The sequence below is a fragment of the Lagenorhynchus albirostris genome, chromosome 8 (assembly GCF_949774975.1).
Source record: "Lagenorhynchus albirostris chromosome 8, mLagAlb1.1, whole genome shotgun sequence".
Lineage (NCBI taxonomy): Eukaryota > Metazoa > Chordata > Mammalia > Artiodactyla > Delphinidae > Lagenorhynchus > Lagenorhynchus albirostris.
In genome coordinates, this window is record NC_083102.1 from 73,386,545 (window position 1) to 73,963,260 (window position 576,716).

At 39.6% G+C, this 576,716-nt stretch overlaps 3 protein-coding genes across 10 annotated transcripts; 2 read left to right on the plus strand and 1 right to left on the minus strand.

Moving 5' to 3' along the window:
* Positions 1-22,882: 22,882 nt before the first annotated feature.
* SP4 (Sp4 transcription factor) lies at positions 22,883-94,725 on the plus strand. Its single transcript, XM_060157127.1, has 6 exons — positions 22,883-22,989; positions 23,399-23,526; positions 24,040-25,591; positions 61,676-61,904; positions 70,401-70,600; positions 91,303-94,725. The coding sequence occupies exons 1-6, from the start codon at positions 22,983-22,985 to the stop codon at positions 91,548-91,550; spliced, it is 2,364 nt and encodes a 787-aa protein (XP_060013110.1). The 5' UTR covers positions 22,883-22,982; the 3' UTR covers positions 91,551-94,725.
* A 12,879-nt stretch (positions 94,726-107,604) lies between these two features.
* On the plus strand, positions 107,605-423,711 carry DNAH11 (dynein axonemal heavy chain 11). The gene is given in 83 exon segments (XM_060157128.1): positions 107,605-107,955; positions 109,303-109,446; positions 124,285-124,481; positions 124,966-125,155; positions 125,907-126,006; positions 128,577-128,788; positions 133,963-134,196; positions 135,418-135,585; positions 151,152-151,268; positions 158,058-158,195; positions 158,513-158,637; positions 159,196-159,391; positions 161,727-161,831; positions 161,982-162,374; positions 168,570-168,902; positions 169,744-169,998; positions 170,084-170,253; positions 170,474-170,696; positions 175,032-175,148; positions 175,270-175,356; positions 180,937-181,095; positions 182,224-182,322; positions 183,864-184,022; positions 187,231-187,353; positions 195,083-195,205; positions 197,347-197,571; positions 198,648-198,739; positions 200,306-200,432; positions 216,802-216,951; positions 219,976-220,209; positions 233,665-233,796; positions 235,614-235,774; positions 239,112-239,268; positions 239,386-239,531; positions 242,412-242,528; positions 247,810-247,948; positions 252,696-252,788; positions 254,011-254,205; positions 255,033-255,110; positions 257,611-257,743; positions 259,729-259,856; positions 261,175-261,323; positions 269,817-269,967; positions 273,582-273,713; positions 278,612-278,785; positions 282,346-282,550; positions 285,275-285,440; positions 286,236-286,338; positions 288,004-288,243; positions 289,762-289,923; positions 290,194-290,387; positions 294,210-294,372; positions 295,298-295,421; positions 295,841-295,983; positions 307,176-307,337; positions 313,713-313,781; positions 316,104-316,337; positions 319,452-319,598; positions 324,652-324,765; positions 326,841-326,984; positions 327,860-328,042; positions 329,711-329,812; positions 335,656-335,790; positions 342,429-342,599; positions 355,295-355,530; positions 356,737-356,859; positions 376,016-376,220; positions 377,142-377,306; positions 379,213-379,353; positions 384,313-384,483; positions 387,512-387,634; positions 391,165-391,358; positions 392,530-392,678; positions 393,526-393,653; positions 396,748-396,975; positions 401,836-402,027; positions 405,179-405,298; positions 411,371-411,613; positions 414,281-414,463; positions 414,543-414,658; positions 420,889-421,001; positions 421,416-421,556; positions 422,557-423,711. Coding segments are annotated over 83 exon segments (13,611 nt in total). The 3' UTR covers positions 422,805-423,711.
* Positions 422,463-471,992, minus strand: CDCA7L (cell division cycle associated 7 like). Of its 8 annotated transcripts, XM_060157132.1 has the most exons (11): positions 471,869-471,992; positions 437,527-437,667; positions 432,940-433,077; positions 429,720-429,842; positions 429,468-429,629; positions 427,796-427,867; positions 427,512-427,682; positions 426,633-426,758; positions 425,525-425,893; positions 424,369-424,505; positions 422,463-423,852 (listed from the first exon to the last, which is right to left on the minus strand). In XM_060157132.1, the coding sequence occupies exons 1-11, from the start codon at positions 471,890-471,892 to the stop codon at positions 423,822-423,824; spliced, it is 1,494 nt and encodes a 497-aa protein (XP_060013115.1). In that variant the 5' UTR covers positions 471,893-471,992; the 3' UTR covers positions 422,463-423,821. The 8 variants fall into 8 exon arrangements, with proteins under 8 accessions (XP_060013115.1, XP_060013118.1, XP_060013113.1 ...); XM_060157135.1 differs by having other exon boundaries at positions 425,525-425,674; positions 429,468-429,842; positions 432,940-433,074; XM_060157130.1 differs by having other exon boundaries at positions 429,468-429,842; positions 432,940-433,074.
* Positions 471,993-576,716: the final 104,724 nt, after the last annotated feature.

The following is a 576,716-nucleotide window of genomic DNA, read 5'->3' on the forward strand; positions in this document are numbered from 1 at the left end:
ATTGATTTGTTGTGGGGATTAATTGAATTATACCATATGACATTCTTTGGGTGCATGATAAAGCCCTCAGTGCTTGCTAGCTGCTATTTCTGGGTGACTAGAAATTTCCAGATCTAAAGTATGAGGTTCTCACAACTCTTTTCACTCTGATCACTGAAGAACAGAGAGCAGGCAGAGAGGCTATGGTGGTCTGCTGTCTACATCAGGAGAGCAGGCTGCAGGCTAAACTCTACCACTTAGTTTATGTGCTATTTTAGGCAAGACACTCAACTCTTTGGGGTGCTGTAAAGATCAGAGGGTAAACATCTGTGAAAGTACTTTGTAAACAGCATTCTTGCTTTACCCAAAGCAAGGAACTGTGGTTGAGAACAGAAAACAAATTTCATTGGTTTTGAAAATCTTACCCGTAGAAAATTCGCTTCAGGAAAAGAGTAACTCTTTGTCTCACTTTGATTGGATTATCTGATCATCTTATGTGGCTTTTTTTTAACTTCTAGTGCTGTGGGAAGTCTTCCTGAGCCCAGGATATGCTTCCTTTTCTCATTTGTAAATCTGGTTGGTCTACTAAACAAACAACCGCAGTCAGACACATTTTGTGGTTTAAAATCTGTTGCTGGGCTTTGACAAAGGAGCTCTGTAGGGACTGGTAATGCGATTAGGATAGTAACTGGCTGGGGGAGTGGGAACAACCAAACCAGACACACACCCCTCCCTACAGGGTTCCTGAAGAAATGTGTCAGGGGCAGGTTAAGAGCAAGGTCTCTGGCGGGAGTGGCCTGGGTTCGAACCCCAGCTTTACCACTTATCTTCTGGGCAGCCTTGCAAATTACTTCACCTCTGAGTGCCACTGATTCCACATGTATAAAATGAGAATAGCTATAGTACGTACTTTATAGGGTTACCAGGGGATTAAATGAGTTGATACACATAAAGGGCTTATATGCAGCATAGAGAGTGCTAAATAAGTATTTACTATTAATATATGCATAGAGTCAACGCTAGCAAAGCCATGTCCTTAGGTACTAGATAAGTCTTCCCAAATGCCAGTGCACCCCTGGGAAGCTGTGCTGGGATGGATGGAGGACTCATTTTGTCTAGGCTAGAGGTTTAGAAGTAATATAGGCCTAATAGGTTTCTCCTCCTGTTTCCCCTTTTCTATAAGGCTACAGCCAAAGCTAGGAAAGGTGGATTCAGAACACACCAATCAGATAGAAAAAAATACAAAGCGTGAGTCCCAGTGCTGGTTGGGCCTGGGTCTTCCTAGTGTGAGAGGAGTTGTTCCCATAAAATTTGCCCCCTGGTGTATTTTGCCCAGGAAATACAGGAGAGGGATGGGGAGACAGGGGCAGACAGGAGGAGAAGGGAAGGGGGAGGGAGAGGGGAAGGAAAAGGAAAAGGGGAACGAGAGAAGTGGTTTAGAGAGACTAGGCCTCTCTCTGGAGTGGGAGACAAACCCTGGTCCCATCGTTCTCTTCCACCTCTTAGAAAGAAATGTGGTAGCCGGAGAAAGATGGCTGGACCTTCTGATTAAGCTTAACTTGCCATCTCAAATTTGAAGTGTCCTCACGAGTTACGTGAAAGGAAAAGAATCCAAAGAATGAAAGGTCAATGAGAGTCAGATGGACTGGGCCCTCTCTCAAGGAATAGCAGGCAGATCTCTCACTCTCACCTTTCTCATAAAAGAAAGTGTGTTCCAAGAGCCGGAAGGAGGGGACTTCAACTGCATGGTACCAGGTGGGAAAGTCAATTACATTGTAATCCGATCAGCATTTCTCAAGCTTTGCTGTGCATCAGATGACCTGGTGATCTTGTTAAAATACAAGGGTAGGCCTGCGATTCTGCATTTCTAACAAGCTTCCAGGCGATGCCATTGCTGCTGGCTAAGGACTTCACTTAGAGCAGCAAGAGTCTTCTAGATGAATGGTGACCAAGAGTTGTGTGATGCCCAGGAACTCCTGCTACGTAACTACCCTCTAGATAATGTGGTCCATCTGAGTACACTTGGGCTAGGCCAACCTGCTTCTTGGAAGTGGGGTGACAAGAAATGTCCTAGTCCTTGCTTCTTACCCCAAACTTTGTGTGAGTGAAGTGGGGGCAAGGAGGACAAAGGTGTTTATCTTGGTCAGTTCTGTAAGGGAGTTTTCTAATCCGTTCACAGCAAGAATTGTTTGAAATAAACCTAATGTGAATATTAGAAACATTTCATGAACTGTTGGCTTATGCCTTAAATTGGGGGATGGGGAACAATGTCATTCATTGTCTTCAGATAATGACAGATGATAACTCCAAATGGCATTTTTAAAACGTCTTCCTTATGACTACTCAAATCTTATTAGTCCTTCAATTTAGCTGTCATTAATTACACAATGTCTATATACCAGCACTTTATATACATTTTCATTTAGATTTTCCCAAACAGTATAGAGATCATCACCTCCATTTTACAGATGAAGGAATTAAGGCTCAGAGAGGTTAAGTCATTTGTCCAAGGTTACCCAGCTATGAAAACACAGAGGCCAGCTAGGAACCCAGGTGAATCTAATTTCACTTCTTCTCTCTTTCTACTCCCTCCATGCTGTCGCATACTTAGCAAAATGATTATTTTAAAACTTAGAAAAATTCTTTATTATTTAAAAACAAATTCAAATCTCACATTTATTTGATATCAACTGACTCCCTTGCCATGGATTTATGACAAAGCTAATGAAACTTAAGTTTCAAAGATTCCTCATTTATAAAAATGCCTTCCTTAGAGATATGGGAACATATGTATATGTATAACTGATTCAATTTGTTATAAAGCAGAGACTAACACACCATTGTAAAGCAATTATACCCCAATAAAGATGTTTTAAAAAATGCCTTCCAAAGGCTCTCTGATTTTTATTCATAATTTTGTATTCTTTGTTCTTAAAAAGAGCTCCCCAAATCTGAAAACTGTGGGCTTCGCAAAATCTGGATCTGCTTCTGTTGCCGTCAGATACGTAAATCCTCTTTTCCAACATTCCCAGTAAGGAGTAGTTTAGCCTGTGCTTGAAAATCTCCAATTAAGAGGAGCTCACCACCCCACAGGGAGTTTGTTTCATTACAGATAGCTCTAATTCTTCAGAAGTTCTTTTTATACTGTGCCAAAATCTACCTCCTGACAGCATGCACTTATTGATTATAGTTCAGCCCTCTGAAACCACATAAAGTAAACCTAATCCCTCTCCATCTAATGTGTCTGAAAGTATCTGAAGGCTGTTACAGGACCTTTTCCCAAATCATCCTCAGTGCTTACAACTGTTCCTCAGTTCTTCCATCCTGGCCCACCTTCTCCTCCAGTTGTTGATGTCCTTTCTTAAAGAGCATTCCACGTTTGGCATGACTGACAGAGAGCAAAGCAACCCGCTTGCTCTCTTTCTTTGTTGAGGACGTTGCATTGATCTCTGTGGGAAATGATCGTTGCTATTATATTTGGCTCACGGTTGCAGCTTTTGCCCAATTGTGTTGTGCTCATATTTTGCTTCCTGCCCCAGATGTCAGCGTCTGGAGAGATGCTTCCTATTCTTCATGTGGTGATGTCATTCACATCACACGATCTGTCAGGGGGTGGGTTTGGCAGGAGTTAGCAAGAAGGCTTCCTGGCACATTGCAGACAAGTGTTACAGAAAGATAGCACACCTACAGCTGTCCTTGCATATAATACCGCCATGTCTGTACCCCTTGGCAGGTGTTACCTGCTCCATGATCACACGCTTAATCTAAGTTTTCTCAAGCCACTAATCATGCTTGGGGAGAAATCTTTATAGGAAGAGCTCACTGAACAGCATAATTATGATGTTTTTCTTTTTCGTCACATTTGCTATTTATATTCTTTTCTACATGAATTCCTCTCAACCCTTTTGCTTTGTTCTTCTTTTTTCTTTTCCCCCTAGTATTCCCTTTGTCCTGTCTAGAAGCTCATCATCTTCTCTGATGATGTAGGGATAGAGAAGCACCCCAAGCCTATGCATCTTCCATGCTGAGGGAGCACATCCCCTTTGGAGGGAAGCCAGACAGTGTGTTCCCTGCAGGTTTCAGCTTTGCTCCTCTCTTTGCCCCACCTCTCCCCAGACTCATCTTCCACATCATCTTATGTCTACCAAAGAGTCCCTCACGTCTCCCTTATGCCCTTTCCTTTTGTTGGGCAAACTCCTCATTCAATCTTTTAGGTAGAGAAGTTAGTAAACTTTGAGTTCAGATTCTTTTGGAGATAAATTGGGGGCTTTCTTCTCCATTAAATTTTAATTAAATTGCTTTCTGTAAGTTTCATAGCAAATTGCTGTAAGAAATTAAATACAGATTCTGAGACCCAAAAGGGCCACTGATGACCCCAGAAGCTATTATTTGCTCATGAAAAGCACCTTTCACTCCTTAGGTTGTTCACTACATGTTAGAACTAGAAGCCTAGTAAAATGAAGGCTTAATTTTCATGAAAGATAATAAAAACACTGTGAACCAAAGAGGAAATAAATCCAAATTAATTATTAAATACCTACCATGTAGATTACCTCATGTAACCTTCCTAAAATCCTATATGGTAGGAATTATTATGAAGATTTTACATAAAGATGAGGAAACTCAGAGAGGTGAAGTAACTTGCCTGGGAGCTAAGATGGGAATGCTTGTTTGCCAGGTTCCAAAGCACACAGTACTCATCCTACTTGACCTCACTCACTCTAGAATGGCTATCAGCCAAGCTGCATGAACTCCGTTATTGATCATCTTCATCAATTTGCATTTTTATAGCTCCACAAGAATCTGGGTAAGCAGGAAGAGTGGTGGCTTGACCAACAAGAAAGCAACCCTGAACAATTTAAAACATGTGCTGGGTTCCACATCCCTCCCCTCTTCTTTATACCATATCTTTATTTTTTTATTGAAGTATAGTTGATGTATAATATTATATAACTTACAGCTGTACAACATAGAGATTCACAATTTTAAAGTTCATACACCATTTATAGTTATTATAAAATATTTGCTATATTCCCCTTGTACAATATATACTTTTTTTAACATCTTTATTGGAGTATAATTGCTTTACAATGGTGTGTTAGTTTCTGTTTTATAACAAAGTGAATCAGTTATACATATACATATGTCCCCATATCTCTTCCCTCTTGCATCTCCCTCCCTCCCACTCTCCCTATTCCATCCCTCTAGGTGGTCACAGAGCACCAAGCTGATCTCCCTGTGCTATGCAGCTGCTTCCCACTAGCTATTGATTTTACATTTGGTAGTGTATATGGGTCCATGCCACTCTCTCACTTTGTCCTAGCTTACCCTTCCCCCTCCCCATATCGTCAAGTCCATTCTCTGGTAGGTCTGCATCTTTATTCCCATCTTGCCCCTAGGTTCTTCATGACTTTTTTTTTGTTTTTATTTTTTTAAATTCCATATGTATGTGTTAGCATATGGTGTTTGTTTCTCTCTCTTTTTTTTTTCACATCTTTGTTGGAGTATAATTGCTTTACAATGGTGTGTTAGTTTCTGCTTTATAATAAAGTGAATCATTTATACATATACATATGTTCCCATATCTCTTCCCTCTTGCGTCTCCCTCCCTCCCACCCTCCCTATCCCACCCCTCTAGGTGGTCACAAAGCACCGAGCTGATCTCCCTGTGCTATGAGGCTGCTTCCCACTAGCTATCTATTTTATGTATGGTAGTGTATGTATGTCCATTCCACTCTCTCGCTTTGTCACAGCTTACCCTGCCCCCTCCCCATATCCTCAAGTCCATTCTCTAGTAGGTTCTTCATGACCATTTTTTTTTTCCCTTAGATTCCATATATATGTGTTAGTATGCGGTATTTGTTTTTCTCTTTCTGACTTACTTCACTCTGTATGACAGACTCTAGGTCCATCCACCTCACTACAAATAACTCAATTTCGACTTGCTCCACTCTGTATGACAGTCTCTAGGTCCATCCACATCACTACAAATAACTCAGTTTCGTTCCTTTTTATGGCTGAATAATATTCCATTGTATATATGTGACAATGTAATCTTATAGCTCGTTTTATGCCTAATAGTTTGTACCTTTTAGTCCCCTACCCCTATCTTGCCCCTATCCCTTCCCTCTCCCCACTGGTATAGTTTATTTTGTATATCTGTGAGCCTGTTTCTTTTTGTTCCTTTCACTAGTTTGTTTTATCTTTTAGATTCAGCATATAAGTGATATCATACAGTATTTGTCTTTCTCTGTCTGACTTATTTCAGTTACCATAATGCCTTCCAAGTCCATCCATATTGCTGCAGGATGGCAAAATTTCACTATGTTTTATGGTGGAGCAGTATTCCACTTCTTCTTTATCCATACATCTGTTGATGGACACTTAGATTGCTTTTATATCTTGGCAATTGTAAATAATGCTTTTGTGAACATCTTTTTGAATTAATGTTTTTGGTTTTGGTTTTTTTTTTTGGATATATACCCAGGAGTAGAATTGCTGGGTTATATGGTAGCTCTATTTTTAGTTTTTTTGAGAAACCTCCATACTGTTTTCCACAATGACTGCACCAATTTACATTCACAACAACAGTGTACGAAGGTTTCCTTTTCTCCACATCCTTGCCAACAGTTGTTATTTGTGTTCTTTTTGATGACAGCCATTCTAACAGATGTGAGGTGATATCTCATTGTGGTTTTAATATGCATTTCCCTGATGATTAACCATGTTGAGCATTTTTTCATGTACCTGTTGGCCATCTACATTTCCTCTTTGGAAAAATGTCTATTCAGGTCTTCTGCCCATTTTTTAATCAGTTTGTTTTTTTGATGTTGAATTGTGTGTGCTGTTTATATATGTTGGATATTAAACCTTTATCAGTCATATAATTAGCAAATATTTTCTCCCATTCAGTAGGTTGTTTTTTCATGTTGTCGATGGTTTCCTTTGCTGTGCAAAAGCTTTTAAGTTTACTTAGGTCCTATTTGTTTATTTTTGCTTTTATTTCCTTTACTTTAGGAGATGGATTAAAAAAATAGTGCTGCAATTTATGTCAAAGAGTGTTCTGCCTTTGTTTTCCTCTAGGAGTTTTATAGTGTCTGGTCTTACATTTATGTCTTTAATCCATTTTGAGTTTATATTCGTACATGGTGTTAGAGAATGTTCTACTTTCATTCTTTTACATTAGCTGTCCTGTTTTCCCAGCATCACTTATTGAAGAGACTGTCTTTTCTCCATTGTATATTCTTGCCTCCTTTGTCATAGATTAATTGACCATATGTGCATAGGCTTATTTCTGGGCTCTCTATCCTGTTCTATTGATCTATGTGTCTGTTTTTGTGCCAGTACCATGCTGTTTTGATGACTGTAGTTTTGTAGTATAGTCTGAAGTCAGGGAGTGTGATTCCTCCAGCTCTGTTCTTCCTTCTCAAGATTATTTTGGCTATTGATGTCTTTTGTGTTTCCATACAAATTTTAAAATTATTTGTTCTAGTTCTGTGAAAAATGCCCTTGGTATTTTGATAGGGATTGCACTGAATCTATAGATTGCCTTGGGTAGTATGGCTGTTTTAACAATATTAAGTCTTCCAATCCAAGAACCTGGTTTATACCATATCTTTAAACTTTGAATTCACTCTTAGATAAAATGGCCATTTGTTCTCCTGAGCCCTGTTTGGCTAAAATACTTAGATTCAGGATTTGGTGTTATCACAAAACAGAGTAGCCTCAGTAGATAATTGCTCTGATATTAGAAAGAAGGACTGAAACTAAAATCTGAAAACTAAAATCTTCGGCATTGAGAGAAATTCTTAGATATCTAGTTTTGAGTTGATTCATTTAGTTATCTTAAGAGTGTTAGTATGAGTGTTTTAAATGTCCAAGGGAGCCTTTTGGACAGTTTGGAACAATAAATTTATAGATTTTTGGAATTTTAATTAACATTGAATTAATTAAACTCACAATTTTTTTTTCTCATGGCTTCATATCCAGTTTTCAAATCTTCTTGGTCAGTTTTTCACTCTAGAAGTATTTGAATAAAATAAGAAAATTACTTTTACCTGATCTTTGATTCATGCTCTATTAATCTCAAAATAAACATATGAAAATTTTCTAAAAATCTCATATAGGAAATTAATTTAAATTCATTAAATATTTCAAACCATATTCTTAACTTTAATATAATTAAATTTTCCAAACATTTAAAATGCCTGAAATGGCAAATTACAGACCTAATATGCAAGTGACATTTACAAAATAGCTATTAGTTTTTGGAGTTAGGAAGAGCTTTGCTCTCTCTGAGAAATTAGCATTTTTCAACTTTCTAATAATGAGAAGTATAGAGCCAATCGTGTTTCTTTATTTGCTCTTGGGCTAGAAAGCTTGGAGTCAGAATTAAAACTCAGATGAAACATAATCTGTTGACACTGTTGGTGGTCATATTTGTTTTCCCCTTTTCATTTTTAAATTTAAATTTCACTATTTTATTACATATGATTCAGGTCCTTGTGAAAATTGTTATCAATTAAATAAGGAAATAGATCTGAATAATATTATTACTACCTGCCCTCAGTATATTTGAGAGCATCTACAACCATCATTAAAAATCAATGCCTGCAGCTGCTAGGGAGAATAACTCTTTATAATATGTGGAGTGCTCCCTCAGGTATACATGCCTCTACTCTCACTACTGGTGAATTTGATAGTCTATGTTTTATTTCAGACCATTCCAAATATCTTCCAAATTTGATAAGAAAAAAATTATTCCAGCAATTGTGGTGTGACAGGGTTATTTTATTTGTATAGATCATGTACTGTAACTCTAAAATTCATTGACTCAATAAATATGTATTGAATGCTTATCATGGTCCAAGCACTCTTCCAGGCATTTAGGATTATGGGTGTAAAGGGACAGGGGAGGGCTGGGGTGTGGAGGAGTAGGGTGTGGAGTAGGGGAGACAATAATCTGGTCCTATTCTAGTGGAGAAAACAGTTCTACCTCTACAGTACAAAAGGTACCTTATTCCTGTATATAACGATATTTTAATGAACTATGAAAAGCATTCATTTAGGTTGATATTATCCTTTATGGAATAGGGCTCAGGGTATATTATACAGAATACATGGAAAAATACCAAAGAGAATAGGTTGGAAAAAATATTTTAGCCATACAAATGATAAACAAAGGCTTAATATTATCATATATACTGAGCTCCTTGATTGATAAGAGAAAGGCAAACAATACTATAGGAAATTAGAGGCAAGGGTAGGAGTGAGCAATTTGCTGCAGTAAAAATCACATGCCACTAAGCAAATGCAAAGAGGCTCAAGCTAGCAGTCAGATAAATACACTCTTCACCCATCAGATGTGCAATAATTTACAAGGTCAGGAAAAATCAGTGCTGGTGAAATTATAGGGAAATGAGCTCTCATACGTACCAGGGAAATATGTGAAATAAAATTACTTTTTTGTACAGTAATCTTACTGTATGTATTAAAATTTTAAATATGCATGCACTTAGTGTCAGTAATCCCACTGTTTGAAATCTTTCCACTAAAATAAAAATGCTGACATAAAAGAATATATTTGCAGGTAGCAGTACAAGTAAGTTTATTGCAAATTATTTATGGTAGGTTGAAAACAGTACAAACTTGAGTGACTACTAATAGGGATAATTTTATGAATAAAATATATCCATACCATGGAGTAGTAAATTCTACAAAAATAGTGATTTTAATTTATATTTTTTGACCTGGAGATATGGCCATTATATGTTACGGTTAAAAAAAGCAACTTTGCATAAATACATCTGTATGTTCAAGTATGTGTGCATGTGTGTACCAAATTTTACATTAACAAATTAGAAAACACATTATAAATATGTGTAAGCCAGACAAAAGTGAGAAAGTACTTGCCAATCAGTTATTAGTAGTAAATTTAATGTTTGGAATAGAGGTAGGTTAAAAGATAATTTTCAGTTATTTATATACCTCTGGTTTGGCTTGTTGCAACTAATGTATGTTAGCAATAATATTACTAATAAAAATCATAGGTAGCATTTGATGAGAGTTTACCACATGCCAGAGACTACCCTAAGAACTTTTATTTTTTCTTTTTTTTAAAAATTCTTATTGCACTATAATTGCTTTACAGTGGTGTGTTAGTTCCTGCTGTATAACAAAGTGAATCAGCTATACATATACATATATCCCAATATCTCCTTCCTCTTGTGTCTCCCTCCCAACCTCCCTATCCCACCACTCTAGCTGATCACAAAGCACTGAGCTGATCTCCCTGTTCTATGTGGCTGCTTCCCACTAGCTATCTATTTTACATGTGGTAGTATATATAAGTCCATGCCACTCTCTCACTTTGTCCCAGCTTACCCTTCCCCTCCCTGTATCCTCAAGTCCATTCTCTACATCTGCATCTTTATTCCTATCCTCACCCTACGTTCTTCAGAACGATTTTTTTTTTTTAGATTCCATATATATGTGTTACCATACGGTATTTGTTTTTCTCTTTCTGACTTACTTCACTCTGTATGACAGACTCTAGGTCCATCCACCACACTACAAATAACTCAATTTCATTTCTTTTTATGGCTGAGTAATATTCCATTGTATCTATGTGCCACATCTTCTTTATCCATTCATCTGTCAATGGACACTTAGGTTGGTTCCATGTCCTGGCTACTGTAAATAGAGCTGCAGTGAACATTGTGGTCCATGACACTTTTTGAATTATGGTTTTCTCAGGGTATATGCCCAGTAGTGGGATTGCTGGGTCCTATGGTACTTCTATTTTTAGTTTTTTAAGGAACCTCCATACCACTCTCCATAGTGGCTGTATGAATTTACATTCCCACCAACAGTGCAAGAGGGTTCCCTTTTCTCCACACCCTCTCCAGCATTTATTTCTAGATTTTTTGATATGGCCATTCTAAACAGTGTGAGGTGATACCTCATTGTAGTTTTGATTTGCATTCCTCTAATGATTAGTGATGTTAAACATCCTTTCATGTGTTTGTTAGCAATCTGTGTATCTTCTTTGAAGAAATGTCTATTTAGGTCTTCTGCCCGTTTTTGGATTGGGTTGTTTGTTTTTTGTTATTGAGCTGCATGAGCTGCTTGTAAACTTTAGAGATTAATCCTTAGTCAGTTGCTTCATTTGTAAGTATCTTCTCCCATTCTGAGGGTTGTGTTTTCATCTTGCTTATGGTTTCCTTAGCTATGCAAAAGCTTTTAAGTTTCAGTAGGTCCCATGTGCTTATTTTTGTTTTTATTTTCATTTCTCTAGGTGGTGGGTCAAAAAGGATCTTGCTGTGATTTATGTCATAGTGTGTTCTGCCTATGTTTTCCTCTAAGAGATTGATAGTGTCTGGCCTTACATTTAGGTCTTTAATCCATTTTGAGTTTATTTTTGTGTATGGTATTAGGGAGTGTTCTAATTTCATTCTTTTACATGTAGCTGTCCAGTTGTCCCAGCATCACTTATTGAAGTGGCTGTCTTTCTCCATTGTATAATCTTGCCTCCTTTATCAAAATAAGGTGATCATATGTGCATGGGTTTATCTCTGGGCTTTCTATCCTGTTACATTGATCTGTATTTCTGTTTTTGTGCCAGTACCATACAGTCTTGATTACTGAAGCTTTGTAGTATAGTCTGAAGTCAGGGAGAGTGTTTCCTCCAACTCCATTTTTCTTTCTAAAGACTGCTTTGGCTATTTGGGGTCTTTTGTGTTTCGATACAAATTGTGAAATCTTTTGTTCTAGTTCTGTGAAAAATGCCAGTGGTAGATTGCTAGGGATTGCATTGAATGTGTAGATTGCTTTGGGTAGTAGAGTCATTTTCACAATGTTGATTCTTCCAATCCAAGAACATGGTATATCTCTCCATTTTTATGTATCATCTTTAATTTCTTTCATCAGTGTCTTATAGTTTTCTGCATACAGATCTTTTGTCTCCTTATGTAGGTTAATTCCTAGGTATATTATTCTTTTTGTTGCAGTGGTAAATGGGAGTGTTTCCTTAATTTCTCTTTCACAGTTTTTATTATTAGTGTATAGGAATACCAGAGACTTCTGTGCATTAATTTTGTATCCTGCTACATTACCAAATTCATTGATTAGCTCTAGTAGTTTTCAGATAACATCTTTAGGATTCTCTGTTTATAGTATCATGTCATCTGCAAACAGTGACAGCTTTACTTCTTTTCCGATTTAGATTCATTTTATTTCTTTTTTGTCTCTGATTGCTGTGGATAAAACTTCCAAAACTATGTTGAATAATAGTGTTGAGAGTGGAAAACTTTGTCTTGTTCCTGATCTTAGAGGAAATGGTTTCAGTGTTTCACCATTGAAAATGATGTTGGCTGTGGGTTTGTCATATATGGCCTTTATTATATTGAGGAAAGTTCCCTCTATGCCTACTTTCTGGAGGGCTTTTATCATAAATGGGTGTTAAATTTTGTTGAAAGCTTTTTCTGCATCTATTGAGATGATCATATGGTTTTTCTCCTTCAATTTGTTAATATGGTTTATCACATTGATTGATTTGCATGTATTGAAGAATTCTTGCATTTCTGGGATAAACCCCACTTGATCATGGTGTATGATCCTTTTAACGTGCTGTTCGATTCTGTTTGCTAGTATTTTGTTGAGGATTTTTGCATTTATGTTCATCAGGGATATTGGCCTGTAGTTTTCTTTCTTTGTGATATCTTTGTCTGGTTTTTGTATCAGGGTGATGGTGGCCTCGCAGAATGAGTTTGGGAGTGTTCCTCCCTCTGCTATATTTTGGAAGGGTTTGAGAAGGATAGCTCTTCTCAAAATGTTTGATAGAATTCGCCTGTGAAGCCATCTGGTCCTGGGCTTCTGTTTGTTGGAAGATTTTTAATCACGGTCTCAATTTCAGTGCTTGTGATTGGTCTGTTTATATTTTCTATTTATTCCTGGTTCAGTCTCAGAAGGTTGTGCTCTTCTAAGAATTTGTCCATTTCTTCCAGGTTGTCCATTTTATTGGCATAAAGTTGCTTGTAGTAATCTTTCATGATCCGTTGTATTTCTGCAGTGTCAGTTGTTACTTCTCCTTTTTCATTTCTAATTCTATTGATTTGAGTCTTCTCCCTCTTTTTCTTGATGAGTCTGGCTAATGGTTTATCAATTTTGTTTATCTTCTCAAAGAACCAGCTTTTAGTGTTATTGATCTTTGCTATCGTTTCCATCATTTCTTTTTCATTTATTTCTGATCTGATCTTTATGGTTTCTTTCCTTCTGCTAACTTTGGGTTTTTTTTTTTGTTTTACTTTATCTAATTGCTTTAGGTATAAAGTTAGGTTGTTTATTTGAGATGTTTCTTGTTTCTTGAGGTAGGATTGTATTGCTATAAACTTCCTTCTTAGAGCTGCTTTTGCTGCATCCCATAGGTTTTGGGTCATCGTGTTTTCATTGTCATTTGTTTCTAGGTAGTTTTCGATTTCCTCTTTGATTTCTCAGGCAATCTCTTTCTTATTTAGTAGTGTATTGTTTAGCCTCCATGTGTTTGTATTTTTTACAGATTTTTTTCCTGTAATTGATGTCTAGTCTCAAAACGTTGTGGTCGGAAAAGATACTTGATACGATTTCAATTTTCTTAAATTTACCAAGGCTTGATTTGTGACCCTAGATATGACCTCTCCTGGAGAATGTTCCATGAGCACTTGAGAAGAAAGTGTATTCTGTTGTTTTTGAATGGAATGTCCTATAAATATCAATTAAGTCCATCTTGTTTAATGGACCATTTAAAGCTTGTGTTTCCTTGTTTATTTTCATTTCGGATTATCTATCTATTGGTGAAAGTGGAGTGTTAAAGTCCCCTACTATGATTGTGTTACTGTCGATTTCCCCTTTTTTTTTTTTTTTTTTGTGGTACGTGGGCCTCTCACTGTTGTGGCCTCTCCTGTTGCAGAGCACAGTCTCTGGACGTGCAGGCTCAGCGGCCATGGCTCACGGGCCCAGCTGCTCTGTGGCATGTGGGATCTTCCCGGACTGGGGCATGAACCCGTGTCCCCTGCATCGCCAGGCGGACTCTCAACCACTGCGCCACCAGGGAAGCCCCGATTTCCCGTTTTATGGCTCTTACATTTGCCTTATGTATTGAGGTTCTCCTATGTTGGGTGCATATATATTTAAAATTGTTATGTCTTCTTCTTGCGTTGATCCCTTTATCATTATGTAGTGTCCTTCTTTGTCCCTTGTAATATTCTTTATTTTAAAGTCTATTTTGTCTGATATGAGAATTGCTACTCCAGCTTTGTCTTGATTTCCATTTGCATGCAATATCTTTTTCCATCCCCTTACTTTCAGTCTGTATGTGTCCCTAGGTCTGAAATGGGTCTCTTGTAGACAGCATATATACAGGTCTTGCTTTTGTACCCTTTCAGCCAGTCTGTGTCTTTTTGTGGGAGCATTTAATCCATTTACATTTAAGATAATTATCGATATGTATGTTCCTATTACCATTTTCTTAATTGTTTTGGCTTTGTTATTGTAGGTGTTTTCCTTCTCTTGTGTTTCCTGCCTAGAGAAGTACCTTTAGCATTTGTTGTAAAACTGCTTTGGTGGTGCTGAATTCTCTTAGCTTTTGCTTGTCTGTAAAGTTTTTAATTTCTCCACTAAATCTGAATGAGATCCTTGCTGGGTAGAGTAGTCTTGTTTGTGGGTTTTCCCTTTCATCACTTTAAATATGTCTTGCCACTCCCTTCTGGCTTGCAGAGTTTCTGCTGAAAGATCAGCTGTTAACGTTATGGGGATTCCCTTGTATGTTATTTGTTGTTTTTCCCTTGTTGCTTTTAATAGTTTTTGTTTGTATTTAATTTTTGATAGTTTGATTAATATGTGTCTTGATGTGTTTCTCCTTGGATTTATCCGGTATGGGACTCTCTGCACTTCCTGGACTTAATTGACTATTTCCTTTTCCTATTAGGGAAGTTTTCAACTATAATCTCTTCAAATATTTTCTCAGTTCTTCTTTTTCTCTTCTTCTTCTGGAACCCCTATAATTTGAATGTTGGTGCATTTAATGTTGTCCCAGAGGTCTCTAAGACTGTCCTCAATTCTTTTCATTCTTTTTTCTGCTCTGCAGTAGTTATTTCCACTATTTTATCTTCCAGGTCACTTATCCGTTCTTCTGCCTCAGTTATTCTGCTACTGATTCCTTCTAGAGAATTTTTAATTTCATTTATTGTGTTGTTCATCACTGTTTGTTTGCTCTTTAGTTCTTCTACGTCCTTGTTAAATGTTTCTTGTATTTTCTCCATTCTATTTCCAAGATTTTGGGTCATCTTTACCTTCATTACTCTGAATTCTTTTTCAGGTAGACTGCCTATTTCCTCTTCAGTTGTTTGGTCTGGTGGGGTTTTCCCTTGCTCCTTCATCTGCTGTGTGCTTCTCTGTCATCTCATTTTGCTTAACTTACTGTGTTTGGGGTCTCCTTTTCACAGGCTGCATGTTCGTAGTTCCCATTGTTTTTGGTGCCTACCCCTAGTGGTTAAGGTTGATTCAGTGGGTTGTGTAGGCTTCCTGGTGGAGGGGACTAGTGCCTGTGTTCTGGTGGATGAGGCTGGGTCTTGTCTTTCTGGTGGGCAGGACCACTTCCGGTGTTGTGTTTTGGTGTGTCTACGATCTTATTATGATTTAACGCAGCCTCTCTTCTAATCGGTGGGGTTGTGTTCCTGACTTGCTCTTTGGTTGTCATAGGGTGTCCAGCAGTGTAGCTTGCTGGTTGTTGAGTGGAGCTGGGTCTTAGCGTTAAGATGGAGATATCTGAGAGAGTTTTCTCTGTTTAATATTACATGGAGCTGGGAGATCTCTGGTGGACCAGTGTCCTGAACTTGGCTCTCCCACCTCAGAGGCACAGGTCTGACATCCGGCCAGAGCACCAAAACCCTGTTAGCCATACGACTCAGAAGAAAAGGGAGGGAAAAAAAAGAAAAAGAAAGAAAGGAAGGAAGGAAGGAAGGAAGGAAGGAAGGAAATAAAAATATTAAATAAAAATTTATTAAAAATTTTAAAACTAAAAAAGTAATAAAAAAAAAAGGAAAAAGAAAGAAAGAGGAGAGCAACCAGAGCAAAAAACAAATCCACCAATGATAACAAGCACTAAAAACTATGCTAAAAAACCAGGGCTTCCCTCGTGGCGCAGTGGTTGAGAGTCCGCCTGCCGATGCAGGGGACACGGGTTCGTACCCCGGTCCGGGAAGATCCCATGTGCCGCGGAGCGGCTGGGCCCGTGAGCCATGGCCGCTGAGCCTGCGCATCTGGAGCCTGTGCTCCGCAACGGGAGAGGCCACAATGGTGAGAGGCCCACGTACCGCAAAAACAAAACAAAACAAAACAAAAAAAACACCAAAAAAACCCACAGACAGGACCCTAGGACAAATGGTAAAAGCAAAGCTATACAGACAAAATCACACAAAGAAGCATACACATACGCACTCACAAAAAGAGAAAAAGGAAAAATATATATATCTATATATAAAAAAAAAGAGAGCGCAACCAAATCAATAAATCTACCAATGATAATAAACTCTAATTGCCAAACTAAGATAAACATAAAACCAGAAACCAGGCAGTCGCATACAGCAAACCCCAAGTCTACAGTTGCTTCCCAAGTCCACCGCCTCAATTTTGGGATGATTTTTCATTGTCTATTCAGGTATTCCATAGATTCAGGCTACATCAAGTTGATGGTGGAGATTTAATCCGCTGCTCCTGAGGCTGCTGGGATAGATTTCCCTTTCTCTTCTTTGTTCGCACAGCTCCTGGGGTTCAGCTTTGGATTTGGCCCCGCCTCCGCATGTAGGTCACCTGAGGGCGTCTGTTCCCGCCCAGGCAGGATGGGGTTAAAGGAGCAGCTGATTAGGGGGCTCTGGCTCACTCAGGCCGGGGGGATGGGGGGGGTACAGAATGTGGGGCGATCCTGCGGTGGCAGAGGCTGGCGTGACATTACACCAGTGTGAGGTGTGCCATGTGTTCTCCCGGGGAAGTTGTCCCTGGATCACGGGACGCTGGCAGTGATGGGCTGCACAGGCTCCCAGGAGGGGAGGTGTGGAGAGTGACCTGTGCTTGCCCACAGGCTTCTTGGTGGCTGTAGCAGCATCCTTAGCATTTCATGCCCGTCTCTGGTGTCCGCACTGATGGCTGTAGCTCGCGCCCATCTCTGGAGCTCGTTTAGGCGATGCTGTGAATCCCCTCTCCTCATGCACCCCAAAACAATGGTCTCTTGCCTCTTACGCAGGTCCAGACTTTTCCCAGACTCCCTCCCGGTAACTGTGGCACACTAGCCCCCTTCAGGCTGTGTTCACGGAGCCAACCCCAGTCCTCTCCCTGGGATCTGACCTTCGAAGCCCGAGCCTCAGCTCCCAGCCCTCACCTGCCCCGGCAGGTGAGCAGACAAGTCTCTCAGGCTGGTGAGTGCTGGTCGGCAGTGATCCTCTGTGCGGGCATTTCTCTGCTTTGCTCTCTGCACCCCTGTTGCTGTGCTCTCCTCCATGGCTCCGAAGCTTCCTCCCCCCCTTCCCCCGTCTCCACCAGTGAAGGGGCTTCCTAGTGTGTGGAAATCTTTCCTCCTTCACAGCTCCCTCCCACTGGTGCAGGTCCCGTCCTTATCCTTTTGTCTCTATTTATTCTTTTTTCTTTTGCCCTACCCATGTACATGGGAAGTTTCTTGCCTTTTGGGAAGTCTGAGGTCTTCTGCCAGTGTTCAGTAGGTATTCTGTAGGAGTTGTTCCACATGTAGATGTATTTCTGATGTATTTGTGGGGAGGAAGGTGATCTCCACGTCTTACCCCTCTGCCATCTTGAAGGTCTCCCCGCTATCCTAAGAACTTTTAATCTCATTTGATTCTTTTTTTTTTTTTTCATTTGATTCTTGACAAAGAATGAGATGGTAATATTATCATCTTTGCCAATTTATAGATGAAGGAATGAGGTTCACAGGGGATAAAGTCACTTTTACAGGGCTGCACTTTTAGTAGCAGACCAAAATTTAAATCCAAGTGTTGGATTCCAGTTCTTATGCTCTTTAAACAAAAATCCAGTGTGAGATTTCTTTACTAATAAAAAACATAATAAATTGAGCATATGGAATCGGCATGCTTTGGAAAGTTACAGCTGCAAACACACCAGGCATTTGTGCTCTATATTTAAAGATGTTTAATCACTAATTTACCTATAGTCTTAAGAAAATTAATTTATGTCTCAACTTCTACACTGATCAAATATCTTTTGTTCTGTGGCCACAATGAGCCTCATAATATTCCTTTACTTACAGAAAATGATTTAAATTTTGAATAGGTGTTTATACTATGTCCCATTAACTGCCAATCGCTATTAATTATTTTCTATGAATTAACAATAAATGTTACTAGGTTAAAATCATAAACTTTAGCCATTTATAAATTGTGAATTATCAATAAATCTTCTGAAGTACATAAACAATCCATGAAAGACCTAAGTGCATATGAGGAACAGCAATGCTATCAACTCTTGCTGGAGAAATATAAGCAATCTGACAGTCTATCTTTACTACTTGACAGTGTCGGTTACAAACATTATTTGTAACTCTTAAAAGGCCTACACATGTACAGTCACCTCTTTTACCTATTTCAATATAAAATGCCTTATATCTGGGTCCCAATTACAATTAAATTTATAAAACTTTCTCTGCTTTTTGAAAACAATTATTGTTGGTATTTAAGGAATTTATTTTTTTTAGTATAATTTAGTAAACTACCAGGGTCTTACTATGATAGGAATTATGCATGATCTCCTAGATATACAAATGAAGCTACTGTCCTAAATGAAATATGTTTACTGAGCTTGTATCTAATTCCTGGTTGGCTATACTCTCAGTTAATACACTTTGGAGCAGAGGTGGATGTTAAACTTTGATCTTTCTCTGTTTTGTGGCTTCTCCAGAACTTCTGTTTTCTGCTTCCTAAAGCCAAAATGAAGCCGTTTCACAATTATTTCAACAAGTAGCTTGCTGATGGAGACACTCAAAATTGGTCCCTTTTTCCATTCAAGTCACCTGTTATGTCTGGGCCTAGTTTCTTCTGTACTATTAAGTATTCTCTGGAACTGCTTCTATTACATTCATTCATAAACATATTTAGTAAAGTCTTACTAAGTGTATCCTTATCATTGTGGGGGATTAAAAGCCCTGGCCTTTTGCCCTCAAAGGGCTAAGGGCTTGCACTGGTGCAGGGAAGCGGGGGGTAGTGGGGGGCATTTTGGTTTCAGTATGATTACCTGAGCTTTCAAGACTTGTTGACTGAATGAATGAATGGTCAATTGAAAAATGCCAGGTCCTAGAAAGTGGGGACCAGGAGATAGCTTATATCTGGAAGAAACCTGTGAAAAATTCCAGCAGCATTCTTCCAAATGTAGACTGGGAGTTAATTTAGGTATGCAGAGCAATGCACAGGAAATCTACCTAGATTCTAGACTTGTTCTACAGTGTAATTAGAAATAAGAACTTTCTGCTCCACAAAGGTGGGAGGGAGAAAAAAAAAATCCCAAACTTTGGGCTGCTCCTACCTTTTTTTTTTTTTAAGGGCGGAGAGAGGGAAGAGTAGGAAGACGAGTTTTTTTTGAAGCTTTGTTTCAGTTAACATAATTCGTTGATATTCAACTAATACATATTGATATGTCTCTAAAAGCTGTTACCGCTGAACAAATAACTAGTGTCCAAGTCCCCTCCCTATACCCAACATTGTTTCCTCACCCTCTGGAGCTCTCCTCAGCATCTACCAGGGCAATGCTGGGGGCCTCTAGGATACTGTTAAAGCATCGAGGCAGAGTTTGATCTGTCAGTGCTCAATGTTGTTGTTAAATTGTTTGAATAAAAATGCTCATTTCCTCTGTGTGTGTGTGTGTGTGTGTGTGTGTGTGTGTGTATGTGTGTGTGTGTGTATACGTATCAGGTAATGATATTAACTATATTTATTCCTGTGGGTTATGATTAAAAAAGTTTGAAAGCCACTGTTCTGTGGCCAATATGTGTGTAGGAAGGAATCCTCTGGGAAGAAACCACCCTTGAAGACTTGAGGCTGAGAATTTTATTGTATATTTACACTACCCCTACGGCAAATACTGGCTTTCTACTTCCATGGTAATATCAACTTCTTAAATTAATTATGTTAGAAATAAGGTAAATTGGTTTAAAGAAAAACATTAAGTAAATCATAGTATAGATGGTATATAACTTAACTTAGGAAGGTAGGGTAAGAATGACTAATTTTGGAACTATCTTATCTAGCTAAACCTTCTATTAAATAGATAAAATGATGGTGCCTGAGAAGTGATTAATTTAGGTCACCTGCCCCAGGTTTCATCAACCAGGATAGACTGACTCTTACCACTGGGACTTGAAGTCTATACCACACCCAGACAACTTTGTCACAAACTATTTCACTATGGGCGCACTCATCCTTCCTAAAAATTATTTATTCTCCCCTAAGAGGGCTACATTACCTCTCCCTTTTCCCTACTAAGATGATATTTAAGTCCGAATTCTAAGACACCTTAAGGAGTTATTCATTTTACTGTGGGTATCTCACATGTATACTTGAGGCATACATGTTAATAACATGGTTTTTTTCTCTTGTTAATATTTGATTTACTGGGGGGAGGGGCATCTCAGCTAAAAACTCAAAAGGGTAGAGGAAAAATGATTTTTCCTCCCTTACACTATGTTTCACGAATTACCAGTATTACCACTTATCTATAGGGTGCAGAATATTTAGGACACTTTTTAGATCCACACTGAATGGATACACATTCTTTTTTTAACCCGTGTTCAGAGCTAGTGACATTGCCCCTCTGAGGCAGGTTTTGTAAGATAAGAAAAACTACAAGGAATGCCCCAATTCATAAGACTGCAAAATGTCTTCCTTCATTCATCATAGTGAACTAGGGAAAAGAAAAAAAAAAGGACTGGAGGATAGACAGTATATCTGTAAATGCAAGAAGCTCTTTTGAGCTTTCTATATTGTATATGATGGTGAAAAAGCAGGTTATTACGGATCTTAGGCTCATTTTTTAAGGGGTAGACAATACTATTTAATTCTTTATTCGAATTGCTTTGTCTTGCTGCACTGCTGGCTTTGTCATCAGCCAACGTTGCAATTACTTTAACAAGCAAAGGAAATGCCAGTCAAGTGCAGCACCTGGGACCTCCTCACCCTTGCAACATATAAGGCCTCTGGCATGAGAGAAAAACGCTCAAGGTTGTGTGTGGAGCCCATGTAAAAAGGGAGCGGATGGCCGTGAGCCTCGGTGTGTAAGGGCGCCTAGTCCCCAAGGCCAGTGTTTACATTAGCAGTTCACTTCCACCTTTGGTACGTTTAATCAGGCGATTATTATATTGTATGGCATCATCCTGACTTCAGGACTTGGGAGGAAAGCTGGGTCAGGAGATTGTTAAAGTGCTTTGTGCAGCCAGATGTGAATTCCACCTGCCCAGAAGCTTATGCTGAACTGTGATCAGGGCTGGCCCAAATGGAGATGCGCTTTTCTTCCACTCGAGAATCTTATGAGACCCATACAGTGAGAAGTCCGACAAGCACGCGGGCTATTCGGCAAAACCCAAAGCAACCTTAGAGGGCGGGTCATTGCTCTGCTCCGGCAGCCAGCCAGAGACAAAAAATAAAATGGAAGATCTTTCTCTGAGGGAAAGCAGGCCTCGGATCTGAAACACGGGGCCTGAGGGAGGGAGGTGAGCAAAGAAAGGAAAGGGGAAGGCGCCGCTCCAAGAAGCCGGGTTCATTCAAACCCGGAGGACAGCAAACCCCGCCTCCCCACGCCGCCACCCGCTCAATCGCCGAGCGCTCCGGGTGTGAGCTCGCCCTGCGGGGAGCGGCTTGGAGCAGAGGAGGCGGTGGTAGAGGTGGTTTGGGCAGCTCTGCGCGGCGGATAGGCCCAGGCAAACAACACCCATTCCCCCTCCCCCTCGCTCAGTTCAACTCCCACTCGGCCCGGGCCACGCCCTGCCGCCACCGCCCCCTCGGGCAGCTTTCCGTTCGGCAGCCAGGCCTCGGTCGGGGGCGGGAGGGAAGGCGGTGCCTTGGAGGGGCCGCTGCGGCCATAGAAAACTACAAGGGCCGACAGCCTTTGCGACAGCGCCCCGCCCTCTTTCTCCCACCACTCAGCGCGCGTCACCTAGGCGCTCAACCAATGGGGACCGAACCAGGGAAAAAGAGCGCCCGGGTCCGGATGCGCCTCAGGAAAGCCATGCTCCCGGCGCAGGGGCAGCGGGCAGTTCACCGGGTTCGCCGAGTTGTCGGTGGCTCGCGCGCTGCCTTGTCCGCTCCTCTCGCTTCCCTTGAACGAGAGCCCTGCTTTTTTTTTTCGTGGCAATTCCAAGGGATGCTGGAGCCGGCTTTTGAGGGGAGGGCGCTGGGAAATGAGTAGGGGGCGGGATATCCTGAGACAACAAGTTTGGCTGTATGGAGGGCCTACCGGCAGCGCGCCTGAGCTAGAACACCGAGAGAGCGAGCGCCGGACTAGCCACGGGAGGAAAAGAAAAGCTGCTGAAAGAATAACCCCGAGAAAGGGGGTGGAGAGGAGGCGGCCCCAGCGCCCCGGCCCCCGGCAGGTCGGCGGCCAATCCGCTGGGGGAAGGGGTGGAGAGTCGGCGGCTCCGGCAGAGAGAGGCCGAGGGGGGTGGGGAGTCGGCCGGGCTCGCGCCGCCCTGGCCCCGCCCCCGGCCCGCGCCGCCGCCCGCGCGGCGCGCCGCCGCTGTCAATCAAGGGCGAGTCAGCAGGGCTCGGGCGGAGAGAGGAGCTGCTACGCCACAGCCCAGCGGCGGCCATTCGCGGAAAAAGAGGCAGAGCCTGTGCCAGCTACAGCCTCCTCCGAGCCACCGCGGGCGGGCGGGACCGGCCTCTCCTCCCGCCTCGCCCCCACCCCCACCCACCTCTATCCCTGTGTCTCCGTCTGAGGGTTTGTCCTGTTAATGCGGGATGAGCGGTACGTATTCTCCACCCCCCTCGGTCTCCTTCACCGCCTCCCTCCCTCCCTCCCTCCCCAGACCCTGCTCGGTTCTCCCCCCTCCCCCGGGGCCGCTGAGATGCTTTAAGGGGAGGAGGAGAGGGAGGGAGGGAATCAGGGGGAGGGAAGGAGGGTTGTGTTTTGTCTTAATGTCTGAGACAGAACAACCTTCTGGGTGTTGCTCTGGAGCCGATGGGTCGGGTTTCAAACCACGTTTTGTGATATCCCCCTCCTTCCTTCCCTCCTTCTCCCCCACCCCTTGCCGGTGTGCGTGGATCGCGGGTTTATGGAGATTAATGTTCGGGGGGAGGGGGAGGAGAGGAGAGGGGGAAGGCGAATAATAATAATCCTAATAACCTGTTGTCGTGTATGGGGGTGTTTGTTGCAGATCAGAAGAAGGAGGAGGAGGAGGAGGCGGCGGCGGCGGCGGCAGCGGCAGCGGCGATGGCTACAGAAGGAGGGAAAACCTCTGAGCCAGAGAATAACAATAAAAAACCCAAAACCTCAGGCTCCCAGGTAAAAGCAAACATATAAAAAAAAAAATCATCACGAAACATAAGGGGAAAGGGGAGTTATGCCCTTTAAATGTCCAGAAGTGAAGAACAGAATAAAAATGTTTTATCCACTCAAAGCATCTGAGAGTGAGGAAGTTAAATTGTAAATTCATAAAGATTTCACATGTTTGGGATATCGCTGTTTAAAATTCCACCAGGAACGAACTCAGACTATAAGAAAAAGGTGTGTATTCTCCCAAGGGCATTTTGAGTTTAGGAAAATAACACTTCAAGAAAGTTTGTTAGAAATGTCCTTTTATTTAAACTTCATAGTGCGGGATCTGCTTCCTTATTCCTATATCTTACTGCTTTTGTTAATATTTATTTTGATTTTTGCCACTTCCTGAGTGAGTTCTGAAATGTAGAGCTGTCAAAATAAATAAATAAATAAATAAACCCCTCCCAGCTACTTGGCCTTCACTAAATCCGCCCACTTTTTTTTTCCCCCTCTCCTTTACCATCCCATTTTGGGTAGGACTCTCAGCCCTCTCCTCTGGCTTTACTGGCAGCTACTTGCAGCAAAATAGGGACTCCTGGTGAAAATCAAGCAACTGGACAACAACAAATCATTATAGACCCAAGCCAAGGATTGGTGCAACTTCAAAATCAACCACAACAGCTAGAACTGGTAACAACACAACTTGCTGGAAACGCTTGGCAACTTGTTGCCTCCACTCCTCCCACTTCAAAAGAAAATAACGTTTCTCAACCAGCTTCTAGTTCATCTAGTTCTTCCAGCAGTAATAACGGGAGTGCATCTCCCACAAAAACTAAATCAGGTAATTCTTCCTCCCCTGGTCAGTTTCAAGTCATACAAGTACAAAATCCAAGTGGTAGTGTACAGTACCAAGTGATTCCACAACTTCAAACAGTGGAAGGCCAGCAAATTCAAATCAATCCAACTAGTAGTTCATCTCTACAGGATTTGCAGGGTCAAATTCAGCTCATTTCTGCAGGTAATAATCAAGCTATACTCACAGCTGCTAACAGGACAGCTTCTGGGAATATTCTTGCTCAAAACCTGGCAAATCAGACAGTTCCAGTCCAAATTAGACCTGGTGTCTCAATACCACTGCAATTACAGACCCTTCCTGGTACTCAGGCTCAAGTTGTAACAACTCTACCAATTAACATTGGAGGAGTGACTTTAGCTTTGCCAGTGATAAACAGTGTGGCTGCTGGAGGAGGGACTGGACAGGTCGGCCAGTCTGCTCCTACTACTGATGGCGGGACGTCCAATGGGAGTCAGTTAGTTCCCACACCCACCACTACTGCTTCTGCCAGTACTATGCCAGAATCGCCCTCCTCCTCCACTGCCTGCACCACCACTGCATCAGCATCTCTGAGCAGCAGTGACACGTTAGTGAGCTCAGCAGATACGGGCCAGTATGCAAGCACATCAGCCAGTAGTTCTGAACGCACCATCGAAGATTCTCAAACACCTGCTGCTACTGAGTCTGAAGCCCAGAGCTCCAGTCAGCTTCAGTCTAATGGAATACAGAATACGCAGGATCAATCAAATTCCCTTCAGCAGGTGCAAATTGTAGGCCAGCCTATCTTGCAACAGATCCAGATCCAACAGCCTCAGCAACAGATAATTCAGGCTATTCCACCACAGTCATTTCAACTCCAGTCCGGGCAGACGATTCAGACCATCCAGCAGCAGCCTTTGCAGAATGTTCAACTTCAAGCAGTAAATCCGACTCAGGTGCTTATCAGGGCTCCAACTTTAACACCTTCAGGGCAAATCAGCTGGCAAACTGTACAGGTTCAGAATATTCAGAGTCTTTCAAATTTGCAAGTTCAGAATGCTGGGTTATCCCAACAATTAACCATCACCCCAGTGTCTTCAAGCGGTGGCACAACTCTTGCTCAGATTGCTCCCGTGGCTGTTGCTGGCGCCCCAATAACTTTGAATACTGCCCAGCTTGCATCAGTGCCTAATCTTCAGACAGTGAGTGTTGCCAACCTGGGTGCTGCGGGCGTTCAAGTGCAAGGAGTTCCAGTTACAATCACCAGTGTTGCAGGTAAGTCAACTGCAATCTTTTCTCTCTGGTTGTTAATAACGGTTATTGTTTTTCTTTGCTAACTCAGATTTGATGTAAACCTCTGAGGTAAACAGATAATCATAAGGAAACTAAAATACCCGGGAGTATTACACTCAGTACCGTGACTCTGTAATCATCAGTGTGACCCATTCACATTCATACTATTCAGCATTAGGTTTTATGTGTTAAATTCGTTGGAGAATTTTATAAAATTATTTTTCTGCGGAGCTAAACGTCCTGATTAGAATCATAATTTTTTGTAATTCAGAGACCAAATTTGTGTACACTTGAACTTTTCTGAAAGAACCCTAGTCAAAATGATGTTTATATCTTCTTTAAGGGAAAGTAGGTTTAAACCTGAAATAATACAGTTATGAGTCTGTTACAGTTTTAATGCTACTGTATGTTACTCCTCATGCTTCCGCATCTTGTTGCCCGTGCTTTTGCGTTTTATTACACGGTGTTGTTTTAAACTAGATATTGATACAGTTGAGAGAGATAATTTTGAGTTGCAAATTGTTTCATTAACTTTTCTGTCTACTTTTCTGCTAAAACCAGGATTTGAGTGAATAGTCCTTCACATAAAATTATATTTAAGTAAAATCTGTGATGGTTATGTTATTTATAGGTGTTTTTAGTATGAAGTTGGTGGAAGGCAATTAAAAATATAGACAGTAAACTGTCAATAGTTTGAATTTGTTGTAGTAAGGTTGTTTTAAAATCAGTTATAAAGCAGTTATTTGTTAATGCATGTAAATAGATACTTCTGAAGCATTTGGAAAACCAGTCTTATTAAGTATTTTAATCATTTTGGACCAGTCTTTTTTCATCTAACACCTTTTGTTTTCTAGTAATTAAATACTTTTCATTTGATTATGAAAACCTAGTTGTGGTTTTGGTGTCTTTGATACTTTAAGACCTCTTTAGTTAAATTATTTCTGTTTTGATAATCTGAAATGAATAAGCATATCACTTTTGAATGACCTTTCTTGAAACAAGTTTCAGATAAATTATGCTAGGGTTCTTGTTTTACAGTTAGTACCTAAAGTAGATGTATATATTTAAGATTTGGAAGTTGTCAGAGCTCTCTGATTAAGAAGAACAGAGGTAACATGTTTTGTTTAGATACCCGTTGATTTTAAACCAGAGGTATCCAACAGAATTTTCTGTGATGATGGAAATGATCTATATTTGTTCTATCCCGTATGTTAGCCACTAGCCACGTGTGGTTATTGAGCACTTAAATTGTGACTAATGCAACAGAGGAATTGAATTTTTAATTTTACTTGATTTTCTTTAATATTAATTTAAATAACCATACGTGGCTAGTGGCTCCTGTATTGACAGACACAGTAACGTAGTTAAAGAGCGTTTTGAGCGTGGTACATTTTCCCCTAAGACTATTACAGCACAATTATATGTGTGTTTCTGTGGATTATAGTCCTTACCTTGCTTTGTTTCTACTCTTTTTCTAAACATTGATAATAAGTTAAGTATTTCAGAAAAATGTCTGTTTGGGGTGGGTTGAATGACAATTTGTATTGTCAAAGCAAAATTTATTTCATTTATATTTTATCTTGCCTTTTAAGCATTAGTTAGTGAATTATGATGAAGAGAATTGAATAATTTATAATTTAGGTTAGAAATAGTCAGTTTTTCTATTCTTTAATTGACATCAATTATGACCCAGAGTTTTTCCTTTGCCTGTCGTGAGGGTAAGCCGGTGTAACTGAGAGTATGATCTTCTGACCGCCTCAGATTCACTTGAATGATACATTATGGTAAATGCAGGATCCATTTTCTGGAACTGTAGTTTTTGGGGGGTGTGGTCAAGGAATCTTTCAAACAAACTGTCCAGGTGATTGTAAATCTCATTTAAGTTTGAGAACCAAGGATCAAGTCGTCCGCAATGAACTATAAGGCAAAATTCGGAAGTGATGGATTTCGAGCCTAGTTCGTAAGTGCCTCAGAGGGTGGATTTCTCTGACAAGTACCATTTATAGTTTTTATTCCACAAATATATATTGACTAGCTATGTGTTGAGCACTCCCAATAGGTGTGTTTAGTCCTGCATTTTCAGGGATAATTTTTTTATTTAAAGAGTTTATATGGTTTGGGGGGCACATGTGTATAAGGAAATTTGAACTTTATGTAGTTGGTTTTTTCCTGAAACCAAAGATTTTAAATTTTGTTGATGTTCTAATACATACGCTCTATCGTTTAAGAAGATAGCCATGTTACAAAGACCAGAAATGTACCCCGATTTCAGCAACTCTGTGTAGTTAATTTGGGTATGGTTGTTTGCAGATTTTACTTTACTTCCTGGCATAATAGGTGTTTGACAATGTTTGCTGGATTAAGGTATAAATGGTGATGGAGAAGATAGCAATTTGGAATTGGGAGCAGCACCCTGGAGTGGTTTTAATGAAGCTAAGGAATTAACTCTGTTTTCATTAATTTCTTTTGGTTTTGAGCTTTTAAGACACTGAGAGTGGTACACCAGGTACTTTACCATCTCTGAAAGGGAGAGAGTGAGCAACAAGTGCCTATATCCCTTTTATAAATGAGCCCTGGAAGTTGAGATTTTTTACTTTTTGTCCCCATTCACTTTTTAGTACTTTTTGATTATTTCCTGGTTCACCCCCAGGAGAATGGTATTGTTTGAGTTATGGGAAAATTTTTGCTCTGAATATTCATAACAACTATTACCAGGGCTTGAAAAAATTATCAGCTTTGACAAAATGTAATGGCTAGCTCAAGGACAAGGGGCTAAGAGTTCTCCACCATCCATCCTCATATTACTTCAGGAAGTATAGGAAAGGTTCTGGATAATATGGACAGAAAAAGAAAAAAAAATCATACAAGGTAAATCAAATGAAACCAGTTTTTGAAGCTGGGACACTTCATACTTGATTTTATGAAATAAGAATGTTAATGACATCCTACGGGGAACCTCTTTCCTTGAAAACGTATTCAGCATAATGTGTTTCTGTGGTTTGGTCTCAGCTCGAAATCCTGTGTTCCAGGCTGAGCATCTAGCATTTAGTTAGTTAGAATTGTAGTAGGAACTGAATACATGTACTCCTGCTACATATTGTTTGTTTCCTTTTTGGGATTCAGAGTTTGAAATCCTATTTTAAGTTAAGAGCGAAGGTAATAACTAATCATGCTGCTGGCTTAAGAACATCCTTTGTTTTAACTAAGTGAGGAGAGGGGATGATGTTTTCCTCAAAAAGAACTACCTGTTTTCACGAAGTATTCTGGTAGCCAAAGTGCCGTAGTTAAAATGAACTTTAGGAGTTATTTCTCTTTAGTTAAAGGATTTCGAATATGTAGGGACCATTGGTTTCTAAATTTTAACTTGCATTGGCCAGCAGTTTGATTTATTTTTGGCCCTAATCACATATGGTAATAGATCATGTTTTTGCTTGGTGGATGGATATTTCTTTGTCAGTTTTAATGGAAATTAACATTCCTGTGCAAATTCTTACATAAAGGTAGTTCAGACTTGAGGAGATGTTGCTGGTTTTTCAAGAACTTTCTCTCTTACCTTCCTTTACTTCTTTGGGGATTAACAGAACCAGGAATGGGAGAGCCAGTTCTTCATTATTGGTGAAAATGGAGACCAAAGGAAATAGTTGACATTTTTATTTAATTTAAAAACCTAACTTAATCCGGTAGAATCAACCTCTTGCACCAAACTTTTTTCTAGAGCTACTAAAAGTAGAAAATTGACTAGAAGTTTAATACAGATATGGTTTTCCTTTGCCATATGTTGTATTAATTTGGATTTCTCTAGTAGGCATCTTAAAATAACATACATATATGTTATACACATATATACACATATGTATATGTACATGTATAAACATACACATCTATTTTTGTGTATACATATGTCTCCTGTGTTTGGTTATTTCTTTTTTCAGAGAAGTCACATTTACTCCTGTAATTTTCTTCCAGTAAAATCTTCTACTAATCTTTGTTACAGATTGGAATTCATCATAAGGAACTTACATCTTGTGCCCTGTACAAGATTTGGGTTCTGAACTACCAAGTTGGTTTTACCCATTAGAAAATGTACAGCATGACCTTTAAGATTTGTTGATGATGACATAACAATATCATTGTGTAGTTTTAAGTTTTTCTTGGAAGGTAAGGTACTCATTGTAGAGCCACATTAATTTTTTAAAAGGGCATCTTTGCGAGGGATTTCAGGATAAGAGAGTGAAGGAAAACAGTGTTAATCACCTGCTTTTCAAATCTAAATCAAGGAATATATAACAAGTAATACATAAGAAATATTGGAGCAGGCATAAAAGCAAGTTGAAGAGGAAGAAAGGAAGCTTGATTAAGAAGGAAGATAGGGAAAATTTGCTCTACATAGATCTTGCACAAATAACACAGATTTACAAAATGAGAGAATTTTAGTTTAAAAGGATCTTTGAGATTATTGCTCACCACTTGTAGCCTTTTGTTATTGCTGCTAAAGTCTGTAAAGGAATTTTGTGTTTTTCTGTTATAAGTGAAAGGAGAAATATGGGTCAGAGTTTCTGCAGTGCTACATTAGGTACTTGGGGATGACATAGTACGCATTGACAGTAAAAGAGGGAACCTGGCCTGATACCGGACCATATGCCTATGTATATGTGGGCTGTCCTGTACCCTTCTGATGTAGGTATGAGATAAGATTGTATGTTCCTAATGCTTGTCATTTTATTACCTAGTGAATGAGCAAACTGTGGCAGAGGAAACCTATTACTTATATGAGTGTGTGTGGTGAGATAAAGACTTACTGAAATTGTAGTTAACTAAGGTAACTTAAAGATAATTGAGCATCCTTCCCCCTCCCTCATCCCTTAGTGGTAGTTCAGAACTAAAGAAACTGAAGCCAGGAAGGTTGAACGACGTGTACTTTGTGGCAAAGTGAGGACTAGAATCCTGGCTTCTGCTCCAGTTGTCTTTCTCATATTTCTGCCTTTGTTATCCAGATCTTTTGCTAGTTATGAGTAAATGTAGCTGAGGTTTAGGGATCAGAGAGGGGAGAGTATCCAGCTTGAGTTGTCTTCTCCCAGGTAGACTGTGTCTGTTATTCCTGGATATTCAGCATTAATATATTGAATATAATATTGGTGGAAAACACAATTCTATCTGCCTCCTTGTTATTGAATTTAATGGTGAAATCTCAGTGGTATAATTTTGTCCTTTTTGAAAGAGAAAATTCAGAACTTGAAGAGATTAGTAAATTCTGTATGTAGGTAAGCAAGTTCTAGGGCTGTTGAGATACTGCATTTTTTCCCAAACAGTAGTTAGAAATGGATTTTTTAAAATGAGATTCGAGGAAGAAAACAAACATTTATTGTTTTCCTAGAGTGTGTTATGTGCTGGGCCAGGTATTCATGCTATCTCAGTATATCCTACAGTATCCTTGGGATTACTGTACCTGTTTTACAGATAGCCTCACTGAGCTTTGCTTATATGTGGAATCTAAAAAAGGGTACAAACGAACTTACCTACAAAATAGAAATAGAGTTGCAGATGTAGAAAACAAACTTATGATTACCAGGGGGTAAAGGGAAGTGGGGCAGAATAAATTGGGAGATTAGGATTGACATATACACACTACTATGTATAAAATAGATAACTAATAAGGACCTACTCTATAGCACAGGGAAGTCTACTCAGTATTCTGTAATGGCCTATATGGGAAAAGAATCTAAAAATGAGTGGATATATGTATAACTGATTCACCTTGTTGTACACCTGAAACTAATACAACATTGTAAATCAACTATATTCTAATAAATTTTTTTTTAAAAAAAGAAAAGAAAATTTGCCCTCCAGTAAGTGGTAGAGCCATGGTTTAAAGTCATCTCTGATTCCAAGGTGTTCACAAGACATACAGTAAAAGGATAAGTCTACAGATACAGGCTATTTTTCACCTTTTTGTATCTGATGTATACTTGAATCCCTTAAAGGGTAAGCAGTTTTGAAAATTGAAATGCTGACTATGCAGTTAAGGTTTCTACTAGCCCTGACAATGTGGCATTGACAGACAATTATGATAGAAAGTAGTGAAAGAAACTAGTGTGGCTGCATGGAGACTTCCATGTTACACTCAGATTTCAAAATAGTGTATGTGGAAGATAGGAGTAGGGGCATAGGATAAAAACAAAAAGAAGCATGACATTTAATAATAGTCAGTTAAACAGAAGCTCATAATAAAGTCAGGCTTTTAAAATTCTTTCAAACAACTTATAAGGTTTTCAGTCAGAGAAAGAGATGCTCATTGTTTGAGCAAAATGGTGTAATATCAAGAAAAGGCAGAACTCCTCCACTCTGCTGCTGTTAACCAGCGAGGAAAATGCAGTTCCGGCTGAAATGACTAGAGCTGTAACTCACTCCGAGATATTTATTCAAGGTAAGTGAGGAGGTAGGGGACGTTTAGTTGCTCTTCGGAAGTCAGGATGATCTAGACGAATGCTATCCTAAAGTTAGAGGAACTTTCCGGTTTCATTTCAGGCCATATCAGTAACTTAAAAATTACGCGGCATGGAAGAATTGAGTATGAATAAGCACCTCCCTTTTTGAAAACATCCCACACTACAGACAAATGAGCTTGATAACCGTCCTAGCAAAGTCCTTGAATGAATTATGGAGTAGTTGGCCTCTGAGCATTTAAAAGAATTCAGGGATCATTGGGAACCAGTATGGGTTCACTAAGGAACAAGGTTCATAAATTCTTTCTTTAGAGTTTCCAGATGAGTATACAAAATAACGTCAGTACAGTGTATCTTGATTTCAGCCTTGATAGTCATGATTTCTTTAAAGGCTCGTACCTGGTTGCTCTATTATATGAAAAATGTTGATTGTCTACCTCAGTAGAGGTAGAGGTCTCTGGTATTATGGCATAGGGTTCTATCCTTGATACAGTCCTGTTGAACATTTTTTTCAAATTTTATACTGAAGGGTGACCTATTTACTGAATTCAAAGATGAGACAAAGCCAGGAGATGTTGCTAACAATTATGATAGAGCATAGAATTGAGATGCCCAGTGATCTTAATAGACCAGAATGCTGGGCCAGAATTAGCAACATAAATATAACAGGTAAGATCCTCTATTTAAAGTTGAGGGGTGGGGGGCAGGATTGTTCACCTACAAGATGGAAAACATGGTTTGGCAGCAGGACATGTGAAGATGATTTGGGATTTATTGGCTTAATATGAACTAAGAGTAGAGTAAAGCTCCTGTATTTTATGCTTGTCAGACCATTTCTGCAATACTGCGTACAATACTGGGTGTGGCACATTTTAAATGGGACAGTGACAAACTGGCGAGCATATCGAGAAGGCTTCCCAGGATGAAACGTGTGGAAAACATTTCACACTAGCAATAATCAGAGAGGGGGGTTGTTATTAAAAGAAAATAAGAGAAAGTGTGACAGCTTCTTTGGGTATGTGAAGAGCTATTTTTTGTTGTTTTTGTTTTTTAATAAAGTTCTGTTATGTTTTGGCCCTGGGAAACCAATACAATAAGTATATGTACACACACATGAGCTAATGCTGTGCGGTAATGGAATGGTTTGTTTCATGAAGTAGTGATCTTCCTGTTGTTAGATGCTGGGTGTCCATCTATCAGAGACACCAAAATATAGAATTTCCTGTGTTGTATAGAAGGTTTGATTAGATAATCTGTGAGTCTTCTAATTCTAAAATTTAGGATTCTATGAATATTTGAGTACGTAGTTCTATTCTGGGTACTTCCATCCAGCATATGGTGAGAGTTCCTTGTAAGTCGTGTTAAACTTAAATGATTGACTAAGTAGGGATTTGGTGAGGGTGGAGGGGAGGTTTGAGGGTCACATTTACCATTTTTCTTATTACAAAGGCGGTATTATTGAGATAAATTCTATTAAGAAATAAATGCAATACTTTAATTCATAAATTAATAGATTTCTGTTCTTCGTTATTTGTTAGACTTACTGATTGTGCTCTTAGATGCTATTTTTCTATGTCATTTGCACTTCTGTTAGGTGACTACCAAAGCATTAGTATTTTAAAAACACACTAAAGTGCCCAACATTGAATTTGTAGTTAGGATATTTTATCTCAGTAGCTCTTTAGCCATAGTCATATTTCTGATAATGACACTTTAGTATGAACAATGTGATTACTTTTTCTTCAGTAGACTTAGAGAGCAGTTGGAAAATCCAGTATACTGATGGAGTTCAAACTGTGGGAAGCGCTCAGAGCTTCAAATTTGTTAATTTATCCTGTGGAGTAAACAAATGAAGTAGGTCTTTCTTTTTGACTCAGAATATCTAGCACATAGGCGCTTTTAAAAAAATATTTGAGGCCCGAGACCCTTTTGAATAGAAAAAGTAATAATTCCCATATATGAAGTTCTTTTTGCCTTAGGTATGGTAATAAAGTTAGGAGTAGGGACTATCTGGGCTTGATCAGCCGTGTAGTTCAAGTAGTATATTTATTATTACTGCAGATGTATGTACTCTGAGAGGCTTCCTAGATCACAGGTATTTTGTGTTCTTTTAGGTGATCATCAGTCAGGTGCAACCAGAAGAGGAGACACAGGAGAGGCCCAGGAAAAAAAGTTTATTATACACACAGGTCCTAGAGAGGCAGTCAGTGTGCACTGAGAGGGGAGGTGCACACATGGGAGGTGATGCCAAGGGATCTGGCTCAACCTAGCAGGTGGGGAGCAGAGAGAGCAAGAATCCATGGGCAGGTGCCTTTATTGAACGATCAGTGTGTGAGGGGATTTCATTGGTTTGTTTAAATGCTGCTTGGTCACAGTCAGGGGAAGGTGGGAAGGGAACCTTGTGGCAGGAGCAAACCTTATCACACTGGTGCACCTGGTTGCCTGGGCCGGGTGCTTACAGCCTGCTTGTGGGGATGTTGAGGCAGCAGGGGAAAATAACGTTTTAAAATATATAATACAACAGGATTAGGAATTAGAACTCTTATATTTTTGTTAGGGTACTGCTCTCCATTAGCTATTCCATCCTGGGCAAACATATTATAATTGGAGCTTCAATCCTTTTTTCATTTTTAAAATAGTGCTATTAATTCCTTCCCTTTTTGCCTCATAGAGCTGCAAAGATCAGATGAGATGATATGTATAAAAAGGCTTTGGATATTGTAAAGAAAACTATATTTGGAAGTTGGTAACCTGGTAAAAATCTCTACATGGCGACTCTGGCCCACTAGAAGAATGTGAAGTAGTAAAGCGGGAGAATGAGTAGTTTTCGATATGGGTATTAGCTTGAGTTAAAGATCAGAAGTAAAAGAGAGATCTGTATAAAAGGAGTATCAGAAAGCTTTGGTGAAGTGCAGCTAAGGATATGGGGAGGGGTGTATCTACAGGTGGAAATGAAGCAGTGTGTTTCAGTATAGTAAGACCTAAATGTCTGCTGCGTACTGTCTATGTAAGCTCTGAAAGTACTCGCCTGTCTAAAAAGGTTACTTATGTTGGGGAGATAAGACTTACATACATGAATCAATTATATGGCTTGCTGCAATTGCATATGAGAGTTTATACTTAAGTGCTGGGTTTTGAGCTATGGAAAATGACTAGGAGAGCTCAAAGACAAGTGAGATCAGTGGTTTGCAGTAAACAGGGAGGGCTTTCTGAGGTGAAGATTGGTTTGGGAAGTGGATATTTGAAACTTTGAGGGTAGAGAGGTGAAGAGAGGATGTCTTGAGCCAAGCAGTTGAACTTGGAATGAAAAGGGTAGAGCCCTTGCATGGAAGCTTAGAGTTAACACAGGAAGCTGTGTTCTCTCATCTGTGTGCTCGATAGAGGCATAGTGGTCTCACAGAGTAGCTCAGGGCATGCCCAGTGGACAGCCTGCCACCCCTGCTTTAGCCAGAGAAGTTGTGTGTTTATTGCACTGTGTGCTTACATTTTGTTTGAAGAAGAGATTCTGCCAAAATAATAATAAGTTTGAAAAACATGAATAATAAGTTTGCAAATGATATTGTTAGAGCGTTTCTCTATAGATAAAAGTGTGGAGAAGTAAGAAATCAGGAGCCCAGTGGAAAGGATGTTGTTGGAATAATTTAGCCACGAATTCACAGTGGTCTTGAGAAAGGCTATGGCAGTGAAGTTGCTTAATACAAAAGACAGGTTGTTGAACCTCTCTTTAGTATACAGAATGGTGACATGAAATAAGTATTAAGGAATTAGGTAAAAACATCAGGCTTGCTGGTTCCTTTCCTCTGTATCAAGTATGGTAATAGGCATTGAGAAACTGAAAATGAAGTGAGACAAATTTGCCTCTCTCACAGAATATATTACCTGTTGGGGAGACATAACCATATCTCTTTGCTTCTAAAACATACTTTTTTTTTTTTTTTAACATCTTGGAAATTGAAATCCACCTTATAAGCAAAGGCATGTCATAGTTTAATTAGCAGAATATTTTTTCTTTCTTATGATCACTTGCATCTTAGACTTAATGGAATACGATGACTATATAATCGATTAAAGTACAACATGGCATTTGGTTTATAAAGGCTGTGAATGAGGTGTTATAGAAGCCCAAAGGAAGGAAAAACTTGTTCTGCTTGTAGAATTCTGGGGATATTTTCATGGAGAGGGTGATAACTGAGCTGGGCCTTAAAAGGATGACTAAAAAGTTTGCAAGGTTGGGATGAGGAGGGCTATTTCAGGTTATGTTGGATTTTACATGTCAGAAATTCAGTTAAGGAGTCTTCTATAAACAATGCAAAATTCAGGCTTAGATCAAGGAATATTAGTATACATTAAAGTTGAATTGTAAACCTCCTGTAGGCAGGAGCTGTGTCTTACGTGTATGTTTTTTTCTATTTCACACATTGATGAACATTGCTCAATATAAATAATCCTGATGCTGAGCTAGGGGAAGGCCCACAGGTGGAGAATGTTGATTGCATAGGAGAATGGGATGGGTAGATCCTTGGGATGGATTCAAGACAAATACTTGAAAAGGAATGAGAGTTTATGATTATAAAAGGAAAAATGAGTAGTAAACATTAAATAACAGAGGAACTTACACATATGTTCATATGTTTTGAGAGACAGTTGCTGTGAGAATCTTAGCAGTGGGGGAAGTTTTGAGGAGAAATCAAAGGTGTTTAAAGTCTCCAGGTTGTTTCTGCCCCTCAGAAGTTCTCATGTAGGTGCCTCATAATGTGGCCAGTCATAGAGGGTTTAGTACAGTTCTGTAATAATGAGTCAAGTCACCACAGCTTTTTGTTCACAGAAGCGGAGCTGCTTTTGCACAGAAGTATAGGAACCAGATAGTGATCTGTGCTGTGGTAAGTGGGTACCTGTGCCTGGTGTGGGGTTGGGGGAGAGGGTGGAAAGTCCTTGTTGTAGTTGAGGGTGTCTAAACCAGGGACTTGAGGGAGAAGAGGGAAGAGGAAGACACTAGATGCATATGATGACGAGTACTAACTGGATTTATGTAAGGTAAATACACTTAAAGTGGTTTGTAAATCCTACGCATTTTCCCATATATTTAAATCTACGTACGAACCAATTTGAGACACTGACATTTGACAGATATTTGTCATAAATAGGACAGACTATGATAATATGCTTGTTGAAGGAGTAATTTGATTGTTTCATAAATAATCAAATTGATTATTTGTTTTTTAGTTTTATAAAGTTAAAGCACATTGTATTTTTATTTCTAGAATTTGTCTCACCTTTTGTCCTCATTGGTAGGATGTCAGTACTTAAATTGATTTTAATGATAGGGCGGGTAATAGTTTTTAGTAACCTCTTGATAGACTTTCATCCATTTCATGGACTCCCTGCTAGCCGACTGCATCCATAAATTCAGTCAGCAAATAGGTACCCAGCATCTGTATTGTGAGGCTTGATATGTTCCTTATGAGGTTGAATAACATGGGGCTGAACTCCCACTTCCATAATGTTCTAATAGGGAAAGAAGTCGTTCTGTTTTCTTTCATGAATGAAACAAGAAACAAGTGTGCTTTAACCCTTAATGTTTGTTTTATATTTAAGCTCACATTTACTGCATGTTTATAGTATGCCAGATACTGTATGCAGCACTTGGTATATTAACTCATTTACTCTTTAGAGCACCCTATAAAGTTGAGTACTGTCAGGTGCAAAAATGAGGCCTAGAGTGGTAAATAATTTGCTCAAGGCCACCTAATCCAAACACATTCTGTTTCTAGAACCCTGGCACCATTACCACTTACAGTCTCTCACCGTATACTCCCTATGTACTGCAGTGTGTTTCCTGTGACCAGTTGTGGAAACAATTCATTGTCTCTTATGTGTCAGACTTTGTGCTTAAGCATTATATATATATTAACTCAGTTAATTTTGGCAGTCCTATGAAGAAGGTAGTGATGGTGACCTTAGTTTTTCGAACAGGAAACCAAGGCTGTCAGAGGTTAGTATCTTGACCAAGGGCATATAGCCATATGTTAGGCAGCTAGTAAGTGAAAATATTTTATAAGTCTGGTCTAGGTGAACAGGACTATCTTTACAGCTAAGCAATATGATTTTAAGTTACCTTACTGTAATTGTGGTAGTATGTTCAATAAGTTCTTTAGGTGAGCACTCTGACTCTTTATCGCCCTTTGGGACACAGGGCATATGTACCACAGAGAGAATTAGAATAAAAAAAGGTTTTATTACTTTGTGGTATCCTGTGTTGATAGGGAATTTGAGGCTAATAAGAATATTTCCTTTACTAAATATATGTGTACCATAAACCAGTTTTGAATGAATTTTGAAAACCAGATTCTAAGAATGTAAGGCACAGAGGAGTCTTATATTTTATTTTCATTAATATTTGTAAACTGTTAATATTAGAATTTAATGTTAATTTGTATTAAGCAATATTATTAAATCAGCATATATTGATAATGTCTGTGCTATATTAATTTATACACACTGTTATTTAATTGTATTAATATAAAATGAATAAAATTATCAAGTATACCAAAAAATATATACTTCCTGAGGCCTGTATTTTCATCACTTGCTTCTTGATCAGGATGTGACATGTCAGTATAGATATAAACTTTCTACTATCTGAAGGAAATATCGCCACGAAATGACTTAAAGAAAATCCAAAGATCATAAAAATTATATGTATAGAATTTGTGTTCTTCAGATAATCCTGCGTGTCATTTTTATGTAGCATTAACTCATTTGACAGGGATGGTGCTATAACTTTATTCATTTGACAGGGATGGTGCTATAACTTTATTATTGTTGTTTACTGGATAAATAAGAAACAAGATACATCAATATTTGAGTATCTGCCACTATATACCATACAATGTATACCATACATTGTAGATATTTCTTCTCTACTCATGGGGCCTATACTTTGTTCTACGTGAGTTTTGTTTTATATCACTGTTAGGTTATTGCTATTTTTAGTAGATGAGAAAAATCAAGGCCCAGAAAAGTTAAATAATTTGCCCAGTGTTACAGAATTAACACATGGGAATGTTGGGGAAGGAACCCAGATTCCACCTAGACTCAAAATTATTTTTGCTGTTTTATCATAAGTCCTTGGGGCCAAGGAAGTTGCTTCCATGAAAAGTTTTTAAAGGTTTTTCTTTTTTTCCCCCCTCAATTTTAAAGTAACAAAATACCAAAGAGAGTTAAAGACCAATTTACATTTTCTAAGAGATTGATACACCAGAGTAAATTTATAGTATATGAGGACGGAGTAAATTTAGTCTGTATTTTCAAAAGATGTGATTGAGTTCATTTTGTCTATCTGTAAGTTTGTGTGTGTGTACACATTTACATATATACATTTACTCATTATAAACATATTGAGTAAAAAGTTAAGGGGATTATATTCTACATCTGTGGACCTATTCATCACCATCCTTGTTCTCTTAACCCTACCCTATAATTAAGGATACCAACCCATTTTGGGGTAATCCTAAAAAATTAGCACACCTCCTCACGCTATACCCACACCCCAAATCACAGAGAAAACTGGATTGTTGAAATCAAAGTATTCAGACAGCTCTCCGTGCTTTTTAAAGGATCCTTTGGCAGCTGTCTGAGCTGGCAGTGTTAACTATGTATAATTTGCAAACTGGAAGACAAACATGTTTCATTCTATGAGCAGTTTGTGTTGAGCAGAGGTAACTGACATATTTAAGAAAAGAGCTCTGTGCTGGTAACATGTCTCTTTCATTAAATAGTTGTGTTACCTTTGGGAATGGAGGTCTTGGTTTTTTTCCTTTTGTTACAATGAACTATTTGTATTTGTGTGTATTTTGTAAAATGAAATATTTGAGGTAATTTTGTTTAGTGTTAAAAATTCTATAATTTTAAGCACAAATGTGTAGAAACCAAATTGCGCTTATATTTTATTTCAAGCCCATTTGAGCCAAGAGGAAAACTCAGGAAAAATATCATTTAACAATATTTCTAGTGTTTAAATCGAATCGGTTACTTTTTGGAGTAAAACTGTGAAAGAGATATGTATTTCAAAAATGTCGGGTTTTGTTTTTGTTTTGGCAAACCTTTGAAGCCAAATTTGGTATTGAATCTAATGCTGTTGCCTTTTAAAGAAGGTCATTCATCTAGGTTTGAGTCATTACTAAGGATTTGCAGAATTTTTTTAGAAAATGATTTGCCACCATCCTTTTAAACTAGACGTATGCCCAGCCATCAGCAACAGCGAAGATGAGGACCAGGGCCCTAAACACTTGGCCATTCAGATCGCCATCTGGGACCTCAGCTGACTACTCAGAATGCCCTTGCTGGTAGATATAGGCGTTGAAGCTCCCTGGTCAGAGACCAGCTGCCCTTTAAGCCAGGGAGTATGCTTGCCTAGGCCTGAGCTTCTCTAGCCAAGAAGAAGCATCGATAGCCCTGTGAGAACAAACACTGCCGCAGTAGCCAGAGAACTCTCTTATGCAGTATTACCTTCTAACCTTTCCAAAAGCTAGTTCCTGATCTTCAGACCAGAGATTTTACTGTTGTCTTTGCTGCCTTCCTGTTTTCCAACTTTACAGTAACCATCTCAATCCACCTAACTATTTTATTACCTTAGCACCTCATGACTTAGATTTCTAGTCAGCCTGCCCCATGGATGATAGTGTAAAATCTACAAATTTAGAAGTAGAAGAGTTAGGTGGATCTCTGTATCTCAGTTTCAAAGGAGAAACTGTCTTACTTCTTATTCTAGAAGGTGAAGAATATGACAGCTGATTTGTAGTCCAAAGAGGTCTCATAAGAGCAGTTGTATTTTCATCTGTTTAAACTTTAGAATTTTCTGCTTGGGGTATTAAAGCAGGGAGAACTCCATTTTCAGCTTCACAACTACTGGCAAAGGGGAGTTTAATATAGATTCCAGCTGCTACCTCGGGAAGAAAGTACTTCTTTAAATGCTGGATTGTGCTGATGTCAAGATGATTCGTAGAGGGACTTCTATGAGGAATTTTTTAAAAATTAAATAATGATAAAACAGGATTTTTTTAAACAAATGAGTTTCAAAAGCAATTTTTAATATAATACTTGCTTGGATTTCATTTGGTAAAGTTAATTTTAATTTATAGAAACACTTTTAAAAGTATATATTTAATTCCCTATGATTACTGAGAAACGAGTTGTTTTGGGAATCATGTCTTAAAAAGGTTATGTGAGGTCTAGCACTCAACTGTTATACAGAAGTTTAAAAAAAACATAAAATTGTGCCTTCAAATATCCCTTAAAAGCACCCCTAGTAAAGGATTTACTTATTTATTTATTTATTTATGTTATTAAGAATCCTACATGCTTTTCAATATGTTAGCCCAGTTGTTATAGTAAAGGCAATCGAACACTCAGTTCTCATTGGTTAGGAATAGCTATTTGTTTTTGCATAATAATACTGTAGGCTTAACTTAAAACGAAGGAGACATTGTGGTGCTGGTGAAATAGAGATGGACAGGAATCAAGACCTGCCCTCAGCCCCCTGGTCTGCCAGGTACTGTCTGTGATGTGGGGATGGCCTTTAGTGTTCTTGAGCCTTAGTCGTAATCACCTGTAAAATGAAGATAACAAAATGCCTACTAAACTGGGTTTTTCTGAGGATTAAATGGAGTAGCATGTGGAAATGTTTTGTAAATAGCAAAGCACTGAATGGATGTAAACTATTATTATTATAAATTTACCCTTACTCTTTTTTTCTAAATTAATATGTGTATGTGTTTAATATTTTGCAGTCTCATTTTCTATCACATGTTCATTTTGTTGCAACATACAGTGCCATTCTGGTAATGTATTAAACATTCAATAAATATCCAGTAGAAAGAAGTGAGACTTCTCTGTTACTTAGCTTAATTGGGTGTGTTAACTATGGGTTTTATTTTCTGTTTTCTGATGCTTTGACGTCTGGGGCCTCACTGACCCTGGAGGGACTGCCCTTTCCAGGGTTAACAAGTTCCTAGAGATAGTAAACAACTCCACCTTGAGTGTACTTTTCAAATACAAACCACTCCAGAGCCCACCCCACAACCACATCCTTTATGGCCGTCATACTTCAGGCCACTATCTACCTGCTCTAATCACAGGACCAGGTACCAGACAACAAAGGACAGACCTCATGCTCCAGAGCCCTTTGAAATTATTCACACTGGCCAGTCCTAAGCCTGTTTCCCCTGCCTCTGTTCCTCCTGCCTCGTGCCTTTTCCTTTTTGTGGAAACCACAATAAAGGATCCTGTCCACAATTCCTCTCTGGCCCTCTGCCTCCTGATCCACCCTGGTGACCCCAGTGTGGCCCGCTGGGGCATGGTAACTCTTACCCTCCTCTGGGTAACTGAATAACAAGCTGTCTTTTCATTGGCAATCTTCTCAGCTTACTATACCTCAGATTTTCTGTTAATACATTATATTTTAAAACAGTGGACTGCTGATTTATTTTCTAATTTTTATGTCAAAGAGTCTTATTACAAAGAAATAGTACTTAATATTGCTAAGTTTAAAGTTTTCTTCAGAACTAACGAAAATAGAGATTCAGAATGGTATTGAGATATGTATGTTTGTGTGCAGGTGAATATATACATATGTTCATGTATATAAAAAAATTTTTTTTAACCATATTGGAAGATGACAGAAATTCTCATCTGTAAGCTACCTTTACACACCATCTTTGGTTCAGCTCTTTTTGTTTATAGGTGAAAAAACTAAAGTTTGTTTATAAGTGAAAAACCCCAAAGTGGATATGTAGTTTACCCAAATCACATCTTTAGTTATTGGCAAAGTCAGGATAACCCAGGTCCAACTCCCTGAGGCTTAAATAGACATGCAAGTGTCATAAGCATCTTTATTAGGAAGAAAATTGTAGATAAGTTTTTCTTGCTTCTTCTCTTTCTCAAAGGAATAAGATCTTAAAGTTAATTTTGTTTTCTCCTGTCCCAAGTGTCAGTATTTTGGTTGCTAAATAATTGTTCCAATTGTTATAATTTTTTCATTTAGCAAAACTAAAATTTGATATAGTTATTAAATTTTATTTCATAAACTATTTTTAATTCTAGAATCCAAATATTTTATGTGCACAGTTCACCCATTTTGTATCTCAGCTCTTCATTTTTTTAATTTTTGTTTTTGATGTTAGATTTTCAAACTTAGAAACTTGTAGCAGCCTTTATGCTAGACACTTTGTTGTAAACATTTTTCCGTGTTTGTACTTTTATGGTAAATTTGACTGGGCCAAATAATCATTTTGTGAACTGAGATAATATGGGGAGAAGTTGTTGAGAGATCAGTGAATTATAGTGGACAAAAAAATGAGTTAGGAGTTTTCGTGGGTTTTCTCAGTGAGTTGTTTTTAATTTTTTTGGTAGACATAATCTTAAGAGGTACATAATACAAGATGTGGGGTGAAATAGCTTTCTGCTGTGTTCTGTATTGCTGGGTCTTTATATAAATATTGGATCAAGTTTGACTTTTCCACATTTGAAGAAATAGAAAGGGGAGGTGGCTTTTCTTAAATTTAATTTTTATTTTATATTATAGTTGATATACAGTGTTGTGTTAGTTTAAGGTGTACAGCAAAGTGATTAGGATACATATATCCATTCTTTTTCAGATTTTTTTCCCATAAAAGTTATTACAGAATATTGAATAGAGTTCCCAGTACTACACAGTAGGTTCTTGTTGATTATCTATTTTATATATAGTGGTGCATATATGTTAATCCCATACTCCTAATTTATCCCTCCCCCAGCCTTTCCCCTTTGGTAATCATAAGTTTGTTTTTGAAGTCTGTGAGTCTCATTCTGTTTTGTAAATAAGTTCATTTGTATCACTGTTTTAGATTCCACATGTAAGTTATATCTTACGATATTTGTCTTTCTTTGTCTGACTTCACTTAGGATGATAATCTCTAGGTCCATCCATGTTGCTGCAAATGGCAAAATTTCATTCTTTTTTATGGCTGAGTAATATTCCATTGTATATATGTACCACATCTTCTTTATCCATTCCTCTGTTGATGGACATTTTGGTTGCTTCCATGTTTTGGCTATTGTAAATAGTGCTGCAGTGAACATTGGGGTGCATGTATTTTTTCAAATTGTGGTTTTCTCCAGGTATGTGCCCAGGAGTGGGATTGCTGGATCATACTGTAATTCTCTGTATTCTCCTTTTACCTTTTCAAGGAACCTCCATACTGTTCTCCATAATGGTTGTACCAATTTACATGCCCACCAACAGTGTAGGAAGGTTCCCTTTTCTCCGCAACCTCTCCAGCATTTATTGTTTGTAGACCTTTTGATGATGGGCATTCTGGCTGATGTGAGGTGATACCTCATTGTAGTCTTAATTTGCATTTCCCTAGTAATTAGCATGTTGAGCATCTTTTCATGTGCTTTTTGGCCATCTGTCTGTCTTCTTTGGAAAAATGTCTATTTATATCTTCTGCCCATTTTTAGATTGTTTTGTTTTTGCTTGTTTTTGGTATTGAGTGGCATGAGCTATTTGTTTATTTTGGAGATTAATCGCCTGTTGTTCGCTTCTTTGCAAATATTTTCTCCCATTCTGTGAGTTGTCTTTTCATTTTGTTTATGGTTTCCTTTGCTGTGTAAAAGCTTTTAAGTTTAATTAGGTTCCATTTGTTTATTTTTGTTTTTATTTTCATTAGGAGGTGGATCCCAAAAGATAGTGCTGCAGTTTATGTCAGAGAGTGTTCTGCCTTTGTTTTCCATGTAGCTGTCCAGTTTTCCCAGCACCGCTTACTGAAGAGACCGTCTTTTCTCCGTTGTATATTCTTGCCTCCTTTGTCGTAGATTAATTGACCATAGGTGCATGGGTTTATTTCTGGGCTTTCTATCCTGTGCCATTGATCTATATTTCTGTTTTTGTGCCAATACCATACCGCCTTGATTACTGTAGCTTTGTAGTATAGTCTGAAGTCAGGAAGTGCGATTCCTTCAGCTCTGTTTTTCTTTCTCAGGATTGCTTTTGCTATTTGGGGTCTTCTTTGTTTCCATACAAATTCTGAATTTTTTGGTTCTAGTTCTGTGAAAAATGCCACTGGTAATTTGTTAAGGATTGCATTGAATCTGTAGATTGCCTGTGGTAGTGTAGTCACTTTGACAATATTGATTCTTCCAATCCAAGAACATGGTATATCTTTATCTGTTTGTGTCATCATTGATTTCTTTCATCAGTGTCTTATATTTTTCAGAGTACAGGTCTTTTGCCTCTTTAGGTAGGTTTACTCCTAGGATTTTATTCTTTTTGATGCAGTGGTAGATGGGATTGTTTCCTTAATTTCTCTTTCTGATCTTTCATTGTTATTGTAAAGAAATGCAAGAGATTTCTGTGTATTAATTTTGTATCCTGCAACCTTACCAGATTCATCGATGAGCTCTAGTAGTTTTCTGGTAGCATCTTAAGGATTAGAAAGAACAGTTGGCTTTAAATTGGTCCTCCACACAGATACTAGTGATAGTTCTCCATTTCCTCAGAAAACTGAATAAAATGTGATATAATTACATTGGAAGGAGAAATTTAGGTTAAACTAAAGAAATACATTCTTAATAATGTAAGTAATTAAATACGGCATAATTTATTGAGGGAGGATTTAAATCTCTACCCTTGAAAATCTTTTATATATTAACTACCTTTCGGATTGTTCTAGAATTGCATGTCAGTTGCTCACCAGGGATCCTCTAATTTTCTAAATAAGAGAAATTAAGTTTTTTGATCATAAATAAATAAGAGAAACTAAGTTTTTTGATCATAGAATAAATCTGGCTACTTCCTGCCAGATTTCCCATCTGCCAGCTCTTATACCTGGTCTGCTAGAGGCCCAGAGACACTCTTATTACAAAAGCAATCAGCTTTTGTAGTTGAAAATGAACAGCTATAAATGGGAGGTGGGTAATGGTCTGCTCTGCTTTTTCTAATAGTAGCCTGATTATCTTGGCTTCCTCCAGTCTGCAGAGACAGTGCCTTGCATATAGTTGGCGCTTAATAAATATATGACTCAGGAGATGCAGCTCTATTGAAAAAAAATTTGTATTTAAAATACTTGATTCCATTTTCCATAGTATGTGGTCATTTTTCAAAAATTGTCAGTTATTTTAAGGACTGATATTCATTTTAACTGTACTAATAATAAGCATACAGAAACTTTGGATTTCACCTTTCAGAATGCTTTGCCTTTTTTGTTAATTGAATAAGATATAATCATCTTATTAATCCCATGGTAGCTTGGAAATGTCTATTTTTTTTCTTTTTTTTGCGGTACGCAGGCCTCTCACTGTTGTGGCCTCTTCCATTGCGGAGCAGAGGCTCCGGACGCGCAGGCTCAGTGGCCATGGCTCACGGGCCCAGCTGCTCCGCGGCATGTGGGATCTTCCCGGACCGGGCACGAACCCATGTCCCCTGCATCGGCAGGTGGACTCTCAACCACTGCGCCACCAGGGAAACCCAAAATCTCTATATTTTATATTACTATAAAATCTTCTGATTTTATTTAGTGACATATTAGTTCTATATTGAGTTTGTGTATTATAACTGCTAATAAAAGTTACATTAAACAATTTTTTCTTGTGTTTTTTTTTTTAATTTTTATTTATTTAATTTATTTTTGGCTGCATTGGGTCTTCATTGCTGCACGCAGGATTTTCTCTGGTTGCGGAGAGCAGGGGCTACTCTTCGTTGTGGTGCATAGGCTTATTGCGGTGGCTTCTCTTGTTGCAGAGCGTGGGCTCTAGTCACATGGGCTTCAGTTTAGTTTCTCTGTGGCATGTGGAATCTTCCCGGACCAGGGCTCGAACCTGTGTCCCCTGCATTGGCAGGCGGATTCTTAACCACTGCACCACCAGGGAAGCCCTTTTCTTGTGTTTTAGCATTGTAGTTCCTTTTTGTACTGAAATGTTAGATACTCATTGGACAGCCATAGTTTAGATACTGTAAATCTGGCCAAATTTTACACCTTGTTGTTTTAGGATTTTAAAATCATTTGTGGGCTTCCCTGGTGGCGCAGTGGTTGAGAGTCCGCCTGCCGATGCAGGGGACACGGGTTCATGCCCCGGTCTGGGAAGATCCCACGTGCCGCGGAGCGGCTGGGCCCGTGAGCCATGGCCGCTGAGCCTGCGCGTCCGGAGCCTGTGCTCCACAACGGGAGAGTCCACAACAGTGAGAGGCCCGCGTACCGCAAAAACAAAAACAAAAACTAAAATAAAATCATTCGTAATTCTTTGTTTACTAATTAAAACTAAAATTTTTATGTGACACAGGTCTACTGGTGGCCTTTGAACTTAAGTTAGTAAGTTGTTAGGGTTTGTAAGAAATATAACTAAATGTAGTTTTATTTTATTTTCAGGCTATTCTCTAAGTTTATACAGGATTTAGTAGGTTGAGAAATAACACTTGCATGTTCCTTTCCTTTTCAAAATCATCAAGGGTAAGCAGGCAAGAGTCTTCCTTGATAATGAATAGATCATCATCTGCCCAAGCTGATAAAGCACATTGAATTTTTCCGAGGGACAGCAAAATAGAAATAGAAAATAATTAAACTCCCTAATGTGACAAAGGGGATAGGGATATGAATGTGATCCACTGTATTTTTTTAAATTAGTTCTTTTACTTTATATGATTCATTTCCCAGCTATTGCTATATATCATGGTTAAATGTATGTATGTAGAAATAATCTTGAGATACCTTAGCTGTGAGTAATTAATGAAATAAAATATTAATACAGGTGTATTGTAATTCATTCATGGTCTTTTGGTGCTTTATTGTGATGAAGAAATTAAAAGGACAAAATAGTTAAACTTAGGAGTTCTTAGAACTATTTAAGAGGAAATGTAGAGATCATTTGTTAAGAATGAGGCTTTGATTATAATTTTACAGTGGAGTTCATTCATTTCCTTGTCTGCACACATCTTTAAATTATTTAAGTTAGTCTCTTCCATCAAATGCACAAACAGTTCTGTCTTCTAAGGTTTATTTCTGAAAATGAGATTTTAAATTAATCTGTGAATTTATGTAAGTGAATAGAACCTTTTCTTTGTCTATGTTCTAACCCCCCCCCCAAAATATGCCAAATGTTATTTCTGTTCAAGAAAGTCAATATAATTCTAAAAATTCTCCCCCCCACCCCCAAAGATGTGCTCATACTCATCTTAATTGGAACTGAAAAGAGGTGACTAGAACTGAATTCCCCACAACTGAAGATGGGTCTGGATTGCATGGTAGGGGATGTAGGATGGTTCTTACATGGTTAGAATGATTCCCTCTATGGTTTTAGAGAAAATCTGTGCCTGGTTCATGTACACTTGGAAGTAGAAAGCTAGTCTTTCCTGGTTGCTCAGTTTGCTGTTTAGAGATGAATCTTAAAATAGCCATCTATGGGGTTAGACTGATCTGTGACAACCTAACAGTGTTGGCTCAGCCTCCCTTGGCCCTGAACTGCACAACTATTTTAAGCTGTGAGCCTAAGAACTGACAGGGCATACTGTACCCTGGTAGCAGTGAGGGCCACTTCTGTGTTTCCAGGGCTGGACAGATCAGCTGTAAACTTCTATGCAATTAAGACTATCATTCTGATGTTTTAGGAATCCTCATACCAAACTACACAAGCTAGCTTGCCTTGATGTATCAGATTTCATTAAAATAAATACCATTGTGGGGGGAAAGAAAGATAATTAAAACAGAAACCTTATATTTTACCTGTTTATTTTGAGCACTGCTTGTTTGGGTGAACTGCCTATAAAAGAGAAAAATCCGTCATTTGATGATCATTGTTAAAAGATTTTGCTGTTTTCATATACCAGTACACTATTTCCTGATTCCATGATTGCCTTTGCCAATTCTCTGCTGTCATGTCAGACTGCTTTTACCCCTATTATTTCCTGTCATTGAGTTGTTAGTGTCCCTGGTTGCTGATATGCTCTTTTTCTTATTACTTGTAACCTCTCAACTACGTATCTTTTTTGTGATTAGTCCTTAAGTTCCTACTAAGTGTAGGCACAGAGCTAAATTCCTAGGACATAAAGATGGTATAAGACATAGTCCCGGCCTTCAAAAAGGTTCTGTTCTATGAGGAGACAGAATATCATTAAAATTAAAGACAGTACATAGAAATAATATAGTAAAAGCAAGCTGAATGATAAAAGGTAGTTATATTGAAATTAAAAGCAGGAAGATGCCACTGAGAGCCAGGATAGAAATGAAAGGCTTTATGATGCCTAGGAGGCTTGAACTGATTCTTGAAGGAAGGGGAAGCCCCCCCAAAAAGCATGAAGTAAGAAGGAACGCATTATTGGCCAAAGAAACAACAGGTACAAAAGAGAGGAAGCTGTAATGTGCTTTACATATTTAAGAAAGAATTGGTAGATCCTTTTAGTTAGAACCAGTCCCCTGTGGATACAGTACTGTGTAATCAAAGTGGAGACTTTGAGGGAAATGGTAGAAGATGCAGTTGGCAAGATTGGTAGAAGTTTGGTTATAGACTGAGAGTGTCAGACCAAAGACAGGGCACACGTCACTGAAGGAGTGTGTGAATGTGTTAATTTTTGGAGGGATAGAGGAAGGGAAGTTTCATTTATGAAGTGGTATTTTAGTTTTATTGTCTAGCAGACATAGGAGAAACAGGAAAGCCAGTTTTGGGACCGTAGAGTTAGCTCAGATATCAGTGATGGGAAATCAGAACTTGGGTGTAAAGTGTGACTCAAGAGACTTTAAGAAAACAATGGACAGGATTTGATGCATGACTATAGAGAGGAAAGAATAAGGTAAAGGTAATCCTTAAGAGTTTGAGCCCAGGTGGCCATGAGAATGATTGCACTGTTAAAAGAAACGACATTGAGAAAAGTAAAGTGATGAACCTGAATTTTGATATTTTTAAAGTTTGAGTTAATAGTAAAACATTTCTTTGGAGATGTCCAGTTTGTATTTGGAGATTGTATCTGAGAAGAGGGATCAGAGTTGACGTTCCAGATTTGGAAGTCTTCAAATAGAGCTGGTAGTTGAAATTATGGCAGTATGTGAAATTGATGAGGGAGACAGTTTTGAGTTTGAAGTGCAGTAGAGTGACAACTAGCCTTAGGGTTACACTCAGTCTTCTGGGGACAAAGGAAGGGTTGAGTCTAGAGAAGTGAGAGCAGTCAGGGAGATAGGAGGAGGACAGGGTTGTATGTCGACAACTAAGAGGAATCTCAGAGTGTTAAACATTGAAAAGATGACTTGGAGAGTGAGTGTTGAGAAAAGTTCGTTGAATTTTGTGTTTGAAACTTGATGAGATCCGAGAACTGTGCTGTTCAATATGAAAGCCACAAGCCACATGTGACTATTTAAGGTAAAACTAACTAAAATTAAAAACTTATTTTCTCAGTTGGACTGCATTTTGATAGCTAATAGCCACATGTGGCTAGAGGCTGCCATATTGGAGAGCCCTGATACAGAATTTCTTCATTATTGCAGAAAGTTCTATAGGATAGTATTATGTTGTGCAGCTTAGGGAATGTTGCAGCAAAACTGTGAAAGCATTTAAATGGATGAATGAGTGGTGAAAATATGACCTAGCAAGTGTAGGATACACTTTGGATAAGTTTGATTAAAACAGGAAGAGGACACTATATTGGGGGCTAGTAGAGAAAGGCTTCTTAGGATTGATTATGTTCATTCATTTGGTAAAAATTTATTGCAGTCCTATTAGTTGCTAAGTACTATGCTAGGTATGGAGACCACAATGCTAAAGAAGGCATTAAAGAGTACGTAAATATGTAAGTGGAGCAGGGATGTGGGCGGTTGGTTAGAAATCAGATTAGCTATGATGTAGTGTGATAATGCTTTAAATAGAAGTAACTGGCTTCTGTGGGGACATAAAAGTGCATAGTTGGCCCCGCCCTCCATATTTGCATGTTCCACATCTGTGGATTCAACCAACTGCAGAACATAGACAAAGGACAGGTAAACACTTCAGTGGTTGGTTGAATCCATGGATGCGGAACCTGTGGATATGGAGGGCTGACTATGGAACTTGAGCAGGTTTTGGTTAAACACAGAGCGTCCTGGAACCAGTCCCCTGAGGATACAATACTGTGTAATCAAATGAGGGAATTTGTGAGGAAGGATTCTTAAGGAGGTGATACAGGATAGCTCAGATAGGATGGCAAGAAATTAGCCAGGTTGGCAGAGAAAGGATATTCCAGGCAAAAGGTCAGAGTCATGTCATGATGTGATCAGGGAACCACAGATAGTTTCATGTGTTCAGACCAAGAGTTTATATGCTCTAGTTGTGGTGGCAAGGGCCAGGTCATGGAGATTCTTCCCTTGTCATGATAAGAATTGAAAAGGTATCCTGAAAGCTATGAGGAGCCCTTGGGGAACCTTAAGAAGTGGAATATCATGGTCAAATTTTCATTTTAGGTTGCATAATATGGACTTGGATGGGAGGGGGCTAATCTGATTTCAAGGAGATTGGTTCAATAGGAATATAGAACTAGTGGAGAGGGAAGGACTGGAGAGAGAGAAGAAATATGTTTTCTGAGGCAGTATTAGAAGACGAAATCAATTTGTTTTCTGAGGGGAATTACCACTGGATATGGCAGAAGTTCAAAGAGGCAAGGGACTATTAGCAAAAGACTCCAGATGAAGCCAGAAGAGGTTGCTGAATTGAGAGTGTGTTTGCAGTCAGATAACTAGAGAGCAAGGTGAGGATGAGGATGAAGTTCAGAAGTTTTGGGATTAGCAGTGATTTTAGCCAGAGTCTGTGGTTCTGTGCCTGAACCTTGGAATTAGACAGACCTTGATTCAAGTCTTGGTTTTACCACTTAAATCTCAGTTAAGTGTTTTTCTAGATATTAGTGTCCTCATCTGTAAAATGGCAATAATAGTGTTACTTTAGTGGAATAATATATGTAAAGTCTTTTGCACAGTGCTTAGAGCACAGAAAAGTTTTCACTAGGGCTAGCAACCATTTTTTGTTATTATAATTATTTTTCTTTTATTGAGTTCTTCCTTTCTATTGTCAGTGTTCTTTTTCAGGGACTCATCATCTGGAAGGTAAAATAGCTGCTTCTTAACTGGCTTCTCTGTCTCTAGCTTTGCTGTCACATACTTGACATTCCAGAGTTTTCCTAAAACCCAGATTTGATTATGTACTCCTTTTCTCTTTGTCAGAGCCTTCATAGGTTTCCAGTTGCAGACTTTTCAAGTTATTAATGCTTTTTTTTTAATTAAAAAAATTTTTTTTGGCTGTGTTGAGTCTTTGTTGCTGTGCATGGGCTTTCTCTAGTTGTGGTGAGCGGGGACCACTCTTCGCTGTGGTGCGCGGGCTTCTCACTGCAGTGGCCTCCCCTGTTGAAAAGCACGGGCTCTAGGCTCCCAGACTTCAGCAGTTGTGGCTCGCGGGCTCTGGAGCGCAAGCTCAGCAGTGTGGCGCATGGCCTTCGTTGCTCCACGCCATGTGGGATCTTCCCGCACCAGGGCTCGAACCCGTGTCCACTGCATTGGCAGGAGGATTCTTAACCACTGTGCCACCAGGGAAGCCCTAAAGAAATATTTTGGGTTACGAAGTTAAGATATTTTTACTGGTAGGGTTATATAGTAAAGAAACTTTGGAGATTACTAGTGTTTGTTTTCTTACAATCAGCATTCTCACTGCTTGCTTCTTAATTCTGTTTAGATGTCCCTTCTAAGTGTATTCATTCTGTAAAAAAAGGTAGTTCTTCCTTTCACTTTCTTGAATTCAGGTATCAGATTAGTGAAGTTTAGGGTTCATTTTTAAAACGTTGCCCAAATCTGCTCTTCATGGTCGACATCTGCTCTTCATGAATAATGGCAACCACTTTAGGACTTAAAATGAGAGTGAAAAAGCTTAATTATCACCTGCCATGCCTCATCAATAGCAGATCCTAAGTGATTGGAGTTGCCTTTCCTTCCTAGTTCAAGGAGGTTCAAAAGAGCAACACCTTCAAGCATGAAAATTGGTTGGCAGGTTTTACTTAGGTATACCTCTGAGATACCTGCTCTTGAAATACAGCCTAGTGTCTTATTAGGTGTTGTTGAATTTCTGACCCATGTTAAGAGATGCATAGCTTGTAAACCAAGCTTGACCTGGTTGTGTGTGGAGTTTTGTTTTTTTCAATAGATGGTAATGAAAAGCAAAATCTTAAATTGATGCATAGGGCTGGTTTAGGCAGCTTTCCTATCTAATCTGTGTAAAGGTCATGTTAGAACACTGATAAAGTCATGTCCATAATGTAGTATGGAGGATATAATGATGGGTCTTCTACAGGTCTTATTTGAAAATTATGAATAGAACTTCCACACTCCATTCACTTGATTGTTTGGCAATGTTGTATCTAAAATGTGACCTTGAATCCATTAATTTTCTGTTTAAGACATTGATAACTCTCTATTGCCTCCAAAGCCCAAATTATATCCCTGGTTCCCAAGGAGATACCATAGCCACCTGGAAAAGAGTGCAGGGCTCTGGATTCAGGCTGAACAAGGTTCACACCCTGGCTTTGTAACTTGATAGCAGCTGTACTTGATAGCAGCTGTATAACCTTGGGAAATTTACATAACCTCTCAGAGCCTTCAGAGAGGGCATTAGGTGATAAAGGATAAAGTAGTTGATTATGTATTCTGGCCATTTAATAAATTCAGTAAATGTAGGTGACTATTATATGGCAGCTATTCTCTGGTTGGGGAAGGGAGGGGTGGCCATGATATTTTAACAAGGATCCACCCCTCACACCCCCACCCCAGAAAGTCACTTGTTTAAGAAATTGAATAAGGACCTTCCTGATCTAGCCCTCCAGCACTACCTTTAAGCCCCTCGTTTCCTGGAACTGTAATCTCCAGCAATATGCTGTCTCAGAGTTATGCCTGTAAATATACCCATTCCCATTGCCTTCCTGTTTACCTTTATTCTTTCTACCTGGCAGTGGTTTTATCTCCTCCAGGAAACCTTCATTGTTTCTCCTTTCCAGTAAATCATCTTCCTCTGTACTAGTTAGGCATCTTATGTATGTTTTTGTTGTAGCACATATTATAATTATTTGTTTAAACTTGTCTTCCCCACACGTTCGAATTTCAAGTCAGACTCTATTTATCTTTATTTCTCCAGCAGTGTTAAGCATGTAGCAGGTACTCAGGAAATGTTTGTCGAATGAATAAATCTCACTTGTACACTAAGTTCTTATGCAAAGATCTAAGACTTATAGAAATCTGAACGGCTGTTATTAAGTATTTGTACTTAACCAGTTATGCGATTTCAGATGTATTGGAGTTAACATTGAGTGTTTATTGTACTCCAGACATTGTGCTAAGTGTATTACATGCGTTATCTCAGTTAATTCCTGCCACTCAAAGGAAGAAACTACAGAGATTTAGAACTCAAAGACAGATCTGCCTGACTTCAAAGCTCTGTTTAATCTATAGGTATTGCTAAACTGTCTGTTGTACCTACTCAGGGACTCAGTATAGGTTTACAACTGGTACATGACCCATGATAGGTCATGGAAATCATTTGCTAATATATAGTTCACCTTCACTTAAGAAGTGCAGAGAAGACTCAGTTATTTCTTAATGTTCTCAGGTTATAGTTCATCTGTAGAAAAACACAGAGTTGACAGCTCTTCAATAGGTAAAGAAGTATTTTGGAATAAGCATAATTTCAAACTCAAGGTATTATTCTTTTTACTACCACTGTACTGTGGAATCTATCCAAGTCATATATCTGTCAAAGTCTGTTCCCAAATGTATATTACTCTCTTTGTAAGGGCTTTAATTCAGAGTCATGTAGTTGCTTTTTTTTTTTTTAATGGAGCTGCATATAGTTTATCGTTTTTCTAGGCATATAAATGTACCATGTTTTAATTTTTCATACATTTTATTTTGGTTCTGGTTGTTTATAATGAATAAATGAGGGCCATGAACATTAGTTGAGTTATGGAAGCTCAGTTTAAGTAGGGCTTCTTAACCTCAGCACTACTGACATTTTAGACCAAATAATTCTTTGTTTTGAGGGCCTGTCCTGTACACTGTAAGATGTTTAAGAGCATCCCTGGCCTCTGTCCACTAAATACCAGTAATACCTTCCAAGTTGTGAAAACCAAAAACGTCTCTAGATATTGCCAAATATCCCCTGGAAGACAAAAATACCTCCAGGTGAGAATCACTAGTTTAAAGAGACTTACAGCCAACAAGAGTAGAATTTTTAGTTAACTTTTTTTTTTTGAACAGCTTTATTGAGGTGTGATTCATATACCATATGATACAACCATCTAAAGTTTACATTCAGTGGCTTTTAGTGTATTCACAGAATTGTGTATTCATCACCATGATATAATTTTAGGACATTTTCATAACCTCATAAAGAAACCCCAGGGACATTAGCAGTCACTTCCCATTTCTTCTTCCTACTCCCCCTGCCCCCCAACCCTAGACATACCTGGTTATCTTATTATGTTTAGGAATACACAGCCTTCTTGTCTGTTTTAAGTTAGATTATAAGGCAACCAAATCCTATTTCAGAGTATAGTTATTGAAAATTCTTTGCATCAAAGTAAGGAGGCATATATTCTTTCCTTCAGAGGCCTTTGTATAGACAGACTCCCAGTTAAATCTGTAGAGGAAATAAATAAACCAAAATAGGCTGATTTAAGAATCATTTTAATGTTTTCACAAGAGTAAGAAGTCCCTCTAGCCCTCCACAGCAAGTTTTATATTATGGAAGTCAACAGTTTTTGTTTTTCCTGTTCAAATCTAGTAGATAACCTTATATCCTAGACTATGTGTAAAAAACACAATTATGAAACATGTACTTAAAATAGTATTTTGAACCTGTGCGTCACTATTATTAAATAGATCATTTTCAGTGAATTGGTAGTTGGGTTAATTTTTTTACTGATAGATAGTTGGGGTTTCTTTTATTTTTCAAATGTATAGGCCTGTTTTACGTACACAGTAATGTTACCTGTCGTTCAAATCTTGTAAGTCACGTTTTTTTCCATAAGAATAAATAAGGACCAGTTGGATTATATTCTCTTATTTATAAAACAAAAATATTAACTGTCCTACTTCCCTCAAAGGGTTGGTGTGAAATGCTAAGAGGATCAAATCAGTCAAAGGAAATGGACAATAAGGTTGTATCTTCATCTTTTATTATTTCTACTTCTCCCCTTGTGTTCCCATTGTATTTAAATGTTGTGAAGGCATCAGAGTTTTTAAAATGTCATTTATAGCTGACTTTGCAGGGCTTGACCAAGCCATATTTCCTTTGGTTTTAATATATGTGGGTAAAGCTTATACATCATAGAAAATATTTTAAACAAGACAAAGTGTCCTTAATAAATAGAGCTACACAAAAGAAATGATCTAAGCCATAGTAGATAAATGGCAAAGGATTTGAACACACAATTCAGAAAAGGTATTCAGATGGCCAACACATATTTGAAGAACATGTTCAGTTCTATTAGGAATCAGATAAATGCAGATAAAAGCAATAATAAAGTTCCATATTGGGTCTGTTAGTTACCAGCAGGTTTTTTCCTTTTAAAATTAATCTTTAATATGCTAGTAATACATGGAAACATTTTCCTTGTTTTAAAAAAAGTGCAGCTAACACTCCTGCTGACTACACTTCAATCTCAGTCCCCCTTTTAGAAGTAAGCACTGTTAATCAGTTTGTTACATATCCTTTCAGACTTTTTTCAATTTATGTGTTAGTGTGAAAATCATTGTAGGAAATATATAGTGTCTGTAGTATGTATCATAACGTAAACATCAGTAACTTTGTTTCATTCAGCCATATATTTTAGAGGTTTATTTAGGTTAGTGCATAAAGATTTCTTTCATTCTTTTTATCTATTACAGAATATTCTTTTTTTTTTCCAATATACACTTTAAATTTATTTATTTATTTATTTTTGTCTGCGTTGGGTCTTCGTTGCTGCACGCGGTCTTTCTCTAGTTGCAGTGAGCGGGGTCTACTCTTTGTTATGGTGCATGGGCTTCTCATTGTGGTGGCTTCTCTTGTTGTGGAGCACAGGCTCTAGGCCCTTGGGCTTCAGTAGTTGCAGCATGTGGGCTCTAGAGCGCAGGCTCAGTAGTGGTGGCACACGGGCTTAGTTGCTCCACAGCGTGTGGGATCTTCCTGGGCCAGGGCTCGAACCAGTGTCCCCTGCACTGGCAGGTGGATTCTTAACCACTGAGTCACCAGGGAAGCCCCAGGATATTCTTATTGTATAATAGTTCTGCAAATATGATTCTTCTGGAAACAATGTTAAGAATGAACTTATAGAGGACAGTGGTAGCGGGGAGACCAGTTAGGAGGCTATTGTAGTAATCAAGCAAGAGAAAATGGTAGCTCAGTAGGAGTACCGTTTTTGTGGGATAACCTGTCTGATTCCTAGACAGATTCCCTGTGAAAAATCTGTGTGGAAATGTTCCCTGGCAGATGACAAGAAGAGTCTGACACTCATGAGAGGTGTTTGAGCATAAGGTACAGATTTGGGAGATACAGCTTACACATAGTAGTAAAAGTTATGAAAGTGTGTGAATAAACCAAGGAGCAAGTTAGAATGAGAAGTTGGAACTATGTGGGGGTGGCTAGAGAAGTGGGAGGAACAGCAGTGGTGAGTAGTGAGAAGCCCAAGAAGGAGAGCATTTCAAGAAGAGGGTGGGATTAGCAACTCCAGGTGCTCCAGAGGTGAAATAAGATCAAAGGGAAGAGTATGTTTGGGTTTACCATCAGAGAAATCATTCGTTCTGTCATCATTTTAGCAGAATGATGAGTTGGACACCTAATTTCAGTAGTTTAAAGAGAGAATGGGAAGGACTTCCCTGGTGGCGCAGTGGTTAAGAATCCACTTGCCAATGCAGGGGACACGGGTTTGATCCCTGATATGGGAAAGATCCCACATGCTGCGGAGCAGCTAAGCCCGTGCGCCACAACTACTGAGCCTGTGCTCTGAGAAGGCTGAGCACCGCAACGAAGAGTAGCCCCTGCTCTCCACAACTAGAGAAAGCCCATGCGCAGCACGAAGACCCAACGCAGCCGATAGATAGATAGATAGATAGATAGAAAGAAAGAAAGAAAGAAAGAAAGAAAGAAAGAATGGGAAATGAGGAGTAAAGGCAACCAGTGTAGGTAAATCTTTTAAGAACGTGACGTCAGTTTAGGTTTAAATGCTGATAGGGAAAGCTAACAGAGAGGAAGAGTTTCTGAGATTGTAGGGAGTTAGCTCCAACAGTCACGTTTTAAGGACAGAGTAGTCAATGGTGCCACATGCAACAGTGCAGTCTTATTTGTGTGCATTGAGAAAATGCACATTGGATTTGGCCTTTAGGAGGAAATCTGTGAGCCAGGAGCTGAGTCCCTGTGGTGGAAGTCCTTTGAATGCCAGACTTTGGTCAATGGGGAATGAATGAAAGTTATTGAGCACAGAAGTGATATGATCAAAACAGCATTAAAATGTGTTTTTCTTTTAAATTTTCCTTTATTAAGCTTATGTTATTGAGTGGCTCTGTTGTTTGGGCTCTGTTCCACATCTGGAGATACATCAGTGAACATAACAGGCAGGATCTCTGTTACCATGGCACTGAACATTCAGAAGTGAGGCGAAGACAGAAAAAAATAAAAGGACAAGATAATTTAAGGCAAGTAAGACAAAACTTGGTGATCATACAGAAATGGACTAAGGGGAACTATGATGATGTGGTCAGGAATGGCATTTCTAAAGAGGAGGATTTGAACTGAGATCAGACTGTTACTAACGAGTCAGCTGTGCAGAGATCTGGGTGCAAAGGCATCCTCGCCCAGACTAGAGAGTGTGTGCAAAGGCCCTAAGCAGGGAATGAGCCTGATTTGTTTGAGGACCAGAGGAAAAGGCAAGTGTGTTAGGAGTAGAGCGAGCAAGGGAGAGACTAATAAAAGATGAGGTCTGAGAGGTGGGTGGAGTTAAACTTGAGCAGGGCCTTAGAGGCCTTAGTAAGGAGTTTGGTGGCTTGTTCTTGATCGGTCACAGAAATGAAAGAAAAGTAGTATTGAGCTGTTGTTGAACTGTCTGGGACATCTAGGTTAAGAAGTCAAGAGAGTTGTCAGGCTTAAATATTTAAATTCAAATATGGTTTGCTTAGTATTATTCCTTGAAATAACTCCTCAAGTTGTTTAGGCATTCAACAAATAAACGTTCGTAGGGAGGCTTGAGAGTCTGTTGAAATGGTATGATCAGCCAGTGATCATGGATCTCTAGCAGTTCTTTGACATAATGAAGGGCATCTTAAATAAATATCATTGCAACCTGAAAGGAATGACCAACTGTTGTATAAACAGTAGCTGGAAAAATTACGGCCAGAAATGTCTCATGACTTCAGGGGACATAAAGAATACTTGCCAACCTGAAATACCTGCATCTCCATAGGGACCAATCTATAAAGACTTTGTATAGTGTTTAGTGCTGGTTTGGATAGAACTCCCATTTCCAAAAATGCTTTTTTCCCCCCAGTAAATAGGGAGTATGTGTATCACTGTGCTTCTAGATGCATAAGTAGTTTGCATAGTTTGCTTAGCCAAGGTCATCCTTAAGGAATCTGGTTTTACTGAGTATGTAGAACTTATGTGTGCCCGAAAGCTGCATTGAGGCATAATAATTATACTTTACATATTGCTTTACAGTTTACAAAGCCTTTACCCATTAGAAAATCAATTTGATCTTCATAAACAACTCTTCAAAGTAGGTGAGGGACAGGAATTTTAGGGAGGTCAGTATTATTAGAGGTGAGGAAAGTGAGGCTCTCCAAGTGTACAGTCACTGAATGGGACGTGAACTCACAACTTCTCACTTTACTTTTCATTTCTTTACCTATCACACCTTGTTAATGCAAAGGTGAATGAAAATTTAAACTTTACTAGAAGAACTAAAATATGTGTCTCTACTAAAGCAGTGACAGAACACATATTTTTTTTATTATTAATTTTTGGCTGTGTTGGGTCTTCGTTGCTGCGCGCAGGCTCTTCTCTAGTTGCGGCGAGCGTGGGCCACTCTACCTTGCTGTGTGCGGGCTTCTCGTTGTGGTGGCTTCTCTTGTGGAACACAGGCTCCAGGCACACAGGCTCAGTCTTTGTGGTTCATGGGCTCTAGAGCGCAGACTCAGTAGTTGTGGCGCACGGGCTTAGTTGCTCTGAGGCATGTGGTATCTTCCCGGACCAGGGCTCGAACCCATGTCCCCTGCATTGGCAGATGGATCCTTAACCACTGCGCCACCAGGGAAGCTCCACATATATTTTATTTGTGTTAAAGTTATTGGTACTACCAAAGGTTTCAGATTGCTGTGACTACACAGAGGAGGGTGAGATTGACTTTGGCTGGCAGAGTCAAAGGTTTAATTTTGTTTTGAAAATGTGTGCTATTTTCTCACTTGCTAATTTTTATTGTCTTTTCTTGGTTGCTTCGCATGTTTAAAGTACTACATATGCAGCTTTAAAATAAACCCTTTTATTTTATATGCAGTACTCACATGTTTGTTTCTGCAACCATATTTTATTCTTGTATTGCCACTCAACTCAGTGGAGACTAGTAATAATGATAGCTAACATGTAATGAACAATTCTTTGCTAGGCGCTGGTGGTGGTAAGGGGTTTGTAAAAATTAACGTATTTAATTCTTACATCAACTCTGAGGTGGGAGCATTCCTTCATAAATGGGTGTTTTCTGCCCCTTCACATACTTGCTATTCCCACACCTGAGAAAGTAGAACTATGTTGAGAGAAAGTATAATTATAAGGCATACTCATATACACTCAGGATCAACTTAAGCCATGTAAATTTTGTCATATTATATATTGCTTATCATATTTTTCCCTAAGCCAACATAGCCAAGTTGGTATGTGTACTGACCTGAGAGGTGAAAACTACGCTATATAACATGAGTGAATGAAGTAATAATATCCTAAATGTCTGTTCTGTGATTTTAGTGACAGTATGTAATAATCATGCATGGTTTTGCATTTTTAAAAAAACTGCTTAACTCAATGTGTAAAATAAAAAAAAAAGACTCATCAGTAAAGAGATGTTTGCTTAATTTAAAGTGTTTAGGAATGAGAAATGTCCATTATACTTAATCCTTTGTTTAGTTACTTTTTATTCCTGTATTTTTATGGAGTGAATGAGATGTTGCTTACTGTGGAAATGGTCATAATAATGCTTTTTATTTATATAACATCTTTCATCTGAGGATCTCAAAGAATGTCTCATGAATCGTCACAGCACTTCAGTGAGGTAGTAAGGTAGCAAGGATTATTAATCTTCATTTTACAGATGGAGAAATTAAGCCACAAGGGGGTTAAAATTTATGTATAGTCCCACCAACCAGATATAGAGGAAGCCTGAGCTGCTAAGGTTAAAATATTATATTTTAGGAGGATTGGCATAGTATAAAACTTAAATTAACCCCTTTGCTTTTGTACTTTACACAGATAATCTGTTAGAACAAATATGGTAGCTTTAAAGTGTCCATATGGAAATTTTCTAAATCCTTTTTTTAGGAATAGAAAACATTGTAATACTCTTTTCCCCTCTCATTTTTAGGTCAGCAGCAAGGACAAGATGGAGTGAAAGTCCAACAAGCTACAATAGCTCCTGTAACCGTAGCAGTTGGAGGAATTGCTAATGCAACTATAGGTGCTGTTAGTCCTGACCAACTCACACAAGTGCATTTGCAGCAAGGCCAGCAGGCTTCTGATCAAGAGGTGCAGCCTGGCAAGAGGCTTCGAAGAGTTGCCTGTTCCTGTCCTAATTGTAGGGAAGGAGAAGGAAGGTAAATGCTCTATTGCCACCCAACTCAGTGGAGACTAGTATAATAGCTAACATGTAATGAACAATTACATGTAATCAAGGCACGTAGGGTATTAGTTAAAATCAAGCCATTGGCTGAGTACTTCGATCATTAGAACATCACTAGCTTTATAGCCCAAGAGTTGAGATACAATATTGTTATGAAGGGGATTAGATTGAGCTATTCTGGGAATGGGATTTCAGTGGTCCTCTACCATGTACCTTATACTTTCTTTTATGGTTTTCTTTCTTCATTTATTTATGTAAAATTTTAAAACAACTTTATCGATGTAAAACTTACATACCATGTAATTCACTCATTTAAACTGTACATTTCAGTGGTTTTTAATATATTCACAGAGTTGTACATCCATCACCACAGTCAATTTTAGAACTTTTTTGTTCCCCTGAAAACAAATCCTGTATTATTTAGTTATCACTCCCTCTTCCCTCCCAGCTCTAGGCAACCACTAAACTAATTTCTGTGTATAGATTTGCCTGTTCTAGACATTCATATAAATTGAATCACAAAATATGTGGGTTTTGTGACTGGTTTCATTCACTTAGCATGTTTTCAAAGTTGATCCATATTATAGCATGTGTCAGTTCTTCATTCTTTTTAATGAACAAAATAATATTCCATTGTATGGATATACAATATTTTACTTATCCATTCATCAGTTGTTGGACATTTGGAACTTTTTCCACCTGTTGGCTATTACGCTGCTACAAATATTCTTATACAAGTTTTTGGTTTTGATTTGCATTTCCCTGATAACTAATGATATAAAGTATGTTTTCGTGTGCTTACTGTTGGCCATTTGTGTATCTCTTTTTTTTTAAATTAATTTACTTATTTTTGGCTGCGTTGAGTCTTTGTTGCTGTGCATGGGCTTTCTCTAGTTGTGACAAGTGGGGGCTACTCTTTGTTGTGGTGCACGGGCTTCTCATTGCGGTGGCTTCTCTTGTTGTGGAGCACAGGGTCTAGGCACGTGGGCTTCAGTAGTTGTGGCATGCGGGCTCAGTAGTTGTAGCTCACGGGCTTAGTTGCTCTGCAGCATGTGGATCTTCCCAGACCAGCGATCGAATCCATGTCCCCTGCATTGGCAGGTGGATTCTTAACCACTGTGCCACCAGGGAAGTCCCTGTGTGTCTTCTTTAGACAATTGTCTGTTAAGATCTTATGCCTATTTTAATTAGATTATTGGTCTTTTTATTATTGAATTATAATAGTTCTTCATATATTCTAGATACAGGTCCCTTATCAGATTTATGATTTGAAATATTTCTTCCCGGTCTCTGAGTTGTCTTTTCACTTTCTTGATAGTGTCCTTTGGAGCACAAACGTTTTTAATTGTGAAGTCCAGTCTTTTCTTTGGGTGCTTCTGCTTTTGGTGTCATACCTAAGAATCCATTGCCCAATCTGAGGTCACAAAGATTCCCACTTTTCTTATAAGAGGTTTATAGTTTTTGTTCTTACATTTAGGTCTTTGATCAATTTGGGGGTTAATTTTTGTGAGGTGAGGATTCATCCAATACCATTTGTTGAAAGACTGTCCCTTCCCCATTCTTTGGATGGTTTTGGCACCCTTGTCAAAAATCAGTTGATCATAGACAGATAGGTTTATTTCTAGACTCTTCAATTCTGTTTCATTGATCTGTATGTCTGTTTCTATGCCAATACCACACTGTCCTGATGACTTTGGCTTTGTGGTAACTTCTGACATTGGGGAGTATGAGTCTTCCAACTCACCCAACATGAAAGGGTTTTTGATTGTGTCAGATGCTTTTCTTCATCTGTTGAGATGGTCATGTAGTTTTGTTTTTTATTCTGTCAATATGGTATATTATATTAATTGATTGTTAAATGTTAAAGTACTTTTGCATTCATGGGATAAATACAACTTGGTCATGCTATGTAATTTTTTTTATATGTTGATGGATTTGGATTTTTACTATTGTGTTGAGAATTTTTGCATCCATGTTCATGAGAGATATTGGTCTCTTGTTCTCTTATAATGCCTTTGGTTTGGGCAAAGTTATTACTGGCCTTGTAGAATGAGTTGGGAAGTCTTCTCTCCAGTTTCATTTTTTGAACGTTTGTGAAGAACTGGTATTAATTTTTAAAATGTTTTGTGAACCTGTGAAGCTCACTGGGCTTTTCCTTTGTGTATTTTTTTGACTACTAATTCAACCCTGTTACTTGTTCTGAGTTCTGTCTTGTTCTTGAGTCAGCTTTGGTACTTTGTATCTTTCTAAGAATTTGTTCATCTTATAGTTTTTTAAGTAATTGGTATACAATTGTTCTTGGTATTCCTTTATAATCCTTTTTATTTCTGTAAGGTTGGTAGTGATATCCCCTTTTTCATTTCTGATTCTAGTAATTTGAGTGTTCTTTTTTTTTTGTTAGTCTCCCTAATGGCTTGTTGGTTTTGTTGACCTTTAATCAGCCTTTGGTTCCATTGATTTTTCTCTATTGTTTTTGTATTCTCTAATTCATTAGTTTCTGCTCTATTCTTTATTATTGTCTTTCTTCTGCTTGCTTTATTTTGGATTTAATTTGCTCTGTTTTACTGTCTTAAGATGGAAGTTTACATTATTTAAGATCTTTATTTCCTTCCAGTTATATTGAGATATAATTGACATACAGCACTGTATAAGTTTAAAGTGTACAGCATAATAATATGACTTAATACATCATGAAATGATTATCATAATAAGTTTAGTGAACATCTATCATCTTGTGTAGCTACAAAATTCGAGAAATAGAAAAAATATTTTTCCTTGTGATGAGGACTCTTAGGATTTAGCTCTCAACAATTTTCATATATAACATACAGCAGTGTTACTTATATTTATCATGTTGTAGATTACATTCCTAGTATTTATTTACCTTAGAACTGGAAGTTTGTATCTTCTGACTGCCTTCATCCATTTCCCCTCCTCTGGTAACCACAAATCTGATTTCTTTTTCTGTGAGTTGTTTGTTTGTTTTTGAGGTGTAACTGACCTATAACTCTGTTAGTTCCTGTTACACAACATAGTGAATCACTATTTCTATACATTTCACAATGATCACAGTAAGTCTAGTTATGATATTACCACTGTACAAAATTATTACATAGTTATTGACCCTATTCCCCACGCTGTACATTTCATCTCCTTGACTCATTTATTTTTTAACTGACAGTTTGTACCTCTCAATCTCCCTCACCTATTTTTTTTCCTCCGTCCACACCCCTCTTCTCTGACAACCACCTGTTTGTTCTCTGTATCTATAACTCTATTTCTGTTTTGTTATGTTTGTTCATTTATTTTGTTGTTTAGATTCCACATATAAGTAAAATCATTCAGTATTTGTCTTTCTCTGTCTGACTTGTTTCACTTAGCATAATATTCTCTAGGTCCATCTGCGTTGTCAAAAATGGCAAGATTTCATTCTTTTTTTGTGGCTGAGTAATTTTCTATTATGTGTGTGTGTGTGTGTATACACACACACACACACACACACACACACACACACACACACACACACACACACACACACACACACACACACACACACACACACACACACACACCCCACATCTTTATCCATTCATGTATTGATGGGCATTTAGGTGGCTTCCATATCTTGACTATTGAGAATAATGATGAAGTGAACATAAGGGTGCATGTATCTTTTCTAATTAGTGTTTTCACTTTCTTTGGATAAATACCCAGGAGTGGAATTCCTGGGTCTTATATTAGTTCTATTTTTAATTTTTTGAGGAGTATCCATACTGTTTGGTGTAGTGGTTGTACCAATTTACATTCCCAGCAACAGTGCATGAGGGCTTCCTTTTCTCCATATCCTTGCCAACGTTTGTTACTTGTTCTCTTTTGGATACTAGCCATTCTGACAGGTTTGAGGTAGGATATTTTTAAATATAGATATTTACAGCTGTAAGTTTCCCTCTAAGCGTTACTTTATATGTATCCCCTAAGTTTTGGTATGTTGTATTTTCGTTTTCCTTCATCTCAAAGTCTTTTACAATTTCCCTTTTGATTTCTTCTTTGACCCATTGGTTATTTAGGAGTATATTGTTTAATTGCTAGGTATTTGTGAATTTCCCAGTTTCCTCCTATAAATGATTTCTAGTTTTCTTCCACTGTGGTCAGAAAACTTTGTTATTTCTGTCCTTTTAAATTTACTGAGATTTGTTTCACAGCCTAGTATATGATCTGTCTTGGAGAACATTCCATGCGCTCTTGAGAAGAATGCTGTTGTTGCTGGAGTGTTCTGTGTATGTCTGTTAGGTCTTGTTTATTTACAGTGTTATTCAAGTCTTCTGATTCCTTGTTGATCTTCTACTTAGTTGTTTTGTGGAAAATCACTGAAGATAGTGTATTGAAATCTCCAACTATTATCATTGAATTGTCTATTTCCCCCTTCATTTCTGTCAGTTTTTACTTCTGTTTTGGCACTCTCTTTTTACTCTTGTTTAAATGCATGTATGTTTCCTGATGGATTGACCCGTTTATCCTTATCAAATTTCTCTCTTTATTTCTAATAACATCTTTTGTTTTAATGTTTATTTTGCCTGGTATTAGTATAGCCACTCCAGCTTTCTTGTGGTTGTTTGCATGATACCATTTTCCATCTTTTTACTTTCCAGTATCTTTGTATTTTTGTGTCTTTAAATGTAAAGTGTGTCAGCTATAGATGGTACATAGTTGGGTCTTGTTTTGAATCTAATCTGACAAAACCTACCTTTTTATTAGTTTATATAATCCATTTACATTTGATGTTATTATCAGTATAATGAATTTATGTCTGCCATTTTTACCTTTTGTTTTCTATGTCTCATGTCTTTTTTTGCTCCCTTATCCCTCCCTTACTGCTTTCTTTTGAATTAAATTAATATTTTAATTTGTAATATAGCATTATAATTTCATTAATGATGTTTTCACTGTGCTTATTTCTCTAGTGCTTGCTCTAGGCCTTACAATATATTAATTTATCATAATCAGTTTAAGATTTATGGTAACTTAATTCCAGTGAGTTATAGAAATGTTACTCCTATATAGGTCTGTTCCCTTGTGCTTCTTTTTATGGTATTACTGTTAAATACATAAGGGTTACAAACCCCACAATACGTTGTTATAATTATTATTTTTATAAATTTATGTCTTTTAAATTTGCTCTGTTAACTTTATCATTTCTGGTTCTCTTTATTTATTCCCATGAATTTGAGTTCCTATTTGGGGTCATTTCCTTATGGCTTTGCTCCCAGCCACCTCCTTTGTGCTGTTATTGGCAGATATGTTACATATGTTGCATTTCTCTAATGTTACAGTCTTGACAATACATTTTATACATATTGTTTTATAAAATTGCTTTTTATTTTTTTATTAAACCACATTTTTGGCTGCTTTGGGTCTTTGTTGCTGCATATGGGCTTTTCCTGGTTGCGGCAGGCGGGGGCTACTCTTTGTGGTGGTGCACGGGCTTCTCATTGCAGTGGCTTCTCTTGTTGCAGAGCACGGGCTCTAGGCGTGTGGGCTTCAGTAGTTGTGGCACGCAGACTCAGTAGTTGTGGCTCGTGGGCCCTAGAGCGCAAACTCAGTAGTTGTGGCACATGGGCTTAGTTGCTCTGTGGCATGTGGGGTCTTCCCAGACCAGGGATCGAACCCATGTCCCCTGCATTGGCAGGTGGATCCTTAACCACTGTGCCACCAGGGAAGCCCAAAATTGCTTTTTAAATCAGGTGAGAAGCAATATGCACTTACACTGTCCTTTATAATTACGTAATTGCCTTTGCTAGTGCGCTTTTGTTTCTTTATATATATTTGAATTACTTGCTGGTTTCACTTGCTTTCAGCTTAAAGAACTTCCTTTAGTATTTCTTGCAAAGCAAGTCTACTAGCAACACATTCTCTTAGTTTTTGTTTATCTGGGAATATCTTTATTTCACCTTCATTTTTGAAAGATAGCTCTGCTGGATATAGGATTCTTGTTTGAGGTTTTTTTGTGAGCGTTTTTTTGGGTTTTTTTGTTGGTTTTTGTTTTGTTTTTGAGTACTTGAATATGTTTCTACTGAGAAGTCAGCCTTTAATCCTACTGGGCTTTCCCTGCAAGTGATGAGTCATGTTTCTTGCTGTTTTCAAGATTTTGTCCTTGTCTTTGGGTTTCAGGATTTTTAGTGTAAAGTGTCTATTTGTAGCTCTCTACATTTATCGTATTTGGAGTTTGTTGAGCTTCCTGAAAGTGTAGGTTAATGTTTTTCATAAGTTTTCAGCTGTTGTTTCTTTGAATATTTTTTCTGCTTCATCCCCCACTCCCCTTTTCCCTCTTGTCTCCTCTCCTCCTGGTATTCTCATTCATATGTTGGTGTTCCACATTTCTCTGACATTCTGTTTATTCTTCTTCTGTTTCTTGTTTGCTTTTTGGGTTGCATAATCTCTATTGAACTGTCTTCAGTTTCACTATTTCTTCCTTCTCTTGAGTCCCTCTTGTGAATTTTTCATTTCAGTTGTACCTTTTATCTCAAGAGTTTCCAATTGGTTCTTTAAAAAATCATTTCTAGCTCTTTATTGATATTCTCTGTTTGATGTGATGTCATTATACCTTGCTTTACTTCTTTAATCATGATGTCCTTTAGTTCTTTGAACGTATTCATAATGGCTGCTTTGAAGTCTTGTTAAATTTGTTTGCTCTCACAGGCAGTTTCTCTTGCCTGCTTTTTCTCTAGTGTATAGGTCGTTTTTTCCTTCTTTGTTTCTGGTTTTTGCATGTCTCATAATTTTTTGTTGGAAACTAGAGAAATAGTATATTGTAGCAACTCCTAGTACTGCCTTCTGTCCTTCTCCCACCTCTGGCTTGTTACTGTTTTGCTTGTTTGTTTAGTGAGGAGCTGGATTATTTTAATGAAAATCCCTGCCCCCACTCCCCTGCCCCTCTCCAGTATGAAGCGTGTTGCTCCTTAGTGACCCTGGGATGACAGTGGTTTTGGTAGGGATATTTTTGGTTCTTTCTCTGACCACACCCAGCTGTTAAGCTCCACTAATTGCCAGCTGATTGCTCTGTTGTTTTCAGTAATACCCTGAAGCATATATTGCTCCACAGCTTGATCCAATCAGAGTTTTAAAAGGCAGAACTTAGGTCTGTGCTTGAGATTTATTCTGATCCTGTAGGACTCCTACCGGCTACCTCTTTCCTCAGTTCTTTCTGGCAACCTGTCAGTCTATAGTTTAGCTTATGTCTCCAGTGAATCTATTAGTCTCCTCCCAGTTGCCTTTTGCAACAATCTCCACTGTCTTTAAGATCATCCTTAGGCTCAAACCTCTCCACACTTTGTTGCAAATGAAGTCAATTTCTTGGGAAGAGATTTGGAGCCTTCTGTTTTATGGTATACTCTCCCTCTGGCCAAAATCTCTGTGTCATGGCTCTTGAACTGGGGGTTGGGACAGTGACACATTTCTCCCTATGCATTCTGTGCTCTAGGAGCTGAGTACGTGGGGGCAGGAGGTCAGCAGTAGCCTCAAGTTTTATTGGCTGGTCACTCCAGGCTTGGAACCTCTGATTTTTGAACTACAAATGAGCTGGGTCAAGGGTCATCTGGACCCCAGTGTTTTCATCATGCCTTATCCAAGGTTGAGCCTGTGTCTCAGGGGTTGGGATTGGGTGGAAGAAGGTTGTTCCCCATCTGTCAGCCACACTCACCTGAAACTTAGCCTCAGTAACAGGTAGCTGCGGGTAGATTGAGAAATGCTGATGTCCTGCCTTTCTTGGGGAGATAACCCAGCAACTAGAAGGGTGGGAGAAGAGGGAACCCTGTTGTTGATTGCACAAGTCTGTAGTGTTTCTGTGTCAGGGGAGGTGGAAGGAGGAGGGAGACACAGTGAGTATTGGTTCAAATACAGCAGACTCTCATTCTTCTTACCAAGTTCTATTTGATTTTCATGAATAAATGTTTCTTTATTTGCTGTATACTCATAAGGCCATTTCCTCTCATATGAGTATGAGAGATTGTAAATGTTATTTGCTTTTTTTGTTATCATTTGCACTGGTTTCACTGGGGAGTAGGTCCAGGGAGCTCTTCGTGCTGCTTTTGCTGGAAGTGAAACTCCGAACGTTACACTTTTAAATGAGGATTGCCATTCTTTGGTATTTTAGAGGAGAGTTTTCAAGTGTCTTGAAAAGTTTAAAGAGATTTTTTTCCCAGGGGAGGAACGTACTAGGAAATGAACATGTGAATTCCATGGCAGAACATACATTCTCTAAAATTAATGTGTTTTCATACCACTTTCGAGTTTTACTACACAGTGCTGTTTTTTTCTGATTTTTAACTACAGTTGTGGCATCATGATTTTAAAAACTCATTTAGAAAAGCATCATTTAATTACCTTGATTCCCTTTTACTTTTCCTGAATTATAAGCTTGGTGTTTGGGAGTGTAATTAATGTTTGGTTTTTGTTTTTGTTTTTGTTTTTGTAGAGGCAGTAATGAACCAGGAAAAAAGAAACAACATATCTGTCATATTGAAGGATGTGGAAAAGTTTATGGCAAAACATCTCACCTACGAGCACATCTTCGCTGGCATACTGGAGAAAGACCTTTTATATGCAACTGGATGTTTTGTGGCAAAAGATTTACAAGGAGTGATGAGCTTCAGAGACATAGAAGAACCCATACAGGTTAGTTGATTTATTTTAGGACTTGTACTTATTATTTCTTTTCTCAGTGCTTAGATGAAAATTATAGTGATAGTTAGCTATCAAATTGGGAAATATGGAAATTAAAGAGAGAAAATTCATTTTAGTGCTTATATGAAAGATGTTTAAGATCAAAATTCTTTACCTCATTTCTGAGATATATTTTATTCTACTTTTCGTAAGCTTTATCAGCATAATTACATGACTTGGAATTTATTCCATTTGCTTATCTTGCATTCTTAGCATGTTGAACTCACATATTACTTTTTGTCAGTATTTAAGTTGATGAGAAGAGAGTTGAATTATCATCTTGTTGGTGACCTTGATTAGTTTTTGTTCAATCCAGAAAATTGAAGTATCAAGAAAAGTATAACAAACACCAGCCTTAACTCTCACTCAGAATTGATAGCTGTTAACATGCTGTATTATCTGTTATTTTTTAACAAAACAAATCATTATAAAGTTAACATCATCTTTGTCCTCCTACCTCTCAAAGACAACAGCTACCATGAATTTCAAGTGTAAATTTTTAGTGTAGTTTTAATACTCTTACATATTTTCTTCATGGATATATGTGAATATTGTTTTGTGTTTTCTATGAAATTTTATGTAACTGATATATTACAGTATAATTTTACTTACTATGTTTTGACATCTATCCAAGTTCATATATATGTGTACATATGTGTATGAATACATGTCTATTTCTCTTAACTGCTATGTAGTGTTCTATCACATGACTCTACTACACTGTATTGATCCATTTCCCACACTATTTAGATGAGTTCAAGATTTTTGCTGTCACAAACTTTACTACTTTGAACATACAGTGAACATGTACAAGAAGTAGAATTATTGGATCTTAGAGAATGTGTATGTTTGATTTTGCTAGATAACCACTAGAGTCTCTAAAGTGGCTGTTACCATCTCTACTTCACTAGTGTTGATTGAGAGTTTCCACTTGGCTGTATGTTCACTCAGTAGCATCAGGCTTTGAAAGTTCTTGTCAGTCTAAAATGGTTTCTATTTAATTTTTTAAATTAGCATTTTTCCTGATTATAGTGAGATAAGCATCTTTTTTCCTGTGTTTATTGGTCATTTATATTTTGTTTTCTGTTGATTCTTTTGATCTTTTTTGTTGTTGTTGTTTTCCTTTTTCTTACTGATTATATATTGCAATTTTCCCCAGTATTGCTATCTTTTTATCTTAGTGCTATCTTTTGTCATATGGAAGTTTTATATTTTTATTTAGTAAAATATAAGGATATGTAAATATATTCCTTTGTATTTTGCTTTTTTTTAAAATGAAAATTTCTCCTATCTCAAGGTCATAACATTTTTAAAAACATTTTCTTCTAATTGGCTTTAAGGTTTTCTTTGTGTAAGTTTATTAGTCTAAAAAAAATTTTTTTTTTGATGATGGACTAAAAAGAGGATAAAATTTTGTTTTTTTTTCATGTGGAAAGCCATTTCTTGAATAGTCCAGTTCTTTCTTCATTGATATGTAATGGAACTTCTCTCATATGTTGATGTCCTCTTTAAGAATGGCTCAATTTCTGAGTCCTTTGTTTTGTCTGTTTGTCACTTCCTACAGTAATACTATACTGTTTTAATTACCAGAAGCTTATATTAAGTCTTGATATCTGGTAGGGCAGTTTTCCTTGTTTTGGTATATAACACTGACCTTCTCTATTTAGAACATGTCTGGTATATATATTTGGGACTCAATGTTTAATTATTGAATAAAGTAATAATTTGGGTAGAGTTTTTTGAATTAGACATTAAACTTTAACTTGTATCAAGGTACATGTAGGACAAAAGGGGAACTAGAGCTGACTTTTATTGATCAACTACTGAATATCAGATGTTTCAAATATATCAGCTCATTTAATTCTAACAGAAGCACTGTAAGCTAGAAATTGGCTCCATTTTACAGATTAGAAAATAGTCTCAGAGAAGAAATAATGGTTGCTAAATCTATTTAAAGTGATAAATAAAAATTACTTAGTTTGATATGCACACAACTTAGTAACACAGAAGAGTCTTAGTGTAATGGCTCAGTCACTGAGTTAACATTATATTAAAAATAAGAATTTTAATTAAAAAAAGTTTTAAAAACTCTGTATGGTATTACATTTGGGTTTCTAATGCCACCTCACCTTTCATATTGGCAAATATGTTGTGATTAAAAATTAAGCCCACCGTGAGCCATGGCTGCTGAGCCTGCGCGTCTGGAGCCTGTGCTTCGCAACGGGAGGGGCCACAACAGTGAGAGGCCCGTGTACCGCAAAAAAAAAAAAAAAGCTGCAGCCTCTCTATCACTGGGGCTGCCACCCTGTGGCCATCTCAGTGCCTCAGTCCTCCCTCCTGTGCCCCATCGTCCAAGGCCATCCTTCTTCAGACAACTTTCCTGCCCACACGCTCTGCCCAGGACCTTTCCTGGGGACAACTTACCGGGATGGGACAGGAAGACAGTATAGTAAACTGTCCAGAGGTAAGCCCTAGAGTAACCACTAAGAAAATAGAAAAAAAAAAAATACAGTTAAAAAAAAAAATTAAGCCCATAACAATATTGATGTCTGTTTTAGAAGAATACTGTGCTGTTTATGTCAGTATGAGTGGATGCAGTATTTCTGCCCTGGTTTAACAGTGGGGCAGATTAGGGAAGCCAAGAAAATTTGGAACCTCTCACATTGTGATTTCATCATTTTGTTTGAGAAGCGATGAGTTTCTAAAGTTCCTTTCTGTTGCACATTCATACTCATACAGATAACACAAGGCAGATTTACTGAAGGATTTATATAAACTACTTCAAAAGATTAATGAGTTGGAAGCATAATTTCTTTCTTCTTTTTTTTTTTTTTTGCGGTATGTGGGCCTCTCACTGCTGTGGCCTCTCCCATTGCGGAGCACAGGCTCCGGACGTGCAGGCTCAGTGGCCATGGCTCACGGGCCCAGCCGCTCCGTGGCATGTGGGATCCTCCCGGACCTGGGCACGAACCCACGTCCCCTGCACCGGCAGGCAGAATCTCAACCACTGCGCCACCAGGGAAGCCCTCTTCTTTTTAAATGGTCCACACCATTATTGTCTTCTAATAACCTGAATAATTCAGAATTTAATATACTTACAGCTTACTTTCAGTGTTTCAGACATCTTGAATACATCATACACAAAATTGTTTATTTAAACATGTTATTTTGAAGTGTTTGGCTTAACATCAGATTCCTTTTACTTTTAAAGAAGTAGTACAAGTAACTTTCATTCTAAGTGTTTATTAAAGTTGTTGAAAAGAAAATGAAACAAGTCTTTTGAAATAAATAAGTATTGATTAAGCATTTTATATGTTAAGTTGAAAGCCTTGGTCATTCATGGCAGTAACTGTTTTCTCTAATGCCCAACCACTGCACTAAGTAGAAATTCAGTTATCATCTTACTATGAGTGGACAAGTGAGTTATTTTTATTCACTGTTGAAAATAGTGCAGATTTTTTTTTTTTTTGCTTTCTGTAAAATAAAAATTTTTTTTCAAAAGATACATGGATATGGTATTTAAAAATCAAATCATGTAGAAGAGCTTGGATTGTTAAGCAGACTCTTTGGCCCACCCCATCTGCTCCCTGGAGAAAATCATGTTTAATCCTTTAACTATTTTTACTTTTTTATTCATCCTGTGATGGCTGTGCATACCTGTATAATATGCTTACACTGTTATTTATTGATACAGCAATATTAGACACTGACTATTCTTGCATTAAGAGTTAAGAATTTACCTCACAGATGGCCAGTAGGCACATGAAAAGCTGCTCAGTGTTGCTAATCATCAGGGAAATGCAAATCAAACCCACCTGTGAGAATGGCGATCATCAAAAAGAATACAAATAAAAAATGTTGGTGAGGATGCGGAGAAAAGGGAACCCTTGTACACTCTTGGTGGAACTGTAAATTGGTGCATCTGCTCTGGAAGACAACATGGAGGTTTCTCAAAAAACTAGAAATAGAACTACCATATGACCAACTAATTCCACTCCTGGATATGTGTTCAAAAAAAACCCCAAAACACTAATTTGAAAAGATACACACAGCCTAATGTTCATAGCAGCATGATTTACAGTTGCCTAGATATGGAAGCAGCCTAAGTGTCAATCAATACATGAAGTGAAATAAGTCAGATAGAGAAAGACAAATGCTGTATGATATCACTTATATGTGGAATCTAAAATATGCAACAAACTAGTGACTATAATTTTTTAAAAGCAGACTCACAGATAATAGAGAACGAACTAGTGGTTACCAGTAAGGAAAGGGAAGGGGGTAGGTACAATTTAGGGGTAGGGGATTAAGAGGTACAAACTATTAGGTATAAAATAAGCTACAGGGATATATTGTACAACATGAGGAATATAGCCAATATTTTATAACTATAAATGACGTATAACCTTTAAAATTGTGAATCAGTATATTGTACACCTGTAACTTATTCAGTATTATACATCAACATACTTCAAATTAAAAAAATGAACACTCAGTTGTAAACTGACAGAAATCAGTACTCCCCCCAAAATAATTTATCTGACTTTACACCATCAATGACATTGCATTTTTTCTTTAACTGTGTGCAGGCCAAATGTTGTCTCATGACTCACCACTCTGTGATACCGTATTACCATGTCTGTCCTTCAGTTTCCATCCCTTTCACCTTTTAACTTCTCTCACCTAAACTTTTACTATCGCTTCTCTTTCTCTTGATGTTAAAATGCTTACATTTTCTTTAATAACCACTGCCTTCGTTTTTTTATAGCTTAGTTTTTAAAGTTGAAAATTAGTAAATAAATAATAATTACATTATGTAATGGACTGTGATTACCTGTCCTTTCCTGTGTATTTTTTGGTTTTTTTTCCCTGAAGTTTCAAATTGCCTTCTTCCCCTTCGCATTGGTTAACTTTATTACCTCCTTTTGTTATTTTAACTTTTCAAGAAAAGTATCAACTCCATCAGGTTTCTCCTTATTCCTGGAGGACTCCAGCTTTCCTTTCAAACACTGATTCCTGTCTAGGGCTGCTGCACAACTGTAATCCTGAGACTTTTCTTCCCTGCTCTAATGGTTTGGATCCAGTGTTCTCCAGATCTCACATCTTCAGCTTTCTTAGTTTATTCCCTTGGTTTCTGGAAAACGTTATGAAATGCTTCCTACAAAAAGGCATACAGAAGTAAATTTGTTTGAAAATGCCTTTATTTTACTTTTCCATTTCATTGATAATTTGGCTAATACAGAATTCTAGGTTGAAAATTATATTCACTTAAAACATTAATGGCACTGCTCTGTTGTCTTCTTGCATCTGTTTTACTAATAAGAAGTTCATTGTTCTCTTCTCATATTTTTTTGTAGGTGACCTAATTTTACCCCTTCAGCTTTAAGGAACTTATTTATTTTATTTATTTATAACTTTTTTATTTTGAAGTAACTTTATACTTACAGAGGAGTTGCAAAGATAATATAGCGAGTTCTCAAATACCCTTCACCCAGCTTCCTCTATAACTGATGTCTTCCATAGCACAATGTTAAGAAATTAACATTGGTACAATACTATCAGTTAAGGCTTCCCTACAAATATACTTTTTCTATTCCAAGATTCAGTCCAGAGTACCACATTGCATTTATTTGTCATGACTCTTTAGTCTCCTGCAGTCTATGAAATTTCCTCATTTTTTTTTCCTGGTCTTTTCATACCTTGACACTTAAAGGTTAAGTATCTTGTAGAATATTCCTCAATTTGGGTTTGTCTGATATTTTCTCATGATTACATTGAGGTTATGAATTGTTGCTGGGAAGAATATCACAGACATTATTGTCCTTCTAATCGCATCATATCAGGGAGTACATGATGTCAATATGTCTTATTATTGGTGATGTTAACCTTGATGAATTAGTTAAGATAATGTTTGCCAGGTATCTCCACTGTGAAGTTTTTCTTTTTTCCTTTCCATATTTTGTTTATTAGAAGCAAGTGACTAAGTCCATTCAATATTCAAGAGGAAGTGAATTAAGCTCCACCTCCTAGAGGGAGGAGTATCAAAGAATCTGTGGACTTAAATGAACACAACCACAGTAATTAGTAAATATTTTAGAGGAGATTTTTTGAGTCTGCACAAATGTCCTCTTTCTCTTTAAAGAAAATACTATTTTCACTTTTAGCATTCCTCATTGTATCTTTTCTTTTTTCCTGAATATCCATAATTATAATGGGTATTTTAATATATTTTCTGAGGAAATAAAAACCACAATATTTGTTAGCATACGAAAGCTGAGGAAAGAGTTGATAAAATCTCTCTCTGAAACAACTACAGAATCATTTCTTTCACCAAAACATGAACAGACTTTTAATCATGTACAATCAAACATAACTGAAAACAAAGAGGGATTATATTCAGCTACAAGTAACAGAAAGCACCCATACTTTTCCTGATATGAGGAAGGGGCTTATTCTCACATTGAAGGAGTGGGTCAAGGCAGCCACTGCACAGTGCAGCAAACTCCCATGTCCTTGTTTATCGCTTCACCATTGTGAATGTATGGTGAATCAGGAAAACATACTCACTAACAATGTTAACAGCATAAGGTGTTTCCTACACAACATGTAGGAAACACATCATGTGTTTCCTACACATGATGAAGCTGTAAATCTACAGAAGGGTAATCTGACAATATTCCCAACCATGAAATTCTGAATTATTTTCCAACTGGACAGAGGATGCCTCACAGAAAAATTCAAACTCTGACAGATTTTTGTGTAGAATTGTGAAGACATCAGAGGAAAACTACACTTCTGATAATAGGAATCAAACAGTTGTTGGTGGTTTTGAGGATATTCTTGAATACAAAGACCCAGAATCTGGAAAATAGGATGAAAGGTGGTGTCCTCAAACCTCCTATGTATCTGTCTCTCTCCCAGCGTGGTGGCTCCAAAATCTGAAGTATGCCTTCTCATCTGCCTTTAAATTGCACACAGATGACGCTATTGGTGAATTCTAACATGGAACCACAAAGGGGATAGATTCTGGAAAATCTAGGTCCTAATATTACTCACAGGCAGGATATCTCCAACGCTAGATTTTTTGTCCTATCACAGGTCTCTCTTCTTCAAAGTCTATTCACCAAATACCAGTCAGAAGGAATGAAGAAGCAAATGGAAAAACATAATTTACGTGAATGTACACCCTTTGACAACCTGGCCATACAGAAAAAATTATTCCAAGTATTTAATAGTAGAGAAAATGGAAAAAGGCTCCTATACTCACCACCCCCCAAAAAAGATCTTTCTGTAATAAAGGTATGGTATATATAATAGATTAAGGATATTCGAGAACTGCCACCCAAGGCCAGTAGGAAAATCCCAACAAATACCAAGCCTAATTGCATATTAGACCTACACTTTATGTGGATATACGTATATGTACAGCAGATTCACTTTGTCACGAAGCAGAAACCAACACACCACTGCAAAGCAACCGCACTCCAACAAAGATGTCAAAAAAAAACAAATACACTTCAATCACCCATAGGTCCAACAGACTTAAAAATGGAAAGAGAAAATATCATTATCTGATTAAAGGAAAAATTGCTACCTTTTAACCTTATGAACTATTATTAAAAGATGACTTACAGAATTACCTCACCTAAATACTCATTTTTGAAGGTAACTAGTACAAATCCAATGTCAAGAAAGACACTTTCATAAAGATCCTTAGTAAACACACATATTTATAAATTTTTATAACAAGTCTTTTATATTGAAGATTTTCTAAAACATTATTCCTGGATTACTTTCCAACAAGTTACCTCACGTTACTGACATTTATATTTGTTTCTCATGAGAGTTTTCACATATAAGTATGTGGGCCCACTGAAGTCTTTCCTAGGCTCTATAAAAACTAGATTTATTATCTAGTGAACCCTTTCATGCTTTTGCAAAGTAGAGAGATCAGAGAAGGTTTTCCCACATTCTTCATACTTACATGGTTTCTGTGTAGTATGCATGTATCTCTGAATGCCTAAGACAAATGTAGGCTTTCCCACATTCCTACATTCATAAGGCTGCTCTGCAGCTTGAATTCCTTCATGCACTTGAACATAAGTGGAAGCAAAAGTTTTCCCACATATTGTACAGTCATAGGTTTTTTCTAGTATGAGTTCTTTCATGTTTTTGAAGAGAACTGGAAAAACGAAATGCTTTAGAACATATTTTACACACACACAGTTTCTTGCCAGTGTGAGTCCTTTCACGTGTTTGAAGAAAACTGGGAAAATAAATGCTTTCCCACATTCTACACATTTATATGGTTTCTCTCCAGTGTGCAGGCTCGTGTGTCTTTGAATGCCTGAGAGAGAAAAATGTAGACTTTCCCACATTCCTTACATTTATAGGGTCTCTCTCCAGTGTGAATTATTTTCATGCACTTGAACATAAGTGGAACTGAAGGTTTTCCCACATATTTTACATTCATAGGGTTTTTCTCCAGTATGTTTTTTTTCATGTTTTCGAAGCTATCTGGGAATACTAAATGCTTTATAACATGTTTTACACACATACAGTTTCTCTCTAGTGTGAGTCCTTTCATGTATGTGAAGAGAACTGGGATATTGAATGCTTTCCCACATTCTTCACATTTATATGGTTTCTCTCTAGTGTGCAGTCTCTTGTGCCTTCAAATGCCTGAGGGACAAACGAAGGCTTTCCCACATTCCTGACATTGATAGGGTTTCTGTCCAGTGTGAGCTCTTTCATGCACTTGAACGTAAGTGGAAGCGAAGGATTTCCCACATACTTTACATTCATAGGGTTTTTCTCCAGTATGGGTTCTTTGATGTTCTTGAAGCTATCTGAGAATACTAAATGCTTTACAATATGTTTTATACACATATGGTTTCTCTCCACTGTGACTCCTTTCATGTATTTGAAGAGAACTGGGGTTAATGAATGCTTCCTCACATTCCTTACATTCATAGGGTTTTTCTCCGGTGTGATCTCTTTCGTGTTTTTGGAAAGCTTTTGAGAACGTAAACCTTTATGCCATTGCTTATATTCATAGGGCTACTCTCCAGAGTGAACTCTTTCATGTGTTTGGAAACCTTGATGAATGATTACTGAAACTTTTTCCACATTGCTGGAATTCATACAGTTTCTCTCCTGTGTAAGTTCTTGTGTGAGTGCCTCTGTAAGGAACTGTAATATTTGTAAACTTTCCCACTTTCCTTACATTTATATGTATTATACAGCCCTGATCATATTTTTTAAAAATCTTGAGGTTTGTGTTCAGTGTGACATTTCATGAGTCTATTAAGAGATGAATGATGCATGAAGACTTTTCCACATACACTGCATTCACATGGTTTTAATCCAGGAGTTTTCTTGTTCTGATCAAGAGGTGGAGTAAGGTTGAAGTTTCTTCCACGTGGACTACTGTCTTTACTCTCAGAGAATCTCACTGTCATATGATTTCTTGGTTTTCCCCCCTGGTTTTTGTACTGCTCTTCAATGTCATCACCATCCCATTTTGTTCCTGCTGAGGCCAGCTTCCTGAAGGTTTCCTGCATCACATCTCTGTAGAGTTTCTTCTGTGTAGGATTCAGTAGAGCCCACTCCTCCAGGATGAAGTTCACAGCCACATCCTTAAAGGTCACTGAGTCCATATCCAGCTTTTTGGGGTCTCCCCGAGTCCCTCCTACACGTCCCACGACCAGTGCAGAAAAGACTGGGACAGTTAAGGGCGGGGGACGCCTGATATCGTCTGTGGGATGTCAGAGTCCGTGGGGTGTCAGAGTCCGTGGGATGTCGGAGTCCGTGGCGACTTTCTTGCTGGTGTGGTGCATCACCCCGCCCACCTGTATCTTGCCTGCAGATACAATGTGATGTTCTGTGTGATGTTACTGTGATGTACTAAAGGTCATTTTCTATTTCTCTCACGTTTGTACAATTTTTAATTGTGACTCTTATATAAGGAAGATCTATCTATACTTTCTTCCCCAATTATTTGTTTATTCAGACATTTATTTTTACCACTATGGTATGCATTCATGAGCATTTATTTATAGAGTTATGATCCAATCCCATCGTTACATGCAAATCTCAGATATGCCAGGTTCGGTTCCAGACCATCTTGAGGAAGTGTGAATATCTCAGTAAAGCCAGTCACATGAATTTTTTGGTTTCCCAGTGCATGTAAAAGTTAGGTTTACACTATACTGTAGTCTGTTAAGTGTGCAGTAGCATTACATCTAAAAAAATAATACATATACCTTAATTAAAAAATACTTTATTGAGCTTCCCTGGTGGCGCAGTGGTTGAGAGTCTGCCTGCCGATGCAGGGGACACGGGTTCCAGCCCTAGTCCGGGAAGATCCCGCCTGCCGCGGAGCAAGTAAGCCCGTGCACCACAGCTACTGAGCCTGTGCTCTAGAGCCCACGAACCACAACTGCTGAGCCTGTGCTCTAGAGCCCGTGAGCCACAACTACTGAGCCTGTGCTCTAGAGCCTGTGAGCCACAACTACTGAGCCCACGTGCCACAACCACTGAAGCCTACGCACCTAGAGCCTGTGCTCCGCAACAAGAGAAGCCACTGCAATGAGAAGCCCGCGCACCCAACGAAGAGTAGCCCCTGCTCAACGCAACTAAAGAAAGCCCGCGTGCAGCAACTAAGACCCAATGTGACCAAAATAAATAAATAAATTTATTTTTTAAAATGTCCAGGATACAATCCAAAATTACTCAACATACTCTGTATCTGACCATGATACAAGATAATCCACAAGTTAGAATTATTAGACAAAGACTTTAAAGCAGATATTATAACCATCATCCGTGGAGTAAAGGTAAGCATGCTTACAATAAAAGGAAAGACAGAAGTTCTCAGCAACAAAATGTGGCAGAGTTGGACAGCCACATGCAAAAAAGAAACTTTGACCTGCATACCTCATATGTTTTATAAAAACTAACTCAGAATCACTCAAACCTAAATCTAAACCTAAAACTGTAAAACCTTTTAAATATGGGATAAAATCTTTGTGGCCTGAGGTTAGACCAAAGTTTTTAATACAACATCAGAAGTTACAATCCATAAAAGAAAAATTGATAAACTGGATTTCATAAAAACTAAAAACTTTTGCTCTGTGAAAAATTCTGAAAACACCAGACACAGACTGGAAGAAAATATTTGAAAATCATATATCTGACAATGTACTTTTATCTAGAATATATAAAGAAGTCTCAAACCTCAACAGTATGTGAACAACAGTACACTTTTTAAAAATTGGCAAAGGATCTGGACACTTCACTAAACATTATACATGTGGCAAATAAGCACACGAAAAGATGTTCAACATCGTCTTTTATTTGGGGGAATGCAAATTAGTACCACAACAAGATACCTGTATACACCTATTAGAATGGCTAAAATAAAAAACAAGGACACCAAAACCCTGACAATTATAAGTACCGGGGAGATTGCAGAACTGGAACTTCCTTGCTGGTGGGAATGCAAAATAACACAGCACCTTTGGAAAACATTTTGGAATTTTCTTATAAAAGTTAAAACATACACTTAACCATATGACCTTGCATCCACTCCCAAGTATTCACCCCACCTTTGAATATATATGGAAGATTTATTTATAATCACCCAAACTGGAAACACCCCAAGTGTCCTTCAGCTGGTGAATGGATGAAATATTGTGGTATATCCATACATTGGAGTACTCTTCCCCAACGTAGAGGAATGAATTATTAATACACACAACCACATGGATGAAATTCAGATGCATTATGCTAAGTGAAAGCATCCAGCATCAAAAGGCTACTTGTTGAATGATTCCATTTGTATGATGTAATAGAAAAATCAAAACTATACAAAAGGTGAACAGATCAGTGTTTTCTAGTGTGTGATGGAGGAGGGAGTTTGACTGAAGAGACATCATGAAGGAGTTTTTGGAAGTGACAGCAGTTCTTCTACATTTGAATTTTGGAGATAGCTACATGACTTAATGCATTTATCAAAACTCATAGAACTATGTAGCAGAAAGAATGAATTTTACTGTATGTAAATTAATACATTTTCAGAAGTGTGAGACAACTCTTATCTTTGCGAAATTGCAGTCTAAAAAGGGAGAGAGATTTTCTAGTTTATTTTTATTTTAACAATCCAAAGAATTTCCTGCTCAGCCTCATGCATATGCCTCAATGTCATGAAACATGTCTCTTTATCAAGAATGATAGGAGTTGGGCTTCCCTGGTGGCACAGTGGTTGAGAGTCCGCCTGCCGATGCAGGGGACACGGGTTCGTGCCCCGGTCTGGGAAGATCCCACATGCTGCGGAGCGGCTGGGCCTGTGAGCCATGGCCGCTGAGCCTGTGCGTCCGGAGCCTGTGCTCCACAACGGGAGAGGCCACAACAGTGAGAGGCCCGCGTTAGGCAAAAAAAAAAAAAAAAAAGATAAGAGTTAGAGCCAGAGGGACTCCTGAAAATGATTTTGTGCAATTCCATCATTTTATAAATAAGGACTAATGAGAAGCTTAGTTCCTTGAGCCAAGTTGAGTTATTTAGTAATGGGGAAGAATGAGCCATGGAAGCAGTAAACAAATACAGACAGGCAGTAACAGTAGTAGTTAACGTATCTGATCCCCTTCAGTGTGCTGGGTTTCTAAATGCTTTTTTAAAATCCATTTTCTCATTTTATCCTTTGAGCAATAATATGAGGTAGGTATTTCTGTTACTCCCAGCTAAAAATGAAGAAACTGAGAATTGGAGAGAGAAGTTGCCTAAAATTATATGACTGGGAGGTGGAGTAGAGTCACCTGGACTAGAATCTAACTCATACAAGAAAGAAAGTATGATATGTCAGAACCTACAAGCAGTTCAGTGTTTGGGAACCATGATATTTGTGGCAATAGATAAAACAGAAAAGGTAGGCAGAGGTCAGTAGGATGTTATGTACTATTTGATTTTGTTCTTTTCTGCAGCCATAGGAAATGAGGAACCATTGAAAGTTTTCAGCAGATAATTAGATGGTCACCTTTTCATTTTAGACCATTTAGTATTTGTATGGAGGATAAATTTATAGGGAATAATTTTGAGACCAATCAGCAAAGACAGTAAGGACTTTTGGTAAGATACCAACTAAAACAAGTTGTAAGGTATATTTGGGACCAGTTTAAGAGATGTTTGTGTAATAAAATTGACAGGACTTGGTGATTAATTAGATGTGAGAAAAGAGATGAAAGGTACCAATGATGACTACTACCAGTTGAAATGGAGAATACAGGAAAGCGATAGGTATAATGTAGAATTGTCTATCTCCCTTCAATTCTGTTGATTTTGCTTCTTATGGTTTGGGTCTCTGTTGTTAGGTACATACATGTTTCTAATTGTTATATCTTCTTGGTGGAGTGACACTTTTATTATTATAAAGTATCCTTACTTGTCTCTAGTAGTAATTTTTATCTTATTGTTCTAATATTAATATAGCCATTCCGACTCTATTTGCACAGTGTATCAGTTTTCTGTCCTTTTACTTTTAGCCTATTCATGTCTTTGAATTTAAAGTGAGCCTCTGGTAGAAAGCATATAGTTGTATCATGTTTTTTCTTAATCCGGTCTGTCAATTTCTGCCTTTTGATTGGAGTGTTTAATACATTCATATTTAATGCAATTACTGCTAAGGACTTCTGCCATTTTGGTATTTGTTTTCTATTTGTCTTCATGTCTTTTATCTTTTTTGTTCCTGTGTTTCTCCATTATTGACATTTTGTGTTAAACAAATATTGCTCATGTGTTATTTTAATTACCTTGTAATTTCTTTTAATATATGTATGTATGTGTATGTATATATGTATGCATATATATATATACACACATACATATATATATATATATGTATGTATGTATGTTTTCTTAAGTTATTTTCTTAGTGGTTGCCTGCTTTGGGGATTGCAGTTCACATCTTAAAACAGTCTAGTCTGGATTAATACCAACTTTATTTCAATAGCACGCAAAAGCTTTTCTCCTACATAGCTCTGCCTCCACTTCTGCTGTTTTTTTCACTAATTACATCTTTGTATATTGTACCCATCAACACAGATTTGTAATTACTGTTTTATTCAGTTGTGTTTTGAACTAGATGCAGGAAAAATGAGTAAAAAATGCATTTACACTGTCTTTTATATTTATCTATGTAGTTACTTTACCTGGTGTTCTTTATTTCTTCATGTGTATTCCAGTTATCATTTAGTGTCTTTTCATTTCAGCCTGAAGGACTCCCTTTAGTATTTCTTATAGGTGCAGATGTGCTAGTGATAGATTCCTTCAGTTTTTATTAATCTGGGAACATCTTAATTTATCCTTATTTTTGAAAGATAATTTTTCTGTATATAGAATTCTTGATTGACAGGTTTTTTCCTTTTATCTCTTTGAATATATCATCCCATTGCTTTCACACCTCCGTGATCTCTGATGAAAAAAATCAGCTTTTTTCTTAGTGATGATCCCTTGTAGATGATGAGTCACTTCTATTTTGCTGCTTTCTAGATTCTGTCTTTGTTTTTCACTTTAAACAGTTTGATTATTGTGTCTCAGTGTGAATTTCTTTTCACTTAACCTACTTGAAGTTAACTGAGCCTCTTCAATGTGTATATTAATGTTTTTCATCAAATTTGGGGAGTTTTCAGCCATCATTTCTTCAAATATTCTTTTTTTTTTTTTTTTTGCGGTATGCGGGCTTCTCTCTGTTGTGGCCTCTCCCGTCCTGGAGCACAGGCTCCAGACGCGCAGGCTCAGCGGCCATGGCTCATGGGCCCAGCCGCTCCGCGGCATGTGGGATCCTCCCGGACCGGGGCACGAACCCGTGTCCCCTGCATCGGCAGGCGGACTCTCAACCACTGCGCCACCAGGGAAGCCCCAAATATTCTTTCTTTTAAAAACCTAGGACCAATAAGTCTCTCCCTCTTTGCTGAGAGGCTTTGTGTGCATGTTGGAGCCCCCATCAACACTCAGCCAGACAGTTGACAATGCTACCATAGCCTTCACTTTCTGCTTTTGCAGAACCTCAAAGGATAGGCATAAGTGAGAGTTTGGTTCTTCTCAGCCCTTTCCTGAGTAGACTCACAGCCCTAAGCATGTATGTGGCCTTCTAGATTCCAAGGAGTATGTCAGCTTTTTCTTTTAAGCTTTTTGTTTAGTCTGTTTATTGTTTGGCCCAAGTATTATTCATTGTTTTGGACATCCATGAAGTTAAAACACTTTCCTATAATTGTTTTAGACAAACACATGCCGTTCTTTACCCCGGAAGAAGACTTTTTGCATTGGATATTTCCAAGGAAGGTTAAATAGAAAAGTATTTTAAGTGGGGTCCTCCAAAGAAACAATGATGATTCTTTGGGAAAGAAGTTTTGAAAGGGCTCCAGCTCTGTTCTGTTCCCTCTGGTGACTACCAGGCTGCTGGGGAGTAGAAAATGGAACTAGGCAAGTTAAAACACCACAAAACTTGCTCTTCTTACCAAGATTCAGACATTTTCTTTATTAAACACTCCCTGAGTTACTGGAACGCTTGATTAATTTCCAGAGTCTGAAAGGGTTGATTTGATTGTTTTTTCCCAGTTTCTGATTCCTTTCACAGAGGAGTGGATTTTTGGAGAGCACCATGTTTACTGACATTACCTCTTTCATAGTTTGGGGGACTTTTACCCTTTATTTCTGAGAATTATAAGGATTGGAAAGTTAATGAGTTCTGTTTGCGACATGTTGAATGATGCTTTCTATGGCACATCTTGGAGATGTTAAATTCATAGTTTAGGAATCTGGATCTTGATGTACCTATCCATTTATAGATGATAGTTAAAACCATTAGAGTAGATAAGATTGCCTTTTAAAAAAATGTTTAGGGCTTCCCTGGTGGCGCAGTGGTTGAGAGTCTGCCTGCCGATGCAGGGGACACTGGTTCGTGCCCTGGTCCGGGAAGATCCCACATGCCGTGGAGCGGCTGGGCCCGTGAGCCATGGCCACTGAGCCTGCGCGTCTGGAGCCTGTGCTCCGCAACGGGAGAGGCCATAACAGTGAGAGGCCCGCGTACCGCAAAAAAACCCCCAAAAAACAAACAAACAAAAAAAAGTGTTTATAATGAAATGACCAAAGGGCTTCTATATCTGAGTAGATAATTGCTGAAGGAAGAAATGGAAAATTACTCGTGATGCACATTTGATATCTACAAATTTATGGTCTCAAATCTCATCCAGTCTCTCAGACAGCCTATCAATCTTATTCTTTTTTTCAGCTTCCTCATTACCTTAGCAATTACCTAAACCTCCTTAAGTCTTCTGAATTCCCTTGTCACTCCCAGTTAACTTTCCCTTACTCTGTCTTCTACTTCAAGAAAATTTGAGCCATATAAATTCTCTCAAATTATCATTCCTCCCCCTTTTAATTTGTTTTTATCCACAGGTAATGATAGAGGAGAATTGAGTGCACTTATGAAAAGATTCATTTAGATATTCTAGGCTGAGTAGGTAAGGGAGAGTGTCCAGGAGGGACTGATAGGTCCCTCCTGATAGACATTGGAGGGATCTAGGGACTACAGGTTTCTCAGTTTGAATAATGAGGTTTTTTAGAACAAATCAAAATATGATTTCTGTAGAGTGAGTTATATATAAAAGTCTGATAAGAAATTGTATATATGCTACAAATGGACGTTTAGTTGAAAGTTATTCATTGAGCAAAGGGTGTGTTTTTTACTTAGCTGTAATAAATGCCAGACATTTAAAAATGTCCCTGTAGTGGGTTGAATTGTGCCTCCCAGAAAGATATGTTTTAAGTCCTAATCCCCAGTATCTGTGAATGTGACCTTCTTGGGAAATAGTTATTTGCAGATGAGATGAATTAAGATGAAGTCATACTATGCTTAGTGTCTAGGATTTAGGACCTAGTGCACCCTAAATCCAATGACTGGCATCCATGTAAGGAAGGGAGAAGACACAGAGACACAGGGGAAAAGGCCATGTGAAGACAGGCAAAGATTGGAGAGCTGCACCTACAAGCCGATGAATGCCAAGGATTGCCAGAAGTCACCAGCAGCTAGGATGAGGCAAGGGAGTATTCTTCTCTAGAGCCTTTGATGGGCGCATTGCGCTACTGACACCTTGATTTGGGGCATCTAGCTCCATAACTGTGAGAGAGAGAATATCTGTTGTTTTTAAGCCACCCCGTTTGTGATTTTTTGTTTTTGCTTTTTTATATTAGCCCTTGGAAACTAATATAGGCCCTCAGTTCACTCCTGAAATTATTTTAATTGATAAATATGCAGGTATGTTATCAAATGACAAACGTAGAAATAACATCAGTAATCCATAAAGTATGTTTTATATATTACATTAGCTTAAGTTTGAGGGTAACACTTTGAAAATGAGATTGTAGGCAGAACTATGGCAGCTAGATAATTGGCTCTTGATGGGTACCTCAAATACATAAAGCTTAAAAGATCTGATTTAGTTCCGTTTATCCTTTCAAGTCTATGATTCCATTTGAAAATCTCAGCAAATTTTTTTTCTGAGAGAAATTACTGTTAACATCATGTTAGCAAATAATCTACATAATTTCTAAATATGAATCTTCTACTTAAATCCTTTTAAAATACTACCATATTTTAATAGTTGTGTAATACAGCTTGGCATTTTATTAATAATATAGGTGAAATAAGCAATTTTTTCCCTATATTCAGTGTATTAAACCAAAATCATTTTGCTTACATCCTTGAGATTTTCTTAGAGAAATAAAATTTGGAATTTCTTCTTGATATGCTTTTGATACTTGTGATGTAGATATTTCACAGATCTTGATCCATGTAACAGATCAGCTGTAATTTTTTTTTAATTAGGCTTTACCTTTTTCAAGACTGTGTCTTATATAACTATCAGTTCTCTATTGCTCCTACAGCAAACTACCACAAATTTAACAGCTTAAAATAACACACATTTTTATATCACTGTTTGTTTAAATCTGAAGTCCTAGTAGGCTCAGCCGGGGTCCTCTGCTTAGCCTCTCACAAAGGTGAGATCAGGGTGTTGGCTGGGCTGTGTTCCCGCCCCGAAGGCTCTGGGAGAGCATCTGCTTCCAGACTTACGCTATCAGCCAGATTCAGCGTTTGCTGTTGTAGGGCGTAGGTCCCTGTGTTCTTGCTGCCTGTCAGCAGGTGGGCAGTGGGGCTGGCATTTGCTCCTGGAGGTGACCCACGTTCCTTCTCACACTTTCCACGTGGCACCCCTCCAGCAACAGCGGGTCAAGTTCCTCTCACACTTCTGATTTCTCTGATTTCTCTTGCTGCGTCTCTCTGATTCCAGCTGAAGAAAGCAGTCTCCTTTTAAGAACTTATGTGATTAGATTGGGCCCACGCAGGTAATTCAGAACACTCTCCCTTTGTTAACCTTTATAAACTTAGTTACATCCCTTTTGCCATGTAATAAAATGTATTCACAAGTTCCAGGGATTAGGGCACAGACATCTTTGTGGGGGATTGGGGCATTTTGCCCACCATAACTAACTAATATCAACAGTTTTGATAATTAGTTGCATTAATTATAAAAAGTATTAACCCTACTAAAAATAATTATAAAAATAATTAAAATAATTATAAATACAAAAAAGATATTATAGTGTATTTAGTTAGTACAAGAACCCTGTACCTCCCTGTATCCATATATTATAAAGTATAATGATAATGTTTGCTAAGAGGTAAGAAATTCAGAAATTGTCTTACACCATAGAAAACACACTTCTTTGTGGAAAAGGTTAATAAACTGAAATGTCATTCCCCTAATGATAGTTGAATTGTACAACATAATTTACTTATTTTGAGATTTTATCCAACTTTCATTGCTTGAAATTAATTGGATACCCACACCTCTTAGGAGTAGACTAGAAAGTCCACACACAAACCATGTCCCCATCATTTCTCATTTATCTTACAGTTTCCTGCTGAGTAGGTGGGGACTTGAATTTCTTTCTCATTTGGTACCAGTAGCTCCATGTGGTTACAAATGACTCTCTCAAGATAACGGAAGCTTCTTAAAATCAGAGACTCTGACTTGTTCAGATTTGTATCACCAGTGCCTGGCACATTACAGATGTTCCACAAATATTTGTTGAAAAATGACGGAGCTCATGAATATCACAGCTAACAAATGTTTATTAAACAGCCAGTGTGTACAAGTTGATCACCCATTGATTCAGTGTTTACTGAATGATCTCGTGCCTTCAAGCCATCACTTACCTGATTTCTTTCTGATTATTCTTGGCCACTGTTGCTGTAAAAGAACAGAGGTCTCTGCTACAGGTGATTCAGTACAAAAAGCCTGAACTAGAAACCAGGTGCCTTGAATTCTGCTCTGATATTAATAAATTGTATGTTTCCCAAGCAAATTAATTAATTTCTGAGCCCCAACTTACTATCTATAAAATGAAAATGTAAAATAAGATCCTTAAAATTTCTTCCAGCTTTTTAATTTTTACACTTAGAATTTTTCTTTTGAAGTAAAATGGGAAACTTGAAAGATAAAAGAGTTCAAGATTGATCCTAAACATAAACCCTCATTTAATTGTTTTTAGCCCTTGTCTGGCTGTTAGCATTCATAAGATGCAAGTCGTTTTACCTTAAACCTTAACTGCCTTTATTTTTAATGTCTTTAAGAATTTTGTCTCAACTATTTATTTATCCTTTCATTTAATTTTTCAAGACTGAAAGAGGAAGAAAATTTCAATGAGATACCTCAAATGCAATTTTTTAAAATAAAACAAAGAATAGGGGATAATATCTGACATGGACACTATAGATTTTCTATTAGTAAGTCAAAAGCAGGGCCAGGTAAAAGAAGCCAGCTGAATTGAATATTCTTATTATCCAAGTTCTACTATCAGACTGGGAAAAAATATTGCTTCTTTCCCTTAAGTAACAATTTTAAGGGAAGGACTAAAGCTAATAGTTTATCCATTATGAACGTGACAATATACCAATTAACCAAATTTTTATGTGCTGCACCCATTATACACAAAATGAAAGGACTTTTTTCTGAAATACAGAAGTAGTTAGTTCCAGTAGAACTATCTTATAACTTAGAGAGAGAATATATAAGGATCACTCCGTGTACCAGAATCTAATAGTCTTAATTCTGTGAGACCTAAAAATTCTGTTAAATTTGAAATGTAGTGTTTGCCCCACTCTTATTTTTGCCTTGTGAAGAAACTCAGTACACTGCAAAATTATTAACTGATTTTATTTGAAGTAGTTCTAAGATATTTCCTGCCTCTAGGCATTATATTCAAAACCTAGACAATAGTTTTTAAGGAAGGGCGGATATGAGCCTTGAACATTATGTATTGTTATACCTGGAAGAGATTTTTGAGATCATCTGTTAGAAAACCCTCTTATTTTGTAGATAAGGAAACTGAGGAAACAGCTTTTATTTTCAGTTCTTAGCAGAATCATGACTTTAAAGTCATGTACTGCACTGTGTGTTGGATGGCATTTTAAAATAAAAACATGAAGTATTTTGCAACTACTCAAAAGTATAGTATGACCAGAAGAGAAATTATTTTAAATTATAATTTAATTTAGATAAAGTGAATTACTATTCATTTATTATTTTTCTGTTTAGGTGAAAAGAGATTTGAATGTCCGGAATGTTCTAAAAGATTTATGCGGAGTGATCATCTCTCCAAACATGTCAAAACGCACCAGAATAAGAAAGGTGGTGGGACAGCTCTTGCCATTGTTACCTCCGGAGAACTGGACTCATCTGTAACAGAGGTGCTTGGCTCCCCAAGAATTGTCACAGTTGCAGCCATTTCTCAAGATTCAAACCCAGCAACTCCCAATGTTTCAACCAACATGGAAGAATTCTGAAAAGTTATTTATAACAGAGACCTCTAGTGCTGCACTTAAGTTTACACACATTTGAAAATCTGGAAATGGGCTGGTCAGGTGAATTACAAAGTAGGAAATCATGTTTTCATTCTTGGCTTCTTTAAGTATTCCAAGATTTTGGGTCAGCACATGAAGTGTTGAATTTTTAAAAATATAAAAAGCAAACAGATGTACTGGAAACAGGTAGAAAAGTATTTCCTCCATATTATACGTTGTAGTTATTTGGAGATCTATCACATTATCTTTAAACTGAATCTTCCCCTCTCTTAACATCATGTGTTAACATGTTTAAAAAGACAGACCTCAGTAGTTTGTAGGCTGGACCTTAATTGGACTTGTTTTCTTTGAAAGTACTTTGTTATAAATTCAGTCAGTAATAATTTATGTGGATTTATTTTTTTTTTTGCAGTAGCACAGAAAACAAATAGTTAACTGATGATAGAGATAATACTTTATTTCCTTAGCTTGATTTTTGGAAAATCAACTGAAAATAGTTTTGGCCGTCTTTTCTAAATATTAGAAGTTCTTCAACAGTTGAATTAGGTAAGTTCCAAAAAAGTAATCTGAGAGGCATCTCAGATCTTTATTACCACTACATTGTAGTAGTGCGTATGCAGACAATCAGTGAAGTCCAAGTACTTTCTCCATTTGGAGACACAAGAGGAACTTAGAGCTAAACCTTAGGTTAAATTTTAGATTGAAACCTTAGGAAAATACTGGGGGGAAAACAAAACTCATAATAGCTTCAGAAAAATAAAATGAGGCAATTTAACAGGTAAGGTTTTGAAGTTAGGATTGATTATATTCCTAACCCTAGGTTGAACCACAAAGTTCATTTTAAATGTTTATATTGGAAATATTTGCATAGAGTTTAAATCGTTCTGTAGTTTCATATTCTGTAAATATGAATTATGTTGACAATGTGCAAAATTCTTTATGCTTTGACTTGGTAGCCAAAGAAAGAATTATCACACTTTTTTTAAGGCCAGCAGAAAAATATCTTTTAACTACATTACAATTTCTGTTTTCCTCTTTACTAAAAATTAGCGATCCCATTTTATTTCTAGCACTGTGTTAGAGGCTGATTAAGAATTTATAACACAGTAATGTCTTTATGTTATGCCAATAACTGAATTTTCCCTAAGAAGACAGCCTAACAAATATATAACAGATGTGATACTATGAAACAAAAATTATTTTTTAAAAATCAGAATAATTTCAATTAAGTGACTAAAGAAAAAATGTATTTCATTGTTTATACAAGGGTCTTAATAGGAAAGATGGCCAAAAGTTTCATATAAAAAAAATTGGGAGTATACCAGTAGCTTAAATATTAGTAAGATATTTAATAGTTTAAAAATATATTTACAAAGAATTATAATGGAATTGGAATTGACCATTTGAAAACTAAAGTTTTTAACTGCTCGGTTTATTAACACCATTAGTTTGGGGACTGTTTGAATATAGGTGTATGTTTTCTTGTGCATTCCCTATTATTTCAGGAAAAGTACTACTCATGCGAAATCTCTTCCGAAATTGTGATGTTTCTTGTATTTTTGATGAAGGAGAAATACTGTAATGATCACTGTTTACACTATGTACACTTTAGGCCAGCCCTTTGTAGCGTTATATAAAACTGAAGGTCTTTTGTGCTTTCAGTTTGTATAAAAAAGCTTTGAGATTAAAGGAAAAAAAAATTTTTACACTGTGGTTATAAATTTCAAGTTTCTTAAAGCTTTTGTAGACTTGTAACAAAGTCTTTAAATTTTAGTTGGATTTTGTAAATTGTTTTGTATATTTTATTTAACGTACTCTTAACAACTGATGTATCTGGCTTTAAAACATCAGAATCAGTTTGTTGCTTTGTTTGGTACAGAGGAGCATTTGGTAGTATTAATTTTAATTTTATTATATAGGAGCTGAAACATCAAATATATATTTTATCTATCATTATGCTACACAATCAGTGCTATAAATTTTTTTATGCAAAGAAACTTTCGTAATGTTTGAATCATGTTTCCTCAGAGTGACACTTTTTGTTGTTGTTAATACCGAGTATGAGCTCTCTGCACCATTATTCCATGAACCAATTTTAATGCATACCTATGTATGCTCCTCAGAAACCGAAGTTATTTTTTAATCAACAATGAGGCCTATTATAAATTTAACAAAATGAATTTGGATAGCTTTATAGCATATAAAATATATTAATTTGTGTTAGCAGGTGCACATTTCACCACTGAAATTAGAAATCTTTTGACAGTCTGTTCTGCATACCATTCTGAATCCACTCTTCTGTCTTATAAGAATCGTAAATTTCAGTGTCCTTTATTTGACTCAGTGGGATATAGCTGTTATAAGTAATAGGGCACAGATGTGCAGTAGAGTCTTGTTTAATGACATTTCACTGTTCATTCCCTTTGCCACTGTTATAAAACTTTTCTTTATTGTAATTATCAGTGCAAAGCTATGTATTTATCATGGTAGAACTCCAGTGTTAGAATAGTTTTTTCTTACAGTATACTTTCTTTGGTTAGGTTTGTGTATGTGTTGCTGATTACATTAGAACTTGATGTTAAGTCATTATTTATCACACTCTCATGAGAGCAGTAATAAAAGTGTGTAATCTAGGAGAAAAAGTTAATTTGTCAAACTTAGATAAGCATGATGTTTAGGTCCTATTTTTCAATTTTATAACTGTTTTATTGCAACAATATTTGTATTTAAGTCTTCATTTTAAGGCCTTGTGGTGTTTTTTTATGCATGTCACTAAGTTGTCATCCCACATAAATTGATGTGCAGCATAGGGTATTAAATCTACATAATGATTTTAAAACAGAAATAGTTGATGGTAAAATGTAAATGTTTTGCAAAAATTCCTTATAAAAAGTTTTGTAGTAACATTTCACTTGTAAATTTTTTTTTGTAAAAAAAAAGAAAAAAAAAAAGATGAGTCCAGAAAAAAACCTGTTTCCCATATCCTAGAATTTAGACAATTATTCTGCCAGCAAAGCCTCTGGGGCTGTAATTGACATTTTTACAGTGCTGATTTGTATAAAATTTGTTTTTTGTGGATTTGGAAATAAAATCATGTACAAGTTGTTGCCTGCAATAACAATTGCAAGTAACCTATTAAAAATTCCCTTGAGTTTAACATGTTTCTTCATTTAATTATGTATGCTATAAAACAGCAATAAATTGTTTGAACTATCAACCTTTTTATAATGATGAACACTGGAAAGTAAATGCTTCTCACTAGAAAACATATTGGCAACTCTTCATAATTCCTGGTATTAAGATCTGGTCACCATTTCTCTGAACGTACCACCAAAGAACACCAATTCAAATTTCATGTTAATTTGTAGCCATTGCTCTAGACATGTATGGAAATTAATATTTGATTTAGGGACATTTTTTACTTAAATATTTTTAAACAGTAAATGTTAGGAAATTGTAGGAAGACCTAAAAACGAAAACATAATTAAGATGTTTCTTAAGCTTACAGAAACACTAAGAAGCAATGTATGCCATATATATAGATGCCGCAGTCTATAAGCAGAAGCTATTGTCTTTTCCTCTTGGGAGAGCCCTGCAAATCTCATGCAGAACCTTAATGGACATAATGAATACATTACTATAACAACTTCAGTTAACAGATTTCCAAACCCAGGACAGATTAGATATGGCCAAGTGAGGGGCAGGGGATGTTAGGCAGCAGGGAAGTACGTTGATCTACTAACAGAAGACGCCAAAAATTCTTTTTAAATCTGTAGCGACCAAGGCTTACATAGTGTTTGGGTAGATCGCGTTGTATAGTAAAACCCTAAGGTAAAGACATGGCTAGTGTAATAATATGTGTTCATTAACAATTCCTGAATCAAGAAACAGTTAAATTTATTCTACTCTGCCAAACAAGACTAGTAAGGAATAAATTTTTCAAAAGATTTGCATCAAACTAAAAATGTAAACTTCAGTTATCTGAAAAATTCACATTTGGAAGCATCAGAATGATATTGTATAAAAGGGATAATGCAAGTAGTAAACTTTTTCTATATTTTTTTATTTTTTATGTGGTAGTACCAGTTTGATTCTTGGACTTCTAGGAACTTCATACTCGGAACCAGGAACCAGGTGCCAACAGTGAGTCAAAGAAAATACCAAAAAAGTAATGCTTTTTACTTTATCATAGATTTTTTTTTTTAACTGGATTATATTTGCTTTACACTGCTGTGTCAGTTTTTGCTGTACAGCAAAGTGAATCAGCTGTACATATATGTATATCCCCTCTTTTTTGGATTTCCTTCCCATTTAGGTCACCACAGAGCACCAAGTAGAGTTCCCTGTGCTATACAGTAGGTTTTCATTAATTATCTGTTTTATACGTAATAGTGTATATATGTCAGTCCCAATCTCCCAATTCATCCCACCTCCTGCCCTTTGCCCTTGGTATCCATATGTTTGTTCTCTACATCTGTGTCTCTGTTAATGCTTTGCAAATAAGATGATCTTTACCGTTTTTCCAGAGTCCACATATATGTGTTAATATATGAGATTTGTTTTTCTCTTTCTGACTTCACTCTGTATGAGAGTCTAGGTCCATCAACATCTCTGCAAATGACACAATTTCGTTCCTTTTATGGCTGAGTAATATTCCATTGTATATATGTACCACATCTTCTTTATCCATTCCTCTGTTGATGGACATTTAGGTTGCTTCCATGTCCTGGTTATTGTAAATAGTGCTGCAGTGAACATTGCGGGTGCATGTATCTTTTTGAATTATGGTTTTCTCTGGGTATATGACAAGTAATGTGATTGCTGGGTCATATGGTAGTACTATTTTTAGTTTTTTAATGAACCTCTATACTGTTCTGCATAGTGGCTGTATGAATTTCCATTCCCACAAACAGTGTAAGAGGGTTCCCTTTTCTCCACACCCTCTCCAGCATTTATTGTTTGTAGATTTTTTGAAGATTACCATTCTGACTAGTGTGAGGTGATACCTCATTATAGTTTTGATTTGCATTATTAGAAATAGTGATGGTGAGCATCTTTTCACTTGTTTGTTGGCCAACTGTATGTCTTCTTTGGAGAAATGTCTATTTAGGTCTTCTGCCCATTTTTTGATTCGGTTGTTTGTTTTTTTGATACTGAGCTACATGAGCTGTTTGTATATTTTGGAGATTAATCCTTTGTCAGTTGCTTCATTTGCAAATATTTTCTCCCATTCTGAGGGTTGTCTTTTCATCTTGTTTACGGTTTCCTTTGCTATGCAAAAGCTTTTAAGTTTCATTAAGTTCCACTGGTTTATTTTTGTTTTTATTTTCATTACTCTAGGAGGTGGGTCAAAAAAGATCTTGCTGCAGTTTATGTCAGAATATCATAGATTGTTGACATAAAACCACTGGTGTAATAAGTTAGGAAAGTTGAAGCAGTGCTCAGCACAACACTAAATATAATAAGGTATAGTTCACGATGCTGTTCATGGTAAAGTCAAGATATCAAGAAAAAAAGATGGCATAGCTTGTTTATTTTTATTTAAAATTTCAGATGCTTAAAGAGTGCAGACTTCAGGTATGTACAAGAAATAAATACTTTATTCTTCAATACATCTGAATTACATATTATTGTATTTACTGCCCAAGCAATAATGTTTGATTCACACACAACCAACTTGTAATTGTGTAGCAGGATTTTTAAGGCATGTATTCTGTTCTTCTAAGGCTTGCTGATTAGTGTACGTCTTAGGCTGTGTTCTTCTCTGAAGCAGGTGGCAATGAAATAATTTATTTTTGGGTACCTGAGAGTGATTTCAAGTGCAAATAGTAAGAGAGAAACACAGAGCAAGGGAGGAAGGAAGATGGTACAAACCTTCGTTTTTGTCTAAGGTAATAGTTTGGCAACTGCTAGGACAATTTCTCCTGGAGGAAAATGTTCCAATTAATAAGGTTTCTAGATTACAGAATTTTAATAATCAAGTTTTCATGTATAAAAAGAAAGAAATCAGTATGCTGTTTATAGTACTTTAGCCCAGAAAAGCAAGTTATGTATGCATATACATATATATAACAGCTTTTTTACAATAAGGATTTGATTTAGCAAATGAGTTAGCAAATTACATATTTTGTATTAGACTGTACTGACATAAAATCTATTCTCTTTAAATAGAAAAGGTATTTTCCTGATAAATCATGCATCACTATGCTGCCCACAGTTAAGTACAGATACTCAAGCCTTAAGTACATTGTACATTCTCTTACGAAGTCAACCAGGAAAATTGGGTGATAGTCAAGCGGAATTTTCACATGCGCTTATGATATTTGAAATGTTCCATAAAAACAATATTTTTACCACAGTAAAACTTTTTTCAAGGAAACAGTAGCTGTGTTTCCAGTTAACAGTATAATTGTGGCACTGTTTAAAATTTTTGTTCAGTGGAAACATAATCCACAGGGTTTTGTGTTTCCTATATGTATTTTAATAAAATTAAGTACATGTATATAGATAAAATATATGCTATGTGTAACATTTTAGCTATATATCACTATAACATTAGGATTGGATTAGGAAGTTCAAACTTCAGCATAAAACTATTTTGTTTTTAAAGCTGCTGAAAGAAAGACTGCAAGAAATACAGATAGGCCTAAAAATACACACATACCCTAAAATTCTGTATAAAAGATTTGTACCAATAGTTTCCATAAAACTACATTTTTATCTAGCCCTTCTACTTCTGGAAATTAATTTGCTTCAGGACTTAATGATAGCAATGACTAATAGGCTTGTATTTTGAGTCTCCACTCATTGGACAAATACTGAGGGTCTATTTGGTACCAGGCACTAATCCATGTGTCTATTTGGTACCAGGCACTAATCCATGTGTCAGACCAAGAAGAAGACAAAAAACCCTATCCTCTGCCCTCACAGAGTTCACACATAGATTTGAAAGTGGTAAGGGCAACGGGGACAAGTAGGCTAAATGTGAAGAGTGCTGGGGCTGCGATTGTAATTAGGGGGGTCAGGAAGCCTCCCTGAACTGATGTCTGAGTAAAACTGGAAGTGAGGAAGCAAACCTTGCCGATCAGTATCTGAGAGGAAGCTGGGGGAAGAGGAATCAGCAAAAAGGATGAGCCCTACGCCTGACTGGACCACAGCTAACGCGCAATAGTCTAGAGGGGCCAAAAACGAGGAGAGCAGGAGAGAGGTAAGAGGTGGCGATGCATCCTTGCCATGGAGATAAAGGCCTGCTCATAACGCAGAGTGTTGAGCAGCCTGGTAAAAGCAAAGCCGTGTGACACAGAGATCACCAACTGGGAGGCTGAGGAGTGTGGGCTTGATTCCTGGTTCTGCCACTTGCTACACAACCTTGGGCAAATTATCTAACTACCACTTCTGCATCCTCTTTTTTTCATTTCCAAAATGGGAATAATACCTCGTAGGTGTCTTAAGAGGATCAAATAAGGTAACTCTCAAGCCTCTGACACAATAGTATTTAATAGATAGAAGTTATTGTTATCATAACTCAACCCAAAAGGGGGCAGGGAGGATGGAATAGTTCCCAGTTGGACCAATCTTGAAATGCTTTGGGTACCAATATGTTGAAAAGTTAATGCTCAATATCCCATTTTAAAAAAGAGAAATTTCAGTGAGAATTTCTTGATTCAACTGTACATTTTTTCTCACACTGCCTATGAGCTAGTTTCTATCTCAGATTTATATGATGGTCATCTTTTCCCAATGCTAAGCAAAATTAAAGTTTCAAATCTTAGTTACTTTCTAATTTTTTAAAATTAATTTTATTTATTTATTTTTGGCTGTGTTGGGTCTTCGTTGCTGTGTGTGGGCTTTCTCTGGTTGTGGCGAGCAGGGGTTACTCTTCGTTGTGGTGTGCAGGCTTCTCATTGCGGTGGCTTCTCCTGTTGCAGAGCACAGGCTCTAGGCACGCAGGCTTCAGTAGTTGTGGCACGCGGGCTTTAGTAGTTGTGGCTCGTGGGCTCTAGAGCGCAGGCTCAGTAGTTGTGGCACACAGGCTTAAGTTGCTCTGCGGCATGTGGGATCTTCCCGGACCAGGGCTCGAACCTGTGTGCCCTGCGTTGGTAGGCAGATTCTTAACCACTGCGCCACCAGAGAAGCCCAGTTATTTTCTAATTTTAAAATGTTAATTTCAACTACTTGCCTACCTAAGTGATGGCAGACAACCAAATGAGTGAACTAAGAAGCAAACCAAACGGTGAAAAACAGAAACATCGCCCATCTGCTGTTCAAAAACTTTTATTTTGTTGTTAACGTGTGGAAAACTTTCTATATCTAAAATCATCCCCTGTGTTTAGAGATACACTTAAATAAACAAAATGAACCTGAGCTTACAGGGCAAAAGTACTCCTATGTTTTCAGTTCCCTGTTAAATTGCAACCATGAAAAAAAAACAATGTGCATTTTGGTGTCCAAACCTTTTCTTATCCTAGACAACTTTCTCTCAGACTTGGTTCAGAAAAGAATAGGATGCTCTGCATTTATGAGCTCTAAGCTATCTTCACTTAGCTTTTCAGATTCTTTGTGGAATAAGATAAGATATAAACAAATAAATTGTTCAGACTGGCTTCGTGCCCTGCCAGGCTCAGAGGCACCTCCAGCAGCAGCTGGCTGCTGCCCTCCACTTCCAGCACCTCTTCCATGTCACTATCTTAACTGGGCTTCAGATCCTGTTCTTAACTCTGACTTGCCTCTTTCATTCCCAAGCTAACCTGTAGAGATGCTTTTTCCAATCAGCCAGTCCATTTAGCACATATTGTGTGCCACCAGGTTCAGGCGTAAGGGATGCTCTTCCTCTTTTCTGTATTAATCCTGCCTCCTTCCATCTCTCCCTTGGCTAGATTTCTAGAGCACCTCGAAATCCCCTTCCCCGACTCCTAGGATGGGCTGGCCAGCACTTGCAGAGATGGGAGTGCAGTAAGCCCTCATCCGCAGGGAGCAGCCAAGGCTCAGATCATGTTGGGCCACAGGTTAAGATGAACAAGTCTCGAGTCAGAATCAGAGAGCCAAGAAGTCAGACCCTGGGAGCTAAGATCAGACAAAAGCAAATTACAGGGAAGAGGAGGAAATTAAACTTGAGCAGTTGTCTCCCACACTCATTCTTCTTTGAAGCATACCTTTCTAGACGGTTGGCTTGACTCAAATTGTGTTATTTATTATCTTGCTATGAAATGTGGTTTAATAAATATTTTACTGATAGCAGTATTATTTTTGAGATGTGGAAGCCATAATAAGGTTATATTTTCTGCTGGTAAAATTGTTCCTAGCTTGTATAATTTTATGTTGGAATTAAATACATCAGTAATTCATGGTTCTAAAGGGCATCATGGTTTTGAAATGTTTGGTCACCCTAACATGTTTGGAAAACCACTGTTGAGGAAAATAGTATAAAGGCAAAGGGCAAGCTAACTGAAAAAAGATTCCAACTCAATTCAGCAATGTTGTAAATGGTTACGACTTTAACTGTCTTATGTCTTTGAAGCTTTTATGTTAGCTTATTCTTTGTCAAATATATATATGTATGTGAAATATGTGTGTGTGTGTGCATGTTTGGTGAAGCATCATATACATTTCTAATTGCTGTTTGTAAGTCAGAATTAAATTATAAGTTACTATGGTTTTGTATTATAGTCGCTTCCTCTCATTTTCTATAATTATATGGACAGAAAGGTAATATTGTTAGAAAATTATACCCTATTCTAATGATGATATATAACCTTTAATTCTCATTTTTATGGAATAAATCATGACTAGAACAGGGTTATGGGTCCTATGAAAAGAACCTCAGTTCTTCATTTATTTTCTTGTTTTGTTTTTCAAAATCCAGGGGATGTCAATTTGTATTAAAAGTCAGTGTAAGCAGTGATCTTTTTTTTTTTTCTTTTTTTGCGGTACGCGGGCCTCTCACCGCCGCGGCCTCTCCCGTTGCGGAGCACAGGCTCCGGACGCGCAGGCTCAGGGGCCATGGCTCACGCCCCCAGCCACTCCGTGGCATGTGGGATCTTCCCGGACCGGGGCACGAACCCGCGTCCCCTGCATCGGCAGGCGGACTGTCAACCACTGCGCCACCAGGGAAGCCCGCAGTGATCACTTTTTAACATATAGAAATATTGAATCAGTATCTTGGGCACACAGAACTAACATAGTGTTGTAGGTCAATTATGCGTCAAAAAAATACATCAAACAAACTAATAAAAGAAGGAAAAAAAGAACAGTCTAGTAAGTATGTCCACCCATTCCATAAGTAACTAGGAGTACTTTTATTCTTATGTCCAATTGTAAATCCAGACTTTGACATAAAATAGGAAAAGATAAAAGGGTGAACCTTCCTAAAGAATTTTACTGATCATTTTGTAGATCTAAGATTTATTGTTCTGTATTTTTAGGAAAAGTGTTACCTTGTTTACAAAATGTTTTTAAAATATTAATTTTCTTTTAAATAGTATCCTTATTCAAATCCATGATCTTAACAAATTCTTTAAAGAATGAATGCGATGAGAAAAGAGGTAATAATCACCAGAGAATATATTCAAATAAAATATTTGTCTTCAGTTTATACATTTTGTTCTAATAGAAATATTGATCAGATTTATGATTTAAGTATTTATGCCTCTTACTAAATATGTCTTTTAACTCTGGCATTGTTCAGAATACTCTCAAAGTAATTATCTCTAAAAAAAATAACTCTGTTTTATTTTATTTTTTGTAGGTGAGCTATAACTTGGCCTAAAATACATCAAGCTTGTGAATCCAGAGGACATTGCTTTGTTCTCAAGAATCTACAGCACCCAATCAAAATTTAGACATATTTAGCTATCAGACTAAGAGTTGCCCTGTTCCAAGTTCAGTTCATTCCCTGTAAACAAAAGAATATAACAATAATTATTGTTCCTGATTATTATAGATAGAGATAACAGTCAAAAATTTTAATAACAGGGCTTCCCTCGTGGCGCAGTGGTTGAGAGTCCGCCTGCCGATGCAGGGCACACGGGTTCGTGCCCCGGTCCGGGAAGATCCCACATGCCGCGGAGCGGCTGGGCCCGTGAGCCATGGCCGCTGAGCCTGCGCGTCCAGAGCCTGTGCTCCGCAACGGGAGAGGGCACAACGGTGAGAGGCCCGTGTACCGCAAAAAAAAAAAAAAAAAAAAAAATTTTAATAACAGACACAGCACAGCAGCCATCAATCAGAAGGGATTGATTGGAGGGAGGTCCCAGAGCCCCTCCCTGTTTCTGCATCCTATACTCCACACCCCCATCCATCCCTCCAACCCCACCCCCCTGGCATTACTCTTTCAGTTGCTAGATCTTGGGGAGGTCATGGGGTGGTAGTAGGGGGATTGGGAACCAGAGTGGCTATTTAGTTTCCAGTATGGCATTATCTCAGTATTTTAATAACCGGTGTGGCTATACTGGCATCCTAGCTGAATGTGAACAGTGGACAGGTAGGTTTATACTCCAAAGTGTGCCATGAAGAGTATTAATGATGTAGCATTTCTTAAAAGAATGCTCCACTGTTACCTCCAGGAATTTCTTCTGTGCTGATAATGTTCCATTTTGCAAGTCTTGTTGCAGATGTATGGGCAGTAATAACGACCACAGACATGCCTCTTGGCAGACCACAAAAGTAAGACAGACCCCAATTGCAGAGATGTTAAAATGTGAAAAAAGGTGCATCACAGAATCAATGAACTACACTTCAAGATGTGTTTATTTCCTTTCTGCTTCCATCAATTCCCTCTCTTCCCCAACACCCTGAGCTTGCCAACTGTAGTTTTGTTGACCATTTCAGGATCAAACTACTGAGATTCACAGGAGATTACTTTATTTGCATTGTCTGTTTACATGGGGAGTTACGGGTTTGGATGGCCACAGGAAAAGAACTGTTAGTGCGCACTGAAAGGATGTTTTATTAATTCTAACCTTTCCCAGCCCAAGTAACCTTGTTGTGTGTCACAGAGAATGCCCTCTCTGTAAGGAGCTGGAATTGCTGGGAAAGCTTTGGGGACTTCTTGGTGCTGGTAGAATTTGGGCATTCTAGGGTATTCTAATCCTTGGAGATTTGGGGATATTACAAATTATATGTGATATTCTATATCCTGGAACAATTCATATTAGGAATATAAATATATATTTATATTAGGAATTCATATTAAGAACATATATATTTAGGGAGAAAAGCAAGAATGCAAACAATGCTTACTGGTTTAGGAAGAAAGCTTAGCAGCTTTACAATGGGTACATCAGCAATGTAAATAGAAAAGAGAAAGGCAGATTTACCTGATATAAACACACTGCTCTCCTCCTCAAATCTCCCTCCACTAACTAAGTAGCACCTATGAAAGGGCTTTGTAAACTGTTGAGCAGTAGACAAATGTGTGCGCTGCCTCCACGGGGGGGAGGGATCACGAATCCTCATTTAATTTCTACCTGTGCCCAACTCTGAGCACTTTCTCTAAGCTTTCTCCTCATTTCTGATTTCAAAGAAAGGTTTAACAAGCAGGAATAGAAATAATAATGTGTTTGATACGATGTAGGAGATATTCAGAAATAATTGTGTTTATACTCCCTACAACTTAACTCATATTCTTTTGTAGAATTTATTTAATCTCTAAATCCTCTTCCTTCTCTGGAACTAGTGCTCCAGAAATAAAACTTCTTTTCTGTTCTCTTAATTAATTAAATTAATTCATCTCTTTTTACACATTTATTTTTCTCTTCTCCCTTCAGAGGCTCTAACCCTTTCCTTGACTAAAATTTTTTGGGTTACAGAAGTCCTTCCCTTGTTGGCATTTTATTTTGAAGTGCTTATTTCAATTCAACAAATATTCGAACGGTAGTATTGCTGGAGGGTCTGTGTTAGATGCTGCAGGGGGTAAAATAAATAAATGGCACAGTCCCTGACAGCACCTGCCTTCAAAGGGCTTTGTTGCTAATAAGGAAAAATAAGAAAGCTGCACAAATAACTATAATGCAAGGTAGAGTACATCATACAGGTACAGGAAGAGATTACACTGTAGACTGGTGAGGATTTCCTCTCCAGAGTCCTGTGATCCTTGTTGCTTGCTTGCTTCTGTCAGTCATTACAAGTACACCTCAGAATTGTCTCTCTAAATGTTACAAAATTATTCTTTCCTGCAAATCTGTTGGTTTTCTATTACATTTCCCCCTCTATCTCCTAAATTCATGCTTAGACTCTGCAAAGATGCTTTAGGTTGTTTTTTTGTTGTTGTTATTTATTATTATTATTTTTTTAATCAAAACCAGCAGTGGTAAGAAACTGTAGCTTAACTATTGTTGTGTATCTGCTTTGAATGGCCTTGACCTTATGAGTTGACATTCCTGCCTTTGATTTCCATGTCCCTTCACTTGGTATACAACCCTTCTCTGCCCCCACTCTTGACCATGGCACATACCTGATGGCCTCAACAGTGGCACCCCATTATATTTGTCCTTTACCCACTTGTTTCTGTCTTGATATCTCTGGAAATCCAGACAGTAAAATTCCTCAAATCACATAGTTTTCTCAGTTTTACCCTGTTTTTCTTTTTCTCCTTCCAAAATCTCAAGTTGACCTTAATCCAGGCTTCTCCAAGAATAAAGTTCTTTTAATGTTTAGCCACACTTAGGGGGAAAAAAAGTAATAAAGTCTTCATAATTCTTGGGAAATTGTATTAGTGTGAAGAGATACTTCCCATGATGTTATACGTTTATGGGGAATCTGAGAAAAAAACACATCCATACCTTTCTTGGTTGACTACCAAATGGACAGTTTTTACCCTTTTTCTTCACTAGCAGAACCCACATTTTGCTCAGGCTCCTCCTACTGGGCATATCCTTAAAAGGAAGCTGGAGTTGGATCTTGATCCCATTTCCCTTGACAAACCCAAGTTTAGATATGGACATGAGATGGAATACTGGCCAATCAGATGAAAAGGAACATCTTCTGGAGGGCTTCAGAAAGTTTTCTTTACACAAAAATGAAGATGCTGTTTTCTTGCTTCTGGACTTTGTCACCTGCAAGGAGTGCTAGAAAACATGATTGCCACTTAGCATCCATAATAGGAGAATAATTGACCGGTTGGAGACCACAGAAAAGGGAGATGAACAACAGTCTCATTCCAGAGTCCTTGTGTTAACCAACCCATGGCTCTTCTACAACCAGACTTCTTGGGTGAGATTATAAATGTTCTTATTGTAGGCCACTATTACTTGGGTTTTCTGTTAATTGCAGTTAACTGCAGATTTTTGTTCATTACAGATATGAATTACTTCTGAAATACACAATTTTTTTAAAAAGCCCAAAACGGAAGTCAAGATTATATTGTCCTATAGGACATTAAGGAGTATTGTATCTAACCTAGCGACCTTATTTCAATAGTCTTTCTCCACTGCCTGTGAATCTCTTTCTCTGATTCTCCTGGAACCAACTTCACCATTTTGTTGATATCCTCATTAATGAGTTGAAGACATCTTTGACATGTCTTCATTCTATATTTTGAGTTACTATGTGACTTCTTGAAAATTGTACTTAAATAGTAACACTATGATTTAAAGTTTTCTGAATTTTAAAGTGGTTTTTCACTTCAATTTAGTTCAACTCTTATTTACAGAATTCCTGTGTCTCTGGGGTAGGAGATGCAAAGGTAGAATGTAGGCGTGAGAGGAGAGACTAAGAAGCATTGTAAGGTGTTTACAGTGATTTCCAGGCTTGCTTAGTAACCACTGGGTGCCCCAAGGATTGCTTTGGACCATACAAAACAGCCTTCCAGGAGCCTGTGTTCATTCAAGCGTCTGATGATATAACTAGAAAATCTTATAGGTGGTTATCAGACACAATTGACATCCTAAAAAGAAAAACTGTTAAGGCACCAAATCTTGCTGGATACAACCTATTTATCAATAATCAGTTATGATAATGGATTATTGAGGGCAGCACTCCTTCATAGTTCCTATGGGAAACAAGGGGTTTGAAGTTTTTACTTTGAAATGAACAAATGGAAAGGACTAAAAAAACTTTAGTTTGAGGACTGCCCCTCAAAATTCTGGCTACTTCAGTCTCAACAAATGTCATTAATAGGCCATACTGAAATCCATTTCAACATCACGGAGACTGTTACTAATCTGGAACTTTTCCCCCTTGAGCTTTTACTCTTGGATTGAATAATAATTCTATATATTTTCAGAGCACTTCGCTATTTACAAAGACGTCATGCATTCTTTCATTAGGTGTATTAACATCCCAGTAAGTGGCAGGTGAGGTTCAGAATCAGGATTTTGAATACCTAGATCTTGGATTGCCACAACTAGGAAAGCTGAATTGTAGTGTTGGGCTCTTTTCTGGAAACATTCTAACAGCTATGGGCAAGGTAAATTAAAAGCCCTCGACGCGAGTCCTGAATCCCGGTTCCACCATCTCCTTGTTGCTTAGTCACTTTGTGACTTAGTTTCTTTGCTCATTAAATAAGCTGACCAGTCGAAGCCCTGCCTTTCTAGGTATTAAATAAAATAATCAAGGGGATGGACTTAGCACGGAGCTCAGCACAACCCAGCACTGCTCAAAACACAGAAGTTAATCAATACTGGGTTGCCATTCTCCCTTCCCGGGAGCCCCAAGATGTCCAGTGTGCCAGGGCGTCAGAGGGCAGCGGAGGAGGCCATCGAGTGGCTCATGCCGGTCGAGGGCACGCTCCTCCCCTCCAGAAAGCTGCTCCACTCGGCTCTCACTCCGCCCACAGAGGGCCGGGGCGGGGACGCCGTTCCCCTGGAAACGGGACGCGGCGGCTCAAGACTCGCCAGAGCCCTGGCGCGTTGCGCTCGCATTGCGCGCAGACGCCGGCTGCCAAGTGGGAGCAGGTGTGGGACTAGCGGCCGCGCTCCCGGTGATCGCTGGAGGAGGTGGGCGCCTCTCGGAGCGCGAGTGTGGAGGTGGCCTCGCCTACCCGGAGCTGGGCAGGGGCGCGCGCGTGGAGCCGGCCAGCCCCGCGTCCCCTCAGACGTGCTGGATGGCAGCCCAGGTGGCAGCCCGGGAGGCGGGAGGCTTCCGGGAAGTCCCGACCCTTCGCCTAACCCCGGGCGCCGGCCCGGAGGCGGCGGGCCTAGTGGAGTATGAAGAGGAGGACGAAGACGAGGAGGTGGCGGCGGCCAGGAGAGCGCGGAGTTTCGCCCAGGACGCGCGGGTGCGCTTCGTCGGCGGTCGTCTGGAGCAGATGCTGGGGCTCCCGGAGGAGAAATGGAGCCAGCATTTGGAGAGCGAGGACAAGCGGCAGGTCCTGGGGGAGTTTCTGGAGAGCCCCAGCCCCGCCTGCCTTGTGTTCAGCGTCGACTCCTTGGAGCGGCTCGCGGCGTCCCAACAGGTAAGGGGCGACGGGCGAGGGAACCAGGTCACGCCTCCCGCCCAGCCTGACGGACACTTGAGCGGGACAGGCCAGTTGTGCTTCCTTGGGTTCTCTCGGGGCACACATGAGGGCGCTTTAAAAAACTTCAATCAAGTGCCTGCCGAGAGTCCGCAGGGTCCCCCACGTGTGCCCACTCTGCTGTTAAGTGGTTGTTGGTTAGTTTTCTAGAAGGTCAGCCTTTGGGCCTGCTTCACCCGGATAAAGCAGGAAAAGCAGCGCGTCCTTCAGCTGCCTGGGCGTGAGGCGCGAGGTGAGTTCTCTTTGCCAGATAACTTTCCTTTAAATCGCTCTTGTGTCACTCCGGAGCCAAATGTGGTGTTTGGCGGAGCCCAAATAACTTGTCATGGCTCAGTCTGCCTGTCTAGCACACTTCATCCCAACGAATAATACTTAGGACTCCTTTTAAAAAAGAATTGCCCGGAAATCTGCGCTCAGGACAGTTCTCTCTCCCTCTCCCTCCCCACTCCCTTTTCTCTTCCTTTTTTTTTTTTTTGTTTTTTTCCTTTTACCTTTTTAAATCTAGACTTCTTGTACACTTGAGGGTTAACGTATCACCTACGATCACGGCATTTATACTTAAAGAGTTTGCGAAGACTTTGGAGCAAGATTTACAATTTTGAGATGCCTCACTGTCAGTGTTGTAAAGTGATGCCATCATCACTAGATGTGGTCGTAATAATGGCGGGGGAAATAGGGACCCAAAGAAAGAGAGTAACTGGAGTTAGCCTTAGGGTTTTGTGAGTTCTGAATTGTTTTTGTTTTGCTACTGTCCTAATTTTAAAAGTTTGTCAGTGGAGTGGACAAGAACAGTTTAGTATCACTTAAACAGTCATGATATCTGAAGAAATGACTTGATAGTTATGGAAATGTTAGAATATCTGATTAAACACTGCTTTGAGTATAGAAATACAATTTAACCTCTTGGTCTTTATCTCGGTTTGGCCTACTTCTGAACAAGAAAATGTTACACAAAAGAATAACCTTTGCTAAGATGGAAACATTCTAATTTCTTCCTGTATTTGTTTAATTATGAGACTTTATGGTATATGATGATCCTAATTGACATGCTTTTGAAAGGACATTCCACACCAATAATACTGTGAAATTAACATTATAAAAGAACAAAGAAAATTGTATAAACTTTGCAGAAGAGCAGTGGAGCAATCTTATTTATAAAGGTAGGTAAGATGCCAGGTTTTGTTTCGTATGCTAGCAATCTACTTACAAGTTAGATACAGCAAATCCTGCTTGTTAACATGGAAGCTACATTGTGGACTTAAAATAATTATGTTACTCTTGTTTCAGATTCCAAGAGATGCAAAACATAAACTTGTTTATATTGCCAAGAAGAGTACTGAAAACATTGGAGTAAATGATTTCTCTCAAACAGTTTTATTTGGAGAGTTACCTGCCTCATCCCTTGGACATGTAACTGCTTTCCTAGACGAGGTACTGGTCTATCCTTAATATTTTAATCTTTCATTTATCTTTATGACACTTGGAATTATTCAGGACAACTGTGGCTATTAAAAAGAGAATTTTTAGAAGCCAGTCATCTCATTAGCCAGGTGGACGGAAAATGATAGTATTTAGACTGTTCCTGAAATGAGCTGTTATTGATGCTAATGTTCAACAGGTGGTTAATTTGCAGGATCCTCCTTTTCCTCTCTTTCTAAATAATGGAAGGAAATTAAAAAGCAGCTTGAATTGAATAGGCTCCTGTACTTAGCTATAGGTATTAAACTTCATGTTCAGAGTAGACACAAATTTACCCTTTGGAAAGGGGTATTATCAGTTTTTCAGATTCCTGTTAGTTTCTAAGTGCACTCATGTTAGATAATGGGAAAGGGTAATGGAAATAATGTATTAGGAATGACTGCCTTAAAATTCCTCTTTCTCTCCCCTTAAGTCAGAGAAATGCTCTCTAAAACTGTGTTACTGGCACTCTAATGTGCATTAGAACCACCTAGGGATTTTGTTAAAGACAAACTGATAAATTAGGTTTGGAGTAGGGCTGAAATTCTAGATTTCTAACCTGGTGCTGATGCTGTTTGTTCATGAACCAGCTTTGAGGAGCAACGTGCCAAATAACTAGGTTTGAAAGAACCAGAGCAGTGGTTCTCAAACTTTGCTGAACATTTGGACCACCTGGGGAACTAACATGCCTCGGCCCAGGTCACACCTCTTACCAATTAAATTAGAATGTCTGGGGGCGGGTGGGAGCCAGGCTGCAGTAGTTGTTAAAGATCTCCAGGTGACTCTAATGCACCCCAAACTCTGGGAAACACTGGGTTAGTATCGCTAAACCAGATTTCAGTAGCCAAAGCAGTCTTGCCAACGCCAATATTTAACATAGGAATAATTGCCAACATACTTTTTACTAATGATTTGTCAGTCTCCATCTTTCACACCTCTTCTCCTTCCTGAGTCTCTTCTGCTGTCTTCTTGAAAGGAGGTGTTTTCTTGCGATCTCTGGGCTAACTAAAGCTTCTGTCCCCCAACTTCAGTTCTACCTTGGTTTCACTCCTCTTCTGTTGAATTTACATGGTTTTAGTTGATTTCATGGAGTTAACTAGGAAGAGAGTTTTCTATCTTCAGCACTTGAGACAGTTTTCGGTATGTAGCAGGTGTTCAAGAGATTTTTATTGAACTGAATCTGATGACAGGATTTCACATGGTATGTGAATGACCTTTGGTCCTGTGAATCCAGGCTGCCATCAGCTGGCCTTGGAAGGGCAAGGCAGCACTCTTCATTGGAATTCTTACTCTGTCTGTGTACGGTGACAGAAGATACAAAACCTTTCCCAGTTCATCGGAATTTACCTCAATACCAGGGTCTGCACAGCCCTCTGAAAAGTTTAAGTGAAAGAGAGTAAGCTGTCCCTGAGCACATCTATAGAAGGCACAGAACATTCAGAACCTCACGGGTTTAACAGGTTTGGAAGATTCTCATTTATTTAATTATGCTTGAGGATATGAGCATTGGGAGGAAAAAAGTGAGGACATCACGCTCAAGATGTCACTTGGGTTTCTTTATGGACAAGGCTTAAATTCAGAATGAAGGGGCCCTAAGGCAAGACTATAGATTTTTAGATAAAAAAAATGTTCAAGGCTTGTCTTTGCTTAGTATCCACAGTGGCTCACATAATTGGCTAATTAACTGTGGCTTACGATGTTTGAAGGACTCCCAAACTTTTCTCTCCAGGCAAGATCTCTCTTCCAAATTCCAAAAAGCTCCATATGCCTTCCTGACATTCCACTTGGTGTGCAATAGACATTTCATACTTAACATTCCAAGTTGAGCTGATGTTCCCCACCCTGTGCTGTTTGGAATTATTCCCAGAATAATGGATGTGAACTCCATCCTTCCAGATGCCCAAACCAGAAAAACCTCCTAGTCAGCCCTGACTCTTGGCTTTGTCTCACACTTTATATCCATTTTGTCAGGAAATCTTGCAAGTTCTGCCTTCAAACATACCCAGAATCAGTTCCCCTCTCCCCTCCATTGCTACCACCCTGGTCCAGCTCACCATTATCTCTCACCTTTGTTAATACATCAGCCTCTTAATTGGTTTTTCTGCTCCTATATGACTCCCATCTAGAACCTATTCCCAACACAGCAGCTAGAGTGATCCTTGTTGAAACACGAGAAAACATGTCACTTTCTGCTCAGACCCTGCACTGGTTCTCCTTTTACTCAGAGTAAGGGCCCAAGAGCTTATAGCAGTCTAGACTTTGCATTGTTTCTCGCTGTGGATCAACAGTATCAGCATTAGCTGGAAGCTTGTTAAAACTGTAGAATCTCAGGCCCCGCCCCAGAGCCGCTAAATCAGGACCAAGAAGCACAGGTGATTCTTAGGATTGTTAAAGGATGAAAGCATGGGTTCGAATTCTCTGTGACCTCCCCATGACCTCTCAACTCATCTCAGTTGCTAACTCATGGCTTCCTTGCATTTCCTTAATTGTCTCAGGTACACAGGTGCCCCAGGGCCTTTGCTCTTGCCATTTCTTCATCTTCCCCAGAATCCACTCAGCCAACCCCTTCATGTCTTGCAAGTCTTTTTTGCTCAAATATCTATTTTCCGTGAAGCCACCCTCCAGGTAAGCAGGGATCTTTGAAGGTCAGGGACTTAGGGTCAGGCAAGTGAGATACCCACTTCAAGAACAAAACTTCCAGAGAGGTGGAGAGAAACAAAAACAACCCAGTAATCAAGAGGAGTAATAATTTAAGGCAGTATTATTATTACTATTTTGGCTGTGCCACGTAGCTTACAGAATCTTAGTTCCCCAATCAGGTATTAAATCTGGGCCCTCTGCAGTGAAAACACAGAGTCCTAGCTACTGGACCCACCGGGGAATTCCCAAACGCAGTATTTTAAAAAAAAAACTAATGCAGAAAAAAATCAGCACTTGAAGTAAAAGTAGGATCACTAATAGTGCCATGCCAAGTCATGTTAGAGGCTGAGGCAAAAGGTCAGTAATACTCATCCTGTCTTTACTCAAAAATGTTGATACTTTATTCATCATTTTTGGATTAGCTTTTACTTTAAAAATATTATTCATCTCAATTATTGAGGTTTGTTGGGTTTTATTTTGATGCCCTCTTATGCTCCAAAGTGAGTGCCTTACTTGCCTTCCAGTAGTCCCAGCTCTTAATCTTCGTTGCTCACTGATGAGTCCCAAACACGCAAGACTCTGCCTGACACATAGTACGATCTAAGTAAGTACTTGTTAAACGAATGAAGGTTAAATAAGGGCTAAGGATAGCCTGTTCTTATAAGAGACAAAACACTGAAGCTGCAAGATATTTCGTTAGAGAAAAAGCATTTGGTGTACGATCTCTGCTATCTCCATTTGAATTTTTTGGACCTTTATATGAAAAGGACACTTTGTGGGAAATTGTATGCTAACTAAGCCCATAGTTGTCGTTTGTTCATTTAATCAGAACTTAATGAATATCTGCTTGGTGCCAGTGACTGAACACACCTGGCAATTAGTTAGGACGATCCTGCCATCGGAAAGCATGCCGTGTGAGCCAACGGTGATATGATGTGGTGGACGTAGTGGTTTTAGCAGGATGCTGTGGCACCTGCAGGGTTGGCAGGGGAGGTGGGGAGTCTCAGATAGGATGATTGTAGGTCTTGGTTTGCTTGGGGGCGGTTCCACTTTCCTCCTGTTACAGATCAGTTAACATCTGCTCATTTTTATTGCTTGTTTTTATTCTCTAAAGCATCCTCAGTTGTATGGTAAGTTACTTGGTCCCCATAGTGTCGAAGGACAGGAGCAATAGCTAGATGTAGGTGAGGGAAGAAGGGAGAAGCAGTGCAAAGGCACAGAGGTGAGGAAATCCAGATTGCATTTTTATTTCTTTATTTTTTATTTATTTATTTATTATTATTTTTTTTTGCGGTACGCGGGCCTCTCACTGTTGTGGCCTCTCCCGTTGCGGAGCACAGGCTCCGGACGCGCAGGCTCAGCGGCCATGGCTCACGGGCCTAGCAGCTCCGCGGCATGTGGGATCTTCCTGGACCGGGGCACGAACCCGTGTCCCCTGCATCGGCAGGTGGACTCTCAACCACTGCGCCACCAGGGAAGCCCTATTTTTTATTTATTTATTTTTTTGCCGTACGCGGGCCTCTCGCTGTTGTGGCCTCTCGTTGCGGAGCACAGGCTCTGGACGCGCAGGCTCAGCGGCCATGGCTCACGGGCCCAGCCGCTCCGCGGCATGTGGGATCTTTCCGGACCGGAGCACGAACCTGTGTCCCCTGCGTCGGCAGGCAGACTCTCAACCACTGCGCCACCAGGGAAGCCCCAGATTGCATTTTTAAAAATGGACTGCATTAATACGTTTAGATTGGGGAAGAAGAGCTGGAGGGTGGTGAGAAACAAAGCTGGAGAGGCTGATTAGAAAATTAACATCTATGTAACTTTTTCATCCAATGGTTGCCACCAAAGCCGGTTGTCAAACTCATATCCGTGTGTTTACTGGAAGATGGTAGCAGTAAGGCATGTTCTGTGAAGGTTTTTATCAGGACAGGCTTCAGTGGAAAGTTTTGAAATCAAATGGTCATTTATGACTTGCATTCCAAGCTAAACACTTCTGTCTTTCTGGGTACTTTGTATATGAAGAAGAAAAACATTTAATGCAAGGATTGGTGAATTGGTGACTCAATCAAGGAGCGAGGAGGGACTGTGTTATTGAGGTAGTGATTGGAATGAAAAGGATTGAGGTAGTTTTCCAGTGCTATGGTTCTTAACTGGGGTAGAATAAAGAAGGGATGGACCAAGTGTTTGAAAGGAATATGGGGAAGGTCATTTGACTATTTTTTCTCGTTTAATGACCTAATATGCTCTCACTTGTATTCAGTGTTGTATAGTCTTTGAAGTTTGACTCAGATATACAGTGATTAACAGTAATTTATGCTGAGAAGCTGGGACCTCCCAAACTTCTCTCTCCAGCCTTGATCTCTCTCCTGAACTCCAAGCTTAGACTTCCACTGCCCTTATGGACATGGCACTTGCTGTGTAATAGACATCTCAAATCCAGCTTCTCCGAAATTTTACTCCCGATCTGCTGCTCAACATTATTATGTGTCCCTATACATTATTATTTCTAACTCTATTATATAATTAGCAAAAGTATTAAAAATGTCATGTAGTTATTTCCTTAAGTATTATGTTGACCCAAATCTTGAAAGAAACAATAATTGTAAATGCTTATCAAGCCAGAATGAAAGTTATGATTTGGTTTTTGTAGTTAGTGTCTGGGGCCCATTCCTAGACATTTCCGTTTAAGAAGTCTGGCAGAGGACCAGGCTCCTGTACTTTGAAAGTGTTTGTCTCGTAGTAGTCTCTACTGATTTAAGAAGCACTGTAAAAAGAAACACTTTTTAAAGAGTGTTTTAAAAAGAGATAAAAGAAAGGTGAGTAAAGAGATTTAAAAAGAGATAAAAGAAAGGTGAGTAAAGAGAACTCTAGCAAAGGCACCATGGCTCTTTTATCTGTACTTGTATATCCCCTAGTAAACATGTCCAAATTATTTTGGTTTAGAGAAAGTTCACGGATTTTTCTTATAAGTCATAAAACCTAGACCAAAAAATTTACAGCTGAAGACAAAACCCCAGGTTAATTGAATTACTTTGTAATACAGCTTGTTGATAACAAGATTTATTGTCATTAAAGAGCACATCCCAGGTCAATTTGTTCTAAATGATGTTCATGGAGTTACTCTTGTTGCTCGCCTAATTGCTCCACAAAGCATGGGGCTCAGAATTTCCTAACAATTTTATCTACAGCTTGTGACACAAATATTTAATTTTAAAAGAAGTTGGCCTCGTCACAGAACAGCAAATAGAGTGAAGGTTTGAAACAGTATCCAGTAAATTAGAAATGTTGAAGAACCAGAATTATCCTCAACCCTGACTTTTAGAAAAAGCTGTTGCTATTGGGAATTTAATCTAGAAAGCAGTTTTTCAGTGGATCAGTGCATGTTCAGCCCAGTAAGACTAAACTGTTCAGTCTGGTTTCCAAAGCTCTTTATGAACCTTCCCAGCATTTCTCACAGCCCCGCCTCTTAGGGGTGCTGGCTCTAGTTTCCGGCAGACCAGACTGGAACTTTCTCAGAACCCTACGCCTGCAGCCCCCAGTGATTTTGCATCAGTGTTCAGTTTTCAGCCTGCCCTGCGTTGTTCATCTTAAAGATTTAAACCAAGTAGCAAGTTTCCTGGCAAGTCTTCCCTAATAACCCTCCTGGCCAGAGATGGGTGTTTTTCCTGTGTTTCCACATGACACAAAAACGTGCCTTTCATGGCAGTTCTGATATCGAGGTACCTAACCCACAGAGCTCATAGAAGACACGCTAGTTCTTTTCTTTTTTAAAATTTATTTTTATTCAAGTATAGTTGATTTACAATGTTGTGTTAATTTCTACTGTACAGCAAAGTGATTCAGTTATATATATATATATATTTTTCATATTCGTTTCCATTATGGTTTATCACAGAATGTTGAATATAGTTCCCTGTGCTATACAGTAGGACCTTGTTGTTTATCCATCCAATATATAATAGTTTGCATCTGCTCACCCCAAACTCCCAGTCCATTCCTCCCCTACACTCCTCCCCTTTGGCAACCACAAGTCTGTTCTCAATGTCTGTGAGTCTGTTTCTGTTTCATAGATAAGTTCATTTGTGTTACATTTTGGATTCCACATATAAGTGATACCATATAGTATGTCTTTCTGATTTACTTCTCTTAGTATGATAATCTCTACGTCCATCCATGTTGCTGCAAATGGCATCATTTCATTCTTTTTTTATAGCTGAGTAGTATTCCATGATATATATATACCACATCTTTTCTTTTTTTTAACATCTTTATTGGAGTATAATTGCTTTACAATGGTATGTTAGTTTCTGCTTTATAACAAAGTGAATCCGTTGTACATATACATATGTCCCCATATCTCTTCCCTCTTGTGTCTCCCTCCCTCCCACCCTCCCTATCCCACCCCTCTAGGTGGTCACAAAGCACCTAGCTGATCTCACTGTGCTATGAGGCTGCTTCCCACTAGCTATCTATTTTATGTTTGGTAGTATATATATGTCCATGCCACTCTCTCACTTTGTCCCAGCTTACCCTTCCCCCTCCCCGTATCCTCAAGTCCATTCTCTAGTAGGTCTGTGTCTTTATTCCCATCTTGCCCCTAGGTTCTTCATGACCATTTAGTTTTTTAGATTCCATATATATGTGTTAGCATACAGTATTTTTTTTTTCTCTCTCTGACTTACTTCACTCTGTATGACAGACTCTAGGTCCATCCACCTCATTACAAATAACTCAATTTCATTTCTTTTTATGGCTGAGTAATATTCCATTATATATATGTGCCACATCTTCTTTATCCATTCATCTGTCAGTGGACACTTAGGTTGCTTCCATGTCCTGGCTGTTGTAAATAGAGCTGCAATGAACATTTTGGTACATGAGTCTTTTTGAATTATGGTATTCTCAGGGTATATGCCCAGTAGTGGGATTACTGGGTCATATGGTAGTTCTATTTTTAGTTTTTTAAGGAACCTCCATACAGTCCTCCATAGTGGCTGTATCAATTTACATTCCCACCAACAGTGCAAGAGGGTTCCCTTCTCTCCACACCCTCTCCAGCATTTAATGTTTGTAGATTTTTTGATGACGGGTTCTGAATGGTGTGAGATGATATCTCATTGGAGTTTTGATTTGCATTTCTCCAATGATTAATGATGTTGAGCATTCTTTCATGTGTTTGTTGGCAATCTGTATATCTTCTTTGGAGAAATGTCTATTTAGGTCTTCTGCCTGTTTTTGGATTGGGTTGTTTGTTTTTTTGATATTGAGCTGCATGAGCTGTTTGTAAATTTTGGAGATTAATCTTTTGTCAGTTGCTTCATTTGCAAATATTTTCTCCCATTCTCAGAGTTGTCTTTTTGTCTTGTTTATGGTTTCCTTTGCCGTGCAAAAGCTTTGAAGTTTCATTAGGTCCCATTTGTTTATTTTTATTTCCATTTCTCTAGGAGGTGGGTCAAAAAGGATCTTGTGGTGATTTATGTCATAGTGTTCTGCCTATGTTTTCCTCTAAGAGTTTGATAGTTTCTGGCCTTACATTTAGGTCTTTAATCCATTTTGAGTTTATTTTTGTATATGGTGTTAGGGAGTGTTCTAATCTCATACTTTTACATGTACCTGTCCAGTTTTCCCAGCACCACTTATTGAAGAGGCTGTCTTTTCTCCACTGTATATTCTTGCCTCCTTTACCGAAGATAAGGTGACCATATGTGTGTGGGTTTATCTCTGGGCTTTCTATCCTGTTCCATTGATCTGTGTTTCTGTTTTTTGTGCCAGTACCATACTGTCTTGATTACTGTAGCTTTGTAGTATAGTCTGAAGTCAGGAAGCCTGATTCCTCCAGCTCCATTTTTCGTTCTCAAGATTGCTTTGGCTATTCGTGGTCTTGTGTTTCCAAACAAATTGTGAATTTTTTTGTTCTACTTCTGTGAAAAATGCCAGTGGTAGTTTGACAGGGATTGCATTGAATCTGTAGATTGCTTTGGGTAGTAGAGTCATTTTCACAATGTTGATTCTTCCAATCCAAGAACATGGTATATCTCTCCATCTATTTGTATCATCTTTAATTTCTTTCATCAGTGTCTTATAATTTTCTGCATACAGGCCTTTTGTCTCTTTAGGTGGGTTTATTCCTAGTTATTGTATTACTTTTGTTGCAGTGGTAAATGGGAGTGTTTTCTTAATTTCACTTTCAGATTTTTCATCATTAGTGTATAGGAATGCAAGAGATTTCTGTGCGTTAAATTTGTATATTGCTACTGTACCAAATTCACTGATTAGCTCTAGTAGTTTTCTGGTAGCATCTTTAGGATTCTCTGTGTATAGTATCATGTCATCTGCAAACAGTGACAGCTTTACTTTTTCTTTTCTGATTTGGATTCCTTTTATATCTTTTTCTTCTCTGATTGCTGTGGCTTAAAACTTCCAAAACTATGTTGAATAAGAGTGGTGAGAGTGGGCAACCTTGTCTTGTTCCTGATCTGAGTGGAAATGGTTTCACTTTTTCACCATTGAGGACGATGTTGGCTGTGGGTTTTTCATATATGGCCTTTATTATATTGAGGAAAGTTCCCTCTATGCCTACTTTCTGGAGGGTTTTTATCCTAAATGGGTGTGGAATTTTGTCGAAAGCTTTCTCTGCATCTATTGAGATGATCATATGGTTTTTCTCCTTCAATTTGTTGATATGGTTTATCACATTGATTGATTTGCATATATTGAAGAATCCTTGCATTCCTGGGATAAACCCCACTTGATCATGGTGTATGATCCTTATAATGTGCTGTTGGATTCTGTTTACTCGTATTTTGTTGAGGATTTTTGCATCTATGTTCATCAATGTTATTGGCCTGTGGTTTTCTTTTTTTGTGACATCTTTGTCTGGTCTTTGTATCAGGGTGATGTTGGCCTCGCAGAATGAGTTTGGGAGTGTTCCTCCCTCTGCTATATTTTGGAAGAGTTTGCGAAAGATAGTTGTTAGCTCTACTCTAAATGTTTGATAGAATTCGCCTGTGAAGCCATCTGGTCCTTGGCTTTTGTTTGTTGGAAGATTTTCAATCGCAGTTTCAATTTCAGTGCTTGTGATTGGTCTGTTCATATTTTCTATTTCTTCCTGGTTCAGTCTCAGAAGGTTGTGCATTTCTAAGAATTTGTCCATTTCTTTCAGGTTGTCCATTTTATTGGCATAGAGTTGCTTGTAGTAACCTCTCGTGATCTGTTGTATTTCTGCAGTGTCAGTTGTTACTTCTCCTTTTTCATTTCTAATTCTATTGATTTGAGTCTTCTCCCTTTTTTTCTTGATGAGTCTGGCTAATGGTTTATCAATTTTGTTTATATCCTCAAAGAACCAGCTTTTAGTTTTATTGATCTTTGCTATCGTTTCCTTCATTTCTTTTTCATTTATTTCTGACCTGATCTTTATGATTTCTTTCCTTCTGCTAACTTTGAGGGTTTTTTGTTCTTCTTTCTCTAATTGCTTTAGGTGTAAGGTTAGGTTGTTTATTTGAGATGCTTCTTGTTTCTTAAGGTAGGATTGTATTCCTATAAGCTTCCCTCTTAGAACTGCTTTTGCTGCATCACATAGGTTTTGGGTCGCCGTGTTTTCATTGTCATTTGTTTCTAAGTATTTTTTGTTTTCCTCTTTGATTTCTTCAGTGATCTCTTGGTTATTAAGTAGTGTGTTGTTTAGCCTCCACGTGTCTGTATTTTTTTCAGATTTTTTCCTGTAACTGATATCTATTCTCATAGCGTTGTGGTCCAAAAAGATACTTGATATGATTTCGATTTTAAACTTTAAAGTCCCCTACTATGATTGTGTACATGTCGATTTCCCCTTTTATAGCTGTTAGTATTTGCCTTATGTATTGAGGTGCTCCTATGTTGGGTGCATAAATATTTAGAGTTGTTATATCTTCTTCTTGGATTGATCCCTTGATCATTATGTAGTCTCCTTCTTTGTCTCTTGTAATAGTCTTTGTTTTAAGTCTATTTTGTTATAAAGCAGAAACTAACACATCATTGTAAAGCAATTATACTCTACATGATGTTAAAAAAATTAAAATTAAAAAAAATTAAAAAATAAAGTCTATTTTGTCTGATATGAGAATTGCCACTCCAGCTTTCTTTTGATTTCCATCTGCATGGACTATTTTTTCCATCCCCTCACTTTCAGTCTGTATGTGTCCCAAGGTCTGAAGTGGGTCTCTTGTAGACAGCATATATACAGGTCTTGTTTTTGTATCCATTCAGCCAATCTATGTCTTTTGATGGGAGCATTTAAGCCATTTACATTTAAGGTAATTTTCGATATGTATGTTCCTATTCCCATTTTCTTAATTCTTTTGGGTTTGTTATTGTTGGTCTTTTCCTTCTCTTGTGTTTCCTGCCTAGAGAAGTTCCTTTAGCAACTGTTGTAGAGCTGGTTTGCTGGTGCTGAATTCTCTTAGCTTTTACTTGTCTGTAAAGGTTTTAATTTCTCCATCAAATCTGAATGAGATCCTTGCTGGATAGAGTAATCCTGGATGTAGGTTTTTCCCTTTCCTCACTTTAAATATGTCCTGCCACTCCCTTCTGGCTTGCAGAGCTTCTGCTGAAAGATGAGCTGTTAACGTTATGGGGATTCCCTTGTATGTTATTTCTTGTGTTTCCCTTGCTGCTTTTAGTATTTTTTCAGTGTATTTAATTTTTGATAGTTTGATTAATATGTGTCTTGGCGTGTTTCTCCTTGGATTTATCCTGTATCAGACTCTCTGCACTTCCTGGACTTGATTGACTATTTCCTTTCCCATATTAGGGAAGTTTTCAACTATATTCTCTTCAAATATTTTCTCAGTCCCTTTCTTTTTCTCTTCTTCTTCTGGAACCTCTATAATTCGAATGTTGGTGCATTTAATGTTGTCCTAGAGGTCTCTGAGACTGTCCTCAGTTCTTTTCATTCTTTTTTCTTTATTCTGCTTTGCAGTAGTTATTTCCACTATTTTATCTTCCAGGTCACTTATCCGTTCTTCTGCCTCAGTTATTCTGCTATTGATCACTTCTAGAGATTTTTAAATTTCATTTATTGTGTTGTTCATCATTGTTTGTTTGCTCTTTAGTTCTTCTAGGTCCTTGTTAAATGTTTCTTGTATTTTCTCCATTCTATTTCCAAGATTTTGGATCATCTTTACTATCATTACTCTGAATTCTTTTTCAGGTAGACTGCCTATTTCCTCTTCATTTGTTTTGTCTGGTGGGTTTTTGCCTTGCTCCTTCATCTGTGTGTTTCTCTGTCTTCTCATTTCACTTAACTTACTGTGTTTGGGGTCTCCTTTTGCAGACTGCAGTTTCGTAATTCCCGTTGTTTTTGGTGTCTGTCCCCAGTGGCTAAATTTGGTTCAATGGGTTGTGTAGGGTTCCTGGTGGAGGGGACTAGTGCCTGTGTTCTGGTGGATGAGGCTGGATCTTTTCTTTCTGGTGGGCAGGTCCACGACTGATGGTGTGTTTTGGGGTGTCTGTGGACTTATGATTTTAGGCAGCCTCTCTGCTAATGGGTGGGGTTGTGTTCCTGTCTTGCTAGTTGTTTGGCATAGGATGTCCAGCACTGTAGCTTGCTGGTCGTTGAGTGGAGCTGGGTCTTGGCCTCTAGATGGAGATCTCTGGGAGATTTTCACCATTTGATATTACATGGGGCTGGAAGGTCTCTTGTGGACCAGTGTCCTGAAGTTGGCTCTCCCACCTCAGAGGCACAGCCCTGGTACCTGGCTGGAGCCCCAACAGCCTGTCATCCACACGGCTCAGAATAAAAGCGAGAAAAAAAAGAAAGAAGATAAAATAAAGTTAGTAAAATAAAAAATAATTATTAAGAAAAATAATTTTTTAAGTAATAAGAAAAGGACAGAGAGAACCCTAGGAGAAATGGTAAAAGCAAAGCTATACAGACAAAATGACACACGGAAGCATACGCATACACACTCAGAAAAAGAGAAAAAGGGAATAAAATATGTATATCATTGCTCCCAAAGTCCACCTCCTCAATTTGGGACGATTCGTTGTCTACTCAGGTATTCCACAGATGCAGGGTACATCACGTTGATTGTGGAAATTTAATCCGCTGCTCCTGAGGCTGCTGGGAGAGATTTCCCTTTCTTTGCTTTGTTCGCACAGCTCCCGGGGTTCAGCTTTGGATTTGGACCCGCCTCTGCGTGTAGGTCGCCAGAGGGCATCTGTTCTTCGCTCAGACAGGACGGGGTTAAAGGATCAGCTGATTCGGGGGCTCTGGCTCACTCAGGCCGGGGGGAGGGAGGGGCACGGAGTGTGGGGTGAGCCTGTGGCAGCAGAGGCTGGCATTACGTTGCACCAGCCTGAGGCGCGCCGTGCGTTCTCCCGGGGAAGTTGTCCCTGGATCCCGGGACCCTGGCAGTGGCGGGCTACACAGGCTCCCGGGAGGGGAGGTGTGGATAGTGACCTGTGCTCGCACACTGGCTTCTTGGTGGCGGCAGCAGCAGCCTTAGCGTCTCATGCCCGTCTCTGGGGTCCACACATATAGCCGTGGCTCACGCCCGTCTCTGGAGCTCCTTTAAGCGGCGCTCTGAATCTGCTCCCCTCGCACACCAGGAAACAAAGAGGCAAGAACAAGTCTCCTGCCTCTTCGGCAGCTCCACACATTTTCCCGGACTCCCTCCCGGCTAGCTGTGGCGCACTAACCCCCTACAGGCTGTGTTCACGCCCCCAACCCCAGTCCTCTCTCTGGGATCCGACCAAAGCCCGAGCCTCAGCTCCCAGCCCCTGGCCGCCCCGGCGGGTGAGCAGACAAGCCTCTCAGGCTGGTGAGTGCTGGTCGGCACCGATCCTCTGTGCGGGAATCTCTCCGCTTTGCCCTCCGCACCCCTATTGCTGTGCTCTCCTCTGTGGCCCTGAAGCTTCCCCCCTCCGCCACCTGCAGTCTCCGCCCGCGAATGGGCTTCCTAGTGTGTGGAAACCATTCCTCCTTCACAGCTCCCTCCCACTGGTTCAGGTCCCGTCCCTATTTTTTGTCTCTGTTTTTTCTTTTCTCTTTTGCCCTACCCAGTTACGTGGGAAGTTTCTTGCCTTTTGGGAGGTCTGAGGTCTTCTGCCAGCGTTCAGTAGGTGTTCTGTAGGACTTTTTCCACGTGTTGATGTATTTCTGATGTATTTGTGGGGAGGAAGGTGATTTCCGTGTCTTACTCTTCGACCATCTTGAAGCTCCTCCCCTACCACATCTTCTTTATCCATTCATCTGTTGATGGACATTTAGGCTGTTTCCATGGAAGACACACTGTTCCTTACTAATCTCCTAGCTCAACAAGTAGTGGGTACAAAGCAGGAAATTGTAATAATAATACAATTTGGAAAGATTTGTTTTATCCCCATTGGAAAATAAAATAAAATTTCAGTTTGTTTTTAGTTAACTAGAAGGTTGTGTTCTCAAAATCAGCTTTAAAAAGGTGGAATACCTATTTTCTAAGCATTTTAGCTAATGGAAATTTTATAGGTAATGCTGATGGTCTGGACAGATTGTGTCAGAAAAATGTTTAATTAGTACATATTGAAAATGAGTGAGGAAGCAAGAAGAGACCAACTTCGTTAACTCAACAAACTCTTACTAATTACGTAAGATATGCTGGGCTTTGGGAACACAAAACAATTTTGGAGTGTTTTCACACATATAATTTCATTGGTATTTCCAACTTAATGGTGGAAGGAGTTCAAAAAAGGTTCATATGATTGAATGAACATCTTTCTATCAAAATTTAATCCACTGGGATGTCACCCAGGGCTGGAGAAGATTAATTTACTCTTGCCTCCATGTGATTCAAGAAGATTTTTTACATTACTATACCTGCCAGTGTGTGCAGTTTGCATTAAGAAAGCAGTTTACTTACTTGACATGATTTTGCTTATTTCATGCAGAGTTTAAGTTATTGGGAGCCTCCATAAATGTTTGATAAATGGGTAAATGAATGAACAAGTAGTATAGTATTTCCACTTCGAAAGAATTTATCTAATTAAATCTAAATGGGTCACTGACTTTGTCATCTCTTTGTAGATTAGATATCACAGGAGGATATTTATGAAATTGAAATTGGGTGGTTTTGTTGCTGATCTTGTGTGACAAGAAAATCTTTGAAGGAGCACCTTGTGTATAAATTAATTTCACTGCTTTTTAAAATGTTTCTCTTTCTCTAGATTTTAGTGCCAATTATTTCTAATAAGAACAACCATAAATCCTGGTCCTGTTTTATTTCACAAGACATGGAACGTCACATAGAAGTCATGAAAAATAAAATGCATATTTTTAGGGGCAAAATGTTGAGAAGAACTCTTCTACCAATTCCCACTATTGCAGGAAATGTTGACCTGGATGAGAAATATTCAGAGACCAAGTACGTAATGATATGGTTTACACAGGATATCAACATGGAGAGCCAACACACCCATTTAATATCATACCCCCAGCAAACTGTTAGCAAAATATCAGAATTATTATAACTACAGCATACTTTAAAAAATAATGTACAGAAACACCATATATATTATTTCCTTTCAAAGTATTCTTTCTAAAAGCAGACTGTACAAAAAGCAAGCAGTACCAATTGCCATAATGTCAACAGTACTCTTCTAGTAAAACGTTTTTGAGGGCATTATGATTCTTTAACAATTTTTTAAATGTTAGAGACATGCCCATGACAGAATAACAATGTCACAACTCAAATTGAGGCTATAAAAATAATAGATCTGATTTTGAAGTATTTATATTTAGAAAACTAGCTTTTATGGATTCATAAAATACCTATTAAAATTCAAGTCCTATCCTTATTTGGATGAAATGATTCATTTTTGTATTTTTAATCATTTCAATGTTTGTAGACTAGAGCCAAATGAAAGGACAGTACTCCATGCAATTGAATCAGTAGTTATTAAATGGTCGCATCAAATCCAAGAAATTGTAGAGAAAGATTTAGTGCGGCCTTTGCTGAATGGTCTTCACTCAAATCCTCAAACTGAACTGGATTTCTGGATGATGAGGAGAGAGAACCTAGCATGCATTTATGATCAAGTAAGTTGAGAGCCCTAGAAATTGCTTGCCAGTTGAATTAGCAAAGTCAGTTGTAGAGTTTGGTCTCCAAAGCCATGATTTCCAGTAATGTTAAAGGTTTAATACACTGTCTTTGAACAACTTACTTGTCTGTTTTCTTATTCCAAAGTTCTGTATGGTATGCATTCTTAAAATTAATGGGGATTAAAAGTAATTTTGCCTTTTTGAGACTATTTTGACAGTAATTGGAAACACTTTGTGGCAAAGAAAGAGTAGTTCCCAAGGGAAATGTTGAAGATTGTAAGATTTAATTAATCTGGTTGATGTAATTAATTTGGGAAAGGAGTAGATTTTGCTTAGTGGAGAGATGCAACTTTGGAAGAACTAACTGGTTCCTCTGCTGGTGTTTGCCATTAGAAGTTATTCAGTTTAATGTTCTAAAAACTAAGACATTCATTCACATGTTCACCTATCTGTTAGAGATTTTCTGAAACAGATTTTATATGGAAAAGTTAATATTTTACATGTATAATAAAATGTATATTAACAGGCTTTTTGAAAATACAAATTAAGAGCTATACATGTAAAATAACATACAGTCTTAAGGAAAAAAATTATTTTTAACTTGAAACCAGGTATGTCTTTGAGTATTAAGTACTGTGTGTACTGTGCATGAATGGAATACAATTTAAATATTTTATTGCAGAATGCATTTATTTAGTCATTAATCTAGCTTATATATATATATATATTTTTTTTTTTTTCTATTTAGCTTCAGGCTCCCATTGTCCTCAAGATGGTTAAGGTCCTGAAAAATAAGCAAAGCAGCTATTTTCCAACTTTGAAGGGTATCCTCATGGCTGTGGAAAATGGTAAGACTCATGTTCCTCGGCCTGGCATCAGTGGTCCCTCCTGATCTGACTCCTGCCTGTCTGCTCAGCCTCCTCTACCCTTCTACCCTTAGCGTGCTCATGAAATGACTGCACTTGACTCTTCTAATGATAAGTCCATCTTAATTATCTGCAGTTTATTCTCCGGCTATATTAAACCATTTTTCAGGTATATAGTAAGTACCTACCAAAGAGGCTCTAGATTGAACTTTCAGTGAGAGTGTATGTGTGTGGAGGGGAAAGGCCTTTGGTGTTTAGCAGCGGGTCATTGAATGCCCAGCATGGAGGTTTTCTAATCAACAGTTGGGCTGCAGTTAGTCCAGTGACTCCCCAGTAGAATCTCTGAATTTGCTTAACATCCATCATTTATTTAACTCATAAGAATGCAAAGTCATCATTGAAGTTTTGGTGAAGATTAAACACAGAGAGGAGGGTTTGTTTGCTGAATTTTGAACAGGTAATACATGTACATTGTTAAAACCCAGAAATTATAAACAGGTATTTTTAATTTAAAAAGGAAATTGTGTAAGTGAAAAGTCTCCTTATCTTCTCAGTACCCAGTTTCAACCTCACCCAGGCGTAACACCCCTCCGTAATTTTTTTATTTCTGTTTCTGTTCCTTTAGACATGTGTAAGCAAATACAGATATGATCCGTGATACTGAAGTTTTAAACAATAAAATTGTAAGATAACATGGCCCAATAGCTTGTTTTTGTTTCTAACATGAGAAAATTATTTTTAAATTTTTTCCTATGTAACATGTGGAAGGTTAGGAAATACTTAAAATCTACTTTGAAAATGTTTTGCTATCTCTTTAGGCTTTTCTCCATGAACTCTGTTTGAAAAGAGGCCTTAAGACAAGAGGGCATTAGATCTGTATTTCTATCCCAGATCCATTCAGTACATCTTAAATTTGCTGCGTCCCTGGTTTCTGTTGGCCAACTTGGCATACTAACACCTTCCTTGTATAATTGTTGCAAAAATTAGAGCACTGTTTCTCAACCTTGTCACCACTGACGTTTTGGGCAGGATAATTCTTTGTTGTGGGGAACCACCCTGTTCATTGTGGGGTATTTAGCAGCATCCTTGGCCTCTATCCACTCCCCCCATGCCTGTTGTAAGGACAAAAAGTGTCTCGAGACATTGCCAAATGACCCTTGGGGGAAATCCTCCCCTGGCTGAGGACCAATGAATTGAAGACCTAATATACAATGCCCAGAGTACTAGGCACATAGTAAGTGTACCCTCAATAAACAGAAGCTGCTTGCATTTTTTTCTGCTAGTAAGATTCACATTTTCTGTGAATAAAACTTCTCCAGGAATGAATCCCAGGCGTCCTCAAAGCCTTTTGAGCATATGGACTGGAGATTGAGGAGAAAACACTTTCAGTAGAACAAGTGGCCCAAAGCCATTCTCAGTTAGAGGTAGAAGGCTCTCCCAAAGACCTGCTCAAGGCTTTGTAAAATCACTAGAAGTGCTTATCACATTTTAAGGGCACTTTACCTTTACATGCAATTATTGGATTTTGAAATTAACACTGATGAAAACACACTAATTTCAAAACATGAGTGCATCTGAGGAAAAAATAGTTCCTGGACCCTCTCTTTCTTCCCAGGTCTTTATTGTTAGGTGGAGAGATTAATTGGTTACATGTCAAGAAGAGCAACATGGGTGGGTGCATACCTGACTCTGACAGCCAAAAAAAAAAAAAAAAAAGAGTCTGGCAGTTTGCTTTGTTTTTTTGATTTCTGACAGGAGTCTTTTGGGATAACACCAGAAATTAAGGAATTTACTTTCCTTCATTCCCTACCTTCATAAATAAAGACCATTTTCAGTTAATCAAAGGTATTTGTAGCCTCAGGAGTACAATGAAGTCTGATGGAGATCCATTTAGGGTACATTAAAAGGACCAGTTTTAATCAAGAGAAAATTTGGATTAGATTAACCAGTAATTAATCATAACTATTTCAATGTTGTCTTCATATATACCTTTTTAAAAAAGTATTCCTTATTCCTACCATGCATAACAATTTTTTAAATTGAGGTAAAATTCACCTAACATTAAAAAAAAGTTTTTAAAGTGTACAGATTGGTGGCATTTAGTGTATTCACAATATCCTGTAACTATTGCTTTTATCTAGTTCAAAATATTTTCATCACCCATGCTTGACAATTTCAATAGTTACACTGTGGATAATAATATAATGGAAAATTTTTCGTGGTATGAGTTACTCTTATAGGACATTAGAATGAGATAATAAATGATTCAGTTGTGCTGGTACCAAGTGCGTGGGAGGAGTTAACTTTCTGGTGAGTCTTCAGTCGCGATTTACTTGTGAGTAAGTACGCCTGGGCTCTCTTTGAAGGGTTGTTACAGCTGGACAGTGTCAAAAGCCTTCCTAACCTGTCCTGTGTCAATGGTAGGGTAAGTGATATAAAAAGAAAGAGGCAGCATTTAAGTACAGCCATGTTGTTTTGCATTGTTCTCTTGACCTTGTGAAGTGACTTCAGATAAAAGAGGCTGCCTCACATTAACGGTGGTTTCCTTTCAGCTCTTCTCGAAGCCCAAGACGTGGAACTTTACCTGAGACCCCTGAGGAGACACCTTCAATGTGTTCAGGAGACGGAATTCCCACAGACCGGTGTATTAATTGCCCCGTTATTTCATACCATCTGTCTGATCTGGAGTCATTCCACGTTTTATAATACCCCTGTTCGGATTATAGTTCTATTGCAAGAGTTTTGTAATCTCTTCATTGACCAGGTATGTAGCATGAAAAACATAGGAACAATGAGAATTATTGCCGTTTGGTAGGTTTTATGAGATCAAGGAGGAATGAATAAATCCAGTCTACAGAACACCTTTTTCCCTTTTCTTTTTTCATAAGACTTTTATGGTAACAAAGGCCAGATGACTTTGTATCCTAAAAGGCAAAGGAGCTCTGGAAATAAGTCAGATACAGTCAAGGGACAGGTTGTTACTGGATTCTGTTTGTTTAACATCCTACCTTTCTTCAAAAGAGATTTAAGGCAGCTTCTAATAAAAGGCACACACACGTAGTACTTTCTTTGTAGCTTTCCCTTTGGTTTCCACAGGAACACTGGCTGGGGGAAGACTTTTGGAAAGGGAAGTAAGTTAAGAGAATCTGGCAGAAAAAAAATGATCCTCCAAAAATAGTAGTAGAATTATATTAAAAGAATTCTGATTCATGGTTGATCTTTAAAAATCTTGTTTATAATTGTTTCTCTACTCTTCACTTAACTTGCAAAATGTTTAAAAAAAATTGGACTGCTTCCTCATCCTGTGGGAACTTTAATTACTCTTGTGTCCATAATATCAGAGAATATTTCATAATTTGAGAGCTAAAAGATACTTGCAGGGCATATCATCAGTGATTCTTTGTTGAGGGTGTGTGTGTCTTAGTCTGCTTGAGTTGCCATAACAAAATACCACAGGCTGTGTGGCTTTATTTTCAGGAATTGCTTTCTCACATTTTTGGAGCCTGGGAGACCAGATCCAGGTGCCAGCATGGTCGTGTTCTGACTAGAGAATTCTTTCTGGCTTGCAGATAGCTGCCTTTTCTCTGTGCCCTCACACTGAGAGAAAGATCTCCCTCTTCCTCTTTTTAAAAAACCACAGTCCTGTCACATCAGGGTCCCGCCCTCATGACCTCATTAACCTTAATTACCTCCTAAAGATTCTATCTCCAGGTAGTCACATTGGTGGTTAGGGCTTCAACACAGGCACTTTTTTGGAGCGGGTGTCACACTTTAGTCCATAGCAGGGTCTATATCAGGGTGTGTGTCTGAACACCTAAGGAGTTTTTGTAAAACAGATGCCAGAGAATCAGAATCTGTGCATATGGCTTAGCCTTTGAGTTGCTAAGTAAGAGCGCTTCCTATGAGAATTGGATCGTTTCCAGCTGTAACTGGCAAACAAGCAGAAAAAGAGAAGTGTCTAAGTTCATGTGAAGTGGAAAGTCTAACAGTGCAAAGACTTGAAGATTAGCTTGCTCCAGGGGACACAGATGATAATTTCAAAGCTCTGTTTTGCTCGTTCGTGTTTGACTTGATTCTCAGGCTCTCATCACGTGTTAACCAAGGTGGCTTTTGGTAGCACCAGATGGATATCCTTCTAGTAGAGGAACTTCCCTGGAAAGAGGCTGACTGTTTTTTTTTCTGGACCAGTGGGTTTTATTTTCACTCCTGGAACAATCATGTGGCCAGGGAGATAGGATATCTTGGACAGGCCTGGATCACTAGCTCAGAGAAGGGTGGACAACTGTGATTGACCTAAATCCCTGATCTAGTCTAATGCTTCTCAGTGGTTTTCACCTCATGACTCACATAGAAATTTAAAATTTTTCATTGCATAGTGGGGTAAAATTGGAGGGGACTGGGAGCCCTGACAATCTGTTCATAGACAGGGCAACCTGTTTGGAGCTTCTGCTGCCCCAGGCCAGAACCTTGCTTTTCTAAACGTTAAAGAGAGCAGTGTTGTAGCAGAAACTGGTTGGGGAACTGTGTGCCATTCTAATCCTGATACTTTTTCAGGTGAGTTAATGGAAACTTGAAAGATATCATTTGCTCACTTTGCTTGAGCATTTAGGGGGAAATCCAAATTAAAGAACAGGTTTCCTGGCTTGTAGTTTACCGTTTCTGGAATACATATGAGATTGAGGTGGGCTTGTGTGTCTTCCTCTCTGCTTCCAAAGAAGTGGAATGGTGTATGGAAAGGACTTTGGGCTCAGACCAACCAGGATTCAAATCTAATTGAACCAGGGGACTTCCCTGGTGGTCCAGTGGTTAAGACTCCACACTTTCACTGCTGAGGGCTTGGGTTCAATTCTTAGTCAGGGAACTAAGATTCCACAAGCCGTGTGGCACAGCTGAGAATAAAAAAGATCAAGTTGAACCATTTTAGAGTAGTTAAATCACTTTTCCGAGCCTCACTTTCCACGCTTGTAAGTGCCCTGTTTATGGGCTTTTGTAAAGATCAAAAGAGAGAACCTCAATGAAATGCTATGTGTGACATTTAACAGAGACTCAGTAAAAGTTAGTTCCAAACTCTTGCCTTACAAAATAGTTGCAGCTGTTGATAGGAGATAACAGGTCTGTTCCTTGCTATATTTGAGCATCTCTTCTGGCTTCATTCTATTTGTTTCTCTGTTGTGCAGACTCAGTTTTGCTGTTTTGTTAAGTGAGTGCACTGCGTCCTAATGGCTTGGATCCCTACTGCAGGATTAACCACTGTGACCACCGCTTCTCCCAAACCTCTTTTGAGGGATCCTCATCTCATTTTGAGAATGATCCAAACTTTTACTGCAAAGCTGTGTTAGTGTAGAAACCTCAAATGTTGTCATTCACTATTGTAGTTGGCTTGCAAGGAGCCCTGGTTACCTGTAAGACTATAAACCTATTATCCCCGGCTCCTAGGCTGTGTCAATGGCCAGAGTTTGCCAAGCTCCCAAGGAAATAATGTCGTTTCTCTTGTTCCTTAGTTACTATTCTTGGCTTATGTCCAAAGGTTCCGTCGACCTGATTTCCTAGATTCTCCAAGTGGACTTTGTAGTAAATCTGCCCCAACATGTTAGGAATCAAAAATGGGCAATGAGTCAACTTTCATACCCGGGTTCTCTGAAGAGCTAAACTCCGCACCACCTGCCACCACCCCCAGTTGTTTGCTGTCTAACTTATTTTTAATACTTATTTAACAAGCACTGTATAGTGCCTCTTATTTGCCAGAATTCTTCTAAGCCCTTTACAAGAATCTACGAGTTTAATTCTCTAGCAACACTATGATATAGGTGCTATTAGTAGATACTTCATGTATTTTTTTAAAAAAAAAAACCCTTTTTTAAAAAAAAAAGTTCAGAGAAGATAAATAGCTTTCTCAAGGTCACCCAGCTGACAGAGTTCTTACTCATTTTGCTCCATATTTTAATGTAAGTTTTTATTTCTAATTACTATTAATATGTGGTATATGAATAATTGTAAAATACTCTTATTGCATAAAATTTATAACAATGGAAATAGTCCTGCAGTTCTATCACCCTAAAATTCAGCATTTAAAAATTTTCCTTCTTCCAAAATTTACACGTATTTATGCATTTTATAATTCTTTTTTTTTTTTACTAGCTTCTTGAAAAATGATTGCTATTGTTGGATATTTACGTTGCTTCCAGCCTCCTGTATTATAAACAACATGCAGAAAACAACTTTATACAGAAATCCTTTTCCTTAACTTGGATAATTGGCTTAATATAAATTCCTGATGTTGATCAAGGGGTACAATCTTTTCATGACTATTGAACGCTATTTGATATTTACAAATTCTTTTTCAAAAGATTATGTTAATTGCATTGCTATTATCAATGTGTAAAAAGTTTTAGTATAATTCAGCTTTGAGCATTACCAGCTTTAAAAAATTTGCAGTGATTCATTGAGTATACACTTGTACCATGTTGTTTCTTAATTTTGTACATTGCATGATTTGTGTGATCACACATTTTATGTGCCTTTTATAATTTTCTTATATAGTTTTCATGTACTTTGTTTTTGTGACTGTGTAGACTTCAACGTGTTTATGAAACATTTGAACCCTTGCTGTGGTGTACGTCAGAAGTCATAAGCTGGCATTCTGTCAACTGTCTTTGGCCAATGGATCAATCCACTGCTTTTATTTTGCATAGTATTTTGAAATTTTAAAAAAAATTGTTTCTGATGCTTAAATTGAGTAGGTCTCATTGAATTTCCAACATTCCAGCCTCTACTGAAAAGTCAGATCTCACTGCATTGGCTCTTGCATCCCCATTGACACAGTCAGCTGCTAGAGCTTCACGTACCCCTTTAGATGGGTCATGTGCTGTCCAGGTGACCATGGTCTCCACTGTTCACTGTTCCTGATCTGCTAGAATTGAAGGAACTAGTTAGTAGGCTTTTTAGACACCAAATGAATGATATTCTTACTACTTCACACATTTATGGCACAGAGTCTATATTGCATGTAAAACCATATCCATTATTGGGAGATGGAAGACAATATGTCTACATTTAGAAAAACATTTCTTCTATCTGCTATGCTGAACCCAATGGCTTTCAATACTTTCTCCATTGAGATCTGTGACAACTTTCTAAGCAACTGCAGAATTAAAGGTGTGCAGTTTAAACGTATAATTTATATGAGGTGAAGATGCATCAGGATTAGATTTTATAGGTTCCTGAGGCTCCTAAACAGGGAAATTGTGAAAGTTCATAACAAATATGCAAAGGGAAGAACTGAATGATGGTCCTACGAGAGTTGCTACATGAATCTGCTGGTTTTTCTATAATCCTTCTCGCCTTTGCATTTCCACTATTGAAAACTAGTTCATATGGCATATCTCGGCTAGATTTTACGTCCTATAATGAGTTTAAGCCCCCAGAAGAGAAGTCTGCTAACCTAAAAGAATTGCCAATGGTATAATCACCTATGTTAGCTCTTTCTCACCTTTTCAAGTGACCTTGTGCTGCCAGGTAACGTGACCGTATTTTTAAAATACATGGTCTTATAGATGTCCCTTCCTGGCTTATACATTTCTTTATATGAAAAAACAGTTGTGCAGAATATTTGCTGCTAGGAATAGCCATGCAAATTCTGGTTACACTGTTGTTGTATCTTTGAAGCTTAGCAAAAGTGTAGTCATTGGCAGAATGTTTAATTCCAGAAATTGCAGCATCTCCTGTAGAAGTCTCTAATGTATGCAAGTATGTCATTGAAACCTAAGTGCCTGAATTTCTAGAATTTGTATTTCCTGTTTTACAGCATTGCTGGCCCAATTCTAGACATTGTAATTTAAAAATCATGCACTGAAAAAATAAAACAGTTCATTGAAACAGTCATTTTCAGTAAAACTATTAAACATTTTCTTATTATTGTTTCCTTTCATTGAATCCTAGGCACTAGCTTACCTTTTGCCTGAAGACCTTTTGAGGGGAGAAATTGAAGACTCTCTGGAAAAGGTGCAGGTGGCCGTTAACATCTTAAAGACTTTCAAAAATTGTTTTTTTAACTATAGAGAAGGATTGGCAAGCTATTTTATGGGAAATAAGGAGCTGAAACCATGGGATTTCCAGTCTCATCTGGTGTTTCTTAGATTTGACAAATTTCTCGACCGCTTCATAAAAATAGAGGTATTCATTTATTGACTTGTAATTTATTCATATTGTAAGTTGTTTCAGAAAATCCTATAGCTTTTTATATGATTTAGGGAATAGTTTGTTCTACTTGGGTGGGAGGTGGGAAGTCTGCTTTCTTGGTGATCCTCATGAGGAGTTTACGAGGCCCGTGCTATCAAGATACAGTAAAAGCTTTAGTTTGTTTAGTTTCAAAGCTTTGTTTAGTTTTAAAGCTTTGGCTTCTTTTTCTAAAAAATTCATTTTTGATTATTTTATTATACTGAGTGTAAGTGAATCTCTATGTACCAGTGACCCTTGTCCTACAGCTTACTACATTCCTAGAAAATGGTTGTAAATCAGGAAGCTATAAAATAACCCCTTTTTTCCTTTACATGTTTGATGGTTTTATTGGGATTCCATAGCTGAAAACCCATTTGATAATCTAAAATATCATGGTAACTTTTAGTATATAAATATATATGTTATACTATTCAAATATTATAACTATTCAGAAAAATAGATGAAAAGAACATGAAAACATGTGCTTTTTATAAATGTTTTAAATGCCAAAAAACCAAACATGAATTACATACATGTAAACACACACAACAACTTGTATGGAGCCAACTGGCTAAGGTTTCTGTTTTTGTTTTTGTTTTTGTTTTCATTTTGAACTTCCTTGTTTTCTTTGTAAAACTCTTTCTAGAATGTTCGGGCTTTTTTGTTGATAGATTTGTTGAATTTCATTCAAAATTAGAGCTTTATGTTTTGAAAATTCTCATCATTTAAGCAGCCTGAATGCCTCTTAAAGTTTGAGTGCCAAATGCCTGACTCTGGGTAACTTGCATCACCCTTTCATAACAGTCTCTTAAGCTCCTTTTCCATAAGAGAGCCCATCACTGCAGTGTTGGTGGCTGAAAATGAGTTTTGGATCTCACCCGGACGTCTGACTTATGATTAGAAGGATATGAAATTAGAGAATCAAATGTTTAACTATGGTAAGCTAGGTGTTGCCTGTACTGCTTGATAATTTTCAGTCCATGTGAAAATGGGAGTATGATTTTAAAAGTAGGCAGTTACTTAGTTCAGTTACATCATTAATATTCACTTTATGTCATGTAAGTGTCCATTGACTCACTGATTTTGAATGTTGGAAAATGTTCTTTCTTTGAAACTTTAAAATGTTCTTTTCCTACTCAAGAGGGTGGAAAAATCTTTACGATGTTTTTTTCAAAGGATATATTTGTCACCATACTGGAATTTGAAAAGCTGGAAAGACTTGAATTTGGCGGTACCAAGGGAGCAATTTTAAATGGACAAATCCACGAGATGAGTGAAGAATTTATGGAACTCTGTAAGATTTTTAAACAGAGCACATATGACCCATCTGATTACAATAACATGGTAATACTGTATCTTTTTGTTTTCAATTTCATAGAATCGTATTTTAAAGCTGGGAAGGACAGTAGGTCACAGTGATAATAGGTCCCATTCAGTCCAACCTCTCCCGGGTGAAAGAGGGGAAATGACTTGTCTGAGGTCTCTCATTTACTTAGTGGTGGATCAGGGACCAGAAGTTAGGTCCCTAACTTTTGCATTTTCAGTTTAGAATATTTTAAACTGTTTCTAATATAACAGTGGACCTCAGTCTGGATTTGTCTCTTGTTGATGTATAGTGGAAAGGAACTTTCCATATTAACTCATTTAGATCTGATTATCTGGTGTCCATGTAACTTGTGTGTTTTATTTTAGCCTTTTCTTGAATCATTAGGTAAATTTTTCATCTACTTGAATATTTACTTTCACCTCATTCATTACATATATTATTAACATGTATGTTTTCTGAAAAAGAGGGAAGCTTTCAGGTTTAAGCTGCTTCTGTTTTCTGTCACTGCCAGCAGGTTAGGAGCCAAGGAGTTCCTGTGGGCATCCCTGCAGCTCTAGGATAAAAATAGCTTCATTTTAGTGGTTTGCTATGACAGTGAATCCCAGGTACTAAAAAAAAAAAAAACTAGATTACCTCTCGTCATCATTGTTTTTTGTGGAATGTGAATTTATTCACTATAATGTGTATATTTGGCCAAATAATTGACTCTCTGAAGTGTACAAATACAGTATGTTAGCTTTGTAAGGACATGGTTAGCAAAGTTAATCCCTCTGAACCGCTGACAGTTTTTGGGAAGTAGAGTTAATGGTAAGGAAGATATGGTCATTGTGTGTCCTGCTCATTTGTGGGGAAGTAAGAGAAATCTAGATCTGTGGTGATGATCTAGGGGAATGCATGAGCTCATCCCCAGAGCCTGGTAAGATGTCTGGCACCCAGCAGGAATTCGGTGAATATGGACAGGATGGGACTCTTGCGGGGGGGGAGGGCTTGATTTAGCTCTTATGAGCAACTAAGCAGAGGAGCGTGAAACCCAGCGTGCACAGGACCGTCGGGTGCATTCGAGTTACAGGAGAGCCTTGATTTGCTCATGATTACAAATCCTGGCAGGTTTTCAGTGTGCCAGGGTTGGAGGACATGGCTAGGTTTAGCTGATATCGCTTCCCTGGTAGTGCTAAAGGTCCTGAATTTATCCCTGTGTCTGCCCAAACCCTGCACAGTCACAAACATAGAATAGAAAATTCACTTGCTCTTGACACACACACACGCACGCACACACACGCACACACACACACACATATATCTGCTTGCTATTTGTATTTAGTATAAAATGGGCAAGGCTTACCTGTGATCTCCAGATCTGGGTTAGAGACATTGATAACCTGCCCTCGAAGTTCCCCTTCATCCTTTTATCTGATTACTGTATCCTGCTTTAGAATATAATTTAAAAGCTCCTTGACTTTGGTTATTCCTCGAAATCGAAATTTGAATTAACTAAAAGTTCACTTAGTTGGTGTGCTTATGTCAAAGATGACCTTTGCTTTTTTTGAATGTGTCTTGGTTATCAGTATTGCCTCAGAATATTGCAATGATTATATATTTTTTCTTAATAAACTGTTCATTTGGGGGCTTTTTAGCTGAGTTTCATTGTGTTCTGGTTTTTATGATATCAGCTGGTAATTTTTAGGAGGTATTATGTTAGCGAACTACCTGCAAACTCATATATTCATACAGGTGTTTCCCCATGACACATGCCCACCCCTATGCCCTTCCTCTCCCACTGCACACACCCCTCTGCATTCCCCAATCCCCATTGAATAGTGCTAATGTAACTGTCCAGTGTATCATAGTCAGACTTCCTGCCCTCTGGTGTAGAAATGGTTTATATATGTTCTGGTAAATTAGAGAAACAGTGACTGGCAATTTGCTTTTGGAAATGCTGTTTATGTCTCTCTCTTCATTAATCTTAAGCCTATCAATCAGGCTTTGAGCCTTTATTGGTGTGACAGAAGTTCTGCCAGTATAATCTATTTACAGAAGATGGGGATTTCTCCGGTGTGTCCATAAAAATGTTCTTGGGTTTCTGAATTATTAATACTGAATATAAAGTTCACTTTAGGTATTTGCTTTGACTTCTTCCTATGGGACTCTTTGAGATCCAGACCATTAGGGGGAGAGACTTGCTTTCTAATTTATTTAATTGAAACATGTAACATTGTGCATATTTAAGGTGTACAGCATGTTAATTTGATACATTTATATATTTTAATAGCCAGTGTAGTGATTATTAGCACCTCTATCGTGTTGCATAGTTATCCTTTCTTTTTTAGTGGTGGAAATCATTGAGTTGTAGTCTCTTAGCAAGTTTGATGTTAGTGAATATAGACAACAATTTGTATCATTTTGAACTTGATAAGAGACTTGCTTTCTTAATTGTATTTAACTGATGGGCAGGTGACTTGAGGCTCAGCAGCTTGGTTTTTACCGACATTCTGAGGTGTAGCTTGAGTAAATAAAATTCCCTAGATAACTAAGCAAGGATGGTGGATATTCTTGAGAGTAACCTCTTGGCTCCACTAGTGTCTGTTAATGAGTCCATTAATAATTACTGAACAAGTGTTGGGTGCCAGGCATCACGCCAAACCTTTACACACACTCCTGCTTAATTCTAGCTGTAACCCTGAGAGTGACCACCCAGGCAGATGAGGATATGTAAATTACCCGAGATTACACAGTTCCAGGGAGTGGAACAGAGATTCCAACCCAGAACTCTCAACCTATCGGGTTTTTTTTGTTGTGCCATGTCAGTTCTTTAGTGTTTGTCACCCTCATTGCGTCTTCCTAGAAATGAAGGGAATAAATTCATCTGGGGCAACTGGAGGAACTCACCTGAGGACCTGTGCCCTGAGGTGGTGTGATCCAAGATGCTGTGGCTAGTTTCCTTTTGCCTGCTAGTTTTTAGTAGGAAGATTGATCCAGGTACCTAGCCCGCCATTACTCCAGGATCTAAAATTCACTTTAAAAGTAGCTATTAATCTGTACTAGCTTGTGTTCTAGTTCCTACAATTAGTTTTCTGTTCTGTTCTAGTCTCCTGAACTATTTATTAATTCTTTTGCTGTTACAGTGTGTAGCATTTAAAAATTTTAACTACATAAATTTCTTATTAGTCATCTGTAGGATTTTCAGGTCTTGCTTGCTTACTTTTCAAGGAAAAATTGATTATTTAAAAACATTACTTACTTGTTCTTTTGGAAAGGTAACATGCAAAAATGCAAAAATTTAGTCCCATTCTTCTCATTCCCTGCTTTTCCCCCTAGTCTTTCATTTTCCTTCCCCAAGGACATTTACCATTATGAGTTTCTTATATAATGTTCCAGTGATACATGGTGCATGTACTAGTGTATACATGGGTGTATGTATTTTGAATTCTGTTTTTGCACTCATAGCATCCTCTACAGATCATGTATACCTTTTGTCACTTAATATATTTTAGCAGTCATTCTGTATCACTGCAATAGCATTACCTATTTTTAAAAAAACAATTGTATATTATTCTGTGAATTTATGTATTATTTATTTTTTAAAGTTATTTAAAGTAGTAGATATCACTGTTTAAAAATTTACTTAGGAGCTTCTTCTAGGAAGATGGAGTAGATGTACTTTTCCGTTTTCCTCTAAGTACAACTGCAGTACCGGTCACTGTGTAAAAGACACATAAGAAGACTCTGAAAGGTGAAAAGAATAAGACAGATGGACCCAAAAGACAACATAGTGATGAGTTACCTGAATTTCCTTCTTGCCTGAAATAATGCAGACCTAGAGGTGAAGACACTGGCAACCTGGAAACACCAGTGGTCACAGACATTAAAAACCTCAATTAAAGCCTGATCCCTCTCAAGAAAGGGACAGCCTGGCAAGACAGAAAACTCGTAGACTGCAGTCTCTCTAGTCCAGAAAAATATCACAGAAGAAACTGTTCCCTACCCCCATCCATGCCAGCAAAGACTGTATGGGGAGACTAGACTTACAGCCAATGTGTAAAATGCTACCCCACCCAGTCCACACCTCCACTGGGGTGGTATCAGTGATGGCCAAGTAGGGAGTCATGATTTTCATCCTAGCTAGCCAGTTATGAGCTCACTCTCTGTGATGTCAGTGGAGAACACATGAGAATCCTGAATTTCTTTCCTCACCCAGAAGTGTCCTTTACCCCACTAGGGTAGTGTCACAGGAAGCCTCTAGAAAGTCAGTGCTTTCACCATGACCAAATAGTAACCAGGTCACCAGTACTGTGACATCTGTTGAGACCACATGGGAAACTGGAACACCCAGCCATAACAGGAGCTCCCCACCCTTAGGTATTAATGGTTGCTGAGTGGAGAAACTGGACTTCTGTCTCTACTTGACAGTAAAGGGGCCAGAGCAGTATTGTAGAATGCTAGCAAAAACTGAAGGTTTAAATAAAATCCAGTCTCATAATATGAAACATAGTATGAAAACATCCAGGTTCAATAAAAATGTACTCATTATACCAAGAACCAGGAAGATCTCAACTGAACAAAAAGAGACAACTAATAGATGTCACCATTGAGATAAGACATGTTAGAATTATCTGACAGGCTTTATAGAGCCATGCCAAAAATGCTTCAACAAGCAATTATCAACATAATGAAACAAATAAAAAATAACCTCAGTAAAGAAATAGAAATTCTCAGCAAAGAAATAGAAGATATAAAAAACAAATTGGAATTTTAGAGCTGAAAAAAATAAAAATACACTGCATAGTGATTGAGTTCAGTGTCAGGATGGAGTGACAGAGGAAAGAATCAGTGAACTGGAAGATGAAACAATAGAAAGCACTCAGTCTGAACAACAGAGAAGGTAGACTGAAAGTAAATGAGCAGAGCCTTAGGGACTTACAAGACTGTAACAGATCTAGCACTAGTGTCCTCAAAGTTCCAGAAAGAGAGGAGAAAGACCATGAAGCTGAAAGTCTCAGAGAAGTAGCTGGAAACCACCTAAATTTGGCAAGAGACATAAACCTACAGATTCAAGAGGATATCAATAGCAGAAAGGTAAACCCAGGGATAAACCCAGGGAAATCCATGCCAAGACACATCATAATTAAACTTCTGAAAACTGAAGATAAAAAAATCTCAGAAGTAGTGAGAGAGAAAGCACAACTTACCCAAGCGGAAAAAATGGTTTGAATGACAGTGGTTTTCTTATCAGAAATCACAAGGGCCAGAAGGAAATGGCAAAATATTTTTAAGTGCTGAAAGACAAGAATTGTTAACTCAGAATTCTGTACCCAGTTAAAAATACCCTTCAAGAATTAAGGGGGGGAAATCAAGAAATTCTTAGACCAAAAAAAAAAACCCTAATAATTTGTCACTAGTAGACTGATCCTTAAAGAATGGCTAAAGGAAGTTCTTAATACAGAAAGGAGGTGATAAAGAAGGGAACCTTGGAACAGCAGGAAGAATGTGGTATGTAGAAATAAGTGTAAATACAATAGAATTTCCTTCTCCTCTTGAGTTTTCTAAATAATGTTTCATGGTGGAAGCAAAAATTATAACATTCTCTGTGGTTCTAAATGTATGTACAGAAAGTATTTAAGACCATTATAAATGGAAGAGAGTAAAGGAATCAAAATAGAAGGAAGGTTTTTTTTTCTGTATATAAAACTGTGGTAAAATGTATTTTACATTAAATTTAGCATTTAAACCATTTGTGAGTACGATTCAGTGGCATTAAGTATATTCACAATGTTGTGCAACCATCACTGCTATCCACTTCCAGAACATTTCATCATCCCAAACAAAAACTTTGCACCCATTAAATGATAACTCTTCATTGCCCCCTCCCCTTGGTACCTGGTAATATCTGTTCTACTTTCTCTCTCTATGAATTTATTTATTTTAGATACCTCATATGAGTGGACTCAAAATAATTCTTTTGTGTTTGGCTTATTTCACTTAGCATAAGCCTTTAAGTTTCATCCATATTGTAGCATGTGTCACAATTTCCTTTAATCCCTTTTTAAGGCTAAATTATCCTTTTTAATTTAATTCCTTTTTAAGGCTAAATCTATTTTTTTTATATATATATATAATGTATTTTGTTTATTCATTTATTGATTGATGCTTGCTTGTGTCCACCTCTTTGGCTCTTGTGAATAATGGTGCTATGAACATTGTTGAGCGAGTATCTGTGTCGTCCCTGCTTTCAATTCTTATGGATACGTACCTAAGATTAAAATTGCTGGATCATATGGTAATTCTATGTTGAACTGTTTGAGGAATTTCCAAACTGTTTTCCATAGTGGTTGAACTATTTTGTCTTCCCACCAGTAATGCAGGATTCCAATGTTAGCACATCCGCATCAACACTTATTATTTTTTATTATTTTGGATAATAGCCATATTAGTGACCATGAAGTAATACTTCATTGTGGTTTGATTTGCATTCCATAATGATTAGTGATGTTGGTCATCTTTTCATGTATTTATTAGGCATCTTTATGCCTTTGGAGAAATGTCTATTCAAGTCTTTTGCTCATTTTTGAATTGGATTCCTTTGTTGTTGGGTTGTAGGAGTTCTTATATTCTGGACATTAACCCCTGATCAGATGTATGACTTGAAAATACTTTCTTCTATTCCATGGGTTGTTTTTCAGACCCATGGTAGTGTCCTTTGATGCACAAAAGTTTTTAATTTTGATGAAGTCAAATTTATCTTTTGTTGCCTATGCTTTCAGTGTCATATCCAAGAAATGATTGCTAAATCCAATGTCATGAAGATTTTCTCCAGTATTTTCTCCTAAGAGTTTTATACTTTTAGCTCTTACATTTAGGTCTTTGATAAATATTGAGTTAATTTTTGTATATCTTGTAAGGATCCAACTTTGTTGCTCATAACTAACATATAGAAGTGCAACTGATTTTTGCATCCTGCAACTTTGCTGAATTACCTCTGATAGTGGTTTTGTTTTGGTTTTGGTTTTGCTTTTGGTGCAGAATCTTTAGAGTTTTCTAAGTATAAAATCATGTCATGTATTAACAGAGATAATTTTACTTATTCCTTTTCAGTTTGGATGCCTTTTATTTCTTTTTCTCACCTAATTGCTCTAACTAGTGTTTCCCCAGCTAGTATTGAATAGAAGTGGTGGAAGTGGAACATCCTTGCCTTGTTCCTGATCATAGGGGGGAAATCTTTTAGTCTTTCATCACGGAGTATGCTGTTACCTGTGGGTTCTTCATAGATGGCCTTTATCATGTTAAGGAAGTTTCCTTCCATTTCTAGTTTATTGAGTGTTTTCATCATTTAAGGGTGTTGAATTTTTTTTTTTTTTTACATCAGTTGAGATGATCATGTGGTCTTTTCCGTCATTCTATTAATGTGGTCTACTGACATTGATTTTTGTTTGCCATCCTTGCATTCTGGGAATAAACCCACTTGGTCATGGTGTGTGATCCTTTTAGTATGCTGCTGGATTCTGTTTGCGACTTTTTGTTGAGAGTGTTGGTATCGCTATTTATAAGGAATACCAGTCTGTAGTTTTCTTGTAATGTCTTTATTTGGCTTTGGTGTCAGGGCAATATTTACCTGACAGGATGAGTTAGGAAGTGTTATATCTTCAATTTTTTTTGCAAGGGTTTGAGAAGGATTGGTATTAATTCTTCTTTAAATGTTTGGTGGTATTCATCAGTAAGCTGTCTGGTCCTAGGCTTTTTTGTTATTGTTGAAGTGTTTTTGATTACTGATTAAATTTCCTTACTAGTTATAGGCTTATTCAGTTTTTCCTTCACGATTCAGTCTTGGTAGGTTGTGTGTTTCTGTTTGTTCATTTCATTTGTGTTATAGAGTTTGGTGTACACTTGTTCATAGCGTATTTTTATAATCTTTTTTATTTCTGAATTACCCAGCATTCATTTTAGTAATTTGAGTTTCTTTTTTCATTAGTCAATCTAGCTAAATGTCAATTTCATTTTCTTTTTCAAAGAGCAAACTTTTGGTTTTGTTGATTTTCTCTATTTTTCTGTTGTTTACTTCCTTTATCTCTATTCCAATCTTGATTTTTTTTCTTCCTTCTGCTAGCTTTGGGATTAGTTTGCTGTTTTTCAACTCCTATAAGGTGTAAAATTAGGTTATTCATTTGAGATCCTTTTTTAATGTATGTCTTTACAGTGATAAACTTTCAATCTTAACACTGCTTCTGATGCATTCCCTAAGTTTGAGTATGTTGGATTTTTTCCCCATTTGTCTCAATGTATTCTTAATTTCCTAGATGATTTCTTCCTTGACTCATTGGTTGTGGGAGGTAAGATTTTATACTTTACTTGAACTGATGATAGATGGCAACATTAGACACTGATGTATATATAATGTAATAAAGTAATATCTAGAGCAATATAAAGAGACAGACTTAAAACACTATAGGTATATCAAATATAATGCTAAAAAATTTCAAATAGAGTTGCAGAAAAACAAGAAAAAACAGAACAAATGGACAGCAAATAAAATGGCAGACTTAAACCCTAACATGGTAATAATTACATTAAATGTAAATGGTATAAGTACACCAATACAAAGACAGAGATTAGCAGAGTGGATTAAAAAAGTGACCAAATTATATGTTTTCTTTCAGAAACTCACTTCAAATATAGTCATATATGCAGATTAAAAGTAAACAGAAAAAGACATATCATGCAAACATTAATCAAAGGATAGCAGTAAAGAAAGCAGTAATAGCTATATAAATATCAGGTAAAGTATACTTCATAGCAGGAAAAAAAAAAAAAGAATACCAGGAAGGGACATTATGTAATGATAAAATAAAAGGGTAAATCTACCAAGAAGATATAGCAATCCTAGATGTGTATGCATCAAACAACAGAGCAGCAAAATATGTGATTCAAAAACTGGTAGAACTGAGAAAGAAAATAGACAAATCCACAATTCTAGTTGGAGACTTCAATGCTTCCTTCTCAGTGATTGAAAGAACAACCAGATGAAATATCAGCAAGGATCTAAAAGAACTCAATACCATCAGCCAAGAGGATCTAATTGACATTTATAAAACACTCCATGCCACAACAGCAGAATTCACATATTTTCAAGTGCTTGTGAAACATGTACCATGATATGCCATATCCTGGACCATAAGACAAACCTCAACAAATTTAAAAGATATGACATCCTACATAGTACGTTCGTTGATGACAGTGGAATCAAACTAGAAATCAATAACGGAAACCTAACAGGAAAATCTCTAAACACTTAAAGATCACATTTCTAAATATTCCATGAATCAAAGAAGTAGTCTCAAGAGAAATAAAGTGTAGAGAACTGAATGAAAAGGAAATACAGTATATCAAAATTTGTGGCAACAGCTAAAGCAGTTCTGAGGGATATTTATAGCACTAAATGCATACATTAAAAAAGAAGAAAATCTCAAATCAATAATCTGTTTCCACCCTAAGAACCTAGAAAAAATAGGAGAGCAAATAGATACAAATCAATCAGAAAGAAGGAAATAATCAGAAGAAAGAAAGAGCAGAAATCAATGAAATTGAAAAGAAAGAATAGAGAAAAGTCAGTGAAAGTAAGAGTTCTTTGAAAAGACAAAGCTCTAGCAAGACTACAAAGAAACAAAGACAAATTACCAATATCAGGAGTAAAAAATAGCTACAATTACATCATCAACAGATATCAAAAAAATGGGGAATACCAAAAAACAAAAGAATAACATCTACACACATAAGTTTGATAACTTAGATGAAATGAACCAATTCCTAAAAAAATTAGAGCTACCACAACTCACTCAATATGAAATAAATATTTTAAATTGACATATAATTGACATGTAACATTGTATTAGTTTTAGTGTGCAACAGGTCCCCGGTCCACGGCTTCTTAGGAGACGAGGCGCACAGCAGGAGGTGAGTGTCAGACGAGCGAGCAGTGCTTCGTCTGCCACTCCCCATGTCTCACATTAACACCTGAAACATCCCCCACCCCGGCCGGTCTGTGGAAAGATGGTCTTCCACGAAACTGGTCCCTAGTGCCAAAAAGGTTGGGGGCCACTGGTGTACAACATAATAATATGATACATGTATATGTTGTGAAATGATTGTCACAGTAAGTTTACTTAACATCTGTTGTCACACATAAATTTTTTCTTGTGAGGGTGAGATAATTTGAATAACACTATAACTATTAAAGAAATTGGATTTGTGATTAAAGACTCCCCTGAAGAAAATGTTCATGCTGAGGTTGTTCCTAGGAGAATTTTACCAAATATTTAAGAATTACAGGCGCACCTCAATTTTTTTTTTTTTTAAATCAAAGGTCCATGGCAACCCTGTGTTGAGCATCATTTTTCCAATAGCATTTGCTCACTTCGTGTCTCTCACATTTTGGTAGTTCTCACAATATTTCAAACTTTGTTATTACTGTATTTATTATGGTCATCTGTGATAGATCTGTGATCTTTGGTGTTATTACTGTGACTCAGTGAAGGCTCAGAAGATTGTTAATATTTTTTAGTAATAATTTAGTAATTTTTCAATTAAGGTATATACATTTTTTAGACATAATGCTATTGCACACTTAGTGTAATAGCACTATTACACTTAGTGTAATTACACTATAGTGTAAACATAACTCTTATACACACTGGGAAACAAAAATAATTCATGTGACTTGCTTTATTGTGGTAACCACTTCATTTCAGTGGTCTGGAACTAAACTTCAATGTCACCAAGTTATACCTGTGACACCAGTTCTACACAGTGTCTTCCAGAAATACAAGTGAAGGTAACACTTTCCCATTTGTTTTACAAAGCTAGTAGGTTTTACTCTGCTGCCAAAACCAGCTAAGACAGTGCAAAGAAGTGAAAAGTGCAAGCTCTTATCCCTCATAAACATAGGTACAAAATCCTTAAATTATTAGCAAATAGAATTCCACAGTATACAAAAAGAATTCTACACCATGTCCCTAGGGGGTTTGTTCTAGGGATGCAAGGCTGGTTCAATATTTGAAAATCAGTGTAATCCCAATATTAACAGGTGAAAGAAGAGAAATATCATAATTGTGTTAATCGATGCATTAAAATTTTTTTACTGGAGTATAGTTGATTTACAATGTGTTTCAGGTGTACAGCAAAATGAATCAGTTATACATATTTATATCCATTCTTTTTCAGATTCTTTTCCCATATAGGTTATTACGGAATATTGAGTAGAGTCCCCTGTGCTATACAGTGGGTTCCTATTAGTTATCTGTTTTACACAGAGTAGCATGTATATGTCAATCCTAATCTCCTAATTTATCACTTCCCTCCACGTTTCACCTTTGGTAACCACAAGTTTGATTTCAAAATCTGTGAGTCTGTTTCTGATCTGTAAATAAGTTCATTTGTATCTTTTTTTTTTTTTTTTTGGGCCACACTGCATAGTATGCAAGATCTTTGTTCCCTGACCAGGGATCAAACCTGTGCCCCCTGCAGTGGAAGCACAGAGTCCTAACCACTGGACTGCCAGGGAATTCCCCATCTGTATCATTTTTTTAAAATTAAATTTCATATATAAATGATACCATATGATATTTGTCTTTCCTCTGTCTGACTTAGTGTGATGGTATCCACATCCATCCGTGTTGCTGCAAATGGCGTTATTTCATTCTTTTTTTATGGCTGAGTAATATTCCATTGTATATATGTACCACATCTTTATCCATTCCTCTGTCAGTGGACGTTTAGGTTGCTTCCATGTCTTGGCCATTGTAAATAGTGCTGCAGTGAACATTGGGGTGCATGTGTCTTTTTGAATTGTGGTTTTCTCTGGATATATTCCCCGGAGTTGGGATTGCTGGATCATATGGTAGTTCAATTTTTAGTTTTGTAAGGAACCTCCCTACTGTTCTCCATAATGGTTGTACCAATTTACATTCCCACCAATAGTGTAGGAGTGTTTTCCCTTTTCTCCACACCCTTTCCAGCATTTATTGTTTGTAGATTTTTTGATGATGGCCATTCTGACCTGTGTGAGGTGATACATCATTGCAGTTTTGATTTGCATTTCTCTAATAATTAGTGACATTGAACATCTTTTCATGTGCTTTTTTGGCCATCTGCGTGTTTTCTTTGGAGAAATGCCTGTTTAGATCTTCTGCCCATTTTTTAATTGGGTGGTTTGGGGTTTTTGGGTACTGAGGTGTATGAGCTGTTTGTATATTTTGGAGATTAATCCCTTGTCGGTAGCTTGCAAATGTTTCCTCCTGTTCTGTGGGTTGTCTTTTTGTTTTGTTTATGGTTTCGTTTGCTGTGCAAAAGCTTTTAAGTTTAGTTAGGTCCCATTGGTTTATTTTTGTTTTTATTTTCATTACTCTAGGAGGTAGATCCAGAAAGATACTGCTGTGATTTATGTCACAGAGTGTTCTGCCTGTGTTTTACTCTAAGAGTTTTACGTTTCCAGCCTTACATTTAGGTCTTTAATCCATTTTGAGTTTAGTTTTGTATATGGTGTTAGGGAGTGTTCTAATTTCATTCTTTTACATGTAGCTGTCCAGTTTTTCTAGCACCACTTATTGAAGAGACTGTCTTTTCTCCATTGTATATTCTTGCCTCCTTTGTGATAGTTTAGTAGTTTAAAAACTTCGATGCATTAAATTTTTGGCTAAATTCAACATCCATTCATGATAAAAACTCTTAGAAATAGGAATAGAGGGGGCCTTCCTCAAATTGATAAAGAGTATCTACCAAAAGCCTAAAGGATATTTTACATAATGGAAAGGACCTGCCTAAGTCCCAAACACATAGCATATTATTCGGCTGCCTACTCAGCATCTCCACTTAGATACTTAATAGATGTCACCAACATGCAAAACTGAACCCCTGGTTTACCTCTCCCCATACCTATTCTTCCTTGTCTTCTCCAACTCATTAAATAGTCCATATAATGTACTACTTATTACAAAACCTTGGAGTCATCCATGATCTTGCTCTTTTCTTATGATAAACATCAGATAAACCCTGAAAATATACCCGGATCTCATCTTTGACCCGGGTTATTGCATTTGCTCCTAAACCTCTTGTTCAGCCCCTGTCTTGGCTCCATCAGGGTCTGTTCTTCACACAGCTGCTTGATTGCCTTTTAGGAGCTAAATCAGACCATGGCATTTCTCTAGCTAAAACTTCAAAATTTCCCACGTCACTAATAAGGGCAATTTTGGAGTTTTTACAATATAGAAAAAATGGTTTTCAGTAATACCAGCATATTGTTTATTCTTCAGTAAGTATTGAGAAACAGCTCTGTGCTGGGAACCTCATTAAATATTGGCACTGTCACTGTGAAAAGAGACATGGCTACTATACTCATAGTTTAAAATCCACGGGGAGAATCCAGGTTGGCACTTACACAGTGTGCTTAGTGCTAGGGTATGAAATGTACAGACTACTATGGGATCATTTGTGAAGGGCCCCTTTCGAGAGGAGGTGAAAGGGAAACTGAGACAATACTTGAAAGATAAATGGAACTGAAAAAAAAATAGAAATGAAACAGGTGATGAGTAGGTGAAAAGAAAGTGATGAGCAGAAAATTGTATTACACACAGAGAATGAGTATGATAAGGCAGGTGTGGCTAGATCCTGGTGTATGAAAGGGGGAGAGGTACTGGAATAGTTGGGAGCAGTAAGTAGGGCCCAGATCACAGAGGGCTTGTAGGTGAGGTTAAGACTTTTAGACTTTACCCTAAGAAATTAGGATTCTGAATTGAGATAATGGTGAACTTTGAGTACGAGAGTGACATAAGATTTCTATTTTAGAAAGCTTATTTAGATTGCAGTTAGAATGATGGGAGAGATGAGATTAAAGGCAAAGAGAGTTGTTAGAAAATGGTTAACAGAAATCCAGCTAAATGGTAATGGTGATCTGGAGGGTGATGCCTGGACTAATGAAGAATAGGTAGTTAGGAGAAAAGATTGACAGCAGTTGACCGAGAGAGGAAGAAGTGAAAGAGATTGCCAAAGTTTCTGTTAGGGTTTACAGAATGAGGAGTGGCTTTATAGAGAGGATGATGAGTTCTGATGTGTATAAAACAAATTTCAATTATCTGTGGGACTTCCTAGGGGAGAAGTTCTATCAGCAGTTCTGAATTCAGGTTGAGTGACAAAGAAGAGTTTAGGAGAGATATCAATTATGGAAATGAACGTTTGTTTCCTCCCTGAGATCTTATTTGCTGATTTCCTCCCTGAGATCTTATTTGCTGATTTGTTTCCTCCCTGATCTTATTTGCTGATAACCTTTGAGGATCTTAAGTGGTATGTTCTTTGTTGCCATACTGAGAAGAAGAGTAAGTTAGGCTTGTTTACAACTTGTTGGGCATTTGTGTTTACTTTTAAAAGTCAGCGAGCCTTGAATGAAGAGACTGTTTGGCCCTACTTCATAAGTGGAGACTTCCTCTTGATGCTAAATATGACATGGTTGTATATGACACATAGTGCTCTAGAACTTTGCCATTACACTGTTATAGTGTGTGTTCAATTCAGCATAAGGTGTATTCCTTCATACAAACATCCAGAATCATGCTTGGAGTGTGGACTTTGGAGCCAGGTCACCTGGCTTTAAGTTCTGGCCCTGCCATTAAGTAGGGGTAAGATTGTGGGCATTAAACTTCTTTGAGTTTACTTTGTTGCCTACAAAATGTAAGAATATTACCTACATCATGTGGTTAGAATTGAGTTAATAATGTAAAGCATTTAGAATAGAATTGAATAAATGTTAGCTGTCATTATTATTATTAATAAGAGGAGGCTCAGTTTATGGTGGTAACAAAGGACTTCTTTATGTTAAGTGTGTGGTGTGCACTCCTGGGGCGGTTTGACTGGGAAGCCCAAAGTGTTTCTGAATTTCTGAGACTTCACTGAAGACTGAATTGTAATGCTGTGCAGATGATGGTTATTCTTTCACTGTTTCATTCTTTGTAATTATGGGAGTGGGTGTTTATGTATTAGGAGAAAACTGGAGGTTGTTAACTGCATATTAATAAGAAACTGGGAAAGCAGGAAGAGTATTATGTTTTGTCTGTATCACTAATGATGCTTTCTTACAGACAGACCTGTGGATTTTAGTTCTCACTTGAAGAAATAGTGTTTCCTGGCAGGGTTTCTGCTCCATGAAAAACAAAATAAAAAACTTCCTGTTTAAACTTATAGGTGGACTAAAGTTATAATAAGATGGGTTATTTTTTTTTTCCTTTTTCTTTTCTGAAAACCTTTGCTTTTTCATTTATAATCAAAATAGTATGGAGAAGGATAGAGTGATAGGCCAAAGTACTAATGTTGGGGTCTGAGCCAGTGAAAAGGATTGTGGAAATGTGAGCTGGAAGTGCTAAATGTTCAGTGCGCCTATAAGGCTGCCACTTGAATAATAAGTCAGATACAGCTCTTTCTTTGTCTCTCCTGGAATCCTGCTGTGAAAAATAAATTCATTCACAGAGAGAGAGGTGTCACACTTTTGTGGTTGATATTTTCACTGTTGGATTCTTTCCTGTAAACTAATATTTTATTTTGAATTTTATAGGAATTTGAAAGTGATTATGTTGTGTTTAAGTCCAAAACTTTGGATTTTGACAGAAGGCTCGGGACAATTCTTTGTGAAGCTTTCTTTAACTGCAATGGTCTGGAAGCTGCATTTAAGGTTAGTTCTGAAGAAGTTATCAGGAAAAAATGTTTTACTAGTGAATAAGACTATTGGATGAAAAGAGGGAATACATTCCTTTCTCATCCAGGTAAACTCTTAACTAGTTACATTCTCTTCATATGAAGCTCACTGAATTATAAGCTTTGAATAATGTACTAATGAATGATGAAGTTTACTTTGGACAGAGTCAGTTTTAGGATACTTGACTATTGATCTTTGCTTGAATTCATTGTTTCAGCTTTCATTACCTTTAGAGCAAGTTTGGTATGGCCTGTGAACTATCAATTCAAAATTAAGCTACAGTGAAAAGTGAAAACTCTCTGTTAACTCAAGAATTTCTTTTCTTTGCCATTGTTTACATAGGTTGGGTTCATCTGCCCACTTTATTAATCTGACTGAAATAAATAGCAATTTATACACTGTTTTTCAGCAGGCATAAGACACCGTTGATTATCAGACACACCAGTGTTTATCAACAAAAGAATATGCTGCCAAAAAATTATGATGCTGTTGATTATATAACATAGTCTAGTTTCAGAGGTGTTAAAACATGAAAGAGTGTTTGTCGTAGAATTGATGAAATACAGTATAGACGTATGAATAGTTGCAGAAAAGAAAAGCATCCTGAGAGTCCTCCCAAGTAGAAAGCTTGTAACGGGTAATCGGGGCACCTTGTGAAACTTGCTTGTCAAAGAAGAGAATTGCAAGTCAAGCATAAACTTAGATGACATCCCCAAAGAGGAATGAGGCTTCAGTGTCAGCAGAAACACAGCTAGAGAATCACCGACACAATTCATTGAAGATGGCAGTGCAAAACAGTATAACAGGCACAGGCTTTGTCGGAGATACTTGTTTGATTTTGATCTTAAAATTCAAATAAATGGGTCAGATGGCGGTTAAGTGGCTAGTGTCTTCTATCCCCATCAAGCATTTTAACAGAGAAGTCACGAGACTCAAATAGTTCTCTCTTAAGAGCCCTTGGATGAAACTGAGATGCTGCCAGCTGAAATATATAGCCTGTTGTTATAAAATAACACCACCTGTCATCCCATCTCTCAGAAATTACTATTGTATTTATTACTGCCCTTCCTTTTCTTTGACTAGATATGCATACATATTTCTCTTTGCAAAAAATGACATATTCTGATCCTTGTAATCTCTTTGTAACCCTTTCAGGAAGCAGTGAATCATAAAAATTTTTCTTTTGTAACAATTCAACAGTATTATTTTTAGTGGCTATGTAGTAGTCTATCGTATTCTCTGTAACTGGACCTCTTTTCATGCTTTTAGAAATAACTTCAAGAAAGAATGTAGAATGAAATTTCAGTTACAGAGGTTACAGAGGCTCCTACCGTTTCTAATTCAAACCTCTCTCCTTGCCCTTTTCACAACCATTCATATGGATTCTATTTTAGTACATGGCCAGTTATTTTTTCTAAAGAATTTTATCTCTTTTTTGTCATGTATTTTGTTTCTTTAACTTTCCACATATTTGTACCTTGTCTGCTGCAAAATATAATGTGAGATGGTGCCCTTATAAGCTCTCCAGGGGTGGGACATCATCTTAGAGTTTTTGTTATATCTAGATCACCTTCTGCCACACCTTGTATAAAGCAGGCACTTAATAACTGTGACATTAGGAGGGCTGACTGGTTGTCAGAGTCCTGAAATGACACAAGGATGAAGGTAACTGCAGCAAGAGTCGTGGCAGAAGAAAAAAATTACAGGGTTGTGTATTTAGGGGAGAAAATGATTTCTACCATAGGTACAGGATGATGGAACTCCAACCAGTTACTGTTGTGTCCCAGGGAATAAATACTTGCAGACTGTTCTCTGAAGACCACGATTCAGTACCTGCTCTTGGCAAAGACATGAGCAGGAAGGGCCCTGGAACCAAACAGTATAAAGCTGTGGCTCAGACCCTACAGGGTTGGCACTCAATAAAAATTAAAACAAAATGCTGGGGCTTCCCTGGTGGTGCAGTGGTTGAGAATCCACCTGCCAATGCAGGGGACACGGGTTTGTGCCCTGGTCCAGGAGGATCCCACATGCTGCGGAGCAGCTGGGCCCGTGAGCCATGGCCGCTGAGCCTGCGCTCTGCAACGGGAGAGGCCACAACAGTGAGAGTCCCGCGTACCACAAAAAAACAAACAAACAAACAAAACACCGAAATGCTGATGGATGGCTTTCTAAAATTTACAGTTTCTTTACATGCAGGGAGACTGAAGTAAGACAAGTGTCTAGAAAAGTCTTTAGATGAAATAATAGAAAACTAGAAAATTGTGAAGTGTATATGGTTCAAGTGGCAGCAAATTAAAAAAATCTTTGAAAAAGACAAACCTAGGAAAAATATAAATATTACATAATGAAACTGAGAAGTAGAAGAAAATCAAGGTAAACCTTACAGATCTCCAGTGGGATATTTAGGAAGGAAGCATATATTGGGAATCAATCTTGAATCTTTTGAGGTTGATATGAAGGACAATGTCTGTACTCTCCATAAAAGAACTCTTAGTTCCAATGTGACAAGGAAACCGGAAGTTCAAATGACATTTATTCTCATCCTGGAGGGTAACTTTTATGTATCTGTGATGTTGAAAAATTAAGATAATGTATACTGCATAAAAGGTTAAGACTCTGTTTACTACTACTTCCTGGCTTTACAATCTCCCCAAAGAATATTTTCTCTCTGTCTTTCCTATTTTACACTTGGACTTAAGTCCCACTAAGCGTATCAGGTGGTCAAAATGAGATGTGGCTGGGAAGCTTCTGGTATTGTTCCAGTTGCGGTTGATATGATAAGGGCTTGAAAGAGAATGTTGTGAAATAAATATGTTTCCCTACTATAGTTGGAGTACACTTCTTTGTGAAATCTATGAGGCAATGTTTACTTCAGAATGTTAACATCAAGTCCAAAGTTAACAAAACAGTTGTTGTAAGAAGAAAGTTAATACTTTGCATTTTGCTAGGTAGCAGCTAACTAAGTAGATTTTAAATATTTAGTAGTTTCTACAGTAATTTTTTTTGGAGTATAGTTGATTTGTTTCAGGTGGTCAGCAAAGTGATTCAGTTATATATATGTGTGTGTGTGTGTGTATATATATATATATATATATATACACACACACACACATATATACCTATTCTTTTTCAGAGTCTTTTCCCTTATAGATTATTACAAGATACGGAGTATAGTTCCCTGTGCTATACAGTAGGTCTTTGTTATCTATTTTATATATACTAATGTGTATATGTTAATCCCAAACTCCTAATTTATCCCTCCCCAATCCCTCGACCCTTTGGTAACCATAAGTTTGTTTTCTATGTCTGTGAGTCTCTTTTTGTTTTGCAAATAAGTTCACTGGTATCATTTTTTAGATTCCACATGTAAGTGATATCATATGATTCTTGTCTTTGTCTGGCTTACTTAGTATGATGATCACTAGGTCCATCCATGTTGCTGCAAATGGCGTTATTTCATTTTTCTATGGCTGAGTAATATTTCATCGTATATATATACCATATCTTCTTTATCCATTCATCTGTCAATGGACATTTGGGTTGCTTCCATGTCTTGGCTATTGTAAATAGTGCTACTATGAACATTGGGGTGCATGTGTCTTTTTGAGTTAAAGTTTTCTGTGGATATATATGCCAGGAATGGGATTGTTGGATCACATGGTAACTATTTGTAGTTTTTTAAGGAACCTCCATACTGCTCTCCATAGTGGCTGCACCAATTTACATTCCCACCAACAGTTCTACAGTAGGTATAATTGATATTACCAGAAGAAAAGCCAGTGTGTGTTTGTCTAAACTGGCCTCTTAAGATATGGTTAGATTTACATTTCAGTTGGTATAATTTTTTCCTTGTGTTGATTTTTTTTAGTAAGTACAGTTTTTGGAAATGTTTACAAATTGTTTACAATGATGCTGTTTTTTAATAAAAACATATTTGGAGGAACACCCATTAGTTTTCTAAGAGGAAGAACAAAGCTCTTTCTTTTGCCATGTCACATCACTAGCAAGGCACAAACCTTAGTGTATGGTTTTCTGTCACCTTGATGATATTTAGTTATTTTGAGAAGCTATCTCCTTTTATTTCAGAGAAAGTATCTATATAACAGACCAAATAGCTCACATTTTCTGAAGCCCACATAGAGTAAGTAAATAACAAAATAGCAATTTTAAATGGCACCTTGGCTGATGAGTTCCTACACAAGGCAGCAGAGGCTCTGATGCCAGACTGCCCAGTGTTCATGTCAAATGCCAACTCTGCACTAGCTGTGAAAATTTGGGCAAGTTATCCCCTTCCCATAACTCACTTTCCCTATCTGGAGCATGTGGTAACAATAGCATTTTTAACACCCTTACAATATAGTGCCTGGCACCTAGCAGCATTCTATAAACATTGCTTGTACAAAAATATGTATGTCTATTACATTATTTTGTTTGCAAAGAAAGCTGTCTCACACTGATGCACAGAAGAAACCCCGTGGGGCAGAAGACAAGACAGGAGGCAAATAGAAATCCAAGGTTAGGCTCACCAGACAGCTCAGCTTTGTGGAAACAGGGGGTCAAGGTTACTTTGAGATGACTGAGCGGAGGGAGTTCTGGAACTACATACTTCTCCTTACTGGTCATGTGATTCTGTTTTAGTTCACGTGTCTGCTTTTTCTGTCCCCTTACTCACTGGCTTCCTCTGCTCGCTAGTCCAGTTGACCCTTGAACAATGCAGGGGTTAGGGGCATTGACCTCCTATGTAGTTGAAAATCACTGTTTAACTTTTGGCTCCCCCAGAACTTAACTAACAGTAGCCTACTGTTGACCGGAAGCCTTACCAATAATGAGCGTTCGATTAATACATATTTTGTATATGTATTATATAATGTATTCTTATGATAAAGTCAGCTAGAGAAAAGAAAATGTTATTAAGAAAATCATAAGGAAGAGAAAACATCTTTACAAGACTGTATCGATACCATGAGTTTGTCATCTGTTTACAAGATGAATCATCAGTACCTACATCAATATTGCCTTGCACAATACAAAACGCTGTAGATCTTATATGTATTACTAACACTAGACATAAAGAAATGAAAAGATAATTTCATTTCATTTCATTTTTCATTCATGAAAAATTCATATTTATTTACAGCTATAATGATTCATTGATAAAAAGAAGCAGCAATATGATTGCTTTATGGTAGCCTTGTGTAATCAATAGGATTGTTTCACGGGAGCCTACCCTATACACTAATGAATGAATCATTATAAAACTTTTATGGCATAGAGTGTTATAGTCATACTCCACTATAATATTGGAAACATTATTTTTAAAAAAACACCTGTGATGATAGGCTGATATTCAGTTTCTCCAATTATGAGAGAAAGGCATACTGTATGGTAGTGTAATTTTTTAAAAGCAAAGTTATAAAACAGTAAGAAAACTAACACATTATTAATTTGATTTTAAATAACACCTTATATCTATGTAGGGATAGACTAGTATCTACATATATTTCATGCACTCATGACATACCTTTTCTTAAATTTTTTGATATTTCTTGGCAGTGTGGTTTGTCTTGTCTGAGAACAATTTTCAAATTGTCGCAATTCTCCAAAAAATTTACCAGTGTATTTATTGAGAAAGTTTTGTGTAAAAGTGGACCCACGCATTTCAAGCTCGTTTTGTCAAGGTTCAACTGTAGGTTCTTTTCACTCATAAATTTTACTGGCATAGGTTCAGCCTGCCATGCCCTCATTCTTTTTCTGAGAAAGACTCCAATTATCTCAAGGCGTTGGTTTCAACCAGTACTTTGACACTGAAGGAACTGTCAGCCCGTGGAGTGCTTGTCCTTGGAACAGGTCGCCACTGCTGCCCCAGCTGCTGTGTTGAGGGTAGCTGGGTCCTGTGGTACAAAACATGGGCGGCCATGGGCAGGACGGTCACTGTGACTGATGCTTCCGGTGTAACTATTTTTTTAAAATTTATTTTATAAAATAAAAGTATAGTTGAAGTATAGTTGATTTATTGGGTTGGCCAAAAAGTTCGTTTGGATTTTTCCATAAGATGTTACTTGGCAAACAGAAATTCTAAGTCTAGAGGACATACAGCAGATTACACTTAGCAAATATGAAGATGATTTCTTTTTTTTTTTTTTTAACAGTTGGGAATTTTATAGCTTTCCTCTTTCTCCTCAAATTGTATGTTTTTTAAAAAAATTTATTGAAGTGCAATTGATTTACAGTGTTGTGTTAATTTCTGCTGTACAGCAAAGTGATTCAGTTATACATTCTTTTTCATATTCTTTTCCATTATGGTTTATCACAGGATAACAGTATAATTATTAACGTGTAACCTAGAGGTCCTTGATATGGCTTTCCTTATTCTAAAGAGTATATGTGTAGGAGGGAAGAGCAAATAAGAAGTACGCAATCTTGCTTCTGTTCTTAAATCTGCAAAGCATCTTCTACAACGTTTCCTGGTGTCCAACAGGAAGTAGGGGTGTCGGCTGTGATCAGGGATTTCTAACAGACAGTGGTTTGCTTCTGACTCCTCATTTTCTGCTGAGGAAGGGAAACTGCTTTACATTTAGAATTTGCTTTATTGGATGCATAGAAATTTTAGTGAGATGCTAAAGTGTTTTCAGTCTGAAGACATTGCAGGATACTTGCAGGGATCTAGATTTTTGCTTTGTATCTAGTCACGTAGGAAGTTTAATGGAGGAAATATTGAATCGAGTATTTGTATTAAAAACCTTTCTTTCACTTTGATTTTTATAGCTTTTGACTGTATTTGGGAATTTCCTTGAGAAACCAGTTGTCATGGAAATTTTCAGCCCACTTTACAGCACACTTGTGCACATGTTCAGTGCAGAGTTGGATATGTGTAAGCAATTGTATAATGAACACGTGCAACAGGTGAGTGGGAGGGGATAAAGTCTGACAGACCCACAGTATCATATTGTGGGTCAGGGTGTCAAGTAGAGCTCCACTGAATGATAACTGAAGAGTAGATACAGACCCTAAAATTGTTATGCTTTTATGTAATTGATTTCCTTATGGATATGAAGAACCTGCTTTAGGACAGTAACTCTTCTACTAATCAGGTTACTTTGCATGTATGTTCTTTATATTTGTACTGTAAATGTTCCAAAATTAACAATTGCCTACAAGGTTGGAGTGTGCCCTGATTAAATGTTCCCTTTCATCCTCTTCATCACAATATCAATTTGCAGATTGAACAAGGAAATGTAGTCCTTAACAAGAATATGCCATTTACCTCAGGAAATATCAAATGGGCTAAAGAGGTCATGGACCGACTTCAAATGTTTTGGTCAAACTTTGCATCTCTCCGTGATCTGTGAGTAGTTAGGCTTCTTTCGTGGTAACATTATCCCTTCGACACAGGCAATTTTTATATAGGGTAGTGAGCTGTTCATTTTAGCACTTAAAGAGTCACTGCCTTACTTAACTCTTGTCATTGCTTGGGCTCATTGAGAGGGATTTATCCCCATGGTTTGGGAGTATGTTTAGGACTTAGAACTTCATATATTTCCATGTTTTTAGGTCTTTTTTCACTTCTCCATTTCACCCACAATATGTTGATAGCTTTTTGTTACTGTTTTTCCTTTCTCCAATAGCTAGCACTCCTGTTATTTTGCAGACTTCTGTATCTTTTTCTTTTCTTTGTAGGAATTGATAACTTGTTGCTGTTTGCATTTAGTAAAATGTTTGGAGTTCCATTTATTTCATATCTTTTAAGGCACAGACTATGCAGAAGCATTATTTGACCTTTATTGATTTTCTTCCTGATTTTTATAGTGTACTTTCTTATTTCTATCATATATTACTATAAAGTAGCTAAGCTGAGATCTATCTAATGTATAGAAAAGTAAAAATAAAAAACATATTCCTACAGATTCTTGGAAAGTCCTGATCATGCCTGGATTTATCAGAAGTATACTGAAATGACAGCTTTGCTAGACCAGTTTGAAAATCGTATCTATAATGAATGGAAAAGTAATGTGGATGAAATCTGTGAATTCAATTTGAATCAACCCTTGGTTAAATTCAGTGCCGTAAGTGGTCTTCTCAATGTCAACTTTGACCCAAAGGTAAGGGTTTGGGTCAACTTTGACCCAAAGGTATTTTTAAAATGTTTCATAGATGCCCTTTTTATTATAAGAATATTCCTCATACCTCCATTCATTTGTATTTTATTTTGGGAAAATGTCAGTGCTACGAGGATTATAACTAAAAACAACTTCTAATAGGTCTTTGTTTTAGGGATTTGCTTATCAAATTCTATATTAATTATTCTTTCTTGTTTTGTCTTGTAATTATTTATTTGCCACTCCCACTTTACTGGATAATGAGTTACTTGAGAGTAGGGTCCATTGGATTTCATCTTTGTGTTTTGTGTGTCTAACATAGTGTCTGGCACTTGGTAACATTTAATAAATATTAACTCAATTGAACAGAATCGTTAGTCTTTGATCAGATGTTTTCTGGCTTAGGTTTTCTTGCCCTGTCTCATGGCAGTCCAACTGTATGCCTAGGAGGTGAAAGTTAGCCTCACTGAGTTTAATAGTCACAGTCTGTACTCAGATTCTGTTCTCTTTCCCCGAAATATTTCAAAGAATTGCATCACTTATTTTTTCTTATTAACCTCAGCTCAGGTATATAAATATGTGACCTGGAGGACTGAGGGTTTGCTTTACCTTCTGATTTCATAAAACCAATTTATAGAAACTGAATTCCTGAGATATTTTAGGGATAATCCCTACAATTTTACCTGAAGGGATTATAAACATACCAAATATATTGTACTAGTGAACCTATGGAGTGACAGCCTAAGGAAGTCAACTGGTTTACCTTCTAAAGCATGTGGTCTTTTCCACAGAAACTGTGATTTAGGGCTACAGTCAGTTTTGCTACAACACGACATATGCATTCCTAAAATTCACTGCACTATGAAAGACTGCACAATAAAAAGTACATTGCTGATGGGGAAAATGAGGGTTAGGGTACAGTACTCAAAAACTTTGTCAGTGATAACGTTTAAAAAAATAAATAACTCAGACAGAAAGACAAATATTGTATGATATCACTTATATGTGGAATCTAAACAATACAACAAACTAGTGAATATAACAGAAGAAGCAGACTCACAGATATAGAAAACAGACTAGTGGTTACTCCTGGGGGGAGGGAAGGGGTGGGGCAACATAGGGGTAGGTGATTAAGAGGAACAAACTATTAGGTATAAAATAAGCTACAAGGATATATTATTGTACATCACGGGGAATATAGTAAATGTTTTATAATAACTATAAATGGAGTATAACCTTTAAAAATTGTGAATCACTATATTGTACACATATAACTTACATAATATACAGCAACTATACTCCAATTAAAAAATAACAATAAAAACAGAAAAACAAAAAAAGGAACTTAGGAAGAACAGTAGCATAGTTTTATACATTTTAAATGGTCAAGTAATACATAAATGCTCCAATGAATATAGTACTTTCCCTTGACAAAGACCTGAAGTTTGCTCATGGAAGTGCGTTATGACTTGTGCATTACTGTGAGGTGGTGGAAGGAAGGTCATTTGAAACCAGACAGAAAGTTGGGCCACCAGAAGTTGGATGGGCTGGCTCATCACACACCTATGAGTGGAGGTACCTGGTGGATGTTTGTGGTGTGTGCATGTGAGCATTTTGCATATTCCTAAGCCTTTTTGTTCAGCTGGTTGCAGTTTTTAGCATTTACCTAGCTGTTTATTGCTGATGAAACTACAGTTAAGCAAAGACAAAACTTGTGGCATGTTCACAATCCTCCCTCATGTATAATCATGTTGTGTTTTCAAAACAAGCATTATTATAGAGCTAGCGGTGTTTGGAAAAGACCGAGGTCGGCTTATGGCCACGCATTTCAGATCTTGGCGTGTATATGTTGCTCTTTTTTTGCTTGAATTCTTTCTCTGACAGTGGGCCATAGCCAATGATTTCTACCTTTATTATTTATACTTCTGTATCATATGGAATGTATGATTGTTGCTTTTAAAAAACATAAGAAACAAAAACTCCTTTGCCTTGACAGTTTGAAAATATTGTAATCGTTGGATGAAATTTTAAGCGTTTGATTTTAAAAATAGAATGATATTCTTGGGCATCCCTGGTGGCGCAGTGGTTGAGAGTCCGCCTGCCGATGCAGGGGACGTGGGTTTGTGCCCCCCTTCTGCGAAGATCCCACATGCCGTGGAGCAGCTGGGCCCGTGAGCCATGGCCGCTGAGCCTGTGCGTCCAGAGCCTGTGTTCTGCAACGGGAGAGGCCACAACAGTGAGAGGCCCGCGTACTGCAAAAAAAAAAAAAAAAAAAAAAAAAAAAAAAAGAATGATATTCTTAAATCATGCTAAATAATCCTTGCTTTTCTTTTAATAGCTAGTGGCTGTATTAAGAGAAGTTAAATACCTTTTGATGTTGAAGAAATCAGACATACCGGATTCAGCCTTAGCCATCTTCAAAAAAAGAAACACTCTTTTAAAGGTCTGTGTTTTCAGATATTAGGGCGGATTTTGAATAGAAAGTTTGAATTTTAATTATTAACATGTAGACCTAAGATACTTCCATGCCTCCAAGAGAAAGTAGCTTTAACACATGTGGCCCTTTTTGTCTTGGGGTTTTCTTTTGAATCAGTCCATTGGAAATCTTGAACTTCTTGTGCAAGGATATAATAAGCTGAAACAGACTCTTCTGGAAGTTGAATACCCCCTGGTTGAGGAAGAGCTGAGGTCTGTGGATGAGGAACTGCAGGCAGCCGCCACATCACTGACATGGCAGGATGACTGCTGGGGGGACATCGAGAGGATGAAGACGGCCACCTCAGAGTTGGAGCGCAGAGTGGAGCATGTGCAGAACAACGTCAAAGTGATTCAGCAGACGATACAGGCTTGGGTGGAGTGCACGCTCCTTCCCCGGAGAGAACACAGGCGGGAGACCGCCTTGACTTGGGAGGACAAGGGTGATTTGTTTACGAAAAAATACATGCTAATCCAGGAAGATGGCTGCAAGATACACAACTTGGTTGAGGTACTTGCTTTAAAGTCTTCGAAATGTATAGCAGATCCTTTCACTTAGTTTAGAAAAGAGTAAAAATAGGTAACCTAATAATGGAGGGCCCTTTTTCTGGGCCCAAAAGAACTTTAGGTATGGTTTTGTTAAGCATTGCAAATGGAGGAATTTGTGTTACTTGTGTGTAATTTCTGTGGCCCTCGCTGTGCTCATTTCTAAGGGAAGAGATAGGAATGTGAGATCTTTTGATGAAACAGAAAGGCTAGAGATGGTGTCCTTACCTTGGTCATAGTTATCTCCTGTTTTGCTGAATGCCTCTGTGTGTCGTCCGTCTTGTTTACCTCATCTCCTGTAACCCTTTCAGGCATCTCCTGAGGGTGGCAACAGTAGTTACTCTCCTTAAAACAAGTACTTGAGTTTTTACAACAGTGATAGGCACTATTCCAGGGTTATCAGTGTAAGAGAAGACAAATAAAACAACAAGAACAAAGAACAGAAGGCAGAGAAACAAAAGCATAAAACAAAAAAGTCTCTTGCCTCTTGGATCTTACATCCTAGTTAGGGAAGATAGAAAGAGAAAATAACAAATATATAGTAGTCTCTTCAATCGGTCACATGAGCAATGGTGAAAAATAAAGCAGAGATGGTGGGATAGAGAAACAGTAGCAGGTGGGGTGGACACTGTGTATAAGGTAGTTAGAAAGGCCTCTTTACTAAGGTAGCATTTCTGCAGAGAACTGAAAGGGAATGCGCTAGGTGGGAAATGGAAGAAGGATGTTCTAGGTATCAAAGTACACAAGCTTTACGGTAGGAGTATGGGTCGCTTGTCTAAGGGTCAGTTAGAGAGCCAACATGCCTGAAGCAGAATTTCCAGGGGGAATAATAGTAGGCGATGAAGTTTGAAAGGGCTTAAGGGTACATCCCGCTGGATCAATGGGCCTTTTGAGAACTTTGGGTTTTACTCTGAGGGAAAATAGCAGCTGGAGACTCTCTGCTCAGAAGCTTTCCCTGTTGAGTGTAAACTGCAGGGGGGTCAGGAGATGGTAGACAAGGAGACCGTTAGGAGATGAGTCTGTAATCCAAGTGAAGATGGCTTGGGTCCAGACGGTAGTGATAAAAAACAGTCGTATGCTGGATGTATTCTGAAGGCAGAGCCAAGAGGATTTGCTGTGATCAGTCAGAGGAGAGAGAAGTTAAGATGACATTGACGTTTTTGGTCTGGGCTGCTGGAAGAATAGTTTTCCTTAACTGATATGGGGAGGGCTGTGGCAGAGCAGATTTTGCAGGGAAAAGACAGGGTTTGTTTTTGGGCACATTAGTTAGACATGCCTGCCCAAGGGCAGATTTTTGCATAGGCTGGCATTGCAATTGTGTGAAGAAAGGGTTTGAAGAGTAACAAACTTGCTCACCGAAAAGTAAGATATGGTACATTTGATATGCTGTATTGAGTATGTGTCACAAGAAGAAAAGAAAGAAAAGAATTCATATGGATTTCAAAGTTTCTGTTGACTTCCAAGTTTGTCTGAAACATGTAAGAAAGTTTTAATTTTCCCTACAATTTGCTAGGACAAAGACTTTGCCTTCTTAGATGACTGCCTGTGTTAGCATCCTTGGGCTGCTGTAACAAAGTACCACAAATGGATGTCTTAAAGCAATGAAATGTATTCTCTCTCAGTCTGGAGGCTAGAAGTCTGAAATCAAGGTGGGGGCAGGGCCATGCTCCCTCTGAAGGCTCCCCCTAAGGCCTGGGTAGCCTTGAGGGAATCTCGGGGATGTTCTGATATGTAAAGAAGGTATATATCTGGAAAGTTGTTTTTTCAGCAATGTCTTAACTTAGTCATGACCTCGACTGTTCCTAGTTTGCCGAGATGGCTGTGAATTATTCTGTGACTTTCAGGACATCCTTACAAGTGTGTATGCATTGGAATCTGCCTCGTGGAGGACAGATGATGGATTACAATTAGTTTCTTCTGATACATTTTCTTGATAATAGGAAAGTGGGCTCCCTAAACAGTAACTTGGGGGTTTTAGACAAGTAAGATATATGAATGTTGATTATAATGCATTGAAAATATTGCCAGTACATGAGTAGAAATAGTTACAAACAAGGTTTTGCAGTGGTATTCTCGGAGAATAAAGTTGGAATTTTTCTACTAGTAAATGGACTCTTTTCCCCTTAAATCAAAAACTAAGAAGCTTGGAAGTCACTTAGACCTGTGGAGTGCTTCCAACTTGAGGGAACTCAATTTCAAAATAGAGATGAAATGATTGTTTGTTTCTGTAAGTTATCTTTTAAGTGACTTTTCCCCCTCTTATCAGCACATGAAATTGAGCTTGGTTCTCAGATTTCCAGCAAGGAATGTGGTTTCGGGGAAAGACATAGAAACACAGCAGAAGGTGTGTGAGTTCTGCCCTTTCATGCTGCATCCTTTGTGGCTGTAGGATCTCTGTGGATGGTCTGCAGTCAGTGTCTCAGATGAAGAGAGAAGGGCAGAACCGTGGAAGATTGGGTCTGGAAGGGACTCGAGCGATCGTGTAGTGACCCAAAGCCCTCCTTTCTTTTCCTTTTCCTCCCTTTACCCTAGATTGTTGAACATACAACAATTTCTTAAAAGTGGCACTGTAGTGATATAAGCTGGATCTCTTGGTATGAGAAAGTATGAACAGTGAGGCAATCGCAGTTATATTACTGTGATATGTTGGAAAGAGCCCTACTCTGGGGAGTCAAGAGGACTGGCTTCTAGTTCTCGCTCAGCTGCTTACTTCCTATGAATGTGACGCTGGATGTGTTTTACGTCTTTGTTTTATACCTTAAAGATGAAGAGGCTGAACAAGATAGTCTTTGAAGATTTTTTTTCACCCTTTCAACCCCTAAACTAGCTCCTACAACGGAGCCAGGACTGCTGTGTACAGCTGCCTGGGATGTGTACTGCCCAGCTCCAGGGGTGTGGGTCACATACACTACACAGGTGTGAATGCTTCCACGTGGCTGGCAGGCAAGACAGCATCCCTGAAAAGAGCAGTTCTTAGATGTGTTTGAGGACAAAAAACCCTCAAAGAACTTGTTCATCTCTGCCCTGCTTTATCAGGATCCAGACTCACCTCTGTTCTGATTCTTGCCTGTAGCACACACCTTTGAATCCGGGATCATATATCCACAGTAGTGGATAATCACAGAAAGCAGAGAGCATAATCTACCTTATAATCAGCTCCCATTTTAGTGTCGTCTTTTCTGTGTGCTATAGTAGTTTCTGCCTTGGGCATCTGCCCTCTGGCCTGTATAGACTGTGTAACCTTTGCCACTCAGAAGGTACTTCTGGAATCAACCTTGCTGCTTACCTGACCTTTTCAAATCGCTGTCCCTAGGTCTGCCACACTGTGCCCAACCTCTAGCAGTCCTTAACCATGTCCGTGTCTGGCCCTGTCATGCCCACTGGCCCATCCATTACTTTACCTACATGCTAGGGAGATGCTGAGGTCAAAGACTTTCATATTGTTGAAGCACAGAGGGAGCCTGGACTTCACCAGGCCAGTGTTTCCCAAGCCAAGTTACTGTTTTTCCACAAGCTGCTCATAGGTGGTTGGCACAAAATATCTTTGTGTTTGGAGACAATTGGTTAAACCAGGTTAAATGGACTTTAACATAATAGGTACACTGTGAGTCTCCAAGAATGGCCTAAAACACATAGCTCTTTGCTGACTTGGTGATCTTTAGATACCCCAGAACAGCGTTCTCGGGAGGACCACTTTGGGAAACCTCATTTACAGGTGAGGCCAGGGCAGGCAAGGTCCAAGGCCACAGAGAGTCAGGGACAGGGCCAGAACCAGAGCCCAGGCCCCATACATCTAGGATGCATTGGGAACTAGTGTATTTCGTGTGTGCATAATATTTGAAGATAGCAATCTTCTTAATGATTTCACCTTTAAAGAATGACTTTTTTTTTACGTCTTTATTGGAGTATAATTGCTTTACAATGATGTGTTAGTTTCTGCTTTATAACAAAGTGAATCAGTTATACATATACATATGTTCCCATATCTCTTCCCTCTTGCATCTCCCTCCCTCCCACCCTCCCTATCCCACCCCTCCAGGTGGTCACAAAGCACCAAGCTGATCTCCCTGTGCTATGCGGCTGCTTCCCACTAGCTATCTACCTTATGTTAGGTAGTGTATATATGTCCATGCCACTCTCTCGCTTTGTCACAGCTTACCCTTCCCGCTCCCCATAGCCTCAAGTCCATTCTCTAGTAGGTCTGTGTCTTTACTCCCGTCTTACCCCTAGGTTCTTCATGACCTTTTTATTTTTCTTAGATTCCATATATATGTGTTAGCATACGGTATTTGTCTTTCTCTTTCTGACTTACTTCACTCTGTATGACAGACTCTAGGTCTATCCACCTCATTACAAATAACTCAATTTCGTTTCTTTTTATGGCTGAGTAATATTCCATTGTATATATGTGCCACATCTTCTTTATCCATTCATCCGATGATGGGCACTTAGGTTGTTTCCACCCCCTGGCTATTGTAAATAGAGCTGCAGTGAACATTTTGGTACATGACTTTTTGAATTATGGTTTTCTCAGGGTATATGCCCAGTAGTGGGATTGCTGGGTCATATGGTAGTTCTATTTGTAGTTTTTTAAGGAACCTCCATACTGTTCTCCATAGTGGCTGTACCAATTCACATTCCCACCAGCAGTGCAGGAGTGTTCCCTTTTCTCCACACCCTCTCCAGCATTTATTGTTTGTAGATTTTTTGATGATGGCCATTCTGACTGGTGTGAGATGATATCTCATTGTAGTTTTGATTTGCATTTCTCTAATGATTAATGATGCTGAGCATTCTTTCATGTGTGTGTTGGCAATCTGTATATCTTCTTTGGAGAAATGTCTATTTAGGTCTTCTGCCCATTTTTGGATTGGGTTGTTTGTCTTTTTGTTATTGAGCTGCATGAGCTGCTTATAAATTTTGGAGATTAATCCTTTTTCAGTTGCTTCATTTGCAAATATTTTCTCCCATTCTGAGGGTTGTCTTTTGGTTTTGTTTATGGTTTCCTTTGCTGTGCAAAAGCTTTTAAGTTTCATTAGGTCCCATTTGTTTATTTTTGTTTTTATTTCCATTTCTCTAGAAGGTGGGTCCAAAAGGCTCTTGCTGTGATGTATGTCATAGAGTGTTCTGCCTATGTTTTCCTCTAAGAGTTTGATAGTTTCTGGCCTTACGTTTAGGTCTTTAATCCATTTTGAGCTTATTTTTGTGTATGGTGTTAGGGAGTGTTCTAATCTCATACCTTTACATGTACCTGTCCAGTTTTCCCAGCACCACTTATTGAAGAGGCTGTCCTTTCTCCACTGTACATTCCTGCCTCCTTTATCAAAGATAAGGTGACCATATGTGCCTGGGTTTATCTCTGGGCTTTCTATCCTGTTCCATTGATCTATATCTCTGTTTTTGTGCCAGTACCATACTGTCTTGATTACTGTAGCTTTGTAGTATAGTCTGAAGTCAGGAAGCCTGATTTCTCCAGCTCCATTTTTCGTTCTCAAGATTGCTTTGGCTATTTGGGGTCTTTTGTGTTTCCATACAAATTGTGAAATTTTTTGTTCTAGTTCTGTGAAAAATGCCAGTGGTAGTTTGATAGGGATTGCATTGAATCTGTAGTTTGCTTTGGGTGGTAGAATCATTTTCACAATGTTGATTCTTCCAATCCAAGAACATGGTATCTCTCTCCATCTATTTGTATCATCTTTAATTTCTTTCATCAGTGTCTTATAATTTTCTGCATATAGGTCTTTTGTCTCCTTAGGTAGGTTTATTCCTAGATATTTTATTCTTTTTGTTGCAATGGTAAATGGGAGTGTTTTCTTGATTTCACTTTCAGCTTTTTCATCATTAGTGTATAGGAATAGAAGAGATTTCTGTGCATTAATTTTGTATCCTGCTACTTTACCAAATTCATTGATTAGCTCTAGTAGTTTTCTGGTAGCATCGTTAAAGAATGACTTTTGAATGTATCTTATAAGTGAACTAAATGTTACAAAATCCTGCTTAGATCATTGCCGTCTAGGCTAAGATTCTGCAACTAAGCATTTGAATGTTTCTATGCTGTGCCCCCATATGCAGCCCCTTTAACAAGCCATTTAAATGGACAGCTTTTGTTTTTATACTCACTGTTGTCTATACTGGTCTAGTAATACTTGTCTGTTTGTAGGAAAATAGGATGCTGTTTAGAGCCACTCCTTCTCTGGATGCTTGGAAGATTTATGTAGAATTCATTGATGACATCGTGGTGGAAGGCTTTTTTCAAGCAATAATGCATGACTTAGACTTCTTCCTGATGAACACAGAGAAACAACTGAAATCTGCACCGTTTTTTCAAGCACAGATGATCTTAATGCCCCCGGAGATTCTGTTTAAACCTTCTTTAGAAAGAGAGGCTGGGGATGGCTTCTATGATCTGGTGGAAGAAATGCTGTGCAGTAGTTTCCGAATGTCTGCCCAGATGAAGCGAGTAGCAGCACATCTGGAAATAGCAAATTACCAGGTATGTTCTTTGTAAATGGGTATTACATTTATTGTGAAGTATATACATATTAATAGATTAAGAGATTATAAATACATTTATTGGTAATATTACTGAATACTGAATTCAGAGAACAGAATCCAAAGAAATCAGCACTGAACAGGAAATATTACTCTAAAAAAATTCAATATATTTACATATATGTTAACCAATTTCGCACATCTCTTTAGAGTTACAAATAAATGCCAAGCTAATTCCAAAGCTTTTAATCTGAATATACTTCGATTTTGAGTTCTAGTGTTCTCCATTCTAATGTCCACTGTTTTTTGCTGTATTTACACCAAGTATGATTAATTTTGTTTGTATTTAACGTAAAAGCAAGATGCTGTGAGCGGATCCTGAGGCAGCCAGGAAAATCAGGAATTTTAGAACAGCTCTTTAAAATAGGATAAAGCCACATGAAAGAAAATGCCTCATTCCTAGATATATAAATGCAAAAGAGAAAATATTAAGAAGCAATATTTCCGATGAAAAGACAGAGAAGGATATAGAGGGTTGCAACTTCCCAGGATTCAAACAAAATGTGCTTACTCAACTACCCAGTCATTTGAATGCTGAATGCCCATACATATACATATATATTAATTACAATTATGATTAATTATAAAATTAGCTTTTATATTAATGATTCAAAATACATTGGGGTAATGGGGAGCACAAGGAAAGGAGAAGTGGGAAAAGCAACACGGTTTTTGATTTTACCAACTATTCTTTTGAAGAATGGCCTTGGATAATGTTAGGTTGCACATAATTGATAGAGCAGGGTTGGCTTTCATAAGTGCTTGGTTCTCCCCTCATTTAGAATGATATGGACAACATGCTGGGCCTGGTGGAGGTCAGGCAGGAGATCATGAAGAGAGTGGCAGACGTCATAAACAAAGTCTTGGACTTCAGAAACACCCTGGACACATACGCTTACCTCTGGGTGGATGACCGGACCGAGTTTATGAAGCGCTTCCTCCTGTATGGCCATACTGTGTCATCTGAGGAGACAGGGCCTCACGCAGATGAAGACTTTCCCAGACAACCACCAACACTCGAGCAGTTCAAAGAACAGGCAAGGCAAACCCTCTGCATTTATGTAGTTACTAGCTTTTTGATTGAGTTGTTATACAGTGACTATTTTTTTTTTCTAATTGTAGATTAATATTTATGAGGCTTTGTATGTTCAGATGAGCAAGTTTGATGACTTCAGAGTGTTTGATGGTTGGTTCAAGGTGGACGTGAAGCCTTTCAAAGTGAGCTTGCTAAACATTATCAGGAAATGGAGCTGGATGTTTCAGGAGCATCTTTTGAGATTTGTCATTGACAGGTAGTCTTTGGTATTTGGAATGATAACTTTTAACACCTGACTCCTTCTTAAAATTGAGATATTAATTTTAAGAGCATTAAAACTGCCAGTTCTGTAAGAGAGATAACAAGTAATGTTTAATTAGGTAAATAGTGAAAATTAGATTCAGTCAGAAGTCATACTTCTGAATGTTTTAATGAGCTTCATTTGTGTTTGTGTGTGTGTATACATGTTTTTATAGTCTGAATGAGCTACAAGAGTTTATAAAGGAGACAGATGCTGGACTTCAGAGAGAATTAAGTGAAGGTGATCACGATGGTTTAGTTGACATTATGGGGCATCTTCTGGCTGTAAGAAGCCGCCAGAGAGCTACTGATGAACTCTTTGAACCACTAAAAGAAACCATCACACTCTTGGAAACGTATGGCCAGAAGATGCCTGAGCAGGTCTGTGCTCAGCTAGAGGTCAGTGAGGTGCTAAAATAACCATGATTACCATAAACTGAGCATCTCCTGTTCTTCTCATGCACTCTCTTATGACACCCTCATAACACCCTATACTGTAGATATTAATGTTTTCGTTTTACAGCTTAGGAATCTGAAGCTTAAAGGGACTTAGTAATCTTCTCAAGGTCACACAAGTAGTAAAGCCAGCCCACATGAATCTAGGGGTGTTTCATGCCCACATCCTCGCTCTGCCTGGCTGTACTCCACTGCCTTCGTGTTAGAAGGTATTCAGGTCATAGAGAGCCTCTAAGTTACTTTTTTGGGTTCCACTTATATCATCGCTTTCACATGTGAAACAAATTCCAGCTCTCTTTCATTTAAATTGCCTGTCAGTTGAGAAGTGACCTAGTCTTTGGAAACATATCATGGACATGTTAAGAAAGAATAAGTAAAGCCCAGTTTGGCTGGAGAAATCACTTTCCTAAACAGGATTTCTGTGTCATCCTCCTCTTTCCGTGTTCTGGAATGACTTGGGGCTGCTGTGTGCCAAACAGTGTACAAAGTCTTTGTAGTTATAACTGAAATCACGAATAAAAATCTCACAATTGAGGCTCTATTCCCATGCCCATATTGAGGTTCTGTAGGTAGTTTATATGTTTATGTCATCCACCAACTTCCAGGGTGAGCTTAGGTTTAACCGTGCAATGGGATCAGTGGACACATTAACTAAAGAGCTTTTATTGAATTCTATCTAGTTCAGTGATTAGAGCATGGAACTCAAACTTAGATTTGTTTTCTGCTAGTCCGTCTCATCTGCTTGCCTCAGAGCATGCTTCCTCTTCGGTAAAATATCCCTCAAGATCCCTCACTTTTTAAATTTGTCTATACTGCCTCCAGTTCCCCATTTTTAAAAAAATTGAGGTGAAATTCACAGTTCACATAACGTAAAAGTAACCATTTCAAAGTGTGTGGCATTTAGTACGTTCAGGAGGTTGTGTAATCACCGCCTGTCTCTAGTTTCAGAACATTTTCCTCACCCCCAAAGAGACTCCATACCCATTAGTTGTCATTCCCCACTCCTCCCCTACTACCTGCCACCAGTCTGGGGTTACTGCTGATCCTTTCCTGTCTTTACGGGTTTACTTACTGTAGATACTTCATATAAGTGGAATTATACAATATGTGACCTTTTGTATCTGGCTTCTCTCACCTGGCATGACGATTTTGAGGTTCATGAACGTTGTAGCATATATCGCTACTTCATTCCTTTTTATGGCTGAATAATGTTCCATTGTGTGTGTGTGTGTTTGTGTGTGTGTATGTATGTATATGTGTATATACACACATATACAGTTTGTTTAGCCTTTCACCCATTGAGGAATATTGGGGCTCTTTTCATCTTCTGGCTATTGTGAATAATGCTGCTGTGGACATCGGTGCACACGTATTTGTTTGAGTACCTGTTTTCAGATCTTTTTGGAAAACACCTAGGAGTGGAATTGCCGGGTCATATGGGAATTCCAAGTTTAACTTTTTGAGGAACCACCAAAATGTTTTTCACAGCAGCTGCTCCATTTTATATTCCTCATTTTTTTTTTGAGGATGAAGTGCAACAATGTGTTTATAGATGCTCCCTTGACTACAAAGAATTACTATATATATGAATTATTAGATTCTGTTTAAGTGTAAAACTGTCTTTAGAACTGAAAATCCAGTTAGACATGGAGTGAGAGATGATGTGGATAGATAGATACATAACAAGAGTGAGACGTGAAATAGTCAACAGTAGAACATACTATAAATGTCTGTTTTTAGGAAGATTGGGATATTCTTTGAGTCAGACCTTGAACCTTAAAATTTTATGTCATATAGAGAAACCAGTCATAACACAAATAATTGATGGGAGATTATGGCCATGGCCTCCAGAATTTGTATTATAGAAGTTTGGCTCCCACTTCACTAAAGCTAGATTCCAGTCATTTCTGTTGTCTGTTTTTAGGTCTTTAACAAATTTTCCTGATACATATGACACCTTATATACATTGTTCAACAGTAAGCTAATTAGGAGAGTGTAACGATGCAGACATGTTTGATCAGGTCACTTAGCTCTGACTGTCGTCTTAGTTGTTTATGAAAATGGAGGTGTATGTATTCAGTTTCAGTGCTGTGGTCAGGTGGAAGATTTAAAAAATCTTTTATGTGTTTCTTAGTTTATATGCTTTCTAATGGACTCTTTATGTTTCCAAGATGAATAAAAGCAAATGTGCTCTTCTGCCTTTTTTCTATAAAAATAAAAGTTTGGCTCACTAAGGTTTTTGCAGTATTGAAAATATTAGGCTTTTCAGTATTTCAGAAGTGAGCCACACTCTTAGCTCTGTGTGTGTCTCGATGTCGGTAATTCAGGCTGGTCAGCAGGAAAAATAAGATATACAGGCAGTTCAGGTTGCTCGTGGAGGATAACAACGTCCCAATTTTGTTTTAATTTAAGCAATTTGTCAGAGTTGCTGTTTCTCCTTCATAATCATTAGCAGTCATAACATTTCCCAAAACTTGCCTGTGCTTGGTTTGATGCTAAAAAAGCCCCTAGGCATGGCTGTGTCCTCACACCCTATCTATAGTGTGCTCTGAAGCTAGATTACACTTCTGATCTATAGATTTTATCAAGTCCCTTCCCTGTTAAGAAACCTTCATTGACCACCTCTAGCCTCAGAATCCTGTCCAGTTTCTGTAGAGCCCACACTCTCACCCCATCCTGCATTGGAAATCTTACCTCACAGGATGTTGAGGGGTCTCACCCTCATCTCTGCCTGCGGAAATCCAGTCATTGTTTTGCGCCTCTGATGCAGTGTTCGTTCATTGAGTGGATCAGTATCAGTTCAACTTTGGAGGTCATCTGATCTTTTGGTTTTCAATGAAAGTTTATTTTTATCCAGTGGAAGCTTCTTTGGAATCCCCAAATATAAAGCAGGTAACGGCAGGTCTAGTGTCATTGAAGAAGGTTAAGGTTAAGGAGCCTGAACCCACTGATGTGACCTCTTCATGTCTTCTCTCCCATGGCCCCGAAGGGACTCCCTGTGACATTTAGGTTCCATGGGGTCAATTGGAAATGCAAAGTGACACTCTGGACAGATGAGGATGCAGAGTTTTGATGAGAAGAAGGATGGAAGAGCAAGATGAAAAACAAGGAGCTTTAGAGCTCAAGTCTTTTAGTTCCTGGCCTGGTCGTGTATCGCCGTCGTGATACCACATTGCCTCCCAAGCATTTTAATTCCATAACATATAGACCTCCTGACCGAAGTTAATACATTCTGTCATGTAGAATAGTTATTTTGTGTACCTCTCATTCACTCCGACAGATGATACAACAGTTTAAATCTCAAGAATGTGTTTTATCTTTGTAGCCCTCCTCCACCACTCAGATACGATTTATACTTAGCACAGCGCACTCTTCATAATTGGCAGTTACGAACTCATTCATCAGATATTTATCAGGGTTACAAAATAGTCTTTAGAACTGATTTTTGTGCTTCAGCGACACAAGTAGAGTCCTATCACCATGGGTGGTTTTGTGTGACAAAACAATTTCAGTGTCCTGAGAGATGACACAGAGAAACAATGCTTTCATAGTCTGGACACAAGGAATGCTTTTCAACAGCAGTTAAGCACAAGGACTCTTCAAAGAAAGTAAGTTGCTCTTGTCCTAGTTGCATTGTAGTCAGGGACAGCAGAGTTGAGTTGCTACCTGAACAATTCATGGCTGCTTTTGTCCTCCATCAAGTAGGAATTAACCTTCCCTTTCCTCATCTTACTTCAAAAATCCTAGTCATTTAAAATTAACCCAAATGTTCAAACTCTCCATCCAGACCAAGTAAAAACACAGCTTTGGGAGCCAGGGGAAAACGAAAGATAAGATTGAGTCACATTTTCATCTCTGCCCACCAGGTTCAGAGCGTCCTTTTTTCGCTTGCTAAATTGCTAAACATGGCTCCACGTCTAGTTGTTAGATCAGCAAAGTCATTTTCAGAGCACTTTAATGTTATTCCCTCAATAGTAAAACAATTTGGAAATTTCTGTTTATTTTGAAAAGGTTTTCATTTATGCTGAGGTAGATCTTATACCAGAGGACAACTTTGGTTTACGCTTGGAAGATGTGACTCCAAAGGTGCCAGTGGGATTCAGCCTGGCTCTAGGCCTTTTAGTCCCTTTAATCTTTTTGGGAATAAACTCTTTCTCTTAGACAAGAATGAAAGGATGTCATGAGTTAGTGGAAAGAGATTAGAAAAATTTAATCCTGTGGAGTACATTTGTTTTAGGTATTGAAGTAACTTCCTATTTGCACCTTTGTGTTTGTAGGAATTACCTGAAAGATGGAAAACTACCAAAAAGATTGCAGCAACTGTCAGACATGAAATCTCACCTCTCCAAAATGCAGAAGTCACTCTTATAAGGAAAAAATGTATTTTGTTTGATGTAAGCTAGCTAACAAGCTTTGTGGTTTTCTGTTTTTTTGGTTTTTTTTTAAAGAAGGGTTTTATAAGGCTAATTGAAGCTATTTGAGATTCACTTTCAGTTTTTTTTCTTCCTTGATCAGGAGAAGCAGGCAGAGTTCAGAGAGCGATTCAGACTCTATGCTCCTCTTCGTTTTAATGCAGAAAATCCATATGGAGTACTTGATAAGGTAATTCTGACAATTATCTTGTGTGTTATAATAGCTATTTCAAAAAATAAATTTGGACACTGAGATACTGCTATATTTTGCCTTAGTTTTGCAATTAGTTATGGGTTGAGAATGAACTATTTAAAACCCAGTTACAAACAATTTTCCCCAAGTAAAATATATTGTGATTTAAATGTCTCTCCAGAAATTATATTGTGATTTAAATCATGTCATCATCAAAGTACACATACTAGTGAAACTAACAAATACTATTATTCTTTATTTTACTTTTTTTTTTAATTGGAGTAAAATTGGTTTACAGTGTTGTGTTAGTTTCTGCTGTTAGTTTTTTATCTAAGTAACAATGAAGTGAATCAGCTATGTATAACATATATCCCCTCCCTCTTGGACCTCCCTCCCACCCTCCCCCCGTCCCACCGATCTAGGTCATCACAGAGCACTGAGCTGAGCTCCCTGTGCTGTACAGCAGGTTCCCACTAGCTATCTATTTTACACATGGTAGTGTATTTATGTCAAACCTAATCTCCCAGTTCATCTCACCCTCCCCTTCCCTGCCGTGTCCACATGTCCCTTCTCTACATCTATGTCTCTATTCCTACCCTACAAATAGGTTCATCTGTACCATTTTTCTAGATTCCACATATATGCATTGATATACGATATTTGTTTTTCTCTTGACATATAAACACTTTATACGTCAAGAACTTTATTAAACATATTATTTACATTATTTCTTTCAGTTCTTGCAATATCTCTCTGATACAGCTTCTATTCGCCTTTTTTTAGATAAACAATCATGTATAATTGAGTAACTTGTTGGAGATAACAGTTAGTGACAGAATCAGTATTAAAAGTCTAGCTGTTTACTTTCTTTTTTAGTGAGGAATACTAACCATTATACTATTTCCCATGTGATACTTTGTTAGTAACTCTTACTCATAGTAAGGAAAGCCCGTAACTTTTTCGTTTTTTTTCTCTGATTTATGTTTACTGCCTCATCCTATACTTTCTCCTTAGGCCTGATTCAGTGTCCTCTCCCTGACCCCCGACTACACATTGTATCTGCCCCCACGCCCACTCCCCAAGTATGTGTTATGTGGTTTTCTGGAGGTGGCTAGTGTTTCAGGGAGTTTCAAATGAATGCCCATAACTTATTCTTAATTCTGGATACAAATATTATTGAGTCATTTAATCCTAGATTATAATGAACTACTTTATTATAATTGACTATAAGAATGACCGTAATAGGCAAATAATCCGAAAATGGTGAATAATTCATGAGGATTGAAAAAATGCTTTAAACTTTTATTAGAAGAATAATATCTTTGTTTCTCTAAGAATTCTTAACCTAGCAGCCAAAATGAGAAAGTGACTTTGAAGTTTGCATTGGGGGCTGGGAATTTTTCTGAGTTCATATAGGCTGCCATCCTGATTTGACTTCACGCTGGAGATAGCCTTTCCTCCTTAGACTGCTGTAAAACTTGGAACTGACAGTTTTTACTTCTCTTTCCAAATTTTGGATTGAATTTAGTTTTAACTGCTTTCAGCCATTCAATAGCATGAGGTCTTCTCTTTCACTTGGCTAAAGAAAAGTGGTTAATATATTCACTGAAAAGGGAGTTGGTTAGAGTATGCGAATAGAGTTGGTTTTTTTAAAAAGATTATATCTAAACTGCAGGTGGTCTGAACAGATTGTGGATATGGAGACATTTTTACTTGACTAGCCAATGTGCTGTGTGTAAACATTTACTGCAGTTATCGTTTATTGACTCCTACCATTTGCATGCTATACTACAACACCATATAGTTACATATTTAAAAGGCAGATATTTATCATACCTACAAAATGTGTTGAGGATGTTTTGAATATAGTAGGACCCGGTTACCTTTATCTTGAAGCCATTCTCTTGTGTGTTTGTTCAGCAAGCATATCTAGTGTTTATCTAACTAGATTCAACCAAAGTCATGTATATGTTTGTTCTGGGCTGGTATGGTAGGTCCTAGCACTCAAGGCACCTCACTCCAAAAGATGGAAACCATTGACCCTCCAGGAACAGGGGAGTGGTGTAAATCTCTCCTTTTATAATTGATATCTTGGTAAATTTATATTATGTGCTATTGTTTCTTCATAGCCAAAGATACAGTGAACAGTTGAATTAAAATAACTGGATCTATATTTCTAGGAATAATTGAATTAGTATAACTAATAGGAAAAATAATTTAAAATAAATAAAAGGGCTGTTGGCTCTGGGGAGCATGGTTGACTAGACATTTTGAAAATCCATCTTGTAAAACAGATGCTGAAACATGTTCACAAATATGTAACTTTAAATCTATTGCTGATCTCCCAAGAAAGCAAGAGGCAGGGAAATAGAGTAGCTGAAACCAGGATGGAAAGCAGCGGGAAACATAAAAGCCTGTGCTGCTGTAGGGGCAAATCAAAGTACCAGAACTCTAGAACTTTGTGATTAACCCTTTCAGGGCAAACTAGGAGATGCTTTTAAGAGGTTACACCCTTAGTGAATGGGTGGGCTGGGAAAAATCTGCAGCCTGCACAGGGAGCCTATGAGATGACCCATCAGACCTTGCTCTGAATAGGGCGAAAAAAATAGAAAAGGATCCTCTGGGAATTGGTAAACATAGGTCTGTTCTCCCAAGGGTTATGGTGTAATTTTATACTACCCCTATGGTTAAGGAATTTCCAGGCCAGGAAACTGATATGGTTACAAGCAGCTCTTCTTAGCACCTAGTAGAAGCAAATCCAGATCTTCTCTGGGTAGAAGAGAATAAGGTGCTCTTATTCTAATCTCCTCAGGGGTCCAACAGATTAAATTCAGTTAAATTTGAGTTTACAATAAAACAAACACACCATCATGCATAAGGGCCAACAGAAAGAGCAAACCACAGATACAGACTCATATGAAATGTCAGATATTAGAAGACATTTATTGGGACTTCCCTGGTGGTCCAGTGGTTAGGACGCCGTGCTTCCACTGCACAGGGCATGGGTTTGATCCCTGGTCAGGGAACTAAGATCCTTCATGTGGCACAGCCAAAAAAAAAAAAAAAAAAAAAGAAGAAGAAGAAGACATGTATTCAGGAAATAAAAGTTAACATTGAAAAAAATGAGCAAGTTCTCAGTTTTGAGACTATCAAAAATGATCAACTGAGTTTGAAAAAGGGTCAGAAACTTATGGAAATGAAAAATAAAAGATACAACTCAGCAGGGGTTAAAGAACTAATTGAAAAAAGGATTAGTGAAATGCAAATGACATTGGAAGAACTCACTTAGAAGGCAGCACATAGGTGAAAGGAGATGCAAAATACAAAAGAGATTAAGAGACACAGAGTAAGAAGTTAGAATGATGTCTAACTGTTTTACTCAGACTTCCTGGAAGAGAGAATACACAGAATATTAGACAAGCAATAGAGGTGTAGTAGCTGAGATTTTCCTAGAACTGGTCAAAGCATGAATCAATAGATTGAGGAAATTCACTGACCGCCAACCAGGATAAATATAAAGTCAACATCTAGACACATCACAATGAACTACAGAATACCAAAGGCAAAGAGAAGACCTTTAAAGCAACCAGATAGAAAAGAAAGATTACCTGTTAGAAATGATGACTGGGCTAAGAGCGTATTTGTCATCAGCAACAATGGAAGCCAAAAGGTAGTGGATGATTTTTTCCCAATTCTCCTGTGTAAAATTATATTTCATTAACAAGAGTATATTTTCAGATAAACAAAAATAGTGCATTAACCACCAATAAATCATCACTGAAATAAGTTCCAGTGTGTATATTATAAGAAAAGAGAGGACAAACAAAGCCAAATTTGATTCTCAATATAATTAGAAAAGGCTAGTTATACTGACAAATCTCTGTTGGAAAATCAACGATCTTAGGAATAAATAGGGAATGATAGTACAGAAAGAGCAGAAATTCAAAAGATCATAGAATACAATCAATAAGAAATTTAAAATTTAAGCAAAATGGATATATTTCTGGAAAAATATAATTCACTAAAACTATCTCAAGAAGTAACACAGGGACTTCCCTGGTGGCTCAGTGGTTAAGAATCTGCCTGCCAATGAAGGGGACACGGGTTCGAGCCCTGGTCCGGGAAGATCTCACATGCCACACAGTGACTAACCCCATGCGCCACAAGTACGGAGCCTGCACTCTAGAGCCCGCAAGCCACAGCTACTGAGCCTGCACGCCTAGAGCTGGTGCTCCACAACAAGAGAAGCCACCACAATGAGAAGCCCGCGCACCTCGATGAAAAGTAGCCCCTGCTCGCCTCAACTAGAGAAAGCCTGCGCACAGCAACGAAGACCCAATGCAGCCAAAAATAAACTAATTAATTAAAAAAAAAAGACCACAGCTGAATAGTCCTATAACTATGAAAAATTAACCAGTAGGAAAATGAAAAGATAAACCATTAATTTAAAACAGAAAGAACAGCAGGCCATGATAGCATTACAGGTTAATTCCAAGAAGCTTTCAAGAAACAGATATCATTCATATGATTCCAGAGACCGGAAGAAGAATGAACACTCAAAAATTACTCTATGAAGCATGTCTTATTTTTGTGAAAGGACAGTATGAGAAAGGAAAAATGATAAGCCATTCTTTTTTTCTTTTTATAAATTTATTTATTTATTTTTGGTTGCACTGGGTCTTCATTGCTGCACGCAGGCTTTGTCTCTAGTTGCTGCGAGCGGGGGCTGCTCTTTTTTGCTGTGCACTGGCTTCTCATTTCAGTGGCTTCTCTTGTTGCGGAGCACGGGCTCCAGGCACGTGGGCTCAGTAGTTGTGGCTCGCGGGCTCTAGAGAGCAGGCTCAGTAGTTGTGGCGCATGGGCTTAGTCGCTCCGCGGCATGTGGGATCTTCCCACACCAGCGATCGAACCCATGTTCCCTGCATTGGCAGGTGGATTCTCAACCACTGCACCACCAGGGAAGTCCTGATAAGCCACTCTTTTTGGTACACATAGATGCAAACTAACTAAGCAAAAAGTAATCAAATAATCCAATTTATAAATAGTTTGGGTTCATTCCAGGGAAATGTTTTAACATTAGGAAATGAATATAATTTGTCATATTAACAGATTAAGAGAAAAGTCTGTGTATTGATAATCTCTAGGGTATGTTTTAAATCTGAAAGTTCTTTTTTTTAAAGAAGTGATTTATTCTTAGTGGAAGTTTCTAGAACCTTGTCTTTTGCTCCCCAGCAAAGTCGTCCCCAGCTGTATGATGAAAATCAAGAGGAAAATTTGTATTCATAGCAATTTGATACCAGAGCAGATTTTGCTGAAATAATGTATAGGGAGGATATTGATAACATTACTGTGTTTCCTGATAGTCTACTCTAAGTTTTTTGAGTAGTTGTGAGTTTGCTCCTCTAAAGCCCCCATTTTACCAATAATTACACTTCAGATTTCTTTCTATTTTCTTTTAAAAATCGAAGTTGTACAAGTTGACATAACCAGAGCTACACAACGCTGTGGCTCTTCTTCTCTGGCAGTTCATTGGATATTAAGTGTGTTTGTGTGCGTGTGTATGTGTTTTCTCCTTAGGCAAATCAAGAGCTTGAGGCGTTAGAAGAAGAACTGTTGCAGATGCAAGAATCTACTCATCTTTTTGAAGTGACTCTTCCAGAGTACAAACAAATGAAGCAGTGTCGCAGAGAGATAACATTGCTCAAGGGGCTCTGGGATGTCATTATTTATGTTAAGGTAAGACACTGCTTTTTGAAACCATGCTTTTTTTCTTTTAGTATTTCTTTTGTATAAGTATGCGATTTTTAGCGTCTCTGTCATTCTATTTGTGTTTTATAATGTCTTAAAATACGTGGGTATTAGACTTTTTCCCCAGAATTAGAGTTCAGATATCTCTGAATTATCAGTGCTTTTTGTTTGCCATTCTGAATGAAACTTGGTATTATGAGTTGACTGCTTCAAATCCTTCTTGAGAGTTATGTAGGATATAAACAAAAATTAATATGTACCACACACATATGGTCACTTGTGCATACAAACCGATGTGTACACCCATGGTTACACTTCCGTACGTGTGCATATATAAACAGACCTAACTAAAAATAAAGTTACTTTGTCTGTGTTAATTAAGTTGCAAACTTAAGTGCAAAAATAAGTTCTAGAGGCTTCCCTGGTGGTGCAGTGGTTGAGAGTCCACCTGTTGATGCAGGGGACAGGGGTTCGTGGCCCGGTCCGGGAAGATCCCACATGCCGCGGAGTGGCTGGGCCTGTGAGCCATGGCCGCTGGGCCTGCGCATCCAGAGCCTGTGCTCCACAACGGGATCAACAGTGAGAGGCCCGCGTACCGCAAAAAAAAATAATAATAAGTTCTAGGAACTAGGCGTATTGCAATATGTGTTATATATTATTTTCTTTGAAGTTAGTTGAAAGCCAGTAAAGAAATATATTAACAAGGCATAGAATATGGTCAAGAAACTCATGAGAGTTTTGTCTATAGTGGATGAAGATTTTCTTATGAAAGCTTATCTTATATGTAGAATTATAAAAATATGGTATTTAATGGTAACATTATTTATCAATTCATTCAGAGTATTCAGGATTAAATGATAATGATGGTATGTGTATGGAATTTGTCATTGCTTCTAGAAATTATCATATCACAATGTTTTAGCCTTAGGTTTGACGTGTTCTGACAACTTTTTTGTTTTTGTGGTGGGGAAGTTTTGACAGGTGCAGTTAATGCTTAAATAATTGACTTTCCCCTGGATGATGGAGTCGCTGTGTATCATCAGTTTAGATATTTTGCTGCAGAGACTTGCTTTCACCAAATGTTGTTGACACTTTTATCTGCTTGTGCGTTTTCAGAGAAGCATTGATAATTGGACTAAAACCCAGTGGAGACAGATTAATGTGGAACAGATGGATGTGGAACTCAGAAGGTTTGCCAAGGCAAGTTCCATAACTGTCTGTGATGACGATTTATCTTCCTCAGCACCACCTTCTTCCATCTTCCCTAACCTAGCGTCTGCTGTGCTGGACCGCATGTCCTTATTTACTTCAAACAGGATGATTTGAAACAGGATTTTGTTTTTCAGTCTCAGCCAGTTGCCCTTGTAATCAAGCCTACCTTTCTGTGAATGAGTGGATAAGAGCAAATTAGGGCTAATGAATTGATGAGCAGTGGCTATCATCATGCGCTCCCTATGGCTGTCTAGAACGGAGGCTGGGAGGTGAAGCGCAGGGCTGAGGGAGGGGTTAGGCTTACGAAAGCTGTCGAATTCTTTCTCTAGCAGCTGTAAGCATGCTGTATCTTCAAAGGTACCTTTCGGTTGTGGCCTTTGGGGCAACTAGTTGGGGTAACTTGTGGATGTGTATGGAATACTGTGACCTTTGTTCTTATTACTGCCCACTCCAACATCGCAAGGGGGCTCAATGTAACAGAACTGAGCTTTTTTGAATTTCGTGCTTTGATAGCTAGTCCCCACGGCCCTGTGCCCTCTGAAGAGAGTAAAGCCTCTTTGGATAAAGCCAAATGCATGTTTGGATAAAGCCAAATGTGTAGCCACGAAAGCCAAATGCCAAATGCGTAGCCAAATGCGTAGTTCAGAAGTAGCGAGGCCTTTTGCTTTCTTCTTGCCCCAGAACATCCTCACTCCGACTCAGTCCTGTGCTCCGCTCCAGCCAACTCTTCCCATTTTTTTCTTCCCTTTTTATCCTGGTCCCAAGAACCCGAACTAGAACAGCCCATCATTCTTTTGCATGCCCTGGGGTCACTGTGCCTCTTTTCTGTACTCACTCCCTGTCCATCTCCTTGCCCAGTGGACTGTCTCACTTCAGGGTGACAGTTTGACCCCCACTCTCAGCTGAAGATATTTTGCCTTTTTCTTTCTTTCTTTTTTTTTTTTTTAAAGAAGTAGCGCTGTCCTTTTGTGCTGTGCTGGGATTGTTGTTTTATTAGGGGTTTTCTCATTCACAATTGTTAATGTTGTTCCGTGAGCCAAGAAGACAGCCAAGTCAAAGGCCCTATTTGACACGTCTTAAAATCATGACTATTTAGTTCCAAGGAACAAACACTCAAAGGTAACCAGCATTTCAGGGCTACCATTTAAACAAGCCAGGTCTTCCGAGGAAGGTGTTAGTAATCCAGGTAACAATCTCAGTTTCCTGCTTATTTATGTTTCTAGAGGAAGCACTCTTCATTGCACATGTCCCGTAAACTCTATTAATTCTCTACATTTAATGACCCTTGGGTTTCCTCATGGGACATCAAGTTAGAGCCTGTGAATAAGAAACCAATGTATCCAAGTGGCTTGTACACAGTGGACTCGTAATACATGAGTGAGTGGATCCTTTTCTGTTTCTCTAGTTTTAGTCTTTAACCTGGGGACTTAAATGTTTTTACTTTCTTCCTATCCAGGGAAATGTAAATTTATTCTTTCAAAGGAGGAAAATGATAAAACATATTATTATTTTGGGGGACCTAGTTTTTTGTCACTTTTCTCTAGGAAATTTGGTCTCTCGATAAGGAAGTCCACGTATGGGACGCTTACTCAGGCCTGGAAGGCACAGTGAAGGACACGATGACCTCCCTGAGGGCCATTGCGGAGTTACAGAGCCCTGCCCTCAGAGACAGGCATTGGCACCAGCTGATGAAGGCCACTGGGGTCAGTTTCCTGAGTCTCACTAATTGAATATTTTTGTGACTGAAGTGTGATTCCTCGGTTTACATCATTCAACTGGGATGAAGTGGGATTTGGGAAAAGGTTTCTGGTCAGATGCAAGAGGTCCAGCTCTTTCAGATGTGACCAAGGGATAGACCTGCAGATATTCTAGTTTTAGCCCCTCCTATGGACTAAATGTGTTTCCCCCTCCAACGCCCCCAATTCATATGTTGAAGGCTGAGTTCCTAATGTGGTGGTGTTTGGAGATGGGACCTTTGGGAGATAGTTTGGTCATGAGGGTAGAATTCTCATGTATGGGGTCAGTGCCCTTGTAAGGGGATGAAGACCCCAGAGCTTTCTACTGTCTACCATATGAAAATAAAACAGGAAGACAGACATCTGTTAACCAAGAACAGAGCCTTCACCGACAACCCAACCAGGCTGGCACCCTGATCTTGGACTTCCAGCCTCTAGAACTGTGAGAAATAAATGTTTGTTGTTTAAGCCTCCCAGTCTATGGTGTTCTGTTAGAGCAGACAGAAGTGACTAAGACACCCCCTGCCCCCGCCAACCTTTTATCTCTTACTGGCCTATATGACCTGAAATAAGACACTTAACTATTCTGTTTTGAGTTTTTTATTTATAAAGTGAGAGTGATGCTATCTACTCTCATAATCAGAGGGATCTTGTAAGGATCAAGTAAGATAATGTGAAGGCATTTTATAGAGCATGGCATGGCTGCAAAGAATCTTATATTTTGTGGAGAGGATCAGAGAGTATTAGAAGTGAATTTAGGGGGAGAGAGAATTCAGAAATAGTGATTTTTTCTCCCCACAATTCATTTAATAATGACATCCCTCTTTGATGGTATTTTGATGTTTTTTTTCTAATTTTTTTTAGAGATGCATTTTTTTTTTCTGATGTAGACCATTTTTAAAGTCTTTATTGAATTTGTTAAAGTATTGCTTCTGTTTTATGTTTTGATTTTTTGGCTGCAAGGCATGTGGGATCTTAGCTCCCCGACCAGGCATCGAACCTGCACCCCTGCATTGGAAGGTGAAGTCTTAACCACTGGACCACCAGAGAAATCCCAAATGGTTTTTTATTTTATTGCAAAATATAGAATTATTCCTCATGTGTCTGTACCATTTGAGGTTATATTTTCTTGCCTCTCTACATCTATTTAGGAGCAAATATACCAAACTTACACTTTATTTTTCAGGGAAGATGACCTTCATGAGTTTAAAATGCATAAAATGCAGCCTGATGTGCGTGTTTTCTGCTAGGCACACATCATGAAGAAGGGCTCTCATGATTTGAAGACAAAGTTTGCAGAGTGGGGAAACTGAGGAAAGGGGCAGCCTGGTGAAGTGGGGGTGGCCTAAGCTTTATTGGTCCAACTCTAACACCTAGTATCTCTTAGATCTTGGGCCAGTTACTTGCTCTCTGTACCTCAGTTGCCCCTTCTATGAAATACAAGTAATGCTATAATGCTGCCATGCAGACTTGGTGAGATGAGATTATATATAGACCCTAGCACATAGCAAATCCTCAATAAATGGTCCCTGAAGTTTTTATTATAATACTTTCCATAGAGTCTTATCGGCATTGCATATTTAGGCTTTATAGTTGATTAATTTATTCTTTCAGAAAATCTTTATTGAGTCTCCCAACATGGAAGGTATACTGTGTGTCCCACTTCCCGCCCCCTTCTCATATTAGCCCCAGTGAGCTTTCTTCTCACCACAGTGTCTTGCCTGTGTCCTGCCCTTCTGCAAGCTAGGAAAAGGTAGTTCTCTGGCAATTTAGAAAAAGGCATCTTCCTCCAGGTTTATCTGGGGCATCAGAGCAGTGACTAGATCCAACCTCCAGTTGTCACCTGGGCAGGGGGTCCATATTCACTGCACAAACTATGCAGCTAATCAGGCGGGCCTTGTTATGCATCCCTGCTCATTCCTTCTCTAAGACAGACCTGACTCCCATCAGCTCTGGAGTGAGGTCAAAAGTGATGCAGAGATAGTGTGACCAACTCATGTGGTTTGCTCAGGACTTCCCAGGTTTTAGCCCAGGAAACCCCCCAGTCCTGGGCAAACAGGGAGGTTTAGTCATCCTGTGCAGAGCCGTGCATGGTGACGAGCAACATGACTGATTGAGGAGAGCCAGAGAGGACTGCACCTTCCGAGAAGCAGGGACTGGATATTCTTAGCAGGGGCAGGAAAGGAAATGGCTTCCTTGCAACTGTGTGGTGGGATCAGCTGTTCATTTGTGAGGGACATGGGTGAGTCTGGGCACTTAGGAAGAGCTGAGAGCTTCTTAACAAATATGGAGGTGGGGAAGGTGGGGAGTCAATAAGATGATGAGGAAATGTGAGTGACTTTTTCACATGGTAAATATCAATAATGACAGTATAAGAATAATTATTTTTTGACAAGGAACTAAGATTAAGTCAATGATGAAACTAGGTTAAAGCACGGAAGCAACTGGGAATTATGTTCAGTGAATAGAGTACCTAAGGAAGAGAAGACAAATGAGCTATTACCTGATTCCTGGGATTTCAACCAAATTATAATAAATGAACAATGTGATTCTCTTTAAAAATGGGTTTTGCGGTGACAAAGCGATAAAGAGGCATGGACATATATACACTACCAAACGTAAGGTAAATAGCTAGTGGGAAGCAGCCGCATAGCACAGGGAGATCAGCTCGGTGCTTTGTGACCGCCTGGAGGGGTGGGATAGGGAGGGTGGGAGGGAGGGAGACGCAAGCGGGAAGAGATATGGGAATATATGTATGTATATAACTGATTCATTTTGTTGTGAAGCTGAAGCTAACATACCATTGTAAAGCATTTATACTCCAATAAAGATGTTAAAAAAATAAAATAAAAAAAAATTAAAAAAATTAAAAAAAAAAAGGGTTTTGTGGGCAAAGGAGGTAAGAAATGAGCTGACAAGGGAGGGTTATGAAACTAAAGAAAGTACTGTAGTATGAACGTGGCCTAAACCTCAGCCCTCGCTTCGATGGGTGATGCCTTAGTAACTGTGAGTAAAAAAACAACGTCTTTGGTTGTCTGCACATTTCAGAACTCGAAATGTACTCAGCAGCTGACTTGAGTATATTTAGCTGTGTTTCATTCCTCTGGCCATTAGGTAGAAGGAACCATTAATATATGTGGAATATAAATTCTGCCTTTTTTTTGTTCCTAATCAGGTCAAGTTTTCTATAAACGAAGCCACAACTTTGGCAGATTTGTTAGCCTTGCGGTTACACCAAATGGAAGAGGATGTCCGAAGCATCGTGGACAAAGCAGTGAAAGAGCTGGGGACTGAGAAGGTGTTGTCCTTGGGCTGTTTCTTTTTACCCTGAGCTAATTCTGTGCACTGGCACGTAAGCAGACTCAGGGAGAAGTCCTCCTGCCATAGTTGTGTGGAGACATGTTTCCCTGGGCAGGAAACAGCTTCCTTCTAGGCCACAGTAAATTTGTAAAACGAGAGAGTTGACCCAGTTGATGATGACGATTATAGCAGAAAACATTTATATATCGTTTACTTGGTAGCAAACACTGCTCTCAGTGCTTTATATTCATTTAATCCTCTGAGGATTATCTCTATTGTACAGATGAGGAAACTGAGGTATAGAGAAGTAATTAACTTACCCAGGTTCAACAAGGGACCTGGGATTCACATTCTGGCACTCAGAGCACTATCCAAAAAGTAAATAATATCTATCAGACCTTTTTTTTTTTTTTTTTTACATCTTTATTGGAGTATAATTGCTTTACAGTGGTGTGTTACTTTCTGCTTTAAAACAAAGTGAATCAGTTATACATATACATATGTTCCCATATCTCTTCCCTCTTGCATCTCCCTCCCTCTCACCCTCCCTATCCCACCCATCTAGGTGGTCACAAAGCACCCAGCTGATCTCCCTGTGCTATGCGGCTGCTTCCCACTAGCTAGCTGTTTTACGTTTGGTAGTATATATGTGTCCATGACACTCTCTCACCTTGTCACAGCTTACCCTTCCCCCTCCCCATATCCTCAAGTCCATTCTCTAGTAGGTCTCTGTCTTTTTTCCTGTCTTACCCCTAGGTTCTTCATGACATTTTTTTTCCCCTTACATTCCATATATATGTGTTAGCATACAGTATTTGTCTTTCTCCTTCTGACTTACTTCACTCTGTATGACAGACTCTAGGTCCATCCACCTCACTACAAATAACTCAATTTCGTTTCTTTTTATGGCTGAGTAGTATGCCATTGTATATATGTGCTACATCTTCTTTATCCATCCATCTGTTGATGGACACTTAGGTTGTTTCCATCTCCTGGCTATTGTAAATAGTGCTGCAATGAACATTGTGGTACATGTCTCTTTCTGAATTATGATTTTCTCAGGGTTTATGTACAGCAGTAGGATTGCTGGGTCGTATGGTAGTTCTATTTTTAGTTTTTTAAGGAACCTCCATACTGTTCTCCATAGGGGCTGTATAAGTTTACATTCCCACCAACGGTGCAGGAGGGTTCCCTTTTCTCCACACCCTCTCCAGCATTTATTGTTTGTAGATTTTTGATGATGGCCATTCTGACTGGTGTGAGGTTATACCTCATTGTGGTTTTGAGTTGCACTTCTCTAATGATTAATGATGTTGAGCATCCTTTCATGTGTTTGTTGGCAGTCTGTATATCTTCTTCGGAGAAATGCCTGTTTAGGTCTTCCACCCATTTTTGGATTAGGTTGTTTGCTTTTTTGATATTGAGCTAGATGAGCTGCTTGTATATTTAGAGGATTAATCCTCTGTCAGTTGCTTCATTTGTAAATATTTTCTTCCATTCTGAGGGTTGTCTTTTCATCTTGTTTATAGTTTCCTTTGCTATGCAAAAGCTTTTAGTTTCATTAGGTCCCATTGGTTTATTTTTATTTCCATTTCTCTAGGAGGTGGGTCCAAAAGGATCTTGCTGTGATTTATGTCATAGAGTGTTCTGCCTATGTTTTCCTCTAAGAGTTTGATAGTGTCTAGCCTTACATTTAGGTCTTTAATCCATTTTGAGCTTATTTTTGTATATGGTGTTAGGGAGTGTTCTAATCTCATACCTTTACATGTAGCTGTCCAGTTTGCCCAGCACCACTTATTGAAGAGGCTGTCCTTTCTCCACTGTACATTCCTGCCTCCTTTATCAAAGATAAGGTGACCATATGTGCCTGGGTTTATCTCTGGGCTTTCTATCCTGTTCCATTGATCTATATCTCTGTTTTTGTTCCAGTACCATACTGTCTTGATTACTGTAGCTTTATAGTATAGTCTGAAGTCAGCGAGCCTGATTTCTCCAGCTCCATTTTTCGTTCTCAAGATTGCTTTGGCTATTCGGGGTCCTTAGTGTTTCCATACGAATTGTGAAATTTTTTGTTCTAGTTCTGTGAAAAATGCCAGTGGTAGTTTGATAGGGATTGCATTGAATCTGTAGATTGCTTTGGGTAGTAGAGTCATTTTCACAACGTTGATTCTTCCAATCCAAGAACATGGTATCTCTCTCCATCTATTTGTATCATCTTTAATTTCTTTCATCAGTGTCTTATAATTTTCTGCATACAGGTCTTTTGTCTCCTTAGGTAGGTTTATACCTAGATATTTTATTCTTTTTGTTGCAGTGGTAAATGGGAGTGTTTTCTTGATTTCACTTTCAGCTTTTTCATTATTAGTGTATAGGAATGCCAGAGATTTCTGTGCATTAATTTTGTATCCTGCTACTTTACCAAATTCATTGATTAGCTCTAGTAGTTTTCTGGTAGCACCTTTAGGATTCTCTAGAGTATCATGTCATCTGCAAACAGTGACAGCTTTACTTCTTCTTTTCCGATTTGGATTCCCTTTATTTCCTTTTCTTCTCTGATTGCTCTGGCTAAAACTTCCAAAACTATGTTGAATAAGAGTGGTGAGAGTGGGCAACCTTGTCTTGTTCCTGCTCTTAGTGGAAATGGTTTCACTTTTTCACCATTGAGGACGATGTTGGCTGTGGGTTTGTCATATATGGCCTTTATTATGTTGAGGAACGTCCCCTCTGTGCCTACTTTCTGCAGGGTTTTTTATCATAAATGGGTGTTGAATTTTGTCAAAAGCTTTCTCTGCATCTATTGAGATGACCATATGGTTTTTCTCCTTCAATTTGTTAATATGGTGTATCATGTTGATTGATTTGCATATATTGAAGAATCCTTGCTTTCCTGGAATAAACCCCACTTGATCATGGTGTATGATCCTTTTAATGTGCTGTTGGATTCTGTTTGCTAGTATTTTGTTGATGATTTTTGCATCTGTGTTCATCAGTGATATTGGCCTGTAGTTTTCTTTCTTTGGGACATCCTTGTCTGGTTTTGGTATCAGAGTGTGGTGGCCTCATAGAATGAGTTTGGGAGTGTTCCTCCCTCTGCTATATTTTGGAAGAGTTTGAGAAGGATAGGTGTTAGCTCTTCTCTAAATGTTTGATAGAATTTGCCTGTGAAGCCATCTGGTCCTTGGCTTTTGTTTGTTGGAAGATTTTTAATCACAGTTTCAATTTCAGTGCTTGTGATTGGTCTGTTCATATTTTCTATTTCTTCCTGATTCAGTCTTGGCAGGTTGTGCATTTCTAAGAATTTGTCCATTTCTTCCAGGTTGTCCATTTTATTAGCATAGGGTTGCTTGTAGTAATCTCTCATGATCCTTTGTATTTCTGCAGTGTCAGTTGTTACTTCTCCTTTTTCATTTCTAATTCTATTGATTTGAGTCTTCTCCCTTTTTTTCTTGATGAGTCTGGCTAAAGGTTTATCTATTTTGTTTATCTTCTCAAAGAACCAGGTTTTAGTTTTATTGATTTTTGCTATCGTTTCCTTCATTTCTTTTTCATTTATTTCTGATCTGATCTTTATGATTTCTTTCCTTCTGCTAACTTTGGGGTTTTCTGTTCTTTTTTCTCTAATTGCTTTAAGTGCAAGGTTACGTTGTTTATTCGAGTTGTTTCCTGTTTCTTAAGGTAGGATTGTATTGCTATAAACTTCCCTCTTAGAACTGCTTTTGCTGCATCCCATAGGTTTTGGGTTGTCGTGTCTCCATTGTCATTTGTTTCTAGGTATTTTTTGATTTCCTCTTTGATTTCTTCAGTGATCACTTTGTTATTATGTAGTGTATTGTTTAGCCTCTGTGTGTTTATATTTTTTACAAATCTTTTCCTGTAATTGATATTTAGTCTCATAGCGTTGTGGTCAGAAAAGATACTTGATATGATTTCAGTTTTCTTAAATTTACCAAGACTTGATTTGTGACCCAAGATATGATCTGTCCTGGAGAATGTTCCATGAGCACTTGAGAAAAATATGTATTCTTTTGTTTTTGGATGGAATGTCCTATAAATATCAATTAAGTCCATCTTGTTTAATGTATCATTTAAAGCTTGTGTTTCCTTATTTATTTTCATTTTGGATGATCTGTCCATTGGTGAAAGTGCGGTGTTAAAGTCCCCACTATGAATGTGTTACTGTCGATTTCCCCTTTTATGGCTGTTAGTATTGCCTTATGTATTGAGGTGCTCCTATGTTGGGTGCATAAATATTTACCATTCTTATCTCTTCATCTTGGATCGATCCCTTGATCATTATGTAGTGTCCTTCTTTGTCTCTTCTGATAGTCTTTATTTTAAAGTCTATTTTGTTCGATATGAGAAATGCTACTCCAGCTTTCTTTTGGTTTCCATTTGCATGGAGTATCATTTTCTATCCCCTTACTTTCAGTCTGTATGTGTCTCTAGGTCTGAAGTGGGTCTCTTGTAGACAGCATAAATATGGGTCTTGTTTTTGTATCAGTTCAGCCAGTCTGTGTCTTTTGGTGGGAGCATTTAGTCCATTTACATTTAAGGTAATTATCGATATGTATGTTCCTATTCCCATTTTCTTAATTGTTTGGCGTTTGTTATTGTAGGTCTTTTCCTTCTATTGTGTTTCTTGCCTAGAGAAGTTCCTTTAGCATTTGTTGTAAAGCTGGTTTGGTGGTGCTGAACTCTCTCAGCTTTTGCTTGTCTGTAAAGGTTTTAATTTCTCCATCAAATCTGAATGAGATCCTTGTTGGGTAGAGTAATCTTGGTTCTAGGTTTTTCTCCTTCATCACTTTAAATATGTCCTGCCAGTCCGTTCTGGCTTGCAGAGTTTCTGCTGAAAGATCAGCTGTTAACGTTATGGGGATTTCCTTGTGTGTTATTTTTCCCTTGCTGCTTTTAATATGCTTTCTTTATATTTAATTTTTGATCATTTGATTAATATGTGTCTTGGCATGTTTCTCCTTGGATTTATCCTGTATGGGACTCTCTGTGCTTCCTGGATTTGATTAACTATTTCCTTTTCCATATTAGGGAAGTTTTCAACTATAATCTCTTCAAATGTTTTCTCAGTCCCTTTCTTTTTCTCTTCTTCTTCTGGAACCCCTATAATTTGAATGTTGGTGCGTTTAATGTTGTCCCAGAGGTCTCTGAGACTGTCCTCAGTTCTTTTCATTCTTTTTCCTTTATTCTGCTCTGCAGTAGTTATTTCCACTATTTTATCTTCCAGGTCACTTATCCATTCTTCTGCCTCAGTTATTCTATTGATCCCATCTAGAGTATTTTTAATTTCATTTATTGTGTTGTTCATCATTGCTTGTTTCATCTTTAGTTCTTCTAGGTCCTTTTAAAATGTTTCTTGCATTTTGTCTATTCTATTTCCAAGATTTTATATCATCTTTACTATCACTATTCTGAATTCTTTTTCAGGTAGACTGCCTATTTCCTCTTCATTTGTTAGGTCTGGTGGGTTTTTATCTTGCTCCTTCATCTGCTGTGTGTTTTTCTGTCTTCTCATTTTGCTTATCTTACTGTGTTTGGGGTCTCCTTTTTGCAGGCTGTAGGTTTGTAGTTCCCGTTGTTTTTGGTGTCTGTCCCCAGTGGCTGAAGTTGGTTCAGTGGGTTGTGTAGACTTCCTGGTGGAGGGGACTAGTGCCTGTGTTGTGGTGGATGAGGCTGGATCTTGTCTTTCTGGTGGGCAGGTCCACGTCTGGTGGTGTGTTTTGGGGTGTCTGTGGACTTATTATGATTTTAGGCAGCCTCTCTGCTAATGGGTGGGGTTGTGTTCCTGTCTTGCTAGTTGTTTGGCATAGGGTATCCAGCACTGTAGCTTGCTGGTCATTGAGTGAAGCTGGGTGTTGGTGTTGAGATGGAGATCTCTGGGAGATTTTCGCCATTTGATATTATGTGGAGCTGGGAGGTCTCTTGTGGACCAGTGTCCTGAACTTGGCTCTCCCACCTCAGAGGCACAGCAGTGACTTCTGGCTGGAGCACCAAGAGCCTGTCATCCCCACGGATCAGAATAAAAGGGAGAAAAAGCAGAAAGAAGGAGGATAAAATAAAGTAAGATAAAATAAAATAAAGTTATTAAAATAAAAAATTATTATTAAGAAAAAAAATTTTTTAAGTAAAAAAAAAAAAAAACGGACAGATAGAACCCTAGGACAAATGGTGATAGCAAAGCTATACAGACAAGATCTGACACAGAAGCATACACATACACACTCACAAAAAGAGGAAAAGGGGAAAAAATAATAAATCTTGCTCTCAAAGTCCACCTCCTCAATTTGGGATGATTCGTTGTCTATTCTGGTATTCCACAGATGCAGGTACATCAAGTTGATTGTGGAGATTTAATCCTCTGCTTCTGAGGCTGCTGGGAGAGCTTTCCCTTTCTCTTCTTTGTTCTCACAGCTCCTGGGGTTCAGCTTTGGATTTGGCCCCGCCTCTGCGTGTAGGTCGCCGGAGGGTGTCTGTTCTTCGCTCAGACAGGACGGGGTTAAAGGAGCAGCTGACTCGGTGCTCTGGCTCACTCAGGCCGCGGGGGAGGGAGGGGCACGGAGTGCGGGGCGAGGCTGGGGCGGCAGAGGCCGGCAGGATGTTGCACGAGCTTGAGGCGCGCTATGCGTTGTCCCGGGGGAGTTATCCCTGGATCTCGGGACCCTGGCAGGGGCGGGCTGCACAGACTCCCCGGAAGGGAGGTGTGGATAGTGACCTGTGCTCGCACACAGGCTTTTTGGTGGCGGCAGTAGCAGCCTTAGCGTCTCCTGCCCGTCTGTGGGGTCCGCGCTGTTAGCCGCGGCTCACGCCCGTCTCTGGAGCTCCTTTAAGCAGAGCTCTTAATCCCCTCTCCTAGCGCACCAGGAAACAAAAGAGGGAAGAAAAAGCCTCTTGCCTCTGACTGAAGCCGGAGCCTCAGCTCCCAGCCCCGCCCACCCTGGCGGGTGAGCAGACAAGCCTCTTGGGCTGGTGAGTGCCGGTAGGCACCAATCCTCTGTGCGGGAATCTCTCCGCTTTGCCCTCCGCACCCCTGTTGCTGCGCTCTCCTCCGCGGCTCTGAAGCTTTCCCCCCTCCGCCACCCGCAGTCTCCGCCCGCGAAGGGGCTTCCTAGTGTGTGGACACCTTTCGTCCTTCACAGCTCCCTCCCACTGGTGCAGGTCCCGTCCCTATTCTTTTGTCTTTGTTTATTCTTTTTTCTTTTGCCCTACCCAGGTACGTGGGGGAGTTTCTTGCCTTTTGGGAGGTCTGAGGTCTTCTGCCAGCGTTCAGTAGGTGTTCTGTAGGAGTTGTTCCACGTGTAGATGTATTTCTGGTGTATCTGTGGAGAGGAAGGTGATCTCTGCGTCTTACTCTTCTGCCATCTTCCCCCTCTGTCGGATTCTGAGTCTTGAGTGTCTATCAGACTTTTAAGATAACCTTTTAAATCCCCTCCTGCTCTGGCATTGTGTTTCAGTGAAGGATATAAAGCTCAGATCCAGTAAAAAAAAATTTGATATTGGTGTGACGCTTGTTCCTTTTGTGTGGTGGAATTCATTCTCTAAACCTCATCACCGTGAATTATTTGGAGGAAAAAAATTGAGGCCAGTGATATTTGATGTCCCTCTGTTTTTTTGTTTTTTTAAATTGTAAAAACAGTTTTTAAAATTCCAGATGATAGCCTAAGTATCGGTCCTAAATTAAACTTTTGTGCACATAACTAAATACTGTTTACATCTAGGTTATTACTGAAATCAGCCAGACCTGGGCAACCATGGAGTTCTCTTACGAAGTTCACTCTCGGACAGGCATTCTATTACTGAAGTTTGATGAACAATTGTTTGAAACTCTAGAGCACAACCAAGTAAGATGGATATTTTTATTACAGATTTTTTCATTTTAAATTACGATTTTAGATTTTTCCCAAGTTCCAATACTCAATATTTCTTTCTTCATTCATTGGGCATCTGCTTGTACCAGGCTCCAGGCATAGTACCATTTGGGCTCAAAAAGTATGAACACTTGTTCTCAAGGAACTTGCGCTTGAGTAGGGAGACAGAGACAGGGTTCCAAAGGGTCTTGTAAGGTGGTGGTACTTGTGCTGAACCTTGAAGGATGGGCTGGTATTCAACAAAAAATGGTGATCAGAAAGGGGTGTTATAGCAAAGGGGAGAATGTTAGTGGCATCTTGGAATGCCAGAAAGTACCTGCCATTCAGAGGTAATTTAAAGAGTTTGGTTTCCTTAGAATATAGATTTTCTTGATAGGAGTAATAAAAAATAAGGCTGGAGGGACAGTCCAGAGCGCAGCCTATGTGGTCTTGAATTCTAAGGTTATGAGTTAGCATCTCTTTGGACATGAGACATAAGAAAGATGAAAGAGACAAACTATTCAGAGGAAATAATAACAGTAGTGTTATTATTATTAGACATGGGGCACTTAGGAATAACCTGCTCTGAAGAGATGATGTTCTATTATTTTTGGTGTATTTAAAGTGAGGGACATTGATGTAAAGGTGGAAAGTCTGACCCAGAGCTCAGTGCAGAGGTTCAGTCTAGAACTGTAGTTTGGGAGGTCATTTTTGGTGTCTTGAGAATTGATGAGCTAGATAATGAGACGTAAAGAAGATAATCCAGCTGAGAATAGAGCTTTGGGAAAGGCTGCGTGTAGTGAACAAGAGCAGGAGACATAAAGGAGGTAGAGAGAGAGAGAGTGGGCAGAGAAATCGTAGAAAAAGAAGACTGTATAGTATCATCAGCAATCACAGGATAAGTTTCTCCTACAAAGGAGAGTCGACTGTCATGGAAACAACCTAAGCATCCATGACATATGAATGGATAAAGAAAATGTGGTGTATATACAGTGGAATATCATCATTCTGCCATAAAAAGAAGGAAATCCTGCCGTTTGTGATGATGTGGGTGGATTTTGAGAGTATTATGCCAAGTGAGGTAGTTCACTCAGAGGAAGCAAGTACTGAATATTCTTGCTTATATGGGGAATCTAAAAAAGCTGACCTTATACAGAGTAAAATGGCGGTTACCAGTTTCTGGGGCTTTGGGGAGGTGTGGAGGTATTGGTCAAATGGTCCGGACCTCTGGGTATAAGATGAATAAGTTCTGGGCATCTAATGTACAGCATGGTGACTGCAGTTAACAATAGTATATTATATGCTTGAAAGTTGTTAAGAGAGTAGATCTTAAATGTTATCAGCACGCGTGCACACACACACACGGCAGTTACATGGGTTGTGGAGGTGTAAATTTACTGTGGTAACCATTTCACAGTATATACATGTATCAGATCATCACATTGTACATTTTACACTTACACAATGCTGTATGTCAATAATATTTCAATAAAGCTGGGAGGGGAAGAATAGTCAAATGTATTAAACACTTAGAGATGGAGGAGGATGAAAAGGAGCTGTTCTCAGTGACTTCCTGGAATTTCAGTGTCAGAGAATGATGGGAAGTGCTCACTGAACTGCACGACCTTAAAGCAAGGCTTGGTGTTAGGAAGGCTGCCAAGTTTGGTAGTAAACTCAAAGAGGAGGAAAACAGGAGCTTAAGGTCTTAGCAAACTGGAAGGAAGTTTGTTTCGTATTTTCAATATTGAAAAAGAAGACCCATAAACTTAGGATGATTCATAGGCAGAGACCCCAAGAAGAGTGAGAGAGGATGAAAGAATAAAGTTTAATTCCTAAAGCTGCACCCTGGTGCACAATATTTTTTCCTGCCTTCCAAGAGACACGTGGCCTTCTTCTAGAAGACGCATTACATGTAGTTGCTTATATTTGTCTTTTTCCTTTTGGAAAAAACATGTTATTATGTAATATTTAATGCCATTAATTCACTCACTTAGCAAATACTTACTGAATGCCTGTTGCATGTATCGTGTGCTAGGTCCTAGGAATCCAGCAATAAACAGAAGAAGTGTGCTCCCTCTTGATGCTTACAGACTACCAATTTAGATGGTATTTGAAATTCTTTGCCTTTCTTTTAGGTTCAGTTACAGACTCTGCTTCAAAGCAAGTATGTGGAATATTTCATTGAGCAAGTCATAAGCTGGCAAAACAAATTAAACACAGCAGATTCGGTCATCTTTACTTGGATGGAAGTACAGCGCACTTGGTCTCACCTAGAAAGCATCTTTGTTTATTCAGAAGATATTCGAATTCAGCTTGTGAAAGATGCTCAGAGATTCGGCAGAGTAGATGCTGAATTTAAGGTTCGTGGAAGAAAGGCTGTTTTCTATCCTAACAGCTTTGTCCAAACAATATAAAAATCTTGTAAAGAAACATGATTTGGGGTACTGTATTTATGAAAAATATATGTGTGTATTTGAATTTCAGGAGACAAGGTCAGGAAACTTGTCTGTGAAGGGTCAGATAGTCCATAGTTTAGGCTTTGTGGTTGTATGTGGTCTCTGTCACAACTCAGCAGGGCTGCCATTGTCCTGTGAAAGAAAACATAGACACTACATAGACAGATGGGTGTGGCTGTGTACCAGTAAAACGTTATAGACACCAGAAATTGAATTCCGTATTATTTTCATGTGTCACGAAGTATTATGCTTCTTTAGATTTTTTTCAACTAGTTAAAAACGTAAAGAGCATTCTTAGCTTCAGGCCGTACAAAACCAGGCAGCAGGCCACATGTTTCCCAGAGGCCTACACCAACAGTAAGGCCTGGGAGCCAGATTCATGTTCATGAAGTAAGAGACTGAGGAGGGGAAACCAGTAACAAAGTTATACTATCAGTTACTGGTTCGTTTCATAAGAGCCACAGAGAACACATGGAGATGTACATATAATAAATGATTTGAGAGACTTTAAGCAGAGAATAATGGCTTTACTTTTTATCTAGAAATGGGGATGAATTATTGTCGTCTTACTAGCTAAAGCAGAACACCAGAGGAATTCTATTTTATTTAACTTTTAAGGAGGAAAGAGTGGGTAGATTGTTTCATATTCATCTCATTTTCCAGTGTGAGTGTATTCTTTAAGATTCTGGTTCTCTGTCTCTCTATTTTTTTGTGTGTTTGGTTTAGAAGAGAGAAATTCTGCCTGGACCCAGAGTGGTGGTAATGCCTATCGAATTTATATTGATAAAAACTGTGTGATTACACTTTGTTTTTGATGTTCATCTAAAAGTTTAAAAGCAGAACAGACATGGTGTTAGAAATCTCATTTATCTTGCTTTCCCGTAGTTTGATTGTTCTTCACTCTTTAATTCCCTAAATGGATGAAAAATTTAGAAAAGTAATTTCTAATATCAATGGCTCCATGTTTTACTTTCACTCAGGAGTTAATGTTCAGGACAGCTAAAATAAAAAATGTTTTAGAAGCAACATGCAGACCTAACCTCTTTGAAGAACTTAAAGATTTACAGTACAGGTAAGAATAAAACTACAAAGTGATCAATTTGTTATACTTCTGAGATTTCTTTTGAATATCTAATAGTATTTAACACCAAGTTATTGTACGAACAAGTTCTACTAAATTATTTTATAATTTTGCTTATAGTTATCTAGTTGCCTTATACATATTAGGTGGTACATACATTTTGTGAGTTAATGTAAACAGATCCAAATATATTTCTGTTTTCCAAAAAGGAATATCATTATAGTAAAATTAGAATATCCTATTATCAAGAGAATCAGCATGGTTGTTTAATCAATTCTTTTATCAAAGTATCCTGCAAATATTTATTAAGCAGCTACTGTATGCTAGGAACTGGGATTGCACTCATTTTAAGTCCTTTATTTTGTATACTAGAAATTATCCTTAGACAGCATGTTAGTATTTTTGAAATCCTTGTCCTAAAGGGCATTTGTAGTTTTTATACAAAATTATACAACAGCTAGTGGTCATAAGAATTTTCTGGCTTTTGATTAAAAATGGGCAGATCAGCCACTAAAAGAAGAGCTTTGTGTGGAATTGTGATCACTTTTCATTGCAAGGCAGAGGAGCCCTCTAGATAAAAATATATATACATACAATTATTTCATAATCTGGAAGTTTTTTAGAGAGAAAATTGGCCATAATTTTAAAAGTGTGGATTTCTGCAGAACTTAATTATTTCTTAGTCAGTAATCTTTGAGGGTTTTGGGGGCTCTGCCCCTGGGTCACCTCTGCTCTAATAAGAAAATAATGTGGAAATGATTCTGGATCTTATGACTCTTCTGAAAACCAGAGAGAGTTGAAGGTGCTTGTGTTTTGTAGACATTCAGTGGGAAAAGGAAGATCTTAAACCAATTACATGTTAAGTAAAGCATTTTGTGCTCGGGGCGAGTGATGCCAAATCTGGTCTTCTCTCCTGCTGATGAGAAGTGTCATTAAAAGAAGGGTAAAAATGAACTTACCTACAAAGCAGAAACAGAAGTAGTTACAGATGTAGAAAACAAACTTATGGTTACCAGCGGGTAAGGGGGAGTGGGACAAATTGGGAGATTGGGACTGACATATACATACTACTATATATATAATAGATAACTAATAAGGATATACTGTATAGCTCAGGGAGCTCTACTCAATACTGTGTAATGGCCTATATGGGAAAAGAATCTAAAAAAGAGTGGATATATGTATAACTGATTCCGTTTTCACTGTACACCTGAAACTAACAACTTTGTAAATCAACTATACTCCAATAAAAAAATTTTTTTAAATGTCCACACTTCCCTCCAAAAAGCAGACAAGTGATAAGTAACATCAACTTAAGTCTGATCTATATTTAGTCTCAACTAACGATGGATGTGTGTGTGTTTCCCCTCCCACTTGGCATGACTTGTACACGAGTCATGAACAAGACGATGATGTCCAAGAGAGGGAGGTAGGCTCCGTGTTAAATGGTGAGCTTCTTGTGGTGAATGGACAGATGAGAGGCTCTGGGTTTTCGTGACGTTTTAATAAATGAATGGGCAAGATATGCTTACAATGATTTTTCATTCCTTCCTGCAGGCTTTCTCTTTGTGAAAAAGCTCTTGCTGAGTACCTGGAAACCAAGCGTGTGGCTTTTCCGCGCTTCTATTTCATCTCTTCCGCAGACTTACTTGACATTCTCTCAAAGGGAGCTCAACCTATGGAGGTAAATATTTGTTTTTGAGAGTCTCATATTATCCTGTGTTAGCTAAGGAATGTCACAGTTTCTTTATCATTGTCAAATGCCACCTACCATGTCACATGTACCAGGAGCCGGAAAATATGCAGTAAGAATTCTTAATGCAGCAACAGAGGGATGTTAGAAGCAGTGCTCAAGGAACTAGGAAAGGTAACTGCCTGGTTCTCAACACAAGGAAGGGACAGCAAATGTACAAGGCTTAGGGCCCGGTAAGAAGTTAATGGAAGAAACACTGGCTCCAAACCCCCAGAATTCTGGGACAAGGACTGGAGCTCCATTGCCTGGTTTGCAGCTTTCCTGGGGGAGACTGAGTCACTGGGAACGAGATAATGGCTGGTACCTTCTTACAACAACCTTGACTCCAGAGTAACCTTCATAGTTGAAGCTGGACTAGGCTTCAGTGCTGTCAGAGGTGTATTGGTATATTTTCATCCTCTACCTAACACTCTAATTTTCTCCTATCCATTCAAAAATAATGTAGCACCCATGACAATATGTAAAGCAAATAAAAGCAGCTCTTATCTTTTGTAATCTGAGAGCACAGATCAGAGACCAAGCTTCGTGCAAATCCCAAAGCTCTCCTTCCTCTAAACATTTAGTGGATGTTGCCTTTCATTATATCTGTTCAGTTGTTCACATCCATTTAGATCTTAGAATTGTTACAACTGACATAGGCAGTTACTCCTAGACTTGACCATATATCACAGATTATTTTGACGCCAAAGGTTGTGCTTTATCGTTGTGGATTTGTCTCCATGTTCCTGCTCTAGGTATTTTTCTGCCATTTTCTTTGGAATATGTGTCACCTAACACTACGGTTTCCTGAATTCTACTGTTCTCTGGACCCAGTATTTATCTTTTTTTTTTTTCTTGGTACGCGGGCCTCTCACTGTTGTGGCCTCTCCCGTTGCGGAGCACAGGCTCTGGACGCGCAGGCTCAGCGGCCATGGCTCATGGGCCCAGCCGCTCTGCGGCATGTGGGATCTTCCCAGACCGGGACACAGACCCGTGTCCCCTACATTGGCAGGCGGACTCTCAACCACTGCGCCACCAGGGAAGCCCCCATAGTATTTATCTTGATTATTTCTCTCTCATTCATCATTTCTCTTTGGAGCTAAACTCAGATGGATGGCTGTTCTTGCTGTCGGCAATACAAGTACAATCTTGCTATGAAGAGCAAAGTTGTTAGTCAGCTTCGGCAACATTTTCAGGATTACCACTCAGGTATCATTCTGTATATTTATGCTAACTCCCAGATGGCTTTGTAGATAAAATCCATCTAATTAGATTGACTTGGAATCCAGTGTCTCCATCTCTCATTTATGTCAATGACATGTAAATTGGATGTTTTGGGTTTTTTTTTTTTTTTAAGTAGTTTAAACATGGCAGTTACTACCACGTTTAAGCTTCAGTAATCTCCTGAGAACCTCCTCGTGACCGGCAACTGGACCCTCTGCCCGGGGTGATCATATGAGATAGAGGGTGTCATGTTCTATTCCAGGTACATGTTCCTAAACACTTGCAAATCTGAAATACTTAGAATCGTGAATTTTCACTATGTAAATTAGATGCATAAATCTGTAAGTGGGAACATGGCTTTTCTTTTATATTCTTTAAACATAATAAACACATATGTGACTGTTATATTGAACAGTATTAATTATCCAGAATATAGACATGAAACAGTTTTATCTTTCTACAATTATTAAGCTCAAATGTGCCCTGCTGAATGTCTTTACAGTGAGTAACAGGTCCCTTTATAACATCTTGGATAGGTACTGTGATGCTCTGGTCCCTTTTTATTATTAAAAATTAAAGAAACCCAAAGCAACTCAACAAGATCTAGTTTAAAATTCCAACCTCACCTCTGTGTCAAGACCAGACTTTTACATAATGAACTTGGAGTTGGGATCTTTTATTTCTCCTCCCTGTCAGTTTACCTTGGGGAGGAAGGAAGGGTGTCATCTGTCAGTCATTGCCCCTTCTTAATGCATATTCCTGCTTCTCTGTTTGGCAGTGGCTGTCGACCTTGACCCTTGACAGCCAGTACCCACATGCTGGGTCTCTTGTGGAACAGAAGCAAGTCCTCAGGGGGCAGGGGGAAACCCCCAGGGGGTATATATTGCAGAGACAAGTCCATCTCAGCACTTCCAGTTCTTGCCCTTGGCAGTGTAATCCATCATTTGTTATATCTTCTTCCTCCTTTTCCACCTAGACAGATGTCTGAAGCAGGGACACATCGCAGATTCACTTGCTGCGGGCATCCGTAGTTTCTGTTAGTGATTCTCCAACCCCTCTCACTGGACAACTTAAAGTGCAGAGGTGGGGGAAACAGCCCTTCACCTTGAAGCCCCAGGAGGAGTGAGGCAAAGCCAGAGCATCCTCCTCTGGGCTGCTAAATCACAGGTGTGAGGATGTCCACCTGTCCCCCCCTCCTCCCTGCTGTACTTTCCCAGAAGGGGTGTATGGAGGCAGATGATGGTAAGGCATCGAGATGTGTCTTGTCAAGCCCTGGAGGGACCAACCTGTCCTCACTCCTGTCTGCTGTCTTCAGCGCATGCACTTGCCTGATGCCTCTTTGTCCTTAATTGAAGTCCTAGGCTGGTGCTCGAGGAGCAGATGACTCAATGTACACTTGTCACCCATTCTCTTTATGTCCTTTCAAATCATCAAAAAGTGCTTCAGGCCTTAGACAACCTGTTGGCATCAGGGATATGCATCCCTGATGCCAACATTTTTTTTTCATTATCCTTCCTAAATTACAGGATGAGGTTTTGCTTTTACATATATATATATATATTTTATATATATATATATAATATGTATATATATATATAATATATATATAATATATATATATAAAATATATATATATGTATAAACTTAAAAGGTGTACCTTTAAAATCATTCTTTTTATTTTCACAGCATCACTTCAGTATTTCAGAGTGTTATTGTTAATACCAGTGCGACTTATCGTGGAAGTCTTCCTGTCTATCTAATTCATAGTGTTGTAATCATAAGTTCTAAATGCCTGAATCTCAGGTACATTTCTCAGTAGTAGTACTAGTAACACTCTAATGAATGACTAGGTAATGTAAGACATTAAAAAGATGTTAAATTTTAATGTAGCTGAATATTGAAGTCACCGCATAGAGAATCTCCAAAATGGTTCACAGCCATGCTGATGAATACTAACAACAGTGCTGTCTGTGTCATATCAACAAAAGGAGGTGGGGTATTTCTGCTTAGGAGCTGAAGGGGTCTGGCTTTGCGGCTCCAGAGTAAATGCGGTACACAGTTCTCCTGACCTGCCAGCTTTGAAATGATTCGATTTTTGAAACATTTGACATTTGAGATACATTATTTTGAATTTTGCTCCAAATGTGATTTCACTGAGATCCTTTTGTTACACGAATTAAACGTTGAACAATTCGATTTCACCTCAAATGCTATCACCCTTTTAGGAAAGGTTTGTCATTAGCGAAAGTGTTTAGCTGCCTCTGAAGTGCAGATACCACCTGGGAGCAACTTGTTGGGGTGAAGGATTGAAAAGGAGCTAAGGATGAGTTGAGTCATCTAGAGCCGCAGTCAGCTTCTTTTCCTGCAGTGGTTCTGCAAAGTCAAGGTGTGATCTCAGCCCTTGGTCACTTGCTGTGGAATAGTTAATGCTTTTAGCAGTTATGCCAAAGGGCCTAGCCTTGCTACATTCTTTCTTTCATCATCAGAATCAGTTTCAGGCCACCAGACACAGCTTTTCCGTCTCTGCCTTTTGTGCTAACATCCTGAATATGTGCCCTGTACTGTGACGGAGATAACATGGCAACTGCAGCTTGTGGGATAACAATGCAATTGCCCCAGAAAAGATGACCCTTTGTGGGCAGAGGAGTCATGCTGACATCTTGTGAATGACTTGAATTCCTCAGGCCCCCCTCCTCCACCCGCCACACTCAATTTAACAGTGTTGGTCCAAGTGAGGGTTTCTGCAGTTGATTGTGGAATTTGATCAGCCTGAGTACATCAACCAGGAAAGTCTGATATTATTACATCCTGTGTTCTATAAGCAGAAATGCCCAATTTAAGATACTTGAGTTGGAATGTCAGAGTGATGAAATCAGTGTGTCTAGAATGCCTTCAGTGGGTTTCAGCTGTTGGTAAGTTTGGTTAAGGTCAAGTTTTAAAGACTTTTCTCCTCCTAGAGTTCACCCTGACCTCCCAGTGGCATAGATTATCTAAAGGACTGAGGGTGTGGCTTTGCTGTGTAACTTCCATGGTCAAAATCTCTGGTGGTTACTTATGGAAATACAAACTTAGAGGTATATTTGCAGGATTAATGGTCATGGCGCAGTAGTTATTAAGTTGCACATGATTCAATATTAAAATTCTGTGCTTTCTCCCCCACCTTAGAAAAACATCCTTTTGTGTTTTTCAATGAAACGAATGTAGTGGTTAAAGTCAGCCTGAGTAACATCAGTTGGCCCCATTGTGCCCTTCCAGGTTGTGATACTGTGCCTTGCAATAGCTGATAACTTGGTGTTTTTAGCCACTGGTTCCTTATGACTTGAAAGATCTTTTTGTCCTAGAAGCGTTGGTGCATTTTGTCTTCCTTCATCTCCTATGTGATGATGAGTGAAAGCTTCCCCATGATAGAGGTATACTAAAGAATGACACACTTTCCATGTGATCAGCTGCGTTTGTGTTGTGTGACGGGGGGTAACCATGGGCCACATGTGTGGCTATTGGGCACCAGAAATGTGTCAACTGAGGGGCTGAATTTTTAACTACAATATGTTAGAAAAACTGATCTTTGATTCAGTTATTGGAAAACAAGTTTGAAACAACTAGAACGTGACTCTACTTTCGCAACTGTGTATTGTGTGAAACATAAAGACAGATGAAGTATTTCTGATGAAAAATCCAAATTGAGATAAGCTGTGAATGTAAAATATGCAGCTGGTTTCAAAGACTTAAAGATAAGAAGGTAAAATATCTCATTAGTGATTTTTCTATTAATTACATATTGAAGTGACAATACTTTGGATACATTAGGTCAAATAAAAATACATCAGAATTAATTTCACCTGTTTCTTTTTATTTGTTTTAATGTGGCTACTAGAAAGCCACTACTGTGGCAGTTGAGGCCACAATGCATTTTCGAAAATGACAAGATCAGGAATATATATGCTCAGAAATGTTTAATGTTTGCCTCAAAAATATCCTTCAGTGGCATTGGACCGAATCTACATAAGAAGAAATCTGCCAGCTTGTCTTTTGAGAAATCCCCCAAATTGCAGTATGAGACAGATGGCACTCCACTCCATCCTTAATAGAATGTCAATATTGGCACTTGGACAGGTGCTTGTGAGAAATGGGCTTAATATTAGGTAATAAAAAGAACTTCTGGTCTTCAAGGGGGCAAATATCTAAGATCCCGCATCCCCACAAGCTCAGTATGTTGCTGGATAGTGCTTCCATTTGGTTGTCTCCATGGTAGAGTGAAGGTGCCTCACCACCTGAATCTCAGGAATCAGGGTGATGCAGCTCAGCACTCACTCATAGTGTGTCACAGCCTTCTTGACATGGGTTAGTCCTCCTTAGACAACCAAGAGGGGGAATTCCCTGGCAGTCCAGTGGTTAGGACTCCATGCTTCCACGGCAGCGGGCACAGGTTCGAGGGGGAATCCTGCAAGCTGCACAGTGCAACCCAAAATAAATAAATAAACCAGTAGCTCTTAGACAATCAAGAGGAAAAAGGCTCAAGATGCAAGTGGTTAGTTGGCTGCATGCAAGAGTGAATGACTTTTAGTTGAAATAAAATCAGTCAAAAATCCCTACTTTTTTATAGTGAGTAGAAGGTTGGAGGGCTTGCAGGTACCTACAGTGGAGGGAGGGGGTTGCCCTTGAGTTTAGGTTGCCACTGAGGATGAAATAGGGAAGAGGCAGGAAAAGGAAACTTTTCTGGAGCTAGACATAATAGGCACGTTAGCCATCCATCAGAAGGTAGAATAGTAGGAAAGAACAGAAACCTTGAAATCATGTAGACATGAGTTTAAATCCCGGCTCTGTTGATTTTTTTTTTTCTTCCTTGTATAGATATTGGAAAGACACAAAAATATTTGGTTCCTTTTTACTTATTATCGTAACACTTATTTTGTCATTTTGGGGGTCAAAATGAACACAGCATTAGTATTTTTAGGATCATTAAAGTAACGTATAATTCTTTTTTTTTTACATCTTTATTGGAGTATAATTGCTTTACAATGGTGTGTTAGTTTCTGCTTTATAACAAATTGAATCATTTATACATATACATATGTTCCCATATCTCTTCCCTCTTGCGTATCCCACCCTCCCTATCCCACCCCTCCAGGCGGTCACAGAGCACCGAGCTGATCTCCCTGTGCTATGTGGCTGCTTCCCACTAGCTATCTACCTTATCTGTTGATTATTAACTATGTTACTGCTTTACCTTTCTGAACCTCAGTTTCCTTATATACCAAATGGGGAAAGCAGTAGGTACTATATCTTTGATTTTTGAGCAAGCAGTAAAGCAAACATGTAAAGAACTAAGAAAAATGCTAGCATAGAACATAAAAATGGCCACAAATTCTTCCTCTCCCTTCATCCATGCCATTTCAATGTGAAGCTGCAATTTGCATCAAGGGGTAGAGCTTATTTCTCCATTTGGCTTCCTGTGTGACTTGTTTTGGCCAGTGTATCTTTAGCAAGAGGCTTGAAAAGCATTTGTACACTGCGGCTTGCCCTCTTGCTGCTCTTTGGAAACCTATGGCCACCTCCTCATGAATAAGCCAGGGCTAGCCTGCTGGATGAGGAGAAGCACATGCCCATACCCAAGCCACCAGCTGGACAACCGTCACACACATGGGAGAAGCCACCGATCACCAGCGGACTGCAGAGGTGTGAGGGTGCCCAGCTGGGACCAACTGAAAGAACCCAAAAGCCCCGACACAGAATTGTAAACTCTGAAATTGTTGCTTTTTTAAGCCACTAAATTTTGAGGTGGTTTGTTACACTGCAAAAACTAATTGATGCACATTATATATTCACATAGACATGTCTAAGTACAGAATGTACAATCATTAATACCAAGGACTTTATGTGTTACTGATGTAATATAAAAGATTTTACCTGAAATTCAAAAAAACCCCCAAAATGATAAATATCAAGTACCAATCCATGGAGCTAGTTTTTTTTATTTTCTTTCTTTTTATTTTTGTTTTGTTTTTCTTCTTCCTGAAGATACCTTCCTATTAGCTATGCATTGTTTTGACATTCGTGAGTGTGAGAGAACTGGTGAAAATATCATGAGTTGGTGTGTTTCTGAATCTTCGCTAGACTGAAATACTCTGCCTAGTAATGTGTTCATTTCCCCCTCTTTTTTCAATTTATACAGGTATTTTGTCAAACTCTGACATGATTTTTCATTAGAAAAACGCATACATTCACATGATGAGCTATCAAGATCAAACCTACCAAAAGCCTAAGATTAAAAAGACTCACAGTACTGGGCTTCCCTGGTGGCGCAGTGGTTGAGAGTCTGCCTTCCGATGCAGGGGACACGAGTTCGTGCCCCCGTCCGGGAAGATCCCACATGCCGCGGAGAGGCTGGGCCTGTGAGCCATGGCCACTGAGCCTGTGCGTCCGGAGCCTGTGCTCCGCAACAGGAGAGGCCACAACAGTGAGAGGCCTGCGTACCGCAAAAAAAAAAAAAAAAAAAAAAGACAGTACTAAATAATGGTAAGGATGTGGAGCAATGAGAATGTTCCTATCTAGCCAGTGTGATTGTAGATTGGTACAACCACTCAGGAAACCTGTTTGACAATATCTTCTAAATTTGAATATAATAATACATTATTATCCAGCAGTTTCTCTTCTTAGTGTATACTCAGCAGAAATGTATACATAGGTGAACCAAAATACGTGACAAGAATTTTCATAGCTACATTATCCATGACACCCCCAAACTCGAAATAATCCAAATGTCCCTGAACAGTTGAATGCGTAAATACATCGTGTAATATTCATATAACAGAGTACCACATAGCAATGAAGAAGAAAACTGGTGCTATACGTAATAACATGAACAAACCTCACTAACATGATGTTGAATGATAGAAGGCAGACGCAAGAATACATATTGTATGACTCCCCTTATGTAAAGGTAATATCCATTTTTTAAAAAAAATTTATTAGAGTATAGTTGATTTATAATGTGTTAGTTTCAGCTGTACAGCAAAGTGATTCAGTTATACATATATTCATTCTTTTTCAGGTTTTTTCCCATATAGATTATTACAGAATATTGAGTAGACTTCTCTGTGCTATACAGTGGGTCCTTGTTGGTTACCTGTTTTATACATAGTAGTGTCTGTATGTTACTCCCAAGTTCCTGATTTATTCCTCCTCCACAATGTTTCCTCTTTGGTAACCACAGGTATGATTTCAATACCTGTTCGTCTGTTTCTGTTTTGTAAATAAGTTCGTTTTTATCATTTTTTTAAAATTAGATTGCACTTATAGATGTAGAAGACAATTTTATGGTTACCAGGGAGGAAAGGGGAGGAGGGATAAATTGTGAGATTGGGATTGACATATACATACTACTATATATAAAATAGATAACTAATAAGGACCTACTGTATAGTACAGGGAACTCTACTGAATACTCTGTAATGACCTACATGGAAAAGGTGTCTAAAAAAGAGTGGACATATGTATTTGTATAACTGATTCACAGTGCTGTACAGCAGAAAGTAACACAACATTGTAAACCAACTATACTTCAATAAAACTTTTTTAAAAAGAAAAACTTTAGATTCCACATATGAGTGATATCATATGATATTTGTCTTTCTCTGTCTGATTTACTTCAGTGAGTATGATAATCTCTAAGTCCATCTGTGTTGCTGCAAATGACATTATTTTGGTTCTTTTTATATGGCTGAGTACTATTCCATTGTACATCTGTACCACATATTCTTTATTCATTCCTCTGTCGATGGACATTTAGGTTGCTTCCATGTCTTGGCTGTTGTAAATAGAGCTTCAATAAACAATGGGGTGCATGTATTTTTTGAATTATGGTTTTCTCCAGGTATATGCCCAGGAGTGGGATTGCTGGATCATATGGTAGTTCTATTTTTAGTTTTTTAAGGTACTGCCATACTGTTCTCTATAGTGGTTGTACCAATTTACATTCCCACCAACAGTGTAGGAGGGTTCCCTTTTCTCCACACCCTCTCCAGCATTTCTTGTTTGTAGACTTTTTGATGATGCCCATTCTAACCAGTGTGAGGTGATACCTCATTGTAGTTTTGATTTGCATTTCTCTAATAATTAGTGACGTTGAGCAGTTTTTCATGTGCCTCTTGGCCAGCTGTATGTCTTTGGAGAAATGTCTATTTAGGTCATACGCCCATTTTTTGATTGGGTTGTTTGGGTTTTTTTGACATAGAGCTGCATGAGCTGTTTATATATTTTGGAGATTAACCCCTTGTCAGTCACTTCGTTTGCAAATATTTTCTCCCATTCTGTGGGTTGTCCTTTTGTTTATGGTTTCCTTTGCTGTGCACAAGTCTTTAAGTTTAATTAGATCCTATTCGTTTATTTTTGTTTTTATTTTCATTACTCTAGGAGGTGGATCCAAAAAGATATTGCGATTTATGTCAGAGAGTGTTCTGCCTACGTTTTCTTTTCAGAGTTTTATAGTGCCCAGCCTTACATTTAGGTATTTGATCCATTTTGAGTTTATTTTTGTGTGTGGTGTTAGAGAATGTTCTAATTTCATTCTTTTACAGGTAGCTGTCCAGTTTTCCCAACACCGTTTATTGAAGAGACTGTCTTTTCTCCATTGTATATTACTGCCTCCTTTGTCATAGATCAATTGACCATAGGTGCGTGGGTTTATTTCTGGGCTTTCTATCCTGTTCCATTGATCTCTATTTCTGTTTTTGTGCCAATACCATACTGTTTTGATTACTGTAGCTTTGTAGTATAGTCTGAAGTCAGGGAGCCTGCTTTGGCTATTCGGGGTCTTTTGTGTTTCCATACACATTGTGAAATTTTTTGTTCTAGTTCTGTGAAAAATGCCATTGGTAATTTTTTTTATTAATTAACTAATTTATGGCTGTGTTGGGTCTTTGTTTCTGTGCAAGGGCTTTCTCTAGTTGTGGCAAGCGGGGGCCACTCTTCATCGTGGTGCACGGGCCTCAGTGTCGTGGCCTCTCTTGTTGTGGAGCACAGGCTCCAGATGCACAGGCTCAGTAATTGTGGCTTATGGGCCCAATTGCTCCGCGGCATGTGGGATCTTCCCAGACCAGAGTTCGAACCCGTGTCCCCTGCATTGGCAGGCAGATTCTCAACCACTGTGCCACCAGGGAAGCCCGCCATTGGTAATTTGATGGGGATTGCACTGAATCTGTTGAATGCCTTGGGTAGTATAGTCATTTTCACAATGTTGATTCTTCCAGTCCAAGAGCATGGTATATCTTTCCATTTGTTGTGTCATCTTTGGTTTCTTTCATTAGTGTCTTATAGGTTTTGTAGTACAAGTGTTTTGCCTCCTTAGGTAGGTTTATTCATAGATATTTTATTCTTTTTGATGTGACGGTAAATGGGATTGTTTCCTTAATTTATGTTTCTGATCTTTCATTGTTAGTGTATAAGAATGCAAGAGATTGCTGTGTATCAATTTTGTTGTTGTTGGGGTTTTTTTGGCCGTGCCACACAGCTTGCAAGATCTCAGTTCCCCAACCAGGTATTGAACCTGCATCCTTGGCAGTGAAAGCACAGAGTCCTAACCACTGGACCGCCAGGAAATTCCATTGATTTTGTATCCTGCGACTTGTTGAATTCATTGATGAGCTCTAGTAGTTTTCTGGTAGCATCTTTAGGATTTTCTGTGTATAGTATCATGTCATCTTACAGTTTTACTTCTTTTCCAATTTGGATTCCTTTTATTTCTTTTTTTTCTCTGATTTCCCTGGCTAAGACTTTCAAAACTGTGTTGAATGAAAGTGGCAACAGTGGACATCCTTGCCTTGTTCCTGATCTTAGAGGGAATGCTTTCACCGTTTCACCATTGAGAGTGATGTTAGCTGTGGGTTTGTGATATGGGCTTTATTAGGTAATGTCCATTTTTGAGAGGAGGGACTAGTGACTGACATGGGCCATGAGGATTTTTTGGGGGGTTCAGGTGTATTCAGTTTCTTAATTGTCTCAGTGGTTACAAGAGTTTTGTTCACTTTGCTAAAATTTATTACACGTGATTTTTTTTAACTTTTCTATTTAAATTTTCAAAAGGTTATTTAAAAACTCAAGAGTTTGTATTGTCAGCATATCTATATATATTTACATACACATGCTAAAAATGTTAAGGAAGAAATACAGAATCAGCACTGATAATATAGGTATGTCCAAGTTATATTAATTAGTGAAAAATCAAATTGCAAAATATTATGTATACTATGATTTTATTTTTGGTAAAAGCAAACCAAGCAATACCCAATACCTAGGATTGGCTATAATGGTTTACAAAATTTATAACAAATTTAGTCTTTCTGAATTATATAATTGCATGTTCACTGTTGAAAATTTGAAAAATATAAAAATACTAAAGATCAGAATAACATACTACTAGATGCTAGTTTTGAGTGGTTATAGTTTTTCTTTATATGTCTGTATTTGCGTAGGTAAGAACATATATACTTAATCAAAATTGAAATGTTCTTCTATAATATGTTTAATGTTGATAAAAGTTTTTCATTATATGAAAGTGCTATAACTGATTTAACCAACTTCTAGAAAGTTTTTGCATATTTAGACTTTCAACAGTGTTGCATGTCCATTTCCCTATACTGTCACCTATACTGAGTATTATTAAAAACATAAAACACAACAATAAACTATTCAACATTGTGACAGACTTAAATTTTTGTACATGTAGAAATAAAGGACTCATTCTTCTCTTGTTCTAGAGGATAATATTCACAATAGACAGGACTGCCTACATTTTGGACATTACTTATCTTCTCACAAATACTATCATGAGTATTACCATCATTATGTATAAATGAGTTAATGACTACGTATGAATGAATCCTGAGGTGTTCATCATGCCAGGAGTGATATTAGGACTTTGTGTCTATTTTATCTCAGTTAATCAGCAGCAGCATCTTTCATAGATGTGGCAAATATGAAATGAGATATAGGCAAAAAGCAAGGGGTAAGCTTTGTGAATGTATAGTAGCCATACAGGGAAACTGGGACATAGCAATATATCGAAGATATACATAGAAGCATATGTAGAAACTATATGATTTCGTTTTTCTTCCCTTTCTTTTCTAGGTGAACATAGGGTAGACTGCTGATCTGATTGCTGTATTAGTTTGCATTTTAAATTATAAAATTACCTAGATGAGTAAATATTTTTTACTTTATTTACAGGTAGATAAATGTCAGCTCTTGAAAAGGCAGCTCTCCCTGTGCACAGACCTGAAAAATACGAATTTCAGTTACCAAGGATCAGTTTAACTCTGTTCCCCCAATAACATGGTTCAAATTTCACATACTACGGTGTGTTAACTGTGAGTGGTCTCGAGAGGCACCAACTTCATTGCTGCCTCCTCAGTCCACAAAAATCACCATGTCAGTAACAGATGTACATCTTGACTCGTGACCAGTTACGTCACACCTTTCAAAGTCTGTCTGTGGTCGGCTGTCACACATTTGTTGTTTGATTCTGACGTAATCAGCAAAGAACCTAGTGTGTTACCGCCTTGTCCCCAGTGAAGAACCCACATGACGGTTTACAAAAATAAACCTTCAAAAGAGGGAATTAGTAATGAAGTTGATAGTATAGCAAAGTAGTGAAAATTGATAATGCTAGACATGAAATTTGAATCATAGATGTAGCTATGGAAGAGAAAGGTGACTGTGGAAGTAACACTACAACATTTGAGAGGTTCTAGATATGCAGCCAGAGGATTATAGTGAAAATGAACTCATTGATATAAATGTAAACCCTGGTTGTGCCAGAAAGGATGAAGATGTCCTAGAGGAAGTGATACCAGGAAAAAAAAACTTGACATTAAAGAAACTCTCAGAAATATCAGGACACGGAGACCTCAAAGGATGAAAGGTTGGCAGCCAATCCAAACTTCCAAAGGAATATGGCGACTACACAAAGCATAGGGAAGGTGCTCACTCAGTATTTTAAGTTACAAGATGAGAAGAAGGAGGCAAGCACTGTTCGAACTACTCTTGATAATTTTCCTATAAGGAGTAAAACACTTAATTTTTAATTTTCTTTTAGTATTTTAAGTTAGTGTACTAAGTATTAGTTTACACTTTTTATTTCTCTGTACTTTTATAACCAAGAGTGAGAGGGATTTTAATGTTTTAACAAAAATTTTTAGCGGCCAAAGCACAGTCGTAAGTTTGCCCATTGATCGTGGAGGTTGCATGGTGGTTTTTACAATCGTGCACTACTGTACAAAGCAGGGGCTGCCTATCTGTCTACGCACCTGTGGGCAGATGCACCTGATTTACTGTAAACCAGTGGAACAGCATTTCAATTTTTTTGCTAACCTTTTAGAAACCTACTCAAGATACAACAAAATTATTGAATTTCATGATTTGAAGTGTTCAAATCCATTCTGTTTCTTTAGTGTGGTACCAAGAGGGGGCCTCTGAGGCATTCGTTTTTTAAACTGTAACATAAGTCTTTCCAAAGACCAAACTAGGAAAAAGGAATTTTAATTTTGAGTTAGCAGGTACAAAGGGATATCATTAGAAATGGAACAAATCTGAGGTCAACAGTATCCTTGTTAGTTTAAAAAAATGGTCCTGTTCTCTCAGAAGCTCTAAATGGAAGGCAGACTAGGAAAATATCCAACTTCAACATGCCAGGCATAAGTCATGGGAGAACCTCAGGCCGTGGGGTTTGCGTTTCCTGGTCACCCACTGAGTGACTAGAGGACTGGAGTTCTTTTGAAATGCTTTCCTCACCAAAGCAATGATGTTTGAGGATGTCTGACGGTCGAGGTCTCATTTATCCCGCAGCTTTGTACCTGACTATTATTTGTACCTGACTAGGCCCATTACACAGTAGAAGCCATTAAACGTCTGTGCACTTCCTGGCCACTTCAGCTGTGACAGCGATTTGTTAGAGGATTGGAGATACTTTCTGTGTATAATGTCCTGTGGGTTATGTACAGGGATGTGGGAGACTGTGGTAACCCAAGCAGTGATCATCAGCTACCCCTCTGTCTACACTGAAAGTGAGAGACTCAAAAACTCATCTATTTTAAACTCGGAAGATTCCTTGCTGTGCTTTTCTTCAGTACTAAAACTGTGAATTCAGCAAAAATGTTAAGGCTAAAAGCTTCAAAGATTAAATCACCCTTAAGGAGTTCCTTACCAATATTGGTACTGGTCTTTTCACATGGGAAATTTAGGCAGGTTGCTGTTGTTTGTAGAAGCTGCTATTGGTATAGTTATCAAGTCCAGTTAAACTGCGTTTCAAGAAAAACTCATTGCAGAGATGGCTTTAATGCTATGTGCTGGGAAATGTCAGCACCTTTTATTATTATTTTTTTTTTTACTGAGGTGAAATTCAGGTAACATAAAATTAGCCATTTTAAAGTGTATGATTCATTGACATTTTGTCTGTTCACAGTGTTGTGCATCCATCACTTCTGTCTAGTTCCTAAATATTTTCATCACCCCACAGTAAAACCTCGTGCCCATTAAGAAGTCATCGTGCATTCCCCCGTCCCCCTGTCTCCTAGTAGCCATCAGTCTGCTTTCTGTTTCTGTGGATTTACCTATTCTGGCCATTTCACATACATGGAATCATACACTATATGATCTTTTGTGACTGACTTCTTTCACGTAGCATGATGTTTTCAGGGTTCATCCATGTTGTGGAGTGTACCAGTACTTACTTCCTTTTGATGGTTGAACAATATTCCATTGTATGGATATGCCACAGTGCACAATGTGTCCATTCATCCATCAGTGGACATTTGGGTTGGTTCCACCTTTTGGCTGCTGTGAATAATACTGCTCTGAACTTTTGTGCAAGTATTTGAGTACATGTTTTCAGTAATTTGGGGTATATATCTAGGAGTGGAATTACTGGGTCTTATGACAAGTTTATAGTTAACTTTTTGAGGAATCACCAAACTGTTTCCCACTTCTCAGGTTTTACAGTAATTTTGCCAAGTGTAAGGAGGATGCACTTGTTCCCTTTCCTGATACCTCCTGTGGTTCACTCTGCCCTTTATTCAGTCCACCCCAGGGGCAGGTAGAGCGGCTTCCCTTACTGATAGCCTGCAGAACACGCGTCTTCCTCTCCTTTCCTCCTTGCCAGTCCTGCTGGTTGGAGAGGCCGATCCCGGTCTGTGTTGATATGCCCAGATGGATAAGTCTTACTGATTCTTGTGTTCTGTTTGGAGGCCAGTTGGGCTTTCATCTCTGAACTGGCCTCTAGCAGAACAAGTGCTGCTCTTTGTCTTTTTAACTTGGTTTTATTTTTCAAGGAGTCCAGAACCTGCACAGGGTTCAGTATGCTATTTACTGGGGGTTCTTTTGGAGATCCCACAACTTAGGATGTAAAAGGTTATGATGCTCGAAGAGTTTGAACTTTGTAGATGTGGCTTGGACGTGGAGGTTTAAGATCTAACTGCCACTTATTCTTAGCAGTGTCAACTTGATGAAGTCACCTAATACTTTACCTTCAATTTCTTTATCAGTGAAAATGGGGGAATCCCATTCACCTTTCTGATGTAACAGATATGCTCTGGGTCTCATGTAGATAGCAAAGCAAGTGCACAATAACATAGGACCTGACCCAAGAATAAGACTGTATCTAATTTACATTTTTGTTTCACATATTTTAACACAGCTGTTTTTTTTAAAACAATATAAGGTCTTTTATGGTGTAAGTAAAATACCATGTCTGAATTTTAATAACCTGACCACAAAATTCCCAGCAGCATGATTGCTACAGGAATATGGTACAGATAGAGAAGTTGGTAAGTCTCCAGCCTTTAAGGAGAAAATAGATAACCTAGCAGGGTAAGTATTCGCCTCCCAACACCTGTTGATGTGATCAGAGTGCCTGGCCACTTCTCCATCTGGGTCATTTCAAACTCTGGAATTGAAGAAGTGATTTTTATTTGGAAGAAAAACATTTTGAGGCATCTCTGTAACGATATAAAGACAGTTTTGTGAATTCATTTAGCCACATCTGCAGATTACCAGAATATATATGCAGTAAGAAATGCTCTTATCTCTTCTTATTATCTTGTCTTAGGTTACACACCACCTTTCCAAACTCTTTGACAGCATTGTAGATCTGCAGTTTGAAGGCGATCAGGATGTTTCCGCGCACAGGGCCGTTGGAATGTACAGCAAAGAAAAGGAATACGTCCCATTCCCAGCTGAGTGTGAATGCATAGGCCACGTAAGATTTGCTTATGAGGTTCTCTATGCCAGAGAAGTACTGGGGGGATAATTTTTAAAAGTTGACCAAGAAAAAATCAACTCATGTCAAATGAGGCTCTGGTTAGTTTTGTGCTCAGAGATTCCCGTTTACCTGTGTCCGGTGTGACAGAGGGCTCCTCTGCCATGCTTCCCACTCTGATCATCAGGCTTCAGCACCCTGCAGGAGCTCACACTTGCTCACAGTTGAGCCAGATGGGAGGGACTGTCACAGACTGAACGAGTAAACCCCAGAATTAGTAGCAAATGCCACCCAGTGACTGAGTCTCCTACAGAGCATATTGTTTTCACCCCTGCTCAGAGTACAGGGAAGGGTTAGGGTGAAGCAGCACCTTGCAATGAAGCATGTTTTAAAGAGGCTGTGGTTCAGGATTCTGACATGGGTGTTGTAAATGGCTGCTCGTAAATAAAGTTGACTGAGTCCGCTAAGCTAATGTCATGTACACTAATTACCGTGTGCACAGACAGTTAACATCCTCTCTTCTCTCACAGCCAGACACCTCAAACACATTCTTAACAGTTACCTATAAAAATGGCTCTTAACGATTTACGAAGCAGCTCTTGGTGTTTTCAGATGATTTAGAGGAGTTGCATCTTTTTACGACGATGCTTATATAGGTTGAGTTAATCCACAGGGTAACTGAGACAGTAGCCTCTATTGCAGAACAGTTTAGGTTGAGGCAGGGGGTTCCTTAAACGGTCCCTTGCAGAAATGTGATGGCAACCTTTTTTTTTTTTTTTTACAAGGGTTTCCTTTATTCCTCTCTGTTGCTTTTTAATATTGTACCAGAAAAATCCTGCCAAATGCAGGGGAAGCAGATGGTGGAATACTTTGATTAAAGTATATTTGTGATCTCTGGGGCTCTTTAGGATATTATTACAATGATTAGAAAAAATCACCATAAACTATCTTGACAAAAGTGTGTTGCTGTCTGCCTCCCCCCGGCAGACTGCTAGCTGACTGGCATAGTGCCCAGAAGGACAGTCCAACCATAGATGTGGGTGTCACTAGCAGGAACCCGTGGTACTAAAAGTTTTCACAGTGCTCTAACTTATTTTATATAAGCAACTTATGCTAGAGACTTCTGGGCATGTAGCACATTTACCCTCTAATTGCCTGTTTTATAAAAAGATGCTTTTACTTTAGGTCTTCCCCCCCCTTCCCCCCACACTTTTATGATTGGTTCCTCCCAGTTTCGGCTCTTTGCGTTTTATTCGACAGATATTTATTGAATACCTACTATGTACCAGCTGCTGGGTTTGGCTTTTGGAGATCCAGAAAAGAATAAGACATGGCACCTGTCCTGGGGGACCTCTTAAGCTTATTGAATAAATGGATATTCACATAATTAGTGAGAATGGGAAGTGATAATTCTTGTTCTAGAGGGTCGGACAGAAGCTGATGAAAGACCAAGAAGTGGGAGATCAAGCAAGCACCTCATCAGGGCTTAGTTCTCAAATTATATTGAGCTGAGTTGCCGTTGGTGGCATAGTCTCTGAACACGGGTTGATGTGTCACCTTGTATGTGTGTTCGGTCTTCCCAGATGGACTGGAGAGTCCTCGAGAACAGGTGGCCATACTAAGGACATGGATCCCAGGGTATCTGGGATATGATCAAGTGATCCCTAATTTACTAAGAGAGCTTGCTGCTTGGTGACATTAAGAGTTGTGCGGAGTGACTACAGTAGTGATTAGGTCACCCTCTCTCAGGTATCTGAACAAAGCCCAGCTAGGAAGCCAGGAGAGAAGTCTTTTAGGATGTTGGGGATGGTTCTTCCCTTTTTCTTCCAATAGGGAAGGCTGTCAGCTCACTGACCACGTACCACTCCTTCCCAGTTCTCCAGAGAAAGAGGTTGTAGGAATGAATGCTGTGTCATCTTCACAGAGGCGGGGAAAGAAATCAGTTGTATAATCTTCAGGATCTCATATAGTCCTTGGAATTTATTTATTATAGTTATTTTTTTATTGATATGATCAATTATTTGCAAATGGTATAGGTATCCTTTTTGTTATATAATATCATCCCGAAGGAACAGATATATGGATAAATATAACAAAGCATATTTGAATAGGATGGAAAACTGGCTGAAATATATTTGTGGGAGCAAAATAAACTTCAAATGAATTTTTTAAAAAAAGATTTTCACAAGTCGGCGGTTGTCCTCTCATACTCTCCTGCTGTGTAATTTATGACAAGTGTGAGGATGAGAGCCAGTAGGGAATATAATTAAGATACTTGCTGAAAACACTTTGACTTAAGACTAGGAACTATGTAGATTTGAGGGTAGAATCTTTAGTAGATTTAAAAATTATCAAAAGATACATTTAAAAAATCAGTTGCCTAGACTCACAGACATAGAAAGCAAATTTATGGTTACCAAAGGGGAAAGGGGGCAGAGGGATGAATTAGGAGTTTGGGAGTAATGGATACACACTGCTATATATAAAACAAATAAACAACAAGGACCTACTGTATAGCACAGGGAACTATATTCAATATCTTGTAATAACCCATAATGGAAAAAATTCTGAAAAAGAATATAACTGAATCCCTTTGCTGTATACCTAAAACTAACACAACATTGTAAATCAACTGTACTTCGGTTTAAAAAATCAATTTCCTATTATTTCCAAACCTCTAGAATTTTACTCTAGCATATTGGCTGTGATGCTTGGTTTCTCAAAACACTGTGTGTTATCAGAGGGGATCTTGGTCTAGAACCATCAGGTCTTCAAATCTGAAAAATGAATAATGGAGAACACCTTGTCTGTTTAGGATGTGGAATTTTATCAGCCAGCTGGTAGGTGAAATAAGATGAGCAGTATCCCGGTAGAATCCAGGTTCATGTAGGAAGGACTTCATTAATCAGTAGTTCACTGGCTCGTTATACGTATAACTGTGTAGCCTTCAAGGCCATGAGAGGATGGAATAATCCCTTTTTCATAGTTAAGCCTGTGTTACAACACTTCCATTTGCTTCAAAAGGTGGAAACGTGGCTTCTGCAGCTGGAACAGACCATGAAAGAGACAGTGCGACGTTCTATCACAGAAGCCATCGCAGCCTATGAGGACAAACCCAGGGAACTGTGGATTTTTGATTTCCCGGCTCAGGTCGCACTAACTAGCTCACAAATCTGGTGGACTACAGATGTAGGAATAGCCTTCAGTAGGCTAGAGGAAGGCTACGAAACGGCCCTAAAGGATTTCCATAAAAAACAGGTATTTTATAAGATTTATGATTTTGAGATTTAAAGGGACTTGAAGAGGTAAGCTTCATTCATTCATTCTTGTTTTATGGAGTGTCATCTGTGTTCAAGGTATGACGCTAGGAAGATTTTAGCAATCATTTGTTTAGCTTTCCATTTTATAGTTTGGTGTTGTCCTTCTTGTTTTCTACATGGGCTTAAAACACATCCATCCTTAAACAACAAGGTCCTACTGTATAGCACAGGGAACTATATTCAATATCATGTGATAAACCATAATGGAAAAGAATATAAAAAAGAATGTGTGTGTATATATATATATATATATATATATATATATATATATACACACATACATATATATAACTGAGTCACTTTGCTGTACAGCAGAAATTAACACAACATTGTAAATCAGCCATACTTCAATAAAAAATAAATAAAACAAACAAATAAAAAACATCCATCCTTGTCCATTATCTCCCAAGGATCTAGTATACCACCCACACCTAGATACTGTACATATTTTTTTCCTCCTATGTAAGACTCTCCAATTACGCTTTCAAAGGAAGTTGCAAATGTCAGTCATCTTTACCCCTAAACACTTTTATTAATACATACCCATTTCATAAGTTTAATTTCAGTTACTGTATCTGAATTTACCAAAGTTCTTTTTGGTTCTTTAAAAATCAGTTTTATAATGACATGTCTTCGTTATGGTTTTTATTCTTCTATCTCTTTAATAGTCTTATTTAGGTGGTTCTGTTCCTTTGAGGCTGTTTTTTTTAATTTGAACTTGTTTTTTGTATGTTTATTTTTAAAGGTTATCTTCAGGTTGGCTTTTTTTTTTCTGGAGGAATTCTGTGCGTTCTACACTGAGCAGATGTCCCTACATGTTTTTCTCCTTGTTGCCTCCAGGTTTCTACAGGTTTTGTGAGTTCGGGATTAATTTTGTGGTTAGTTACTCAGTCTGGGATTTACCGATCATAGTGGCAAGGTCATTTTGGATGCCATAGCTTCACATGGCTTAGGCCTGAGATTTTGATTTCTTTTAGAGGACTTTTTTCCTATCCGAAGCCCCAAGATGTTTCACGCTTTCCTCTTGCTTCTCTGAGCTGGTGGGTAGAGTTTTTCTAGAACCTTTTATTGGACTGTGTAATACTCTGAGGATCTTGGCTTTATGTCAGCATCTCAGTTCTAACTCCCTGCCTTGCTCAGGGAGTATAAGAGGCAGAGAACAGAAATGTTGTGTTGCCATGTGGGCAATTTAAACTTCAGTCTCCGATGTTTGGGTCTCTACTCAAATTCTCCTTTCAGCAGCCGTGGCATTAGCCTGTTAACCTCATTCTACTGCTCTAGCTTGGATGCACATCCTTGGCATTAGGGACTATCACCCACTCTCCCCCAACCCTTTCCCTTTCTTCCTTCCCCCTCTCTGTTTTCCCCTCTCTCATGTTTGGCTATGTACTTTGCATGTGGATGTGTTTCGTTTTACTCAAATATCCTCTGTGTTAATAAAGGAATTGTCCATTCAGTTTAACCCAATATGTTATAAGACTGCCTGTTGTTATTATCACTGCTATTTAGGTGGTTTTTATTTTTGGCTCTCAATAATAATACTGTAGTAAACAGCTTTGCATTTACATCCATGTTGCACATATTTTTCTTTATTTCTTCAGGATGAACTTCCAGATGTAGAATTGCTAGGTCAGAGACTATACCTTCTTAAGCCTTTGAAACATCATGCCAAGTTTACCTTCCCAGTATCAGTGCATGAGAGTTGTCTATTGCCTCCCCTGTCATCAACATTGGGTTGATTCTTTTTTTTTTAACATCTTTATTGGAGTATAATTGCTTTACACTGGTGCGTTAGTTTCTGCTTTATAACAAAGCGAGTCAGCTATACATATACATATATCCCCATATCTCCTCCCTCTTGCATCTCCCTCCCACCCTCCCTATCCCACCCCTCTAGGTGGTCACAAAGCACCGAGCTGATCTCCCTGTGTTATGTGGCTGCTTCCCACTAGCTATCTATTTTACATTTGGTAGTGCATATATGTCCATGCCACTCTCTCACTTTGTCCCAGCTTACCCTTCCCCCTCCCCATGTCCTCAAGTCCATTCTCTACGTCTGCATCTTTATTCCTGTCCTGCCCCTAGGTTCTTATGGAACAGGTTAGAAAGCCCAGAGATAAACCCACGCACATATGGTCACCTTATTTTTGATAAAGGAGGCAAGAATATACAATGGAGAAAAGACAGCCTCTTCAATTAGTGCTGCTGGGAAAACTGGACAGCTACATGTAAAAGAATGAAATTAGGACACTCCCTAAAACCATACACAAAAATAAAATCAAAATGGATTAAAGACCTAAATGTGAGGGTTGATCCTTTTTATTCTTAGAGCTAAAGTTATTTATATTCCAGTAGCCTTAGGTTATTCAGCTAATTAAGAAAATTTAGCTTTTTTCTCCTTTAAAATAGTTTTAAAGTTTTCCATTTTGTTCAAGTTATAATAATGCTTCTTTTTCATGTTAGATGAGAAGTAGACAAAGAGGGTGGTTTATGAAGACAGTATTTATGGGCTTAATTATGAAACACTTCCAGCATGAATTGAATGTTTGACAGACCAGCCAACAGATGCCTTCAATACAGCATTTCAATGTTGCCACTGGTACTAATATGCACACCAGAGCAGCTAACATTTGAATATTGTTAAAGCTGCAGTTTGGTTCATGAGAAGTGTGTGCATCTAAATTGAAACCCCATTAGTTTTCACTCTTTAAAAATGGTGGTAACAGTCTGTTGGAGTTTGTTTTTAATTAAAACTACCCTTGCTAATACTGTGAGCAGTTTTTAAGGTGAACTTCAGTCCTTTAAAATAGCTTAATTTCAAAACTGAAATCAGAGTTGGCTGTAACTGACAATCTACCTGAACAAGTAATTTCTTTCCTTAGTTCTCAGTTCCAAATTGAGAACTAAGTGAGGTAAACGAAGATAATTATTTTAAACTTTATTTCCCACCAGACATATTATAATTGCATGTTAGGTAGTGTTGGGATTAAAGGCAAAAATACTGCATTTTGAATATATATCCCTGCCTCGCCAGAGTCTTTGAAAGTAAAACAAATAAAATATAATTTCTCAAATTTGAGCATTCCTTGGCAAAAGTATTTGGTTAGGCTTGGGATCTGATAAGAAAGTTTTTCCATTCTTCTTTATCATTGAGCTGTGTGCAAATCAGCGAAAAAGAGATGGAAGCATTTTGGATTCAAAATATTATTTACAAGTGTGCTGGGACATTGCCTAGGGTACTTTTAATAAGACTCACAATAAACAATATAAATCTTTTCTTATTTAACTATTTATCCTTTCTGACCACAAATATTCAGAAATATTATAGGTATAAGAAAGAGACTCTCATTTTCCTGCTTAGGGTCAGTTTTTGGCCTCATTTTTAATCGTTGAGAAATTTTTCAGAAACAATTGCATACCGTGTTGATAGTGTTCTTATCTTGCCCTGACCCTTTGACCCAAATAGGGAAGGCTGTGAAGCCTGCAGTTACACAGTGTATATTGGAAATGAGTTTTTTGTTTGTTTTTGTCTTTATAGAAATTTGTGACCTGATAGGCTCATGCTTCATAACAGCAGGAAGCTACAAGATGATGAGTAGAGCACATATTCTCTACCGCCCCTCTCATCTGTTAACAGAAAATTTTTCCACAGACAATTTACTGACCTAGTAGGCTTTCATTCAGTGATTCATCAATCAGGCAGCATTCAGTCTGCAGATGGAAAGGAGCTCCAAAGAGCTGTAGAAGACGAGAGATTTTTATAGACCAAAGTAAGCAGGAGCAAGGAAGGGGGCATTTGCTGATTAGTTAAAGCAGGGTTACTTTCCTCGTAAGGAGCAAAGGGAAGCCTGGAGCCAGGTCAGGTAACGTGTGCTGAGCAGGCAAACACTGCTTGGTTGACCTAAGCCTGCTTTTTCTGGGAGAGCCCAACATAGAAACAGTTAAGTTTTGGTTTGCCGATGTGGGTAACGTGAGCAACTCCATCTTAGGCCCAACCTGGTTACTTTAACACATCAAAAATTATGTTGAATGACAAGGTATAGGAAAAAAAAATCATATTGTACCTGGAAATACTGGACCGGATAATTTGAGGAATGCCTAGAAGTTGATAACAGATGGAATCAAACTGATAGATGAATAAGAGCAGAGAAAATCACAGTCTAAACATATTAAAAAGAAGAAGCTATTGCCATGATAAACCTATTTTATCCCAGTGAAACTCCAGAGAAATTACAAACTGAGATTCAGTAAAGGTAAAAAACATGTGGGGCTCATGGCCCATGGTCAGTGATAATTAATGAATATGTAAGAGGTGGGCAGTTGGAACCAGTCCTGCCTCCTGTACATCCCAAGAGATTATCAGATTATCAGGATAAAGCCCTGAGAAATACTTCATAAACAAAGTGAGACGTTTATTGAGGACTTCTGCCATGACTGTCTTGACTGTAGATCTTGGGTTGGACAACTTTTTCTGTGCAGGATGGAATAGTAAATATTGTAGTCTTTATGGGCTTTGTAATCTCTTTCACAACCACTCCTCTCTGCTGTTGGAGTAGGAAAGAAGCCATAGGCAATTGTTAACTGAATGGGCATGCTGAGTTGCAGTCAAACTTTATTTATAAGTACAGGTGGTGGGCCATACTTGGTTCATTACCTGTAGTCTACCAATTCCTGTTCTAGAGGAAAAAGCAGAACAGATCCTGAAGTCACTCAAGATCGCCACAATAAGTGGAGGTAACAAAAGAAGAGCTTTGTTACCCATATAGGCCATGAGTCCAGTCTGATCCATTAACTCAAGCGTTGGTTCTTTGAACAGATCAAACACTGACAAAGATTTGCAGTTCAGAGGAGCCAGCAGAAACAATAAAGGGATAGGGAAAAGAAAAATCTCTTGTACGACAAAGAGATTTTTTTAGAAGACTGTACAACACTACATGTGATTTTATACTAATATTTAAGTTGAAAATCTAAATTAAATGGATAATTTTCTATGAACACTGTTTCTAAGATTAATTCAAAATGAGGTGGAAAACTTGAGTAGACCAGTAACCACACAAATGATAGAAATGGTAAGAAAGTTTAAATTTAAAGATAGGTACCTTGTAAATAGAGCCCTGTTCCAATGGTTTCTTTAATTTCTCTGAACAGTGTTTTCTGTAGTTTTCAATGCAGAGGTCTTATACATTTCTTGCTAGATTTATTTTTAGATAATTGATATGTTTTGATGCTGTAAACATATGCTAATTAATTTTAAATTTTCTGTTTGTGGCTGATATACAGAAATATATTGATGTTTTAATATTTACCTGTGTCTTGAGACTTCGCCACATTTGCTTGCTAGTTGTAGTAGGTTTTTGGTTTTTTTTTAGTATAGTTTCACAGGTTTTCTATGTACATGAGTATACCATCTGTAAATAATGACAGTTTTACTTCTGACCTTCCATTCTCTTTTGCCATTTATTTCCTTTTCTTGAGTCATTGAATTGGCTACGACCTTGAATATAATGTTACATAGAAGTAATCCCACTCTTAGGGAAGAACAATGTTTTACCATTAAGTACGATAGTAGTTCTAGATTTTTGTAGATGACCTTTCTCAAATAGAGGGGAATACCTTCTATTACTACACACTGAGAATTCTTATTTTGAAGAGGAGTTGAACTTTTTCAAGTCTGCTGAGATACTCTTATGGTTTTTCTCTTTTATTCTGTTACTAAGGTGAATTTTTTGAATGCCAAGGCAACTTTGCATTTATGATGTGTTACCATTTATAGATGTATATATTTTTTGCTGGATTCTATTTGCTAATTTGTCCAGAAATTCTGCATTTATATTCATAAGGGACATTTATCTGTAGTTTTCTTTTATTATAATATCTTTGCCAGTTTGGGGATGAGGATTATGCTCCTTAAAAGGAATTGGAAAGTATTGCATTTTCACGTATTTTGTGAAAGAGTTTATTATAAAAATCACTGGTAGTGCTATCTGGGCTTGGGGTTTTCTTTCTTTATAAATTGATTTCTTTTACGTACATGCTGTTGTGTAGCTTTTCTGGTTTCTTTTTTTTCTTGTGTCAGTTTTTGGAATTTCTGTTTTTCAAGGTATTTACCCATTTTTTCCAAGTCCGGGTTTGGCAAGTTACAGCCATCTGGCCAAATCTGGCCCGGTGCCTGTGTGTTTGGTAGTTTTCAGGCTTCACTGGCTAAGTGGTATCATTGTACTAGAGACCTGTACCCCTCAAAGCCCTTTACAGGAAACGGTCATCCACCCCTGATCTACGTTTTCAAACTTAGTGATGTGAGTTGGTCTTCCTATATTGACGTTATCCTTAGCACATCTGGAGGGTCTGGCATCGTGTCCCCCTTTCATTCCTGGTGTTGGTGATTTGTGTTTTCTATCCTTTATTTGTAATCAGACTTTCTATGTGTTTATCAATTTTATTTAAGTTTTCAAAAAACTAATCTTGGATTTTGTTGATTTTCTCTACTGTTTGTTTTGTATTTCACTGAATTCTGCTTTATCTTGATCACTTCCTTGCATCTACTTACTTTGAGTTTAATTTGCCTCTCTTTTTCAAGTTTCTTAAGGTGGGAGCTTTGATTATCAATTCTTATACCTTTTTCTTTTCCCACATAGCATCTGAAAGAAACTTGATAACTTGATGAAGATTATCTACCAGAAACCTACAGAGAAAATCATGCTTAATAGTGAAACCTTAGCATCATTTCCATTAATGTCAGGAATGGGGTAATTATGCTCACTGCCTCTGACATACATTGCTCAATATTGTGCTGGTTTTCGCAATATGACTGAAGGAGAAGTAGGAAACGAACAGTGCAAAGGGAGGTGATAAACTGAGATCCCACAACCCATGACCTGATAGTGTCAGAGAGTGTGGGACCTGGTCTCTTTGGTAATTTTCTTTGTTCTAGCTGAAATGAAAATCCATTGTTTCTGATACTGCTTAAGTTGAAACATTGATGGGTTTCGGGATTAGAGATCTTGTTACTATTGTTAAGAGACCCAGAGAGCATTACTTCTGTGTACGTCCAGATGGAAAGAGGTTGAGGGTTCTGGTAGCTGACTCCCAAAGTGCTGTAGTAGTTACCTTGTAATGTCCACTTCAGTTTGCTGAGCTGAGGACTACATGCTCCAGATCTTAACATTTCTACCGAGGGGCGCTTGCAGCTCCTTTGCTGCTGTGGCTTGGGTGTGCCTAAGATGGGAAATCTGCCATGCCTTGATCCTGGTAAAATTGCAGTGCTTCTGCTACTACAAGGAAAATGTTCTTTCTGTGTAGCCTTATTTAACCTATAGTATTTAGGGACATGTCTCTTTAAGTTCACAGACATAGCCTCTTTATACCATACTGCCGTAGGAGCTGGGTGAGGACAAAATTGAGAATCAACCACCATTATGTATCGGGAACCAGCCCTTCTTTCTGACCTTGAGTATGTTACTGTGTATGCCTGACACCTTCCTTCATGGTGAGCACACCATCGTCCCACCAAGCAAGCTGGTCCTCTTTGGAAGAACGCTGTGGTGTCTTAGACATTTGTAACATATAAACCTCAGTGATCAAGATTCATGTAACTTTCTTGGGAATTGTTTCCGTTGGGAATTGTTTCCGTGTTTATCTAAACATGAGAATTTATAGGAGGGGGATGCCTAGTTACCTCTTTCCGTCCACCGGAATCATTAGAGGTCAACTCTTGTCTGGCCAAGGTGTTCTGTTAATGAATATGTTATCCACATGGGAAACTTTTGGGTTTATAAAGTATACAATAAAATCCTAGAATCCTGTACTACATCCTGGCTCCACCATTTATAACTGTGTGATCTTGGGCAAATTACCTCGTATTCTCATATATAAAATGAGAATAATAATAGTACCTTCCCCACAGAGTTATTGTGATGATTAAATTAGAAATATGTGTATGTATTTATACACAAAGATAGATATTATACACACACATACTATATATATACATGCACACATATATAATAATGCTTGTTAGATATGTTAGCTAGTAAGTGCTCAATAAATGTTAGATCTTATTATCTGCTGATGCCATCAGAGAGGAACTAGATCAATGGCAATGGGGCTGGTGTTCTGCCCTCTGCACCGTCCTCTTGTTAAAATGGAAGGATGGCCTCTGACCTCTGGAGCCTTGTCTCCATCTGTGCTTTGGGTCTCGTCCGCAGGATTTCCGTGACTTCCTTCTCTACTGTGTCTTCAAATTCTTCCACTGGCTCATTCTCATCAGCAATTAAACATCCCCATCTCTCACATTGCTTAAAAACAATACAACCACCAAAAAGTATTCCTTGATGTCACACCTCCTTCCATTTCCTACTCTGTCGCTGGAACTTACATTATAACCAACCCTTTTTTTTTTTTTTTTTTTTGCGGTACGCGGGCCTCTCACTGTTGTGGCCTCTCCCATTGCAGAGCGCAGGCTCCGGACGCGCAGGCTCAGCGGCCATGGCTCACGGGCCCAGCCGCGCCGCGGCATGTGGGATCTTCCCAGACCGGGGCATGAACCCGTGTCGCCTGCATCGGCAGGCGGACTCTCAACCACTGCGCCACCAGGGAAGCCCATAACCAAGCTTTTTGAACTAAATCTCTATACTTACTCATTACATTTTTTCATCCTCATCTCTCTCCAAGAACCATTTCTAATCACTTGACTGAGTATATTTCTGTTTTTTTAACGTTAGAAATACTTCCTTTTCAAATGCCCTCTTCCCTTATATTCATCTTTATTTGAATTCCACTTTTCCACGTACTTCTTGGGTTATTCTTCAGTTTTCTTTCCTTGTTCCTCTTCCTCCTCCTGCCTCTTAACTGTTCCTTGTGGCTCTGACTTAGATCCCTTTTTCTTTCTACCACACCACATATCCCTGGCTAATCTCATCTGCCCTTATGGCTGCTCAGTTTCTGTTGTAATATGCTGGTGACTTTGACCTCCAGCTCAGATCTTTCTCTTGAAGTGGAGTCAGGGGCATATTGGACTTGTGCACTGGAAATTTGACAGGCACGTCCAGCGTAGAATATTCAAAATACATTTACTTTTCTCAAACCCGCTTCTTCAGTGCTTCCCAAGTTCATTAAAAAACACCGACACTCTTCACCAGTTGCTCAGACTAGAAGCCCATTTGACTCCTCTTTCACCTGATACCCGGCCAACCACCAAGTCTCTTCAGTTGCCCTAAATATATTTATTCTTACTGTTTCCTTCGCTACTTTGTTAATAACCTAGTCCCAGCTACTCTTCTCTTGCCATGAGTGTAGCATCCTCTTCTCTGGTCTTTTTTCTCCAATCCTGTTTCCCTCCAATTAATCATACTAGAGGCAGAGAAATCTTTTAGAAACACACATCCGATTATCACCCCACCTCCCTAAACCCTTCACCAGTGTCTTCTTGCCCTTGAATTGAAGTTCAGACCCTCAGAAAGTTGGCCCAGCCCTGCGTGTTTGGGACCCTGCTTCCCTCTACAGCATCCTTACATACCTGGTCTGCTTCTCCGTTTCCCTCTCACCATCCCAGACTTCTTTGAGTTCCCTCCCAGGGCCACCTGCCATATCCTGAGCTGCTTCCTGTGGCTTAAACACTGCCTCCCTGGGAGGGAAACCCCTAAACTCTCTATAGCCTAAATCGTACTCACTCTTTAGTTCTCACCATAAATACCCTTTCCTGTAAGATGTCTTTCCAAGCTCTCGATTAAGCAAGGTCCTATTTCTGTGTGCTGTCATAGTACTTTTGTACTTGCCTTAGCAAAACAATTGTAATTATTTATCTGCATTCCTCATTGGCCTATAAGCTCTGGAAACAGTAACCACATTAGTGTTGTGTGATTGAGGGGATGAGAGAACAAAATGTTGTTCGGGTGTGTATTATTGCTGTCATTCATTTCTTCCTTTGTTTATTCATACGAGTGTTTCCTGAGGACATGCTTTGTGCTGACTGCTATGCTACATGTGGGAGTGTAGTGTTGAATAAGACAGATAAGGACCTTGCTCCTTGAGAGCTTACAGTCAAGCAGAGACAAACAGTAAACAAGGAAGTAAATAAGTGAATGATAAGATACTAGTAAGAACCATGAAGAAAATAAATTAGGAACATGTAGAATAACTGGGTAGGTGGAAATAGGATGGCCAAGGAAGGCTGATCTGAGGAGGTGAACTTAAACTAAGACTTGAATAATGAGAGGAGGCCAGCTCTACAAAGATCAGAGGGAAAATGACTCCACACAGGTGAAACAGTCTCTGTGACCTTGAAGCAGCCATGATGGAGAAACAAAGAGAAGGCCAGGATGGTTGGAGGGATGTCAGGCGGGAAAAGAGTGATGGGAGGTCATGGAAGGCTTTGTGTTCATGGATAGGAGTTTGGACTGTAAGTGAAGATAGGCTTCTTTCTGGTTCAAGATACACCGTACATATGCTCCAGCTAAACCAGGGTGTACCGGGAAAACAGCCACTTGAGTTTCAGAGGTATGTTTTTGACCTGAGATAGACATCCTTGATCCAGTAGAAAATCATATGACGTTTCTTTAATCAAGGGCAAGAATAAGTGCTGATTACATGATAAGGTATATATTTCTTAAAAGCTGCTGAGGAACATTTTATGTATGTCACAGACCATAAACTTGTATGCAGTTACAATATGAATGTATAGTAATTGCTGCCTGATGCCACTGTCCAAATGATAGATATTTTATAACTACTATTTTTGTGTGTGTGGGTACAGAATTTTATTACTTAGAAAAGAGCATCATTGTTTAATCAAGTTTAATCTTGAGAGACAGTGTAAGATCCCCAACATACAATGCTGTCCAGATAATGTTGATGAGCTGTATTTTTAATCATCTGTCACTTGACAGAACTTCTGTAAAAAAGGAATCAATAATGGAGAAATTACAGGGAAGCCCAGACAAGACATTGCTTGTGAAAGCACTTGAAAAATGTTCTTAAGAGACATAAAATATTACTGTTGTTACAACCAACTCTTTCTAACCAAGTACTGGTACCTGGTGTAAGATTTGTGACTCTAAAGACTGGATATCTTGACTGAGATAGAAAATATCCAATGCCAAAGTACCTTCTTTCTAACCAACATGCCTATAAATTTTGTTGAGAAACTTACATGTGTATACGCTATTACTGTTCATTCAGTCATCTACTCAGTACTCAAGCATGCATTGAGCACCTACTTTTCAGTTTTGTTTGTTTGTTTTTTGGCTGTGTTGGGTCTTTGTTGCTGCACGTGGGCTTTCTCTAGTTGCAGTGAGTGGGTGCTACTGTTCATTGTGGTGCACAGGTTTCTCATTGCGGTGGCTCCTCTTGTTGCAGAGCAGGACTCTAGGCGCACGGGCTTGAGTAGTTGCAGCATGCGGGCCCTAGAGCACGCAGGCTTCAGTAGTTGCAGTGCACGGGCTCAGTAGTTGTGGCACACGGGCTTAGTTGCTCCGCGGCATGTGGGATCTTCCCGGATCAGGGCTCGAACCCGTGTCCCCTGCATTGGCAGGTGGTTTCTTAACCACTTCGCCACCAGGAAAGTCTCTGAGCACCTACTTTTCAACAGCTAGTGGCTTTGGGGACAAAGCACTCAGCTAGATGCAGACCTTGCCCTCATGGAACCGAAAATCATGATGAACACTGAACATGGCATACATGAAATAATAATCGCCTCTGCTTTTCTTCTCATGTAACTACATTTTATAGATAGATGTAGGATATTGAAAGTAGAATATACAACAACAGCTATACGGCTGTTGTATATGCTGAATGTCTAAAGTATGTATTTTTTATTCCTTTGAACCACTTATTCATTGTGTTTGATTTTAAGTCTCTCTGGAATACTTTCTGCATAACTACCATTTGTCCAACTTGAAAGTGGTGGGTGGATTGATCTTGTGGAGGCTGGTACAGGAAATCTATGCGATGTGATCAGTAAGAACTCAGGCTCTGAAGTCAGAGTGTCTGGATTTGAATTCCCCCTGCCCTGTTTAGCAAGTGTGGTTAACATGCCTACGAGTCAATTTTCTCATCTGCAAAATGAGGATAACAGATTGTTGTGAAGATGACATGAGGTGATACCGACAGTAATCCTAGTTAGTGCCGGGCACATTGCAGACTCTGATTTAATGTGAATTGTGCGTGCTGCGGTTATGCCATCCTGCCTGCCTTCTCCATGCTTACTGTGATTATAGAATCTTCTCCAGTGCAGCTGCACAGCCGCCTCTGGGCAGTCTGCATTGTTTGGTGTTTTCTGGAATGTGGTAATAGTAGTATAGGGAATATGTTTGTGACAGTAGGTACAAAGGTTTGAGAGCCTTTGATGATATGATATGTTCACTTGCAACCAGTTCTTTCAGGATCTAACAGTTTGTCATCGACTATTCTTTGCAGAACTAAACAGGAAAGGGGACAGTGTAGTTTTACAATATGATACCCTGGAATAAGGCAGAATTTTGTTGTTTGTTGTTAATAAGCTTTGAGTAAGACAGGAATGTTTTATGTAAATAAGCATGCTAACAAAATGACCACCTAAGAGTATCCTTCAGAACTTTCTGGCCACAATTAACAGTAAGATATATTTTATATCAGATCAAGTTTACACACATACGTATACACTCCAGTATGAAACTGAAATAAACTCTCACAAAACATTACATATTCTTACTACTGTAGTGCAGCATTTTTATTTCTTTCTATTCCATGTCATTCCATTCCATTGCATTCCTTTCCATTCTAGGAAAAGAGACCAGTAGTTTGAAAACTATTGATCTCAGAAATTGGTGGGCAAGACAATTCTTGTTTAGACAAGAATAGGGGTATGAATAAGAATTAAGTGGGTTAGTCATCACCTGTACTGTTTAAATCTTTTTTCAGTTATTATCCTATATCCCATGCAAAAACACACGAACAAAACCCAAAACCAACCAAACAAAACAGCGCTTGGTATTTAGTTCTTCTTATACTTTGACAGACATGAACTCAGTTTGATCTTTTAAAATTTTGCAGTCATTTCTCTTCCAGCAAAGTCGCAGACCAGATCGTGGTTACATGGAGAGTGAGTTCAGTGCAGCCAAGAAACTTTGCTTCTCCCTCTGGCTTTGTCATTACTTCCAGGTTGACTTGTCTTCTCTGAGTCTCAGCTCAGAAGGTGGAGGGGGGGAGGGGCAGTAATAATATTTATTCTATTTAAATTAAGTAATTTAATTAAATCCCTCCCTCCTGCTCCTACCCCCAGGGTGGTTTGACAGCCAGCTGGGACAATGTATTTGAAATAGTTTTGTAAACTAAAGGGACTTTTACAAATATAAAGACTGTTGAGCTGTAAGATTCTGTATTTGTAACTATTACCTCCTTTAAAAAATATGCCTTCTAGATTTCTCAGTTGAATACACTGATTGCACTTCTGCTGGGAGAACTTCTACCTGGAGACAGGCAGAAGATCATGACAATTTGTACCATAGATGTCCATGCCAGAGACGTGGTGGCAAAACTTATTTCTCAGAAGGCAAGTTATTTGTAGAAATTTCATGTGTTTTTTGCTGTTTCCTGAAAGTGGTATTTATTATCAAGAGTACTTCTAAGAAAGTCATTTTTTTTTTTAAGGTTGTATATTTTAATTAGTCCTAAGAAGCTGAGTGCATTTACTTTGAGTATTTTTTATTTGGGTTAGCGAATATATTATCCTCATGAGAGTTGTCCCAAGTGATATCCCAAAGGGTTTGGCCAAGTCAGGAGCCTCTAATTCAGATCATCCAAAAATTAAGTCAGGATGGAGGAACCACAGGAAGTCACGTGTTCATTTCCCTGTCTTCCGGCTTCTCTACACATAATTATCCATTGGCCTGTGATAACCACCACTGTGGCTTATCCAGCCAGGAGCAGTAAGATTGTGTACGACCTAAACCATCTCTGTGTGCTTTTGATTATTTTCCTTTTGAAGAAAGAGAAATGTTGGCCACCCCTTGTCTTTTCCATTCAAAGCTAAATTACTTTCTTTAAGGAAGTTATTTTCTAATCCTTTCAGTGTAACCTTCTTATCTCTTTAAAAAGTCCACGTGTCTCTTAGATACCGGCAGTGTTTAGTGCGGAAGGAGAATCTCTCACCCTTTTTCCAAAATACAGTGCTACTTAAATACACTGTTCACTTGTCTAGTGAACAAAATTGACATACCATGCCCATAACCTACTTCTTCCAAATCCCTTTTGTTTTTTGAGGGTGGCATTTCCTTTCACAATTTGAATGCATGCTTGTATTGTGAGATGTTTGCTGTTGTTTTTCTAGTTCCTTCTCAACTTATTAAAATCAAAGTGAATTTTAATTCTCTTCACAAAGTGCTAGCAAATGCTTCCTTATGTAAGCAAAAAGTTTAAAAAAAAAAACTTCTTGATCCAGGTTCAGGACCATCAGTGAAGAATGTTGCTTAATTGCTAATCTGAAACTGATCCTTGCAAAACACGATTACCATGTATTCTCATTTTGATGATGAGCCATTGATAACTACTCTTTGAATATGACCTTGCATATTTTATTATGTTTTATCAGTGGTGATTTGCTTGCAGCAGGATAAATTTTGATTTAAAATATGTTCTTTATTTTGTACTTAAAGAGGTAGAGACTGTCTAATTCCTGCTCATTTGGTATGCATAAATATGCAATGTCGAGACTTATGTAGATATCGGACAAATGAGTAGATAATAATTTTGGTAACTTCCAGTGATTCCTAAGAAACCCTTGGGTCAATTGGATTTTGAAAGAGACTGGAATTATTTTTTCAAACTGGGAAAATAATGGATAGAATTGAGTAAAATAAGAAGGAATAGCAACGAAAAAACCACTGTTGTTTGGTTTAATGAAAAATGACGTGGAAATCTCTACCAAAAGCAGAACAGTTTGAGAATGGACTTGGTTGAAAGTATAGTTTATTTATACCTCTGACATGCAGAAATAATGGATTATGTGCTATTTTAATACAGAGTGTATTTTTCCATCTGATTTCAGTAATAATGAATATAAAGTCACAAAAGTGATCAAATCACCTGGGGTGATTCATAAAAGGGGAAAAAGCATTGCTTCAACAAATTGATGTTGTTTTACAGTAATAGGCTTCTTAAAATGAAGACGTTTATTACACACGTATTTCTGATTAAGTATTCAACCATCTACATGCAATTACAATTTGCAGTAGCATATAAGAGACTTACCTTTTGTGAGATTTTTTAAGAGTAAAATGCGACTCAACCGAGTTGATTAGATTAATAGATTACATTTGTGGCCTTAAAACTATCAGCGTCCCGTGTGTGATCATCATGTGATGTTTTTAGGTCGTCACTCCCCACGCTTTTGCTTGGCACTCTCAACTTCGTCATCGGTGGGAGGACACCCAGAAACATTGCCTCGTTAATATTTGTGATGCCCAGTTGCAGTACTTCTATGAGTATTTAGGAAACAGCCCTCGACTAGTGATCACTCCTCTAACTGACAGGTAACAATGATAAGTTGGAGTTAGATGGGAAAAACCAAGCCAAAAGTTCCCCAGCATGGGTAAAGATGTCTGAGATTGAAAATAAAGGACTGTGAGAAAATGATGAACAAATTGCGAAACTGTATGAAAGCAGAATGTAAATGCACTAATTGAGTGACATAGCAAATGTTGGTGTTAGAGACGCGTTAAAGAGAACCAGATTAGAAAAGCAGAATTACAGACGCTATGGGGTGTCCACATCATGAAATCATGAGCAGTTAATATGGCTCAAGGCAGCATCTTTGATCTCGGAGTCCATTCTCTCTGGTTATTTATGGCTAACACCCTGTTATTAGAAGTGTAAAAACTGCCTCCCTTTATTAGAAGTGTAAAAACGGGAACTGCCCGTATTGAATTCATTTTTGAAGGATTACATACAGTGAAAGGAAGAAAAGAACAGAAATGATTCCATCAGATACAGTACTTCTGAAGCACTGTGCTGAGAACTGTCCCAGTGTCAAGCAGGTAGGGTTCCTGCTCTCTCAGAGCACACTTTCTGGGGAGTGTGGTGTGTGAGTGGCTGGGAATGAAGAGGAACAGTAAACAAATTAACGAAGTTGTGTTAGGTGGTAATATATGGTGTGACAAAAATAAAACAGGATGATAGGTTAGAAAACATCTTGAAGGGAGAGCCTGCTATAGATTGTATGAAAGGACATTTGAGCCAAGACCCAAATGGTAACAAGGAGCCAGCTATGCACACATCCTGGGCCAGAAAGTTACAGGCAAAGACAAGTACAAAGTTTCTGAGATGGAAAGGAGCTTGGCAGGTTCAAGGGGTAGACACAGAGCCCAGAGTGGCTCAAGCCTGTCAAGGGAGCAAGGGATTCTTAAACGTTCGTTGCCACTTGACTCCAAGTTAATAGATACACACGGTCAGAATGTTGTAGCGGTAAGGATATGTCACATTGACGTGAGATTCTTTGTTTGTATTCCAACCTCTGCTGAATTATTTGGTGGGAGAAAGCATATTTAGTCCTTGGTATTCATGAAAGAGAAATCACACCTCAAGATCATGTGCGTGTTCCCAGTTATCCAGTTACCACGATGCCGTATACTTTTATCTGGGAACGGAAGGGCAGACGGTTGCAAGTCTGTCTGTCGAGCTGGGTAGTGGTGGCCCTGGGAGGCTGATGGATTTCCCTCACTAGCTTTGTGATCTTTCTTGCACACACTAATCTGCTCGTGATGTTGTCCTTGATAAATCGTATGGCTTCTGCAATTGTTTCTCTAATTCAGTTCCCTTTAACTCGTCTCTAACTAAAAGTCAGTGTTCACTATCTTAATTAGTTAATTTATGTACTGCTTTCAGGGTGAGAGATTAAACTTTGTAGCTTGACAAAATCGCTTGAAGAGTCAAAACTGCAAATGCCAGAGTCTGCTGTATACGTGCCCTTGCACATAGAAAAGGGGGTGGGGAGAGGCACAGCATACAGGAGAAATGGGGAAGAGGCATTTTTTAAAATTACCGGTGTGTGAGGCCAATAGCTTATTAACTTTTTAATTTAAAGACCACTATGTGGTTTATTTGGAAGTGAAAAGGAAGATGAATGTTCCTTTTATAGAGTGAATAGGGCTGTATAAGATGTTCGCACTATGTACATTTCTTTCCCATTTCATTCTTTGGATTGTTTACTAATTGTTTACATTAACACAATGCTGCCTTTCAAACACTTTCACTATGTCTTGTTTGATGCCGACCTTCCCCTTGTGTGGTAGACTAGACAGAGAGCATTTCCTTCTCCCCTATGTGGGAAGGTTCAGAGAACCAAGTCAACCAAGCTTGTAACTGAGAGACTTGGGCTGGAACACAGGTGGATTGGTTTGGGGGTGCTAAGCTGCTGTTCCAGAGAGACCCAGAATATAAGTCCTTCGATAACATGGCAGCTGGGGTCTCAGTTGTGTGACATTCCCGAGGAGGATGGTCCAGCTGTATAGGCTTCTGGGTGGCCGACATGCTGCCCGTGGTTTGCACGTTTGTTTCAGCCAGTGGGAAAGGGGAAAACGTCTCAAAGGAGGCATCCCAGGGTTAGCACACTAGTTTCAGTACATAGCATGTTGGCTGGAGCTTGGTCACTTGACTGCTCCTGGCTGGAAGGCAGGGAGGAAACGTAGTCTGCAGCATATAGGTGGTCCTATGTCAGGCAAAACTTGGAACCACAAGAAAAGATTAATAGGGGATAGTCTGCACCATAAAAAGTGCTATAATTCCTAGTCCAGGGGTCTTTCAATTCCATATTCATTGTAAGATGCTCTGAAACGTGATGGCTGTAAAATACAGAAACACTCTCCATTTCCATAAGTAACTGCTTCTGTCTGCATAGTACTTTGGATTTTTTAAGGCATTTACCTTTGGCCTTCTTAGCAGTCCATTGCCCTCACCACCTGGGCACCGTGTTGGGTTGGCTTTCTTAATAAAGTCCTACAATAAACCTCATTTCATGGAGGAGAAAACTGAGGCATGTTGATGTCAGAAATGTAATTTAAGATTATCTGATGAGTGGCAGAGTAGACACTAGTCCTGGGTCTTCCGTGTGTGTGTCTTCCCACTAGATCCACTGTCTGTACTAAGACAAAAATAATTCATGAGTCTGCAGAAACCTCATGTTAGGTCCTCACCGTTTATTAGTTTTCCTTCTTTTACAAGTATTAAATTCTGTCTTTGCATAATTTTCCTCAGTCTAAGAACCTCTGAATCTTTCCTGCAAAAATAAGTGTTATCATAATCTAAACACACGTAGCGACACGTTCAAAATGAATTCCTGAATACATTTTAACGTAATAAATTCTTATCTTTGTTATATTTGCTTTTTACAGTGAAATAGGTATATATTATTTGCATACTCTGTATGTTTACATATCTCATCTCAATGTATTTATTAAATAACAGTTTAATGCAGTTAGTGTTTCATTCATTCATCATCCAAGATATCTATTTTTCTTTTATAAACAATAGTTTGAGATGTCTGCCGTATTAATAATATGTTTACCTAGAAATATCAGAAATTCAAGGGCATTGCAAATTAAGTGTCATTTGTATTCAAATATGCAGCTCTTAGGAAATGAGACAAATAAAGCAGTACATTCTTCTCTGTTACTTTTAAACAGCCAAACTAAAATTAAATTTGATATTATCCTGACTCTTACCATGAACGAATCAGAGATGTGTCAGTATTTTGTGTTACAACCAGATTCTTAGACCATGACTTCTTAAACTTTAAAAAAAATTGGATTGTCCCTTACATCTTCTAGGAATCTCATAGAAGATCGTAATATTTGTGTTTTCTTTTGCTTAAAGGTGTTACATTACTTTAACTCAGTCACTTCATCTCACCATGAGTGGGGCTCCCGCTGGCCCGGCTGGTACAGGGAAAACAGAAACCACCAAAGATCTTGGCCGTGCCCTGGGCATGGTGGTTTATGTATTCAACTGTTCTGAGCAAATGGACTACAAAGTAAGTTAGTTATAAAATGATACATCCTAACAATATTATTCCTGTCCTGGAATGAGTCAAACTAATAGCTAAAAACCCTTTTCTGTTACATTCTTAATGCCTCACTCCATCATTAAGTCCATAGGAAATATCTATAAGGGATTGGTGCAGACAGGAGCTTGGGGCTGCTTTGACGAGTTCAATCGAATTTCTGTGGAAGTTCTCTCCGTGGTGGCAGTACAAGTGAAGATGATACACGATGCCATCAGAAACAGGAAGAAGAGGTGAGCGGCGTGTAGCTTCTTCCTGTTCTTACAAGTAGAAAGAGAACCTTAGAGCAATGCGGGAGACCTCATCTTCACAGTCTCCAGCTGCCTCTTCCTGTCCCAGGAGATGGATAAAATGAGAGAGACTGGTTAATTGTGAAGAATTATTTTGAATAACCTCCTGTGTTTTAGCCGTGTTTTTTAAGTGTTCATTACAACAAAGGTGTATCACATACTTTAATCGGTGGAAGAATAAGCACCCTCTACAACACGAAATCCAGTTTTCAATTCTCAGTCCTGATCTTACTTGACCTTCAGCAGCATTTGACACAGTCACTCCCTCCCTTCTGCATGACACGCTTTCTTCACATCGGTTCCAGGACTCTACATCCTCCCGGTTTTCTCCCACCCTCAGGGCTGCTTCTTTGCTGATTTCTTCTCATCTATAAAATGGGGAGAAGTACAGTACCCACCTTATGGATTAAAGTGAGAATTAAATGCAGAACGCTTGGGCAAGTGCCTGACACATAGCACCATGTCAGTGTTAGCTATTATTTTTTTATTATTATTTCCTGACCTATTAATGTTGAATGTCACAGGCCTCAATCTTCAGGTGTCTTCTTTTCTCTATCTCTACTTGTTCCCTTGGTCATTTCATTTAGTCACGTGGCTTTCAATACCATATCGATGGTGCTGGCTACCAGCTGCCCAGACCTCCTTTCTGTGATATCTAGACTTACATATACAATGTCAGCAGTTGTCTTGGGGCATCTGAAGACTCCATTTGATGTCTCATTGGCCTCTCATATTTAATATAGCCAAAGTCGAAATCCTGGTCTTTCCACTAACGCTTGCTTTGTTAGTTGCCCCGTCCCAGTAGAATACACCCCCACATTCTTCCAGTTATTCGGGCCAAAACATTTCCAGATGGAGCTAGAACCTAATCGCTTCCCTACTTGGTGCCGCACTCTGAAAGACAAAACATGGTGCTTAGGGTTTGATGGCTTCATTTGAGAAATCAGTATTATAATACCCAGTTGTAGTTTTCTTTGTAACATTTTTGTGTACAGTGAAATCTCATGTATCTGGCCTACCCATTGACTCCCATTTCTTAGGGTATTTTGCTCAGTTAGCTGTCTTATCCATAAGAACATGTCAGTCTCCCATCAGGGGAAGATCATCCAGCCCTTTCAAACTGTGAACCTATTACAGAAGTTTGCAGTTATTGTAGATACATCTGGGTATTTCTACCTTCTAGAAAAATTCTCAGTCCTTCCACCACATGGCTCTGGGAAACCAGTTTCCTGTGACCAGATGTCTGCTGCCTTAACTACCCCTGATCTAATGTCATGTTACAGAAGTTAGATTCTTCGCCTTTGATCCCCAGACATACTTGATTTAGCTTTTAGTCAAAATCTTCTTATTTGATGTAACCCAGGTGCCTTTGAGGCCATCCTTTCTTACAGAGATTGAGATAACTGATCAATGCAAGGATTTCTGAAAATTTCCAACCATGCTTCTCAACAGTCTCCATGTCTGCACGTATGTGAGTTGTACCTGTTCATCATCATGCTAGCCCATGTGCAAACTGCTAGGCTCCTTCATGAGTTCATGAGTTTTATTACATTCTCTTTCCACTCAAGGATTTAAAAGATGGGACGGTGCCTCACCCACAAAGCTTTCCAGCATCTTGCTGGCTCTGCCCCCTTGAGGTCCATGCCTCTGGCTTATGGCTGTCCCTGCTCTGTTTAGTGGAAGAGTGCTCAGCTACCCTGCTGCCCTAGCCACCTGCCAGGCCTGTTTGCCTTCCCCAGCCTGATACTCTGAGAATGAAGATTTCTCCATTCTTACCTTGACTAAACACAATCCACCTTCTCTTCATTGTCAAGCATCTAAGAAACTCTTAGTCCTAAAAGCTGTGGCTGTCTCTTTTCCCTCCCTAGTCCGTGTTGGAGGCCCAGCTCCTTAACCGCTTTAGCCCTTCCCTTTCTCAACAGGAGAACGCCTTCTGTTTGTCTCATTTCCCTCCATTTGGAATTTTCTTTCCACATGTCCTTCAGTTTGGCTCCTACTGCCCTTTACCGTTCCATTGCCCTGGCCATCAACAGGCTAATGGCCCTTTCAAAGCTTTCTGAAAATCCTTTACTGCTTCTCCAATACCTTCAAGTCATGACAATAGCCGTAGTCATAGCTAGCATCTGTTGAGTATTTACCAGGCCCTAGGCACTGTACTCTTAGCCATTTATATGCATAATCTCTTTTAATCCTCATGTAATCCAATAAGGTAGGTAATATCATTATCCTCCATGCTTTTTCTTTTTTATTAGATGAGGGAATGGAATATGCATAAAGTGATACAGCTGGTCTCTGAATGCTCCCAGTCTGGCCCCAGAGCTAGCTGTCACAAGCACCACACTCATCTGCCTCTCAGTGGTGGTCAGTAGATATTTGTTGACTAAATGGGAGGGAAGGAGAGATGGAGGGTGAGCAAATGGACAATATAACAACAGAACAAGGAGTCCCTTTCTCCTCTTAGCATGGACATTCTGCATCTGTACCGTATCCCATTCAAGAAACTGCAGCCCATGTTGAAGGCAAAAATGGCATCACCTTTCATTAACTGTTAAAGTAGTCAAGTCCTCATTTTTATATTCTAGCATACTGCAGCCATGCTGAAACACAAAGGAATACTTGCCATACTTGTAATTCCTTTGGGGGAAGGGAATGTATTTTTAATAAACACTCTTCAAAATATGTATGCTTATGAATTTTAAAGAAAATTACACAGCATAAACAGCTTCCTAATAATAATTTGCATTTTGCATTGGTTTGCATTTGTCAATGTGCATTCATATTCAGTGAACACATTTAATTCCATCAACATTCTTTTTCTGGTAGATTTGTATTTCTTGGGGAAGCTATCACACTGAAGCCATCAGTTGGAATATTTATTACTATGAACCCAGGATATGCTGGTCGAACCGAATTACCGGAAAATCTCAAAGCTCTTTTCAGGCAAGTGTTATGCTTTGTGGGTTAGCATCTGGAGCACTCATGTCACCTAACGTTGCTGGTTTGCACTGTTAAATGATTTGTTTTTACTTGGGAATTTCTGTGGAAAACCCTTTATTATATCTTTGGGATCCCTTTATAGAGAGAACTTTCACCATGATAAATTAATTCTTTTGAAATATGAAACCAGGACTGAAAATCATTCCTTAAAAGTTACATAGTACATTTGAACATTTAATACTAGCTCTTTTGTCATGATATTTTTATGATAAATATAATCTTCACAAACTACAGAATATTTGGAAAATATGGAAACGAATAAAGAAAACGTTACCACTTTACCACCCAGAAATAATGATTGTTGTATTTTTATCTAGTCTCTTATAATTCCTGTTTTATGAGGTTAAGATATTAGGTTAGATTTTCATTAATTCTCATTTAATATGTTGACATAAGTAGTTCGTCATATTATTGAAAATTCTTTGGAAATACCATTTTTTGTAGCTCCAAAATGGTCTCTCCCAGGGCTCCTCCATAATTTTCTTAACCATCCCCTGTTGTCTGACATGGAGGGCTTGTGGTTTTCTTTTTAGTTTTTTATGATCATAAAGTAGCCAGCCGTACACATCCCTTCACATGAAGTGTTATCCTTATTTCAGGTTATTACCCAGAATAGATTCCTACATGTAGAATTACTTGGTGACTGATTAAAATCTTGATCGATGATCTGCTTTCCAAATGTACTCTGACAGTTTATATGCTTATTAGCAGTCTGTCAGAGAACTTGTGCTGTTGTATAGAAACCTGTTCTGATTTAAATCAACTTTGTTCAGGTGTAATTTCATGTAATAAAATGCACCCACTTAAGTATCCAGTTGGTGAAAACACTACCACAATCAAGATATGGAATGTTTCTGACACCCCCAGACATTCTCTTGTGCCTCTTTGAAGTTAAGCCCTCACATCACTGATGTCCTTTCTGTGACTCGAGGTTAAATTTGCCTTTTCTAGAGTTCCTGTAAACGAACCCCTACCGTATGTACCTGTTTGTGTTGTCTGCTTCCCTTGAACATTGTGGTTTGGGGATTCATCTGAGTTGTCCAGCATATCACTAGTTCCTTCCTTTTTGTTGCTGATGAGCATTCTATTGGAGAGACATACTACAATTTATTTATCCATTCACTAGTTGATGGACATTGTTTCCAGTTTGGGGCTGTTATGAATAAAGCTGCTATGAACATTCATGTACAGTCTTTGTGTGAATATATGTTTTCTTTGGGGTAGATATCTATGAATGGAATTGCTAAGTCACATGGCAGGTGTACGTTTGACTTTATTAGAAGCTGCCAATATGGTTTCCAAGATGGCTGTACCCTTTTACACCCTTACCACTAATGTATGAAAATTTCTGCTGCTCTACATTCTTGTCAAAACTTGGTATCATCAGTCTTTTTAGTTTTAGAGAATCTGATAGATAGGTAGTGGTATGTCATTGTGGGTTTAGCTTGCATTTCCATGATGGTAAATAATGTTGAAAATCTTTACATTTAACTTACTGACCATTCCCATACCCTCTTTTGTGAAGTGCTGTATTCTGCATACAGTTTCTTTTTTTTTTTTTTGCAATACGTGGGCCTCTCACTGTTGTGGCCTCTCTCGTTGCGGAGCACAGGCTCTGGACACGCAGGCTCAGTGGCCATGGCTCACGGGCCCAGCCGCTCCACGGCATGTGGGATCTTCGCAGACTGGGGCACGAACCCATGTCCCCTGCATCGGCAGGCGGACTCTCAACCACTGCGCCACCAGGGAAGCCCTCTGCATACAGTTTCTTTGTTAAATACACATATTGCAAATATTTTTCTCTCAATTTGTGGCTTGCCTTTTCGTTTTCTTAATGGTGCCCATCAAAGATAAAAGTTTTAAGTTCAATAAAATATTATTCATCAATTTGTTTCATGGTTTTTAAAAATATCCTGTTTAAGAACGCTTGACTCGCCCCAGGTTGCAAAATTTTTCAACTATGTTTCTTTTAGAAGTTTTTTTTTTAATAGGTTTTATATGGATCCCCCCCTTCTTTTTGTTAATGTGCTAAACTGTACTCATTGATTATTCAAATGCTAAACAATTCTTCAACGTTGTATTCCTGGGATAAACTCCACTTGGTCAGGAGATATTATTTTATATGTATTGTCGGATTCAATATGGTACTATTTTGTTGAGGATTTTAAAATTGATGTCATGAGGGACATTGCTCTGTAGTGTGCTTTCTTGTCATATCTTCATCTGGTTTTGGCATCAGGGTAATGCTGACCCCATGAATGACTTGACATACGTTCCCTTCTCTGTTTTCTTCAGAGTTTGTGTAGGATTGGTATTATTTAGCCCCTAAATATTTGATAGAATTAATCAGTGAAGCCATTCACCCATTTGGGCTTAGATTTTTCTTTGTGGGAATCGTTTTAGTGATCAATTAAATTAATAGATACAGAGATTTTCCAGATTTTTTTCTTCAGTTAGTTGTGATGATTTGCATCATTTAAGGAATTTCTCTATGTTATCTAAATTGTTGAATTTATTGGCATTAATTTGTTCATAATATTCTCTTATTATCTCTGGTGATGTCCTGAGATCCATGTCTGGTAAGGGTAATTTGTGTCTTCTCTCCCTTTGTTTCCTTGATGAGCTAGAGGCTTATCAGTTTTACTTTTTAAGAGTTCTTTCGTGTTTACAATATGTGTCTTTGTTCACGGTCTACCTTCAAAATAATATGCTACTTCACATATAATGTAGGAACCTCTGTAGTTTTTAGTGTGATGTCTTTAAATTCTTTTAAGCTTAAAATTTGCTTGTCTGTCCATCTAGATGTTTAAGCATATTTCATTTGTATTCTCTTTTAATTTTTATATTATGACTTTTCAAATGTACTTCATCTGTTAAGGGCTTATTTTGGTAAGTAGCATGAAATGAGTATTTAAACAGAATTCTTTTCCGTTATAGTCAATTATTCTAGCAACTTTTAGTGAACATCTTCCTTTCCTCATAAAATAGCTTTCTCTCTAGCATAGCAATTTTATAATGTCCATTTTCCTTGAAAAAAACATTCTAGAGAATAACTATCCTAGAAATAAATGTAATGATTATAGAATATTTTCATTTGAAAATTGTTCATCTCTGCAGTACTTTTACATTTGTATACGGTTCATCTTGCATCAATACATGTTTTCATTTGGGTCTTAAAATTGGGAATTATTTTGTGAAGTTTTCATAAATTTGGTTTAAGTAAGTGCAGACTCATTTGTGTATGGGGGTCAGGACTGGTGTCAGCAAAGTTTGAAGGACAACTGGGTGATGAAAGTAATGTTCATGAGCGGAAGCAGCATGCCTGAGCCTTGAGAGTATCATGACCCCCCCCATGTGGCCTCAGCTGTGTGCTTGTACTGCTCAGAACCTTAGTCTGCACCTCAGTACAGTACAGATAAGAAGAGTAGCCACATCAAAGAGTTGAGAGAACTGAGTGAGAGTGCCTGAAAAGCTTTTGGCATCCCTTATGGTATGAAGAATACTCATTGAATATCAGTTGTCAGTGTTAGTGGAAGTACCAGTGAAGTAAATATGCTAGCCTCTTCCCTCCCCTATTTACATAAAAAACTGTGGGAAAAAATGTGAGGCTACTTTAGGTAGAAGCAGTGAATAACATAGATCCAGAGACTCAGGAATGTTTAGGATAAAATTAGATAGGCTTGCAGTAGACTGTAATAATATTTACAAAAAATAGATGGGTAAATATTACTGGAAAAGTCTAAAATGACAGACTTATTTACTCTGGCTCCTTCTTTGCACTGGACTTCAGTTGAGTGGAAGTTTTTCAAATGTTGCTTTTTTTTTTTTTTGCGGTACGCGGGCCTCTCACTGTTTGTGGCCTCTCGCCTTGCGGAGCACAGGCTCCGGATGCGCAGGCCCAGCGGCCATGGCTCATGGGCCCAGCCGCTCCGCGGCACGTGCGATCTTCCCGGACCGGGGCATGAACCCGTGTCCCTTGCATTGGCAGGCGGACTCTCAACTGCGCCACCAGGGAAGCCCTCAAATGTTGCTTTTAATGGTAATTGTCCTGCGAAAACTTTTTGGAAGTCTCCCTCCAAAAGGAAGGGAATTTGAAAGTTATGTTTTGATAAATTTTCAGCTTAAAAGTCTAACCAAGCTGGCCACAGGCAGTGTTGGAGATGGCTGGTATGCGCTTGAAAGCGCTGATGGTTAACTTTTTGTTGCTGTTGTTGTTTAATTTTTTTAATTTATTAATTTATTTATTTATGGCTGTGTTGGGTCTTCATTGCTGCACGTGGGCTTTCTCCAGTTGCGACGAGTGGGAGCTACTCTTCACTGCGGTATGTGGGCTTCTCATTGCAGTGGCTTCTCTCGTTGTGGAGCATGGACTCTAGGAGTGCAGGCTTCAGTAGTTGTGGCACTCAGGCTCTGTAGCTCTGGCAATGGGCTTAGTTGCTCCACAGCATGTGGGATCTTCCCGGACCAGGGCTCGAACCCGTGTCCCCTGCATTGGCAGGCGGATTCTTAACCACTGCGCCACCAGGGAAGCCCAGGAGCTGATGGTTAACTTTTCATGAATTTTGTGAGGTGGCTGTAAAGCACAGGTACTAATAAAAAAACAAATTATATAAACTTTTGATTAACATCTATTAAAGACAAAGGTGATAAGCATTCAAACTCATGATTTCCTAATTAGTTTACCAATTCTTGCGCTCTTAGGGTACTTGTGTCTATTGTGTCTGTATGGTGGTGTACAACCTCACATCTCGTGCCAGCTGCAGGTTTAGTGACACCGTGTTGGTAGATTGAAATCAGCCACGGTGGAGGTATTGATTCCATGGAAGTCAGCAAACATTATTTTTTGGAGAGCCAGTTGTTGTTAACTGTTCACCAGCACAGCACTGGCCACAAATAAAGGCTGGTCTCTAAGCACAAAACATCACTCATCTTTGTGCAGTGATAACTTAAAATGGAAGTTTACCGATTGTACCCACAGATTTCCCTTCAGCTCCTACACCCGTGCTTATGCCATTTGCATATTTTCCACCTTTTTCTATGTGTCTAGTAACTCCTGGGCATTTTTTAGTTGAAGTGAAGGGTCTTGTTAGCTATGATTGACAGAGGTAATTGTGACCTGCTTGGGAATGGTTAGAATGTTGGTACACATTAATCACTGGGTTTCAGCCATTTGTACTTATTACCTTATTGCATTTTAAAACAAAATTTCATATTTACTTTGTAGACCCTGTGCCATGGTGGCCCCTGACATCGAGCTAATCTGTGAAATCCTGTTAGTTGCTGAAGGTTTTGTGGATGCACGCTCACTAGCCCGCAAGTTTATTACATTGTACACGCTCTGCAAGGAGCTCCTGTCCAAGGAGGTGAGGGGTATTATGTTACTTTTTCTGGGTTTTTACACCCCATTAGAACAGCTTCTGAAGTATGGACACTGGGTAATTTATCACTCAAATTATAGTTAGACATTTAGGAGTAATTTTATATTTTCCCCAAAATTTTGAAAATCTGAATTTTACAATTCTTCATTTTTTTTGAAATTAAAATAAGACTAATAAGAACCTGTATAAAAAAATAAAATTCAAAAACAAAGAACAAAAAAAAATCATATACTCCTTGTGCTAAAAAGGATATGGCTTTAGTCCCTAAGTGCCTCAATTTCCTCATCTTCAACTTGGAGCCAGTAATGGAGAGCACATATAAAGGTTGTTAAAAAAAAAAAACTTGAGACATTTTAAGTTGAAGGCTTTATTTGTACTTAGTACAGCTTTTATCAGTGGGCTATGTGATGTTCTTTAAATGTTATCAGTGCTGTAATTAGATATGAATTTTATGATGCCTCCCTTTCCTGGTGGGAATATTATTTTCCAGGGAAAGATGGCGGGAGTGTTCATAAGAGCCAGGGAAAGCTGATTTTCTGAAAAACCCTTGAGAAATGCTAAATGAAAGATTTTCTCGTTTTGTTGGTAATTCTTTATTTGAAGGTAGACTTGGCTTTTTTGTTTGTGTTTATTTTTGCTCTACAATTCCTTTGTTTCTGAAATGGGCCAAATTAATAAATGCATTACTCTCCAGTTACTACCTTCTTGCTGTTTTGTTGAAGCTGCTGGTGGGCCACAAAAATGCCATCTATATCAGCATCACTGTTCTTAAATTTAGCTTTTTGGCCACCTTTGACTTCATTCTTTTGGTGACCTCTTGTTAATTCCTGGTGACATTATTTTACAGTCGTTCCAGGATGAAGGATGAAAGTATTAAAATATCACAGCTAGAACCACTCAGTTACCTGTACTGCCAGATGTACTCATTTTAAATTACCCTTTGTTGGGGTGAAATTTGGAATCTGAGAGGCAAATTCATATTGTCATTTTAACAACTGTGAATTTATATTCTGGGGTAAAACATATCGAATTTGATAATGTGGAAAAATGCTTGTGACAATGTTATATGCAAAAAACAGCACAGCAAACTGTCGATGTGATCTACAATTTGCGTGTGTTTTATTCAGTACATTTTATATTACACTGTGTGTTTTATATACATATGAAGTGACTGGAAAATACATTGTGATTTTTAACATTTGTTTCTGGGTACTAAGATTGTGAGTATTTAAAATTTTTTTCCTATTATTGTTTGTGATATCATTTTATTTTTTTTCAATGAGCCCCTTTTAATTTTATAATGGGAAAACGTCAGAAGAAAAAAGTGTTACCGGACCCAGGATACATGGAGTTGCAACCATACCCCATTCCCAGTACTAATACTTAAACACGTTTAGTAAGCATTTACTGTATTCAAGTAATATAGTTATTGCTGACAACGATGAACGGGGTAAACACAGAACAAATGAAGCAGACACTTAGGTTTCTGACTTCAAAGAACCTATGTAGGAGATTTAGTTTACATGCAATAAAAATTAGAAGGAAATGGAGGATGAAAAAATTATCATAGTTTGAAGGAGGAAAGGAACCAACATTTACTAAACAGGCACCATGTGTTAGCTTTTTATCTTGACAAAACTACTATGAATTTGGTCTTATTTGTTCCATTTTACAGGTGAGGAAACTGAGCAAATAACCTATCCAAAGTTCCCAACTAATAAGTGGTAGGAGCAAGATTTAAATCCAGTCCTTTCTAACCCTTTCTAGGACATCTGTAACCACTTACAGGAGGGAGAGTGTGCGAGAGGTAGAGTAGTTGAGGAAAGGGCTCTCCAACTCAACAGAAGTGTCAGAGATGAAATGAGGGGATTTGTCCCGGACAGAAAAGCTGAGTTAGGAACACAGTCCAGTGATAGTTTTCTAAGCGGTAGGAATGGATTTGAGAAGAATCAGTGGATATTTTTGACCAAAGGAATAACATGATGAAAATGGTGAAGATTATGTTAGCAGTTGTTTGTGCTGTTTAAATGTTTAGGAATGTCACCAAGTCGTCTTTTTGTTTTTTTTTTTTTAAGTGAAGTATAGTTGATTAACAATGCTGTGTTAGTTTCTGGTGTACAGAAAAGTGATTGTTATATACACACACATACATATATAATCTTTTTCTTTCTTTTTTTTTTTTTTTTGCGGTACGCGGGCCTCTCACTGTTGTGGCCTCTCCCATTGCGGAGCACAGGCTCCGGATGCGCAGGCTCAGCAGCCATGGCTCACGGGCCCAGCCGCTCCGCGGCATGTGGGATCTTCCCGGACCAGGGCACGAACCCATGTCCCCTGCATCGGCAGGCGGACTCTCAACCACTGTACCACCAGGGAAGCCCCATATATAATCTTTTTCATATTCTTTTCCCTTATTGGTTATTACAAGATATTGAATATAGTTCCCTGTGCTATACAGTAGGACCTTGTTGTTTATCTGTTTAATATATGGTAGTTTGTATTTGCTAATCCCAAACTCCAAATTTATCCCTCTCCACCTCCTTTTCCCCTTTGGTAACCATAAGTTTGTTTTCTATGTCTGTAAGTCTGTTTCTGTTTTGTAAATAAGTTTATTTGTGTCATATTTTAGATTGCACATATAAGTGGTATCCTGTGATATTTGTCTTTCTCTTTCTGACTTCACTTAGAGTGATAATCTCTAGGTCCATTCATGGTGCTACAAATGGCATTATGCCATTCTTTTTTATGGCTGAGTAGTATTCCATTGTATATATGTACCACATCTTCTTTATCCATTTGTCTGTCGATGGACATTTGGGTTGCTTCCGTGACTTGGCTATTGTAAATAGTGCTGCAATGAATATTGGGGTGTATGTGTCTTTTTGTACATCCTCTCCTTTAATAGTGTTACTGCGATGACTTAGCCCCTCCCCAATCTCCCTGACCTCCTCTTTCCCCTCTCTTTCCCTCCTCTCAAGCCCTAGTCTTCTTTGTATATCAGTGGCTTTCAAATGATTTTTACCATGACTCACAGTAAAAAATACCTTTCTGTTGAGAGTCAGTATACACATACATGCATATACATGTACATGCATACACACGCACCCAAGCACCACTGAAACAAAAATCTTCACCAAAGACTTCTTACCCTTATTTGCAGTGCACCCTGGTATTTTTCATTCCATTCTGTTCTATTTTAGTACCAACAAAAATGATGGTTAAGACCCACTAAATTGATTTTATTATCTATTAATGTACTGCAAAGCATATACATTTACATGTGTTGCTTCACTACTTACAAAGCATTAACTCATTTTACTTCAACAACCTTGTGAAATGGATGGATACTTTAATCTACCTTTTTAGAGATGATGGTAGTAAGGCTTGGAGAGGTTAAGTGACTTTCCCACACGCACAGGTGGGAGATATTGAGAGAAGGGTTGTTACTATGTGGATTGTGGACAGAAGACAAAGGAGAGAAGATGGGTTACATACAGTCAGTCAGCTAATAGAGTGTATCTTTCCTGAGCCTCCTGCCCTGTGCTGTGTGCTGTGCTAGGACCTAGAAAGCAAAAAATCAGCATGGGGTCTGTGATCCAGGAGCTCGGAGCCTGTGAAGGAATCTCGTGTAGGGGTAATGTGGAAGTCTCGAAGAGGTATTGGTTTAATCACTGAACTTTTTTTTTTTATTGGAGTATAGTTGATTTATAATATTGTGTTAGTTTCAAGTGTACAGCAAAGTGAACCTGTCATACATATACACATATCCTCTCTTTTTTGGACTCTTTCCCATATAGGCCATTACAGAGTACTGGGTAGAGTTCCTTGTGCTATACAGTAGGTCCTTATTAGTTATCTGTTTTATATACAGTAGTGTGTATATATCAATCCCAATCTCCCAATTTATCCCTCCCCTGCTTACCCCCTGGTAACCATAAGTTTGTTTTCTACATCTGTGACTCTGTTTATGTTTTGTAGATAAGTTCATTTGTACCCTTTTTAGATTCCACACATAAGCAATATCATATGATATCATTACCAGGGGGTAAGGGGTGTGGGGGAGGGATCAACTGGGAGATTGGGATTGACATATACACACTACTATATATAAAATAGATGACTAATAAGGACCTACTGTATAGCACAGGCAACTCTACTGAATACTCTGTAATGATCTGTATGGGAAAAGAATCTAAAAAAGAGTGGATGTGTGTATATGTATAACTGATTCACTTTGCTGTACACCTGAAGCTAACACAACATTGTAAATCAACTATACTCCAATAAAAATTAAAAATAAAATTTAAAAAAAGAGTAATGAGGGAAGTTAGAGATGCAGGGCTGGGAATGGGTGGAATAGCAGGGCTGCCGGTAGAAAACGAGGAGTGTGCTTGTGGTTGGAAGTGAAAACACTGGAGTAATTGAACCCCTGAGTTAGCAGGCTGACTGAGAGAACAGAGGGAGGAAGGCGGATGGAGCCTTGGGCAAATACTGCAACTAAACGCTATGGAAAGAAGAGATTTGCTGACAGAGGTGGAGAATCAGGCAAAAGAAGCAGGACGCTGAAGGGACACGGTTTTTGCAATTTCAAGGAGGGGAAGAGAATATTGTTTTACATCATTAAGACACATATTTATCTGAACTCTTTTTTTTAGCTTTTGGCTTTTACTTCTGGAATGAGAATCTGATTCCCTCATAAAATCTTTGAAAAAATGTATCTGTGTTTTGATTTTAGGATCATTATGATTGGGGACTTCGTGCTATTAAATCTGTCTTGGTTGTAGCTGGCTCCCTGAAACGAGGAGATAAAAATAGACCTGAAGATCAGGTACTGCAATGCTAATAGGATTTTGTTAAGTGAAGAGCTTAATGGCTTTGTACAAATAAAAGTATATATATCTGGATGGTGGGTCATACATAGAATGACTTTTTAAAAAGCATCACATCTATTTTTAATACAGGATATTTTGAGGACTGGCATTTCTTATGTTATAAAAGACCACAAGTATTCTTGAGTAAAAGGATATGAATATACGAAAGAAAATGTGATTTTGTAAGTGCTTCTGAAATATCAGCCACGAAAAATATTTTGGCGATCATAAATAATTCAGTAATCAATGTTTGATTTTCTCTGAGGAACATTTAGAAAATCTGATTGAGTTGGGATATTAATCCTGAAAAAGTCCATGAAGACATAACCTAATGGAAGAAAGTATGTCCATTTCATGGGTTGTGAGATGAGTTTAAAGAAAGCAACAGGGGGGATGCTCACCAAACACCAATGATATATTTAGTTGGTTATTTAGAGCTACTAGGGGAATGTTCCACTATCCTTCGTGGGGAAAAACAATAACACCCACATCATGCATTTTTCTCTATTAAACAAGTAGTGAGAGTAATGCATATACAGCCTGTGTGAAGATGCAGTATGGCTTGAGATTTTGAAAAAGGTCTATTCCTGTGAGTTTCTTTACATGTTAAGGGATATTTATCATGTGATTTTCTACTTCTCTTTTTCCACCTTTCTCCCTCTTCCTCTGAGTCACAATTCATGACTGGGTCAAGATTTCATACATTTACCTCTTTCTGTAAAAGTCATTCTGATGTTCAAGTTACTGCTTTTAAAATCTAAAGGCCTCTTTGGTTTTCAGCCAAAATAGAAGAAAAACCGAAACTAAAAATGGGTTGAGTTTATCATTCTGAGATTCTTAGAGTATTTTGGACAAAACGATCTCATGGCCTTCGTTAATTTACATCCTGGAGTTTGAAGATTACAGAGAGAAGTACCTCAGACCCTTTCTTAAGATCAAAACATTATCCAGGGAGGCACGGGGCCTCTTTGTTGGATTTAGTCTGAGGTTATCCATGGTATCAGCAGAGCTTTCTGCTGTTCTGATATATGACCTTGTAAGCAGTTACCCTCCCTGTAGATAGAATGCCATTCTAATAGAGAACAGTGTCTATCTCACGATTACATCTTTAGCTGTTTAGGTGTTTGTTAGACCTTGTATTGGCTTTTTTAATGAAACGTTTTCTCTTTTCCTTTCTAGGTACTCATGAGAGCATTAAGGGACTTCAATATGCCTAAAATAGTGACTGATGACATCCCTGTGTTTTTGGGCCTGGTTGGTGACCTGTTTCCAGCCCTGGATGTGCCCCGGAGGAGAGTGCCCCACTTTGAGCAGATGGTCAGGCAGTCCACCGTGGAGCTCCGCCTGCAGCCCGAGGAGAGCTTCATCCTCAAAGTAAAAGGATCATTTCCTTGTCATGGCAGCCCTTGGGAGGTGCATTGACAATAACTGTGGTTAAGTGATACTCAGCCAGAACATTAACTTACATGTTACACTGACCTTAAGTTGCCCTTAATATATACATCAAAGCATTCTAATATAGTCCCATTCTGTGAGAAGGTGAAAACACAGAGAGGGTAAGTCATGGTTTTCAATGTAAGCAGACTTTTCATTAGTTTATAAAACTCCTTGGTTCTTCTCGGTGATGTGCACCAAAAATTAATTTTGCTTTCTTTTCTCTCCATCTTAGAAAAAGTTGGAAATAAAGTCATTAGCACATGCTTGTAATGGGGGAGAAATGTATGATATCACCTGAGTTATCAAAGGCTTGTGCATATACTCACTCGTCTGGGGTGTAGTGAATACATGGATGTTAAAATACATACAGATTATCTGTTATAGATATTTCAAAGGATGTAAGTCATTAGTCAGTTGTAGATGATGTTGGCCGTATGCTGTTTCTGGTCCCACTTCATGAAGAGTCATTGATTTTTGTAACTAACCCCTGCCATGTACCAAGTACCTCTGTACTTCACTTCTGCCTGTGTCACTGACTCACCAAGTAATGGTTTTTCTTCATCCTCATCCCCATACTCTACGTTGAGAGATCTGGGAGCAACTGTACTTTGCACTTATCATCTTTTCTAACTTTCCAGGAAGGTAATGCTGTCAGTGGGGGCTGACTCAAGTTGTAAGGAAAGAACTGGGTGAAAATGGGCAGATTTCTTTTTTTAATCACAAACTCATTAAAGGAAACTAGTGTGTGGTTGTTTGGTCTGCAGGTTGTCCAGCTTGAGGAGCTGTTGGCCTTGCGACACTCGGTCTTTGTCGTTGGAAACGCAGGCACAGGAAAGAGCAAGGTATAGTAAACGCCTGTTCGCTTGCAGCCGTGAAAGGAACAAAATTGCACAGTGTGGGGAGAGCTACATCCACTTCCATTTGAGAGTTCCCTTCAGTGAAGTTGCTCATAATTTTGGGTTAGGATCTGAGACTCTAACATTGCTATTTGATCAGTTGAAACCCTTCCTTTATACTGGGAGCAGGGAGAGAGGAGCTAGTAGAACATTGCATTCAAATAAGTAAACTGAGGGAAGATTGGGCTTTCCACGCGAGATAGCATCCTATTCGCGAACTTAGATGCGTGCCATCCTGCTCTATTCATCTTTCGATAATGTACCTGAATTCTTTTATCCAAAGTAAACATATTGAGAGACTCTAGAGTAAGATACCTGGCTTATAGGATTGGTGTGGCCCTACCCACATTGACCAAAACTATTTTCTTGTATTTCCCAAGTTATCCTAGTGTCTCCTCCCCATATCATTAAGAAAAACCCAAATAGTTTTCTTCAATACTCCCCCAGAAATATAGCCCTCTATAGGGCGAAAACAAAACTTGAAAAGAAAGGGAGGAAGTAAAAAACACATGCTTATTATGTACTCTGCTAGGTGCATTATGTGTGATTTACTCTGCACAACGATGATAGGCCATGGGTGTTATTATCCCCATTTTTAGTTCACTGCTTAATTTTGTTTGGTCTTACTGACAGTCCTGGCAACATACTTATTTTCTTGCTTGGCAGACAGTATAATGCAGAACCGCATGCAGTTTAACTGAGGGTGTTTGGGTATAAACATATTTAGTAACCAGCAACTAAAAATAAGCAGAGTGGGCATATGAGACTTTAGAGCATGGGTGTCTATAGAACTTGCCAGTATTTAGGTCAGAATCCAAAGTGGAATACGTGTAAAAGGAAGCCCTGTATAGGGCTTTTTCTACTGAAAAATGTGATCCTTGAAATAGTAAAGTAAATTACTGATAGACCTGTAATTATTTTGTTAAAAGTAAGTTTCAGATGTGAGCCATGGTGCAAGGAAGGATAAAATTAAATTCTATAATTTTCAGTAGATTAATGGTTTCTAAAAATAGAAGCTTAATATTTCTAAGACATTCAATTTCTTTCATCTAGTCTTCATTGATTCCGTCCTATTCAACCTTTGCTTAAGCTTATAGAACTAGAGCACCAAAACTTGGGCCATGTTATTTAGCAACTGATTATTCTAAAGTATTTGGTAACTGTTTATCCGTCCTTTAAACCCTTGTGAGAGGAGATCAGGATGATAATATCTAAAATAAAAGCCATGGCTTTTCAGAGAAAGCAGAAAGGATAGTTGGGCAGATATTTGCGTTAAGGTGTCATTTAATTAACTACACATGTATTAAGCACCTATCCTGAGAATTCTTTTTATTTAATTTTTTACTTTTTAAATTTTTTTTTTATTATTATTTTATTATTTTTATTTTTTTGCGGTATGCAGGCCTCTCACTGTTGTGGCCTCGCCCTCAGCGGAGCACAGGCTCTGGACGCGCAGGCCCAGTGGCCATGGCCCACGGGCCCAGCCGCTCCACGGCACGTGGGGTCCTCCCAGACCGGGGCACGAACCCGCGTCCCCTGCATCGGCAGGCGGACCCCCAACCACTGCGCCACCAGGGAAGCCCTATTTTTAATTTTTGTTTCCTTATTGGCCGTGCTGCGTGGCATGCGGGATCTTAGTTCCCCAACCAGGAATAGAACCCGTGCCCCTGCAGTGGAAGCACAGAGTCTTAACCACTGGACCCTCCAGAGAGGACCTATCCTGTGAATTCTTATCACCAAGCCTTCTTTTCCTCAATTACCTATAACAGGGCTTCCTAACCTCAGCACTATTGACATCCGTACAGGTTAACTCTTTGTCCTGGGGGCTGGTCTTTCATTGCAGGATGTTGAGCAGCATCCCTGGCCTCTGCCCACGAGATGCCCAGTAGCACGTCCTCTTCCCCCAAGTCAAGATGATCTCCTCCTGAGAACCGTTGTTCTAGGTCGCTAGGTCTCAAAGCATGTCTAGACCAGCATCCTAGGCATCACCTGGGACCGTCTTAAAACTCAAATCAGTCGTGCGCAAGACCTGCTAAATTAGAAACTCTGAGATCGGGTCCATTAGTCTGTTTTAATACCCTCTAAGCACTTTGGATGCAGGCTAAATTTTAAGAACAATCTAAATAATACAGGCAGAGTGGATTTTAATAACATTACAGGAGCACATTTACATGTAGTCCTTTACTTTGCACACATGGTTAAAAATCTCTGTTGATAGTGACTTTCTCTTGACAGAATCAGGTGAACTGATCCTCAGGGATTGTGGGATTCAGTTTTTCAAGATGTGAATGAAAATGTGCACATGTAAATTTTTTCCCATTTTCAATATACACAGAATATCTAGGAACATATAATACCTAAGGAAAACTCTTCAGAAATCTTTTGCTTCCCATTTGGCTTACATTAGTATTAATTTTCTTAGCGTTTTTCCTTCTTTCTTTTTCAGATTTTGAGAACACTGAACCGAACATATGTTAACATGAAACAGAAACCCATTTGGAATGACTTAAACCCCAAAGCTGTGACAACAGATGAACTCTTTGGTTTCATACATCATGCTACCCGAGAATGGAAAGATGGCAAGTAGTATTTCTCCTTTTGAAGTGCTAAAATTTTCTTTTTTTTTTTTTAATCCAGAAAATCATTTCTCAGTTCAAGCCAATTTTAGTCATGGTTGTAGATTTACTGTTTATGGGTTGGCATTATTGGAAATACAGCAGCTCACAACAGCATTTATAACCTATAAATTAAAACTAGATTTGATTAAGTGGTCGATTAGCATTCAGCAGGTTTGTGCTCAGAGCTGTGTATTTTATCCCCCATCAATTATGTCAGGGCTCCCTGTAAACCAGCAGAGAAGTCAACACAGATGCCTCAGGGAACATTTATAAAGTACCTGATACAAGATACTGAGTTTCAGGCATGTGCTATTCTAGGTGCCAGGGCAAAAGTCAGTGGGACATGTTTCTTGCCCTGAAAGCTTTTGTGGACAAGCAGATTCCTTTGTTAAAATCACTTGTAACATTCTCATTTCTGTAAATGCACTAATCTAGACATCATCCTTGAGTCCTTTCCCACATTCACACCATACATTTAACCTCCCAGCAAATCCTATAGGCCTCACTTACCTTTAACATACGTATTGTATTCCAGTACTTCTCACCTTCTCTGCAGCTCCCACGAGTCCAAGCCACCAGCACCTCTTGCCTGCATTTGCGGTGTCGCACCTCACGGGTCTCCGTTAATTCATTTTCCATGCAGCAGACAGAAGGCGGTCTTCAGAATATTAGTTCTCTGCTTGTGGTTTCCAGTGTGTTTCATCACCGTTAGAATCCAACCTTTATCCAAGGCCTACAAGGTTCTATGTGATTGAGTCCCTCTTCCCCATCTCTGATCTCATTTCCTGTTCTCCGCCTTTCACTTACACATACACTCGGGCATCCTTGCTCTTCTCTGAACCCGCCAAGCATCTTCCTGTCACGGGCCTTTGCAGTTGGTATTCCCACCATCTGCAACACTGGAGATACCTGCATGGCTTGCTCCCTTATGTTACTAGAATGTCTGGTCAGACATCGCATCAGAGAAGACTTCCCTGATGACCCTGTCAAAGGAGCAGAGCTCGTCATTCTCCATCCTAGTATCGTGTACACCCTGTTTCCTTAATCTGTGGGACAGTCAAAATTTGCTCTCTTAGGCTTTCTTTTTTTATTTTAAGGACTGTGGCAGGAAAGGAATAATATCTGTTTATGCTGAAAATATGTAGAAGTCTTTCAAATTAGTGTCCATTAGAACAGGTTGCTGGCTTTTTTATGAATTATGGTAGCAGGTTCTACTATAGACTATCACTTATCTTTGCACAAAATCCTTCACAGAGGAAACAAAACCTTCCACATACCTGCCTCAAAACAGTTTTTTCCACCATAGTATTATATACTTGAGTTTTGAACAGTCAGCAGCTATTAAATGTGCCATGAAACACGCATAATACTTAGCAAAAAGTATTTTAAAACCTCTGGATTTTAAATGTTTCTATCTTTACATCTTGTGAGATAATGATAACTTATTATAATGCCAGTGAACACATTTCCCAAAGAAATGTATCGTACTTCTGAATACTTTAGCTTTATAATGATCTCTCTCGAATAATGTTATAGAGAAAGGTGGAATAAATTAATATTTGGCCTAAAATAGATACTGAATATATGTGCATGAAAAAGGTTAATATTTTCATTTGGTGTAAGTTTTGAGTTTCATGTACGTCACTGGCTATAAATCTCCACAGGTGTTCTTCAAGGAAGGTACTATCATCTTTATTTGACATTTGGGGTTGCTCAGTCTGAGAAGTTAAGGAACCTTCTCATGGAATTAAAACTTGTCCATTGGTCTAGATCTCAGGGATAGCTCAAAAAGTAGTGCTGTTTGCCCACCTGAAAGAGGTGACAAACTTATAGCAAATTTACTTACTGAATAAAAGAGCTTCCAGTACAAATAAGACAAATTTATTTTAGAAGTAAATAGCACTCAACTCCATTATACATTAGGATTGCTGACTCTTAACTTATAGGTCTGTTCTCATCCATTCTGCGAGAACAAGCAAATCTTAGGCATGATGGACCAAAATGGATAGTGCTGGATGGCGATATTGATCCCATGTGGATTGAATCACTAAATACTGTCATGGACGATAACAAGGTGAGTAATACCTCAGTGCTAAACCTTAAATGTAACACCTGGAGTGTACTGCGTTCCATTCACTTGTTGACTTTAATACCAGTTTCAGGCATTAACCTGATATTCTTTATGTAATTACTACTTTGATGTGGCACCTTCCTGGTAATTCTCTTAATTTCACTATTAAAGAATTTAAGGGAATACATTTTTTCTTGTCTATAAATTTAACCATCTTTAAAGAGAGATATGTATCCAAGGATTTAGTTCATCCAATCTTAACATTTTCTAAGAGCTAGGTGTAAATTATTATTATATCTTCTCTTTAAGTATGGACTACTTGGATAATAAAAGAATGAGTTTGTGCCCTATGTTAATTGGCTAAATTTAGCTCTTGAAATTAAGTAGTTCCTATGGCTACAGATTTGAGTATGCATTCCTAAGCATTTTGCCGTGGTTAATCCAGAATTTCCAGCAAAAATAAAAGGTGAAGATACAGGTCTTTGAGACACCATTGAAGCAACCCAAGGCCTACTGTTAGGGTCAGGAGAAAGAAATCATTAATTGTCATTGCTATAGAATAGTAGTAGTAACCCCCTTAACCTAAGAGTAATTACTGTTTTCTGAACCAAGACATTGTCTATCATAAAATATGGGTCTAAGATCTTTATACTTGCATGAGTTTCTATAGGAAAATTTAAAATTGTGATAGTTCAGATTCTAAATAAAGTTTATTTCTTATGGCATTCAGGCCTTTTTATGTAATCAACTCTTAAAACAAGGGTCTTATATTTAGTAATAATTACCACAGTTATTTAAAGGTTGGCATGAGTGAGTCCATGTTGGTGAGTTTGTTCCTCAGGGGTTAACGAGCTCCCCTGAGGATGAACCGAGATCTTTATTCAGACTGCATTTCATTGTTTGTTTTTTATTTGTTTTTGTAACAAACAACATTTTTAAAATGGAAGGATAGTTGAGTTACAATGTTGTGTTAATTACTGCTGTACAGCAAAGTGAGTCAGTTATGCACACACACACACACACACACACACACACACACACACACACACACACACACACACACACACACACACACACACACACACTCTTTTCCATGATGGTTTATCACGGGATACTGAATATAGTTCCCTGTGATATCCAGTAGGACCTTGTTATTTATCCATCCTATATATATTCCGACTGCATTTCTAGCTCAGGCAGTGACCTCATAGCCTTTGGCACTTCTCCTGGGGGAAGGACTTTGTGCTGTTTTGGAAAGTTAGCAGCCTTGCCTTTGCTCCCTAATGAAATGGCCACTTTTGTGCTGTGCTGCTCTGTCCAGGTGCTGACCTTGGCCAGCAATGAACGCATAGCTCTCACTCCCTCTATGAGGCTGCTGTTCGAGGTTCATCACTTAAGGACAGCAACCCCAGCTACTGTTTCCAGAGCTGGTATTCTATACGTGAACCCACAAGATTTAGGCTGGAATCCGTGAGTATTGCTTTTATTTTAATTGTGGTAAAATATGCATGAATGTCGAATTTACCATTTTAACCATTTTTAAGTGTAAAGTTCAGAGGCATTGAGTACATTCACGTTGTTGTACGACCATCATTACCATCCATCTCCAGAACCTTTTGCGTCTTCCCAGACTGAAGCCCCAAAGGCACTAAGCAGTAGCCCTCCCAGCATCCCCACCTCCTTTCTACTTTCTCTCTATGAATTTGAATACTCTAGGTGCTTCTTATAAATTGAATCATATAGTAATTGTCTTTTTGTGCTGGGCTTATTTCACTTAGCATAATGTCTTCAAAGTTCATGCATGTTACAGCAGGTGCTGGAATGTCCTTCCTTTTCAAAGCTGAATGATATTCCATTTGGTAGAGATATATATATCTCATATTGTTTATCCATTCATCCTTCTGTAGATACTTGGGCTGCTTCTCCCTTTTGACTGTTGCAAATAATACTTCTGTGAACACGGGCATAATCTCTTTGAGTCCCAGCTTTCAATTATTTTTTGATATGTACAAGCTGAACAGCTAGATCATATGGTAATTCTGCTTCAAATTTTTGGAGGAACTGCCATACTGTTTTCCATTAGTGGCTACTCCATTTTACGTTCCCATCAGTAGAGCACAAGAGTTCCAATTTCTGCATGACCCCACCAATACTTGTTATTTTCTCTATTTTTTATAATAACCATCCTAATGGGTGTGGAATGGTATCTCATTCCAGTTTTGATTTACATTTTTCTAATGATTAATCATTTGAGCATCTTTTAATGTGTTTATTGGCCATTTGTATATTTTCTTTGGAGAAATGCCCATTTCAGTCCTTTGCCTATTTTTTAATCTAGTTGTTTGGGTTCTTTGTTGTTTTTGTGAACATTTCTTTTTTTAATCTTAGGTTTCTAAGAATGCTAAACCTGTATTTGATTATTTGAAGAAAATGTTAGCAATTAAATTTAAAGTTAATTAGGCTAACTTAAAAATCACTAAATTAGCACCCGTATGCAGTTGTCATTTTTAGTTGGACATTACCCTGTTCACACCTTGCGCATGTTAAGACTTATTTGTTGACTAAGTGAATAAGTAATAATAATAGCTCGTATGGAGCACATAGATATAAGTATATCATTTAGTGGACATTTGTGTGTTTGTATGTATACACATAATATGCATACATGAACAGTGGTGATGCTTTGATTTAGAATAAAGAAGTTTTTTGTGCCCACTTGCTTACTCTTCAGATGCTTACACTTTCCATAATTCATTCTGGTGGTCCCTTGTCACCCCCTCTCGTATTCCCACTCTGCGCTGTAGAAACATCTGAGCTCTGCACATGAACACGTGCTGGTGCCTGGCATGCTTCTTGTGTCAGATGTCTTCTCTTTACCCCTCCACCCTGCTCTGTGCCCCCAGCGGCCATCCTGTGTGGACCACATCAGTGGGCTCCTTGCCCTCTGGCTTCTGGTTGGTTTGGCCAGTGAGGAGCCCTGGCAGGAAATGAGAGGGAGAAAAGAGAGTGAGGTTAGGCTGTTCATTCCCTTGGCTCCCTCCCTGCAGGACCACATCAGGGTGACCGTGACCTTCATCAGCAGGTCCTCTTAAATGTCTCCATGAGATTCTTTGCTTCCAGGTTTTGATAGCCCTTCATTCTCTTGTCCCTGCAGCCGCGGGTGCTCTCACCATTTCTTAGCCGTCACCCCATGACATGGCGCTCTCCAGTTTCCCTGCTTTTGCCCGCACCTTTGCCAATAGTCCCTTTATTGATCCTTCTCTATTATCCTAATTTGAGGATGACCTCTGTTCCCTGCCAGATGCCTGGCTCATGCACTCCTCCAGGCTACTTTTCTGTGTACTGATTTATTTACTAAAAGTCTCATCCTCTAACTCAGCAGCCAAGTAGAGCCATACCCAGGTTTCTGTGAAAGTAAACTTTCATTGGCTAGGGGAGGGAGTGATTTTTAAAACTCTAAAATGGAGAGTACTCCTTGAGCTAATAGCTCCTTTCCCTAGCTAGGATTTTGACTATCTCCTAGGATGCTTCTGTTGATCGGGAGCTAGCTGACGGAGAATCTCCAGTGCCCCTTGACTCCCCCATATGGAGAGCAGAGGCAGTCTTGTACCGCTCACCCCCACTGGTGTGGTCTGATTTCAGTAGTGAATCTCACAGTTCCCAAGGTCTCTGTAGTTCAGTTTTAATAACATACGGAGATTTGTGCTAACAAAAGCGGTCTAAATCCCCATTTAAAGAAAGACTTTTATCTCATAAGTCAAAGGTCACAGTTTGGCAAAAGAGTCACCCAATTTACATTCTTGAGAAAGTTAAACCCCTCTTCACCATTAGATTTTATTTTCATGGAGGTTTTTTTTAATTTAAGATCAATGGGTAGGTTTTAATTTTCATATGTGTGACCAAAGGGTCCATCCAGGTCATTATCCAAAATAATGGGAATCTTCTGTAAAGGGTATTTTTATATTTTTACCTCCTACTGCCAGAAACTTTCAATGAACTACCAAAAAGTGGCTATTTCAAGTTGGGGGTGGTATATTTTTAACTCCATATTTATTGGATAATTTATTACCTTACTTTAATGTCATAATATTAAAAATGTGATAGCTTTACATGTATTGACTCATTTAATCCCTAATTACCTTCTGAGATCAATATAGTTATCAACCTAATTTCCCAAACCAGTATCTGTCTCAATTTTCCCCGACTTTTTAATTCGAAAGTGTTCAAAAATATAGAAGAATTGAAAAGGTGGTAGGTAGTACATTGTCCAACCATGCACTCTTTTCCTGCAGTCATCAATTTTTACAGTTTTACCCAATTTAATTTCCTTTGGCTGTACATACACTCCCTCTCACAGGCAGAGAGAGACGTATATTTTATTTTTTTATATTTATTTTTTTATTTGGTTGCACCGGGTCTTAGCTGTGGCTCACGGGCTCCTTAGTTGCAGCAAGGGGGCTCCTTAGTTGTGGCATGTGAACTCTTAGTTGCGGCATGCATATGGCATCTAGTTCCCTAGCCAGGGATCGAACCCGGGCCCCCTGCATTGAAAGTACGGAGCCTTATCCACTGCGCTACCGGGGTAGTCCCCTATATTTTCTACTTTTATTTATTTTTGCCGAATTATCTGAAAGTAAGTTGGAGACGTTGACAGTTCATCCCTAAGTACTTCAGCATCTCTCTCCTAAGAACTAGGGTATTCTCCTATATGAACATAATTCAATTAACATACCTAAGAAATTCATCTTTGATATGATACTATCAAAACAAACAGTAATTTTTCACAATTTCCCAGCTACCCTGGGAATTTCCTCTGTAGTTTTAAAAAAAAATCCAGCATCAAAACAAGGACCATGCATTGCATCTACTTATCTCTGTTTTCTCCTTTAATCTAGAATATCCACCCACCTTTTTCTTTCATGACATTTACAGTTTTGAAGAGAACAAGCCAGACATTTCGAAGAATAACCCATTGGTGGTTACAAAGTGGGTCAACCCTTCTGTCTCCATATATTAGGTGACATTTTTAGTAAAGAACTTTTTCTCTTCTTCCCTTCTACTCTCCTTCCTCCCTTCCTTCCTTTCTCTCTCTCTTTTTCACTCTTCCCCCTTCCTTTGTTCTTTTTGAGGAGTGTCATTTTCTATTCATGGCTTCTTTTGTCTTAGTTCAGTGGGTTATGATTCATTGCCAACAGTATTCTTTTGCATGCTCAAGTTGCCCTAAATTTTGCCAGCAGGACCCCCTTCAAGCCAGCCTCTTGCATGTTCTTTTGTACTTGTTCTCCTAAGTCTGAGCATTTTGCTTTCTGACTAACGCAGATGCTTCTGGCTCATCTCAGACTTTACTTCCCCTACGCTTCTTTCACCCATTTCTCTAAGGAGCTGGAAGTGACTGCTTTCTGTATAAGGAGTGGTATTTAGAATCCAAGATAGGGATGCTAGGAGGGCTCATTGCCACTGGTATGTCATTGCTTCTAGACCCTTCAGTGAACAGAGTTAGGAAATATATTTTCTTAATTCATATTATGGGAACTGATAAGATATTTTGGATAGAAGAGATTATGAAATACTATGTTCATAGTATCCCTTTGGGGTTCATAGTATCTCTGTGGGACTAAATAGAATGCCATTATTGCTTAAGCTACTTGGAATATTTTTGTTAAAATTCACTGAGCTATTTAAAAGCATAATTTTATGTCCACATTTTACAGGTATGAGGTCAAACAACATCCTTAAAGTTACATCATTATGTGACTAGCTCTAGAAATCAAATACTATTTTAATTCTGAGTTCTAAGTAAGTTTACCGGAAGAATCCTAGACAGTTCATATATGTCTGTTGAGATCTTGAGACAATAGAGAAAGCAGGAGTTAGAAGAAAATTTCTGAAGATTATGATCAGTGAGAAGTTTTTCTAGTAGAAAAGAATAAAATGCACGGAAAGGGAAAAACAAACAGGTAATGAATTAAATTCATTTATAATTATTTAAATTATTAAAATTATTTAAAGTGAGCATAAGTGAAAGTGAGATCTACCAAACTGTGTATCGCATGGCTTGTACATAATGATAGGAAAATGCAGGAGTATTTCTGGAATTTTGTCTGATTCCTGGAAGATAACTTTTGGTAGCCACAACTTGAGATCATACTTCCTTCTCTATTACTTTAGCTGAAAATACTCCTTTTTTAAAAATTGACTTTATTGAAATATAGTTGATTTACAATGTTATGTTAGTTTCAGGTATACAGCAAAGTGATTAAGTTATACATATATATATAATAGTTTGCCTCTGCCAATCCCAAACTCCCAATCCATCCCTCCCCCATGGCAACCACAAGTCTGTTCTTTGTGTCTGTATGTTTCTATTTTGTATTGATAGATAAGTTCATTTGTGTCATATTTTATATTCCACATATAAGTGATATTATATGGTATTTGTCTCTCTTTCTGACTGACTTCACTTAGTATAATAATCTCTAGGTCCATCCATGTTGCTGCTGCTGCAAATGGCATTATTTCTTTCTTTCTTTTTTTCAACAGCTGAGTAATATTCCATTGTATATATATACCACGTCTTCTTTATCCATTCACCTGTCTGTGGACATTTAGGTTGTTTCCATGTCTTGGCTATTGTGAATAGTGCTGCTATGAACACAGGGGTGCATGTATTTTTTCGAATTATATTTTTTTCCTGATATATGCCCAGGAGTGGGATTGCTGGATCATATGGCAATTCTACTTTTAGTTTTTTTGAGAAACCTCCGTACTGTTTTCCATAGTGGCTGTACCAATTTACATCCCCACCAACAGTGTAGGAGGATTCCCTTTTCTCCCTATCCTAGCCAACATTTATTATTTGTAGATTGTTTAAGTATGGCCATTCTGACCAGTGTGAGGTGGTACCTCATTGTAGTTTTGATTTATATTTCTCTAGTTTTAGCTGAAAATATTCTTTTGCCTTTGTCTCACTCATTGTCTCACCTGCATTGGATAAGCTTGTTGTCTTCTACCCCTGCAATCCCATCCTTTCATCTTTGGATATTGTTTATATGTGTAAACATACAGATTCAGAAATCATCAAAGTACACTCCTGATCTGTGGGTCCTTTTAACTTCTGCTATTTTCCAGGCAACTGTGAATAATAGAAAACCCAGCTGTAGCTGTGAGGGGCAAACTATAGAGAACTCTGATGAATTCCTGCTATCCTGTGTGACAGGATTCCGACCGCAGACAACAAAGTAATAAATAAAAAAGTCTTCAGAAGCCTGAAGACTTTGGCTACCTATATAGTTTCTAAACTGCTGGACTTTAGACTTCCTGTGATGTGCCTATAGCAGTTCTAGAGAAGGAAGAAGAGCAACACAGCTGCTTATATGGAATATATTTGCAAGCACTGATGAGCCAAAGATTCTCTGTTAGTGACCTAGACGTTGGCATTAAGATGATACATTAAGGCATCATAATGTAGCTATTTCCTGAGGCAGGGGCAGCAGTGTGGGTGATCACTTATGTAGGTAAGGAATAAATAAGTATGATATTTTCACTTGTATGTTGTATGATAGCAGTGTGTTTCATTTGGCCATGTTCAAGTCTACAGCATCTTTTAAAAATCAGGAGAGACTTTTATATGAAGTAAGGTGAAAGGAATTGCCAACAGTACAAAAGTATAGCTTCAGTTTTTGCCGTTGCTGAAGATAATTTGCTGTCTTTTAATGTTTACTAAATTTAGCAGTAATTTATACATGAAATTTAAAACTGTCCATATTTAACAATACAGACTTTTTTTTTTTTTTTTTTTTTACTTCCAATGCTGTGTGGTGTGCTTGACCTCTAGCAGAGGTCATTTTGGTTGGTTGTTTTTTTTCCCCCGGTCAGGATCAGCTCTTACCACGTCTCCTGGTTTGATAGAACTAACTTTCTTATTTGTGGACGTAATTGGTACAACAGTATCATTTGCTCGTGGGCCTGGTCGGCTCTCCCTTTGAGACTTTGGCTACTGCCGACGTGGGTCAATGAAGTAGCTCTTACATGTCCCCTAAGTTCAAAGACCAATTCCGCCTCTTGGGGCTGTGTTGACACTGCAGCTCCTAGTTACCCCTGCACAGCCTTCTGACCCCACAGAGACCAAAGACAGGGGTGGGGAGTAAGGGTAGAATTTGCTACATGCATCAGGGCACTGCCTACCAACCCTTAAGCCCTACCAAACAGACTGTCTTTAGGCGATGATCAGAGAGGCAGAGCCAGGATCTGAACTCAGTTCTCTCAGTTCTCCCAAATCCACCAACTCTGTGCTAATGAGTAGCACTGATTGAGAATTTGTTATATGCCAGATGTTAATGTAAGCACTTAATACATGAGAACTCGTTTGCTGCTCACAACAACCCTAGGAAGTGCATTTCATTATTATCTCCATTGACAGATGAGAAACTTGAGGCACAGAGAGGTTAACTGACTTGCCCAAGGTAACAGTTAAAAAATGGATAAAGACCCAGGCAGTCTTAGAGCTCCATCTCCTTAAACAGTTCTCTCCCCTGCCCCCCTCCCCGCAGTAAGCTGTGGATACTAAGATTCCACTTCTGACAGCTTATGAAGAGTAAAATGAGTAGCTGAGTGGTAGGTGTAGCCTTCATTCTCACTACCTAACACCTGCATTCCATTGTTCCATGGCGCCCACTGGATGCAACTCGTGGAGCCCCAGAAGTGGTCTCTCAGTTGCCATCATGCAACTGGACTGCAGCTGATAATCATTCCTCTTGGACCTGAAAAAGTTTTGACAGTAGATATTTTATAAATCTAGCAGCAGTGTATAGGTAGTTGAATATTTAATAAAACCCTATTGTGAAGGCTTGTGAATATCAAAGGGAGCCTTTTCTAAGATAATCATCTCGCCTTAATTTCTTCTGATATTAAAAATATGAAATCTGGGCTTCCCTGGTGGCGCAGTGGTTGAGAGTCCGCTTGTTGATGCAGGGGACGCGGGTTCGTGCCCCGGTCCGGGAAGATCCCACGTGCTGCGGAGCGGCTGGGCCCGTGAGCCATGGCCACTGAGCCTGCGCGTCCGGAGCCTGTGCTCCACAACGGGAGAGGCCACGGCAGTGAGAGGCCCGCGTACCGGAAAAAAAAAATATATATATATGAAATCTGATTTGCTTAAAGCAAGATGTAGCTGTCATGGGTCTGGTCGCACTGCGTCTCTGGTGGCAGCTATATGTATTTGTGATCACTGCTTCCTATCTGATGAGAACTCTAAGCAGTTGTTTTTCATGTCATATCATACAGTTTCTTTCCAGAGACTACTGTGGGTGCTACTAAGTCATGTTTCATTTTATTGATAAGTAGTGTTTTATTAATATGTTAGAGATATGAATGTATCAAAATTCGTAACATTTTATAAGCTTCAGATTCATACACATGTACCCAAGTGTGAGATACCATTTTAGAGCCACTTACTGGAACCACATTATCAGCTATCAGGTTAGAGTTACATTCAGTCCAGTGAACAAGGAGGGACTTGGAAGTAGCCCCTATGGAATTTTCACCTTTTTATTTGTAACTGATTTCTCATTACTAAGTAATTGATGCCAGTTTTCATCAAGAAAGATCCCAAGCTGTTTTCATAAATAAAGCCTACCCTCTGAAAATACTTTCAGTCCTCTAGGAAATGAGAAACTGTACTTCCTTATAAATGCTCAGTAATGGCCTACTTACCGTCTATTATGTTGGGTTTCTAAGTGCTATTAGGAGTTTCTTTTACATTCTTTTCATTAAGGTAAAAATGGCCATTAAAACAAGTTTTTAAAGGGTCATTTTAAAATATTTGCCATTTGAAAAATAGAATGAACCCACTCAATGTGTCCCTGAAGTGTTGGACCAAGCTGTGTTGAAGGGGGAAGCTTTTGAGTTGGTGGAATTTTCCTTTTCAAGCCGGGTGCCCCATAAAAGCTTTTCTGTGTTCTTCTTCAGGTATGTGGCCAGTTGGATAGACAGAAGGCAGCATCAGTCAGAAAAGGCCAATTTAACGATTCTTTTTGATAAATACATTCCTGCGTGCTTGGATAAGCTGAGAAGAAGCTTTAAAACCATCACTTCAATTCCAGAGAGCAGCCTGGTGCAGGTTTGTCCTGGGTCACACCGTTTCACACTCTAGTCCTGATGTGGTAGTGTGGCTTGATCAAAATAGAAGTTCTTGCTTGTTCAAAAAGATGCAATGGTTTCTGGAATGGTTAGGTTGCTCCAACCCTCCCCCACCCCAGCCCCCGTGTTCCCCAGTGCTTTTTGCAATCGTCTATCACACGCCTATCACATGCTATGACCATTTGGGTTTGTGGTCTGTTTCTTTCACAAGACTGTGAACCAGAGGACTGAAGCCACCTTTTACCATTTTTATATCTCCAGAGATTTCCATAATGCCAAGCACATTGTAGGTCCCAATACATTATTGAATCATTGCGTTCTTCCCAAGTATATTTGCGTGGAATAAGAAGAACAGGATAGTAACAGCCTCATTTATTTTTCTGTTTCCTAAGTAACTGGCCAAGAGAAGGTGCTCAGTGTGTTGTTTTTGAGTACAAAAACATTCATGCAATTAAAGATGTTGGCCGGTGAGTAAGAGAAAGCTTCTGAACTCCTCCTCGTCGGGCACCACCCTGCCAGGCCTCCCACTCTCTCTTCCCTTTCTTTTCTCCCCCTCCCAAAAATAGTCCTCAAGTCAGGTCAGTCTAGTTCATAGTATTTCAGGGATAGATTTTTTTTTTTCTGATCCTCATTGTGAGACAGCTGGTTAGAGTGAAGAGTATATATGATACATTGTCATGGCAGCAAATGAAAATAATTCACAGCACACAGAAATGAAGGTTGTGATCTTAATCTCAGCGTGAAGAATAACTATCCCCAGCCTTTACAAGTCTAAAACTTGACAGAAGGTTAACAGTTAGAAACCTTTATTTGTGTCTCTTTAGGAGCAAAATTGGTTTTGAAGTACTTTGTTACCGTGAAGTTACTATGATACAGAATTTGTTTGAAGCTAAATTAGACATAGTCACAAGCATAATAAGAAGAGAACGTTCAGGTTTTCGGATAATTCACACACCAATTAAGAAAACGATAGTCTTCAACAGTAATTATCTGAGGTATAATTTATTTCTGAAAGCAGGTCTGAATTTATTCATAATGAATTAATTTTGTGGTTAGCCTAATTAGACGTCCTCTGGTGTAATACTTGCAAAAAAGCAAGTGTCGAGTTCCTTCTCAACTTGACTTGTGTATTTGTGTTTCTCTGTGGTGCGAACTTTTTCATTCAAGAGTAGTGTGAAAATAAGTCAGTAGGAATTAATATGATTTTTGCTCTCACTTCCTCCTTTTGTAGTACTCAGAAATGGCATTTTATCCTTAACTCCTTTTTTGGCTACTGTTGTATAAAGTCGTCTCTTTGCAGTGATTGCTTATAAGGACAAAATTTGAGACAAAAATGAGCGTACAGGAGAATAGCTTAAGAAGACTACCTTATTTTTATCGAAGTATAGTTGATTTACAATGTTGTGTTATACATACTGGTATACAGAAAACTGATTCAGTTACGTATATATGCACACACATATATACACATATATATGTATGTATATATATTCTTTTTCATATTCTTTTCCACTGTGGTTTATCACAGGATATTGAATATACTTTGTGCTATATAATAGGACCTTGTTGTTTATCCATTCTACATATACTAGTTTGCATCCGCTAATCCCAAACTCCCAATCCATCCCTCCAGCCCCACTTCCCCTTGGCAACCACAAGTCTGTTCTCTATGTCTGTGAGTCTGTCTCTGTTTCATAGATAAGTTCGTTTGTGTTATATTTTAGATTCCACATACAAGTGATATCATGTGATATTTGCCTTTCTTTGTCTGACTTCACTTAGTATGATAATCTCTAGGTCCATCCATGTAGCTGTAAATGTCATTATTTCATTCTTTTTAAAAGGCTACTTTAAGAAATTAAGGTACTGTGTTTTCCAGTATATGAAACTTTTTTGCTTTACATTTGGTAAGGTGTTTTAACTCATTCAGAATATGCACCAAGGTATGCGTTTATTAATTGCTGGCACAGAGCTTAAAATGTTTTCCAAGTACTGTGTTTGGGAGAAAACAGAAAAAATCAGGTGAGTTATCAGCATGTTCAAATCAGTGGATAATGTCATATTCAGACCTTTCAGTCTTTTTCATTTTGATTTTAACAGTTCCTTAGACTCACATGGCTTCTACTCAGGAATAGCAAAGCCTCAGAGTTTTACATTATTTTTCTTGATAACAAATCGGTGAGTTTTATTCCATTAGAAGATTATTTTAAATTGGCAATCACGGCACAATATAAAATAATGGAAATCAAGAGAGACTGAGAAATATAACAGGCGCGCAACTATTTAAATTTTGAAAACATTTCCAAATTATGTCCAGGACCCATTTTCCATGTTACCATGGATTTTCCCCACCTCTCATGGTTGGGAAGGAGAGGCACACACATGACATGCTTTGTTACAGCTTCCGTAGCTGTGTGTATGATAGTGATAAAAATCTAGTGCTACCTCCAAAAACTGGGGGAAGGGTATCATGAATTTTGAGGGTCTATGACAGTACTAAGTCATGAAAACCAGTTTTGTGCTTTAGAGCAGGGGTCCCCAACCCCCGGGCTTCGGACCAGTACTGGCCCCATGTCCTGTTAGGAACAGGGCCACACAGCAGGAGGTGAGCGGTGGGCCAGCGAGGAAGCTTCATCTGCCTCTCGCTCCCCGTTGCTCCTCCCCATTGCTCACATTATCTCCTGAACCATCCCCCCACTGCCCCCGCCGTCCATGGAAAAATTGTCTTCCACGAAACCGGTCCCTGGTGCCAAAAAGTTGGGGACCGCTGCTTTAGAGAACTAGCTCAAAAACATGTTCATTTTGGTTATGATTTCACATGACAGAGGTGTTTGCAGCAGCCATGTTCCCTCCTTGCTGACCTGATTGCCCTGGACACGGAGTGTGTTTCAGCCCAATAGAGCCGTTTCACCCGGAGGTGACGAGCAAGTTCCTGAACAGCCTTTCTTCCAGGGTTAACTTTAGTGTCCTGTCTAAAAAATGCCAGAGGCTAAGGCTGTCAGTCCGGCTTTCTAAATTTATGACAACAGGTGGGGGAAACAGCTGCTGAAGTACTAAGGGAAAGTGGGTTATCTAAACGTCCAACCGTGGGAAATGGTTACATAGCCTTTCCATCTAGTGCCTTCATTCCCAGGGATATTGTAGGGCAACACTTAGGGAAAAGGAAAAATGCCTTTAGTTTGTTTTTAAGTGAGAAAGTGGTCTATAGAATATACCCACTATGTGTAGTATGTAGTAGTATGACTCCCTATTTATAAAAAAGCACAGCTATATCCCCATTATTTTTTTCTTTTTGGTTTTATGTATTTCTCTTTATTACAGTGATTATTGGAGGATTTATGATAATAGGTTTTTTTTTAAACAGTTTGTTGTTACCTAGAAGATTAGTTGGGTTGAAAGTGGCCAAGGATGTCCACCGCTGACTCAGAAACCCAAGGCCGCCATTTTTGTGTCTCACGGGGTAGCAAATCACAGAACGGGGAAAAATCACAGAATCTCTTAAGGGTACAGTGGATTTGTTAATAAGCCCCGTGAACTTACTTCACTGTTTTAAAAAAAGTTTCCCTGAAAGAATGGCTTTTTCTTTTTCTTTAGACTCTTTGCACTCTTTTGGAATGTTTGTTGACTCCTGAAAATGTACCTTCTGACAGCCCGAAGGAAGTTTATGAGGTCTATTTTGTCTTTGCTTGTATCTGGGCATTTGGAGGCATTCTACTACAAGATCAGGTATGTGTAGAAATAGTTTATAGAACCAGTTTTATTTGGAGGGAAATATTATTCTGTGTGATCCCTATGGGGTTTTTAAAAATGTATATTTTCATAAATCTATCCTACTTGCCCTGTTCTCTCCTAAGCCTGTAACGTTGTCAGCAAGCTCGTTCAGGCTGGTGGTGCTCTCTTTGGCTGATAAGGTCAAATCCATAGCCTTCCATCAGATCTGTCTTCTGAATTCAAGGTTCCACGTCAATACCAGCAGTGTTTCAGTGTGCCTGAGACAGGGTGCTTCATCTGCCCCACCCCCATATTTGCTCTTCCTCTTTCGTCTTTTCCTCAGTGATGCATTTCTCCCAGTTGCTCTAGTTAAAAACCTGGGAGACATCATCTTATTTCTACATCCCATGGTCATCAGATCCTTTCAGTTAGAAAATAGCTGTCACATCTGTCCCCTCTTCTCTATCCCTACAACCTTAATTCAGGAGTGTATCATCTTTAGATTGTTGTAGGCTACCACATTGTTTTGGCTTGGACTCCCATAACAAAGTATCATACCCTGGGTGGCTTAAACAACAGAAATTTACTTTCTCTCAGTTCTGGAGGCTGCGAGTCCAAAGTCAAGGTGCCAGCATGGTTGCGTTCTGGCGAGGACCCTCCTCATGCCTTGCAGACGGATACCTTTTTCTGTGTCCTCACATGGCAGAGAGAGAGAAAGATAAAAAGTTTTCTTACGTCTTTTCTTGTAAAGTCGCTAATCTAAACATAATCACCTCCCAAAGGCCCCATCTCCAAATACCATCACATTGGGGATTAAGCCTTCAGCATATGAATTTTGGTGGGGAGATAATTCAATCCACAGCACATAATAACATTCAAATTGGTTTCCAGGTCTCTAGTCCTCTTACCCTCTAAGTAGTCTCACACATGATTCCTAGGGTAATTGTTGTGAACCACAGTCAACCTCAGGCTGGTTCCTTTCCATTGTTCTTTCCTTCAGCCTAAAGTGAAGCTATCATTCCTACACAGCATTGCTAGTACAGTCCGTTTGTGGCTTCTGAGTTCTTCTGGGCAGACACTTGAGATACGAACTTGCATAGATGTGTGCACACACACGTGCACTCATGCCCACACATGACACATACCACACACAAACTGCTTAGACTTGCCGAAGTACAAAGTGGGAGTTTTTCACCTTTAGAATTTGCACATCTAATCTCTCCCATGCACCTCTCTGTATAGATTGTTTCATGTAATCTTTACAATAATTCTTCAAGGTATCCTCACTGTGCAGATAAAGTAAAGCTCAGAGAGGGAAAGTAACTTGACTGATGGGAAATGATGACATCAGGATTCCCACTCATGTATCTCTCTCTCCACAAGCCATCCATGGTACACCAGGATCTCTTATGGTCGTAGTGCTTCTATGGGTACCTCTGAATGTTTGAATTAAAAATAGATAGCATGTCTTCCAGGCTTCCCTAAATGTTTCCAGATGTAAACAGGGAATTTAAATTGGAAGGCATCACAGCCAAGAATGACCCAAATTTGTTGGTTTACTCACTGTAGGTTCTAAAATCCATGGTTGCTGTAACCTGGGGGCCAGTTCCTCTTCTTGTTACTAGGTAACCATAAATTATATCTATAAATAAATCTGGCATTCACTTGGCATTCTATATCTTATTCTGACCCTTCTCAGAAGCCACATTTCCTTCAGTAATCTCCAAGTGCTTTCTAAAGAATATAGCCTCTGTTGCCTGAGTGAGAATATTGGGTGACTTCACATGGTTTTTCTCAAAGGCAAAATTTACATGTGTGGATTTCTCCTTCATGGAGACCACATGCAGACTCTCCCTCTCTCCCCTTCTCCCCCAAAACCTCATGGGTTTTGTCTTTTTTCCAGTGTTCTCCAGAAGGGTTTTCTTTTTCCAGGGCCTACAACCAGGTAAAATCACATGAGTAGGAGGTTGACAGCTGAGATCTTTCTACTCCTGATCATAACAGCTCACCTTCCTCCCAGCTGATCCTCTTTTCATCTTTGCAGTTTCCCAACCTGGCAGCCTTCCAGCCAGTTATTCAAGCCAGCAGCTGGGCATCGCATGGTCCCCTTCCTCTCCCAGACACTCTTTCCCCAATTAATAGTTATCATCATCATCGTCATCATCTTTAAACTTTCAAAAAGACTTTAACCGTGAAGCGTTCAAAAGAGAGGCTATGGAGTTGGAAACATGAATGAAGCAGACCCCAGAAAGAGTCTTAGGATAGCCATTTATTCAACAAATTTGGGTGCCTACTGTATGTCAGGGAACGTGCTCAGGGCTCTTAATAGGCTAGCTCGCTGAATCTTCAAAAAAATAAATCCTGTCTATATAGGTACAACTATTCTTCTTTTACAAAAAAGAAACTGAAACTTAGATAAGTTAGCCTGCTTGGGAACATGGCTAACTAATGTCTGAGGCAAGTTCAAGCTGCAGCAGACTGACTCAGGACCTGTGTTCTTAACCCAGGCTGTTGCAAACACCTTCCAAAACTGGCCCCCCATCAGCACTCTCTGAGCCTCCTGTAAACAGCCGTTATCCTTTCTCACTTGGCTTCTGAAGTAAGCTCCTCACTGGTCTTTCCGCTTCTATACTTGCCCCATAATCCATTATTCACTCAGCGGCCAGAGTGATTTTTTTTTAATGTAAATTGGATTATATGATACACTACTGAGTTTACAACACTTTAATTGCTTTTAAGATAAAACTTTAAAATTTAATACTCTTTACACAGCCTCTGGATCTGGCGCTGCCTCTCTCCCTACTTCTTCCTCCGCTGCTGCCTCCCCTCGCTCCCCTCCAGCTGCACCGGCCAGTTTCTGGAACACAGGTTGTTTCGTACCATAAGATATTTGCACATGCTGACCTCTTCCTGCTTCCTGGAATGGTCTTCTCCCTAATATGTGCCTGTTCTCAGAGATGGCTTCCCTGAACATCCAGTTAAAACAGATTCACCCATTTCTCTCACTTCCAGCAACGTCGCCTTTCAAGGCACCTGTTTATTTGTCTTTTTATTGGCTTCACCTCTGCTTGCACCATGCTTCCTCATGGCTTCCCCTTTCTCTTTCCCATAAACTCTATGAGGGCAGAAACCCTGTTTGTTTTCTTCCCCACTATAGAACAGAATGCATTTCAGTGAGTGAATGAATGATTCAAAATTTGTCATCAAAACCACTTTGCTGATGTAGCGGTTAGGTGAAGCAAATTTTGATGTAAAGTAGAAGTCGTATGTATCCTGCCTACAGAGAATGGTGCCAGATAAGGAATACCTTCTGAATGAACTTGATTTCAGACCAACTTCTGTAGGGTGATAAAAAAAATCTCATGACACCAATCTGAACGTAACTGAAATGAACCTAAACTCATTGACATATGAGTGGTGGTGGGTAGGAATATGAGCTCGGCTTGTTTGGAAAGTGATGGGATCAGCTCTCCCTGCTAAGGCTGATCACCCCTCTCAGCCCCGACCACACTCTCCTATCCTCCAGCCATCCTCTCTGTCTCTATTTGTGTGTGTGGGATAGTGTCGTACAAAAAGTGGGCCGTAGTCCACGGACATAAGGACACCAAAGTAAAAGCAAGTTTAAGAATTCTTCTGGAGAAAAATGGGAGTTGAAGTCTTAGCTAAGTGAGATTGCTGAATGCGATGGACCATGCACAGTGTTCTTAGAGTTCACCAAAACTCACTTTGCCAGCTCATCCTGGGGATGTAAGAGTCTAGGCCAGGTCATCCTGTAGATACAGAAGGGGTTGTTAGTTGCTAGTACGCAGTTGGAATTTCCCCTCCTCCATCTTCCAAACCCTAATCTAGCAGCAAAGGGCTTGTACCTGTCGTCGTATAAAAGCAGGCACCTTCGGGTTTCCCTGGTGGCGCAGTGGTTGAGAGTCTGCCTGCCAATGCAGGGGACACGGGTTCATGCCCCGGTCTGGGAAGATCCCACATGCCACGGAGCGGCTAGCCCCGTGAGCCATGGCCGCTGAGCCTGCGCGTCCGGAGCCTGTGCTCCGCAACGGGAGAGGCCACAACAGTGAGAGGCCCGTGTACCGAAAAAAAAAAAAAAACATGCACCTTTTAGCAAGGAGAACCTGTTTCCTACACTGTCATCTTCTCTGGAAGATTCTCTCCTAGGGCAGGGATTTGTGGAGTTTTCAGCTAGACCACTGAGTTGTGCTGTGCTAGAAAACCAAGTCCAAGTTCTTTCCCTCATGGCAGAGCTTCTCAGATTTCCAATTTCAAAGACCAACAACATTTCAATAATGATTTGGAGGAATGAAATAGGGTTACCAACTGTCTGCTTTTCTAAATAAGGGCATTTATTTTAAAATGACCATTTATTATCACCATAGCTTTATAAAGGAAAGGATATTTTAACGCCAAAAGTTCCAGGAAGGCTATAAGCTCAAAGAACAGTATTTAAATCAATAATGTTACTAATTTTTTAAAGTATTCTTTTGTTCTTACTTTCCTCATTTTACCCTCAGTTCATGGAGATATTAGTAGAAATCAATACCACCATTTGCTAACCACTGTCTTATAGCATGGTGATTTGCATGATAGCCCATTATTGAATTGAACAACCTCGGGGTCATTGAAGGTTCATCTAAGCTTACCTTGTTCTTTAAGTTAATAATTACTCCAGAAAATTTGTACCTGATGGACATATGGCAATTATAGCTTTCTGCCTTGATGGTATTGTCATTCATTATAGCTTCCTTCTAGTTATTTATTTTTTCTTGGGTCAGTTACTCAATCCCATTGGTAATTATGAGTCTGTACAGTGCAAACACTGTGTGATCAGCCATATTTGCAGGGGCTTTCTGTGTGTTCAAAATTACTTTTAAGTCCGCAATAAGAATTTCTCTTGCTCTCCTTAGGTTTCTGGTTGTCAAGCTGAATTCAGTCAGTGGTGGCATAAAGAGATGAAAGCAGTGAAGTTTCCATCCCAGGGAACAATTTTTGATTATTATCTGGACCACAAAACTAAGAAATTCTTGCCTTGGGCTGATAAAATCCCCCAATTTACTATGGATCCAGAGGCACCTCTGCAGGTAGGTGTGGGGAACACTGCTCTTCAAGCCACATGTGCTGGTTTGGGCCTTGTTTGTTTGTTTTTGAGCAGTCAGTCTTTTTTTCCCTCCCTGATCAATGAATTACTGTTGGCATGGTCAGCATATAACGTATTTCCTTGGAGAGAAGAATCTCAAGTTATAGGAATGACTAGTGGGATGGTTTCTATATTTCTACAACTTCTTTTTTTAAATTTATTTCCGTTTAATTCTGTGGTAACAGCTTTCTTTAGATTTTCCTAGAAATTGTGTGATTTTATAAAAATCGGAAGCACATTTCTATTAGTTTAGTGAGTCTTACTTCTGACCTTAGTGTGAATTTCTTAAACAGTGCTTTTCACATATAACTTCTTTCCTTTACTCCTCAAGCCATAAAATGAATGTTTGATCTTCTTACTCATATTTTCAAGTTCACATGGCAGCTCACAGATCTCAATGAATCTTTATCATCTTTTAACTGTTTATAACTTGTCCTACATTTTTATATATCAAGTTATTCTTTAACCATCTTCTAATTCTGCCTCAGTCTGTTTTGCTTTTCATTATATTTCTTTCTCAACATCACGTCGTTTTGATTGATTTTGGAGCTTAGTATTTCAAGTAGTGCCATATGAAATGCATACAGGTGATTTCTGCACTAACCAGGAGGCACGTAGTGTGAAATAAAAGAAAATCCAGTGTGAGTTTCTTGGAGCTACAGTAACCAAGTACCACAGACTAGGTGGCTTCAACAACAGAAGTTTATTGTCTCACAGTTTTGGAGGCTAGAAGTTGAAAATAAAGGTGTTAGCAGGATTGGTTCCTTCTGAGGGCTGTAAGGGAAAATGTCTCCTAGCTTCAGGTGGTTCGCTGAAAATCTTGGTGTTCCTTGCAATGTGGCAACATCCCTCAAATCTTCACGTGATGGCATTTTCCCCGTGTGTCTTCTTTGTATTTACATTTCCGTTTTACCAGTCATTTTGAATTAGGGGCCTACTCTGCTTGTATTAGTGTGCTCGGGATACCCTGACAAACTACCAGAGACTGAGTGGCTTAAACATCAGAAATTAATTTTTCTCTTAGTCTTAGAGGCTAGAAGTCCAAGTTTGAAGTGTTAGTAGATTTGGTTTCTCCTGAGGCCTCTGTCCTTGGCTTGTAGATGGCCACCTCTTGCTGTGTCCTCACATGGTCCTTCCTCTGTATACACACATCCCTGGACACTGTCTTGAAGTGTGTCCAAATTTCTTCTTCCTACAAGAATATCAGTCGGATTGGATTAAGTCCCACTCCCTCAGCCTCATTTAAACTTACCACCTCTTTAAAGGCCTTATCTCCAAATACAGTCATATTCTGTGACACTGGGGTCAGGGCTCCAACATATGAATTTTGGGAGGACACATTTCACCCTATAACCACTTAACTAGGAGGAAACTTATCATTTTACAAACCAGAAATTCAGAGGTAGGAAGGCCTTATGACTTGGTGATATCACCAAGGATTCAGATCTTCTCGCCTTGACACTGGCCTCACTTGAAGACTGGTATCCCTCCTGATCAAGATGACTCTAGTGGTCCCAGGAGTTCGAAGGAAACAAGTTAGGGGGAAAGAAGACTTTCTCATATTTTTTATTAAGACTGAAGAAACTTTTTGCAGAAGCCCCAGAGCAGACTGCCCCCTGTATCCAATTCACCAGGGGTCACATGCCACCTCTAACCCAGTCTCAGGCCAGGGTAATGAGGTTAAGCTTTGACAATCATCACACCATTGCAGGAGTCAGGTTGTGTGGAGGAGGGGCAGAGACTTGAACAAAGTGGGGCTCTGGCAGGAGGGAAGAAGTGGACAGATGGATTCTGGGAGGCAACCAGCAAGGTCTGCTCCATCTGCTTTATAGATTTTGACATCTCTGTTTCCGCTCAGCCTGTCTAGACTTCAGCTACCTACCAGTATTATCTAGGTGGTTGAAAGCTGAGGATTTGTACTTAACCAAAAGAAACACACACACACGTACGTACACACACACACACACACACACACACACACGACCAAAAAAGTGGTATCACAAGGTTGATGCACCTTATCAGTGATGCATTTTATTCAACAGAGAACCTATCAGGACTTCGTAGTCTTACTGTATACACAACTGCACCAAATGTGGCTATTTGATTAAAAACCTCTTAACATGTTAGAGGAGAACCATACTGAGCCAATAATAGTAGCAAATACTAATATGACATTATAATATGTCAGGACCTTTTCTAAGTGCCTTATTTCCATAGATTAACTAATTTAATCCTTATGAAAATTTTCTAAGGCAGGAAGTGTTACTAGCCTTTTTACATATGGAGAAATAGAGGTACCAAGACATCAGGTAATGTGTATACAGTCCGTGATCAGCAGAGCATTCTTTGTGGTAGGTAAGACAGGGCGTGGGCTCCCGACAGATTTGAGTTTGAATCTAAGTACTACCACCTATGAGTTTGGCCAAGTTATGAATGTTCTCTAAGCTTTAACTTCATCATCTCTGAAATGGAAATGATAACAAAACTCTCCTCATAGGTTTGTTATGAGTGTCATATGATGTAATGCGTGCAAAGGGCTCAGCATAGAACCTGTCACATACTCAGCTCTCAGTAGGTGTTAATTATGGGTATTAATGTGTGGACCTTATTACAGAGTTTGTGTTTTTCTTATGAGCAGTATAAATCCTGCAAGTAGTTTTTTTAATCCCCTTTTTAATTTGGCCACCAAGAAATGTAAGACATATTCAATTCTCTTTAATCACCACGCAGGCTTCTCTTTCCTGCGTGTCTGTGTCTGCTTCCCCTTTTCCTCGTCTTATATATTAGTCTCTGTTCCCTGAGTCTGGCTTTTACTTGTATTCTTCGTTTTATTGTATTCTTGTAAGCCACCTCTAACTTCTTGTGAAACGATGTAGCATCTAAATAAATAGCCAATTTTCAAAACAGAAACATGTTATGAGAATTTTTAACAAAACAATGCACGGTCAGTTTCCACAGTGCCTTGGATTTGTGACTATTTCACTTAATGCCTGTTTCCTCCAAGCTCGTCTCTCCTCGCCCTGAACTCCTTTAGCGTGGATTGTGCCTAATCATTTTGCACATTAATCATTAATCTTACTGGGCCCAGGAATTGCTACCAATTTTTGGTTGTTTGTGGCTTGGCTTTTCACATGCTTTATCATCTCCTAAAGAGTGGTGGACAGTTTCTTAAGCATTTACTGCATTCCCTTGTATGTGTAACACAAGGTTAGGCAGAGTGTAGGTGTTCCGTGATAGGGAGCCTTCGGTGCTAGCTCTTAACTGGAAAACATAAATCAGTTGCTTCTGCTGTGGCACTTTGATGGCACTACCCAACTGCTCTTCTCAAGCTGTGATGTCTGAACTGATCATTCAAAACAAGAAATTAAGTGGAATCTCTCCTACTGGCTGTTTAGAACTAAGAATTCATTTGGTCTCAATTCTAAAATGACTGGGTTGGTTCAGATACAAAATTTTGGAATGCCTCTCTCTCTGATCTTTCTTTCATTCTATTTTTCCCTCCAGAGAGTTCTGGTTCACACATCAGAGACAGCTCGTCTTCAATATTTCATAGAGTTGCTGCTTGAGAAAGGACAGCCGCTGATGCTGGTAGGAAACGCTGGAGTGGGAAAAACAGTCTTTGTAGGTGACATACTAGCAGGTCTCTCCGAGGCTTATGTAGTGTCCCATGTGCCTTTCAACTACTACACAACATCGGCAGCTCTGCAGAGTAAGTGTTCCTCCTGTTCATACTTGAGAAACAAGAGATCAGAAACTGTCAAGGGCAGAACATGCAGCCCAAAGAAATGATTACTTTTGCTAGGCTTTAGACATTTTGCTTAGGATACATTTTTACTTATCACCATTCTGGCTAAATATACTTTGTCTGAATATTGTGATTTTTGGCTTTCCATATCACTCCTGGCTTTATGTGGGTTACTACTGTATAGAACAGCAAGAATTTACGTCAACAGTGTTCATTGCTTTGCCTCTAAATCGTTTGGTTAGCTTTAATCAACTTCACGGAGCCCTAGCAACAGAAGAATATACTCCAGGAAGAGTGCACTGGTTACCTTTTCAAGTAAGGGACTGATTTAGGGGGAAGTTCATTCAAACTGTATTGATGAAATGACAGGCCCCAGGTTGTTAGTTAAATTTTAGAAGAGCTATGAGAATAATTTTTAACTGTTGAATACATGTGTCAGCGTAATCAAAGGAACCACATAGATTTGGGGCATTCTGAGTTTGGAAGGGCACATGAAGTAGATGTGTAGAAGTAGAGAAGCACTGATATCGATATAAAGAGCTGATAGTGGTAACTCTGTCACTCTGGCCAGCACAGCAATGGGGCTGTGCTGCATGGGGGCAGCAGAACTCCCTTCTGTCTGCTACTCTAGGAAACCTGTTGCCCTGAACGTGTTTTCTTGTTGTGTGTGTTGTTGCTGTTTTCTCAGCTCTGTCAGTAAAGATTAATAACGTATTTTCTTATCACGGACATCAACTCAGCCAAGAACTATTTTTCTGTAATCTCTTTCTTAATCAAGTTTTAATCTTAATCAAGTTTTTTCTTAATCAAGTCTTCTTCATCGTTGTGACTGGAACGGTTAAAAAGCTGACTCAGAAGTTTTTCATTCATTTCTTTAGCAAATATGTATGATTTATCTACTTTCTCTCCAGACACTGTGTACAATACATGTTTTTCATTTGCAGACACAGAAGAAGGGATCACTTTATCGCTTGTAAATGGAAGACTAGGGTTGCAATTCAGTAGTTGAACAAAGTTCAGCTTGCTAATTCTTGGAAGGGATACAGGCATGAATAGATTTAGACATTGCCTATTAGCATGAGGAATAGAAAGAGGTAGTGTACTCTAAAGAAAGGGTTTCAGACCTTTGAGATGGGGTGGTATGCAGGCAAAAAGGGGACTTAGGATAGAAGAATCAGCTTAAGCAAAGACATGAAAGAGGAAATTGTGGGACATATTCAATTAATTGAATCTCTAAGTTGACTGAAGCATAGTGGTCAGGCAGAAGATAGGGCAAAGGCTGGAGTGGCGGTTGGAGTTCTATTATAGATGGAGTGACCAGTTGTCTACTTTGCCAAAGGCTGGGAAGATATGGGATTTGTAGTGCTAAAACTGGGATCATCCCAGGCAACCTGGGATGGTTGGTCACTGTGACTGTGGAGAGAGCTGAGATGCAAGTGGAAGAGAACATATTTCATATGGTAGGAAATGGTGAGCCATTGATGGGGAGCAAGGAACTGACAAGATGCAGGCTCTGCTTTGGGAGGAGAAGTCTGTGGTGGGGAGACCAGTCCCCTTGAGCAGTATGCTAGCCAAATGAAATGGTGCCCTGGACTAGAGTTGTAGCGGGAAAGGCGAAAAGGAAGAGACATGTACAGGCTGTGGTTGGGCCAATCAGGGACCAGAAGGGAAAGACTAAATTCAGGCTTTGCTTCTGGCTGACAGGGAGATGTTAATTCTATAAACAGGAGCACAGAAGGCTAAAAAGAAGAGATGGGTTGTGAGTGGGGAAGAGGCTTGTTAAATTGAGTTCGGGAACAGGCGTATTTGGTGTTGGCCAAACGTCCAGGTGCCAATGGCTAATAGGAACTGTTGTCCAGCAAGCATTTGGAAATGCAGATATGCTGCTTGGAAGAGGGGTTTGTTAATTTATTCATTGTATATTTCTTCATTCATTCATTCATTCCTTTGTTCTTTTAACAGTTACTTATTTGTTGTGGTTGTCATCAGGAATACAGAGATGAGCATGATATAGTTCCTCGTCCTCAAGCTATTTATAGTCCATTTAGAGAGTAGGCAAGTAATTAGATGCTACACCTCAGATCCATACCGTTCAAGATTTTCTATACTCATGAGTTTCTCTTAAACATACTGACACAAAGTCAGATACGCATGTGAAGAAATGTAATTTGATGTATACACAGGATAATGTCTACATACAGTATCTTCTTGTACTTCTGCACCCTGTGGCCCAAGAAGAGAGGTGTGAGAGATTCTTGAGCTGTCCCTAGGCTCTATTTTGATAAAGAAAGACTGATCCACCAGCTTCTGGGTGGACCAGCAGTGGTTCGTGTTTTACAGTAGGTACAGGGAAGGAAGGTGCAAAGGTCAGCAATGGTGTGGTCTCAGATGTGATGGCCAGTGTGACATCATGCTGCAGACACTGACTCTCTAGGAAAGGAGAGTCAAGGTGAGCTCGAGGAGAGTGTGACATAGAAGGTGGTGAACAGAGACATGTTTCTGGGATTAACCTGCAGAGAAATGGTACTTGAAGCCACAGAGTGGGTGAAATGGGGAGAGGATGAGGAAAAACGAGAAAAAAGGACTAAGGTTCTATTTTATATTCATATATAAATATATTTATATTTTATTATATATAAACAGAAGGTTACATTTTATTTGGTGGACAGAATTATACATTGGTTTCAGGAATTCTTGAGAAACCTCTAGAGAAAAAAGCTGGTCGTAACTATGGTCCAGGAGGAAATAAAAAATTGGTTTATTTTATCGACGACATGAATATGCCTGCAGTGGACTTATATGGCACTGTTCAGCCCCACACTCTGATTCGACAGCATATTGATTATGGTCACTGGTAAGCGATTGTCTGTATTGTATTTTCTACCAAAATCTACTTATTATGACTATGGATAAACATTTAAAAATGGAATTAGTGGGGTGGGATAGGGAAGGTGGGAGGGAGACACAAGAGAAGAGGGAGGAGATATGGGGATATATGTATATGTATAGCTGATTCACTTTGCTATACAGCAGCAACTAACACACCATTGTAAAACAGTTATACTCCAATAAAGATGTTTAAAAAAAAATGGAATTACCCCAGTTTCTTCCTCTTCTGAGGAGCGTTTTCTATGATACATTTTGGGTTTCACTTTGCATCCCCTGTTGCTCATCTTAAATGGAATAGGTTTGCTTTGAATCTTTGGAGGAAGTGGATTGAAAAGTATCTTAGAGACGTAAACTGTCTAGTTTAAGCGTTAAGCTCCTTAATGCATTAACTCACACTCAATTACTTAGGGGAAGCTTGACATTTTCTGTGGGATGTCACTATCTGGTAATATCTGGGCATTGCAGTCTGCAATCCCCCAGTCTTGCTGTGGGTGTTTCTAACCAAACTCACATGAGAATCTATAAGCAGTAATAGTACCTATTGATTCGGCTCCATATGTTGATTCTGGCATCAAAGGAGCCGTGTAGTCTTCAGTTTTCTGAGCTTTAGTTTTTATGTCTCTCAGGTAGGCTAACAAGCTCAGCGTCACAGAGCGATTGTAAAGATCGAAAGAAACAATTTGTGAAGTCCTTTATGGATTGGTGGGTTTTGTTGTCATTTTGAGCTTTGGGACTTAAGGTTCTGTTTTCTGTCTTGCAGGTATGATAGACAGAAAGTGATGCTTAAAGAAATCCACAGCTGTCAGTATGTTGCCTGCATGAATCCGATGGTGGGCAGTTTCACTGTCAATCCTAGACTACAGGTAGGGTGTTGAATACTGCTCTCCTCCAAAGAGCCCCTGAATATCATACTCACACGTTGTAGATCTTGATTCGTAGTGCTTTGGGGTAAAGATTAGGATGAATGGTTCTACTGGACATTTGGTGAAGCATGAAAACTTATTTTAATTAATAGACTTTTTAGGGCAGTTTCAGGTTTACAGAAAAATGAGCTGAAAGTACGGAGAGTTCCCGTATACTCACCGTGACCCATTTAAAAACACCTTGCATTAGTGTGCTGCATCTGCTACATCTGATGAGCCAATATTGATAAGTTATTATTAACTGAAGTCTAAAGTTTACATTAGGGTTCATTTTTTGTGTTACACATTCTGTGGGTTTTGGCAAATGTATAATTACAGGTATCTGTCATTAGAGTATCACACAGAGTAGTTTCACTGTCCTAAAAATCTCCCGTACTCCCTCCACCTGTTCAGCCCTCCCTCCCCCAACCCCCTCACTGCGGAATCCCTGGCAACCATTGATCCTTTTCCTGTCTCTATGGTGTTGCCTTTTCCAGAGGGTCGTATAGTTAGAATCATATAGTATGTAGCCTCTTCAGACTGGCTTCTTTCTTTCTTTCTTTCTTTTTTTAATTTAACATCTTTATTGGAGTATAATTGCTTTACAGTGGTGTGTTAGTTTCTGCTGTATAACAAAGTGAATCAGCCATACGTATACATATATCCCCATATCTCTTCCCTCTTGCATCTGCCTCCAACCCTCCCTATCCCACCCCTCTAGGTGGTCACAAAGCACGAGCTGATCTCCCTGCGCTATGTGGCTGCTTCCCACTGGCTATGTGTTTTACATCCGGTAGTGCATATACCTCAGGGCTACTCTCACTTCGTCCCAACTTACCCTTACCCCTCCCCGTGTCCTCAAGTCCATTCTCTATGCCTGTCAGACTGGCTTCTTTTACTTAGCCTAAATATGCATTTAAGGTTCCTCCATGTCTTTTCATGTCTCGATAGCTCATTTCTTTTTATCACTGAATAATACTCATTGTCTGGATGTACCATAGTTTGTTTATCCATTTAATTATTTAAGGATGCCTTGGTTGTTTCCACATTTTGGCAGTTCTGAGGAAAGCTACAGTAAATATTTACGTTCAGGTTTTCTGAGTGCATGTAAGCTTTTAAATAATCATCACCACCACCACCGTACATACAACAACAGCATACAGCAGTCAGTGTTGTTTACTAGTTTATGAGTGGTCGCTTGAAGCTCAGCTGGGTGACTCTGCTGATCTTGGCTGGACTTGTTCACATGTTGGGGAGTTAACTGTCAGCTACTCAGGGTGGCTTTGGCTAGAATGATTGTGATTGGGACAACGTGGCTCTGGGTCATGTGTCTCTCATCCTTTGGCAGGCATGTAGAATTCATTGCAGAGGTAGAGCCTTAAGACAGCAAGTGGAAACACAAGCGTCTGACAGTGGCTGGTACCCTGTTACGTCTACCTCCTTCTGTTGCCCTGAACAAGTCTTATGGGAAGTCTGAGAGAGTGGAAGGCACTACCAAGTTACATGGCAATGGGCATGGATAGAGGAAGAGTTGAAAAAATAAGGTCCCCCCCCCTTTTTTTGTAATCTACTGGTCCCATTACATTTTGTATTTTATGCAACTCTTATATTTGTTTTTCTTTTCAGAGACATTTCACAGTGTTTGCATTCAACTTTCCATCCATGGATGCACTAAACACCATCTACAGCCAAATCCTGAATTTCCATTTCCAGCAGCAAGCATTTGGTCCGTCAGTTCTCAGGAGTGGCCCCACTTTGATACAGGCAGCAATCGCATTCCATCAGACCATGACACACAACTTTTTACCCACAGCCATTAAATTCCACTACCTCTTTAATCTGAGAGACCTGTCAAACGTCTTCCAGGTACCTCAGTGGCTCTGTGTTATGTGTCTTGAGTAGAACACTGATTATAGCAATATTAATGGCGTTCATTCATAGAACTTAGTCGAAAACTATGCTACGTACTTGAGCATGTATTCTTTCATTTTCCACCATAAACTTCTCTATGAAGTTAGTATGGCAGGTTTATTAGTCCCATTTTGTCAGTGAGAGTAGTGAGTCCTCTTAGATTGCTAGAGACTTAGCAACAGAAGCTAAGGTAGAAATCTTAGTTCCCTATTTCATTTATTCCATATAAATATTTGAGTGTTTCTGTGCAAGTAAGAGGGATAATTTTTCATTTTTTAATATGTATGTGATACAGTTTTAAAACATGCATCAAGAGAAATTATAATTTCTTAAATTCCTAGATTATTTTGGTTTGGCATTGACACTTAACTTGCTCATCTGGTAAAAGGGCAGTATGTATGTATATGATTTAGAAAGGAAGTTCCAAAGAAGGAATTCAAAACTTTCGAATTCTGAAAATATCCAACTTATGTGGCCTACTTGGTAGAGTAAAAGCAGTTGAAGAGTTATTTATGGCTCAAAGTTCTTTTGTGACAGAAGTAGTAAACTGATTGAATATGAAAACTTCACGAGACTTCTTTATATTTGGTGATTTTTGTTTCTTTATACTTTTATAGCCCTCCTTTCTAAATCACTCCACAACTGCTTCAAAACTCACACCGCATTAGGCAAATGTTTCCACAGAACGTGGACCATTCCTTTTCATCTCGATATTTCTAGCACCCGCCTGAAAGACTGTGCTCAATAAAGTGGTGTTTAAAAGCAGGTTTTTGATCTTAGGAGGGAAGGGAGACCATGGGGTGAGAGACCTGTCTTCTCACAGTTCCTATCCAGTCTTTCAGCTACGCCTGATATCAACCCGTTCTTTAGGCTTTGCAGCTAAGTCTCTATGACTCCCTTGGTGTTGTCCCATAAGCCCAGAGCACAGTGACTCTCTCCAGGAGGACTGGGTCTATATGAATCCAAGATATGAAGGACAGTGTTGAGGAAAGGGGGGAATAAAAATGCTTTGACTACCCATGAAGGGTGAATTCAGGCAGTGGACTTTGGGTCTCATATGTTTCATCTGTGAAATGAACGGGTTAGATTAAATGATATCACAGGATTTTAGAGTAAAAGTTATTATCATCCTGTGACTTTCATGTTTGCTGTTTGTACTCTGGTTTTGGGAACTTAGTTCACTGAAGGCGGCAGGTACAAGTTCTAAACTCTGGTATTTAGTTCCTAGGCTGACTCTTGAAGTACAGTGTTAGCTGCATTCCTAAAAATGGGTATAAATGACAGTTAATTTTTTAAATGTTGCTTATCAGAGAGTACAACTACTAACATGTATCTACTACTCTTTATAATACTTCTTGTAACTCAGTGTATTGCTAAATTCAGTTCACAGTTAAAGAAAACGTTAAAAGGAAATATTATCATGGAATGCCACCACCTTCTGAAGTTTTAATATTTATCACTCTTGCCTTGTAGGGGATTTTATTTGCTTCTCCTGAGTGTTTAAAGGGTCCAAATGATTTAATACGCCTGTGGCTTCATGAATCTTCTCGTGTTTATGGAGACAAACTGATAGACACAAAGGATCGTAATTTGTTTCATAAAAATATGCTGGAAACTGCTAGTAAATATTTGGAAGTAAGTAAATGAATGCCGGAGGCCACTATTTGCTCTGGCACAAACTGGCATTGGGGCAGAAACGGGATAAGGATGTGAATGAATTGTGCGCACGCTTACCTGGCTGAAACAGCTGTGACCCCAGGGTGCAGTTGGCCTGCACTGGGGAGCGGCATACCCACCTACTCATGGTTTGATTTGCAAGCTTTTCCCTGCATAGGCCACTCTGCCTCCACATGAATCATTTCTGGAGACTGACACGACCGTGTCTTTCTCTTCCTCCTCCTGCAGGGTGTAGACAGCTCCGTGCTGCTTCAACAGCCCCTCATCTACTGCCATTTTGCTAATGGCAGCAAAGACCCGTGTTACCTGCCGATGAGAGACTGGGAGGTGCTGAGGACATTTCTGACCGAAGCCTTAGATAACTACAACGAACTCAATGCCGCCATGCACCTTGTTTTATTTGAAGACGCCATGCAACATGTGTGAGTTGACTGGCTGTGATGCTTTTCCACAAAGTAAAAATGGCTGGGTGTCCACAATTGTTGTTGTTGTTCAGTGTGATCTGTTGAATACTTGGAACTATCAGTTCTTACTTCTTGTTTGCCATACAGTATAAAACTAAGTGTCTCCACGAAACTTAAATAATGTTAAAAACCAATGTTACCTCAAAAAAAAAAAGAAAACTTGATTGACAACACAAGAAGAAAAAACAAAGGTAAGCCACAACCCTCTTAAATGACATAAATATGTCACATCCCAGTAAATGCAGCCACTTACCATGTCATAAGCCAGAGGCAACTTGTGGAAGACCTCAAGAATGTACGTATGTAGGAAGGAAATTGACTTTTACACTAAAGAAAAGTAATTGATAATCTGAGTTAGATGAGAAAATTATCTTCTGCAAAAAGTCATTCAAATCTTCTTAGTTTATATAACTATGAATGTATGGGCCTGATTCAGAGAAGGTCACTAAGAGCTTTTATTGCTTACCTTCAGCAAATACAAGAATATCAAACGTAATTCTTTGTATAATAGTAGATAAGTTTTATATAAATGAATAAATAATAATAGGTTTAGGTGTCATGGATCCTTTAAAAAAATATTAAGTGTCTCTATAAATTATGTCACAATCTTAATAAGGTCTTACATAGGTACACTACTTTTTGAAGTGCTATCAGAGCCATAATTTCATTTTCTTTTACTGTACCTCTGTTAGGTAAGAATATTAAGAAAGAGGAAGGTAAGTGACTTGTTCAAATTCTTAAAGTTCATAAGTGGCAGAGGCAGGATGGACTCAAACTGATTTTCTTTGGTTAAGAATGTTGATTGAGTGCCTACTTAGTGCTAAAGAGGAACATTGCCAACCTATTCAGTACTTATGTGCGTATTAGAAAAAAAAAGGGAGGGCCATGTTTTCTGGGCAGAAAATTAGAAAAAGGCCCCTCTCCTGGTGTAGAGCATGGCTGACAAGGCTCTTACCTCCTAGCCTGGGCATCCTGTGCAGTGCACAGATTATGCGACTGTCTGTGGCACCCCTGCTGTCAGACATTGCCTGAGGTACTGGGGAGACAGCAGCAAAGACAGTCTAGTTCTTTCTCTAATTGAGCTTATGTTTTAGTGATGCGATGCATTTATAAGGATATGAACAAATAAGCAAGTGAGAAAAATGGCAGAAAGTGGTATGTCCTGCTGAGGAATAAAATTGATTGACTCTGAGAAACAAACATGTGGATTCCCAAAGAGGGACTGGCTATCTATGTGAGGAGGTGATATTTAAGGTGAGATCAAAATGATACGCAGGAGCTAGGCATGGAAAGATCTGGAGGAAGGACATTCTAGGTATGGGCAGATGTCACGTGGCCTCAAGACTGAACGTTGAAAAGCGGAAAGAGGGTCATTGTGGCAGCATCCTGGCGAAGTGGGGAGAGCAGTATATGACAGGCACAGGCCTCACGTGTACAGTGTGTTTCCTTTTAACCAGAGGAGGCGGGGTTTATTTCATTCTAACTGCAGTGAGAAGCTTTGGGTCAGATTTTAGCACGGGAATGACAGGATTTGTTGAAGAGTCTAAACAGCTTGCCATTGCTGCTGCCATGTGGGAAGTCGATTGCATCTTTCCTTCCAATCCTGTTCTCCTAGTCACCATTATTTCTCAGTGGCTGTCCTGGTCTCCTAGAGCTGCTCTAACAAAACACTACAAACTGGAAAGTTTAGAAAAACAGATATTTATTGTCTCAACAGTTCTGGAGGCAAGAAGTCTGAAGGGCTGGAAGGGCTGTGCTCCTTCTGAAGGTGCTGGGGAGGATCTGTTCTAGAATTCTTTCCTTGCTTCTGGTAGTTCCTTGGCTTGTGACAGCCTAACTCCAATCTTCACGTGGCAGTTTCCCTTCGTGTGTGTTTGTATCCAAATTTCTTTTTATAAAGACACCAGTCGTACTGGATAAGGTGCTCACCCTACTCCCCTATGACCTCATCCTAACTAGTTTCTTCTTCAATCACCCTATTTCCAAATAAGCTTGTATCCTTAGATACTGGAGGTTAGGACTTCAATATATGAGTCTGGAGGGAAGCCATTCAGTGAACAACACTGGCTTTTCAAACAAGTGATATTTGGGCAAAGATTAAAATAATGAAATAAATCAAGAAAGAAGGAAGTATGTGAGGAAGGCGACTCAAACAGACCCAAACAACGTGGAGAATTCAATTTTCAGAAGAAAATTTGAGCAGATTAAATGTTGAGCCCAAGTGCCTAAGAAAAACTTGGGAGGTCTCCCCATCATCAGTTATTATAAGCATGTGAGGTGTTGATTGTTTTATCGATCCCTTTGCAGTTGCAATCCTCTGATTACGCAGACAGGAAGCTTCAGTTAGAACCTCTGACCGTGGTGATAAGTGGGTTATTAGTAATACTGTTGCTGGTTGGGTTAGTATACGGTGACCGTCTGTCGTGGCTCGGGTAGAGGAGATGTCCCATTGGCGCTGAAGAGTCTTCCGCTCTAATCCTTCAACACAGAGTTCTCGGTGACCTAAAGGGAAAGCCATTACTTTGATCAGGGATTATGAGCTAGAAGCTGATTTACTCAGTGTCAGAGATGATTTCAGAGAGTGTCCTAGAATGTTGTAGAAAGGGACTTTTGCCACTGAGAGACTCTGGTGAGGTGCAGACCTCAAAGCACACATTAAAATGAAATGACCACCCTGCTTTGTAACTTGGGGTGTCACTCGTGTTAGAGTAGCCTCAGAGCTTTCCCAAGGTGGTCTTGTTGTGTGGTCCTGTCAAATAAAATGTAATGCGATGGCTGAGCTTGGAAAGATAACCTGTCTTTTCAGCTATTGAAGGTTTTCAGGAAATGCTCACATGTGTTGGTCCTTGTATAAGTGACCCCAACTTCATTTTTTCAGAAAGCACTCTTTAAAAAAAAAAAATCTGTGTGGAGCATTCAGGGCGTGAAGTTTAAATTCATTCAGGAAAGCAGCTGAGAGCAAATACAACAGTGTGGTTTTTTGGTTTTTTGTTTGGGTTTTTTTTCTGCATTTGGGTTTCGATATGCTTATATTTTGTTTTGTTATTTTTCTTAATATTTATGACATAATTATGGCAAATTTCTTCAACCAAACGCATATTTTGATCATGTTAAAGCCAACTTATTCCTAACTGTAAGATACAGCAATAGTATCAAAAGTTTAAGCATTGAGAATCTCTTCAGTAATACAGAACAAGGGATTAGTTGACCTCGCTGGAAATGTAACTCTGGGATTCTAACAGTTTCAGTAAATGTTTCAGACAGCTCGAGGCACAGGGAAAGCTTTAGTGCAAAGGACGTTAAGAATCATACAAAAAGGCAGGTGTTTAAAATGCATGAAGCAAGTCACACGTGAGGTGTGTGTCGGTTTGAACAAATCCATTCTTTCCACAGTAATTCTACAGCAAAGGTTTCTGGCCCAAAAATATCCCCCCTTTGATGTCCTTGTACGTGGATGCTGATGTGAGGTTAGGATCTTTCTTGCTTATCAGGAAAATGTGACGCTTTGATGAAAGGCCATGTCTTCATTTTCTGTCCTTTTCTGGTGGAGAGTAATACAGCAGTGAGAGTCCAGACGTCATTAACCAGGATGGTTTGTTAGGCAAGCGATGCGGGGGCAGACTCGGGCGGCATCTTTGTTTAATGGGAAAACAGAGGAACAGGGACGGAAAGTCTGACATGAAAATCGGAATTTAGTATCTAAATATGTGAAAAACGAAACAGACATGGCCCCGGGGCTCGTTGGATATCATCTGCAGGGGGTGTGCTTCCTCTCCCCAGGTGTCGCATCAGCCGGATCCTGCGGGCTCCTCGGGGTTACGCGCTCTTGATTGGAGTGGGGGGCAGTGGCAAGCAGAGCCTGTCCCGCCTGGCGGCCCACGTTTGCAGCCTCGAGGTCTTCCAGATCACTCTGACCGAAGGCTTTGGAATCCAAGAACTTCGGGTAAGTACAGTGATGGGCATCCCCGCGCCCCTTCTGCCCCAGGATATAAGTGCTCCCGTCATCCATGGAGAGGGGGGAAAGCTCTTTAGAGGATTTAGTTGGCGGTTTCTTCTTCATGGTCAGATTAGTAATAGCAAATTGCTACCAACATTTATAGGTATATAAGCCTATAAGCCTGTAGAACTGGCTCAGAAAATATTTTATTAAATACTTGCTTACACAAACATGTTTTTTCTTTTGCATTGACCATACTTGATAATCAGCAGTATTCATGGCCCCATATGATGGAGTGAGGGGAAAAAGGATACTTTTCTTTTTACTTTTTTTTACAAGCGCGAAGAGATTTCTTCCACTTTGAAGCAGATTATGAAAATAAAATATGATGGGAACACAGTCAAGAAGCTCTGACGTGTTTTTAAAATTTTGCTTTTGAGTTACAACAGTACTTACAAAATAGTACTTAGAGTTTGTGGCAAGTGCTATTTTAAAGCAAAAAAAACCAAACCACATGCTTTCAATATTACTAAATAAAACTAACTACATAAGACACCAGCCAATGAAGTAGACAGCTGTTGAAATGAGACAAAAACTTCTTTTAACTGCGTTGCTTGACAGTGGCGTTACTGCATTTCACTTTTACTGGAAGAGAAGGGAGTTGTTTCTCAGGAGCCTGTTTGCGTCTTGGGCTCCATTAGGCCACAAACACGATACTCATCATTATATGCCAGAAATGGAGGTGACGTCATGCTGTTTGCCCCCGTAAGAAGATGGTCACTGTGAGGAAAGAATATGTAAACGGGGGAAAGGACAGCACACAGCCCTCCCATTGTAGCGCCTCAGTTCTCCCTAGCCCTCGCACACACACACTCCCAACGTCACACCAGCATTTTAATACAGCGTGAATAATGGCCTCCTTTCCTTACAGGTAGATCTTGCCAATTTGTACGTCAGAACCGGAGCCAAGAACATGCCCACTGCGTTCCTGCTGACAGATGCACAGGTTCTAGATGAGAGCTTTCTCGTGCTGATTAATGACTTGCTGGCATCAGGTGATTAAATCAACACATTTCATGAAAGATCTTCCCCAAAGACAAATGATCTGTAGTTTCAGTGAACTTTAAATAGAGATAATTTGTCTTTGAGGTGTTTGCTGGGGCATTCTTTGAGGAGAAACCTATAAACCTAACTAATTTGAAGTATATTCTTTCTCAGTCTGCTTGCGGATGTGAGATGCCTTGGAGAGGCCTTCAGTGAAGTAAATGTTATTCCTACATGGGCGAGTTTAGTGGGTGGATTCGTCATAGCTTGTCCTCAGTGTGTTGTGTGTCTTGTAAATGCAAAAAGAAAAATTGCGTTTCTGTTTCAAACTCTTTAAAGGTGAACTTTGTATTATAAAGCATTTCAAGTCATGTATAAAATTTAAATTGTGGCAGTCTTTTAATAATTCTACTCATTCCTTTGGGGGCAGGGGAAGTCCCTGATCTGTTCAGTGATGAAGATGTAGACAAGATAATTTCTGGAATTCGTAGTGAAGTTCATGGTCTGGGCATGGTGGACTCCAGAGAAAATTGTTGGAAGTTCTTTTTGGACCGGGTGCGACTACAGCTGAAAGTAAGAAACATTTGCTTTATTTGCATTTAGTTAAACATGCTGTTAGAACTCTGCTATGGTTCTGTTTCGCAATTCATATGAGAAGTTTGAATTCCACTCATTCATTTTGTAAGGACATCCAGTCATTCATTTTGAAAGGACATTTGCATTTTTCCATGAGTGTCTGGAGGGCACCTTCTTCAAGTTTCCTGTGATGCTGGGCTCCTACAAAGCATTGCTCTGAGCAGATTGCACTCCTCGAGTGAACTGAACATGGTCTCTGTCCTTGAGGAACTTACACTATTATAGGAGACAAGAGACACCACAAATAATGGTAGTATGGGACCAGTGTGAATGGTGCTGTGTGATTCCAGAGGCATACAGCATCCTTCCTAATGGCACTAGACCCTCCTGGAGGAAGTGATGTGCTGTGTGTCAAGTGTGGCTTAGAATTCATGGGGAAGCGATGGGGTGGGGAAGAACTTTCAGGGAGAGGAAATAGCATTTATATAAGAGTAAAGGTGGAATGCACGGTGCATATTTGGAGAAACCCCAGATAGCTCTAAATGACTGGGATGGAGAATTGCTGTAGGAAGAACCAGGTGGATCAGGCTGGGAAAGTAAATTGGCGTGAAGTAAGGGTTTTGTAAATCATTAAGGGAGCAGAGGAAGAGTTTGAGTTAAGGAAGTGACTCTTATGTTAGTACTTCAGGGCAAATAATTATGGCCTATCACTCAGATGATCTGAGGCTCAACCCAGGGTTCCTCCACAGAAACTACTCCATGCTTTAGTGTAGCATATAGGAATATAATATAACCAGATAAGAGCAGCAAGAAGGGTGAAGTATTAGAACAAGAAGCCCCTCCACACTCATGGCAGAAAGCCAATTGAAAATGCTAATATGGAAAATTGAGACTTCCTAGTATAGTAATGCTTAGTAACCTAGAAAAGTTACTACTTTGCTACTCCTTCTAGTATTCCACACCTGTCAAGTTAGGAACAGAGGACTTCCCTGGTGGCAAAGTGGTTAAGAATCCTCCTGCCAATGCAGGGGACACGGGTTCGAGCCCTGGTCCGGGAAGATCCCACATGCCACGGAGCAACTAAGCCCGTGTGCCACAACTACAGAGCCTGCGCTCTAGAGCCTGAGCACCACAACTACTGAGCCCCTGTGCCGCAACTACTGAAGCCCGTGTAGGGCCTGCGTGCTGCAGTTACTGAGCCCACGTGCTGCATTTGCTGAAGCCTGGGCACCTAGAGCCCATGCTTCACAACAAGACAAGCCACCGCAATGAGAAGCCCGCACACCACAAGGAAGAGCAGCCCCTGCTCGCCACAACTAGAGAAACCCTGCACGCAGCAATGAAGACCCAATGCAGCCAAAAATAAATGAATAAATAAAGTTAGGAATGGACTTTGCGGCTCCTGTAAAGCCTGGAGTACGCAGGAAGGGATGGGAAGTGGCATTAGCTATGAATATACCTCTGTGAGGAGGTTAAGGAATAGAGTACCTATGATTCTTCTCCACCCTTCTGTTTCAAATTCCACATTGGTCTTACTGAGCAATTCTGGGCTGAGGTTAGAAATCAGAATTCAAAGTTCAGTTGCCCAAAGAGTTTTCTGCCCATCAAAAATGTGACTAAGCATCTGTTGGCCAGGTTGTAACAAGGCCGGGGATTTCTCCCTGTTCCACTGCGATATACTTGGATCAGATTTTCTTTGTGAAATGGGAAAATACGTACAATAATAGAATTTGAGACAGTAATGTAATAAATCAGCAGCAGTCCAAGTCTGTTGTTCAGAGCAGCAGAATCAGCGTCACCTAGGAACTTTTCAAAAATGCAAATTCTCCAGCCCCATCCCAGAACTCTTAAATTAGAAACTCGGGGTGGGACCCAGAAATCTGTTTTAACAAACCCTCCAGGTGATTCTGAAGCATGCTGCAATTTGGCAACCACTGTTACAAATAATGCTAGCATGAGCGTCCTTTACATGCATCTTTTATACACAGCTTTCCTTGCTCTTGTAGGATAAATTCTTAACACGGGAATTGCTAAATTCAATAGTTACAGCTTGTAGCAGTTTTAAATTGTGCCTGCAATTTCTCTGATGCTCTTCTGACTCACAGGTGGGATTCAGGTCCCCTCTCCTTGGATCTGGGTGGGCTTATGACTGCTTCAGCTAATAGAGTAGGGTATAGTTCAGCAGAAGTGATGCTGAGTAACCTCCGAGGCTGAATCATAAAGGCCCCAGCTTTCCATTGAATTGTACATGGTTTTTTGTTTATGAGTTCTGTGCATATTAAGCAATTAGGCTTATATATATGTGTTGGATATTTTTCCTGTTCTATCATTTATCTTTTAAATGTATATATGGTACATGTCTGTTAATTTGTTTATAACTCTGGAAACATTTTTAAGTTTTTATCCTAGATTAATCAGTGTTTGCCTTTATGGATTTGGGGTTTCTAACATGTTTAGGAAAGTGTTTTTCTCTCCAATATTTAAAAACTCTTCACTAGAAGCAACTGGAACTCATTTGGGCTACAAATGAAGAGAATGTCCCAGACCAGTTCCTGAAAGCCTCCCTCCCATGTCAGAGTCCAGACTAGCTCAGTAATCCCCTTACAAACCCATGCTTTTCCATCTTTCTCTCCCGCCAGTGACCACCCTGCTGCTTCCTGCCTCATGATCACACGATGAGTGCGGTAGGGTCTATATTCCCGGTAGGAAGAAAGAGTGGGGAAGGAGACTTGGGGCTCTCTGAATCAGGAATCCAAAGCTCGCCCCAAATCCCTAAGCTGATGTCTTACTGACCACAGGTGTGTCCCTTGTCACCTCCACCTACCAGGGAGTATGGGGAAGTGAATATTGTCACAAAGGCTTTATGAGTAAAATTGGAAATTGGTTTAGAATAGAAGCAGTGTCAGCCGTTCCAGGGCCTGCATGCTTTCATGCTTTATGTTTAAAACTATGCTACATCTGGAATATATTTATTATTGTTTATGACAAAGAGTGAGCCGAGAGGTTTCAGGTTACTTTTTTTTCCCCCCAAAAGATGTGTTTTTATCTCAACACCGTGTATTTCTTCCTTACTAATTTAAAGGACCATCTTTATTATATGCCAGATAGCCATGTTAACTGGGTCTATTTCCACGTCCTCTATTCTGTTTTCTTGTTACTCCTACTGATTCCAGCTCTGTACTATGTAAGGTATGAAAACTTTATTATACTTTTTCATATCTAGTATTTCATTGCCCTTATCTAGTTTTTCTTTGTTGCTTTTACATGTTTTTAATGTCTGGATAAACAGCAGAATCATTTTGTCAGATTCTAAACACATTTCATTTAAATTCTGGTTGAAATCCTACTGAAAGCTTTTTTTTAAATTAGGGAGAATTGAATCTTCATGATAAAAGGTCACATTGCTTTTGTAGAAGACCTATTTCCTTCATAAAATTTTCTACTCGTATATTGTTTCTATATAGGAGAGCTGTTGATTTTTAGTTTTGTAACCAGCTACCTTACTGCCTCATCAATCATTTTCTATTAGTTGGTTGATATATAGCCTGCAGATAATGATATTTTGTCTTTCCTAATATTCTGTTTATCCGTCCTCCTTCCTCACTGCATTGGCAAATCTACAAAAGAAGGTGTTTCTCATGTTTCACTATTACATTATATGTTGGCTTTTGACTCAGGATGTGTATTGTCAAGGAAATATCTACCTATTGGATTTCTTTGCAGCCTCTTTTGAGGTAATTACATGGTTGTTCTTTTTGAACTTAGTAATATTCATATAGTACAGAAGTTTTGCATTTTCATATTGTTAAATCCATCAGGCCTTTCTTCTATGCGTTTCCTGTGATTCTATGCTTTGGCAGGCCTTACCGAAACCGAGATCAGTTTTATATTTACCTCTGTTGTTGTCTGAGCCTTTTCATAGTCACATTTTTTCGGATGCACCTTGGTACAAGCTAGAATTTATTTTGGAGTTAGGTATGGATAATTTTTCCCTATTGTCACAGGATTACTAATTGAATAATTTATCTCTTCCCTACTAAACTGAGTAGGAAGATTTTTGTTTGTTTGTTAAATGCTGAGGAGGAATAAGATCTCTCCCTCAAATACTTCTCATCCTTCTTGGCCTTCACTTAGTTTGCTGCATCATGAGAAAGATCAGTGGTCAGCACCTTACCCTGAGGGAGAAATGATGCGGCAAAGAAATGGGTCTCCTTTTAGCAAGAAAATGGCAGCTTCTTTCTCTTCATCTGTGTGTGTTACCCACAAATCCTCAGAATTTTTTCTAAGGAATAATGGATTTCTCTGTTAGTTTCATATATTGTGATATTCACCAGCATGTGCTAAAGACTCAGAATTTCTGATGAGCTAGCTGATGCTTCCTTTGCATATGTTCCTAGCTGGGCAACATGGGAAGCTTAATGTGTTACAAGAGTTGGCGAGCACACCTGGCAGGTCAAGCTAAATGATGTGTAGTTACCACCCCATTACCCATGCTCACCACCCAAACTCAGTTCCTATTTGGAATGCAGGGGTAGTGAGAACCTGTTGGCAGCTGAAGTAAACCGGTGAGTCAGTGCCAAGTGCCTCCTCTCCTTCACATCTGTGTATGTGTGCATCCTTTCCTGCATAATTCTTATTTACCCTTAGAGTATAGTACTCTCAGCTTCTCTCCTAATAACTTTAGTTAACCTGAAAACGCTTCTTTCTTGCCTTCCTTCCTGGCCACGTGATGCCGTAAGGAAAAGAACCCTTAGTGTATGTAGCAGCCCCTGATTCTTTCCCAAGAATTTAGTTATCTGTGTGTTTGGTTATCTAACTGTCTGTCTGTCTATCTATGGGTGGGGGTATGTGTGTGTAGTTTTTATTTTCTTCATATGGTTCTGTATTTTTAAATTATATATATTATGTATTATATACATACATAAGTATATGTTATATATATGTATATATATAGAGAGAGGAGATTCATTTTTGATAACATAAGATATATATGTTCATTTTAGAGAACTTAAAAATACAGAACCATACGAAGAAAATAAAAACTATGCTCAGTTATATTGCCTAGAGATAACAACTGGAAACATACTGGTATATTTTCTTCCAGTTTTCTATGTGTATAGACACACATACAAAGTACATACTCAGAACTATGGTTTTTTTTTCACATCTCTCACTATTTTCTTTACCTCCCTCTTTGCCTTTTTGATTCGAAGTCTCCCACAGGGGAAAAAAATAAATGATTCTTAAGAATTTGGTGTATGGAGTGAACTATTTAACTCAAACATGCTTTATTTTAAATAAGTGTAGGAAACCTTTATCCATTTTTACCCTTTGCCAACTTTCCTGTTGGTTAGACTTTTTTATTGATTTATAGAAGCTCTTTATATAGCTGAATAATAGCCATATGTCCATAATGTCCTTGTCTGTTTTAGTGTTGCAGTTCTTTTCAAAGTTCACCATAATTCTGCTAACTTTGTTTACAATGACTTCTGTTTTACATTTATATATTAAATAAGTCTGTTTTTTTCCTTCATGGATTTTGTGTGTTAAGGCTTTTTAGGAAGCATTTTCATACTCTGTGGTTATGAAAGTATTATCCTGAATTTTCTTTAAATTAATTTATAGTATCTTTAATGTTTAGCCCTGGATTGCCTTGTGCAGTATAAGGTGGCTTTTCTACTTTTTCTCCCCCAAATTGTCCCAACACCTCTTATCATAGAATCTTTCCTTATACTACCAATTTGAAATGCTACCTATATCATATGTTAAATGCCTAAAAATGGGGTTTGCCAGCACCGATGGCGCTTGTTTTCCCAACTGCACATGTATCGAGTTATCACGTTGTGTCAGCAAAAATGCAACCACGCTGCTAGCAGAGCAGCACAGATCATAACGCAGAAGCCTTGCATAACATGGTTCACATATGGACCCACTTAATAGATATTCAGGCATCTGATTTTCTGTTTTAGAAAAAGAAAAACACTATTATACGAGGTTATGGGGCTGCAGACTGGCCTGGAAGGTAATGTGTGGGCAGCGCCAGCCCTGGAGACAAGCAGGGCAACTATGACAAGGGATTCTTCTCCTCATATATACAGGATTAATATATAGGAAGGGAAATATAGTGGGGAATATAATTCCTACTGTTTTTACTCCTCAAGAATGCATTTGCTCTTTGCTGTCTGTTGGGCTTCCACATGCAATTTCTTTATGAATTTGCATTTAAAAAAAAAAAGAAAAGAACTAAAACTCCCCAATGAAAAAATTTTTAACTCTTGTAAAAATCTGTACTGAAGAATATACACACATGAAAGCCTGTGGGAATGACTTCATTGTGTATTACCTAGAAAGAAAATAAAGGTAAATATGCATAGAATGTGTGTATGGTGAAAATTCTGTTGAATCTCATAAAAATAATTGAAGTTAAAAGGTTATTAGGTGAGGGGATGATACAGGAAAATACACAAAGTTAATAAGGTGATGGTAAAACAATCAAACCGAGGAATTGTTTCTAGGCTAAACCTCCATTCCCAGGAGGATTCTCTCAGTAAGATTCAGATCTTATCAATCTTGAAAAATACTGAGACTTTTGAGGATAAATGCAAACACAAGTTATGGATAGAAGCTTCTGAAGTGAACGTGTGGGAAGATTCCCTCTGAGAATAAACTATATCAGCTGGAAAAAAATACACTGATAATAGCAATTCAAATTTCCATTACAAGAGGAAATGGACTGAGGCCTGTTAGTGATATGCAAATTAATGTGTACTTACATGGGATCTTATCTAAAAGAAATTGAAATGTACTCCAAAGCACAATGAAAAGAGGGTTATTGCAAACGAGTCTTAACACCTGTGTAGAGGGAAAAAAAAAGGGAATAGAAAATTCTGTGGTATGGATTCCAAAAGCAAGTTCCTGACATCCAGATATTAGAGCTGTAGGAAATATATAGATGGTGATTCCAGGGTTTGCTTTTTCTTGTGAGAATTTGCTTTTAGAAAAGAGCACAGCTGTCTAAGGCATTTTTAACTTTATTTTCTTAGCCGACTTTTCTTTCCAATCCACTGCTGGAAACTAACTTAAGCCAATTTGGTCATTTGCAATTGTCAGGAACTATTTGGGGGTATATTTCAGGGACCTTCAATACTTGGAGGTAGATGATGCCTGTTCGGGGGATGAGGAATGTTCTCCCCAAATCTTCCAATTTAAGATGTGCTTTAAAGAAAGAAGTCTCAGACTGAACTCTGGTACACATAGACTTTATGTGTAGCCCATAACTTAAAACAAGTCTTGAAGTCTTAAAATCTGCTCTGTAAACTTGTTGGAATCCCAACTCTGTCCTTTTAGGAACCTGACTAGCCCTAATTGGAAAGTTCCTTTGAGGCAGATATAGAAATATTTTCATGGTAGGATTAAGCTGATCTTCTCATTGGGATCACATAAAAGTACAGAAACTTTCCATAAGCTGTTTACCACAGGACACAGGACCGGTCAAAATCCAAAGTCTAAAGAGTCACGGGGATTACTTGGCTACTTTGAGATATAGCTTTTCCTGTTTTGTTCAAAGAACAGTAGAGGTGCAAGTACAGATATTTCTATTTTTCTAAGATATCTTGAACACTACTCATTTCATCATTGAACAATCATGTCCAGTATTCATGATGCTAAGTAACCAGCCATTTATGTTGATGAGAGAAGTTAGCTAAGAGCTCAGGTAGCCAACTTTGCAATGCAGGCTTCCATTAGAATGTGTGAAATGCTGGTTAAGCATCCCGAGCCCGTGTGTCTCTCTTGGTTATATAATGATAATAACCAGATAATGGCCCCTAAGTTGTAAAATAAGATGAGTATTCACATGCATATTGTAGTAGACTGAAGTATTTCAAAGGTATAGTTTACAGGACCAGCTGGCTTCATTGGTGACTTCTACCAAATATTTCAAGAAGAATTAACACCGATCCTTTTCAGTCTCTTCCAAAAAAATAGAAGAAGTAGGAACACTCATTTTACAAGGCCAGCATGACCCTGATACCATAGTCAGATAAGGACACCACAAAACAAGAAAATTACAGGACAATATCCTTGATACATAGATGCAAAAACCCTCAACAGAATGTTAGCAAGCTGAATTCAACAGTACATTCAAAGTATATCATACACCATGATCAAGTGGTATTTATTCCAGAGATGCAGTATGGTTCGTCATCCACAAGTCAATCACTATGATACGCCACATTAACAACATGAAGGGTAAACATGATATGAGCATCTCAGTAGATGTAGAAAAAGCATTTGACAAAATACACATCCATTTATGATAGATACTCTCAACAAAGTGGATATAGAGGTCACATACCTGAAATAATAAAGGCCATATATGATAAGCCCACAGCTAGCGTTATACTCAATGGCGAAAAGCTGAAAGCTATTCCTCTAAGATCAGGAACAAGATAAGGATGCACACTCTCACCACTCCAGTGCAACATAATACTAGAAGTCCCAGCCAGAACAATTAGTCAACAAAAAGGTAAATATATGGGGTGATGGATGTGTTCATTGACTCAATGGGGGGAAATCCTTTCACAGTGTCTATGTTTATAAAATCATCATATCGTACACGTTAAATGTCTTACAATTTTAAGGATGCTGAAAAAGTAAATTATAGATAGCATCACACCCTTTTTTCTAATCACTTATTTGTCTTTCTTATAAATTCTTTGCTATGTTAATCTCTCATGAAATTAGGGAAATGCAGCAGGAGAATTATAGGATGATTTCCTCCCACACACACACAGTAGCGTTCCTTGAGGCAACAACTTGAGTTTACTCCAGGTTGTCTAAAAAGTTGTGGAGACTATTTTTAAAAAGAGCAGAACAGCCAACGCTTTCAAGATATTAGCATAGGCTCTCAGAATACTACCCAGGAAGCTGGATGGAGAGAATTTCTGTGCAGGATTTCTAGCAAAGCTAGAAATTGGGGCAGTCATTGCACTCCTCAAGGCTAGTGTGCTACTGTCCTTTCCCTTCGTAAGAAGTACTGATGAACAAGCATACTTCTCTAATTTAGTTCCCAGGGTCTAATTTATCTGATAGAACTGAGGTTATTAACGATTATCTAACTTATTTAAAATTCTCTAAATTTTCTACTTCACTCTGTATATAATAGAGACTTAGATTCTATGAGTATTTCACCAAATGCATTAAAAGTGTAAATATTTCGTTTAGGTATTCCCATAGAAACTTTAAGACTATTAGGTTATAGCTGTGGGTGTCAGAACCACATGGAAGGCTTGTTGCAAACGCAGAGATTGCCAAGCCCCATCCAGAGTTTCTGATTCCCCAGGTCTGGAGTAGGTCCAAGAATTTGCATTTCTAACCAGCTCCTAAAAATCCTTTGAGAACCACTCGTCTCCTGCCATCTGCCCTCTGCCCTCCACGTGAAATTTAGATGGCATTGTGAGGATCCTTATAACATAGGAAAAAAAAATGTATTCAACTGTAAAATTGTAGAAAAGGAAAATAATTCTTTAAATCAGTGTTCTATATTATCTTTCAATAAATAATTAAGGCATATCATTAAATTAACTTAAAGTATTTTTTTCCTGAGGCTCACCACACATGGTTCAGATACTTTGTTTTCTAACACATTCTTCAGACCTGATAGTATGCCGGTAGTAAGTGTAGAAACAGAGTAAGTGTAGAAGTGATGGAAATATTTAGGACCTCAAATAAATGATGCTTCCCCCCCCCCTTTGCTACAATTATGTATAAATGAAGTCTCTAAAATTGTCATGAATGAGAGGTAAGTTGGGTGCAGAAAACCAACTTCTAGGACATTAAGGAGAAATACTCATGTATGGGGAGACAAGGCAGTTAGGAGAAACCTAAACACTGAGATGTAAGTGAAAATTTTGCCTTGTAACTGAGGCTTGTTAACTTAGCACATGCAATATTACAGCAGTTATTCAGTTTGTAACTAGACTCTTGAATATAAAAAAGAAATCGGTCAGCTTATGCATTATTGAAAATCATTTTAGATCTTAGGATTCATCTCTTGAGTCGTTGAAGAGCCATAGTATATAAAATTAATATGGTAAAAACACCTGTTAAACGAGAATATATGGTTTCACATATTTTTATGATTTTTATGACATGAATTTTAAAATGCTATGTGGAAAAAATATATCCCTTGAAAAGTGATTTTGTTAGTTGCCTTATCTCAAAGCGTGAGAGACTTCATTGAAAGAACTGCAGAGCTTTGTTTCACATCATCAAGTGCAAGCCGCGCCTAGAAAAAAGGAAACCAAGACTCATCCTCAGACCTTACCCTAGTTGGCATCAGTCTCCTCAGTGCCCTCAAGTCCACAGTGACTTGGGAAAGAAGACAGAGGACAAAAAGGGAGCTCCCTAAACACCTCTTTTGTGCTAGTACTTTACACAGGGCACCACATCTGACGAGCCCAGAAAGGATATTCAGACCCACTGAAGTCCTGATAACCTGCTTCCCTCACTGAGCTTCTGTGACACATGTCACAGCTGAACTCAGGCACTCCTGACAGAAAGCAGCCCTGTGTCACTAAAGAGTATGGAAACTTTCCAATTTAACTCTTAAGTCATTAAATACTTAAATAAAACTTTGAAAACTTACAAATTTCTCATCAGGATCATGTATAAACTGAAATTTTTACTCCTTTAAAAATGTTAAGTATGAACTCCAGTGAATTATTTTAAGTGGAAACAAAGTAAACATTGAATGTGATAAAACTGTTTTCTTAAAAGTATCTTACACAGTTTTATGGAGACTGGTGAATTACAGAATAGGAGACAGAAGATGATAGTCTTGGTATTATTTTATCATAGAGATTTGGTTTTTATTTTTAATTGTCATAATGTAACTTGTGTGATAGAAAAGAATGAATTTCCCACTATGCTTGATGATCATCAAATATGTTTAGAAGGAGAGGGACCAATTTTAAGGAAAGCACACAGCACTGTTTCTGTATGTTCCGTGGGGCAGGTTTGTACTTTGATTTGCAAGGAGGTTAATGTTGCTTTCCACTCTGTGGTGCTTTAGGCTAGTTTAATGTCACGGTTGGCTGCACTCCTTTCTTTCATTGTCCAGGGTCGCGGTGTAATTCTTTGCTCACTCATCACCCTCCTGGTTTTGCCCTGCCCCCGTGTCTCCACAGATCATTTTGTGTTTCTCTCCGGTTGGTCACACGCTGAGAAGTAGAGCTCGGAAGTTCCCAGCCCTGGTTAACTGCACGGCTGTTGACTGGTTCCATGCTTGGCCCCAGGAGGCTCTGGTCACAGTCAGCAGGAGGTTCATTGAGGAAACCAAGGGAATTGAGGTATGCCGTGTCAGCCTCTGAATCTCTCTCTCTCTCTCTGTCTCTCAAACACACACACTCTCACTGACCCAAGTCCTCAGTAAAACATTTCCAAAATACACCTCCTAGCAGAAAGCTGTCCTTGTTTGTTTAAGATGATAAGATCATCTTTGTGAGTTTACATTTTACTGAATAGGATGGCTGATCTTTTTGTATCTGGTTGAGGTGCATACACACACACAGACACAGATACACACAGACACACATACAAGAGACACATACACACTAACACACACACAGACACACATATACACTAACACACACACACTCAAACAAACAGCACGTGAGTTCTTACTCATCTGCTGACTCACCAGAAGGCCAGGATATTCAGAACTTACTGAATATAAATCCTTTACATTCACAACTAAACAAAAAAGTAGGTACCCCTAGCCATGCAATGCTTGTTCTTAACAAAGTAAGGCAATTCATTGTGATTTTTCTCATTATGGTATTGATAGGTGAAAAATCAGGCCCCATATATTTTACAATCACTAAGTCAACTAATGTATATGCTTCTTTGTTTTATGGGTGTATGTTTTATAGATTATGTTTGTCATTTGCTCATGTTGAAATCTCCACCTCCTATTGCCTTTTAAAAAAGTTGCATGAAACGAAAAAAAAGAAACCACTTGAAGCATTCAGATTCAAAGTGAAAAAGGAATGTACCAATAGATGTGAAGGTGTCATTTAGACCTCCTGGGAATGAAGTTGTGCACCCATCACGCACCTTTCTGATGGGAAAGTTTGGATGGATGGTGATTGTGAACATTTCCCAGGGAGGTTTGTCTTCTGATTCCTTGGAGTGATAAGTCGAAAGGTGCCTAGAATAAGTCAGGCAGGAAGAATGATTCTCAGAGCCAAAAATAAAATCAGGGATATGTAAGGAGTGATGGCTCTTTCCAGCTGAAACTTTGCTGTGAACAGGGACAACCTGCTGTAGCCTTCTTTCCTCCCAAAGCCGTAACTGCTGCTTTTCCAAAGCAGTCCTTTCACATTTCGTTGAATATTATATCTTTTGGTGGCCAGAGGGTTAGAAATCTGGGCATATTTACTTTTTCAATTAATGATTTGTAATGCAGCTAGCTTTATTGCATATTTATATTTATATGTATATTTTATATACATAATATATACAGCTTTATCATATATGGTTTATTGTATTTTCCAAAATGTCTATTAATCTAATTACTTACTGCTGGATTGCCAGGGAAGAACTGTTATGCAACATCTAAAAGATGTATATGATAGAGGTTTTATCATATTCAAATACCTCCTCTTGCTTTTCTCCACACACACACTTAAAACATTTCTATAAATTAATGGAAAAAAATGAAGTCTATTTCACTGTTTTCTTCATATCCAGAAAGTTCTTTCTCTTGCCTGTCTCTACACTCACCCGTAACATTGAATGAACTTACCTAGACCTTTAAAACAACATCATCATCAGGATTTAGGGGGGTAAAGAGTGAGTAATATTAATGTGTGGTTCTATTTTTTTAAGTGATATTCACTTTTTCCCCACTGGTTGGGGAACACTGCAAAGCTTTTCTTACATTTAGGGAAATATATGTAAATTTGTTCCCATGAACAGAGTAGTAGACTGTCACAGGAGTGATTGATTTCTGTCTGAAATGCTGTTCTCCACATTATGTGTCTTCCTCGAGTCAGAGGAACCCCATTTAGTGGAGACTAATGCTAGCATTACATAAAGTCTACCCGAAATATTTTTTACTTTAAAATCTGGAAAACCATTAAATATGACTAATGATGGTCAGTTACTAACACAAATTTCTTCAGCTATTGCTAGGTCCACTGCATTTCTGGAATTATGTAGGGAATTATTTTGTCTTCTAATAACTACAAGAAGCTTTCAGAATGCCGATTTACTAAGAGGAAGAGAGCCTGTATGTATCTTTTGGTAGCAAAATTCTGTTTCATCCAGATCATTTGATTAGGCTGGCTTGGTAAGGAAGAGAAAAGGACCAGCATGCTTTGTTTCTTAATGTTCATTTCTCAAATGGGAGGAAATCAGAGCCGGTGGTGTGGTTTAATTTAGTGTCTGGAACAGTGCTTTAAGCCCGTTGCCTTTGCTGCTCTGGTGCAGACTCTCTCCTGCCAGAGTAGGTGCCACTTAGAAAACAACTCCTCCTGAAGGAGCTTTGATACGCCAGTGACCATTGACATCTACTGGATGAGGCAGGACTTGCATCATTTTAAGTCCAGAGGGCTCCTCGCAGGTCCTCAGCTCTATTTGGCGGTATCATGATGCCTCCTATAGGATGCTGGGTGCCAAATAGGAATTTAAAAAGCACTTTCCCATTTCTATGGAGCTGAATTATGCCTGGAAACAAATTAGTCACTTTCGTTCCAGTGCTGTGTGCTTATTTAACTTTCCCACCTTCCTAATTTGTTACTCAGGAGCAATAATTATAATTCAGAGCGCAAGGTGTCCACCTTCTTCTCCAGATGCATGGGGCCTTTTCAGTAGAGGTCAAAAACAGCTTTTACATTTTTTGAATGAGCACTAATTTGATCACTTTCTTAGTTTTAATTTCCACTATTAAGACTGAGAGTTGTCAGCATAATTTAGCACTTCTTAATTATTGGCCTCATTTGCTGAGTGTAAGGTACTTATACAAGGTGCCCCCCCACCGCCGCCTTTAGCCAGAGAAAGGATTCATTAAAGGCAAGCGGTTTTGTGTGTGTTGACATACAATTTTCAGGTAGTACACACTCAGCACCCAGGGGTGTGGACTAAGTCTAAGTTAATGTTTGTGCTACTTTTCTGTTACCTGGTATTGAACTAAAATGACAGCTGACAGAATGACCAAAATAGTTTGACACTGAAGTATCACCAGGTATTTATCTGAAGACTTTGTGTCAACATACACTCCTCATAGGAGATTTGGAAATGGAGATGGAAAGACACAGTGTAAGGAGGGAGAGGATATCCTCCAGCCATCCGTGGGAATTGGGTTACAAATGATAATTGGGAGGAGATCTTGTTGAGAAGTATATGGGTCCCAGTTAGGAAAATCCAGGAGAAAAGGAAGGAGAAACAGGTGTTAAAAGATAAGAAATGGGACTACCCTGGTGGCGCACTGGTTAAGAATCCGCCTGCCAACCCAGGGGACACGGGTTCGATCCCTGGTCCGGGAAGATCCCACATGCCGCGGAGCAACTAACCCCGTGTGCCACAACTACTGAGCCTGCGCTCTAGAGCCTGCGAGCCACAACTACTGAAGCCTGCATGCCTAGAGCCCATGCTCCGCAACAAGAGAAGCCACCGCAATGAGAGGCCCACGCACCACAATGAAGAGTAGCCCCTGCTCGCCGCAACTAGAGAAAGCCTGCGCGCAGCAACGAAGACCCATTGCAGCCAAAAACAAATTAAATTTTTTTAAAATTGAATAAGTCCTATTTTAAAAAAAAAGATAAGTAATATTTTTGATTTTTCAAGTCAAAATGAATAATCGACCTACTTGAAAGCAGGGCTTAATGAAAAGAGAAATTATTGAATGGAGGTGAAAAGACGAGTTCTCTGAGGAGTGAGATTTGCTTCAGGAGTAGAAAAAAAAGGTCTGAGCAAGATGGAGAAGCCCATGCCCATCCTTTTCAGTCACGTGGTCCAACTGGCAAGTAAAAATTCTCTGTCCTTTTGCCGTGATACTTCAAGATAGTTACACAAGCTCAATATCATCGGCTCTATCAATAAAATGACTTTATTTCACATGCTGCCACCTCTTCCATCCAGAACTTGTTGAAGGTTTGGCAACATAAGAATGGCATATTCTCCTACCATGTTCCAAACCAATCATGGGAAAATGTCCACTCAAGGAGGAAAGTTATTGTACTGCTGTATTTCAAAGACTGATTTCATGACTGGTCTCTAGCTTCCTTTTAAAACCTTAGGCCAAGCATGAAGCATAGTTAACAGCACTTTGTTAGTGATAGGTACGTTAGCAGCAGCATTTCTGTTAATGGTTTTAAGCGCAGTTCTTGCTTTGAAATATAAGTGAGGGTTATTCAGTATGAATTTCAAAAGTGGAAAGATAACCTTGTACAATAGAAATTCTGTGAATTTGTGGAAAATATCCTCTTTCTGAGGAATACTGAAATCATTTTAAAAGATTAAGACAAAAACAAGTGCAACCAAATTTCTATTGAATCTGCCTAAATCTCATACTGGCTTAAACCTATATTCAAACAGATGAGAGAAGGCCCAGGTGGTGGTTCATATATTCCCCATTCTTCAGCCCGCTTTCTCCTTTGCACATGCGCACTAACATACTGTTTGCCGTACATTTCTTGCTCTGTGCAAGTTACTTAAATTTAGGATAGAATTGCAAAAAGCAGTAGAATGCTGCTTTCCAGGATTTTTGCAGTTATGAAAACTTTAGGAATCCCCTCTACCTGGAAAGTAGGGTCCAGTTTTTATAGCTGCACAGGAACTTGGACATGCTGTGAAGTTGAAAGTTTAGCTAAATCAAATGGAGGCATCGCTACATCCTAGTTATAGCTTTGTGGCTTTCCTACAGTGCTGGCCTCCCCAGATCCATCTCCTGCCTTGTCTGCTTGCTCTGAGAGAGGAAGCTGGGCTCCATCTTTCCTCCCCATGCCCCTAGTCCTCAACTAGCATCTTTGTTTTAATGTTCTGTCAGTAAGCCATTGAAGGCTACCTCTTTCGAGGATTGGAAACTCATCTGGAAGATTGCTAGCTTATGCTGGACGTAAACTTGCCTTTAACCCAGGCTTGGTCTCTAAAGTTTAAAAAGAAAAATAAAAAAACACGAACAAACTAACAATAAAATGCCGTCACCAAAGTAGTGAACAAAAACAAAAAACCAGCATGTAATTTAGAAAACTATGCATTTAACACTTGTGGCTGCTCTGTCTGGTGGTAATCTTCCCGGGATTACTGTTGGTACTATTACCATCACCAAGAGCAGGGTAACACCTGCCCTGCATTTGCATTATTTCCCACCTCTCATCACCAACCTTCTAAGCAGGGACCACTGGTTTCCCTGTTGTACAGGTGAGAGGCTGGCAGCCATAAGCGCAAGATCCTTAAGCAGGTGAGGGGCCCATTCGGCACTTTCATGCCAGAGCTCATATTCTTAAATCCTGCTCTGGACTGTTGCACAAATGTTTGCCTCTTCCGAAGGAGGAATAAAAGGAAAGGAAGACAAGAAATAGAGTAAAAAGGAGTGAGGAAAGTCTAACTGTTGATTTTGTGGGCAGTAGGAAGTATAGGGAATGCAATAACTTGCCCAATTTGACAGAACTGGAAATCTAACCCAGGTCCTAGGATTCAAACCCCGCATTCCTGGCTGCCTCCACAATTTTTTCCTGGGATCCTATTAGCACTATGAGTAGTTTAGGAGAGGAGCTCAAATATAATACTGCCATTTTGTGCGTTATTAAATTTTTGTTATTTAATAAACCAAACTTACAACCACAGTATCTAAGAGATTCTCTACTTTGACCAGACCCAAAAGGAGCTAAAAAGTACAAACAGGATATATTGGGAGTCTGGGATTGTCATGTACACACTGCTATATTTAAAATAGATAACAAGGACCTACTGTAAAAAAAAAAAAATGAAAAAATGAAATTAAAAAAATTAAAATAGATTTGGAATTATTGAAAATTAACATAGGTATTAAATATGTACAGTTTTGTATATTATACTTCAGTAAAGCTGTGAAAAATTAGCATAGAAATAATTTCTGAGATAAACTACCAAGATGGACAGTAGGTGTATGACATTATACGTTACAAAATTATCCCAAGTTCAACTTGAAAGGGAGGGCTTCACTGGTGGTACAGCGGTTGAGAGCCCGCCTTCCAGTGCAGGGGACGTGGGCTCCAACCCTGGTCTGGGAAGATCCCACATGCCGTGCAGCAGCTGGGCCCATGCGCCACAGCTGCTGAGCCTGCGAGCCCCAACTACCGAGCCCACGTGCCACAACTACTGAAGCCTACGTGCCTGGAGCCCGTGCTCCGCAACAAGAGAAGCCACCGCAATAAGAGGCCTGCGCACCACAACGAAGAGTAGCCCCCACTCGCCGCAAGTAGAGAAAGCCCACGAGCAGCAATGAAGACCCAATGCAGCCAAAAATAAATTAAATAAATAAATTTATTAAAAAAAAAAAACTTGAAAGGGAAACAATTTTCTTTTCTTTTTTTTGAATCTGCCTCCTTTCCCTTCCTTGAATACAATACTCTTGAAAGACTGAATTCAAAAGTACAGATATATAGTCATCTTTGCTGGTCTTGGGAAGGTGTAAAATCCTATGTAACACTTAAAGTGTTTGATTTCATTCTGGCCTCCAGGCGTTGGTTTTAATTCAAATTTTGCCGTCATTTTCAACTGCGGGGACATGCTGGGAATTTGCGTGAAGAGTCAGGTGGCCAGGGCACTTGGTGTGGCAGCGATTGCCCCTGCTGGAGAGCCAGGACACCAAGTAGAAGAGGTTTGTTTGTGTTTCTGTGCTTACAGTGAGCCATCACAGAGAGTAGAAATTAAACACTTTTTCTTAATGTGAGGAAAAAACAGTTTCTTCTTTGCATTCGATTATGCATTGGCTTCAGCAGTGTTTTCCAAAGCATCTTAGTGGGGAAACCTTGGATTTATAACCATTGGATACCGGCACTTTGCTTATTTTTATTTTTGCTTTCACCATGATTGGCTGTAAATTGACTACAAATGGGATCAACCGGTTTTCATTAAGGGGCCAAATGTAGCAGGAATGAGGTTCTCCACTCCCAGCTCTAAAAGTGAAAATACAGCATCGCATCCCCATTACTGTAGCCGCACCAGCACAGGCAGCCATCTCCTCCTGGGTCACCCGCCCCACCCCACACTGCCACCCCCCCAAAAGAAAACTGGAGATAAATGAATGGCAGAATAAATAATTTATGCTAATGAAATTACTGCAATTAGTAGTTCTACAATGACCCTTTTAAAAGCCACAGCTGTTAATGTCAGGAAGTGCTGTCACTACTGACCTTATCATAAGAGAAAGTGACAAATTGAGAATGCAGGGAAGACCAGTCATCAAAGAGGTCTGTTCTGGAACGATTAGAGTTTTCTGAAAAACAGTGTGAATTACAACCAGCTGCTCCCTGGCTCTGCAAGTCTCCCATGCTGTGCCATTTTGTTAAGTCCGATAACAATAGTTATTTTGCCCCATTGAGACAAGTTGTCTCTGGCCACTTCTAGCTCTACCGGAAACCACTTCTTCCATCGGGGATTTACAAATGAAACTGTTGTTAAAGAAAGCTTTTCAGGGCAGCCGAGGAGCCTCCTCATAGGATCATGGTTGGGCAGAGGCCAGGTTTTGTTTTGTTTTTCTTTTCTGCAAGGAGGTTGCACTTGGCTGGGGACATATTTATATTTTAGAAATATACATGCTGGCTTTTAGTCTCATTAAAACAACACAGGACAGGCGTAAATTTCTGCCCATGTTTATATTGTAGTCAAGTTCTCTAAAAAATAAAATCCCTAAGGGGATATTTATATGGTGTTGCTAACTTCCTTAGAAATTTATATTCTGAATTCACTATTTGATAATGTACATACGTCTCAGATCTAGTAGAAACAAAGAATATTCAGGATTTGTATCATTCTGTATTTAACTTTTGCTTTAAAAACATTTTCGTTACTAGCACAGTGGATTTTTAATATGCAGAACAGTCCGGTATGTACATATTTTAAACCCAGTCAAGCGTTTTCTGTGAGGTTGGAGAGCCAAGTGTTTAGAAATTGCTTTGGAGCCCGTTCTTCTCTGACAAGAATCGGCCTGTCTCTCCTCGCACCCCAGGTTGTGATATTAATGGCGCAGGTCTGAAACGTTTAACTGCATCACCAGCCACTTGTGTGCAATTTCCCCAAAGCTGTCTAAGCTTTATTGACAACACTTTGGTAAATTATGTGTGACTTTCCTAAGAGTTGGTGTAGCTCATTTAATTCATATTAATTGATTTTTAGGCTCCCGTTGATTAATTGAACCTGGTTCATCTCCTACAGAACGCAATAAATAATCATTAAAATGTGGGAGATGTGACTCCACAAATTAAAAAGGGAACTACTTCAGAAGTCAGAGAGGACAAAATGGAAAGAATGTCTAGTGGGGGGTTCTCCAGTAAGTCTTCAAAGTAGAGTTGCTCAATTTTTTGTTTGTTTCAAATGAGAATACATATAATCATACTATTTTTCTCCCAGGAGCAGTGACTTTTATACCTTATCCTCCAGTTTGTTTCCACATGGGTTCTTATAAAACTGTGTATTTCTCAGTTTAACCTTTTTTTTTTTTTTCAGTGACTGTTGGTTTTCTTTGGCTGACGTTTAGCTTGAAAGCAACACCAAAAATACTTCTCTGAGTACTGTGTCTCAGTTTCTCCATTTTCTCTTGCACACGCTTGATAAAAATCAAGTCGTGAAAAGCAGTGCTTGTGTTCCATCTTGGCTTTTGGTTTTGGTATGTGGAGCACATATAAATCCTTTGGCCTACTTGGCAAGAGGAGGTTACTAAGCTGGAAGGTTTCTTGTCATCTCTCCAATCCCGTAGACATCTCTGAAAGACTAAGTTTTCCTAGAAACTAAGCTGTTCTGGCTTTTAGAAAATAAATACTGCATAATTTTGCTGATTTTTCCTTTTATAAATTTGCATTTTTGTTTTCATTTGAGAGAATTTCATGTGAATTGCCATGTGTATGTTTCAGCCCCTGGATAAAGATTCTATTAGCCTCTTCATGGCACACGTTCACACTAGCGTAAACGAAATGAGTACCAGGTATTACCAGAATGAGAGAAGACACAACTATACCACCCCAAAGAGTTTTCTGGAACAAATATCACTGTTTAAAAACCTGTTGAAGAAGAAACAAAACGAGATATCCCAGAAGAAAGAGCACTTGGTGAATGGCATCCGGAAGCTACAAACCACAGCCTCTCAGGTATGACCCGGGTATGTTACTACTGAGTGAAATCAACGCTCCTAAAATTAAAAAATACCTTTGCTTTTGAAGCAGCAGTTTAACCTACTTGTATAAGATGCATCGTGCTAAAATTTACAGTTTAATGATATAGAGAACACACAGTTCCTGCTTTCCTAAGGCTGAAAAGGGATCAGCCAGTTACACCATCACAGCTGGTTTGGAGAGAGCCCTTCCGTTGTTGGCCTGACTCCGTGCCGGGCAGTGTCAAGATGTTGAACAGAACAGGCACAGCTGGTTCCCCTCTCCTCTTCCACTGCTTTGATGCTCTGGGCTTATCATCAGGAACTTTGTCACAGGACAATGGAAATCAGATCCCTCTTGGTCTCAGATTCTCAACCCCCAGTGAAGGCAGCGTTTCCTGGCCGATGCTGTGATAAAGGGTGTTGGGATTGGGGTCCCTAAGTATAGCAGTCTTCTCTGGCCTTGGTGTCTGATCTGCTCCTTTTAGCCACTATCTCTCTTAGGTGAGAATATCCAGTGTTGCTTTCATCCTCAACCATAACGCCTCCACTACCTTGAAGGACGGCACCTCTAACCTTCTGGAGTCAATCAGGAGGGAATTTGCATAGGATGTTAATCATGTGTGGGTCTGCACACATATTATCAGATTTTATGGTTAAAAATCAAACAAGTATATGAAGTAGGTGTTCCTACTGAAATTTTACACATGAGACTTCAGGAGTTGAAGGCCACAGAGCCCATGAGTTTTGAGTTGGAGCCCAGATCTATGTAAAGCCCATAGTTCCAAGCTGCCTCTCTGTGACTGGTAAAAGGAATTAGAATGAGAGAAGACAAAGACTTTGGAGATGGGCCAGCCAGGCTCTAGAGCTAGAGGAAAAAAACAATCCTCACTGGTGGCCACCTCAAGGCCAGAAACTCCCAGGGCCTTTTCAGAGTATTTGTCATCAGGTTGTACACCCATATGCTTTTCAAGAAATTGGGCCAGTTTTCCCCCCAAGAGTACTGGTGGCCCATCCATGCCTAGGCTGGAAATGAGACAGAACCTGGTTGGGGGAGTGTATGTTGGTGACTTTCACCCTGAAGGACTCTCTGGCCATGTCCTTCAAGTATGTCTGAAGGCCAAAGCATCACTTGCCTCTTTCCCCCTTCATTTCATACACCAGGAATGGCTCTTCGGTGAAACACTGTGATCTGTGCTGAGCAGTGAGTAGATGGACCACGATTGGGAAAGAGAAACCGGAGTGAGGAGGTTTCCACGACAGTTTCCAAGACTGAGTGTTGCAAAGAATAGTTGCTGGAAAACCCCCAAAGAATATATTCCTATATGTGCATCTTTTCCTTCACTTTCAAAGAATGTCTTTCTTTGCTCTCTCTTTTTATAAATGTTTTATCTTACTCTTTTTGCCTTGTTTCTCTTTCATTTGTCTTCCCTTTCCCTGTCCCTCCAGTTCCATCTCACTTGAATCAAAACCGTTTTCCCTAGTAAAGACTTTTTGCTAGGAGTCCTGTTAAGCTAAAAGTGGAAGAGATCTGTATCCCAGAGCATTTATGTCCCTCTGAAGGATGACCCAAAATGAGCCTGTTGACTTTGCCCCAGGAAATGACAGTGTTGGCTAAAGTGAACTCAATACCGGTGGGGCCTCTGCCACACTGCGAGAGTTTTCTCCCCAAATGACAGAGACTAAAGCACGGGGAGTAGCATCCTGGTTCATCTCAGTGGTGGCAGCATCTCAGTCACAGAGAAGAAGAAGAGAAAGTCTGTGGTTTCCTGACAGTCATCTCAGTTGTGTGTTGTTGAGCTGGGGGTTGGGGAGAGGAAGAAAGAAAGGGGGTGCCTGCCATGTTCACAGCTGTTTGGGGTTTCCTTATTCCCCCTCAGCTATAAACAATAGGCAGAAAGTCTGAGAAGATACACAAGGTCTTGATGGAAGGACTACTGATGAGTTCTTGCCATTAGGTGTTTGTGCATGTGGTTGGAATATCTAATAGCACCTTAAGAGTGTTTAAAATCAATTTATTTTGGAGAGGAAGCATAGTCTCCTATGTGGACAACCAGAAAGCCTGACAGTGTAAGATCAGGTGGTGTGCAGAGCAAGATGTCTTCATCTTGGAGCGTGTGCCCTTGCAGCAGTCCTGCAGAGCTGGATATCCATGCCGTCTGAAATATGTCCAAACCGTAGCGCTGTTCATGAATTGCAGCAAAGCCCTAAACCCCTTCTTTAGCCAGGTAGCCCCTCTGCAGATTTAGCGTAGGTCATAATAGAGAGCCCAAGTGAATTCTCTTCATCCATAAGGCTCGCATCCAGGGCTTGAGTTGCTTTCGATATTTCAGACTTAACAGCTTCCTTAGAGACTGAAATCAGGGCTTGAAATAAGTTTCCTCCTAATCTCTTGGATGATGATTTTGATTGTGGCCTAACATGTGACTAGTTTCACACGGCTAAAAAGAAGAGAGAAGCAAACCACTGTGCAGTGTGACCCTGAGTTCATAAAGAGGCTAAAAAAATCAGTCTTAGCTTAAACTCTAGTAGTACAGGTAGCAGTCACAGTACCAGCTGTGCCTTTTAGGGTAGAGTGTAAATAACCCATGTTGGCGGGGAGGTTACAGGCATCCTTGGATATAGAAGTGGAGTGTGGTTCCACAAGATGAAATTCCTGAAGTGTTTTTAGCAATGGAGTCAAAATAAATGGTTGTGATTGTTTTTTTGTGATTTAAAACCCCCCCCCACACACAAACTGTAATATTTATACCCCACAGGGGGCATGAATGACACATGCTCGGGTGACATGTGCTCAGGTGGGGACAGCTGGTGGTGCTTCCCTGAGCTGAGAAGATAAATGTCTGGTTGGCGCTGACATTAAGTTAATGACTTTTTCCGCAAAACCATTCGAAAACATTATTCTGTTGATTCCTGTGTTTAAAAAGAAATGCATTTTTTTTTAAAACACAGGGGCTGCATTTTTTTCACAGGAATTAAAGTCAAATCAGGGTAGAAGAAGAACCAAGATAGAAATTGCTAGGCACCCCTGAATTCACTTAAAAAAATAAGCTATATCTGATGTTTGTTGTTATTGACACAGGTTTCTTCAAAGTCATGACTTTTCCTTTAGGTAGGGGATCTGAAAGCCAGACTTGCCTCTCAAGAAGCTGAGTTACAACTGAGAAATCACGATGCTGAAGCTCTGATCACGAAGATCGGGCTTCAGACGGAGAAAGTGAGCCGGGAAAAGGCCATCGCGGATACCGAAGAGAGAAAGGTCAGGCTCATTCCACCATTTAGAGTACAGAGCTATATTTAGCACAAAATAAACCTTTGTAGGTGAACAGTTTTGAACAACTTCCTCTCCAGGGAGCGTAAAATCTAAAGAATTATTACAGTTACACATGTAACAGCATTTCACACCGTGATTACCACTTGACCTTTCTTTACATTATGCATTTTCCCAACCTTTTAGCTCTTTTAATGATATGAAAGAACAATAAATACTGAGCTCATTCAAGCATATAATGGATGTGGATCTTGAACATCAGGCCTATTTGTAATACAGTAAAGGTCAGGAAGTCACCTCCGGAGGTTTCTAAAGCTTTTCAGTTTTTAGGCAAATTGAACAACTCAATTGTTAACAAAGCCCATTCCGTCACTTTGCAAGACGGTTTTCGAATTTTGCATTTTAATAACACAACGTGAGTTTATTATTATATCCTAAGCTAAATTTGTTCTTTTTCAGTCAGTGGAGGCCCTGGCATTCTGTATGATGTTTTATTGTTGGAAACAATTACTTTTAAGATTATATAGCTTCTGCTTTCTTTGTACTTGGGTTTCCAGTAATTCTGAAATAAATATGTTATATTGTCATCTTCTCTTACCAAAACTTCAGCTCCAAGTAGAAGGTATTTTATTTTTGTGTATCTCACTTCCCAAAAGAACTATAGCAAACAGAATGATTACTAAATATTTGTTTAAAAATTGAATGACTGTATATGTGCAAGGTCAGCTATCTTATTTTAGACAAAAGATTATAATCAGGGCTTAGTTAATTAAAAAATGTAAATTATGAGTCGCATAGCCTGGGAATCAGCAGCCATTATGCTATTATTCTGCATTAACGATATGAGAAAATATCTGTGTTTTACCAGTGATGTTGCCGTTCATTAATAGGCAGTTGAGTTGTTTTCCTTTTGTTGTAACGTGTATTGAGCATGTTTGCCTTTAACTTGCACAGCTAAAGACTTTAAAAGCATAGTGAAAGTCAAAATGCTAAATTAATGATTTTTTTTTAAACTTATTTTTGAAGCTAAAGATAAGGCATGTTTGGCATGGCCGAGAGGCATGTGATTCATAATTCTGGTAATAAATATTTCCATTGAGTTTCAGGTAAATGGAAGATATCCTTAAAAGTATATTTTTATCTTAAGTAATTAGGTCTCACACATGGTGTGATTATCATAAGCTAATTCCACCCGGGGGATGTTTTTCAGGCATTACACAAATTTGTGATACTCCAATAATTACTATATCATAACCCATCTCTACAGATCTTAAAACATGACAAGTACTCTGGAGGACTTTTCACATTTTTGCATGTGACTTTCTAAGTCAAAATTATCCTCACAAACGGGGAATAATGTTTTAGCAAATTAGAACTCATCTGACAGGTTGTTTCGTGAAGTTCTCCAAACATGGAAAGGACACATAGTATTTTGTATATCTAATCCGTACCAAGAAATAAAAATAATACTTAAAATTATTTTCATTTTATCCATGAGGCTTAATTTAGTTATAAATAACAAATATTGTCTGAGCACCTATTTTTTTGCCTGGCACTTTTCTAGGTTCTTGAGGATATATGTATATGATATGCAAGGTGCCGCACGTAGCTTACATTGTAATGGGAAAGACAGGAGACAAGTGACATGTTGATAGACAAGGTATTTTGGGTTAGCGATAAGGCTATGATGAAAGTCAAGTGATGTTATGGTAGAAAGAACTCTTTTAAGTTGGTGGTCATGGAAGGAGAATCTATTTGTAATTAAACTATGTAGAGTCAAGGAATTAATCAAGACCAAGTATGTGCTATGGGCTCACATTGGTCATATGTTCATCAATGTGCTAGATTCTATGTGGTTATTAAAAAAGGGTGTATATGGTCTCCGTGATTCTATGAAATTGGGGTCTCAAGATTTAATACTTAAGAAGTAATTAAAAAATAACAAAAGTATGTTGCCACATTTGATATGGCTAAACAGATACTGGGGTTTAGAGGCTGTCTTGCTGTGCATCTTGACAACCCATGTAGAGAAGCTGGTTGAAATTGTTGCTTCAAGTTTATAAAATCATCGAGGACTGTTCAAATCATGGGCATCGCCAGCAGTGACCTCAGGTAACAGAAGCACCATTAAGCTTGTGAAAATTAGATCTTCCATCTTTGTTTCACTTATCAGCTCCAAATTCTAAGGATCCTCTGATCCCTTTCAAACTGCTTTCTTTGTTGAATAGTAATCCTCATGAGTGAAAGTGCCTTCCAAATTGCAGAGCTCATATAATCTCTTCAAAAGGTGGACATCCGCCCTGATTTTGAATGATCTTCAGTTTTTTAATGTTTCTTTTCTAAAGATGGGTGGGGCTGAATTTTAGGACCATCAGGAATTTCTTAAAGACAGGTGAGAGCCATGTACTTGTTAGCTAAGGCTGCCATAACAAAATATCAGGGACTGGGAGGGTTAAACAACAGAAATTTATTTTCTCAGTGCTCTGGAGTCTGGAAGTCCAAGGTCAGGGTGTTGGCAGATTTGGTTTCTCCAGAGGCCTCTCTGTCTCTCTGAGCTTGCAGACAGCCACCTTCTCTCTGTATCCTCATATGCCCTTCCCTCTGTGCACACACCCCTGCCAACTCTTGTGTGTAACCAGATTTCCTCCTCTTATAAGGACATTAGTCAGATTAGATTAAGCCCCGCCCTAACAGGCTTGTTTTAATTTAATCATCTCTTTAAAGGCCCTCTCTGTAAATACAATCACATTCAGAGGTCCTGGGGTTAAGGCTTCAACCTGAGAATTTTGAATGGACACAGTTCAGCCCAAAACAAGCAGTTATTGTGAGTTTATCCTCTTGTGACCGCCACTAAATTTCATGAACCATCTGCAAGGAGCTTTTGACTAGCAGAGGGCAGAAAAATTCTGGTGTACCCAAGAATGGGACAGTCTCCAAATCTGCTTTAACGCACGATGGTAGAGGGAAAGCACATACTCTAAGCCATCTGTGTAGCTCTTCCACCTTCTCCAGGTTGGGCCTCACTAACCAGTCCACAGGAACCTTGTTTGGGGTGGGAGAGGGCAGAGGAAATTGCACAGTGAGGCTTCCCAAGTCCCTGAGATACAAAGCATTTTCACAACTCTAGTGTAGTTGCACTTAGGGTGAGAGGGATTGGGAATAAGAAATAAGTTGACCAACCTAGAGTTTTTTTTTTTTTTTTCCCGGTACGCAGGCCGCTCACTGCTGTGGCCTCTCTCGTCGCGGAGCACAGGCTCCGGATGCGCAGGCTCAGCGGCCATGGCTCACGGGCCCAGCTGCTCCGCGCATGTGGGATCTTCGGGGACTGGGGCACGAACCCGTGTCCCCTGCATCGGCAGGTGGACTCTCAACCACTGCGCCACCAGGGAAGCCCCTAGAGTATTTTTTTCATTTGCATTTGTGGGATTTTAGTTATTAAATGTTCTAAATTGCTCTGTTTATCAAAATTACCCAAAGGAATAATACTCCATTAACAGTAAAGGAGTTAGAGGGAGAAGACTCTATGACCCCAGTCTCATAGAAATAGCATTTAGAAGAAATACTCTCTAGGTATTAAAAAACCATGATCCTGAGTCCAGTTTAAAATGATGTTATTACAAATGGGCACAAACAACATGTGTAGATTTAGTATATCCTTAAGGAAAATAAATAAGCCTGATGTAATAACTCACTCAAATACAGTCTCTGTTTCATCCGTAGCAGTATTCTCCAGCGCATTGAAAATGTATAATAGTATCCTTAGAGTTTTCATGGTCCATTCCTGGCAGCTTTGAGGATTGTGGTTTTAGAGCAGTTCTCTGTAAGCACGCAGAGTTTCCTTACAGGTGTTAACCGTAGCCCGTAAGTATTGGCCGGAGGTCACATATCTACCATGGACCAATTATGTTCATAAAAGGTGCAGTACATAGCAGAATAACGGTTAATCAGGAGAAGGGTAATTTCTGCTAATAAAGCTGTGGTAGACAACAAAATTTGTTGTGAGCAGTGTTTACGTTTATGGGTACAGTTTTAAACCTGTTCAATCCAAACACATCTGAACGAATGCACTTTTGTTCACACTTGATCATTCACAATCCCCATCACGTCAGCAGCCATCCCATATGCTGACTGGATCCTGGTGCCCAGCGCCACAGCTTTGAAAGTCACATTTCTGCTGAGGACAAAGATTTTATTCTTCCTGGACATTCGAGTTCTATCAGTGTTCTAAAGGGAGGAGGATAGAAACCCCAAAGGTTCTCATTTTGGCTTGCTTCGAGTTTACCAACATGGCTTCCCTATATCCATATTATATGTGTTCATGCCAGGGGGCTAATGCAAGACCCTCTTTGGCATGTGAATAGTGTCCCTGGACCCTCAACAGTAGAGCGGACAGCAAACATCACGGTCCCATTGCCAAAGATAGACCTGGGTTGTTGCAGCTGTAGTTTCTTACCAGGTCCTTAGAGAAACCAAGAATTAATCTTCATAAAAATTTTTTCTGTGATTAAGCATGCATGGGATAGAACAATATCTTCTAGCCAGTTGAACAAAAAAGCTTCACATTTATTCTTAAAAATTAATTAACGTGACCTTTAGGTAATGTAAGTGTGAGTAATCAGGTAATGTAGGCAAGCTAAATGTAAGGAAAAATGAGAGAATTTTAGCAAAAATATTTTGTGGTCTAGGTTACTGAGCCAGCTTGGATTTTCACTTGTTCAGGACTTGCTGAAAAAGAAAACTGAAGAACAGAGGAATTGCTTAATCTTGCATTTATTATTAGTGGCACCTTGTAACTAAGGTAGAGCCTGTCTTGGAGCATTTTGATATTTGATTCCATTTGTGTTGTGTGTTTTGTGTGTGTGCAAAGCTTTGTGTATACCCTGTACCTGAAGGGAAGTTAGTCTCTACAACAAATTCCTCCCCTGTTCAAATACAGATGAATTATTGAACAGTGCCTCGGAGGCAGCCTGCATTTTTCAGTAGAGATATCTGAGATGATAATTTGTGTATGTGGGTTTCTGTGTTTTTCCTCTTTGATTAGGTGACAGCTATTCAGACTGAAGTGTCCCAGAAACAGAAGGAGTGTGAGGCCGACTTACTTAAGGCTGAGCCCGCTCTGGTGGCCGCGACAGCTGCTCTCAATACACTCAACAGGGTAAGGATGATTCCTTGGCTCAGGGTTTCCTCAAAATAATATTTGGAGGTTATTAGAGTTTGAATAACTGAACTAAGGGTGAAATTCATGCAACCAAAGAGTTTTGAAAAAGGAAAGAAAGTCCCATTAAATGTTACAGTTGAAACAAATATTTGAGGTCATCATTGTAGTTGACCTTCCTTTCCCATCCGGGAGTTTGTCCTTCTTCACCCCAACAAGCGGTCTCCTTTTGAATACTTCCAGTGCCATGCAGTTTATACTCTTATGAAAGGCAGTTCTATTGTTAGCAATTGGATTCGGCCCAAGTCCAGTGATTCATATTATGTGTTGCTTTAAGAACCAAGTGAGGGATTCTTTACTTCCTCTGGATATAAAAAAATAGTATTAATGAGAGACCCTCAGGAAAAGAGCAACAGGCTGGAATCAAAGACACCTAGGTTTGACCCACACCGTTTTTCCTGGCTTCACGTTATTAGCAAAACCTCACTAGGTATTCGAATTCCCATAAGAGAAAATAATCTGTGATGGTCAGAAGGAGAGATGGAATTATGGGCAATGTCATTCTAAGAGCCTACAGCTGGTCTTGCCCCTGGGTTCTACTAGGCCTCTGGGGTGAATCCTAGGGCATTACTAGGCCTGAGGATCTTAAATTCAGCTTCAAAGAGGGAAAGATCCAGACATTCCCTGCTCTTCAAAGAAATATTCAGTTCATTTCTCTAAGTATTCTTTTGAAGGAGGTAATTTTGACTGTGAACAGCGAATGATTATCTTCATGGATGTTTCTTGTAGTATTACCGTAAAGCTGAACAATTTAAAAGAACATATGTATACCATGATGGAAGATTGATTATTCTGCATTCAAATATCCTGCTGCCATTAAAATCATATTGTTGAATCCTAGCTAGCAACAAAATGTTCATGATGTGTTAAGTGAATAAAGCAGATTATAAAATACGATTTAGTGTAACATTTTTTTACAAGAATATGTTTGTGCATAGGAAAAAATTGGGAAAAAAGAGTAATAGTAACTGATTATTTCTGAGTAATGGAATTCTGTGTTTTCCTCTTAGCACTAGAATGTTTATTTTCTTCTTTGTGCTTTGCACTGGCAACTTTTCCTCTGAAGACATTATTATATACTCAGTCAAAATAAATTAATATTACTTAAATGTAAAGCTCAGTATATTTATAAATGATGAAAGAATCTTGGTTACCCAGCTCTCAGTTAGCATTAGCATATTTTACGTTTTTGCTTTTGCTCCTATTTTCACACCCTTTCTGTTCTTTGCAGTCATTTCCCAAATAAATAGCCAGTTTATGGTAATGGAGGAGAATCAGGTTCAACATTTGATAAGGCTTTATAAGCAAGAGTGTATAATACAGCTCAGGAAATTTCACAGGAAATCCTTTTTAAAAAAACATGTATCATGAACCTACATATACTTCTTATAGATACTAATTCTTGCTCCAAAGTATTTGTCCTGATACTGGTGGTTTATCCCATGAATACCATCTGTTGAGTAAATCAAGATTCTGACCTGTGGAGGTTAAGGAGGAACGCAGAAAGGAGGTTCAGCCTATGCGGGCATCTTCCCAGTTGACAGTCATTATAGTGTAATAGAAGATGTTTTTTGTGCATGTAAAGCAGAAAAACAAAACTAAGAGACTCTGAACTAAGGGACTCTGTTTCTGGGAGGGCCTGGTTAAAAGGCAAATATATTCCATAGGTGGGATAGACCCATAAATACCTTAAAACCTATATGTTTATGAAATTCCCTGGACTCAGTGTGCAAGGCTCTGCAGGACTGGTAGGTCAGGCAGATAAATTTACTTGGAAGCCAGAAAGGGCAGTGATGTTTCCGAAGTACCAGAAAAGCGCCCAGCAAGAACTGAACCTCCTGGAGTTCCACGGTGGTGGGACCCCCGGGTGGGCGGCAACAACTGCCCAACCGAGACTGGTGTGGAAAGGAGAGGGTGGAAAAGACCATCCACTGAAGACCAGCTTGATGACCTAACAGCTGGTCTTGAGAAACCAGACCTCTCCTGGTCTTGAGAGTGTGTGTGCTTTTTTTCAGGTCAATCTCACTGAGCTGAAAGCCTTTCCCAACCCTCCAAATGCAGTTACCAACGTTACTGCAGCCGTGATGGTCCTTCTGGCTCCCCGGGGCAGAGTGCCAAAAGACCGGAGTTGGAAGGCAGCTAAAGTCTTCATGGGAAAGGTATCAGGCAGCCCGGCAACATGAAAATCCCGACAATTTCTCTGTTCAGTTCTGTGGTTATACTTGACAGCAGGGGTGGGGGAAGGATGGACTGGGACTTTGGGATTAGCAGATAAGAACTATTATATATATAGATTGGATAAACAACAAAGTCCTACTGTATAGCACAGGGAACTATATTCCATGTCCTGTGATTAAGCAAAATGGAAAAGAATACGAAAAGAATGTATATATACATATAACTGAGTCACTTTGCTGTTCAGCAGAAATTAACACAACATTGTAAATCAACTATACTTCAAAAAAATAAATTTTTGAAAAAACACAATTTGAGGAGAAAGAGGAAAGCTATAAAATTCCCAACTGCTAAAAAAAAAAAATCATCTTCATATTTGCTAAGTGTAATCTGCTGTATGTTCTCTAGACTTAGAATTTCTGTTTGCCAAGTTGGAGATTAGCGTAGGGTTGTAGCACACCTAAGTCAACACCAGCAGCCGTTGGAAGGGTGCTAATTATTTTCAAAATTATTAAAGCAGTTAAGTGTAGGAGGGAGAAAATTACATGGATGTCTTATGCTGGAAAAATGTTACTAATGTACACGAAGGTGAAGCAAAGGGATTTTGGGGTATGTGTTTTTCTTTTTCTTTTCTTCAAAATGTGAATGCTTCCTGTGCAGGGACTGAATATTTTACCCTGGGATAGAAGGGATTTTAAAAGTGTCCATTGCTAATTCTAACTTTATACTCTAAACACTGAAAAAGTCAAACCAATTTTGCCTTTGTAATGTGAGTCCTAAAAGCTGATTTTAACTTTTGATCTTGGAATTTTCTCTGCCACCCAAATGGCTCATTGCAATAAGTCTTTCTGCCTTACAGGTGGATGATTTTTTGCAAGCGTTAATTAACTATGACAAAGAGCACATTCCAGAGAACTGTCTAAAAGTGGTGAATGAACAGTATTTGAAAGACCCGGAGTTCAACCCAAACCTGATTCGGACCAAATCTTCTGCAGCAGCTGGTCTCTGTGCCTGGGTCATCAACATCATTAAGTTCTATGAGGTATATCAGTTGTGATCAGATGGTTTACAGGTGTTATTCAGGAAGGGCCATACATATATTAATTTCTAGGCCAGCAAAAAATGTAAAATAATTTAACATTATCTGAATAAGATAAAGTTCTAAGAATGAGACATGAAAGTGTCAGATTAAACAGAATTCTCTACAGGAGGATATTTGAAATGTTGGAAACTATCTTTTTTTAGGGTAGAGTGAGTAGCTTTTTTTTTTACTTAACTAATTGATTTATTTTATTTTTGGCTGTGTTGGATCTTTGTTGCTGCATGCAGGCTGTCTCTAGTTGCGGTGAGAGGGGCTACTGTTCGTTGCGGTGCATGGGCTTCTCATTGCGGTGGCTTCTCTTGCTGTGGAGCACGGGCTCTAGGCCCGCGGACTTCAGTAGTTGTGGCACGCGGGCTCAGTAACCGTGGCTCGTGGGCTCTAGAGCGCAGGCTCAGTAGTTGCGGCCCACGGGCTTAGTTGCTCCATGGCATTTGGGATCTTCCTGGACCAGGGTTCAACCCCATGTGCCCTGCCTTGGCAGGCAGATTCTTAACCATTGCACCACCAGGGAAGCCAGAGTGAGTAGCTTCTTTAGATCAAATAGCAGCAATTAATTTGATTTGATTAGATAAAAGCATGTTGGGTAGATTAATTATATTTATTTATTAATTATATTTATTTATCAAATACTTGTCCGTCAGTTATGTCCCAAGAACTTTGCAAAGGACTAGATGTAAAAAGGGAACAGTACATGGCCCTCCACTGGGAGGAACTGTCTCCTTTTTGTCTTGGAAGGTTGTGTGTTATACCCAAAGATGGAATTGCTGAGGAAATGCCAGTGTCATTCCCAGAATGATTTTCAGAAAATTGGATTATGTCCTTTACACAGGAGACCCACAGGAATAGGACCCTGTCAGTCTCTCCATCTCTTTAGTGGAAGCCTGTATCAGGCAAGACTGCAGACAGATCACAGCTGATGGGCAGCCTCTCCCCATAATAACACACCTGACCGCTGTGCTGGCCTCACATCCTAGGTGAAAAGATGAGCCCAGAGCTAGACCGTGGCTGTATTCTGTGTCATTTTGCTATAAAATAGGAAGTAAAATTTAATTTCCTTTCTCTCTCCCCAACAGGAGAATAATTGATCCACTCAAATGCTTAAACCACTCATTCAAATAACATTTAAGGTGGCCAGGAACTTAGAAAAGAAAGTGTGGTTGATACTGGGTGAGGACATCTCCCACATTCCTTTCTGGGTTCAGAGAATTTCTCTACACAGCTTTTCTGCCTTAAAGGCTAGACCTGATCCCACCTTCAGCTGTAGTTCCTATACACTACAATTTCTGATGATATGAGGATTATCTCCAAATTTTATGAAAAACTAATTTTAGTATCTTAATGGTATTTGACGTGTATAGCATTTTATGCAAGTGCTTGTAACTCTGATGTCCAGAATAAATGAATAAACAGTAGAAAGCTTAGAGGACTTGGTAGGCTGGGTGGGTTTTTGTTCTGCCATTAGGTAGTACCATGGCTAAGAATAAACACCAAATTTCTAGGTCACATAGAGATTTTAATTGTAAAGCTTCCAGCAAACGTAAGACTGAATGATTACTTGTCTTTGCCATCTTTATTACCTCATGAAATAACCTCCACGTGGCTTTTCAGGTCTACTGTGATGTGGAGCCCAGACGGCAAGCGTTAGCCCAAGCAAACTTAGAACTGGCTGCAGCTACTGAAAAACTAGAGGCTATCAGGAAAAAGCTGGCGGTAAGTGCAGACTCTAACGCTGAAGAAGTTCCCAATACATGGAACCCCTCCCCGCCTTAGGATCCCACTTTCAGAGAGGACCACCTCGGAGACCTACCAAACAGGAAGGAATTTGACCTTTCATGGATGTATTCCTTTATATTCTCCTTCAGTACATATTCCGTATCTGCTGTATGCTGGACACTGAGCTGGAAAAGTGGGAACTTTGATGGTTTCTGCACTTAAGAAACTTTGCAAGCGTTAATTAACTATGTAGCATTAATAAACTTTGCAAGCGTTAATTAACTATGTATTAATTAAGTAGAAAGAGTGTAGCCCACAGTGATTAGAAAGCAAGGATTCTGGAACCAAAGTGCCTGGGTTTATATCCAGGCTCCAGTATTTACTGTTTTGCCCTGCACGAGTTAGTTAACCTCTCTGAGCCTCTTTTTTCTCAACTGTGAAGGAGGTATTATAATAGCATCCACTTCTTAGGATCGTGAGGATAAAATGACAGTAGTTCATATTGAGAATTTAGTAATCAATATGAATTCATATTGAGAATTTAGTAATCAATATGAATTCATATTGAGAATTTCGCATGGTGCCTGGCATATAGTAAGTGCTTAGAAAACACTAACTACAAAGATTATCACCATGGCTGTTTTTACAAATATATAACCAGTCATTGTAGTCCAGTGTTATAAGTATATATGTGACTATATCTAAAGTGCAGTAGGAGTGCTAGAAAAGAGCCCAGAGAAATTAGAGAAAGTTTTATAATGAAGGTGTACTTGACAGGAGCTGTGAAAATTACTTGCAAGTCACCAGGATAACTAGGTCAGGACAGGTATTCCTGGTAAAGAATGAAAAAAAGAGGGAAGAAGCAGTTGGTAGACTTGAAGAGTCCTAGTAGGCCAGATGCCGAAGGTGGGGGTTTGGGGGAAGGTTAGGAATAGCAGGAAGTAATGGTGAGCAAAAGCAAAAGGTGAGCAAAAGCCTTCTCTGCCTTTCGTGCTGCAGAATTTAAATTTCATCTGACCTGTAGTATTGGGCGTTGGAAAGATCTTAGTACGTTAATGACTCACTTTTCATCGACTGAATGGAAGCTGGAGGGAGGGGGTCTAGCTGCAGAAAGACAAACTAGAAGCACTGCAGTGGGTCCTGTTAGGGCCTCAGCTAAGGCAGGAGCAGCCACAGTGGAGACGGCGAGATAGATTCAAGGCTGCTGACAGGATAGAGAGGGAGGGGGAGGCGTACAGAATAGAGATGATGAGTTAGAGGTGCCTGACAAGGTAGCATGCAGTAATGCAGTCAGAGCGATGAGGCTGTGTAACCCTGGCAACTTAGGGAAATCCTCAGAGCTTCAGTTTCTTAACTGTAACATAGTGATAATAACAGCTAACTCTCAAGGTGGGCATTTGTGATTTGGGGCTCCCCAGAATCCAGTCCTACCTACTTTGGGTGATAACAGCCTGGTGTATCTCTGGGGAATTATCTTTCCCCATTGGATACACTCAGGTAGGACTTTGACCAAGGGTACCTTTTCCTGTCACGGCTGATGACTAGGTATGTGGTCCAAGTTTTGCCGATTTGATTCCCCGCCTGCCCCCCACCCCCGGCTCTAGAATTTGAATCATCAGCCAAAGAATAAAACTGAAAACAGAGTTCATGCATTGTAGAGACAGTGTCCAGTTGAAACTTTCCAAGAGTTGCTATTCCCAAGTCTCCCTGGAGCTCCGGGAGCCTATGTGTAGTTCTTTGCCTTTCGCTTCCTTGGAGGAGCTCCCCTATTTTGAGGAAGTTCCCTTCAGCCTAAATTAGCTGGAGGTGGTTTCTGTTGCTTCCCACCTATAAATTCTGGTGGATCGAGATGCTATTCCGTGTGCTGTACACAGTCGATGCTTCATAAATGTTCGTTCCCACTCTCTTTGTGTAGAAAACCCAAGTGAAGATGTTCGGGGTCAGAACTAGGGTTTGAAAGAGAAGCCTGGCTCAGCAACATAGATTTGGGAGTGGCTGGCGTGAAGATCATGTGTGTAGAGAGGTTGTCCAATGGGAGTGCGAAGAATAAGGAGCAGTGGGAGCTGAGGGCAGACCTGAAGGAGGATGCTCCCATCTTGGAGGAAATCCTGCCATGGGTCTCTGAGCAGGTGAACTCCGCCATCACTGCACCTGGGCTCCGGTGCTCACAGTGGCCACGCAGCCAAGCCCAGCTTCTTATAGAACAGGACTTGAACTTGGCCTGATTATGTCTGGGGCCACTACTGTCAACAACGACGACAGCTGATTTAGACAAATTTAGGAAAAACATATTAATTTTATTAAATTTAGCTTCATTCATTGGTCAAAGCTCTCACTGTTAACTTGACTAAGACCTTTAGAAAAATGTTGTCATCTATTATTAATGGCTTTGTGTAAATATTAGAAGCAAGTTAATGTTCATGGAAAAGTGATGAGAATGCTCATGTGTGATTCTAAAGTTAAGACTTTCTGTGGTTGTGGAACTAGTCATCTTTTGGACACAGCCGGCAATGAGCTGAAAAGAACTGCTCACCTCAGTTGGTTTCAAAGACCAACGGTAGAAGCAGAGGTTCTTATATTAATAAGCTGCAAAACTAAGTTTGCAGACACAGAGAAAAGAAGACAGAGTAACAATAGCAATGTCTTTATGTAGATTGGTCCCTTCCATCCCCCTTCCAAGAATGGATTTCCAGAGAGTAGTTATTAATGCAACAGAATCTCTGGCTGCATTTCCCTCCAACATTCAGTTAGATGGTAGTAATGTGTCAGTGTTCATGTCCTGGTTGTTGTTTTTTGTTTTTCTTTAATTTATTTATTTACTTATGGCTGTGTTGGGTCTTCGTTTCTGTGCGAGGGCTTTCTCTAGTTGTGGCAAGCGGGGGCCACTCTTCATCGCGGTGCACGGGCCTCTCACTATTGTGGCCTCTCTTGTTGTGGAGCACGGCTCCAGACGCGCAGGCTCAGTAGTTGTGGCTTACGGGCCCAGTTGCTCCGCGGCATGTGGAATCTTCCCAGACCAGGGCTCGAACCCGTGTCCCCTGCACAGGCAGGCAGATTCTGAACCACTGCGCCACCAGGGAAGCCCCCATGTCCTGGTTTTGATGGTTATATTGTGGTTGTATAGGAGAATGCCCTTTGTAGGAAATACACTACACCCTGAAGTAAAAAAAAAAAAAAAAGTCTCTATGAAGACTGGTCATGCCAAAGTCAACGACAAACTCTGCATAGATCCTTTCTGTTGGTACACAGTCAAATCAAGGTTTGAGCCCAGGTGAAATGATGTTTTTTGCTAGCTTTGCTTTCATCTCCTTCAGCCTCTCTTTTTTCCTCCCTCATGGGCTTTCCCTCCTTCTTGTCTTATGCCTGCTGTTGCCATCTCACCTAGAAAAGCAGGGCTGTGTCTCTCAGCACTTATGCTGTGATGGAAATGCATTTGTTAACCAGTATTAGTCTCTTTGTTTTTGTTCTTTCAAGTCTTTATCTCTAGTTTCAGACTAAAAGATGGCCTCATATTGAAGGTTGAGTAGAAAAAAACAAACTGCTGAGCTGGAGGGGAAAAAAGGCCATCTTGTCTTTCAAACATACGAATGGCCATGAAAAAGTCCAAATTCGGTCTCTTTAGGGTAGTGTTTCTTAAAGTGTGTTCTCTCGACCAGTAGCAGCATCAGTGTTGCCTGGGAACTTGTTAGATATACAGACTCTCAGACCCACCTCAGACACACTGAATGAGGAACTCAGGCAGGGAGGCCAGGAATCTGGGTTTGATCAAACCCTCCAGGTGGTTCTGATGCACACTTAAGTTGGAGAACACTGGTTTTTAGGGTGTCTGGTGGGCTTAGGTGTTCGGGCTAAGCCCCTCCTTCCTCACTCCATTTACTTCTAGAACCTGAAACACCAGGGCCTGTCAGGAACTGTGAAGGGACCAAGTTTTTACCCTACTCACAGGCTGCCAGGTTACCTGCCACAGTTTCATAGATGCCGGTAGAAGACGTGAGACACGGGATGCGTGGGTCAGAGAGCAGAGGACTTCGTTACCCACAGCACGGCAAGCAGCATGAGCCTCGTGCGTGCCTCAGCTCCCTTGTCTGCCGTTTCCCGTGGGAGTGACGCACAGTGGACCAGCTGAGGCTGTTCACAGTGGGTTTGTGTCACAGCTGAGAAATCCCAAGCTTAGAAAATGCCCCATATAAAGAAGGCAGCGAGTAAAGCTGCCCAACCTTTGCCCCACAGGGAAACATCTCTTTAGTGTTCTGGTCAGGAAGCAAATCTGTCCTCTGCCCCTGAAAGAAACACTGTCTCTATTTCCTAAGCCTATTTGCTGTGCAAACATCTTGCAGAAGATAGTCCAGAACAAGAGCTGTCAATGCCTCTTCACAAGAGGCAGAGAAACAAGTGCGAGAGCCTGTGGTCTCCCAAGACCCAGCTCCCCTTCCCAACTTTACGAAAGGAACCAGTATAAGAGTTTATACCTTAGTTCTATGTATATTTAGGTCAACCCTATGAATCGGGTAACATTATTGTTTCCATTTTTTAGATGATGAAAGTGAGGCATGGAGAGCTTAAGTAGACAGCCCACCTTGAGGCTGCTTAGCTGATAGCAGAGTCCAAATACGAACTTGGGTGTCTGATACCAGAGTTTACATGAGCTTCTGTGTTTTATAAAACCACAAGTACTTTCAATCACCTAAAATATACCTCCAGGTATTATTCATTTTTATCTGACTTCTAACCGTTAATGTGTAATATCTCCTCCCATTTCTCATAAATTTGACCTATTTCGGCTGTACACCTTAAATATGATGCACACTTTTTTCTTTTTTTAATTAATGATATAAATTAAATAATGTAATAATTGGGTCATTGACAAATAGCGGCAGTCTCTAAATTATAAATATGGTACGTACTACAAGTTTACTTATTAAAGTCTCTTGGAACTTTGCATGTATTTACAAAAACAATGTTATAAATCTTCCTTAGGGTTGTTAGAACTTGCAGGTAGCAAGATGATATAGTAAGGAGTCTCCTAAGTACTTGATATCTTAGTCAAGGCTTTTTTGGCTATACATAATAGAAACCCACATAGCAAACCTTAAGGCAAAAAGGAGACCAGGATGACTCATGGAACTCTGAGGTAAAAAAGTGTATGACTAGGTCTCAGGAGGCATGAGATCCAGTAAATGGGAAGCTGCCGGGAACGTGTTTAGGGCTGTGTGACTTCTCACTGTGCTAGCTTTTCATTCTTTCTTGTTCTCAGGAATGGTTTCCCCTGCTTTCCCATGGCCCTGGTGGAAGATGGTCATTCTCTAAATGAAGCCCTCCAAAACGTACACATCTTCCTGGGTCTTACGATGCTAAAGACAGTGACATACCTCTGAGTTTCAGTCCCAAGTTTCCAGAAGAGAAAATCTGGTTGGCCAAGCCAGGTCAGGTTGCTGAGGTCTAAAGGGGCTCTTTGTCGCCTGAGTTATAGACCACTGAGAAGTGGAAAGAGAGTCAGTAGGTGGAGACCCAGAAGATGCCCGTCATCCCTAACAAAGATGGAGGGTGAGGTGTAGGCACAAGAGAGGGGACAGGGCACGCAGGGTGTGCTTGAGTCAGCAGGGCACATCCACTCACCCTGGTCGCTGTCTACACTCTGCCCAGTACAGGAGGAAGGCGAGAAAACTGCCTGGTAGCCCTGATACATTTCTTCCCTAATGTGTGTGCTCTCAGGGGCAAAGATCAAAGGAGGGAAAGAGGCTCATTTCATTTACCTTCAGGTCGTAGGTGTTTCAAGACGATTGTAATGTTTGCACTTTATCTACAAATAGCTCACGAGTTAATTTTGACTCTTGTTGTAGGATTTGGATCGAAATCTGAGCAGACTCACAGCTTCATTTGAAAAAGCAATAGCCAAGAAAGTCCGGTGTCAAGAAGAGGTGAACCAAACCAACAAAACTATCGAACTGGCTAACAGACTTGTCAAGGAACTTGAGGCAAGTTATCCTTTTCTTCCAAAATTCTAACTGAAATATTCAGAATCAGCTTTGGGGGATTTTATCTTTATTTGTGGTCAATAAGGACTAACTAAACATGGAATCAACAACAAAGGGGAATAATCATCATTCACACGGTAGTTCTAGCTTACCGAAAGGAATAAGTGATGGATTCTGTGTGTTTTTCAGTGTATAGCCATGGACTCAGTGGTTTTCCTAAGATCTGTTATAAACTCAGGGCAGCTGTTAGATAACAGAGGTCTGAATCTTTTAGTACACATTTGCAATTGAGTTCTACCAATGAAACATTACCTCAAGCTAAGCCTGCTTGGTTTATTGGTTTTCTCTGACATCTTTTTACAGGTGACTGATACGCTAATGTTAATAGTTATTCCATTAAATAAAGATTTTTAAAATCTCATTAACTTTCTCCACTTTGAACATGAGTGGTAGAAAAACATATGGCCCTTGACATCAGTAAGTCACAGATCTTTTTGCTCTCCCATGTCTAATATATTCAGACAGTGGAATAGTATTTGACCATAAAAAGGATTGAATTACTGATACATGCTGCAAAGTGGACTAACCTTGAAATATCATGCTCAGTAAAAGAAGGCAGACACAAAAGGCCACATGTTTTATGATTCCATGTATAGTAAATGGCCAGAATAGGTAAATCTATAGAGACAGAAAGTAGATTGGTGGTTGCCAGGGGTTGGACGAGGGGGCAGGAGGTTGGGAGTGACTGCTAATGGGAATAGAGTTTCTCTATTGTGTGAGGGAAACATTCTAAAATTACTAGGAATGATGGCACGGATCTGTGAATATATTAAAAACCACGCAGTTGAATACTTGAAAGGATGAATTTCATGATATGTGACTTAAATCTCAATAAAACTGTTATTTTTCATTTAAGTGCTACCTAAAAATATGGAACTGCACTATTAGAAATGCATTTACTAGTATTTTGTTGAGGATCTATGTTCATCAGTGATATTGGCCTGTAGTTTTCTTTCTTTGTGACATCTTTCTCTGGTTTTGGTATCAGGGTGATGGTGGCCTCATAGAATGAGTTGGGGAGTGTTCCTCGCTCTGCTATATTTTGGAAGAGTTTGAGAAGGATAGGTGTTAGCTCTTCTCTAAATGTTTGATAGAAGTCGCCTGTGAAGCCATCTGGTCCTGGACTTTTGTTTATTGGAAGATTTTTAATCACAGTCTCAATTTCAGTGCTTGGTCTGTTTATATTTTCTTTTTCTTCCTGGTTCAGTCTTGGAAGTTTGTGCTTTTCTAAGAATTTGTCCATTTCTTCCAGGTTGTCCATTTTATTGGCATAGAGTTGCTTGTAGTAATCTCTCCTGATCCTTTGTACTTCTGCAGTGTCAGTTGTTACTTCTCCTTTTTCATTTCTAATTCTGTTGATTGCAGTCTTCTCCCTTTTTTTCTTGATGAGTCTGGCTAATGGTTTAACAATTTTGTTTATCTTCTCAAAGAACCAGCTTTTAGTTTTATTGATCTTTGCTATCGTTTCCTTCATTTCTTTTTCATTTATTTCTGATCTGATCTTCATGATTTCTTTCCTCCTGCTAACTTTGGGAGATTTTTTGTTCTTCTTTCTCTAATTGCTTTAGGTGTAAGGTTAGGTTGTTTATTTGAGATGTTTCTTGTCTCTTGAGGTAGGATTGTATCGCTATAAACTACCCTCTTAGAATGGCTTTAGCTGCATCCCATAGGTTTTGGGTCATCATGTTTTCATTGCCATTTGTTTCTAGGTAGTTGTTGATTTCCTCTTTGATTTCTTCAGTGATCTCTTGGTTATTTAATAGCGTATTGTTTAGCATCCATGTGTTTGTATTTTTTACAGATTTTTTTTTCCTGTAATTGATATCTAGTCTCATAGCATTGTGGTCAGAAAAGATACTTGATACGATTTCAATTTTCTTAAATTCACCAAGGCTTGATTTGTGATCTGAGATATGATCTATCCTGGAGAATGTTCATGAGCACTTGAGAAGAAAGTGTATTCTGTTGTTTTTGGATGGAATGTCCTATAAATATCAATTAAGTCCATCTTGTTTAATGTATCATTTAAAGCTTGTGTTTCCTTATTGATTTTCACTTTGGATGATCTGTCCATTGGTGAAAGTGGGGTGTTAAAAGTCCCCTACTATGATTGTGTTACTGTCAATTTCCCCTTTTATGCTGGAGAGGGTGTGGAGAAAAGGGAACCCTCTTGCACTGTTGGTGGGAATGTAAATTCATACAGCCACTATGGAGAACAGTATGGAGGTTCCTTAAAAAAATAAAAATAGAACTACCATACGACCCAGCAATCCCACTACTGGGCATATACCCTGAGAAAACCATAATTCAGAAAGAGACGTGTACCACAATGTTCATTGCAGCTCTGTTTACAATAGCCAGGATATGGAAGCAACCTAAGTGTCCAGTGACTGATGACTGGATAAAGAAGATGTGGCACATATATATATAATGGAATATTACTCAGCCATAAAAGGAAATGAAATTGAGTTATTTGTAGTGAGGTGAATGGACCTAGAGTCTGTTATACAGAATGAAGTAAGTCAGAAAGAGAAAAAGAAATACTGTATGCTAACACATATATATGGAATCTAAGAAAAAAAAACAATTAATGGTTCTGAAGAACCTAGGGGCAGGACAGGAATAAAGACGCAGTCGTAGAGAATCGACTTGAGGACGTGGGGAGTGGGAAGGGTAAGCTGGGATGAAGTGAGAGAGTGGAATGTATATATATGCACTACCAAATGTAAAAGAGATAGCTAGTGGGAAGCAGCCACATAGCACAGGGAGATCAGCTCCATGCTTTGTGACCACCTAGAGGGGTGGGATAGGGAGGGTGGGAGGGAGATGCAAGAGGAAGGAGATATGGGGATATATATATATGTATAGCTGATTCACTTTGTTATAAAGCAGAAACTAACACACCCTTGTAAAGCAATTATACTCCAATAAACATGGTAAAAAAATAAAATAAAAATTAAAAAAAAAGAAATGCATTTGGCTGAAGGTGATAGAAAAGTTGATTTACAGTGGCTTAAACAAATGGGAGTTTTTCACATATTAAAAAAATTCCAGAGGTAGACCATTATCAGTGTTGATTCAGGTAATTAGTGATCAGACCCCTAATCTCTGTACAGCCTTCTGCTGCTCCATACTTAGCTTGTGTCCATTCACCCTCACGCATTTTGCAGCCTGGTCACCGATGGATGCTACACCTTTAGATTCAGGCAAGAGAGAAGAATCTGTAGCAGCTGGATTCTTTTCCTTTCATAACAAAAACTGAAGTTTTCCTGGCAACCCCTTAAGCAAACTTAACTAAAGCGCTTAACTTTCTTTAGCCAGAACTAGAGTGACCACACCTAGCTGCAAAGAAGGCAGGGAAACTGAGAAATGGGGCGATCATAATCAGCTTAGCCAGTCACAGTTCATCCCGGGGGGGGGATACATTAACCCTCATTTCAGAATCAGAGTTCTCTTACAAAGAAAGAAGGGATAAATGTAAGGTACAATGGGTGGGGCTGGGTGATAGCCTTATTTCTTATAAATAGAGTAGACTTTTAAAAATCTAATTTAGGGCTTCCCTGGTGGCGCAGTGGTTGAGAGTCCGCCTGCCGACGCAGGGGACGCGGGTTCGTGCCCCGGTCCGGGAAGATCCCACATGCGCGGAGCGGCTGGGCCCGTGAGCCATGGCCGCTGAGCCTGCGCGTCCGGAGCCTGTGCTCCGCAACGGGAGAGGCAACAGCAGTGAGAGGTCCGCGTACTGCAAAAAAAAAAAAATTAAGTCCGTTCATGTTACCACTCTCTCAGAATTCCCAGGTAACTAATTGTCTCACTCAAAGTACAGTCCAAAGGTTTTACGTGGCCTACAGAGCCCTCCGTGCTCTGGCTCCTGGACACCTCTGTCCTTGCTTCTGCCAACCTTCCCTCTGGCTCCATCTTCACTCTTCCTCACCCTGCAAGTCACTCTCCTACTTCATAATCTTTGCCTTTTTCCTCCGTGTGGCTCCCGCACTTCTTTTCAGATGTCTGCTAAAAGTTCTCCTTATCACACGGTTTTCCCTGACCTCCCTACGTTAAACAGCATTCACCTTGCCCCCCGCATACACACACACACACACACACACACACACACACACACACAGCCGCACACACAAACCTGTAGCTCTTTCCACTTCCTCTGCTTTATTATTTTTTGATAGCATTTACGATCACATGGCCCACGCTTGTATATGTGCATATGTGAACACATATACTTTTTTGTGGTCTTTTTCCCCTAACTAAAATAGAAGCTCTCAAGAGCAGGAACGTCATTTGTTTTCTGCACTGCTTGATCCCAAGCATATAGAATGGTCCCTGGCACATTGTACGTTCCAATATGTATTTGTTGAATGAATGAATAGGTGAGTTTTGGGAGCCTCCTGTGTTGAAAAAACATTCTGGAGCCCTTTGAAGACTCATTTTTCTTAGACCAGTTGAGAAATTCCACAACTTCTAGTGGAGTTTATACCCACTTCCATTCAAAGTGATAAGATCTAGGCAGTTTGAAGTGTTTCCAGTTTATGAGGTACCTGAGGAAAAGAAAAAGTGCCATTGAATTAGACTTACTTGAAGTAGAGAATGTCTGAAAGTTTTATCAAGGTAAAAACAGGCTTTACCTTGTATCTCTAGCACACAACAGTGTCTTCCAAAGGCTTTATTTATTCATGGTGATTTAGAAAAGGAGAGGAAAAAATGGTTGAATAATGTTAACTAACAAAAAAAATACATATATGTGTGTGTGTATATAATATATATATTTTAAAGGATTAATTGAAAATGTCAGCCCTTTTCCTTTGAGGATAAATTCTTTCTGACTAGAACAGGAGACAGTTAACCTCTGAAAAACACCAAGACTGATGATTTTGTCTATATAGCATTGACCTGGAAGCTATAGTCTCAACCATTCAGACTAATAAATCAGGCAATTTATATTTAATCATTAAGTAGCTCTGGAGCTGAACAGCTGTTCAAAATTAGAAATGGGTCACCCCAGCCAGGATGACATTACAGGCAATCTATAATGCATTAGAATAAAATTATAGTGATTTTTAACTGTCTAGAAATTTATTACAGGACATGTTCCAACTGTTAAACCCTTGTTAGCCAGTGTCAGTAATGATTTATGTTGCGTGGGTGGTATAGTGAAATTATTGACGATTTCAATCGCCGGTAAGTCGATGTTTAGTAAATCTTCAAATTTCAAAGCTGTTTTGGAGAATGAGGTGGGTGCCCTTTATTGTTTATCATCTACTAACCAAAGACAACAAAAGTGGAGGAAAAGCAAATGAGAGATTCTTCTTCAAAATTAATGGATATATTATCTGCAGCTGAAGAAGGAAAGTAATAAATTCTATAAAGAGGGCAAGGGAGTTGAAGTTCTCTAGTGTGTAATTATAGAGCTAACTTGGGGTGATCTTTATCGAGCAAAGCAGATTATCTTAAAATAGCTTTCATAACCATTGTCACCTGGTAGTTTCATTACCTCAGTGTTAGGGGTATTGTGATGGCTTGCAGAGAACTGGCGTTGCACTCTGCTCTGACATACATTGTTTTTGCTTTCTGTGGTCTGTCTCTCCTCTTTGATGCGTAAAGCTAAATTCCACAGGGTTCTTCATTGCTTGTACTCTCAATTTGCTGGGTGTTTTTTTCAGTTCCTATTAATTTACATGTTCTTAGAATGTGGTCTTAAATTTTAGCATGCATTGAAACCAAATGAATTGGTGAAGTATTCTGCAGTTCAGTCAATCCATAGATATTTATTGCAGTTTTAGTCAAATCCAATATTAAGGGCTCCACATACTTAACCCGGAAATCAGAGTTTAAATGGCTCGCCAACTAGATATAAGGATTTGAACAGCATTCTCCGAGCATACTGTCTTCAGAGCTAGTGAAGTCCTCCTGGTTTCCATCTTTTTTACATGGGCTATAAGTTCTTTCACTGATTGAGTGATTATACTATAAAAATAACCTGAGTTTAGTAACTACCAGCACTATTCTTTAATTTACAGAATCCTTGTTAGGTGGCTCTTTAAACTTTATGTTTTAATTAATTGACATAACTGGTGTTTGTCATTTTCCTTTTTTTGTAATCAGCCCATGGCCCAAACGTTTAAGATCATGTTTGCTTAGGGTGGTGTAGTAACATTGCTGAAAATCAGGAATGATGGAGAGCATCCAAGCTGCCATTAAAAATCCTAACATCACTCAGTCTTGGCCACAGCTCTTGGTCCTCTACTCCTAGAGGGAGAGGAGAGTGACTGTCAGCCTTTTAAGAAGGACCTCAGTCATAATTAGAGTTCGGGCATCCAACAAAAAGGAGATGTTAAAGATCTAATGTCATGTTGCCGTAAACTCCACTGAAGATACTGTGAGAGCACCTTCATAATGATGGGTCACATGTATGAACGATTATCATGGTCATGCCATCCAGTCATGTTCTGTTCCTTCTCAAGGCTGTGCAGAGTGACCTAGACGTAAACTGGGGAATAAGGTAATTATGTTAAACGTTTCTTGAGTTGCTGCTCACCCTGCAGTTACATCGGAGTAATCTTATCTTTCAGTCAGAGAAGATTCGCTGGGGTCAGTCTGTTCAGTCCTTCGAAGCTCAGGAGAAGACGCTCTGTGGAGATGTTCTCCTTATGGCGGCATATGTGTCTTACGTTGGATCCTTTACACAGCAGTATCGCCAGGAACTGGTAGACTGCAAGTGGGTTCCCTTTCTTCGACAGAAGGTAAGATCAGTTCCTAACCTTAGCCACATTTAGAAGCATCATACAGAAATTTCAGTAGTAAAAACAGTATATGTACCAGGCTTTTTTGTATCTCTGTAATCTCAACTGACTTGAAATTCTAGTATTGAAGGAGATGTTTCTTGTGTGTTGCAGTTTTTCTTATTTTAATGATGGTTTCAACCAGGAGATGGAAAATAGAAAAATTATTTGTATGAACCATAGAGATGTAGTTGGAAAACTGCTTTTAACAAAACTGTTAACTGAAATCAAAGTTGGATTATCATGTTAGCATATAGCATGAATCTTTTTGTTTTGCTAATAATACTACAGGCTATTTGTTGAAAATCTTTTTCATGACTACTTTCAGATGAAAAGTGTAGCACTTGTATATAAGTATAAAAATAGCTTATCCTCAATTTGAAAATTCAAACCCATAAGCAAAATGAAATCATAGATGAGGGAGATTTCAAGTCGTCTAGTTTAAGATCATCCTTGTACAAAGGAGAAAACTGAGACACGGAAGTTTAAATGACTTGATAAGGTCATAAATGATAGGAAACCAGGCCACTGTTCTCTAAGCTGTACTGTGTTATCTCACTTGATTAAAGTAGGTTCTTCACTTACATATCTAGCCCTTAAGAAATCCTAAATCTCTCTGTGTACTTGTGTTCTACGTTGGTAATTATGCCTCAATTTTCACAATAGTTGTTTTCATGACATAAATACATGCCAATGGAATTTCTGCAAATTAAAATTAAATATTGAATATTTTGGAGAAAGCTTGTTATTAAAGGCATCCCATAATTACTAATTGTAAAAGAAAAATCCTTTTGTAACTAAATCATTTAATATATCTGTAGTATCAAGCCATATTTTTTTTTTCAAGCCATATTTTTATATGGAAGATTTTTAAAAAAAGGTTATCTGTATTACCCCCTGAATGTTCAGGGTTTTCTTTAAGTATTTCTGCCATAAAATATGCCTTTTATATAAGAGGATAAAGCGTTCTGGTAATTTTGTCCACCTCCTACTGCATTGTGACTTTCAGAAGGTGTCAGCTGTCTAATTCTTCTCTCTTTTTCGTCAGTCTCATCTTCTCCAAACTTTAATCCTCTACATGGGTGTCTTGGTCTGGGTTGCCCTATGACTACTTCACATTGATGACTGTCCTCTTTTGTGGTCCTCTCTGCATTCTCCACCATCGATAAAGTTTTCTCATTCTTTCCACAATTATAGGGAAATTCATTTCCTGATGCGCAAACTATTGAACGTCACATTGTCTTCTTATTGTTACAATTACTCTTCACTTTGGATCATGTAATAGTATTAACGGCCTGAACTTAGGCTATCAGTCATTTTGCATTTTTTAAATTGAAAACTTGCCTTCTCAAATTTAAGTTTTAAAATTGAGTATTGGGCTTCCCTGGTGGTGCAGTGGTTGAGAGTCCGCCTGCCGATGCAGGGGGCACGGGTTCGTGCCCCGGTCTGGGAAGGTCCCACATGCTGCGATGCGGCTGGGCCTGTGAGCCATGGCCACTGAGCCTGCACATCCGGAGCCTGTGCTCCACAACGGGAGAGGCCACAGCAGTGAGAGGCCCGCGTACCGCAAAAAAAAAAAAAAAAAAAAAAATTGAGTCTTAATTGCTGGTATTGCATTCTTTAGTGTATGTGTTTCTGGGAAGTTTCCCATCAATCAATTTATATGTTCCCATTGACTTAAAATTCCAAATGTGGAGTTCCATGAAGATAACATTTTGTTTTGAAGAATAAAATAAAATTAATTGACTTATCCAAACCGTCTAAACATTCTAAACATATAGCCAAAGCAAAAATTATAATTTTCTGATGCTCTATGCTAAACAAACATTCATTTTGACTATGGGCCTGTGTTTCACTGTGGGCCCACAGTTCTCAAGACCCCCATGTCTGTTTTCAGTCATCCCAGTGCTCTCCCCTTTCCTCTTGAGCATGTAGACATCATGCTGAATGAGAAACAGACCTTCCAATGTGACCAGCTTACTCACACTCATCTCTGGGCAGAGCTATGCTAACGGAAGAAAGATTCCAAATTGTATAAATGACATCCTTTTGGAAGAGACTTTTCTGTCTCCAGGACCCCTGGCAGAAAGTGCTACATAAAACCTAAAAAATGTCTGTCCTATGGAATGAAGGTTTCCAGTTTCTGAGCTACTTACCTTCTACTCCTTCTAGATTCAGTCACAGCAAAGTGGAAAGACAGTCACATCTTTATGAACATGTGCCAGGGTCCAAGACGAGCTGCCATTACTTATTCATGTTAATTTTTTGATGAATTTTCCTTCAGCAGTGTTCCCTTATCCTGCCCTCCCAAGAAGCAACTCCTCTCACTGCTCCACAGTATAGAGGGTATTTTCTTACCCTATTGCCCTCCTGAGTATCTCTGGCTTGTCAGTTTGACTTGGGTGTCCTGAGGATTACAACAGTTTGTAAATTAACCAGTCAACAAGTGACTATGATTTATGTCATTTTAAAAATCTCTAAACTAAGCATGTCATTTATTAACGACCTGTTGCCATATTTAAGGTAACCTTGGAGAGAAAACTCTTATAAAGTAAGACAGCAATCCTTAATGTGTTCCTAGAAATGAAGACTTTATATTCTAAATGCGTCAAAACTCAAAAATCGAATGAACAAATTGAACTCAGTTCAAGTCAGAATTTCAAGGGGAATTATATTTTAACTTGACCCGGTGATTCTAAAGTTTGCTGGAAGAATATATTTTTAACAACACCAACATAATTTTGGAATAGAACGGGAAGAGGGCACTTATCCTTCAAGATATTAAAATATATTCTAAAGCTAAAATAATTACAGCAAAGTGATTCTTCAAGGGAAGTAGAAAACGAGAATAGAATAGAGTTCAGAAGCATTTAAGGATGTAGAGAGATATTTGATATATTTAATGTATGGTAATGTATAAACTCCCACAACTGCGTCTGTCACCTCCCAGCATTTCTACTCCTATACTGTCTTCCCTCCTGATGCTGTAAGATGGTACTTCTATTTAAGGCCAGCCGTTCGGGTTGTATTCTACTTTCCATCCCCTTTCCCTTCCTTGAGGACAATTCTAGACAGCTTTTCCCCTCTTTGTCATCAGAAATTTTTCTGTCTCAACTAATTCATTACTAGATCGTTCCCACCAGCATTCAAACTTACAGTTATATCAGTTATTCCTCGCATTAAAAAAGAATATACCAGTGAATTTCTCTTTGATGCCCCCTGCCCCTCCAGCTACTCCTTCATTTCTCTGCTCTCATTTACAGTCATCACTTCAGAAGAGGAATGTACATTCACTGTCTGTAAATCCTCCCTCCATATTTCTCAGTCACTCCAGAGAGGCTTTTGTCCCCGCCGCTCCACCAAAAGGCCTCTTGTCAGATTTTGCTACCACGATGCTAAGTTGAGTCGTTTGTTCGCCATTCTCATGTACTTAACTGAATTTGCTGCACTTGAGCAATCCATCCTCCCATAAATACTTGCTTCACTTGATTCTAAGGAATCACCCTCCCCCATCTTCCTTATACCTCACTGGTCAATTTTTCTCAGACTTCTTTTTTGATTTTTTTTTCCTCTTCTCCCCAGTCTCTTAATGTTGAAATGACCCAAACTTCAGTCTTTGAACTGCTTTTTACTAGGTTCATGGCTTTATTTATGTATTTTTTTATTCTTTTTTTTAAAATTGAAGAATAGTTGATTTACAATATCGTGGTAATTTCAGGTGTACAGCACAGCAATTCATATATATATATATTCCTTTTTAGATTCTTTTCCCTTTTATTACAAAATATCAAGTATAGTTCCCTGTGCTAAGGTTCATGGCTTTAAATGCCACCTGGATACCACTAACTCCTGCAGCCCAGACAGTGGCATCTTCACTTCTGTGTCTGAAAGATGTTTCAAATATAGAACGTCCAAGCTGAAATCCTTATCTTCCCCCTAAAACTTCTACCTACGTATTCCTGATTTGTTTAATGGTAGGCCCATCCTTTTGTTAGCTCAGGCTTGAAAACCCTGGAGTCATTTTGTTGTCACTCTTTTTCTAACACCTACATCCAGTCCATCTAGGAAATTCTGTAGGCCGCACCTTTAAAATATATTCAGAATCTGACCACTTTTCACCACCTTCACCACTTCCATCCTGGGCCAAGCCATTATCTTCCTCTTCAGTTAGTGTGAAAACCTCCTAACTGGTTTCCCTGCTTCTACATTCGTGGCTTCTCTCCAAAATCGGAGTTCAGCATATCAGCCAGTGTGACCCTTTAAAAATGCAAGTCAGATTAAGTGAGTTTTCTTCTAAAATCCCTCTAATGACTCCGCATCGCACTCAGAGCAAAAGCTAGAAACCCTCCAGAGGCTTATAAAACCCTATGTGATTTGGCCCTGTTATCTCTCTTTGTCTTATTACCTGTTATGCCTTTCCTCACTACTCTGCTCTAATCACACCGGCCACCTTCCTTGAATATGCCAGATACGCTGCAGCCTCAGGACCTTTGCACTAGCCGTTTCTTCTGTCTTGAAGTACCTTCCCTGAGGACATATGTTGTCCCACTCCCTTCCATCAATCAGGTCTTTGTTCAAACAACAGCTTCATATCCCTAGATGCGACTACAACCTTCATCCCTCAGCATGCCTCATTCTGCTCCATATATTTCACCATAACATTCATTACCTTCTAATACGTTATCTCATTTATAAAATTGTTATGGTTCATATCTTTTCCCTCCCCCAGAGAAGATGTAAGATCCATGGAAGCAAGTATTTTGCATGGTTTGTTCACTGTTCCATCCTAGAATGGTGCCTGGAGCATTGTGGATGTTCTGTATTCCTTTTCATTGAGATATAATTTGTATACCATACAATTCACCCATTTAAAGTATACAATTCAGTAGCGTTTAGTGTATTCATAGAGTTGTGCAACTGTCATCACAGTCAATTCTAGAACATTTTCATCACTCCGAATATAAACCCTACACCCATTAGCTATCACCCCAGTCACCCCATTCTTACTGGGCTTATACAACCACTAATCTATTTTATGTCTCTAAAGATTTCCCTGTTTGGAACATTTCATATGAATGAACTCATAAAATATGTGGTATTTTATGACTGACTTCTTTCATTAGCACATTTTTAAGGTTCATTCACGATGTAGCCTGTGTCAGTATTTCACTCCTTTTTATGACTGAATAATATTCCTTAGATGGATATACCACATTACATTTATCCATTCGTCAGTTGATGGGCATTTTTGTTGTTTCTACTTTTTGATTATTATGAATAATGTGGCTATGAAAATTTGAATTATTCATGTACAAATTTTTTGTGTGGACATGTTTCATTTCTCTTTGGTACATACCTAGGAGTGAAATTTTCTAAGCCATATGGTAACTCTATGTTTAATCTTTTGAGGAACTACCAGACTACCAATACATATTTTAAAATAAATGTGTGCTTAAATGTACATTGTGTATCAGTGGGGGAAGTAATGGATTATTCAATAAATGGTGATAGAACAACTGACCAACCATTTGGGCAGAAATACAGCTAGGGCTCTCCTTCACGGCTTCATGTTAAATAGAAAGAGTTCCAAGTGATTTAAGTGTTAGAATGTGAAATAACTTAGAAACTGTAGATGAACTGATGTATAATTATAAAATGGACAATACAGATGAACATTACAGAATTAGTGAGGGGCCATATTATAACCCCATATAATAAGCTAAGAAAAGAAGTTTGAACTTAATCCGAGGCATGGGGAGTCACTGAAGGATTTTAAGCAGGTCTATGACATGATCAGATTATTCATTTGAAAGCTCACACTGGCCACAGAGGGAACAGGACTTGGAGGGGGAAGAGACTATTGTTATCTGTTAGAATGACAGTCCAGAAGACAATAAACTGAACAAAGTGATGAGAGTAGACGTGGCAAGCCGGGGAGTGATTCCAGAGGGGGCAAGGAAGAAGAGTTGATGAAACAATGCAGTGGATTGATGGGGAGAAAGTAAATATATGAAGGTGCTATTCCCTCAGATTAAAATTAGTTTGAGAGGACTTCCCTGGTGGTGCAGTGGTTAAGAATCCGCCTGCCAGTGCAGGGGACACGGGTTCGAGCCCTGGTCCGGGAAGATCCCACATGCTGCAGAGCAACTAAGCCTGTGCGCCACAACTACTGAGCCTGCGCTCTAGAGCCCGCGAGCCACAACTACTGAGCCCGAGTGCCACAGCTACTGAAGCCCATGTGCCTAGAGCCCGTGTGCTCCTCAAGAAGAGAAGCCACCACAATGAGAAGCCCGTGCACCGCCATGAAGAGTATCCCCCTCTCGCCGCAACTAGAGAAAGCCCTTGTGCAGCAACGAAGACCCAACACAGCCAAAAATAAATAAATAAAATAAAATTTTTAAAAAATTTTAAAAAAAGTATTTCAAAGGAATTTGGGGGCTTTAGAAAGTGGTGACATTACATTATTAAAAACATATGTATGTAAGCACATTTAAATAAGATTAAAATATGGATAAGACTTTAAAAAAATACAATACAATTTGAGAGAAAAGACAAAGAGTTTGGTTTTAGAAACATTGTGGTGTCTTTGAAACATTCAAGTGTCAATAACCAGTAGAGAGCTGGACAAGAGTGTTATTGGATGGGAGTCATATCTGGGAGTCATTGATACAAGGTAGTTCTTGGAACTATAGGTGTGGTGAGATCTTCTAGGGAAGAGGTTTAGAGCAAAGGGAGCTGAGTCAGTGCTGACATGTAAACAGGAAGTCGAGGAAGTTGAAGAAGGCGCAGTCAGAGACTGGAGAAGCCCCAGGCAAGAATGCTGTCATAGGAGATAAGAGTAGAAACATGGGGATGGTCAGTAATGCCAAAGCCATAGAGACAAGTGAGAAAAGAACTAAGAACTGAAAGTGTCATCAGACTTGGTAATGTGAAGGTCTTTTGTGACCACGAAGGTGTAACAAGCCAGAAGCCTGAGTTATTCAGGAAGTGAGGAAAGGAGGCAGAAAAAGCAGATTGTTCTTGTAGGAATTTGCCTGTGAAGAGAAGGAGATGAACAGAAGTGCCTAGTTAGAGACATGAAGTAAGTGAAGGGTTTGTTTTTTCAGTATGAATGAGACTAGAGCACGTTTCTATGCTTCCAGAGAAGGAATGGAAAAGGAATTACTGATGATAAAAGGGGGAAGAGGCCTGATCCATCAGAAATTGGGAAGAAGGGATCAGAATAGAGGAAAATGGAATGACCCTCAGGTAGAAGACGCAAGACTCCTTCAACTTAGGTGGGAGGGAAGGAGACAAAGGTGGACACAGGGAGAGATACTGATACAGGGAAAGAAAGCTGATGTAGTCATAGCTGCTGGTCTCTCTTCTCTCAGGGAAGCTGGAAATTGCAGTGCCAGCTGGCCAAAGATAAGAAATTTGAAACTCAAAGAACGCTGTGAGGAGGGTGGTGAAAACATCAAAAATACCCATCGAGAGCAGTTGGAGAGTAGATGTTAAGTGTTGCCAAGCAGCTTTAGGAAACCAAAGATGAATTTGGAAAGGATAAATTTGTACTCACAGTAATAAAGCTTTCATCAGCAATACTCACAGTCCTGGAGCAGAAAGAGAAGACAGAGAATGTTTATTTCAGCCAGGGTACAAGATTTATAGGCAGATAAGCCAGAAGGAAAAGAAGACAGGGACGGTCGGTCGTGTGATAGTCAGAAAAATGATCAAGGAAAGGAAGGCTCTGTTTAGGTTCGGTAGAGATGTCAGTGTAGTTAGAAGTTAATGGTTACAATGTCCGTTGCAGCACTGTTTACAGTATCCAGGACATGGAAGCAACCTAAGTGTCCATCAATAGATGAATGGATAAAGAAGATGTGGCACATAGATACAATGGAATATTACTCAGCCATAAAAAGAAATGAAATTGAATTATTTATAGTGAAGTGGATGGACCTAGAGTCTGTCATACAGAGTGAAGTAAGTCAGAAAGAGAAAAATAAATACCGTATGCTAATATACATATGGAATCTAAAAAAAAAAAAATGGTTCTGATGAACCTAGGGACAGGACAGGAATAAAGACGCAGACATAGAGAATGGATTTGAGGACACGGGGAGGGGGAAGGGTAAGCTGGGACGAAGTGAGAGTGGCATGGACATATATACACTACCAAATGTAAAATAGATAGCTAGTGGGAAGCAGCTGCATAGCACAGGGAGATCAGCTCAGTGCTTTGTGACTACCTAGAGGGGTGGGATAGGGAAGGTGGGAGGGAGACGCAAGAGGGAGGAGATATGGGGATATATGTATATGTATAGCTGATTCACTTTGTTATACAGCAGCAACTAATACAACATTGTAAAGCAATTATATTCCAATAAAGATGTTAAAAAAATAAAGTGGTTAAACATATGATAGGGTTTCTCAAAAAACTAAATGTAGAGTTACCTTATAATCCAACAGTTCCACTCTGGGGCATCTACTACCCAATGGAAGTAAAAGCAAGGACTCAAACAGATACTTGTGTGTTTGTTAATAGCAGCATTATTCACAATAGCCCAAATGTAGAAGAAATCCAAGTGTCCATCAGCAGATGAATGGATAAAGAAAATGTAGCGTATACACACAGTGGAATATTATTCAGTCTAAAAAAGGAAGGAAATTCTAACGCATGCTACAACTTGGATGGACATTGCAGATGTTATGTTAAGTAAAATAAGCCAGTCATAAAAGGACCAATATTGTATGATTCCACTTATATGAGGTACCTAGAATTGTCAGCGTCATAGAAAAAGAAAGTACCCTGGTAGTTGCCAGGGGCTGGGGGCAGGGGGTAATGGGAGTTACTGTTTAATAGGTATGAGGTTTCAGCTTGGGGAGATGAAAAAATTCTGGAGATGGATTGTAATGGTGATTGCACAACCATGTGAATATACTTAATATCACTGAACTGTACACATTAAAATGACAAATTTTATGATATGTATGTTTTGCCACAATGAAAAATAGGTGATGGGTAAAGGACTGCATGTCTTAATGCTATTGGTAAGAGTAAATATTATGTTTAAAGGTATGAGAGAGGTATAGATAATCATGGTTAAAGAATTGGGTATTAGATGTTTAGATTTCAATAATGAAACAGTTTCAGATTATTACAAGGTCTGGGATAGCATTTCCATCTAAAGAAGGAGATGGTGTAATACCCTTCCAAAATATACCAACATCATTGAGGGTGTGGGGTATGCAAGGGAGACTAGGCATGGGGGTGTCATGTGATCTTCCCAGTGGGTTCTGATATTTTCCCCTCCCTCTGCCTCCTCCCCCAGAATGCTAGAGTGGAAAGGAAATGTAGAGCTTTGGCATGAAGGATGTCAAGGCTGGAGAGTGGATTCGTCATCTCCATGAGCACTGAGGTTGTCACAGATTGATAGCCAAACTTGGAAAGTGAGAAGGACCAGTGGCTAAGGCTTTAATATGAGGAGGATACCATAGAGGATTGTAGAGCTGGACTCCATGGGCCTCAGAGGTGGCATTTTTCCTCAAGGACGGAAGAGCTGTGGTCTTGGAATGATGTGCAGGGGAGTAAGAAGAATGACCACTGTTACCCACACACATTTTTTCAGTAATGGGAATATTAAGAAAATGAACTGTCTACTTAAGAAAGCCCTCAAGGGAAGTGAGACCCTAGAGCATTGGTTCTTGGACTCCAGTTTCACATTTAAATCATGTAGGAGTGAACTTTGAAAACGTATAGATGCCAATTGAAGTTGAATCATTAGAGATTGGGGGTGGGGGGTATGCTGGCAGCTTTGAAAGCTCTCATGTGATTCTAATATACAGCCTGGGGTTGAGAGCCACTGCCCTAGTGAAGAGCTGGGTTTTAGCTGAGAAAAGCAGGTAGAGGGAGCTAGAGAGTTTGGCCCAAATAGGACTAGGATACTATAGGACGTGTGGGAACAGTTGTCAGAAAGTGTGACAGTGGGGGCATGAGTTTGGAGGATGGCATGGGGAAGAAACAGAGCAGCGTGGTGGTAACTGAAAAGGACAGGGACAGTGGGCGTACGTGGCCTTGAGGGTCCAAATAAAATTGTTACCCAAAATTGTTTCCAAAGTTATCGTCTGCTAGGCAGACAAATGAAGACATGGACAGGTTCAAGGAGGCATTTGCGCTCCACTCATTAATCTGACCTAGCAGTTTATAGTCAGAGCAAATACATGGAAGTGTTATACATGGAGTTAACCTTTCTAAGCTTCAGTGTCCTGAGCAAAAAGAGAGTGAGAGAGACATCTACTTGGCAGAACTCCAGTAAGACTTAAGTGAGGCAATGAACAGAGTGAAAGTATAAGAGTAAATTTTGTAAGCACTTAAAACCTTACGAATACTGGTTGTTTTGTTACCGTCATATTAAAAGAAACTGGGAGTCTTACCTCATCAGGAAGTTCCCTTTTATCCTTTGGAATATACCACTTGGTCAATTCTCAGAGGATCCTAATAGGCGTTTGGTGTTAGGATTAGTCTAGCTTGGCTCAGGGTATGTGCTTCCAACCTGTTCTTTTCCCTCTAGTAAAACTTCTTAAGAGGGGAGGCTGTTTCCCTTTTTTTTCAGCTCCATCCTGACTGACCACATGCTGCACTATTTAATGAAGCAATTAAATGGATTCTCACTGAATTGCTAGGCTGACTTTGGACTCCCTCTTCGCACTTGGTTTCTGTTTTTGCAGACTCCTTCAAGGAATTGTGCAAAGAAGAGTGGATTAAAAAGAAGATAACATATGAATTGAGGTTTATTTTCCCCACTCTAAACCTAGGTTAAAATTACTGTGAAAGTGATAACTGTATTGCGACTATCAAAAAATTTTTTGATGGAAAAATTTCTCTGTGTCACGCAACTGCCTATTTGAATATCATACTGTAAAGCAAATATCCTAAACTTTGTTTCTAAAAATTTAAGTCTCAACGTATTTTAAAGTATTTATGATATTCTATAGTGTGAGTTACCTGCTTTGTTTCCCCTACTAGGTTAAAGTGGCCATTAACAAAGGGGGACTTCTCTTTGATCCCCTGAACTGTACTCTGTACACAGTAGGTGCTCAAACAATTCAAATTGTTGAATTCGGATGCAAGATCTACACGCTTACTCTTTATAGCATCAGAAATTAAAGTTATTTTAGGCCTCTAGTTGTTTCAAGTTCTTTGTATTAAGTAGAAGTTAAGAAATTAAAGCCATGGAGTTCTTGCTAACAAGAGGATGCTTATTCTGTAAGAGAGCGATTTGCTTGTGGAGTCAGATATCAAGGCTGCTTGCTCCTATCACTAGGAGGTAGAGTTTGCTTTATTTATAAGATACCATTGTCAGTAGGAACAGTAGACATATTATGCTAACTTTTCCTATACTAACCTCACGTTGCATCCCAGCTTTATTGTGGGAATTCTTCCAGCATTCTGTTTGCTGAAGCTTTGTGGGCAACCAAGAAATCAAACCCCTACTGCTGCTACAGCCTCCCCTGCCTACTTCATCCAGGTCGGGCTCTTACTGCCCCCTCTTATGGAGGCATGTTTCCATGTTAGCCCCCCTACCCAGCCAGGGGACTAGTTCCTTACTCATCTTGCTGATAGTGGTGCCTCCACACATATGTAGGAGGTGCTCAATAAACGTTTGGTCGTTGATGACTGATCGAATAAATTCCTTAATAAATTCCTTTCTAGAATCTTATTTATTTTTTGTAAAATCAGTCCACTTTTGTAAAGAACTGATGCTTATCTTTAAAACAGGTTTCAAAAAAAATAGGTTTCTTCTTTCTCTCTTTTAAAAGAGGCAAGTTGGGTTTTTTTTCTTTTGTAAAACAATTTTTTATTGAAGTATAGTTGATTTACAATATTTGTTAGTTTCAGGTATACAGCAAAGTGATTCAGTTATGTATTTATATTTTTTCAGGTGATTTTCCATTATAGGTTATTACAAGGTATTGAATATTGTTTTCTGGGTTATACAGTAAATCCTTGTTCCTTATCTATTTTATGTAACATAGCTTGCATCTGTCAATCCCGTACTCCTAATTTATCCCTCCCCCAACAACTCCCCACTTTGTAATGCTTCTCTTCACAGTCACACTGTAGACAGTTCCCTCTCAGAGGAGAGGCTGTAGTCGAAGTTGCTGGGTATCACCACAAGCTGCCGGAGTTCCAGCGGACTGAATAGATTCCATGAACCCACCCCAGAGAGAGAAGTCATCTCTCTGTAGTGTTGATCTGTAGAAGAAAGATGAAATGCTGGAAGCAAGAGAGTGCAATGTAGCATTGCTTATGTGGGATGATTACTCCACTGGGCAAATATTATACATTTCTGTTGTCCTGCCATCCTTGCTGGAGTCTTAATTCACTCTCACTTTGTTGGGGCTGCTATAGGTGTGTATAGAGGGCAAAGTCCCTTTTGCTTGAAGCCAGATAGATGCAGGAACAAATCAGATGTTGGATGCTGCAGTTGACAGAATTCCAAGAGGTGAACAGGGGGCTTATCGGGTCGAATTGTATTTCATGATGAGAGTTTTATTTGGCTTTTGAGAGTCAGGAGAATTTGTATGTGTTCTTTGGGCTTTGGTCTGTTGTTTTCTTGTCTGTTGTGCTCTGCCACACTGACAGTTTATTGCCTTCACCTCTGATTTTAAAGGTCTCCATCCCAATAACTGAAGGCCTGGGCATGATTGCCTTGTTGACGGATGATGCCACAGTTGCCACCTGGAATAATGAAGGACTGCCCAGTGACAGAATGTCCACGGAGAACGCTGCTATCCTAACACACTGCGAGCGCTGGCCCCTGCTGATAGATCCCCAGCAGCAGGGAATTAAGTGGATCAAGAACAAGTACGGAACTGACCTGAAAATCACACATGTGGGCCGGAAAGGGTATGTGAAACCTGAAGGGTTGACTTTCTGTTGAGCTGCCGGAAATGGGTCTGACTTTTACCAAGTCCTGGCATTTCTTAGACCTCGCTGCCACTTTGAAATGTGATAGTTTGGTACGACTTGTTTATCTGCCTGCTCCCGTTTCCCATAAAGTATCTCTGTTGAAAGGGCATTTACGTTGGGTGGCATCCACTTAGCTGAAGAAGAAATTAGTTGGAAGGTTAGAACAAAGACTGAATGTGAGAGGAAAAATTTCCTAAGGCCAAGAATGGTAATACAATGTATTATAATCCTTGTTTAGGACTTTGGCATATGGTAACCCAAGAATTGTCAGCTGCACCTATAGGTTTAACGATGGTTCCAGTTATATTCCTGAATATGTACTTCGCCTACAGTGGGTATTTAACATGGCTCAATTCCCAACAGAGTGCCTGTAGATAATTTTTCAGTCAAGCTTTACATGTCACTTTTGAGAACTGAATCTACTCTGAGGTTTTCTGTCTCTCGGTCCGCATGATAGTGTTTTCTGATAAGTAGAAAGCTCTCTGGTATGTAGTTGGTCTTCAGTTAATGCGGAATAAATAATTTTAGTCATACTGATACTTCACTTCACCCCTCCATCATCTTTTGACATGTAAAATGGAATAAGGAATGTCTGCAGTCGTGCAGATAAATGGTCTCTTTGCTTATCTGAATACTTGGAGGAAATTATTTTTGAATGGAAGAGACTATTTTTGGAGAGTGGGAATGAAATAAAAAGATAGTTCACCACTTTACATGACTGAATCTAAATGTTTAAAAAATGAAAATTTGATAAAGCCACAAGGCATTTAATATAATTTTAATTTTTTTTTTTATCAAAAGAGGACCTATTGAGTAAATTTAAATTTATAATGTTTGGGTAGGTTACATTTATTTCAACCATGATTACTATCAAAAGTAAGTAATTTTTACGTGGACTCATTAGTTCACACTACTGAATTTCACTTGGAAAAATATAACTGAAATTTACCTGAAAATCTAATCTTTAATTTCCATGTATTCTAGTTGAAGAAAACACTACTTTACAAAATATTTAGTTTTCTCTAAGTTAGTTTGTTCCATCTAAAGTATTTACATTAAATGAAATACAGTTGAGTATAAATAATTTTGGACACTTTCCCTGTGCTCATTTACATTTTTTCTTGATTCTGACTGAACTTTAAGGTTTTTGAATGACATTGAAACCGCTTTGGCCTTTGGAGATGTCATCTTACTTGAAAACCTTGAGGAAACGATAGATCCAGTCCTTGATCCATTGCTTGGCAGGAACACAATTAAAAGAGGAAAGTAAGTATTATTGAATTTTTAACATACATTTTGTGCTACATATGAGTTTGATCATCAGCTTCTATTTCTTGGCCTCATAATCACGTGTAATCTATGGGAATATTCTTGGTGATGTTTCTGAGTTTCCATTCCAAGCCTCCTGCATTCTAAGACCAAAGCAACCTTGACGTGATCCAGATGTTCAGACTATTTGTTTGGTGGATTTAGATTCATGTTACCCAATTCCTGATTTATAGATTCCAAAAATGCATTGTCACAAATCTGAGAGTAAGTTCCTCCTTTATTAGTTGTTCCTTCATTAGCTCCTTTATTAGTTGAATGTTCTTCTACCTTCAGTACTTTGCAAAACACCTTTAGTATGTTTGCCTTAACTGCATATTGCTTGTATCCTTATTTACTTAATATTTTTAAAAAACTATTTTAAATCCACTCTATTTTTTTTTTTAACTCAGCCTTACCCCAAGTCATAGCATCTATGAAACTATGTGTTTACTGCGCTGGTTCTGTCTTTCCCTATACATTCAAAATATATATAACCATTAGAAAGAAAAGAGTTCATTAGTGTACCCATAAGATCACCCGCATACCGGCAGTGGCAGACTGGGCACACCCTTGGTGAACTCTACGTGATGTTCCAAATGCTGCCATCCCCCCGGACACTGGCTGTCCAGGACATTCTCCCAGGGGCAGCGAAGCCGTTTCCAAGGGGGCATCACACACTTTCTATAAATGTGTAAAAGTTCAGACGCAGCACTTATGTCTCTGAGCCTGTGTGGGGCTCGGGGGAGATTGTGGCATTCCCACAGCTCTCTGTGCCTCTTCACTCAAGAAATCAACATTGACTAGGCTTCTTTCAGTGGATTTCCTTCTCTTTTTTTTTTTTCTCTTCACAAAGGTGTAATTCAGAACTTCCCCAACACCCTTCTTCTTTGATACCCACTCTCTGCCTCAAAGGTGTCTTGTCTCCCTTTTCATCACTAGATTATTCCTGTCAGTTTTAAGTGGAAATAGGCCTATTTAAGGGTGACTAACTTCTATTTTGTAAAAAGTCTCTAACTGATTAGTATTTATTATACAACTCACCAACTAAATCCATTTATAGTGAGTGACAACTTATAATTGTTTAATAAACCAAAATTTACCCAGACATGCATTTAGAACAATCTAATAACGCACTTGACAAACTGCAGCTCTAACATAAATATAATTGTAGCTGTGTCTGATGTGTTAAAGATACAGTGTAGAATCTTGAATGTCACTAAAGTGAAATCCTTGTTATTAAGGTTCTGACTCTATTATGAAGACCTAGAAGTTTTGTCAGTGAAATAATATTCTCTTAGCTTTAACTTGGACCTTCAATAACACAATTTAGGTGTAAGAAAATTGGTCTCTCTCTCTCTGTATTTATGTGTATATATATATATATTTTTTTTTTTTTTTGGATAATCTGAAATTTCCAGAGCCTGATAAACTTCAGTCCTGACTTTTTTCTCAGTGTGGTTATAGTTAAGTGTAAGTAAGAATCCCAGAGGGTTTTTTTTTTATTTCAGAAACAAATTATTTTACATAAAGCATCAAATTCTTTATCACAAAATATCAAAGCAGAACAATTTATTCCAAATTAATAATATTTCCTGAATAAGCACTCTCTATTAGGCTTTATAGAATTCCTCATATCACTGTAGCTTTTTTTAAAAGGTCAAGAGAATTTTAAATGATATGTAAGAATATAATAAATGGTGTTTATTGCATGCAGTTGTTACCACAACAATTTTAGCTCCTAAACTCTTATGTGTGGAAACAACCACTTTTATGAAGGTAAATTTAGATGTTTATCTCCAGTCTTTTTAGATGTTTTTAGAGTTTCTTTATTCAGAGAATCTGAGTCATTGCATATTCTATTAGTCACTGAATAAACCTTCTCTGAGCACTGCTAGATGCCAGGCACTGTACTGGGGGCTGGAGATTCAAAGCATGATAAGGTACAGACCCTGCCCTTAAGGAAGCTACATTTCCTTAGGGGAAAGTCAGACCTACAAACAGTAAAAGTAATGCTTGCCATTGGTGTGGTGATAGAAGTATGCATGATAGGGAATCATCAGCTCCATAGTGGAGACCCGGGAAGGCTTTGTGGAAAAAATTGTATTTGATTACATTTACATTTAATGTGAGTTGAAAGGTGAGTGGGCATTTGTCAGACAGAAAACTGGGAGAAGAGAATTCTGGAACAAGAGAGCTAATACCAAAACACACAAAACAGCCCAACAGCTTTGGGGACCTGCAGTTAGGATTCAAATATGTAGAAAGCCCCATTTTGGGGGTGGGAAAGGGAGGTGTATGGACTCAGAGAGATGAGATTGGATTATCAGTACCCAGAATGTTGACATCCTTGTGTACCCACAGATGACCATAGGTTGGCCTTGGGTGATAATGCTTTTTCCCCAAAGACATTAAAGGGGTCCGTTCCTATCAGTAACACTAGTTGACAACAGCGGTGGTTTTTGACCAAAGGACCTTGCCTTCCTGGAGTAACACATCTGGAGTTTCCATATTTTCACTTGAAAATCATGAGCATAAGTCAGTGGGGAAGCTAGTGAAGACTCTTAAGCATGTTAGGAATAATGAGATCAGATTTACGTTTTTGAAAGGACACTGTTGGCTGTGTGGAGTATTGATTGAAGGCACGTGGACCTAGAGCCAGGGTCCGTCCAATTAGCAAACAATTGTAATATTCCAGTTGAGACATGATACGAGCCTAAACTAAGCCAGCGACAGTAGAGGTGGAGAGGAGAGGACAAACCAAAGAATTCTCAAGGAGTTAATATCATCAGTTCATGGTCAATAATGGGATTTTGTTAGTAGGGAAAAGGAAGGTTCAAGGTGATTTCCAGTCTTCTGCCAGGTTAAATGATGGTATGGTTTATGGAGAGATGTGATAAAGGAATAGGAGTAAGTGCAGGGAAAGAGGTAACTATTTCACTTATTAGACATTCAAAGATTGAGGTGCTACTTTAAACACTCATTCTCGAAAAAGTCTAAGAAGCCATGGAATACGTGAGTATGGAGCTTAAAATCCTGCCTGAGCATGTAGATTGGGGAACATCTCCATAGAGAGTTGGTTAAGCACCATAGAAGATGTGATTATCTATGGAGATGCTATATAGTCAGAACAGGGAACATTCACTTCACAGAATGGGAAAATGGGGCCTGAAAGAGCTTAGTCACTGTCTTCTTGGATGCTCAAGGCTATATGAAATTTAATGCATGGAAACCTAGTTTCTTAACCAGATTTTCCAAATACATAGGCACTACCATCTTTCAGTAGAATTCCTATGAATTCTCCTTTGCCAGTCTGACTCTTCCTACTCTTCCATTCTGTTTTTCCCCTAAACTCTGTTTATTTTCTCATTTATGTTTTGTTTTCATATCTGTACCTTACAATGTAGTTTAGGCCATTCATTTCTTCATGCTGACTGTAGTGATCGCTTTACATCCTTTCTCTACTTACTTCTCTCCACCCCAGAGAGTGGTTAAAATAATTTTTTTTAATATTGCTTGTTTCATCACTCCCCTTAAGAATTCTCTATTGTCAATTACTTTGAACTGAATTAAAGCTTTTCTGTGAAACCTGCAAAATGCTTTACCTGTTTGATACTACTGAGTTTCCTTTTACCAACCTCATTTTTCATTACTTCACACAGATAATCCCCCTTTCTATAATGTGCTATTTTATTTACCTTTTCTATCAATGCAAATCCCAAATTCACTTCATTAGGAATTTAACTGCTATTCAGTCAATCAAATGGGAATTTAACTTTTCTGCATTTAATGCTTCCCATGCATAGTACATGCTATACTGTGTGACTGTCATTTTGCCTTTATATGTCATTCTTAAAATATGCTTAAACTCTCTTCTATATCCTTATTAGATTACAAGTTCTCTATGGAAAAGAATCATACTATATGCCTTTAAAAGTATGGTTAACTAAAATAAAAACAAAACAATAAAAACATAGACTTTTATTTCTGGCACTGTGGCAGATTAGATATACTGGAAAACAACTAAATATGTTAGTTACATTATTAAAAACACTTTTTGAAATGTATTACTCAGTTGACCAAAAAAAACAGTGTGACCAAAAAGCAGGAAATAGAAAGATAAGGAACACCAAAGCTGTTTTTTTCCTGAGGGTACCTGCTAAAACCTGATAATATTGGGTTTCTGTTTTGATGGATGTACAGAGCTTGGACCAAGTCTAGGGCCTATTCAGGGTGTGGAGTCTGCTAAGAGATTCTTGCTTAATGCTAGAGCGTCAAGGGGCCATACCTTCTATTTAAGGGCAAAAACCAGCACTACAGAAAGGAAACTTTCCTTTCTGTACTTTGGTGCTGGGAAGAGATGGAAAAATATCCCCAGAGAATTCCTTACCACATCCATCTTTCTTATGAATGTTTAAGACAAATTTTTGTTTATTTATTTATTTATTATTATTATTTTTTTTTTCCGGTACGCAGGCCTCTCACCGTTGTGGCCTCTCCCGTTGCGGAGCACAGGCTCCGGACGCGCAGGCTCAGTGGCCATGGCTCATGGGCCCAGCCGCTCCGCGGCCTGTGGGATCTTCCCGGACTGGGGCACAAACCCATGTCCCCTGCATCGGCAGGTGAACTCTCAACCACTGCGCCACCAGGGAAGCCCCAAGACAAATTTTTATTACTTGCGTGCCCTAAAATACCTCAAACCATTAACTTATTTTAAAGTGGCCTTGGGTTGGTCACACCCTAGTGCACTTGGCAGAAGCAAACAAAGACCCTCTTTGGAATAATGTCTGTCAATCTAGACTTTAGAGGATTGTGAAAGATCTAATTCAACGGTACATGAGTTCACAGGCAAAAATCACAGAACACACGAGGAAATAAGGCACCATGAGCAAGAGCCAATAGAAACATCAAATAATAGAATCCTTATTTCATTGCTGCTTTGTTTTATATTTTATTGTTAATAAGGATATGTTAATTAGCCTTCCGTGAATGCCTGTTGTTAACTTTTGCTAATATTTTCCATTAAGTTTCTCATCACTTTCTTTAATGCCTCAATTTTTAAATTTCCACTCATTGTACTCTTTCTTATCTTTTAACATGATTTTTAATTCATTCTTTCTTTTTTTATTTAATTTTTATTTTATTTTGGAGTATAGTTGATTTACAACATTGTGTTAGCTTCAGGTATACAGCAAAGTGAATCAGTTATATATATGTATATTCTTTTTCAGATTCTCTTCCTATATAGGCTGTTACAGAGTACTGAGTAGGGTTCCCTGTGCTATACAGTAGGACCTTATTATTTATCTATTTTATATACAGTAGTGTATATATGTTAATCCCAACCTCCTAATCTATCCCTTCCACCCTAAGCATGCGTCTTTCCATCATTTCCATAGGGAAGAAAAGTAAATACAATGGGAAGGGAAAGAAGGGGAACGAAAGTAAATACAGTGCTCAACCCATTGTCTTGGTTGCTACATGTGCATTTTCAAGAGAGACTTTTAGGACTGTGAGGTGGGGTTTATGCACTGTGTGGTGTTGTTAGAAACTAGCATTGGGGTTCAAGTAGTAAGATGGAACTTGGGTCAAATCTTAGTCTGCTGCACTCTGGTTTGGTGATTGGGGGTAAGTTTGGTTAACCTGTTTTTCTATTTATGTTTTGTCATCTAGTGAGGAAAAAAATACGAAAAGCATGGCACATACAGATATTCAATATGTAATTATTTCCCTTGAATCTTTAACGAGGGATGGGTATAGTGTGTGGGTGATTCGGAGCATGGACCAGATGTTCAAACAGACCTAGTGAAGTAAGACCTTGTCTTTCAGACATGGGAAGTGTGGATGAACCATGAGTTGAGTCACAAAGCGTATCAGCAAAAAGGAGGGGTGGGGAGGGGAGGAATCCATCATATCTTTTGATGTTTTAAGTTGCCACCTAAAAGCAGTAGAGGGTTTTGGTTATTTAAATTTTATTATTTAATACTGATACATATAAAATATATAATATATAGAAGTTATAAATCATAATAATAATTTAGACAGGTATCTGCCATTCAAATTATGAACTGAAAGATGACCAGTATTCTTTAATCCACCTTTGTGCTCCTCTCGTTTCTAATTCTTCCTCATCTCCAAAGATAGTCAGTATTTTAAATTTCATCATCACTTCGTTACTTTATTTAAAATAGTTTTATCATATATATGCATTTTCCAAAACAATATACTGTTTATTTTTGTCTGATTTGGGACTTTATAAAAATCCATCGTAGCTTATATAGTTAAAAGGGACTTGAATTTTTTTACTCAATATTATGCTTCTAAGACTTAGCTATATTCTTGCTTTTAGCTCTAATTCTTTTCATTTAACTCTAATCTCATTTTTTTCACTGTTATATTCAGTGGTGTGGCTCTTTCTCACTTTATTGAATATTTTTATTGAAGGACATTTAGGTGATTTTCTGATTTTTTGCTATTTCAAGACATGCTGCTATGAATATTAGCATACTGAATACTCATATACATATCTAAAGGTGCACACAGCAAGGGGTTCTTCAGACTTTATATTCTGGAGTAGAATAGTTGGGTTCTAGAGAGTGCGCACAGTAAGCTTTAAAAGAAAATGCCAAATTGCTTTCCAAAGCTGTACACATTTACATGCTCACCATAGTATTTAAGGGTTGTGAAGTCTTCCAGAGAACTGAGTTAGGAACTTTCATTCTTCTGCTGTTTTTTTTAATAACACGAAAGATTTGTATATTTAATACTATTAGCTACCTCTTCCTATGAGGAACTATTCCTACCACCTGGATTTTTTTCCCCACCCCTTTTTTTGAGTGGAAGAAAATGAGGACACTCCAAATTTTAAGAATAGTTTTATTCATAAAAGTTTTAAAAGTACTTTGGAATAAAATTTGGTATTTTAATGACTGTATTGTTTTTACCTCACAAGAAGTATGTTTAAGCAAAGCAAATGCTTTTTTGTTCCTTCATGTAAGTTTTAAAAGCGAGAGAGGAACTTTTTAAAAATATGTATACATTTGGAACCTATAAGGGGATATAGAAAAAAAAAAGATTGGTAGAAATAGGAATTACCTTTCTTTTAATACAGTAAATAAAAGCTGGGAGAAAACAATGGAAAACAAAATTAATAGAAACATGTTGATATGGTTTTGTTTAATAATAGAGATGCCCATCGGTAAACAGGAACAGAAGACTATTGACTTTATCTTGATCCCATCCCAAACTAATCTGCATGTTTGTCAGCTTTCTAATAGGTCTTTTCTGTTCTGATCTCGAACAATGAACATTTTACTTGATTTTGTTTCCATCCCCTTCTATCTTTACATTTCTATGTTACTCTTTGAGATCCCCTGTGGAGTTACAAATATGTTACCCTTTGTATTGTAAAGATAAAATAGCATTGAAAACAAGCAAAAGAAAGAGGAAACAACCTGCAGGGATTGCAAAACTGGTGCATTTACCCAGAATGTCTGTACTGTATTATCTTCTCCAAGGGCGTGTGGAATAACACTTTCATACCCCTGAGAGAAAGCCACATCCCTCAGAAGGTTTTTGGCTATTTATAGTGTTTTTGTTTATTTTAGTTCTCTTTGCTCTGGGGGCCTTAAAAAAAAAACCAAAAAACAGTATTAGTCTATTCTTCCTAATAATGAATGTCTGAGAAGATGCTTGTGATATATACAGCATAGTCCAAAAGTTGAAGTTCATTAATAATTGGAATGTTGTGGAGTATGAAGTAATGAATACTAATTACTCCTTTCATGTCTGACAGCTCCCTGTGGACCAATACATCAGCCCAGACTTTAATTTGGCTGTAGTAATGGTTTCATCAATAGCACATTAAATCTATGTTTGAGAAGATATACAGTTGAACCTGACCCACACAGTAGATACCCAGTCATAGAATGACCACAGGCTGACAACAGCTGGGTAATTACAAATAATTAAATCCACCAAACTCCAGATAATCCTAATCTTAAGTAAAATATATCATATGGTATCAATCGACAGAAAACCTATCTGGAAAGTTTTATCAACGCGTATTTTTTCCAAAGCAAATTTACTTGCTTACATATTAGAGAAGCTGCTGATCTGTAAAGCATCTTCATAAAATTCTCTCTCTTTAATCTTTCGAATCTCCCCAAATATTACTGAAGTACTTTTTGAACTTTAATTTTAGCTGGAGTAACCTTACTGCAAGATGTATTTCAGCTTGTTCCTGAGCATATAAATGTTTCTTAAAGACAATTTATACTTCATTCTATATTTAACTTCATATGGTTATTCTTTTAGTAATAGTCTTTTAAGTAGCATTTCCTAGAAAGAAACTTAAAACTAATAGAAGTATTAGCTATATGATAGAAATTTCATTTTTATAGAAATAATCAAATGAGAGACAGCATTTTACAGATAGTATTTATTTTATAATGACTAAGTTTCCTGAAGATTGTGCTAAAATTAATAAGAATTGTTTTAGTTAGCAAGTTTCCAGTTTAACTATGATTATGTCGCTGCTCTTGGAGTTGCTGCCATGCGTTTGTTCTGTAGTTGATTATGGATCTCTTTGAATGAGTTCCTGGGCGAAATTTAAGATAGAACCACGTTAAATTAAACCCCACACTGAATAGAACACGCTCTCTTGAGCTGGAAGCTTATGGTTTTTCAATAAACTCTGGAGTGATGTAGTTCTCTCATTATGTCCCTAGGGGTAAGTATATTTTTATTTTCAAGTCAGTTCAAGCCCGCATCTGGTAGAATGCGGCATTCTAGTCTCTCCCAATTTCTCAAGTTGAAAAAACAAAGTTTAATTGCAGAAAAAACCTCCAGCAACCTTGCTGTCCCTAAATTCAATCTAAAAAATTTTAGGTGTAATATTCAGGGTCTACAGGTAGTACATCTTCTCATTCATCTTGCTAACATTGTTTGACTTTATCTGAAAGAAAATATCAAACAGGGCCACAGATTCATAACCTTTAGATTCTTTTCTTTAAAAAAGCAATTTTCTAAAAAAAGAACAATACAAATGGAACCAGAATTTCATTTTTCATGCTACATTATGTTTAAATAAGGATATATTGAAGTACATTTATAAATATATATAACATGTATGTTTTATACATATAGGCTATATATTATATCAAAGGGGAAATAAGCTATGATTTTTTTCGCTTTTTTTTTTTCCCTGTTCAGTGGTATCTGGACTCTTGTGACTTTAATCTTTTTTAAAAAAATTCTAATCGAAGTTTGCTTTTATCTTAAGAAGGACGTATTGGTTATATTAACTGCATGAAGCAGTGAGCCAACTCATTTCAATTCAGGACTTTCTTTCCTTCCTTTCCTTGAACGTCTGGCCAGCTGTGCAGCTTTGAGCCGAATCCTTTCTTCCCGAGCTGGGTTTGACCACCTCGCTCCAACCTTCCTGCCGAGGTTGTTAAGTAACCCCTCCCGGCTGCCCGCATGGCACCTGACCCTTCAGCTGTGCGCCCAGCCAGGGCTATTGCAGCTCACAAGTCTAATCTAGAAGCTTTTCATTTGAAACAGTGGGACATGCAGTAAGGTTTTTAGATGTCTATTGAGAAGGTTCTTTGCTTCTCCTGAGTGTGTTTTTTTTCCCCAGCTCCTGGGACTATTTTATTTACTTATCTCAAAACCCACCTGCTATCTCTTCACCTTGACCAAGCAGCTCCAGTGAGGCCTGGAGAATGGACTTCCTCCTATTCAGAGAATGTGTTAGCTCTCTGAATCATCCATCCTAGAGGGACAACCTTCAGTATAATAATGCAATATTTTCAAAAGTTTCTCGCCAAACTGTGTTGTAAGAAAGGTTTTGCAAATGTTTTTTAAAAATAGCATTTTACTGCAACCATTCCTAGTGAAGACTTGGATCTGCCCCAGGAGCAAGTCCTTATTCTACATTGAATATTGCTGCTTTTCCATGTCTGGTTTTACATGGCAATAAAAAATAATGGCAGTTTTGTTCACGTAGTAAGAATATCTGATCACTAGAGAAATTCATGTAGGTTTTTATGATCCAAGACTGAGGGCGTTTTCAACAGTAGCTACACTAAACCTTGAGCACAGTGCCAGTAGAAGTGAAAGACATTTCCTTAGTTTCTAGACATATTTCTCAGAAATAAGAAATGCAGATTGTAATCTCAGACTTCAGACTCTCATCTTGGTTATTTTGAGATGATGCTGCATCTGTCAACTCACAGAGATTCTGGTTTTCAGGTAAATCTGAGAATTGGGAGAGATGTTCCCCCAAGTCTATCACAGAAATGCTGTGAACATTAGCCAAGAAATTATTTTCAAGTATTTTAAATGTAATTGCATATCCATCCTCCAAAATAGTAATGACCTCCCATGACTTGAAAAAATTACAGATCTTTTCATCCCCATGATAACTTTTGGCTGGATTGTGAATAACCTTTGAAAGAATTTTGGAATTCCCAAGTACCTGATTTTTATGCCAACCTGACACATGGAAAACTAAATTTATAGATGATTGTCTTTATTATACAATAACTCATTCAACATTACAATAATTCACTGAGCATTTTGGCATACTTCAGTATTATGTTTTCCTTTCCTGAAAGCCAGAAGTTAGAAAACTTCTGTAAGTAAAGTTTTTTACTTTTAAAATTTTATAAATTAAGTAATTCATTTTATGAAAATATCCATCAGAAATTATAGCCCTTGGGTTCAGGCTGGGCACCTCGATAATCAGTGCTAGTCTCTTTTATAAACAAGGACAGCATGTCTAACCAAAGATCAGCTGGGCATGTCCTCTGAGCTGTGTCCTTATATTTTTTTTCTCTGGTGGTCATTGATTGTTACTGAGTCAGTCATATTCTCTCAGTACTCTCCTGTGATCAGTGGTCAGACAGGTCCACAGAGGCCAGGGTTACAAGCTGTCATCATCAAACAGAGCAAATTACCCTGCAGTGGGATGCAGTGAACTTTATACTAGGAGTCTAGAGACCCAGGTTCCGGTCCCATCTCTGCCACTAAGCTATATGACCTTGCACAAGTCATAAACCCTTAAGGTCCATAAAAAAGAATCCATTGAATGATCTCTCGGGGCCCTTCTGGCTCTAAAATTACAACTCTGCTAGGTGAGACAGAATGTGGACAGCTCACTCTCTGTCCTATCCAATTAAAATATGGTGTTTTTACTGGGAAAACCCATTTTATTTCAGTTGCGAGTTCATATAATCAGTCTGTCATGTCCAAACCAGCACTTCTCAGCCAGAGAGAAAAGGGGGCAGGAGGAACCCAGTCCCTTGGAGGGATGAGTAAAAACCCTCTGGGAGCAATTCCAGCCCACATTCAGAGACCCCTGCCCCGCCTGCTTCTCACTGCGATGCAGTGTCAGGGGCCCGAGTCCTGTTCCTGGGGGGCGTGGGGCTGGAGGGTGGGTTAAGAACTACAGTTTTTACCGAATAGCTGGAAGAGAGTAGAGGTCCAAGTTTCAGGTTGCCCTTCCCACCTGCTGTTGCTTCTCCTTGGCTTTGAATTTCAAGCGCTCGGAGCTGCCTGCTGTGTTTTCTAGAAGTTACAAACTCTGGACTCCTGTCTTTCACAGAAACAACACAGTGATTGTTTGCTTTTCCCACCCCTCTGGTTAACTCCGTTGTTTTTTGTATCCTTCAAGTCAAGAGAGAGCGCTAGCCGTCAGTTTATTTTTCCCAGATCAGAGATTAACCAAAAATTAACCTAGCAGCAATGACAAAACCCACTGAGTCATTATGTAGTTTTTGCCTTTCATAGATCGTAAACACCCCAATTGAGGATAATTTACTATCCCTGGGAAATGTAAACCTATAAAGTAATGTTTCAGAGTAAAATAGAAAACCAGTTTTATAGGCAGATATCCTTCTCTTTGCCATCAGCACGGCAAGTTCCCCGATTAACTGTCTCTTCACAGAGAAAGTCAGCTCTGTCCCTCTAGCAGATGGATTTCTGGTTCTCCAACTGGGGTATGTGAATGCCTCAGGGCATATGTAGGTATGCAAGGGAGGTTTAGAACCATAGAATCATCTGTCAGTCACCTTATGGAGTGTGGCTCTAACTGAGATGTTTGGTTTAATACATATTTGATGAGTTAAAAGCTAGTGTCACCTGCACCCACAAGTAAAATTGTCAGAACCTCATGCTCCGTATTGGCCAGTCCCTCACTTTTTTTTCTCGGAAACCTAGAGAGGGAAGCACGCTTAGGTGTAGTGGCTAACTGGAAAAATTGTAACTTGCTGTTACTGGGTAGTCCAGTGGCATTAGCTGCTGTTGCACTGAGAGGAGAGGATGCTGATACCACTAACTGGTGGAGCCTCTAGCGTGGCGATGGGCAAGCAGCCTGTCTTGATGTGGCCCGGGAGCTGAGGATGGTTTTAAAGATCTGTCAACAAAGAAGCATATATGGCAGAGACGTATGTGGTTGACAAAGCTTGAAATACTTACTCTCCGGCCATTTACAGAAAGAATTCTCCAACTCCTCTACAGGGATTTCTCTATGAGGCCTGAACACCTCTGACTTTCAAATGTGTTAGTCATCTGGGTTTGTTTTTTTCTTTTAACTTTTTATTTTACATTGGAGTACAGTGGATCTACAATGTTGTGTTAGTTTCAGGTGTACAGCAAAGTGATTCAGTTATACAGATACATGTATCTATGCTTTTTCAGATGCTTTTCCCAGTTAGGTTCTTACGGAGTATTGAGCAGAGTTCCCTGTGCTGTACAGTAGAATATGTTAGCCTTCTTGCTAGGGGCTTGTTTTGATTCTCAAATACCCTCTCCATCCCCACCCACTGCACACACCTAAATCTGAATTGAGTACCGCAGTTCCTAACCCTGCCACAGTGAGCTGTCCCATTAGACAACAGTAATGAAAATACTGGACTTGATTCATTCAGTGTTCATTTAAATGTACATTTTTCAAGTGAAAAAATGTTTAAATTCCTTTTTCATCTGGGGATAGAGGTTAGTGGTTAAAAAATGAAGTTTAGGAGATGTGAATCAAAACCCAGTGAAAATTCGTAAGCAAATTCAGTGTGAAATCACAGAAGGTCGTGATAGACCTGGCATTTCTCAGAGTCACTACACGAGGGAGGAATGAATTCAAACCAAGATGGAGCAGTAGTCAGAAAATCACAAGACGACGTACACAGAGGTTTATTTTAAAGTACGAGTTTTGTTATTGTGGAGATGTAAATGAGTATAAACTTTGGAATGGCTTATGTGTGAGAACCCCAGGCAGTAATTACATGAAACCATCACTCTTGAAATTTCCATTAAGAGCCAATCATGAAAGTCTTGAAATCTAGGCCAATAGTAATATAGTGAATGACACTAGCAATGAAAGATTTTCTCAAAGCTATTTGCAAGATCAATTTTGGAAACCCTTGGACAGGGGAGCTCCATTAATGGGAGAAATTTTGATGGTGCTGTCAAAGTAGATATGGTTGAATATGTCTTCAGTCAAAAAGAAGCAGATTGACTAAGAAAGGTGTCCTTATCGATTAAGACCATCCTGTAACACACCTCACTAGGCTCAAAAGTGAAGACTGAACCTCTGAGAAACTATAATTAGCACGGTTACTTACCTTACAGATTGATAAAAGCTCAAATGTAAGTGACTGACCTTTTGTTAGATTGTTGTTCATTTTTGTTCACTTTTGGTAACACCATTATGGAGGTGTAATTCACATACCATACAACTTAATCATTTAAAGTGGGCAATTCAGTGGATTTTAGTGTATTCACAGCATTGAGCAGTCATTACCACAATCAATTTTAGAATTGAAATCCCTAGGCAACCACTAATCTGATTTCCATCTCTATTGATCTACCCCTTCTGGACATTTCAAATAAATAGAATCATACAATATGTGGCCTTAGATGTGATTGACTTCTTTCACTTGTTTTCAAGGTTCATCTGTGTTGTACCACGTGTCAGTACTTCTTTCCTTTTTATGGCTGAGTAATATTCCTTTGTTTGGATATAACACAATTTGTTTATCCATTCATGAGTTTACAGACAGTGGGTTGTTTCCACCTTTTGGTAATTGTGAATAATGCAGCTGTGAACATTTGTGTACAAATTATGTAGGGACATATGCTTCCCATTCTTTTGAGCATGTACCTAGGAGTAGAATCACTGGGTTATATGGTAACTCTATGTTTAAGATGGTGAGAAACTGAAAACTGGTTTTCATATTGGTTGCACCATTTTACATTTCCATCAGAAATGTATGAAGGTTCTAATTTTTCTATATCCTCATCAATACTTGTCAGTGTTTTTTTTTTTATAACCATCTAGTGGGTGTGAACTGGCACCTTACTGTGGCTTTGATTCGCATTTCCCTGATGACTAATGATGCTGAACATCTTTTCAGGTGCTTATTGGACATTTGTAGATCTTCTTTGGAGAAGTATCTATTCAGATCCTTTGCCTTTCTTTTAATTGGGCAGATCTTTGATCTTTATATGACCGGACATTGTGGGCACTTAATACATATTTATTTATTGAACTGGATAAGTAAAAGAATAAATGAATCGAAAGAATAAATGAATCGGTATGTAAAATATTGTAGTCATATACCTATTATGAGAGAGTAAGTAATAATGTTAGAGGAAAGACCATGCTTGTTTTGGTAACGATTATAAGCCCTAGTGTCTAGAAGACTCTCTGACAGGCTGGCACTGTGTAGGTGTTCAGTAACTGCTTGCTGAGTGAGTGACTATTTGGTTGCAATATGTTTCATGATAAAAACAAATAACTGAAGAAATTATAAGGTAATGATTATCTTAATGAGCATATCAACTGGAAGATATGTGCAAAAGTGTTAACTAGCAGCCACTCCTTGGTTCACTTTTAACAATTGGCCTGTAGTTCATTTATCTCTTGCTGTTCTCAGTGTTTCACTTTAACGGTGATGTGAATACTCTTTTTTTGATCGTTTTTTTTTTTTTTTAAAGGGAAGTATGTATTGTACAGATATACTGGCTTAGAAGAGGGTTGCCACCTGAATTAAGCTTTTTTCCTTCTGGAACAAAATTAAACACTAGGAAGTCCTAAGTGAAAACAAACCAAAACTTGAAGACTTCACCATTCAACTTAATAAAAAAAAGGCTTCCAAAGTAGCTTGTTGGGAAGATTTTTTCAAGCTTGGACACTTAACCAAAAACTGTGAAAGATTTTTTTTTAATTTTATTGAAGTATAGTTGATTTACAATGTTGTGTTAATTTCTGCTGTAGAGCAGAGTGATTGAGTTATACATATATATTCTTTTTCATATTCTTTTCCATTATGGTTTATCAGAGGATATTGAATATAGTTTCCTGTGCTATGCAGTAGGACCTTGCTGTTTATCCATTCTAAATGTAATAGTTTGCATCTACTACCCCAAACTCCCAGTCCATCCCTCTCCCTCCCCACCATCCCCTTGACAACCACAAGTCTGTTCTCTATGTCTGTGAGTCTGTTTCTGTTTTGTAAATAGGTTCATTTGTGCCATATTTTAGATTCCACATATAAATGATATCATGTGGTATTTGTCTTTCTCTTTTTGACTTACTTCACTTAGTATGATCATCTCTAGTTGCATCCATTTTACCGCAAATGGCATTATTTTGTTCTTTTTTATGGCTGAGTAGTTTTCCACTGTATATATGTACCACCTCTTCTTTATCCATTCATCTGTCGATGAACACTTAAGTTGTTTCCATGCCTTGGCTGTTGTGAATAGTGCTGCTATGAACATAGGGTTGCATGTATCTTTTTGAATTATAGTTTCATCCAGGTATATGCCCAGAAGTGGGATTGCTGGATCATACGGTAGTTCTATTTTTAGTTTTCTGAGGAACCTCCATACTGTTTTGCATAGTAGCTGCACCAACTTACATTCCCACCAACAGTGCTGGAGGTTTCCCTTTTCTCCACACCCTCTCCAGCACTTGTTATTTGTAGACTTTTTAATGATGGCCATTCTGACGATGAGAGGTGGTACCTCATTGTAGTTTTGATGTGCATATCTCTAATAATTAGTGATGCTGAGCATCTTTTCATGTGCCTACTGGCCATCTGTATGTCTTCTTTGAAGAAATGTCTATTAAGGTCCTCTGCCCGTTTTTCGATTGGGTTGTTTGGTTTTTTGTTGTTGTTGCTGAGTTGTATGAGCTGTTTGTATATTTTGGAGATTAAGCCCTTGTCTGTTGCATCGTTTGCAAATAGTTTCTCCCATTCTATAGGTCTTTTTTTTCTTTCATTGTTTTTAATGGTTTTGTTTGCTGTGCAACAGTTGTAAGTTTGATTAGGTCCCAGTGGTTTATTTTTGTTTTTATTTCTGTTGCCTCGGCTGACTGACCTAAGAAAACTTTGGTATGATTTATGTCAGAGAATGTTTTGCCTATGTTCTCTTCTAGGAGTTTTATGGTGTCTTGTTTTATATTTAAGTCTTGAAGCCATTTGGAGTTTATTTTTGTGTATAGTGTGAGGGTGTGTTCTAGCTTCATTGATTTACACGCAGCTGTCCAGCTTTCCCAACACCACTTGCTGAAGAGCCTGTCTTTTCCACATCGTATATTCTTGCCTCCTTTGTCGAAGATTAATTGTCCATAGGTTTGTGGAGAACTGTGAAAGTTTTTGTTGAAATATAGGATCACTACAATGGAAACAAAAGTTGAGAAATGGATGTAGACACTAGGTCATGAATCTGATCAATCTTTTGAGATTCTTAGCTGTGATGATGAAAGCTTCAGTGACTCAGTGATTTAGTGATGAAAGCTTTAGCGATTAAAAAAAACTCTGATTTTTAAATAATCTTTACACACTAAAATTGTTTTATAAAAATCTCCCTAGTCAAATATAGTGGCCAGTGTATCCGGTACCCTTTCCTCACTATTTGATGCAAGAGACTTCATCTCAGAGCAAGACACACTTATGAAACATCTACCAACAGCAGCCTAAGATATTATCACATCTGGGCATTCTGAGTATCTCTCCTCAAGTTTAAAAAGAGTTATTGCAAATATTGTGACATTTTAGTAAAGAGGATTCAGCATTGCCTGAATGCTGAACTTACTATACAGTGTCTTTCTTTTGAATTGATCCAATTTACCAAAGTTGATAAATTTAGGAAGGTAACATCTCTCCCGTAAGTCAGTGAGATAAGTAGTCACTTTTTTCCCTCATGATTATTTAAAACACTATATTTAAATTAAAAACAATATGGGCTTTGGGTAACATTCTTATCATTGTCATGATGATACCTCTATAATGAAAATATACACTAAATAGGGAAGAATTCAGAATTTTAGTAAGTATTTAAGGTAAAATAGGAGACTGAGAAGATACTCCTTGCTTCAGCCATGCTCCCAGGGTCCTTAGATGAATTTTCACTCCAGCGCAGTTCCGGCCACTTTGATGGAAGAATTTGAGAAGTTCCAGAGTTCATGGGTTCTGTCTGTCTGATGCATGAGTGCAAAAATAACTTCCCCTTGGCTAGAGCCTCATAGCAGGTTCCTGGCAGGAAAAAGACCACAAAGTAGGCTGGAATTGTTTGATAGAGTTAACATAGTGACTATTTACAAAAAGAATTTGCAGGGCAAAAGGTAAAGCGACCCCAGTAGAGGTGTTAAGGCTACATAGGATTTGCAGCAGCGGGAAGCCCTTACTGACTGTAGGCCTGAAGGTATTACCAGGTCCTCTAAGCAGAGCTATGGAACGGGTCATAGCAGGACATAGCCTTCACCAGACCACGGCCCTGAAGCTGGCAAGATCCTCTGGACCTCTCTCTCCTCCTGTACTGCTGTCTCCCACCAGTTCTTCCATTGGCCAAGCCCATCCAAAACCCGGAGGGCAAGGGAGCCCAGGTGATAACATCTTTAGGGATTAGCTACCAGCATCTGAGGTAGAGAAAAATCAGGCCCTCCCCTCGGTGGGGGAGACCACGTTCATTCATAGCTTTGCTTGCAATTACAGGAACCACATCTATCTAGGTGAAGCAAGACAGAGACTATTAGAAGGCTGCAGGGTACCATGGCAACTGAGGGGAAGATGCAGCCAGGCTTCAAGGAAGAGGGGACCTGGAAGCCCAGAACATGCTTCCTTTGTGTTACTCTTTCATCTGAATACTGGTTTACTTCTTCTTTTCTGGGCAACCAGGACGGTCTTTCTCTGCTGCTTGGTTCACCAGCAAGACAGAGTGACTTCAACACGAGCTTAGAGATTCCATTTCCAACTCTCCCTTCTCTCTGTCCCAATACTAAATCCCAGGAAAGGTTACTCCTGTTGGAACAGCTCAGATGAAGTACATGCTCCTGGGTCCCCGTGGCCAGAGCAACAGGGACACAAAAAGAAGCGTGGTCGCTGAGAGCCCAGCCCTGTGTGAGACGGAGCTTGCAAGGATGCTGTCCATGCATCCCACACAACAGGCTTCCTGAACTTTGCTTCTGAGCCAGTGCCAAAAGTATTAAAACTGGGTAAAGTGCCCAAGGAATTTGTATGTTTTTTATTTTTATTGAAAATTTTTTTTTGTTACCATTACTCATAGTCACATGACAGGGGCTTAAAAAAAGAATCACTTCTGCCTAATTTTAAGTGGCTTAAATTAAACATATTTAAGGACAAGTCTGTGTGTATTTTTCATATACATAAATTTTACGTGTGTATGTATATACACACATATATATGTATAGACACACATAAATGCATACATACTCATTTTAGTTTATCTTTAAAGAATAAGTGTTTAATATAAGATTAATCACAGAAAGCATAATATAGTATATAAAGCTAGTATTTGTTGTTATAGATTCTTTATATGATTTATTGTGTTTAACTGTTACAGTGACACTATGAGGTGAGTACTACTATTATCCCTGTTTTCCACGTAAGGAAACTTAATCATATAGAGTTTCGTGGATCATTTCTATTCCTCCTCTTACACTTTAGGGAAACAGAGAGTAGATGAAGAATCATAAATCACCTGGTTTTATGGCCTATATACATTACTAGAATACAGGAATGGAGTGACACCTTCATATCAGTTATGGTGCATGAGAGTCTCCTGACTGTCTTTGTTATGCCCCCTTTAGGTACATCAAGATTGGGGATAAAGAGTGTGAATTTAACCACAGCTTTCGTCTTATCCTTCACACAAAACTGGCAAATCCTCACTATAAGCCAGAATTGCAAGCTCAGACAACCCTCCTCAATTTCACAGTCACAGAAGATGGTCTGGAAGCCCAGTTGCTGGCAGAGGTTGTCAGTATTGAAAGGCCAGATTTGGAGAAACTTAAGGTAAAAATCGTGAAATCATTCCCCCAACACTTATTCAGTGCACAGATTATAGTGCCAGACACAGGAGTGTAAGATGGGATGCCTGCCCTCCAGGATCTTTCAGTCTAATTGAGAAAACTGAGGGTGTATCTGAACAGTCAAGTAGCAGCTCAAGGGTACTTCTGATAAGTAGTTAGGATTGTGCCGCAGGAGATGGGCTAGTTGTAGGTCTTGTTTGATGCAGGGGACTAGGGCAGGCAAAGACGCATACTAGTCATGGAAAGCAGGGCTAGAGAAGCAGGTACGTGCCCTGGAAGGTTAGAAGGAAGAGAGGGATCTCCTTCCCTCTGCCCAGGGTAGAGAGCTATCTCGTCCTCTGATCAGGGTAGAGAGGGCTCTCTTTCTCTCTGCCCAGGTTATAGAGGAACGTTCCCCAGGCTTCCTCTCCCCAGGTGATTGCCTGGGCCCCTGGGAGTTTTGAACTCTCAAGCTCTGCCTCCAGGAATTAGCTGATTACTACTTAAATGTTCCTGAGAACCCGCGATTGTCTGGATCCTCCCATCTCTGTAGTTTTCAGGGTGGCAGTTGCCCCGTGACCTCAGTTCTCTGATGGGTAAGTAAGGGCTGTTATGTTTAGCTTTTTTCCTGTGTAAGGATGGAAATAATGACTTTTCTGTCTTTCCATTTGAAGCAGAAACCAGAAGTTTCTTCCTGTAGGTTAAATGAACGATATATGGTCATGCTCTGGACCCTGGAATGCAACCAGCTCTTACCATGCCTTCTGAATGTTTTTTTAAAGAATTAAAAAAAATTTTGATTAGTACAGTTTTAATGCTACGTGTGTTTCATCATATATGATTCCATGAAATTGATGATTAAGGAAACTCTGCTTAAAAACATGAATTTAATCACCTTTCTCACACTTTGCTTGGTTTGCCTTAGTTGGTTTTGACAAAGCACCAAAATGACTTTAAGATAGAGCTGAAGTATCTGGAGGACGACCTCCTTCTGCGTCTCTCTGAGGCAGAGGGGAGCTTTCTAGATGACACCAAACTGGTGGAGAGCCTGGAGAGAGCAAAGGCCACCGCGGCAGAGGTAGAGTGCAAGGTAGGAAAAGGCAAAGGCTGCCTGGCGGGGTTTAATGCTCTGTTTGAATGAAGTGCTCGGGTGAAAACGTAATCCAACTTGGCCGTTCTCTAAGAGTACTGACACTTCGTGGAATTCAGGTCTTTTCATAAACTGCCCTTAAAAAGTGGACTGTGTGGGGTTCTGAATGGAGATAGAGGTGGTTGAACTTGTGCTTCTCCTAACGCAGCAAAGATCCAATCTTTCAGATTAGAGTCTGTCAGGCTATTATTTTTTTCCTGAGTGACTAAATTTGAAGAAAATTGGGCCCTGCTGGCTTATGTAGTCTAAAATCTTAAAAGGCTTAGCCTCCTTTGGGAAACCGACATCCTACAGTCTCACCACAGGCTTCCTGGTCTATTGTACATTTTAGAGAAATACTTAGAGTTGAAGTTTTGTTTACAGGCCTTCAGTGCTGGGAGACTGAGCCAGGGGTGATCTCCTGCTGCTCTCAAATGCATTATTCCCCCAGGAAAGTGACATTTCCTAAAACCTAGAAAAAAATGTTCATTTAGTCGACTTCCTGCTGAATGTCCAACATGTGTCCCAGTGTGCCTTCCGCATGCACTTTGGACGTTCACAAATGGCCACTAGCCCTTAAAATGCTGATGTTTCAAAATGAGAGGAACCCTCATTTGCTTTCTGGAGTATCCTCATTACTAAGTAATCTATTAATTACCCAGCCAAGGCTGTGTCACCACACATCCAATATATTTGTCTTAGTTTAAGCGAGGAAATGGAATCCCAGGTTACTCTATCCTTTTAAGTAAGTGAATTCTAGGTGGCTGCTAAATGGTAAAGATTAGAGCAATTAAGTAAATTAGGTCTTAGCTTTGAAGTTAACTTCTCACCGTCTCTTAAAATGTCTCTTCCTATTTTCCTAATATATTGCCATTTTGGGACTTCCCTCTCTCCTCTACATTTTCTTTATTTTCTTTTACATACAAGTATGATGAATCAAGCCTATAAAAAAAAAGTTGGACATGGGCTTCCCTGGTGGCGCAGTGGTTGGGAGTCCGCCTGCCAGTGCAGGGGACACAGGTTCGTGCCCCGGTCCGGGAGGGTCCCGCATGCCGCGGAGCAGCTGGGCCCGTGAGCCATAGCCGCTGAGCCTGCGCGTCCGGAGCCTGTGCTCCACGGCGGGAGGGGCCACAGCAGTGAGAGGGCCATGTACCGCAAAAAACAAACAAACAAAAAAAAGGTTGGACAAATACTGTATCTTATAAAGCCGTAGGACCAGCAGTAATCCTAGACAGAAGAGATTTGTGTCTTGAATAAAAATGAATATGTTAGTTGATGATGGTGTGCGTGTTTAATTATCACTCTGAATGTACCCAGAGGCTAATACAAAGATAAACTAAATGGAACTATATGAGCATATGGATGAGCTGGTGCAAAGTCAGAAGTAGACAGTCACGAGTCTTTCTATAAAGGCTTTTTAGTAAGCACGGCTGTTGGATATTTTACTGACCTTGGCTGCTTTTGTATACCTTGTTGACTAATAAAGTTATTGGCACTGAATTGACCCAGCAGACTTTCCAGAGCTATCCCTGGGAGGTGATATAGCTGGGTTATTAACCCCCAAAAGAGAGAAGGGAGGCAGGAAGGTGACATTACTCAGAATAAATTCTGTAGAACCAAAAACAATCAGGTTTGTTTACTCTGTAATCATTAACACAGCTAGAGTTATGTCCATTCTCACTTAAAACTCATCTTATAAAAAGATTATTTTAAAATATGAATTTTATGATTTTAGAAAAGCCCAAGCACAGAGATGCCATACATGTTATCCATTTTAATACTACTAATTTCTCATTTCAGATATGTCCCTTCCATCACATAGACAATATGACGAGTAAGTTACTTATGTTGTCTGATCCCACCGTAGGTGATTGAAGCTAAAGAAAATGAAAGAAAAATCAACGAGGCCCGACAGTGTTACAGACCAGTGGCAGCAAGAGCATCTCTGCTTTATTTTGTTATTAATGACCTCAGAAAAATCAACCCCATCTATCAATTCTCTTTGAAGGTAATGATGAGTAGACTAAGAAAAAATTTAAACTTGAGGAGTTCAACTTGTTTCTGGAAGTTTAAAATTTATTTTTAAGCAGTCAGTGCACACAGTAAGGAGTCTCCAGGATCTAGCTAGCAAAAAAAAACAAGACAAAGAAAAAATCCTCACTTTTCTCAGTAACTTTCATTTATAATTTTCAGTAAGGCTTTGAGATAATTAAACTATGCAACATCACAGTACATAGTTTTTGTTCTTAAGCAGAGTCTTAAGGAGTTTAATATATATAAGGGAATTCTCCTGGAGGCTCCTCTACTTTCCTTATGAAAGTGCACATGTTTCATAAAAAGATTTCATAAAAAGTGAGAATAACTATTGATTGAGCCACTGTTACATGCAAGGCACTTTCACACTTTGGTGCATTCTTATGCCTGAAACATCTCATTAAAGTATATTATTATATCCCTATTTAAAAAACTAACATGTTCAGATTTTAAATAAATTGCCAAAGAATTCACATTTCATAATTGTAAGAGTCAGGATTTGAACCAAAGGCTGATTCCAAAGCCCATGCTCTTTACTTTGTACCATTCTGCCTCTGGGCAGTATTCATTCATTCTATCATTCAGTTTTTAAACAAATAGCTATTGAGATCAATGATAGTGCCGGATGCTGTGCTGGTTACTGAGTGTACAGTTTGGAAAACACAGATATGAGTGGAGATGTGTAGTTGTGTGTGTGTATAAAAGTGACAAATACAATGCGAGAGAACAGTAGGGATGGAGGGGCTGTTTTACTGGGGGCGCAGGGAAGGCCTCAGAGGAAGTGAGATTATAGCTGATTCCTAAGGGTTACAGAGGATTTGGCCATGTAAAGAGTGTTTGGAGAAAGAAAGGATGTGTGAGATGGGAAAGAGTTTTCGATATTCCAGGTGAATGAATCTATGTGACTGGAGGGTAATGAGAGAGGGAGAAGACGGCAAGACATGAGTCCTGAGAGGTAGGAGGGTCTAGATCACGTGAGGTCTATGCTGGGGAGTTTGGATTATAGCGTGTGGGCAAAAAGAAGCCATTGAAAGGCTGTAAGCAGATGACTGCCATGATGGCAGAAGACTCAGAAGTGAATAGACTTATGGTTTGAAGCTAGAATAATCAGCCCTTGGAGACGGATTGGATATGGGCAAAAATAAAGAGGAAGAGTCACGAATAACTAGCGAGTGTCTAGTAATGTGAAACACGTGCAGAAATTCTGAGAAGCACAGTGGGATTGGATTTTAGAACAGCTGCAGGGTAGAAGGAGAAAAATAAAACCGCCCAGGAATACTCAACTACCAAAACTAGGCTAAGGTATTACAAGGAAAGAAAACTACAGAGCAGCCCCCGCCAGCATAATCTATTATGCTCACGTGGGATTTATGCCAGGAATGCAAGTTGGTTAAACATGAAAAAACCACACAATGTAATTCTTCAGATTAATAGAATAAAAAAGAGAAAAATCATATAATAATTTCAGTGGATGCAGACAAAGAACTTGACAAATTTCAACACCTGGTTAAAAAAGAAGAAAAAGGAACTGAGCAAACTGGGAATAGATGGTAACTTCTCTGTGTGATAAAGGTCATCTGTAAAAATTTTCAGCTAACATTATACTTCATGTTGAAAAATTGAATGCTTTCCCCTAAGATCAGGAACAAAACGTTGATATCTTCTCTTAACACTTCTATTCAGTACTGCACTGGAGGTTATAGCCAGTGAAGTAATACAATAAAAGACACAGAAATTTTAAAAGAAGAAGAAAAACTGTCTTTTTTTTTCCACAGATGACCTGACCAGGTGTGTAGAAAATCATAAGAAATCTACAAAAAAGCTGAAGTGAGTTTTTAGCAAGATGGCAGGATATAAAGTCAATATACAAAATTCATTGTATTTCTATATATGAGGAACAAACAACTGAAAAATAAAAGTAATACCTCAATACTGTTTACAATAGCGTCCAAAATCTTGGAACTCTTAGGGATGATTTTAACAAAACAAATACAAATCTGCATACTAAAAGCTACAAAACATTGTTAAGAAAATTAAAGGAGGTCTAACTAAATGGTGAGAGAGACCATGTTTATGGCTTGGAGCAGTCAATATTATTAAGATTTCAGTTCTCTCCAAATTAATCTATAGTTTTAATTCAGTCTTAAAATCCAAGAAGGCTTTTTTGTAGAAATTGGCAAACTGATTCTAAAATTTGTGTAGAAATGCAGAGTATTTAAAAATAACTAAATAATGAAAAAGAAGAACAAATGTGGAAGACTTACAGTACATGATTTCGAGACTTATTACACTGATTGGCCTAAAGAAAAATACACTGATCAGTGGCACAGAATAGACAGTCCAGCAGCAGACCCACAAATGTATGGTCAACTGATTTTTTGCAGCGAATGCCAAGACAATTCAATGAGGAGGGGATAGTTTTTACAAGTGGTGCTGGGACGACTGGATATCCACTTGGAATAAAAAGAACCTCAGCCACTACATTACTCTAGTTACAAAATGAGCTCAAAATGAATAAGGTAAACTATAAAATTTCTAGGAGAACAATAGAAGAAAATGTTTGGGCTTTGGGTTAGGCAAAGATTTATTCTTAGGATACCAGAGAAAGAAAAAAAATTGATAAATTGCACCTTATCAAATTAAAAATTTATCGTCTTGAAAAGACATGAAGAAAATGAAAAGACAAGCCATAGACCAGTAAGTTATTTCCAATACACATGTTTAACAAAGAACTTATATCAGAATAGAAAACTCAATAGTAAGACAACGCAATTAAAAAAATAGAAAGGTTTGTGCATGTATACTAAGACATAAGTATTGCCCACAAGCACATTTTTAAGATGCTCAGCAGACATCAGAGAAATGCAAAGTAAAAGCAGAATGACGTATTACCATATACCCAGTAGAATGGCTAAAATTTTACAAGACTGTCAGTAACAAGTGTTAGCACCGATGTGGTACTGCAAGTCTTTCATGTTGCTGGTGGGGATGCAAAGTGTTAAAACCATTTTGGAAAACAATTTGTTAGTTTCTCATAATGTTATACATACACTTACAAAATGATCCTAACATTTTTACTCTAAGTATTTACCCAAAGGAAATGAAAACATATGTGCACTCAAAAACAAAGTACTACAAGTACATACTTATATGATCCTAAAATGAATCTGGTGTGACAGAAACATTCGGCAGTGGGCAGGGGTAGGTATCGTGGTGGGAACGGATTGCAGCGAGGCACATGAGAACTTCTGGCGGGGGGTGACATGAATAGAACGTTTCTACATTTTGATTGCAGTGATTGTTACGGAAGTATATATATTTGTCAAAACTCGAGCTGTATACTTAATGGTGCGTTTTATTGTGTGTAAATTAAAAATTGATTTTAAAATGTAAATATTAAATGAGTACTTTGTTAATACCTTCTTACTAATATTTACTATATGTCTGTCATTGTAGGGTTTTACTTTCAGTCAAATATACATAATTCAAGGCCAATCAGTCTGTGGTCTTTGGCCCCTGTCCACCAGTCAAAAATTTTAATATTTTATGTTATATCTATTTATAGACATAGATATTTAGATATATTTACCTATGTGTTTAAGTATATGTAGATATATGTAAAAATGTATTCAGCCCCATTGTTACCAAGGCATACAATGGAGTAAGAAAGAAATACTGAGTGATTTTAAAAAGAACAAGATAATCAAAGGGGATCACAAAAGTACATGGGTGGAATAATAGAAACAAAAAAGTAACCTGTTAAAAAATGGGCAAAGAACTTGAATAGACATTTTTCCAAAGAAGACATACAAATGACCAACAAGCATTTGAAAAGATGTTCAACATCACTAATCTTTAGGAAAATGCAAATCAAAATCGCAATGAGATACCATTTCACAACTATTAAGATAGCTACAAGATTAAAAAAAAGGAAAAGAAAGAAAGAAAATAGCAAGTGTTGGCAGCTATCTGGAGAAATTGGAACCCTTTTGAACTGTTGGTAGGATTGTAAAATGGTGCAATTACTTTGGGAAACAATATGACAGTTCTTTAAAAAAAATTGCCATATGATTCAGCAGCTCCACTTCTGGACGTATACCCAAAACAATCGAAATATGGTCTCAAAGAGATACTTGTACACCCATGTTCATAGCATCATTCACGACAAACAAAAGGTGGAAGCAAACCAAATGTCCGTCACTGGATGAACAGATAAATTAAAATGTTGTACATACACACAATGGAATATTATTTAGCCTTAAAACGGAAGGCTAAATTCTGACACATGCTACAGCATAGATTAACGTTGAAGACATTATATTAAGCGAAACAAGCCTGTCACAATAAGACAAATACTATATAATTCCACTATATTAGGTATCTAGAGCAGTCAAACTTACAGAAACAGAATGTAGAACAGTGATTGCCAAGGGCTGGGGGGAGAGGGAATAGGGAGTTATAATTAAATGAATTTTTTAAATGAGTTGTTGTTTAACAGTGTTTCAGTTGTTCAAGAAGAAAACATTTTGGAGATCGGTTGTACCACAGTGTGAAAATACTTAATACTACTTAACGGTGCACTTAAAACTATTAAGACAGTAAATTTACACTTTGGGTATTTTACCACAATTAAAAATAAAAATACAAATTTTTTAAAAGCGCATGGGTAGAAGAAGAGAGGACAGTGCAATTCAATTGGTCAGGGAGGAAATGTAGGTAGATTTTATGAAATAATGTTAAAAATAATAGTAATGATAGCAAACTTTGAATGAGCACTTACCATGTGCCGGAAGCTGTTCTAAGAGCTCATAGAATCCTTGTAAAACCCGTCCTGTTCTCTCTCCCCATAGATAAACTGTAGCCTGTGTGCCTGAGACTAGCTAGACATCCAGCCACCAGTTGTCACCCTTTAACGGTCACTTGTATTCCCCAGGCTTTCAACATGCTGTTCCACAGAGCCATCGAGCAGGCTGACAAGGTAGAGGACACGCCGGGACGCATCTCAGTCCTGACCGAGAGCATCACCCACGCCGTCTTCCTCTACACCAGCCAGGCGCTGTTTGAGAAGGACAAACTCACCTTCCTGTCCCAGATGGCTTTTCAGGTAAGGAAATCAGTCACTCAAAAGCAGCCCCAGAACCAAAGTCACGCATCTCTGTTTATTATGTACTGCTGCTGAAGTGAAGTTTTTTTGGAAGCTCTTCGCAGCATGAGGAGAGTTTCCGTTTCGCAGAGGGAACTTGGGCATGTGACAAACTGCTAGTAAGTCAGGGTGCGCTGGCTTGGGTGGGTTTGCACTTTGGGCAGCCACATCAGCTGTCATCCTGAGAAACAGGTCAATGAGACATTGGCCTCACCTTCCCAGGTCCTGTGCAGACCTCCCAGGTACTGCCGGGGAGTTCCTTGGAGAGAATCTCAAGCTCAGCTTTCCAGATCTGAGTGCCCCTAGGAGATTTTCAGAGCCCCTTTAAAAAACAGTGAATGGGTGAAGGGAGCTCCACATTTCACGCTCCTAACTTCAGTGAGACCTACTACCCTTTTACTCTTTTTGATGTGGACCTCTGCAATAGATTCTGTTTAAATAAAAGTGCCCGTGATGAGAAAGAAACATTGAGGACCACATTCCTAGATGAAATAAGAATGTGGTCCTTTTATTAGTTCATTTACTGTATATCTTTTTCTATCAGTTCAAATTGTGGTGAAAGATGTCATTTCTTTTGTGTCCTCCCAAGTGCCTTGCTCAAAGAAGGCATTTTAAAATACCCGCTGTTCAGGGAGATCAGCTCGGTGCCTTGTGACCACCTAGAAGGGTGGGGTAGGGAGGGTGGGAGGGAGATGAAAGAGGGAGGGGATATTGGGCTATATGTATGCATATAGCTGATGCACTTTGCTATACAGCAGAAACTAACACACCATTGTAAAGCAATTATATGCCAATAAAGATGTTAAAAAAATAAATAAAATGAAATAAAATAAAATACCTGCTGTTAATAGTGATAAATTAGCACTTCTTTCAATACTTTTGGTATTAATAGATTCCTTTGGGTTAAAAAAGTAATATATGGGTGTAATCATTTTATAATGTATGTGATAAACAGGAGTAATGCATTACAAAACAAAATTTTTCTTTTCAGTTTTCTCCCAATTTTATTGAGATATAGTTGACACATGACGTATTATGTGTTCAGTGTAATGATCTTATATATGTATATGTTATGAAATGATTACCCAATAAGTGTAGTTAACATTCGTCACCGTACATAGTTACATTTTTTTTTCCATGATGAGAACTTTTAAGATCTACTCTTTTAGCAACTTTCGAATATACAGTACAGTAATGTTAACTATAGTCACCGTGCTGTACATGACATGCCAGGACTTATGTTATAACTGAAAGTTTATACCTTTTGACTAGCTTCATCCATTTCTACACCCCTCAGCACCCACCTCTGACAACCACCAGTTTGTTCTCTGTATCTGTGATTCTGTTTTTTAAGATTTCACATAAAAGTGAGATCATACAGTGTTTATCTTTCTCTATGTGACTTTTTTCCTTAGCATAATGCCCTAAAGGTCCATCCTTACTGTTGCAAATGACAGGATCTCCTTCTTTTTATGACTGAATAATATTCCATTGTATATATGTGTGTACATATATATACATTATACACACACACGCATACACACACATATATATACATCACATTTTCTTCATCCATTCATCCATATATGGACACTTAGGTTGTTTTTATGACTTGGCTATTGTAAATAATGCTGCAATGAACATAGTACAGATATCTTTTTGAGATAGTGATTTCATTTCCTATGAATATACACCCAGAAGTAGAACTGCTGGATTCTGTAATAGTTGTAGTTTTAATTTTTTGAGGAACCTCCGTACAATTTTCCATAGTAGCCACACCAATTTACATTCCCACCAACAGTGTACACATCCTCACCAGCATTTGTTCGTCTCTTGTCTTTTTGCTAATAGCCATCCTAACAGGTGTGAGGTGATATCTCATGTGGTTTTAATTTGCATTTCCCTGATGATTCGTGATGTTGAGCACTTTTTCATGTTATCTGTCAGCCGTTCGTATGCCTTCTTTGGTAGAATGCCTATTCAGTTCCTCTGCCCATTTTTTAATCAGATTGTTTGTGGGTTTTGCTGAAATTTTTGTGTTTATACATATTGTTCATGAACACTAATGGACCAGGGATGATAAAACATGACATGCATACACATGCGTGCACATCTATTTAAAACTTCTTTCTAGAATATCTAGATAAATTATAATCTATCTGAAATACTGACAGTCTACATAAATCAAAGCTTCATATATATTTGGACAATTTCTTGTGTGTTGAAATAAATCAAATTGAATTAAGAAAAATTATCCAATAAGATATTTTGATACATGTTACCACCCATAATGCATTTTGAAAATATCTAGAATTTTTAAGTAGCACAAACCTCAAACATTTTACCTGCTTAATTTTATAAGGTGTTACAGTTTTTATGAGGAAATTAGAAATATGTCATTTGTGCCCTCCACTCAAGTGTTTTATGGACTCCTTAACAGTTCTGTAACCAGAATGTCTAAAGTTTCAGTTCATGATGTGTTTGCTTAGTTGTATCTGTAAAACAGCAATTTCCAGTTTTTCTCAGCATAATCTCCCATATAAGAAAAATCTTTTATACATCTTGCAGTTTATTGGATATAATTTCTATACCAGGACTAACTTACAATACTAGTTTTACCTTTTGTTTAGTAATTCAATCCATTGTCATCTGAGGCTTTCTCAATTTGTATAACAAGTTTCAAGACAAGTTTGATCTAACGGTAGAAGGCTAAATATGAAAGCATATTTCAAATATGCTGCTAATAGGCACGGGTATTAAAATTGAAATAAACCAGGCTTCGTAATTATTTGCTATTCGATTTCCAATCAAGATTTTGAGATCACGAGCATAATCTGAGATTCCTTATTTCAACTACAGAACAGATATATATCTATAGGAATTCTCAGAAGGCTTACTTCTGTCTGTTCAATCATATCTATTAAGTGGTGACTGCGTCCTCGATTTTGATGCAAGCCAAATGACCTTTTCAATTTTGTGTACTCTCAAGATTTTGCTGAGAAAGAAAGAGATAGATCCTCTTGAATTGGATTTCCTGCTTCGGTTCACAGTTGAATACGCTTACATGAGTCCTGTTGACTTCCTAACTAATCAGTCATGGAGCGCTATTAAGGTATGTTAGGAACATGATTTTTCAATTGCTAAATCTTGTTTCAAATCTCTGTTCTCTAAGATGTAGAAATGTAGTTTAAAAAATACAGGTGATATACACCATTTCCGTTGTAGATATATGCTATCTAGTTTTTTGAAGAACTTCCCATACTCTTTTCCACAGTGACTGCACCAATTTACATTTCCACAAACATCTACTAGTTTCCCTTTTCTTATTTGGAAGTAAAGGAACTTGTGACCTATTTATGGATGGGAAAGTTGTTAATAAATATGTATAATGTATAGGACCTTTGGTTAAAGTCGAGGAATATATTGGGTTGGCCAAAAGGTTCCTTCGTTTTTTTCCGTAAATGGCTCTGGTAGCACTTAGTTGTCTTTAACTTCATTCAAAACCATTTTGTTAGATTGTATGTGACAGCTGTCATATCAGCGTGCATTTTAAAAAGAAGACTTATCGGGCTTCCCTGGTGGCGCAATGGTTAAGAATCTGCCTGCTAGTGCAGGAGACACGGGTTCGAGCCCTGGTCCTGGAAGATCCCACATGCATCGGAGCTACTAAGTCCGTGCGCCACAACTACTGGGCCTGCGCTGTAGAGCCCGTGAGCCACAACTACTGAAGCCTGCGTGCCTAGAGCTCGCGCTCTGCAACAAGAGAAGCCACCGCAATGAGGAGCCCGCGCACCGCAACAAAGAGTAGCGCCCGCTCACCGCAACTAGAGAAAGCTTGCGCGCAGCAACGAAGACCCAACGCAGTGAAAAATAAATTAATTAACTAATTAATTTAAAAAAAGACTTATCAGAATTGGTGAATCTGGGGCTTCCCTGGTGGCGCAGTGGTTGAGAATCCGCCTGCCAGTGCAGGGGACACGGGTTCGAGCCCTGGTCCGGGAAGATCCCACATGCCGGAGAGCAACTAAGCCCGTGTGCCACAACTACTGAGCCTGTGCTCTAGAGCCCATGAGCCACGACTACTGAGCCTGTGCGCCACAACTACTGAATCCCACGTGCCTAGAGCCCATGCTCTGCAACAAGAGAAGCCACCGCCATGAGAAGCCCACGCACCACAACAAAGAGTAGCTCCTGCTCGCCACAACTAAAGAAAGCCTGCGTGCAGCAATGAAGACCCAACAAAGCCAAAAAGAAATTAATTATTCAAAATTGGTGAATTTTTGTGTAGCCATTTTAATATTAAAGTTGGAAGAAAAAAAGCAACATTTTCAGCATATTATGCTTTATTATTTCAAGAAAGGTAAAAATGCAACTGAAATGAGAAAAGAGATTTGTGCAGTGTATGGAGAAGGTGCTGTGACTGATCGAACGTGTCAAAAGTGGTTTGCAAAGTTGCATGCTGGAGATTTCTCGCTGGACGATGCTTCACAGTCGCTATCAACAGTTGAAGTTGATAGCGATCAAACTGAGACATTAATTGAGGACAATCAACATTATACCACATGGGAGATAGCCGACATACTCAAAATACCCAAATCAAGCGTTGAAAATCATTTGCACCAGCTTGGTTATGTTAATTGCTTTAATGTTTGGGTTCTACATAAGTTAAGCAAAAAAAACCTTCTTGACCATATTTCCCCAAGCGATTCTCTTCTTAAACATAATGAAAATGGTCCGTTTTTAAAACAAATTGTGACGGGTGATGAAAAGTGAATACTGTACAATGATGTGGAACGGAAGAGATCGTGGGGCAAGTGAAATGAGCCACCACCAACCATACCAAAGGCCGGTCTTACTTCATCCAAAGAAGGTGATGTTGTGTATATGGTGGGATTGGAAGGGAGTGTCCTCTATTATGAGATCCTTCCGGAAAACCAAACGATTAATTCCAACAGGTACTGCTCCCAGTTAGACCAACTGAAAGCAGCACTCGATGAAAAGCATCCAGCATTAGTCAACAGGAAACGCATAATCTTCCATCAGGACAATGCAAGAATGCATGTTTCTCTGATGACCAGGCAAAAACTGTTACAGCTTGGCTGGGAAGTTCTGATTCGTCAGCCGTATTCACCAGACATTGCACCTTCGGATTTCCATCTTTACAAAATTCTCTTAACGGAAAAATTTTCCGTTCCCTGGAAGACTGTAAAAGGCACCTGGAACACTTCTTTGTTCAAAAAGATAAGAGTTTTGGGAAGATGGAATTATGAAGTTACCTGAAAAATGGCAGAAGGTAATAGAACAAAAGGGTGAATACGTTGTTCAATAAAGTTCTTGGTGAAAATGAAAAATGTGTCCTTTATTTTTACTTAAAAAACAAAGGCACTTTTTGGTCAACCCAATGAATAATCTTTTTTCAGTTGACCTGTATCTAGTTTCTTTATTTTGTTTTCTTTTTTATAATACTTCTCTGCTTTTTCAAAAATAGTCTTGTTAATTTATACAGCAATATAGTAATTTACTATAATTGTAAAATGTTTAAGCAGAGCAGAATGCTGTAGAGGAAAAAGTGGTAGTATTCTTCAACCCCAGTCATCAATCCTTATTCCATTTTTCTGTTAGAAGATCCTGTTATTAAAAGTTTATTCTCTGAGGCTCTGGAATTCCTCAGAGATGCTCATCATAGGCTAAGTTTCACCCTACTCTTTTTTCTAAACCAGAAACATTTCTATGTATTAAAAATAACTATGTTCTTCCTTATTTTTATAGTGCGTTTAGATTTTTTTAAATATTGGTTTGTTTGTCTGCGTGGGCTCTTCGCTGCAGCGCACGGGCTTCTCTCTAGTTGTGGCGTGCGGGTTTTCTCTTCTCAAGTTGTGGCGCACGGGCTCCAGGACACGTGGGCTCTGTAGTTTGCGGTAAGCAGGCTCAGTGGCCCCGTGGTATGTAGGATCTTAGTTCCCCGACCAGGGGCTGAACCTGCGTCCCCTGCATCGGAAGGCAGATTCTTCACCGCTGGACCACCAGGGAAGTCCCCTACGTTTTATTTTTTAATAGCATTTTAAATTAGATTATTACTTTAGAATTACAAGTTCAAGTTCAGTTGTGTATCAGTCAGGCTCTCGGCAGAAAACAAATGGCACATGAAAGTGTGATTTTTAAGAAAAGTTGAACAAAGAGTATATTTTTATAATATGGGAATAAAGATGAGGGGACAAACCAGGGATGGGGATGGGAAAAGGTGGAAAAGGGGCAGTTACTGAAACTACTGAGAAATGAAGTTATGGGAGAGAGCCTACCTTTGGAACCTGTGGCATTCTGTAAAGAAACATAGCCACTGCCAAACTGTGTCACCACAGGAAAGAGCTGGGGGAGAAATACCCTCGCCTCTCTTCTCCAACCCTTTTGCCAGTGGTTCCTATTGGTCAAACCCAACCAGGCCAGAGAACCAGGGAGCTTTGTTCAAGCCATCCTTAGCAGTCACCCTCTTTGCAGGGCAGGAAAGGGTACAGAGTAAATCTAGAGAGGAAACGAACACTATCCAGCACAAGTTACTTACACAGGGTTTGATACATTCATCTTTATCTCAAACCCAAAGCTATTCTACACCCCATTCCCATCTGTTCCCCTACTGTATTACAGGCAGTAGCCCTCATGGAAGAGTTCCAAGGCCTAGACCGAGATGTGGAAGGATCAGCGAAGCAGTGGAGGAAGTGGGCAGAATCCGAGTGTCCAGAAAAAGAAAAGTTACCACAAGAGTGGAAGAAGAAAAGTTTAATACAGAAGCTGATTATTTTGAGAGCAGTGCGCCCTGACAGAATGACACATGCTCTCAGGTGGGCGCGGTTAGCACTTTGGGAAATGCAAGTTAACCTAGAGGAAGCTTTGTCTTAAGGACTAGAAGTATCTGGTGGACGTGTTTATGGTTCATGTTCATGAAAAGTGATTCTGCAGAAATTTTTATACTGCAATCACTACTTTTGTTCAAATCTGCTAACATTGAACAGTGTGCTAGTCTGTCTGCAGACTGAACGTATTCTTCCTGAAAAGCTTAATTCTGAAATCAATAGGGGAAACAGGGAACCTATGGAAATATTCTAGGAAGAGAGCTGGCAGAGTTCAGAGGCCAGGAACATGCATTACCCAAGTGTGATTCCCATTGTTTATATTTAGAGCGGCCCTTTGGCTCCAGAGATTTTGCACATCAAACAAAAAATGAATGCCTTTCGTGGATTCACTCATAGTCCTATAACTTTACAACCAACAGGATTTAAAAGCAGAAATGCCTGCCCACATCTTGGTTTAAGTGTCCCTTTCCTTTGCCCTTTTGGCTCCTAAATGGTAATACGGTGCTTAATTCTGATTTGAATTCAACAGTCAAAGAGTTCCCAGGTTCCTTCCCTAGCGAGCTGCTTTTTTGTCAGCAGCATTCACTAGCCTCAGGTTTTCTTCCTTGGCTTTGTCTGTTCAGCCTATTTTCCCTTTGCCGAAGCCCCCGCCACACCCTACTTTACAAGTTAATTCTGTTTAGTCGTCCTTACTTTCTGCTAAATCTGATGCTGCTGGCAAATAATCCCTGCTTAATTGAGCTTCCCTGTGTTAGAAACACCCCAAAAAGCATTTGTATATTCATGAGAAGCCCAACAGGCTGGAAAATTGCACTGTGGCAAATCTAATGAACTGTTAATAAGTAACGGGGGCTCTGGCAGGGGATCTGGGGGATACAAAGCCATATGCAGGCTTTGGATGGTTCTCAGAGGAGAGTCTCGGTAGACCCCCAAAATGGAAGGTAGGCTTCTGATGTTCAGAGCTTCTAAAGCAGAGAGGGATTTCACGGACTCAACTGCATAAATCTAGTGTGGGTTCATATTGTCATTCCTACAAAACATCTCGTGTAATAAACATAGTTTGCTTCCTTCCCGTGCCTGTGCTTTAAGCTGATTCACGCTGTGACACATTTCAAGGTCAGAGGTGCTGATCCTCTCTTTGGCATTATTCTTTTTACAGGAATTTCGTGGAGGAAAAACTGGGTACGAAGTATGTGGAGAGAACCAGATTGGACTTAGTTAAAGCATTTGAAGAAAGCAGCCCAGCCACCCCAGTATTCTTCATCCTCTCCCCAGGGGTAGATGCCCTTAAAGACCTAGAGATCCTCGGTGAGTGGCCGGGAGGCTGGCCACCCAGCCCTGCCTCTCACCCGTCGCCAACGCAGCCTTCCTTTCAGCTCATAGTTATCTTAGTTGCTTCTTTCTTTTCTTTCTCATTTGTTGGAGATTGAGTGTATGGAAAATGTAAGGTTAATAGCACTGTAGTCTGGAGAAATGTTTAAATGGAACATTCCTCCGGTTGGCATAATGCAAGTTTCTTTTGTACTGTTCTCCACCTTTTGACTAGATGAGGGCCAGAGGGCAATTTTCTCCATGCTCTTGTAATCTTGTGCCCCCTGTGACTAAATAATGGTCATTAGAGCAAGCCTATTTGATTGTGAAAGGCACTGTCGCTTTGTGCTTTGGATTACTATCCCCCACGACCTGCACGGAGAATTCCAGGTTAATAGAGCTGTGACCTGACTGTGCGGGATTCAAGCACAGCTTCACAAGGTGAGGGGCTCCTGCATTTACCCAATGAGCCAATCCGGTCAAAAAATGATGTGATATCTACCCTACGTTGCTCCTTTTTATGAGGGCAATGCTTTGCTACTCCTGCAAGAGTTTGTAAAGCTGGGTAACAATGCTTGCCATCTATCAAAATGTCAAAAGCTTTATTACCACAAAACCAGAGGAACTGATTTCCATAGGTTTTGCTAATGCTTGTGAGGAGGCAGCTGTTGAGAGCTTGCAATCATGCTTGTTGAAACGACAGAGGTTCAGTTTGGATTCTTCAGGAAAGTGACCTGGAAGGTGGCGGCAGTAACCACAGATGGACATCGGACCACAGGATTTCAGACTCTTCTCACCTCTCCTTGGTTCACTTTTCCTCTCGCCATGTTGTGTCCTCCCACAGGCAAAAGACTTGGGTTTACAACTGACTCGGGAAAATTCCACAATGTGTCTTTAGGACAAGGTCAGGAGATGGTGGCAGAAATGGCCCTGGAGAAAGCTTCCCGAGGAGGACACTGGGTCATACTCCAAGTGAGTAATTACGTTTTCCTGAAAACACTGGGAGTGAACATGGACGGGCAGTGCAGAGCACCCCTGCCCAGCGGGAATGAGCCTTTCACACAGCACACGGTGATCTGCTGCTGGAGGGCATGGCGTTCTCTCAGCAGTAATGACACCTCCAAGGGTGACAAGGAGCTCTGCTGACAAGGATGACTACCATTTTTTGAGCGATTTTCTAGCCATTGTGCTTGAAAATTTTAAATATTACAGGGAGCCCCATCGTTCTCCTGACTTACGGATATCTGGAACACTCCAATAGTGCTTGAGGACAGACTGGCTCGTATGGAATACTAAGACGGTTGTCACAATATCTCTCATTTGCATGTGGCTTTAAAGCTGACAGAGTGTTTTTTCATATCTCATTATGTCACATAACTCTGACTGCCCGTAACTAGTTGTGTCTTATTCCCTTTGCTTATAAATTAAGGGGTTGAGTACTTGGTCGCTTTCACCTTTCTAGAGCTCACATTTTATGGGTCTATGATTCTACAATCCAGTGTCCTTTGGGGTGGTTCCCTTCACTGGGGATTCTAGTGTCGACCGAAAAAAAAAAACAAAAAAAAAACGGACAACGTGAGAGCTGTGAATTCAGTTTTATTTGGGACTTAATGAGGACTGTAGCCTGGGAGACAGCCTCTCAGCTCTGAGGAACTGATCCGAAGAGGTAGCAGGGGAGAGGTCAGTATCTATGTGATTCTGGTGAAGGGGGTACATGCAGTCAGGCACACATCTCGGTTGAAGGTTGCTGCTAGCCACGAGGAGCAGATGTTTCCATTCATGATTTTAGTGCTTTTCTAGGTATGAGAAGATGCAAGGAATTGAGCTCATAAAATTTTCTCCTGAAAATATCTAACTATCTGAAGGCCTGTTCTACCAGATTTTCCCAGAGCACAGAAAGCCTCATTCCTGATCTCTGCCCTGAGCTCCTTTCAGGGTGTGTTGAAAGTCAGCCACTGCAGTGGCTAGTGCCTTTGTTCATATAGAACCAGATGGCGAGTGACATTTTTTAGTTTGTACCAGCAAGAATCCAGGAACCAGTGGAGCCCAGGCAAGCTCTGGGGGCACCTAGGGGCCGAGCTAACTCCAAGCTCACTCCTTCCTCAGCAGGGTGCACCAGCTGTCTCGGCAGGTCTGGGAATGGCCATTTGACTTGCAGCACAGTGATCCCAAAGGTTCTTATTTATATGTCAGGCTCTTTACTAGGCAACTTGTAGGATACATCATCTCTAATCATCACAGCAAAGTTGCAAGGGTAGGTATTGCCATCCCATTATAAAGGTGAGAAAACTGAGCCTCAGAGTGGCTTGGAGAGCCTCAAGGCCACACAGCAGGCAAGTGGCAGAGTCTGTCCGCCAGCAGGCGACGTCCTTTCCGCTAGCCCACACTGCCACCCTCATGCAGATATGACATTGGCCTTCCTTAATTTCTCCAGTATCTGGGGTTGATGCATTCTGCGTTTCTGCTTGAAATAAAATTGGATTCACTAAGAAACTGCCCAGTGTCCAAGAAGAATATAACCTTCTGGGAGAGTAAAGCCTACTGCTTAGATGAGACTTCAGTATGGGGACTTGGGATGGTGTGTCCCTTCTGAGCCTCACAGAGTCGGACAGGTAACAGTGGAGGTTTTGTTTTTCCAGAGATAGCAGTTGTTGCTGGGTCCGTTGGGTAGATGCTGAGCTCTCCCCACAAAAGAGAACGTTCTTTGCGAGTTCTCATGCATCCGGCAGCTCAGACTGGAGAGAAACTGGGAGGGGTGCAGTCCTCCTCAAGAGAACATAGTGGTCAAAGTAAAATGTTTCTGTTATTTTTATATCTGTGCTGCGCTACCCGTCCCCCCCCCCCCCAAAAAAATGCAAGTTGTAAGTTTTACCGTTAAAAAACGTCTCAAAAGACCTTATTTGGTGAAGGATCTCCTTTTGGGTATCTATTTTAGACCTTTGATTTTTGTTTTCAGTGGTAAGCCGGTAACTTAGAATGTAACTTTCACTAGTTCTCTCCACACATGGAATAATTGGAGAGGAGAGACTATCCCAGGCTTTTTGGCAGCTTCTGAAGGTTTCTAGGATACATTTGATTGGCAGTTAAAAGAGAAGCATTCTTTGACGAATGAGAAGCCCAGCATAATAGGAACTTGTTATATTGTTTGTAATTTACATTAAATTCTGTCAGCGTAGGCAGATGATATGTATGCACATGTTAATGAGTTCCTAACCAAACTCTGCGCTGGTCAATTACTATGATCAGAGATAGCCCCTCTAAGGATATTTAGTTGGCGTTTTATCAAAAACCCACACTCCAGAGAAAACTATCACTAAGGTAGCAGACTGGCGCGGTCTTTGTCTCAGATGCACACCAGATGATTTGTGAATCAATATAATGGAAAAAAATCATTTTTCATGGGCAACATGGGTGGTTTTCAAGATACGTGTATTGGCTAAAAATGTCGCACAAACACTGCTACCCTTGGACAAATGGCCGCAAGAATCTAGCCAGTCTCAAAGCCAGTATCCTCAAGAATGGTTCCCAGGCTGGATTCCAGAGAATGCCGGTGTACAACGATGGCTCGCTTGGAGATTTTTCTGTTCCCTGACTCCAAAGTCACTGTTAAAATATTTTTATGTTTGTTTCATATACTAATGAGTAGGAGTTTGAGTAGAGGAGATTTCCATCAGTAACAATGAAGTAGGGGATCAGGTGCATTTCTAGCCTTTAGTTTTTATACTTGATTAAACTAACCCAGATAAGTCTTAGTAATTGAGTTTGAACTGTAACAAAGAAAAGTGTCAAGAACTCCATCTCAGAAGTGATTGGCGGGTGTTGGAAGTGAGTGTTAGAAGGAGATTTTGTTTTACAAAGACAAACTGTAGTGATTTGGAGCACTTAAAGTGTTCAGTGTTCAATTCTGACTTGGTTTATTTTTTTTCCCTAATGCGCTAGTAAAGGAAACTTTAAATCGTGGTTCTCTGAGTTTCCAACTCATTCATGTACAGGAGAATGTTGTAATCCTATAATTTAAGTAATGTACTTCAGTCTCACAGGAATTCTAAACCATGCTGTTTTTCAGAATGTCCATTTGGTAGCCAAGTGGCTCGGAACCTTGGAGAAACTCCTTGAAAGATTCAGCCAGGGAAGCCACAGAGATTACAGGGTTTTCATGAGTGCTGCATCTGCACCTACACCAAATGAACATGTCATCCCTCCAGGACTCCTGGAAAATTCCATCAAGATTACTAATGAGCCCCCCACAGGAATGCTGGCCAATTTGCATGCTGCACTCGACAACTTTGATCAGGTAAGAATGCAGAAGCAGCCTGGTCTGACACTGAAGTCCAGGTCTTCTCACAAGACTGTGAGACCTAAAACCACAGCCACACGTGTAACGAGAATGAACCACGTACCTTTCTGAGGAGCTTGCTTATTGAAGACAAACATGGCAGACTAGTATCTCTAACCATAGAAAGAGAAAAAGCCATTGTTCTTATTGACGTCGTTGAGAAGATTGATGACGCTAATGATGACGTGGCAGGAGTTTTAGTATATGAGTTAATATTTTGATCTGGTTTTGATATTAGTCAATTTAAAGCCCTTCTTTTTAGATTATCTCCATCCTGCCTTCAGATTTACATTTTCACGTCCTTCCAAAATAAAACAAATAAATTAGTACCTTTATAAATTAATGATAGTTCTATTACCATTAGTCTGCTTGTTCAAATTACCACATCTGTCTGTGTCATAATCAAGTCTGTCAGTTTCCTTTGTTGCTATTTCTCTGAGCTCCCATTCCTTCCTCTAATTTCTTAGAAATCCTTGATAAACAGCATTCTTATTAGGAGAAGTAGAATAAGCCCAAAAGAGGAAACACGTATGATGTGGTGATAAATATTCAGCCTCCTGTTAGAAATGTTATTATCCTCTATGAAACATGCCCACATGCTTAACTTTTTCTCTAGGTCCCTCTGGGCTAAGATGAGAAAACCAACATTATGAAGGCATTAAAATAATTGGCCACCTAAGAATATAGTTTTGAAGAATACAGTTAATTGCTCAATTCAGTAATTGAGTAGTTTGTGCCTGTTTACCCAATGGGCTGTGTAAACAAAAGGCACTCAAAAACTCTGTTGAGTCTGTTACATGTTTGAAGTATCCTTTTTTGCAAACTAAGACAGGCATGTATTTTATCTTCCCTCAATTTATAATTCCTGGCCATCTGTGACATTCTCAAGCTCTCTCTCTCAAAGTAAGTACAAAAGAGGAGTTTGACGTATTTAAATAGGATTTATCCAACTTCCTAGAACAATTGTCTTTATTTGTGAAAAGTGAGCAGTTCATGAGTAAACAGGCTTCAGCCCAGTTGTCCTTCAGCTTTTTTTGGGTAAGCATCTCTCTGATAATCTGATAAAACTATGGATACTCTCCCCAGGGAAATGCACACTAAAAAAAAATTGTTGCATACAATCATAGGGATGACCAGATCCCCCAAAGCCTATGCATGAATTCCTTCCCCAGTTAAGAACAGCATGTTCTAGTTTATTTATGAAAGTATCAGGTTTTTTTTTTACTGCTACTTGGAAAACCCCTTACAATAATTGGTTACATTTATTGAAAAGGGTCTTAAGAACTTCAGGGGGGAATATTTCTTATCTACTGGAAAGGCTCCTCTGAAATATTAAGATTAAATTTGTTCATAAGTAGCAAAAGCAAAGCTAATCAATGTGATTCACTAAATAAACTTTCCATCAAACCTATTCTAGCCCAAACCTGAGATTTTAAAGCTTTGTGACCACCTAGAGGGGTGGGATAGGGAGTGTGGGAGGGAGATGCAAGAGGGAGGAGATATGGGGATATATGTATATGTATAGCTGATTCACTTTGTTATAAAGCAGAAACTAACACACCATTGTAAAGCAATTATACGCCAATAAAGATGTTTAAAAAAAAAAGATTCTAAAGAAAATCTAAAAATTTAAAGTCTTTTATGAATGCTGAACTGTTACTATGTTAGAAAAAAATGTGGGTTTTATTCAGATTATGTAATTCAAGGGTACTAGCCTGTGCTCCCTGGCTATCTGTGTATAGGTTTCTAGAACCCTTTTATCAGTTAGAATTATGAAGGAAGTACAAAACAACAGTGGCTTAAACAAGGTTAAAAAAGGTATTTCTGCCACATGAGAATTCAGGAGCTAGGTCATTCAGAGCTCCTTTGTGTCACCACAAAGTTGTCATCAACCCAGTTTGCTTACATTTCACCATTTCTAGGATGGGCTTGCTGTGGTCCCAAGTGGCAGTGAGGGTGGCAGCTCCCATAGCTGTGTTCCAGAAAGTAGGATGAGAGAAGGAACAAAGAAGATGACAAAGGGACCATGTTTGCTTTCTTGTAAAGATTCATTCTGCAAGTTAATACACAATACTTCTTTCAACTTATTGGTCAGACTAATTCACACTGCATTACCTAGCTGCAAGAGAGGCTGGAACAGTAAATCTATCTTGGGCAGTGTATGCCCAGCTAAAAGTCAGCAGGAAGGCACTTCAGGGCGGGCAGATAGTGGTCTCCATCACAGACCTCCTCCTCTCCCAAGTCTCCTTGTATCATCCTGGATGTTCTGTGTCACTGCCGTGGCCCTATCTTGTTGAAGCCTGTGACGTGGACAGAGGGTGATGAATGCCATCTACCTTGGTTCTCATTTGGGTTAGGTAAATGGGTCCCAGTTGCTCCTATTGCCTGGCTGCCCTTCTTGGATGAGAAAAGCACCTAAGGGATCTAGACAAGTTAACTGTTCTGTTTAGGTATTTTCATTTTTCATGCTTTGATTTTCAAGTCAAATTAAATCTGTGTTCTTAATCTTCTCCCCAAGTCAGAATTTATCCTCAAATTTTGACATGTGTATTCATAGCGAACAAAGTGCATTTGATATTGATCCTTTATTACCTTGAACATTCTAGAATATTTATGTAAATATGATCAGTAAGTGACCAAGATGTAAAGAACCTTTTCTTTAGGATGCTGCCTACCTAACCCTCTTTCAGCTCAGTAGCGCTGCCTCTTGAAGATGTCATAAATGTTTGGGCTCCCTGCATCCCCAGATAACCAGATTTTTGAAGCAAGAATGTAAATTTCTTTTTCTGTAAGATTTGCAGCAGAAACAAATAATGGTAATTGTGCATGTAAAATTGGCATCTGTGTGCATGCAACACTGTTATGTGTGTGTGGATGCCTGTTCTCTGTTCACAATGCTGTTTGTATATTTTCTGATACAAACACTTGATCACTTGCTTTGTAAAAATACAATTGACCTGAAGTGTAGAATGTTAGGTAGACTCGTATTTTTCTTAGGAATGCCTGATTCACATTTTCTTCTCATGTCATTTATATTATCAGAGCGTAATGAAATGGGCATTGACTTATGATTTTGGTTTTTTTTTAGCAGTGAGGCTAAAATTAGGTCAGTTATATGAAGTATATAGACGGAAGTAATGTACTAACTGTAGTACTTCGGTTTTCCGTGGACTATATGTAATTCAGGGAGGGTGTTAGGTGACTGGTGGGATCATAAAATTTTGTCACTTCCATTTGGTCTCCTAGAAATGTCTTCCTTTTAAAAGCAATGTATTTTTATATCCTTCAACATTAATTCCACTTACATGGTTTCTCTTTTCTTCTTTCACAAGCTTGCCCTTTTACTTGAGGTTTAGCTGTGGAGAAGTTATTTGTAATGACTGTATGTTTTTGAGCCCCATAAATTTCCTAGAAGTGGCCTAGTCATTGAGAATAGCCTAGTGATTTAGTTGGGTCAGCAGTGTATGTGGCCTGGCCAATTCTAGAACTGTATTTGGTGGTAACCCTGGATTCTGATGAAAGCGATAGAGAAAGAAACTAAAATGCTCTTCTGGTCCTGGACCAAGAGAACAAAACTAGGCTTGCTTTAGACTTTTATTGAAAGGCCTCTGGGAGGCCAGATCTGAGCTCCCACCCCAAACGGGCTAAACATATTCTGTATTGTAGATGCCCACATTGTCAGATCCATTCAAATGTAGACCGGGTGTAATTTGACCGTTTTAAAGGACAAGGCAGGAAGGCGCTGTTTTGGCCTCACCTTCCTCCGCTGCCCACCATCAGTTGAAGGAGTCATCCTCCGTTTTTCCTTGTTTGCCTCACAGGACTGCCAGATTTGAGAATGGGTAAAGTACTACCCTTAAGACACAGATGGCTGTTTTTCACCTTTTAATTTTATGGCTTTGGGGGCCATAACCATATCAGTGTAGCATACCAGGTTTCCCTCTGCATTTGCAAAAAAATCATCTTACGGATCTACTCTACAGGACATATGTTTTCCAATCTTCCATATGCTGTTCTGTTATTCCAACAGTGAGTTTTATTTTCAGCTCATTGGAAGAAAACCATTTGTCGTGGTGGTTGTATCAGTCAAGGGACAGTACAAAATTATAGTGATTCATACAAGATAATCTCTCACACGTAATTGGCAGCTCTGGTGCATGAGATCAGCCACACACCCAAGCTTGTGGTGCCTCCACCGTACCTAACTCCCAGCTTCCAAGTCGTCCAGTCATCATCATTCGTAGCTCATAGGAAAGGGAAAAGAACGACAACCAGACCAAGCAATTTCCCTTTACGCAAGTGACGTGAAAGTTGCATACGTCACTTCTGCTCAAACTCTGTTGGCAAAAACTTGGTCACGTGGCACATCTGGCTTCAAGAGGGGCTGGGAGATTGCTTTTTGATGAGTGGCTGTGTGCCCAGATAATCGGTATTACTGTGGAACCAGGAGGAATGGAGAATTGGCATTAACTTATATTCCGCTACAGTGATGAAATTAAGATGATGGCCTTTTGTCAAACAGATTGTACAAGAACATTTTTGCAGGGGAAATTGATGTCAGGCAGTATTACCACTGGCAAAATGAATTGTCTCATTTTCTAGTGAAACAGAAGAATAATTGAAGCAAAATAAAAGCATTCCTCTTAAATCAACAGACTGGCAAATGCCAGTCTTCTCTTATGCTCTCCTAGCTTAAAACTGCATGTTACCTCTGTCCTAGGTCTCCCTCAAAGTCCTCTGCGAGACGATTGAAAACTCAGACCCTTGCCCTTGGAAACCATACGGATGGATGATCAAACATTCTTTCTTTTCTCCCAGGATACACTTGAAGTGTGCTCCAAGGGGCAGGAGTTTAAAAGCATTCTCTTCTCTCTGTGCTACTTCCATGCCTGTGTTGCTGGGAGACTGAGGTTTGGCCCCCAGGGCTGGAGCCGCTGCTATCCGTTCAATTCTGGAGACCTCACCATCTGCGCCAACGTCCTCTGCAACTACTTAGAGGCAAACCCTAACGTAAGTGCCAGTGGCCAGATAACCTCTTCCGAGGAGTGTACTGAATCTGTCAGTCTTTGGGCACTATCAAAGTGGACCATAATTTCTCTTTCGAAGCTATTATTGAAATAGCTGACACTACATATGCATCCTCTGCCAAGTGTGAGGTTTTACAACAGCGGATGCTCGAACTTTATGAGATGGGTCAAGCCGGTTCTACATCAGCAGCTTAGTGCAAAAAAAAAAAAAAAAAAAAAAATGTCCTTCATTATGTTAACAAAAACAGTGGTTTACATGTGCATGTATGCCAGATTCATTAGGCAGGTAATGAAGCATTTGCACAAATGTAATTACATACAGCAATTCTGACAGTTCATAACACTGCATTAATAATCACTACAATTAGTTCTGATGATGGAAGCAATTTACAGCACGTCACATGTATAAATAATGGTGCATTTCCTGCCTATGTCATTATTATGTATTAAGGATGCCACCTTGTTGTGACTTTTTCAGTAATGTTCCCCTTGATTTGAAGTTAAAGGTAGATGAATGATTTTATTTCATAGCTAAAATGTGTTCTACAGATGGGAACGGGAATGCTTCATCAAGAACATTTGTGTAAACTCTTATAAACTCAGCGACTGGATTTCAAGAAGGATGAATCATTTGTAAGGATATTCTGGCTTAGTCCTCATAAGGGAAACTTTTTCCATTAAGTTAAATCTGTTAAAATCGAGGTATGTTTGTCAGAACCAACCAGGCATGGTGCTTTAGGCCACACTTTCTATTAAAGGGCCTTTAAAACCATTCAACCATGTTTCTATGTATAAATGGTTCTTTTTTGTTCTTTTGGTAATTATTGTTATCAAAGTTTTCTCAAGCTTTGAAGATGGTTTGACTACTATCTGAATATGTACACTTTGTACATAACATGGGTGTGTTCTCCCAAGGAACACATTTTGAATAAGTTGTATCCAAGATAAATGGCTTTAATATGGTATGTGATGATCACTGTTCCATATCTAGCATTTTTTTAAATTTATGAAATTCACTTTGAGCATACTTTGACCATTCTAATAAATACTATTTTGTGTTGATCTTAGCACATTTTGTTTAAAATGTTGCAGGTAGAATTGACTGTTATAATAGTTCTGGAGAGTTCTGGGTAGAAAATGAAATAGACCACTGAGTACTTTTATTCAAGTCCTTCATGACTGTCCCAGGAGGCTGAGGCCAGGAATATTATCCTATTTCAGCTGGACCCTGTACACAGTTGAGGTAGGAATGAAGGGGAGCAAGAGAGGGGTTGACTCATGTTTCTCTCCGGCTCTCACATCCCGAGGCTCGGCAACACCAGCTGGCCGATTGAATCGTGCTATGTCCTGCTGCTTCTCCCACGGGTGTTCCAGCATCAAGACAGCTTTAGGTTTTAAACACACGCTCTTGTGTCTTAGATGTCTTGACCCAAGTCATTGACCACGCATCACATCACGAAGCAAGTCAGTTAGATCTGGGAATTAGGTTGACGTGCCCACATAGTTTGGTTGTACAAGATGCCCTTTTCCGGAAGGTATATGTATAAACTTGGAAGTAGGCAGATGATAGATGATATTTCGAGTCATGAGATTAGATGAGATCATCAAGGTTACAGAGTATAACTGAGAGATCTAAAGATTACGTCTTAGGGAATGCCAACGTTTAACTATTGTAAGAACTTCGATATTTTTCCATATGAATTTCGTAAGTCTCACCATATGGAAATTCTTGAATGTCAAGGTTGGAAGGCTTTAATTGAAAACATCATTTGGTTGTTTACATTTAAGGTTGGGGATGGGGCTATGTAACGTTTGACTTTGGTTTTACAAAGCCTAGAGGGAGTAGGAAGAAAAATTGTTTTTCTGTAGCAGTACCTTTCTCCCACCCTGTGGAGTACAGTTTGGGGGACATGCCCAAGAAGACCTCTACTGAGTAACAACAAGTTCACATTTTTTTCAGGCTGTACCACTGTGCCAAGGGAAGGGTTACCAAAAAAAAAAAAAGTATTTGTAAAAAAACAAAGATTTGTGGGAAGAAAATCAATTATTGAGAAGAATAGATCCCTAGCTGATTAAAATCTTGAGGGAGCTATATATCAGATAATAATGTATAGCAGGCATTAATTAAATGTGATCAGAGAAATAAAGTTAAGAGGTCTCTGTTTCCCATCCATTTCTGTTCTATGGGAGGTAGTCCATGGCATGGCTGAGAGAGCATGGTACAGTGTAGCCACTTTAATTTTTCATTCACATCAAAGTGGCTTAAAAGGAAGACGTTCATTTATTCAAATTATTCAAATAAAGTTGTAGCCAAGTACATTGGAATAGTTGAAGCAATTTTACTTGTTCTGTCACATCATGCAACAAATGAAGGCTATAATTAATTTTTTACTTGAACTGCTGGGAGGCAGTATACTGCCCCCAAGGGTATAAAGGTTTCTGTCTAGAAAGGCTTCATCACAAACTGGCATGTTTTGCAAACCCAGAGGAAGCTAAAGGGTAGCAAAGAGGGGCTTCAAACCCTGCGAAGCCAAATGAAGAGGAGATACGGTGATTCCTTGAATAAAACATACTACAGTCATTAGTTACAGCACTTGGAACAGTCATGGAGGCCAGTCATGCCATAAACCGAGCGCTCAAATCAGTCTGTGGCAAACGGCTTGGTTTGCCTGGACTTTTGGAAGGTGATGAATTCTAAGTAACACCCCAAATTCAAATTGTGTAGGTTTTTCTTTCTTTTCCTTGATTTAGATCATAAAACCTGGTATAAATCAGATCATAAAAATGTCATCCCTCAAAGGTCCTATGAACCAACACCCTCTTGTGGTTTTTAGATGAGGTTCTGAATGTGTAAACCTTAACTGCATAACATGTTCTAGGAATAATCTGGTTTGCTTTAAAATCTTCATTAAAAGCTCCGCTTCATTAAAAGCTCACTGAATGTATTAAAACACACTGAAAATAATTCTCAGCCAATTCAATCCTGGCAATTCAGACAATTCCTGAACCTCTTTTAAATGCTCCTGTAGGTGGGGGCTTGTAGAGAGGCACTTGCTGCTGACTGACTGTTCGGAGGCAGGTGCCCCGAACCCGGAAGTGAACGTTGGCATGATTCCCCTCTCCTCTCCCGCCAGGTCCCGTGGGAAGACCTCCGTTACCTCTTTGGTGAGATCATGTACGGGGGCCACATCACAGATGACTGGGATCGCAAACTGTGTCGGGTGTATTTAGAAGAATTCATGAATCCCTCTCTGGTAAGACATTTCTTAAGTCATTTCACAGAGGAGAAAGTTCTAGTAAGATTCTTTTTTAACTTTTTATTTTATATTGGAGTAGAGCTGATTAACAATGGTGTGTTCGTTTCAGGTGTACAGCACTGTGATTCAGTTATACATACACGTTATCTGTTCTTTTCAAAATTCTTTTCCCGTTTAGGTTGTTACATCATATTGAGAGGAGTTCCCTGCGCTATACAGTAGATCCTTGTTGGTTATCCATTTTAAATATGGTGGTGTGTGCGTTCCAATCCCCTAACTATCCCTTCCGCCCACCCTTCCCCCACCCCGGTAACCAAAAGTCCGTTCTCTAAGTCTGTGAGTCAGTTTCTGTTTTGTAAATAAGTTCATTTGTATCCCTTTTTTTTAGATTCTGCCTATAAGCGATAGTTTGCTTTCTCTAAGAATTTTTTAAACTGATTTCACTATGTAAATAATTCTTGAACGTTATTGAGGATTCTTGGCCTTCTGTGAGTATATTGTGGCACACCTTCCAGGGAGTTTGGAAGTTTGTTAGAAGTGTAGGATCTTGGGCCCCATGCCAGACCCACAGAATCCGAATCTGTGTTTTAGCAAGACACCTCCCTGCCACCACCACAGGTGGTTTCTGTGCCCACATGAAGCACCGTCCCATGCACAGACTCACTGGATCTTTGAGATAACCCCGTGAGGTACACAGCACTGACACTGTCACCCCATTTCATAGACAAAGAGACTGGGTCACGGTGATTTGCCCCAGGTCTCCCAGTTATCCCAGGCAGGGGCTCTAGCCAGATGTATTGATTTCAATTCAGCGGCTCTGATACAAGTGAACTCTATAGTTCTTTCTCTGGCACAGAAGCCATGGAGTATTCTAAATTTTGATCACTAACTCCTAACTAAATATGTGCTCAAGAAAACTGCGGTGATGTGAGAGGGCAGTTCTTCCTTCTGTGAGGAAGGGGCAGAGCTCCCTTGTACTGGAGTTTAAAGAGGCCAGGTACCCTTTTCCCATTTCTCATCTTACTAGCCCCATGTCTGTGTACACCAACACACCCACATGGTTTGTGACGGGTGCTGGGTTTTCTGGAAAAAGCACTCAGTCCTTGTCTTCCATACTGAAGTAGCTGAAAGTGGTGGCATACTTTTCTCATGTCTCTCTCCAAAGGTTTCCAGGTTCATGGCCATTGCCTGATTATTTCTTGGAAACCCAAGGCACCCTCCACCGTGCCATCTCTACTCCCACTTGGGCAAGACACCAACTGTGTTTAGAGCCGTGCCGTGTATTTTTTTAAAAAATAGTTTGAGCAACCTCCTGTTTATAATTTCTTGAGAACTTCATCTCCTAAAAGCATTACGCCTTCCTCAAGTCCATTTTGAGAAGTAATATAATCATGTATTAGAAAACATGGTGTACTGTAGTCTCATATAGAAAATGGAGGACAGATTATTTTTTGCTACTTTTAATAATGTTAAACAATTTGGGGACAAGGCAGGGAAAAAAAAAAGGCTTTCCTGCCACGTGACCATTATTTGTTTCTTTTGACTGTGAGTCTCCTGGTCGTTCCTTAGTTCTAATGAGCAAGGTTTCACGGGTCAGAAAGACACTTTCAATTTAGCGCAATTGGAAGTCACTCCTCAGAAGAGGTCTGGGAGTACGTTACCATGGAGATGGGAAAGATAAACAGGGTCGGGTGTGCTACCTTTACAGAGGCTGATTTCTCTGAATGATGGTGGAGGTCAAGGGGCAGAGCGACAAACTCACTCTGCTCTTCCCTCTCTGGTTCTGGCCTGAGGATGAGAGTGAATTACTGTTGCCAACCGAGACAGTCCATTAACCTTCACAAGCCTGAACTCCCATTCACATAATTGTAAAATAAATATAGATGATGCAACCTGAGGGGCATCTCTGGTGTGTGCATTAGCCCTTTAGAAATTTAGGTACCTGCCCTTCCATGCTGCTCTGGTGAGGTTTTCAGGATGGAGATGCTCATTTGCAGTCCTGCATCCTCACCAGAAAGCACTACCTTGTCAACTCACCAGAGCAAGTTAAAGCACTGACTGGTTTGGTGGCAGAAACTGCAAAATCCCAGTTATTTTGTTCTATACAGATGTTTCCTGCTCATGCTGTTTACGTTATTAGGAACTTAAGCTAACACTTCAGCATCTTGCAGGATGTCTTTTTGCCGCTTCCACATTGGTTAACTTATTTGGCAGTTAGTGTCTTTGGTTACATGGGCACGTGGTCAAACCTTGGAATGCTTTCAGTGGCTTTGTCGTGTTAGGAGGATGAATGAGTTTCTTGTTGGGTAAATGACACGGCATTTAGAGAGGGCTCCCCAACGGCAATGTGCTTTAGAGGGTTCCTGGCCAAAGTTAGGGAATTATAATTAATATTCTTCTCTCATGTAAGGTGCGTACTTGGCAATGCTAAACAAGTAATACGGTAAGTTACTTTTGGAAAATAAGGTATCAGGTCACCTGAAAGCTGTCAAATATTAACAGCTTAAAAGTTGGGCTTTGAAGTAAAACAAAATGACAAAAAAGCTCGGGTTCAAATTCAGTGCTCCCTTGTGTTTGCTGTGCAATTTTAGATACATCACGGAACCTGAGCCTCTGTTTATTCATTTGTGAAATTAGGGTACACAGTAGCAGTCACTCAGCATCCTCTCCTCCTCAACCTACCCCGCTCCCCAGCGCCAGGCGACCACTAACCTACTTTCTGTCTCTGTAGATTTGCCTAATCTGGACATTTCGTATAAATGGAATCACACAATATCGGGCCTTTTGTGTCTGACCTCTTTCACTTAGCATGTTTTCAAGGTTCATCCATGTTATAGCATGTATCAGTACTTCATTCCTTTTAAGGGCCAAATAGTATTCCATCGTATCGATACACTATTTTGTTTATCTGTTCATTGGTTGATGGATATTTGCGTTGTTTCCACTTCGGGGCTATTATGAATAACGCTGCTTTAAATATTCATATATGTGTTTGCATGGACATACATTGCCACTTCTTTTGGGTATATACATAGAAATGAAATTATTGGATCATATGGTAACTCTATGTTTAATGTTTTGAGGAACCACCAAACTGTTTTCCAAAGTGGCTGCATCATTTTATATTCCCACTGGCAATACACGAGGGTTCCGTTCTCTCCACATCCTCGCGGTGGCTGTGAAGTGGTATCACATTGTAGTTTTGTTTTGCATTTCCCTGAAGACTAATGATGTTGAGCATCTTTTCCTGTGCTTATTAGTCATTTGTGTGTCTTCTCTGGAGACAGGTTAATTTAGAACTACTGATTCTTTGAGGCCTAACAATAACTTTATCAAACAGCCCTCCCCCAAAGGCAGGACAGGTGGCCACAGTGCAGAGAGTTAGGGTCCCATCAGCAAGAAGCAGCTTTTCATAAAAGCCTCTCAGTGGGATGGGAGAAGGCTTGGATTTAGAATCAGGATTCCCAGAGCTCCTTGAGTATGTTGACATTTTCACAGATTTCTTAAAGTAAGAGAACAGAAGTCTCTGTGTGAACTAAGCCTTGCTTATCGAGCTTTACTTGTTTGACATCATAGTAGGAACTTACAGTAGGACATTCTCAGGTTTTGTTTTTCCTTCTAGAAAATTAGGGTGTGCTTGAGGTAATCATGTCTGTTTCTAGGGCACAGGAAAGACTAAAACTAACCTTTGTAAAAAGGCTGCTATGTGCCTAGCTATTTGCATACATTGTCGTTAAATTCTCATGGCCACACTCTTTAGGTTGCTATTAGGATCCCCATTTTACTGATGAGACTGAAACTCAGATAAACTGTCATTTTTTGAAGACCACCAAACCGCTCGGGGGGGGGGGAACCGAACCAGATCTGTCTGGCTATAAACCTAGCCCTTCCCGTTGACTTTGCTGTTTGCCTTTGTTTTGCTCACTGCCCAACATGGGGAAGGCACTCTTCACATATTTGTAAACAGACTGCCTAATTGTCTTTCCAGAAAACATGGACCATTTGCACTCCCACCAGCATTCTATGAATATTCACTCAAATGTCCAGTCCCCAGGCATTTTGAAAAGTTCCAAGTGGTTCCACTTTTTGGTTACTTTCTTTGCTTGAAATTCTGTTTAACTTTGGCTGCATTGAAAAACAGTTAACTGTGGCTCTTAAATTTTCTTTTAACTATTGAGCACTAATAGGGAAAATCAAGTCCTTGTTTGTAGGGAATACATTTTGGCTTGGAGATGTTTAGTCTAACTTCTGGTTTTAGTATTCATATTTTGTGCCCGCATTTTTATTTTGGCTAATTTATCTATCCAGTAATGGTGAGGTTAAATCCCCTTCACAGTTTTGTTTTGGTCACGCTGAGTCAGGTAAAATTTTAATTTTGATTATTTTGATATATAAATGTGAAATGATAGGAAATGTGAATAAATGAATAAAACAAGCCTAGCTGATGGATACTGGTCACGAGAGAGTCTGCATTGCTCCTTCTCATGTTTATTGGGTCCAGGTCTCTGTTTCTGGCAATACGAAAGACTGGATAACTTGAAAATTCTCCCGATACAAAATAAAAATAGAAATTCTGACTTTAACATTTAAAGTGCCTTTTTGAATTCAGGAGAGCAATTTAGCATCATCCCTAAGGACATGGGCTCCCTGGGCAATCTGGGATTGCAGGTTTGAGGAGGAAGGAACGAACTGCCGCTACTCACAGATGACATGATTGTGTAGAAAATCGCGCTGATTTTGTCTCCATTGGACTGTGAGTTCCTTAAGAACTAGGTCATACGAATCTCTTATACTTCCACGGCTTACTGGGGTATACTAGGTGATCAGTTCATACGATTGAATGAATTAATGAATAGTCACTTTGTCTCCAGGTGATAGTGAGGGGACCAGATAGCATGAACATACACAATTACAGAGACAAACCCCATTTTCAGAAAATGATTTTAAAATTGTAGGCCTAAAATAGCTACATTAGGTGATGGTTTTTAAAAACTAGCATTCCCTGTACATTTAAGTGCATGTAGACAGAATTCACAGCAAGAGAGGCTGGGAAAATTAAACAGAAGTGTAATGGTCCCCTGGGAACTAAAGAACAATCGGGGAAAAAAAAAATCTGAGATTACACTGAGTTAACCAGAAAAGTATAAGCGCTGGATTGACTGCGTTTATAGCTGGTCAGAGACTGAGGCCCATAAATTGTTTAGTTACATTTTGGTATTTCTGCTTGCATTGCCTTGGTTGAGAGCATTCTTCCCGGTGGAATGTCTAACCCTTCTCCCCGACCTGAATGAAGTGGATGGGTGTGATTAATGCCTGATAACTCCAGCCGCTCACTCATTAGGCAACTTTGGATTGAGCACCAGTATGTGCTAGCTAGCAGCTGCCCCAGGGTCTACAGATCTTGAGATGAGCTACACAGACTCTGCCCTGAGAAGCTCAAAGTCACGGGGAGGTAGCACTCATTTGACTCTTAGTGTATACTGCCCTATAACATGTTAGTTACACACACTCCCACGTATTTTTTAAGATAGGCACATGTAATTATGCATGTTTACAAAATCTACGTGCATAATACATAAAATAGTTTGAAGTTGTACTGCAGAAAGTACTATTAAGTCATACTAAAATGAGTTCAGAATTAAGATTAAAATCAAACATATGCCCAGGCAAGTTACTCTGAACCTCAATTTCTCACTGCGAAATGGGGATATCTGGGAGAATCAATGACTTCAAGCATGCAACAGGGTGACCAATACACAGTAGATGGCTCAGCACCTGTCCGTTCCCTTTGTGTGCATGTATCGTGTTACCCCAAGCAAACCGCAAACCAGGTCTTCTTAAGGATGGGATTCATGTGTGTTCCTTGGACTCCTCCCCAGAGGTCAGCGTGGTACCATACACAGAGCAGAGTGATTGATTACAAGAGGGTCAAGAGATATTTTAGAGAGCTCGCTATCGATCCAGCATTGTGCTGGGACCATCTTACCGGAGTGTTCTCAAGGTGTTTGGGAAATGAAGATTGATGTCCACTTAGATTTGGAATAACTGACTTTTCCTTTGTGGTTGAAGGTTGATGGTGAACTGATGCTGGCACCAGGATTTGCTGCCCCACCCAATCTGGATTATTCAGGCTACCACCAGTATATAGAAGAGATGCTTCCTCCGGAAAGCCCAGCACTGTATGGCCTCCACCCAGATGCTGAAATAGAATTCCTGACAGTCACATCCAACACTCTCTTCAGAGCTTTGCTGGAGATGCAGCCCAGGAATGCACTCAGCGGTGAAGAGCTGGGACAGTCCACAGAAGACAAGGTAGAGGTCATTCTTTCTTTTCTATTGAGTTATACTGTATATACAGTAAAGCACACTAATCCTAAGTGCACAGCTAATGAAGTTTTTACCTTTGTGTGCACATAACCACCACCTGGATCAAAGTACAGAACATTTCCAGCACTCCAAAAGGATAGCCCTGCCCCTTACTGATCAGTACCCTCTGCACCCCAGACCAAAGGTACCCACCCTCCTTACCTGTCGCCACAGACTAGATGGAGTAGATTTCCCAGTGTTTAAACTTCAAATACATGCAGCCTTACAGGATGTACTAATTTATGTCTGGCTCCTTTCACTCCACATTTCATTGTGAGATTCATCCATGTCGCTGCATGAACCAATGGTTCACTTCTGTTTAGTATTTTACTATGTAATTCTTTATTTATATATATAAAATTCTTAATTTGCTCCTTCTATAGGGGATGGGTGTTCGGGTTCTTTCTAGCTTTTCATTACAATGACTATCACAGCCGTGCACATTCTTGTATAGTCTTTTGTCAGCATACAAAGGTTAACTCCCAAAGCTATCTGCTCATAATACTCATTCCTGTATACCCAGAAGTGGAATTGTTGGATCAAAGGGTATAATGTTCAGCTTTAGTAGATACTCCCAGTTTTCCAAAGTGGTACAACCACTCCTACACACTTCCACCCACCAGCAGTGTGTATGAGTTCCAGTTGCTCCTGCTTCTTGGGGTCTTGTTAGGAGTCATGGTATTTCTTTGTGGTTTTAACTTTGCATTCCTCAGTTAAGGAATAATACTGAACATTTTTTCATACGCTTATGGCCGTTTGGATACACTTTCGTGTGAAGTACCTGTTCCACTTGCTTGCCCAATTTCTAATTGGGTTGTCAATCTTTTTCTTACTGATTTGTAAGAACTCTTTTATTTCAGATGTGTGTCCTTTGTTAGGTGTATGTATTGCAAATTTCTTCTCCACATGCGTGGCTTGCCTTTCATTCAGTGTGTTTTTGGCTCTGTCATTTTGTTACAGTGTCTTTTTTCACCTTTTCTTGGGAGATTGGCATTATCCTCCTTTTGAAGGTTCTTATTACCGTAGAATGATGGGGATGAGAAATGGACATCAAATAATTTTTTTTACCTTTGGATTAAAATCTTACTTCTCATTAATGTAAAACCTGAAGAGCTTATTTTTCCCTCAATAAATTAGCCTCTGTTTCTCTCAGAATTATCAATCAAGGATTCAGTGTGTGGAAACACAGTAAACATCAGGTCTAATTATAGTGAGGTCCCATTCATTGAGACACTTGTTTGTAATTTAGAAGCTTTAGAATTTGTTACAGCACGTTTTATCCTATATACTAACATCTTCCCTATATGAATTTAGATTTTTAAAAAGATGAACGTATTTAAAAATCCATCCATTTGGGAAGATCTATAGTGTTAATAGATGCAGAGAGGTGGATGAGGTCTTCATCTGGTTCTGGGGCTTCAATCTCTCCAGGGAGGCAGCTGATCATTACACCAGAAAATGCAAAGCAAATGAGGTAAAGATGCCTCAGCATCTCCTACAAGCAGACTGGTTGTACCAACCACCATCTACTAGGTGTTTATATACTAGGCACTATAGAAAGTGCTTTACAAATATGCCAGTTTAATCTGCAACAGCTCTGAGTAGTATCGGAATCTCTTTTGGAGATAAGCTTAGGTGACTTCCCAAAGCCAGACAGCTAGAAAGGGCCAGTGAAGGAAACCAGATTGTAGCTGAGTCCCAAAGCCTTTCTTTGACCTAAGTTCTCTACAGCGCTGTGTTTCATACTCTGTACTGCTGCTGTAAATAAGCTCAAGATTTCAGGATCTGACAAATGACCTGCCAGGGTGCTGATAAAGCAATCTGCACGCATCCCGTCAGAGCCACAGGCAGTAATGCGAGAAATAAATGAAAGAGGGAAAGCTGCCTGAGGCTGAAGACAGGCAATATCTTCCGACCTTTTGTCCGACTTCTTAGGTATTTGTTGGTTTTCCCAGCTCTGTAAAACTGCATCGTTGGAATAAATATCCACATCAGAGCGCTATGTACATATGCACGTCTTCAGTGAACAAATCCTTCATTTCTTTAGGGCAACAGCTACAAAAGATAAGAGGCTTCCTTGTTGTTGGAAATATTGATCCAAATTGCCCCCCAAATTTTAGGATGTGTCAGTTGCAAGGGCAGCATCGCAGAGTCACCAGAATTAACTCAAGTGTAAAGGGCATCTTTGGTTCATGTGACTTTTCAAATAACTTTTCTAAAATAGCAGATTGCAAAATGGCCTACCCAGATATTGGGGTTCTCCATCCTCTGATCATGTCTTTACAAAGAAATGAAATGTAGTCGATCAGAGAGAGTTCTTATGTTCCCTAAATGCTAACAGTAAATAAACTACAAACAAATAGTAGCACCTCCCTGACGAGACTGTGGGATGTCAGGGAGGGGAGGGCTGCACCGATTGAGGGAGTTGGCGGTGCCACTCTGCCCCGCTCCTGGGAGTTAGTAGGCATCTTTTAAACTCATGAGCAAGCATCTTTGGGAGTCGTATGATACAGTCTTAGACTTAAAAAAAAAAAAAAATAGAGGCTATATAGTCACCATGACCAAAATTGAAATAGAAAGGAGCTAAATCTTTGTGTTTGTTAATGATTTAAGGTTAAGAATGTCTTGGATGACATTTTGGAGAAACTTCCAGAAGAGTTCAACATGGCAGAGATAATGCACAAAAACCCAGACAGAAGCCCCTATGTCCTTGTCTGCTTCCAAGAATGTGAGAGGATGAATATTCTCCTTCGGGAAATCCGGGTGTCACTTCAACAATTAGACCTTGGATTGAAGGTAAGTTTAAAAGTGAGACTAGAGCAGCCTTCTTCACATTAAACGATACTCACTATGTGGCCTTTTTTCTCCCTGCAAGGGGGAGCTGACGCTGTGTCCTGGCATGGAAGCCCAGCAGTCTGCGCTGAGTCACGATGCAGTACCAGAAAGCTGGAGCAAACTGGCGTACCCGTCTACTTACGGCCTGGCCCTGTGGTAAGTGCCCCACCCCTGCTGCTGCCGGCCATCGCCAGCCTCACGGCTGGTTTGGTGTTCGGAATTATGCCTCATAGGAACCATGAAAAATGTACTTTGTGATTGTATTCAGCCATAACTGTGCAAGCCACCACCAGTTTCACTTGAGTGAAAGGCAAAAATCAATTAGAGGTCAGGCTCAGAGCAAGATTCGAATTCTGCTTCTCACTGAATAGCTATCTGATCTAGGACAAAATACCTGACCTCTGTGTTTCAGTTTTTCATCTGAAAAATGTGGAGAACAGAATTCCCTCCCTGAGTGGATCAGATTTAAATGGCCACGGGAGGCACATTTTAAGTTTACCCTCACATCATGTATACCCTTATTTTCGAAGCCAGTGATTACTAATGCCATTTCACAGCGAACTCCTAAAGTGGTACGCAGTAAACCAGACTGCCTTCAATTTGGGGGTGTGACCGCAGTGACGTGCCACAAAGCCAGGGACAGAAATTCACAGCTCCCTGAAAGCCAGTGTTGTCTCCAACCACAACTTGGCCTTGGTAGTCAGCACCAGAAGTTTCACAAGGCTGGCTCTATTCTTGGCTTTTCCACATGGACGTTCTTTCTTTCTTCTCACCTTCCTAAATTTTTCTTCCACGAACCAGAATGCTACGCTCATCCTTAAACTGGAAGGTCCCATTAGAATTCCAAGTGACCGCACGTTGGAACTGCCCCCCCCCAGGCACGCAGGGGTTTGCTGGGGGTGGGGGGTGCAGGGTGTGTGTGTGCAAACCCAGCGAAGGTGCCCTGTGGAAATGCCACAGATGGCAGCAAAGCATCACAGCAGGGAAGAGTGAGCAAAGCCTCTCAATGGATTTCTGTTAATGCTATGAATATCTAAACTCAGATTTTATATTTCCAATCAAAAAGATTTATATTTACACTTAAATTTTATAGCAATAACTTTAGACTTATCTCCACCGTCTTATTTTGTGCTTCCTAAATTCTATTTTTCTTAGCTGCTTCTTTTCCAAACTTTTCTGACTTCTGTTGGTTTAAGTTTTCTTTATCCCATGTTTATCCCTGTACAGTTCCTATTATTTTAGGAAGACTCTTGAAGTTGTAACATAAACACTTTTGGTGTTTCTAACGCAACATAAAGTCAATACTTTTTCCTTTAGACGTTTTAAGCTCCTCCTGATCTGGAACTGTAGTTCAACTTTAGTTTAATCCACAGTATTTTTTTGTTTACAGTTGGCGATTATTTTTTTTTTTTTTTTTTTTTTTTGCGGTATGCGGGCCTCTCACTGTTGTGGCGTCTCCCGTTGCGGAGCACAGGCTCCGGACGCACAGGCTCAGCGGCCATGGCTCACGGGCCCAGCTGCTCCACGGCATGTGGGATCTTCCCGGACCGGGGCACGAACCCGTGTCCCCTGCATCAGCAGGCAGACTGTCAACCACTGTGCCACCGGGGAAGCCCCAGTCGGCGATTATTTTTGCTTAATAACACGTATAGATTTCTTTGTTCATTGTTGCTTTTTCTTTTCTGTACTTTGATTTCCAAATAAGCTCTCCTACTCCAAATGATGTGGGTAGAACTGGTATTAATATCTCCACTTGACAGACGACTGAGACAGATTTCATGTTTCTCCCAAGACAATCCAAGTATTAATTCTTCTATATAAGTGATTTATAGATAAGTAATTTGTATACATGACAAATAGAGAAGTAAAACCATTTAAACTTTTGTCATGAGATTCTTCAAGACTTATTTTTGCTGTTGACAGACTGTCCCTTGGGAATGTTTTTAGGATGCTTTTGTCCAGGTCATTTGCAAAGATGGCCTGTGGTGAATTTGACGTATGTTTGAGAAAACGCAGTTATAAAACTCTTGTGGTATGGAATATAGATCATTCAGAAAAATGATGTTAAAAGTATACAACATTATATTTGACCTGTGTCACCTGTAGAGAGTTGTCATAGTTCAGCTACTGTGCACTTGCAAAAATCATGTCAGATGACTTATTTTAAAGCCCAGCCACCTGTTTTTTTTTCCTCACCACAAAGCGCATATCCAGAGACCATGCCATCAGCCATAGATATGGTAAGAATTGCCCTACTGCATTATAGCCACCAAAGCGATGTTCCCTGAGAGATGTTTGCAAAACTTCTGTATTTCTGTTGTATCTTTCTTTTCTTTCTCGTCTTTTACGCCTTTGGCACAGGGTCCTATTTACTTTTAATCCTAAAATACAAGTGAGCCCCTTTCCAGTTGGCATAAATTCAGGAAGTAAAGTTCAGGCCACATTGGGGCCACGTGGTCAGCACTGAAAAAGGCAAAGAGGAAAGGAAAGAAACTGGGCTTGAGATTCTCTGAATCAAGCATGACTTGAGTCAGATTTTCTCTGGAACCTTCAGTTATAGAATGCAAAAATGCCACTCATTGCTGAAACAACAAGCAGTGGCAGCATAGATGCTGTGCATACCTCACCTGGGGCTCCTCTGTCCTGGATCCCCTCTTCATTGCCCTAAAGGAGGAAGTACACGGCTTCCAGTGTACGTGGTGGGGAGTAGATGGTATTGTGTCTGAATTCTCTTTACTGCCCTCTCACTCGATTAATGGTCTGTCTACCTGTATGTAGAATTCTAGATACGATTATTTTCCCTCAGAACTTCAGTGTTATAACTGCATTGTCTTCTGGCGTTTATTGCGGCTAGTGAGTCTGTTCATAAATACCTGTCATTCCTTCACAGCTAAGTTATTGTCTCTGGGAGGCTTTTAGGAATTTTTTTCTCTTGACCCTTAATGTATTAATATTCTGTAATTTTTACTGCTGTACTTAGGTATGGTCTTTTAAAAATGCATCTTACTTGGTACTGTGTGCTGTTACAAATGGGAGGCCACAGGTGTTTCCACCCTGTAAAATTCTTAGCCTTTCTTTCTCCAAATATTGCCCTTGCCATTCTCTTCACCTGCCTGAACTCGCATTACGTTCCATCTGTGTGTCCCCCCCATGTGTTCCGGGTGAGTCTGTCAGTTCTGGCTGATCTTCATTGTGTCTTCAATTGTCTCCTGTTCTCTTGCCTACTGTTTCTCCCCTGAATTTTTAGTTTCACGTTGCTTATTTTGAGGGGAGGGGAAAGTACCTGACCTAGTTTTTAAATTTATTTTTCTTAACATCTTTATTGGAGTATAATTGCTTTACAATGGTGTGTTAGTTTCTGCTTTACAACAAAATGAATCAGTTACATATATACATATGTTCCCATCTCTCTTCCCTCTTGCGTCTCCCTCCCTCCCTCCCTCCCTATCCCACCCCTCTAGGTGGTCACAAAGCACCAAGCTCATCTCCCTGTGCTATGCGGCTGCTTCCCACTAGCTATCTAGTTTACGTTTGGTAGTGTATATATGTCCATGCCTCTCTCTCGCTTTGTCACAGCTTACCCTTCCCCCTCCCCGTATCCTCAAGTCCATTCTCTAGTAGGTCTGTGTCTTTATTCCTGTCTTACCCCTAGGTTCTTCATGACATTTTTTTTCTTAAATTCTATGTGTTAGCATACGGTATTTGTCTCTCTTTCTTACTTACTTCACCCTGTATGACAGACTCTAGCTCTATCCACCTCATTACAAATAGCTCAATTTCGTTTCTTTTTATGGCTAATATTCCATTGTATATATGTGCCACATCTTCTTTATCCATTCATCCGATGATGGACACTTAGGTTGTTTCCATCTCCAGGCTATCGTAAATAGAGCTGCAGTGAACATTTTGGTACATGACTCTTTTTGAATTATGGTTTTCTCAGGGTATATGCCCAGTAGTGGGATTGCTGGGATATATGTTTTTGTTTTTGTTTTTTGCGGTATGCGGACCTCTCACCATTGTGGCCTCTCCCGTTGCGGAGCACAGGCTCCGGATGCGCAGGCTCAGCGGCCATGGCTCACGGGCCTAGCCGCTCCGTGGCATGTGGGATCCTCCCGGACCGGGGCATGAACCCGTGTCCCCTGCATCAGCAGGCGGACTCTCAACCACTGCACCACCAGGGAAGCCCTGCTGGGATATATGGTAATTCTATTTGTAGTTTTTAAGGAACCTCCATACTGTTCTCCCAGTGGCTGTATCAATTTACATTCCCACCAACAGTGCAAGAGGGTTCCCTTTTTCTCCACACCCTCTCCAGCATTTATTGTTTCTAGATTTTTTGATGATGGCCATTCTGACTGGTGTGAGATGATATCTCATTGTAGTTTTGATTTACATTTCTCTAATGATTAATGATGTTGAGCATTCTTTCATGTGTTTGTTGGCAATCTGTATATCTTCTTTGGAGAAATGTCTATTTAGGTCTTCTGCCCATTTTTGGATTGGGTTTTTTGTTTTTTTGTTATTAAGCTGCATGAGCTGCTTATAAATTTTGGAGATTAATCCTTTGCCTGACCTAGTTTTGTAATTTTGTTTTTATGACTGCCACCCTTTTTCTTTCTCAAGTTTAAACAAGTGTGTTAAAAGTCTTGATTTCAGATTCCTCTTACTTTTATTTTTTGGGTTCTCTATACCTTCCTGTTTATTGGATTTGCAAGTGGTTTTTCATGCCATATAATCAGTTGTCTTCATACTCAAATAACAGTTCGGCTGGTTATAAAAGTAATTTAGCCCATTCGTTGTCAGAGGACTTTGTAGGCCTCGTTCTATTCTGCTTAAATGCTGCTGTGGAGTTGTCTGAAGCTAACATAATTTTTTCCCCTTTACATAAAGTCTTCGTATTTTTTCTTGGCTGTCCAGAGGATTCTGTCTCCAGTCCACATTAAGATATATCTTAGTGTTGATTATCATGTGTCATATTTTCTTGCAACATATGTCCCTGATTATAATGATTCAAATTTGTAACTTAGGAAAACTCACATTTTCTAGAACTGTATTACTAAACGTGCGCTGTTTCATTCAGCATTCGTCCTATTTCTACTCTAACTCTTTAACTCCTTTTTTCCATTTCCTTTTGCTTTTTTTTTTTTACTATTCTGCCTTATGCTGCTTACTTTGTGCTTTCATTTCTGTAATTCTTTTCCAACTTAATTTCCTCACTTTTTCTTACCTTATCTGGTTAATGCATAATCTTGTTATACAATCACTCATTTTTAGAAAAACTTGTTGCTGCAGAGTTTTACCCTCTTGTGACAACATTTTATCCTTGCTTTTCCTGTTCTTTGCCTTTCTTCTTTGTGGGATCTATCATGGAGTATGTTTTCCCTAAAACCAGCTATTTGAAAGAATTTAATATGGGGCAAGGCCCAGGGCCATGTTCTAACCTGGCAGGAATTTTCCTTGTGACCCAAGTTTAAAAAGCCTTTCCTCCTTCACGGCCCAATCTCAGACAGACGTTTCCTCCAAGTGGTGGTCTGTCCGGATGATTTCTCACTCAACCCTGCTTCCTTGGCAACTGTGAACGAAACAAGGTCCCAGGAAGTGTCAGTGCTACCTGCTGTGGCCCTCACCCTGGAGAACTGCTTTGCTGCCTTTTTCCCTGGGCTCTTTGCTCTGTGCTCCATTTCCCTACTGTTTTTAGCAGTCCTTCGACCTACATTTCAGTATCTCCTCATTTTATGAAAGTTCATTTTTCCTTAGCTTCTGTGAGCTGGCTTCCTCACAGGTAAATTTTAGATACTTCCTACCTGGCCTAATAGCTGTGCCCACGGGATGAGAGAACCTGTGTAAAAACAGCAGTTTCTCACACCACAGGCTTTGGATGGATGGAAGATGGTTGGTTCCCTTAGTAGCCTTTCCTTTCCTGCTTTCAGGTAATTACTGCACGTGGGAAGGCTAATGCCACGTATTACTGCCCCTGCCTTTCCTGGCAACCTTCCCCTCGCCATCCTTAGACACACGGGGGTGTGCTCTTTCCCGTGTGTCCCTGTGTACCTCCCTGTTGGCATCTGTCAGCCCGGATCATACACAGATCACCTGTGTAGAGTCACCACGTTTCACTGGGCGGATCTAAATAAAACAGTGGTTGAATAAACGGAGGCAAATTTTTCGGTCACGTTTCCCAGTGTTTCTTGTCCCCAATCTCAACGGGACATATAATCTAGCCCTTTAAAGGGACAGTGTTCTGCAAATCGTCAGCTAACGATTTCACTGGTTATCAGTTGTGGACCTCTCTACCACCACTCTTCACCCCGCAGACTCTAATCTTACTGAAAAACGTTATTACCAAAAAGCAAGTCTGTTTCTTCTTACCTTCTACTCACCAGGTTTAATGACCTCCTCTTGCGATGTCGGGAACTGGATACCTGGACACAAGATCTCGCCCTTCCGGCTGTGGTGTGGCTTTCTGGCTTCTTCAACCCTCAGTCCTTCTTAACCGGTAAGGGCTGGGGCAGGGCGGCCCCTGCTGCTGACAGAGTCACGCCCCCTAGCAGAACCCCAGCCACTCCCCCTGCCCTGGCCACTACAGAGGAGACAAAACGCCCGGCAGGACAGGAGCAGCTAAGAGAGGTGGGATGGGGTTCACCCTGGTAAACGTTTCCCGTCACGGGCTGCCCGGTCTCCCACATCGGTTCCACTCTGTCACGGCAGAGCACAAGCCAAGTGGGTACAGCCGCGCCCCAAAGCAGGGAGGTGGTCCTGCTCTAGTGCAGCCACGTGGAATGCCCAAGAACACCCCGTGGGCCCAAAGCACACCTCACTCAGGGAGATGCTCAGCTTAGACGGGTGGCTCCCGGGACCCTTCTGTCTGTGGCTTTATCCTACCCCATTCCTGTCCGTCCTCCTCCCAAAGCAATCATGCAGACCACGGCTCGAAGAAACGAGTGGCCACTGGATAAAATGTGCTTGACTGTTGAGGTTACCAAAAAAATGAAGGAGGATTATGGGCACCCCCCCAGGGAAGGCGCATACCTCCACGGGCTCCTCATGGAAGGTAAGATGTCCCAAAGAGTGAACCTTTCTCACTCAGCTTCAAGTTGGTATTTGTCCTTTGTTTATTCCATTGCTCAGCACTCACTCTGGTGGTTATTTACCTCGTTTCCGGCTTTTGAACAATTTAAATACTAAGATAGATAGGATGTGTGTCCAATGTGAGCCAAATTTTAAGGCCATGGCTATCACTTAAAGACCTAAAGACCTATACACTGAATTTACTTTGCTTTTGAATCAGTGCAAAAATCTTTCTTCTCCTTTTTAAAAAACTGTTTAACTTCACCCTTGTGGTAAAATACCAGATCTCTCTAAGCCTATAAGATGCCAATGCATATTGTGAATCTCTGGGCAAAGGGGCAGAATATGCAGTAGCTTCCAAGTTTATTCACCCATGTATTTATCGTATCTTGTAGAACACTTCCTCTTACCTTAAAGGGCACTTGGAGAAATGCTTTCCAAGTCTCTGCCAAGATGCTCCTTTTTCACTTTCAACATCTGAACACGTGTGGCATGTGCTTTAAAGGCGGGGTAGGTGGTATAAACAACAAGTGACCTGAACTTAGACGAAGAAAAGAAGGTGCAGTGGGGAGGGAATGTGGTGAGTTGGACACGTCTTATACTGACCATAAGCATATGCAGATGCGCTTCTTTAAAGGAAGGACAAACTAGTTTGCTTTACTGCATCTGTGATTCTCTCTCACGGAATCTGTTTTCATGTAAGTAAGGTTTACACCTTTTAAATTCAGATCATGTAGTTTACTGTTCATAGGAGAGAGTTCAGGCATTAGCACAGGAGCAAGAAGAGTCTCTGCTTACAGCGTATGCGTGGCCCCCGGGCAGCAAGTACCCTCATCTCCCTCCCATCTCAGTCATGGGCCAGCTCGCTAAGGAAGCCACTGATGAGGAGTGAAGTGACAAAACCGGAACGTTTATTGCCTACAACAAACAGAGGCTCAGTACCAACATACAGCACGGTTGTAACCCTTGGGTTTATGCTGTAGGTGCCAGATGGGACAGCCAGTCAGGAGCCATCGTGGACGCCTACCTCAAGGAGTTAAGGTCTGCAATGCCAGTCATCTTTGCAAAAGCCATACCCGCGGACAGACAGGAAACCCGACACACCTACGAGTGCCCTGTGTACAAAACCAAAACGAGGGGCCCCAACCGTGTCTGGACCTTCAGGTTGAAGAGCAAAGAAAAGGCGGCCAAATGGGTCCTGGCAGGCGTGGCCCTCCTGCTGGAGGCGTAACAACGGCCCTTGCAGAGGGGCTTCTATTCCTCCCGCCGGAGCACCGCGGAGACGTCCTTGTTCCCGCACGGTCGTTTATCCTACTGAGAGGCATAAAACAGAGTCCAGCTTATGTACCTTTTAAGTAACTAACTTAGCATTCGTTGTTTTTAAACAAACACCATCTCTGAAAAGTAGAGAAGGGGGACAAAAAGAAGCAAATGTAGAAGAAAAAAAGATGGGAACCCTACTGAAAATGTTCATTTTGAGCTCTCCCCAGCCTTCCTGCAACACAAAAAAAGAGTATAGATCACATTTTCATCAACGTTCCACTGAACCTCCAAAACAATATGGTTGGAAGTCTCCTCCCGGTCCATACACGCGGGAGCCTAGTTCTTGTAGATAAACAAAAAGTATTAGCCTTTATATTCTCTTAAAATATAGAAGCCACTGGCCCCAGGCAGCTGCTCCTCCTGGCCAGCAGCCCTCCAGTGTCCAGAATGTGACTGACAGTCCACTTTTTGTTCAAGTGTTAACAAAAATAAAACTCAAGATCTACAGGTAATTGCACCTTGTAATTTAGGGGAACATTTTCAATATAAATTTCCAATGACCCAGAGCAGCTTAAACTATGGTCACTTGTGATAAGGTAAACTTAAAGGGGACGTAACCCGTCACAAGCTGGCCTCCAGGGACTGGTTTGGGAGGTAAAAGATCAAGGCAACAAAGGCAAGAGCTGCTTACACAATGTTTTCTCTGGGGTAACTCTACCCCCCCCCCATCTAAACTATGTTTTTTAAATCAGCTGCAGATGCTTTTAACAATTCAATCTATAAACAGGCCTGCGTATACATGTATGTCGATTCCTCTCTCGTCTTCCTGAGAAATCTTTTGAAGTATATAAACAAACAATCTTTAAAAAAAAATAGCATTTAGATCTACAAAGAATTTCTGTATACAAACACAACCATAAGAAATCTTAGGCACAAATGGCATGTCTTGTCGGAGTCCTCCATGGTGAGCTGGCTGGTTCTTCTCTTAGTTGTCTTTTACCAGCTGCTTTTGTAAGCTGAGAAAAAATGGGACGCATTAGTGGGACGGAGGCACGAGCACAGCGGCATCCTAGGTTAGAGGCTCAACCATCCCCTGGAGTACCAAGCCCGAACCGGCTCTCCTGTCACCAGCTCAGGCCCGACTCCTCACGCACACACAGTGGTGCGGGCCGGCCCCCAGGGCCACTCGCCTGACTCCTGCGTCCCTACAAGCAGCCTCCTCGTCCGAGCGCACGTGACCCAAGCCTCCCCTCTCCTTAGGGCTGCCTTGGGCCTTCACAGCTTTCCCTCAGCCTGCCTTGTAGACTCTTTACTGTTGGAGGCAGTCAGGGGGAAATTCTAGCAAAGGAGGGAACTTCCCGATAGGGAAAATGCCAGTCCCGAGCTTGCCCAATGCAAAGAGACACAGGACGACTGGCACTCGACGTGGTTTCTAAGAAGCAACTGAAACAAGGCAACCCCGTACCTGCCTAGAGGGTCTCCCCGGCTGCACCCGGGCATTACAACCTCTCTTTTTGATTTGTGAGGCTTACCTCTCCAGATATTCCTTAACGTTATTATAACCGTAAAACTTGGCCAGATGAATGAGGATGCCTGTGGCACAGCGACCATCACGCTTCCGACAGTAACTGCAATTGCAGATGCCCCGGCAGGGAGGACACACCCAACCCTAGGGAAGCAATGGCAGCAGGAATGCCCCCGTTATCAACAGGCTCTCCCCGCAAGATGAGCTTCTGATTGAGCCTGGATCACTCAGCCTCTCCACCAATCTTTAATCACGTGAGACTCTTCAGATAATCCTTCACCCTGTGGCAGGTACTAATGTCTCCTTCCCCTGGCATGTTTCAAAAAGGTCCAGAAAGGTTGATCACCCCAGATCACGCATGCAGAAACACTGAAGCGTGTTGGTTTTAAACAGGACCAGGTGCATAGTTAGTAGACGTATGTTCAAAAAGTTTTGGAGAATTTCAGGTATCAGAGCAAGTGCAGGGCCCCTTACAACTTCACAGGTCACACGCCCAGGAGGTCGGCCCTGCTTCTGAGAGCATAGGGTTTCTCAAATCACTCAACCTGAGTAGCAGTTTACATTCACCTGCAAACTCGGGACAGTCTATTTACCCCCATGACTGCTGCATAAGAGGTCTTGCAGCGGTTAAGAGCACAGACTCTGGAGCCAGACTGCCCAGGTTCAAGGGCATACACACTAACCATCATACTATGTATTATCTCATTTTACAGAGAGAACCAAGGTGTTGGGAGGCTAAAAGAATAACAACTGAAATAAACTGCACTAACAGACGTGAAATCTCAGAGCAGTGCAGGTGCGCACAGAAAGCACCCTACACCACGGTATACCCACCCCCTGGGCCTGGCCCCGGCAAATCCAAGGTAAAGGACGCTGCTGGAGAAAAGGGACACAGGCTCGCCTGTACAAACCCTAACTAAGAAAGCTTGCCTCTGACCCTGGAAAGCGAAACGCACTCTCTTCTCCAGTCCTATCTAGGGCAGGAAACTCTACTTTTCATTGCTGCCAGTCTCAAGAGGCAGAATGAAAAGGAGGGTGGTGAGGGGGGTCTACAAAACCCAGAGCTCTGCAGCTGCAGGTACCCGATAGAGGGCCCAGGAGCCCCGTCCTCAGCTTGCTCCCCTCACCGATACAACTCAGGCCGAGGCGAGCACTGTGCCTACCGGGTCCAGCAGCGCCGATCGCACGTCCTCCCCGTAGCGATTCCGCAGGCAAGGCCCACAAAACTGTCCTCGCACCCCGCCGCAGCTCTGGTTCCGACACACCGTCTTGGTGTCAATGGTCTTCTGCCGACACTGGTGGCAAGTGTTACCCTGAGGCGGAAGGCGGTGGGTGGTGAACATGGGATTTGGAGGGGGAGGCCCACGAGGCCACACGGATATCCCAAGTGCACAAAGCAGCCCTGCCTCTCCCCCAGAATCGAGCAGTGCTGTTTCTCTGGTACAAACACTGGCACTCTCTGGCAGCCTGTAAGCACTTTTAGTTCTGGGCCCAGAGAAGCCTCTTAGGGCAGATGAGACTGAGCCGGGAACCTGGAAGAAATGAGACTGAGCCGGGAACCTGGAAGAAATGAAATGATCAGCTGGACAGAAATGATGGGAGAGACCAGAGCCCACAGGGGTGACAGGTGACTGAGTGATAAGCCCTGGGCAGCATCGCACGGCTCCCACCCAGTTCCTAGCAATCCGGTTACGTTCAGGATAAATCTCCTGGTTTTAAAACGCTGGCGATTCAATTGAAAACCTTTTAACAGTATTTAAGACACTGTCCCATTATCTAAAAAGGATGCGAAACGACACAAAGCCATCCTCTACATTACCATTCTAAAAAACTTAACACATTTCCTACCTACCAAAGATATTCTATCAAACTTTAGTTTCTATTGGTTATATAAAATATATATTATACGTACATTTTCAACAGTGTTAATACAGTGTTAATATTGGAAATATATTTCTGTTGGTTATAAAAGCGTATTAGTTTTTTCAACGTTTAAAACATAAAAACTATTTAAAATATAACAATTACAACTGTGCTTTTCCAGACTACACCCCTGCCTCCCCCCACAGATAATGCATCCCCCAGAGAGACCTGTCTCCCCTTTCCCAGTTACAGCTGCTCCCACTCGGAGCCCACCTCTGCGCCCTGGGGAGACGGCACAAACGCGTAAGCCCAGATACAGTTTAAAACAAGGCAGGATTTCAAATACCAGTGCCTGGGACTCCCAGTATAAGTCACGATCATGTGAATTATTCATCAGATATACTTTACCAGAACTTTATCATAGATTTTATCTCGAACAGTTATGGCCACATTCTCCAAGTCCTCTTCAGTGATGTCCTCCACTGGCCGAAAAGAAGATACACGGCGACGTCGTCGATATCCCTGGCATCTCCCCTGCAGAACGAGCCAAAGCAGAACTGGGCATTAGATGGCTTGGGCGGTTAAAAACAAATTATAGAAGTTTTAAGCTCCTCAGAGCTCTAGGACCATGCATGTTAACTATGTCCCTCTTCTATTTCCCTGAAATCATTCATACATTTTAGTCATTTGCTGAGCTCCTATCCTTAGCGCCAAGCCTCCCTGATAGCAAGGTGACACAGGACGATAAACCAGAAGCTCAGGGTTTCCCTGACCACTGAATGGTCACCTGCGGCAAGCTCTGTGAGGCCGGGGAAGTGAACCACACTGAACAGCCAAAGCCACAAATAGGAAGGGTCCAGAGTGTCTTGCTCTAGACTGAAAGCACTCCAAACTCCCCATTCCTAAACAGAAAGACCAGAGGCATCACCGTACTTGCCCACAAGCAAAACCACGAAGCCACCTGCTGCCGTTATCAGCCCTTTACAGCCTCCACTGGAGATGAAGCTGGGGTCCTAACCATTGCTCGGTTTAGAGGAAGGACCCGCTTCATGGCCTACAGCTTAGATCAAGCGCAAGCTTAGGCCCGGGGTTCTTTTCCGAGTGCGGTCCCAGGAGTACCCACAGCATCTGGGAACTTGGCTGAAATGCAACTTCTCAGCTGCTGCAGACCTACTGAGTCAGAACCTCAGCGCTCTCACCGAGCCCCAGAGGGCTGTGATGAACGCTCACGTGCGAGGACCGCTGGCTTAGACAAAGAAGCATTGGTTCATTATAGTCAGAAAATACCCCGCTTGTTGTCTTCCTTCTTCTGAAACTGTAAAACTCTTCTGCGAACTTGGCGGCCGACACGGTGAAGTTCTCCAGGGCGAACTTCTCGGGAGGCCGTGCGCTCCGGGCCGGGTTGGTGCGCCGTGTGATCTGTCCCTCTGAGAAGGCCCGCCTCACTGCTTTCTTCTTCTGCAGGTGAGAGCACAGACACACACACTGGCTGCTTTCTGGAATGAAAGCCATCTAGCAACCGACTGTGTGCATGAGTACTGGAATCAATACATATAAGGAGTTCCACTTACAGAAGCTGAGTTCGGGGTTCGGAGCGGGAAGAAATCTGGCATTGAGTTCAATTCCGCCAATAATTGAGCAAGCTGAAGTTCAGAAGAAAGAAAGGATCGTGCATAAATATTGCCACGTCTACTTCATCTAACACGTTATCACAAGTCTTCCAGTTTGCAGCCATGAGAAACTTGTAGTTTACATAAGATCTCAGCAGTTGTTATTTTTTTAACCTCACATGTAAAGATTTTTATCTACGCAGGTGAGATGCTGATAGCATGAGAGGAATAAAATCTATGCCCGTTCCTTAGGTAGAAGAAGACACGACGAAAACTGTCCTGGAAGGTCCAAGGCCTGGAGCATGCGGTTAGAATCGTGACTGGGCTACTAACTCTCAGTGTGACCCTGGAACCTATCATTTTGCCCACCTGAATCAAGTTTCATCACGTTCACAACAGAAAAGGCCCAACTAGATCATTCCGGCAGTTATTCAGAGCTCCGAAACACTGATTCTTTAAGTTGGTTAATTTCTTATCAATAAAAATAATTTCTGAAAGTATTCCCAAATAAACACCTAAGAACACCAAATAACAGGCATTAACATGCCAATCAATTTAATTAGGATTCCTTTTAGTTTCAGACTTACACAGAGGTATGGGTGTCACCCCTAAATCCTAAAATCATGAACATAGTTCTTATTTTTTATTTTTTTTTTACGGTACACGGACCTCTCACTGTTGTGGCCTCTCCCGTTGCAGAGCACAGGCTCCAGACGCGCAGGCCCAGCGGCCATGGCTCACGGGCCCAGCCGCTCCGCGGCATGTGGGATCTTCCCGGACCGGGGCACGAACCCGTGTCCCCTGCATCGGCAGGCAGACTCTCAACCACTGCACCACCAGGGAAGCCCTCATAGTTCTTATTTTCAAGATGCAGAGAGATACGACGCTAAAAATTTCTCTTAACTGAGCACAAATATGTCTCTGGATAAATTATACCCCAAAGTAGGCTTTATATTTTCTTAAGCAACTTAATAGACATATAATAAGACTGCATATACAGTATCATTAAATTATGCTTTTTAAAAAGAAAATATTAAAGAAAAAAATATACCAAAATACTAAAAGTGATGATGATTTTTTTAAATTCTGTGTGTATAAAATTATGAAGGAAACCACAGTTACTGACCACATACAGAAAAACCAAATACACAAAGACTTCACCTTGTTCCATTAATTATTCTGGTGAAAACATTTTAAAGTGATTCAAAACTGCTCAGTTCCTTTTAATACCTAGACCCCTTTCATTCCTTTAGCTGATATCTTGACACTACAGCATCTAGGTTGAAAGCTGCCTGCCTGACCTGCACAAAACAACTTCTAAGTGGTCTTCATGACACCCACGTTTACACACTGCTTCTTTCTGCTGGGAACAGGGCCTCTCATCTCCGTAAAATACCACTGCATATTTGCAACATAACTTGATCAACAGTAAATGGCGTTTAGTCCATGGCACTGTGGAGGGGGCTAAAAATGGTCCTGGGAGTCTCTGTTCCCAAACCAGAGCTAATCAGGTGATAACCGCTTGGGGTCCAAGAAAGAACCCACAATCCTGACCGAAGCCAAAGCAGCAGCATCTGTGGGGACGCAGCCCTGGGAGCCCCAACAGTGGCTGTCTTGGGCCGCGCGGCCTTACCATGGCTTTGTTCTCCTCGATGTTCATGGTCCTTTTCAGCAGGGCATCTGAGCTCTCCTGGCCCTCGTCCCTGGAGTCGTCCTCAGACTCAGAGGCAGAATCTTCCCTTTCCTTCCTCTGTCTGCAGCTTGTCTTTCTTCCAAGAATTCCACTCTTACTGTCCTGTATGTGCGAGCCAGAAAACAACGGCTCAGGAGAACTGTTCTTACCGGCATTTTTTGCCGGTTTCTTGGTGGGGAACTGAAAGGCTACCCGAAGACCAATACTGCTTCTTCTCGGCCTGCTGCTTCTAGGTGGAGCCTCTTCTTCTTCATCTTCCTCTTCCTCACTCATGAAAGATGCTTTACCGTCATCACTGAGCTCTGACTCCACGAGCTAATGAAATGAGAGAAAGAACAAAGACAGTGCCTATAAACAAGCCTTCAGAAAGACACACACTTAAAACCCCTCTGACAGTATTTTAGGAGAACAATGAATAGTTGAAAGCTCTCCCTTCCTATTGGTAGTTCCCTCTGAACTCTTCAGTTAAATGCGCAAGTACTTTGTAGATGAACAAAATCAAAGAGCAGGCTGCTACGCGCTCTGGCCCAGCCACACCCACCGGCAGACTGTGTTCTGTTCAGAGCATCAGGCTGGAAGCCAAACGCTGATGAGGTGGGCTCCTCCCCAGTGGACCACCCAAGCTGTCACACCTGGGAATATGGGAATAAAGAAAAGGGTGTGCATGACATCAGAGGTATCCTCAGGTAAAAATGGAGTGCTGAGTGAAAAATAAAGTACCATTCTGCCCTAACTAGCTGGAACACAACTCATGAGTAAGAGGGACAGGAGAGCTGACTTCATTTTAGTGCAGTGACCAAGGAGCAGGCAGATGACCTGCCTTCGGGGTCAGTGGCAGAACCTCATCCCCAGGATACACTGGGTCCTCACTCAAGGGAAGCCTCCTCCCCTTTCTGTAACCCGCAGCGCCATGGGGTGCAATCAGGCAGACAGCTCTGCAGGGCGGCTGCAGGCACCTGTTCAGTCAGCTCAAGCAAGTTTTCAGTTGAAAACTGAAAACTCAGTTTTCAGTCTCCACTCGGCATAGGTCTCCAGCATTAAAACATAACTTGGTTTCACACGTGAGAACACAGTAAGAATGGAAGGCAACAGCAAGGGGACATCTCAGATGCAAAGGACTCTTAGCAACAGCAGAGATGGGTTTAAATACTGGGATCGAGGTCATCACCTGGCCTCTTCCCTTGACCACAGGCTGGACAGTGTAGCCTGGGCACCTCTGTCAGGGACTCAGGTTGTGAGGAGAGCTGAGAACAGCACCAGGAGCCGCCTGGGATTCAGTTAATGACTCTGCTTCTTCCTCGGTGACCACCCCCCCAAATTCCAGCTGGACTCAAGTTAAAAATAAAGCGGCGGGAGGGAAAAAAAAAAAAGCAGACAGGGCTTCCCTGGTGGCTCAGTGGTTGAGAGTCTGCCTGCCGATGCAGGGGACACGGGTTTGTGCCCCGGTCCGGGAAGATCCCACATGCCGCGGAGCGGCTGGGCCCGTGAGCCATGGCCGCTGAGCCTGCGCGTCCGGAGCCTGTGCTCCGCAACGGGAGAGGCCACAACAGTGAGAGGCCCGCGTACCGCAAAAAAATAAAAAAAAAAAGCAGACAACTTCCAAACCTTGGTGTATGTATCAATGCACAAAAAGCCAGGCAGAGAAATAAGACTGTACTGTACGGAGTTACCTATTTGTTTTAATATCCTGCACTCTCCACATTAGTAGCTTTGGAATTCCAAATAGTGGGCTGCAGAGGAATCTATGTTAGAGGACACTGTTGGAGAACTTCAGAGGAGTTCTCTCCCCTGACTGGCTTTATTCATTTATCATAATCGCCGTCTAGCCCCCGTCTCTTTACCAAGGCCGTGGAGTAGCGTACTACAAAGGACTGAAGTACGGAAAGAGTCACCAGTGGAGACTCCGATCTGAGAGCCAGCACCACGGCTGCGGCAGTTTCACGTCTGGCTACAAGACCACTGGACACCAACGTAGAGTCATACCCTATTGCCAGAAAGGTGGTCTCACCACTACTCGCTAGTGTGGGCAGGAGGTTGGGTGAGGAGGCAACAAGGCTTGCTTTCTCACTGAATTTCAAAATAAATGTACAGGTGGACCTGCCCTGAGCTATGAGTTATATCAGAGTCAACGTAACATGTCCCTAAATGTACAGATTTGGAAGAAAACCAAAAAAAAGGTGCTGGGGGTAATTCACTTTCGCATGCTGGAAACAAATTCTTTGAATATCCCAACATTACTTAGCTAAAGAAGAGAAGATAAACAAGTCACTAAGAGTAGATGATACCCATCAAGGTTTGGAAGGATCTCTAGAAACCGGAGCCTTGCTGGCCAGAACACAGGAACTGCCATGCAAATAACTTCTGTAAAGAGAGCCAAGGGGCGGGGGGCTGAGGCCGATAGGTTGGCACAGGTCTGTGTTGCTATTCACAGAAATAAATCACCATCAAGCAAGGCAGCCTACCATTAAGGCTTTCAGGCCTTAAGTCCCCCCAGGAAAAGGTGAAGGACAAAGCAACGCTACTGGTTACAGCTTCTTTAAACACCCACACAGGTTCCACGCCACGAGTGCTTCTCTGGGAGCTTCTGAACGTAATGAGGCTTAACCGCTCTATCCCTTATCTTGATACCAAAGAAGGAAGTGGTGTATTGATTTTATGAGATAAATGTATGCTACTTTCCAGTTAGTAAAAAACATTTTTATGCCTAAAAAAAATCCAAAGGCTGTTCTTCAAAGTTACCCTGAGATTCAAATACTGGTCGGCAGTCAACTGGCCTAACTAAACACATGGACTAAAAAGAGATCAACCAACAAGTCTCTTGATGGCAAAGGGCTGAGGGCAGACTTCCCTTAGGAATCAGACAAGCCCAGGTCACCTTTATCATTAAAAAGCCTGTCGTGATCCAAATCAAGAATGCACAGACAAAACTCTAAGTTTGTACCACAGCTAAATTTCTGCCAAATCAACTCCAAACCTAATTACTTGGCGCACAACAGAAAATGACTTTCAGGAACTTGTTACTCTCAGACCCTCCTCTTTTCAGATAAAAGAGGTTCAAAAAAGTCTGAAATAAATTCTCTGATAAGGATAATAAGGGACGCCTGGGACACATCCCCCCAGACTCCAAAGGCACCCAGGAAAGACAACTGGATTTTCTCTAAGAGCATAACGGACTGGTGGGCCAGGAATTCGCCTTAGAATAGCCGAGTTTACATTTAGCTAAGTGGCTTAGAAGATGGACACGTAAGAAAAAGTAAAATCTTCATATTTTGTTAACTGGCTTATAAGATGAACATGTAAGAAAAAGTAAAACCTTTTCATGTGTAAAGTGACTTCTTACAAGTAACAATACAATTCGGAACCAGGACTAAAAATATCACAACCCACCCTCCCTCACGTTGATAAATATTACCATTACTTCTGCGTTACTGTTAACATTCAGATCACTCTGTGTAAATCCTTCAAAATCTTCCGTCTCTGAGTCACTGTCCTCTCTAAAAATTCTCCTTAGCTCTTCTGTGAAGGTTGTGGACTGGAAACGCACATCCTGCTAAGTTAAAAACACATGTGTCATGGAGAAAGCAAGAAGAACAGAGGCTGGCAGGGGCTGGGGACAAGGGCAGTCGCTGTTTAATGGGGACAGAGTTTCTGTGTGAGACGATGAAAACATTCTGGAAACAGATAATGGTGAAGGCCTCGAGACACTGTGAATAACGCCTCTCAGTGTCTTGCAGGCAGCACACTGGGACTTACCGCACTTAAAAATGGTTAAAATGGTAAATTTTATGTAGGTTTTACCACAATAAAAACACACGTATATATACATATTTTCCATAGTTTGCAGAAAGTTAGACCCACAAATTGAACAATTTCAAAAAACCAGAATGGCCGCAGCCTCCATCAGCTGGTGTCCCCGGTAGGGGCTGATGGAATTTAGTTTCTCCCACCGGGGCGGGGCCATCAGGAGCGTCTGCGTTCACACAGAACAGAAAACACATGGAGGAGAAGACCTGGCCCTGGCTCCTCCACACACGCTTGGCTTTCCTTTCCAACAGCCATCCCAAGCCGGCTCCTCCCAGGGGAGATGCCTGGTTCACAGACAGCATGCCTCCGGGCAGGACAGGGCTGGAGGCTTCCACACCCCGCCCCGCCCCGCCCACCGAGGAGGAGAACAACGCACTTGCTCCATCACCCACTAGGGAGTCCCTCTCCCGCAGGAGGTGAGAAGCAGCCACCGCCGGCAGGTAGCAAGGGAGCCCGAGGAAAGATGTTACACGGCTGACTCAGAAAGGACATGTTCCAGTAATGACTTTTTCTTTCTTTTGAACTCATAAAAATAAAAGGCATGCTTGAAAGAGAGGAGGGGAAAAGCAAGAATGGCAGTACAGAACGGAGACCCACAAACCAGCCTCCTCCAAGCTGGCAGCCAGGCCTGGAGTCCATGCCCCCTGCTGCCTCTGACGTCTCCCCTCCTACCCCTGATGCAGGGGTATGACCCCTCATGACAGCACATGAGGCTGGAGAACCTTTATCTCCCTGCCTGCCTTTTCCCTGACTTTAATTATATACTTCTTCGACCTCGGATAATCAGTCTCTGGAGAAAAACAGACATAACAGACGAGTGGAAAAACTTCCCGGGGGGGAAAAGAAAGAAATGCCTATATCCGGCATTTTTTTAAGCTTAAAAATGTCTCCTGTGAATTATTATGGGTAATTGGAGTGACTGTGCTCAGATGTAAATTACTTCATCCCTTTGTTGATAGCTGTGGTGCAGCTGCTTAAAAAAAAAAAAAATTCACACACAAAAGGGAAGTTTCTTTAAAGTGAAATTCAAATTGTGCTTCAGGGAGACCAGCGCCGGCACTGCTGCACACACTACGTACAAGTTCACGCGGCTTCTCTCGGCGGGTTAAAATGGATCCGGAGTGTGTGGGGTCCAGGTGGGGAAGCAGCAGGCCAGGGTCTGTCGTGAAGAATGGTGCGCGGTTGGCTCCCAAGGAAACCCACCACCTCCGAGGGCAGGAAACATCTGGCTCAAGAGCCCTGGGCCAGCCCCTGCAGGCTGCTGCAGGGCAGTGGGGCCCATGTGCACACTTCATCATCGACCCAAAGTCCCTGGCTGGAGCCCGAACAGGTCATGCCTTGGAACAGCAGGTTCCAACCTGCCAGTCCTCTGGCTCTTTCTGTGCTTTGAGCTGGTGTCAGCCTGGGAGAGATCAGTATCTCTGGTGGCCAGTTCTGATAGAGAAAACAAGTCAGCTGCAGCCCTAGACCAAGGCCCATGCTTTTATTCTCCTGATTTCACAGGGTGTAAAAACCATCTTTAATGGGGTCTGTAACAAAGCGAACATCCACTCCACAGTCTCCTGTGTCCCTGGTTACAAGCCTCACACAGCTCTTTGTTCTCCGAAATCTGGCCGTTAGCCTTTAAAATCACTACTAGACAGTATGTTGTGGGCTTTGGTGACCTGCATCTACCGTGATCAAGAACATAAGCAGGGCTTCCCTGGTGGCGCAGTGGCTGAGAGTGTGCCTGCCGATGCAGGGGACACGGGTTCGTGCCCCGGTCCGGGAAGATCCCACATGCCGCGGAGCGGCTGGGCCCGTGAGCCATGGCCGCTGAGCCTGCGCGTCCGGAGCCTGTGCTCCGCAGCGGGAGAGGCCACAGCAGGGAGAGGCCCGCGTGCCGCAAAAAAAAAAAAAAGAACATAAGCAAATAACAGATCAGAAGAGAAGCTAACAGATTGTGACTTTTTTTTTATTTTGAAGCTCATGGGATGTGAAGAAACAGACTGGAAGTCATGGTGGCTGAACCAGTCAGACAAGTATCCCACCTCAGTTCCACCCCACGGGTGCTCCTTCGCCCATGGGCACTGGATGTATGAAACAAGAGGAGAGGGACAACCCAAGGAAGCAGCCCAAGCCGGGGAAGCTGGAAAGCACCATTCAAGTATGAGGCCCCTTCCATCAAGGAGCCTGTCATTTAGTAAGGGAGCTGGACAAGTCCACAGGTCCCCATGGCGAGGATCAGTGTTGTAAGGGAGACACACGCAACATGGCGCACAGAAAGAAAGGAAATCCAGTAAGACTTCGTGGAAGCAGAATCATTTGACCTGCATCTAAACTGGGCTAGAGGCTAGAAAGATGCTGAGAGTGCACAGAGGCAGGATGAAGAGCCTGGACCACTGTGCACAGGGGGCAGAACAGTGCATGCGGGGGGCATGGATGCAGTTTCTGGTCTCCCGCTGCAAAGCCCGCAGGAGAGAGCCAGGCAAGGCACGAGGCTGAGAAGTGGGGCTCCTAGATTAGGAACATCCCAGCTCGGCCACTTCTCAGATGTGAGGCCTCAGACCAAGTCACTTCACCTCCCCACACTTCAGTTTCATCACCCGTGAAACAGGAATAATAACAGCGCCTGCACCTTCCCAGGGAGATAGTGAATTAAGGGCACTCTGCATGAAAAGCATGTTGTCACGGGCCACGGAATGCATGCTGGGGTCAGACTCGGGAGCAGGGCTGGACTGGGGGCAGGTGTGAGGGCACAGGAGAAGGGGCAGTCGTCACAGCAGCAAGAGCAGCCGCTCTGTTCCTTAAGGCCTGCCACCCGCCAGGCTCGTGCTGGCGCTTCACACAATGTCCCGCGCCGCTCAGAGGGCCACTCACACCGGACCCAACAGGCTGCCCCTCACTGCCTGACCACATTCGAACGGAGGGACTGGCGATTTCTGAACAGGGGAGGATGGCGACCAGAGCTCAGTCCCACACCTGCGGGAAGGACTATGAGAACCACGGGAGCTGAGGAGGGAAGAGACGGGAAGGGATGGAGGTGAGGAACATGGCAGAGGATTCATCAGCTCCTGCAAGGGACTTGAGGAGATGGGTGAGGAAACAGGAGGCGTCAAGAGCTCCATAGTTGGAGACAAAAATGGGGAAGAGAGACAACCAGGGAGGGAAAATGGTGCGTTTCAGATCTCCCTTGAGCAATGACGACACATCCAAGTGTCTGTCAGAAGTACATCTGGGGCTGGAGGGAAGACCCAAACCACAAAGGACCAGGAGGCAACGGCTGAGACCGGGCCAGGCACTGAGATCATTAAGTGGAAAGGTCTGAAGATAAAATCGTGGAGAACATCCACAGATGGGGACAGGAAGTAGAAGGGATGACAACCAAGAACAAAAGGTGTTAAGAGAAAGAGACCAAGGGGAGTGGAAGCAGGTGGCTGGGGGGGGCAGGGGCAGGGTGTCAAATGGTGCAGAGGCATCAAATAAGGTGAGGAGACCACACACACTGCCGTCAAGCGGGGGCTTCACTACATAATTAACTGTCTGCCTTCCTCTACTTCCCCAGTGGAAGCTAGGTGGGTTTAACTCACAGCCTTTTAGGGAGGCCATGGTCGAGGGAGAATGAGGAATTTTGAGTGCCACAAAGGAACTCAGAAAAAAATGCCACGGAAGCCTGGATACTTGGCCATGCTCCTGCCAAATCCCAACATAAACCTCCAGGAATCTACCTCTCCGAGAACAGCAACTTGTGTCTGCCACAGATCAAAGGAATTAAAGAAAGAACAATCCCATGAGTGAGGTGCGGACAGAGCCTCACCGCAGCAGCACAGAGGCCATGTGTCTCATGGTAACCAGACACTCCTACGCTATCGCTGGGGGATCAGCCCTCCCCCGCCAGCTGTGTGGGAGTGCTCCAAATACAGCCTGGCCACAGGCTGCAGCCCCGAGGTGGCAAACAAGACGGATGTGATCATGTGAGGTCCCTTTTACTGAAAAAATATATATATATATTGTACATAGAAAGGATTTAAACAGCAAAACTGAGCGAGGTACCCCCACCAGTTGCTTGAAACATGAAGGTGTAACACTAATAAAACAAGATGCTCGACAATTAACTGATACCACCAGTCTCAGACCACGTTCAAGTAAAAGAATATCCGAACCAAGATCCAAGCTTCCAGACGGATACGCCTGCCTTGAAAGGAGGCACCCATACCTGCTTCCCTGACTCCAGTGAGTCAAAACTATAGCAGCTCTCCTCTGATGACAGGGTTTCCATGGGAACATCATCTCGGAAACCGACAAACTCTTCATCATCACTGGGGGCGTTAAAGATGTCAGCCACTTCTTTAGGGATCTGTTTGGATTGAAAAAAGGAGGATAATATCAGGGGCTGTTATAATCACTTAGGGAAATTTTGTAGAGGAGTAGGAATTACCATCTCATGACCTTATCAATCTGCCATGGTTGCTCACAAAACCCCAATAACCCTGAGCAAAATGTGCCTCAACTTGACACCTCATGGCAACCAGGGAAGGGGTGGAAGAGGATAAGAGTTTTTCTTTTTCAAATTCTAGAGATATATCCTATCTTACAAGGACTGCTGAGGCCATGCCTAGATAAAAGCCATTTTTGATCTCTTGACAAAAAATAAGAAAATTTTCTCCTACAGTGGATGTCTTTTTTTTTTTTTTTTTTTTTTTTTTTTGGCGGTACACGGGCCTCTCACCGCTGTGGCCTCTCCCGTTGCGGAGCACAGGCTCCGGACGCGCAGGTTCAGCGGCCATGGCTCACGGGCCCAGCCGCTCCGCGGCATGTGGGACCTTCCCCGACCAGGGCACGAACCCGTGTCCCCTGCATCAGCAGGCGGACTCTCAACCACTGCGCCACCAGGGAAGCCCTACAGTGGATCTGTCTTTAAATGTCATCCACGTTAAAAAAAAAAAAAAAAAAAAAGTCCTTAAGACATCACTAAACTCTTTTCTTAATTTCTACCTATAGTTATTTTTCTGTTCTTTGTCACATGAAAGTTCATACAATGAAATAAAGCTTTCCTTCTTTTCTGTATTCTGAATCAATCTTAGTTTAGAATTAATTCTATCAAACACTATTCCAGGCAATTATTGCCAGCGAGAATGTTGTCAGCACACTTAATCTAACAAATATGTATCTGCTGAGAGTTCATTTTTGTACGCTGACTACCTGTTTGTTCTTAACTATTTCGAAGAAGTTCAAACACATAGAAAGGTGAAAGAATAGTGCAAACATTTATAGATGCTTCACGTAGAGCCCCCCATTTGCTTTTTTCTCTTTCAACAAATGTTAGGTTGAATCTCAGGCATTTGCTGATATTTGAATGTGATTTAAAATGCAGTGATTTAAAATGCAGCAACCTAATCCATGTATGTTTCCAGTAATTTGCAGACACCATACAATTCACCCTAAAATACTTCCATACACGTCTCAGAAAAAGGACATTCTGCTGAAGAACCGCATAACCATCATCATACCTGAAATAATATTCATTCAATAACATCATGTATTATGAATCCATATTCAAATGTCTGCATTGTATCCAAAATATCTTTCATAACTTTTTTTTTTTTTTTTGCGGTACACGGGCCTGTCACTGTTGCGGCCTCTCCCGTTGCGGAGCACAGGCTCTGGACGCGCAGGCTCAGCGGCCATGGCTCACGGGCCCAGCCGCTCCGCGGCATGTGGGATCTTCCCGGACCGGGGCACGAACCCGTGTCCCCTGCATCGGCAGGCGGACTCTCAACCACTGCGCCACCAGGGAAGCCCTCACAACTGATTTTTGAAGAAACTGGGTTATCTGACTGTAGAGTTTGCCAGAGTCTGGAGGTTTGGTTTTTGATTTTTGCAGCCCCAAGATGGTATTTAGCAGACTCCTCTGTCCCTCTGGATTTCCTGTAATTTGGTACTTAAATCTAGAGTCTCAGTCAGACTCAAGTGTGCTTTTCTTCGGCCAGACTCCTTCGTGGGCAGTGCTGTTCCTGCCACACATCGCATGTAACATCTGGTTGTCTTTAGTGGTGATGCTGTTTGATCACCAAGTTAAAGTGAGATCTGCCAGATTTCTTCTTAGCAAAAGTATCTTTACCCCTTTGTGCTTGTTAAGTAATAACTAGGATGATATTTGAGATTCTATGACTATCCTTCTCCCTGATAGCATTTTACTCAACAGTTTCGGTATCCACTGATACCCCTCGCCTGAATCAATCACCACGTTAGGGGTTACAAAACGGTGATTTTCAAAAACCATTCCTCCTTCGTATGTTAGGTGGCATTCTCCTGTAATGTAATATTCTCTCTCTCCGGATCTATCCCTCTCTCTCCCTCTTTACTTCTCTCCCCACTCTCCCTCCCAGGTAGTTTCATGGATTGTTTTAAGTTAATGTGTTTTAACCCATTACTCTGTCATCATTCTTTCTGATACTCAGATTGTCCCAAATTTGGCTACTGACAGCTCCTTCAAGCCAGCTTCTGTGTCCTTTTGACACAATCCTAATAGCCTCTGAGCACCTCCTTGTTTTCCGACACAACAGGCGTGCCAAGCTAGCCTTGTACTGGCCCCAGACCCCGAACGAGCCATTTCTCCAAGGAGCCCTGGCATTTGGAAATCAAGCTCTGAGATCTAGGTGTGCTCCTCGCTAGTAAAGTATCATTGCTTTGCCTGGACAGAACAAAGGTGTTTTAAGTATCTTACATCTGAGTTCATTTTGACATCTTGAATTCAAACCCAACGAGACAGGATTCTTCATCTCCCTCAACACGATGTTAGTATCTCCCTTCCCCGCAACGAAAACCCCAATTCCCAGTACTTCTCATACACCTACCCATTTGCTCTATCCACAGTACACACAAAACCATTTCAGACAACACACCAATACCACTACCAACACCACTGCCAACAACAATCACGTCCAAGATTCCTTTGGGGGTCTTGCTATCCTCCGAACACAGTCCTGCCAGGTACTAGATCTTTTCCCTGAGATAACCAGACCATGGTTGTACTTGGAGATACAAAGATACTTTTTGTGTACTTCACATTTCATCATGGAGTAGAAAAAAGAGATGCCCTCAAGGGTCGAGATTTTAATAAAATAATTTTTACTGCTACAGTAAGACATACTGTGTGCAACACATTTTCTTTTAAAATTGGTGCACGGAGGTGAAGAATGAAATGACCACTAGTACAGTTTGATGCCACTGCCTTGACTCATGCTGAGGACAAGTAGTTTACTCTGCCTTTGCTTTTGCACGTCAGTGCAAATATCAACATAGCAAAAAAACGCAAATAATGTCTTAACATTTTTTCCGGCCCCTCCTCCAATAATGTCTTAATATTATTATGACAATAACTTTGTCCTCATGGAACCCTGAAAGGGTTTCAGGGTTCCCCAGACCCCACTTTAAATAACGGCTACACTATTACACACAGAGTTGTGTATTCAGAAGTTACTTAAATTCTTTGGATTCTTTTTTTCTGTGCATTGAATTAATTTTACAGTCAGGTTCATTGGAGAGATCACTAATCCCTAATCTACTCATTTTTAGCATGATTTTAATGCTTCTTGTTTAAAAATGATTAGAAAGCTAGTGGTTCAACCAAAGGAAGTTTAACATTTGGTTTCTAGAGTACACAAATCCAGACACTGAATACAAGATTAATGATGTCAGAGAGTTAATTACAAACCATCTAATGAAATCACTTCAAGAGACAAACAGGCAGACACTTACAGAATTAGAGCTCCACTAACAATAGAAAAAATGCTGTAACATTTATGCTAAGAAGAAGCTCCTAAACAAAGCCTAAATCTGAAATGGTTCTTGGGAGAAAAATTTACCTCTTAAAGAAGGAAGAGTTTTAATTTAACAGTATTTGGCATGCTTGTCTTTTCAAAGACAACTTTCACTGTTGTTTAGCCAACAGAAACAACACACCAAGAAAATACTCTTACTGGAGAAACATAGGTGACATTTATGAAAGTGTAAGTACATTAGACTTTATATAACGATCATCGAGTTCAGTCCCTGAAGTGGCGCTTTTTGACTTACCACCATTCTATGAATCCAAAAACCCCACTGGCCCAGAAGCTTGTTTTAACATAAAGAATTAAAGAGGAAGAAGCACCCAATGTAATGATCTACTGGAAGCACATACAAGGAATGGAGAGGCTGCTGATATAAATCAATCGCTTCCCCGGTCAACTGCATTAGCCCTGGGGCCACTGCAGTGAGCCTGTGTCTGCCTAATTCCTCCTCCTTACTTCTGTATCTGCTCCAGAGGTGCCAGTAGGGAGAGGCTGTAATTACCCATTAGGGACAAAAGGAAGCAATGAACTTTCGAAAAGGCAAAAACCACTACACATTCTTGGGGCGTGCAGGGCTCTGTTTCTTGCTGCCCAACTTCAAAAGGCATTAAGAGAAGCATTTCAGACAGTCATAAGTCCTGGGATTTAGCAAAAGTCTCTGTAAAATACTCAAGTGTCTTCAATGCAACAAACTGTTTAACAGATGCAACACAGAAGGCAAGATTTGCATGCGAGGGACGGAGTGGACCTGATAAAAGAGGATTCATAGGGACAGCCTTCTAACGTGAGACCAGTTAAACAATGTATCAACACTTTAGGCCCAAGAATTTGTCACTTCCCTGTTTCATTCGGCAGTGATCCACTCTGTAGCTATGTAGTCTAGACAGACTACAACAGACATTTTTCTGCAAAGCTTATGTTCCATTTGACTACAACGCCAACTGTAAGGCCTACCAAAGAAAACCAAAAAAAAAGCAAATAACTGAAAATAAAATATATTTCCAACCAGTGGATTATACTTGCAGTAGTCAAGCTTGCACAATATTAGGATACATGCAATCTAGCTAACCAGAAAGAAGTCAAGAAAATTCTCTTCTGAAAGTAAAGAGACTTATTATTCATAACTATTTTTTTTTTTTTTTTTTTTTACAATACACAGATTTCTTCCATTCCTTTCACACACACTGTATGTATCTATTCACTCTGTCCTTGCTGGGATAACAACGTATCATCAAAGGGCAAGTGGGGCCCAAGATACAGTTCCTCCACCAGGACACAGACACTAGAAAAGAGTCCTTGGCACCTAACACGGGCCTGGCCTAAAGCAGGTCATCAATAAATCTTTGTGTGAAAATGACTACATCTGACCTTGTAGTCATTTTCTCAGGGAAAGTGTAGTTTCCTAGGAAAGGTGCACAGGGTCAAAAGGTACACTCTGTGACATTCCTACCCAAAAGGAATTAAAGATCTTCACCCAGAATTTCTGAGCATCTGCATACAAAGTAGTCATATCCACAGCACCTCTTTCAGAAAGGATTGCAGATTTCACTTACAAGCCTTGCAAACTACCTTGGGGCTCATCTCGGGAACAAAGAACACACATTCGACAGGCTTTGGGGCCAAGCAGGTGAGCAGTGAAGGCGGCAGCTCAGGGTAAGGCTACATTGGACAGTGCCGACATGAGTCCAGAAATGGCAGTCACTCCCGCACCCCAGCAGACCAAAGGCAAGGGGCTCAGTGTGCCCAACCTTGGACCTCCCCAGAGAAGTGAGGAATCTGAGTCTTGGTGAGGAATCTCCCAGTTATAAAATGTCAGCTTCTAATGTAAGGACCAAACATCTACAGGCTGGATCTCAAACTCGTTCAGGGAAGGCGCACAGAAGAACTCACGGTGCTAAGTGGAACACCAAAGAAATTTTAAAAGCTGTAATTTCAAATGTTACTGACGGTGTATCTAACTAGTGTCTGCTAGTGATAGTACTGGACACTGAAGTATTAATAAAACTAAAAGAAAACCTTTACATTTAAAATAACCCTTCCCTTGTTCATGGTAGCACTATTCCCAAAAGCCACAAAGTAGAGGCAACCCAAGTGTCCATCAACAGATGAATGGCTAAACAAGATGTCAGAAACACATACAATGGAATATTATTTACTCTTAAAAAGAAAGGGAATCCTACAAATACTGAATCATTACACTGGATGCCTTGAAACTAATACAGTGCTATAGGTCAATTACACCTCGATAAAAAATTTTTTTTAAAACAAAACAAAACCCACAACAGAGGCCTGAGATTCTGCGGTTCTAACAAGCTCCCCATGCTCTGGCCTGCAGAACATGCTTTGTGCAGGGCCCAGCCCATTTTGTTCCTCTCTTATGAGATGTGACTCTTCCTATTTCATAATAGCAACTCATGTGTAGATCTTAACCTCCTTCCTACAGGCAGTTAATTCTCATGGCAGACTCTGGATCTCTTTGGCATCTGTCTTTCTCACCCTGCCCCACTCCAGCACCAAGAATAGAGTCTTACATACTCAGAGGTCCTTAACAAATATGACTAACTGATAAGCAGCATCAACTAGTTCGGGGGAAAAAAAAAAAAGGAAGAAAATTTTAAAATTGGGTAAAATTTTTTTAATCAAAGGTTTTCTATATCTCAAGGATATTTAAATTCATTCTTCCTGGATTAAAAAATACCACCACCCAGCCAGAAGGAACATATTTATCATCTATTAGTTTATGAAAGAAAAGAAATTTGAGATTCTCTTTAAGGCCAATTTATTCAAAAGCTGATTTTGATAAAGCTTCAGGAAATGTTTCTTATTCCAGGAACACTAGTGTGTATTTCACCTGGAAACATGTTTCATTTAAAGCCCTAAGGAACAGTACAAAAGAAATTCCTGTGCACTACTGCATTTTCCTCATTAAGTGTTCTGAAAGCAATTTTGATAGCAAGGACGGCAGAATTTGTAGGGTGTACTATCTTGCATCTGTGTAAGGAGACCCTTTACACAAAGGAAAGCATTCCTTCAACCCACTTGCACCATTTACAAAAACTAACTCAAAATGGATCAGATCTAAATATAACACCTAAAACAATAACACTTCTAGAAGAAAACTGGAGAAAATCTTTGTAACCTTGGGTTATGCAAAGAATTCTTAGATAAAACACCAAGCACAATACAGATTTTTTAAATGTGTAAATTAGACAATTAAAATCAAGAACTTCTACTCTTCAAAAAAGACTCTTAAGGGAATGAAAAACCAATAGACAAGAAGAAAATACCTGCACATCATTTATCTGATAAAAGACCTATAACCAGAATATATAAAAAACTCTCAAAAGCTCAACAATAAAAACAAATAACCCAATTAAAAAACAGGCAAAAGAGGTGAGCAGACGCTTCACCAAAGATAAATGGATGGCAGGTGAGCACATGAAAAAATTTTCGACATCCACAGTCATTAGAGGGAAACGCAAATTACAACTACGAGATATAACTATCTACCTAGCAGAATGGCTTTTAAAAACCCTGACAATACCAAGTGCTGACACGGATGTGGAACAACTGGCCCTTTCATAAACTGTTAGTAGAAATGCAAAATGGTATAGCCACTGTGGAAAACAATTTGGCAGTTTCTTATAAACACACTTAGCACATGATCCAGCAACCCTGCTCCTAGGTGTTACCCAAGTGAAGTGAAAATTATGTTCCCACAAAACTTGCAATTAGCAGTTTTTATTTCCAAACCTACAAACAATCCAAGTGAACTAGGGAATGGATAAAACAAACTGGAACATCGATACCATGGAATTTAACTCAGCAATAAAAAAGAAAAAATTACTGACAGACACAGCAACATGAATAAAGCTCATCACTATGCCAAGTGAAAAAGACTATACATTGTCTGATTATACTTACAGGATGTTTTGGAAAAGACAGAACTATAGAGAAAATAAATCAGGAGTCAAGATGGAAGAGGAGCAGGAGGACGTGGAGTTCATCTCTCCTCACAAATGCATCAAGAATACAACTTTAAATGGAACAATTCTCACAGAACACCAGCTGAACACTAGCAGAGGACCTTGGACACCTAAAAAGAAAGATCCCCACGTAACCAGCTGCGGAAACTGCAAATTGACACCCCCGTGACCAGCTTTGTAAACTGAGCGCCTACAGAACATCTGAACAGACAGCGAGTGCTCCCGCAGCCAAGATGGGTCTAGCTTTAGCAGCTGTAGACTGTGTGGGCACATACACACAGGGGTTGGGCCAGACCAGAGTCTGGGCTGCTCCCACAGTGGGTCCAGATCCATGATCACTGCAATCCCGGGACCTGACTTCAGTGGATCTATGCTGGTGGCCTGGTGAAAACAACGTCTGAGAGACACCAGGGCCAACTGCTAGCATACCCATGGTTAAGGTGTGGCCAAGAGCAGTGCCAACAACAGTGTAATCTGAGATCTCACACAACGGGTGAAAGGTGACACAACAGAGCACACCCACAGGTGAACAGCTCCAGAGGAGAAATACTCAGTAGCTCCCCTCCCAGTGGGAGTGCTCCAATCCCACCTACCTCACACTGCAGATCAGAAACACAACTAAAAAACAGATCTGGGGGCCTCTACTCCAACAACTAGGGAGCAGACCCCACCTCTGACAGGGCAGTGACAACCACAGAGCAAAGGGGAGGCCAGTGCAGGCCTAGCCACCACAACATCAGTCACACCTCCTATCAAGGAGATAACGGCCAAAAAACAAACCCAAAACAATTAAGAAAAGGGCAATAGAAATACACATATTGATAATAACCTTAAATGTAAATGGATACCACAAAAAGAAAAAGATACCACAAAAAGAAAATTACAGGCCAATATCACTGAAACATAGATACAAAATTCCTCAACAAAATACCAGCAAACTGAATCCAACAACACATTAAAAGTATCATACACCACGATCAAGTGGGATTTATCCCAGGGATGCAAGGATTTTTCAATATCTGCGAATCAATCAGTGTGATACACCACATTAACAAACTGAAGAAAAAAAAACATATGATCATCTCAACAGATGCAGAAAAAGCTTTTGACAAAACTCAACACCGATTTACAATAAACTCTCCAGAAAGGGGGCATTGAGGGAGCATACCTCAACATAATAAAGGCCATATATGACAAACCTACAGCTAACATCATACTTAATGGTGAAAAGCTGAAGGCATTTCTTTGAGATCAGGAACAAGACAAGGATGTCCACTCTCACCACTTTTATTCAACATAGTTTTGCAAGTCCTCCCATGGCAATGAGAGAAGAAAAAGAAATAAAAGGAATCCAAATTAGAAATGAAGTAAAACTGTCACTGTTTGCAGATGACATGATACTATACATAGAAAATCCTAAAGATGCTACCAGAAAACTACTAGAGCTCATCAATGAATTAGGTAAACGTGCAGGATACAAAATTAATACACAAAAATCTATTGCATTTCTACACACTAACAACAGAAGATCAGAAAGAGTAATTCAAGAAACAATCCCATTTACCATCTCATTGAAAAGAATAAAATACCTAGGAATAAACCTACTTAAGGAGGCAAAAGACTTGTACTCCGAAATCTGTAAGATGCTGATGAGAGAAATCGACGATGACACAAACAGATGGAAAGATATACCATGTTCTTGGATTGGCAGAATCAATACTGTCAAAATGACTACACAACCGAAGGCAATCAACAGATTCAATGCAAGCCCTATCAAATTACCAATGGCATTTTTCACAGAACCAGAACAAAACAATTTTAATTTCTATGGAGACAAAAAAGACCCTGAACAGCCAAAGCAATCTTGAGAAAGAAAAACGGAACTGGAGGAATGAGGCTCCCTGACTTCAGGCTATACTATGAAGCTACAGTCATCAAACCAACATGGTACTGGCAGAGAAACAGAAATACAGATCAACGGAACAGGACAGAAAGCCCAGAAATAAACCCATGCACCTACGGTCAATTAATCTTCAAAAAAAGTAGGCAAGAATATACAGTGGAGAAAAGACAGTCTCTTCAGTAAGTGGTGCTGGGAATACTAGACAGCTACATGTAAAAGAATAAAATTAGAATATTCTTTAACACCATACACAAAAATAAACTCAAAATGGATTAAAGACCTTAATGTAAAACTGGATACTAATAAAACTCTGAGAGGAAAACATAGGCAGTACACTCTTTGACATAAACTGCAGCAATATTTTTTTGGATCCATCTGTTAGAGTAATGGAAATAAAAACAAAAATAAACAAATGGGACCTAACAAAACTTAAAAGCTTTTGCACAGCAAAGGGAATGATAAAAAAAAAAAAAAAAAAAAAAAAACGAAAAGACAAACTATGGAATGGGAGAAAATATTTGCAAAGGATGCAATTGACAAGGGCTTAATCTCCAAAATATACAAACAGCTCTTACCACTCAACAACAAAAAACAAACAATCCAACTGAAAAACAGGCAGAAGACCTTAACAGACATTTCTCCAAAGAAGACATACAGATAGCCAGTAGGCACATGAAAAGAGGCTCAACATCACTAATTATTAGAGGAATGCAAATCAAAACTACCATGAGGTACCACCTCACACTGGTCAGAATGACCATTATCAAAAACTCTACAAATAACAAATGCTGGAGAGGGTGTGGAGAAAAGGGAACCCTCCTACACTGCTGGTGGGAATATAAGTTGGCGCAGCCACTATGGGAAACAGTACAGAGATTCCTTAAAAAACTAAAAATAGAATTACCATATGATCCAGCAATCCCACACCTGGGCATATACCTGGACAAAACTATAATTCAAAAAGATACATGCATCCCTATGTTCATAGCAGCACTATTCACAATAACCAAAACATGGAAACAACCTAAATGTCCATCAACAGATGAACAGATAAAGAAGATATGATACACACATACAATGGAATATTACTCAGCCATAAAAAAGAATGAAATAATGCCATTTGCAGCAACATGGATGGACCTAGAGATTATCATACTAAGTGAAGTAAGTCAGAGAAAGACAAATAATCATATGATATTGCTTACATGTGGAATCTAAAAAGAAATGATACAAGTGAACTTATTCACAAAACAGAAACAGACTTACATACTTAGAAAACGAACTTACAGTTACCAAGGGGAAGGTTGGGGGCATAGACTGGGAGTCTGGGATTGACATGTACACTCTGCTATATTTAAAACTGGTAATCAACAAAGACCTACTGTATACCACAGGGAACTGTGCTCAATATTCTACAATGACCTAAATGGAAAAGAACTTGAAATACAATAGATACATATATATGTATAACTGAATCACTCTGCTGTACACCTTAAACTAACACAACATTGTGAATCAACTAAAATGCAATATAAAACAAAAATTTTTAAAAAGAAAAGAAACATTCACTTCAGAATGGCAGGAACTTACATGGCATTTATACTCACCTTCATCCGCCCCCTTCACAAGGCAACTTCTGGTCTGGAGGATCCTGAGCCTAGTTTCCAGTTCCCTTAAACTGGAGGGAGCAAAGCAGACACTGACTGCAACATTCTAACCAGTCAAGGGTTAGAAGGCTGTCTGATGATCCCTGTCTCACCAAACTCGGTCTCAGGTGAGGAAAAGCTCCAGTCATTGCTCACGAAAGCTGCAGGGGACTACAGATCTGCAGATGCCTGGGATGAGAGTTTATGCATGGAGAAATACAACAGTCCATCTAAAACTCCAAGGAGAAGCTTGGGTAAAACCTCTTGGTAAATTAAGACATTCAAAAGAAGCTGTGTATATGGGAGAATTGAGAAAGCCACACATAGGCCCAATAGATACATTCTCAAAAAAGATGTGAGAAAACCTTACGCTTCTGGACTCGGAGCATGGCCAGCCAATCACTGAATGGTTTTCCTGGCCTACAGCCAGTCTTCAAACACTGGAAAAGGTGGCAGTTTCTCGAATACCCAACTTTTGACAAAGAGCAAAGGCATACAAAGAAACAAAATTGAAAGGAACAAAATAATAGGTAGAAACAGATGTCCCTAAGGAAGCACAGGCTGGGGACTCACTAGACAAAGGCAACTGCCTTAAATATGCTCAAAGAGCAAAGAGAAAACACAAAGAACTAGGGTAAATCAAGAAAATGATTTATAAGCAAAAGGATGATATCAATAAAGAGACATACATTATAAAAAGGAAACGAAATAGAAATTTTGGAGAAAATGTAATAACTAAATTGAACATTTCCCTAGAGGAGTACAAAATCAGATTGATGATGAGGCAAAAGAATCAGAGATTTGACAAAATAATGGCAAAAAAATTCCCCAAATTTGATGAAAAACATGAATTATAGAAATGCCAAGGAGGATAAACCCAAGAGATCCACACTGAGGCACATTTTAATCAAACTGCTGAAAGAAAAGGGAATGTTGAAAGCAGCAAGAGAAAAGCAACTCCTAACAACAGGGATCCTCAATAAGATTACCAGCTAATTGCTCGGCAGAAACTTTGGAGGGCAGAAGGCAGTGGAATGACATATTCAAAGTCCTGGAAGTAAAAACTGTCCACCAAGAATTCAGTATCTGGAAAACTGTCCTTCAAAAATGAGGGGGAAATTAAGACATTACCAGATAAACAAAAACTGAGAGACTTCATTACTACTAGATCTGCCCACAAGAAATCCTACAGGCAGTCCTTCAGGTTGAAATGAAAGGACAGTAACTCAAAGCCATACAAAATACAAAGCTTTCAGGTAAAGGTAAATACATAAACAAATATAAAACCCAGTATCACTGTAAATTTGTTTTATAATGCCACTTTTTATTTTCTATAAAATTAAAAAATAAAAAAATTAAATTAAATTAAAAAAACACGTGGCTGCACAACGCATAAAGACGTCATTTGTGACATCAACAACAAAGGGGGGGGGACAGAGCTGTATAGGAATAGAGCTTTTGTATGCCACTGAGGTTAAATTGGTATCATTCAAATTAGACTGTTTTAATTTTAGAATGTTATAGGTAACTCCCATGGTAACCACAAAGAAATATCTATAGAATACACACAAGAGGAAATGAGAGAAGAATCAAAACATGTCACTACAAAGAAATCAACAAAACACAAACACAGGCAGTAATTCAAGAAATGAGGGTCAAGAAAGCTAGAAGACATAGAGAAAACAAAAAACAAAAGGGTAAAAGTCAAGTCCTTCCCCATCAGTAATCACTTTAAATACAAATGGATTAAACTCTACAATCAAAAGATATAGATTGGCAGAATGGATTAAATAACAGGATCCAACCATATGCTGTCTACAAGAGATTTACTTCAGATCTAAAAACACAAACAGGTTGAAAGTGAAAGAAGGGAAAAAGATACCCAATGCAAGTAATAACCCAAAGAGAGATCAATACTAATATCAAAATAGATATTAAGTAAAACTAATAACAGTAAAATTAATAATAAGAGACAAAGAACATTACATATTGATAAAAGGGTCAACTCATCAAGAAGATACAACAATTATAAATATGTACGAACCAAACATCACAGCTTTAAAATACATGAAGAAAACATGGACATAATTGAAAGAAATAGTTCTACAATAATAGCTGGAGATCTCAATACCCTACTTTCAATAATGTATAGAAACCCAGAGAGAAGATCAATAAGGAAAAAGGAATTGAACCTTATAAACCAACTAGAACAGACACATGTAGAACATTCCAACAGCAGAATATACATTTTCCTCAAGAGCACATGGAAAAGTCCCCAAGACAGACCATATGTGACACCACAAAACGAATATAAATTTAAAAGATTAAGATCATACAAACTATCTTTCCAATCATAATAAACCTAGAAATCAATAACAGAAGAAAAACTACATAATTCACAAATAAGTGGAAATTAAACAACACTCTTTAGCAACCAGTTGGTCAAAGAAGAAAACACAAGGGAAATTAGAAAATACTTTCAAACAAACGAAAGCAAAAGCAAAATGTACCAAAACGTATGGGATGCAGAGAAACCAATGCTAAGAAGGAAATTTATAGCTATAAACATTTATATTAAAAAAGAAACAAAGTTTGCTGCTTAATATAAAAAACCAACAAACTAATTTTATACCACAAGGAGCTAGAAAAAGTACAGCTAATAAACCCAAAGGTAGCAGAAGGAAGGAAATAAAGATTACGGCAGAGATAAAGAATAAAAATCCAATAGAGAAATATCAGTAAAACCAAAAGTTGGTTCTATGACAGTAACAAAACTGACAAACTTTTAGGTAGATTGACTAAGAGAAAAAAAGACAGAAGATCCAAATTATTGAAATAAAGCGGGTTCATTACTATCAACTGTGCAGAAATAAAAAGGATAATAAAAGAGTACTATGAACAATTATAGGTCAACAAATTGGGCTAGCTAGATAAAATGGGTAAATTCCTAAAAACACACAACCTTCCAAGACTGATTCCTGAGGAACAGAAAACCTAAAAAGACCTCTAACTAGTAAGGATTTGAATCAATAATGAAAAACCTCCCAACAAAGTGAATCCCAGGACCAGAATTCTGTTTAACATTTAAAGAAAAATTAACACAGACCCTTCTCAAACTCTTCAAAAAAACTGAAGAAGAGAGAATACCTCTTAACTCATTCTATGAGGCTGGGATTACCCTCACAGCAAAGCCAGACAAATAACCTACAAGAGAAGTACAAAGCAATATCCCTTATGATGCAAAAATCCTCAACAAAATACTAGCAAACCAAATTCAGCAGCACAGTAAAAGGACTATACAAGATGACCTAGTGGGATATACTTCTGGAATGCAGCATCATTCAACATATGAAAATTGATCAAAGTAATGCACTACATTAACCTGATGAAAGAAAAAAAACTCAACTGATGCAGGAAAAGCATTTGACAAAATTCAAAACACTTTCATGGTTTTAAAAAAACTCAACAATCACCAACCCCACAACTAATATCATACTCAATGGTGAAAGACTGAAAGCTTTCCCCTAAGATCAGGAACAGGACAAGGACACCCAATTTCACCACTTCTATTCAACAGAGCATTGGAAGTTCTAATCAGAGCAATTATACAACAAAAATAAAAGGCATCTGAATCGGAAAGAAGGCAGTAAAATTATCTACTGCCAGGTGACATGACCATCTATGTAGAAAATCCTAAAGAGTCCACAAAAACTGTTAGCACTAATTAACGAACTGAATACAAATCAGTAGCATTTCTATACACTAACAATGAACAATCCGAAAAGGAAATTAAGAAAACAATTCCATTTATAAGAGCATCAAAAAAAAAACACAACAAAAAACCCTTAGGAATTATCTTGGGCCACAAGGCTAAAGATTTATACACTGAAAACTATACAACATCACTAGAAGAAATTACTGATGACATAAATAAATGGAAAGACATCACGTGTTCATAGACTGGGAGACAATATTGTTTAGATGACAGTACTACCCAAAGCTATTTATATACCCAATGCAATCCTCATCAAAATCACAGTAACATTTGTTTGCAAAAATAAAACAGCCCTTCTTAAAATTCATGTGGAATCTCAAGGGGCCCTGAAAAATCAAAACAATCTTCAAAATGAAGAACCTCATTGGAGGACTCACACTTACTGATCTAAATATTTACTACAGGGCTTCCCTGGTGGCGCAGTGGTTGAGAGTCCGCCTGCTGATGCAGGGGACACGGGTTCGTGCCCCGGTCTGGGAAGATCCCACATGCCGCGGAGCGGCTGGTCCCGTGAGCCATGGCCGCTGAGCCTGCACGTCCGGAGCCTGTGCTCTGCAGCGGGAGAGGCCACAACAGTGAGAGGCCCACGTACCTCAAAAAAAAAAAAAAAAATTTACTACAAAGCTACACTACCCCAAACAGTATGGTCGTAGCATAAAGACAGATATTTATATCAGTGCAACAGAATAGAGAGCCCAGAAATAAACCCTTGAATAGATGGTGAAATGATTTTTGACTAGATGGTTAAATCATTTTTGACAAAGATGCCAAGACTGTTCAATGGGGAAAGGACAGTCTTTTCAACAAATGCTGCTGGAAAAACTGGATTCCATATGCAAAGAATGAAGTTGGATCCTCACCTTACACCATCTACAAAACACTCAGAATGCATCAAACACCTAAATGTAAGAGCTAAAACTATAAAATCTCTTTTCTTTCTTGGAAGAAAACATAGAAGGGAAAATTTATGACACTGGATTTAGCAATGATTACTTGGACATGACACCAAAGGCAGAGACAACAATAGGAAAAAAATAAATTGGACTTCATCAAAATTAAAAACTTTTCTGCACCAAAGGACATTCCCAAGAGAATGAAAAAGGCAACCTAGAGAATGGAGAAAATACTTGTAAATCATTTATATGAAAAAGGGTTAATATCCAGAATATGCAAAGAACTCATACAGCTCAACAACAGCAAAACAAACAATCCAATTTAAAAATGAACAAAGGACTTGAACAACAGTTCTCCAAATATATGCAGATGGCCAAAAAACAGCCGAAAAGATGCTCAACATCACTAATCTTTACGGAAATGTAAATCAAAACCACAATGAGATATCACTTCACACCCATAAGGGTGGTCATTACCAAAAAAATAGAAAATAAGTGTTGGTGAGTACGTGGAGAAACTGGAACATGTGTGCACTGTTAGTAGGAATGTAAAACGGTGCAGCCACTGTGGTAAACAATATGATAGTTCCCCAAAAATTTAAACACAGAATTACCATACAATCCAACAATTCCACTTTTAGGTATACGCCCAGAAGTATGGAAAGCAGCGATTCAAACATATTTTATACCAATGTTTATAGCAGCATTATTAATGATAGCCAACAGGTAGAAACAGCCCAGATGTCCATGGATGGATGAATGGATGAACAAAATGTGGTGTGTGTGTGTGTATATGTATACATTTATATATATATACACACACATATATACACACACACACACACACAATGGATTATTATTCAGCTTTCAAAAAGAATGAAATTCTGATATATCTTTGAATATAGATAAATCTTGAAAACATTATGCTAAGTGAAAAACATCAGACATGAAAGGACAAATATTGTATGACTCCAGTTATAAGAGGTACTTAGAATAGTCAAATTCATAGAGACAGAAAGTAGAATGGTGGTTACTAGAGGCTGGGGGGGAAGGAGGAACCAAGTACATTGTTTAACGGGAATGGAGTTTCACTTCAGGATGACGAAAAAGCTCTGGATATGAATAGCAGTGATGGTTGTACAACAATGTGACTGTACTTAATGTCGCTGAATTATACACTTGAAAATGGTTAAGATAGTAAAATTTATGTTATGTACATTCTACCACAATAAGAAAAGCAGAAGAAAAAAAAATCAATGCTATTTTTCAAAGAGAAAATCTAAGTGGGAAGAAATTTATAGACGTGTCTGTGTCTAGGGTTTAGAATAGTTATTCAGAAGGGTAGCCAAGGAACTGAAGTTTTGGCAGAGGTCCTGGTAGGGAAGTGAGCCAAACCACTTGGAAAGTCCTGGGTAATTTCCTTTTCCAGAAAGGTCAGCAGACAGGAAATGTGAAGCCAATGTTAAGATTTCTTTGTACTCTAAAAGACTGATTATCCAAGCAGACTAGTCTGCTCTATGTTTTTCAACAAGCTGCTGTTGACATTTTGGTGGCTTCTTCCTGTGGAACTCTCCTGCCCCGCCTGCCACAGGGCACTTAACATCCCTGAACTCTGAACCACTTAATAACAGGCATATTCCCCCCACCACACAACGACAAGCCAAAAGAAGCCCACATACTTCTATTACCACCACGACCCCAGTTCACTCAGGTGACAACCAGAGTGAATCCAAATTGAAATACGTGTGCCTTTGCGTGTCTGTCAGGACAAGGCAGGTGATAAAGCAGCAGCAAACAACTCCAAGTCTGAACGGTCTACAGCAAGAAAGGCTTCCTTCTTGTTCATATGACAGGTTTGTCCCGGGCCAGCCCGATGAACCACTCCACACCGTCCTCACACAGGACCCAGGGTGACAGAACTTCCACCACGGGGAATACAGGCAGAGGCAGCAGCAGAGGGAGGGAGACGGGGTAGATGGGGCACTGGCTTTAAAGAATTCCACCTGGACATGACACACAACACTTCTGCTCAAATGTCATTAGCCAGGGCACATCAAGTAGCTTTGCCTGTCTCAGGAGCCAGGAAAGTGCACTCCTCCCATTTACCCAGAAGGAAAAGAATAAGAATATTTGTACAGAGCTCTGACGGCTTCCAAACTATTACTGGAAAGCATCCTGTGAAGTAGAAGACGCTATGTCAATGTTCATTATTCAAAGTGATTACAGAGTATAATTGTACCAACATGTGCCGGGCACCATGCTAAGGGATCCGATGAGCAATGAGTCATAACGGTGGGGTGACACACTCTATAGTCAATTTCAATGTGGTGCGCTAAATACAAACAGGGAGGTCAGCCCAGGAGGGCACCTGACCCAGACATTTGGTGATGGTCAGGAAGAATTCTAAGAGCCTCGAGGTCGGCCACGTCCACACAGCTGTGGGACAAAGTCAGCCTAGAGGACTTGCAGGAAATTCACAGGTGGAAGCAGGAGTCTGGAGAACCTCAAGGCAGAGGGAACATCATCTTTCAGGAGAGGCTAGTGTCCCTGTGCTCAATGCAGACAAGTACTGAACAGATCTTCACACTTTTGAGGGATGAAGGGGAAAACTCTTCATCCCACAACCCAGCTCCGGAAGCCTTTATACAGGGATCCTCTTGACACACTTCTGCCCTGCTAGTGGAAAACACACCAAACAATCCCTGGGATGCTGGCCCGTGCAGGCTGCCAACACCACTTGGCTCCTGGCTTTGTGCCACAGTGAATGTACACACTCCTAAGAGTGTATCCTTTCTCAGCTCCTAATTACAGCCAGGGAAGAGGATCCACTTGCTACCATAAAGGTCACGAGGACAACTAGATGCTCTTTTCAGTGAGTTTTTGAAGCTGTCAGTGTGAGAAAAGAGAATGAGGTGTTCTTTTGTTTTTGTTTTTCTTTTTAAGTCAGGTAAGGAAAGCCTTCTGTAAGAGGCCATGGGCACGCGTGAGAAAGGCTGGTTGAGACCCCATTGGCTTCAACTATTTTAATTTTTTAAAATCCCCCAATAAAAAATGCCTGGGACCAATTGTGAGAAAAAAACAGAGAATTAAGAATAAACAATGATTTTCAGCAGCACAGTACTGGCATAAAAACAGAAATATGGATCAGTGGAACAGAATAGAGAGCCCAGAAATTAACCCACACATCTATGGTCAATTAATCTTCAACAAAGGAGGAAAGAACATACAATGGAGAACACAGTCTCTTCAGCAATTGGTGCTGGGAAAGCTGGACAGCTACATGTAAATCAATGAAGTTAAAACACACCATCACACCATACACAAAAATAAACTCAAAATGGCGTAAAGACTTAAATATAAAACATGACAACATAAAACTCCTAGAAATGAAATTAGGCAAAACATTCTCTGCAAATCGTAGTAAAGTTTTCTTAACTCAGTCCCACAAAGTTATAGAAATAAAAGCAAAAATAAACAAATGGGGAGAGCTGAGGAGGAACCTTCAAGATGGCAGAGGAGTGAGACGTGGAGATCACCTTCCTCCCCACAAATACATCAGAAATACATCTACATGTGGAACAACTCCTACAGAACACCTACTGAACACTGGCAGAAGACCTGACTTCCCAAAAGGCAAGAAACTCCCCACGTACCTGAGTAGGGCAAAAGAAAAAAGAAAAAACAAACAAAGAATAGGGACGGGACCTGCACCTCTGGGAGGGAGCTGTGAAGGAGGAAAAGTTTCCACACACTAGAAGCTCCTTCGCGGCTGGAGACTGCGGGTGGCGGGCGCGGGAGCGGGGGGGTAGTTTCGGAGCCGCGGAGGAGAGCGCAGCAACAGGGGTGCGGAGGGCAAAGCAGAGAGATTCCCGCACAGAGGAATGTTGCCGACCGGCACTCACCAGCCCGAGAGGCTTCTCTGCTCACCCGCCGGGGCGGGCGGGGGCTGGGAGCTGAGGCTCGGGCTTTGGAGGTCGGATCCCAGGGAGAGGACTGAGGTTGGCTGCGTGAACACAGCCTGCAGGGGGTTAGTGCACCACAGCTAGCCGGGAGGGAGTCCGGGAAAAGTCTAGACCTGCCTAAGAGGCAAGAGACCATTGTTTCAGGGTGTGCAAGGAGAAGGGGTTCAGAGCAGCAGCTAAACGAGCTCCAGAGAGGGGCGCGAGCCACGGCTCTCAGCGCAGACCCCAGAGGCGGTCATGAGACGCTAAGGCTGCTGCTGCCGCCACCAAGAAGCCTGTGTGCGAGCACAGGTCACTCTCCACACGTCCCCTCCCGGGAGCCTGTGCAGCCCGCCACTGCCAGGGTCCCGGGATCCAGGCACAACTTCCCCGGGAGAACACGGCGCGCCTCAGGCTGGTGCAACGTCACGCCGGCCTCTGCCGCCACAGGCTCGCCCCGCATTCCATACCCCTCCCTCCCTCCCTCCCTCCCTCCCTCCCTCGGCCTGAGTGAGCCAGAGCCCCCGAATCAGCTGCTCCTTTAACCCCGTCCTGTCTGGGTGGGGAACAGACGCCCTCAGGCAACCTACAAGCAGAGGCTGGGCCAAATCCAAAGCTGAACCCCGGGAGCTGTGCGAACAAAGAAGAGAAAGGGAAATCTCTCCCAGCAGCCTCAGGAGCAGTGGATTAAATCTCCACAGTCAACTGGATGTACCCTGCATCTGTGGAATACCTCAGTAGACAACGAATCATCCCAAAACTGAGGCGGTGGACCTTGGGAGCAACTGTAGACTTTGGGTTTGCTTTCTGCATCTAGTTTGCTTCTGGTTTTATGTTTACCTTAGTTTAGTATTTAGAGCTTATTATCAATGGTAGATTTGTTTATTGACTTGGTTGCTGTCTTCCTTTTCATTTTTAATATACATATATATATTTTTTTTCTTTTTCTCTTTTTGTGAGTGTGTATGTTTCTTTGTGTGATTCTGTCTGTATAGCTTTGCTTTTACCATCTGTCCTAGGATTCTATCTGTCCTTTTTTTTTTTTAGTATAGTTTTTAGTACTTGTTATCATTGGTGGATTTGTTTTTAGGTTTGGTTGCTCTCTTCTTTCTTTTTCTTTTCTTTTATTACTCTTTTACTTTTTTATTTTTAATAATACTTTAAAAAATTTTATTTAAATAATTTGTTTATTTTATTTTTTCTCCCTTTTCTTCTGAGCCATGTGGCTGACAGGGTCTTGGTGCTCCAGCCAGGTGTCAGGCCTGAGCCACTGAGGTGGGAGAGCTGAGTTCAGGACACTGGTCCACCAGAGACCTCCTGGCTCCACGTAATATCAAATGGCGAAAGCTCTCCCAGAGATCTCCATCTCAATGCTAAGACCCAGTCCCACTGAACAACCAGCAAGCTACAGTGCTGGACACCCTATGCCAAACAACTACCAAGACAGGAACACAACCCTACACATTAGCAGAGAGACTGCCTAAAATCATAATAAGGTCACAGACACCCCAAAACACACCACCAGATGTGACCCTGCCCACCAGAAAGACAAGATTCAGCCTCATCCACGAACACACAGGCACCAGTCCCCTCCACCGGGAAGCCTACACAACCCAGTGAACCAAACTTAACCACTGGCAGCAGACACCAAAAACAACAGGAACTATGAACCTGCAGCCTGCGAAAAGCAGACCCCCAAACACAGTAAGTTAAGCAAAATGAGAAGACAGAAATATATAGCAGATGAAGGAACAAGGTAAAAACCCACCAGATCAAACAAATGAAGAGGAAACAGGCAGTCTACCTGAAAAAGAATTCAGAGTAATGATAATAAATATGATCCAAAATCTTGGAAACAGAATGGAGAAAATAGAAGAAACTTTTAACAAGGACCTAAAAGAACTAAAGAGCAAACACAAACAATGATGAACAACAGAATAAAAGAAATGAAAGTTTCTCTAGAAGGAATCAATAGCAGAATAACTGAGGAAGAAGAACGGATAAGTGACCTGAAAGATAAAATAGTGGAAATAACTACCACAAAGCAGAATAAAGGAAAAAGAATGAAAAGAATTGAGAACAGTCTCAGAGACCTCTGGGACAACATTGAACACACCAAAATTTGAATTATAGGAGGTCCCAGAAGAAGAAGAAAAAAAGAAAGGGACTGAGAAATTATTAGAAGAGATCATAGTTGAAACTTCCCTAATATGGGAAAGGAAATAATCAATCAAGTCCAGAAAGCACAGAGAGTCCCATACAGGCTAAATCCAAGGAGAAACACGCCAAGACACATATTAATTAAACTATCAAAAATTAAATACAAAGAAAAAATATTAAAAGCAGCAAGGAAAAAGCAGCAAATAACATAGAAGGGAATTCCCATAAGGTTAATAGCTGATCTTTCAGCAGAAACTCTGCAAGCCAGAAGGGAGCGGCAGGACATATTTAAAGTGATGAAAGGGAAAAAACTACAACCAAGATTACTCTACCCAGCAAGGACCTCAGTCAGATTCAATGGAGAAATTAAAACCTTTACAGACAAGCAAAAGCTGAGAGAATTCAGCACCACCAAACCAGCGTTACAACAAACGCTAAAGGAACTTCTCTAGGCAGGAAACACAAGAGAAGAAAAAGACCTACGATAACAAACACAAAACAATTAAGAAAATGGTAATAGAAACATACATATCAATAACTACCTTAAATGTAAATGGATTAAATGTTCCAACTAAACAACACAGACTGGCTGAATGGATACAACAAGACCCGTATATATGCTGTCTACGAGAGACCCACTTCAGACCTAGGGACACATACAGACTGAAAGTGAAGGGATGGAAAAAGACATTCCAGGCAAATGGAAATCAAAAGAAAGCTGGAGTAGCAATACTCATATCAGACAAAACAGACTTTAAAATAAAGACTATTACAAGAAACAAAGAAGGGCACTACACAATGATCAAGAGATCAATCAAAAAAGAAAATATAACAATTGTAAATATTTATGCACCCAACATAGGAGCACCTCAATACATAAGGCAAATGCTAACAGCCATAAAAGGGGAAATCGACAGTAACACATTCATAGTAGGGGACTTTAAGACCCCACTTTCACCAATGGACAGATCATCCAAAATGAAAATAAATAAGGAAACACAACCTTTAAATGGTCCATTAAACAAGATGGACTTAACTGATACTTACAGGACATTCCATCCAAAAACAGAATACACTTTCTTCTCAAGTGTTCATGGAACATTCTCCAGGATAGATCAGATCATCTTGGGTCACAAATCAAGTCTTGGTAAATTTACGAAAACTGAAATCGTATCAAGTATCTTTTCCGACCACAATGCTATAAGACTAGGTACCAATTACAGGAAAAAAATCTGTAAAAAATACAAACACATGGCTACCAAATAACCAAGAAATCACTGAAGAAATCAAAGAGGAAATCAATAAATGCCTAAAACCAAATGACAATGAAAACACGACGACCCAAAACCTATGGGATGCAGCAAAAGCAGTTCTAAGAGGGAACTTTATAGCAATACAATCCTACCTCAAGAAACATCTCAAATAAATAACCTAACCTTACACTTAAAGCAATCAGAGAAAGAAGAACGAAAAAACCCCGAAGTTATCAGAAGGAAAGAAATCATAAATATCAGATCAGAAATAAATGAAAAAGGAATGAAGGAAACGATAGCAAAGATCAAAAAAACTAAAAGCTGGTTCTTTGAGAAGATAAACAAAATAGATAAACCACTAGCCAGACTCATCAAGAAAAAAAGGGAGAAGACTGCAATCAACAGAATTAGAAATGAAAAAGGAGAAGTACCAACTGACACTGCAGAAATACGAAGGATCATGAGAGATTACTATAAGCAACTCTATGCCAATAAAATGTACAACCTGGAAGAAATGGACAGATTCTTATAAAAGCATAACCTTCCGAGACTGAAATAGGAAGAAACAGAAAATATGAACAGACCAACCACAAGCACTGAAATTGAGACTGTGATTAAAAATCTTCCAACAGACACAAGCCCAGGACCAGATGGCTTCACAGGCGAATTCTACCAAACATTTAGAGAAGAGCTAACACCTATCCTTCTCAATGTCTTCCAAAATATAGCAGAGGAAGGAACACTCCCAAACTCATTCTGTGAGGCCACCATCACCCTGATACCAAAACCAGACAAAGATGTTACAAAAAAAGAAAACTACAGGCCAATAACACTGATGAACACAGATGCAAAAATCCTCAACAAAATACTAGCAAACAGAATCCAACAGCACATTAAAAGGATCAACACCATGATCAACAGGGGTTTATCCCAAGAATGCAAGAATTCCTCAATATACGCAAATCAATCAATGTGATAAACCATAATAACAACCTGAAAGAGAAAAAACAGATAATGATCTCAATAAATGCAGAAAAAGCTTTCGATATAATTCATCACCAATTTATGATAAAAACCCTCCAGAAAGTAGGCATAGAGGGAACTTACCTCAACATAATAAAGGCCGTATATGACAAACCAACAGCCAACATCGTTCTCAATGGTGGAACACTGAAATCATTTCCACTAAGATCAGGAACAAGACAAGGTTGCCCACTCTCACCACTATTATTCAACACAGTTTTAGAAGTTTTAGCCACAGCGATCAGAGAGGAAAAAGAAATAAAAGGAATCCAAATCGGAAAAGAAGTAGTAAACCTGTCACTATTTGCAGATGACATGATACTATACATAGAGAATCCTAAAGATGCCACCAGAAAACTACTAGAGCTAATCAACGAATTTGGTAAAGTAGCAGAATACAAAATTAACGCACAGAAATCTCTTGCATTCCTATACACTAATGATGAAAAATCTGAAAAAGAAATTAAGGAAACACTTCCATTTACCATTACAACAAAAAGAATAAAATACCTAGGAATAAACCTACCTAAGGAGGCAGAAGACCTGTATGCAGAAAACCATAAAACACTGATGAAAGAAATTAAAGATACAAACAGATGGAGAGATATACCATGTTCTTTGATTAGAAGAGTCCATGTTGTGAAAATGACTATACTACAGAAAGCTAGCTACAGATTCGATGCAATCCCTATCAAACTACCAATAGCATTTTTCACAGAACTAGAACAAAAAATTTCACAATTTGTATGGAAACACAAAAAACTCCAAATAGCCAAAACAATCTTGAGAAAGAAAAACAGAGCTGGAGAAATCACGCTCCCTGACTTCAGACTATACTACAAAGCTACAGTAATCAAGATAGTATGGTACTGGCACAAAAGCAGAAATATAGATCAATGGAACAGGAGAGGAAGCCCAGAGGTAAACCCATGCTCACATGGTCACCTTATCTTTGATAAAGGAGGCAAGAATATACAATGGAGAAAAGACAACCTCTTCAATAAGTGGTGCTGGGAAAACTGGAAAGCTACATGTAAAAGAATGAAATTAGAACACTCCCTAACACCATACACAAAAATAAATTCAAAACGGATTAAAGACCTAAATGTAAGGTCAGACACTATAAAACTCTAAGAGGAAAACACAGGCAGAACACTCCATGACATAAATAACAGCAAGATCCTTTTGGACCCACCTCCTAGAGAAATGGAAATAAAAATAAAAACAAACAAATGGAACCTAATGAAACTTAAAAGCTTTTGCATAGCAAAGGAAACCATAAACAAGACAAAAAGACAACCCTCAGAATGGGAGGGTTGCAAACAAAGGACTAATCTCCAAAATTTACAAGCAGCTTATGCAGCTCAATATGAAAAAAACAACCTAATCCAAAAATGGGCAGAAGACCTCAACAGACATTTCTCCAAAGAAGATATACAGATCGCCAACAAACACATGAAAGGATGCTCAACATCACTGATCATTAGAGAAATGCAAATCAAAACTACAATGAGGTATCACCTGACACCGGTCAAATGGCCATCATCAAAAAATCTACAAACAATAAATGCTGGAGAGGGTGTGGAAAAAAGGGAACCCTGTTGCACTGCTGGTGGGAATGTAAACTGATACAGCCACTATGGAGAACAGTATGGAGGTTCCTTAAAAAACTACAAATAGAACTACCATACGACCCAGTAATCCCACTACTGGGCATATACCCTGAGAAAACCATAATTCAAAAAGAGACATGTACCACAATGTTCATTACAGCTCTATTTACAAAAGCCAGGTCATGGAAGCAACCTAAGTGTCCACTGACAGATGACTGGATAAAGAAGATGTGGCACATATATACAATGGACTATTACTCAGCCATAAAAAGAAATGAAATTGAGTTATTTGTAGTGAGGTGGATGGACCCAGAATCTGTCATACAGAGTGAAGTAAGTCAGAAAGGGAAAAACAAATACAGTATGTTAACACATATATATGGAATCTTAAAAAAAAAAAAAGTGGTTCTGAAGAAACTAGGGGCAGGACAGGAATAAAGACGCAGGCATGGAGAATGGACTTGAGGACACGGGGAGGGGGAAGGGTAAGCTGGGACAAAGTGAGAGAGTGGCATGGACTTATATATACTACCACACGTAAAATAGATAGCTAGCGGGAAGCAGCCGCATAGCACAGGGAGATCAGCTTGGCGCTTCGTGACCACCTACAAGGGTGGGATAGGGAGGGTGGTAGGAAGATGCAAGAGGGAGGAGATATGGGGATATATGTATATGTACAGCTGATTCACTAGTTTTAAAGCAGAAACTAACACACCATTGTAAACAATTATACTCCAATAAAGATGTTAAAAAAATAAATTTAAAAAAATTAAACAAATGAAAAAACAAATGAAAAAAAATTAAACAAACGGGACCTAAATAATCTTATAAGCTTTTGCACAGCAAAAGAAACCATGAAGAAAACGATAAGACAGACTACACAATGGGAGAAAATATTTGCAAATGATGTGACCGACAAGGGTCTAATTTCCAAAATATAGTAACAGATCATATAGATCAATATCAAAAAAACAAACAACCCAATCAAAAAATGGGCAGAAGACCTAAATAGACATTTCACCAACGAAGACATGCAGATGGCCAACAGGCACATGAAAACATGCTCAGCATCGGTAACTGTTAAGAGAAATGCAAATCAAAACTACAGTGAGGTTGTCACCTCACACTGGTCAGAATGCCCATCTTTAAAAAGTCTGCAAATAACTAATGCTGGAGAGGGTGTGGAGAAAAGGGAACCCTCGTACACTGTTGGTAGGCAGGAATGTAAACTGGTGCAGCCACTATGGAGAACAGTATGGAAGTTCCTCAGAAAACTAAGAATAGAATTACCATATGATCCAGCAATCCCACTCCTGGGCATATATCTGGACAAAACTATAATTCAAAAAGATACATGCATCTCTATGTTCATAGCAGCACTATTCACAATAACCAAAACATAGAAACAACCTAAGCGTCCATCAACAGATGAACAGATAAAGTATGGTACATATATACAATGGAATATTACTCAACCATAAAAAAGAATGAAATAATGCCATTTGCAGCAACATGGATGGACCTAGAGATTATCATACTAAGTGAAGTAAGTTAGAAAAACACAAATACCATGATATCATTTTTATGTGGAATTTAAAATATGACATAAATAAACTTATTTACAAAACAGAAATAGACTCACAGACATAGAAAACAAACTTATGGTTACCAAAGGGGAAAAGGGGTGGTGGGGGAAGGATAAATTAAGAGTTTGGGATTGGCAAATATTATATGAAAATATATATAATAAAATGTATATAAAACAGATAAACAACAAGGTCCTACTGTTCATCACAGGGAACTATATTCAATATCCTATAATAAACCATAGTGGGAAAAGATATGAAAAAGAATATATATACGTATAACTGAATCACTTTTGCTGTACCTCAGAAGCTAACACAACACTTTAAAACAACTATACTTCAATAAAAAATTTAAATTAAAAAAAAGATGACAGTTAAATGTACTTTTATTTTTCTTAACTTTCCATTTTAAACCAATGCTAATGGAGAACAAAATAAAGGGCACGAGCCATTTTGCATTAAAAAATATTCTTAGGGAATTCAGTATGAGTGCAAGTCCCTCCCCCCCCGCCCCCATCTTAAACACCCTCAGAGTCACGGAGCTTTAAGGGAAAAGATAGTGTGGGGTGGGGGACAGGGCAAGGGGATATCTTTCCTGTTTCAGTGTTTATTAAAGGTTTGTTTGCTAAATTCTATACTTGGCAGTTCCATTCCTTAAGCTGGGGAGCTCAGTGACAGCCTGAGGGCTCTCAGAACCACAGGTGGGACAGGGGAGGAGACTTTTTTCCCCACGAGAATAGTTTAAAATAGCACTTTTGTATTAAAACAAATCAAAATGTATCACGGAATAGGCATGATTTTAAAGACAAAACTGGAGATTAATGAGAAAATCTCCTGCACAGGCAGGGTGGGACTGCACACCTCCAGGCCTCTGGAACAGGTACGAACCGGCCTCCACCATTAGTTAGTCCAAGTGAAAATTGCCAGAAGCCCTGCTCCAGCTTGTCATACCTCACGCCTGCACTCACTATACATTGACAACCCTAAACCATCTTTCTTAAAAAATTCAACAAACATTTAACAGCTATGATACGCCAGGCCCTTCACACACAGGGATAATTATCACTTTGGCCTGCCACGTGATTTCGGGTGATCAACCGTTACCCTGGGGTAAATCCCGGGCCCTCCTAACAGAGGAGGAGTTCTACCAGCAGGCAGCTGAGGGAGGGCCAGGCCTTGTGCCGGAAGACTCAAAGGCCAGAGCTCACTCACAAGTGCGAGGCACTCGCCAGGTCCATGGGATCCTCCAGCAGTAGAGCTTAAATATGGGGGGCTGCCCACACAGCAGTGCTGCTGCTATGGAGGGTTTGGGGGAACGGGAGAGGGGGTTTGTGGGGAGGGACCCCTGGACCACGTCCAGCCCTGAGGATATGGGTTCCACTGGCAGGACACGAGACACCTGGGAAGGTGTCACCACACACCTGGTAGCCTGGGCTCTCCAGAAGCACAGTGCTCAGACCTCGTACTTCCTACTTTAGTATTCGATACGCTACTTTGTTAACGTTTTAAGTGCAACATGCAACCAGAACATGCCTAGATCGTAAGTGCAGAGCTTGGTGAAGTTTTACAAACTGCACCTACCCATTATAACCAGCACCCACATCAAGAAATAGTTTTTTTTTTGGCTCTCAGTAACCACTTTATAATGAGTGAACCTACTGTCTGACCTGTGAACATCCGAACTTCAATGAACACACATTTTCGGGAATGCCATCTAGAAGATGATTTATAGTTAAAATAAGCAAGACCAAAGAAAGCTTAACTTAGAGGCTCTAAGTTCAGGATGAAAACAGTCATTATTTCAGGTTAGTTATCATGAGTCCTGATTCTAACCTGGGCAAAAAGTGCCTTCTCTCAGCTAATACAGCAAAACAAATGGGGAAATGCCTCAGGAAAAAAATACGTGAGAGGTTCCCATCTATTGAAAATCACGCACATTCTACCAGATAGTAAGTACATGACAGGGAAACAGCAATTAAAAACAGTGTTGACTTCAACACAGGGCATACGGTATGTACCACCCCAAGACATTCATTGCAAAGTTTCTTAAATTTATTTGTTAATAATTTAAAACTTTTCAACATAAAGTACACACCTGAATGAAACATTACACAGTCATTGAAAATGAAAACCATAAAGACCTCCAAGCTACTCAGCAAAATAGTACTGACAGTGCTAAAGAAAGCAGAATTCAAACAGCAATCATACTATAAGAGTTAACCAAAAATGGTGACTTGGACACAGGCAAACACTGAATGGAAAATGTCTAGAAAATGATGCCCAGGGAGTAGAGACGTAGAATAGTTCAATTTTTGTTTCCTTTTCAGCTTCTATGAACAGCGTATTACCTGCACAATACAAAATTCATCTAAAAGTCATTCCTATGTAAAATCTGTGTGGATCTTATTCATATTCCCAAGCTGACTTTTACAAACAGCATCCAAAGAATCCTACTCAAAGCATAACTTGTCCAGTTCCTTAAAAAGAACCAGACCAGCTGCTGCTAACGCCCCAGCCCTTCTCTTTAAAAGGAGGAGTAAAGGTATCGTAAGAAAACCCCAAAGCGCTGACATCCCCTTCTATTTAAATAGTACGTTAAACTTGGTGTGTCCTTGCTTATCTCAATGGCAAGGTAAGTTGAGGAAGGATTTCTAGCCTCACAACATTTCAGCGAAAGTTGTGTGACCTGCCAAGACCTGGTGATTCTAGCAGCAAGAGTCAAGCCCCGGCTCTGGAGACAGAATTCTGGCTCAGCTCCTTCCCTGCCAGGCTGCCCTGAGCAAATCACTCTATTAGGCTTATCTTTAAAATGCAGATAATACAACCTACTTCAGAGAACTACAGTGAGGATTAAATCTGTTAATATTTAGTACCTAGCACAGCATGACTTTTAAAAGGAATTGATCGTTTCCCTTCCTTGGAGGATGCGGGGCGGGTTGGGGGGCTGGGGAAGGATGACTCTTAAAGGTCTTCTCCCATCCCCAAAACCCAAGGCCGCCTAGGTCCCTAGAGCTCAGGGCAGGAGCCAGCTGAGCTCTGGCAAAGGCAGAAGAGGCAAGGAGTTCCAGGGTGACCTCTGATGGCGGGGGGCTGGGGAACGAACAGCGTTTTCTGTCTTTGTTTCTTCCACCATAACTGACATAATATCTAGCACACAGTAGGTGCTGAAAGGACATCTGACAAATGGACTAACCCAGTCAGGGGGCCTTCTGGCATAAGCTGATGATCATGAAGAAAGACAGGCAGGAAGCCATCAACTACTTGAACTAAAATTCTGGTCCCTTTCACTGTGAGACTCCACAACCTATTTTTGCACTATACACAGGGTGCTGGCATTTACCACTATGGAAGAAAACTATCGTGCATGTTAACTTCAGCCATATGCCTACTGTGCCTCTGAATGGTCCTGTTTAAAAACATTCACAAACCACTGCTTTTCAAAAGGAGAAGGAAATGGTCCCCAAAATATTTTCTTACCTCCATCCCTCCCCAAGTAGCCTGCATCAATTCCACTTTGATGCATAAAGCTACGTCCTTTACAAAACAAAACTGTACCTTGGACGTAAAAAGTCTAAACTATAGCTCGAAGAGAGCAATAGAGAACTCTCAAGGGCGATGTAAAACTAGGACGCCTAGACTACTCTATTCGAATGGCTTTACTGAACTTTTTTGTTAACTTACTGTACTTACTGTTTTAAGTCACATAAGTATCTTACGGTTTTCTGTCCTGTGTACCTGACCAGATCGGAATTGCTGTGCTATCTGAGGTTTCTCCTGATCACTGAGAATTCAGCTCTTTTATGGATGGGAGGTCAGCAGTACATCAAAACGACGAATGTGCTGGCCTTCTAAGAAGTCACAAATGACCCCCCTCTGTGACCAGTTTCTGGGGCTCTGGGCACACATTTTTTTATTTTTTATTTTTATTTTTTTGCGGTACGCGGGCCTCTCACACGCAGGCTCAGCGGCCATGGCTCACGGGCCCAGCCGCTCCGCGGCATGTGGGATCTTCCCGGACCGGGGCACGAACCCGTGTCCCCTGCATTGGCAGGCAGACTCTCAACCACTGCGCCACCAGGGAAGCCCTGGGCACACATTTTAAGCCACAGGATCAGATGGGTACACTTTGTGGCTGTGAGGTAACTATCAGAAAAATGCCTTTTCTCCTCCAAACAGCATGTTCCATGCATATTCACAAGAACATTTAGCATCATTTCCTTCTCTAAGGGTCCAACCTGCACCCTAGCAGTAGAAGACAGTAAAAGGACTACACTGACTTTCAGGACCTCCCAGCCTCTCTGCTAGGAAGCTGAGGCAGTCCCATCCTCCAGCTCCTGCAAGCTTCGCTGCTGAGCGCTCTCAGTAAGGGACCATCCCCTCATCTTTACTGGCCATTATTCCTATCATTCAATACAAAAGCACAAAGACACAGTGGTCAGCCCAACAAGGACTAGAGCCCAGGGGAGGTGTGATCACTGTCAGAGGACATCAAATCCGACACACTGTTGAGGCTGCAGAAAAGCAGAGGCTAGAAAGGAGTTCAGAGTTGAAACGAATTTCTTGTTTCCTCCCTGCCTAGTTCCCTTTACTCATAACATCAGGCCTAAGAGGCTTTACTAAAGCCCCTTCCAGCTCTATACCTTACAAGGGATGGAAATTATATCTGCTGTAGGCGTTAGATTAAAACCCACTGCACACTGGGCTGAGCCTTCCTTCAGTGTGCACTCATGCCGCTTCAGGCCGTTCATCACACTGCTTTATGCATAAGGCTGAGGTACAGAGAAGAACCACACGAACTCAACATCCTGCTGGGCCTGATGTGTTCATTAAGTGCTCTTATTCGCAGTCACCTGCCCACCCCCTAAAACCACTCTCCACTCATTTAAATTAAGGGGGCTATAATACGCCCACACTTAAATTATGATGAACAGGAACATTTCCACTAGAAAAATCCTCACACATCTTAATTTGCCCTGTCAATTAGGAGGTCTTTTGACGGGGGGGGGGGGGGGGGGGGGGGGGGGGGACACACAAACCTGATCATCTTACAAAAGTAATTTGCCCTAATGGGTGCATAATGGGTCAGATATAATTTGTGACTTACTGCCACATGGTAAATAGTTTACTTAACATTTTAGAGCTACCAAAAGTTAGCCTCATTATTTGACAATAAAATGTTCATCTCCAACTAAACATTCTGGGACATTTTAAATTTCTTTTTTTTTTTTTTTTTTTTTTTTGCGGTACGCGGGCCTCTCACTGTTGTGGTCTCTCCCGTTGCAGAGCACAGGCTCCGGACGCGCAGGCTCAGCGGCCATGGCTCACGGGCCCAGCTGCTCCGCGGCATGTGGGATCTTCCCGGACCGGGGCACGAACCCATGTCCCCTGCATCGGCAGGCGGACTCTCAACCACTGCGCCACCAGGGAAGCCCCATTTTAAATTTCTTAAGCAGGAACTGTGTATGTAAGTAGTGGGTGACGCAGCACCACCAGAACAACATGTTTCAGGAATGATACATCATCAAGATACATTTACTGATGAAATTCACAAGCTCCTTCCAGAAGGGTTCAAATCCTGGAGAAACCCAAACCTCCTAAAAGCCTAGGATACTAATTATATGGTAAGTGTCAGTGGCAAAAACAAAAACAATAACTAAGCCTGTCCCATCCCTTCTTGAGTTTGTTTTCCTTGCTTTTAATACCTCACTTAATTGAAGAAACTCAAAAAATACTCTTTCTCTTAAACATCCACAATAGATTTTTCTCAAGTGTCCACTTTCAGGAAGCCTTTCAGAAATCACCAAATGGCCAAAGCGACCATTAGTGGCTTGGTCTCTAATGTGCCGCCAGACCCAGGCAGGTGACAGCGTCACGGGCTCAGGCACCACCGGCCACCCCGGCAGCTGGGCCCCGGTCGCTTCGCGTCTCCCAAATCCTGCCGATGCCCCAACACCCAGGTGGAGAAAGGAGATAAACACCAGCCAAAGGTAAGGTGGAAGCAGTGAGTCAGAAGGGCTCACAAAAGCAAGAAAAAACCCAACCCTCATACAAAGCATCTCTCGGGCTCCTACAAGCTGCTTCCTTTCTAAAAGGTTTATTTTTAGTTCGTTTGAAAAAGTTTTTATTGCTTACCTCCGCATAAATTATGTATATTCATTACTAGAAAGTAGAGAAAAGCGCTTTTAAAAAGTAAAAAAGAAAACTGAAGCTAAGTCCACTTCCCACCACCCATTGTAATTTTGGGGAGCTTGTTAATGAGATTTTTAAGACCTAGTTAAAACCATAATGGGTACCTGCGGTGGTGCTGTATACACGGTTTGGGAGCTTGGGGCTTTTTGTTTTTTAACCTGGTCTAATAACGCTGCCAGTTCCCCCAAACGGTTACAAGTTCCTTAAAAACATTTCCAAAAGTTCTAGAACAAATACAAAAGCAACGCTTTTTAAATCCCATTATCCAAGTTGAATTGGCCCGATTCTCGACTATGCTTTTTTAGAAAATCACACTTAAACTCATCTCCATGCCAATGCCGGAGAAAGTGGGGGGCGCGCACCGAAAAAGCTTCCCCCTCCCCCAGTCCCACGAGCACCGCAAACGCAGTCGCTGCGCCGCTACGGCCTCCCCGCCTGCACTGCCCTAGAGTTCATCCGCTCCCGGGGCTCGCGGCCGCAGCGACCCAGCGGACTACCCCGAGGCCCCACCCGGGCCAGCGGCGAGCGCCCGCGTGCGGCGGCACCCGGCCTCTCCGCTCCAGGTGGCACAACCGTAAACACCGCACACACCTGCGGGGCGTGCCCGCTCCGGCGTCGGCGGGACTGGGCGCGCCCGATCCACAACGCGGCAGCCGAGGGCCACGTTTCCAGCCCAAGGCGGGGCGCAGGGCCAAGCGCAAAGGGAAGGCAGGCCGAGGGTGCGTCCGGGCTGCGGCGGGCGGCCAGATCCTCACCTGCGAGCCAGTCGCCAACTCCATTCTTCCCCGCTGGGCTCCGGCCTCCTCCCAGCACGCGGCCACGGGAGCCTCGCTCGCCACGGGGCCGCGCACGGAGGTCGCCCGCGGCCGCGCAGCGCGCTCGCTCCGCCCGGAGCTCCGGCGGGCCGGGGGAGGGGCGCACTCGGCGCCCGGGACAGGGGGAGCGCACCGCGCCGCCCACTCGGCGCCGCGGCGCCAGCCCTCGAGGCTCCTCTTACAGGACCCAAACTTCGCGACCGGTGAACTTCGCTTTGCAGGCGGCGCAAGAGGGGCTGCAGCTGGGAGCCGCCCGGGGTGGCTGCCAATCTGGGGGCGCCGGGCTCCCCCCTGCAGTGGAGGGAGGGAGTGGAGCCGTCCGGCCCGGTTTTGCGCGGGAGAAATGAGAGGGGGCAGTCCCGGCGCAGCCTCCTGCTGGCACGCCCGGCTGCGGCGCCCGCCGAATCTTTGCAGGGTTTGTTCCAGGTAGTACCCTGGAGCGCAGAGCCTCTGCGGCAATCGGTGTCTCCGATCCGGGAAAGCGTTTTAGGGCTGCCTCAGAACTTGTTCTGTAGTTGTAAAGGGGCGGGGTTCTGACGCCTCTCAAAACATTCGCTTCGGGGTACGCTTTGCAAAACTGGCAACCAAGGCCCACCCCCGGAACTTTAAACGGTCTGTTCTATACCATTGCACACGTGGGTTTTCCAGCCTCACTAGACAGAGAGTTTTAGAGGTCAGGAAGGCTGATAAACAAATATTGGCCTAACACCTACTACTGTATGTCCGGCGCTGTGTACGCAAGCTTGAACGAAAAACAGGCCCCTGCTCTGTTGGAGCTTACAGTCTGGGAACCAGCCACCGACATAATATAAATGTAGTAATGACGTAAATAACTGTAATAATAATATAATTAATTAACGATTAATTTAATCAATGAATTCAAATAATACCTTTAGTTAATAATGGTGATAATAAGTTCAGTAATAGGATGCAAATAAATGTAAATTTGGAGTTATGATAGATACCAGGAGGGAAAAGGTAAGTGGTAGTATGGTGGTGTAGAACAGGGGGACTTAATTTGATGCAGGTCAGGGAAGACTACTTAGAGTTCTCAGGTATGAAGAGTGAAAAATTAAGTGGGTGGAGGTTTTGGAATGCTTGAAATAAGTGTTGGGGAGGGTGGTAGATAAATTGTCCTGAAATTGTAGCAGGTTTGCTATAAAACTTCTCTCAATAGTTGGCTCTACAGGTATTTCGTATTAATACTATATTTTTTGACCCTCCTACGCTGTTGGTGGAAATGTAAATTGGTGCAGCCACTACAGAGAACAGTATGAAGGTTCCTTTAAAAACTAAAAATAGGGTTACCACATGTGTCAGCAATCCCACTCCTGGGCATATATCTGGAAAAAACTATAATTCAAAAAATACATGCCCCCCGTGTTCACAGCAGCACTATTCACAATACCCAAGACATGGAAACAACCCCAGTGCCCATCAACAAACGACTGGCTTAAGAAGATGTGGTGTATAAACACACAGTGGAATATTAGCCACAAAAAGGAAAGAAATTTTGCCATTTGCTGCAACATGGATGAACCTAGAGAATATCAAACCAAGTGAAGTCAGACAGAAAGACAAATACTGTATGATATCATTTATATGTGGAATCTAAAAAATATGATACAAACGAACTTATTTACAGAACAGAAGTAGACTCACAGACATAGGAAACAAACTTACGGTTACCAAAGGGGAAGGGGGTGGGGATAAATCAGGAGTTTGGGATTAACAGATACACACTACTATATGTAAAATAGATAACCAACAAGGACCTACTGTATAGCACAGGGAACTATATTCAATATCTTGTAATAACCTATCATGGAAAAGAATCTGAAAAAGAAAAGATAGATATATAGATATGGATATAGATACAAACTGAACCACTGTGCCGTACATCCGAAACTAACACATTGTCAATCAACTATACTTCAATTTTAAAAAAAAGAAAGAAAAAAATACTACATTTTTTGAAAAAAAAAGGACAGAGCTTTCCAGAGTAGAACTCCCAAAGTTGTTATATAGATTTATCCTTTTTTACTTGGAACAATCAAGTATTTATATGTTAGTGCCAAGACTGAATCACATTTGTGTTACCAGAACATCCATGGACGTGAGGCAGTTATGGGTTTGTTGATTCTGTTAAGCTTCCAGGTGACTGCAATGAGCAGGTATATTTGAGAACCATTGCTCTAGTCCAGCTTGGTTGTTTGCAAAGTGGGGTTTTAAGACCAACAGCATCAGCATCACCTGAACTCTGGCGAAGAAATCCAATTTCATGGGCCTCATCCCAGACCTACCAAATTGGAAACTCTGTGGGTGGCGCCCAACAATCTGACTTCCGATCATCATCCAGGTAATTCTGATCCTGGCTTAAAGAACCACCGTGCTTGTAATCCAAGGTCAACTGCTCACCAGCTGGGTGACCTGGGGACTAATCATTGAGTTCCTTTTTCCCCTCTGTAAAATGGGGCTACTGCATGTCTGCCCAGTCCATGCAACAGTATTCCTACAAAGATGAACACATGTAGTATCAGACATGATTGTATTTTGAAAAGGCTAGAGTGGTGAACAGTTGTGAGTAGTATCAGTAGTGATAATCCTTCCATTTACTGAACGCTGACCACATTCCAGGAACTGCTTATGCTTTATTTCACTCATTCACTGCCACAAACATGTGATGTACATAATCCTATCATTTTTCAGAGGAGGAAACTGAGGCTTTGAGGGCTTAAAAAACTTGCTCATGGTGACCTAGCAGAACCAAACTAGAACCCAGATGAGTCTTACTGCTAAGCTCTACTCTCCCCTTTTTGCCTCCATTAGGGTAGCTTAGTGTATGGGGGAGGGGGAGTGATGGTCATGGAAGAAATTCAAACCTTAAGAAAATGGGAACCAGGTTCCTTATGTACTATCATCCCAACCTACTTATTCACTGTGCCTAGGATTCTGGTTTCTTCTCCCCATTTGTTTCTGAAAGTAATTATTTTAACATGTAGACGCCACTTTTAGCAAGTGTCAACGAAAATAATCAATGAATAATCAATAATAAGAATAGAAAAGAATTTTAACTGAGCCAAACTGAGGACTATAGCCCAGAAGCCCGCTTCCCAGATTACTCTGAGAAATTGCTCCAGAGAAGCAGGGTTTTTCAGCACAGTTTTATATCTTGTCAGAGCAAAGAACATTAAACAAGTCAGGGATACATTTCTTCAAGTTTCCAAAAAAAAAAAAAAAACAGACCAGCACATACAGTATGGCCTTGGCACCTGGGAAAGGAGTCTTATCATTAAAGGAGAACCAACATTGGCATTCCAGGAAGAAGGGCATTTAATCTTTGTTTTTCACATGGATATTCTTTACTTCTGGTCAAGGTGCCCTTTTCTTAAATAATTAAAGCAGAGTTACAATGTATGTTTGATATACTGTAGCCAAAAACAGGCTACTGCAGTTAGCATAATATTCAAGTTAACTCATGTATAAGCCAGAATGACTTCCCCATACCTCAATATGTGAACATTTCTTTCATCTCAAGTAATTCTGCAGTCTTTTCAAGAGTCTTCCCCTTACCCCACCACAGACACCTTGTCTCTCTTTTCCAAAATCTATACATCATCAGGACGTTAATGTGACTAAATTGTCCCAAATGGTTGCTCTCGGTTGATTATCTGATCACCATGTCTTTCACAGCTTTCGGCACTGACCTACTTATCATGTCTCGATTCTTTTACAACTTTTGAGTCCAAATGAGCTCCCGACCTTGCTAACTGGAGCCCAGCATCAGAAAATTTCTGACAGCATAAAATTCAAGGTCTAATCTTAAGACTAAGTAATGAAAGCAATAACCATAAATTCCCAGTTGGGCTCAGGAAACAGAGTACAACAGGACTTGGGCTTTTCTGACAGTTACTTCCAAAGCAAATCATATCTATCTGTGAAATATGGTTAAGAGGCCATCTACTGTGAAAGCATGTTAAGTATGGCTTGTTACAGAACGTCATTCTGCAAGCACAGCCTTGCCACACTCCTATTATAAACAGGAGGAGGTGGACTGTTTCAATCAGACTGGGACTAAAGAAGCTGGAATGTTACATTTTGAGGGGTTTTTTGTTTGTTTTTTAAGAAAAGCAACAGACCAGCTCCCTTGTCTCTTTCCTACAATTGTTTCCACTCCATCTTTCCTCTCCACTTTCTTCCTAAACACTCCAAACTGTCAAGCATTTTATCTACCAGAGCTTGCAGTTCTCCAGGTGACTCAGGAAAGGCTGACAGGATTTCTTATGTAAAGAGACATCATCTTTGCAATTCCTTAGGAAAGCTGGGAGATGTGATGGTCACAATCTATTATATACTTAACATGCTTCCCCCATGGTAGGAAGAAAAGCAAAACAATCACACAGAAACCAAGACAACAATAATAATAATCTATGGAGTTCTACTTTTTCAGAAATGGCTCATGTTGTATAGACTATTAGTGCCTGGAATGTACTCACAGCCTAAAAACCATGTTCAGAAAAAAGGTAAAACAGTGTCTACATTACAGCCAAAAAGGGAATTCAGCCACAAGGTTGAAACTGAAGGAAAAGACATTGCAAGCAAACCATTTACTTGGCATCATAAATTCATCTTTTGCCTTCTACTGCAGTCCCGTTTAAAAAAAAAAAAAGAAAGGCGAACTAAACCATCAAAAAACATTAATCAAAAGTCACAGGCTGAAATCAGCAGTTTCTGAAGTTGTTAACTTCTGGGTAAAACTGTAAGTGCTTGAAAGTGTTTAAGTGTCTTTAATCCTCATGAGATTCTTTAAACTGAAACCCTAGAACTGAGCCAACGCATTTGTGTGCTAACAGCTTCTGCTCCGGCATCTTGATCATAAGACTCCCTACCACAGCCGTTGTGCAACGTTGTTCTTCCACGTTTCAGCTGCCACTTGGTGGTCCCTGGAGATCTCTAACAGCCCCTCCCCACTTACAGCTTCAAATATACAGCCTATTATGTGGCCCTGCAGCAAATATCCCATCTCTGAGTAGATTTTGCTTCTTTTGTCCTCTCTGGGGACAGACAGAAACGGGGTTGAAATACACCTCTCAAAGTGTCATTTTTAGTTGAAATATGCACTGAGATCATTGCTGATTCACATTGATGGGGTCCACAACCGGCCATCCCAAATATGCCACTTTGGCATATTGATTATTCTGAATTAAAGTTACTTGAGAAAGAGCCAGTCCAAGAAGAACATGCTGACCCTCCTTTGTTCCCCTGAGAGCAGGAAACAAAACTCCCATGGAAGGAATCCTCCCTAGGCAGAGGATGGAGGGCATCCTTCCACCCAGAGGAAGCTGTAAAAACAAACTTTGTTACTTCTTCATTACTTTGTTACTATAAGCCCAAATCCTTTTGTTTTGTCAAATTTTCACACACAATGGATTCTTCCTTGAAAAAGGTCTATAAACAGCCTGGTTCAGTCGCTTCTGAGGTACCATACCTATGGGATCTATGTGCATAAAAAATTAAATTTGGGTTTTTTTCGTCCTGTTAATCTGTCTTGTGTCAATTTAATTATTAGACCAGCCAAAAGAACCAAGAGGAATAGAAGGGAAATGTTTCCCTCCTCTACAAAATGCAGTTGTAAGAAATAATTCAGAAAGAGTCTGTGTACCTTTTGCCCAGTTTCCCTCAATAGTAACATTTCGCTACACTACAGTACACTGTCCCATCCAGGATACTGGCATCGATTCAGTTCACCAATCCAATTTGGATTTCCCCAGCTTGACTTGTGTGTGTGTGAGTGTGTGTGTGTGTGTGTGTGTGTGTGTGTGTGTATTTAGACCCACCATATACAGTTTTATCACATGGATAGATCTGTGCATGCACCACCACAGTCAAGATGCTGAACACTTCCAACATCACAAGGACCCCTCCTGTGGCCCTTTTATAACCATACCCCCCTCACTCCCACCTATACACCCCCCATATCCCCACTGCCTTAACTCCTGGTAACCACTAATCTGTTCTCCATTTCTAAAATTTTATAATTTCAAGAATGTTACATAACCTTTTGGAGAACAGTATGTCAGGTTTTGCAATTGGCCTTTTAAACTCAGCATAATTCTCTGGGGATTCATCCAAGTAGTTTATCAAATAGTCTGTTCCTTTTTATTGCTGAGTAGTAAAGTAGTCCATGGTATGTTTGTACCACAGGTTTTAACCATTCACCTGTGGAAGGACATCTGGGCTGGTTCTAGTTTGGAGATATTACAGATGAGGCTGCTATGAACATTTGTATAAATGTAGTTTTCATTTCTCTGGAATAATGCCCAAGAGTATACTTGCTGGGTCTTGTGGTAGTTACAACTTTAGTTTCATATGAAACTGACAGACTTTTGCAGACCAGCTGTAGCATTTCACATTCCTGCCAGCAATGAGTGAATGATCCAGTCTCTTCTCCAGGATCCAATATCCTGTTCCAAATGCATCTTCTCCTGCATTTGGTGTTGTCAATATTTTTTATTTTAACCATTCTGAGAGGTGTATAGTGATGTCTCAGTGTGGTTTTAATTTGCATTTCCCTGATGGCTAATGATATTGAACATGTTTTTATGTGCTTATCTGTCATCTTTATATCCTCTTTGATAAAATGTCTGCTCATGTCTTTTGCCCATTTTCTAATTGGATTGTTTTTTTAACTGTTGAGCTGTGAGATTCATTTTATGTTCTAGATACTCATCTTTTGTCAGATACGTGGTTTGCAAATATTTTCTGCCAGTCTTTAGTTTGTCTTTTCATCCTCTTCACACGTGATTTCACAGAGCAAAAATTTTTAGTTTTGATGAGATTTATCACTTTTTTTCCCCTAAAACATTCATAGTTCTACATTTTACATTTAAGTCTGTGATCCATTTTGCATTCATTTTTTCTATAAAGCGTGGGATTTAGGTCAAGTTTCATTTCATCCTTCTATATAGCTTAAGCACCATTTGATGAAAAGGATATCCCTCTTCCACTCAATAGCTTTTGCATCTTTGTCAAAAGTCATTTGAGCATGTGTATGTGGGTCTATTTCTGGTTCTTTATTCTGTTCCATTGATATCTCTGCAAATATCACAACATAAACTGGAGCCGTATACTAAAAGCCTCAGCATCAGACAGAGTGATTCCTCCCATTTATCTTTTTAAAAAATTTTTATTGGAGTATAGTTGCTTTACAACATTGTGTTAGTTTATACTGTACAGCAAAGTGAACCAGCTATACATATACGTGTATCCCCTCTTTTTTGGATTTCCTTCTCATTTAGGTCACCACAGGGCATTGAGTAGAGTTCCCTGTGCTATACAGTAGGTTCTCATTAGTTAACTATTTTATACATAGTACCAGTAGTGTATATGTGTCAATCCCAATCTCCCATTTATCTTTGTCAAGATTGTTTTAACTATTCTAGGGTCTGTGCCTTTTCATATAAGTTTTAAAATAAGCTTACCCATATCTACATAAAATCTTGCTGGAATTTCGATAGGAAATGCATTAAGCCTATAGATTCCTTGGGGGAGAGCTGATATTGTAACCAGGCAGGCTGGCTTAAAAATTAGTGACTAGGAAATGTGAAGATTTAGAAATAAAGAATAGCTGCTGGACAGGGCAAATGGCAACAATTTAGACTATAAATCTGCCACACAGCAGAGTCACCAAATTCCCAGTTCCCTGAAAGCTTTCGATAAAGGCCTGACACACATTCCTAAGTTGTTTTTACGGGAAGCAGAGCCCACCAGATGAAAACTGCTGACCACAAGCACAGAGACCTCAGACTAGTTGAAACCAGAAGACTGATGATGCTCGAAACTTCACCTTGATGCCAACAATCTGAGGATTCTGCATGAGCTGATCATGTACCCTGCAGCTCCCTCCCTCACAAAGCCTTTAAAACCTTTGTCTCCAATCAGCAACTTGGAGATGGTCTTAGGACATTTGTCCACCATCTTCCCAGATTGCTGGTCTCCTGAATAAAGCAACTTTTCCTTCTCCACCAACACTTGTCTCTCTAGTATTGGCCTTTTGAGCAGCGAGCAGCCAAACTTGGGTTGGGTACCGGCCTGGTCCAGTTACTATATCTTTCTTATGTTGATTCTTCCGATCCATAATCAAGTTATATCGCTCCATTTATTTGCCTTTTTTGATTTCTTCCATCAGCATTTTGTAGTTTTCAGCATATAGATCCTGTACATGCTTTTAAGTATATACCTAAGTATTCATTTTCTTTGAAGCAATTGTAAATAGTATTTATAAGTGGTTTTTAATTTCAGCTTCCATATGCTCACTGCTACTAATAGAAATGCAACTGATTTCTGTATGTTGCTCTTTTATTTCTGTTGTTTAAACTACCCAGTCCATAGTGTTTTGCTATGGCAACCTGGATTTTGCTATCTAACATTGGATATGTGCCAGAGAAACTCTGGGGGGATAAGGCTTCTACTGCACATGGCCAGCCCACACTACCATGAAAAATCACTGGTGGTGCATCCTGTTCTAAGGACCAAAGGAAGAAATCAAAGGAAGTGATTCACTTTTTTTTTTTTATGCTCAAGATCTTACTATCAGCAGCCAGAGAGATTGCTAGGATTTCCACAACCTTCCACGACAAGAAAGGGAGACACTCTACCTTCGTTAGGCAATGCCTCCCAATAAGGAGGTAGCATGAAGCCCAGAAGGAAAGAGGTCCACCTAGACCATCAAGCCCAGAGAGATACCTAGAGTAGTAGTTCTCATGTTAGAGTGCCTAAGAACCACCCAAGGTGCTTGTTCAGAATGCAGACATCGGCCCTACCCTTTAAGATTTGGATTCTGTAGGTCTGGTGTTAGGGTGACCAACCATCCCAATTTGCTCAGGACTGTCCTGGTTTTAACATTAAAAACATGCTCTTTGGGACACCTCTCAGTTGTGGGTCCCCCTACCTGTTGTGTAGTCCAGGAATGCACATTTAACAAGTATGCGAGTAGATTTGGTGCAAATAATCCTTAGACTACACTTTGAGAAACACTGACCTAGACAGTAGATGTTGACTTATAATTTTTACCAGGTGGAAGGAGAAGACGTCATTAAAGTGCACCTATGGCCATAAAAAAGATTGGAATAATCCCATCTGCAGCAACATGGATGGACTTGGAGATTATCATACTAAGTGAAGTAAGCCAGACAGAGAAAGACAGATATCATATGATATCGCTTATATGTGGAATCTAAAAAAGGATACAAAAGAACTTATTTACAAAACAGAAATAGACTCACAGACATAGAAAACACACTTATGGTTACCAAAGGGGGGAAAAGGGGGGAGGGATAAATTAGGAGTTTGGGATTAACATATACACACTACTATATATAAAACAGATGAATAACAAGGACCTACTGTATAGTACAGGAACTATACTTAATATCTTGTAATAACCTATGATGGAAAAGAATCTAAAAATATTATATATGTGTATATAATATATAAATATATGTAACTGAATTAATTTACTAACACAACACCTGAAACTAACACAACATTGTAAATCAACTATATTTCAATATTTTTTTTAATTTAAAAAAATAAAGTGCACCTGTGAAAAGAATTTGGTGGATTTTTTTTTTTTAAGAATTTGGTGGATTTTAAGTGCAGTCACTTTTTTTTTTATTTACTTACTTGTTTATTTATTTATTTTAATCTTTGGCTGAGTTGGGTCTTTGTTGCTGCGCTCAGGCTTTCTCTAGTTGTGGTGAGCAGGGGCTACTCTTCGTTGCGGTGTGTGGGCTTCTCATGGCGGTGGCTTCTCTTGTTGTGGAGCACGGGCCCTAGGCACACGGGCTTCAGTAGTTGTGGCACATGGGCTCAGTAGTTGTGGCTCATGGGCTCTAGAGTGCAGGCTCAGTAGTTGCGGCGCACGGGCTTAGTTGCTCCACGGCATGTGAGATCTTCCCGGACCAGGGCTCGAACCCGAGTCCCCTGCATTGGCAGGCGGATTCTTAACCACTGTGCCACCAGGGAAGTCCCTGTGCAGTCATTTTTGAGCCTAAGTCGTGGCGAGCAAGATCACAAATTAAACATTTAAGTATACAAAATCCATCAGACTTTACCTAATGCCCCACTTCTTGTAGTGTTCAGTTCCTCACGTTCATGATTACTTTCACCTCTGAATCACTGCCTTGGTGTTCACCCTTATTCCTACCACCATTCTAGTTGACATCAGCACCCAAGTGTTCTGTTCCTTGACATCCTCACATCCTGTATCAGAGTCTAGTCAGGAAATGGGAACAATGCCAGTTATTTGAACAGAGAGAATTCAATATGAAGAATTGTTAGCTAGGTATAAAATTCTTAACAAGATAACTGAAAAGGAAAAAAGACAACGCTAAGGTATCACAGAGGCAGCAACTGCAGTAGGTAGCTACCATCCCTAGGGCTGGGGTGGAGGGAAGGGAGGAGGCTAGGATTATAAAAACTTAGACCCTAAGAGGAGGGCCTGAAGACTTGAAGCACGCACCTCTGAAGAGCAGCGTTGCTTGCCTGATGCTGGCGTCTCTGAGATGGGCTCAATAAAGCTGATTCTGCGAGTATACGAAAAACTCAAACTGAACTCTGCTGCTGCTATGGGAAGGAACTGCTGCCTGGGTGAAGAAACATTGCTGGGGTAATAGTGACAGAAACAGGAAACAGTCAGGAAGCCCCTTCTTCCTCCTCCAGCCTTGCTCTCTCTCTCTCGACTCCTCTATTGGCAGAGCGTAACAGGGAACCATTAAGCAAAGCAAAAATGATTTGCCAAGTCCCAGCCCTAGCATCACAAGGGGAAGTATAGAACGTGAGTTTGGAGCTAAGAGACAGTGGCTTAATTACTATGCATCTCCTATGACACTTTCTTCCACCTCACCTTAGTCACTTTTTCCCATCACCATACACTTGAACTTGTCATCACTAATACCAGCATCACCTCTGAAATGATAATTCCAAGCATCTCACTCTCTGACAATTACCTCCCATACCTAGAGCTCACCTGCTCTAATACTCCTATCTCAGCATCACTTCAACCTCTTTAAAACCTTCAATCCATTGACCCTGACAGGCTTTCACCATCAATCTTCTTCTTATGGCTTCACTTTCCTCCTTAAACACCTTGGATTCCATGTCATGTTAATCACCTCCTTACCTTGACTCCCTGGATTTTCTCTCCTTGTGTCCTACTTGCCCACCAAAATGTCATCCCTAATGAAGCTCAAACATTCCAACTACTTCATGCCTGCACCGAAGCAGCTGAACATTATCTAGTTTCACTTTAATTCCATAACCATAAAATTTAAACAGGTTCTCAATATTCCTCAGCAATCTGATCATATCTTTCTGGTGTGTTTACTTCCCTCCCGTCCCAAATACTAGTTCACACTTACAACTCCTCTTTCTCCTGCAGTCTCATTCACTCTATGCCCCTATCACTGCCAAGACGATTATATGTCTTCCTGTCACAAGACAGACCAACCTAGCTGTATATGAGCCTATACTTTTTGCTTTCCCTCTTGTAAAGTGTGTGACGTGACCCTGATTCTATCAAAGATCAGCCCTCCGCTTGGGCCCTGGCTTTCATCTCTTCTCTTCTTCCCAAGAACTTGACTTCTGCAATTCTCCCCTCCTTATCCTTAACCAGCCTATGAACATTGAAACAGCCTCATAACAGAAAGAAAGAAAGGGAGGGAGGGAGGGAATGAGGGAGGAAGGAAAGAAAAGGAAGGAAGGAAGGAAGGAAGGAAGGAAGGAAGGAAGGAAGGAAGGAAGGAAGGAAGGAAAAGGGAGGAAAAGGGAGGAAAAGGGAGGAAAGGAAGGAAGGAAGAAAGGAAGGGAGGAAGGGAGGGAGGGAGGGGGGGAGGATCTCCCTTGATTCCACAGTCCTCTTCCAGCTACTAATACATATTTGTCCTTGATAACAAAACATTCTGAAAGGGTTGCCTGTAGTAGCTATCTTTATTTCCTATGTCTTAGTTACATTGGAACCCAAACTAATTGGGCTTCAGCCAGCATTAACATCCATGTTGCCAATAAGATGGTCATATCTCTGTCTTTATCGTTCATGGCCTTTCAACCGCAGTGGACTCTACTGGCCACACTTCCTCTCTGTTTTCTGAGACACCATCCTCTCTGGTTCCTCTATCTACTTGGCAACTCCTTCTTAGTCTCCCTTGCCCTCTCTACGTCTCTTGTTTGACCTTTAAATGTTGGAATGCCCACAGCTGGATCATGGGACCACTTCCCTGATTGATTTAAGCTCTTTCTCTAATCAACCCCATCCACTGACTCCCAATTTATATATTCAATCATCTGTTTTTTCATCTCCACTTTAATTTTTTTTCAAATTTCATTTCTCAATTGTTTGTTGCTAGTATCTAGAAGTGCAAACGGTTTTTGTATATTGACTCTGTATCCTGAAATATTGCTAAATTCACTTATTAGTTCTAGGAGTTTTGTAAAATGTCATAGACTTTTCTATCTATACAATCATGGCATCTATAAATAACCACACATTTGTTCTTTCTTACCAATCTTTATGATATACCTGACAAATAATAACCAAATGGAAGCTGATATAGCATTATTAATAAAAGATAAAAAGCACTGTAATAGTTTGCTAGGGCTGCCATAACAAAATACCATAGACTGGCTGACTTAAACAGCAGAAATTTATTTTTCTCATAGTTCTGGAGAATAGAAATCCAAGATTAAGTTGTTGGCAGGTTTGGTTTCTCCTGAGGCCTCTCTCCTTGATTTGTAGATAGCCGCCTTCTCACTGTGTCCTCAAATGGTCTTCCCCTATGCGAGTACATGCCTGTGTCCTAAACTCCTCTTTTTATAAGGGTACCAGTCCTGTTGGATTAGGGCCCACCCATTTGACCTCAGTTTACCTCAATTAACTTTTTAAAGGCCCTACCTCCAGATACAGTTATATTTTGAGGTACGGCGGGTTAGGATTTCAACAGATGAATTTTCAACAGATGGGCACAATTCAGTCCATAAAAGTACTATAAGGATTAAGAGAGATTATGTAATAATAAATGGAATAATCCCTTAAGAATTTATAATAATTATGTGTTTTGTGTATCTGCCAAGATAATCTTAAATATATAGAAAAAATTTTAAGAATTACAAAGAGAAATTGACAAATCCATAATGTTAGTGTGAGAGATTTTAAACATATCTATCTTTGGGAAATTTTTTTATCAAGCTTAGCAAACATCAGGAAGGATATAGAATACACTCTGGCATACTTATAGGATACATATATCCTAAAACATTCAAAAATTGACTACCACTAGGCAATTAGGAAATAGAAGCTATTTGCAGAGTCAAAATCACATCTATCATGTTCTCTAATCTCAATGCAAAAATAAATTAGAAATCAACAATAGAAAGATAAAGAAACCAAAAATAGTTAGAAATAAAAAATTTACTTCTAACTTGAGTTCAAAGGGAATAGAATATAAAATATGAAATACTACTAAAAAATATTCAAAGCACTGCCAATCACAACTTGGGGGGGTGCATCCAAAGACAAATTTGGGGAAAATGTATAGCCTTAAGCTGCATTTATTAGAATTCAAGACATATTGAACATAAATGAGTTAAGAATTCAACTCAAGTTTCAAAAAAAGAAAAACGGTAGAATGAACTCAAAGAAAATAGAAGGAAAGCAATAATAACAATAAAAATAACTAATAAAGTGAACAATAAAGAAAATATAGAAAAGCCAAACTGATTCTTGGAAAAGATAAATAACTTATACAAGCCTCCATAAATCTGATGACAGTGCAGAGCGAAAAGGCACTAATAAACTCTACAAAAGAAAGGAAATGGACTTTCCTGAGCCCTGGGAAGCTGGAGGCAGATACTGATTCAGGATATCCCAGTCACTGACTGCTTTTCTCCCCAAGTGAAAATGAGGCCTTCTAGATGTTCAGCTTGGTTTAAGACAGGAAAACCCAACAATTTAAAGCATTTCCTGTATTTTGTTGAGAATTTTTGCATCTATGTTCCCCAGTGATATTGGCCTATAATTTTCTTTTTTGTGGTGTCTTTGTCTGGTTTTGGTATCAGGGTGATGGTGGCCTCATAGAATGAGTTTGGGAGTGTTCCTTCCTCTGCAATGTTTTGGGAACAGTTTCAGAAGGGTAGGTTTTAGCTCTTCTCTAAATGTTTGATAGAATTCATCAGTGAAGGCATCTGGTCCTAGACTTTTGTTTGTTGGGAGTTTTTTAATCACAGTTTCAATTTCAGTACTTGTGATTGGTCTTTTCATATTTTCTATTTCTTCCTGGTGCAGTACTGGCAGATTATCCTTTCTAAGAATTTGTCCATTTCTTCCAGGTTGTCCATTTTATTGGCATACAGTTGCTTGTAGTAAGTAGTCTCTTATGATCCTTTGTATTTCTGTGGTGTCCATTGTAACTTCTCTATTTTCATTTCTAATTTTACTGAGTCATCTCCCTTTTTTTCTTGATGAGTCTTACTAGAGCTCATCAATGAATTTGGTAAAGTTGCAGGTTACAAAGTTAATACACAGAAATCTGTTGCATTTCTATACACTAACAACAAAAGATAAGAAAGAGAAATTCAAGAAACAATCCCATTTACCATCACATCAAAAAGAATAAAATACCTAGGAATAAACCTACTTAAGGAGGCAAAAGACCTGTACTACGAAATCTGTAAGACGCTGATGAAAGAAATCGAAGATGACACAAACAGATGGAAAGATATATCATGTACTTGGATTGGCAGAATCAATATTGTCAAAATGTATGTATAATTGAATCACTTTGTACACCTGAAACTAACACAACATTGTTAATCAATTGTACTCCAATATAAAATAAAAAGTTAAAAAAAATAAAGCATTTCCTTAAATAGAAGCAATAAGCAGTGGACTTGGGCAAGTTCTTCCTGAAGAGTAATGTGAAAAGTTCAGCAGAGAAGCACAAAATTAGACTTCTCATTTGCCCTGGACCACTCATTGTCGTGTCTCTGATCGCTTCACAAATCCTTAGAGGATTTCCAGGATTAGGGGAAGCTGCTCTAAGATTGACTGTATCTGCTCTTGTCCTGTCTGGTCACTTCCTTTCTGCTGGGATTTTGGAATATAAACTGGTAATTTACTGTGTGTGTGTGTGTATATGGGGGGGGGTGTACTGGATGTGTGTTGGATGTATGTTTCCCCTCAGTCTGCAGTTCAATAAATGCTGCATTTGGTGTCATAACTGGGATTGGTCTCACTTCCATCCCTCACCTCACCTCAGTTATATTTGGAAGGGGCGTCTGGAAGCCACAGCAGAGAATACTGAGGACCCCTGGGTAGAAACAGAATAGCCTTGGTGCTATGGAAACAGTGTTGTGTTAGTGGAATTTACTGTTTCCCCCTAACTCCCAACTCTGCACAGTGGTGTGTTAATGAGACATGAGCGGAGGGCAAGGTGACCCCAGACATGGTTTCCTCAGAACCACACAGTCAAGGCAGTTTGGGTGACCAAGGATCTCTGAAGTCGGGGGAGGCTTAAAGCTTCGGTCATGGACCAATGATCTTGACCATTATCTGATATCTGGAGCCACAGTCGTAGGAAAGGTTGAGGGACTGACGCCTCCTCAAGCCCCTCCAGACTTCTGATTGGAGACTTCCAGGCAGGCGTTGGATCATCCCTGATGGGTTTTTATGTGGAAGGGAGTAAGGATGAACCTGAGAAATGTTTTAATGGATGTGACTCTATCTGCATGATTGATTTTAAAAACGGGGGGTAGATGACAAAGAAAGAATAAAAATTTTCTGACTACCCTATTTTTTCTTAAAAAATTAATTACAGATGTAATACATGAATACACTCTCATGAAATACTGAAACTATATAGACATATAGAGAGTAAAACCTTAAGGTTCCTCTTTACTCTTGTCACCCCTGACAAACATCAACTCCCAGAGGGGATCCTGAGTCAATGGTGTGTGTCTGCCGGGTCCTTTTTAGTGAATTTACACATGTGTTACATAATTACTTTTAAGTAGAGTTCCTGTTTGTTTTCATGTTTGTGAGTCAACCTCCTGTCCTTTCCAGATTAGAACCTCTAGCTACAGAAAAAAGCGTAGACCCCTTGGAACTGTATGGACTTGGTGAAGCTAACTGAGGCTTATGAACAGAGCTCAGAGGACAGGGTCTCAGAAGCACTTTTCTATTTGGAAGAGGTGCCTGCTTTCTTGGTGGAAAATTAAAAATTCAGTACTATTTTTGCAACTTCCCTGTGAGTCTATAATTATTTCAAACCACGAAAAATAATAATAATTTGTTAAAAGCCAGCACGTGTTGCAACATATTTTCTTTTCCCTGGCTCTACAATTGTGGCACCGTGTGTGAAGATGGAATTTCTATCACCCTTGGTAACTGTGATGAGCAGAACCTCTATGCCCACCCTCAAGAGAAACGTAGCATATGCAAAAAATATGCCTTGCTGGGGTAAGCAAAACACAACAAAAATAACAACAAACAAACAATAAAACAGACAGTAGGTTTCATCATGGTCTCTCTCTTTTGGATCACTCATTCTGAGGGAAACTACCTGCCACTTTGTGATGACACTCAGGCAGCTTATGAAGAGGCACAGTGGGAGGAATTGAAGTATGTGGCCAACAGCCAGTGTGGGACAGAGACCTGCCAGCAGCCACAGGAGTGAGCTGAGGAGCAGGTCTTCCTGTAGCTAAGCCTCCAGATGATGGCAGCTTTAAGAGAAAGCAGGGCCAGAGCAACCCCCAGCTAAGCCACTCCCGGCTTCCTGACCCTCAGAAACTACCTGAGGAAATAAACGTTTGCGATTTAAAGATGCTTAATCTGAGTCACTTGTTATGCAGCAAAACATAACTAATACACACTGGCAGGGCCCCTATGACTTTTGACATAATGGCACTTTTGCCTTTGAGGGGGCTTCCTCCACAATATTACAAATTCTATTTGTGACTATGTTGATATAAAGACAAATATAATCCAGGCTGGATTTATTATTATTATATTCATTTTACCTTCTGATTTTAAAAGAAAATTAATACATTTGTGTAAGCCCTAAAGTATCACAGGCCCTGGGCACTGTGCCTTCTGTGTTGAATGGATGCCAGCCCTGCACATGGGAATCACATGGGCGGGAAATGCAGTTGCTGAAGAATACTGAATACTGAAGGACAAGTCACTGGCCCTGCCAGGTCCTCAAAACTAGGTAAGAAGACGAACACTTGGTAGAACTATTAGGATTTGGGCAAAATCCTATCCCACGCTTGTAGATCACATTAGAGCTTCCATCTCAGGCAACCAGGAAGAAGCCCCAGTGACTGTGTGGGGAAAAAGCTGTTCTAAGTTACTACTAAAAGGCAATGACAGGAGCGGTACTTGTGGAGTCCAAACCCCATAGAATCCCATAAAATTTGGTGGATCGTCTATGACAACTCAGGCTGACACTGGACTGTGTAACACTGGATTCTGGACTCAGTGTCTTTGAAACTGATGTGTGATCATCACAATTTCAATTAAATCTGGAGGCATTAAAGTGTTTTGATTCACATGCACAGAAGCTAGCTGGCTTGATTTTAAATTCTACCTTTGGTAATTCCTAGCTGTGTTACCTTCGGCAAGACTTTTAACTTCTCTGTTAAAATTTTTAACAGCTCCTGGATAACTGCCAAAAGTCCAATAAGGCCAAGTGGACCGTGGACAGTTGGGTCATGTAAGACAGTCCATGTTTGGGCTCAACAGTTGCTGAAAAAAAATTGGGCCTACCAAGGTCAAGTTTGAATGGCACATACTAAAAAGGGTTTTCGTGAACAACCTGTAGAAGATCAAGTGGACTCACAGGGTGTCAGGACACGGTAGGCTGCAGTGGGTCTTGCTGAAGTGGGCCTCTGTGTAGACCAAAATGTTGTAGAATGGGGACATAGTGAATTCAACCAGGCACAATCTTAAATGCATACACACCACCTGCTGTGAGCAGAGGGACCATATTGGGGCCCTGTCTACAGGGCAAGAGGGGCCTGCTGTGTACTGAAGGAAGCTGATAATCATTTGGATTTGAAATTTGTGTTCCTTACCCCAGAGTCTTTGGCATTTAGCACCATACAAAGGCAAAAGCTTCATCAACTAGGACATCAAACCTAAAGTTCCTCTGTCCAGGGTATATCAATACATTCTACCAGTCAACAATATAAAACATGGCCCAAAAGAATGTCAACTCATTATATCACATAGGCTATTTTCAAAGTCAAAAGGGTTTTTAGAAAGTTGGAATGGGTGATGAGCTGAAACAATTATAAATATATCAAGTCTATGAAGAAAATTGTATCACTGAAAGATATAAAACAAGATCTGAATCAAGGGACAAATATATTGTGTTTATGCATAAAAACATTCCATTCTCTATAATGTAATATATAAATTAATCATGATCAGAAGGCCAGCAGAATTTTTGTACAATTGAGAAACTTCAACTTCTAAAATTGATATGTAAGAAGAGCCTTCAAGAATAGTAAAGATATAATGCAGCCACTATGGAACACAGTATGGAGGTTCCTTACAAAACTAAAAAATAGAGTTTCCATATGATCCAGCAATCCCACTCCTGGGCATATATCTGGAAAAAAACTGTAATTCAAAAAGATACATGCACCCCTATGTTCACAGCAGCACTATTCACAATAGCCAAGACATGGAAACAACCCAAGTGCCCATCAACAAACGAATGACTTAAGAAGATGTGGTACATATATACAATGGAATATTACTCAGCCACAAAAAAGAATGAAATAATGCCATTTGCAGCAACATGGATGGACCTAGACATTATCATACTAAGTGATATAAGTCAGACAGAGAAAGACAAATGTTATATGATTCCACTTATATGTGGGATCTAAAAAATAATGCAAATGAATCTATATAGAAAACAGAAATAGACTCATAAGCATAGAAAACAAACTTATAGTTACCAAAGGGGAAAGGGAGCAGGGGAGGGATAAATTAGGAGTTTGGGATTAATAGTTACAAGCTACTATACATAAAATAGATAAGCAACAAGGATTTACTGTATAACACAGGGAACTACATTCAATACCTTGCAATAACGTATAATGGAAAATAATCTGAAAAAATATATACATATAACTGAATCACTTTGTTGTATACCTGAAACTAATATAATATTGTAAATCAACTATACTTCAATTAGAAAAAGAAAAAAAGAATAGTAAAGATAGCTCTGTAAAACAAGAACAGAAGAGACATGCCTTAGCAGATATCAAAACATATTATGAAGTTACAATGATTATTGTGGTGTTAGTACAGAAAAATAATAGAAAGTTGAAGATATGCATGTACTTATGGGACTTTAGTGTACGACAAAATCAATACTTAAAATTAATGAGGAAAGGAAAGACTATTAGTAAACATTGTTGGGATAATGGGTGAGTCTTTAGGAGAAAATTTTTTACATTAAATTGATGTTTAACTGCATCAAAAATTTTTTTATTCTATGTAATAAATCATCATAGGGAAGCTAAAAGATAATCAACCTTATAGCTAAAGATGCTAGATCTTTATCTTTTTAAATCTTTTTTTTATCTTTCCTCCTTCTCAAGCTTCCACTAAAATATGTGAGAAGTCACAATCAAATATATAAACTCACACAGGCAAAAAGAATGGAAGAGGAGATATCAATGGATGAGAGATTTCTACCAATTTTGGGGAAATGCACAGCAAATGGATGACTGGTAACTGATTTAGAGAAGCGGAAGAATTCGAAGCCAAAATCCATAGGGGACTAAGGAAGAGAAGGGATCCAACTTGCCTCAACAACCTGGAGAGGCTTAGGACTCGGAGGGGCTAAGTATGGCCAAGGGCTGGGTGAGGTGTGACTCTGAAAACGTGGAGACTGGTTCAGAGTCTGCATGAAGTGTGGTTGGATGGATCCCCAGACTTCTTCCCTTACTCCTTGCACAGCCTGGAATCCAACCTGCAGGCAGAAAATCAGCAGTTTCTTCTTCAAAGAGACTGGGCAGCCCAGGAGGAAAACACCACGTACTGACACCTGAGGACCTCCAAGCCAACATTCCCTGCTCTGCTCTATTATCCTAAAGTGAAGCCCACTGGCTGACAAGCCAGGTCCGTGCCACCAGAGCTTCCAGTCAGCATTGTTTGGGCTCCTCTTGAACATAAACCATAATATAAGGAATGCCAGACATTTTAGGAAATGCTCCAACATAAAAGAAATTCAAGCAAGCCAACAGGAAAAATCAACCTGCCAAAAAGTAGATAAATCATACACCAGAGAAAATATTTTTAAATCTTTTTTTGTATCCTCAAAGAGATACTAGAAGATATTATACTCATATATAAGAACGGGATGCAGAGAGAGAGAGAGAGAGAGATTCAGAAATGAAGTGTATGTCCAAACTGAAAGGATTCATTGAGTAGCTAACATAAGAAGTGTAATATAGCTTCATCTTCACGAAATTCCTAATTATCATGAAATTTCAGAACACCAGGTATAAAATAATCGTATATGGGATGGGGAAGGGTAAGCTGTGACAAAGCGAGAGAGTGGCACGGACATATATACACTACCAAATGTAAAATAGATAGCTAGTGGGAAGCAGCCGCATAGCACAGGGAGATCAGCTCGGTGCTTTGTGACCACCTAGAAGGGTGGGATAGGGAGGGTGGGAGGGAGGGAGACACAAGAGGGAAGAGATATGGGAACACATGTATATGTATAACTGATTCACTTTGTTATAAAGCAGAAACTAACACAGCATTGTAAACCAATTATACTCCAATAAAGATGTAAAAAAAATGTGTTTTTAAAGCTGTGTATGTATGTTTATATAAAATGGCCTACATCCTGCACTCAAAAAATATATATATAAAATGAAATAAAATAATCCTAAAAGTTTACAGAAAGAACAGATCACAAGTATCAGAACATCAGACTTCTCTGGTAGTCTAGATCTAGAAGAAGATGGAGAAATATTTCCAAAATACAGAGAGAATATGAAACACCCAGCAAAACTAGCAGTTTAGTGCAAGCATAAAATAAAGCCATTGTTTTATTATTATTGTATATTATCATACAAGTAAAGTGTACTTCTCAGGTATTAGAGGATGGACTCAGGCAAAACCAGGGAGTAAAACTAGAGAGGGATCTGGGGGAAAGAGCTCCAGGAAGGAGAGTGTCGGAGGGAAGTGCTGAACAGTAACTGTAAAGCAGCCTGAGAAATTAAAAATATACCATCAAAATAAAACATCCAATGAAAGGTTTTTGAAGATAAGGTCCAAGAAATTTCCCCAAAAGTAAAGCAAAAAGAAAAAGAGATGGAAGGTATTAGAGAGAAGCTAAGAGACACGTAGAATTAATGCAGGAATTCTAAGATCTGATGCAGGTGAGCTCCAGAATGAGAGGACAGAGAAAAGAAGGTGGAAAATAAGAGACAAAGGGGGAGAGATTGAAGTAAGGCAGAGAGCTCTGAAGGGAAGGGCACCAGGGAAAATGAAAAATATATGATCAGATGGAGCATTTGGGGAAAACAGAGGATATATTATACAAGGGAAGAGGCAATTTGAAGAAGACACGAGCTGTCCTGTAAAGAAACTGTAATTATGGTATACGTCCTGGCCCTGCAATATATGATATTTGTGGAATTATGACATAAGTACCGGTTATTTGACTAAAAATAGTCATCAAAGTATATTGAAAAGGTGAAAGAAAAGAAGTAAATGTAAAGAGGAGTACATTTTTATCTGTCAAGGTAGAAACCATTAGATAATACCTAAAATTGAATAAATCAAGAAGTAGTAATATAAGTATATTACTTAGGAATATGAAAATTCCTAATAGAATCACAGCTAAAAAGAAAGCAAAATATGATGACTCTGGGATTGGGAAGAAAGGAAAAGTAATAGAAGGAACTTCTTATTTTTATTATAAGCTTTTAAAAATATTACCAGGGGCACATCTAGGTTGTGTAGCACTTGAAGTTCATATAATATGGTAGGGGTGTCCCCTTTAAGCAAAAGAATAACATTTATAAATAAAAATTAATTATAAAAGTGAATATTTGTTTAGAATGAAAAAAACCACAAAAATTACAAACTTAAGAAACATGCAAATACTGAAGACATCCTAAAATACAGAAAAAAACCCATTATTTTCATTAAATATTGCTTGATATAGACCTTTAATACACTTTCTGATATTTTCTGGATACTTCTTCATTTGTAATATGAAACTAATGTAATGACACTTCCTTTAGAGGTAGCAAAAGATAATCTTTCTTTGGCATGGGTGATTGAAATTGTTTTTTATTACTGACAGCTTAGAAAAGTTTCTTTAAGCTTCATGACTTGATATTGATAATGTCATTTAAATTACTAGAACTTAGGACAAGTTTGGGGAAAGTTCTATTTGCTTTCTTTAAGACAGAAGCAGTAAAGTGTCAAGGCATTTAAAATTTTCTTGCACAGCAACTAATCTTAAATACTCTTTAAGTTGAAGACACTCATAAACCAATTTGTCATTGATTCTTTCTGTCACATCAATTCAGTTGTCACTACAATTCTTGCAGTGATATGTCATATATTGATGTAGTGATTTATTATGACAAATAAGAACCTCCAGGTATGAATGAGAACCTGATCCTCTGTTTATAATATACATATCTGATCATTGGAAGGATTTCCCATAGCCTTGTTTTTGGTTCTGTAAATTTCAAACCTTGTTTCTCCTCTCTTACATGTTTCCAGTGCCAGGAGAATAGAGCACATTCATATTACAGTATGACCTCTGGCCCCAAACCTTCATGTTACGACTAGGTGAGCTGGTCAACAGAGGTATTCCTAAAAGCAACTCCTATACCTCGATGGCCAACAATAACTTTACTGTGTGTTAAAGTGACTGCAAACCACTAAATATATCCTAGTAAATTAAAAAAAGAAAGGTCCTCTTAGTAAGATGCCAATAACTCCAGTACCACCCAACACAAAAGGAAAGTAGAAGAGGCAGTGGTCTCAACAGACTGTCATTAACTTATCTTGTTTTTGTAAATGTTATGAAAATGTGACTGTGTGAGGACTTTGCTAGTACCTCTCTCAGGACTCTACAAAGAACCATGCAAGTGAAGGCCCTGACGTTCAAGCTTCATTAGTTTCAAGGGGAATCCACCTTGGGATATGAATATATTATTTTTTAACTCTCTGCATTATTATCTTGATAAAAACAGAGAATGGGAAGAAAAAAAAAGCATGGTGAATAACTGGAAATTGGGAGATTGCGACTGACATATATACAGTAATATGTATAAAATAGGTAATTAATGAAAAAAAAGGAAAAGAAAAAGGCAGTGCCATAGAAACATCCTGAATTCAGAGACATTAAAATGTTGAAAAATGAGGAAAAAATGAAAATATTTAGATCATAAAAAAAGACTAATATCCAGAATATATTTTTAAAACCTCATAGCCATTAGAAAAAGACAAAGAAGCCAATAGAAAAATGGTAGAAGCTACGACATGCACGTCACAACAAAAGGGTTATAAAAAGAGATATACAGGCTTCCCTGGTGGCGCAGTGGTTGAGAGTCCACCTGCCGATGCAGGGGACGCGGGTTCGTGCCCCGGTCCGGGAACATCCCACATGCTGCGGAGCAGATAGGCCCGTGACCCATGGCTGCTAGGCCTGCGCGTCTGGAGCCTGTGCTCCACAACAAGAGGCCACATCAGTGAGAGGCCCGTGTACCGCAAAAAAAAAAAAAAAAAAAAAAAAAAAAAAAAAGAGAGGGAGATATACACAAATGGCTAGAAAACAAAAGAAAAGAATGATTTTAATAACCAGAGAAATGCTAATTTACAAGAAACAGTAACCTGATAGGTGTTACTACACATTATGGGATCTTGTATGATATAAATAACAGGACTATGAGGGCAAAGGGGTTACAGGCATAACAACTTCTTCTTAGTCTATAATTATTTTGAAATTAAGAGTTAAAAAATGTTTAATAAAGAATCCCAAACATGAATAAGCCTACTGGTTTTAAGAATCCACGTGATAAATAAAAAAGGAAAGCCTGAATTATGGAGGAGGATCTTGAAATAATAATTTTTGAAAGAAGTGATGAAAAATGAATGTGATATCACAAGAGCAGCAGGCCTACAGGAACATGCATTTTACCTTCAGAGACAAGACTGCAAACCTAGCAAAAAGGGGAGCTTAAGATACCATGGTTTTCCCTGCTTCAAGTGGGGTTGAAAACACTTGCAAGTGGATTAAAAATAAGGACTGTAACACTGAGTGTGGCAGGCTAGCAGTTCCTGGAATCTGGTCTTATTTGGAGCCATACAAGCTGCTTCTTTTTGGAAGAAGGAAATTGAAAATGGCAACAAAAGCAGATTTCTCTTTTAATCCAGACTGGAAGAAAGAAGATCAGGACAATGAGCCATCTATCTCTGGTGTTACAACATTTGTCTTCAAATATGATGATATTAACCACACCTCTTCTCCACTGTTTAGAAGCTACAACTTACCACACCCACTTTCGCCAAGCAAACTTCATTTCTCTTATACAGGCAAAGGCCTGTGTTTACTCTTAGTTATTAGGATTTTAAGATATTTAAAACTGTGATAACGTTTTCACTGGGTCAGTTTGTTTTATTTTAGTTACATTTTTAAAAGCATATTACTCTTGAGACTTACAGTTTTTAATGTTATGCCTTCCCCGAGTTCCAAAGAGTAAATCTAATCAGAGAAGTGGGAAAAGGCAGAAAGAAATGAAAACAGTCAAGCAAGACAAAAAAAAGATAGTGTAGCCATTAAACAATGGGAACTTTAGTCCCTGTGCAAGGGCTGTAGAGAATATTCTGAGACAAATCCTTTGAGCTCTTTTGCAGATACTGAAACCCCCACCAGGTGGGAGAAGTTAACTGCATGCTGCCCACAAGCATGAAGACCCCAAAATCAGAAGGTTGATGATGTTGGCTCCTGATTACCTCATCACCAACCAATCAGAAGAATGTCCCCCAGCTGATCACACACCTCATAACCCCACCTCCACCCCCGCCTGTCTTTAAAAACGTTTCACTGAAAGCCGTCATGGAGTTCGGGTCTTGTGAACACTAAGTACCTGGACTCCTTGCTTGGCGCCCTGCAGTAAACACTGCCCTGTCCTTCACCACAACCTGGTGTCAGTAGATTGGCTTTACTGCATGCAGGCAAGTGGATCCAAGTTTGATTCGGTCACAGTTCTATCCCCCAGCAGTTCCCTTCTCTGGAGAGCTAAACACTGCTTGACATTCACACCTCAACTCTGTGCCAAATGCTGATAATTTTTTGACATGTTATACTAGTTAGGGTATTACTCACTAGCTGCTGTAAACTGTAAACCCCAAATCTCAGTGGCTTACCACAATAGAAGTTTATTTCTCCTCTGAAGTTTGATGAGTGTTTGGAAAGATTCCTTGTATCTTGTGGTGCCATCATCTCCTAATTCCTTGGAATCCTCATCTAGTTCTCTTGCAGGAGAAAAGAGAGCCATGGAGAATCACATGGGAGGTCTTTATGGGCCAGGTTTAAAAACAGCATACATAAGTTTTTCCCTATACACTATGGATCAGAACCCATTCACATGGGTTAAATGCTCCAAGGGATGCAAGGAAAGGTAGTCTAGCTTTGGTTCCCAGGAAAAAGAGCAAATCCATTCTGGTAAGCACATAATGTATTCATTATTTTCTGCCACACTGTATTAATTCATTTATTCCTCACAATAATTTTTAAGGTAGGCATGATTATTAATCCTGTTTTATAAACAGGTAAGCTGAGCACAGAACACTTGAGCAATCTGCCCAGAATTATACCGTGATTTCATGTCAGAGCCAGGATCTGAACCTAGGTCGTCTGGCTGCATCTCTTAACGTCTGCACTAATGTTGCCTCTTTAAACACCCCCTCCTCCAGTAAGTGGTAGCTCGAATGCATTAATAAACGAATCAACCAAATCGTTCTCTCTTTTTTAGAAACAGCTTGTCCGAGCTTTCAGAACCAACTGAGAATCCCATAGCTTCACTTGGAAAAGACATCTTCAAAACTACCTGTCCTACCTATCAACTTAGAGAAAAGGAAACTGAGGGAAGTGTCTTATCCTGCAGCACCAGGACTGGGAATACATTCTCCCGATTTCTATTCTAGTGCTTTCCCCACCACATCCTGCTTCCTCTCAAAGCCCTGTTTGTATTGTCATCATTTTTCGGCACCAGTGGACAAGGTCATACTCAGTTAAGTGCTAAAGCAGTGAGCTCTGCCCTTTTTCTCTCTTGCTACCAGGCAGTGAATTTTCCTGTCACTTTCCAAATCTCTTCTAAATGCCACATACTTTAGTTCTGACAGCTCATGTACCTGGTGGCCACAAATATTTCTTATCTGTGGTGAAGTAAGTTCATAAAGTGAAGGAGGAATTTCACTCCAGCCTTAGGAGTGTTTGTGCAACAGCAAATTGCCAGTTTTTTCTCACATTGCTAAAAATTATTTGTGGGGTCCCGCTTTCTCATATGTGACTGTGTAGATCCCCTCCCTGAAGCAGGGGTCATTTGGTTTGTGTCTCTGAGCCGACTGACCTGTGTTTAACAACCAGGCCTGCAAAATCCTCTAACTTTGCCAGCTCACAAAACTACCCCACAAGAAAATAATGGTTTCCTTTTGTCAGATCTCTGCATAACAGAAGGCTGGCTGTAGGAAAAACAATGAAAAATACATTAAGAACATTTTTTCTTGACCTTGAGATCTTGATGGTAAAGATCAAGATGGTAAAGACTTCACAGAGACCACAGTTAGTCCCAGGGGTTCTCATTTTATTTGATCACATTCTTCCTAGTTATACTATGGGGTGTATCTTGAAACCTTTTCTCCTCCCATTGCTTGCTGTTTGAAAATTTTAAATGGCAATAAACCCATTTCACCTGCAATATGCTTTTTTTTTTCCAAAAGTGCTTGGGAAATAGATTTTCTTTTTCTTTCTTAATAACATTTCAGCTCCATTTCTCACTAGCTCATATTTTCTGAGATTTGATCCAGGATTAGAGGTATCTTGAAGAAATTTAGAAGTCAAGGCACAGCTTTCCATGGGATTTAACAAATCTTAAAATGAAAAATGTCTTCTTGAATCTCGCTGTTTGGATAATTACCCAGGATATATTGAGTACCCAAATATCCTTGTTTTCTTGCTCTTGGTCAGAAGTCTCTGGCAGATGCTGTCAGTGCCCTGCCTGCAGCCCTCAGACCTTGCAGTGTGCCCTGGCTGACTTCCAGTTGCCAGGATCTGCATATCTGTGTCCAAGGATTACTTTTCTGGAACTGCAGAAGACACCCCGTCTGCTGCCATGGCCAGCCAGAGCACCAGGGAACTTCTCTGGGAACAGCCATCAATCAATGATGCTTGGATAATTGGTGTAAATACCCTGGTTCACTTGCCCCTTGGGTGGGAAAATTCTGTGTGTGTTTTGTACCATTTGCTACAAGATAAATCTACAGTTCCCACTATGGCAGGAGACTTAACATTGGAGACTTTAATGCCCAGCTTCCCATCTCTGTGTTACTTTCCTACTTCCCTATGAGTGTTTCCTACACTTCCTCAAATAAACTCCCTGCATACAATTCTTTGCCTCAGAATCTGCTTCTGGGAAAACCATGAGGTTGAGTCATAAGGAGGTAAACTAAGCAGTTTCAGACAGTCACGTGAAGGACTATAATTCTTTGCTGTCTTGACACACACAGTCCAAAAAAGAACTGAATTTGCTGTTGCTTCCACATTTGGCAGGAGCACCATTCATACATTTCCCTCTGAGTGTGTGTTCCCTGAATGCTGGGGCTCATTCAAGGAGCTTTTCCTAAAATAACTTTATTCAGTTGTTTACTTCATGGAAAAGCCAGGAGTCTAGATGCTGAGTTCTAATCTTCACTCTGCTGTAAACTATCTGGGAGAGCTTGGGTTCTGTTGGTCTGAAAAATGTGGTTAGACTAGTTGTTCCAAGTTCCCTAAAACTCTAAGCATTTGATATTATGGTTTTCCAAGATTAATTTTTTTTTCCTATTGAGAGTTCCCCATCCTTTGTATCATATAAGATGAGAAACAACTCAAATGTCCATCAGCAGATGAATGGGTAAACAAATTGTGGTATATTCATACAATGGAACATTATTCAGCCATTAAAAGGAATGAAGTACTGATACATGCTACAACGTGGAGGAACCCTGAAAACATTATGCTATGTGAAAGACTCCAGGCACAAAAAGTCAATATTGCATGATTCCATTTACTTGTAATAACCAGAATAGGTAAGTCTATAGAAATAGAATGCAGATTGGTAGTTGCCAGAAGCTAAGGAGAGTAGGAGCAATGGCTTAATGGGCACATAGTTTACTTCTGGGGTGATGAAAATGTTCTGGAGCTAGAGGTGGTAGCTGTACAACATCATGAACATACTAAGTGCTACTAAATCGTTCATTTCTAAATGGTTAATTTTATATTTTATATGAATTTCACCTCAATAAAATAATTTTTATGAACTATAGAATGTTGCTGAACTATTTTTTCAGGCTGGAGTTAAAGATCTTTATCATAAACATTAGTATAGAGAATTAATGAAATGATACTTCTGATGATAATAGTCACAATTTATCAGATTCCTACTTTGCGCCTTGTGCTTCATGTTCATTGTTTTTAATTCTCACAGCAACCCTTATCTGTGCTGCACAGATAAGGACATTAGAACTCAGAAAGATTAAGTCAATTACCCAAGTTAGGCAGTTAGAAACTGGTAAAACTTGTAAGACTTGAGGCTGTGTCTATCTGGAAATGCAACAAGAATTTAGAGTTAAATCCAACTATATCAGTATCCATTAAATGTAAGTGAACTAAACACTCCAAGTAAAAGGCAGAGATTGTCAAACTTATAAAAAAACAAGACTCAACTCTATGCTATTCACAAGAGAAGCACCTTAAGTATAGAGATAAAGAAAAATTGAATGTAAAAGAATGGAAAACAATATATCATGTGAGCAGTAAGTATGAGAAAGCTGGTGTGCCTATTAATATCAAAGTAAACTTCAAGATAAGGAGTATTACCAGAGATAAAGAGAGTAACTTCAGAATGATAAAATGAATTTAATTAGATATTTCAAACTATTTAATCTCATCACAACTTTTTTTTTACCCATGACATCTTTGGTCACCACTCCTAATGTAAAGCCCCTACCATGAGCTGTTTTCTCCCCATCCCTGTATCGCTCTGAGTTTGTTTACCCTTGATCCATACTTTCAAAGCTCTCCACTATTCCCTCTGAAACGCTGGATTATGGGATTAAATTCCTTTCAGTCTAAATCTCCTTATTGATCTTAGATCAATAGCCCACATTCATGAAGTACTCTGTCACTAAGTTCAGAATCATTCTCTCCATCACCCCTTCCAAGTCTTCCATCTTCCTTGGAGACATCAGTGCCCTTGTAGACCTTTGTTCTTCTCAATGCAGTGAGCTTTACCTCTACACCACATCTTCTACTCATCCTCATAGCCAAAGATCAGTCCTTGCCATCACCTAGAAATGCCACACTCCGGATTCTTAAATTCATAAAATTTACTCTCTGGCCATTACCTCTTCTTCTTTCATTCATTCATCTCACAAATGTTTATTGACTATCTACTATGTTCCAGGCACTGTTGTAGGTGTTGGAGATACATCAGTTAATAAAACAGGTACAATTCCTATATTTTTGGAAATTATATCTCAGTTGTCCTCCAATTCTCTTGCTCCATTACCACATCTCTTCTCCCATCTCACTGAAAAAATGGGTTGTTTTGTATCAGCCTCCCTCTTTCTTCATTACTTTTCCTAACCATTCCAAACTCCATACCAACTGTTGCATTTAACTGTCTTGTCTCCTGCTCCCTTTGAAATATTTACTCTATAATACTGTTATACTAAATTTCTACTTTCAGACAAGAAGGAGTAACAGAGACCAGATTTATTTTCCCACCCTAAACAACTAAAAAGTCAGACAAAAATACATGAAACAAAAGTTTTTAAATATTGGACATCAGGCACTACAGGACAGTGGTCCCTGAGAGAACGGGTAATAATGAAGTGGACCCTATGATTATCTCAGCTCACTGCCTGGCAGCTATAATTCAATAAAGGAGAACCCAGGCAGAACCTGGAAGTCTCTCCGAATTGAGGAGATGAAGTTGGGTGTTTGGGAACCACATAACTAGAGTCTGCAGGGCAGAGAGGAGAGAGCTGTACAGAGACAGCTCCAGAAATCTGCAGAGGGTTCCCCTTGAGTTTTCATCTGAGTATTGATCAGCGCATGCATGTGATGATACTATCCAAAGCCAGGGAAAGAACCCCCAAAAAGCAGGCAGAATAGTCCTTGTAACTGACCTAGGGCCAGGAATAATTTATAATACCTCAAGTTAGAGTCCAAAAGCCTTTTAATACGTGGGCATTAGATAGAGTTCTCTCAATGGTCTTGTCTCAGTTGTAGTAAAAATTAGCCTTAAACTAAAGGCTGCTATGATCACACCAAGAAAAGCTTAAAATCTCATCTCAAAAAGATCAAAGTGCTACCATGTAACTTAATTGCATCCAGCCCAAGGGAGATTTAACATCTTTCAAAAATATCTAGCACCTAACAAAGCAAAATCCATCATGTCTGGCATCAAATAAAAAATTACCAGGCATGCAAAGAACCGGGAACACATGGCCCATAATGAGGAGAAAAAAAAACGTTAACAGAAACTGACCTAAATATGATACTTACGATAGAATTGGCAGACAAGGACATTCAAACATTATGTTTGAGAAGGTAGACAAAAAGTATGTGTAGGGCTTCCCTGGTGGCGCAGTGGTTGAGAATCTGCCTGCCAATGCAGGGGACACGGGTTCGAGCCCTGGTCTCGGAGTATCCCACATGCCGCGGAGCAACTAGGCCCATGAGCCACAACTACTGAACCTGCGCGTCTGGAGCTTGTGCTCTGCAACAAGAGAGGCTGCAACAGTGAGAGGCCCACACACTGCGATGAAGAGTGGCCCCCGGTCACTGCAACTGGAGAAAGCCCTTGCACAGAAATGAAGACCCAACACAGCATTAAATAAATAAATAAAATTTTTTTTAAAAGTATGTGTATATTAAGCAGAGACATGAAAGGTATTTTAGAAAATATCAAATGGAACTTCTAAAAACAAACAAACAAAAATACAACATCTGGGATGAAAACTGATACATGAATTCAAACCAAGAGCCTGACTTCATTCTCCTGAGGCTGCTAGAGACTGTATGATAAAATTATGTGGTTAGTACCACCATCAATTCACATCCACGGTCTAAATGTGCTTTGTATTTCTTCTAATGTGTCCATGGGCAGCTCCCTCTCCCATCCCCTCAACAGTTTCTCCAAGTCTTCACCAGTCACCACCTCCCCTTTCCTTATTCTCATTAAATAATGTGGGAACTGCTTCACAGAGATAACAGAAGCCATCTGACAGGATATCTTACATCACTTCTTTCTTCTGGCCTCTGGATACCACCTCCCCAATAAAACACACCTTTATGATCTCTGAGACTTTGATGCACCCATCATCCACTTTTTCTATATTTAAAGTTCTATCTCAATTTCAGTATTTTCCTCTTAGCTTATAAATGATACTTCTTGTTTACCACAAAATAATCCTCCCTTAGCTTTAGATTCTTCCTTGTTAAAGAACAGTATATATGAAACTATAAAGCTCTTAGACAAGTAACTGCTGAACAATCATCATGAAGACAATGGAACTCACCAAAAGAGATACCACCTCACATCCAAAGACAAAGGAGAAGGTAGGAGGGGCAATGAGACGGTAGGAGGGGCGCAATCACAATAAAATCAAATCCTATAACCACTGGGTGGGTGACTCACAAACTGGAGAACAATTATACCATGGAAGTCCACCCACGGGAGTGAAGGTTCTGAGCCCCACGTCAGGCTTCCCAACCTGGAGGTCCAGCAACAGGAGAAATTCCCAGAGAATCAGACTTTGAAGCCTAGCGGGATTTGATTGCAGGACTTCAACAGCACTGGGGGAAACAGAGACTCCACTCTTGGAGGGCACACACAAAGTATTGTGCACATCAGGACCCAGAGGAAAGGAGCAGTGACCCCATAGGAGGCTGAACCAGACCTGCTAGTGTTGGAGGGTCTCTTGCAGACGCATGGGGGTGGCTGTGGTTCACCACGGGGACAAGGACACTAGCAGCAGAGGTTCTGGGAAGTACTCCTTGGGGTGAGCCCTCCTGGAGTCCGCCATTAGCCACACCAAAGAGCCGGGTAGGCTCCAGTGCTGGGTCACCTCAGGCCAAACAACCAACGGGGAGGGAACCCAGCACCACCCATTGGGAAACAAGTGGATTAAATTTTTCCTGAGCTCTGCCCACCAGAGGAACACCCAGCTCTACCCACCAACAGTCCCTCCCATCAGGAAGCTTGCACAAGCCTCTTAGATGACCTCATCGACCAGAGGGCAGACAGCAGAAGCAAGAAGAACTACAAGCCTGCACCCTGTGGAATGAAAACCACATTCACCGTAAGATAGACAAAATGAAAAGGCAAAGGACTATATACCAGATGAAGGAACAAGATAAAACCCCAGAAAAACAACTAAATGAAGTGGAGATAGGCAACCTTCCAGAAAAAGTATTCAGAATAATGACAATGATGATGATCCAGGACGTCAGAAAAAGAATGGAGGCAAAGATCGAGAAGATGCAAGAACTGTTTAACAAAGACCTAGAAGAATTAAAGAACAAACACCTAGAAAATTAAAGAACAAACAGAGATGAACAATACAATAACTGAAATTGAAAAATACACTACAAGAAATCAATAGCAGAATAACTGAGGCAGAAGAACGGATAAGTGACCTGGAAGACAGAACGGTGGAATTCACTGCCATGGAACAGAATAAAGAAAAAAGAATGAAAAGAAATGAAGACAGCCTAAGAGACCTCTGGGACAACATTCAATGCACCACAATTTGCATTATAGGGGTCCAGAAGGAGAAGAGAGAGAGAAAGGACCCAAGAAAATATTTGAAGAGATTATAGTCGAAAACTTCCCTAACATGGGAAAGGAAATAGCCACCCAAGTCCAGGAAGCGCAGAGAGTCTCAGGCAGGAAAAACCCAAGGAGAAACATGCCGAGACACATAGTAATCAAGTGGACAAAAATTGAAGACAAAGAAAAATTATTAAAAGCAACAAGGGAAAAATGACATATAATATACAAGGGAACTCCCATAAGGTTAACAGCTGATTTCTCAGCAGAAACTCTACAAGCCAGAAGAGAGTGGCACAATATATTTAAAGCGATGAAAGGGAAGAACCTACAACCAAGATTACCCAGCAAGGATCTCTATTTAGGTCTTCTGTCCATTTTTTGATTGGGTTGTTTGTTTTTTTAATACTGAGCTGTATGGGCTGTTTATATATTTTGGACAATTAGAAATGAAGTGACCCATCTCCACTGCCACTGTTATGGTCACACCCTGTCCTTGCCTGGACAACTTGGCACTTGTCTCTCTACCACCAGTTTTCTGCCCTGTGCCCCACTTTCCTAATCCACGGTCTTAGTCTGTTCAGGCTGCTGTAACAGAACACCACAGACTGGGTGGCTTGTGAGTGCAAGTTTATTTCTCACTTTTCTGGAGGTTGGGAAGCCCATAATCAGGGTGCCAGTAGATGTGGTACCTGGTGTGGACCCACTTTTTGGTTCCCAGATGATCTTCTGTTTCCTGTAACCTCACATGGGGGAAGGGGGTTTCTCTGGGTCTCTTTTATAAGGGCACAAATCCCATTCATGAGGTCTTTGCCCTCACAACCTAAGCACCTCCCAAAGGCCCCTCCTCCTAGTACCATCACACTGGGCTTTAGCACACATTTTGGGGGGACACATTTATCTCATAGGATCCTCCGTCTGAACTGCTTCCAGAGAGCTCCAAAACACAAATCTGGTCATTCAGCCCCCCATTTAAATGCATTCAAAGCCTCCCCAGGATAAACTGCAAATGAGCACACGGTGGGGCTGACCCTGCCTGACTCTGCAGCTCTGCCTTTGCCCTCTCCCTCCACACGCTTTCATTTCTGCAGGATTGAATGCAGCATGAATCCTGTGCCTCCACATTTGGGGACACTGTTCCCCAACCTTTTATTTGACTTGGCTTCTGCTTGTCCTGAGATCAGGCCTTTGTCCAGACATGGCCTTGTTCCGAGCACACAGTGCTGACCTCTGCCCATGGTAACATTCCCTCTGGGCGGATGTCTTCTTCTTTTTTTTTTTTCCAACTAAATAATATTTTTATTTATGAAACTCAATGTACAAGATCCATTCTAGAAAAATTATAATTTAGATTATGTGGATAAATAATGGTCTTCCTTGCGTATATAATAATTCATTGATTTTTTTGGTAAATAAATATTACAGAGTAATTAATAAAATTGGTATTAGTACAATAACAATATCATTAAATTGATTAATTTTACCTTCCTTTTTCTTTTTAAACTAAAAATAGAACCACTGTATGATCCAGCAATTCCACTCCTAGGCATATATCCAGAGAAAACCGCAATTCAAAAAGATACATGCACCCCAATGTTCATTGCAGCACTATTTACAGTAGCCAAGACATGGAAGCAACCTAAATGTCCATTGACAGAGGAATGGATAAAGAAGATGTGGTACATATATACAACGGAATATTACTCAGCCATAAAAAGGAATGAAACTGGGTCATTTGCAGAGACGTGGATGAACCTAGAGATTATCACACTAAGTGAAGTAAGTCAGACAGAGAAAGACAAATATCATATGATATCACTTACATGTGGAATCTAAAAAGATGATACAAATGAATTTATTTACAAAACAGATACAGACTCATAGACTTCAAAAACAAACTTATGGTTCCCAAAGGGGAAAGGTGGTAGGGGAGGGATAAATTAGGAGGTTGGGATTAACATATACACACTACTACATATAAAACAGATAGTCAACAAGGTCCTACTGTATAGCATAGGGAACTCTACTGAATATTCTTTAATAAACTATATGCAAAAAGAATCTGAAAAAGAATGGATGTATGTATAGGTATAACTGAACCACTTTGCTGTACACCTGAAACGAATACAACATTGTAAATCAACTGTATCCCAATATAAAATAAAAATTAAATAAAAAGCAGATGTCTTCTTAATTCTCTACACTTCCCCCCAGGGGCTGAGCTCCTTGAGAGCAAAAACTGTACACTTCCTTCATGCTACGCAGATTTATTGAGATGATATTTAGTGTACATCCCCGTGCTAGATCTTTCTGCGCTCATCGCCAGTGTTTAGAAGATTATCTGGCGGTAGAAACCTGAGGAATGTTTGTTGAATTAAATGTCAACTCTTTTCAGTTTAATCAGCATTAATTAATTAACAATCTTCAAAGTGCCTGCAGAGTATGAGGCAACATGCCGCTGCTCAGGGAGGCTTGTAACCTAACCTGAAGAGAAGGGAGAAAGCGAACAGTTCAAGTTTTCCAGTAATGTCTCAGGGGAAGGCGACTAACAGAGCAGTGGCCTTGAGGAAAGGGAAGCAGGAGTCAAAGAGCTTGGCCTGCAGTTAACGGTAATTCAAACAGCAAACTCGTGCTTTCCTCTCCCTTATGTCGCTGGGGGACAAGTAGAAAATGCAGTCAATGGAAGTGAGAGGTAAGCGAGTGTCTGCATCGAAGGAGAGATGCAAGCCCCCAGCTTGGCCTGTGGAGACCATTTTCTGTTCCTCCAAATTCTGCTGTGGCTCTCAGGCAAGAGTATTCTGAGAAATAGAGAGAAGGATCATTTGCTTTGATTTTAGAATTGCTTGAATATTGACCGATAGCTGTTAAATGTCCATGTCCTGATATCATCAAAATCACCTTCTGATTCATAATGTAGCTTCCAGGTTTGTCTTCCCCACATACTCTTGGGCCACTGTTCTCTCTTACTGCTCAGAAGCACAAGTGCCACTCACCCCAGATAAGTAAGTATCACAGTCCAGACGCTAATTACCACGGGACAAGACTGCAGCGGAGGCGCCTCTACCTGTGAGTAATAGCAATCGCAGTGAGGCCGTTACCTGCAGGGGCTCTAGAGCCCTGGGCTCTTCCACTTACTAGCTGAAAACATAGGGCAGTCACTTAAACTTTCCATGCCTCAGTTTCCTCAATTTTGATTGGGGCTATACGTAGTATTAGAGTTGATGTGAGGATGAAATGAACTAACATATGTTAAGCCCTTAGAATTGTACTGGGTTCGTAGTAAGTGCTATGCAAATGTTAGCCAGTATTACTTATCAGGAGTGCGAACGGGTTCAGGCCTTGTACCGAGCACTTCGTGTGGCCGATTCTGCTTATCACACACACGCTGCACACGTCCGTAGGACAGTCCTGCAGTACATTTGAGAAACCAGAGGCCAGGTGCTTACGTGGGTTATATTTATGACATGAACGAATGGACAGGGAATCAAACTCAAGACTCTAATGCTTCACACTTTCATACTATCATTCACCACCCTGGATTACGTTTCTGTACATGCTCTATCTCTTTTCAAAGAACGGCCTCTTTTGAGGTCAAGCTTCACATTTGACACATCTCTCTATTACACCATACTGGTAAGAATAATTTAGGTTATGCTACAATTGTGATTCCAAAATCTCAGTGGATTAACCCAACAAAACTTGCTCATTCTTGCTACACGCCTGCCCGGCGCAGGTCAGCAGGGACAATTGCTCATGGTAGCCATAAGGGACCCAGGATGACAGGGGACCATATGAAGAGTTACCTCCTTAATCATTGAATCAGGAAAAAGGGAACATGATAAATTGTGTGCTGTCTTTTAAAGAATCGTCTTGGACATGTCACATCATTTCTGCTCAAATTTCATTGGCCAAAGCATGTCACTTACCCACATCTAATTTAAAGGGACAAAGAAATACAATCCTACCCTGGGCCTGGAAGGAAAAATGAAATGTTTGTGAACAGCCTCACTGACAACCACACTCACATAGCAGTTATCACTATGCACACAGTAGGCATCCAACAAATATTCATGAAACAAATAAGAGGGAGCAAACATTTAGATCAGAGGTTCTCAACCTTAACCGGAGAAGCTTTGAAAAAATCCAGAAAGCCAGGCTGTACTCCAGACTATGTAAATTGCCATCTCTGGACATACCACAGGGGCTGTAGGATTTTTGTTAAACTCCCAGGTGGTTTCAATATGCAGCCAAGGTCAAGAGCCATTGGTTTAGACTCTACCCCAAACATCATTCCATAGACCAGCCTGGCTTGAGTGCTGCACAGGAATGCTCAGTCTTGGCTACTTTATTTTAATTATATGATAGTTTGATTCCTGAGTGTAACTTGTCAAGGAAAGGAATAATTTTAAGATCCCCCAAAGTCACATTTCTAGTAAGTTAACTATGTGCCATACTAGAATATTTTGCATTTAATTTTATTCTCTATTGCTTGTCATTGCTTCATGTTCATTCAAGAGCTGCTTTCCCAACTGGACGGGAAGGTTCCTGAGGGCAGAGACCACACCTAGCACTTGCAGCCACTCAGAGGGACACTAAGTTGACCCCAACTCAGGACACTCGGTAGTTGTTGCTGGTAGTTGCTCTGGGCACTGCCCTATGGCTTTCCTGATACAGTTCTCTCTGCCACCTGGCTTCACTCTGGAGAAAGACCCTTGATTATCAGGGCAGAATGTTTGCTTCTCTGTTTATACTCTATAGTTTGCCTTCTTCCAAGAGGATTTGAGGTAAGGGACAGAACTTATAATGCATTTGGCCAAAGACCACTGCAAAATTGCAGGAGTAAATAATAAGCAGCATATAATTATCAAAATTAATTTTAAAATGTGAAAACAGGCAAAACAATTCTGACTTTCTATGCATAAAATATGCAATGTGCCTGACATTATGGAATTGAGGGACTTTATCAATAGTATCAATGGGTCATCACCCACTGATTCAACTTAACATGTGTCCACAATCCCTGTTTCCTCTGATTTTTAAAGCAGCCTGTGCAAAACTGAGAATCTTCAAAGACAGACGTGTACTTATTCCACAATAACTTACTTTTCCAAGAGTATTCTTCAATGTCCACTCTGAACCTTACTCCCTCTCCCTGGGAACTTCTGCCATGACTTTAGGTAATCTATTATCTAATTACACAACCAGTATTATCTAATAACATAATGTTATTGATAATTGTGGATAATTATGATCCTCTAGTTCAGGGGATCCACAAGTTCAAATATGTTAGTTCAGAAAGTGCTAAGACTTTTTGATAAATGCACATGGCACTCAGGGACAGAAAAGCACAAGAATTCACACATCTGTGGGAAAGTGTGTGTTCACAGCAAGTCTCCCAAATGCCATTTTGTGGAATCCCTCTTTTCCCTTTGATCTCAGTTGCTTTCTCTTGATCTCTATTATTCCTCTCTTGGCCTTATTTTCATTAAGCCTTAACAACTTTTACTTAGAGGAGAGCATAATTTATCAAGAATAACAGTATAGGGACTTCCCTGGTGGCACAGTAGTTGGGAATCCGCCTGCCAAGGCAGGGGACGCGGGCTCGGGCCCTGGTTGGGGAAGATCCCACATGCCGCGGAGCAACTAACCTGTGTGCCACAGCTGTTGCGCCTGTGCTGTGGAGCCCGCTCACCACAACTACAGAAAGGCCTGCGCACAGCAACGAGGACCCAACGCAGCCAAATAAATATATTAATTAATTAATTAATTTAAAAGAAAGAATAACAGTAGGGCTTCCCTGGTGGCGCAGTGGTTGAGAGTCCGCCTGCTGATGCAGGGGACATGGGTTCGTGCCCTGGTCCGGGAAGATCCCACATGCCGTGGAGCGGCTGGGCCCGTGAGCCATGGCCGCTGGGCCTGTGCGTCCGGAGCCTGTGCTCCGCAACGGGAGAGGCCACAACAGTGAGAAGCCCGCGTACCGCAAAAAAAAAAAAAAAAAAAAGAATAAAAGTATATGGTCAAGTTTATTAGACATACCTCACCGAGGGTAGAATTTACTTGATTCATCTCTGTTTCTCCCTTCGGTCCTTTCAATAGTGCCTTAACCACAGCAAGTACTCAATAAATGTTGAAGAAATGAATAAGTGCAAAGTGTATGAGTTGAAGCTCCTGGTATTTTCCAGCCAATTAGGCTTTTAATTAGTCTTTAAAACATCAAGATGTAGCAGCGTTATTCACAATAACCAGAAGGTAGAAGCAATCCAAGTGTATATTGACAGATGAGTGGATAAATGAAATGTGGTTTATACATATAATGGACTATTATTAAGCCTTAAAAAGGAAGGAAATTCTAACACATGCTACAACACAGATGAATCTTGAGAACATTATGCTAAGTGAAACAAGCCAGTCACGAAAAGGCAAACATTATATGATTCCACTTTTATGAGGTACATAGAGTAGTCAAATATATAGAAACAGACAGTGAAATGGTGGCTGCCAGGGGTTGAGAGGGAAATGGGGAGTTATTGATGAATGGGTTATAGTTTTACAAGATGAAAAAATTCTGGAGATCGGCTGCACAGCAATATGAACATGAACTTTACTGAACTGTACACTTAAAAATGATTAAGACAGTAAATTTTATGGTATGTTTATTTTACCACAATTAAATTAAAAAAAAATCAAAATCAACCCAAGCCCCAAATCACACATTATTTGAAGTGCTGGCCCAAATAAACTTTAATTCAGTTTCTACTTTGTGTTTGGAGGAGCACATGGGATGGTGCATGCCACACTTAAAAGAATATGCAGAAAAAATAAACTATAATCAGAGCAAGTGTGACTGGGTAAATATCGTGGCATAGAGGAATAGTGAAAGGAATAGGAGATGGCTAGCCTAGAGAGACATTTGGTTTGGAGGTTACCAAATTTTCTCAAGTATCTGAAAGGCTAAACCTTGTGAAGGAGGGCTATTAGATCAGGCCCAGTTTCGTCCAAAAAAGAGAATTTGAGCTGGGTGGACACTCCATAGATACAGATATCAACTCAAACTTTCTATAAAAATACTACCTAAATGGGGAATGAGCTGTCCCAAGGGGGATTTCCCTTTCAAAACAAGTCACCAAAACTAAAATGAGATATCACCTCACACCAGTCAGAATGGCCATCATCAAAAAATCTACAAACAATAAATTCTGGAGAGGGTGTGGAGAAATGGAACCCTCCTACACTGTTGATGGGGATGTAAATTGATACAGCCACTATGGAGAACAGTACGGAGGTTCCTTAGAAAACTAAAAACAGAGCTACCACATGACCCAGCAATCCCACTCCTGGGCATATACCTGGAGAAAAACATGGTTCAAAAGGATACACGCACACCAATGTTCATTGCAGCACTGTTTACAATAACCAAGACATGGAAGCAACCTACGTGTCTATTGGCAGAGGAATGGGTAAAGAAGATGTGGTACATATATACAATGGAATATTACTCAGCCATTGAAAATAATGAAATAATGCCATTTGCACCAAACATGGATAGACCTGGAGATTATCATACTAAGTGAAGTAAGTCATACAGAGAAAGACAAATATCATATGACATCACTTATATGCAGACTTTAAAAAAAATGATACAAATGAACTTATTTACAACACAGAAATAGACTCACAGACTCAGAGAATGAACTTACGGTTACCAGGAGGGAAGGGTGCAGGGGAGGGATAAACTGGGAGTTTGGGATTGACATGTACACACTTCTATATTTAAAATAGATAACCAAAAAGAACCTACTGAAAAAAAATAAAATAAAATTTCAGCTCCAAAAAAAAAAAAAGAATCTGAAAAACGTAAACAAATGGGACCTAATTAAACTTAAATGTTTTTGCACAGCAAAGGAAACCATGAACAAAACAAAAAGACAACCTACTGAATGGGAGAAAATATTTGCAAATGTTATGACTGATAAGAGGTTAATATCCAACATATATAAACAGCTCACACAACTCAACATCAGAAAACAAACAGCCAGATTAAAAAATGAACAGAAGACCTGAACAGACATTTCTCCAAAGAGGACATGCAGATGGCCAACAGGCACATGAAAAGATGCTCAGCATCACTAATCATCAGGAAATGCAAATCAAAACCACAATGAGATATCACCTCACACCTGTCAGAACGGCTATCATCAAAAAGAAAACAAATAACAAATGTTGGTGAGGATGTAGAGAAAAGGGAACCCTCATACACTGTTGGTGGGAATGTAAACTGGTGCAGCCACTGTGGAAAACAGTATGGAGGTGTCTCGAAAAACTAAAACTAGAACCACCATATGATCCAGCAATTCCACTCCTGGGTATATACATGAAAAAACAAAAACATCAATTTGAAAAGATACATGCACTCCAATGTTCATAGCAACATTATTTATAATTGCTAAGATATGGAAGCAGCTTATGTGTCCATCAACAGATGAGTGGATAAAAAGAAGTGGTATACACACACACACACACACACACACACACACACACACACACACACTGGAATATTACTCAGCCATGAAAAAGAATGAAATCTTACCATTTGCAACAACATGGATGGACTTGGAGGGTATTATGCTAAGTGAAATAAGTCATACAGAGAAAGACAAATACTATATGATATCACTTATATGTGGACTCTAAAATATAAAACTAGTGAATATAACAAAAGACAAACAGACTCACATATATAGAGAACAAACTAGTGGTTACCAGTAGGGAGAGGGAAGGGGGAGGGGCAAATAGCAGTAGAGGATTAAGAGGTACAAACCATTTTGCATAAAATAAGCTACAAGGAAAAAAATAAGCTACAAGGATATATTGTGAAACACAGGGAATATAGCCAATATTTTATAATACCTATAAGTGGAGTATAACCTTTAAAACTTGTGAATCACTATACTGTACACCCGTAACTTGTATATTATTGTATATCCACTATACTTCAATAAAAAAAATAGAATAGTCTGCAAAACAGCTTATCTGGATGTTATAAAATTCTTCAGAAAATAACTTGCTTCCATATAAGCAAGTGTAACTGGCTTCCCCAAACCCCTTTCTTTTCTTTGAGGGGTCCCACATTAATAAATGTTCTCTGCAATGCTGTCATCTAACTAAAATCATCTCTTTAATTTGGGGCATTTCTTCTGGCCCAGTTTTCGTTGTATGACTTGGACAGGCTTGGACCTCACCCTCAGCTCTCCATTAACTCCACTTGACTAATGAGGCCTCTCAGAGCCTCTGTGCTCTGCTCCTGACTGGTGACCTAAGGACCCAGTGGTGAGTCCGACTCCTGGTCTTGTAATGCAAACTCCTGCCCATTGGTAGCATGGCAAAGATTTCATATGGAATCTTTTTGAGTATTTGCTGCAATTCTAGTGCCTGCTTCTTTTGGTTTTATGGTCTGACCATTTGGTAATCTCTGTAAATGGAATGATGGTTCATAGAGATCTTACATCTGTTGCGTTGGGTGAAAGATGAGAGAGAGTCTGGTTGGTTAGTGTCACCTATTGGTTTATCTATCTATCTGGTTTGAGCTTAAATCACTTAAGTCATCATACCCACTAGGAAGAGAACAGCTCTTTGATATGGTTCAGTGAATTTTGTAATTCTATGTTTACGTTTTATCCATGGCTAAAATTTTAGTAGTGAAGCCAGCAGCTGTGTCTGTATGTTTTTACATAATTTAGAAAAGTCTTTACCTCTCATTGGGTCAACGTATAATACTTTCTCTGAATGGTATTACCTAGTTAGATTATAAAATCCTGGCCCCTTCCTTCTCTTTGAGATGTCCCTCTTAATTAGTGTTCTTCCTATTGTAACAGCCTGAGTAAAAGCATCTTTTCATTGTCTGGTACATTTCTTCTTTTACAGGCGAGATGATCTTTAAGTATAGAACCATGTATTTTACCACCCAGGACACTTCTGAGCATGAAAGAAGATATCACAAAGTAAACGTATAATTTTAAAGAATATTTACTTACTGCTCAAGAAACTGTTTTTATTAAATTGGCAAACATACTTCTATTCAATTTTTTTTACATATAAAATTATTTCTAAAAATAAAAATAGCATATATCTGTGTATACTGAAACAAAAAATGTTTTTATACTGTTTACCAAAATAATCCCAGATTGTACCCAGAATGATATTAAAAATAACATAAGCATTAAAAAATAATTCTGGGGGGAAGGAAAAGAATCATTCTGGGTACATATTCTTTTATTTTTAATCCATTTTTTAGCTGTATCAGTCTCTAGACAGTCATTAGTATCTTTCCAAAGAGTATATGTGGTTCTACTTTTAACTTTTTCATAAAACTGCTATCGATCTTCTTCACATTTACATTTTATTGTTGATGTATTTGAAACCAACCTTTCTCTGTAAGTCATAATATTTTTCATTTAGAAAATATTTTCTCTCTAAGTGTTGACATACCTGGTAAGGTCAGAGCAAGTGCTGATAAATGAAAGCTACCTGCAATTCTAATTTTTTATATAAAATTGTGAAAATATCTCAGCCCAAAGAGCCTCATGGGTCCTGTTTCATCTCTGTTCATAATGTCTTTCTTAAATATTTTTATAAGATAACATTTATCAAACAACTTGTCTCTATTTATAACTCTATTGACTATTCAGACAAATTAAGAGGCTCCTAACGTTCTGTTCTAGCAGAGAATATAAATTTATCCAATTAATATTAGGAGAACCATCAAAATATTCTTTCTGCATGTGGAGATATTCCAAAAAACAAGTGGAGAATATAAAAACTGTATCTTGTACACCATTTGAGTGTTTATTAATTTATTAGTTCAGGTTCTCCCTTTGCTTTTGTAGGCACACATTTCTACCTCCAAATGTTCTCAAGCTTTGTTTTTAGTAATTGCAATACGCTAAATGTTTCAAAAGCTGAACTTCTTTGATGCTCTATTTTTGTGTATTAGAGATTGTGCCTTAAAGATTTGCACCATAATCCAATGAAAATGTAGAGGATTAATTTACGAAAAAGTTCTATACCATCACTGAACATTCAGGTTGATTTACAAAGTAGTTCTTCAACAGCTAGAAGTTTCTAAAAGCTAATTGAAGGCAGGGAGGAGAGTGAATACTGCCAAGCTGCGGTGTTTTTTCCTTTAAATCAATAGCTTCATCACAAAAATTCTACATTTCAGTTACTGTGTACATATAAAAAACTATATAGTTGACAACTACTACTTCCATTTTGATTAGTAGAATACTGCAATTTGTTTGAATGAAATTTTTAAAAATACCTAAGTACATAAGGAAATTTAGCATCTCAGTATCAGATAAGGGCGGCACCTCACATTATTACTGAAGTGATGGACATTTTAATAAATAGTGGGGGAAAACTGGGAAACTATTTGGAAAAAAAGATAAAATTAGATCCATATCTCAAAAAATACATACGCATAAACTTATGGAATCTAAGTGCAAAAAAAGAAACATTACAAATACAAGTACACATGGTGAATTCCTCTTTAACGTCAGTGTAGGGAAAAGCTTTTTAACCATGACCCTAAATAGAGAGACAAATAGGAAAATAATCAATAAATTTTACTGCATCAAAAAAATCTGCATGGCAAAACCATTATAATCAAAGTCAAGACCACAGGCAAAATGGAAGAAAATATTTATTACATATACTATAGGTGAAGGAATAATAGCCTTTATGTATATATACTTTTTTAACTCTTGAAAATTGAGGAGATAAGGACCAAAAATCCACTAGAAAAATAAGGAAAAGATATGGAGACAATTCCCAAAAAAGGATATAAAAATAGCTCTCAAGTACATGAAAATACATCCAAATTCAGTCATAATTAGAGAAATGCAAATTATAACAATACTGAGATACGATTTTTCACCTATAAGATTCACAAAAATTTAAAAGTATGGTAACACCTGTTGGTGAGTCTGTGGGGAACCAGGCATTCTCATATATTAACTGATAGGACTGAAAACTGATCGAATCCTGCTGGGGGGAATTTGGCAATACCTACAAAACTATGTGTACTTCTTTTTAAAATTTTCTTATCGTGATACAATATACATGACAAAATTACTTTAACCATTTTTAAGTATACAATTCAGTGCCATAAGTACATTATCATTGTGCAACCATCACCACTATCCACTTTCAGAACTTTTGTGTCATCCCAAATAGAAACTCTGTACCCTTTAAATAGTAACTCCTCAATCCCTTTCTCCCAAGCCCCTTATACCTCTACTCTATTTCCTGTCTATGATTTTGACTACTATAAGTACCTTATGTAAGTGAAATCATATAATCTCTTCCCTTTTGTGTATGGCTTATTTCATTAAACATAATGTTTCCGAATCTCATTCTTTTTTTTTTAATTAATTATTTTTTTTTAATTTTTGAATTTTATTTATTTTATACAGCAGGTTCTTATTAGTCATCAATTTTATACACATCACTGTATACATGTCACTCCCAACCGCCCAATTTATCACACCACCATCCCCAGACCCCCCTGCCGCTTTACTCCCTTGGTGTCCATACGTTTGTTCTCTACATCTGTGCCTCTTTCAGCCCTGCAAACCAGTTCATCTGTACCATTTTTCTAGGTTCCCCATATATGTGTTAATATACGATATTTGTTTTTCTCTTTCTGACTTATTTCACTTTGTATGACAGTCTCTAGATCCATCCACGACTCAACAAATGACCCAATTTTGTTCCTTTCAATGGCTGACTAATATTCCATTGTATATATGTACCACAACTTCTTTACCCATTCGTCTGTTGATGGGCATTTAGGTTGCTTCCATGACCTGGCTATTGTAAATAGTGCCACAATGAACATTGGGGTGCATGTATCTTTTTGAATTATGGTTTTCTCTGGGTATGCCCAGATATGTCCAGTAGTGGGATTGCTGGATCATATGGTAATTCTATTTTTAGTTTTTTAAGGAACCTCCATACTGTTCTTCATAGTGGCTACATCAATTTACATTCCCACCAACAGTGCAAGAGGGTTCCCTTTTCTCCACACCCTCTCCAGCATTTGTTGTTGGTAGATTTTCTGATGATGTCCATTCTAACTGATGTGACGTGATACCTCACTGTAGTTTTGATTTGCATTTCTCTAATAATTAGTGATGTTGAGCAGCTTTTCATGTGCTTCTTGGCCACCTGTATGTCTTCTTTGGAGAAATGTCTATTTAGGTCTTTTGCTCATTTTTGGATTGGGTTGTTTGTTTTTTTAATATATAGCTGCATGAGCTGTTTATATATTTTTGAGATTAATCCTTCGTCCATTGATTCATTTGCAAATATTTTCTCCCATTCTGAGGGTGGTCTTTTTGTCTTGTTTATGGTTTCCTTTGCTGTGCAAAAGCTTTGAAGTTTCATTAGGTCCCATTTGTTTATTTTTGTTTTTATTTCCATTACTCTAGGAGGTGGAATAAAAGAGATCTTGCTGTGATTTATGTCAAAGAGTGTTCTTCCTATGTTTTCCTCTAAAAGTTTTATAGTGTCTGGTCTTACATATAGGTCTGTAATCCATTTTCAGTTTATTTTTGTGTATGGTGTTAGGGAGTGTTCTAATTTCATTGTTTTACATGTAGCTGTCCAGTTTTCCCAGCACCACTTATTGAAGAGACTGTCTTTTCTCCATTGTATATCCTTGCCTCCTTTGTCATAGATTAGTTGACCATAGGTGCGTTGGTTTATCTCTGGCTTTCTATCTTGTTCCATTGATCTATGTTTCTGTTTTTGTGCCAGTACCATATTGTCTTGATTACTGTAGCTTTGTAGTATAGCTTGAAGTCAGGAAGTCTGATTCCTCCAGTTCCCTTTTTTTCCCTCAAGGCTGCTTTGGCTATTTGGGGTCTTTTGTGTCTCCATACAAATGTTAAGATTTTTTGTTCTAGTTCCATAAAAAATGCCATTGGTAATTTGATAGGGATTGCATTGAATCTGTAGATTGCTCTGGGTAGTATAGCCATTTTCACAATATATTGATTCTTCCAATCCAAGAACATGGTATATCTCTCCATCTGTTTGTGTCATCTTTAATTTCTTTCCTCAGAGTCTTACAGTTTTCTGCATACAGGTCTTTTGTCTCCCTAGATAGGTTTATTCCTAGGTATTTTATTTCTTTGTTGCAATGGTAAATGGGAGTGTTTCCTTAATTTCTCTTTCAGAGTTTTCATCATTAGTGTATAGGAATGCAAGAGATTTCTGTGTATTAATTTTGTATCCTGCAACTTTACCAAATTCATTGATTAGCTCTAGTAGTTTTCTTGTGGCATCTTTAGGATTCTCTATGTATAGTATCATGTCATCTGCAAACAGTGACAGTTTTACTTCTTCTTTTCCAATTCGTATTCTGTTATTTCTTTTTCTTCTCTGATTGCTGTGGCTAGGACTTCCAAAACTATGTTGAATAATAGTGGTGAGAGTGGACATCCTTGTCTTGTTCCTGATCTTGTTCCTGATCTTGTTCCTGATCTTAGAGGGAATGGTTTCAGTTTTTCACCATTGAGAATGATGTTTGCTGTGGGTTTGTCATATATGGCCTTTATTATGTTGAGGTAGTTTCCCTCTATGCCCACTTTCTGGAGAGTTTTTATCATAAATGGGTGTTGAATTTTGTCAAAAGCTTTTTCTGTATCTATTGAGATGATCATATGGTTTTTATCCTTCAATTTGTTAATATGGTGTATCACATTGATTGATTTGCATATATTGAAGAATCCTTGCATCCCTGGGATAAACCCCACTTGATCATGGTGTATGATCCTTTTGATGTGTTGTTGGATTCTGTTTGCTAGTATTTTGTTGAGGATTTTTGCATCTATATTCATCAGTGATATTGGTCTGTAATTTTCCTTTTTTTGTAGTATCTTTGTCTGGTTTTGGTATCAGGGTGATGGTGGCCTCATAGAATGAGTTTGGAGTTTTCCTTCCTCTGCAAGTTTTGGAAGAGTTTGAGAAGGATGGGTGTTAGCTCTTCTCTAAATGTTTGATAGAATTCACCTGTGAAGTCAACTGGTCCTGGACTTTTGTTTGTTGAAAGATTTTTAATCTCAGTTTCAATTTCATTATTTGTGATTGGTCTGTTCATATTTTCTATTTCTTCCTGGTTCAGTCTTGGAAGGTTATACCTTTCTAAAAATTTGTCCATTTCTTCCAGGTTGTCCATTTTATTGGCATAGAGTTGCTTGTAGTAGTCTCTCATGATCCTTTATATTTCTGCAGTGTCTGCAGTAACTTCTCCTTTTTCATTTCTAATTTTATTGATTTGAGTCCTCTCCCTTGTTTTCTTGATAAATCTGGCTAATGGTTTATCAATTTTATCTTCTCAAAGAACCAGCTTTTAGTTTTATTGAACTTTGCTATTGTTTTCTTTGTTTCTATTTCATTTATTTCTGCTCTGATCTTTATGATTTCTTTCCTGCTAACTTGGTTTTGTTTTTTCTCCTTTCTCTAGCTCCTTTAGGTGTAAGGTTAGATTGTTTCTTTGAGATTTTTCTTGTTTCTTGAGGTAGGCTTGTATAGCTATAAACTTCCCTCTTAGAACTGCTTTTGCTGCATCCCATAGGTTTTGGATCATTGTGTTTTCATTGTCACTTGTCTCTAGATATTTTTTGATTTCCTCTTTGATTTCTTCAGTGATGTCTTGGTTATTTAGTAACATATTGTTTAGCCTCCATACATTTGTGTTTTTTACGTTTCTTTTCCTGTAATTCATTTCTAATCTCATAACGTTGTGGTCAGAAAAGATGCTTGATATGATTTCAATTTTCTTAAATCTACTGAGGCTTGATTTGTGACCCAAGATGTGATCTATCCTGGAGAATGTTCCGTGCACACTTGAGAAGCAAGTGTAATCTTCTGTTTTTGGATGGAATGTCCTATAAATATCAATTAAATCTATCTGGTCTATTATGTCATTTAAAGCTTCTGTTTCCTTATTTATTTTCATTTTGGATGATCTTTCCATTGGTGTGAGGTGTTAACTTCCCCCACTACTATTGTGTTACTGTCGATTTCCTCTTTTATAGCTGTTAGCACTTGCCTTATGTATTGAGGCACTCCTATGTTGGGTGCATATATAATTGTTATATCTTCTTCTTGGATTGATCCCTTGATCATTATGTAGTGTGTCATTCCTTGTCTCTTATAACATTCTTTATTTTAAAGTCTATTTTATCTAATATGAGTATTGCTACTCTAGCTTTCTTTTGATTTCCATTTGCATGGAATATCTTTTTCTATCCCCTCACACTCAGTCTGTATGTGTCCCTAGGTCTGAATTGGGTCTCTTGTAGACAGCATATATATGGGTCTTGGTTTTGTATCCATTCAATAAGCCTGTATCTTTTGGTTGGAGCATTTAATCCATTCACATTTAAGGTAATTATCGATATGTACAATCCTATTACCATTTTCTTAATTGTTTTGGGTTTGTTTTTGTAGGTTCTTTTCTTCTCTTGTGTTTCCCACTTAGAGAAGTTCCTTTAGCATTTGTTGTAAAGCTGGTTTGGTGGTGCTGAATTCTCTTAGCTTTTGCTTGCCTGTAAAGCTTTTGATTTCTCCATTGACTCTAAATGACATCCCTGCCGGGTAGCATAATCTTGGTTGTAGGTTCTTCCCTTTCATCACTTTAAGTATATCATGCCACTCCCTTCTGGCTTGTAGAGTTTCTGCTGAGAAACAGCTGTTAACCTTATGGGAGTCCCCTTGTATGTTATTTGTCGTTTTTCCCTTGCTGCTTTCAATAACTTTTCTTTGTCTTTAATTTTTGCCAATTTGATTACTATGTGTCTCAGCGTGTTTCTCCTTGGGTTTATCCTGCCTGGGACTCTCTGCACTTCCTGGACTTGGGTGACTATTTCTTTTCCCATGTTAGGGAAGTTTTAAACTATAATCTCTTCAAATATTTTCTCGGGTCCTTTTTCTCTCTCTTCTCATTCTGGGACCCCAATAATGCGAATGCTGTTGCATTTAATGTTGTCCCAGAAGTCTCTTAGGCTGTCTTCATTTCTTTTCATTCTTTTTTCTTTATTCTGTTCTGCACCAGTGAATTCCACCCTTCTGTCTTCCAGGTCACTTATCCGTTCTTCTGCCTCAGTTATTCTGCTATTGATGCCTTCTAGTGTAGTTTTCATTTCATTTATTGTATTGTTCATCTCTGTTTGTTTGTTCTTTAATTCCTCTAGGTCTTTGTTAAACATTTCTTGCACCTTCTCGATCTTTGCCTCCATTATTTTTCTAAGGTCCTGGATCATCTTCACTATCATTATGCTGAATTCTTTTTCTGGAAGGTTGCCTATCTCCACTTCATTTAGTTGTTTTTCTGGGGTTTTACCTTGTTCCTTCATCTGGTACATAGCCCTCTGCCTTTTCATCTTGTCCGTCTTTCTGTGAATGTGGTTTTTGTTCCCTGCTTGTTGAAGAAGGATGTTGCAGAGCCTTCCCAGTGGGAGGTGCGGGTGAGGTCAGCTGCACGGCACAGTCTCAAATTAGTTTTTAAATGTTAAAGATTCAGTATGACTGAAATAAGCTGGTCCAAAGGGAAATTTAGTTCTTCACTCATGATTTTACTTATGAATTATTTTCCTGAACTGGTACTTTATCCACAAATTTATACATTTTAAAACAATAGCTGCTAGTGTTGGAGGGTCTCCTGCAGAGGCAGGGAGTGGCTCTGTCTCACTGTGAGGACAAGGACACTGGCAGCAGAAGTTCTGGGAAGTACTCCTTGCTTGAGCCCTCCCAGAGTCTGCCTCATTCTTTTTTATGGCTGAATACTACTCCATTGTATATGCATAACACATTTTGTTCGTCCATTCATCTGTTGATGGATACTTGGGTTGCTTTCACCTTTTAACTATTGTGAATAATGTTGTTATGAAAACAGGTGTACAAGTACCTGTCTGAGTCCTGTGTGAAACTCTTTTGGAGTGGATCTGCTAGGTCCAGAGGAATTGTATGTTCAGCTGTTCGAGGAACTGCCAAACTATTTTCCACAGCTATCTTTTTTTTTTTTTTTTTTTGCGGTATGCGGGCCTCCCACTGTTGTGGCCTCTCCCGCTGCGGAGCACAGGCTCCGGACGCGCAGGCCCAGCGGCCACAGCTCCCGGACCCAGCCGCTCCGCGGCACGCGGGATCCTCCCGGACCGGGGCACGAACCCGCGTCCCCTGCATCAGCAGGCAGACTCCCAACCACTGCGCCACCAGGGAAGCCCCACAGCTATCTTTTGACCCAGCAATTCTAATTCTACTTTTAGGAATCTACCTTGAAGACACACATCCAACAAAAGAAAAATATATAGGCGCAAGGTTATTTGCTGCAATACTGTTTGTAACTGACAATATTAGAAACAACTTCAGTGCTCACATGTAGGAGAGTGGGTTGAATAAACATAGTACATCTACCCGATGGAATACTATATAACTGTAAAAAGGAGGAAGATTTCTGTGAGTTGATATGGTGTAATTTCCAGGATATATTAAGTATAAAAAACTAAGTTCAAAAGCCTATTTATAGTATGCTACCTTCACATGAGAAAGAAGGATATAAGAAAATATATGTATATCTGCTTACTTGTGAAAGAGAAACATAGGACTGATAAAACCAGAAATTAAACCCTGTAGGTTACTACAGAGAATGGGTGGGGATGGACTGGAAAAAATGGGAGAATGGGAATGAGGTAGCCGGAATGGGGAAAAAGCAACTTTTCTCTGAGTATATGTTTTTTACAGCTCTGACTCAGAACCAAAGTAATATTTCACAAACTGCAAAACGCATATATGTGGAATCTAGAAAATGGTACAGATGAATCTATTTGTGGGGCAGGAATAGAAACAAAGACGTAGAGAACGGACATGTGGAAACAGGGTGGGAAGGGGAGGGTGGGATGAATTGGCAGACTGGGGTGGGATGGGATATATACATATAGCTGATCCACTTCACTATACAGCAGAAACTAACACAACATTGTAAAGCAATTATACTCCAATAAAAAATATATATATATATATATAAATCAATCAGAACATGGAGGGAACCTGAAATGGAATACGAACAGTAATATGAACCTAAATGTATCACTAATGAATAATATAAGTATATTGAAGGGGTGAAGAAAAAAGGAACTAACCTAAGTAAATTTGGAAGACATGATTTTGACCTCATACTGTAAGGCTAAAAGCTAAAGGTACCGTATACAGATGCTAGTAAATTTGTTTCTAACAGGGATGTGGGCTAGCTATTCTGAAACTATTTTATGTGTATGCTAGATTTGAACAAATAAGAACATACAGATAAAATGAGCCAGGTTTTCTCACTGTCAGAAAGATGGTACAAGTAAGGAAAGGGGAAAGAAAATTTCAAAAGAATGACCCCTATGGTATTGGATTAGTGTCAAAAGTATCACTATAAACTCATTTGTGTGTGTATGTGTATGTATGTGTGTGTGTGTGTGTGTGTGTGTGTATAGATAGATAAATACAAAAATATAGATATATGTATGGATCAGTATACATACACAATGTTCCTTGTCTGCTGGGAGAGCCTAGAAACAATGATACCCTAGTAGCCATGAACACATCTAGTGCTCAGATTCTGTTTCCTAAATACCATTCTCAAATAAAAGAACCAGCCTCCTTGGAGAAGTGGGTGATTCCAGGACCAGAGTGGGCAAAACACAAGATGAGCCTGGAACATCTTGGTATGCCAGAATACACAGAAATGCTCATGAAAGGATGGGGCCATGTCAACAGAACATTGAACCCACTCGAAAGAGATCCCAATGGCCAAAGCTGGGATAATTTTGAGCAAGAAAAGAAACAAAGATAGCATTGGATTATAACCTATAGAATAAAATAAGTATCAGGGAGTCTACACTGATATCAACATTTTAGTAAATAAACAGGGTAGAAGAGACAACCCTTCCTTACAGAAGAAATGCAATTAATAAGTGTAAAAGGAATGGGTGAATAAGGAAAAAACTCCACAGTAACAATAATTGTTGTGGGGATTAATGGATGCTAAAATTAGTAGGTGAAAATTTAAGAAGAAACAGGATATTTACATAGTCTTAAAATTTCTCCCCAAATATATTTATTGATGATAAATGGGAAAACAGTAATTTTACTGTATAGAAGCTAGGAGATACCACCGTAACCAGCAATTAAGGTTAACATCTCTAGTAATAGGACATGGACATCATGTACACCCGATGCTATGCAGAAAGGGCCCAATATCACTTTCATAGTATTCCTGCTAAAAATGCCTAACCTCATCTAAGCATGAGAAGACATCAGATAAACCCAGATTTGTAGAATGAAGCACATTGTGCGAAATAGTACTCTTCAAAAGTGCCAAGGCCACAAAAGTCAAGGGAAAGACTGAGAAACTGTCACAGACTGGAGGAGGTTAAAGAGAAACAGCAACTAAATCCAACCTGGGATCTTAGACTGGGTCCTGGAATAGAAGAGCATGTTAGTGAAAATTCAAATAAGGCGAGTAGCTTTAGTTTACAGTATTGTGCTAATGTTTAATTTCCTTACATAACCTACTGTGGTTATGGAAGAGGTTCAATTCGGGAGACTGAGTGAAGGATATACAGGAATTCTCTGTACAATTCTGCAACTTTTCTACAAGTGTAAAACTATTTCAAAAGAAAAAGGGGTTTTGTTTTTTAAAACCTTGCTGGACCTGAGGTTCCTTATCAAAAAAACGAGTGGTTTGCACCTTCTGTTTTCTAAGCTCTATTTTGGATATGAAATCATGAATCACCAATCACCACGCTAAACAAACATCACCCTTCTTCCATCAACATGTGCTTGAGCAATAACGAGCATTTTGATTTACTAAAAAAGTATTTTGTTTCTGATGAAGGAAGCCCTCCAGTGTACATACATTACTTTGAAATAGTTGCTGGGGTTAGTATTTCTTTAAGAAATGAACCAGATCCCTCCTAAAGGCTGGCCATTTTCTTACCTCAGCTCAAGTCAAGGTTGGAAGATTGAATAAGACCAGAAATTAATCACTGAACAATTTAATCAGTTACTCACATCCTACGGCAATATCCATTTTCATATCAACAGCCACCAGGTATTGAGAATCTGCCCTGAACAGGGTACGTCACCAGGCTGTATATAAGAAGACCTCCAATCCCTTAGAGGCACACAGTTGGAACTTGTTACTGACTCCATTTCTTCCAGACAAGGACCAAGGCACTCAGAGGGATCAAGCAAGTGGAAAAAAGGGTACAAAGCGTAAGATCTTTCCACCCCACTATTCTAGACACAAACAAGCTGAAGAAAACGTTAACAGCAGCAACCCAAAAAGAAGTCAATTCCTCACTCCACATTTTTATCTCAGTCATAATAATGGGGAGAGAAATAATGAAAATACAGCTCAGGTTTCTCACCCCTCTTTTTTTAAACCAAAAGTTTGTTAAACTTGGGAGGTAGGGCACGAAGAGAGAAAAAGAGGGAAAGAGAGAGGGAGAGAGGGAGGGAGGGTACATGGGGGCAAGGGAGGATACATGGTGGGGAGGGAGGGACGAGCGGTAAACTTGCCATCTCCGTTAATAACATAGATAAAAGCGCACAGCCCCCGGAATTACCAAATGCATACATATTCAAATAAATAAAACGACTTTCCTAAGAGCACCATTCATATTGTACCATAGAAGGAAATACTCTCTTCATTATGCACCTTTTTCCTATTTGTCTATTGGGGGAGGGAGGGTTCTCCTAGAAAGACAGCAAAAATCTTTCTTCGGTCCCTTAGCCCTAATTGATGGGCTGTTTTTATACAACAGTGCCATCTACTGGCGTGACTCAGAATTACAGGACACTATAGAAATTGTCAGTCTGTTTCCTGCTTCACTTTTAAAACAAGCTTAAAAAGTTGAGATGCCCAAGCATCTCCATTCTCCGTTACTGTTACCCACGGCTCCATCTCATTAACAAATACATCAGTAGGGCGCAAAGCCCTAATCAAATCCTGGGTGTGCACTAAAACCACACAACAGCCTACAAATGTTACTCAAGGATTTCATATTGGAACAAATAGAAACAGACCCGCGTCTGGGAGTCTGAGTTTTTCTTTTGAAATTGAAAAAAATTTATTGCCAAGAAATTGTTATTTGTAGAAAGATAAGAACATTTAGAGAGGCCAAAGGGCTACATAGCCACCATAATTCTTCTGGTAACTAACAGCTACCCTTTAGATTGCTTTAGGCGTTTATTATTTACAATGTAGTATCATACTGTATGTCGTCCTATAAACTCTTTCTTCCATTAGCAATAGTAATAATATTATAATTATTATTTATACTCACCATTGTTCCAAAAATGTTAATTCTTATGGTTTAAGGTCAATGCACATCACTATTACATTTCAGTTCATTTGGACAACAGGGTCTCAGGACATCTTTAAGTGAGGACTTGATTCTCCCATAGGCGTTTATCTGTTTAATCAGCCCTAAAACATCTTCTATTAATAAGACGGCAAGAAAGTAAATACTTCTACCCTTTCTAGGTCTCCCTTGTTTCAGACTCCTTCACATGGAAGAGGGGAAGCGGGCAGGCTGAATCACAAAACAGAAAATAAATGAAAAGACCAGTTTCAAAAAGTTTCTGAACCATGAGTCCTCAGGGGTTCCTTAAGTATTTAGCAACTGTAGGGAGGGAGTACATTGTAAAAGACTAATTCCAATTTTTAAGAGGAACATGGAGGTCACTGGAATTATCTTGAACGCCTCTGCTTTTCAAAAAGAAATTTATAAGCCACAAGCCATTGAGTGATTTCCTCCAAAATTATTCAAGGTTCTAAAAAGAGCAGTATTATTACCAGTTAGGCGTTATTAAAGCAAAGATCCTCAGTGCCTAAGGGTTCAATTGGTCAGCGGTGCTCTTTCCTCTCTGTGTTTGCTTGATCTGGGTATGGAGTATATGTGCCTATTTTGTAGAACTTGGAAGATAATTTCATTTTTAAAAGGCTGCTATAGGTTTATGGTTTTTCTGTATCTACTTCTTTGACACATTTTGGCTCTTATTAATGATTTACTTGATTCTGAGGCCTTGTTCAGGAATACAACCCCCAACTAGAATACCATTCCTTTGGGAAAATATGCAACACTTAGCAATGATTTACTTCACAAAGTGGTTTCCAGGAGACTACTGTGGAAATAAAAAGTAGTGTGGAGTTGGAGTTGTGGAGTTGTGTAGTGTGAGTTGGAGTTGGAGTTGTGTAGTTGGAGTTGGAGTTGTGTAGTTGGAGTAGTGTGAGTTGGAGTTGGAGTTGGAGTTGTGTAGTTGGAGTTGTGTAGTTGTGTAGTGTGAGCTGGAGTTGGAGTTGTGTAGTTGGAGTTGGAGTTGTGTAGTTGGAGTAGTGTGAGTTGGAGTTGGAGTTGTGCAGTTGGAGTTGGAGTTGTGTAGTTGTGTAGTGTGAGTTGGAGTTGGAGTTGTGTAGTTGGAGTTGTGTAGTTGGAGTTGGAGTTGTGTAGTTGGAGTTGTGTAGTTGTGTAGTGTGAGTTGGAGTTGGAGTTGTGTAGTTGGAGTTGGAGTTGTGTAGTTGTGTAGTGTGAGTTGGAGTTGGAGTTGTGTAGTTGGAGTTGGAGTTGTGTAGTTGGAGTAGTGTGAGTTGGAGTTGGAGTTGTGTAGTTGGAGTTGGAGTTGTGTAGTGTGAGTTGGAGTTGTGTAGTTGGAGTTGGAGTTGTGTAGTTGGAGTAGTGTGATTTTGGAGTTGCCAACTAAAAATTGGCACTTGCCATCTGTTTCTACTAGAATGAAGTCATCAGCTGCTGCAGTCACTGACCTTCAACACACCCTGAAGAGAGTTCAGGGCAGAGTTCAGGGCAGAGATCAGGCCTGAGGCACTCTGAGCTCTGGAAAAAACTGACAGAACAGGCCTTCCGATAGTTAGACATTTTCAGGAGAAAATTTTATGAACCCAGTTTCTTGCATCTTCTCATACCTAGAAAAGCACTAAAATCATTAATGGAAACATCTGCTCCTCGGGGCTAGTGGCAACTTTCTGCCGAAATATGTGCTTGACTGAAAGTAGCCCCTTCACCAGAATCACCAGAATCACACATAGATTGCCCTCGTCCACTACCTACCTCCTCGGAGCTCTCTGCGAGGCTGTCTCCCAGCTATAGTCCTCATTGTGCCTCACAAGCGACACGTTCTTTTCAGTCGTTAGAGTTCTGTGAAAACAAACATGATTCCTCATATATTACAGAAGGCAAATGAAGTCTCGGAGCACGAGGGATTTTGTCTCCCAAGAAACAGAGCAGAGGCTACCCCTCCATCTTCCTTCCACAGTGCATTATTTATTTATTTATTTTTGGCGGTATGCGGGCCTCCCACTGCAGTGGCCTTTCCCGTTGCGGAGCACAGGCTTCGGACGCGCAGGTTCAGCGGCCATGGCTCACGCGCCCAGCCACTCCGCGGCACGTGGGATCCCCCCGGACCGGGGCACGAACCCACATCCCCTGCATCGGCAGGCGGACTCTCAACCACTGCGCCACCGGGGAAGCCCCCCACAGTGCATTATTTTCTTAAGTTATATTCTTGGCCTATCCTCGACCAGGGTAATAAGAGTCAAGGGCGTGGACCTGCACTCCTGGGTTTGAGTCTGTTGCAAGTCTGTGCTTTCCTTAACGGTGCATTGGGCAAGCTGAGCCCTCTGTACTCAGTGCTCTTATCAGTAAGAAGGGATGATGACAGTAATGGTACATAATCTCATAGAATTGTTATGATGATTAAATAAACTAATATAGTATTTAGAACATTGTCTGGCAGATAAAAAAAAATCCCTCAATAAATATTAGCTATCATTATCTACATGGTCAATAAAATCATATACTAATAGTTATTTCAAGTACTCAAAAACATCAGCAAAGGCATTAACACAATTTAAATGACGTTCGTCAAGTCAGCAATTTCCATTTGATGGGTTCCTACCATATGCCAGACACATTGCAGATTTTCTCTTATTTGCTCTTTTATCCCTGTGTCAGAGATGGCAAACCAGAGTCTCAGAAAAATCAAGTAACTTTCTAAAGCCCATACAGCCACCAAGTGACGAAGCCTGGCTGAAACTCCAGGCTCCCCCACTGCTAAGGCCTGCAGACGTTCCAGCCATAAGCTAGATGACAGCACAGCAAACTGAAGTTAACCTTGCTGCATTGTTTATCTCATACAAGAACAACAGTCTGGCTCAGAGTTCAAAAGATGCACTTCTGATTGTGATGTACCACAAATTTCTTTTTAAACTATAGCTCATTTTAAGCTATGTCATTCTCTGAGTGTTGGTGTTTGAGTGGACCCAGTGCCAGACCTTGTGCAAGGGCCTAGAGAGTCCATGGTGAACAAGACACAGTCCCTGAGTTCAAGCTGCTCACAGGCTTGGGAGAAGGGGGAGTCAGACCACTAATGGGAAATTGTAGTGCGTAATGGAAAGGGTTCCCAAGTACTGTAGACTAAGATGCTAGAGGGATATATTTCTTAGGAGGGGCACCAGCCCAGCCTTGTGGGGTAAACGGTGGGTGGGGACCATCAACCATTTTTCTGGAGGAATGGATAGATGAGCTAATGCTTTCCCTATCCCATCAGATTGAAAATAGCACCAGCTAGCACGATTATGACCGGATCATCATGAGGCAGGCACCTAAGACCCATTATCTCATTTAATCCTCACTACAATTCTCTAGGGGTAGCACTATTATTCCCATTTTGCAGGGGAGAAAATTGATGCTTTGAGAAACTAAGTTGTCTAATGTCACCCAGTTGGTAAGTGGTGTGCCCAGGATTTAAACCTGGTCCATCTGACCAATATGCCCAGGCCATTAACCACTCCACTGGACTGCCTCCATGCTTACATTGTTTTATTGTCTTTGGTGTAGATGAATCTGAATTATAACTTTGCCTTCATACATATCTGTAGATTGCTGTTTCACTTGTTTCAACAAGCATTATTCCATAAATAAACAACTGTCATTCCAAAAGAAAAGTTCTTACTCATAACTCTTCACGTTAATAGGCTGAACCCAGTGCACTGCCTTTTTCTAACGCTTACAAAGGTACACGGTTCTTGCATTGTTTCCCATGCAGCACAATAGGTTGGGAAACTTGGGAAAGGATCCTTCAGGTTTGAATTGACTTGGTGGGTCCAGATCCCCAGTCTTCTATTCTAAGTTCTGTTTGAAGGACTTGCAGCTGTTCATTTGGAAGGTTGTACAAGGCAACGCAAGGTTATGGGAAAACAGACTGGTCTAACCTTGGTCTGATTCCTTGAGAAATCTGCAAAAGGAGGTAAGTTACTTAAGGCCCTCATGATGTCCTCTTACGTCAGCATGAATCAAGACCAGATGAACAGCTGTCCAAAAAGGAGGACGCTGGAATATGTAGCAAGATGTAATTAGCTGGAAGGTAGAATATGAGTAAAGCATGATGAGTGCAACAGTCAATAACCAGCCAGCTGCTCTGGCCACATTCTCTTCTGGGGCATCATTGTGGGCAAGGTCTGGCCCCTGACTCCCTTCCTTCTGGCATCTCCTTCAACCTCCCCTTCTCCCCCTCCCCTCCCCCCATCTCAAAACATCATCACCACTCGCGATCCATCCACAACAAGGCTCTTGCAGCTCCCCTACACAAGTCAGGCTCTTTCTGACCTCCCAGCTACTACACAAGTACTTGCCTCTCGCTCTTTCCCTGGCATGTCCTTCTGCACATGTCCTTGACCTCTGGCTTTGCACTTTCTCCTCAAGGTTAATTCCCATTCAGATCCTCTCCAGAGATTCCTTTGAGTCCTCATTAAAAGAATCAGGAGCTTTCTCTCTGGACTTTCCACTGAGCCCTCCGAAAGCCTTTATTCCTTCCCTGACACCACTGCTCTAATTCCTTGCTGCAGGTCTGCTTCCCTGATGCACCACGCAGACTGGAGGGCAAGAATCATATTCTATTCATCTTGAACTCACTTCATTTTGAAGAGTGCCTACTACAGGTTGGGTACTCAACGATCGAATGGATGGATGGATGGTATTAACTTGAATCAAGGACTCATCACCCACTCTCGAAACAACTCAGGAAGGAAACTCCTCAGGAAAATCACCATCAATTGCTCAAGAATTAAGGATAAAGGAATTTCCAGCTTCAAGAAGAAAACATTTAAGAAGGAGTCCATGCTTACAGGAACCTTTGGCCCAGAGTGATTCTCCACCCACACCCAGTTCAGGCCAGTTGTTATATCTCATTGATGCAGACTAAACATAGAAAAAATTTTAAGGAGCATTTAAATACCATTTGCAGATGTCTTAGAAGTAACAAGGCCACCTTAAATAGGCAAAACAACAACAATAACTTAAAAAGAAAATGGCAGATATTCAAGATTAAAAAATGATGGCAGGGCTTCCCTGGTGGCGCAGTGGTTGAGAGTCCGCCTGCCGATGCAGGGGACACGGGTTCGTGCCCCGGTCCGGGAAGATCCCACATGCGGCGGAGCGGCTGGGCCCGTGAGCCATGGCCACTGAGCCTGCGCGTCCGGAGCCTGTGCTCGGCAACGGGAGAGGCCACAGCAGTGAGAGGCCCGTGTACCGTCAAAAAAAAAAAAAAAAAAAAAAAAAAAAAAAAAATGATGGCAGGCTCTGGATATGGTAAAAGAAAAATGGACCATTCTACTCTGTCAGCTTCTGAATTCTAGTCCTTCCCCTGACGGACAAGAGCTGAGAGGCCAAAGGGGTTTTCAGTGCTCTACATTTGTGTTGCTGGTGAAATTCCACAAATGAGAAAAAAAGAAAAGGCATTTCTCTCCCTGCTTAAGATCTTCAGCAAGATTGCATTTAAGACTGTGCGGGAGTGAGGCTGTCGACCCTGCTATTTCCTTACCATTTCAACCGTGTTTGTGAAGCAGTACTCAGGCCACAGAAAAAAACAGACCAGGATGGTGTCTATCGGGCAGACTCCACGATAACTGCCCCCGCTTCTAGTAATTCTTGTTCGCATACAGAGGACTTGGTGTCTTTAAATTCTACCAGACTCTGCTGGTGGTGCCTTTACCACTTGCTCCCGGGGAAGTGATTACTGCAAATGTGCACGATTCATCCACAATATACGGTATCGTGTGAAGCTTGCTTTTATTGCCTTCAGCCTTTTCCTTCTTACAATTTATTTTAATACGTTTGGAATTATTATCCCAAACATTAGCCAGCTGGCCCGCTGGGGTTTCCTTTGCTGGATTCCAGGCCTCTCTTTTTCTAATCCTCTCTTCATGGATAATCCACTCTAATGCTTCTTGGATGTTGAGGAGGTGTTGCTATTACTACCTGTTGATGAGAAATTCACTTCGTCCTGTGTCGGTGGTTCTAATTTATTTGAGTCAGCTGAGGTCAGAGTTTAGTCATGAGATTTTCTTTCTTCTTTCCAGATTTCTGGATGTTTACTTGTCTTTTCAATTTTTTTTTTCTCCTGAGCTACAATTCAGGTGGACTATGAAAACAGCCTCTAAGCCCCCCCTTTCCCTCCCCACCCCCCCAAAAAAAGAAAAAAGAAGAAGAAAAAAGAACAGTATGAAAGGAGAAGAAAGCTGTATGGTAAGATCTGAGAAACAGAAAGGCTTTTTTTTTTTTTTTTTGGTACACGGGCGTCTCACTGTTGTGGCCTCTCCCGTTGCGGAGCACAGGCTCCGGACGCGCAGGCTCAGCGGCCATGGCTCACGGGCCCAGCCGCTCCACGGCACGTGAAATCTTCCCGGACCGGCGCACGAACCCGTGTCCCTTGTGTCGGCAAGCGGACTCTCAACCACTGTGCCACCAGGGAAGCCCCAGAAAGGCTTTTATTTCAGCTGTTCAGATACTAGGTATATATGGCTTTTGTCTTGCCAACCACTGGTCCTTCAGCGTCCTTGCTGAGGGCTGCCTTGGTGAGAGTGCTGGAGAGTGTGTCCCTCAGACGTTATGAGTGGAGTCCAGGAGGAGAACAGGCCACAGACGGTGCTTTCAATCATCAGAGGTCACCAGGATGCAAAGGGTCAGGAGAACCGAGCAGGATCCTGATGCCCTGCTGTCCCCTTTGAGTCCCTGCAGTTGGGTCACACGGTAGTCAGTCAAGCTGGGTGTGACGTGGCGGGAGCACCAAAGCTGAGTGTTCCTGACGGGTGTTGCCCACCCCTGCTGAGACTTCAGTGCAGCGGACTTTCTCCGGGATCCTCTGGGGAGAACACAAAATGAATCGTGCTTCCCAACACCGGTTTCAGGAAGAGGTGCCAGGATCTCTCTAGTCAGTGCATTTCTGTATTGAAGAATCTGTAGTCTGTATTTGTCCTAAGCTGTCCGCAATTTACAATAGGATAACCACTGGCTACATTTCACTTGAAAATCTAAAGCGTTTTCTAAAATTATTATATACGTTTCAGAATAACACTCTCTGCCCCCATGCTTGATATCCCCACACTGGGAAAGGAGTCCTTTTAATCTGTCTATAGCTACATTTTGAAAGTTTTAAGGTTTGTGCGAATACTTCCTCAGGGGACTCTGTTATTTATATGTGGCTATTCTCTCAATCTGGCATAGTGCTTCGCGCTTAGTAGGTAATTAATAAAAAGAGGGAAGAAGTGAAGGAAAGAGAGAAAGCAGGAGGGGGTAGGAGGAGGGGGAGAGGAGAGAGAGGAAGGGGAAGAGGGGGAAGAAAGGGAAAGGGAGGGAAGGAATAATATGTGCTCATTACACAGACTTGGAAAACATAAAAAGGTACAAAAAAGAAATTAATTACTCAAAATTCCACTGAGAAATAACGTTTGTCAATGGTTTGTTCTCTTCCAGCCATTTTCTGCTTACTTTTCTGTTTCATTGTTTACAAAGTTCAGATCACACCGATATGTATTCAACTTTGTTTCCTGCCTTTTTTTTTTTTTTTTTTTTGCGGTACACGGGCCTCTCACTGTTGTGGCCTCTCCCGTTGCGGAGCACAGGCTCCGGACACGCAGCTATGGCTCACGGGCCCAGCCGCTCCGCGGCATGTGGGATCTTCCTAGACCCGGGCACTAACCCGTGTCCCCTGCATCGGCAGGCGGACTCTCAACCACTGTGCCACCAGGGAAGCCCCTGTTTCCTGCCTTTTAAATTCACCTTTTACTGCCAGTGTTTTCACAAGTTCAAACTGTTGAAAGTAACATTTTTAATGGCTAGATACTTTTTTACTCTTTGAATATATTGCAATACCATTGCTTCTTGAACCATTTTCCTGCTGTAAGTTACTGGTTGTTTTCATGTATCTGTTTGAAATAGATATTGTTCTCCTCGGAGGTGTTACTCTTTCAGTGATTTTTCAGAAGGTAGTAGTAACATGTGTGGAACATATTTAGCACTCGAAATTATATTGTATTTAGTATAAAATGTCACGTTACTTACAAACCAGAATTGGTTCAATATTCAAATATACTCATACAAATGAGGCTATTACCTGCCCAGGAGATAAAATGTTTAATACACATTTTGAAAATAAGAGGTTTTATATTTGAACATTTGATGTTCTATTGGTTATTGGTCATTTGGGGCCACATCTTTCATTCTGCCACCCCACTACGTGATACTTGTGATTATGATAATATGACTTTGACAGAACTTATCAAAAATCAGTGTACTGTTTATTTCCCATACATAGTTATATCGTCAAAAATCTTTACTGATGCTGTGACTCTCCAAATACAGACCTCTTACCTTTAGTACTTCACATTCAACTCTTTCTGGTGGCTTGCCCACCTAACTGCTCTGGCAAATTTTCTACAGTTAAAAAGTCAAAATTAAAATCATTTTGAAGAGTATTCTATTTAGTATTGATTTTTCTGAGTTGCCTCCTCTTTCCTAGTGAGGCTTTTAGCAAATTACTAACAAATACCATGTATCAATAGGTGTATTTAATAAAGATACGCAGCGTGATACACAAAGCTCGTCCCGAAACCGTGTACCAGCCCCTGGGTCTTTGTCTTTCGAAGTGAAAGCCTGACTCAAGAGTTAAAGATTAGGAAATGTGAAGATGGAGAAACAAAGAATAGCTGTTGGGCTGGGGAACTGGTAACGATTTATACTATAGATCTGCCGCATAGCCAAATCACCGAATTCCCAGTTCCCTGAAAGCTACAGATAAAGGCCTGACACACATTCCTAAGTTGTTTTTACAGGAAGCAGAGCCCACCAGATGAAAACTGCTGACCACAAGAACGTAGATCCGAGACTGGCTGAAACCGGAAGGCGGATCGTGCTTGAAACTTCACCTTGGTGCCAACCAATCAGAGACTGTGCACAAGCTGGTCACGCCCTGCTCCCTGAACACTGTTAACACTCCTCGCTACCCCCTCAAGGGTGGGACACACAGTCTTGAGGGCTTTAGCTCTCTGTGGCCCCCTTTGCCTGGCAAAGCAATAAAGCTATTCTTTTCTACTTCACCTAAAACTCTGTCTCCGCATTTCTATTCAGCCCCAGTGAACAGAAGCTGAGTTTTGGCAACAGTCTTAAAATGAATTAAGCAAATTATATTTTCTAAAGACTACTAAGGTAACTGATCTTCGAAGATTTTTCTCAGGAAACTAAGTTCACCTCTCCTACAACAAGGATGGGCCAACAGTTCAGAAGAAAGAGACATTGACCAGTTTGCTTGCATTTTAATTTTAACTTTCTTGGCACAAATATGCCTTGTTATAATGTGTTCGATAAGGAACTATCAACCTGCCTTGCAGTCACTCTCTCTCCAAGTGTTCTCTCCTGAGAGACTCAGGGGAATGGAACAGAGAATAGTTGGATAAGGAGAAGAGGAGAGAAGACTGAGCCACCCTGAAGACCTCACTCCTTTGGGAAAGGGCCCAAGAAAGCCTTCCGCGTGTGGTTGCACCTTACTTCCGCGACTCTACCTCTCTCATTTTACTGTGATTCGCTATTGAGAGGAATGAATGTTTTCCACTCTGATGATCCCTCCACGTTAAGACTCTGCTGTTTTTATCCCTGTGTCCCCAAAGCCTAGCAGAACACCAGGCGTGCTGAGCACCCCATTTTAATATTTGTCCTAAGAAGCAACAGGGGAACAAAGAGGACTCTAACTTAGCATCTTTAAAAAATAAAAAAGTTACCTGAAAAAAATCAAAGCACCTTAAATATGGGAGTTATTTCAGGATAATCACTAACTAAAATGATTTGGTTAAAAACATACTGTCTAAGGAGGACCTTCAAGGCGGCGGAAGAGTAAGACGCGGAGACCACCTTCCTCCCCACAAATACATTAAAAATACATCAACATGTGGAACAACTCATATAGAACACCTACTGAATGCTGGCAGGAGACCTCAGACCTCCCAAAAGGCAAGAAAGTCCCCATGAACCTGGGTAGGTTCATGGGCAAAGAAAAAAGAGACAAAAGGGTAGGGACGGGACCTGCACCAGTGGGAGGGAGCTGTGAAAGAGGAAAGGGTTTCCACACACACCAGAAGCCCTTCGCGGGCGGAGACTGAGGGTGGCGGAGGGGGGAAGCTTCGGAGCCGTGGAGGAGAGCACAGTAACAGGGGTGCGGAGGGCAAAGCGGAGAGATTCACAAGAGGAACGGTGCAGACGGAGTGTCCCTCACAGGAGAAGGGTGCTACCTGTCACTCACAGCCCGAGAGGTGACTTGTCGCGGGCTGCAGAGCTGAGGCTCGGGCTTCGGTCTGATCCCAGGGAGAGGACTGGGGCAGGAGGTTGGCGACGTGAACACAGCCTGAAGGGGGCTAATGCACCACAGCTAGCCGGGAGGGAGTCTGCGAAAAAGTCTGGACCTGCCAGAGAGGCAAGAGACCATTGTTTTGGGGTGTGCAAGGAGAGGCGCTCCTTGCTCTGCATGCCCATAGATGGCAGAGCACTGCCTTAGCAAGCTCCACAGGTGGGCATGAGCGGCGGTTATCATCTCGACCCCAGAGGTGGGCACAGACCGCTACTGCTGCCGCCACTGCCACCAAGGGTCTTCTGTACAAGCACAGGTCACTACCCACAACCTCCCAGGAGCCTGAGTGGCACATCACTGCCAGGGTCCTGTGATCCAGGACCAACTTCCCTGGGAGAACACACAGAGTGCCTCAGGCTGGTGCAACTTCATGCCGGCCTCTGCCACTGCAGGCACTCCCCACATCCCAATTATGACTACTGTACTCCTCCCTCTCCCCCAGTCTGAGTGACTAAGAGAGCCCTAATCAGCTGCTGCTTTAACCTCCTCTTGTCTGGGCAGGGAACAAATGCTTGAGGGTGGCCTACACACAGAGGCAGGGCCAAAATCGAAGCTGAACCCCAGGAGTGGGAACAAAGAAGAGAAGGGGAAATCTCTCCATGCAGCCTGAGTAGCAGCAGATTAAATCCCTGCAATCAGCTTGGTAAACCCTGCATCTGTGGAATACCTGAATACACAATGTGTGTTCCCAAAACTGAGGCTGTGGACTTTGGGGGCAACAGTGGACTTGAGGTTTGCTTTTGATTTGTTTTTGGTTTTATATTTATCTTACTTTAGTTTTTAATGTTTGTTTTCATCTGTGGGTTTATTGGCTTGGTTGCTCTCTTTCTTTTAATTTTTTCTCTTTTTGTGAACATGTGTATGTTTCTTTGTGTGATTTTGTCTGTTTAGTTTTGCTTTTACCATTTGCCTTGCAGTTCTGTCTGTTCTTTTTTTTCTTCCTTTTCTTCCATGCTGTGTGGCTGGCAGGGTCATGGTGCTCCAGCCAACTGTTGGGCCTGAGCCTCCAAGGTGGGAGAGCTGAGACCAGGACAGTGCACCACCAGAGACCTCCTGGCCCCATGTAATAGTAATTGGCGAGAGCTCTTCCAGAGGCCTCTGTCTCAACACTAAGACCCAGCTCCACCCAACAGCCAGCAAGCTCCTGTGCTGGACGCCCCATGCCAAACAACTAGCGAGACAGGAACACAACCCCACCCATTAGCAGAGAGGCTGCCTAAAATCATAATAAGGTCACAGACACCCCAAAACACACCACCGGATGCAGCCCTGCCCACCAGAGGAACAAGATCCAGCCCCACCCACCTGAACACAGGCGCCAGGAAGCCTACACAAGCCACTGAACCAACCTCACCCACTGGGGGCAGACACCAAAAACAATGGGAACTATGAACCTGCAGCCTGCAAAAAGGAGACCCCAAACACAGTAAGTTAAACAAAATGAGAAGACAGAGAAATATGCAGCAAATGGAGGAGCAAGGTAAAAACCCACCAGACCAAACAAATGAAGAGGAAATGGGCAGTCTACCAGAAAAAGAATTCAGAGTAATGATAGTAAAGATGATCCAAAATCTCAGAAATAGAATGGAGAAAATAAAAGTTTAACAAGGACCTAAAACAACTAAAGAGCAAACAAACAATGATGAACAACACAATAAATGAAATTAAAAATACTCTAGAAGGAATCAATAGCAGAATAACTGAGGCAGAAGAACAGATAAATGAACTGGAAGACAGAATAAGGGAAATAACGGCTGCAGAGCAGAATAAAGAAAAAAGAATGAAAAGAATTGAGGACAGTCTCAGAGACCTCTGGGACAACATTAAACACAGCAACATTCGAATTATAGGTGTCCCAGAAGATGAGAAAAAGAAAGGGCCTGAGAAAATATCTGAAGAGATTATAGTGGAAAACTTCCCTAACATGGGAAAAGAAATAGTCAGTCAAGTCCAGGAAGTGCAGAGAGTCCCACACAGGATAAACCCAAGGAGAAACATGCCAAGACACATATTAATCAAACTATCAAAAATTAAAAACACAGAAAAAATATTAAAAGAGAAAAGCAACAAACAACATACAGGTTAAGAGCTGATCTTTCAGCAGAAACTCTGCAAGCCAGAAGGGAGTGGCAGGAAATATTTAAAGTGATGAAAGGGAAAAACCTACAACTAAGATTACTCTACCCAGTAAGGATCTCATTCAGAATCGACAGAGAAATTAAAACCTTTACATACAAGCAAAAGTTAAGAGAATTCAGCACCACCAAACCAGCTTTAAAAAAATGCTTAGGGAACTTCTCTAGGCAGGAAACACAAGAGAAGGAAAAGACTTACAAAAACAAACCCAAAACAATTAAGAAAATGGAAATAGTAATATACATATCGATAATTACCTTAAATGTAAATGCATTAAATTCTCCAACCAAAAGTCACAGACTGGCTGAATGGATACAAAACAAGACCCATATATATGCTGTCTACAAGAGACCCACTTCAAACCTAAGGCAAAGGGGAAAGTGAGGGGATGGAAAAAGATATTCCATGCAAATGGAAATCAAAAGAAAACTGGAGTAGCAATACTCATATCAGAAAAAAACAGACTTTAAAATAAAGACTATTACAAGAGACAATGAAGGACACTACATAAGAATCAAGGGATCAATCCAAGAAGAAGATATAACAATTGTAAATATTTATGCACCCAACATAGGAGCACCTCAATATATAAGGCAAATGCTAGCAGCCATAAAAGGGGAAATTGACAGTAACACAGTACTAGTAGGGGACTTTAACACCCCACTTACACCAATGGACAGATCATCCAAAATGAAAATAAATAAGGAAACACAAGCTTTAAATGTCACATTAGATCCAATGGACTTAACTGATATTTATGGGACATTCCATCAAGAAACAACAGAATACAATTTCTTCTCAAGTGCACATGGAACATTCTCCAGGACAGATCATATCCTGGGTCACAAATCAAGCCTTGGTAAATTTAAGAAAATTGAAATCGTATCAATTATTTTTTCTGACAACGCTATGGGACTAGATATCATTTACAAGAAAAAACTGTGAAAAGTACTAACACACGGAGGCTAAACAATACACTATTAAATAACGAAGAGATCACTGAAGAAATCAGAGAGGAAATAAAAAAATACCTAGAAACAAATGACAATGAAAACATGACCACCCAAAACCTATGGGATGCAGCAAAAGCATTCCTAAGAGGGAAGTTTATAACAATGCAATCCTACCTCAAGAAACAAGAAAAATCTGAAATAAACAACCTAACCTTACACCTAAAGCAATTAGAGAAAGAAGAACAAAAAAACCCCCAAAGTTAGCAGAAGGAAAGCAATCATAAAATCAGATGAGAGATAAATGAAAAAGAAGTTAAGGAAACAATGGCAAAGATGAATAAAACTAAAAGCTGGTTCTTTGAGAAGATAAACAAAATTGATAAACCATTAGCCAGCCTCACAAAGGAAAAAAGGAGAAGACTCAAATCAACAAAATTAGAAATGAAAAAGGAGAAGTAACAACTGACACTGCAGAAATACAAAGGATCATGAGAGACTACTACAAGCAACTATATGCCAATAAAATGGACAACCTGGAAGAAATGGACAAATTCTTAGAAAGTTCAACCTTCCAAGACCGAACCAGGAAGAAATAGAATATATGAACAGACAAATCACAAGCACTGAAATTGAAACTGTGATTAAAAATCTTCCAACAAACAGAAGCCCAGGACCAGATGGCTTCACAGGTGAATTCTATCAAACACTGAGAGAAGATCTAGCACCCATCCTTTTCAAAATCTTCCAAAATATAGCAGAGGGAGGAACACTCTCAAACTCATTCTATGAGGCCTCCACCACCCTGATACCAAAACCAGACAAAGATACTACAAAAAAAGAAAACTATAGGCCAATATCACTGATGAACATAGATGCAAAAATCCTCAACAAAATACTAGCAAACAGAATCCAACAGCACATTAAAAGGATCATACACCATAATCAAGTGGGGTTTATCCCAGGAATGCAAGGGCTCTTCAATATATGCAAATCCATCAGTGTGATACACAGTATAAACAAATTGAAGGAGAAAAACCATATGATCATCTCAGTAGATGCAGAAAAAACTTTTGACAAAATTCAACACCCATTTATGATAAAAACCCTCCAGAGAGTAGGCATAGAGGGAGCTTGCCTCAACATAATAAAGGCCATTATGACAAACCCACAGCCAACATCGTCCTCAATGGTGAAAAACTGAAAGCATTTCCACTAAGATCAGGAAGAAGACAAGGTTGCCCGCTCTCACCACTATTATTCAACATAGTTTTGGATGGTTTAGCCACAGCAATCAGAGAAGAAAAAGAAATAAAAGGAATCCAATTGGAAAAGAAAAAGTAAAACTGTCACTGTTTGCAGATGACATGATGCTATACAAAGAGAATCCTAAAGATGTCACCAGAAAACTACTAGAGCTCATCAATTAATGTGGTAAAGTAGCAGGATACAAAATTAATGTACAGAAATCTCTTTCATTCCTATACACTAACAATGAAAGATCAGAAAGAGAAATTAAGGAAACATTCTCATTTACCACTGCAACAAAAAGAATAAAATACCTAGGAATAAACCTACCTAAGGAGACAAAAGACCTGTATGCAGAAAACTATACGACACTGATGAAAGAAATCAAAGACAACACAAACAGATGGAGAGATATACCATGTTCTTGGATTGGAAGAATCAACATTGTGAAAATGACTATATGACCCAAAGCAATCTACAGATTCAATGCAATCCCTATCAAACTACCAATGGCATTTTTCACAGAACTAGAACAAAAAATTTTACAATTTGTATGATAATACAAAAGACTCTGAATAGCCAAAGCAATCTTGAGAACGAAAAACAGAGCTGGAGGAATCAGGCTCCCTGACTTAAGACTATACTACAAAGTTACATTAATCAAGACAATATAGTACTGGCCCAGAAATAGAAATATAGATCAATGGAACAGGACAGAAAGCCCAGAGATAAACCCATGCACTTATGGTCACCTTATCTTTGACAAAGGAGGCAAGAATATACAATGGAGAAAAGACAGCCTCTTTAATAAGTGGTGCTGGGAAAACTGGACAGCTACATGTAAAACAATGAAATTAGAACACTCCCTAACACCATACACAAAAATAAACTCAAAACAGATTAAAGACCTAAATGTAAGGCCAGACACTATAAAACTCTTAGAGGAAAACATAGGCGGAACACTCTATGACGTAAATCACAGAAAGATCCTTTTTGACCCAACTCCTAGAGAAATGGAAATAAAAACAAAAATAAACCAATGGGACCTAATGAAACTAAAAGCTTTTGCACAGCAAAGGAAACTATAAACAAGATGAAAAGACAAACCTCAGAATGGGAGAAAATATTTACAAATGAAGCAACTGACAAAGGATTAATCTCCTAAATATACAAGCAGCTCATGCAGCTCAATATCAAAAAAACAAACAACCTAATCCAAAATGGGTGGAAGACCTAAATAGACATTTCTCCAAAGAAGATATACAGATTGCCAACAAACACATGAAAGGATGCTCAACGTCATTAATCATTAGAGAAATGCAAATCAAACCCAGAATGAGGTATAACCTCACACCAGTCAGAATGGCCATCATCAAAAATCTAAAAACAATAAATTCTGGAGAGGGTGTGGAGAAAAGGGAACCCTCGTGCACCGTTGGTGGGAATGTAAACTTACACAGCCACTATGGAGAACAGTATGGAGGTTCCTTAAAAAACTAAAAATAGAACTACCATATAACCCAGGAATCCTACTGCTGGGCATATACCCTGAGAAATTCATAATTCAAAAAGAGACAGGTACCACATTGTTCATTGAAGCACTGTTTACAATAGCCAGGAGATGGAAACAACGTAAGTGTCCATCAACAGATGGATGGATAAAGAAGATGTGGCACATATATACAATGGAATATTACTCAGCCATAAAAAAAAATGAAATTGAGTTATCTGTAGCGAGGTGGATGGACCTAGAGTCTGTCATACAGAGTGAAGTCAGAAAGAGAAAAACAAATACCATATGCTAACGCATATATATGGAATCTAAAAAAAAAAAAAGTCGTTCCGATGAACCTAATGGCAGGACAGGAATAAAGACACAGACATAGAGAATGGACTTGAGGACACGGGGAGGGGGAAGGGTAAGCTGGGATGAAGTGAGAGAATAGCATGGACATATATACACTACCAAATGTAAAATAGATAGCTAGTGGGAAGCAGCTGCATGGCACAGGGAGATCGGCTCAGTGCTTTGTGACCACCCAGAGGGGTGGGATAGGGAGGGTGGGAGGGAGATGCAAGAGGGAGGGGATATGGGGGTATATGTATACATATAGCTGATTCACTTTGTTATACAGCAGAAACTAACACAACATTGTAAAGCAATTATACTCCAATAAAGATGCAAAAAGCCGCAAACAAACCACATACTATCTTTCTGGGGGCTTGTTAAAACGATTGCAGCCGATGGATGTGGTGGGCATGATGAGATTTAATGACAGAGTTGAACAACAGCTTTCAGGCACAGGTTGCTCAAGATGCCTTTGTTTTTCCATAGGAAGTTTTAATTAAAGTGTTAGTTGTGCTACAAGTTAATGACCTGATGAATTTTTTTGTATTTGATGTCCTGAATCATTCCTCTCCTTGTTGGGGGATTGAAGAGTGTACTTAACAACATTTCTGAGGTATATAATCTTGACTTTTTCCCAGTCTGCAGCCATGATGCTGATATCTAAGATATGAGCATTGCCGTTTATCAATTTCATTCATTCATGGGACATGATTTGCCCAGCATAATGGGTTGGATTCAAACAGAATTGGGTTTGAATACTAGGTTTGCCACTTTCTAGCTTTGTTACTTTGGGCAATTTTTTAAACTTCCTGCCTTATTTTACTTATTTGTAAGAACAGAGATAATAATATCTACCACATTGGGTTGTTGTGAATATTAACTATTCTAATCCTTTAATGTATTTGACACATAATGATTGTTTAATAATGGTGGTTGCTCATCAAAAAAATCTGTAAACAGGGACTTGCCCGGCACACCAGTGGTAAAGACTTCACCTTCCAATGCAGGGGGTGTGGGTTCTATCCCTGGTCAGGGAGCTAAGATTCCACATGTCCCACAGCGAAAAAACCAAAACTTAAAACAGAAGCTGTAACAAATTCAATAAAGATTTTAAAAATGTCTACATCAAAAAAAATCTTAAAAATCTACAAACAATAAATTCTGGAGAGGGTATAGATAAAAGGGAGTCCTCCTACACAGTCGGTGGGAATGTAAATTGGTACAGCCATTATGGAGATCAGTATGGAGGTTCCTTTAAAAACTAAATACAGAACTACCATATGATCTGGCAATCCCACTCCTGGGCATATATCTGGAGAAAACCATACTTTGAAAAGATACATACACCCCAGTGTTCATTGCAGCACTGTTTACAATAGCCAGAACATGGAAGCAACCTAAATGTCCATCGGCAGAGGAACGGATAAAGAAGACGCGGTACAGATGTTCAGTGGAGTATTACTCAGCCATACAAAAGAATGAAACAATGTCATTTGCAGCAACATGGATGGACCTAGAGATTGTTATACTGAGTGAAGTAAGTCAGACAGAGGAAGACATATATCTCCTGTATGTGGAACCTTAAAAAAATGGTACAAATGAACTTATTTACAAAACAGAAATAGAGTCACAGATGTAGAAAACAACCTTATACTTACCAGGGGATAAAGGTGGGGAGGGATAGATTGGGATTGACATATACACACTACTATATATAAAATAGATAACTAATAAGGACATACTGTATAGCACAGGGAACTCTACTCAATCCTCTGTAATGACCTATATGGGAAAAGAATCTAAAAAGAAGAGTGGATATTTGTATATGTATAACTGAATCACTCTACTGTAAATCAACTATACTCCAATAAAAATTTAAAAAAATAATGGTGGTTGCAATTGGTTTTCCCTTTTAACTTGTCCCTGTGCATAATTCCCTTTAGCACTTTGTTATTCCATTTTCACCATTTTTATTTTGTTTGTTTGATTACACTATTGGCTGGACTTACTGTGGATGTTTCCAGTGGAAAGGCCCCCAGTGAGATGAATGGAAGCAAATAGCCTGGAGAAGAGTTAATGGCTGTCCTCTAAGAGAGAAACTGATTATGGTACACAGTTAAGATATAGTTTCTCTTGCTGTAACAATGACCCAACTAAATAATGATAGCTTAAACAGCATAGGAATTAATTATTTCTCAGGCAGTCATGGAGATTAAGAAGTGCAGGGATGAATTGACTTCATGGTATTGGGACCCGGGTTCCTGGAGTCACCATTCTTTAGGCCATTTTCATCTCATTTTAGGTGGAAAGCCCACCTTCCAGCAAGTGGGAAGGAGAAAAAGGACAGGACAGGGTACATGGGTACATTCTTTACTTTTAAAGACATAACTTAGAACTTGTATACATCACTTCTACCTTTATTTCTTTTGTCAGAACTTAATCATATAGCCACATGGTACAGGGAAGCTGAGAAATATGGTCTGTATTTTGTGAGGCCATGTAGATAAAATTCAGGAGTTCTGTTACTAACACAAGGAGGGAAAATCAGTTTTAGGAAAGAAATATACATCTCTGCCCTAGATATAGTTTGGCATCAGCTGTGAAAGTTCAGAGGAGTCTGATCCTTTCATTGTCCCATAGTTGATCATGCTCTGGGAAGCTGACTCACATTGAAAAGCTCATGAGATCCTGATGTATAAATCAGAATGTAATAAAAATTATTATGCTTCCAAGGAGACTGGATGGATGGGTTATCTTAAACACAACTGTTTCATGTATGTAAGCTGCAGGTCATGGGGGGTAGGGTGCAAATTATCAGAGGGTTACTCGGTGAGCAAAGAATCAGAACATCTAGTGCATCACAGCACCTGGCTCTGCTAGCCTGTTGCCTCCATCCTCACACTAGATGGGCTACTCACACTAGTTTCTGTCCCTGGCAGTTTCCAGTGGACCCTGCAAGCCATTACCTCTTGAACCCTCCCTGGGCCATGTCCTCTTTGTTAACGTACTTCCTTTTTGACCAACAGCTTATTTCTTTAGATATGTTAATAACCCACCAGGTATAATCCCTTCATACTCAGCCCTGCAGTCCTTTCTGCCTCTCCTTCTGTCTGCTCTGATCCATATGTGTTGGTTTATGGCTTTGCTCCCCTCTACCACTCCACTTCTGTAATACTTTGAGCTTTTAGTTATTATTTTATGTACGCGTTTATCATTTTATGTATTTATAGCTCCTATAGGGCAAGACCCTCACCTCATATACCTTGGCACGCAAGCTCTTCAATAGCGTGCCACCATGGCACTCCCAGAGGTATGTGATATCGGTGATGGCTACAGGATGACGTTGGCACAAGGCTCATGGTGTAGCTGTCACCTGAGCATGAGGTGGTTAAAAATACCCTAACAAAAGTAAGGTTGGTGCTAGCAATAAAATGTTAATGGAAATTTAGTGACATGGGATAGTTAGTAAATTTAAATACGGAAGCTGTGGCTTTTTCACTTTGCAGTTATGGTAGGAAAAATGAAAACACATCACATGCTTTTAGACACCTTAATATGCCATTGCTGCATTTTCTCCAAATTGCATTAAGACTGCCAATCTGAGAAGGTTAGTTTCCCACAGTAGCTGTGTGTGTGTGTGTGTGTGTGTGTGTGTGTGTGTGTGTGTGTGTGTGCGTGCGTGCGTGTGTGTGTTCGTTCACATACATGCATGCCTACTCTACTCCTGGCTTTAGTGAATGATGTGGGGATACATGACTGGCTTGGGGAAATCGGGTGCTTAGCAATACTAAGACCAGATGCGCACTAAAGAGAATGCCAAAGAAAAATGTTGGCATCTTGTTCTTTTGGAGAGGTGACAGAGTCTGATGACTCTGTGACAAGCTGGTTTGAGTCTGGGTGAAGTCACAGTCCATAAGCCCTCTGAACCTAGCAGACCAGGCAGAGCTATTAAATGTGAAGGGTTACAATTTGCAGCCCAGCCATTTCTGTGCCAAAGGAATGGGAAGGGAAGTGTTTTTTTTTTTTTTTTTTGCGGTACGTGGGCCTCTCACTGTTGCGGCCTCTCCCATTGCGGAGCACAGGCTCCGGACGCGCAGGCTCAGTGGCCATGGCTCACGGGCGCAGCCGCTCCGCGGCATGTGGGAGCTTCCCGGACCGGGGCACGAACCCGTGTCCCCTGCGTCGGCAGGCGGACTCTCAACCACTGCGCCACCAGGGAAGCCCCGGAAGGAAAGTTTTGATGAGGAGGGGGATGGGAAACTCTTAAGTCCTGGGCACTGGAAGTGTGTATGGGGTGAGGAAGAGGGGATGACTAAGGGCCAAGAGCAGATTTGGAAGGGGGGACCCTGGGGTCAGACAAACTGGGAGCCAGGGAAAGTGCACACTCAGAAAGGTGTTAGAGCGTGGCTCCAGGCAGACAGGATGAGAGAAGTGGTAGCTGGGCCAGAACCAGTCATGGATAATGAGGGAATGGGACCATATAGAGAAATTTATCAGGAAATAAAGAGAAATGGAAAGACAGATGAGAGGAGCAGTCAGGTCAGGTGAACCTGTCCCTCTCCTCCATCATCCTCCCTTGGCATCCGGCTTTGTGGGATGGGAGCCTTTTAGCAACATCACACACCCATGCTATGCTGTGAGAAGTGAGTCATACCAGCAATGGAGAGGGCTGTTGGTGCTGAATATGAGAATCTGGGATAAATGGGAGCTGCTAGCATAGATCCAAGAAGCGCGAGAACGGGAACACCTGCTATAACCAGACAGGCAAGAAAGGAATGATGGAGAGACTCAGGGAAAGTGGCCTCTTCTGGGCTGAAACTTTCAGTAAAGGAAGCTGTACACCCTGCTCGGGACGCGAGTAAATACACACGCACCCACAGGTAGGGCTGGCCTATTCTGTGATGCAATGAGGTTGCCTAGCTTTAAGGGGATGGAGAGACTTAGTGGTAAGATTACAGTGTTTTTTGGTTTATCGTGTAGGTTGATTGGTTGGTTTTTCTTGTTGTTGTTGCTTTGTGGTTGTTTTGCAAAACAATTTTTTCTTGGCAACATGTTTGGAGGCTGAAAGAAAGCAGTTAGGAGAGAGCAGGTGAGAAGCTATAGAAGATGCAAGTACGTGCGTGGAAGTTCTCCCTGGAACCAGAAAGGGATGTGGTTAGGGCAGAGCATTAAGGGAAGTCTAGGCGTGGATAGATATATACTGGAGTGATCTGTCACTCCACAAATACCAATTTAGTGCCTAATAGGTGCTGGGTCTGTGCTTGGCAGCCATCAATAAAGTAAGTGCCTAGAGGTCAGCTTGGGTTAGAGGTTTAAAAGAAGGTAAAACATTTGAAATAGCTTTGGGGGTTAAGGTTTGACTTTTAACAATGAACCAAAGGACAGATCACTGATTGCCTAGTGGAAATTGGCCAGCAGGGATTTGTGGTGGGACTTTAATGTCTGCAGAGTTAGCCGGTCCATATTAAGAAATGCAGAGAAACAAAAATCAAAAACAAAATGAAACCCAGAAATGCTTTATAAAAATAGCAGGATGTCAGAAAAAGGGCAAAGCACCCAGAGAGATGAGACGTTACACACTTCCAGGCTCCCCTTTGCCCTGGTGTTCGCCCACTGCTGTTAATAAGAACGCAGTTTCTGAATTCCCAGGAGCAGTGGAAAAGAAAAGCCAAATTTGCAGTCGAGTGAAACCAGTACAATACAGTACAATACAGGGGCCTATTTCTAGCAATAAAGGCTGATGCATATTACTTCACTCAGCCGGCCCCATTGTTTATAATTCTTGCTTACATTTGCTGCCATGCATTGGAGTTAAAATGTACACCCTTTTTTGGATGCAAGAAGTTATTTTTATTTATCCTTCTTTGTTAGCTGTTTCACTTCACAATAATTAATCAAATAGCCAAAGCAGCATCAGATTGTGGAGTGACGATTTATTTGCATTATTTGGCTTTTCTAACAAGATATCTCAGAGGGTGAGGCCTCTCCTATAATATGTCCCTCTTATTTTATGACAGGTTGTAATTTTCTTGTAATGTTAGATGTGGTTCATCTTGATAATTATGCTAAATTAAGTAGTCCTACACATTATAGAAATGTATGTGAAGATACATTAACTAACATTAAGAATTTTAATTAGGTTCTACATATCATGGGATCCATATTCAACAAGAATTCATCTGAAATTCAGATTTTGAACATAATGCTATACAACTCAAACAAATTATTAATGGAGAGGGACTTCCCTGGTGGCGCAGTGGTTAAGACTCCACCTGCCAATGCAGGGCACACAGGTTCGATCCCGGTCTGGGAAGATCCCACATGCCGCGGAACAACTAAGCCCGTGCGCCGCAACTACTGAGCCTGCACTCTAGAGCCCACGAGCCACAACTACTGAGCCCCCATGCCACAGCTACCGAAGCCTGCGTGCCTAGAGCCCGTGCTCTGCAAAAAGAGAAACCACCACAATGAGAAGCCTGCACACTGCAATGAAGAGTAGCCCCCGCTCACCACAACTAGAGAAAGCCCGAGAGCAGCAACGAAGACCCAATGCAGCAAAATAAATAAATAAAATTATTAATGGAGAGTAGGGGTACCCTCAACCTCCCAGCCTTTTCCCTGATAGGAAATTTTGTAATGGGTATTAAGGCTACACGTGAAAGTGGAAAGCCCATCTAGTTAGAAATTCATCTCAGATTTTCTCCTTTTGCTAGTCTATCCTGTTCCATGTCTTTCTCTCTTGCTGCTCAAGTATCAGTAACAGAGAAACTGGTCAGAAAAGCAACTTGACAGTTTCTATGAAATCTGAGCGCAAAGTGCTGAAGAAGAACAGATATAAGCCTAGAGCCGTGCCCTGGTGCCGGCAGCTGGATTCACTCTGCTTCAACGAACAGGGCTTTGTATCCACATCAGCTCTGTGACCACAGCTCTCTCTGTGGGACTGGGGATCCCTGCGAGAGTAAAAGAGGGGACCCTGGAAGACCATACCCCAGTCCTCACCTGGAGGTCCTAGCCCATCAAACACTGGGTCCGGCTTGTTAAGATGCAGGGTTGGTGCAGAAGGGGCTGTTGCTACACAAGACCTGGTCTCCTCCCAGTAGGAGAGGACTGTTAGGAACCACGGCACTGAAATTAGAAGAGCCACAATTTAAGCAAAATGACTAAAGAGTCTGAAACATATGGATCCTCTGCACTACTTTTTTGGTTTGGTTTTTTCAAGCAGCTGAAACCAACTTTGACTGTTTGCCGGGGCCAAATTGTGGCCCCTCAAAATTCATACGTTGATCTCCTTAACCCCCAATACCTTAGAATGTGACAGTATTGGGAGATGGGCCTTCTAAGAGGTAATTCAGGTAAATGAGATCATATGGGTGACCTGCAATGTAATGTGACTGTCATGGAAATGAACCTTCTCACTGTCTCTGGCAGCTACACTAGACCATGGATTCCCTGCTGCCTCGTCTTCTAAAATCAGTATTAGAGTGGGGGAGGGATGGACGAGGAGTTTGGGGTTAGCAGATGCACACTATTATAAACAGAATGGATAAACAGCAAGGTCCTACTGTATAGCACAGAGAACTATACTCAATACCCTGTGATAAACCATAATGGTAAACGATATGAAAAAGAATGTATATATATATATATATATATGTATAACTGAGTCACTTTGCTATACAGGAGAAATTAACACAACATTGTAAATCAACTATACTTGAAGAAATTTCAAAAAATAAAAATAATTTCGTAAAAATCTCAAAAGCAAATAAATAAATAAATAATAAAATCAATATGAGTGTTTTACTACTTTTCTCCTTTCCTTTAGTGGCTTCCTACTGCCTTCAGAATAACGTCCACACTTCTTCATACGGCTTATAAGCCCTTCACTGTCTGCCCATTTCCTTTGTATTAAGTCTTGCCTCTTGCCAGGTCCCGCCTAATACCGAATCATTTCCTGAATTTGACTGCCAATTTACATCCCTCTGTCTTCGCACACATGATTTCCTTTGCCTGATATTCTGTCTTTCCCCTTCCACCCAGGTAAACACTGGGTTTGCATTTGCAAGGTTTGTTATAAAAGTCGTCTCTCTCTCTTTTTTTTTTTTTAAATAAATTTATTTTATTTTTGGCGGTGTTGAGTCTTTGTTGCTGCGCGCGGGCTTTCTCTAGTTGCGGAGAGCGGGGGCTACTCTTCATTGTGGTGTGTGGGCTTCTCATTGTGGTGGCTTCTCTTGTTGCGGAGCATGGGCTCTAGGCGCACAGGCTTCAGTAGCTGTGGCACTCGGGCTCAGTAGTTGTGGCCTACGGGCTCTAGAGTGCAGGCTCAGTAGTTACGGCACACGGGCTTAGTTGCTCCGCGGCATGTGGGATCTTCCCAGACCAGGGCTCGAACCTGGGTCCCCTGCATTGGCAGGCAGATTCTTAACCACTGTGCAACCAGGGAAGCCCTAAAAGTTGTCTCTTGTGGAAAACTTCCTTGACCTTCCCTTGGTCCTCATCAACGATTTATTACTTACTTTCCTATGCAACCACTGAATAGATATTTTTAAAATCCATCTCCCCTTTGAGACTATGGGCTCCCCGAGGGCAGCGGTTTTGTCTTCATCATCTCTGATCTGTAATGTTCTCATTCAGGTCTGCGTTACTGGCTGGACGTTGATGATGTTGTAGGCTACACAAAGCAGCTCCTGTCTGCCTGCCACACTTGATAGGACTGGTCTTCCCTGGACCAGCTTATCTCCACAAACACCGTACATACCACCATGTGAGAGGCTTCCAAATAGACAAATGGCAACTCTGTGGTTTTGTTACGTCTCACAGCAGCATAGACTATGTATACATAACTAGCATAACTCTCAGTCCATAGATTCACATGTACAAGCATATCGTATGCTGTGTTTTCTCTAAGTTGACTTGATTTCTAAATTTCATCATCAGTCCAGCCAGCTGGGGAATTCAACCTCCTCCTCCTGTTCTCCTGAGGCCATTTATTTACGTGCAGTGCAATGGGGAAGATATACAATTGAAAAGCATCTGTCTTGATATAGATATAGACATAATTGCACGCTTATTTTTATAGCATCATATTCCATAGGATTTGAGGCAGCACAGAATCGAATCAGAGAAGGATCTTTTTCATGTACATATGAAACGTGACACGTGATATACGTATATATATTTAACTGCAGAAAACTACGCCCTCTATCATTTGTGATAAGACACGATAGCTTAGTAGGAAAATTTGTTTTAAGAAACTTCCAAGGGAACAAAGCTATAGGCTTTTTATGAACTGTTCTTCTAAAGGAATTTTTGGTTAAGAACATCATTTTTTCTTTTCCTGCTTAACAAAGGCTAGTCCTTTTCCACTCTTCTAATCCCATTCCTCGTGGTTCCCCCTGACCCAAACAAAGGAGCCCAAAATATGGATCCGGAAATTATGCTGCTTTTAACGCAGCTCTTAAATTGGCTCTCTTTCTCTTATCTTTAGATAAAATTTAGAACTCATTAAACTAAGAAACTTAAAAACTACTGTCTTGACTCCTGTTTCCTATGAGACTCACTTGGGCTTAAGGACACTTTCTGGCTGAATGTGAAGAAGAGATATTATCAGACTAAGGTCAATTGTGGCAGATTTAAGATGCCTTTATCTTTTGCCAGTAGTTTTAGAATTATCAATCATATTGTCCTTTGCTTATTAACTCTTGAAGAAGAGTTAATAAGAAGAGTTAATAAGCAAACTCTTGAGGAAGAACTGTGGTTGGTACAAGGAAGGAGGGAAAAAATTACCTTTATCATCAGCAGAAATCTCATTTTAACTGAAGTAGGAATTTATTACACACTGAAAAAATAAGAACACTGTGTATTAGGATAATTAAGAATGAGATTTCCAGGACAGAGCTGATGAGTAAGTCCTTCTTTTTGTTTAACTTAATGGTTTTCAACCAGGAGTGATTTTTGCCCTGTAGGCTTCCATGGGGAATTGGACGATGTCTGGAGACATGTTTGTTATGACTGAGAATGCCACTCCTGGTATCTAGTGGGCAGAGGCCAGGGATGTTGCCAAACACCCTACAATGCACGAGACGGCCTTCACAGCAAAGAATTATCCTGCCCTCAGGGTCAACAGTCTGAGATTGAGAAACCCTGGTTTAACGCTACAAAATCTTTCCCTCTGGTTAAAGGTCTCTCACATGATTTTGTCCTCAAAATACCCCCTGAGGAGGCCATCGCAAAGGAGAAATTGGTGTTACATTGGCACATTGTAGTCCCACCTCCCCATCCCCTTCACAGTTTGGTAGAAGAGAAATGAGACACAAATCACTTTCTGTAAAGCCGTTTTTTACAAAGTGAATTGATTGCAAACCATTTATTTTGCCCACTGGGTAAATCGCTTGGTATTTTTTTTAAATTGAAGTATAGTTGATTTACAGTATTTCAGGTGTAGAGCAAAGTGATTCACTTATCTATATACATACATATATATGTATTCTTTTTCAGATGCTTTTCCATTATAGATTATTACAAGATATTGAATATAGTTCCCTGTGCTATATTGCAGGTCCTTGTTGTTTATCTATTTTATATATAGTAGTGTGTATCTGTTAATCCCAAACTCCTAATTTATTCCTAGCTTGCTATTTTTCATTGAAAATACTGCTGTTTCTTTATTGGACTAACGCTGCCTGGGTCCTTTAAAGGGTATTTCGGGGAGAAAAGTTTTTTAATGGTGAGGTCAAAAGGTGGCATCCATACCTTTTCAGGAGTGCCCCCGGGGAAAGTAGGAATTTGGATTTTCCTGCTGGTTTAGTTAAGTCTCTGCTAAGACAAGAATAGCATTTTGCAATTATTTAGTGCTGGCGGTGGAAGCAAATAAACCAGGAAAAGAAGAGGCAGATGAAAGGTGGGATGCACCTATCCCATGGAAGCAGAACTAGTAAATTCTCATTTTCTCCTTTCTTTTTTTCATGACTTAGAAAAGTTGCTTTAGATTAGACTTTAGTTTGCAAAAAAATATTTAAAGAGTATTTAAAGGGATGACAATTTAAAAGCCTTGCCTTGGGCACTGTCGTGCGTTGAATTGTGTCCTCCAAAAATTCAAATGTAGGAGTCCCCAGTACCTCCGAATACGACCTTATGAGGCAATAGGTTTATTGCAGATATAATTAGTTAAGGTAGGATGAGGCATATTGGAGTAGGGTGGGCCCCTAATCTACTATGACCGGTGTCCTTATAAAAAGGAGAAATTTGGACACAGACACTCAAACAGGAAGAACACATGTGAACATGCCTATGGCCATCGACAAGCCAAGGAGAGGGGCCTGGAACAGGTCCCAGCCTCGCAGGTCTCAGAAATAACTAACCCTACCACTACCTTGATTTTGGACTTCTAGCCTCCAGAACTGTGAGACAATACATTTCTGTTGTTTAAGCCACCCAGTCTGTGATACTTTGTTAAAACAGCCTTAGCAAACTAGAATAGATACCCATGTATCTTGGGCCAGTCCTTAGTGAATATTCCACGGAGTCTCATAACTTTCGGATTAACTAGAGCCTTGCCCTCAAACGTCAATGTTCAATATGAGTCACATGGGGATCTTGCTGAAATGCAATCCTGACAGTAAGTCTGGGTGAGACCTGAGATCCTGCAATTCTTACGACCTCCTGGGTGACACTGATGTTACTGGTTCACAGATCATACTTTGAGTAGCAAGACTGTAGCCTTCTTGAGCAGTCACAGTAGCTGCCTCCCAATTCTTTCTTCACTGGGGATAATTCCACAAAGTGAATATGAGGGCCTTTGTGGGTGGGGCCTGGGCATTGATGTCTTTTAAAAGCTCTCTAGTGACTCCAATCTCCAGCCAGGTTTGAGAACCACTTAGCTAGGGCGTGATAAATTGGACATTTATACTCCGTCATTAGGCTACTAATGATGGAGTATAATTGAAATCAGAAATGTGCAACAACAGAGGATATCCCTGTTAAACTTCTGGCAGAAAATACTTTAAATGGTGACTCTTCCCCCAAGTTTATGTGTTTGTCTAAAACAGCTCAATGTGATCAACAGCTCCTTTCTCATCATCAGAAGAAACCAAGAAACCTCTATTTAATAGGGCCTAAAACTAAATATAGCCCCCCTACCACCAGGCAGTTTTCAGACTCCTCTTCTTCCTTGGGAAGGCTGGCTGCAGTCCCTCATCCTCAGAACACACCTCTCTCTCCACCTTGGTCTTCTCTTTAGTCCTCTGGTTTTTCATGTTGCCTCCACATCTTTGGCTCTGACCACTGATCTACTCCCTGCAGGGATGGGCTCCACAGTCCAAATCCTTCCTCATCTCCAGAGAGCTCAGCCCATAGCAGAGCCCTGGGTCTCCAGCTCCAAAGGGGGGGCAGTGAGGGTCAAAACAGACAAATCTACCCATCCATCTACCCACCCACCCACCCATCCATTCATCCATCCCACCACCCATATTCACCCAATCATTCATCCTGTCATCCACTCATCCTTCCATCCATCTACCCATCCATGTATCCAGGCATCCAACATATACATCTACTATTTATCTGGGAATAAAATGGACATGATAGCCCCCGTCCCTTCCCGCTCATCAAATCCAAAGTACATCAGTATAACTGAATCACTTTGCTGTACACCTGAAACTAACAACATTGTAAATCAACTATAGTCCAGTATAAAATAAAAATTAAAATAAAAGTACATCAGTAAGGACAGTTGTTGAACATTACATGCGGAATGAGGGTTACAAAGGAGGAAAGCAGATTACTCCTTTAAAAGGAGACTTTAACCCCTCCCTGAGAAAGCAATGAAGGCTTCTAGAGGAGAGAAATTTTAAGCTGAGACGTGGAGAACAATTAGAAGCTGTCCATCAGTTGGCGTGACAAGGATAAAGCGCAACAGGAAAGAAAAGATCTAGCATCAGGATAGCACGTGGTAATGTTTGAAAAGCTAAAACAAGCTCAGTATGACCAGAAGAGAGAAAGTAAGGGGAGGGAGCGGGAAGACGGGTACTGATGACGCTGGCAGGAGCCATGTGGGGCACACCCCAATGCTGGGGCTTCATCCCAAGTCTCCAGGATCCTCTACTTCCCTAACTCCTCAAATGCCTCAGGATTTTACTTTCCTTGGCTATATTCAATTCAAAGAGTGTTTTCTGAGCAGATCACCCCTGCTATGTTATACTCAGCACTGCACTAGATGCTATGGGGCCAGGGAAGTGATGCCAAAGCAAGGAAAGGGCTGGGGTCTGCCTTTGAGGAGCTTGTGGTCGCAGCGAGACGGCAGCGTCTACGGTAGGATGGTGGAACCAAGTGGAGGCCAGGTGGGAAGCATTATGGGGGGCAGAAAAGGAGGGCTTTGATATAAATGAATACTCATCCATCCGTTCATCCCTATATTCTAACCTATTTAGATTATATTGACATAATACATATAAATAAAAAGTGCTTAGCTGTAAAGGGCATCCCTAAATTGAAGCTGGGCATCTTGCTAAGTTTGCAGCTCTGATTTTGGGAGAAACATTGGTCCTGCTACGAGTGCTGAGCAGGTTGTCCTTGTGTCCCTTTGCTCATGGTCTCTACCACCCTCTGCTTCAAAGCACTCAGGACAGAAGAACTACTCTTCAACTCTTGAATGGTCAGTTTTGCCAGAGTAAAAAAAATAGATGACAGCTCCTGAAGAAAATGAAATAATTTGTTTATAATAATAAACGAATCAGCACATGAAGTAATGTTTAGCATCCAGGACCTTCCGTCAAAGATGAACGAACCGGGCTTCCCTGGTGGCGCAGTGGTTGAGAGTCCGCGTGCCGATGCAGGGGACGCGGGTTCGTGCCCCAGTCCGGGAAGATCCCACATGCCGCGAAGCGGCTGGGCCCGTGAGCCATGGACCGTGAGCCTGTGCGTCCGGAGCCTGTGCTCCGCAACGGGAGAGGCCGCAGCAGTGAGAGGCCCGCGTACCCCCCCCCCCAAAAAAAGATGAAGGGACTGCTAGGGCTAAATTATAGTGCAGGCCTGAATTTTGCTTTTATTTATTCTGTTCCTGCCAGGCCCTGTATAGTAAAAAAAAAAAAAAAAAAAAAAAATTTCCTTTTTCTTCCTTAAAATGTTAGTGTGCAAATTTAGGCAGTTCTACAGGGTCGCGACCACAGCGATGAGGGGCGTTGATAACACACAATCTGGCTGAGCAGCAAAAACTGAGAGGTGTCTTCTTGAACTCCATCTCCAGTGAGGCTTCTTCCTTAGTGGGATGACTCAGTCCCACAGAAATCCACAGGAGGGGGACCTACTTGGGACAATTACATTGAATCATGTGCCTTCCTTGTACAATTTACTCTGTGGGGAAGTCCCCAACTTGTGCCCCCTATCCTTTCACAGAAGCCTTATTTTCTTTGCCTCAGAGGGAGGGGAAGTGGACGTTATCAGTGTTGGACCCAGAAAGAGCAGTATATGCTAGATACAAGCATTTTATAAACATCTTTTTAAGCAGGCTAAGGGTTTTTTTTTTTTTCTTTTAAAAGTCAGAAGACTCCTTGGAATGTGTATATTGCTATATTGGTGTCAAGAAGAAGTAAACTGGGATAAAGTAACTCAAGGAGAATTAAGCGGGGGCCAAGGCTTTTCCTGGGGGTGGGTGTAGAAGAGAGAGGGGCGGGCAGAGGTGGGTAAGCGCTGGCTCCAAGATGAAGCCTTTGTTTTGCAAATGATGGCTGTATATCTTGTGACCAGAAATTAATTGATGTACATGCAACATTCATTTAATTTGCCTAATTACAATTTGTTCACACCCGCAGGGGCTTTGTTACAAATGATTGCCCAGCCCCGACCACTACAGGGAGGGTGGAAAGGCACACCTCAGTGGTCTGTGGGGGAAATTTGCATATAACATCTCCCCCCATCAAATTATTAATTGGCTCCTGGGGAGGCACTGGTTACGGAGGTTCTGCTTAATTACTGTTCACGTCAAGGTTAAACATCTGCCCACATAAGCACAGGGACCTGCTAGCCCGTCTGCACTGGCTGTTGTCAGCATCATCGTGTTTACATTCGTAGCTAGGTAGCTCGTGTCAACACGTCCTTTCCATGAAAACAACAGAGAATGTTGCCGTGACACTGCTGAGCCGATGGCTGAAGCTGGTGTGGGTAGAATGTAAAAAGGGGAGGAGGAGACACAGGGCGGTCGCCTGTTCTTCGTGGTGCCTCACAGACGGGGGTGGAGATAGAGGAACCCCACGGGTCCCTTCCCTCCCCTCCTTGCCAAGGGTGCGACGCTGTTGCCCAGTGCTGAAAAACATTCCCGACTCATCTCCTGGCATCTCCGGAAATTCTTGAAGTACTCTGGGTTTCTTGGAAATGAAACGCTTCCTTCTCCCAGCCCCAACACCCACAAGATTAAAAGATCCTGTTGGCTTCCCTGGTGGTGCAGTGGTTGAGAGTCCGCCTGCTGATGCAGGGGACACGGGTTCGTGCCCTGGTCCGGGAAGATCCCACATGCCGTGGAGTGGCTGGGCCCGTGAGCCATGGCCACTGAGCCTGCGCGTCCGGAGCCTGTGCTCCGCAACGGGAGAGGCCACAAGAGTGAGAGGCCCGCGTACCGCAAACAAACAAAGATCCTGTTTGGGAACATTAGGCTAAAATGTGCTTTGTTACTTTGTACAGCTAATTTGTTGTTCGGGCCTCATTTTAAAGGTACTGACACTCATTTAAAGACCAAGCTCTGAGGGCAGGAATAATCCCTGTTAAACTGCCTGCCAATGCTGTAAGCATCCAGATGTCAGTGCTTTTGATGTAACCTTCTGGTTCATTTCAGATATTCCTATGTCCTTTGGGACCTCATATGCAACTGATCTGAATGGGAGAGTTAGGCCAGTTAGGCTAAGGAGCAACCCCACCTCTTGGCCTTCTCCACTTCTCTCCAAGGTTAATCAATACACATTGCACACACTAAGCTGTCTTTGCAACTGGAAAACCACATTTCATTTTTCATAGCCCATGTTCCATGTAGCTGGTTAGACACACCAATTTTAATAGCAAGAAGAGATGGAAGCAAAGAAGCTAACCTAAAAGTAAAGTTTCAAAAGAAATCAAGAACTGATCTACAACAGGGGTCAGCAAAACACAGCACACAGGCCAAATTTAGCCTGCTGCCTGTTTCTATAAATAAGGTTGTTTTTTGAATACTGTCATGGTCATTCATTGTTATTCTATTGTCTGCTATGGACTGAATTGTATTTCCCCATCCTCACGTTCTCTCCACCCAAATCATATGTTGAAGCCCTAACCCCCAGTGTGACTGTATTGGAGATAGGGCTTTGAGGAGGTAATTAAGGTTAAATGAGGTCCTAAGGGTAGGGTTCTACTCTTATAGGATTGGTGGCCTTATAAGAAGAGGAAGAAAAAGATTTCTCTCTCACCAGGAACATACACAGAGGAAGGTCATGTGAGGGCACAGACATCTGCAAGCCCAGAAGGGAGGTCACACCAGAATCTGACCATGCCAGCACCCTGATCTCAGATTACCAGCCTCCAAACCTGTGAGAAAATAAATGCCTGTTGTTTAAACCTCCCAGTCTCTGGTATTTTGTTATGGCAGCCTGAGCAGACTGGGACCTCGTCTATGGCAGCTTTGGGGCTATGGCAGAATTGAGTGGTTGGATAGAAACTGTATGAGGTATAAAACCAAAAAAAATTACTGACTGGTGCTTTACAGAAAAGGTTGCTGACCCTGATGTAGCCTGACTACCTTCCCAAACCATATTTAGAGACTAAAACTATGAAGAACCTAGGGGCAAGATGGGAATAAAGATGCAGACCTACTAGAGAATGGACTTGAGGACACGGGGAGGGGAAAGGGTAAGCTGGGACAAAGTGAGAGAGTGGCATGGACTTATATATACACTACCAAATGCACAATAGATAGCTAGTGGGAAGCAGCCGCATAGCACAGGGAGATCAGCTTGGTGATTTGTGACCACCTAGAGGGGTGGGATAAGGAAGATGGGAGGGAGACGCAAGAGGGAGGAGATACAGGGATATATGTATATGTATAGCTGATTCACTTTGTTATAAAGCAGAAACTAACACACCATTGTAAAGCAATTATACTCTAATAAAGATGTTTAAAAAACCCCCAAACTATGAGAGATGGAAAAGCCCTCAAAACATCTTAGAAGCAGACAGCAATGTAGCAGTTAAATAGGTGAATACAGACAGCAATTAATATAAAGATCTAGATTAGAAAAGGTACAAGTTAACACATGGAAAATATAGACAAAATTACTGATAGAGGTGAACTGAAAGAAATGAAAGAGCACAAGGAATGTGAAGTTTGGGGCAGAATTTTGTATTGAGGGCTCATTTTAAATGATTACTTTCTAAAAGCTGGTAGAGTTACAAACTGAAAGGTCTACAGCAAACAGGTAAGTGTATGGGCGCTTGACTGGGAAGAGCATATCCTCTGAGAAAACGGGCAGACATAGCTCAGCTCTAGCTGCTTCTTGTCGGTCTTGATTTCATTTAAAAAAAAAACTGCATTCTTGTATGATATTTTCCAATCTTTAAAAACAAAAAGCACTCAGTCCTATAGAACAATGTAAGTAAAATCATTGACCGATGAGCTACTAGTTTGTAATCTTTTTGTTAGAACATATTATTTAAAAGATTTTTTAAAATTAATTAATTTATTTATTTTTGGCTGTGTTGGGTCTTCGTTGCTGTACGTGGGCTTTCTCTAGTTGCGGCGAGCAGGGGCTACTCTTTGTTGCGGTACATGGGCTTCTCATTGCAGTCACTTCTCTTGTTGCAGAGCATGGGCTCTAGGTGCACAGGCTTCAGTAGTTGTGGCACGTGGGCTCAGTAGTTGTGGCTCACAGGCTCTAGAGCGCAGGCTCAGTAGTTGCAGCACACGGGCTTAGTTGCTCCGCGGCATGTGGGATCTTCCCAGACCAGGGCTCAAACCCATGTTCCCTGCACTGGCAGGCGGATTCTTAACCACTGTGCCACCAGGGAAGTCCTAAAAGATTTTTAAAAAGAAGAAAAAAGCAAAAGAAAAGAAAGAAAAAATCTTCTTTGCTGATTTCCTTAATAATCATTGAGGGCATACCTTCTAGAGATGCTTGAGTTTCAGATAGGTTCAGCTGCAGTATTTTCCCCATGGTTCCAAATTTAGCCAATGGATTAACCAGTGGGGTGTCACTTAAGCCCCATTAGTCCCTCATTTCAGGCACGTGTAATGTGGCGTGATGCATGAAATGTTGCCTGACAGGCTTTAAATGCACCTAATTGCTTTCAGTGAAACAAACAGTATATATATTTATGTATACATACATAAACACGCATACATATGTGTGTATACATATATGTATGCACATGTTTTAAAAAGTGAGATCAAATAAGGTAGCACGATCATGTTCTAGGGCATCTTTAGCTCCCAACATAAAGATGCCTGCAGAACATCCTGAATGATGTTAAATGAGGACATCTCTTATGAGCAAGAGCTTGTACAATTTGTTGCTTTGTTTTGTTAAAGCAAAATTTTCACTGCCTCTGGCACATCAAACTTTTTTTTTTTTTTTAACGTAGTTGAGTTACTTTAGAATTACCATTTTTCAAGAGAAATAATGGGTAGAGGGTAGAAAAAAGTTGTCTGAGCCCAAACTTATAATAAAAGGCCAACCAGAGGATCCTAGGCTTTGTGAGGACTTGACGTTAGGTTCTTTGGGGCCACTTTGTTTCTTTAGAAACTCAAGCTGTAGATGGTATCTGACACAGAAGCCATATATACTAGAAACTCTCTTCACAGGGATCAGGACCTGTGTTGGTTACTTAATCCAAAAAGTCAATTAAAGTGGGGAAACATTTTTTCTAAGTTTAAAAATGCTTCGCATTAAGCTATAGTCATAGCTTAAACAATTTACTTTTCGTGTAAAATTATAAATGAACATTAACTTGCCAATTCAGTTTTTTGACAGAGGGCCAAAACCTTGTCTTTGAAAACTGGTCCTCTGATGAGAATTCCTCAATATCTTTCTTGCATTAATCATACACACGATCCTACATGCAGTTTCCAGCCTGCTTTCCTCAAAGCGGAATGAAGGATTAATACACAGGCGAAGCAACTGAATACTTGAATACCTCCAGACTCTATATCCTCTATCATATTTGTCTCATCACTAATTTGAGAGTTTTGAAAGAAAATGTATTTTTATTAAGTCTTCTCAAAGTTTCAGCTTTGGTTTTCATAGAAACCACAACCTTCTTTATTCTCACATTCATATTTCATTGTTCTATGTAATATTTAATTAAACTCTATAATTATAATAGCAACTATGACTGGGCTATATAATTTTGGGAACAAGTACAGCTAACTCTTGGTAGATATTCAGCTCAACTGGTGGGAGAGGATGTAGGAGGTTACATTTAAAAGAAACCAACTGCAGGCAGATCTCAGAGATATTAAGGGTTCAGTCCCAGGCCACCCCAATAAAGCGAATATTGCAAGAGAGGGAGTCAAACGAATTTTTTGTTTTCCCAGTGCATATAGAAGTTACATTTACACTGTAGTGTTGTCTATTAAGTGTTCAATAGCAGTATGTCTTTTTTAAAATGTACATACCTCAATTTAAAAATACTCTATTGCTAAAAAATGCTATCATCTGAGCCTTTGGCAAGTCATAATATTTTTGCCATAGTGACATCAAAGATCACTGATCGCAGATCACCATAACAAACAGAATAATAACGAAAAAGATGGAAATATTGTGAGAATTACCCAAATGTGACACAGAGACATGAAGTGAACAAATGCTGTTGGAAAAATGGCACAAACTTGTTTGACGCAGGGTTGTCACAAAATTTTAATTTGTAAAAAAAAAAAACAAACAAAACAAAAGACTCACAACACACTATCTGTGAAGTGCAATAAAGTGAAGCACAGTAAAACGAGGTGTGCCTGTACCTGGGAGTGTTCAGTGGGGTCAATGGTCATTATTTACAAGAGAAAACAGACAGTTTTGCTTAATTTTGTATGTTGTTTAAAGGGAGGTCAACTAACAGAACTCCTGCCGGAGAGCTTTGCTTAAAGAAGAAAATGGTATGCAAGGGGAAAAAAGCCCCTTCCCAGCATGTGATAGCTGAGATGGTTATATATGAGAATTAGAATGATTCCTGGTCAGTCACACACAGTAGACACTCCATAAACAAATGGGCACCTCTCCTTTGGGCCCTAGACCATCTGTGCACCCCACACTTCCAGTGGGTAAGGTGCACTCTTCAGACCCAACCTGCTCCCAACTGCACGTCTTATCCCCTCCCAAGGCTGTTCCTCCTATTTGACAGGACCTCCGCCAGCTAGGAGGGGTCATCCTAGAGTCGGATGGCTCTCTTCTGCATCCCTAAACTCAATTGGACATTAAGCCATGTCCATTTTGCTTTTTACACTTCTAATTTTGTCTTCTCCTCCCTATGCCCCCTGCTCTGGCCCATAGACTTATTCAGTGCTGCTCCCATTGTCTCAGTTCTATCTTCCACACATCTGCCAGGGTGACCTTTCCAAACTGAGCTTCTGATGATCTCAAACCCCTAAAGAAACCCTTTGATGGCTGGCTATTGCCATCAGGATAATTTTGAAACTCTTTAGCCTGGCATTCACAATCCAACCTCTGCCAACATTTTCAATGACACGCCTAAACAAATGCATGTACTTTACTCCGGAACATACTAAACCAATCCCCAGACACATCAGGCTATTTCACACTGTCACTCGTTTTGCCTCATCTGTCTCCCTTCCTCACTAGGTCCCCTGGTTAACTCTGCTCATCTATTATGACTCAGCTCATGGGTCATTTCGTTCTATGTGTTACCTGAGTGCTCCCCAGTTTCAAGCCTCTCTTCTGTACCCTTTAAAGTGCTATTAAACTGCTTATTGAATCTAGTTATGATTGCTGACTTTGTTACCTGTCTTTTCTATTAGATTGATGTTCTCAAAGACACAGAATGTATTTTGTTATCCTCTGTACCTCTTACATGAGTATAAAGCCTGAAACGTGTTGAACTCAGTAATAATTTGTTAGATGAATGAATGAATGAATAAATGAATGGATAGATGGGGAAAAAGTCACAAAAAGAGATTACACTATGCCTTACCCACTAAGGTACTCTATTTAGTAGTGAAGTGATATACACCTGAGCAACATAATTAAAGGGGAATTAATTTTACAGTACTGAAGTTTTTAATGTTTCTTAAAAGGCAGAAGAAGGAAAAGCACTGGGAGTTAGCAGATGCAAACTATTACATATAGGATGGATAAACAACAATTTCCTACCGTATAGCACACAGAACTATATTCAGTATCCTGTGATAAACTTAATGGAAAAGAATATAAAAAAGAATGTACACACACCTATATATATATATACATATATAGATAATCTGTATAACTCAATCACTGTGCTCTACAGCAGAAATTAACAATGCTGTAAATCAACTATACTTCAATAACATAAATTTAAAAAAAATAAAAGAAAATCCAAAGGCATTAAAAAAATAGATATATGTTAAAAAAAAAAAGACATGGATTCCTGAACTCTCACCAATTGTAAGCAAACACACACAGATCCACGTTCAGGGAACAGAACTTTGAGGGGAGGGGACTGAGAAGATTACTACTACGTAACATGTAAATACATATGGAAACTCACTGATGTTCACTAGGAATACCTCAATTGCTAAGAGATTACTCAGAGACTTCTTACAAACTTCAGATATTTGAATAAAATATCCAAACCAAAGTCTTGGACAGTTCCTGCTTTTCACCTTTTAGATCTATGTATTATTTTTAGCATTGTGCCATTCCTAATTATTTGATGAAACAGACTAGTTCTTCAGATTTTGAAGATTTCTAGATATATTCCTGGTTAAAATTTTTTCTATCTCAGAAATACTCAAAACTTTTTTTTCTTTGTCCCAAACATTTAGCTTGGATATGAAGATGGGATCTGATGTACTGTAGAATGATTATTTTGGTTTTAAAAGAAATCTCTCTCCCTTTTTCAAGAGTGTACCCAGTTAGTTGGAGTCCTTTTTCTACCAACGATGATGACAGTGATGGTGATGAAAACAGCAAATATTTATGCAGCACTTCCTAGATGCCAGCCACTTTCTAAGTGCTTTACGTCAATCAATTCTTCCCACAAGTAGATGTGGGGTATCATTATTACCCGCATTTTATAGATGAGGAAACTGATACATGAAGCACTTTGCCTAAGATCACACAATTCATAAACAACAAAGCCAGAATTTCATTTCAGACAGTCTGACTCTGTGGTCTGAGCTCTTGATCATTACAATTTATTATCATCATCAATACTTGAGAATAAGATTTCTGGTGTCCAAACCCTTGTTATTATATTATCCTCTTCAACTGTCTACTGATATTCTAGCCCTCATTACCATCACTGCAACGCCCATCAATATGAAATTGGGCAGGAAAACCATTTTCAATTGTGTATATGTGCTCTGCATGGCTCCAGGAGACATCATTCCTATTGGCATCCTTCCTGATAGATCTGTGCAGTTATTACAATTTACTAGAAGATGGTAGTAAAGCGTCTTGAGGTGTCCTTTGCATAATCTCCATAATCTGCAGTGGGGACTGAATTTTGGCATCTCTGACTATATGGCTGTGGTAGCCTGGGAAACACTGCCAGAATACTTTGTAGCTATTCCAGTCAAGAGAGATGCAGTCTATTTCTCCATCCCTTGAATCTGGACTGCCTTGGGACATCATTGCACCAATAGAGTGTGGTAGAAGTGACTGTTGTCCAAGTTCAGGAGTGTAGGTTTCTGCCTTCACCCTTTTGGAGCCCTTCTCTAAAGTGGTTCAGTCCAACCTACTGGAGGATGAGAGGCCCTGTGAAGGAGAATTGAGGCATCCCAGGTGACACCTCCAGGAGACTATCAGACATGGAGATAATGGCCCTCCATTCTGTCACTGCTAAGCTCAGCTCCAAGCTGCCCCACCAGTTGGATGCAGCTGAATGAGTGAGCTCACATGGGCCTGGTAAAATAATTTGGGGGTTGGTTGTTAGGCAGCAATACATACATTACATGGTACTTGAAAAGACAAATAGGGCTTCCCTGGTGGCAGAGTGGATAAGAATCTGCCTGCTAATGCAGGGGACACGGGTTCGATCCCTGGTCCGGGAAGATCCCACATGCCGCGGAGCAACTAAGCCCGTGTGCCACAACTACTGAGCCTGCACTCTAGAGCCCGCAAGCCACAACCACTGAGCCTGCATGCCACAACTACTGAAGCCCACTCGCCTAGAACCTGTGCTCTGCAACGAGAAGCCACCGCAATGAGAAGCCCACACACCACAACGATGAGTAGTCCCTGCTCGCCCCAACTAGAGAAAGCCCGCACGCAGCAACGAAGACACAACACAGCCAAAAAATAAATAAATAAAATAAAAATAAAAAGATAAAATTTAAAGCTATATAACTATCTTTCTAACTAATGATGTTTGGAGAATTGTTCGATGTAATAGGGCTTTTTGATTCAATAAAATAATTTTGTATAAAAGCTGACCAAATTAGAGATTTAAAGGGACATATTTACTCTCAGTGATTTCCAAAATCACAAATTTTCGTAACTAGCAGTAGCAAAGGAGGTCATTAACTAAGTGCATTGCTACAAATTCTGAATTGTTATCATTGATTTTATAATCTGAGATTTGCAGCCAGTGGATAGAAAAATTGTTTTTTAGAGTAAATTTGATAGTGTGTTAAAAATAATATAAATCCCCTCTTTTAGAAAATATAATACGGTATCAGAAATATGAATCTCCCCTTAAGAAGGGATTCAACTTCTAATTAAAGGGAAACTATGAAGCAGCCTCCATGGATCTAAAAATCACCTTTTTTTCAGTTACTGTATTGTAAATCCTTTCTCTGTGTCGGTGATAAAACTTGTCAAATTGTTTTACTACAGAGCTTGTCTTTACCCACCTAAATTGTAGACCTTTATATTTTTATTGCTGTCAAAAGTTTGTAAAATACATTTCAGATAATTGTGGAAAATCATAAAACCTGCCTGGAGTAGGAAATAGTAATAATTCACAAACTATACTTACTGTTAATCAGTTCAGACATAAAAGGAAGTTCATTTGCAGTTCAGTTATTTTTTTCTGCCTCAAACTAAGCCCCATGTTCTCCAACACGCTATGATTTCTTATAATGGAACCACGGATTTCTTTTGGCTTTTCTCTGCAGTGGTCACCAACATAAGAGCTTCTGACAGTTTCAAAATCTTACACACAACAGAGCATTGTTTTTTTATTAGTCTGAGAGCAGTGGTAATCTAACACCATCTGCTAACAGACTAACACCTTCATGACCTGACCAAACATGATGACTGTATGGAACTATAATGTTATGCCCGTTACGCAACTATTAGTAGTTCCACAGAAGAGCAAAGAAGACTGGTGGAAAGGTCATATGTCTCCTTTATTCTTGGTGGATATTCTTTGGAAATTCCAAAGGCATACGACCATTTAGTATTTTGTGTGTTATACATCTCACTGCAAAGTGTTAGTTGTTTGGAAGTTTTCTTGACATCCCAAATTTTAAAAGTAATTGGCCCCATAAGCAATCAATTATCTTTTTCTAGCTTCTATTATTGGCCTTTACTATGGACCATTAGTAATCTATCAAAAATTAGTAAATATTACGGGTAATGCATTGAAGTTCTTCCATGAGCTCCCAAGAGGCTATTCATGCTAAATTGTTGGTTTGCATTTAGAGCCAGTTTTTTTTTTTTAATTACCACAGATGTAAATATTTTAGTTGGGTTCCTAATGGATTTATAAGATTTTGTGAGGCTTCTGTCAGATTTGTACACTAATAGGATCCATGCATCCATCCACATAAGGAATTTTCTCATGTGCTAAAAAAAAGTACTGAAGAATTCCAATGAGTTAGTCAGTCTCAAACACTGCCTGGAATTTTAAGAAAAACTTTTGAACCCAGCTTAATCTGTTGTTTTATTATCCATAAGACTGATAATAGTTCCTGCTGGTTATTTTTCTATGGTCAGTTTTCCTTGAGAAACTGTCAATGAGGGTGTGAACAGTTTTCAGATAGAAATAGACATACCTTCTCCCCACAACCCCCCGCCAGATGGTGTCACTCACCCTTCTAGGCAAAATGAGCTCAGCCACCCTTCCATCTATTTCTATGTCTTGCGTGAATTCTGATGCCCTCCCCAAGATATCTAATTCTGAGGGACTTTCACTTTTATGGCTACCCCCAGCTCTTTGAGCTTCGTCTGTGGCTTTAGTTGATTCTGAGAATGTTTTTACTCTCTTAAAACTGCTTTCCCTTTCTTAATTGTTTAAGTCTACATGTGAAATTCAACGGCTTTCCTTGATTGCCAAATAAACAACCAAAAAATCCCACTCCCAGAAGACCCTTGAGTGAAGCCTTAATTTGAACGTCTGGGAGAGATTTGGGGGAGGGATTTGGCGGAGAGATTTTTACAGGACTGCCACACAGCAAACCACTTAAAATTATTTACTAGATAGTCTTGATTCTTTTACTTAAAATTAAAACATTTTATTTTCAAAGACAATGCATAGCTTTAGCAATATATTTAACAATATGCAAAAGACAAAAGAGTCAAAGTTCTTCCTCCCATCTCTGACCTTCTGGCTACCAGCTGCCCTCCCCAGAGGTAACTACTCGTACTAGTTTTTTGTATATCCTTAAGAACTAGCCTATGAGTATAAAAATTATGTAAATGTTATCTTTTTTTAAAAAAAGAAGAAAATATCATACCACAATTTGCTTTTCTCACTAAACACTGAATCTCTGAGATCACATATAATCATACAGAACTGCCTCCGTGCATGCTAGTCATTGGATGTACTGTAATTTATTTATCCAGTTCCCTTTGATGAACTTTTAGGTTATTGCTAATTTTCTGCTATATCTTGTGTGTATATATATCTTAATTGTTTAGGGCAAAAGAATATTACTGTTTTAATTTTAATTTAATTGAGTATTTGTAAAATTGGTTTGTAAGTGTTTAGGTTTACTAGGTTTTATGAATTTATTCTTTTGTAAATAGGAGTTCAGTTATCTTGTATTAAAATTGCATGTAGTTCGTATATTAAAGTAGCATGTACATATATTCTGCTTCTGGGCTATTTACAGTCTTATGACAGTTCAGTTACTGTGTTTTTTATTTCTCTGTGTAGGCTGAGGATGAGCAGAACTAACTTTCTGTAGCAGAACAACTATTGGGTTGTTTATATATATATTGGCTTGTATTATATATTAATACCCATTCTTCATATGCATACAGTTTTTTTCTTCTTCTAATTTCTAGACTGGCTTATCAATGAATTATGGTGGGAGCCAAGTTTCTCACTGTTGGAGTGGGAATTTACAGATAAGCAAGGGGAAGAGAAGAGGATGACCCATGTGATAATGAATTAGAGTTGGAGACATCAGTATGAACTCATGTTTAGCTTAATATAGATACAGATGACTATACATAGAAAATATTTATAGATATATGTCTATGCCTGGTATATTATATCTTGCTCTGTCTGTTGAGAGGGCCTAGAAGCAACAACACCTCAGTAGCACTGAGCACACCCAGCACCTAGACCTTGGTTTCTAATACCATTAATCAATAAAAGTAACCAAGGCTCCTTGGAGAAATGACTGATTCTAGGACCAGGACCGGAAATATACAAGGTGAGTCTGGAGCATCTTGTAGTACCACAAGGTAAGGACATGTTTTTTAAAACAAATAACACAGCATGACACAACCGTAGGAGCCAACTGAAAGTATTTCCAATGTCAAAGCTGGAAAAATTTTAGTAACAAAATAAATAAAGTAACACTGGATTATAACCCAAAATATAGAATAAATATCTGTGAGTGCATACTGATATAAATAAATTTTTGAAGAAATAAGTAAATGGTAACACACTGCTTCTTAAGTGGGGGCTGTATACTCTTCCTTCCAAAGAGTAAAATATAAAAAACGGAAGAATGAATAACCTTACAGTGGAGAATGTGACAAACACTATCGCTGACAGATGATCAAGGTCAACATTAATAGTGAGAAGTCATGTACTATTTATATGGTGTGATATAAATGGCACTTTGCCTCTTCCTCCCCAAAACACGTAATCCTAGTCTAATCATGAGACAAACATCAGACAAATTTTAATAGAGGGATGTTTTACAAAATACCTGACCAATACTCTCAAAACTCTCAAAGTCATCAAAAACAAGGAAAGTTTGAGAAACAATCATAGCCAAGAGGAGCCTAAGGAAGTACGATGACTAATTGTAATATGGTATCCTGGATGGGATCCTGGTACGGAAAAAGTACATTAGGTAAAACCTAAGGAAATCTGAATCAAGTATAGACTTTAATTCATAATACTGTATCAATACCAGTTCATCAATTGTAACAAATGTGCCACACTAATGTAAGATGCTAAATAGAAGAAACTAGGTGCGTGTGGGTATATGGGAACTCTCTAGTTTCTTCGCAATTTTTCTCTAAGTTAAAATTTGAAGAAATAAAATTTATACTAAAAAATACATTATAAAGTATTTATGAGATACCAAAAAGGTTAAAAATCAAATTAACACCACGTATCCACTTCCCAGCTCAAGAAATTATGCTAACCAATGGAGTTGAAGTTCCCTGTGTATCCCTCCTCATTTATACTCCCAACTCCCTTCTTCCAGAGATAACCACTATCTTGAATTTGGTATTTATTATTCCCAGGCCTTTATCAATACCTTTAGGACATATTGTTTGCATGTGTTAAATTTTTGTCTAAATTGCATCATATGACAGCTGCTTTTGAAAAGGCTTCACTCTATATCAAGCTTACACGATTCATGTTAATTTGTGTAGCTCTAATTCATTTACTTTTTCTGCTGTAGAGCCTTCCATTATATGAATATACCCAAATATATTGATCCCTTTGATGGGCTTTTAGGGTGTTCCATCATTCCTGTTGTTGAAAGTCCTTCCATTCACCTTTCATTTGACACTAGGGATTTCTCATTGACTGATCTATTCCATACAACACTCCACACCTCAGTCTAACTTATCTCTCCCCTGCCCACTTGCTTCCTCATCCCCTTCCTCTCAGACTGACCTTCTGGAGCTCCAAAGTCTTTTCTCCTTATTAAGCACACCTGTTTAGCACTTCTGTCCTTACTCTCAAACACAACTCCCAACTTGACTTTGTATAGTTACAAAACCATCCAAGACCTCAGCTGAGCAAAAGGACCCTCTACTTCTTCCCTAGTACCCCGCCATCCCATGGAAAACTATGACAAAAATCATAGTTAAAAAATTCCTCTCTTCAAATGTGTTATAAAATAATCAGAATGAGAAATATCCATTGTCCTTTTATAAAAAATATTCAATGACCTTGAATATCTCAACCTATTAGTGAGGGCACTGAAAATATAATCTTAAATACAATCTTAGGTAGTCTACATAAAACAAGTTTTCAGTAAGTTAAGATTCTATGAAGCACATGATTCTCCAGAACTTGGCAGAATTTGGAAAGAATGAACTAGATGGATGTCAGTAAAACCAGTTTAATTAAGCTTGTCCTAAGTAAAAAGGAACACAGACCAATTTTTAGGTAATTTCTGTATCCTCTGAGTATATCTATGCTCTTCTTCTTTCCACTGAAAACCATCTACATGGATAAAAGAAAAGTTTTATCTTTGAAGGGATGCAGAAAGAATTGTGTGGACAAAAGCATCTTTCGGATGAAAGTAATTGGAGTTTGGAGATCCTTGAATTCTAAGGAGAGAGGTGATTTTTTGAACAAATAGGTAGTTCTCTTAGTTGCATTCCAAACTATAGAGAGTAAAACTCTTGGTATTAAGGTACAAAAAAATTGTCAAATTTAAATTTATATTGAGGGATAATAGTTAATAAAATCTATGCTGTACTCCCAACTGGGAAACTTTTTGGTTGTTAAGAAGGAGATAAGCTTATTGGAAATGGTGTTTTTGCACTATTAACCTGACAACTACAGGTTGCATGCATGAGAAGGTGAAGGCGTGTGTACATGTTTGTGGGGAGCAGTGTTGGTGATGAAAATAGAGCATCGGCGAAAACAGTAATTTAGGTATAAAGCTATGAATGTCTAGATGGGGTTGTGACAGTAAGAATGGAGAAAAATGGAAAAGACTTTTACAGTGACCTGACAACATCACTTGGTGGGACTGATCAGTTGATGGGGAAAAAGGAGTGAGAAGACCCCAGGTAATTTCATAATTGCAAATGTAGGGCACTGGGATGAGGGCAGCACCAGTGACAGTAATGGGAAAGCACAGAACTGCACAACTCAAAGGGAGCCTGGGTATAGAACACCAGATCTCCAAATGAGAGGCGGGGCTGATTTGATAGTCAGGAGAGTGCCACTCAAAGGAGAATGAAGAGGAGAACAGTATGGAGGTTCGCTAAAAAACTAAAAATAGAAGTACCACATGATCCAGCAATCCCACTCCTGGGCATATATCCAGAGAAAACCATGATTCGAAAAGACACATGCACCCCAATGTTCACTGCAGCACTATTCACAATAGCCAAGACATGGAAGCAACCTAAATGTCCATCGACAGAGGTATGGATAAAGAAGATGTGGTGCGTATATACACTGGAATATTACTCAGCCGTAAAAAGGAAAGAAATAATGCCACAGGCAGCAACATGGATGGACACAGAGATTATACTAAGTGAAGTCAGAGAAAGACAAATATCATATCATTCATATGTGGAATCTAATTTTTTTAAAATGACACAAGAGAACTTATTTACAAAACAGAGACAGACTTACAGACATTGAAAACAAACTTATGGTGACCAAAGGGGAAATGTAGTTGGGGTCGGGGGGGATAAATCAGGAGTTTGGGCTTAACATACACACACTACTATATATATGATAAATAACCAACGAGGACCTACTGTATAGCACAGGGAACTCTACTCAATACTCTGTGATAACCTATATGGGAAAAGAATCTGAAAAAGAATGAATACATGAAAATGTATAACTGCTTACTTTGCTGTGCACCTGAAACTAACACAACATTGTAAATCAACTAAAAAAATTTTTTTAAAAGGAGACTGAATTTTAAAAAATGGAACCAGTGAAGTGGATGGGACAAAAACTGAGTCCCATAATATGGAAGCTAAAGAAAAAAATCAATGGTCAAATACAGTCAAGATGGGGCTTAGAGGAGGCTCTGGATTCCTGACTCACAAGTTTGATGCCCAGTCCTGAAATGCCTCACTTTCAGCTGCTAAAATCAGTTTGCTTCCTCTCACCTCTGAAGAGGATGGACATTTAGCTCAACTGACTGCATAACACCTCCGTTTCCTTCTTCCATCTCTATATCTATCATTTATTTCATCCATGAGACTACACCTGAAAATTCTCTTCCATATCCCCTTGTATAAATCTTTAACTTCACATTTTCATACTCCCTCAACAAAAGTTTTCTCCTCACTGGAAGATCCTATCGTTTTATAAATTTATGATTTTACTAATTACCTTGAGTGAACTGAGTTGAAATTACCGTTGAGAATGAAGAAGAAATAAATGACCCCCAAACCACACCCCTCATCCATTTATTCAGACAGCCAGGTACTGAGCACCTACAATGTATCAATCACCAACATAGGTGCTTGGGATACAGATTCCAAACAAGACATAGTCACTCTTGCCAAGGAATCTTCAGGGAGAGATGGATAAGTGAGTCAACCTTTCTAAATTTGCCCTGAAGAAAGGATTATCAGGAGAAAGATCTGCCCTGTCCCATGACTATTTTTGTTTTATTGCTAGCGCAAAGGGGTGTTCTCTGAAGAAACTACATTTAATAAGGGAACCAGGCTTTCTTTTTTTTGGCTGATTGATGGTTTTACAAGAATATAATTCTGTCTGGAGTCCATTATAAATGTCACATCCAACTTAGTTTGTAGGAGTTGGTGTATGTCTTGGTTGAGTATACAGATAGGTTAACTGTGGGATTTAGCAAATGATGAAAGGCAAGAAAGCTTTCACATGCATATTTAGGAAGTTGTTACTGGACTTACTGAATATGGAGACACTATCCTTGGTCCGGGTCTTTGTGTCTTCTACTTAGAATCTATAATTCCTTAGGAGCTTAATAAAAGTGAAACAGCGACTGGAGTGTAATTCTTTTCAAATGCTCTGTTTGCACTGAAGTTTCTTTGCCCTTTAGGAAAATTAGGCAGATTGGATCAAGAATCCTTAAATTAAAACGAAATAGGTGCCTTTATCCACTGCCTTGTTCTGCAGTGTGGAATCACACACGAGGCAACACGCTACCTTCCTTTCTGTGCCATTGGTGGAGCTGCTTGTTGTCCGGCTTTCTCCCTAAGGAGAGGATGACCGGTCTGTGGCCAGCACCACCCTCTTTCCCACACCACGGTGATCTTACTTTGTAATTCAAATCAGCCTCTCTTGAAAAACAAGCGCAGCAGCCTTAAATCTTCTAAGGCAGTTAAGCAAATTTTGCATTTTATGAGCGAGGATAATCCCTTCACATTTTCTGAAATAAGTTTACAAGCACGTTCGCCTGGTGAGCAACGGAAGCTGCGTGACAAATGGGGACACAGAGCGTCCTCCAAGCAATCTGGGTGACGGGCGGTAAATCCCCCTGCCCTGGCAGGTCCACAAGTGTTGGGAGAAAACAAGATCAATTCCCCCTCGGCCTCACAAAAGATCCTTCATTGCTGATTGCTGTTCAACCAGAGGAGAAGCTTAATGAAGTAGATGCTGCAGGCTGACAGGGGTATTGGAAGTGAATATAGAGAAAATGAAAATATTATGCACCTAATGGGCAGAACAGAAGACTGAGTGACTATTAGTGGACGCCAGAATAGAGCGTGGCTGGGCATTTTCTCAGGCCAGCTGGTGACAGCAGAATGTCCACGTGAGGAAGTAGGAAAATGAAAATCCACACATGGGATGGGGGGTGCTTGGATATCCACGTTCTACTGCAGAAACCAGGGCACAGATTAGAAATTTAGGCCTGCCAGCATTTCAAAAACTAAACGCGGTTATGGTAAAAGGGAATGTGAGTATCTGAGTTGGGGAGGAAGGCAAAAGTAGAAAGACAGTGTAATGGAAGATGAACACCAAATAGCATCTGAGGGTGGAAAGCCTTTTTATCCCCTCTCTCCCGTTGTTTTTCTCCTCTGGCTACTAATTTGTTGCTTGTTTGGTCTATGATTGGTCACCACGTCCGTGCTCTCTATTTTTTTCTTTTGCGTTTTCCTTCTTTGAGTTTATACAAATGTACCTAAAAAATAACGTTACAATTCAAGTGGAAAATCATTACAAAATGGGGAAGCATAATGTCTTACAGTTTTAACTGGCGTTAGCAAGCATGTCCATAGAAATATCAGAATGACAGAATAGGAAAATAAATGCCTTGTAATCAATAAGTAGAAGGAAAGTGGCAAGGGTGTTCCTCTCCTGCTTTCAAGGAAAGAAGGTCTGGCCATTGCAAAGAATTAAAAAATATGTATCATCAAAAAATGTCTCCTCTTCC

Bases quoted from the DNA above. Each gene is read 5' to 3' on its own strand.
- CDCA7L (XM_060157129.1), bottom strand. From the start codon at position 471,892: ATGGAGTTGGCGACTGGCTCGCAG. The intron at 427,868-429,467 runs GTAAGGCCGCGC...TCTGAACTTCAG, and splicing joins TCGAGGAGAACAAAGCCATG to CTTGCTCAATTATTGGCGGA. The intron at 427,683-427,795 runs GTAAGTGGAACT...TCTCACCTGCAG, and splicing joins GAACCCCGAACTCAGCTTCT to AAGAAGAAAGCAGTGAGGCG.
- SP4 (XM_060157127.1), top strand. The intron at 23,527-24,039 runs GTAAAAGCAAAC...CATTTTGGGTAG, and splicing joins CCAAAACCTCAGGCTCCCAG to GACTCTCAGCCCTCTCCTCT. The intron at 25,592-61,675 runs GTAAGTCAACTG...TCTCATTTTTAG, and splicing joins TACAATCACCAGTGTTGCAG to GTCAGCAGCAAGGACAAGAT.